General features: G+C 39.5%; 3 protein-coding genes and 1 pseudogene across 8 annotated transcripts; 1 reads left to right on the plus strand and 3 right to left on the minus strand.

The window, feature by feature from the left end:
• Positions 1 to 71197: 71197 nt before the first annotated feature.
• VPS8 (VPS8 subunit of CORVET complex) lies at positions 71198 to 351302 on the plus strand. Its single transcript, XM_036850709.1, has 48 exons — positions 71198 to 71248; positions 80323 to 80573; positions 81373 to 81441; positions 87079 to 87209; positions 97453 to 97546; positions 100866 to 100898; positions 101858 to 101912; positions 105216 to 105221; positions 110049 to 110173; positions 110922 to 111008; positions 113462 to 113529; positions 114798 to 114951; positions 115054 to 115113; positions 116777 to 116884; positions 121963 to 122043; positions 124438 to 124608; positions 131917 to 131991; positions 133134 to 133169; positions 134054 to 134144; positions 134572 to 134618; positions 135601 to 135690; positions 156957 to 157003; positions 171678 to 171900; positions 175095 to 175184; positions 177751 to 177802; positions 189153 to 189195; positions 190622 to 190694; positions 190984 to 191103; positions 199777 to 199848; positions 205859 to 205978; positions 207052 to 207108; positions 210418 to 210530; positions 211261 to 211345; positions 212226 to 212324; positions 220596 to 220685; positions 225906 to 225952; positions 236166 to 236313; positions 244078 to 244167; positions 244723 to 244765; positions 248080 to 248183; positions 252571 to 252652; positions 252991 to 253073; positions 268164 to 268244; positions 269831 to 270000; positions 272938 to 273103; positions 300823 to 300876; positions 347280 to 347360; positions 350581 to 351302. Exons 2-48 carry the CDS (start codon positions 80421 to 80423, stop codon positions 350728 to 350730), a joined length of 4317 nt encoding a protein of 1438 aa, XP_036706604.1. The 5' UTR covers positions 71198 to 71248; positions 80323 to 80420; the 3' UTR covers positions 350731 to 351302.
• A 7288-nt stretch (positions 351303 to 358590) lies between these two features.
• On the minus strand, positions 358591 to 436993 carry C4H3orf70 (chromosome 4 C3orf70 homolog). Of its 4 annotated transcripts, none has more exons than XR_005019762.1 (3): positions 436316 to 436993; positions 362422 to 363445; positions 358591 to 360491 (listed from the first exon to the last, which is right to left on the minus strand). XR_005019762.1 is itself a non-coding variant. In XM_036851373.1 (2 exons), exons 1-2 carry the CDS (start codon positions 436509 to 436511, stop codon positions 362889 to 362891), a joined length of 753 nt encoding a protein of 250 aa, XP_036707268.1. In that variant the 5' UTR covers positions 436512 to 436993; the 3' UTR covers positions 358591 to 362888. The 4 variants fall into 4 exon arrangements, 1 of the variants encoding a protein (XP_036707268.1); XR_005019760.1 differs by having other exon boundaries at positions 358591 to 362217; XR_005019761.1 differs by having other exon boundaries at positions 361008 to 363445.
• Positions 436994 to 471119: 34126 nt separating this feature from the next.
• Positions 471120 to 519699, minus strand: EHHADH (enoyl-CoA hydratase and 3-hydroxyacyl CoA dehydrogenase). Of its 3 annotated transcripts, none has more exons than XM_036850274.1 (7): positions 519309 to 519699; positions 514708 to 514811; positions 509438 to 509610; positions 504912 to 505023; positions 496540 to 496644; positions 483604 to 483945; positions 471120 to 472452 (listed from the first exon to the last, which is right to left on the minus strand). In XM_036850274.1, exons 1-7 carry the CDS (start codon positions 519380 to 519382, stop codon positions 471191 to 471193), a joined length of 2172 nt encoding a protein of 723 aa, XP_036706169.1. In that variant the 5' UTR covers positions 519383 to 519699; the 3' UTR covers positions 471120 to 471190. The 3 variants fall into 3 exon arrangements, with proteins under 3 accessions (XP_036706169.1, XP_036706171.1, XP_036706172.1); XM_036850276.1 differs by lacking the exon at positions 519309 to 519699 and adding an exon at positions 514093 to 514215 and having other exon boundaries at positions 514708 to 514795; XM_036850277.1 differs by lacking the exon at positions 514708 to 514811 and having other exon boundaries at positions 519309 to 519382.
• LOC118894256 lies at positions 477680 to 496287 on the minus strand (annotated as a pseudogene).
• Positions 519700 to 531319: the final 11620 nt, after the last annotated feature.

Consider the following 531319-nt stretch of genomic DNA (forward strand, 5'->3'; position numbering starts at 1 on the left):
GAGGTACAGTTTATATCCACAAAAGACAATGTTTTTTCTTTTTTTTCTTTTATTTTTTTTGACTACGTTTTTTCTTTAGATACGTTCAGTTGAGAGATACACAACGTTGTGAAATCCTCTAGTGTTGATTCATGATGGAGCCATAGGTGAGCGAACTGAGGGTTATTTATAGACTGCTGTTGATGTGCTTTTCAAAGAGGTCCCAATAGTTGTCCAGGGGTCTAAAAATGCAAGGGTCTATCAATCAGTCTGCTGAGACTTTTGCTGTACCTGGAAGCCTATGTGACATAGCTCTGCCTAATATGGTGATTTCTTCTTCATACTCATCAAGAGAGACCTCATTCCCTATGCATGGGGGAATGGCCTTACCCTATGGCCCCAGCCAAACAAGAATGTAGCAGGACAGCAAATCATTGGGGTCTGAGTGCGAAATGCTGATAGATTTCCCTAATGCTGTCTGTCTGGTCTGTGTTCCTGGAGGTTGTATGGCCATCATCCTGCATTCCTTATGGGTTGAGTAACCCCATAAACTGTGGCCCACTGATCTTCAATGGAGGCAGTGCTGCCCCCTAGAGGCATTTTAGGAATATGCAGTGTATTTATGTTTGTTGCATTTGTTGCTGGGGCACTACTTAGGGGAGATTGAGGGGACCAGACTCCTTGCCTTAGGTGACGCAGTTTTATCCAATGATTTGTCCTGCACTTCACGTGACATTTGAATGCCCCACCCAACATTCATATATAGGTAGAAAATCTCTTTATATTGGTCTGAGCTTAGAACCTAATTCCATTTTGTATATAAACACAAAGTACTTTTAAAAAAAAATTATTTATTTATTTATATTTGGCTGTGTTGGGTCTTTGCTGCTGCGCGCGGGCTTTTCTCTAGTTGCAGCGAGTGGGGGCTAGTCACTGCGGTGCGCGGGCTTCTCATTGAGGTGGCTTCTCTTGTTGTGGAGCACAGGTCTAGGTGCGCGGGCTTCAGTAGTTGTGGCTCGCGGGCTCAGTAGTTGTGGTGCACGGGCTAAGTTGCTCCGCGACATGTGGGATCTTCCCGGACCAGGGCTCGAACCCGTGTCCCCTGTATTGGCAGGTGGATTCTTAACCACTGCGCCACCAGGGAAGTCCCACAAAGTACTTTTTGCATAGTTTTAATATACACTGAATTTTTCATGAATGCTACTATCATATAAATCGAGAGAATACTGTATTTTATCTTTACCAGGAGTTGTTCACCATTTCAGAAAACCACAATACGAATAGCAAAATTCTCGCCATATTTGAATTGCCAAAATAACACACGTCTATTCATCTACATTCGTACATATCTGTATGAATATATAGTACTTGTTTAATCTTGTTTCAGAACATCAAATATAAAGAAGTACCCGTAATGTTGCAGTTAATAATGTTTTACTGCTCTTAAATTCAAACTTATTCATTATAAGTGGGTATAATTGTCTTATATCTTCTTATGTAGTTATGCTCAAACATTTATAAATTTAAATGCATATTATTTTATTCTAAATTATTTCCTTTTAGTTCTTTATCTTATAGTTAGGGCTATATGTTGATTCTTTAAAAACTTATGTGCGTAGGTGGGTCATACTATCTATAAATTTCATTTCAGAATAGTAAAAGTGGTCTTACAAAATACTTGCTATAAAAAGGGAGCATTGGGTCTGATAGAGTTGGGATGCACTGCTCTCGGTAACCTCCTGGAGGATGTTTTGTTTTATCTAATTTTCACAACAGCTGTATGAGCTAGGTCCTATTATGACCGCCATTTTGTACCGGAGGAAACTGAGTCACAGAGACATGCGGTACTTTGCCCAAGGTCACATATCTGGAAAAGGGGAGCCAGGATTCTAGAGGACTTTCACAATACCAGGTCACTATTCTGCCTTCCACCCATCATGTTTGGCCCATCTCCCATGATTTGCCCAGGTGTCTACCAGAAGCCCATCCTCTGGCCCTGTTAGGCATTTTACAGGGCCCAGCAGGGACTCAGACTGGAAGAAAAAATTACTTTTTCCTTTTGGATAAAATTTCAATAGGGTAAATCAAAGGGAAATGCTTTGCATAGAGCAGAGCCCCAGTAAACTTTGCTGAATGAATGAGTGACTGATTTGGTAGAGTGGTACTGGGTCCTTTGGAACAGCCCTTAGATTTTTTTTTTTATAGCATTAAAATTTTTTTAAATTTATTTTATCTGTGGCTGTGTTGGGTCTTCGTTGCTGCACGCGGGCTTTTCTCTAGTTGTGGCGAGCAGGGGCTACTCTTCGTTGTGGTGCACGGGCTTCTCATTGTGGTGGCTTCTCTTGTTGCGGAGCACGGGCTGTAGGTGCGCGGGCTTCAGTAGTTGTGGCACACGGGCTCAGTAGTTGTGGCACGGGGGCTCTAGAGCGCAGGCTTAGTAGTTGTGGCGCACGGGCTTAGTTGCTCCGCGGCATGTGGGATCTTCCCGGACCAGGGCTTGAACCCGTGTCCCCTGCATTGGCAGGCGGATTCTTAACCACTGCGCCACCAGGGAAGCCCAGCCCCTAGATTTTTAATAATTTATTTCAGTAAGTTGATGTGAGTTTCCCAGCCATTGACACGAGGTTCACAGGTCTCCCACCTCAAGGATGGAGACTTCCATTGTCTCCTTGGGGCTGAGAAAAGCTGGCCATTCTTTTTTCCCAGGAAGCACAGCTGTTGAAACAGGAACCAGCACATCTCCCTCATTCTTAACATTTTTTTTTAAAATAAATTTATTTATTTATTTATTTATTTTTGGCTGCGTTGGGTCTTCGTTTCTGTGCGAGGGCTTTCTCTAGTTGCGGCGAGTGGGGGCCACTCTTCATTGCAGTGCGCGGGCCTCTCACTATCGTGGCCTCTCTTGTTGCGGAGCACAGGCTCCAGACGCGCAGGCTCAGTAGTTGTGGCACACGGGCTTAGTTGCTCCGCGGCATGTGGGATCTTCCCAGACCAGGGCTCGAACCCATGTCCCCTGCACTGGCAGGCAGATTCTCAACCACTGTGCCACCAGGGAAGCCCTCTCCCTCATTCTTTCGCCATGCTCACTGATGTGGGCCTCAGGCCCTGGATGTGGAGTATTCATTAAATAATAGCCTTTCTTCAGGCCCTTGCCTGTGATCTAACTGATGCTGGCCTGGGAGATGCCAGCTCCTATAGTGGGTACCACAAAGAGATGCTGCACTGTGTTTCCTATGTGTCTTTGGCAGGTCTCATTCTGAGCTCCTGCTTCTTTCCTTCATTCAGCAAATGTTTTCTGAGTGCTTGCTTTGTGCCAGATACTGGGGTGCAGGGATAAGCAATAACACATGGTCCCTACTTCCAGAGACTCAGATTTAGGACAGAGGACTGACTTTTGCAATAAAGTATGGAAAGAGCTGTGACAGTGGAATATACAGAGGCTCTGGGAGCCCAAGGAGGGGGGCAGCTGGCCCAGACTGGGAAGAGGAGGGAAGCCTTCCTGGAGGAGGTGTTGCCTGAGCTTAATCAAAGGAAAGCTTATGATTTAGCAAAGGCAAAGGATGACTCTATTAGCCAGGGTCCCAACAGAGAATGATGACACACTAAGTTAGGATGATTTGAGGAGGGTTTATGTACAAGGGGGTTATTTGCAAAGGTGTGGGTAGGGGGTGGGGGAACATTACGAGATTATCACAGAAACCCAGGCTAGCGGCAGCCCCTAGGCCAGAACGGGGTCTACTGTACTCTGGAAGGAGAGAAAGTCCTGTGGAACAGGCTGCCTTGATAGAAGGAGCGACCCTCCATCTGGGAGCAGGCAGCCTGATAGGACTCGACAGGGAGGGAATAATTACCCTGGCTTCACTTTCTCTTATCCTCCCATTGCTCCTGGTGCTCCCCATTGGCTAAATCCAACCAGAAGCCATAGGGCTCTGGAGTTCATTTATGTGATCCATACGGGGCAGCCTCTGGGGCACAGAGCAGGGCGGAGAGTGGGTCCGGAGGAGCCAGCAGATCTATCCAGCACACTGGGTTAGGGAAGGCCTGGAGGTGGGGGAGAGCATGTAAACTGGGGAAACGTATACTTTATGGCTGGAGTGTGGAGTAAACTGGGCTGAGATCTGTCCATTAGGAAAGGCCATGCATGTCTTCTGAGGAGTTTGAAAATTTGTCCTGAAGGCAGGGGGAGCACTAAGGGATTTTAGTCAGGAGGTGGCATGACTAGATTTGTGTTTTTACATGGCCTCTCTAGCCCTGGTGTGCAGATGACCCGGAAGTACCATTTGAGACTAGAGGTGATGAGGCCTGAATCAAGACAGTGGCTGTGGAGAAAGAAGTGGACGGATTTGAGGAGCTTTTAGGATGTAGACTCAAAATGTGATCAAGGACTGGATAGGGAGGTGTCAAGGCCCTGGTTTTTGGCTTGAAGCTTGGGCAGGGGAGGGAACTTCACGGGAGCAAGTCGGTCTTCCGGCCGTTGCCTCCCCGGTTTTGCTTTCTGGATTCAGAAGACATAGATTGGCCCTCGTTAGCGGGACCTTAAGCTTTCAAGGGGGCTTTGGAGGGGCTTCTTAGTTATGCGGCAGGTTGGGCCCATCTTGGCTGTTCCATGAGCAAATCAAACTAGAGAGCAGGAGAAGGTATCTTCTGCTCTCCCCCCGGGATCTCCTGAGCCGGAACCTGCTCCCCTCCAACCCCTGCCCCTTTCCATATGGAGAGAGGATGTGTTTTCTTTTAACGTGCTTCACTGCAGGGGCAAATGAGGCCCAGCTGAGGGGAGAGAGCCAGCAATGAGGCGGAGCACGGGCTCCGCAAGCTGGGGCGAGCGCTGGGGTCCTGTCATCCCCGGTTTCCTTCCCCAGTTTTTCTGAAGGCACAGGTCCCCATAGGCTCATATTTCATCACTCGCAACTCTGAGGAACCTGCTATCCAGTAACAGGTCCCACTCCTTGGAGTTCTCTGCCCTGAAACCTGGAATAATTTTCTTTTGTTTTAGAGGGAAATGCTGAGGTAGTTCTTTCAAGTCCTAAGAACTTGGGTCGTCATGGCAACACATAAGGGTGGGAGGGGTGGCGGGGGTGGGGTGGGGTGGGGGCTTCTTAGCAGCATTTTGTTTCAAATGCCAGATTAAAGGAAAAGCTTCTTTGGAGTTTGCCTCATTAAGACATAGCTGGGTGCAGCCTTGCTGGATGATTTTCTGGTTCATCATTTTACACTTTACATTTTGCCTACATTTTCTCACCTGACGGACAGTCTTCTGGGATTTCTCCCTGAGAATTTTGGCTCGTGCACGTCTCCGAAAATTTCAGCTCATTCCTGGCAAGAGAGTTGGTGGGAGTGTTTCCTTTGTTCTCTCTGGGGCCTTGTCCTGTAAGCCCCTTACTTACAATAGGACTGCCACTTAAAAGGACAAGAAAAAAAGGTGTGCTTGTTGAGGTTTTGTTCAGTCTGTGGAAGGAAAGATGTTAGCTGAGCAGCCATTTCACTCCACACCATGCTTTTGGTCCAGGATCCTTCTCCCATTTTGACCTGGCCAAGGACTAAGGGCGTCCAGTGCTGACTCTGGCTCTGGGGGATGTCTTCCACCTGCTGTCTGTGGGAATCTAGGAGAAAATAAATGTGGAAGTGTTTAACCCAGAGGCTGAACTTAAGTCTTTTTCTCCCTAAACTGAACTGTAAATCCTCGCTTGACGTGACTTCAGAATTCTCCTTCAGCTGGGACCGGCCTCCCCACTCCACCCGAGTCCATACCTTCTTTCCCGGCAGGAAATTCCAACTCAGACCTACAGTGATACTCAATCACCTTACAATTGCCCGGGGTTTCAACTAAAATATTTCCCACACTCAGTCACCAAGTCTTGTCATTTATTCCTTCAACGAGACTTCTAGATTCACCTAGTAATTTTTAAAAAATATTTATTTATTTATTTGGATGTGTTGGGTCTTAGTTGCGGCAGTCCGGCTCCTTAGTTGCGACATGCATGTGAGATCTAGTTCCAAGACCAGGGATCGAACCTGGGCCACCTGCACTGGGAGCACGGAGTCTTAACCACTGTGCCACCAGGGAAGTCCCTCACCTAGTTATTAATGTTCTTATTAACAATAGCCCCCATTTATTATTTTTTTTAATAAATTTATTTTATTTATTTATTTTTGGCTGCTTTGGGTCTTCGTTGCTGCACACGGGCTTTCTCTAGTTTCGGCGAGCGGGGGCTACTCTTCGTTGTGGTGCGCGGGCTTCTCACTGCGGTGGCTTCTCTTGTTGCGGAGCACGGGCTCTAGGCACGCGGGCTTCAGTAGATGTAGCACGCAGGCTTCAGTAGTTGTGGCTCACGGGCTCTAGAGCACAGGCTCAGTAGTTGTGGTGCGTGGGCTTAGTTGCTCTGCGGCATGTGGGATCTTCCCGGACCAGGGCTTGAACCTGTGTCCCCTGCATTGACAGGCGGATTCTTAACCACCGCGCCACCAGGGAAGCCCCCCAGTCCCCACTTATTGACCATTACTGAGAGCCAAGATTTCTATGTGTCACCTAATTTAATAGTCACCCAAACCCTGTGAGGCAGGTTCCATTCTTCTCATCTTACAGAGGAGGGAACTGAAGACCCCAAAACTAACTTGTCCAGAGCCAAGGAGCTGGTCAGGGGCAGAGCCGGGTCTGTCTGCTACCCTTCCCTCCAGGACACAGTTGGAGCCTCGACCACCACCTAGCTTTCATCCTTTCTTACTAGACCTCGGCGAGCACTCCTGCACAGGCTCTGCACTTCATTTCCCGAGTGTAGCCACTGAATGATCTTCCCAAAGTTCCCCTTTCATTGCTCCCCCAGTAGGCTCAGTTTTGGGGGTACAGAGACACGGCTGTCTTGTTCACCATGGTGTCTGTAGGACTCAGCCCATAGAAAGTGTACAATCAGTGCTTATTTACTTACGGAATCAATGAAAAGTTCTCTTTCCTCCACCAGCCCCTCCCTTATTCCCTCTTCTTGGGTCCCTCCAAGCTGGAGCCACTGCTGGCCTCCACCATCAGACATGGCTTAGCTAGCTCCTGAGCCAGTCCTGTACAGGCAGGTAGAATCCAGTCAGAGTATGCTTGTGTGGTTATAGGGTACATGCCTGTGGAGCTCCTGTAGCTCTGGCTGCTTCAGCTTCTGCAGGGAGAAAGTATTTCTGCTGCAGTAGACCCAAGATCTGGGGGTGATTCCTGGACCCCCAAAAGCCCCCTGGGTCCCATCTTTCCTCCGCTCCCTCACATATCAGCCTCATCTGTAGAGTAGCTATTAACAAAGCACCTACTGGGTTGGGCATTCCATGTACATTGTCTCATTTAACTATCACAGCAACCTCAAAAGGCAGATATTGGTGTCTCTGTTTTACAGATGAGGAAACTGAGTCTTGAAGAGACTAAGTCACTTGCTAAAGGTCTCAGATAGACACCGGTGGAAGAGGGATTTGAGCAGGGGCTTATCTGTGGTTGGAGACTTTGTGATTTTTTCCTTGACTGCCCTTCCTCACAGGGGCCAGGCTTCTGCCATGTTCTACCCATCAAACCTAGAAATCCCTCCTCATTTTCCGGAAACCTGACAATCTCAGGGGCTAATAATCGTAGTAAGAACAGGTGCAATTCTGTGAGCATCTATATATGCCAGAAGCTCCACAAATGACCTTATTTAATCTCCACTCCTAAGAAGCAGGTGCTATGATTATCTCTATAGCTAAGAAAACTGAGAGATTAAGTGTCACCTCCAATGTCCAATAGCTACTCAGGGGAGGAAGCTAGGATTCAAACCAAGTGTGTCTGAGTCCAAAGCTCATATTCTTTATTACTCTTGCCAAGGCCATCTGACTGGGAATGAGACTCTGACAGTCCTCTACTCCCCTGCTGCACCCCACTTCTAGCGGAGGTCCAGCCACCAAGAACCTGGTTGCCTCTGCCTTCTGGCCTCTGGACTCCTGCTGCCCTACCCCACCTGCCTGATGGACCAACCTTCCAGGCTGACCTGAACTGAGCCACATTCGCTTGCCCCTTTGGTTGCTGTGCCTAGCATGTCTGGCCACCCTGGCAGCCAAGTCAGTTCCTTTGGCCTAGCTTCCTCCACAGCCCAACCCCTGCTCTCTCCTGTGCATGGAAGTCCCTGTGTGATTCTCACCACCCGCCATCCCCCTGCGAGCTCGACAGGCTGTGACACTCCGCTCTTATAACTACATGGCTTTCTAAGGTGGCCCAAGTGAGTCTCAGCTCCTCTGCCTGGCTTCCTGGGCATCATGTAGCTCCCCTGCTTCTATCCACCAGTGATAACCTCTTCTCTGTGGCCCTGGGGCCCTCACGTTCTGGGGCCAGTCCCTGTGATTGGCCGAGCCTGCCTCAGGGCCTGCTTGGCACTGGGGCGGAGGCTTTTTGCTGGTTGCCTGCTCCCTGCTGACCTGCTAAATGGTTCTGCCCTGTTCTGCCATTTGATGGCTGCCTGAGTCTATCTGCACTGACTCCTACCCCTTGTCTCCCTCTGACCCCCAAGGAGCTCATGCTCCCCACAAGCCCTAGGTCCGGCCTTGCGACCTGGCCCAGTCACCCCTCTCACCCCACTTGATGAGACATTATCCAGCCTTTATTTCCCAACATCTCCCAACTCGGACTCTGCTCCACTTAGAGCAAAATCAATCACTCAGCTAAGAATAAAAGACGGGGGCCCATGTGTAAGACAGAGTGGGGGACACTGAGACGTCCCAGCTGCCCCTGCTCCCAGACCCACTGTCCCACACCCACGCCCTTCGTCCCTGCTTTTGCTGTTCCACTTGATTCCTCCTAAGACGTGCGGCCCCTCCCCTCTTCCCATCTCACCCAAGGCCTCCCATGCTCTGAAGCCAACTCTGAGGACTGTAAGCCAGGACTTTCCTATGTTCATTGCACACAAAGAAAAGGCAAACTGGGGTAAATGGAGTGATGGCTGGCAGCCAAGGAAGAGCCTGCCAGGAGGTCCAGACACCCCAGGCTTGGCCCCAAGGGCTAAAGGGGTGGATGAGTCTCTGTTCACCTGGAACCCATTCTGCTGAGCAGCTCTCCATTGAGCCATGGCAATAAACAGTAATAGCTGCCTTTTATCAAACGATTAAAACGTGCCAGATGGTGTGTTAGGCATTTAGATGCATCTGTCTGGCTGGTCCTCTAAGGCACGTTATCATTATCCCCATTTTACAGATGAGGACTAAAGCTCAGAGGCGTTCAGCAGCTTGCCTGAGGGCTTTGCCTCTCTGAGCTTCCAATGTGCTTAAAGTCAGCCTGTGATGAACCCTCCCGCATTCTTTTTTTCCTCCCTATGTGCCCATCTTGCAATGAAATGGGAGCTCTTTGAGTGCAGAGCTGGGTCTGGTTCCTGTCTGCATCCCATCCTGCCTGGCACACCGTAGGTGCTGCCTATTCTCCAGGTCCTTCTAGGAAGCCCCAGGATTCTTAGGCCCAGCTCTTGCTGCGATCCTGAAGGAATAAACCCAAATGCCTTCCTTGAGGAAGGCCAGACCCCTTATCTGGGAAGGCTGTTTGGGAAGAGGGGCTGAGCCGTGGCCAAGCGGCTTGGTGACTGTGGCTGTATGGTAGTGAGGCGTTTCCAAGACAAACATTGTAGGACTCCCTATCTCTTTGCTCCTCCTCGGCAGGGCATCTGCTCACACTAACGTCCCTGGTCATGGCCTCAGGGATCTTTCCCACTTCAGGTATTGAGAAATCGCAGGTATCTCTTGAAAGATGATCCCATCTTTTTATCCAGCTCCTCATGGCAACCCCTGGCAATCCTTGAGAGAGGAGAGGGCCAGGGAATTGAGAAGTGGGTCCTATTTCCACACTCCTGCCTCCATCCTCTCATGTATAATAGACAGTGTTAGGTCATTGTGACCCCAGATATTGCTGAGCTGGTCCAGTCTCTCCATTTATGAATGACGAAGCCAAGGCTCAGAGAGATGAGTGTTTCCTGCAAGGCCGCACGCGAGAAGAGGCATTTCGAAACACCCTGACTCCTCCTCCAGTGCTCCTCCCGCAGGATACATTGCTTCAGCATCAACTCAGTTACCAAGGTGCTACCACCCAGTTTGGGGTTCTGGAGGTCACTGACTTTTCTTGGTTGCTTCTTGGTTGGAGGACTTTGTGTCTCACCCGGGAGGAGGGGGGATGGGTGGGTAAGACCACCAAAGGACAAAAATCACAGGTGCCTACCTGGGCCCTTTTTGGCCCCTGCAACTTCACAAAATGGCAGGCTGGGCCACTTGTGCTCACTGTTGCCCACGCTCCCTCTGTTCCCATTGTCTGGAAGCTTGGTGGGAGGGCAGTTGCCTCTATTTTGAGGACTGTGGTTGCTATGGGCCCATTAGTGGCACAGACTTTCTACTGAGTAGAGGTCTGTGCTCTTTGGCCAAGCAAGGGCCTGGCTCTTCCTAGGCCTGGCAGGACAAGTTGGGTTAACTGGGAGCTGCCCTCCTCCTCGTTGTCGCCATGTCTTCCAGAGGGAAGGAGTGAGCCATCTACATATTTTCAGCTGAGTTATATTTTGCATAAAGTAAACTTAGCAAACAGAGAACACAGGGAGAATATATTTGGCTTTGAAGCATCAGTGTTCTGACAGGCATTTCCTATTAGCTATCTCTGAGCCGACCAGCTCGGCTGGGTTTTGCTTAAGTGGCATAATTCTCCTGCAGTGGAGACAGCTCATTCATTAGTCATTCCAAAAGCCAAATACGAAATATCCTTCTCTAAGCCAACTCCACCAACCAGCCCCGCAGCCCCACAGCCCGGGCGGAACAATGAAACTGTGGAGCTTATGGGCCAGTCAGAGGTCGGCCTGGGAGCCACCTGTCTGAGGGCCTTGGAGGACGGCTTTGGCTTGAGCCTTTCATTCCCTCTGGAACAGGAAGGACACATCTTCCCCTGGTTGGCAGAGGCCTGGGGAGGCTTTTGGAGGATGGGCTCTATCCCATGTCACTACTGAGTCACCTGCAACAGCTCGAAGCCCTGATTGAATACACTCCATTTGGTTTATGTTTTTTTAGGTCCTAGAAGCTAAGGGTACTTGTTCTAAGAGGAAGCAGAGGAATGTGTCCTTTCCTGTTGTGTCTCTCAGCTGAACTCAGTCCTTCCTTGATCGGCATCCTGCGTGTTAGCTCTTTTAACCTCTGCGCAATGAGGGCTGATGTCCCCATTTTACAGATGAGGGAACTGGAGTTCACAGAAGTGAAGTGACTTACCATAGGTCACACAGGCAGGGTTCGAGCCTGTCAGTCTCCAAAATGCATCTTCTTTCCTCTGTCAGGAAACCTCCTGCAGGATGATTATCTGAGTTTAAAAATAAATATACATATGGAGGTGAGGATCTCCTTTTCTCAACTTTGGAAGAACAAAGAATGCCACTGTATTCCAGGCAGGATGGGCTGAAGAGCCAGCCAGGACGAAGCAGGGAAGGCATGCTGTTCTGAAAGGAAGGCTGAAAACACCTGGGGTAGGAGCTGGGGGTGGGTGAGGGGGTAGTTCTTATGGGGGCAGAGCCTCGTTTGAGGTGGGCCAGGAGCTGGGACCAGAACAGGGACAGGGAAGGGGTTGTTGTGGTTCCATGGCCCAGCTGGGGATTCCACACATGCCCCACTGAATGGGCCATCTGACAAAGCCTGACCAAGCAGAATGCCATGTGGTAAAGACTCCACTAACACCCAGTAATGGGGGGAACACCAGAGGAGCACCGAGAAAGTTCCTGTGCAGAGGCGAAGAGCTGGCGGTTGTGACCACAGCTGGCGGTTGGTGTCAGACTCTCCAGAGGGCCTCATTAGCGCTCCAGGTGGACAAACACACTCACAGGGGCCCAGGCCAACAGGGAGGTGGGGGTGAGGTGGGGGGAAGACAGGCCAAATCAGAGGTAGAATATATATATATATATATATATATATATATATATATATATATATATGAGCTAGGAATGAGAATCTCAGAGTCCTTCCAAAGTAGACCTCCAAAGCCAGAAATCCGGAGTGGTGCCCTCCTTAGCCTGGCATTAGACCTTCCTCAGGCTGGCTTCAACTCACCTCTGTAGTATCATCTCCCACCTTGCCCTTCATCCCTCCACTTTCTGTCTCAAACTATTTGTTGTTTCCAAACACACATAACACTTACCCTACAGCTCTTCCACATGCTATTTTCTCTGCATGTACTTCATCTCTCCCATTCATAGCCCCACTAGCAAACTCCTACTCACCCTTCAAAACCCTGCCTAAATGTATCAGGAAGCCTTCTCCATCTTCCCAAGATAGCTTTTGGTTTTTTTTTACTATGTTCCTGACCCCTTTTCTATAACTCTAGTAAATCATTGATTCTCGTGCACCGTGGGGAACCCTGTCCTATTTTATCTCTGGATTCCCAGGACCCAGTGGAGAGCTGGCATATAGAAAATGCTCAGTCAATTGATAAAGCAGCACAGCCTGAACGGCTGAGAATTTGAAAACGTGTGCCACAGAATCATTGTGCCTCAGACCTGAAAGAAAACATACAGTTGATCTAAGTGAACCATCTCTCTGATGTGGTCCCACCTCGTCTATATTTCCAGCCTGATATAACGTACATACCACCTAATCTAGTAACTGGCACATATTAAACGCTCGAAGAACGGTAGCTGATGTTGTTGCTGTTGTTTCTCAGGGACTCAGAATGGACCTAGAAGAGTCCATAGAAAGAACACTGAATCTGGAGTCGGGGCTGCAGCTCTGCGTCTAAGACTCCAGATAACTTTGGATAAGTCACGTCAGCCTCTCTAGACCTCAGTTTCCTCATCTAGAGTGACAGATACAGCCATATGTCCTATAATTGGGTCCCTTCTAGCTCTAATGTAAACAAGCCAAAACAAAACCAAAACAAGCATCACTGATAGATCTTAGGGGTTCCAGCTATGATCTTCCTGGTGTGACCCCTGATCAGAAATCAGGGAACCAACCCCGACCTAAATGGTTCTTCTGGGGGTGTGTTTTTCCCACAGGCAGGACCAATCCTCAGGGAGGCAGAAACTCCTCCTTGCCAAACTGGCGGCCAGTCATACCTGCTGTGCCATCCTGGAGAAGGAGGGAGAGAGTCTGTCATGGAGCTTGTGGCAATATCCTTCTTCCTCCGCAAACACCAGCTATGATTAGCTGTGTCCTCACCACGAAACTGCAGGGCTGTGTGCGGGTGAGTCACAGATGTTCAGATCACATTTATAGAGTGCTTGCAAGGCGCTGGGTGTGTGTGTGGGGTGCTTCGTGGCTGTCAGAAGCACCCCAGTTCCCTTTCCCTAGCCCCAGCAGCTGTTGAGTCCTTAGGACCCAGGCATTTGGGTTACAGAGTTTAAGAACCATCCTCTGATGCTACCCAGCTTCCAGGCAGTTCCTTGTGCCAGGCCTCTGCCATTCAGAGCAGGCCACCTAGAGGTGGATAGGGACTTGTCCCTCACACCGTCATCTCCACCCCATCCCACCCAGCAGGACTGCCACAGGGACAGACCCAGGCCTGAACCCCTCTCTCCCTGGTCACTGTCATCCCCAGGGCTCCTCTGAAGGAACTGGGCGATCTCTCTAGGAGCGGTTGGTCTGAACCTCACAACCCCCAGGGGCCCTAGCTCCATCACCCCCATACCCTAGGCTTACTCTGTGGCTGTTGATGTGAGGCAGGGCTGCAGCCAATGGTGCAGGAGTCCCAGCCCCTCTGAGCTGGGCACTCTGTTCCCGAATGCCCCCCTCAACCCCCATCCCATCCAGTGATGGAGGACCCTGAGCTGCCAATAGGAGCTGGAAAAGAGGCGGAGGCCTCTTAGGTGGAAGGATCCTGGCAGACGGGCAAGTCCCAACAGGTGGACCAGGGCTGTGGCATGCAGACAGTGAATCACCTAGGTCCCCACTGCTTACTGGACAGAGCCGGGATAATGACAATAATAATAGAGATTCAGGGTGCTGTTACTAATGCCCACCTTTCCTCCCAGGATGGTATCTCTCCTCCATCTATCTAACAACCCTCAGGGGCAGGGAGTTGCTGAGGGCAGAGATTTTGTTGTCCTGTCTTAAATGGGGGGAAACTGAGGCCAAAGTTATTCTCTGCTGAACCCGGGTAGTCCTGAGAAAAAGACTCTGTTTCCCAATGTCATCCTGATGTCAGGAGAGTCACGCAGGCCCACAATTACTGGTCCTCCTTACTGGCAAGCTCTAGGTTCAGGGTTTTTTTTTTTTTTTGAGTTCTCACAGCCTTTCCTCTAATCCTTACTTACAACAGCTGTAGGGGGTAGGGATGATTATTAGCCCCATTTTACAGATGAGGAACCTAAAGTTCAGAGAGGTTAGGTAACTTTTTCATGGTCACACAGCAAAGGAGTGGCAGAGCCAGGATTTGAACCTGGTGGATTGACTGTGCCTTCGCAGACTCCTGCGCAGCTATGCCATCCACAGTCAGGAATCCCAGGACCTCCAAGGCTGGCTTCCTAGGCCTTTCCTGGCCTTTCTCTATTGCCCTCCCCTCCTGGACTCACTCTATCTCAAGATTAGGGCTCTTCCCAGGGTTCCCTGGAAGCCAGCTTTCATTTTCATCTCTGAGCAGCCGTGGCAAAGTAAAGATTCAACACTTTAATTCTGGGGTCTTAGTAATTATCTGGTATCTACCACCCACTCAACTCTACCCACTAGTTATTATAATAACAACTATAATAATTTAGAGAAGCGATCATGATGATCACAGTGTTCACTGATCCCCCATCGGAGGCTGGACAGAGATAGATATAGCCTCGCCCTTTTTAAAATTTCAAAATGGTCCTGGATTTGGGAGTCAGGAACACTGGATTCTAGGCTTAGTTCTGGCAAGGATGCCAGACATCATAGGGCTGAGTGAGCCCCTAAATCCCTCTGTGGCTTCATTTTCCCCTCAGTAAAATGGGAATAATAATCTTGCAAGGTGAAGTGCTTTAAGCTTCTTGAAAGAATATCATAGTAAGACAATCTTTTCTTATTTATGATTAAAAAGCACCAGGGCATCAGGGGTCTGATGCCTCAGTGATGCATTATCTTCATGCCCCAGTCTCCCACTGCTCTGGCTGCCCAGCCCTTGGAGAGGGTACTGGATCGGGGCTGGGGCAGGGGCTGATCTCTAGGTTGCAGTGGGAGTCTTACTTTTCCAGCCCATATCCTCAGCAGCTGCCCTCTGCCAAGGCCCTGGAGCTAGAAAAAGAGAGGCTATTGCCTGAGCGCAATAAATGCTTTTATTAGTCCTTTTATTAATGATGGTTGGTATTTGTTGAGAAGCTGGGACAATAGTTATTCCAGTAAGAAGATACTAAGCTCCCGTGGACAGGCCCTATATATCTAACATGCTCTGGACCCCGCTCTCCCCCGACACTGCTTTATTACAATGCAGCACACCCCTGGCCGCCTAGCAACTCCAAGAAGAGAGAGGAGGGGCGGGGTGGGGGTGGGTGGGTAGGGATAAGCTGGTGTCATTAAACACATAACCCTTTTCAGAGGTTACGGTAAACCGATAGCAGGAAGCTTTTGCTTCCCCCTTGAGAGCTTAAGGAGCCTGGGTGATTTTTGCATTCATTTTTTTTTTTTTTTTTTTTTGCTTCCTCTGGGTTATTGGCTATTTTACAGCCACGATGAGTTGGTAGTGATGAGTTGGTAAAGGAGGAGGACATCCTTGACCATTTGTTAAGTTTGTGACCATTCCTGTTCTCTATTTTCAGCCATTTTACATTATTTTTAATTTAACAAACACATTTATAATACTATATGCTGGCAGTGTTCTGAGTGCTTCTCAAATACTAATTTTTTTTTAATAATTCTTTATTTGATTTATTTATATTTGGCTGTGTTGGGTCTTCGTTTCTGTGCGAGGGCTTTCTCCAGTTGCGGCAAGCGGGGGCCACTCTTCATCGCGGTGCGCGGGCCTCTCACTATCGCAGCCTCTCCTGCTGCGGAGCACAAGCTCCAGACGCGCAGGCTCAGCAGTTGTGGCTCACGGGCCTAGTTGCTCCGCGGCATGTGGGATCCTCCCAGACCAGGGCTCGAACCCGTGTCCCCTGCATTGGCAGGCAGATTCTCAACCACTGTGCCACCAGGGAAGCCCCGCAAATACTAATTTATTTAATCCTCATAACATCCTTATGAGGCAGGTACTATTATTATCCCTATTTCATAGATGAGGAAATTGAGGCCCAGAGAGGTTAAGTGACTTGCCCAAGGTCACACAGCTAATAAGTAACAGAGCCAGGTTTGAACCTAGGCAGTTGTCTCCACTGTGCTCTTTATCTGAAATTGAAACTGAGTGTGAAAAGAACTGGGAAATATTTCTAAAATTCAGCACCTTTATCACTTTACCAAAGGGAATTAGATATTTTCATATAAGTAATAGTATAATAAATTATAATAGCAATCCTGAAAATCAGAATATCTGTGAGTTGAAAGCATCCTTAAAGGTCATCTGACCTAATCCTCTGATGAATACAAGAATTCTCTCTGCAACATCCCTCATATGTGATCCTCAAGCTCTTGCCTGAATATCTCTAGTGACAGGGAACTCATTACCTCATCAGGCAGATCTTTCTAGGTTTGCACAGTTCTCACTGTTACAAAAGAAAGTTCTGGGACTTCCCTGGTGGCGCAGTGATTAAGACTCTGCGCTCCCAATGCAGGGGGCCCAGGTTCAATCCCTGGTCAGGGAACTAGATCCCACATGCATGCTGCAACTAAGAGTTCGCATGCTGCAACTAAGGAGCTGGTGAGCCGTAACTAAGGAGCTCTTGAGCTGCAACTAAAGGAGCCCACCTGCCGCAACTAAGACCTGGTGCAACCAAATAAATAAATAAATAAATATTCTTTTAAAAAAGGAAGTTCTTCCTTGGGCTGGACTGAAATTTAGCTCCCTGTAACTTATTCTCATGAAGCTACCTTAGTCTTCTAGAACTGGGGAAGAAAAAAAAAAAAGATGTCTCCCTTTTGTACAGGAGATAGGCCTTAAAGCACTTGAAAACAGCTTTCATGCCCCCTTAAATCTTTTTTCCTCTTTGGGGTTAAACTTCCTTAGTTCTTATGTGGTCCTCATTTGTTATAATTTCCAGATTCTCTGTCTTCCTGTTTCCACCCCTCAGATGCATAATCGTTTGTCAGTGTTCATCCTAGAGTGGTGACAGAAGGAAACACACATCAGGTGTGGTCCAGGAGCTCTGAGAAGGACAGGATCACTTCCTCCATCTCTTTCTTTTGTACTCTACCCTTCCAGTGATGCAGCCTAAACACACCTTAGGTGCTTTGAGAGTCACATTATACCCTTGACTCATACTGAGCTTGCAACCAACGTGTGGCTCTTTTAGCTGCATCTTCCAAATTCTGAAATTGTACTGCCATGCTGGGTTTTTGTTTGGTTTTGTTTTGAGCCCAAGGGTAGTAAATTTCATCTTGTTAAATTCAGTTCCTTGTCCAAGCTATCAAGGTTGACTTGGAACCTTACTCTTTTACCCATTTAGTGATTTCCTACCTGATTTTGTATCATCTGAAATTTTGATAAATATGCTATCTGTGTTCCCATTCAGGTTGTCATTAACTTTTTTTAAGCCAAATAGGAAAATTTCCAAGGTTAGGTTTGTGGAGGAAGATGAGGTAAAGCTAGAGTGATTCCAAAAATACATTTTGTTTTTGGAGCAATAGGGGTGACTAGTGTTGTACACTTTCTGGGAATATGAGTATCTGGGTAACTGGGTAAAGACTCATCCAGCATCATTTCTGTGTCAGAGCCTGTGACCCATGATGAGGCAGGAAGGCAAATATTGATAGCTTGTTTCATAGATCTGATTGTTTCCTATATACCCTCTGCCGACCAGTACTGAGCGTTGAAAGGGAGGATGTTGTGAAATAGAAACAAAGCCCACTGTGAGGAGACAAACAGGACTCCCAGACCACAAAAAGCCAGGAGATTGCTGTAAGCATTAAGATCTCCAGAAATAAAAAAGAAGACATTCTTGGAGCAAAGACAGAGCTAACCAAAAAAAAACAAAAAAAACAAAAAGAGCTTTAGCACCCTGCATGGAGTTTGAATAAATTTTTCTCAGCTTGAACAGCCATTCTCTTCTGTCACTCCTTAGAGGTCACACCTAAAAGCCAAAAGAATCAGACTGAGGCCACCTCGTTGGGGTTCACAGAAGGGGGGTCTCTGATTATGCCAAAGGGTGTTGGAAATCAATTTAATGTCACAATCTTGCTCCCCAGCCCACTCATACCCCGCACCACAGGAGTATATTTTTAACTCTTTCTAATATTCACCCAAATTGTTCTTCTCCTTGCCCATTTTGACACAGTCTTTTTACTCTCTAGTTCCCACCTCTTCTCCACATGCTGCGCCCCGCCCCCCTCAGGAGTCTGGTGCGCTGTGGTGTCCCCGGCACCTGAGTTGGATGCAGATGCTGGGAGGAGGTCGATTTTGGTGCCTGGGGGTAATTATTGGTGGCTGAGACTTATGGGACTTCCAAGACAGTTATGGAGGAGAAATGGAACCAGGTTGCCAGGTCCACTTAGGACAAGCCAGCAAAGCTGAACTGGGACCAAGTGGGAGCCAATGTCTGGGGCAGACAGAGCAGTAGACGCTGAACTGATAGGCAGGTGGGTTTTTCATGTCTCTTCGGTGGCCAAGGCAGAGGCATGCTTCTTGGGGCTAAGAGCCCAGGCTAGGCAAGACCATCCTCAGCCCTATGCCTCCCTGCTCCACACTCTGGCCCTGATGCCCACCTCAGACTCTTTCTTGCTTCCACAATGCACTGCTTAGTCCATTCAGGCTGCTAAAACAAAAATACCATAGACTGGGTAGCTTCAACAGCAAACATTTATTTCTCATACTTCTGGAGGCTGGAAAGTCCAAGATCAAAGTACCAACTGATTCGGCGTCTGGTGAAATCCCATTTCCTAATTCATAGACCATCATTGTCTTACTGTGTCCCCACCTGGCAGAAGGGGTGAGAGAGCCCTCTGGGTCTCTCTCTTTTTTTTTTTTTCCTCCTCTGGGTCGCTTTTAGAAGGGCACGAATCCCACTCATGAGGCTCCATCCTTGTGACCCAATCACCTCCTAAAGGCCCCACCTCCTGATACCATCACATTTCAGATTACACGAACCTTCAGTCTATAACAGACCTGCTTTGTCCGTCTACTGGACTTGATGCACAAGGCCCACTCTCAACTCAGGAGGTACATCCCTTCCACTCGAAGGGCCTATAATAAATGTAAGAGACACTCCTGTTACCTGCCTCAGCTCATTGGAGCCCCACTAGGTGGACCACCCCACCTGGGCTCCCTGCTTGGCCAGGTTGCAGGGAGTTGGACACTCATGCAGCATCGGGCCCTGTGCCCAGTAAGAGCTGAGCTCAGACAAATGGGGGTGGCCCCCCTCAAAAGGATGGAAACCACTTATCTGTACAGAGCCAACATTTCCATTACTTTAGTAACTGAGACCCTTGTTCAGTTAAGTCACTGAAAAGAAGATGAAAGTAAATGGAATCTGTTTTTTAAGTCATATACATTAAGGGAGTACATAAACAAACCAAGCCCTACAGAGTTGGTCTGGGTTGAGTATTTCACTCACAATTTATCTTTCAGTCACGCCAATCCAGTTAAAGGCCATAGGGCTTACTTATTATGATTATTTTCTATTATTAGGCAAATTTTTATTTGCTTGTGGTCTGATTCTTTCAGGTGTAGGCTTGTGGGCCTGTGTTAATTTGTAGGGTTGAGTTATTTATGTCGTATTACAATCTAGTCTAATCTATCGATTTCCTACACATTTTCCTCTCAAGATGATCACTAATTCAAAATGAATTAAAACTCTAAACTCAGGAGTGGGATAAGAGGAGTGAGATGGGATTTGAGAAGAATGGAAGGATCACCTCTTGGTATTTTGCCCCAGTCTCCTGGACCCCAAAGGCAGAAGAAAGCAGGCATTCCCACTCACTGAGCACAGCTCTCAGCTCAGAGGAGAGGGAAATAGGAAGATAACAAAGATAAAAACATCAACTCCACCCAAATGACTCAAATGAAGGCGCGTCTCATTCTCTTTTCCTGAAACTCAAGGCCTGAACCTAGGAGAGCACTGTCCAGCTGCCTGTGCTCGAATGGGAGCTTCATAAATCTCCAGAAAGCCTCTGACCCTTTCTCTTTTCACTTTGGCTCTGTTTCCTTCTTTGCTGAGGGTCCCTATTTGTCAGAGCAGAAGGGAATTGCATCAGTCAGTTTTGAATCAGACAAAACAAAAACGAGTGGGCAGCCTTCCTTGGAAAGGAAAAAATACTGGTGGGATTTTTTTTTTTTTCACCACCCCTGACTTATTAAGCAGCACTAAGTATCTTAGAGGAGGGTGGCCAGGATTTCAGGTGTATGAAGGGGAGCAGCAGTTTGAACACTGAGGGGGGTGGGTTGGGTAGGAAAGCGAGGGTTTGGGCTCAGCCTCACGGTTCTCCCTCTCCCCCTGCAGGTTAGAAGAGGCAGAGAGACAGCGCAGCCTGGGGACGTGCAGGTGTGAAGGTACGTGTGTGCAGGAGTGACCCTGCACACACCGATACAAGGAGCAAACAGAGAAAGGAGTCCAGGAGAGGAAAAGAAAAGGTGACTGAAGTTGAACAAGAAAATACTCTGGGCAATAATAGTGAGGATAAGAGTGATAATAAGAACCATATGCTGCATTCATTCATTCAACATGCATTTACTCAGTGCTGCTCCGGGCAGGGCACGTTCTAGGCTCTGAGGATACAGCAGTAAATGAAACCAACCCCTGCCTTCAAGGAGCTTAAGTTGCAGAGTAATACATGTCATGCCTGTAACATCTGTTATCTCATTTATAGACCCTACGAAGTGGTTACTATTATCCCATTCTACAAATGATGTGGCCAAGTCTCACGGTTGAGTCAAAATTTGAACTCAGGTCCCTCTGCCTCCAGAGCCCCTAGACTGTGATACATACCCCCCCACTAGCAAGACCCCAGCGAAGGCCCACTGGCCCTGCCTCAGTGGTGAGAGCTCATTGGACAGACCACTTTCCCTCCTTGAACCTCAGTCTATCCATCTGTGGAAAAGAGGGGATGGGTTCATTGATCTCTGAATCCCTCCTGCTTATTTGGAAAAATATTCTATACTGGTATCCTCCCCCTCCTGAGTGCTTCTTGTGGATACGAGCGGGAGAGCTCAGTGGATGTCCAAAACGAGATGACCGCCCAGAGTAAAGTTTCCCACACTGGGTTCCAAGGAATTCTTTCCAGGGGTTCTGAAGTTTTCTATGAGAATTTTATTTTTCTGAGACGGATTCCTGAGAACCCTCAGTTCAAGAGAGAAGCAGCCTTGGGGTGGCACTGTGGCCGGCAGAGGAGGGAGAGAAATGGGGTGGAAGGGAGGGTGGGGAGAAGGGTCTGCTGGGGGTCGGGACGCAGCTAGTTCAGGCAGTTGCCTTTCTTCTGGGAGGTACAGGGCTCGGGCCGTCCCAGGAAAGCCCCTCCCTTTTCCCCTCCTCCTTCCCCACCCCTCCCCTTCCCCTCCTCCCTCCTCCTTCTTCTTCTTTAAATACCAGCGAGTCAATACCTTGCTCAGGTGCATCCGCCCTGAGGCTGGGAGAGGTGGAAGGCAGCCGGGGCCTTATGGGGCCCAAGGCTCAGAGCCCAGGAGGGCAGATGTGGTTCAGGCTTACACCTAGGACTCTGAGGATCCGGCTGAAACGTTTGAGGGAGGAGGAATGTGTCGCCAAATGGTAACGGATGCCCAAACAAGGTGAGATGGGTCCCAGCTCTTCACCTTAACCCTGACTCACCTCACCTGGCTGGTCAACCGCTCTAATGTGGAAAAGTGAGGCAACAGCGTGAGCCCGGCTAGCACAGTGGCTAAATGCAGCCCAGGTCCCCCCCGATAAGCCTGGTCAACTTATTAAATTACACAGGAAAAATCGAGATGGATTATTAATTCCGCACACCTCTCTTCTCTGCCTGGGGAACCTGCCTTCCCCGGTTTCACTTTTCAAAGGCTGAAATAGATATGGAGATTTTGCACTTAATTAAAGGAGAATGGCGCTCACTTCAAGTCTTTTCAAAACCATTTTGGTTCTCAGCTCAGCGGAGCCAGTAAGGAGTCAGTCACCATCTGGCATGAAAGGTGTTAACTTGGAGTCTTCGGTCAATTCTAGACATCAGACTCAGGAACAAAGAGAATTAATTTCGGAGGCCCCCTTAGCCGGCCCCTCCCCCTCCAGCCTGTAAGCTGAGAGCCTCTGTCTTGACTTGCTAGGTATTAAAAAGTTAAGTCTGTGAGGTCACCTGCAATGCAGAACGCCAGGTGCCGGAGCTTGCCCTACAGGGCAGGATTATCTTATCAGCCAGGCTGATAACACTCAGGAAAGTCTGGCCATGAGGAACAAATACTTATAAGCCCAACACCTTTCAGTCCATAATAGATTAGGTACAGAATGGGAGCAGGGGCAGAGGGCTGAGTTAGCAGTCAACCCCGGGCATTGGAGCCTGGCTCCTGATCAGAACCTTCCTGCGCTCGTTCGGCTCATTAAGAAGAAGGCATGTTGAGTGTTGAACTGTTTAGGAGGTACTTTCCCATATGTCACCTCACTTGACCCTCACGACAGCCTGGTGAGAGAGCTATTGTTACCCCCATTTTACAGTTGAAGAGACTGAGGTACAGAGAGGTTAACTAATTTGCCCTTTCACAAAGCTAGCAAGTGGGACTTGAACTCAGGTTTTCTGATTCCAGAACCTGTTTGCTTCCCACGCTCCAGTGGTGGCCTTGACCTGTTCTCACTTGGCTACCCTTTGAATTGACAGCTCCCCAGGAAGCCCCCTCTGCCCCTCTGTCCCCTGGTCACAAGCTCTGCTCACTTGGCAGATGAGGCAGGCCAGAATCTGATAAAGAGGGAAGAGGAGATAGTGACACCATGGGAATGGTTGAGGGGTGCTCTAAAACAGCCCTGGCCCCAAAATACACACAGCCTTGTGGGCTCTCCTGGGGCTTGGAATTCATTATCCCTGGGAGAGGTGATTAAATGATTAAATGCAAAGGAAATAGAATGAGAGGTCATGCTTGGTGTCAGAGGAGGGGTCACTGATTGGAGGGGTCACTGGTTTCCTCTTGTGCTAGTGTGGAGAGGGGGTGGGGGGAAACTGGAGGAAGCCTCCTCCCTCTGGGGCCTGAGTTTCTCTTCTGCCAAAGGAGAAGCTGGACTAGATGATCTTAGACATCCCTACTTCTGGGACCTCTCAGAAAAATCTCCTGGGACGAGGATCTCTGTAAGCCCTTTTCTATCCATCCTCAGCCAGGAGTGGGGGAGTGTTCTGGAGGAAGCAACTTCTAAGCTAGCTATAGAGGAGGTGAGTAGCTGGGGTCTGGAAGCAGCCCATGCAGATGCCTGGAGGTGAGCGCCAACATGTGTGTCTGAGTCACTGTGGTCCCGAAGCTTAGGTTACAAGAGGCTGAGAGATGAGGCTCAGAGATAAGCAGGAGCCAGATTACAAAAAGTCTTGTAAGACCATGTCAAGGAGCGTGGGCTTTATCCTAAGAGCAATAGGGATCCAGAAAGGAGTTAAAGCAAAGAAGTGGCATGACAATATGTGTGTTTTAGTACTTTCCCTCTGGTGCAAATATGGAGACTATATTGGAGGGCGGGGGACAGAAGAAGGCGATGGGAGGAGAAAGGGCAGTGGGAGAGAGACCCCACCTGGACTTATTTCTGCTTCCCACCCCCTTCTTCTGACCTAGGCTGGCCTGGTTGTGATACCCATATTTGCAAGAGTAATAATAATGGCTACCATTTATAGATGCTTCCTCTGTGCCAGGCCCTGTGCCGGGTGCTGTGCGGGCTTTGTCTCATTTAAGCCTCACAGTAACCCTGCTGGGTAGGAACGCTTACCACCCATATTTTAGAGATGAGAAAGCTTGGGTCAGAGAGGCCAGGTGTCTTGCCCTGGGTAACACAGCTGGTCAGTGGTAGCACCACCACCCAAGCAGAAATGTGGCTCATTGTTTTTAACCACTGGGTGCCCTGCCCCCTGAGGTGCCACCCCCGCAGTTAGCCTGCGCTCTCCGGAGCGGGATGGAGCTGCGTTGGCCAGCTTCCTGCAGCAGAGGAGAACTAGAGCAGTCCTAGTTGGCACAGATGTGATTTGCTGTGGGTCCCTTTAAACAAACTGTGAGTTGTGTTTGGAGAGGGTGTGAGATCTTTGGGAGTGTTTGGGGTCCCACAGCTAGTTTGCTTTTGCCTGTCAGAGGGGAAACAGAGCTGGGCCTGGGGCAGGGTCTGATGCTGGGGACCCTCCTCCCCATTCCCCTCTCACATGAAGGGGCCTCTCAGAATCCTTGGGGCTTCAGGAACCACTTCCCAATCCAGAGGGGAGCCAAGAAGTCACACTTTGCAGAGGCTAGAGAATGTAGAGGGAGAATGGCTACTATCTCTTTCCCACGCTGCCTTTTCCTAGAGGGGGAATAGGACCCAGGTCTGGGTCAGGGAGCTCTGGAGGGCACCCCAAGGTGATTAGAGCACCCCAAGGAGGTTAGCACAGGGGCAGTGCTCCCAAAGGCCAGGCTTCTGTGCTGGGCCCTGCCATAGAGAGCTGGGTAACCTTGGAAAGGTCCCTCCCCTACTTCCTGTACCTCAGTTTCCCCACTGGATGAGGTGATCCCTAAATCCCCCCTCTCCCAGCCCCGGAATCCGAGTCTCCAGAGCCTGGATGAGGCTGTGGTCCAGGCTGACTGGCTTCCCAGCTCTCTCCAGCCATGGGGGCCCATCCTGTCTCTCAGGGCCACCGTGGAGCCGGGCTAGAGGGCAAGCTGCCCCTTGGGCCTTCCACAGCCTGAGCTGGAGCAGCTGCTTGCCCGTTCCAGGCCAGCGCCCTGCTCCTGCCATCCCCCCACTTCCCCCTACCCTATAAGGACACCAGCCCTTCTGGGTTTGCTCTGTCAGTTGGAAGATAGGGCTGGCTTGCACCTGCAGAAGGGCACGCTGATTAATTTATTTTGCATCATTTTGCATTACCTGGCTCCCGGGCCTCCAGCTTGACATGCAGATTTATGTAAAAGAGACCCGACATGCAAATGAGCCAGGCCTGCCACTTGTTTTAGTAACAGGCAGGGCTGCATCACTGGCTCCTCCAGCCCAGCTGCTCTCCCCAAGGCCCACTGGTTCTCCCAGGCCGAGGAGGTCCGTCCCCGCACGGTGCTGCCTCCGCTCAGAGGCCAGGCCAGGTGAGGAGTCAACTTGACAGTGAGGTTAGAGAGAAGAAGGCGGCTCAAGACACTGCTTCCCAAGGAGTTTCTGGCTGTGACTTGCTGAGAGACAGAGTGGAGAGGTAAAGAGACAAACACACACAACCAACCAGAGAGTACGAGGCCAACTGAGAGAGAGGCAGGCAGGGATTCAGACAGGGGAGACAGGGCTGCACACAGAACAAGCATGGACGGAGGGGGATAGACAGCTGGACAAAGAGCAGGCCAAGCACAGAGTCAGAGGGGGTGAGAAGCAAAAAAAAAAGCAAGCAGGAGAGTCGGGGACACAAGAGGGGGATGCTGATGGAGGGGGCGGACACCAAGAAAGAAACAGATTTCAGAGTTGCTGTGGAGGAAGAAGTGAGGATATAGCAACAGCCTGGCTGTGGGGAGGAAAAATGAGGGAGGAGTTGGCAATGACAGCTTGGTGCTGGGGAGTTGGGGAAAAGGAGTCACAGGCGGATGTGACGGGGGAGACCTGTGGGGAGAGACAGGGGAGCTGCCCTCTTGGAAGCCCTGGCAGCGGCTTGGCTGCCACAGGCAGAATCGGTGCCATCACCTCACCTCATAAAGCCTGATTCCTATCCGTCTAGCTATGTTTACACACACATAGCTATAGACACACACTTACAAACCACACAGACATGCCTTGGGTAGAAGAAAGCATTCTAGAGCTATGAGGCTCTAGAAAGGGAGCTTGAGGGGTTGTCTAGTGCGGCATTGGCAGTGTGTCTGTCCTCCAAGGGCCCAGGGAGAGTTCACAGCCTGCCACCCCCATCTTCCGGCTGGAGAGCAGCCGACACCCCTGGTCCAGGATGTTCCTTGCTCACCTGTCCCAGCCAGCCTCCCCACTTCCTGTCCTCCGAATGCCCTCAATCTGAGCAAGAAAGCAAGCAAATAAAAAACAAGGAGTAACCCCCTCTTGTTCCCACAGCCTCTTTTGTAGGGAAAGTGACACTGTGGGAGGAGGGAGCCAAGTGTAGGCCCTGGGTGGGTGATCTTGGAGGGCAGGCAGGGGCAGGGTGGGAGAACTCCCTTGGCTTTTGGATAATCTCCACCTCCCCCCAACGAGAGTTCCAGGGAGGGGACAGAGGAGGCACTTCTTAAAACCTGAGGTGGCGGCACTGGAAGTACCCTCAGAGGCCCTCCAGCCCAACCTCATCATTTCACAGAAGAGAGAACCGTGACCCAGAGAGGTCCACCAGCTTGGTTAGTGCGTAGTCCGGCTAGTGTGGGGCTGGGCTAATGGACGTTTTTGCTAAACAACTATTGTTTCCTCCAAACTGTCTCCTTGGCATTGATGACCTTCCCCTCTCTTTTTCTGATTTTTCTGACTTGTCAGTGCTGGATACACACACAGCCCCTTGAAGAGTGGCCTCTATTTTTACTCTGAGACAGATGAACTTTGTACACATTGTGAAACTTATGGGCTCAGATGCTTCTGTGCACTTTTCACTGGTGCTCCCATGAAGACCTAGGACTCTTTGGGTCACCTGTACCATCTCACCAGCTAGTACTTGCCAGTTCCCAGCAGATAAAGCCTGCAAACAGCTGAGTCCAGCGAAGGTGTCATGTGAGCCGTAGGATTTCACCTGGCAGAGATCTGCTTTAGGATGGGGTCTCCAGGCACCCGGGTCATCTCTGGAACCCCTCCCTGCCCCTATACACACCTCTAGAAGCACAGGTCAGCTTCTCAGACTCACGTTACTTCCTGGGCCTGACTCTCCGCTTGGTTCAGCCAGAGGTCATCTAGCTCCACGCTGGCCCTGTCTTTTGTGTCACTCTTTCCAGCTTCAAGTATCACCTTCGTGTTAACTTCTAATCCAGTGGTTTTTAACTTCTTGGGGGTGAGTTACCCTTTTGAGGACATGATTAAGGCCATGGAGGTTCTCCCCTCATGGTACTGTTCATGCCCGCAAGAGTTTTCATATGATGTCAGGGAATTTGTGGACTCTCTGAAGCCCACAGACCAATACGGACCCAAGAGTCCTCCTGGCATCTCAGGCCTTAGGAAGTGAGGGTCCCAAGGACCCAAATCATTTCAGAAGAAAACTGAAGCTCTGACAAGGTGGCGTTCCTGGATACGTCCCATAGAATGTCTTCTTTTCCTCTTTCTGTCTCAGGGATTCCTTTCTAGGCAAGTATTTCTTCCTTGCTGAAAAAAAGTCAGATCTAAGCTTTACCACTATCCCCTAGCTACATATCAGGCAAGCTCAAATGGCACATAATTCACAACTCAATTTTACTTTCCCCTGTACTCTCTTTCTCTCTGTCCTCCTCTCCAACAGCCCCTCCCACTCAGCCGTGCCCCTCACCCCGTTTTGCTCTGTCTCAAGCCAGGGCTCAGCTGAGCACCAGACCCTGAGGTGGCTCCAGAAGACGACCAGGGTAGGTGACACACTCTCAGGGAGTTGAAAGCTGGTCAGTCTTGTCCCTTTGTCAGCTAGGGGAGACCACGGATGTCCATGTTCTCAGAAAAAGGGCTTCTGAGGGCAAGAGTGGGTGGGAGGAGCAGAGAAGCCAGAGGAGAAAGGGAGGGGTGGGTAAGCAGAGTGAGGGTTCTCTCTGCAGATTCCAGACCCTGAGCACTGCCCCATCCCTACCCCCACCTCTGCTTTTCCAAAAGCTGGTGATAGAGGAGGTTGTGGACTCTGGGCTCTGGGCCTGGCTGGAGAAGCTGCGAGGCCTCTGTGTGAAGGGGAAGCGATGGGAGGGCTGGAATCTCTGGGGGCCAGGGCAGGCTAGGGGCATGGGAAGTTCCTTGTGGAAGGCCCGGGGCTCAGGGTGGGCCAGGGCTCAGAAGAGTGAGAGCGGGCCCTTCGCCAGAGAGAGGTCTGGCCAGCCCATGGGATGGCCCAGGCATCCAAAGTGCCTTTAGATGGAGAAAGCTGTTTAATCTCCCCCTGGAAATCAGGAAGTTGGAACCCAGACAGCTGAATACGGGGCCAGAGGAGTGATTTCAGAGGAAAGATGAAAAGAATTAAAGTCAGCTCAGGAGGGAGCAGAGGAGAGAGGGCTAGGGCAGGTCGGGGGTGGGCGGCGAGGGGTTGTCCGCAAAGCCCCTGCACCCTGAGCCTGGCTGGGAGTGCTTCTGGGGGTGGAGGTGGGGAGCCTTGCTGAGGCGGAGTCTGTGGGCGCAGGTCAGGCCCGTCATCCAGGGGAATTCTGAGGAGGTGAGCGTCAGAGCAGAGAGGAGCTACCGGGGGTTCTGAAGATCATGGGAGAGCTCTGAGAGGAGACAGCAGGAGGCCAGGAATAGAGCCTCAGCCCGGATTTCCAGTCCAGGCAGGACCGCAGCGTGTGTTGGGGGGGCTCTTGTGACGGGGGCAGGACTTGGTCCTCTTAACTGTCCCCCTCCTCCAGGCCTGGAAACTCCAGCCCCAGATCTCTGGCTAAGCAGCAAAAAGGGACAAGAGTGTATAGTGGGTGGGTTATCTACCCCTGGCAGAAAGTGTCACCCAGGGCATCCTGGGGCTGAGGGGCAGGGACAGGGGCTATGGTCCCAGGAGACCCTAGGTTGAAGGACAAGGACTGTCCTAGGAAATGGCCTTGTCCTACGTCAGGTCTAGACAGGAGAGTCAGGGCTGGAGGACAGCTGGGACTCAGGCAGAGCCTCTGGTGACTCCTCTGTTCTGCTGTCTGCTCTAGTCACACACACACACACACACACACGCGCGCACACACGCACACACACACACACACGCACACCATCAGCCATACTTGTTACTCTCATATTCCCTCCCTCTCTCTCTCTCTCTCTCTCACACACACACACACACACTCACATACATGCACACTTAAACATACATTTAAATAACTTGCAGACATATATTAGCAAAAACATTCCATCCGGGCTGGGATTTCTCTCATTGCTTTGAATTCCCCTGGGTTTTAACTTGAAAAAAAGAAAAAGGAAGAGGCAAAGATTTGACTAATGTTGGGTTAAGATTTTTTTCTTACCCCTTTCTTTCTTGGTTACTGACTGCCAAGAATTTATGTTTGTAAAAGGAAAAGAATTAACTGTGTTGATTAAGAGGCAAACTCCCTGGAAATGTTCTCTCTTAACCCTTTGGTACCCTCTCAGTGAGAGATACTGGGGTTCTCTGGCCCAGGGCTTAACATCCCTCCCTGGGCTGGAGGCCCAGAACCTTCCAAGGGGCTGATCCCCCTCAAAGGGAACTTACGGAACAGAGGCAAGCCGGGCCCTTCGGGCGTGCGAGGGCGTGCGAGCGTGTGTGTGGATGAGCAGATGTGTAGGTAAGTGTTGTGGGAGTCCGTGTGTGAGTGTGGGTGCTGTGAGTTCACGTGTACGCGTGTGTGAGTGTGCAGGTGTGGGAATCAGCGTGCTGGCCGCATGCCGGTGCCCCAGCGGATGTGGGGTGCGCTGAGCGTCCCTGCCGCCTGCTGGCTAGGTGGCAAAACACCAGGAAGGTGAGGGGAACTTCACCTTGACCAAATTAGCGGGCACTGATTTGGCAGAAGCAGAGGGCCTGGGGGTGGGGAGGCTTTAGCTGAGGAAGCAGGTTCTTTCCTGATATCTAGCAGCTGTTACCACAGACTGACCACAACCAAGGCCAACCCTGGCCATCACTCAGGGTCCTTGCATGGGGAGCCGGGGGTGGGGGAATTCTTTCCTTTTTCCAGCTCAGCCTAAGCACCCACCTCCCCGTTCTCCTTCCACAGCTTCCCCAGCCCTTAGGAAGAGCCTGAGCCACGTGGCTCCCGAGCTAGGACAGACAGCAGAGGGGCTGAAGTCTCTGGGATGAGGCAGCCCTGGAGCTGGGACTGAGGGGAGAAAGGATGTTGCAGGGAGAAAGAGGAGCAAAGGAGAGCTTGCTAGAAGCTCAGAGCCTCGTGCATATGCATCCAACCATCCAGAACTACCGGTAGTTCCTGAGCCCTCCACCTGGTCTTACTCCTCCCGGACCTTGCACTGTTTCCCTCAACCTGGACAGACCTTCCATCCCTCCTTTGTTTAGCCAATTCCTACTTGTCCTTCAAGTCTTAGATGTCACCTCCTCCACGAAGCCTTCCTTGCCCCCATCCTTAGCTGTCCCCCCTTGCACGACAGCCCCCTGGGCACACAGGCACACTCTACCTGGTATCAGCCTCACGTCCTCTTGTCTGTCTTCCCCGCTGGACCCTGCACTCCTTGAGGACAGAGGCGCTGTCTTCTTCATCCTGAATCCCCTGTTCCTAGAACCATGCTGGCACACAGCATGGGCTCAGCCAGGGCTCACCCAGTTGGATTAAGCCCCTTGACTGCCGAAATCAGTGTTAGTCACTCCACGGGCTGTGATCTAGAGCACTTTGTATACACGCCCCCGCTATGACACTTACCACAAGACCCTAGTGTCATCTGCACATATATTTGACCCTCTTAATTTTCTGTGAGTTTCTCAGGACAAGGATTTGGTCACAGTCATCCCCAGGGCCTTGCACAGCATCAGACAAATAGTAAATGCCCAATAAATGTCAAATGAACGAAAGAGTAACCAATGCATGATAAAAATCCGAGAACATATATAGAGAGGCTAATGTAGCTATAAAGATTGTTAAGGGCTAGAGTGCAGAGGGGAGACTGTGCTATTAGAGCAGGATGGGAGGATAGAAGGGAAACATTCACTGAGCACTTACTGTGCACCAGCACTGCCCCAGGCATCTAGGGGTCATTATTTCATTTTATCCTCTCCATCTTGTGTGTGGGGGGGTACTTACCTCATTTGACATATCAGGAAATTGAAACTAAGAGAGGTTAGGTAACTTGCCCAGGGTCACACAGAGGTACAGGTTCAGCCAGGATTCAAACCCAGAGCGTATGTTTCTCCCACTGTGCCATGGTTCACGAAGGATGTGAGTTTTGAGCAGAGATTTGAAAGATGAGAGGGGCACGGCTTTGTAGAGAAGGATCACAAGCTCAGGCAGGTGGGAGACTGAGGTTTCCTAGGAAGGTTTAATGCTGGCTAGCTTGTCCCATGAGTTTACATAAGCTACTATATGTCCAGGAAGCAAGGGGAGAACCAACATGACAAGGGACAGTGCAACTGTGGAGAAGGCAGCGGAGCAGAGAACAGTCCAGGAAGGCCTTCAAAAATAGATCTGAAGCCCAGTTTTGAAAAGGCAATGGGTGGGGATTTTCAAAAGGAGCCAACACAGATGTAGGGCTAATTGGGTGGCAAATGCTATGCTGAGTACATATTAACACATTTAATTCTTCCAGCAAGGCTCTGAGGTGGGTCCTGCTATGATCCCCAAATACTGGGGAGAGTGGAGGCCCAGAAGGGTTAAGTAAGCTGCCCCAGGTCACAGGGCTAGTTAACGGTAGACCTGGGATTTGAACCCAAACAGTTTGGTTCCGGAGTCTGTGCTCATGGCCACTGGACCAAGGAAGGTGAGCAGGGCTATGGAGGTCCCTCAACATGGAGGGTCACTCTAAGTCACATTGGTAGACGGTCTGGGAGTGTGATCTGGATCTGGTTGGAGGGATAGGAGAGGTCAAGTTAAAGGAAAGACACAAATCCCAGGCTGATGAGTGAGGACATCATTTCAGGTTGGGGAACACTTAAAAGTTGGGGGCAGGGACAGAGTCTTTGATGATCTAAACCTTCTCCGTGCACGTGGAGAACTTGTCCTTGCTTCAGGGACTCTGGAGTTCATCACCCCTGTCCCAGCCCCCATGAGGGAAGCCCCAGAGGGCTATGATGCTGTGAGTTATTCCTAGGCTACTTCCCCTGGAGAACTCTAACCTATTTCCTCTCTACCCACCCAACCTGTAGGCAGGGGAGTCAAGCCAGACATGGCAAGTGGGCCCACCCCTGGCCTTGCCCTTGTTCCTGCTGGATGCCTGCTGCCCTGGGGGACGGGGCCTTCTCCTTCTTTCCATTCATTCCAGGACCCCTGGGAAGGGGACTTGCATCCTCCTGGTATCTCAGCTCTAACCTCTCATAATTAGAGGGATTCTGCCTTCTCCAGCCATGTTCCTTTGTGGTCTGGGTGGGTGTCACTGTCCCAGGCCAGCCCATGCCTCTGTCCAGAGAATCCAGAGACACTTAGGAAGAGGGTAACAGCCAAGCCATGGGCAGAGGGTAGATGATGACTCCCCCACTGTCGTGGTCTTGTGGTTTTGGGGGGTGTTAGATCTTTTTGAAGGGGGATGCTTTGTATCAGAACCCTAAGAGCTGTTCTCTCGAATACCCATGTTCAAGAAACGCTTTCTATCCAGCTTTGGAACTTCGGGTCTGGAGGGAACTGGCATCCTGGGATTCCCCTGTGACTTCTCTTATAGCCACGGCAGATCAGCCGCCAGCCATCCTCCCCCTCCCCTTCCCTGGGCAGGAAACCATCTTAAAACATACCTTTGAAAGGTCCTCTCAAACAGCCCTTTACCTTGGTATGACACCTTAGAGTCACCAAGCATTCTTGCATCCTTGGCCCATGGGGCCCTCCTCATATCAGCCCTATAAGGCAGGCAGCTCAGAGATTATTAGACCCATTTTACAGATGAGGAAAATGAGGTCACATGGTTGGTGAATCATGCTGGCCCCACTGTTATATTTCTAGGCAGTGGGATCAGAAGGTAGTCTGGGAGGGGAGGGGCTGGGATCTGGATCAATGCAACCAAGGAGATGGAATTGGAGAGATGAGTGATCACAGTTCCTCTGTGTTCAGAAAGTTCCACCTTGAGTCACCTGCTTTTCTCTGATCACGACACCATCAGCTTCCCGCTGAGTGGTGGTGAATCAGCTCCAAGTTGCTCTCAGCCAGGCTTTCGTAGGATCTGACTCAAGGTCCGTTTCAGGTAGGCAGTATCTGTGGAGACTTCTGGTATCAGGCCCACATCTAAACAAGAGCGAGCATTTGAGAAATATTTGTGAAAAAAGGACACCATGAGCAGCGTTTGGGCTCTTCAGAGAAAAGAGGTGCACAGGCTACAGGGGCAGCTGCAATAGCAATACACAATTACATAACAGCATCACCACGACACCCTGCATTGCTTTAGCACTGCTTCCAAAGAGCTTTAAACATCTTCAGGTTTATTAGGCTACTTGATCTCATAAAAGTCCCACGGATGGGTGGTGATAGTTATTATGACCATTTTATAGATGAGGAAACTGAGGCCTGGAAAGGTGTTAAGTGATGTGCCCAAGGCCTTACAGCAAGGGAGTGGGGAAGTAGGGCTGGGTCTGTCCTGGTTCTAGAAGTTTCTCTAGGTGTTCTGTTCATGGGACTCCCTTGTGGTGTCCACATTCCTATGAGGCAAGGTGTGGACAGAGGAGGTGACTGGCAGCAGGCTCAGAGAATTTTCCTGCACAAGGTCAGTGAGGAACAGTGAGTCAGGCTCCCTTATACTGAGGTCAGGTTCCTCCTTCACTTCTCCAAACAATTGCTGGGGAGTGAGTTCACTTGTTGTTTATTCTCAGATGAGGCGCCTTGAAGGGTACTTGCACAGGGATACTTGCACAGGGGTACTTGCACAGAAGGGTACTTGCACGGAAGGGTACTTGCACAGTCGCCCCTGGAGGGTTTGATAGTTGTAGTGTTCTGAAAAAGTGGCCAGCGCTCTTGCCCTGGGACTCCAGCCCTCCTGGCCCAGTAGTGCCCCAGTCAGGTGAGGGGTCTTCGCCAGCCCTGTCGGTTACCAGAGCGTCGACACTGGTTTCCTGACCTCTAATATCATTCCATTCAATCCTCTCCATGGCTGAGCTTCCTAAAGCTCTCCCTCGTTCTCAAAAATTGTCAGTGGAGTCCCATTCCTTCCAGCCTCAGCTTGGCCTTCAAGACCCCACCCAATCAGGTCCCAAACTGTCTCCCCAGCTTTGGCTCCTCCGCCTCGTCCTCCTCTACAAAACCCTGTCTTCAGCCAAGACTGTAGGGCTTGTCTAGACATGATTTGTTTTCCCAACTCCACTGTTGACTGCGATATTATTCCCTTGGTCTGGAAAGCCACTCCCACCCTCTCTGCTGAATTTCTATCCATCCTTCAAAACCTATGATGAATGTGATCTCCTTCATGAGGACCTCCTTGATTATACCACCAGGAAATGATCCCTCCCTCCTGGGATGTCTCACTTGGCATACGGGTCTCTACACAAGCAATTCTTTGTGTGTTGTGGCAATGGTATAAAGCCTTGGATGTTTGTAAAACTTCAGAGATTGCAGAATTCTGTAATACCACGTGTGTGTGTGTGTGTGTGTGTGTGTGTGGTGTGTTTATGAGAGGTGAGCACAGCTATGTAGAACACCTCAACACAAGAAGGGATTGGCCATTTACTGGGTTTGGAATGTGTCAATCACTTCTGCTCGGCCAACGAACAGAGAGCCAGATGTATCCCTCAGAGGAGAGAGAACCCTCACTATAAAATCTGTAAACACTTGGAGGAAGAAAGAACAGAGAGGGGGAGAAAGTGAACAGTATGTATCGATCACTCTATATTCCAGGCACCGAGTTAGAGAGGAAACTTCACGTGCACAATGAGCTCACTTAAGGCTCACAATAGCTTTTAGAGGTAGGGGTTATTGCCCTCATTTTGTGGATATGTGCCATTGAGGGTCAGGGTCTTCAGGAAATAGACTCTGAGAGGAAGACTGTGTGCAGGAGGTTAATTGGGACCAAGGCCTGTAAGGAAACAGGACTGGGCGAAGGGAGAGGTTGAATGGCATTGGAGTTGCCACGAGGCCTCAGTCACTCCCATGGGGCACAGTGAAGCTTAGACGACCCTTCAAAGATGTTCCCCCATCCAGGGAATGGGGCTGGGTCATTGCACCCCTGGGAAGGGGCATAACTTAGGCAAGACCGCTCCCTGCAGCTGAGGGCATTTCCTGGGGAGAGACAGCACTCACTGCACGTACAACTTTGGACTTGAGAAACGCCTGTCCTGCACACGCACAGCACTGCTAGCGAGTGGGAGGATTAGGGATTGAACTCAGGCCTGTGCTTTGTTCTGAGGCACCGTGTGGCTTTCAATCCATCTCAGAATTCAGCCTGGCCACCCTGTACCCAAAAGGCACCTTCAGGAAGACCATGCCCAGGACGTCCCCCTGTGGAAGTCACCCCATGAAGAGAATGGTTTCTACTTTTTGGAAGATCTCAGTAGATCTGGCGTCAAATAATACCAGTGATAAGGCAGGTATTGCTGATCAGTTAATGATGTTTTCTGATTCTTACACTTTGGAAACTTTGATGGTGGAATACAAGTGTGACATCCAAAATATTTCACAACGAGGAAAACACCCAGGACACTCAGAGGGCTAGCAGTATGCCTCCCAGCTGAACGTGAGTAACAGCTGGTGGGCTCCGGAGGACAAGACTGCAGCGCTCCCCAAGAGCCATGTGCTGGGAGAGAACCTGGGAAGGGCTTTCTTCAGAAAACAAAGCTGAGAGAGGCAGCTCATTTGATTAAACTGGCCATTTGCTTCAGCATCTGAGGTTAGTGATCTATGCTGTAAGCTTCTCCTTTTGCAAGAACAGTGTCTTACTCAGCTCTGTATTTCCCCAAACCTGGCACAGTAAAGTTTGTTACATGAAATCTGTATGACCCTGGGCAAGACCCCACCCTGCTCTGTGCCTCAGTGTCCTAGTTTATAAGATGAGAGGTTTCCAAACCCTGTTTCTCCTTGAAACAGGAGAATCTGGTGAAGCCCCCTTAGGAGAAGGGAGATGAGTGGGCCGGTCCAGGGCCTCCTATCCTACTTTACTCAGAGCAACTCCTCTTGTATTTGTTTATGCTTCCATACGGTTTCACTTAAACCAGCATTCCTCAGCTAAAAACAAAGCCTGGGAACCACCGGGCTGCATATGATATCTGAGGTCCCTTACGCACAGCTCTGACGTGTGTGGATGTGAGTGAGCAGATGGACAAAGAACGAATGAATGAGTGAACAAATGAATGAGTGAACAAATGAATGAGTGAATGAACTCTTTGTGTACCTAGCTAACATAGGCCAGTCCCTGGCCACACCATTCTTGGAGCTGATGGCCAGCCATCCTGGGAAGTTTGGAAATTGACACAGGGCTTTCCCAGTGTCCTGTCAATTGCAGGAGTCTGTCTGTCTCCACCACGGCCATGCATAAGGCCTCCTCCCTGCAGATACCTCGGATGTCACCAGGTCTGGGCTGCACTTGTCTTTGACTTTCCTAATACGTTGACTCAGCTGAAAGAGATACTGACAACAGCAGCACGAGTCACTGGCAGGTTTGGTGAAAGAATCACTGGGTTTTCTCAGTGTGTGTCCTGGGGTGTGGCACTAGGTCTGCTTGCTTCAGCTCCCTTCCCTCATAGGGAAAGGGGTCCCAGTTTTGGCCTTGCCCTCCCTCCCACAATCCCTCCCTCCCTTCCTCCATTTCTTTCTTCCTCCAAGGCAGTGGTTCTCAATCTTGACTGCATGTTGGAATCACCTAGGGAGACTTAAAAATTACTGATGCCCAGAGATTCTGATTTCTTGCTTTAGGGTGTGGCCTTGGCAATAGGAGTTGAAAAAGCTCCCCAGGTGATTTTAATATTCAGCCAAGGTTGAGAGCAACTGGTCTGAGGATATGGAGTAGGGCTCCCAACCTCAGCCAAAACCGTTTCTAGCCGTGGGATTCAGATGTGTCTGCTGGATTTGGGGAGGCGTGGGGCACAGGTTTCTCTTAGCAATGGGGGACATAAAGGGAAGTGGAGGGAAGTACACATCACCACCCCTGCCCCACTAACCTAGCACTGAGTCCTGTGGGAGGATAGGCCTCAAAGGAAGCCGAAGGAGCTATTTTCATAAAGGATCCTATGAGACTTAGGGAGATCAATCCTGTTTGGGGTCTAGGTGACAGGGTGTGGCAGCCTGGGGGAGGGGCAAAGGACACTATGAGGCTCCAGGGCACAGAGGACACCAGGTGGGCATGGTGGCAGCACTCTTAGAGGGCATGCTGGCAGCAAGGCCCACCCTGGGGTGACTGTGGTCTGCATGGCATCAGAGAGCAAACAGGGTCGGCAGAGAGAAGATTTGGTGAGACATGGCGTCCACTCCCCATGACAGTCCTGCTCGCGAGCACATGTGGGACACTCCCAAGGGGTCCCCCAAATCACAGAGTGAGCCTATGGCAGACGAGCAAGCAGCAGTGAAATCTGGTCATTTCACTGACGGGAACCCACGTGGACTTGTGGGATGGTGAGGTCTGGGGACACTTGGGTCACAAATACAAGCCACAGTCTTGAAACTGTCTGGTGGTGGTGGCAGTGGGATAAGGTACGACAGAGGTGAAGCAGAGGAGCAGACGTTTGTGACCTGCTCTGAACTGGCCCCCTGGCTGGATCAGTCTCCCCAACAGCTTTCCCTCGTGTGCTCACATCCAATCAGGGTCTTCTCAACTCAAGGCTTTTCTGCGTGCATGTTCTCAATGTGAGTTATGTGCTTTTACTTCCTGTGCAAGTTCTTTCTCTCTCTCTTTTAAAATCACATTTTCTCCTAAATTAGAAAGCCTCTTTAATTGTTAGCAGGAACTGAGTTTTTGCTCCTTGCATGGACAATATCATTAAACACTGGAAAATAAACAAACTGGAAAACTTTAAGACATTTTCAAATCCTTTGCTTCCCAGAGGGTGTCTGGGGTCCTGGGCAGGACAAGGTTCTGCTGGCCTGGGTTTATATTGTGTTGATGACTTGACCCCCTCCAGCTGTGAGAAGCCAAACTGACAGCAGGGTTGTTTTTACTAAACTTCCCAGGATTGCAAACTTGATTTGGGAGGCATTTGCGCTGAGGTCTCCAGCGACTGCGCCAAGCTTCCTCCGTGGGCAGAGTGCATGATGGGAGTGGCCAGTGGCCCTCGTAGCTGACAGCTGTTGTAAACCATCGCTGCCCTCCCGAGCTATTCCACAGGACCCAGGGAGGTGAGGGGAGCCATGGGAGGGGTGGTGTGTGAGAACATTTCTTTCCAGCTTGCTGAAATGTGAGTCTAATGAAATGATAATGAGGTTGTGGCCTTTAAGCTCCATTGAACTTCTTGTGCATTGTAATTTTACCCAGAGTGGGGCTAGTTTTTGAGATGATTAAAACTATCGATTCCTAGGCCTGTGTGGCTTGAATCGGAATTCATTAGAAGCCCAGAGGTGAGGGATAAACGTTTCTCCCTAGTTCAGCTGGGAAACCGATCTCATCTTGTCTGAGTCTCCTCATGCCCGCCCACCCAGCTCTCCAGCAGACCCCTGGCAGCATAACCAGCTGGTGTGGGAACCCCTGGCAGTGCTGGAAGACAGACCATAAATAGGATCCAGCCATGAGTCCTAGCCCATTTTCCTGGGACCTCTCCCTCCTGTTGGAGGAGGGAAGCTCTCAGTGTTTAGTCTTGGTCCTATTTTCTTACAGGCATTATAAGCGAAATGTCTTTTCTGTGAAAAGAAACACACAGAAACCCAGAAACCGTCCAAAGTTTGACCCTGAAGAATCCTGGAAGGAGAAACTCCAGCCGGGAGGGCGGCTGACAATGTGGGGTGAACTTCGATCTCCTGAGTACCATCTTTCTTGGCATAGAATGAGGGGTTTCTCCCTCTGATTTTTGTTATCACCACCATTCTGGCTTCCAAGAGCATAAGATGACTCCTTTCACGTTTAGAGCTGAGACAGGCTGGCATCTTAAAAAATAACCTTACTTTGAAAACGGTATGGAGGTTTCTCAAAAAATTAAAAATAGAACTACCATATGATCCAGCAATTCCACTTCTGGGTATTTACCCAAAGGAAACAAAAACACTAACTCAAAAAGATATATGCACGCCCATGTTCATAGCAACATTATTTATAATAGCCAAGACACAGAAACAACCTAAGTGTCCATTGATAGATGAATGGATAAAGAAAATGTGGTGGGGACTTCCCTGGTGGTGCAGTGGTTAAGAATCCGCCTGCCAATGCAGGGAACACGGGTTCAAGCCCTGGTCCGGGAAGATTCCACATGCCGCTGAGCAACTAAGCCCGTGAGCCACAACTACTGAGCCTGTGTGCCACAACTTCTGAAGCCCACGCACCTAGAGCCTGTGCTACACAACAAGAAAAGCCACTGCAGTAAGAAGCCCGCGCACCACAAGGAAGAGTAGCCCCCACTCATCTCAACTAGAGAAAGCCCGTGCGCAGCAACGAAGACCCAACACAGCCAAAAATAAAAATAAATAAATAAATACATTTGTTTATTTTTTTTATTAAAAAAAAAAAGAAAATGTGGTGTACATATATACCGTGGAATATTATTCAGCCACCAAAAGAAAAAGTAAGGATATTATGCTAAGTGAAGTGAGACAGAGAAAGATAAATACTATATGATCTCACATATATGTACAGTCTAAAAACAAGCGAACAAAGAATGAAACAAAATAAAACTGAACTGGGTGAAGGGGATCAAAAGGTACAAACTTTCATTTATGAAATAAATAAGTCATGGGATGTAATATACAGCATGGTGACTATAAGTCATGGGATGTAATATACAACATGGTGACTATAGTTAACAATGCTGTATTGTATATTTGAAATTTGCTAAGAGTAGACCTTAGAAGTTCTCATCACGAGAAAAAAAAATTGTAACCATGAGGTGATGGTTGTTAACTAGACTTACTGTGATCATTTCACAATATATACAAATGCTGAATCATTATGTTGTACATCTGGAATGAATATAGTGTTATATGTCAATTATACCTCAATAAAAATAAAAAAATAACCTTATTTACTATTAAAGGAGACCAAAAAGAAAATAATTACAGAAAATGTCAATAGCATAAGGATGGGCATGCTTCCTAAGTATGGGTGTCTTCTACCTTAGCGCTGTTCTTAGGTCTGCTCTTATCTTTAAGGGCTGAAGCAATTTATATACACTTGGCCTGGCTTCCTGCCTGTGTCCATGTGGGGTCTGCCATCTTAAAACTGGTCAATCTCCCCTCTTAATCTCCTCTCTGACAAGCCTAAGAGATCACATTTTAACGGCCCACCTGGGGCCTCCTACTCATGTGGAGGTTCTGGTCTGAGAAGAAGGTTTTATCCGTAGCAGCCTGGGGGTAGGGTAAATGACTCAAGGAGACAGTTGGGGTGCTGTCCTCCACATGGGGCAAAGCAGCCTGGCAAAAAGTCCCCTTGACCCTATGCCCTCCTTTTTTACAGCCTCCCTGGGCAATCATGGTCATAAAATGCACATCAATCATTATATTCAGACTAGAGCATCAAGGTCTGCCTTCAAGGTCACACACACCATGAGCATGTCCATTTTGGAAATAGTGTGATATATTTCCAGTTTCCCTGCTCGCCTTTTTACAGGTAAGCATCACTGTTCCAAAGCTCTCTCTATACCAGGCGAGTGGCGTGCCCTTCCTCTGGCTTTCTAAAGTACCACATGCATCTAGGGTCCCCCATATTATATACCACATCTCATCTTTTTCTCTGTGTGGCCCCCACTAGACTGTGGGCTCCTTGAAGGCAGCGCGTGCATTTTATTCCTTTTTGCATCTCATTACCCAGCACAGTGTCTGTCCCAAAACATACCTGGGCAGATGACTGTTGACTGAATGAATGAAGGGAAGAATCCATGATGGAGGTCATTTGTCATTTAATTCTCAGGACAACCTTATGAGACAAGCAGGGCAGGAATATGAGCACTGATTTCCTGAAGAAAAAAAAAAAAAAAGAAAGAAAGAAACAGAGCTCCAGGAGGGTAGGGCCTTGCTTACGGTCACCTGACTTCTGGAGCTGGCGCCAGGGCTGTGGTGCAGTCTGGTAGGCAGAGAGGTGTGCGTTTTGCTGCCCACGCTTGCTGCTCTGGGGCTCCTAAGGTACCAGTTCGGTCTTTCCTGAGGTGCCACCTACACAGGTGGTTCCCGAGAGGTTCAGATCAGGGTCCCCTTTTATTTTCTCCCCCTGCCCCACCCCCCCCCATACCTGGGCATGAAAGATTAGGCCTAGCAAACAAACTGCAATTATGCAGTAGTAATGACTCCATTTTCTCCTTTTTATTAATAAGACACACATGCGACATGCCACTCAGAGCTTTCAGTTGACAGAAAACGAGTTCTATTCTATTCACCAGGTGAACAGAATTCCACCCAGAGGCAGACAGTTAACAAACCACCTTCTGGGCTCAGGGCTCGGCTGGGAGTCACAGCGCTGCACTTGACAGCCCGTTGATGGGTCTCCATCGAGCCGGCCGCCTGCCCTGGGTCTCCGAAGTCGGAGGAGACAGGGGCCATTTCAGTTGCTCCCGGCTTGCCTTCCCGGCCCCGCTGCAATCAGCAGACCCTGACTTCTGGAAGAGCGTTACTGCGATGTGTCAGCTGCTCTGGGAGAGCCCAGAGTGATGTATTCCAAGACCTGCCAGGAGAAAGGGCTTACGGTCAGTTAGGAACTGTAAACTCCCTCCCGTGGTATTGTCGGTGGAATTTTAATATTCTGTCCCCCTCTGTCTGGGCACTTCCTTCCACTCTTGGCCCGCTCCGCAATGCATATGGAGCAGGGCTCAGGTCTGAAGGTCCCCAGGGAGAGCACACGGTCTCACTCGGTCTAAGAGTCACGGCTGGAAATGGGAGGCGAAGCTCAGACAGGACTCCGGCCTTCCCGCCGGCCCTGGGCCTTGGCAGGGCCCCCGTTCATTCTCCCGCGCTCCCTCCCCTTTCAAAGCAGGAGTGAGGCCCAGCACAGGCCTGAAGCCAGCTAACAAATGGAACCCTAGCCTGGTTCCTCCTCCTTCCTTCCTTTATTCAGGCAACAAACTCTACCGAGGGCCTCCCTACTGAGGGCCCACGGTGCACTGGGCAGGGAGCTAGGAGCTGGGGCACTAGGGGGCCACTGTCCCAGTCCTCATGCCACCCTCACTGCTGCTGTTCAATTCTAATCACCCTACAGAAAAAACAGACAGGGAAAGAGGGGGCAGTAAGAGAGAGAAGGTTGCTCGAGGAAGAGCGTAGCCAGGAGTGCCCTTAAGAGGTAGTGAAACAGGAAACTATGAATGGTTTGGGAAGCCCAAACCTCCCCCTTCCTACAAAATGGCTCTCAGTCCTCCACTCCTCTCTCCAGGAAACTCATCTACCACATCTACGCTGATAACTCCGAAGTCTGTATTTCTTGCGCAAACTTCAATTTTGAGGGTCAGGGACCACCCCGCGCCCTCCCGCCCCCCGACATAGGTTTATGTCTATGTCCCCAGAGCCCAGTACAGTCCATGGTACATGGTGGGCATCCAGGAATATTTGTTGAAAAATGACCAGTACCACTTCATAAAAGAGGCAGCTTCTACAGGATCAATTTCCCTAATTTTCCCTTGTAACTCCTCTCATCTGTTTCCCCTCAAGGAATGACCATCCTGTGGCTACAACTCTCAAGACTGTTGCTTCAGCAAAACCAAAATGGAACTGGTGAGATTTCTTCATCCCACAGGGAACTCTGACCAATTTGGGGGTGGAAGGGGGTTGTCAGGACTTGCCTTTGTATCCTAAGTCTTCCAGCCCAGGGCTGAATTTGCATATGTTAATATGGAGAACTGGAGCTAGTTAATGAGAAGCAGTGGGCCATGTGGGTGAGCGGAATTCCTCAGAGTATCTTTTTCAGATGTCTTAACTCACTCTCTTTGTTGTATTTTGGCAGATCCAGGTGTTTGGATTGAGTTGGTCCTGGTCCCCACTCCCCTCCCCCAAATCTCTAAAACCACAGATCTTTCTAGATGCCAGACTCAGCCTTCTGTCCAGAGGGTGATGGTGGATGGGGGGAACCCTCTGCCCACCTGGAAACAGCCTCAAGGAGATGGCCTGAGGGAGCGGGCCCCAGGCTGGAGAGCCCTAGGACGAGGGCTGGGGGGTGGGGAGTGTTCCTGAGGGGGGATGGGGGGAGAGGATAGAATTCCAGAGGCAAGAACCCTCAACGGAGACAGCCCGCTGGGCTTCCAGCCCTCCATCTGGGTTCCACTAAAAACACATTTTGCGTGTTTCTGTTGTTCTTAAGTCTGGGTTTATTTCAAGGGGAAAATTATAAAGAAACATCTCTGCCTTTATTTCAACAGCAGCCTGTACTTGGGTAGATTCTCATCTGTCTGGCCTGTTCTGCCTGAAGGTGAAAGGAGGGGGCGAGGGTGGGGTCCCAGAGAGAAGAGGCCCCAAGAGACTGAGGCCCTAGGCTCTGCTTGCGGCCAGTGTCCCAGACCAGTGGGTCTGTCACCAGTGCTCACCTTCCCAGCTGATAGCAACATGGATGGCAGAAGAGAGCCTTGGTGGTTTGAGAATGAGAGGTGAGGACTGCGGGAAGCACAGGGCAAGCAGAGATCAGCTCAGGCTGCCCCACCTGGGAAACCTCCACAGACAGAAAGGCAAGTGACAACATCCCCACAGGTATTTGAAAGCCTTCCTCTCTGAGCCCAGGGCAGCATTCCGTATGTGACCACTGAAGTGAGTCTGGGTATTTTCCTGATAGGAAGCCAGAGGTAGCAGAGGCCCATCCTGAGGATTCAGGTTCTAACCCAGTCTGAGAATCCTCAAGGTTACCTGGAGCCCTTGAACTTGAATCAGCCCTCACCTCAGAGACACAGGGAATGAAGGTCAGAGCTAGAAAGGCCCTTAGCCACCTAGCCTGGTGCTGTCATTTCTCAGGTGAGGAAACTGAGGCCCAGTGAGGAGAAGCTACTTGCTCAGGCCACACAGAGGGTGGGTCAGTTGGTGGACCAGACCTACATCCCAGGTCTCAGTGCTGTCTGGTCCTTTTCTGCAACGCTGCTTATGAGGGTAGGTGGGTGGCCAGATCTCCACGGAGGGGCCAAGAGCTAGCGTAAACACATCATTCAGGGACTAGCATGTATGCATGCACACAACATGTACACTGGCCCTCGGACCCTGTCAGCAGAGCTCATCAGTTCCCGCACCCCCCAGCACAGTCTGGTTCCTCCAGGGTCATCTTGGACACTCAGGCTCTGGACAGACACAGGGACTCTGAACACCATGGTAGATATGGTCCTGTCTTTGTACAGAGCTGATGTCAGACACAAAGAGAATTCGTAGCCCAGGCGCTAGGCCCTGGCCTTTACCCATAAGAGAGCAATTCTTAAAGAGCTCTCTCTCTTCCTCTGAGAAGGGCCTCCACAATGACTCAAGTTGACCTGCTTGGGAAGTATTTGATTGCCCCCTGGTGGCCGTATCTGGCCATATCTTCACGCCCCGCTTTCCAGGGCCTCAGCCTATTCCTTCAGCAAATTTGTACTGAACCCCCTGCTGTGGGTCAGGAAACTGAGTGGTCAGTAGACTGTAGGAGACTGATATGCAAAGCAAGAATTATAATACAGGTTGATTAGTGCTATTAGAGAGATAAGCTTAGGGTACAAAGTAGGCTTAGGCAAGGAGCCTAAGAAAGACTCCTGAAGGGGTATGGGCTGACATGCTTCCTGGGCTATGCGTAAGTACTCAATTATTATTATTTATTATTATTATTATTTTTTTTTTTTTTGGAGTAGAAAAAGGTTCATTGCAGGCCTTGCAAGGAGGTGGGTGGCTCATGCCCTAAAAAAACATGGGCTTCCCAAAGGGTTTTGACAAAGCATTTTTAAAAGCCAGGTCAGCACTCAATTATTAAGGTTCTCTTATTTGGAGTTTATAGTTTACCAAAAGATGGCACTTGCATATTCTAGTTTATCCTACTGACAGTCTCATGAGGTATGTATAATTGTCCTTATTTAACAGATGAAGACACTGAGGCTCAGAGATGATCAGTGATTTGCTCCAAGTCACAGTCTTGTAGTTGACACTTATTTGATTTGTGCAGTTTCCAAACTACTCCATCTGGACCAGACAGCCAGGGGGAGGTGGGAATATCAGGCAAGGGTTACCGGTGATGGTTGGGGGTCCACCTCTGCCACCAAAGGGTTGGTAAGGTAGAAGTTTGAACAATTCTCTCCCATCCCCCAGGGAGCCGACTTCTCTTCTTCCAGAGCTGCACAGTGATGCCTTGCAAACGGCAAATGCAAACTGGAGAGTCCTGGGCCTGGTGACTATATCCCATTCTCATCACACGTTGGGAAGTGATGAACACAAGGGATGTTTAATTTCCTCTTTGCTGCCCCCAGGAATGCAGTTAGCTTCGAGCTCGGGAGCACAGGGTGAGCACTAAAAGGCCCTCTGGACGTGATCCTTAGAGCCACAGCAAGGCAGGCCAGCCTCAGGGTGGGGAGCGCAACCCCAGAAGGAGCCTCGTCTTCCACAGCCAAGCACAAGCTGGAGGTCCCAGGTCCTTGTTAAAGAAGAATGAAAAATCCGGTGCAGCTATTTAAAAACAGGCAGTGTAACGTGGCCAACAGCTGCAGGGCACAGCCCAGGTAGTATCTGGGAAATCATCCACCACTGCCAGCCCTGGAGAGAGAGACCTTGTGTCCCTGGCCAAGCGGGTATGTGGGTCTATTTAGACTCCCCTCTCATCCTCCTGACCCAGAGCTAGTTCATCAAGGGGTCCTGCTGACACCCTCCCCAGACTGTCTCAACAATCCCACTGCTGCCCCAGGGCCTAAGTCCCATCATCTCTGCTTAGAAATCTGGTTTGTTTCCCGACTGTTCTCCCTCTCTCTTCTCCCCACAGCCTCTCCCACAGGGAAGGACCAGGGCATCAATCCCACCTGCTGGGCTCCCTCAGGGTGAGTCTGGGCCCCAGGATGTACAGACATCTCACAAGGGTGGGGGGCTGCCTCTGGGAGTTAAGTAACTGACCCAAGGTCACAAAGCTGGTAAGTGACGGCACTAAGATTCAAACCCAGGCCTCCTAATTCCAATGTGATATGTTACAAGAGTATCTTTAGACTTTGCCAATTTCTGGACATGATGTGGAGACTTCCATGATGGAGTCACATATTTGGGAAGCCAAATATTCAAGGGAGGGAATGCCAGGTATTTTTATATAAGCAGATTGCCCCGCCATGGAGTCCGATTTCCCTGCCAGCTCTGTCCTATCCCAGGACACATATTCTCTGCCATGCATTTGGTTTTGTCTGTGCTCTATAGAACTGCATTTTCAAGGACTCCATCATTCCCCAAGCATACAAATGTCTCTCCTTCATTTTTCTTGTTAAGCAGATTTAAAGAATGAACTAAGAATCTTGGCTGCCATTAATTTCACAGCCTAGAATTATTTGCATCCTTTTTTTTTTTTTTTGGCTTGAGTCATTTAAAAAACTCCTTATGATTCTTTTAATCCCCTTTGGTAGAGCAATTCCATTCTCTTCTCTCTTAACCTCCTCTCTCCTGAATGTCCCCTACCCTACCCCCACCATGGAAAGCTTTAAATAATGCAGCAAATTCTTGTTTCATTTCCTTTTCTCTGTTTCCAGATGGATTTTTCTACCCAAAACATCCCTGGGAATCATTTCTGTCAGATGCTTCACTGGATGTCCCTTGGTCTTTACACTCATCTAACCTCTCCTCACCTCAAAATTGCAATTTGCTATTTTAATTATAGTTTCTCTTGCCACACTTGAGGGTTTCTTCCTATTGCGGTCCTCTACCTTGCTTAGACTTTAATCCTTTCTTCCAGTGCAGAGAATTCATTAAGATTTCTGGATTCCTCCTATTTGCTTCCTTGATGGTGAATAATTCTTCTCAGTCTATGTATGATTCTGATTGTTCAGATGCTGAATTAAGTTGCTGAGCAGTGAGGCCAGGGTGCCGCATGTGAACTAGTGGCCCCATCCAAGTGCAGATTGAATCACCACCCTGGAGATGGCATGCCTCTGGGTCTGTCTGGTTGCTGCAGTCCTGGGACTGACTGTCTCCTAGACCCGAAGGGTGGCCCTAGGGCAGCTGACCGCATGCCTCTACCTCCCTGACCAGCTGGTGAGAGCTCCTGGGACTTTCTCCTGGTGAGAGCTTTGGGTTCCATGAATTGCTCCTTGCAGGCTGGGCTGGGCTGGCCTTGACCACAAGCTATCTGGGTCACCTGCAGCTGTTTCCCAGGTGCCTGCTGGGCCTGTGGGCTGAGGCTGCAGCTGGAAATGAGTCTGGGCAGGAAGTTAATGGGGCAGTAACCCGTGTGACTAGGAAGCTAATGAGGCCTCCATGCGAGGGGAGGACTGGAAAGCAGTTCTCCAATGCATTCCCTGCATAGAAGCTGAGCTACTCACCATGGAGAGGAACTACTTGAAAGCTGCCACCCATCCTGTTTGGGCTCACAAACCTGTCCCTGTTCTGTCCTTCAGGCAGGTATGTAGGTCAGTACTGGTGAAAGTCACTTACAGTGGGAGTGTGTAAACTTCAGCTTTGAGCCTGGCTCAGTCAGAAACACGGGGTCCTCCAAGGTGACCTAAAAGTCCTGGAGAAAGGGTGATCCAACAGCTGCATAACCTGGGTGGGTCACATTACCCCCTGAACCTCAGGGCTGATGTGATACAAGGTCCATGAAGGGCCAGTAATGGGCCATACTGATATTATTACACAGGCAAGGATGTGCAAGGGACTTCACTCTCCCGGTTGTTCATTGCTTATCTCCTTCTGTAAGGGATTTGAGATAAGAGACCAAGCTAGAAAACGGAGAAAGGAAAAATGCTGTTGAGAGCCTTAAGTATAAGATAAGTCTGCGATTGTCTCCAGTGGGAGTAAAGGAAGCAAACAGGAGGGTGGCCCTGTAAAGTCGGCTGAGTAGGGGGAACACAGAGGTGGAGGCCCTGGGGCAGGCTCATCAGGGGACACGGAAGGAGCAGACAGGTTGTGCGTTCCTTGTGAGCTTGCCTTCCTGTCCCAGAGGGTTCCTGCATTGGGCACAAGCAGGAAACACCTTCTAAGACATCTGGAAAACCAAATAAGATGGCAGAGAATGAGGCAAATAAATGTTTCCAAAAGTTGGGGTCATACCATTTTGTGAATAATTCTGACACCTACTAGGTGCACTTTTTAAATTGTGCTTTCCTATACAAAAGATTTGTTTGTGGGTTTGCCTCTTACACTTCCTTTAATAGTTCAAGGGCAGTACAGTGTCAAGGAGTGTGGCTTGGAGAGGTATATTTTGCTCTTCTTCTCGTCATCAGTCAGTCCCCAAAAAAACACTAAATAAAAATAACATGTTTTGACATGGGCCGTTGACGTAAATCAACTTCTGTAAAGTGTTAATTCAAGCCCCTTTAGAAAAGTTGCTATGTTAATTGATCTGTAAAGAATCAGCTGAATGCCCACCACATCTTGGAGACAAGTCCTCAGTTCTCGCTTCCAAGCAGATTGCAGTTTCCAAGTCTCTCCAGGCAGAAAGCCTAGAGTCTCCATTCCAAGGGTGTTCGATGAGGTACCTGCATGAGGGCCGGCTGAAAGCAGAAGCCTAGAGCAGTCTGGAGCCATGAGGGATGAGCTTGTGGCCCAGTAGGGATCTCAGGCGGGCTGGATGTAGGGGGTGCATGTCCTCTGGGGAGGAGGGCAGGGCAGAGATGGGGGTGGGAGAGAGTCTGGCTGCTCTGAGAGATGTGAGGGTTGGTCTGTCAAAAAGGTGGGTGTCTGGAAAGGAGAAGAAGGAGATGAGGTTGGAAAGATGGTGGTGCCAGACCCAAGAAGGCCTTGGGTGCTGGGTGAAGGAGGCAGGTCTGTGTCCTTGAAGCAGGACTCTCCACTGAAGGCTTCTAAGCCCAGACAAGCTGGGGTGAAAATTGGATTTTAGGAACATTGGTCAGATGTAGGATAGCCTGGAGGGTGGGGCTGGCCGGGGAGGTCAGTAGGGAGGCTTTGGCTCTGAGTCCAGCATGAGAAGCAAGGGCCTGGACTAGTGTGTATGTCATAGAAATGAAAGGGTACATAATAAGTGAAATGGAAAGGACAGGACAGTAGGAGGGGGACAGCCCAAGAGTGGGAGGACTTGAAAGTTAGGAGGAGAAAAATGCCCCAGAAGCAGGTGACATGGGTACTTTATATTCCCAAATTCCCCAGAGAGGGCTAGTTAATTAGGCTTGTTACTGCTGTCCAGCCCTTGCTAATGTGTGTACTAGAGCAGCAGAGATTTTCCACAAGGAAACACAGATTGAGGCAGGTAGAGGTTAATGTGGTCTGCAAGTAAACCGCAGATGAATCCTCAACAGTACTTAATGCAGGGTAATATGTGATAAATTATTCACATCATACAGTGTAATAAGCAGGTTGAATCTGTGGCACTAGGCCTCTTGAGCTGTATTTTACATTAGATCCTCCTCTTATTCCTCTTATTTAATCATTTTCAGAACACCTGACTGAAATAAGTATTTCAGGTCCCATTTTTTTTTCCCTGCAAAAATAAATGTGATCATACATTCATCTCATGACATTCTGACATTTACCATACTCTTACATTAAAATAAAGATGATTAGAAAGAAAAGAGCTCAGTAATTAGGCACAGGAGGAAGCTGGAACATACTTTTCCTAAGGTTACCCCTTCTGGCCTTCACGGAAGAAGGAGGTCTGTTCTACAGAGAGGCTTCAGAAAGCTCATTTGCATAAGAGATACTCCCAATTTATGGTTCATCTGAGGGAATGAAATCTGTTTCTTTTGAGCTGACAGGGGTTCTGTCTCCTGTGGAGTGGGATGTCTGGGTAGAGGTTCTCATAGCCCTCTGGGGTGTCTGTAAAGTGTATTATCATGAACGGGGCTTTTGTAGCCAGGAGCTTCCCACACATGGGCAGCGGTTCAATGGCTCTAGTCCATGGCAGCTAATTGCCCTGAACAATGGGGGATTTGCTTTACCTTCCTCAGGCAGTCTCCCCAAAAGGGCACACAGCTCTGTGAGTAGAAGGTTCTTGAGCAGGGACCATTTCTCTCGTAGATTCTGCTGCCTGTGGAACTTAAAGCCGGCGGGGTGGTGCTAGAAACCACAGGAAGAGGAGGGCAAACTAAGGCATCGCTGAGAGACCGGGGAGACAGAGCACAGAAAGAAGAAGGGGAGAGCTAGCCAGGAGGTGGTGGACGAAAGAATCAAGCCCAAGGAAAGAAACGAGTCCTGGGGAAAAGCAGGCTAAGGTGGAAGGTGAGGTGGGCAGGGAACAGCCAGGGCTGAGGATGAAGTTTTGGAGAAAGAATTAGGGCTCTCAGAAAGAAACAGGAGCCAGAAAGGAGGGACACGGGAAGAGATCAACCAGAGAAAGAGCTCCAGGAAGAAGATGGGAAGCAGCCTCCTTCCCGAGCCGTTCTGATGAACCAAGCTAAGGGTAATTTAACTGAGTTGTCATCTGTTCTAATCCCAAATGTGCTTCTCTCTGTATAAAGCAGGACACGCACACACACACGTATGGGTAGTTTCTGATTTCTCTATTGCATTACTGTCTGTAAAGTACTTGGCAAACTCAAACTGCTCACTTCCTTCCCCGCCCAGTGTCATTCGGGGTATGCTCCTCTCCTTCACTTCAACAGCCAGGCCTAAGAGGGTGTTTTCAATGTTTAATTAGAAATACGAGACAGATGGGGACTAATAGGGTCTGCAAATGCTAACAAAGTGGTGGGTTCTTTGTGTCTCAAAAATGGACCTTTGGTGCCCTGGGCAGCGCTTTCAGCACATCCAGTGAGACGTGACAGTGGCCCTGACCAGGACGGCTTCTGAGGGAGGGACTGGCATAGATGGGGAGTGGCTGGGCCACAGTGCTGGGAGCTTCTCTTGCAAAGGGGAGAACTGTCAGCAAATGTTTAGGAGTGAGTTTCTTACAGATATTCAGCAGTGACTGTGGAAATTCCAGATATGGTTGAGGAAGGCAGTGGTTCATATAAGAACGCAGAGAGAGAGATGCAGCCCACATTTCCCAATGGCTGTGAAAGCCTGAAAACACTCTGATCTTCACCACTGAGGTAGGAGGCACCTGACTGATGTTCAGTGGTGCGTGTGCCACGGGAGTGAGAACGACTGAAGGAAGTCTTTGGGGAGGCTGGCAGGCAAGCCCGGAGCTAAGGGAACATCAAGCTGCAGGGGCGTGTAGCTGTCTGTGTGCTGCCCGCTAGGACCCCCTCGCAGCCCCGCCTCCGCTTCCTAAGCAGGTTCATCATAGCTCCCCTATTAGTGCTACAGAGCAGTAGAGGGTGGGTTGGGACGTCAGCACCAGGCTCTGGAATGTTGCCTGTCCACCAGGAGCGTGCAAGGGAGGCCCCCGTCCAGGCTCCCCTGGGCAAGACAGCGGCAGTGTGGAAGCCGGAGATGGGGCATTGGCCATGAAGGCAGAGGGGCTGCCGGGCCACCTTGGAACACAAACTGCTCCAGAGCCACGAACTGGAAGAAAAGAGTTTGCAGCATTCCCTCTTGGCGCAGCCCTTCCGCACATCTTACTGAAGGTTGGTCTTTATTTCATTCGGTCAATTAAATGGAATCCATATTTACTGAGCCCTCATTTAAAGACTGGCCCTCAAAGAGCCCCCAGTCCCGTGAGTCCAGCCTGAGGGACAGACGAGTAAACCAGTCATCTCATACTGAGGTAAGTGCATGACAGACATTTGAACAAGGTGCAGAAATGGTATCGAAGAGAGAAGAGGTGATTTATTTGAGGATTGATTAGATAATTAAAAACCAGCAATCATTTATTGTTTACCATGTTCCAGACACATTGCTAGAGCCTTCCATCAATTAACTCCCTTAATGACTAGAAAAACTCAATGAGGTGGGCTCTGTCATTATTCTCATTTTACAGAAGAGAAAACAGAGGCACAGAGGGTTTTTAAAAGTGACCTAAATTTACATAACTAGTAAGCAAGAAAGCAGGATTTGATGCTACTACATCCAAATGACTTTCTAAGATGGTAGATGAAAGAGGCGCTTGCCTGGGAGAGAAGGTGGAGGAAAGCCTTGCGGGCAGAGGGAAGCACATCTACAGAGCATGGAGGCGTGAGATCAGACGGCACGTCCTGGGAACGACATGTAGCTCATGTTTACAGGAGGAAAAAGTATAAGAGCAGGAAGGAGTGGACTGTGAGCTTGGAGGGGCAGGTGGGGCCGGACCATGTGGGGTCTGAAAGCTTAGATAGCACCCTCTTGTCACGAGGGACCCTTGAAGTGTTCTCAGAGGGAGTCACAGAGTCAGATATACTTTTTTTTTTTAATTTATTTTATTTTTTATTTATTTATTTTTGACTGTGTTGGGTCTTCGTTTCTGTGCGAGGGCTTTCTCTAGTTGCGGCAAGCGGGGCCCACTCTTCATCGCGGTGCGTGGGCCTCTCACTATCGCGGCCTCTCTTGTTGTGGAGCACAGGCTCCAGACGTGCAGGCTCAGCAATTGTGGCTCACGGGCCCAGTTGCTCCGTGGCATGTGGGATCTTCCCAGACCAGGGCTCGAACCCATGCCCCCTGCATTAGCAGGCAGATTCTCAACCACTGCGCCACCAGGGAAGCCCCCAGATATACTTTTAAGAAAGACCACTCTGGCTCCAGGGTGAACTGGGGTGATGGCAGTGGAGAAAGGGTTGAGAGGCTGCTGTGATAGAGAACAAGTGAGACAATGAGGAACTGAACTAAGGCAGTGAAAGGGGGTATCTTTTTCTTTTTTAATGAGGACCATTTTTTTTTTAAGTCTTTATTGAATTTGTTACAATATTGCTTCTGTTTTATGTGTTTTGGTTTTTTTGGCTGCGAGGCATGTGGGATCTTAGCTCCCCGACCAGGGACTGAACCCACACCCCCCGCATTGGAAGGTGAAGTCTTAACCACTGGACCGCCAGAGAAGTCCCGAAAGGGGGTATCTTTTTGAAAAAATTTTTAGGAGATTGATTGCATGTGGGGGTAAAAGAGTGAGAGGTAGTGAGGGGGGAGTCCTAGGTTTCTGGCATGGGAACTGCTGTGGCCACCAGTTGAAGTAGGAAGAGCAGGTTTTTGGGCAGGGTGAAGGTAGGGAGCCAATGAGTTCAGTTTTGGACTTGCTGCTTTGGGGGTGCCTGAGGGACCTCCAGGTACGTAGAAAGCAGCGGGCAGTTGTATACACGGATCTCGGTGGCCGTTGGCCACCGTTCCATCTTCTCTGCCCTGTCCTTCAGACAGTTCTTCCCTGGGAGCAAATGACAGGAAACATGAGACAATGGAATCTGGAGTTGGCAAGGCTGAGTGTGATTAATGCAGAAGAAATGAAGTCAGTACTGGATGGCAACAAACCCAGACTCTGTTAGACACAGCAGAAAGTGATCAAAGAGGATGGGATAAAAGGTGGTAATGGGTGCTCAGAATATTCACTCCTCTAGACAGGGGGAATCCTGAAGTGATTTGAAGAGAGAGTTCAATAAAGGCACGGCTGTCTTTTATTTTTAGTGTCAACTGTTAATTCAGTCCAATGAAATTTGTTGAACAGTCATCATAGTCATTGAGTCAACATTTATTAAACACCTACTGTGTGCCATGCACCTTTATACGAGCTGGGGATATAGCAGTGAAGGAAACAGACAAAAATCTCTGCCTCGTGGAGCTTCCCTTCTGATGAGGGAGGGTAGGTAGACAAATGATAAACAAAAAAGAAATGAAATACATAATATTCGGGTATCAACTAACTTATAGAGCATCTTCATGCAAATTAGGAGACGGTCACTCCTCTGGGCGGAGGCTACCCGGTGGCTGGGCACACAGCTTGGCAAGCAGAGCCTGGGTCTGCGCTTGCTCCTTTGGCCAGGCATCCAACCCACACAACTTTCATGGCAGCCCTAGAAAGAATGCCAGTTGAATGATGGAGAAAAATAAAACAAGATAAGGGAGGAAGGTGGTGAAGGGGAAGGGGTGTTGCAGTTAAAAACATAAGAAAGCCTCAGTGAAAAAAAATGACATTTGAACAAAGACTCGAAGGGGATGAGTAAGCAAGCTGCATGGCTCTCTGGGGGAAGCATAGGTAGAGGGAATGGACAGTGCAAAGGCTTGAGACAGGAGCCTGCCTGGCATATCTCAGGAACAACCAAGGGGCCAGTATGGCTGGAACGTGGAGGTGGCTGGAGCAGGGAGCGCAGGGTAGAAAAGAGTAGGAGATGGATCAGAAAGGCAGCTGGGGGCCAGACACTGGAAGGACTTTGGCTTTCACTCTGAGTGACAGGGGAAGCCTTTGAAGGATTTTGAGCAGGGGAGGGGCATGACTTGACTTACTTTTTAATGAGCTCCATCTGGGCTGAAAATACAGTACGGGAGGGAAGAGTGGAAGCAGGGGAGCATTGAAGAAGCTACCACAATAACCAAGATGGGAGGTGATGGCAGCTCAAGACGGGAGAAGTGGCAGGGGAGGTGAGAAGTGGTCAGATTCCAGATATACTCTGTGAAGCCAACAGAATTTGCTGATGGATTGGATATGGGGCGGGAGCAAAGAATGACTCTAAGATTTCTGACCTGAGCAATGGAAAAATAGATTGCCATTTATTGAGAAAGAGAAGGCTGCGGGAGGCAAGATGATTGGGCATAATGTCAACATTTTAATTTTAGTACTCATATGAATGTGCAAAACTACCCTGCCTGTAATAGGCCCTGACCCTTGCAATGATCCCAAATTACCGAGGACAAAACCCAGAGCCAGAATAACTTGTTTGACTCTTGCCCTGCTAATAAGTGACAGAACTAGGATTCAAACCCATGCTCTTTGCCCCATACCACATTATCTCAGAGAATTCCTTCACCACTGTCGGCCAGACAGAGACTACACCATGAGCTGCATGAGAGCCAAGGCTGTATCTCTTTCACCTCTGTATCCCTAGCATCGGGATTTGGTTGGAGGACCTAGTAAACAACGCTCCTCCTCGCAACTCGAGTCATGCAGATAGAAAAACCAGCTTTATCTTTGATAAACTTGGGGTGGAAGATGAGGCTCGACTGGGTGGCCACAGTGGGCTTCTTGATGTTGTCCCCCACCCGCCAGAGCTTGGATACTGCCGCAGGCCACTTCCGGCAACCTTCTCTTGGAGGAGGTGTCCTGCAGGGACACCTGCTTCAAGAGAGAAAGAGAGGGACCTCCCTGGTGGCACAGTGGTTAAGAATCCGCCTGCCAATTCAGGGGACACGGGTTTGAGCCCTGGTCCGGGAAGATCCCACATGCCGCGGAGCAACTAAGCCCGTGCGCCGCAACCAGTGAGCCTGCGCTCTAGAGTCCTCGAGCCACAACTACTGAGCCCGCGTGCCACAACTACTGAGCCCACGTGCCACAACTACTGAAGCCTGTGCGCCTAGAGCCCATGCTCTGAAGCAAGAGAAGCCACCGCAATGAGAGGCCCGCGCACCGCAGCAAAGAGTAGCCCCTGCTCTCTGCAGCTAGAGAAGCCCGTGCACAGCGATGAAGACTCAATGCAGCCAAAAATAAATAAATGAATAAATAAATATATAAATTTATTTAAAAAAAAAAAGAGAGAGAGAAAAAGAGAGAGGAAGGGGTGGGCTTGGCATACTCAGGTCTTTTTCCCAAAATCGCTGTCAGATAAATTACTTCTTCCACAGGAGTACGCAAATGAGGGTGCCTTGTCCCCCACCCCAAACCTAGTGCACAATACAGTAGGTACTCAGCAAGTCTTTGGGGATTTTTTTTTTTTAATGGCTAAAATACAAGCAAGCACTTACTATTTTGCAAAGACTAGAGAAGGCACTTTGCATACACCTCCTCACTGTAATCCTATGAGGTAGGCACTACTTTTATTTCCATTTTACCCAATGAGAAAATAGAGACTTTGAAAGGTTAAGTACTTGACCTAGGGTGGAGCCAGGATTTAAAGCAGGCAGTTTGTCCCAAAGTGAGACCAAGGAATGAGGATACATACACCCCTCCCGTGCTGTGGAAGCCCCCACGTGTTGAGGGCATTAGACACACTGTTAGACTTTAGCACAAAGTGTGCTGGGAACCAGATGAGTGAGCAGTTAATTTTGCCTGGAGTTGGGGTGGGGGGCAGAGGGAGTCATGAACAGTCATAGAAAGAAGGTTAACAGTTGACATGGGTCTCGAAAGACAAGAAGGAATTTGTCCAAGGCCCAAGATTAAGGGAGTGAGGAAATGGTGGAGGGACCAGCTTGGGCAAAGGTCCTGAGACTTGAACAATATATGGCATGTTTGGGGAATAATGTGTGGACCAGATTTCTCAAAATAGAGATCACGAAATGGCAGGTCCACCCTCCAAATTCAACCTAAAGACACAAGTAAAGTATGTACTCGTAAACTGTATAATATAAACGTATTTTTAATGGGCCCAACTTTTAAAAATTGAGTAATTTCACATAAAATTCTGGACTTCTGGCTTTTCTTGTAAAACCATAAGGTCAGCTGAAGTCACCCTAGGCTTGTGTCCCTGTGTGGCCGACTTTGCTGAGAAGTTGCTTCCTCCTCCGGGTGGACACGTGTTCCCTAGCACTCCCTCTTGCTCCCAGCACCTGCCTGCGACTCCCATTTATTTAACAAACCTGCCTGGCTCCTACGGGCTTTTGAGTATGCAGCCTTTGGGCTAGATGCTCAGGCTGAATTTTGAAGGGCCATGGCAGGACTTTAAATTTTATCCTGAAAGCAACCAGGAGTCTATGAAGGTTATTGAACAGAGAAGCACATGATCATATGAGTACAAAAGACAGGACGATGGGAGAGAGATGAAGGCAATGTTGAAATTGTTAGGCACAAAATGACCCACGGACCGTCCTGGAGAGTTCTTCCTCCAGCTGAAGCAGTAGTTGTTCCAGGAGGGTCACTGCCATGTGCACCAGACTTGGAGTCAGAGGACCTGAATTTTAAATTTTTTAAAAAAATTTATTTATTTTATTATTTTTGGCTGTGTTGGGTCTTCGTTGCTGTGCGCGGGCTTTCTCTAGTTGCGGCGAGCGTGAGCTACTCTTCGTTGCGGTGCAGGAGCTTCTCATTTCGGTGGCTTCTCTTGTTGCGGAGCACGGGCTCTAGGCGTGTGGTCTTTAGTAGTTGTGGCGCATGGCCTTAGTTGCTCCGCGGCATGTAGGATCTTCCTGGACCAGGGCTCGAACCCGTGTCCCCTGCCTTGGCAGGCGGATTCTTAACCACTGCGCCACCAGGGAAGCCCAGAGGGCCTGAAATTTAAAAGAAGGTTCTCCTTTCAGACAAGACCTCCAGCAAGTCCTGTCTGTTTAGTAAAGAAGAAGGAAACAAGCACAAACCTGGGTCAAAGTCCCGACGTTGCCATTTGCTCTCTGCGTATTTCTGACAAGTCACTTAACTTCTCTGAGCCTCAGTTTCCTCAGCTATCAACCAGGAATAACATTACCTAATTTGCAGAGTAGTTGTGAACATTGAATGAAGAAAGATGTTTGAGCATGTTTGTAGACTGTAGAGATCCTAGGGGGTGTAGAGGATTACTGGGATTGATCTTATAGGAAGACCCCACCTGTGGGGCTTGGCTCTGGGAATGCCAGACATAGAGAGGTGGCACAAACCCCAAAGTATCTGGGGTTTCTGCCATCCTGGGGCTTTTACCAATGTCAGGCCACATCAAGCTGCATGAGCAAGAATATATGTATAAGGACTTATATCACCTGCCTCTCCCCAACCTCCCACACACACACACACACACACACACACACACACACACACACACGCACACGCGAAGTCTGGTGCAAGGGCAAAAACCCAGCACGTGGTCTGAGCTGGATCTGGTTTCCTGCGTCTTGCCTACAGCATCCCCATACATAGGGAGGGAGGCTGCGCAATCAGCCTGGTTTCAGCCTGTCCTTTCTTCTCTCCCTTCTCTGCCCTGCCGCTCCCTCACTTTCCCTCCCCCTCACTCCGTCTCCAGCCCTGAAATTCATCACAGCTCTGTGTCCGTGCCCTCTGTGACCGTGTCTCTCGGCAGCACTACTTTTGCATTTTGATGTTTAAACAATATTTTACCCAATATATGACAGCACTTGGAGCATTTGCAAAGGCCTTTCACATCTGTTATTTCATTTGATCCTCACCAGGTCATTGTCAGGTAGGCAGGGAAGGTACTATTAGCAGGGGTGATAGTCAAAATATTTAACAACCAATGTCCTAGGGGCCCACCGATCGGAATGGGTGCAGGCCATACAGCTGAGAGAGGGCTAGAGGCATCCTCCCTTAGTTAGTGGAGGAGGGTCTGGGGAAGGGAGTGGTCCCAGAGTGGGGACCAGGAAGGAGGGGGTGGCAGGGGGGCAGATTTGAAGGACTCAGGGAAATGGCTTTTTACCAAGCAGTCTGGAAACATTTCTGTTTCTCAATCATGTACAACTGTACCAGTGCACACAACTGACTGATTGTCAGGCCAATTACGCTGTTGTGGGAATTGAGGTCCAGGGAGGTAAGTAATTCGCACAGGGCTGGAGGTGAAAAGAAGACCAGAAGTTAGGTCCCCTGACTTCCCAGGCAGAGATTTCTCTGCCACCTCAGAGTGCAGGCTAAAGGCAAGAGCTTTTGTCTGCATCTCACCCTCCGTGATGACAGCACAGCAGCCTGGAACACTGGTGACTGCTGCTCCTGAAATACGGTCCCCGACCTCACACTTCCCTTCACACTTCTGTCGCCAAGTCTTTTTATCTGCTCATTGTCTCCTCTGTCTCCCCCTCACACGTGTCATGATTCTGCCCCTGAATTCCCTCACTTGACTGTCTCACTAACGCTCTCCACTGAGTCCCATCTCTTCTCCTATTATTTGGTTGGGAACAATTTCCAGAAACTCCCTGAGACCCTCATCCCTCTCCTGAGCTGCCACTGGGCCTCTCCCTCAGGTATGCTCCTAGGTACCCCACCTCCACATGCTCCAAAGTGACCTCACCACCTTCTCCTCCCAGCCTGCTCTCACGGTGCCTGTAAATGGCAGCACCGTTCTCCCAGGCCCCTAGACCAGGCAGGAGTCATCCACAGACCACCCACAAGTGCCCCATGACAGACGGTCAGTCTTCCGCCAGCACCTGATGCTCTCGGAAACCCCAAAGAAGATCAGTTCTGAAGCCTAGCCTGAGGCCAGGTCTGGTCTTCCATAGCCATTGTCCCACCCTGAGATCATGACCCCATCTTCCTTTGCACTGCCTGTTCATTTATTTTGGTAAATATAATTTTCATTTTCATTAAGCTAATATATAATACAGTGTTTAAAAAGCCAAATAGTCCTACTAGGTATAAAACAAATTGCTCTCTGCTTCATGTCTCCCCACCTCTGATTTCTACTTCTCAGAATTAATTGCTTTCAACATTTTTTGCTATTTCTTCAAGTGTTTACCTCGATTTTCTAATGGAAATAAATGCTTATGTTGTAATTTTAGAGTTTTCTATTTTAGACATTATCTATTGACTTCTATCTCAGATGATGTTGGTGTCCCACCTGTGTCCCTTAGACCTTCCCATGAAGCATCCTTCCTCCCTACTAACTGCCAGGGTTGCATCTCTGTACCTGAAGGCTTTGGGGCTCTGCCCTCACATGTAGCAGGCTGACATTCCAGGAAATGACTATGCCATCCCCCCTTCCTTCAGCAGTCCTCAACCAGTGACCTTCAGGAATTGGTGTATGAAAACCTCAGCTCCCTGCCCCTCAGGCAGAATAATTCTGAGACTGTGTTTTGCCCCATTTCCCAGAGTTTTCGTGGGAGTAAGTTCTCATCACTCATTCTTTATTGGTTGTTTTCCCTTCCCTATGTCACTTTCCCACTCCTCTATGAGTGTTCCGAGCACTTCCAGATAAATGACTTGCTGGCAAATCCTTGTCTCGGGGTCTGCCTCTGGGGAAATCCAAACTAAGACAACTTCTGTAGGAAGATGAGGATACATCTTTCTTACAGGCCCTTTCCCTGAACACACACACACACTCACACGCACATGCACATGCACACACACACACACAACCCCACATTCCCTCAATATTGTTGAAGCACGGGGTTTTTAGTTAAATCAACATTCAGCGTTTACATGATTATGACTATGTAAATATTGCTCACAGCTGACTGACATAATAAACTATGTATGATTACATTTCTTTTTTAAAATAACATTTCCCCCCTAAAGTTAATAATTGCTTCTTTTTCCCCCTGTGCTTAGTTTTCTATGTACTTATTGCTAATTCGTCCCTAAACTCTCTTATAGGCTGGAACTCTCTCTATATACTCAAATAAATCAGGTTATCCATACATATGTTCCATTAATTTCTTCAAAACTTCACGCCTGAGGCATGGGGTTTTCCTGCTCCAGTCTGGATTGGTTGCTCTCCTGGGTTGCTGCACAACTGTCCTCCTGGGGCTTCCTTCATCATCTTTCTGGAAAATTCTTTAGCCTTTCTCCCATATTAGATTCTCCTCTTTCCTTGGGTCCCATGTCTTCTTTCTTGGTTTATTCCTCATAATATCCTTTAGTAGCTTTATGAGAATGGGTACAACAGAGATGCATTTTTTGAAACTTGGCATGTCTGCAAGTAACTTCGTTCATGTTTTATTAACAGTTTGACTGGCTAGAGAATTGTAGATATAAAATAATTTTCTTTCAGAATTTGGAAAAGAAATTGCTTGATGATCTTCTAGCTTCCATTCAGCAGTGGTTTTATTTGTTCTTGTTTTGCTTTCTAATTTATTTGAATGATATGATTAACATTTATACATGGATTTTATAATTAGCTGTTTTGTAATATGCTTATATATTTTTGAATTTGAAATGCTTTATATATTAATTCCACAGTTTTTTATTTTATGAAAAACTTCACATTATTGAGATATATTATTGGATTTATAAAATTCACCCATTTCAAATGTACAGTTTAATGATTTTTCACTAAATATACCAAGTTGAAAAATCATCACCACAAACCAGCTTTAGAAAATTTTCATCACCCCAGTAAAATCCTTCCTGCCCATTCAGCATTGTTTTTGAGAAGTCTGATGCATTCTGAACCCCAATCCTTTATATGTGGTCCAATTTTTCTCTCTAGAAGCTTTAAGGATCTGCTTTTTATTTCTGATGTCTGAAATATTACAATGATGTGCATTAATGTAATTTTTTATACCGTTCTGGAAAATTTTTAAATGATTTCTTTAGCAGTCAGTTCCAAACTTTTCTCAGTGTCCTCTTTCTGGAACTCCTGTTCTAGTATTGAGCCTTTTAGAATAGTCCTCTAGTGTTCTTGTCTTTTTTCTCTTATTATTTTAAAAAAGTCTTTTATTGTTTTACTTTCGGGAGATTTTCTAAAATTTTTTTTTCCAAACATATACAATAAAAAAAATTAACTATCTTTATTTCCAAAAGCCCTTTCTTATCTCTGAAGGTTCTTTTTTCTATAGACCCAATCTTGTTTCATGGGTGCAATAGTTTCCTTTCCCTCTGAGGATATAAATAATGCTGTTAAAATTGTTTTCTTTTCCTTGAATTGACTGTTTCTCCTGAGCTCATTGAAATCTCTTTGTATGTGCACTGGGCTGGTTGAGTGGTGGACCACATCTTGGTTTATCCAGCAGACCTCTTTCCTCTAGAGTGTAAGCCAGGCTTCCAGCATTGTGGGAGCCTAACAAGGAAAGAGGTGGAGGAGACTTTTACTTAAGGTAAAAGTTAAGAATGGAGACTTTTACTTAATCCCCCTGTTTTCAGTATGGTGCCTTACCTCTTCCATTTGCTTTGCCTGGTGTCTTCCCCAAGTCCACAGTCTCTCTCCTTTGGCCTCTCCAGAGAGTGAACCTCCTGTATTTTGCTGGGTGGGATGGAAAAGTCATCTGGCTACAAGGACTGGAGAGAAGAATCAGACTTTCAGCTCTTCCTTGTGTTTTCAGCCCAACTCCATCCTTTTAGCTTCAGAGTTACCTGGTGCCTCTATTTTCTAAACTTTTCTAGGTTTGGTGGGTTGTTGTTGTTGTTTGTTTTGGTTTTCATATCAAACTGGCTTCCTTCTTGAAGGCTTCTCCACCCCATGCCTGCCCTTCAGGCAGCTTTATTGTCTTTGCTTAGTCAGTTAATACTCATCTAACTACTTTTCATCTTCCAAATTTTTTTGGATATCTTCCATCAGCTATTGTCTCTTCTCTCGTTCCTAGAGTCCTCGTGGGTTTACACGTTATTACTTTACTGTCATTTTAGGAACAGAGTCAAATGCATATGTTTAATGTGCCAAGTCTAACCAGAAATTCCCTTCCTGTTCTGCTGCCATACTCTCAAGCCTGACTCACATTTCTATTGTGGACTGCCTACTATTCCCCAAACAAACAGGCTCTTTCTGGCCCCTTTACCTTTGCTAATAAAGTTTATGGAATATTCTTCTCACCTTCTTTGTGTCCTTGAAGGCTAATCTTAAATATCATAACCACGAAAACTTCTCCAATTGTCACTGCTAGAAAAATACCTTGCCCTCCTCTGATTCCCACTGCATGTTTCAGCTCTCCTAAGACACCTTCTACCAAATGGTATGTGCATCCATCACCTCCCCTATATAAGTTCCTTGAGGGAAAGAACAATATCTTAACGTCTTAAATCCCTTTCAATCTGCTCAATATATATTTGTGGAATAATAAGAATTGTAATAATCAAATGTCTGCTCTACTGTGTACATTTTTGAAATGTGCATTTTAACCACAGTGGCTTTAATACTCACAGTAATTCTGCAAGGTAGAGTTTTAGCTTCAATTTTTAGATGAGGAAACTGATGCTCAAAGATGTTAAACAACTTGCCTAAGGTCCAGCCAGAGGCAGGATCAGAAGTCAAATCCTATCCTCTCTGCCTCTAAAGTCTAAAGCCCAGTTGCTGTGTTTCAGTTATTTTTTAGAAAAGTTTTTGTTAGTTACCTTTGTTTTATTAACTTGGATACTTAACATTTTTCATCCAACTGTGTGCTGTTCTCTCCACTCTGAAAGTGTAGATGCATCATGGTTATGCCATTCATTCCAAACCCTTGTCCCTCAAGCTGGAATCTTCAGCTTGGCCCCTGTGGATCTATATCTGTTATTTATTGGGCATTTACTCTCTGCCAAACAATTAGTAATAAATATGGTTAAGGGCATGGGCTCTGAAGACAGGTTTAAATCCAGACTCCTCCACCTACAGCTTTGAGTGTGGGCAAGTTACAACCTATCTATGCTTCAGTTTCTTCCTCTGTAAAATGAACATAATGAGAGTCACTTAAGGTTATGGTGAGAATTAGATGAATTAAATACACAAAAACTGCTTAAATGAGTGTGCACTAATTAATGTTACCTCTTATTTTCACATGCTTTATCTCACTTAACTTCACACCAACCCTATCAGGTAGAAATTATTATCTTAACTTTGCAGTAAGGAGCCTGCTATACAGATATAAATTGAGGTCTGTCTGATGCTAAAATCATGTTTTTAACCAATGTGCTACACAGCCAGAGAGACAGATGCTATTTGTGGACATTTTTCAGGCTTTTAAAATTTGGTAAATCCATGAACAAGAAGACAGTGAACAACTTTGGTCTCCAGTGCAAGTCTGGAGAGAAAGTGAGAGCATCATTCTGTGTAGGAAGAAGAGCCATCCTTAGCCCTGATCACACTAAAGTCAGGAAAGCAGGGCTTCAGCACTCACTGCTGTGTGACATCCTCCCCACACCCTCCCCTGCTCTTATTTCTCTCATCTGTAGATGAGGGGGTGCACTGGCCATCTCCAAGAGCCTTTCGGCTCTCTTGCAGTTTCCCAGCAAAGCCAGGGTATTATCTGCTGAATGCCAGCACCATCTGGCGGCCGTGGGCCATAAGCCAAGCCCATTCTTCCCACTGCCACCCGGTGGCCACTAATACCACAATAAGTCTGCATGGCATTTCGAATTAAAACACAAAAAACAAAAAACACTGATACATTCACACACGTTATCTTTATAACAACCTGATAAGATAGGTAGGGCAGGTGTTTGTACTCCCTTTTACCAACAGGAAACTGGTGTGCAAAGAGGTTAGGTGAAAGGCATGGAGTCATGGCAAGCTGGTTGGGTGTCAGAGCCTGGTTTAAAAGTTTCTGAGATATTAAGCTACCTCTGAAACAGTTCTAGTAAGTATTACTGAGAACGAACCAAGTGCAAGATGCTTCACATTTCATTTAGTCTGATACTGAGTATCAGTGATACTCCGTGAAGTTAAATAATTCACTCAGCATAGGGTATAGCAAAGGTAGGATTTGAACTCAGATTCTACAACTCTACCCAACCATATTTCTCCTCCTTGTCCTCAATGCCTGGGGCTGGCACACAGAACAACCAAGTCTTCTACTCTCCAGAATCCTGTAATTCCTTTTCAGAACTGAGGCCCTAATTTTTAGCTGGGCTGACAGTCACCCGACTAGAGACTACATTACCCAGCCTCCCTTGCAGCTAGATGTGGGCAGAACTGGTGTAGTCAATTTTAAGAAAGAGTCTCTGAAGGGAGTGGGCATAACCTTCTTTGCTGGCAGTTTCTAAAGTGGCTACCAGTGATCCCACTTCCTGGAAGTCACACTCTTGTGTAATTCTCTCCCCTTCGGTGTAGGCTGGAGCTAGCGCTTCTAACAAATAGACCGTAGCAAAAAATGATGGGAAGTCACTTCCAAGATCAGCTTACAAAAGACTGTGACTTCTGTCTTGCTCACATTCTTGATGTCTCTTCCTGCCTGCTCGGATGAAACAAGTTGCCATGTTGTGGGTGGCCTTTTGGAGAAGCCCATGTGACAAGGAACTAAGGCCCATGGTCCAACAGCCTGCAGGGAAGCAAATCCTGCCAATAACCGTGTGAGTGAGCTTGGAAGCAGATCCTTCCCAATTTGAGCCTTGAGATGTCACAGCCTGAGCCAACACCTTGGTGGCAGACTTGTGACAGACCCTGAGCCAAATGCCCTGGCTAAGTCATGCCTGGATTCCTGAAACTGTTAGATAATATATGTTGCTGTTTTAGGCCTCTAATTTTTGGAGTAGTTACACAAACAATAGATAGCTTACATACCTTCTTCCTTCCTTTTCTCTTCCTTGCTAGTTGGAAGGTGGATGTGATGGTTGGAGCAGACTACTTGGACCAGGATATAGACTTGGGAATTGAGGCCCCCCTCCATGGAGGAAAAATGAGAAAGAAGGAGTCTGGGGCCTGACACAGTGGAACATTACTATTGTTTTGAATTTTCTTTCATTTTCAGCAGAACCCAACTCTTCCCTTTCTGCGTTAAAGAGGTATGTGTCATTTTGTGTAAGCAAGGCTATCCCCAGGCAAAATGGTGAAATAGGTAAAATTTGCATTTGATGCCCTTGTTGTTTCTGCATCTTCTCTACTCTTTTCTTGCTCTTTCCCTTGTCTGATACCCAGTCCAAGTCTTCAGTGACTGCTTAGTGTCCCCTTTATACTCCAGATCCCAACCCCCGACCTCCCTCTCCACCCTCTTTTTGCTATTAAGTTCCAGCAGGGCTCTCATGATGCCACTTCTCCCTTCAAAAGGCTGATAAATGCGTGCTCATTTGCTTGCAGGAGTATAGGCGGAGTGGCAGGGGTGGGGCTGGAAGACAAAATACTCTAAGTAGATTTCAAATGATGGCATTTCTGGAATTGTGAATTTATCAGAAAGATATTTTTAAATAGTGAGATCTTTTTCTCAACTAAGTGCACATGGGCTGCTCTGTACTTTAAGGCTGAAGGGAAAGAGAATGTGCGAAGGCACTAGAATGAATGGGTGAATGAAAAGTGAAAGGCAACCTCTTGTCAAGAATACAAAATGGTAGAGAATATAGATCTTATTTCCTTGATGACTTTGGGGAGCAATTTATGATTCCTGAGTCCCCTACCAGTCTCCCACCCTCATTCTTTTTTCATTGTCATTCTTGTAATACTTGGATATAAAATTTGATTCTCACTAAAGCTCAGAAGAATTTGGCCTTTTGAGCTCTCATAATTTATTTCTGTTATGGGTCTTAATAAATGTTGCATTTTTAATTGTTTCTTCCTAGCTAGGGATCAGGGAGTATTTCTCATACCTGTGTTTCTGGCACCAAGCATGGTGCCTGGCACATAGTAGGCACTCAATACATGCTTGTGTATGCATAAGTGGGGGTTCTTTATTTCTTGGGAAGCATCCTCAGATCAGTGTATGTGATACCCCACCACACACAAATATAAACTGTTATTGCAGAATTCATTCATTTATTTAATAAAAAATTATGGAGCTCTTACCATATGCCAAGTACTGTTCTAGATGTTAAGGATAAAAACATAAATGAAACAGACGAACATCTCCACTCTCATGGTGCTTATGTACTAGTGGGGAAGGCAGAAACTTAAGAGATAAGTAAGTAAAATATACAGCATTTTGGAGGATGGTAAGTACTATGGAAGACAATAAAGTCTGAAAGGGTGGTGAGGGAGTCCTGGGGAAAAGAGGGGTGGTCTATGGGAGAGTCAGATGTGCTCCCCAGATATCCTGAGTGTTCCCCTACACTTCCTGGCTTCCATTGCGGTAAAGCAGGGCCAGGTGGCTGGTGTTGGCCAATGGACTGAGAGCACAAGTGGTACATATTTTCAGGCCAAGGCGGTTTAGAGCTAGTAAGCCTTTTCCATCTTCCTGCCTCAGAGAACTTAGAGGCCATGCATTCAACAGAGAGTGTCACCAGATGGGAAGAACCTGGGTCCCTGAGTCCTGGATGGAGGAGAGTACTTCACCCCCATCTGCTTTGCATTTGTTGCCCTGACTAACACAGTGGCATTTGAACAAAGTCCCGAAGAAGCTGAGGGAGTGAGCCATGTGGTTACCTTGGGGAAAGAGCATTCCAGGCAGAGGGAACCTGAGAATGACATCTGGACCAGCTTGAGTAACTTACAGATAACCAATTTCACTTCTCTCCAGCTGTCTTGGGTGCTCTGACCCACTAAGAACCCTGTACATCAGGTTCCTTTTTTAAAAAGGAAAAGAGGCCAATTTATTTTGTGATTGTGAGCAAAGAAAGAAATGGCACAACTATTCACCTCCTAGTCTCTTTCTCTCGTTCCCAGGCCCCAGACATTTTTTTCCTTCAGGATAAATTTGGCTTACTCTGGATACAATGTAATAGCAATGTCTGGACCATGCTCTCCATCCCTCCTGCCTTGGGGAAAGCTGGAAGAGCTGTGTTGGGTATCAGGACATCATCCTCCTACAGCATTCCTTCTGTGGTGCTCCCCTTCTAGCTCCTGGCCATCGGCCCACCCTCACTGATTCCCACGCCCCAAGGCTCCTACATTGCATGTGGGGCCTTTTTCTCATGGGTTTAATTTCTCTTAAGACCACTTCACAGAGGTTCCATTTTAATTGCTAACTGCTCAACTGCTTTGTCTTATTTAAAAAGACAAGTTTAATAAAGCCAAAAATTCTTCTGTCTAGGTCTTAATGACCTGTGCAAAGTTAACTTTGACGAATGGTACATTTTAAGCCAAAACATACTCTCTGAACCCTAAACATAGTATAGCGTTTGGTGTTCTTTCCAAAGGCAAGCAAATCATAACAATATTCTGTGTAGAAAAATCCAGTATATAAGCTGACACCACTTTTACCTTTTTCTTCTTTTTTTTAATCCCAAAGCCTATATTTACATAACGACAAATGAAATTTTAAGAAAACTCTAATACCAATGTTTCTCAAACTTAAATAATGTTCAGTTTCCTTGTAAGGGAAAAAGAGTCTCATGGATCTCTAGAGTTGGCTTAAATTATTTTTTATGATGTTGCATACACATATATGTATACGTGTATATATGTAAACACAAAACTAAGGAAAAGATTCATTTTTATAAATTTTATGCATCTATAAAACCAAAACAAATTTATAAAGTAAATACAAACAGAACTACCAAATGGGGAAATTAAAATTTACAATGTTGATTTAATATAAGGAATGGTGTTTTGCTGAAACCAAATTGCCCCTCACAACATAAATATCTTACTGACTGCGATAGCACAGACCTGTTTAACCACATACCTTGTGATGACTCAATGCTCCCACTAACCTTTGTTTGTATGGTACACCACAATATAATTTGGCTATAACTTGGTGTGACCACATCATTTATTTTTTAAGTCCCTCTCTGTTTTTTTTTCTCATACGTCTGCAACAATTCACTTAGTGCTATTTGCCAATCACAAATCCAAACAGAGGCGGTGAAATTGCATTCCCAGAATAACTATAAAGGGTTGATAAATTTATAAAGAGATTCCACCCCACTAGTAATCCAATACAAATTAAAATTAGAGCCACTTCCACTATCAAACTGGCAAAGCTTTTTAAAAGGATAAAATAAATGCTGGTAGGTATGTGTGATGGGCACTCTTGAACACTTCTGGTGAGAATGAAAACTGGCCTGAACTTTCTGAAAAGCAATTTGGCAGTAGGTATTCATAGACTTAAGAGCTTTCAAAGCATTTGAATCAGTAATTTCACTTACAGGTTTTTATCCTAGGGGAATAATTTTGAAATGTGGGCAAAGATTTCTGTATAAAGATATTCATGGCCCTGTTCCTGTTAACAGTGAAAAATAGGAACCCCCCTAATGTCCAAAAATAATGACATCAACTATATTATCAACAATTATTTAGGCATTACAAATATTTATGAACAATTTGAATAACAGTATATAATTTTCAAGATCTAACATTGAGAAATAATGCCACTTGCAGCAACACGTATGGACCTAGAGATTATTATACTAAGCGAAGTAAGTCAGAAAGGGAAAGACAAATACCATATGATATCACTTATATGTATAATCTAAAATATGACACAAATGAACATATCTATGAAACAAAAACAAACTCACAGACATAGAGAACAGACTTGTAGTTGCCGTGGGGAAGGGAAGGATTGGGAGTTTGGGATTAGCAGACTCAAACTATTATATACAGAATGGATAAACAACAAGGTCCTGCTGCATGGCACAGGGAACTATATTCAATATCCTGTGATAAACCATAATGGAAAAGAGTATGAAAAAGAATATATAACTGAATCACTTTGCTGTACACCAGAAATTAACACAACATTGTAAATCAACTGTACTTCTATAAAATTAAAAAAAACAAACAAAAAGATATAACATTGAGGAAAAAATAAAAAGCAGGGTACAGTAGTATATTTTCTATATAGTTCTATTATATAAAAAATATAAATATGCAAAGTAAAAGACCCAACGAAAATAAGCCAAAACCATGAGTGCTTTTTTCCTGAAATGTGGGTAATTTATGCTTTACTTTTTATATTTCCTGATTCTTTCAGGTTTTCAATAATAAGTATACAACAGTTTCATTTTTTAAATTAATGTAAACAGCCCTATAAAGGACAGCATGTCAGCTGGACCATGCTAAAACACTCCTGACTGTGAGTTGGAATTGCTTCCCTACAACATCTATCCACACGTCCCAGGTCTACTTTCTAGAGTTACACAGAGTAAGTCTACAACTGCTGCAGAGATATTTCAAGAAGGTCAGTTAGCAACCTTCCCCACCTCCCACCTCCGTAACCCAGCTCCCCCCCACTTCTGTCAATTTCCTCTCTGCCCAACACTTTCAGCTGTTCTCTGTCAGGGTTTCCGATTTCACCAGCCTGCTTACCTTGCTCCAGACAGGCTCCTGTTTAATAAGTTTCCTTTAAAAATGTGATATTCAGAGCTAAAGACAGGTCTCCAGAGTTCTAAAACACAGCTACAGTTATGCCACTCCTCTGCTTAAGAGCTTCCAAAGGCTCTTACCAGAAGATCAGACCCACCAGCTTGGCATTAATGCCCTCCTGGATCTGGTTCCAGCCTTTTGTACCTCTAACACACTCTACACCAGTGCTTTCAAGCTATGGGTTGCTATGTATTAGTGTCATGAAATCAATTTTTTGACCAGCATCAAAAAAAAAAAAAAAAAAGTAGAATAGAATAGAAAATACCAAGTTGCATTGCACATACTAAAGACAATGTCACAGGGTGTACACACACACACACACACACACACACACACACACACACACACACACACACACTAGGTTACTAGGTCATAGCTGAAATGTATTTCTTACTGTGAGTGATGATCAAAAAACTTGAAAGCCACTGCCCATGTCAGAGCCACATCAGGCCAGCAGCTTGTCTCCAATCTTGCTTTGTACTGCCTTTAATCCCACTGTTCCCTCAGCTAGGAATTCTCCCTGCTCTCTGCCTACTGAAATCCTTCAGCGTCCTAATAAGACAGCACATCCTCCCTGAAGTGTTCCCCATTTTCCCTCATGTGTGATCCTGAAATGATGCTCTCATACCTTTCTTATAGCACTCAAAACAGCCTGCCTTGGACTGTAGCTTTGTCTGTACACTGAGTTCTTAGAGTACCTGGAGGGCAGGGCTGTGTCTTACCCACCTTTGGGTCCTTCAAAGACCCAGAAGTATAGTGACCCGGATTGATGCTCAATAAATGTCTCCCCAACTGAATATTTTCTCTATCTCCTTCCAGGAACATTTTCTGGTGTGCTTCCTCCTTCTATTTTCTTGACCATAGGCCCCAGTAGGCATAAGATCTGTGTCCTGGGGTCCACGTTATCTACAGTGGTGCCTCTAAAAACCAGTCTGTCCTGAAAGTGTTCATCTTTCTTGAGGAGGAATAAGAGAAATAAACATATTTCTATCCATTTTAAAGATCTCTCCTTTATTTGAGAGCGTATCTCTCCTATACTTTTGCTGTTAAGATGTATTTTTATGGAGCAATGTTGACGATAAATCAGAAAATAATAGTTGATTTCTAGTGTGTGTGTGTGCTAATTGTCTTTATTTGGCAAAATAAAAAGCTGATAATTCTATATTCGTCTTTAAAAAGATTAAAATTAAAAATTACTGGTTGCAAACTCCAAAAGCTTGGGAGTCAACTACCCTTTCTGGGCTGGCTGAAGATAGGTTCACTTTCTTAAATGCTAGATAAATTCACTGACATAGGGCTGGAGGAGGGTTTCTCATCTCATCTCACGGACTACTATTATTTGGTCTACTCTCCTCCTCTGACGTTTCCACTCTCCAGTTGCTAATCACGCCAGAAGTCCCTGGGGTGAGAGTGTATCTCTGGCCCTTTAAATGGGGGCGTGGTGTAGAGGGGCGGACCGCCCAGGAGAGACCTGGGTGAGAAGAAGAAAGCGGAAGCGTGGCCACCGGGTAGATACTGCGCGTGCGTGGGGCTAGAGCGGGGGGTGGGGGGGCGGGTCACGTGGGCTGGGGGTTCTGGGCTGGAAGGGCTGAGAGCTCAGGTAACGAATCTCCGGAGAGCGGGCCAACGGGGTGGGGGCAGTGGTGGGGGGCTGTACCCGGGGCGGGAGGAGAACGCGTGCCGGGTCCTTGAGCCCTTTCCCCCGCGCCACAGCGGGGCGGCCTTGGAGTGGCTGACCGAGCGGCCCCTGATGGGCTAACTGGACCAGGGCCCACCGTCCGGGCGGGGTTGACTCTGGGGCGGAGGAGAGTGTCCTGTGTTTGGCCTGGAACTGGGTTAGGCAGTTTCCACTTGTTGGTTCCAAAGAATGTGAAGCTGAGGTGCAGGTGTACCCGCTTCCCCAGATTGTGAGACTTGGAGGCCGGTAATCACTCCCCTCCCGCAGCGGAACAGGTGTGTAGCCCGCCTTTGGGGTCTGGGGCGCAGGTGTAGGCTCCTCCATCCCTCGAGGCCTGGGATAAGTGTGCTTCCCGAGTGTGAGGCAGAAGCTTAGATGGGGTGTCCATCTAAGGATTGGTGCGCACCCTGTGAGGCTCGGTCCAGTTTCTCTCTGCTTGCAAAGTGTGCCCCAGAGTGAGGGCAGCAGGGGACACGTGGGTCTCTGACGTTCGAGGCCATTCCTGTGTCCTGGTTAGTTCTCCAAGTGTGGTACTTGGGGAAGGAGTGGTGGGGCAGATGGAAACAGAGCTGCCTAAAATGTTTGGGTGTGTTTCAAAGGAGGAAAGGTGCGATGAAGTAGTATCAGTGAGAGAGGTTTCATGGCTACGGGTGGTCAGGAACTGCTGGGGAGCCTTCTCCAAACAGGCATGCCTCCTTCATACCCTGCTAATATTAGATTGATACTAGAATGGTCAGGAAGGCTGTGTCCTCTACCACACTCCCCGACCCACAGCAAACAAACCAAACATGGTTGGTAACTTCTGGTGCCAACTTTACTCCAGATGTCTGCGATTAGGAGGAGATAAATTATCAGGTGTGTGTTTCAAGCATCTCTAATATAAATGGGGATGGAGGCTCTACATATGTTTGTGTAATATATGGGTTTGCTCATGGTTAAATTTAAGAAGAGTAGCTATGGAAATCTCTGTCAATAGCTGGTGTGTTCCATAGAATGCAGAATAATGATAAATGGGAGAAAAAATTCTGGTTGAACTGTTGGCTTCGTATGTCAAAGAGACATATGTGAGGAAATTTTTTCCAGAGGTCAAGGGAATAGTATGTTGATTATCCTTTATACATTTCCTTTGTACCTGGACCAGCATCAGCAGATGAATGTTTTCTGTCTTCCAGAATATTGGGACCTCTTGGTGATTTTTCAACTCTTTCCCACCCTTTCATAGACATATCAACCATTGTGACACCAAATGTCAGTTATGTATGTGAATGAAAAGTAAGGCCTTTTGAACTGAAGTACGTTTAACTTTTGTTTATAGTTTTCACAGAGTTTAGATAACATCTCCTCTTAACCTACAGCTTCGGGTGTCATCTGTATATATTTGTAAGAACAAACTGTTCTATTCTTAAATGAATCTTGAATTATCTTCATTCTGTGTAACAGCCTTTGTGTTACGTCATCCAAGCTTAAGCACTCTAGACAGAAGAGAAATCTCCTACCTCCAATTTTTGTAAGTTTCAGGGAAGGACACTGGTTGGCCAGATTGGATACAAGAATGTCATGTGCTTATTCTTCTGGCCAAGCAGAGAGGGTATTTGATTGGCAGCACCACCAAAATTACATGGTTGAAGTGGAGGAGGAGCAGTCTTCCAAAGGAAAGATGGGTCTGTTTCTGAAGTCCATGAGTAAGGGTGAAACTTGAGCACCCTCAAAAAGTACCTTGAAAATTGAGTACCCTGGGAAGGAGTCATGTTGGAGACTGATCTCTCAGGAAGTCCAGCACGGCCAGTTTTTGCTCCATGTTGGAACAGCGTGCTGTGTGTTACTTTGAGCACAGGTGAAATGGATTGCCGTGTATGAGGCATGCGAGAAGTGAGACTGACCAAAAGGCCAGTGGATACCCACCCCCTCCCCCCATGCATACACTGAAGCTTGTAGTTATTGAGTGGAGCGGTATGCAGAGTCCCTGGCTCTGTGTGAATCATTTCTTTTTTTCTCTTTCCATTTGCCGTAGGTAATGGTTGAATTCCTATAAATTGAATGAACATATGATACATTTTCACTGTTTTCATCTTAGCCTATAGGCTGAATTAATGTAAAAAAAACACAAAATACTTGAAATTGTGGAGTTTGTGTCATGTCATACATGAGTGAAATGATCATTTAAAAAAATCAATGTTAGGGATTAAAAAAAAACTCACTTAGATGCAAAGAGGGGAACTTGCAAGGTGGGAGGCTTTTGGGGGCAGAATGACTAACCATATCTTATTTTGAATGACCAGAACTGCTGTTTAAGGCTCTGGAAGCCAGTGATGCAGTGTTGCTTGGCTGCTTACCTAGGGAGGGAGGGTGAGGGGGAGGTGGGTAGGTGGGTGGATTGGTGGGGTGAATAGCTACTATGTAATTAGGCACTGGGAATACAGTGATGAAAAAAGGGAGATATGGTCTTTGCTTTCCTGGAAGCTACATTCCAGTTGAGGGAAGGGAATAGAGGTTCAGGCATGAAAAAATGATTACAATGTGGTAAGTGTGGTAAAAGGAGAACAATGTTATATGTGCTTATTAACCAGGAACCTAGTTTAGTTGAGCAGGACAAAAAGAAGCTTTTTTGAGGAAGCAGAGTTTTAGCTCATATCTGAAGGATGAATATGATCATCTGTAGTTGACAGGCCTGATTACATAAAGGTAGAACTCAATTATAACTTGGTTTATTATGGCATAGATTCCTGCATGCTATCAGTCAAATAATATCATCTGAAGCTTAACAATTACAGGTAATAAAACTGGTATATTTAATTTGCAGCACAGGTGTTATTCCTATCTTCCTATTCTTGTGTTGATCAGCAGGTATTTATTGAATGTCTACCTAGCTATGCAAGTCAGTGAGCACAGTGATGTGGAGTATACAAAAACACCTGGCCCCATTTCTGTTGTACAGCTGGGGAGAAAACATGTAGTCACATGGTAAGTTAACTAATGAATCAATATAAGGAAAGTGCCAAGCTGCTGTTCTAAAGAAGACATGCATTCTGGATTCAGAGGATGTTTAGGGAAGGAAGGTTCCCAGAAGGAAGGATGGAAAGAAGGAATTTAGGTAAATGGAAGGAAGAGGAAAGGGAAGGTGAATTAGTGTGAGCAGACATGGAAGGAAAGTGGTAGCTATTCTTTTTTTTTTTTGGGCTGCGTTGTGTCTTCGTTGCTGCGTGCGGGCTTTCTCTAGTTGCCGCGAGTGGGGGCTGCTCTTGGTTGCGGTGCGCGGGCTTCTCATCACGGTGGCTTCTCTTGCGGAGCATGGTCTCTAGGTGCACAGGCTTCAGTAGTTGTGGCACGCGGGCTCTAGAGCGCAGGCTCAGTAGTTGTGGTACATGGGCTTAGTTGCTCTGCGGCATGTGGGATCTTCCCGGACCAGGGATCGAACCCGTGTGTCCCTTGCATTGGCAGGTGGATTCTCAACCACTGAGCCACCAGGGAAGTCCTCGAAGTTATTCTTGAAGGACTCTGAATACAAATAACTTTAGTTGTAAAGGAACTGTTATTCTGCCTGGAATGGCTTAGAATTTGGAATTTTATCCTGTAGGCATTGGGGAGCTGTTAAAAAAGAGTCCATTTACCAGAGAAAGATAATAGAAAACTAATAGAAGTTAATTCTCTATTACATTTTTCTTCACAAAACAAACCACAAGAAGATAAAACAAAACAAAGAAATGGAAGAAGAGAAATACTTGGATTGGGAAGACCAGAAACAAAGTTGACGTGTAAAATTGCTTTCATATCATGATTTTGTGATATCTTTCGGGGGATATAGTATATTAAAAAAAAAAAACTTGATTTGATTTCAGTGTAATGTGAAAACTGTCTTATATAGCACTTTTGGGAGGAAGAGAATGTCAGTGAATAAATAGGATCCTGAAACTTGAGAACAGTTGGGAATGTCTGCCAAGGTTAAAAAAACTGGTGGAAGACTTCCTCATTTACCTGGCCTAATATAGGTCACATTCTAGAGTCTTATTCAGTTGGCCAGTGTCGTAATGGGGTCATTGCTGTTTATATGGTACACATCTTTTTTTTTTTTTTTTTAGATGGTCCTTGAATCTTTTATTCATTGGTCGGGAATAATTAAGAGGGAGTAGCCTTGGGAACTGTCGGGATGTCAGATGATCTTTGGTTGGAACTATTAAAGTATTAATTTATGAACACTCAGAAATGGACAGCATACTGGGTAATCATGATTCTGTGATATGCATTTTCTGTTAGGTTAATCTGATTTCACGTAACCTATTGTGTAGTCTGAAGGTACTCTCTGGCATGGCATCCCCTTAAGAACTGTAAAAACACTAGATCTCAGGATGGTTGGGTGAAAACTAGTTATAGAATTGTATCTTGAGAGGAAATTATCAGTAGTGCGTTTCTTTGTACTGGGATAGAACTTAAGTTATATCTGAAGGCAGTATCCGCGTCGAGTGTGTAATATCAAGCATCATATATTAAGCATTTCATCATTGGTCTGCATATTGGAAGAGTTTGATCCATAAATATTTGGGCAACACCAGGTGACAAGGGAGGGGTTAGTATTTCAGAATGTTGGTGATGTGGCCAGAAACAAATTAATTGAAGTTGTTAGTGTATTTGTTTTCTGTTCCTGCTGTAACAAATTACCACAAATTTACTGGCTCAAAAAAACAGAGATTTATTATTTTACATTTCTGTAGTGCACAAGTCCTGCACTGGTCTTACTAGGCTAAAATCAAACTGTGGCAGGGCTGGGGTCCTTCTGGAGACTCTAGGAGAGAGTCCATTTCCTTGTCTCTTGCAGTTTCTGGAGACTGCCTAAATTACTTGGCTCCTGGCACCCTTCCTATATCTTCAAAGCCTGCAACATAGCATTTTTCTGACCCTGCTTCTGTTGTCACATCTCTTCCTCTGACACTCTCTTCTGCCCCTTTCTTCAACTTTTAAAGACTCTGTGGTTACGTTGGGCCCATCTGGATAATCCAGGATAATCTCCCCAACTCAAGATACTAATTTAATCACATCTACAAAGTTCCTTTTGACGTGTAAGGTAACATCGTCTGGGGATTAGGATGGGCATTGTTGGGTACTATTATTCTGCCTACCACAGGTAGATTCAGGCCCAGCTCAATTTCAGAAGCTGCTCTAGTGAACTCTCCTTCTCAAAAAAAATCTGACCTTTTGATTCAGTAAGTCTATTTGGGTTGGAAAAATTTGCTAACATAAAGAAAGAAATAACTCCTGGTAAGTGACAAAAGAGGAAGTTGATGTACAAAAAGGCGTAATTTTAGAATGAGTTAATAGTATAATTAAAAGTTTTTATTAAGTGTCTCTGATGCTCTGCTGGGACCTGTACTAGTCTTAGACAGACAAAACCCCTACCATTCAGCTCATGAGGAAACTTCTAATATGGTATCAGAAGTATATCCTTCTGGTAAGGTAGCCTTCTGATATGCTTAGCCGTGGCTAGACTTTTACAAAAGTACCAGATCTTGTTTCAGGGTCTTTAACTTTAGAAGAATTTGGAAATCTTGAGGAAATTTTAAATTTATTGAAAACCTAAACTGTGTCCAGGCATTATTCTAAGTGCTTTACAGTCATTATATCATTTATTCTTCACAGTAACTCTGCAAAATAGGTAGTTGCATTCCTAAAAGTCAGGACTCTAATTGTAAGTGACTCCCACCTCCCCCCTCCGAAAAAAAGAAGAATTGGGAGAGTATGTTGGCTTATGTAGCCAAAATGCCAGAAAGCTGTGGCCGGAGCTAACATCATAAAAGACTGGAACCTGGAGCCTGAATGATATCAGGACACTTGTTCCTCCTCTTCTCCGCTTCTGTTTATAGATTGCTTTCATTCTTGCTAGAGAATTTGTACCTAGAGTGTAAATTCTGCTGATAGAGGCAGATCTCCAGTGACAGATGCATAGTAGATGTTTAGTTGATACGTGTTGAATAAATGACCTCCTTTTCTGCAGAACAGGATGGGGTGGAGGGTGGGGAATATTGCTCAGCCTTATTATTCATTGTTTAAAGAACAGTGGAAATGGCTCTTCCTTACCAGTTCCATTTTAGTGAATCCTGGTGAAGGACCCTGCCTATATTGTGCAATCTCTGTTACTAGGGGCTTTTTGATTGGCAGCCTCTACAAGAACCACATGGTTTGAAGGAGGCTTTCCCAGAACAAGCGGTGATGCTCTGGGCAAACAGCACAAATGGCCACAATATTTCATCTTACAGATGTAGAAATAGAGGGGCTCAGAAAGGGTAGACAAATTGACCAAGGTCATAGATAGGAATTGGTAAACCCCGATTCAAATATGGTTTTAATTGACTCTTTGGTTTATGTTCTTTCCAGTTTGCCGCCACATCACACTAACAGGAGCTCGGTGAAGTGAAGGTTGGAAATGAAGTAGGGTAGCATGGCGGGATGATGTTATTTTTTCAGAGAATGCTTGATTTCTTGAAACTTCTTCAGTGCGGTGTTGGTGTTCACAGATGCTGAGCTATTCTGAGAACCTTTCATTAACTCCAGATAGAAGATATAAAAAGAACCAGGAAAAACTTGTTTTCCTTTCTGAGTTATTTTGGGGACACAAATGTGAAGAATGAAACATTTTAGGTTATTGAATCATTTAAAGTTTTTGTTCTTGTTATGTGGTCTTTTCCACTATTTAAAAAAATGTGTAAGGATAAAACTTTACTCTACTCAGGAAACACTGAATGTGAATTTGTGCATGCTTGCAAACATTCCTTGACTAATTGAAATCATTTTTGCTAAGTGGTACAAATAAGAGTGAACTTTATTAAGAAGTTATTTGTCATGAGCCAATTCAGTCTTCTTTGAAGAAAGGCTTGTAAACGCTAATATTGCTCCTGCCTTTGGCTCATTGCAAAAGGAGAAGTACATTTAGTACCCGAGATTGGAAAGATGCTTTCAAATGTTGCCAGTTACAGAGTGCCCTCAGTTATGTCTTCTAGGAATGTAGTTGATAGCATGTGTTTGTAGGACAGAGCGTTAGAGTCTGTCTTCTGCAACATGTGAAAGGAATTAGTCTGTTTGGTAATGTACCAAATGTACTAGCTAGAAAAGTTGGTTTCATCTCTTGAAAAATCAGTCTTCATGAGTCTGCATGTCTTTCTTATGCATAGTAGATATTCATTTTTTAAAATATGATAAAAAGAAATATTGAAGGAAGTGAAATTCATTTTAAGTGTACTAAAAAAATGACCCTAATCAGATAAAATTGTTAGTGAGTTTTGGGCATGTTATTTTATTTTTTAACTTATTATTTTTTTTAAATGTTCCTTAAACTCACTAGCATACAGATGTGAGCAGGCACTCTTCCCACACTCACATTGTATCATGAGTGCATGTTTTTTTTTTTTTTTTAATAAATTTATTTATTTTAGGCTGCGTTGGGCCTTCGTTGCAGGTGGGCTTTCTCTAGTTGTGGCGAGTGGGGGCTACTCTTCATCGCGGTGCACGTGCTTCTCATTGCGGTGGCTTCTCTTGTTGTGAAGCACAGGCCCTAGAGTGCATGGGCTTCAGCAGTTGTGGCGCGTGGGCTCAGTAGTTGTGGCTCGCGGGCTCTAGAGCACAGGCTCAGTAGTTGTGGCGCACGGGCTTAATTGCTCCGCAGCATGTGGGATCTTCCTGGACCAGGGCTCGAACCCGTGTCCCCTGCATTGGCAGGCGGATTCTTAACCTCTGCGCCACCAGGGAAGTCCCTGGGCATGTTATTTTAAAAAGAACAATAACAACAACTAATTCTCAACTCCCTTTAAAAAAATTAATTCTTTCAGTGGCTCGGAGGTTGTCAGCCTTTTTTTCTGCCTTCACTTCAGTAAGGAATAAGAGTAAGAGAAGTTCGTTCGGTGGGGAAGTTTGGTGGTGGTGGTGATTATGCCCTCTGTGGGCAGTATGTAGTTTGAAAAAGCTTTCTACTGAGAATTACTGCTAGTTGTTGGGTACTGTGGAAAACACCTAGTCTAGAAAACAAAATGACCTTTGTTTTTATTATCATCATTACTATGGCATTGTTTCTATTTTCATATGTTTGCTTCTTTATTCTAAACAGGAAGAGCTAAGTGATGGACTTTTTAAAGTTTGGTTACTTGTAGCCTAATTATAACACAAACTAAAAACATTTAAGGGCAGATTTAATCGTTAAACTTACAATTTTTTTCCCCAAAAATATTTTTAGTTTTCTAGAAATTTTGCAGACAGCTGTTTTCTAGACAGCTTTTTAAGTAAACCAGATTATCTCTTTCTTTTTGATATGGTATTATATCATTTAGAGCTGTGAAAAATACAAAAAAAATTGCATACATTTTTTTCTTTAGTATTTCAGTTTTCCCTGAAAATGTCTGTTTGTCTTTAACTAGCCTTCTTTCTAGAACTCTCTAGTCAGCTGTAGAATTATTTTATCCTGGCATCATTGTTGTCTCCCCTAATAGATCTGAACCTTTAGATTTGCTAGTGTCCTGTTAAGTGACTAGCTATCCATTCTGTGCCCTCTGTGTCTGCACTAAGTTCCCTTAGAGGTCTATGGCCTTGTATGGATGACAGTGACAAAACTGGACTATATGCTTATCTTCAAGGAGAACTGGAGATATGCTCGGGTTTGGGAATGTGAAGAAGGGGTTAATTGCAGCTTTTGGCACCAGTTACCCTCTTGTTCTTAGGTACATAAATCTAGTTGGTACCAGGTCTAGTGGCTGAGCTTGCCCCAAGTCTGTCACTATCACCAGACTGAGGACTTCGGGTGGTGGACCACTTCCTAGCCTCCTGAATCAGATGTTCCTCCTTTGTGCTCCCATAGAAACCCTCCCTGCATATCATAGCCCATACCCTAGGATTGATTTCTGTTTGCCTGTAGTCAGATGATTGAGTGAAGAATCAGTTTCCACAGAAGTCTGACCCAGTAACAATTTGGAATGTCCAGTTGAGGAAATCTAAATGATAAATATTTTTTCTTTTTTGAAAAGAGATCATCATTCAGTTCATCATGATCTGAGCCCAAAAAACAGAACAAAACAAACAAAAACTTGCTTGGATTGACCAAATACAGTTATTAAAAGTAAACATGGACAATGAACCAGACCATGAAAATGTGGAACAGAGCCTCTGTGCCAAGACTACTGATGAAGAACTGAATAAGTCTTTCAATCTGGAAGCTTCACTTTCAAAATTCTCCTACATAGATCTGGACAAGGAACTGGAGTTCAAAAATGATCTGGTAAAAATTCAGCTTTTGTCAGGTTTGATGTTTAACCAAAATGTTGGTTAGAGTGTAGTTTATGATCCAAAGACTCTAAATATATCATTTTTTGCATAGATTAATAGGCATCTATATACAGTTTTATGCGATAATATTACTCTTCATTTGTATACCTCATTACAGTTTATGAAACACTTTAATACATCTTCTCATTTGAGCTTCACAACACTGATACTCCATTTTGTGGGGGAAGAAACTGAAGTGCAGCTATGTTGAATGATGTCTCAATATCATAGAGCTAGTGGTAGGTTTAGAATTCTTGTGCAGTGATTTTTTTCCTCATTGGTTTGATATTAATAGGTTTTTGTGGCCATGAGACTATTTAATGACAAGTTGTTTGACCTAATCATCCACCACCATAATTTATGAAATACTAAGAAATGCAGAGTCAGACCTTTGTGTATTGCTTATGGCTTATGTCTAAACTTAGAAAATTAGGGCTTGTCATAAGAAATGCTGTTTTGTCTTGTTTAAGAAAGCAGATGCCAAAGCCCTTCAACAGAAGCTTTCTGGAAAGGGCTGTCAGGATGGTGGCATCAGTGCATATTTGTCCTTGATAATCACTGAATATGCGGATAGTCTGTAGTCTTTTGACCTGACCCTTTCTATCATAGATTATTGAGTTGGCTGTCTGTGTGAAGAGTTTGGTGGTATGTTTGTCTCTTAATTGATAATGGTTCTAATCAATTAAAACGCCCTCACAGTTATAAGAGGGAAAGCATTATTATGTGAGCATTAATTTCTTTTCTCTATTTAGATTGATGATAAGGAGTTTGATATTCCTCAAGTTGATACTCCTCCAACACTGGAAAGCATACTAAATGAAGTAAGTATATACTAATGATCGCTATCATTTTATGGCATTGATTTGAATACTTCTGGGTTATAGTGTATGTCTCTAGACCTGCATTGTCGAATATGGGAGCCAATAGTCACATGTGACAATTTAAATTTAAATTGATTACAGTTAAATAAAAATTAAAACTTCATTTACTCAGTTATACAGGGCACACTTCAAGTGCTCAATTGTCACATGTGGCTAGTGGCTACTGTAGTGAACAGCATAGATACAGAATATTTCCATTATTGCAAAAAGTTCTGTTGGACATGCTGATCTAGGTTGTGAGCTTCTCAAGGGCAGAAGCTATGTCTTGTTCATCTCTGTGCCCAGTACAATGCCTCATACTTGGTAGATTAAAGAAATGTTTTAGTAAGTGAGTTGAAATACTAAATTCATGACACTTTTGAGATTTGTGTTATGTTTTGATAATGTTATCTCTACCAGTGGTATTCAAATAGCTCGTCCTCTGATACAAAAGAGCGTCTGCAGCCTTGTAATGCACTTCATCACTGTTCTATATAAAGAAAATGAAGCCTCCATAGTTTATCTTGTGAATACCATCTCTATTAAAAAGGTTTTTAGAGTTATGAAATGATGTTCCTGTCTGAATTAGCAGATCATAAAGGCTTTATAAAGGAACTCTGTGAAAGTACATGTTGGTGAAGTGTGCCAGTTTTTTTGTACCCTGCATCTGCTGACAATTCTTCAACTCAGTCTTCTTGATCTTTTAAAAACTTGCTTAAGACTCCCATTGGAGGCTTTAGCTTCTAATTTGAGAAAGATTTTTTAAAATCTATTTCAGATACATAGTTGTGTTTTCTAAAAGATAATGATTCAAAGCTTCCTCAATAGAAATGCCCACTGACCCCATAGGTCTGAGTGGGTTGGGCCCTGGTCTTTATTACTTCTTTATCTATACTTGCAAACTACTTTCTCAGTGAATTGTATCTTTATTTTTCTTTTATTTCTTTTTTAAAAAATATCAGCTTGATGTCGCTGTTTCTTTGAATGTATTTTAACTTCAGAAATGTTATGTATGATCTGTGTTAATAAGACTTAAGCGTTTTTAATTTTGACAAAGAAGGCTTTGGTCAATGAAAGAATATCCTGTTACAGTGATATTTATTTATTGCTTCCTAGTATAGAGGAAATCTTTCATTTAGCGATGAAGAGATTAATTTTAGTCAGTTTGGATAACATGGTCTTAATCACATATTATTTCAGTTATGAAGTGAGGAATAAAAATAATCTTAGAGGACTGTGTACAAAGCCCTATTTGTGCATCTTTATATAATAATGGCAAAGAAAATAATGCTCATGAATGAGACTGTAGTTCATAATGAAGGAAAACTGTCTTTGCAATATTTACTTACCTACTAGTAACAGTAAGTATAGTCATTAGTGGTTTACTGAGACGATAATACTGTTATCATCCTCAATAGTAATTTGGGTGCCTTGTGTATTTGGGTCATAGTGTTAGATGCTGGGATTATAAAGTGCTGCATGACAGTCTCTGACTTTGAGAGAGAAATAGGACTGGAAATTGGCCAGCTTTCACACCACCAGGGAGCGAGGCAAGGGAATAAGTGAAAGTAAAAATAATTTAAGTTGTAGAATGTTATGAAGAGAAAAGGGGGGAAGAAGTATTAAAGAAAATGATTTTAAGAAAGAAAAAAAGACAGAAGTAGAAAGTGTAAATAAATAAGCACTTACTCCAGGATATGTGGGTGCATATATTCTATGAAGTTCGTTAATATCAACCTGACGAGGTGCTAGGAAGAAGTGGACATCCAAGATATTTTACAGAAAGTTAGAGATGGCTGAGACATCCTAAATCTCAGAATTTAGGGCATGAAATAATGTTACTAGGCCTTGTCATCCTTTGAAACTATGCTACTTCTGAGGTTTTTAATTTTGAAATTTTGTTCTCTAATTCTAACAGTCCTCCCCCTACCCCCACGTTCTCTTACCTCCATTAAACCTGCTCCTTGACCTCCTCAGGACCAAGTCTCTTGATCCTTCTTATTCTCCCAGTCTCTTAGAGTAGCCCTGGCTTCACTTCAGTTCTACTGTTGGATTGTGCAGCCAGAAATTTCTTTTGAACTTTTAATTGAGGTACAACATACATATAGAAAAAGTGCACAGGTCGTAAATGTACTGCTTGGTGAATTTTCACAAACAGAATGCTCTGTGTAACCAGAGTCCAGATGAAGAAATAAAACATTACTAGCACCCCAGAAGCTCCTCTTGTGCTCCTTCAGTACCCAACCAGGATAATCACTATCCTGACTTCTACCGGCATTGACTGCCTTGGCTGCTTTGAACTTCATATAAATGGAATTGTACAGTATGTGCTTTTGTGCATCTGACTTATTTCCCTCAATATTGTGTTTTTAGATTTATTCATATTTTTGCTGCATGCAATTGTTCATCCATTCCCATTGTTGTATAAAACTCTTTATGTTATATACCATTATTTATTCATTCAACTGTTTATGGGCAGTTTTATAGTTTCTGGTTTCTGGCTGCTATGAAAAGTGCTGCTGTGAATATTCTTATTCATATCTTTAGATATATACACACATGTGTACACATACATGCACACGCACTCACACACACATTTCTGTTGGGTATGTACCTAAGAGTAGAATTGCTAGGTCATCAGGTATGGGCATGTTCGGCTTTGGTTGATACTGCCACAGGTTTCTCAAAGTGGTTGTGATAATATATACTTCCTACAGCAATATATGGAAGTTCTGGTTACCATATCCTCATCAACTTTTGAATTTTTCTCTCTTTGTCACTTTAGCCATTCATACTTGTAGGTGTGTAGTGGTATCACATCATAGTTTTAATCTGAATTTTCCGGAAGACTGATGAAATTGGGGTACCTTCATATGTTCTGGCCATTTGGATATCTCTTTTGTGAATTGCTTTTTCATGTCTTTTGCCCACTTTCCTACTGAATTGATTTTTTAAAAACTTATTTATAAGAGTTCTTTATATTTGATGGATATAAGCTTTTTATTAGATATATGTATTGCAAATATCTTCTTCCATTCTGTGGGTTACTTTTTCACTATCTTAATGGTGTCTTTTGATGAGCAGAAGTTCTTAGCAGTAGTTCAGCTTATTAAATTTTTCCGTTATGATTAGTTTTTTGGTGCGTCCAGTTGAAGAAAATTTTCCAAAGTCATGATGATGCTATCTTATTTTGTTTTAAAATCTTTATTCTGCCTTTCACATTAGATCTGCAATTAATCTGAAATTTTTGTGTGTGATGGTGTGCGGTATGAGGCAGCAGCACTTACTGAGCACCATTCTTTTCTGAGGTGTCACTTCTGTTTTAAATCAGGTGATCATACATGTGTGGGTGTGATTCATGGATCTTTCTATACTTGTCCCAATAGCACACTCTAATGTCTGAACCTTTATAATAGGTCTTGATATCTAGCAGTTTCAAATCTTCCAGCTTTGTTGTTGTTCTTCAAGATTGCCTTGCTTATTCTTGGTCTTTTTCATTTCCACATAAGTTTGAGAATCACTTTACTAGTTTACACACACACACATACACCCCAGCTGAAGTTTGATAGGCTTGTGTAGATTTTACACATCAATTTGTGAGAATTGATATCTCTACTGTGTAGCTAGTAATTTTAAATTCAGCCTTACTGATACCCTCAATTCTCTTCCTCATTTCCACCCCCCCCCCCCTTATCCTGTAAGCCCTCAACCCTGGCTTAATTTAGCTAATCTGTTTTCTTTAATTATGTCTCTGGGCTGCTTAAGAAAATCAGATAAGATACTGATTGACTCTCTTGCTTAAGACCTTGGTGCTGCAGTTCTTATTTATGAATTGTTTCTGTTACCTTTCCCTATGGTAGTCCTTCCATTCTTGTACAGCTCTCAAGTAACACAGTAGCTCCTTGCTAACCCTCATCCTGTTCTTAGCAATCTTGTGTGTGGAGATATCTGAAAAACAGTCAGAAATATGGCCTAAACCACAAGAGAAATGTTGGTACTAAAGATACAGACTTTGGAGTCATTAGCATGACATCATACTTGAAACTATAAGTATGGATTAGCTTGTTCATATAGGAAGTGTGTGAAGTAGGAAGAGACAAGAATATAATCCTGGGGAACAACATCACCTAAAGGTTGGGCTGAGGACAAGTAGAGAACATGACTGATAGAAGAGGCCACATAAGTTGGAGGAGTAGCAAAGAGATGTATTGGAAACCAAGGGAAGAGAAAGTTTCAAGAAGTGGGGCATGGCCAGTAATGTTAAGTGATGCGTGCAGGACAAGAGCATGCTAATGGAAAATAGGCTGGTGGATTTGACTAGTAACTTCAGCAAGAATAGTAGTCAGTAGCTGGTAATGGGTGGAGAAGATGGAGGTAATGAGTATGGACTGCTCCGCTCTCTTAAGAATATGAATGGAAATGATAAGGCAGAAGGTAGTCCGGCTGAAAGAGAAGGTGCGATCAGAACTTTTTTCTTTAATGTCTGTTGCCCAGAATCAGCTTGTTCAAAGCTAAACTCATTCTGCTTTATCTGCTATTCTTTTTGCTTTCTTATCTCAGTTAGTAGTATCACCTTTTGCTAGTTGCTCAAGCTGGAAACCTTGGAATCTTCTTTTGACTACTTTCTTAACCCCCCCCAACCCCCCAAAACACACTGTTTAAATGGTAACCAGGAATTTTAGATTTTACCTCAGTAATGTCTCTTTCCTTATTCCTTCTCTTGACCCCTTCTGCTGCATTCCTAGACTGAACTCTCCTCTCTTTCCTTGACATTGCAATAGCCATCTTGCTGGTTCTTATTAGTCTCCCTGCCTGTCTCCCCCTCTACCCCCATCCATCTTCATACTGTCCCATTTATCTTTCTAAAGCATGTTTCCCATCATGTGTACATTTTTTAAAGATCTCAGTTGCCTTCCCACTGCCTATTATATATAGTACATTAATTTATTAAGTAAATGGGTACTGATTATGTGTCAGGCATTGTATTAGGCACTAGGGTTACAGTGGTGGACATATAGGGCCCTCCTGTCACCTAGCTTAATGGAATATAGACTTTTACAATTTGGATCCCACTTCTCTTTCTAGGATCACGTCTAACTCCTACTCAAATACTCCATTCATTTTAGACTATTCCTTTTTCATGGGCAAAATTCATATTTTGAAATCACTGTGTTTGCACATGCTGTTTCCAACCCAGAATGCCTTTCTTCTGTCTGCTTGTCATATTTCTTAAGGTAAACTATCTATAGTCAGGTGGTATTTATTTTCTTCAATTAGCCATTGGCTGTTAGGTAACTAGTAAAGCATCTATACAGGTTTGAATTTTAAGAAATATTTGGCAGCTAACAATAATCTGCATAACTGCTCCTACTTCTTCCAGCTACAAGAAAGAAATTTTTGGAGTGAACTCTTTGTAGGGAGAGATAACTAGAGTTGAAATTTAATTCTGTACTATGCCTCTCTGGTCAACAACAATGCGTGGAAAAGGGGTGAAAAACAGAATAAGTATATGAGTGTTTTGGAGAAACCCATTAACGCCTATTTGACTTATAGAGTATTTGGAATTTTGAATTTATTTATCATGTTTTTCTAATTTAGACTGATGATGAAGATGATTCTTTTGTTCTTGAAGATCCTACATTGTTAAATATTGATACTATTGATTCTCACTCCTATGATACTTCGTCTGTGGCAAGCTCAGATAGTGGCGACAGGACCAACTTAAAAAGGTAAATATCCTTTTATTTTTTTCTTCTTTTTTTTAAATTGAAATATAGTTGATTTGCAATGTTGTGTTAATTTCTGCTGTACAGCAAAGTGACTCAGTTATACATATATATACATTCTTTTTCATATTCTTTTCCATTATGGTTTATCCCAGGATATTGAATATAGTTCCCTGTGCTCTACAGTAGGACCTGTTTATCCATTCTATATGGAATAGTTTCCATCTACTAACCCCAAACTCCCAGTTCATTCCCTGCCCCCGCCAAGCAACCACAGGTCTGTTCTCTATGTCTGTGAGTCTCTTTCTGTTTCATAGATAGGTTCATTTGTGCCATATTTTAGATTCCACATAAAGGTGATATCATATGGTATTTGTCTTTCTCTTTCTGACTTACTTAGTATTGATAATCTCTGGTTACACCCATGTTGCTGCAAATGGCATTATTTTGTTCTTTTTTATGGCTGAGTAGTATTCCATTGTATATATGTACCACATCTTCTTCATCCATTCATCTGTTGATGAACATTTAGGTTGTTTCCATGTCTTGGCTATTGTGAATAGTGCTGCTATGAACATAGGGGTGCATATATCTTTTTGAATTATAATTTTGTTCAGATATATGCCCAGGAGTGGGATTGCTGGATCATATGGTAATTCTGTTTTTAGTTTTCTGAGGAACCTCCATACTGTTTTCCATAGTGGCTGCACCAGCTTACATTCCCACTAACAGCATATGAGGGTTCCCTTTTCTCCATACCCTCTCCAGTATTTGTTATTTGTAGACTTTTTAATGATGGCCATTCTGACCAGTGCGGGTTGGTATCTCATTGTGGTTTTGACTTGCATATCTCTAATAATTAGCAATGTTGAGCATCTTTTCATGTGCCTACTGGCCATCTTTATGTCTTCTTTGGAGAAATGTCTATTTAGATCTTCTGCCCATGTTTCAATTGGGTTGTTTGGTTTTTTGTTGTTGTGTTGTATGAGCTGTTTGTATATTTTGGAAATTAAGCCCTTGTTGAGTGCATCATTTGCAAATATTTTCTCCCATTCTTTTCATTTTGTTTATGGTTTCCTTTGCTGTGCAAAAGCTTGTAAGTTTGATTAGGTCCCATTTGTTTACTTTTGTTTTTATTTCTGTTGCCTTGGGAGACTGACCTAAGAAAACACTGGTATGATTTATGTCAGAGAATGTTTTGCCTATATTCTCTTCTAGGAGTTTTATGTTGTCATGTCTTATGTTTAAGTCTTTAAGCCATTTTATGTTTATTTTTGTGCATGATGAGAGGATGTGTTCTAACTTCGTTGATTTACATGCACCTGTCCAACTTTGTCAGCACCAATAGCTGAAGAGACTGTCTTTTTCCTGTTTTATATTCTTGCCTCCTTTGTCGAAGATTAATTGACCGTAGGTGTGTGGGTTTATTTCTGGGCTCTCTGGTTAAGCATTCATTTAAATCACACTTGCATACAGTATGGCCTGCTGAAGCTCTGCATAGGAAGTAGAAGGCCCACTCAGGTGGAAATAAAATGCTTGCTAGACCCTGAATATTTAGGCACTGTTGAGGGGAGAGGATAAAAAGGTGGATGACATGACGACTGTCTTCTGTACACCCAGTAGGAAGCTATAATAATAACCAGGGACTCCCAGAAGCAGGAGAGCCCTTAGAGGGTGCACACATCACACCTGGTACAGGGTCTGTGGTGGAAATGTGGGGCTTGGTTTACCTCACCACCTTTGTGTTCCCTCACTCCTCCCTCTACCACCTTCCTCCTGCTCTCTAAGGACAGCTCCAGTGTTTCTTCATTCCCTGGAAATGGGTTCAGAGGAGAGTCACAAAGATGATTAAAGATTTGGGAAAAGGACTTCTAACCCTATATAACTTCATTTTGGCTGCTTTTCACCTTCCAAATTCTTGGAGAGCACATGAAAAGGAAAGAGAAGTGGAGAAAGCATAATGTAAATACTTTATTGAATTCATGTGTAACTTTAATGTTGATAAGTTGTTGTTGTATTTTTCCTCAGCTTCTTAAATTTTGCCTGTGTCAGTGCTGTCTTCTTTAGGTTGTCAACTCTTGTGGGATAGGGGCCGTGGCTGGATATATTAACCTGTTCATCACTTTCTTCTACAAATAAATAACTTAAATTTTTTCAGCTTTATTGAGATATAATTGACATGCAGTACTGTGTAGATTTAAGGTATACAATGTGATTCTTTCTTTTTTTAATTTTTTAATTTTATTTTATTTTTTTATACTGCAGGTTCTTGTTAGTCATCAGTTTTATGCACATCAGTGTATACTTGTCAATCTCAATCGCCCAATTCATCACACCACCACCCCCACCCCCCGCTGCTTTCCCCCCTTGGTGTCCATATGTTTGTTCTCTACATCTGTGTCTCAATTTCTGCCCTGCAAACCAGTTCATCTGTACCATTTTTCTAGGCTCCACATATATGCGTTAATATATGGTATTTGTTTTTCTCTTTCTGACTTACTTCACTCTGTATGACACTCTCTAGATCCATCCACGTCTCAACAAATGATCCAATTTCATTCCTTTTTATGGCTGAGTAATATTCCATTGTATATATGCACCACATCTTCTTTATCCATTTGTCTGTCGATGCGCATTTAGGTTGCTTCCATGACCTGGCTATTGTAAATAGTGCTGCAGTGAACATTGGGGTGCATGTGTCTTTTTGAATTATGGTTTTCTCAGGGTATATGCGCAGTAGTGGGATTGCTGGATCATATGGTAGTTCTATTTTTGGTTTTTTAAGGAACCTCCATGTTGTTCTCCATACTGGCTGTATCAATTTACATTCCCACCAGCAGTGCAAGAGGGTTCCCTTTTCTCCACACCCTCTCCAGCATTTGTTGTTTGTAGATTTTCTGATGATGCCCATTCTAACTGGTGTGAGGTGATACTTCATTGTAGTTTTGATTTGCATTTCTCTGATAATTAGTGATGTTGAGCAGCTTTTCATGTGCTTCTTGGCCATCTGTAGGTTTTCTTTGGAGAAATGTCTATTTAGGTCTTCTGCCCATTTTTGGATTGGGTTGTTTGTTTTTTTAACATTGAACTGCATGAGCTGTTTATATATTTTGGAGATTCATCCTTTGTTAGTTGCTTCATTTGCAAATATTTTCTCCCATTCTGAGGGTTGTCTTTTCATCTTATGGTTTCCTTTACTGTGCAAAAGCTTTTAAGTTTCATTAGGTCCCATTTGTTTATTTTTGTTTTTATTTCCATTACTCTAGGAGGTGGATCAAAAAAGATCTTGCTGTGATTTATGTCAAAGAGTGTTCTTCCTATGTTTTCCTCTGAGAGTTTTACAGTGTCTGGTCTTACATTTAGGTCTCTAATCCATTTTGAATTTATTTTTGTGTATGGTGTTAGGGAGTGTTCTAATTTCATTCTTTTATATGTAGCTGTCCAGTTTTCCCAGCACCACTTATTGAAGAGACTGTTTTTTCTCCATTGTATATCCTTGCCTCCTTTGTCATAGATTAGTTGACCATAGGTGCGTGGGTTTATCTCTGGGCTTTCTATCTTGTTCCATGGATCTATGTTTCTGTTTTTGTGCCAGTACCATATTGCCTTGATTACTGTAGTTTTGTAGTATAGTCTGAAGTCAGGGAGTCTGAATCCTCCTGCTCCATTTTTTTCCCTCAAGACTGCTTTGGCTATTCGGGGTCTTTTGTGTCTCCATACAAATTTTAAGATTTTTTGTTCTAGTTCCGTAAAAAATGGCATTGGTAATTTGATAGAGATTGCATTGAATCTGTAGATTGCTTTGGGTAGTATAGTCATTTTCACAATATTGATTCTTCCAATCCAAGAACATGGTATATCTCTCCACCTGTTGGTATCATCTTTAATTTCTTTCATCAGTGTCTTATAGTTTTCTGCATACAGGTCTTTTGTCTCCTTAGGTAGGTTTATTCCTAGATGTTTTATTCTTTTTGTTGCAATGGTAAATGGGAGTGTTTCCTTAATTTCTCTTTCAGATTATTCATCATTAGTGTATAGGAATGCAAGAGATTTCTGTGCATCAATTTTTTATCCTGCAGCTTTACCAAATTCATTGATTAGCTCTATAGTTTTCTGGTGGCATCTTTAGGATTCTCTATGTATAGTATCATGTCATCTGCAAACAGTGACAGTTTAACGTCTTCTTTTCCAATTTGTATTCCTTTTATTTCTTTTTCTTCTCTGATTGCCGTGGCTAGGACTTCCAAAACTATGTTGAATAATAGTGGCGGGAGTGGACATCCTTGTCTCGTTTCTGATCTTAGAGGAAATGCTTTCAGTTTTTCACCATTGAGAATGATGTTTGCTGTGGGTTTGTTGTATATGGCCTTTATTATGTTGAGGTAGGTTCCCTCTATGCCCACTTTCTGGAGAGTTTTTATCATAAATGGGTGTTGAATTTTGTCAAAAGCTTTTTCTGCATCTATTGAGATGATCATATCGTTTTTCTGCTTCAATTTATTAATATGGTGTATCACATTGATTGATTTGCGTATATTGAAGAATCCTTGCATCCCTGGGATAAATCCCACTTGATCATGGTGTATGATCCTTTTAACGTGTTGTTGGATTCTCTTTGCTAGTATTTTGTTGAGGATTTTTGCATCTATATTCATCAGTGATATTGGTCTGTAATTTTCTTTTTTTGTAGTATCTTTGTCTGGTTTTGGTATCAGGGTGATGGTGGCCTCATAGAATGAGTTTGGGAGTGTTCCTTCCTCTGCAGTTTTTTGGAAGAGTTTGAGAAGGATGGGTGTTAGCTCTTCCCTAAATGTTTGATAGAATTCACCTGTGAAGCCATCTGGTCCTGGACTTTTGTCTCTTGGAAGATTTTTAATCACAGTTTCAATTTCATTACTTGTGATTGGTCTGTTCATATTTTCTATTTCTTCCTGGTTCAGTCTTGGAAGGTTATACCTTTCTAAGAATGTGTCCATTTCTTCCAGGTTGTCCATTTTATTGGCCTAGAGTTGCTTGTAGTAGTCTCTTAGGATGCTTTGTATTTCTGCAGTGTCTGTTGTAACTTCTCCTTTTTCATTTCTAGTTTTATTGATTTGAGTCCTCTCCCTCTTTTTCTTGATGAGTCTGGCTAATGGTTTATCAATTTTGTTTATCTTCGCAAAGAACCAGCTTTTAGTGTTATTGATCTTGGCTATTGTTTTCTTTGTTTCTATTTCATTTATTTCTGCTCTGATCTTTATGATTTCTTTCCTTCTGCTAACTTTGTGCTTTGTTTGTTCTTCTTTCTCTAGTTCCTTTAGGTGTAAGGTTAGATTGTTTATTTGAGATTTTTCTTGTTTCTTGAGGTAAGCTTGTATAGCTATTAACTTCCCTTTTAGAACTGCTTTTGCTGCATCCCATAGGTTTTGGATCGTCGTGTTTTCATTGTCATTTGTTTCTAAGTATTTTTTGATTTCCTCTTTGATTTCTTCAGTGATCTCTTGGTTATTTAGTATTGTTTAGCCTCCATGTGTTTGTGTTTTTTACGTTTTTTTCCCTGTAATTCATTTCTAATTTCATAACGTTGTGGTCAGAAAAGATGCTTGATATGATTTCAGTTTTCTTAAATTTCTTGAGGCTTGATTTGTGACCCAAGATGTGATCTATCCTGGAGAATGTTCTGTGCGCGCTTGAGAAGAACGTGTAATCTGCTGTTTTTGGATGGAATGTCCTGTAAATATCAATTAAATCTATTTGGTCTATTGTGTCATTTAAAGCTTCTGTTTCCTTATTTATTTTCATTTTGGATGATCTGTCCATTGGTGTAAGTGAGGTGTTAAAGTCCCCGACTATGATTGTGTTACTGTCGATTTCCTCTTTTATAGCTGTTAGCAGTTGCCTTATGTATTGAGGTGCTCCTATGTTGGGTGCATATGTATTTATAATTGTTATATCTTCTTCTTGGATTGATCCCCTGATCACTGTGTAGTGTCCTTCCTTGTCTCTTGTAACATTCTTTATTTTAAAGTCTATTTTATCTGATATGAGTATTGCTACTCCAGCTTTCTTTTGATTTCCATTTGCATGGAATATCTTTTTCCATCCCCGCATTTTCAGTCTGAATGTGTCCCTGCGTCTGAAATGGGTCTCTTGTAGACAGCATATATATGGGTCTTGTTTTTGTATCCATTCAGCAAGCCTGTGTCTTTTGGTTGGAGCATTTAATCCATTCACGTTTAAGGTAATTATCGATATGTATGTTCCTATGACCATTTTCTTAATTGTTTTGGGTTTGTTTTTGTAGGTCCTTTTCTTCTCTTGTGTTTCCCACTTAGAGAAGTTCCTTTAGCGTTTGTTGTAGAGCTGGTTTGGTGGTGCTGAATTCTCTTAGCTTTTTGCTTGTCTGTAAAGCTTTTGATTTCTCCATCAAATCTGAATGAGATCCTTGCCAGGTAGAGTAATCTTGGTTGTAGTTTCTTCCCTTTCATCACTTTAAGTATATCATGCCACTCCCTTCTGGCTTGTAGAGTTTCTGCTGAGAAATCAGCTGTTAACCTTATGGGAGTTCCCTTGTATGTTATTTGTCGTTTTTCCCTTGCTGCTTTTAATAATTTTTCTTTGTCTTTAATTTTTGCCAATTTGATTACTGTGTGTCTTGGCATTTTTCTCCTTGGGTTTATCCTGTATGAGACTCTCTGCACTTCCTGGACTTGGATGGCTATTTCCTTTCCCATGTGCGTGAAGCTTTTGACTATAATCTCTTCAAATATTTTCTCAGGTCCTTTCTCTCTCTCTTCTCCTTCTGGGACCCCTATAATGCGAATGTTGTTGCGTTTAATGTTGTCCCAGAGGTCTCTTAGGCTGTCTTCATTTCTTTTCATTCTTTTTTCTTTATTCTGTTTCACAGCAGTGAATTCCACCATTCTGTCTTCCAGGTCACTTATCTGTTCTTCTGCCTCAGATATTCTGCTATTGATTCCTTCTAGTGTAGTTTTCATTTCAGTTATTGTATTGTTCATCTCTGTTTGTTTGTTCTTTAATTCCTCTAGATCTTTGTTAAACATTTCTTGCATCTTCTCGATCTTTGCCTCCATTCTTTTTCCGAGGTCCTGGATCATCTTCACTGTCATTATTCTGAATTCTTTTTCTGGAAGGTTGCCTATCTCCACTTCATTTAGTTGTTTTTCTGGGATTTTATCTTGTTCCTTCATCTGGTATATAGGCCTCTGTCTTTTCATCTTGTCTTTCTGTGAATGTGGTTTTTGTTCCACAGGCTGCAGGATTGTAATTCTTCTTGCTTCTGCTGTCAGCCCTTTGCGTGATTCTTTGATATATGTATATATTGTGAAATGATTACCACAGAAGGGTTACTTATCACCTCACATAATTAGCCTGTTTTTTTTTTTTTTCAGTGAGAACATCTAAGATCTACTCTCTTAGCAACTTTCAAGTATATAACACAGTGTTGTTATAGTCACCATGCTGTGTATTAGATCCTCAGAACTTACTCATATTAAAACTGGAAGTTTATACCCTTTGACCAGCATCTCTGTATTTCCCCCTGCCCCTGGATGTCACTATTTTAGTCTCTGTTTCTGTGAGTTTGGCTTTTTAAAATTCCACTATAAGTGAGATCATACAGTATTTGTCTTGCTCTGTCTGACTTATTTCTTGTAGCATAATGCCCTCAAGGTCCATCAATGTTGTCACAAATGGCAGGATTTCCTTCTTTCTCATGGCTGAATAATATTCCATTTTCTGTGTGTGTGTGTGTGTGTATGTATGTGAATACACATCTGTATCTATTCATCTGTAGATGGACATTTAACTTAGGTTGTTTCCGTATCTTGGCTGTTTTGAATAATGCTGCAATGAACATAAGAGTGCAGATATCTCTTCGAGTTAGTGATTTTGTTTCCTTTGAATATACAACCCAGAAGTGGAATTGCTGGATCACATGGTAGTTCTAGTTTTAATTTTTTGAGAGACCTCCATGCTGTTTTCCATAGTGACTGCACCAATTTACATTCCCACCAACAGTGTCTGGGGATTCCTTTTTCTCTGCATCCTCACAAATGCTTATCTTTTGTTTTTTTGATAATAGCCATACTAATGGATATGAGATGATATCTCGTGGTTTTCATATGCATTTCCCTGATAATTAGTGATGTTGAGCACCTTTTCATGTACCTGTTGGCCATCTGTATGTGTTCCTTGGAAAGATGCCTATTTAGGTCCTCTGCCCATTTTTTTACTCAGATTGTTTTTTGCTCTTGAGTTATAAGAGTTCTTTATATATTTTGATTATTCACCCCTTATGGGGTTAATGGTTTGCAGATATTTTTTCGTATTCCATAGGTTGCCTCTTCATTTTTTGATTGTTTCTTTAGCTGTGCAGAAGCTTTTTAGTTTGATGTAGTCCCATTTATATATATTTATATATATTATATGTATATCTGCTTTTGTTGCTTGTGTTTTCGGTGTCATACATAACCAAAAAATTGCTGCCAGTACCACTGTCAAGGAGGTTTTTCCCTTTGTTTTTTTCTAAGAGTTTTGTGGTTTCAGGTCTTATGTTTAAGTATTTAATCTGTTTAATCTTTGTGAGTGGTATAAGGTAGGGGTACAGTTTCATTATTCTGCATGTGATTACCCAGTTTTCCTAGCACCATTTATTGGAGAGAATATTCTTTCCTCATTGAGTGTTCTTGGCTCCTTTGTCAGATATTAGTTGACAATATATGCAGGTGGTTATTTCTGGGCTCTCTATTTTGTTCGTTGATCTATGTGTCTTTTTTAATGCCAGTACCATCCTGTTTTGATTACTGTAGCTTGAAATAGAGTTTGAAATCAGGAAGTGTGATGCCTCCAGCTTTGGTCTTCTTTCTCAAGGTTACTTTGACTGATTTGGATCAGTTGTGTTTCTATAAACTAACAATGAAATATATAAAAAAGTAATAAAAATCTCATTTACAGTGGCATCAAAAGCAATAAAGTACTTAGGAATAAGTTTAGGAACAAGGAGGTGAAAGAGCTGTACACAGAAAATTATGAGAATTGATGAATGAAATTAAAAAACACAAATGGAAAGATATCCCATGTTCATGGATTAATTAAAATGTTCATACTACCCATAGCCATGTATAGATTCAGTGCAATCCCTATCAAAATCTCAATAACATTTTTCACAGAAAAAACAATCCTAAAATTTGTATGGAACCATTATAACGTAAATGTTTTGGATGATTTGGTCACTACCTGCTTAAAAGCTGTGGTGTCTTCTTTTTGCCTACATAGTAATGTCAGAACTGCTTTGCATGGCATCAGTCTGAACCCTGCTTACCATTTTGACATAATTTCTGAGCACTCCCACTCCTGTCCTCCTGGTCCATGCCTTTTGTGTACTCACATTCCCCACACACTGTGCACCATTACATTTTCATATTTTTGCTTGTGCTTTTTTGTTGTTTGACAGACTCCTAGTTATCTGTCAAGGCCAGCTCAGATACCTTTTCTTTTCTATAGCTGTCCCTAACAGCTCCCTAATAAACAGGATTAAACTCTTCATTTCGTTTCTATAGTGCTTTATTTATTTTTCTTTTCTAACATTTATCCTTTAATTTAAGAGTGAGTTACTCATTAGTCCCTCTAGCTAGGATATGAGGTCCTTGAGAGTAGAAACTTTGACCTTATTTTTGTATCCCCAGAACATACTTTTAGTCACATAGAGCAGGTGTTCAATGTTTGTTAAAAGTTTAAAAATTATTTTTTGTACAGTGATGAGTAGGTTAAGTGAAAGAAGCATCAGAGAATGTGTAATGAGTAGGGCATTTGAGGCAGTTGGTTGGAGAATGAGAGGGTCGTTATAGACAACAGGAGGGCAAGAAAGGTGGCAAAGGTGGAAGGCAGGTAGAGGTAATGTAGACATGTGAGCAGGGGTGCTCTATAGGCAACCTTCTGATGAGTAGCAGAACCTCTTGCTGTATTTCTTAAGGTGGGCAAGGAACAGGTTGAATCAGTGAAAAGGAAATGGTGGCATTATTCATTTTCCTGCTTGTGCTTCTCTGAGGTTCAGGGTGGATTCAGTACATTTTAACGTGAGACTGTTAGACTTTATACCTCTTTGCAAACCAGAGCTAACAAAGTAATACAGTGTTTTATCCTTTTCTCGTTTTTATTTTTTCTTCTTTCAAAGTTTTAAAGACCCTGCCTTTTCAATTTTTTTCCCCAATTCTTAAATGTTTTCCTTTTTTTTTTTCTTTTTAAGAAAGAAGAAATTACCTGATTCTTTTTCACTCCATGGATCAGTTATGCGACATTCACTTTTGAAGGGAATTTCTGCCCAAATAGTGTCTGCAGCTGTAAGTATTTTGTTCTCTTCCCCCAGCTTTATAACCTGCAATGGCATAATGAAGTAGGAATGAGCATAAAACAAAGCACAGCACTTCTCTTGGCCCGAGGCTTAAGAAAAATAGAATCTGGCTTTCATGGGTTTTGTGTGATTATTTTTGACTCATAAGACATAGCTACACATGTTGACATAGAAATTAGTGCAGCCATGAAATAAAGGTCTGCCCAGAGTCTCGGGTGTGCCTAAATGAAATATGGCAGCAAGCCTAAAAGAAACACTATCTGCTTTTTCTTTAAATTCCTTTTCAGTTTAGTTGCCATCTTGTGTATTTGGTTGAGGTAGAGTGCTTGTTCTTTTTAGTCTTTTCATATGGAGAAATGATTGATCAGAATCTTTTACAACGGAGTGATTTTTTTATAATTCACAGAAGTCTTTTCATGTACCTTATTTCATATACTCTTACAACTTTTAAAGTAGGGAAAGCCATATCCTATTTTACAAATGAGAAGACAGGCTCAGAGAGGTGACATTAACTTGTCTTACATCACTGGATTAGGAGATAGCAGAGCAGTTACTCAAAATTGGGGTTTTTGGTTCCAAGTCTAGTGCTTCTTTGTTGTGAAATGAGGGTGGTATTGGTGAATGTGGCCAATGTGTATAATAGCTGGAACAGAATATCTGTGTCGTTTTTGAAAATGATTTAGAGTACTGTGTTAAGTGCAGAAATATTTAATAGTCCATCAAGACAATAGATGCTGATTCTGGTATGTTTTATCAAATTTTCCTTTGGCCTCAAGGCCTGTAGTTTTACACAGTCTTTCAGTTTTGGTTTTCTGAATTCAGTATATAGATTCTGTAAATAATAATAGTAATAGTAATGATGATGATGACAGATTCATACCCCAGGAACTTTGATATGTTTTTATGTTCTTTTCCTGGAGTTTAATTGGTATTTTGCATATTCAGTTTGGACAAAGGTTTGATTTTTCACAAGGGTAAGAGATTGATACAGAAGTGGCATCATGACACCATAACCACATTGTAATTTTCAGGTTTATTAGGAAAAGCTCTTATTGCAGAAACCAAACCAAACAAAACGCAAAAAACACACGCAAAAACCTCCCAAAAAACAACAACCAAAAAACCCCCCAAAGAAACAATAAAAAAGAAAGAAAGAAAAAGTGTTCTCTGCGGGCAGTTGGTATACCCTGACCCAGCTCATATATCATGAAGTCAATTTAAATAGAGAGATAGTCAAGCAATGGAGGAAACCTGGGCAATTGTCCTTCCTTTTGTAGGTGGAGAGTAGCTCATATTTGCTAGAATGGGAACCACCTGTTGAGGATTACATTTCCATGACGTTTTCTGAATTTAATCCTTATGTAGGTGATGAAATTCATTCCTTTCAAAATCAAGATGAACCAGAACAGTCATTTGACCCACCTGTGCAGTTTTAAAAATATTTTGAATAATGGAGACTGAACTAAAACTCAGACATTGAACAATGATTAGATAAATCTGTTATTTAAAAGGGTTTCTCCTTTCTCTTGAAGAGGAGGGAAAAATTGTAATAAATCCCAGAGTGTTTGCATTCTGTTCTTATTTCATTGCCATGGCTGAGCTCCTTTGGTATGTTAAAATGAAAACTGCTTTTCTTGTGACAGTCTTCATACTCTGCTTTCCTAATTTTGGATTACCAGCTCAATTTAAATTGTATGCTTTTCTGTGATGGTTGGTTTATTAACATGTATAGCTAGTTATATTTTGGGGTATCTCTCCTGAATGGCTGTTCAGTAATGCTTTCAGCCATGTGGATAGTGATGTTATTAAGGCTGCCTAGGACGTTGATCATCATGGCCTTGTAGTCTGTGCCTGGAGAACACTTAGGAGAGATGAAACTTTTGGAGTTGTGAACCTCATTGTTTAATTTTGGAATCCTCCTCAAAGTAATATGACATGTGACTATATTTAAAATTGATTCAAATTAATTTTAAAGGATATTTATCATTTTATGATCACCTAAGATAACAGGGATACCTTAGCATAGTGTTTTTGCAAAATGTGTCCATTGTATAAGAACCTCCTAGGGTACTTATGAAAATACAGATTCCTGGGCACCATCCCAGACCTACTGAATTGGAATCTAGTTCTAGCAGTGTAGCTAGGGATTTGCATTTTAACGGGTATCCCAGGTGATTCTAATGCACCGTGGCTTTTGAGAATCACTCTCCTAAGATGCCATAACACCAGCACTGAAATTCTATTCATATATCCTCTAAATTGCTTCCCACATCTGTGGGTTTTAGCTTTGAAAGTTAGCTGACTTCCAATTGCATTTTTCAGGTTCCATTTTGAATATAGTTTATGTTCTTCATCTGCTGGCTCATTCTTTTTCCCTGTCCAGGGCACAAATCAATCATTTATCAAATATTTGTTGCGTGTTTCTTTATTGTTCAGCATTATGTTAGGCATCCTTTACACACACACATCCACACAAAGTTGAGTATATCCTACTATCCAGAATGTTGTACATAGCAGCGTTGGTGATTGTTCTTCCTCATAGTTCCATGCCCTGGTATAAGTTTTTTAAGTTAGTTCCTGGGAAGCTCTGTAAAGTTGGATATAATAGATTCTGCCTTCTGAGAGATTATAATAATGAATTGAGCACACTGACAGGGACAGACAGAAAAGAAATACAGAAGTGATCCAAAGAGCCTGGTCTGGGAATGGAAACCCCGAGTTTTAGACATAGTCTACCACTTCCTGAATAATTGTGGGAAAGTCAATTTAAGCTCTTTGAAACTTAATCTGAATCTTAAGAATCTTAATCTGTTTTCTTAATCTGGAAAATCAGAATAATACTACTTGTTTGATCCATCTCTCCCGGTTTGAGTATCAAATAATGTGATAAATGCATTTGAAAGCTCTTTGCTACTACAGTTCTAATCATTGAAAGCCCTTGTTATTATTTAAAGCTACAGAAGTACCAAATATTAGTAGACACCCTTACATTTATAGGATACTTTACATTTAATTTGATCCTCAGGCCAACTCATTCTATTGAAAATAGAATCTCTTTCCTCTCTCTTTTCCTTTACATTTTCATTTATAATCAGTACCCTTCCTGAAACAGTAAAAGAAAACGATCTACTCTTGTGCTCTTTATATTTTGTTGGTATATACAACTTTTGTAGTTTCTCTTATTTGGGGGCAAAAATGATGGTTCTACCTCTTGTCTGAATTGTATATGTAAAGAGAGGGCCTTATACCATTTTCTGCTTAAAAATGGGAATGTCTTTTCAAATACTTTTTTTTAAAATTTTATTTAGGACAAAGTAGATGCTGGCTTGCCTACAGCAATTGTAAGTATACTTTAAATAATCCTTTAAAGGTAAGCTTTCCATTTGATCAGGTTTTCTTAGATTTATTCTTCCGATATTCAAAGTTATTACATAAGTTTTGTGATAATTAAGTCATGTCATTTACTGCCAGTAATCAGGTTTAAAATTTGTCCGTGTTGAATGTTCTTGTTCTTTCTAGTGTATTGTTACTTTTCAGTTTTCTTTTTTTGTTTTGTTTTTTGAGAAAAATAATAATTAGCCTTTTCCCAATTTATTTGTATGTGGTACTACCCTGCCCAAGTATATTTGCTCCTTCTGTGACTTGGCCTCGCTTTGGTTATAGGGAGTGGAAAACAGTGTTTGGTAAAATCACTTTGTGGTAAATAGTACCCTTAACAGCTCTGAACTCCATTGCCAAGCCTGCCAAATAGTAAATCTGTGGAGTGATTATAGAGAACTGGGGGATATTGAAAGCACTCTAGTGCCCTCTTTTCTATTTTCAACTATTTCCAGCTGCCTCCTGTAGCTTTCTTATTAGGTAGTCAATTGGTGAGGAAGTGGGCTGGGTTTTGAGTATTTCTGGTGCCTTTTGGCTCCTGTGAATAAACTGGAGAAGGGCTTTCTTGTCCCTTTCTCACACCTCATAGGAGGCTCTTGGTTGGGTAGCATAAGTGCCTCTTACTGTGTGTGGACCCCTGAATTGTTCAAAAAATTGCTTTAGAGGAAGTTAAGTGGCATGTTTTTGCCTCTAATGTTGAACATATGATATTTTGTTACCCTTAGAGTAAATTTAGAGGGATTCCCAGAAATAAGATGTTCTGAGTTTCATTTCCCGTTTTGCCTCCTAGATGAAATTTTCCTTATTTATAATAGTTGGTATGTTATCTGGTGCCTAGAGGAAAGAAAACCAGCAAATTCAATTCTGATTATTTCAAGATCCTTGTAATGTCTTAAAATGTAATCTTCTCTTTTGTTCTCAGGCAGTGTCGAGTCTGATAGCAGTGGGTACATCTCATGGATTGGCTTTAATATTTGGTAAATTTTCTACCTACTTTCCTTATTTTAAATATTAAGTATTTGGGTTTTTTTTAATAATGTCTTTTAATCACAGTTTATATAGTAAACTTTATTTATTCGAAAAAAGCCAGAAAAACTTGAAAAGTAGCGGTCAGCATTTTTATAGTTAAAAATTACTTGACTCAGCTTCATTTTGTTGCTCATTGCAAGTTTATTTTCTTCTTTATGAATTTATAAGCTATCATATCATATCTTTTGACTCTCTGCAGACCTAGACAAAAAGGATATAAAGTTGAGAGGTTGGCATTTTGTCTGCCTCTGATTTGTGGTGGTGCTAATGTTTTAGTCTAAATCATATCTGAGTAGTTGGTATTTGAAAAGATCTTCAGAGAAAGAGATTCCCAGGCTTTCTCAGTAATTTTCAGTAACTCTTACTGACAGTAAGTTTTTTTTCATTTACATTGTAAACCCCTCTAAACTGAAAAATTTTTAGCCCATAATCACTTTCTTTTTTTGGTTGAGAAGAGAACTTAGCTAGTTTTATTTGAATGGTAAGTGATAGTCCTAAGTATTTTCTCATTTTTTTTTCCTACATGAGACTAAATAAACCTAGTTTTAATCTTTCTTTGCTTTTGCATTCAATACTATGAGCAGAACATTTTGTTCTGTTTACTTAAAAACTATTAGATAATATTTTCCTGTCATTTTTAGTGTTCTCTATGGATCTTAAGTCTTTTGCAACTTTCTTAAATGGAATTCCTGATGACACTGTATTTTAGTAAGGACTCTACAGGATATTGTGTAAGGATTACCTGGGAAGACCTTAATAGCAGAACCACAGTTTGATCTCTGTGGGCCTTGCATTTTTATTTATCATATGAGTGAATAACTAGTTATTTTCCCTTGTTTTTGAACAATTTGACTTCCTATTTATAAATTTTCCATTATGCCAAAAGCCTTATTTATCATGTGTTTTTAACACCTAGTCTTTTCAAAGGCGATTGATATAAATAATAAAGTTTTATTGTCTGGGGATGAGAAGAATGGAAACAAAAATATAATTCTCTTTAGAGAACTTTAGAATTGATTCTTTAAACAATTTTTTCTTATTCCATAATATGTGTTCATAATAAAAAAATTAGATGAGCAAAAGGTTGAAGATACACCAAATTCTGCCATCCAGGAATAATTCCTAACATTTCTGTATGGCCTTCTAATCTTTTTTCCTGTACATGTGTGTATATATATGTACACACCCCCAAATGGGATCATGTTAATTTGTAACCTGCATTTTCATTATAATGAACATCTTTCCATGTGATTATTAGTCATCTGTAACATAATTTTTTTCTGTATTAAGTTATTAGCTTTTTTTTTTTTAATTGAAGTATGATCGATTTACAATGTTGTGTTTCTGGTGTACATGAAAGCGATTCAGTTTATATATATATATATTCGTTTTCATATTCTTTTCCATTATGGTTTATTACAGGATATTGAATATAGTTCCCTATGCTATACAGTAGAACCTTGTTGTTTATCTGTTTTATATATGGTGGTTTGTATCTGCTAATCTCAAACTTCTAACTTACCCCTCCCCCTTTCCTTTGGTAACCGTAAGTTTGTTTTCTATGTCTGTGAGTCTGTTTCTGTGTAACATCATTTTTAATGGCCACGTTTTACTTAATCATTTCCTACTATAAGACATTTAGGTTGTTTCTAACCAGAAAGTAGAGTGATGAACATCTTTGTAACTGCATTTTTGTTCACATGATTACTTCCTTAGGACAAATTCCTGAAAGTGGGCTTGCTTAGGTCAGGGTATGAACATTTTAAACACTTCTGATGTATACTGCCTAATTGCCTTCTAGAAAGTTTTACCAGCTTGCTCTCCTATCACGTGTAAGAATGCTTGTTTTCCTATGAGGGCATAGTTGGTATCAGATTGATAGAATTCTGGGAAAGGATCTTCAAAGGACTTTTAGTTCAATCCCCTTATTTACATATGAGGTGACTGAGAACCAGAGAGGTTAAGTGACATGTACAGAGCCAAATTCAGAATCAAGGAATACTGAATCCTAAGATCAGTACATTTCCACACTTCCAAGCAGTTCTCCAGTTCTGAGAGAAAAGGAGGCAAATTGCAAGATACATAAAGGAAAGAATGGAAGAACTAAGATGAATGAGGATAAAATATAATGTACATGTTTATCTGTCAGCAGAATACATGTTTATTTTTGTTCCCACTTACCAGTACTCACTTTTCTTCAACTCTATCTGCTTTAATATCCCTTCCTTACCACAAGGTTATAAGAATATGTGCCTGCTTATAATCAAATCCATGCAGAGCTTACTGCAACAAATTAAAATGAAGTCTTTTAAAGTAGAAACTAACAGAGGAGAAGAAGAGTTTATTGTCTTTCATTACTGTCTCCTTAATTTCCTTGGGCCTACTTTCTAATTTTTTTAGACCCCAGTAACTTTCTTGTAGATTTGATGAAATAATAATCTTTCATTACAGTCTCATGAAAAAGAAAGTATGCCATAATGAACATTTTGAGAAAGGATCATAATATTCTAGTTATGCTTTGGATTTTTAATCATGCAGTTAATAAATTTTACTCATTTTTGTGGGAATCAGATATTTGGACAATGAGTTTTAACAAATGGATTAAAATTTGCTTGAAAGCCAGGAAAAAAATGGCAGAGTAATAATACTATGAAGTGTCTAGATTAGAGGTCTGGGTTAAATCTGATCTTTTAAATATCTTTGTTGATCATAGGAAAAAGTGCAGAACTGCACTTGTTTAAGTAACACTAGATTCTCTTTGGAATAGAGGCCTGGGTCATTAAAATAGTAATCATTATAAGCTTCTTAAACGTCATATAAATTGCCTATTCTTATGGAATTATAGGTATATGGTATTTATTATGTATCTTGGTTCTTACCTAACTATAGGATCTCAACAATTCGAATCTTAATAAAGATATCTCCCTATCCTAAGGCCCTTAGTTTTCCATTTTTTGGGTTGTTAGTATACTTTAGTAGATTATCTTTTGGAAATTGTTTTTGTTTTTATCAAACTTAATGGACTTGGATTTACTGTGCTAAAGTTTGGATATTATGCATTTTCTTTATTTCCATAACCAATACCTAAATATAAATGCTAGATGTATCATTTAATCACATTTAGTATCATTCCCACAGATAACTGAAGTTTATCACTTATACTCTTGAAATTTTACCTGTCTTTTCTCTGAACTTTTGAACTGATTTCTTGCTTTTCTCTTTTTTTTGATCTTTTCTCCATGGATTCAAAGGAAAAGGTATAGTAATTTTGGTTTGCATGAGTGACTTTTTCTTTTGACCTTTTTAATGTTGAAAAAGAATGTTACTAGTTACAGTCGATGTCCTCTTATGAAATGCTTATTGAAAAGTTTTGAAATTAAAGTAGGGAATTGTTAAAAATTGTAAATATATGCATACCTTCAATGTTTTATTTTAAATGAAAATAAATCATTGAATATTGATCTTAATCTTTTGGCATAGACCAAAACTGTTTCTTTGAGTTTGTATCTGCCAGTTGGACGTCTGCAGCATCTTTTTTGGCATAAGCTGCATCAGTGATGGGTCATGCAAAATTTGTACTTTTACTTAAAAAAAAGAGGTAAAAAAAGCTTAGGCACCTGTGAATCAGTCGAAGTGTGCAAAATTTTAGACTTTCATAAAACTTCTTTTCAGTTTTCTGCAGTTATCTTGTCCATACCTTACTTCATGACAGTTAATTTAAAGCAACTTATCTTTACCAAGTTTTTCTAAAACATTCATTTAGCTTTCATAGAAACAACAGCTCTTTCTTTTCCACTGTATTTCATCAGTTGACAATATTGTTTAATTACATTTTTAAAGTACAGTAATATTACAGTGGCATGAACAGGTTTGGAAATGAACACAACTGACTTTTCGTAAGCATCTGAGTTCTAGAAAATAGCCAGTTAGCTGTGGGGTGTCATTGTATCGTGGGCTTTAGTCAGTAAGCTTTATAGAGGGAATGGAGAACTTTAATTCTGTGTGTTTGTTAGATGGCGGTCAGGTAAAGTGCTTCTGCTGTTTTATGATCATTGATGATGAAAAATGTTTCCTAATAACTCTTTTCTTCTCCTTTGGTCTTAGAGAATATTTTAATAATGCACAAAGGAGTAGTATTGAAGAATGGTGAATACTGGCAATAAAAGTAGAGCTCTACACACATAATTAGATTTTGATTCCTTCTAGGATCTAGGTATTTCCTTCTTTGATGGTCTTTGGGATGTAGTTAAAACAAATTAGGGGTGAAGAAATAGAGGATTAGATTAATTTTGGTATATGGAGAGAGAGCAGAAATTCTTGAAGTATGTACAAATTTAGATTTTATGGCTATTATAGACTTTATATGTTTTTTATGGCTTTTCTTTGCTACTTAGCACATTACTCTTAAGCCTAGAATATGCTGAGATCTACCCTAAGTAAAGTGTACTGCGAAAGGTATACTGATAAAGAAATAGATATAATTTATTTCACTATCAAATGGATGTGCTTTTTGTGGTATCTGGGCTTCGAGTTCTCTTAATTAATTGGTAAGCTATTTATTATCATTAATAATAATTCTTCGTGGGACTTTCTTGATGGACCAGTGGTAAAGAATCCACCTTACAATGCAGGGGACACGGGTTCAATCCCTGGTCAAGGAACTAAGATCCCACATGCCGCGGGGCAACTAAGCCCGCGCGCCACAAATACTGAGCTCGAGTGCCTCAACTAGAGCCCGTGTGCCGCAAACAACAGAGCCCATGAGCCCTGGAGCCTGTGCGCCACAACTAGAGAAGAGAAAACCCGCACGCCACAACTAGAGAGAAGCCCGTGCACCACAAGGAAGAGCCCACACGCTGCAACAAAAGATCCCGCATGCCTCAACGAAGATCCCGCATGCCGAAACTAAGACCCAACTCGGCCAAAAAAAAAAAATCTTAAAAAAAATTCTTTGCATGTGTACCATTGGATAGTTTTCATATTTTTCATAGGCATTTACAAAATTTACGCTCTATGCCAACTCTTTGAAGTTTATAGGAAAAATGATAGTCTCATTTCATATTTCTTGCCCAGATCAGGAGCCCCATTGGAGGAGGAGAATGTGGAGAGCTCTGATATTCACCTTTCTTGCTTCTGTCCAGGTCCTTTTGTTCTTTTCATGTAGCTTTAGAAATTAAGTGTTTGGAAGAGGTTTTAAGTTTGTCTTCACCAAATACGTTTCCCCAGAACTGTCTAGAAAAATCTGGACTACAGAATGTTCTTCTAGTAGAAGAAACCTCTTCAATAAGTCCCTGCTTTCTTCTTTCCACAGAAATTCTACCTTTTCTGATTTTAGTCTAAATTGTATAGCAAGTTTGTTAATATGGCACCATAAATATAGAATGTATAATGACAGCAATAAGAATTGATAAGTATCTTTGTGGAGTTAAACTATATTACATTTTATGCACTGTCTATTACCTCACAGCCACTCTACCTTATAAAGAGACATTATAAATATAATGAATACATTGTAAAAGTTAAGGACAAAAATTGACAATGTTTTCATTAACATAGTCCTGTGGGATGTAAATTTAATACATATTTCAGGAGTGACCAAGGCTGATAATGTGGTCCTTGTCTTAGCTAGTTTTTTAGTACACAGGACCCACAGTCAGGAAAGCAGAGTCATGTTTGGGTTTTTAATGTAGAAGTTAGATGTGTCTTTTTCCTTCCCTCTTTTTTTCTCTATTTCCTTTTTCTTAATGGTACCCTTAGTCTCTATTTTGTCATACTCCTTAATTCTCCTGTGCTTACTTTCCCTGAGTTATAAGAGTACTTAAATAGTATAATTTTTAAAATAAATTTATTTACTTATTTGTTTTTGGCTGCGTTGGGTCCACATTGCTGCACACGGGCTTTCTCTAGTTGCAGCGAGCGGGGGCTACTCTTCGTTGCGGTGCGTGGGCTTCTCATGGCAGTGGCTTCTCTTGTTGCGGAACACAGGCTCTAGGCATGCGGGCTTCAGTAGTTGTGGCATGTGGGCTCAGTAGTTGTGGCTTGCGGGCTCTAGAGCGCAGGCTCAGTAGCTGTGACGCACAGGCTTAGTTGCTCTGTGGCGTGTGGGATTTTCCCGGACCAGGGCTCGAACCCGTGTCCCCTGCATTGGCAGGCGGATTCTTAACCACTGTGCCACCAGGGAAGCCCAAATAGTCTAATTTAAAGTATGAACTTAGGTAAAGCAGAAAGCATTAGTTAGTGTCTTTAAGTATTGGTGGATCAGAGCTGTATAGAGTTTGGATCTCAAAACCAGGATTACAAAGGATCTCAGCAGGATGCTATTCAAACACTACTCTCCTAGAAGGCAGGCAGCCCAGGCTAAAGGGACTTCTTTTTGAGGCTGGTGTGGAATTTCTGTCTTTGTCCTCTTACTTTCAGCCCATTCGTTGGACTACTCGCATGACCCAAAGTGGTAGCATATATAGAAAATTGTTGCCCAACCACTGAATCTTGACAATTTGCAGAATAAGGTATATGGATAATCCACTAACTGTAAAGGTGGCTCTGACAAAATAAGAATCATGGAAAACACTATTTTAGGCATGCAATTTAATAAAGCAAAATAAAATGGGATGTCATTTTTAGAGTCAGGAAAAAGGAAATTTTAATAACTTGGATTAAACTGGAGGAGGGAGGAACGTATGTAAGGAAAAAATAAGGAAAAAAATCTGTAATTGTTATCATTTTAGATTTGAGTAAACAGGACTTTTAAAATATATCAGACCTTGTATATTTATGAATCTTATTCCTTTTCTGATATTCATCTTGGAAGGCTAAGATCTAAAATGATTTCAGAAAACATCAAATATTTCCTATGTGCTAGATAGAATACAGCCATTAATTGTGTCAGAACTCCTGGGGAGGTGGGGGTTGCTATTTGAGCCTGCTTATGAACACAGAAAAATATTCTTACAGTAGTCACTTTGGATGGGCAAAAGGACTTACCTAGTATTATTCCTTACATTTGAGAATGAATGTCTTTAGGCTGTTTCTGATAACTAGATTTACCTTTATAGGAGGAAGATTTGCAAATGTGGCAGCTATTCAGATGATTGTCAGATGGCTTCTGTGTGCAAGGCACCAGTCTGGGTATTCTGGGGATGTTAATTCACTGATGATCTCAGCCCTTAGAGAGGTCATAGTCTAAGAGTGAGAGTGAGATGTATTTACCTCCAAAAATTAGCACATAGATAGTGAAGGGAAGCACAAACAATGGCTGGGGGAGTTAAGAGACCTCCTGATTGTGCAAGTATGGTAGTTTTTTTCCCCCTTAAACAGTTAAATTTTGTAGGCATGCCTTCTTATGTTTAAATTTTTTATTTCATTGTTTTCAAGTGGGTACAATAATGAACTCTATATAATATAAAATAAGCATTGCCTAGGAGAAGCCCTAGAGGAATTTAATTATTAGATAATAAGGTTTAATAATATCTGAGTGCCTCCTGGAGAAATCAGAGATGATTACAGCAAAATTCTTGCCCTTAAGTAACTTAATCTAGTAGAGATTTGAATTATTTGCTTTTAGCATATCAAATGTTGATGCTTGAAAAGAATTTTCTTAAGCAGTTTAAACATACCCTGTGATTTTATTTATATTGTTCATTTGCCTGGTAAACCTTTTCTCCATGGATAATATAATGTAAATTTCAGCCAAACTCTAAATTAATAAATTTTGATTTTTGAAGTTTTAAAGCTACTTTAAAAGATGGTATTTCATGTAACCTTGCATCCTAAAAATAGCAAGAAATACAATTCTAGAATGGAAGTTAGTTCAAAGAGCTTTCGTAGGATTTTTTTTAACTTATTAGCAAGTTTTGTATTATGCTTCCTTGTAGTTATTGTTTTTTTCTGCTTTCTTAGTGTCTAATTCAATGCCCAGTGTCTAGTTAGATGCTCAATAAATATATTTTAAGCTGAATGTAACTTCATCGTTCGATTCTTTTGATACTTGCTACCTCAAAGTGTTTGAAAACAAGCCTATACTAAGTATATATTTATTCATGCCTTCATTTCTTTCACTTGATTTCATCAATTGCTTTCTTTAGATCAGAATCAAGCTTTGCGACTCTGTCTGGGTAGCACTAGTGCTGGAGGTCAATATGGAGCCATCTCTGCCCTCAGTATCAACAGCGACTGCTCACGACTTCTCTGCGGCTTTGCTAAAGGACAGGTAAATAGGAACTTAATTTTCTCCATAAGACAATGTAAAATCAATTAAAAAAAAAGCATTATCTCTAGATCAGTATCTCGAAGACTAAAACGTGTTATAAAGTGACGTGTCTGTAGAGCTAACCTGAGTTTGCTTAGTCTGACTTTTGTCCAAATTTTAAAATATTATTGACTGAGCCAGAGTCTGTGATTTTTAATATCTTAATTCATATGTCCATATAAGTAAATAGGTTTTATAAACCAACCAGGCTGTTATACAAAATTTACTTTCCTACTGTAGTGAGGATAATTGTTGTTGATTTTTAAGGACACTATATTCTGCTTTGTGTATTCTTATTACTGTGTTCCTAGATAACTATTTTGGTATTTCTTTTTCTTCTGAAACTGGCAGTAAGTTTTGTTTCTTCTCTTCTTCTGACATATTAATTGGTTTGGCAGTAAGCCTTTCTATAATTTTTACCAGTGCTAAAGAGATTGACTCATTAAAGAAATTTCTTTTACCTCTCAGTAAAACAACAAGATTTAAAATCTGAAGGGTAAAGTAGGTTGGGCAGGATGAGGGGAGGATGAAGATGAAATAAAGGCCCCACGCTTTAGTGGATCTGCAACCTTTAGTTATGTTTTAACTTTATAGTTCTTTGTCTGCAATGTTTATAGACCAGGAATAGATTATTTCAGCCAAAAGCCAGGAAACTTAAGTCCAAAAAAGAGCAATAAATTTGTTTTTAAAGCATTTAGTTGTCTTATAGATCACTATGTGGGATTTGGCCAGTGGAAAACTTCTAAGATCAATAACAGATGCTCATCCTCCAGGAACAGCAATATTGCATATTAAGGTAAAGTCCTTATTTTCTTTTTCTAATCATCTTCATTATTATGCCTTTGTATCCATTTTTAAGTAGATTTCTTTATAAACAGAATCCTTGAAAGTGAACTGTCTTTTATTTGACTGGCCCAACAAGATGTTTTCCCAAGTTAAAACCAGAGGTGGGCTGGCATGGTAACATTCAGCTGTAAGTTGTATTGAAATCTAGTAGATGTAGCAGGAAGGAGAGTAAATTGATGTGATCCTGGACGAAAGGCTGGCAGCAAAGACAGGCAGTACCCTACCAAAAACCCATGTACAGATTTTAAAAGGTCTTTTTACTTTGTTTAGTCCGCCAGGATTTTATTGCTGAGGCGGTGTGCTCTGTCACACTTTGTTGGGAATTACCTGAAGTTCAAGGCACCAATCGTGAAAGAACCAAGCTTTGCATTATGTTTAGAAACAAATCTGTTGGTTTATTTTCTTTCAGGCCTCCAAAGGAAAAGCATCAAGATTTGAATCTTGGCTTTCTCCTTACATGCCTGAAAATAATAAACCAACTTAGGTAACAGATTTCACTTATAAATGCAATGCGAACCTTGGTTTTTGTATGCTGTCAAGCCCATGTTCAGAAGTATAAAATGTACAGGACTATAACTAAGGAAGTCTAAAATCAGATCTTCTGGATTTTAACCATGTACACATTTGGTTACTTAGCTGTGCAGACCTCTTTTATCCATACACATTCTTTTTAAAGTCTGGTAGCATCTGGAGTTTATGTGTCTGCATCTCGGTTAGTTACATAAAAGTCTTTTGTGACAAAGCAGCGTTGAAGCATTTAGTTACAATGAAAACAACCAAGACAAGTAAAAGTAGAGAGAATTTCTCCTCTTTCTGAATATCATGGCAGTTTATCTTGACCTCTTTTCATATGGCATGAGTCAACCTCTAATATGTTGTAGTTGTTTGTGTTATGTCTTATCTCCTTTAAAAGATTGAGATCTTTGAAACCAGGATCTGTTTCTCTTTAATTTTTGTGTGTTACATGTAGTAGCACATTACAATAAATAGTGCTCAATAAATGTTTGGTTGGTTGTTTATAAAAGTCCCGTCCATTTGCAGAAAAAAGCAAAATCTTTGGGAGAAGCAATAGGAAACAGAAGAGATAAAGGCAGAGAGAAAAAGGCAGAAGAGATAAAGGCAGAAGAATGCAGCTGACGTTAAAAGCAGACTAGTAGTGGACATTGTGTTGCTTGGGAATGGTGATAAGTGCAGACACTGACTTTACTTCTGAGGTCTTCCATTGACAACGGCTACTTGCGCTTCAAACCTCTTACTCATTGTTCTCCAGACTTAACCCTACACATCCCATCAATAACAATTTGGGCTTTAATTCATTTATATATACATATGTATGTGTGTGTGTGTGTGTGTGTGTATATATATATATATATATATATTTATTTAAAAATTATTTAAATATGCTAGTGTACTATATTTAAGTACATTATAAAACACATACACAAGAAGTAGAAAATTAATAAATAAAATCATGAGTGCTGTTATTTTCCTTACACTCCACTTTGGCAACTACTCAGCTAGGCCTTGAGAACAAAGGTGTAGGACTTCTTTACCTGTGTGTGGGGTTGAGGAAGAATAATTTCATAGTAGCCTCCTGTACCTCAACCATCCCTGAAGAGCACAAAGGCATGAGATTTAGGATGGTTTCACAAACCTCTGGGGTTAGGGAGATTAGTCACTGTAAGTGATACAAATTAAGTTATTCAATTTTGTATCCTACAACACTCATATCTACCATACCGCATAAGCCCTTAGGACCATCTGTCATTGTGAACATTATTTATTAATTTGAGTTTTCCAGAGTAGATAATAATAACTGAAGTATACTCTGTCGAAGAAGATTGAGGGGGCAGCACGTTTTAGGAAGAGTTACATAAAAAGTTAAACTGCTTTACATGCAGTGGATTAACTCTTCAGTTATTGGAAAACATATTCCAATAAGTTTATTTCCCAAAGATACCAAATGTCTTTCACTGTGTCTTTATTCTTGAAAGCTAGGCAACTGCAAATGTATCCAAAGTATCCTATTTAGCTTAATAGCAAGTTAGAAAAAATTAATGTAAGAACCTAAGTAGAAAAAAAAAAAAAAAAAAAAAAGAACCTAAGTAGAGAACTTTAGGGCTGTTATGAGTCATAGTTTGTATTTTTCTTTTACCCTGATGAAAGGTGGTTTTTGCTTTTTTTAAAGCCTCATTTTCTTAAAGATATTGAGCCATTTTTATTCCAAATATGGGTAAGTTTGTATGTTTAGAGTACTGAGGTAGATCTAGTTTAGGTGATTTCAAATGCTATTAAATGTGTTTGTCTTAGATTTTTAAAATTTTATAATTTTTTCCCTTACCTTTTTAATACTTGATTGGTTGTCTGAAAATGTATAAGAAAATAAATTCCTTCTCTGTTTAGTTTACAGATGATCCAACTCTTGCAGTTTGCAACGACAGCGGAGGCTCTGTTTTTGAATTGACATTTAAGTAAGAGACTAATGGACATTTGTAGACAAATGAAAAGATTAGCTCCAGTTTAATGACTTGAAGTTGAATATGAAGAGGTCTGGAAAACCCATGTGATTGGAAATAGGTTGTGGCTGTGTATTACACTTATAGAACATACAGAGGGGGCTGAGCACCAGGCCGGGCCTCCCCAAATTCTATCACAGTAGATCCGAGATGGGATTCTAGACTCCTACTCCCCAGAATATTCATAAACTCTGTCAATCTTGGGAACCATTATCCTGGAGTATCTCACTAATTTCCGTTTCGGCCCCAGGCCCAGTTGATTATAACCATAATGGCCAGGTGTAGAAAGGTTTTTATTGCCTTGGCATTGCCCTGTTTACTCTTTAAATAAGAGGAAAGACTATTTAGATACATGGAAGAACATTTATAAATCTGAGTTTAAAAAGTAGAACAAAAAATTCAATGTGTATTGTATTTCCATAAGTTCTTCAAAGTAAGGACTATGTTTCTTGTATTTCTCATACCTTCTAACAATGTCGAGCCCAAAGTAATTGCTTAAAAAATACTATTGATTTATTCAGCTAATGTTTATTGAGCATCTCCTATGTGTAGGCATTGTTCTAGACACCAGAGTTACAGCTATGAACCAGACAAGGTTGCTACTCCAATAGAACTTACATTCTAGTTGGGTCGGGCATAAATGCATAATGAAATGCATAAATGAAATAACTATAGATAGTTACGAGTACTGTGAAAAAAATAAAACAGGTCAGTGTGCTGGAGTGCATTTGAGTATAATTTAGGAAGGCTTCTCTCCGAAGGCGACATTTGAGCAAAGACCTGAATGACAATCTGGTCAACAAGTGGAAAGATGTAGAAGAAGTGTTCCGGGCAGAGGGATGTTCAAGCACAAAGCCTTTGAGGTGGGCACAGCGTGGCATGCTGGAGCAGTGGAGAGAAAGACGGTGTGGCTGGAGCATGCGTTTGTCAGGAGCAGCAGTAGTGGGAGAGGAGTGAAGGCAGGAGCCAGATCATATAGGACCTTTTAAACATGGCGAAGAGTGGATTTTATTTTATGTACAGTGGCAAGCCATTGGAGATTTTTTAGGAGAAGGGTGATAAATCTGACCCACACATTAAAAATGGCATGCTGATGTCATGTGGAGTTTGGATTGTTGGGGGCAGGAGTAGGAGTTAGGAGGCTTTTTTAGTAGGCCACGCTAGGGCTATAGCGCCTTGGATCATTGCTAAGTTGATCTGGCATTTTTTGGTTACATTTTCAGGAGAGTGATGGGAGTGAGAACATGTGAATCTAGATGCCTGTTCAGTGGTTCCAAGGGTGAAGTGTGCTGTATTGAGCCTCTCCATTCTAAGCCCGAATTGAAAGATCATCCCATCACACAGTTTTCCTTTTTGGCCATGGCATCCTTAACAAAGGTAGGTGTATTTAGAAGATGAAGCTCATAACTTTAGAGGCTTTGAATACCAAAAATTTGAAAATTGCAGGGTAAATATTAAAATGTATTTTTTCCCCTAAAGATACTGGTCATTGGATTGAAGCCATCCTTGAAAGTGTGGATGACTTTTCCTTATGGACGGGTAAGTAAGCTTCTCCATCTTATTGGTAAAAAGACCATGTCAGGAGGTTGGGGAAAATTACTTGCAAGTGGCACATTCTGTGAGGTTGTCAGAAAACTAGGTAGAATGGAAATCAGTGCTGCAAAGGTCACTGTCTGATTACCTTGATGTGACCAAAGCAGCATAAGCTGGTGACTACAGCAGTAACCTGGGGATCACAAGATCTGTACTTTTCTACCTTTATTCTGTTAAGTTTTTTTCTCATGAACAGCTGCTGCTTTGATAACGAACTACTGATAGAGAACACTCCACCGTAATACCCAGCATGAATTGCTGCTGCATACTCTTTCCTTGGCTTCTTCTGCCTCTGATATTTTACTTTGGAGGATGATACTTCTCAGAATGTATTATGCACACCTCAATTTCCCTTTTCTTTTTCCTGATTGGTTGTTTTCAAAGAGTTGTTTTCTTCCAGTGTGTATATGAGGAGAGGCATTGATGGGATGGGATGGGATGGAGAATGATGGTGCAGAACGAAGACTAGTTCAGAAAGTAGCCGCCGTAATGAGGGAGCTCACTCTTCTGTTTTCTTGTTGGTACTCCGTGTATCTTTGGGCCCCAGGGGAAGCAGGTCTGCCCTTTCAGTTGGCAAAGCTGACTTATATTGCCATTAACAGTTCTTAGGTGAGCTTCATTGGCTAATTGAGATTTATCATGGTAGTATGTGTTTACATCTTTTTGTATGTTTTTATTGGTGTTTTTTCCAACATTTTATTATGAACATTTTCAAACAAATAGAGAAGTTGAAAGAATTTTACATTGAACATCTATATACTTTCCATTGTAAAACTCTACCATTAGCATTTTATTGTATTTTATTATATACCTGTTCATCTCTATGCACCCATCAAATTATGTTTTCTTAAATGTATTTCCAAGTAAATTACAGAAATTAGTACTCTTTTTTTCCTAAATATTCAACATGCATATGATTAAGTACAGTTCAGTATTTGTTGAAGTTTTTCCTTTGGTGTAACAATTTACATACAACAAATGTACAGATCTTGAGTGTACATTTGCTGAACTTTGCCAAAATGTATGTACTTTTGTAATCCAAACCTCTGTCAAGATGTGGAACATTACCATCCACACAGAAAGTTCCCTCATGACGCTTCCCAGTCAGTCCCTGCTCCTTTGGAATTGATTGATTGATTGATTGGCTGCATTGGGTCTTTGTTGCTGCGTGCCGGCTTTTCTCTAGTTGTGGTGAGCGGGGGCTACTCTTCATTGCGGTGCGCGTGCTTCTCATTGTGGTGGCTTCTCTTGTTGCGGAGCGTTGGCTCTATAGACGCGCGGGCTTCAGTAGTTGTGGCGCATGGGCTTCAGTAGTTGTGGCTCGCGGGCTCTAGAGCGCAGGCTCAGTAGTTGTGGCGCACGGGCTTAGTTGCTCCACGGCATGTGGGATCATCCCAGACCAGGGCTCGAACCCGTGTCCCCTGCATTGGCAGGCGGATTCTTAACCACTGCACCACCAGGGGAAGTCCCTACTTTAGGAATTTTAATGAGAAATTAGGAGAAGTTTTATCAAGGAACACCAGTCAGATGCTGTTGTAAACCAGAGTTTTCCCTTTGTTTTTCTGTCTGTTAACAGTGATGACTTTTTTTTTCCCTTCTCCTCACTTAGATGGATCCTTCCAGTGTTCCATTGCTGGCCTGGCACTTTGTGGCAGTGCATAATTATGTGAATCCCATGCTTGCCTTCTGCAGAGGAGATGTTGTTCATTTTCTACTGGTAAGTCCTAATATGATGCTAGATCTGTGGTAAAGTCCTTTATCATAAGATTATTTTTTTGATTCACCAGTAATTTAATATTGTGTCAAAGAAATATGCTATCATAATTCTTTGGAGAGAAAGTGACCTATTTAATGTTTATTCGAGGCTTTAGTGGTTAACATGGAAAACATGATGATCACCCTCAGCTCCATGCCTCTTCATGGTATATTTCTCAGTTCCATCTCCTTTGACTAATAAATAATTGATGGTTTATGTGTATGTATAAATATATAAATGTACATAGGTCTGTATTAATGGCTTACCTATCTGCATATAGTGTATTTATTAGACAGCAAGTTATCATTGAGCACATACTATGTTATCTACACTGTAATGGACACGAGGCAATTGAAAGAAGTATAAAACTTAACTCCTTCTTTCACATAGGTTAAAATATGTTTTGAAAGGCAAAACCAGTATGTTCATTACTACTAGTGAGAACAGTTTAAGGATTCAAGTAGGTGATGAGAATTTAAAAATTGATATAAGTTCAGAGTATGAAGAGATTTGTACGGACTAAAGAGGCTGTGGAAGGCTTTATGAAGGATATAAGGCAGATACTAGGGACTTCCCTGGTGGCGCAGTGGTTAAGAATCTGCCTGCCAATGCAGGGGACATGGGTTCGAGCCCTGGTCCAGGAAGATCCCACATGCCGCGGAGCAACTAAGCCCGTGCGACACAACTACCGAGTCTTCGCTCTAGAGCCCGCAAGCCACAACTACTGAGCCTGTGTGCTACAACTACTGAAGCCCGTGCGCCTAGAGCCTGTGCTCCACAACAAAGACAAGCCACCACAATGAGAAGCCCACACACCGCAATGAAGAGTAGCCCCAGCTCGCTGCAACTAGAGAAAGCCTGTGCGCAGCAATGAAGACCCAACACAGCCAAAAATAAATAAATAAATGAATTTATAAAAAAAACAAAAAAAGGCAAATACTATAGGAGGGGTGAATATGCATACTGGGGAAAATAAGATGAACTGAAGTTATAGAGGTAAGAATGTGCCTGTGGAATCTCCTCTTGGGTTTCCTAGCTCAGTGAAGCAAGTACACCACTATCCACCTAGTTTCTCCAGCCAGAAATCTAGGAGTTGCCTTTCGGTTACACTTCTCCCTTTATTTCTACTCTATCACACATCTATTGACTCTGAGTATACTTCCTCTTTGTCTCCCCCATTGCTGCTTCCCACTGACACTTCTAGCCTAGGCTCTGGAGTAGCTTCCTGACTAGTCTTTGGCCTCAGTGTCTTTTTTTTTTTTTTTTAAATTGAAGTATAGTTGACTGACAGTGTTGAGTTAGTTTTTGATGTACAGCAAAGTGATTCAGTTTTTATATATATATGTATACACACACACACACACACACACATATATATTCTTTTTCAGATTATTTTCCATTATAGATTATTATGAGATACTTAATATAATTCCCTGTGCTGTGCAGTAGGACCTTGTTGTTTATTTTACATACAGTAGTTTGTAGCTGCTAATCCCAAACTCCTAATTTATCCCTCCCCCTCCTTTCCCCTTTGGTAACCATAAGTTTGTTTTCTATGTCTGTGAGCCTGTTTCTGTTTTGAAAATAAGTTTATTTGTATCATTTTTTTAGATTCCACATATAAGCAATATCATATGGTATTTGTCTTTCTCTGACTTACTTCACTTAGTACGATAATCTCTAGGTCCATCCATGTTGCTGCAAATAGCATTATTTCATTCTTTTTTGTGGCTGAATAGTATTCTGTTTGTGTGTGTGTGTGTGTGTGTGTGTGTGTGTGTATACATATATATTTATACACCACATTTTCTTTATCCATTCCTCTGTCAACGGACATTTAGGTTGCTTCCATGTTTTTGGCCTCGGTGTCTTTACATATGCCAACACGTCTACCAGGAAAGCTGTGTGCTCTCTTCCACATTATACTGGCTCATGATTAGCATTGCCTTTCCTGACCTCGGTTAGCATTTCCCGCTTCATAGACACCGATAAGACCTCTTTTGACAACATTCAGCATTTTTAAAATTACTTATCTAATATTTTTTTTCCTCACTAGAGTGAAAGCTCTGTAAGTCTAAAACCAACTCTACTGCTCTATTCCAGCCACTAGGACAGTGCTTGTATGTAGAAAGTCCCTAATAAATATTTATAGAGTTAATGACAGGGAGAAACTTATTGTTGAGAATAAAGTTGAACATACGGCATGGATCTTGGTTAGGGGTTGGCAGACTATGGCCTATGGGCCAGATCTGGCTGGCTGCTTGTTTTTGTAAAGTTTTATTGAACACAGTCATGCCCATTCGGTTAGGTGTTATTTATGGCTGCTTTTGCACTACTGTGGCAGAGTTGAGTAGTCATGACAGAGACTGTATGCTCTGCAGAACCTAAAATACTTACTGTATGGCCTTTTACAGAAAAAGTTTGCCAACCTCTGATCTAGATTATATAATAATTGACCTAGATTGGTAATGGGGAGCCATCACAGGTTCTTAGGTAATTAAAGTGATGTGATTAAAGTGACGTTTTAGGAAGATCACTGTAGAAATAGCAAAAAGAACAGATTATAGGAGGTTGGAGGGAAAGGAAAGGTTTTGCTCTTGTAATAAAGCAAGTGTGAGGTCTTTAGACAAGGATGGTTGGTTGCAGTGAGAGTTAGGGATGGCATTTTGAAGGAAAGACAAGGCTTCTTATCTTAGTGGATCTGGGGACCGAAGGACATAAACAAAACATTGCATTTCTGGCTTTGCATTTTAGAAGCATGAAATATTCAATGAATTAGGGTTAGGGAAGAATTGAATGTGTTGGGTTGGAAGTGAAGGTGAGGCTCTCAAGTGTTGTATTGGGGAATGTCTTCTGGGAGGATAGGCAGTCCAGGTCTGGGGTGAAAATGAGAATTCCAAAATAGAGAAGGTAGTTGAAGCTGTGAAAATCAAAAGCAAAAGCATACATAACCTTGGTGGACACTCATGTAGGGGAAAGGAAAAAGAAAAGACAATAGGAAAGGAGGATCCTATAAAGGCATCTAGAGGTAGGAGGGGAAATAGACCAGTATGGCATCACAGAAGATGAAGAAGGAGAGACTTCAGGACATTATCAATTCCAGGGTAATACCAATGCCAAAGAGAGATCAAGGAAGAAGACTGAACATAAGGCCACCAGATATGCAAGAAGTAGTTCTTTAGAAACTTTTCAGAGGACTAATTATCAGTGGAATTGAGGTGGAAGCTAGTTTATAGAGCCTCATTAAAGAAATGGGTATCTAGAAGAACAGACGCACACAATCATAGTACAGCATTTGGTTACAAGAGGAAAATGAATGGTTAACTTTCTGGAAGAAGTAAATGAAGGGAAGGTGTTTTGCTTTTGTTTTTTGAAGATGGAGAAGTCAGAAACCTGTTTGATAGCAAGAGGAAAAAGGTCCTTTGAAAGGAGTGACTGAGTATGTTAGCAGGGGAGGGGTAATATTAAGCAGCAATGGAGGGAGTAGGATTTAGAGTATATACAGGTGAAGTGATTTTCTATAGCAAGGACTTTAGCCAATCTTAGAATAGTTAATGTTGGCATTGACCTTTTTGTTTACGAAACACTTTCAACATATGCAAGATATGGAACAATTTGGTCCTGTCTTATTTTCATTTTACAAGTGAGGAAACTGAAAGAATAAATGATTTACCCTTGGTGACTCAGCTGTAATAGTGGAACTTACTCTTAAACACATAGCTGTAGATCTTAGGCTCCTTTTTACCAGAGCATTCTTTCTTACAGGGGAGGTGACTTAGGAAGTGAAGATGGGAGTACACAAAGGGCTCACATTAAATGGTCTCAGTTGTTTGTTAAGATATCTGGTGAGGTCAACACTACAAGTGATGGGACTAGAAGGCAAAGAGGAATTGTGACTTAAAGGGAAAGGAAGGCATCTAGAAGACTACTATGGAGAGTGTGCAAGAAAACCCAGGTTGAATTAAACGTCATGAATTTCAGGCAGGTCATTGTGGTGTGTTGTTCTTCCTCAGTGCTCTGTCACCTTGGAGCATAAGTGGAGAGAGCAAATTATAAGGACGGTTGAAGATTATAGAGAGTATATATATGCATATATAAGTAAAATATTGACACTTGAGGTTCTTTTGGGAAATTTTGGGCTGTTTGAGCTATAATAGTATCATACTTCACCCAAAGAAGTCTAGTTTCATCACTGCAACAGTTTTTTTTCTTTTAATGAACTTTTGTTTTACTTTTTTACATTATGCCACCAATCCCATTTTATGCTTTAACTCTGGCTAAATAGTCATTGACATGATGCAGTTAGGTTTTTCTGAATTATGACAGAGTGAATATTACATACAGCATTTGCCTGTACAGACATACCCCAGGGATATTGTGGGTTCAGTTTCAGAGCACTGCAATAAAGCAAATATTGCAATAAAGTGAGTCACATAAGTTGTTTGGTTTCCAAGTGCATATAAAAGTTATGTTTACACTATACTGTAGTCTTTTAAGTGTGGAATAGCATTATCTCTAAAAAAAACAATGTACATACCTTAATTTAAAAATACTTTATTGCTAAAAAATGCCAAAACAATTACAATAGTAACATCAAAGATCACTGATCACAGATTACTATAACAATACAATAATAATGAAAAAGTTTGAAGTATTGCAAGAATTACCAAAATGTGACACAGAGACATGAAATGAGCAAATGTTTTTGGAAAAATGGCGCTGATAAATTGATTGACACAAGGTTGCCACAAACCTTCAGTTTGTAAAACACAATATCTGGAAGCACAATAAAGTGAAGTGCAATAAAACAAGGTATGCCTAAACTGACAATTAGACCACTGACCAGATGTACCATGGATTTTGGTACAAATCATGATGTGAATGATTTTTTTCATTTGTATAGTTTCTTTAATTATCAGTATTTTTGTTTTATCCATATTCTGAATGGAAATCATCTTCTAGGTGGATTGACTAGGTGAGACTTTAAAACGTCTCTCAAACAATAGCTGATATTTAGGTTGCTTTTATTTCATCATCAGGTTAAGAGAGACGAATCTGGAGCAATACATGTTACTAAGCAAAAGCATCTTCACCTATACTATGACCTCATCAACTTTACTGTGAGTATTATTGAAATGAAATATCCCCTTTCATTTTATGTAATTGTTTTGAGTGCATGTTGTATTAAAGCTACCAGGATTTCTGCCATAAATCATGACCTTTAGGATTATATAAAATGTGGACAGAAGTGAAGTCCTGGGCTTCCCTGTGGTGCAGTGGTTAAGAATCCGCCTGCCAATGCAGGGTACATGGGTTTGAGCTCTGGTCCAGGAAGATCCCACATGCCGCGGAGTGACTAAGCCCCTGCGCCACAACTACTGAGCCTGTGCTCTGCAACAAGAGAAGCCACCGCAATGAGAAGCCCGCGCACCGCAATAAAGAGTAGCCCCCGCTCGCTGCAACTAGAGAAAGCCCACACGCAGCAACGAAGACCCAGTGCAGCCAAAAATAAATAAATTAAAAAAAAAAGTTAAATCCTGCTTGTACTGAATAAAGTCTGAGGCTGGTGTGATGCCACATTATTTTTATTGTCTTTTAGCCTTATGTCCTGCTGAACACTGGCAGGATCAGCAAAAGTTTTCTTTAATATCCTGATTAGCTCAAAGGGGAGATCAGAATCATTTCTTCAGGATCATTGCCGGGCTTTCTTTGTTAACACATTTTTGTACTTCTGAGTATGTCCTGATTGGTTCAGGAGTTCAGGAGCTATTCTTTATCTGTGGCTAAAAACTTTTCAGAGTTCTCTCTCTACTATGCATCTCAGTCCTGAGCAACTTTTGGTTTAAAAAAAAGAGATTATTTCTTTTTGCATCAATTTTTATAATAGATGATTTATTAATTTATTTGCACATTGCCTTTCAATCTCATATACAGACTTGATTTAGAAATAATACTTTTTTTCATACACATTTCATGAAATAATATTGTTCAACCTCTTCTCATGCGTGTAAGACATCAGTGTTTTTGTCATCACCAGAACCCCTTGTTGAAAATCATCTAACACAGTTTTCTAGAATTCATCATCATCGCTTCCATTTAAGATGTTTGAGATACAGCACTTTAAAAATCTGCATATGATTCTGTCCCTGGAAGAAATTTTCCCAACCACACGTAGCCATTCTCCTAATAGTAGGACTCCTAATAGTAGGACAGTTGGTGTTTTTCATTTGTCCTGTGGCCTGTCCTGTCCTATTCATGATGTGACCCCTAACTGCATTGCTTTGTAAATTACCTTTAAAAGGCTTGTTTACAATGTGTCAACACTTAAAATTGTGAGGATCTAATCTGAAGAATAATTGCTAATCCTGCTAACATTTTTTGTCATTCTTTCTCTTTTAACCAGGTGACCTTTGAAAGCATCTAAAAACTAGCACTAAGTTTATACAGGGGCTGAATAATGTGTCTTTCCTAAATGATACTTTGTTTCTCAAAGTAAAGTGATCAAGAGAGCACCTTACAAAAGCTCTTTGTAAATGATTTGAGTGTCAAACTCTGTTTCCTGAGGGACAGTTTTTTTTGGAAAACCAAACCAAACCCTTCCCGTGTAACACAGTGTTAAAAGTATATATTCAACATAGTTAAAAGAAAATTGATCCATTTTCAACTTGATTGTCTTTGATATATTATACAAATAATTTCTGAGAACATGGAAAGAGTTCATATAAATAAACCAAAATGAATACCAGAGAGAGAAAGTACAGGGGAAGTACTTTGTTCTGGCTAATTTAGAATTCTAATTGAGCAGATTTTAAGACTTCATTTATTTCTTGGGAAGGGATTGAGATTTTTCAAAAAAATATTTTGAAAATAAGAAATCTTATATATAACCCAAGAAATTTATCAAAATGGTATCCTTCAGAAGATTTTAACATAATTATTGTTATTACTTTTAAGATTATAATAGTACTAATTAAAGAATATTCAGAATATATAGAGAAATAGAAAGAGCGAAGAACTCTGCCATAATTGGTAGGTATGTTTTGAAGGAAATATATATTTTAAATAGCTTGTATTTTTAAATATGAATTACTTAAATGGTAACAATCATTCTTTGACCAGATAGGTTTATGAGGTTGCAGTTGCCCTTTTGTTTGATTAATGTCAAAAACACTAGAAATGCAAAGTTGGTCACTTTGCTTAAGTCATTGTGCCGATGTACCTTTCAAAAACATTGATAAAAAACAGTGTATCCCATAATATCTATTAGAGCTCTTAGTTAGCCTTCTTTTACACTATGAGTCATTTTAACACCATCAAAACTCAATACTACGCTGTGCACCTGTTGTTCTCTGGGTTGTCACCGAGTAGTTCTTGCTGTGATTGTGGTGTCATCAAGTTATTAATTAAATGGATAAGGTCGTCAGTGTCATTTAAGCGAGTTGCCAAGCTTTTTTGCCCTGGATGATGGTGTGGGATGGGCCTCACTTTTGTGTTGTTGTGTGCTTGAATTACAGTGGATAAACTCACGCACGATTGTGCTCTTGGACAGTGTAGAGAAGTTGCATGTGATTGATCGGCAAACTCAAGAGGAATTGGAAACGGTGGAGATCTCAGAAGTTCAGTTGGTCTATAATAGCAGCCATTTCAAATCTCTAGCCACTGGAGGAAACGTGAGCCAGGCACTGGTAAGGGTAATCCATTATCTTAGTATTGCTTTGATAACCTTGGTATTTTGTTGTTGTTTTGTTTTAGAAATAGGAATTCTGACAAGTTATCTTTATGTCTTGAGATTTTTTTTTAAAAGCCACTAACTAGGTTGAAGTGGATGTGAGTGTGTTTGTAAGTATTCAGGAATGTGAACTAGAACAATAATTCCTGTTGTCTTCTACTTGGAAATGTGACTAATTTAATACCAAAGAATTTTAACTTTCATACTGAAATAATGAAATGAAATTGAAAGTTCAGGAGAAAGAAATTGCAAAAGCAAGGTATTTTAGAAAGTTTATTATGTTGGCAACAAGCCTGATAGATTTAAGGAATAAATGACTAGAGAGACAGGTAGCCTATAAGGCTTTGGAAATATTTGGGTGATTAGTAAAGGCTGGAACAGGTATGGAGGCTGTAGCCATTAAAAGGCAAAGATAGCTTTGAGAGAAAGAAAGATGATTCTGGAGGAATAGGAAGTAGATGAAATGTAGGAGCCTGCAGAGAAGGAAGACACAAAAGTTATGATCTTAGTATTAATTTTACTATATTTTAAGCAATGACAATAATGGCCTTTAGCAGTTTACACAGGTAGTTTACAGTTAAATTACTTTGAATTGTGATCTCATGTTTCCTAAGCCAATAATCTTTAAGCAGGAAATTTAGACTTTTTGAGTCTTCTCTGGATAATTTCTTGAAAAAAGTAGTAATGAAGGTCATATATAATGAGTGTCTGCAGTATAATATCTAGCCATTGCTCAAATCTCCCTGAGATATTAGAGCATAAATATATGTGAAAGGGTCTTCCATATATATTTTCAGAATTTAGAAACCAGGAAATCCAGGAGAAGAAATGGTAATTCAGTAGAATTCACTAAAGTAAGAATAATTATTGTCCCACACTTAGATATTTTCTTTTGTCTGAGTGGTTATTAAAAATACTGATAGACTTTGAACTTGCACTTTCAGCCAAGATGGAATAATGGGGACTGGATTTACTCTCCTGTCTGGAAAAAAAATCAGGAAAAAAACCCAAAAAACAATAGTTTTCAAGATATTAGTGAACTTGAAGATAGAGCAATAGAATCTATCCAAAATGAAACAGAGAGAAAAAATTAAAAAAACACTAGTGTTAGTGACTGCAGTGAGACAGCACCACTTAGCCTAATAAATGTGTAGTTGAAATCTCTGAAGGAGAGGAGGGAAAAAAATTTGAAGAAATAATGGTCAAAAACTTTCCTAAACTGTAAACACAGAATTGCAAGAAGCTCAGTGAACCCAAGCACAAGTAAAATAAACATAGATTGATCCAAATGAATTGGAAAGAGGAAAATATTAAAGCAGGCAGAGTAAAAAGACACATTAAATGCAGAGGAGCAACAATAAGTGTGAGAGCAGATTTCTCATCAGAAACAAACTGCAGCAATCTCCAAAGAAGATACACAAATGGCCAATAAGCAGATGACAGGATGCTCAACATCATTAATCATTAGGGAAATGCAAATCAAAATCACAGTGAGATATCATTTCATGCCCGCTAGGATGGCTATAATCAAAAAGACAGACAATAACAAGTGTTGATTAGGATGCAGAAATATTGGAACTCTCGTACTTTGCTTGTGGGTTATGGTGCAGCCACTGTGGAAAACATTTTGGCAGTTCCTCAAAATATTAAACATAAAGATTCCATATGACTGAGCGATTCTACTCCTAGGTAGCTACTCAAGTGGAACGAAAACATATCTCTACATAAACACTTGTACACAAATGTTCATAGCAGCATTGTTCTTAATAGCTAAAAAGTCAAAACAGTGAAAATGTCCACTAGCTGATAAATGGATAAACAAAATGTGGCATATCTGCGTAATAGAATGCTATTCCTCAATAAAAAAGGTGAACTGTTGACACATGCTACAACGTGGATGAACCTCAAAAATACTGTGTTAAGTGAAAGAAGCCATATGGAAAGACCATATACTCTTTGATTATATTTATATGAAATGTCCAGAGAAGGCAGGTTTATAGAGCCAGATGTAGATTAGTGGGACTGGGACCAGGAGTAGGAATGAGGGTTGACTGGAAATAGGTAAAAGGTATCTCTGTGGAGTGATGGAAATGTTCTAAAACTGGATTTTGGTGATAGTCAAACAACTGTAAATTTACTGAAAATTATTGTATACTTAATGAGTGAGTTTTATGGTATGTAAATTATACCTTAATATTGTCATTTAACAAAAGCAGTTGACTGTTTAAAACAAAAGTAATGTTTATGATATGTAGAAGTAACAGTGTGATGAAAATAGTACATAACAGCAGGGAGTGGGGGAAGGAAGTATATTATTGTAAGGTTCTTAACATTATACATCAAATAGTATAATATTATGTAAATGTAGACTAACATTAGTTAAACCTGCATATTGTAAACACTAGAGCAGTCACTGAAAAAGAAGTATACCTTTATAAGTCATTGGTAGCAACAAAACGGAATGTTAAAAAATATTAAATTCAACAAAGCATAAAAAAAGAACAGGTAGTACAAGTAGAAAACAATAAGATAATTTAACCCAACTATATCAGTAATTATAGGAAATGGAAATAGTCTAAACATTTCAGTTAAAAGGCAAGGATTGTCAGACTGGATAAAAAAAGCAAGAACCAACTATGTGCTGTCTACAAAAAGTTCACATTAAATACAAAGACACAGACAAGTTAAAAGTAAGGGGAAGGAAAAAGACATATCATGCAAACACTAATCATTAGAATGGCTATTTTAATATCAGATTAAGTAGATTTCAGAGTAGAGAATATTGTCAGAGATAAAGAGAAATTTCAAATTGATAAAAAAGGGTTAATTTGTCAAGAAGGCATAACAATCTTAAAGGTTTAAGCACCCAATAACAGACCTTCAAAATATATGAAACTAAAACTAACAGATCTAAAAGGAGAAACAGACAAGTCCACAATTAGAGTTTGGAAATTTCAAAACTCCTTTATCAGTAATGAATAGAATTAGTAGACAAAATCATCAAGGGTATAGAAGACAAAAAAATTATTGACCAACTTGACTTAACTGACATTTATAGAATATTCCACCCAACAAAAGCAAATTACAAACTTTTTCAAGTGCAGGTGGAGCATCCAATAGATTATATGCTAGGCCATAAAACAAACTACAGCAAATTGTTGAAGGAATCATCAGGGTGAATCTGGAGAAAACCCAAATATTTGGAAATTAAGTAACACTTTTATAAATAACCCATGAGTCAAGAAGAAATCTCAAAGGAAATAAGAATATATTTTGAACTAAACGAAAGTGAAAATACAGCATATCAAACAGCTGTGGTCTGAAATGGCTCATGCCGCTCAATATCAAGAAAACGAACAACCCAATCAAAAAATTGGCAGAAGATCTAAAAAGGCATTTCTCCAAAGAAGACATATAGAAGGCCAATAGGCACATGAAAAGATGCTCAACATTGCTGATTATTAGAGAAATGCAAATCAAAACTACAATGAGGTATCACCTCACACCAGTCAGAATGGCCATCATCAAAACCTCTGCAAATAATAAATGCTGGAGAGCGTGTGAAGAAAAAGGAACCTTCCTGCACTGTTTGTGGGAATGTAAATTGGCACAGCTACTGTGGAGAACAGGATGGAGGTTCCTTAAAAAACTAAAAATAGAATTACCATATGATCCAGCGATCCCACTCCTGGGCATATATCTGGACAAAACTATAATTCAAAAAGATACATGCACCCTAATGTTCATAGAAGCACTATTTATAATATCCAAGACATGGAAGCAACCTAAATGTCCATCGACAGATGAATGGATAAGGAAGATGTGGTATATACATGGAATATTACCCAGCCATAAAAAAGAATGAAATAATGAAATAATGCAGCAACATGGATGGACCTAGAGATTATCATACTGACTGAAGTAAACCAGAGAAAGGCAAATATCATGATATCACTTGTATGTGGAATCTAAAAAAATGATACAAATGAACTTATTTATAAAACAGACTCATAGACATACAAAACAAATTTATGGTTACCAAAGGGGAAAGAGGGGGAGGGATAATTAGGAGTTTGGGATTAACATATAAACAGTACCATATGTAAAATAGACAACCAACGAGGACCTACTGTATAGCACAGGGAACTATACTCAATATCTTGTAATAATCTATAAGGGAAAGGAATCTGAAAAAGAATATATATATGTATAACTGAATCACTTTGCTGTATACTTGAAACTAACACAACATTGTAAATCAGCTATATTTCAGAAAAATATTGTGGTCTATAATTAATTTTGAGAGTGTGGGACTTCCTGGTGGCGCAGCGGTTAAGAATCCTCCTGCCAATGCAGGGGACACAGGTTCGACCCCCGGTCAGGGAAAATCCCACATGCCGTGGAGCAACTAAGCCTGTGCGCCCTAGAGCCCACATGCTGCAACCAGTGAAGCCCGTGCACCTAGAGCCTGTGCTCCACAACAAGAGAAGCCACTGCAGTGAGAAGCCCGTGCACTGCAACGAAGAGTAGCCCCTGTTCGCCGCAACTAGAGAAAGCCCGTGCGCAGCAATGAAGACCCAACGCAGCCAAAAATAAAATAAATAAATTTAAAAAAAGAAAAAAATATGAGGGTAATTTATAACGTTAAATACATTAGAAAAAAAAGATCTTAAATCACTTATCTAGGGTTCTATCTAAGGAAATAGAGAAGAGCAAATAAACTTGAAGTAGATTAAAGGAAGAAATAATAAAGATGAACATATATCAGTTAAGTAGGAAATGGACAAACAATAGAGAAAATCAAAGAAAATAAAGCTTGTTCTTTAAAAGATAGATAAAATTGATAAACCTCCAGTGAGACTAATCCAGAAAAAGAGAAGACACAATTACTGATAGCAGGAATGAGAGAGGTGCGGTTGCTATGGAGTCTAAAGATATTAAAAAGATAACATGAATAACTTTATGCCAATAAATTAAACAATTTTGGATGAAATGGAAAAATTCTTTGGAAGGCACAAATTACCAGAGCTGACTCAAGAAGAAGTGAAAATCTAAGTGGTTGTACTTCTATGTGGCTGTACATTAACTTGATTTCCTAAAAAAAAGTCCAGGCTCAGATAGCTTCGCTAGTGAAGTCTATTATATTCAAGGAAAAAAATATCAATTTTACACAAAAATCTTTTTAAAAATAGAGAAAAAGAGAGCACGTAATTCTTTTTATGACACCAACTTACCTCTGATAATAAAACTGAAGACATTACAATAAAGAATGCTATAGACCAATGACCTCATGAGCAGAGAAGCAAAAATCCTTAAAATAGTAGCAAATAGAAACCAGCAATGTATAAAAAGAGTAATCATGGTCAACACGGTTTAACATTTAAAAGTCGATGTAGGGACTTCCCTGGTGGCGTAGTGGTTAAGAATCTGCCTGCCAATGCAGGGGACACGGGTTTGAGCCCTGGTCTGGGAAGATCCCACGTGCCACGGAGCAGCTAAGCCCATGTGCCGCAACTACTGAGCCTTGCTCTAGAGCTTGCAAGCCACAACTATTGAGCCCACGTGCCACAACTACTGAAGCCCGTGCGCCTAGAGCCAGTGCTCCAGAATGAGAGAAGCCACCACAATGAGAAGCCCGCGCACTGCAATGAAGAGTAGCCCCCCTTTGCCACAATTAGAGAAAGCCCACGCACAGCAACGGAGACCCAATGCAGCCAAAAATAAATAAATAAATAAATAAATTATTAAAAAAAAAGTCAATGTAATTCACTGTATTAGTTTATTGCAAAAGAAAGGTCATAATACCATCTCAAAAGATGTAGAAAAGCATTTCACAAAATTCCGTATCCCTGATAAAATTCTTAGCAAACTAGGAATAGATGGGAACTTCTTCAGCCTGATAATAAAGAGCATCTACAAAAATCCTACCGCTAACGTCATACTTAAAGTGGTACTACCAGAAAACCAAACCAAATAAACAAAAAAACCCTGATTCTGATCTTCTAGAGGAAATACAGAAGCAGAGGAACATGTTCAAAGATTCCATGGGGATGCCATTAGCAAAATCCAGATAGTAGGAAACTCTATGGAATAAGTGTTCCAGCGTCTTCAACAAATAAACTTCAAGGAAAATAAAGGACCGTGAGAGATAGAGGCAAACTCTGTAGATTAAAACAGACTTAAGAGATGCATCAGCCAGCTTCAGTGTGTGGCCTTTATTTGGGTCTTGATTTAAACAAATGAAATGTAGAAACAAAACTAAACAAAGAACAGAAACCTCAATAACATTTGACATTTATGAGACAATTTGAAATCCAAACACTGATCAGATATTTGACATGGAGGAATGATTGTTAATTTTTGAAAGCCTGTCAATGAAATTGTGTGGTTACGCTAGAAGGATTTATTTATTATGCATATACTGAATTTTTGTAAATGAGATGTTCAAGATCTGAGATTTACTTTAGAATTTTTACTGTGTTATAGGGGAGTCAGTGGGAATATAGATGAAACAAGATTGGTGATGAAGTGATAATTAATGAAGCTGGTTAGTGGATACATTGGGTTCATTATTTTATTCTCTCTACCTTTGTATATATTTTTAAATTTTCATGATAAAAAGTTAAGAAAAATTACTAGTTATCAGTATTGACCACTTACATATTTTAGGAGATTTATAAATATTAATGTATTTAAGCTTCCCAGAAACTGCATGGTTTTCAAAGATGGAAAAATGTAATTGTCAGAAGTTTGAAACTTGTTTAAACTCTGGCACCTACTGGGTGACAGAGCCCAAATTTGCAACCAGATTTATCAGACAGTAGGTTTCGTTTCTATTTTGCTGGGCTGTGCTGACTTTCATATACTATGCTGCTTTATCTTCCTGTTTCCTCTTGTGTTTTTTGTTGATATTTATTTCAAAGAACTTGGAGGTACCATTTCAATTAGCCCTATTCTTTGCCAGAAGCAGTGACTACCTGTCATCCAGTAGTGGGCAGGTTGCAACAATTTTGCTTCAAATTTAGAAGTTGGCATGCTCTTCCCTTTACGCATTACTCTGAAAAATAAAGAGACCGTATATAAGCAGAGAATTACTTTTTGCACTTTGTCCTTTATGCCACTTCCACTGACAGGCTGGCACTTGACTGACATTTTTTCCCCCACTCAATTATGGGATGAAACCATGTTGTCTCTGTAATCCACATTCTTTAAAACTTGAGACTCCTAATGCATGTAATTTTTACCTTTAAATTTTTTTTTTTAGGCTTTGGTTGGAGAGAAGGCTTGTTATCAATCCATCAGTAGCTATGGTGGTCAGATCTTTTATTTGGGGACAAAAGTAAGTTCTTCCACTCTGTGACTTGGTGTGCATTTGTGTCAGGATAGTAGGGGCTGAAGGAGGTTGTTGGTAAAGAGGGCAGTGCATTACAAAATGAATACTGATTAGCAGTAATCGAAAACTTTTAGGGGTTAGATGATTTTTAACTAATTAATTTTTTTTAAGATTGCCCCTTTATTTTATTATAGGTTATTATAAGATGTTGAATATAGTTCTCTGTGCTTTACAACGAATTAATTTATTTCCTCTACTTTTAGACATAACTGTATTTTTACTTTTGTTTAGGTTCTGGTTTTCTTTGTTCAGAGGTATACTTTCATAATGTTCCTTCACATTTATGTTGTCATGACCAGGAAGATACCTTATCATTAATATTTGACATGTAATTAAGATGTCCTTTAGCTTAGATCATCTTAGGGTATATTAAAACGCATTGAGACATTTGACTTGGAATAGGAACTTTTTGTATATCAATTTGTTCCTGTGGATTTGTTTTTAAAACTTAACATGGAGGGCTTCCCTGGTGGCACAGTGGTTAAGAATCCGCCTGCCAATGCAGGGGACACGGGTTTGAGCCCTGGTGCAGGAAGATCCCACATGCCACAGAGCAACTAAGCCTGTGCGCCACAACTTCTGAGCCTGCGCTCTAGAGCCCGTGAGCCACAACTACTGAGCCTGTGTGCCACAACTACTGAGCCTGCGCTCTAGAGCCTGTGCTCCGCAACAAGAGAAGCCACCACAATGAGAAACCCACGCACCGCAATGAAGAGTATCCCCCACTCTCCACAACTAGAGAAAGCCCGTGCACAGCAACGAAGACCCAATGCAGCCAAAAATAAATAAATTAAATAAATTAATTAAAAAAAAAAACAGCATGGAGAAACATGTTGGGAGATTGGACTTTCCTTCTTCCTTGTCCGTGGAATTAACTCCTTCTTGGACTGTAGACTTATTGACCTTTAAATGTTTGATTTACTCTTTAACGTGGGCCCTTGAAGACCCTTTAGTAAATACTTTTAACTGTAGTATGAAATGTTTTTACTTAAAGAGATGTGAAATGAGATGTAGGACTGAGACAAATGTGTCTCTCAAACAAGTCTGTTAAAGATGATAATTTTAATGTCCATCTCTTTGTTTTCCAGTCTGTTTATGTGATGATGCTGAGGAGCTGGAGAGAGGTGAGTTCAAAGTAATTTTATATGTTAGTGCCATTGAATTGAGAGCATCTTCACGTCCTTTGTCCTGACTTTGCAGAAAAAGAGTACTTGGATTTGTGCTTTTTAATTTCAGAAGTGTACATCAAAACCACTGTAACTATCATATACTTGATTTGATAAAACTGACTATAACTAATGGTAAGGTTTGGCTGCATATATCAGAAAATTCAAAATACCAGTGGTGTAAAAGAACTCTCATGTGAAAGCAATCTGGAGGTAGGCAGTCTGTGGCTAGTATGGCAACTCCATGGTCTTTGGCATACTACCCTATTGTGCCATCCTTGTGTGTGGATTCTAGTCTCAAGATCATTTCATGTTCCAATATGACTGCTGGAGTTCCAGCTTTTAAATCCACATTCCAGGAAGGAGGAAAGAGAAGAGAAGGCTGACCCCGGCCTTTTAAGGTGACATCCCAGAAAGGTCCAGATAGCACTTCCACTTATCATTGGCCAGAACTTAGTCACATGGCCCCACGTGGCTACAAGGGAGTCTTAGAAATGTCCTTTAGCTGGTTTATTGCTGTCTCAAATAAACTTGGGATTTGTTACGAAAGAGGAGGGAGTGAATGGATGTTGTGATAACTAGCTGTTTCTGCTACAGTGACATTCTAGCTGTTTCCTCTTTTCATATTTAGGCCTTGTGGCTGCTTATACTAGCCTATACAGTCACTGTACTATCCAGTGCTTTAAGAAATTGTTTTTCTTGGAAATAAGATATTCACATGGTTATTGGAATAATTTTAGCTACTAAGCAGCAACTTCTGGAAAGGTATTAGGTAGAATAGGAATTTTGACTGGTGATTGGTCAGACAAAGGGGTCTGTCTTCTCTCATTTATTCATTTTAGAGAGTGGATCATCTCCTGAAACAAGACTGTCTTACAGAAGCCTTGGCCCTTGCATGGTCCTTCCATGAAGGAAAAGCAAAAGCAGTAGTGGGTAAGTTAACAGAACACCGGTGTAGTAGGTGTTGTTTTTCTGGAGCAGAGAAAATGAATAATACTAATCACTTACAGAACACTTTTGACTTAGTGTTCAAGTGTTTTATAAGCAAGATGTTATCAAACCTTACAGACTTTCAGTGAAAAAGGTTAATGACGAATACAGGATATAGAATTTTAAATGTCACTTTTAAAATTCATTTCATAAGGAAAATTTATTATTAGAACAAAAGGGAAGTACATTGATATGCCATCTGGTCCAATAGATGGGAGGTGTTCCTGTTATGGCATATTATCCAACATTTTGATACCTAAGGATTGTTATATCTACTGTTAGCATAGGTTATCAGTAGAAGGCCAGAGCAGTTTCACTCCTGAAGATATGGATTAACTTTGTATTTATGCTGGATTTTGCCTCTCTGCAGGATTATCAGGGGATGCCAGTAAGAGAAAGGCTGTTGTTGCAGATCGGGTGAGTATTTTAATAGGGTCTTTACTGGGGTACAGTGCAGATTGCCTTTGGTATTTGCTAATAATCTTGGGCGTGATTAGGTAAATGACTACAGTTAAGAAGAGAGTGTATTAAGAAAATAAGTCAGATTGCAATTCCTTGGTGTTATCTTGAGTGCTTTTTAAATTCCTTCTTACCACCCTTTCTTTTTTCCCTTGCTCACTCTCTTATGAAAATTATAAATTGTAAAATAGCCAAAAGACAGCAGACAGTAGGAGGAGTAAAAAACCCAGGGATCTGGGTTATCTCTGAACCTAATTATAGCCCACAGAAAGTTGACATTTGTTGGTCTTTATAAACTGATTAGTAATAATGAGAAATACTATATGTGCAAGTGTTTGTGTTGCCTGAGGGAGCAGAGAGGCCTGATGTTTATTATTATTAATTAGTATTAATATGGTTAATGTTAATATTTAACACTAGCTTTGTTTTCCTAGTCTAGACTTGCTTGAATTCATTTACTATAGTCATTCCTCCCCCTTTTTATTGTGCAAATGCATTGGTAAAAATTAGATTCCAAATTAGTATAAACATTTAGAAAACATACACAGAAATTGGTCAATCCTGAGACTTATAAGTGATTTTCTCAGTATCTGGTAAAAAAGTATTGGCTGTCTGTGTTCTTTAGGCAAAGACATATGCAGAGGGTAACTGAAGAGCTAAACGTCAACTTTTTATTTCCTGAGCAATATATATACTAATGAGGTCTGGAACCTGGAGGTATTTATTAGGAAAGATTAGCAAATTGGAACTAACCCTGAGGCTGAAAGAAATTCGGCTGGGGTTAGAAAAACTGAGAAATAAAGTCACTAAAATTTTAAATTATATTTTTAATATGATAGCAAAGCCTGATTCTGTATTATTTAAGAAGATCACATATATTAAGTATTGAAAAACTTTAGAGATATACTTTAATTTATATACAAAGCTGTTTTCCTTACAGATGGTGGAAATCCTGTTCCATTATGCAGACCGAGCTCTAAAAAAGTGCCCAGACCAGGGAAAAATCCAAGTGATGGAGCAGCATTTTCAGGTACACCTTTGCAAGTGCTTCTAATAGGCATTGCTATGAATAGGTCTAGTACTACTGCTCTGATATTATTTGAGAATGGGACTTTCATGTTTTGGTTAAACATTTTTCAGTGTTCAGAGCTTTATTACAGGGTTTGTGGAGCATTCTCAGTGATTGAATTTTGAGGTAACAGGTGTACAGACACATGGGAACAGATGAGTAAAATGTTGTGGGTTGTTAGTGCTTAGGCACTTGGTGCTGCATGGAAGGAAAGGAGGTATGTATGAGGGTACATACCTGTGAATTGACACCTTACACCTTGCTGATGACTAACGTATGTTAACTAGGCTAGTTGGAGAAGAAGTATACTACCAAGGTTTAAATTTAGTTCTCCTAGGAGCACCTGTGATTCAAGATAAGATACGTTGCAAAAAAACAATTATGATCTCTTAAATATACTGATGAACAATCTTTAGTTTCTCTTGAAACTCAGTGAAAATGGAAGTCAAGGAATGACTTAAAGACCTGCACAGTGCTTATTATGAGAGTTTCACCATTTGCAGTGATCTCAAAATATATTTGTTGCAAATCTGTGTCTTCTTTCCCATTCTGAGGGCTCCCTCCCCTCCCCCTGCCTCCTCTTTTAACAAACATTTGAGGGTCTGATAATGGGGGTCAGCAAACATTTTCTGAGAAGGGCCAGATGGAAAATTTAGGCTTTGTGGGGTATATATGGTCTCTGTCACATATTCCTCTGAGTGATTTTTTTATTTGTTTGTTTTTAAACAGCCCTTTAAAAATGTGAAAAACATTCTTAGCTCTGAGCCATTTAGAAACAGGCTGTGGGAGGACTTGGCCCATGGGTCAAAGGATGCAGCCTCTGGTCTAACATGTACTAGGCACTGGGCGGTAGTGTGTAAAAGATAAGTAGTCCTTGCTATCTTAAAGTTGACAGTCTAGTCAAAATAACTTTTCTTGTGTACATTAATGGAAATGTTTAAAGGAAATCTGGGGTTTTGGAGTTCTGAGGAGCAGACACAGCTCATATCTTTTTATATCTCTTTTTGCTGCTCTTAACTTTGGAAGACAAGGATAGATGTGGCAGTTAACAGTTGGAGGGTATCAAAACAGGATTTGGTTTCCTGAACTGTACTCTTTAATGCTGCAGTAGTGGGCTTCTGGCAGAGTAACTTGTATTGCCTTTTGGCTAGAAGCTTATTACATTTGTCAGTAAAGAAGAGAAAGAAGCCTATATAAGATTATAAAAATAGATAACTTAGAAGAGGAAAACATATGGCAGAAAGAAGGCATTTGGGGACAAAACTGTTTGGGAACAGTACCTTGTATGTATATGATTTTGTATATCAGTGCAGTATATATAGAAAAGAAAACTTAGTATTTTGACCAGAAAATATCTATTACCAAGAGGTGGTAGGATGGTACTCATGTAAGAACTCTGGTCGTTGGAAGATGTACTTTGTTGAAAAGAAACATCCAATAGGGAATGCTAGGAGGGGCTAACGAGGGGTGTGTGTGTGCACGTGTGCGTGTGTACACATAAGATGGAAACCACCTTGCTGGGGAAGAATATGGTAGAGAGCTATAAAAGAAGAAAGGAACAAAAGTGATATTCTGATGGAGAAATATGAAAGAATCTCAGCATGAGATTGTAAAATTTACTGAGAAACAAACGGTAGTAGTAATGTGTTCTTTAACCATCTAGATATTTGTCAGAAGTTTCATTCTGCTAAAAGAGTATCTGATAACATTTTTGATTTATTCATCATTTAGTCTCATAGGTGGTAAAGGAAACGATGGTGGGAACCATTATCCTGAATTTACTTTTTCCCAATGATTGGGGATATAGAAGGGATAGATTATTGATAGAAAAATTATCATTTATTTTAAAGTTTGTAATAATGATGAAAAAATAACACTCGTGAATCCTGTGTTTTAGAAAGCAGATATTTTAGGGAAAAAAATATGGGCACAGCCTCATGGTTATAGGCTCCAAAATAATAGTAGGTTCACAAAGAACAGGAAATTCTTAAATTCTGATGTAATAACCACAAACAATTCAAAGAGAAAGGAAATGGGGAGGAATGTTGAGAGAAGTATCTGTCTACAAAACACAGAACAGCTACCAGAGTTGGATAGAGGCAGATAACCAAATATATTTGCCAAAAGCATCAAGAATCTGTACGACTGTCAGAAAAGAGACTGGTCTGGTCCAGATTGTGCCTACCAAAATGCTAAGGGGCACAAAGGAGGGCTTTTGACAAAGATTCACTGAATACGTATATTATGTGCCAAGTACTACGTGAAGGGTGTGACATTCATTTTTGTTTAATTCTCACAACAGCACCATGAAGTAGATACTGTTTTATCCTCATTTTATTGATGAGGAAATTTAGGCTGAGAGAGGTTAAGTGACTTCCCAAGGTAGTATTGCTGATAAAGGGTGAGGACAGAACTCCAATCCAGGTTTTTCTGACTTCAGAGCCCAGCTCTTAACTAACCATTGTACTATATTGTTATTTTCAGAGCAAGTGCAGGGAAAGGATGAGTGAGAAGGGGTGATGTTAATAGGTGATCAAGAATGATAATTATAGCAAACATCTGAAGTCTTTAGTGCTTACTGTGTGGCAGGCACTGTTACAAACCCTTCACACTTGTTAACTCATTTAATTCCTATAACTCTATGAGGTAGGTACTGTCATTATTCACATTTATCAGTGAGACTGAGGCACAGAGAGGTTGAATTGCCTGTTGCAGGTCGCATGGCTAGTGAATGATAGAGCTGGGATTAGAATCCAGGCACTTGGGCTTCAGAGTCCACATCCGGACTTCTACACTCTACTCTAGAGCAACACTTCTTGTTTTGCTTCCTTTTTCATGAGCATAGAGAATGGTCCTTAAAATGGAAAAGTCCAGGGACTTTGCCATCCAATGCAGTGTGGTCCAGTGGTTGGGACTTCGCCATCCAATGCAGGGGGTTGCGGATTCGATGCCTGGTCGGGGAACTAGGATCCCGTGTGCCTTGCGGCAGGAAGGCCAGGGCATAGAGCGGAGGCAGGGTTGTGACAAATTCATTGAAGACTTCGGGGATGGTCCACATCAAAAAAAAAAAAAAAAAAAATAAAGAGAGAAAGAAAGAAAATCTTAAAAAAAATAAAATAAAATGAAAAAGTCCAGATAAATATATTAAAGAAAAAAGTTGAAGCCCAGGGTATATTTCATATAGTTACATCATGATTGTTCAAATCTCAAGACGCAGTGAAATTATAACCTGGGATCCTGTTTGAATGATCTGAGCTATCATTAATAATTTGTAAGTAACTTTGGATCAGTATTCAATTAAGGCACACTCGCTTAAGCGTGGATGCCTAAGCAGAGGAGACAGTTTATTTCACTCAGGAGGACTATTTGCTTTTGGAAAAGGTGATCTTCAGCCCATTAGGATGAGTGAAATACATGCACAAGTCACCATAAATCTGCTGTTTTAAGTGTTAAGTCATAAATATTTAATCATAAAACAGTCATAAAATAATTAAATAGGTTAACTCTTAAAGTGTAATTTTTTAAAAGAAGAGTGGACATAGGAAACTACCCACGGATAACCCCAGTGTGGTTTATGAGCAATTTTCCATGAGTTCACCTAAAAACAACCTTGCTAAACTCATAAACTGCATTTTTGACAGGAATGTGAGGACACTATCTTCTTCTTTTTAATTAATTAATTTTTTGGCTGCATTGGGTCTTCATTGCTGTGCTCAGGCTTTCTCTAGTTGCGGTGAGCGGGGGCTATGCTTCGTTGCAGTGCGCAGGCTTCTCATTGCGGTGGCTTCTCTTTTTTTGCGGAGCAGAGGCTCTAGGTGCGTGGGCTTCAGTAGTTGTGGCACACAGGCTCAGTAGTTGTGGCTCATGGGCTGTAGAGCGCAGGCTGAGTAGTTGTGGTGCACGGGCTTAGTTGCTCCGTGGCATGTGTGATCTTCCCGGACCAGGGATTGAACCCATGTCCCTTGCATTGGCAGGCGGATTCTTAACCACTGCACCACCAGGGAAGTCCCCGGACAGTATATTCATGCAATGCTTATTACATAACATCTTGATTTTGTTAAAGCATTTGTCTTAGTTTTCCATTATCCTCATTGCTGAAGTAAATTAGTAAATAGTAAGTAGATTTGCAGATGATGAACATCCCTACCCAAAGAGTATTCTTGGTGGCTTAGTATTAATTACTTTCTAGGGATCTTTCATATCCAAGTTTTTTATCATTGATTTGGATGAAGATTTATGGAGTGGCTTGTCGAATTTAGATGGCACCAAGAATTCAGGGTCCCAAATGATCTTGACAGAGTGCAATCAAAATTGTTATGAGATGAAATTTAACAAGGATAAACATTAAGACTTGCACTAGATTCAAATAATTAAGTTGCATGCATACTGGATTGGGAAAATCTAGCTGGACAGGATTTTAGTTGACCACAAACTTAGTGTGAGCCAATTGTGTGTTAAGGCCCAGACAGAGGAAAGTGATAGTACCACTGGGCTATGTGTTGAAAATAAAAACTCTTAAAGATATTTTATGGACTGTTGACAGACTGACCTACATCCCACAACTGGAATGGTGGGAGGTTTTAAAAACAACAGTTAAAAAAAATACTGGGGTTGTTTAATCAGAGGAGAAAGTAAGTGGAGACACGGCTGCTTTCAGATGGTGAAGGACTGTCATATGGAGATTTATTGTATTGCAGCAGAGGGAAGGCTAATGTAAGTGGGTAGAAACCAGGAGAAGGTCTGTTTCAGTTGAAAATGACCTAGTGATGATGTAACAAGTCTTGGACTTGTGTGCCTCCTACTATTGAATGTACTGAAGTAAAGGGATGATGACCAACTAATCAGGAGTGTTTTTTAAAAGACTTTGTTTTGCTGGGTGGGAAGGTCTGAGAATTCTGTATCGTTATGGAGAAACTCTCATCGGAAATAGGTAACCTCTAATTCAATTAGTTTAAATTCCTAAGACTGGTTTCTATCTCAGGCAAAATACTGAGCATTTACATTTTACCAGCAGGTGGCACTCATGCCCGCTGTCTCAGTTTTAATCTTTACCTTTGAGGAGGAGTCTCACCTTTTCCTTAGAGTCAGAATATATAATGCCATTCAGTATTTCTGCTTTCCTCCAAAGATCAGTCAATATTTTGCCCTGTCTTAACTACAGAAGATAACTTTTGGATCTCATGATGTTTTTGACAGGCTGTGGCTTTTATTTATCTAACAAAAGATTTGAACCTATAATTATAATTTATTTGTCCTCACCAGCATTTGATGAAGTCACTCTCTTTTATCTTTGTTATTCTGATAGATGTGTAGTGATACCTCATTGTGGTTTAACTTATGTTTCCCTAATGGCTGAAGATGTTGAACATCTTTTCTTGTGCTTGTTGGCCATTTGTATATCTTCTTTTGTCAAATGTCTGTTCGTGTGTTTTGCCTATGTTCTAATTAGATTGTTTTTTATTTTGCTGTTGAGTTTTGATAGTTCTAGATTTTTAAAAAACATATGCTACATTCTAGCTTTTTGTCAGGTAGGTGATTCTCCCAGTAAGTAGCTTTTCTTTTTATCCTCTTAACAGGGGCTTTTGCAGAGCAAAAGTTTTAAATTTTGATGAAGTCCAGTTTGTTAATTTTTCCTTTTATGCTTTTGGCATCAGGTCTGAGAATTCTTTGTCTAGTCTAGGATCCTGAAGATTTTCTCCTGCGTTTTTTTCTAAAAGTTTTATAGTTTTGTGTTTGCACTTAAATCTGTGATGTTTTGAGTTAAATTTTATATAACTTATGAGACTTAGATCAAAGTTTATTTGTTTTTATTTTTATTTTTTTTGGCCTATGAATGTCCAAGTGCTCCAGCACCATTTGTTGAAAAAGCTATCTTTCCCCCATTGAATTGCTTTAGCACCTTTGTCAAAAATGAGTTGGGCATATTTGTGTGGGTCTATTTCTCGGTTCTCCTTTCTATTCCATTGACTTATGTGTCTATACTTCTGCCAATACCACAGTCTTGATTACTGTCGCTATGTAGTAAGTCTTGGAATTGGATAAAGTGATTCTTCTACTTTATTTTTCATGTCAAAATTGTTTCAGCTATTCTAATTTCTTTGCTTTTCCATATACATTATAGAAAATTATTGTCTGTATCTACAAAATAATCTTGTGAGGATTTTGATAGAAATTATATTAAACCTATGTATCAATTTGGGCAGAATTGACATCTTTACTATGTTGAGTCTTTTGTTTGTTTGTTTATTTATTTATTTATTTTTGGCCACGTTGGGTCTTCGTTGCTGTGCGTGGGCTTTCTCTAGTTGCAGCGAGCGGGGGCTACTCTTCGTTGTGGTGCGCAGGCTTCTCATGGCGGTGGCTTGTCTTGTTGTGGAGCACAGGCTCTAGGTGCGCGGGCTTCAATAGTTGTGGCACGCAGGCTCTAGAGCACAGGCTCAGTAGTTGTGGTGCACGGGCTTAGTTGCTCCACGGTATGTGGGATCTTCCTGGACCAGGGCTCGAACCCATGTCCCCTGCATTGGCAGGCAGATTCTTTCCACTGCGCCACCAGGGAAGTCCACCATGTTGAGTCTTACAGTCTTCTTTGATTTCTTTCATCAGTATTTTCTAGTTTTCAGTACAATTCCTGTACATTAGATTACATTATTAGATTTATACCTAGTCAGTCTGCCTGCTTGCCTTCCCTCCTCTCCTCCCTTCTTTTCTTTTGCAGTTGTAAATGGTATTGAATTTTTAATTTTGGTGTCCATGTGTTCACTAATAGCATATAGAAATGTAATTGGTTTTTGTGTGTTTATCTTGTATCCTGCAATCTTGCTGGACTCACTTCTTAGTTCTAGGAAGTTTTGTGTAGATTCCTTGGGATTTGCTACGTAGACAATCATGTTATCTGCAAACAGGAATAGTTTTATTTTCTCCTTCCTAATCTATGCCTCCCCCAAATCCACGACCCCTTTTTTTCCCTTTATTGCATGGTTAGAACTTCCAGGGCAGTATTTCCAGGGCTAGAACTTCTTACTGTGTTAAATAAGAGTAGTGAGAGCTGACATCCTTGCCTTGTTCCTAGTTAGAGTGAAAGCATTTGATTTTTCACCTTTAAGTATAATGTTAGCTGCATGTTTGCTGCAGGTACTCTGTCAAGTTGTGGAAATTACCCTCTCTTTCTATTTTTCTAAAGAGTTGTTTTTCTTGAATGGGTGTTGAATTTTGTCAGATGTACTTTCTGCACTGACTGATATGATCATATGATTTTTCTGCTTTAGCCTGTTAATATGGTGCATTATATTGATGGATTTTAAATTATTGAACCAGCCTTGCGTCTGTGGAATGAACCTCACTTGGTCATGATGTGTAATTCTTTTTATATATTGATGAATTATATATGCTAATATTTTGTTAAGGATTTTTGCATCTTTATTCATGAGGGATTTTGGTGTGTAGTTTTATTTTTTTGTAATGTCTTTTCAGATTTTGGTGTTAGTAATACTATACAAAATGAGTTGGGAAGTGTTCTCTCCTCTTCTGTTTTCTGGAAGAGATTATATAGAATTGGTATCAGTTCTTTAAACGTTTGATGTAATTCTTCAGTGAAACCATCTGAGCATAGAGATTTGGGTGGGGAGTTTTAAAATTATGCATTCACTTTCTTTAATAATTAGAGGGGTATTCAAGTGATCTATTTCATATTGAGTGAGCTGTGATAGTGTTTTTTTGAGGAATTGATCCGTTTCATCTAAGCGGTCAAATTTATGTGTGTAGTGTTGTTCATGGTATTCCCTTATTATCCTTTTGATATCTACAGGGTCTATTTTGATATCCCCTGCTTCATTCCTTATGTTGGTAATTGTGTCTACTTCTTATTCTTTGTCAGTCTTGGTAGAGTTTCCTCAGTTTTACTCTCTTTTTTCAATTAACTGGCTCTTTGTTTTACTGACATTCTCTATTGTTTTTTTGTTTTCAGTTGCATTGATGTCTGCTCCTTATGTTCTTCCTTTTGTTTGCTTTGTATTTATGTTGTTCTTCTTTTTCTAAGTTTTTGAAATGAGAGCTTAGGTTAATTTGAGACTTTTTCTGTTTTCTAATGTATGTATTTAATGCTGTAAATTTCCTTTCAGCATGACTATTAGCTGTGTCCTACAAGTTTTGATGTGCTGTATTTTCATTTTCCTTCAGTTGAATGTATTTTAAAATTTCTCTTGTGACTTCCTCATTGATTCATGGGTTATTTAGAAATGTGTTGCTTAGTTTTCAACTGTTTGCAGATTTTCTTGTTATCTTTCTCTTTGTGATTTCTAGTTTGATTCAGTTGTGGTTGGAGAACACATGCTGTATGGTTTCAGTACTTTCAGATTTGCTGAAGTTTGTTTAATGACCCTAGATGTCGTTTATCTTGGAATATGTTCAGTGGGCACTTGAAACGAATTTGCTTTCTGCTGTTGTTGGTTGTAGTGTTCTAAAAATATCATTTGGGTATTTTGCTGGTTGATGGTGTTACTGAGTTTGTCTATATCCTTGCTAATTTTCTGTCTAGTTCTGTCAGTTTTTGAGAGTACATGTTGAAGTCTCTAGCAGAATTGTGGATTTGTCTGTTTATCTTTTCAGTTCTATCAATTCTTGCTTCATTTACTTTGCAGTGCTGTTATTTGGTGCATACACATTTAGGATTGCTGTTTTCTTGGTGGATTGACCCTTTTATCATTATAATGTCTCTATTGGTTTATGGCAGTGTTCTTTGCTCCAAAGTTTATTTTATCTAATATTAATGTAGCCACTCCTGCTTTCTTTTGATTGATGTTTGCATCATATGTCTTTTTCTATCAGTTTATTTTCAACCTGCCTGTATTGTTAAATTTGAAGTGAGTTTTTTTGTAGACTTCTTGAATCCATTTTGCCAACCTCTGTCTTTTAATTGGTATATTTAGACCATTTACATTTAATGTAACTGTCCATATGTTAGGGTTTAAGTCTGTCATTTTTTGTTTTGTTTCTTCTCTCAATTTTTCGCTTCTCTGTTTTCTTTTTTCCTGCCTTATTGTGAGTCACTTGAAAATTCTTTAGGATTTCATTTTGATTTATCTGTAGTATATTTGAGTGAATCTTTTTGTATAGCTTTTTATAGTGGTTGCTCTAGGTATTATATTATATATACATTCCAATTGAAGTAGTGTAGAAACCTTACCTGCCTTTATATCCATTTACCCTTTCCTCTTTATAATATATTGTCTTAAATATTTCCTCTGCATTCATTTAGAACCACATCACACAGTATAATTTCTGCTTCAACCGTAAAACATAAGTAAGAAAACTCAAGAGAAGGAATGTCTATTTTATTTACCCTTGTTTTTGCTTGCCATGTTCTTTCTTCTTTCCTGATATGCCAAGGTCCCTTGCTTTACTGTTTCCTTTCTCTTTAGAGAACTTTAATTAGCCATTCTTTTGGAGTAATTTTGCTGGCAGCAAAGTCTTCTTCATCTGAGAATGTCTTGGTTTTCCCTTCATTCCTTAAGAATATTTCACTAGATTTAGGATTCTGGGTTGACAGTTATTGTCTTTCAGCACTTGAAAAAATCATGCTACTTCCTCTGGCCTCCATGATTTCTCTTGAGAAATCCAGTCATTCAAATTATTTTTTCCCTCTATCGCTAAAGTGTGGGATCAAACCTGGGCCTCAGCAGTGAAAGTGCAGAGTTCTAACCACTGGACTGCCAGGGAATTCCCAGGTGTGGTCTTTTTTTATGCCACTTTTAAGATTTTTTTTTTTTTTGTCTTTAGTTTTGAGAAGTTTTGAAAACTATCTTTGGTGCGGATTTCTTGGATTTATGCTGTTTGGATAAATCTGTGTGTTTATGTCTTTTGCCAAATTTGGGACATTTTTAGCCATTACATCTTTGAGTACTTTTTCAGTCCCACCCTCCTTCTTCTCTCCTTCTGAGACTCTGATATTACAAATGTTAGATCTTTTTTTTATAGTCCTACAAGTCCCTGAGTCTTTGTTCACTTTTTTTCAGTCAGTCATTTTTTTTTCTCCTTGATTATAAATTTCTGTTGTTTTTTCTTCCAGTTCACTGATTCTTTCCTCTGAACCCTCTATTCTTCTATTGAGCCCATCCTTTGAGTTTTTAAAATTTTCAGTTATTATATTTTTCAGTTCTAAAATTTCCATTTGGTTCTTCTTTATATATTCTATTTCTTCGGTGAAACTTTCTGTATTTTCATTTGTTCCAAGGTTGTTTGTAATTGCTCATTGAAGCACTTTTATGATGGCTGCTTTAAAAATCTTTGTCAGATCATTTTAACATCTCTGTCATCTCAGTGTTGGCATCTATTGATTATCATTTTTAAATTCAGGTTCAGATCTTCCAGGTTCTTGATATAATTTCTGATTTTCTTTTGAAACCTGGCATTCTGGATGTTTATATTGTGAGACTCCACATCTTATTTAAGCTTTCTGTTTTAGCTACTTCCTTCTGATAGTGCCCTGGCAGGGTAAGAGGAGGGGTGCCACTCTATTACTGCCAAATTTGGGTAAAAGTCCAGGTTCCCTACTCATCTTCCATTAATACCTGATGAGGAGTGCTCCTCCTCACTGCTGGACTGAGATGGGAGTTCCTGCTCCTTATTAGTCCTTCCCTGGTACCTCACTGGCTAGCTAGTGAGGCTAGGGGTGCCTCATTGCTGCTCTTCTTGTGGCCTCCATTGACACTGTGGTGAGAGTGGCATCATTACTGCTGGACTGGGCACTGGTGAAAGTTCTGATTCATAGGCCTCCTCTGACACCATTCCCCAGTGGGGCCTCATTACTCTTGGGTGTAGGTAGGAATTCAGCTCCCAACATGATCTTCATTGCTACTTTCCATGGGAGAGGAGGAAGGGGTTTGTTATTGGCTTGTTGGGATTGAAAGTCCTGACTTTCTGTAGACTTCTCTGATACCACCCTGATCGGGGAAGGGAGGATTGGAGTACCTTGTTATATTCTGTGTAGGGTGAAAATCTAGGGTTTCCACTCAGCCTTTGCTGGCATGGGTGAGTGTATCAATCAGGGATCTCCAGAGAAATAGAACCAATAGGGGATATATTGTTTGATTTTTTTTATAAGGAATTAGCTCACACAATTATGGAGGCTGAGAAGTCCCAAGATCTGCAGTTGGCAAGCTGGAGATCCAAAAGAGCTGATGTGTAGTTCCAGTCCAAGTCTGAAGGCCTGAGAACCAGGAGAGCTGATGATAAAGTTCTAGTCTGAGAGCTAGCAGACTCAAGACCCACAAAGAGCTGATGTTTTAGCACTGGGGAGGACAACCTGCTTTACTCTGTCTACTGATTCATATGTTAATCTCATTCAGAAACACCCTCACAGACACCCCGGAATAATGTTTGACCAAATATCTGGGCACCTCATGGTTGATACATAAAATTAACCATCACAGTGGCTGTGGGGCCAGTTTTATCTTACCAGATTCTTCCTTTTTTGTTGTTTTGGCTAGAGAGAGTAAGCTTTTGTTTAGGCTTTTCTGTCTGCACCCATGGGCATTTCCAGGTTGCTGGCTTCTTCAGCTCCAAGCCTGAGACATATGGTTAAAAGAAACCAGGGAACTCAACCACTATGTCGTTCCTCAGATCCTGAGGTCCTAGTTGGTCTGCCTTTTCCTCTCTACCTTTTAGAGTCTTATATTTGTGTTGTATATACTGTTCAGGGTTTTTAGTTGTACAGGTGGGAGGAATAGGGAAAAATATGTCTGCTCCATCTTCCTGGAAGTGGAAATCTCCTGTGTGTCCTCTTTTCAAGGCATTTAAAGGTCCCTTGATAAAGAAAGAAGGAAGTGAGTAAAAGTTTGGAATTGCAGATGGTGAGAGAGCCTAGGCTAAGAGAGCTAAGAAGTCTGTAGGGAATTGGAGTCGGCAAGTGGCATATAGTAGCAGAAATTTGCAAAGAAGTAATTAAAGTCTACACATGTATTCTAATGTACTTGTGTTTTTATTTTTATGAGTGACAAAAGTAAAAAGACTCTAAACCATTTGTAATCCTGCCACAATTCTTAAGTTTTTAATCTCACGTCCCTGCTTAAAAGTCCTTCAGTGGTTTTCCATGACCCTTAGAATAAAGTCCGGAATCCTGCACATTGCCCCTTCCTCATCCAACGCCAGTCTTATCTTTCTGTGTCCTGGTCGCAGTGTCTCAGTTTCTTGAGGTTCTGTGCCATCTCTTACATCTGGACTTTTCCACAAGCTATTATTGCCTCTCGCTGGAGCATTCTTCCCTACAGTTTGGTTGGTGAATGCTATCTTTCAGGTGTCCATTTAAATGTCACATTCTCAAGAAGGCAGACAGGTAGTCTTTCTTGCTGTCAGTGCCCCTGGCATTCCATAGTTCCCCTCTCTTAACTTTCATCATACTTCATTGGTACTCTTTTAAAAAAATCTTTGTACCAACGATAAAATATATCTGTTTTGTTAAATATGCATCATTAACATCTAGTATTGTGCCTGGTCCATAGTAGATGCTTTATGTAAACATGGTTGAATTTCACCAGTGGTTTGGTGTATGTCCTTGTCTATATGTCCTGTTGTACACAGTTGTATTACCTGCTTCTGTTCTTTTTTAAACATTCAATTTTTGGATCAGCTATATATTCATATGATTCAAAAATTTAAAAATGTAAAAATGTGTACAGTGAAAAGTCTCCTTCCCACCCTAATGCTATCTGTCTAGTTCCCCCCTGCTTCTTGCCATTTTTACTGTTTTTAAATATATTTCTAGGTTTTCTTTTTGTAAATGCAAGCACATATACATGTTTACCTACTCATACATTTGTATTTCTTCCTTTTCTAACACAAATGCTAGAAAACTATATTTGTGATTTTGTACACACACACAAATTTTTTTTTTTCACTTAATATGCCTTGGAGGATTTTTTATTTTAAATTTTTTATTTATTTATATTTTATTTTTGGCTGTGTTGGGTCTTCGTTTCTGTGTGAGGGCTTTCTCTAGTTGCAGCAAGCGGGGGCCACTCTTCATCACGGTGCACGGGCCTCTCACTGTTGCGGCCTCTCTTGTTGCGGAGCACAAGCTCCAGACGCGCAGGCTCAGTAGTTGTGGCTCACAGGCCACGGCCTGTTGCTCCGCGGCACGTGGGATCCTCCCAGACCAGGGCTCGAGCCCGTGTCCCCTGCATTGACACGCAGACTCTCAACCGCTGCACCACCAGGGAAGCCCGGCCTTGGAGGATTTTTGAAATTGGTTCACAGAAAGAATAGTGTCTTTTTTTTTTGGTAGTTGCACAGTTTTCCCTTTTTTACTTTTTGACACTGTTGTAAATGGTATTTTTTTTAACTTCAATTTCACCTTGTTTGTTTCTAGTTTATAGAAATGCAACTGATTTTAGTATTTGATCTATACTGTTGCTAAACTCACTTATTAGCTCTAATAGCTTTTTGTATATTCCACCAGATTTTCTACATAGACAATCATGCTGTCAGCAATAAAGACAGAATAATTCTTTTCCAATGTGGATGTCTTGTGTTTCTCTTTCTTGCATTATTACACTGGCTCCAGTATGGCCTCCAGTGTGATGTTGAATACAAACGGTGAGAGTTGACATCCTTATCTTATTCCAGTGTTAGTGGGAAAGCATCAGTCTTAGATTTATAAATATGCTAGCTATAGGATTTTAAAGATGCCCTTTATCAGGTTGAGGAAGTTCTATTCTTAATTTTCTAAGATTTTTTTTTTTTCAGGAATGAATGTTGTTAGCTTTGGTCAGTTTCTTTTTCTGTCTATAGTGATGATCATATGGTTTTTCTTTTTTCATTTGTTAATTAGATGATTTATATTGATTTTTTGAATTTTAAAGCAACTCTACATTCCTGGGATAAACCCACTTGGTTATGATATATTATCCTTTCTATGTGAACATCTGTGTTCATGGGGAATGATGATCTGTTTTCTTTTCTTGTAATGCCTTTGAGTGGTTTTGGTATTGGAGTAATGCTGACTTCATAGAATTAGTTGTGAATTATTACCTTCTTTTCAATGTTATGGAAGAGTTGGTATAATAATTAATAATAATAATTGGTATTATTTCTTCCTTAAATGTTTGATAGAATTCACCATTGAAAGTATCAAGGCCTTGAGTTTTCTTTGTAAGGAAGTTTTAAACTACAATTTCTTAGAAGGTTATATATTTCTTCTATTTCTTTTTGAATAAGCATTGGTATTTTCTATCTTTAAAGAAATTCAGCTATTTCATCTAAGTTGTCAAGTTTATTGGCAAGAAGTTGCTCATGGCATTTTCATTACCCTTTTCATATCTGAAGAATCTATAGTGATGTCATCTCTGTTATTCTTTATTTTGTTAATTTCTAATTTAATTTCATTGTGGTCAGAGAACATACTTTGTACAACTTGAATCTTTTAAAATTTGCAACTTGTTTTATGGCCTAAAATATATCATTTATTTTAGTAAATGCTCTCTGTATTTCAGAAAAATGTGTATTTTACTGCTGTTGGAGTGTTCTAAAAATGTCAAATTACAGATTTATTTAAAGCTATCAGTTCAATATGTACCACTTTCATTATTGTCTTTATATGTAATCATCAAATGTGATTGGTATTCCTTCTTTGAAGAGTTTTAGAGAAAGTTTATTTTTTAGGTGGAGAGAGCATTTTACTTTCTGATATATGATTCCTTTCTAGTTTTATTGTATTGTGTTCAGATCATGTTTTGTGTACCAATTCTACTTTTTGGAGCTTATTTAGGGTTTTTTTTGTGTGTGTGTGGTCTAATATATGATCATTAATGTTCCACAAGCACTTGAGATATAATATTTTGTGTATTTTCACAGAAAATCGTTCATTGTCAGTCAGATTTTTAAAATTAATTGTTAGATCTTCTAAACCCTTACCCATTTTTGTCTACCCAATTTCTCATGGACAGTGAGAAGTAAAGTGCCCTGTTAATAGTGTTCTTTTCTCTATTTTTCCTTCCATTTTCTGCCTTAGGAATGTTAGCACCGTATAATTTAGAACGTACCCTGTAGCAATTTGGCATATAGAAATAGGAAATTTATCTTCACTATGATTTATTTATTCATTTAATGCCCTTTTAGCCTGAATTTTACTTTAGCTGATAAACAACCTTTAATCTGATCACAATCCTGATTTTTCTTTGCATGGTATACTTTTGCCTATCGTTTTATTTTTGGTCTTTCCAGATCACTTTGTATTTGTTTCTTGTTTACTACGTAGAGTTGGGTGTTTGCTTTTTTCATATTTCAATCTGAAAATCTTAGGTGAGTTAAACCAAATATTTTTTGTTTTTATTTTTTTTAAAGAAAGCCTTTTACCACTTTATTTTTTACGTGTACTTCTGATATTTACAATTGTGTATTTTATTCCAGTGACTACCTTTGTAATTATAGCATTATATAGTACCCTTGATCCTCTATTTTTTGGGGGCATTGGTCCTTTCTGTTATTAAATTTAGCATATTTTTCTTCCTTCTTTCTCCTCAACCCCTCCTCTATTACCAGATTTTAATCATTATCTTTTATACTGTTAAAAATGCTTCTAGTTCTAAGTTTAATTGTGAGTTTTAAAGGATATCTTTTGACTACCAATTTACAGATGAGGCCACTTAATCTTTTCTCCCCCCGACCTTTTCTCTTTCTCCTCCCAATTTGTCTTCATATAAATCTTTTCCTCATTGTCAGAGGGTATCTGTTTGTTGTTTTAGGCTTACTTTTGTAGTTAAATATAGTTCCTGCTGATCACCAGTGCTTTTGCTATAGTTTTCCCAGTCATTTCTTGGTTGCTGAAGCAGTTTCTTCAAGAAAGGCTAATGAGGGCTTCCCTGGTGGCGCAGTGGTTGAGAATCTGCCTGCCAATGCAGGGGACATGGGTTCGAGCCCTGGTCTGGGAAGATCCCACATGCCGCGGAGCAACTAGGTCCGTGAGCCACAATTACTGAGCCTGCGCGTCTGGAGCCTGTGCTCCGCAACAAGAGAGGCCGCGATAGTGAGAGGCCTGCGCACTGCGATGCAGAGTGGCCCCCGCTCGCCGCAACTGGAGAAAGCCCTCGCACAGAAACAAAGACCCAACATAGCCAAAAATAAACAAAAATAATTTAAAAAAAAAAAAAGAAAGAAAGGCTAATGAGGGAATTCCCTGCGGTCCAGTGGTTAGGACTTTGCACTCTCACTGCCGAGGGGCTGAGTCCAATCCCTGGTTGGAGAACTAAGATTCCACAAGCCATGCGGTATGGCCAAAAAAAAAAAAAAAGAAGAAAAGCTAATGAATCACCACCAATCTCATCAGTAAAGTCTAACTACTCTGAAGCTGTAAAGCTCACAGAATTGGCTGTGTGATTTCCAAAATTCTAATTTTCAATTGAAAGCTTGAATTTTATCATTGGCAACAAATATGTTCATTTTTTCCCCTTGAAGTGACAGCTTGCCTGTGTTCATTTCTGAAAAAATTTTTGTCAGATACTCAAATCTGAATAGATATCTTTTTCTGTCAGTCGTGGTAATCCGTGATAGAAGTGGTTGGTTCAGCTCACAACTCAAACAGTTGTGCAGGTTCTTTTCCTTGAGACAGCTATAGCACTTTGCTGTGCAACAGAAATGGCTTATTCCTATTTCTCATTTCATCACACAGAATATTTTAAAAAATGTACTTAAAGGTTGAGATTTAATAAAATTAAAACCACTGCTTCATCAAGGACAGTCGAGTGAAAATGGCATTTTTTCCTTTCCTCTGAGGGCATGACTGTGAAGAATATGATGACTACTAGTATGGATTGGCGCCACTGCCTGGATGCAGGCTAAGGAGACAGCAGTTTTACTGACCCTTGCAGTTACACCATATTTGCAAAAGTAAACACGCTGAAAAATAAAAATGAAATCTTAATATTTTTATGAAAATTAGTTTGACGTCACAAACCCCCTGAGTCTTGAAGACCTCCTGTGGCCTCTCATGAATCAGACTTTGAGAACAACTGATAGGATCTTAATTATGCTAAATGATTAGAAAAAGGCAAAGAAATATAATAGTTTTAAATAATATTTTCTCTTCATGGTAAAATTATGGAGGACATTTTATCTTAAAATATCTTTATGTAATTTTTAAAAATATAAATTTATTTATTTTTGGCTGTGTTGGGTCTTCATTGCTGTGCACAGGCTTTCTCTAGTTGTGGCGAGCAGGGGCTACTCTTCGTTGCGGTGCATGGGCTTCTTATTGCGGTGGCTTCTTTTGTTGCAGAGCACAGGCTGTAGGCGTGGGCTTCAGTAGTTGTGGCACATGGGCTTAGTTGCTCCATGGCATGTGGGATCTTCCTGGGTCTCGAACCCGTGTCCCCTGCATTGGCAGGTGGTTTCTTAACCACTGTGCCACGAGGGAAGCCCCTCTTTATGTAATTTTCAAATGTTCTTCTGTGAATTCATATTACTTTCATGAAAAAGAAAAGAATATCATGCTTCACATTCTTGGCTGTAAAATGATAGGCTTCTAAATAGAAGGGGACAAAAGTTTAATAAAAGGCACATCTTTTTTTCTAAATATGGAGGACATTTGGGCACAATTTGGCCAAAAGTAAACTAATATGGAGGAGGCTTAAAAAAAAAAAGGGAAGGCTTATGAGAACAATATTTTTTGAGTTTGTTGAGTCTTCAAATTGTTGGTCTCTAGCTTTTATTTTATTTTATTATTTTTAAAAATATTTATTTATTTATTTGGCTGCGCCAGGTCTTAGTTGCGGCACTCACGGGATCTTTAGTTGCAGCATGTGAGATCTTTAGTTGTGACGTGCCGGATCTGTTAGTTGTGGCATGCGAACTCTTAGTTGCGGCATGTGGGATCTAGCTCCCTGGCCAGGGGTTGAACCCGGGCCCCCTACGTTGGGAGTGTGGAGTCTTAGCCACTGGACCACCAGGGAAGTAAGTCCCTCTAGCTTTTATGTTGAAAAACATTTTGGCTCTCCTTAAGGATCTTGAAAATACTGTTCTGTTATCGTCTGTCATGGAATGCCACTGTGGGGTAATCTGAGGCTAGCCAGGTTGTTTTTTTTCCCTCTCTCAAAATTCATCTTTTTTCCTGGCTATTTCTTAGTTTGGGTAATCCAGTAACTTTACTGCATTGGGTCTCAGTATAATCATTTTAGGCCATTTTTCCCTGGAATAGTATGTGTTCTATTAATATGTAGATTTAAGACTTTTTAAAAAATAATCTCAGGAAAGTTTTCTTGAATTATGTCTTGAACTATTCATTCTGTTCTGTTGTTTTAGTTTTCTTATTCAGGGATTCTAATTACACATACATTGATGCTTTCTCTTTCTCTTCCTCCCCCTTTCCTCCCTCTTTCCCTCTCACCTTTCTCCCCCCAGTTCTCTGCAAGCTGGGTATCACCCATTACTGTGCTTACCATCTAATGAGGAAGATAAAACACCATCTTTCTAAAGATACCAGTGATTTCCTAATTTATAAATAAAATAAAACTTTCACATCTTATTCATTCTCAATGCTCTATTAAACAGTGATGATCACTCCTTCCTTTTTAAAATTCTGTGTCCTGTAGATATCTATGATTGTGTGGTCTTCTGATTTTTAACCTTTGTGACTGTTCCTGAGTTGGATTTTGTTTCCATCCTCTGACCATATCATAAATATTGGTCTTCCTCAAGATGTAATCCACTGTTCACTGATTTTTATCTCTATTATCCCTGGACAGTTTATTCATATACAATATTTCCTTTCATGACTTAGAAGTGTGTAATTCTAACCCAGATGTTTCAGATTACTATATCCAGTTTCTTACTATTCAGTATCAAAGTAAAGATGTTCCTCAAAGCTATGACAGCCCAAACTATGTTTAGCTTCTTCCTTCTAACACCTCCTCCCATATTCCTTATCTCATTTCATGAAATCTTCATCCAACCATTGCTCAAACTAGAAACTTAGGAGTTTCTTAGACTCCTGCCTGTGCCTTCCAACCCATAACCAATCTGTCAGCAACCTCTACAGTTTTACTTTATAAACAGTGCTTGATTCTATCTGCTGGTTTTTATGCCTACTCTCACTACTCTAGTTTGGTCTCCTGTTTCCATCTTGGACTACTATACTAGCCACCTATCTTCAGTCTTGGTTTCCCAGATCCTCCCATCATAGAATCAACAGAGTGATTTGTCTACATGTATTAATCTGATGGTTACACTCTCCATTATCCCTATAGTATATCCTTAGTACTTAATGCTAGGATAGGCACTTAATTCCTTATTTTATGCCTTTAATAATTCTAAATATACTTTAATAATTTCTACCTGATAATTATAATATTTGAAGTTTTAGGGGTCTCCCCTGCTGTTTGTAGTTTCTGCTGACATTAACTTATGGTATATTATTTCATGAGGTGCTTTAAACTTTTTTATTTTGGGCACATCTTTTGGGGGCTTTATCAGGAGGTCTTATTTTGCCTGTTAAGCAAAGCACTGTTAAGCACTGTTAAGCACTGTTAACTGTTAAACACTGTTTCTGGAATTTTTTTCTTTCAAGTGCTCCAGGAGTATCCTTTTTTCAGGATCACCTTTTGTGTTAATTTCTTGGCCTGATTATTCCCATACTAAGGAGATAGTGTAAATTCAAATCCCAAATCCACCTGTGGGCAGGATCTTGATTATAGATTCTTGGAGAGTGCAGATTTATCCCCACTGAGTCGAGGCAGAGACAGACAACCTTTCTTGTTAGCTTCCTATGCATATAGGCAGGTTTTTTTGTTTTTTCTAATTGCCTTTCACTAAGGAGGCACCTTTCAAGAATCCTGTTTTTAGGAGGATCTTTGCTTTACTTCCTTATGTTGCAAGAATTAAGGCCTCAGTTTGTTTCTGGCATTAAAACCCAAGCTCTTATATGAACAACAAATTTATTGGACAATCTCAGTGATGGCTCAGGGCTTATTGCTTTAGTTTGCAGTTCCTTTTTCAATTTTAAACCCTGGGTATTGCCCCTAGTTTTTGGGGAGCTCAGCTGTGTATTTTAAAGAGTGTTTGTTAAATTTCCTCAATATTTCTAGGAAGTTTTTTTCTCTGCAGATTATTTGTCCCTCTATATGTATTCTCATTCAGGGCTGAGACTTAACACAGCTCTAACACTTTTCAAATCTATGGTTTTAGCTTCTGTTTTTGAAGAATCTAAGTAAGATTATAAATGTAGTCATGAGGAATATTGATAAATAAAGGAAGCAGGATGGATGGGGCAGGGTTAGCCTTTTAGGATTATAGGTCCTTCTGCTTACTTCTCTCTCAGATAATAGTGGTTCCTCAGTTTTTGTTCTTTTTGTCAAAGAAGTGTTAGCATGTGGTATTCTCTTCTTCACATAATGTCTTCTCCCTCCTGATGGGATATTCTTCTGCCCAGAACCTAAGCCTTCCAGGATTTTTAAAAGGAAACCATTGCTCTTCAGCTAGCAGAAAATGAAAGAGTACTGCTGAAATCTAATGCTTGGGTACTTGACAAGTTCTAGTCATAATAAGCTACTGCTCCTCCCTCAAAGTGTTTCTCTTGAAAAAGGCCAAAATTATGGGTTGCCATTCATTTGATATGAGTCTATACATGATGAATTTAAAATAGTCAACATATTATGGAACTGAGAAATTAACCTTAAAATAGCTGGTTTGGAGGATTGTGACAAAATATGGACAACCTTAATCACCTGAGCCACCAATGGGACCAACTATATTATATTATCAATTTGATGTATTTTCTTTACAAAGTTGTGAGATAAATACATATTTTTCACGTAATGTTTCTTATAATGTTGTAAACTCTTTATAAACTTGTAATATCTACATAATATTTTATTTAAATAGCAGATTTACTTAACTGTTTTCCCATGTTGTATATTTAATTTCAATGTCTTCCTCCCTTCCCCCTCCTTCTCCTCTTTCTTCTATTATAGAGCTGCAGTGAATATCTTAATGCGTTAAATTTTTTTTCTTACTAAATGTATTTAGGGTAAATTTCCAGGTAGAATTACTGGGTAAAAGTGTTTTCACATTCTTAAGGCTTTTGACACAGAGTGCCAAATTGCTTACCAAAAGTATGGTACAGAGTTATATTCTCCCAACAATCTAACAGTATCTGAAGCAGACTACTTTCATTATGTGTTGTGTCTAACCAGGGGGCCATTGGACAGAGATGCGGTGCTGATGCTTTCTTTACGGTTTCTCTACAGGATATGGTGCCCGTCATAGTTGATTACTGCCTTCTGCTGCAACGAAAGTGAGTATACATTGCCTGTCAGGTTCAATCATTTTGAGTCCAAGTTGCCTCTTGCTTATATTATAGCAATAATTTACTACTATGAATTCTATGAATTTGACTCAATAGGTTTTTTTAAAAAATGAATTTACAGAAATTTGATTCTTTAAGAATTTTCAGTCCTAATAAAATTAACTTGTCCAATATAGATGTATCATCTGTGTATTTATGTGGCAGGATAGTGGAGGTGAAGAACATAGCAAAAGAGCAATGCTTAATCACTTAAAGATCTTAAAAGTGTATGATTCATGTATTATATATATATGCTCTTGTATGAACCATCACTAAAACACAGTATTTCATACCACTCAAAAAAAGGAAAGATTTATTGTGCTTCTTTTTTAAGAGCCTCTTCGTTTAAAGGAAATCACTGTAAATAAACTCTTGATTAGGGTCTGTTCATTTAAATAGTAACTACATAAATTAACCAACACTGTGCTAGTTCATAATTTTTCACACTTATAATAATAGTTAGCTTCCTACATGCCAGGTATTGTTCTAAGCACTTTAATTTATCTATTTTTTATAACAACTTATTTAATTTTTATAACGGTGAGGTAGGTATTATTGTTATCTTCATTTTACATAAGAGGTTCAAGAGGCAGTATGCGATTAAGTAACTTGCCAAAACTTGCTCACACTTTTTTTGAGGAGCAAAGGTGGGATTCTAATGCAGGCAGCCTAGCTCTTGGGTTCTTGCTCATAACTACCAGCTTGTACCGCTTTTTCAGTGGTGAACAGCTGTGAGGATCCAGTGCAGATACTCCCCAAACCCTATACAACACTGTCTTGACTCCTGAATTGATGTATATTCAGGTTGCCTAAATCATATAAGGTTGGATCATACTTAGAAAGTATCAGTGAAGGTTATCAAGAGGGCAGTTATTTGCTATGTCAGACCTTCAATTAAATCACAAAGAGCTCTAGCTTCTGTTTACTTAGGGCTCAGATTCATTCCAGTGTTTCAGCTATAGTGTTACATGTAATTATCCAGTGAAATATGTTGTATTCATGGTTGGGATGTTGTTGAAAACATGGTTTTATGTTACACATTGTCTTCTTTATGAGGGCCCAAGGAAGAAATTTCTCTCAGGTGTTAGTACCAGAAATACTTTTGCATCTTCTGAACAGCTAACTCACTTTTAGCTGATGGACAGTGAATTGTATAGCTAATTATTGTTTCCTAGGGAGCTAGGAGCCATGATATACTAACCTCACTCTAGTTCTTAACTTAGTTTTCTCTTCAGCTCATGTTTTACACTTACACTTCCTTGTTATTTGTCTTATATTTTTTAAAGCAGCCTCAATAGTTTATGGATCAGTTTTACATATTTTATTTCATTTAATCCTCATATTTACAGTGTAAGAGAGGTAAAGTTATCTTCATTTTCAGATGAGGAAATTGAGATGTAGTGATGTTTCTAATACTAATAAGTGCTGGGACCAACCTAAATCTTCAAATTGAGGTAATATAAATGAGATAAAATAAAATATCTAAGAGATTAAATTTTGTTTAGAGTAAGAAGGCATATCTTTATAAAACAGATTATCTCTACCTAAATGGTACCTGGCACAAAGTAGCCTGATGGTTGAATTAATGAAGTAATTCTGCCTCTTGGTTTGCAGGGTGACTTGTGATCATTAACTTGAAATCTTGAATACTCTCACAGTGAGATAAAGTTGAAATGACCTGAGCCGTTGTAAGATGGATTATATAGGGAAAAAGAAAAAAAAAAGGGTTTTTTTTCTTTCAGAAATATTTTCTGTTATTCCCAAAAATATCCCAGAGATAAGTTTTTCTTTTCTTATATGACTTGAAAAGGAAATATTTCCAACTTTATTTAATCTATTGACTGGCTGAGAATGCAATAATTTCTTTATTAAATCAGAGCATCCAACATAGAAGACAAGATCTAGTCTAGATTATCACCAAATTAGAATCTATTTATTATTTCTTCATTTTTATCAATTTCTTTCCTTCCTTTAATTTTTCCTGATTCCTTAGCATGTTTTCTTCTGGGCTGTGTCTGAAATGAATACAGTATTTGTTGTGGAGATCTCAGAAATACCAGCAGTCATAGTATATTCCTGACTGCCAAGGGGAAGGGAGATTTCAAGGGTCCTTTTCTGAGCTCTTCTTGGTCCTTTTCTCTTTCCTTCATCCAGTCATACACACATACTCCTAGATCCAGCATTGGATATTTTTCCTGAACCATAGTGCAAATAGTATGGCCTCCTTCTCTCTTGACTGTTTCTGAACGCTGAAGACCAGATTGTACTAGATCCTGCTTTTGCTTAGGAGAAGTTCCAACATGTGTGTTCTTACTCTCTTTCCCCTCCTGGTCTCTTTCCCCACTTTTTCTACTCTCTGGGTTCCAGTAGGGGCAGAAGGGACAGGGTAGTGTCCTCAGCAATGTAAGAAAGTTTGAGGCTGTGGAACTAGGCATTGGGTCACATGTTCCCTTTTGTGTTCTAGATTCTGTGCTCTTGTGCTTGCTTACTTCTCATCATACTGGTTTTTCTTTTTCATCATAATGTTAAGATTCTATATATGCGCCTGAGCTTATGAGTAAAGAGGTCAAATAGGCCATTTGATCAACTTTGATTCTTTGTGTCTAGGTCATCTTTCATTTTCCTTCCATTGCAAACATGCAATGATTAAAGATTTATTAGATATAAAAATTCTGTGTTTCTTAAATACTTCAGTGTAATCACGCTTAAAAATAGAGTTAAATTTTTTCTTAGTTTCCATAGATAATAAAATTAAAAATGATCAATTTCCTAGACTCAATTGAAGCAGAGGGATTTAAAAATTATGTAGCTTCATTCCAGTATGATATCTTTCTCCCTAAACTGGACACTCTCTTTATGCCATTTTCTTTGACATTTGGTTCCATTTGCATCTAGAATCTTCTCTTCTACATTCCCAAATTTTCAAAATATTTGTGATGTTGAGATTGCTTTTAAGAATGCTCAGATTGTGCATAACACAGATACCATCTTAAAAAAAAAAAGAATTTACCTGGAACAAAATGTAGAGCATAAACAAAGATAAAAACTTAGAAAATATGAGAGGAGAATAGAAAAGAAGCTTCAACATATACCTGACCATTGTTCCAAAATTAAAGACTAGAGAACATGGCTAATAATTTCCTGAATTAAAGGAAGACAGAAATTATCAGAAAGAAAACTCTTGGTGCACAACAGAACAAATCATAACAAGCCTACACCTATGAGTCTGATTATACTAAGAGTGACAGTGGCATAGCATTGCATACTGCACTGAGCGTCTCACATAGGAGTTCTGCTTCTAGCAATGGCAATGAGGACAGCTGGGAAATCTGGATAATTTGTTAACAGAATTTATATGAAAGCATCGGAGAGCTACCAAGGGGATGAGGATCTGTGGTACCAAGATCCAGGCAGAGGAGAGAGGAACAGAAGCTGGCTCTTCCTGTTGAGATAATTGCCAACTCTGAAAAACGGCAGCTGAGGGGTTGAGAAGCTGAGCAAAACTTTAGAGCGATTCGTGATGTTGCTGCAGTTGAGTTCAAGGATCACACAAAAAGAGGGGCACTAAATATTCCAGGCTTTTGATTGAGCTGTGAAGAGCTACACCCTAAGAATAATGCTGAATTAGAACACATGTAGGTTCATCATGGTTAAACTGCTGAAAACTAGAGACAAAAAAAATCTTTAATGTCATTATGAAAGAAAAAAACCCCTTCAAAATAATAACAATTAGGTGGGATTAACTAAGATGGCGGAGTAGAAGGACGTGCTCTCACTCCCTCTCGCGAGAACACCAGAATCACAACTGGCTGCTGGACAGTCATCGACAGGAAGACACTGGACTTCACCAAGGAGGATACTCCACGTCCAAGGACAGAGGAGAAGCCACAGTGAGACGGTAGGAGGGGCGCAATCAGAGTAAAATCAAATCCCATAACTGCTGGGTGGGTGACACACAGACCGGCGAACACTTATACCACAGAAGTCCACCCACTGGAGTGAAGGTTCTGAGCCCCACGTCAGGCTTCCCAACCTGGGGTCCGGCAACGGGAGGAGGAATTCATAGAGAATCAGACTTTGAAGCCTACTGGGAATTGATTGCAGGACTTCGACAGGACTGGGGGAAACAGAGACCCCACTCTTGGAGGGCGCACATGGAATAGTGTGTGCATCGGGACGCGGGGGAAGGAGCAGTGACCCTGGGGGAGACTGAACCAGACCTACCTGCTAGTGTTGGAGGGTCTCCTGCAGAGGCGGGGGCTGGCTCTGTTTCACTGTTGGGACAAGGACACTGGCAGCGGAGGTTCTGGGAAGTACTCCTTGGCGTGAGCCCTCCCAGAGTCTGCCGTTAGCCCCACCAAAGAGCCCAGGTAGGCTCCAGTGTTGGGTTGCCTCAGGCAAAACAACCAACAGGGAGGGAACCAAGCCCCACCCATCAGCAGTCAAATGGATTAAAGTTTTACGGAGCTCTGACCACCACAGCAACAGTCAGCTCTACCCACCACCAGAGCCTCCCATCAAGCCTCTTAGATAGCCTCAACCACCAGAGGGCAGACAGCAGAAGCAAGAAAAACTACAATCCTGCAGCCTGTGGAACAAAAACCACATTTACAGAAAGATAGACAAGATGAAAAGGCAGAGGGCTATGTACCAGATGAAGGAACAAGAAAAAACCCCAGAAAAACAACTAAATGAAGTGGAGATAGGCAACCTTCTAGAAAAAGAATTCAGAATAATGATAGTGAAGATGATCCAGGACCTCAGAATAAGAATGGAGGCAAAGATTGAGAAGATGCAAGAAATGATTAACAAAGACCTAGAAGAATTAAAGAACAAACAAACAGAGATGACCAATACAATAACTGAAATGAAAACTACACTAGAAGGAATCAATAGCAGAATAACTGAGGCAGAAGAACAGATAAGTGACCTGGAAGACAGAATGGTGGAATTCACTGCTGCGGAACAGACTAAAGAAAAAAGAATGAAAAGAAATGAAGACAGCCTAAGAGACCTCTGGGACAACATCAAACGCAACAACATTCGCATTATAGGGGTCCCAGAAGGAGAAGAGAGAGAGAAAGGACCAGAGAAAATATTTGAAGACATTATAGTCGAAAACTTCCCTAACATGGGAAAGGAAATAGCCACCCAAATTCAGTAAGCACAGAGAGTCCCATACAGGATAAACGCAAGGAGGAACACGCCAAGACACATAGTAATCAAATTGGCAAAAATTAAAGACAAAGAAAAATTATTGAAAGCAGCAAGGGAAAAATGACAAATAACATACAAGGGAACTCCCATAAGGTTAACAGCTGATTTCTCAGCAGAAACTCTACAAGCTAGAAAGGAGTGTCATGATATACTTAAAGTGATGAAAGGGAAGAACCTACAACCAAGATTACTCTACCCGGCAAGGATCTCATTTAGATTTGATGGAGAAATCAAAAGCTTTACAGACAAGCAAAAGCTAAGAGAATACAGCACCACCAAACCAGCTCTACAACAAATGCTAAAGGAACTTCTCTAAGTGGGAAACACAATAGAAGAAAAGGACCTACAAAAACAAACCCAAAACAATTAAGAAAATGGTCATAGGAACATACATATTGATAATTACCTTAAACATGAATGGATTAAATGCTCCAACCAAAAGACACAGGCTTGCTGAATGGATAAAAAACAAGACCCATATATATGCTGTCTACAAGAGACCCACTTTAGACCTAGGGACACATACAGACTGAAAGTGAGGGGATGGAAAAAGATATTCCATGCAAATGGAAATCAAAAGAAAGCTGGAGTAGCTATATTCATATCAGATAAAATAGACTTTAAAATAAAGAATGTTACAAGAGACAAGGAAGGACACTACATAATGATCAAGGGATCAATCCAAGAAGAAGATATAACAATTATAAATATATATGCACCCAACATAGGAGCACCTCAATACATAAGGCAACTGCTAACAGCTATAAAAGAGGAAATCGACAGTAACACAGTAATAGTGGGGGACTTTAACACCTCACTTACACCAGTGGACAGATCATCCAAAATGAAAATAAATAAGGAAACAGAAGCTTTAAATGACACAATAGACCAGATAGATTTAATTGATATTTATAGGACATTCCATCCAAAAACAGCAGATTACATGTTCTTCTCAAGTGCGCACAGAACATTCTCCAGGATAGATCACATCTTGGGTCACAAATCAAGCCTCAGTAAATTTAAGAAAATTGAAATCATATCAAGCATCTTTTCTGACCACAATGCTATGAGATTACAAATGAATTACAGGGAAAAAAACGTAAAAAACACAAACACATGGAGGCTAAACAATACGTTACTAAATAACCAAGAGATCACTGAAGAAATCAAAGAGGAAATCAAAAAATACCTAGAGACAAATGACAATGAAAACACGACGACCCAAAACCTATGGGATGCAGCAAAAGCAGTTCTAAGAGGGAAGTTTATAGCTATACAAGCCTACCTCAAGAAACAAGAAAAATCTTAAGTAAACAATCTAACCTTACACCTAAAGAAACTAGAGAAAGAAGAACAAACAAAACACAAAGTTAGCAGAAGGAAAGAAATCATAAAGATCAGAGCAGAAAAAAATGAAATAGAAACAAAGAAAACAATAGCAAAGATCAATAAAACTAAAAGCTGGTTCTTTGAGAAGATAAACAAAATTGATAAGCCATTAGCCAGACTCATCAAGGAAAAGAGGGAGAGGACTCAAATCAATAAAATCAGAAATGAAAAAGGAGAAGTTACAACAGACACCGCAGAAATAGAAAGCATCCTAAGAGACTACTACAAGCAACTCTATGCCAATAAAATGGACAACCTGGAAGAAATGGACAAATTCTTAGAAAGGTATAACCTTCCAAGACTGAACCAGGAAGAAACAGAAAATATGAACAGACCAATCACAAGTAATGAAATTGAAACTGTGATTAAAAATCTTCCAACAAACAAAAGTCCAGGACCAGATGGCTTCACAGGTGAATTCTATCAAACATTTAGAGAAGAGCTAACACCTATCCTTCTCAAACTCTTCCAAAAAATTGCAGAGGAAGGAACACTCCCAAACTCATTCTATGAGGCCACCATCACCCTGATACCAAAAACAGACAAAGACACTACAAAAAAAGAAAATTACAGACCAATATCACTGATGAATATAGATGCAAAAATCCTCAACAAAATACTAGCAAACAGAATCCAACAACACATTAAAAGGATCATACACCATGATCAAGTGGCATTTATCCCAGGGATGCAAGGATTCTTCAATATATGCAAATCAATCAATGTGATACACCATATTAACAAATTGAAGAATAAAAACCATATGATCATCTCAATAGATGCAGAAAAAGCTTTTGACAAAATTCAACACCCATTTATGATAAAAACTCTCCAGAAAGTGGGCATAGAGGGAACCTATCTCAACATAATAAAGGTCATATATGACAAACCCACAGCAAACATCATTCTCAATGGTGAAAAACTGAAAGCATTTCCTGTAAGATCAGGAACGAGACAAGGATGTCCACTCTCACCACTATTATTCAACATAGTTTTGGAAGTCCTAGCCACGGCAATCAGAGAAGAAAAAGAAATAAAAGGAATACAAACTGGAAAAGAAGAAGTAAAACTGTCACTGTTTGTGGATGACATGATACTATACATAGAGAATCCTAAAACTGCCACCAGAAAACTGCTAGAGCTAATCAATGAATATGGTAAAGTAGCAGGATACAAAATTAATGCACAGAAATCGCTTGCATTCCTATACACTAATGATGAAAAATCTGAAAGAGAAATTATGGAAACACTCCCATTTACCATTGCAACAAAAAGAATAAAATACCTAGGAATACACCTACCTAGGGAGACAAAAGACCTGTATGCAGAACACTATAAGACACTGATGAAAGAAATTAAAGATGATACCAACAGATGGAGAGATATACCATGTTCTTGGATTGGAAGAATCAACGTTGTGAAAATGACTCTACTACCCAAAGCAATCTACAGATTCAATGCAATCTCTATCAAATTACCAATGCCATTTTTTACGGAACTAGAACAAAAAATCTTAAAATTTGTATGGAGACACAAAAGACCCCTAATAGCCAAAGCAGTCTTGAGGGAAAAAAATGGAGCAGGAGGATTCAGACTCCCTGACTTCAGACTATACTAGAAAACTACAGTAATCAAGGCAATATGGTACTGGCACAAAAACAGAAACATAGATCCATGGAACAAGATAGAAAGCCCAGAGATAAACCCACACACCTATGGTCAACTAATCTATGACAAAGGAGGCAAGGATATACAATGGAGAAAAAACAGTCTCTTCAATAAGTGGTGCTGGGAAAACTGGACAGCTACATATAAAAGAATGAAATTAGAACACTCCCTAACACCATACAGAAAAATAAACTCAAAATGGATTAGAGACCTAAATGTAAGACCAGACTCTCAGAGGAAAACATAGGAAGAACACTCTTTGACATAAATCACAGCAAGATCTTTTTTGATCCACCTCCTAGAGTAATGGAAATAAAAACAAAAATAAACAAATGGGACCTAATGAAACTTCAAAGCTTTTGCACAGCAAAGGAAACCATAAACAAGACGAAAAGACAACCCTCAGAATGGGAGAAAATATTTGCAAACGAATCAACGGACAAAGGATTAATCTCCAAAATATATAAACAGCTCATTCAGCTCAATGGTAAAGAAACAAACACCCTAATCCAAAAATGGGCAGAAGACCTAAATAGACATTTCTCCCAGGAAGACGTAGAGACGGCCACGAAGCACATGAAAAGATGCTCAACATCACTAATTATTACAGAAATGCAAATCAAAACTACAATGAGGTATCACCTCACCCCAGTTAGAATGGGCATCATCAGAAAATCTACAAACCACAAATGCTGGAGAGGGTGTGGAGAAAAGGGAACCCTCTTGCACTGTTGGTGGGAATGTAAATTGATACAGCCACTATGGAGAACAATATGGAGGTTCCTTAAAAAACTAAAAATAGAATTACCATATGACCCAGCAATCCCACTACTGGGCATATACCCAGAGAAAACCGTAATTCAAAAAGACACATGCACCCGAATGTTCATTGCAGCACTATTTACAATAGCCAGGTCATGGAAGCAACCTAAATGCCCATCAACAGACGAATGGATAAAGAAGTTGTGGTACATGTATGCAATGGAATATTACTCAGCCATAAAAAGGAACGAAATTGAGTCATTTGTTGAGACGTGGATGGATCTAGAGACTGTCATACAGAGTGAAGTAAGTCAGAAAGAGAAAAACAAATATCGTATATTAACGCATGTATGTGGAACCTAGAAAAATGGTACAGATGAACTGGGTTGTAGGGCAGAAGTTGAGACACAGATGTAGAGAACAAACGTATGGACACCAAGGGGGGAAAACTGCGGTGGGGTGGGGATGGTGGTGTGCTGAATTGGGCGATTGGGATTGACATGTATAAAGTGATGTGTATAAAAATAAATAAATAAATAAATAAATAAAATAGTAACAATTAACCTTACAGCTTACTTCTAAACAGAAATAATGGAAGCCAAAGACAACAGAATTGTGAAAGGACAGAAAGAAAACATCTATTAATATAGAATTCTATATACAACAAAAATACCTTTTGAAAATGAAAGTGTTATAGAAATATATTCTAAGAAACACAAACTGAGAGAATTCATCATTTGCAGACCTGCACTAAACAAATAACAAAAGCTGTTCTTTAGATAAAAGGAAAATGATTGAGGTGGAAAAGCTAATATGTGTGTAAGTGAATATAGAATATAATCAATATGTGTGAGGATTGAATAAAACATGAAGAAAAATGAAGAGAAAAATATATGAAAACAATACTACATAATTGTAGAAAAGGGTAAATAAGGTTAAAGTGTATTAAAGTCCTTGCACTGTCTAGAAGGTGGTAAATTTATTAATTTATATTATAATTTAATAATTTGAAGATGCAAATTATAATCTCTAAACCCATACTTAGTATATAATAGTAAAAACATATATAACTAAGAAGGTAATAAATGGTGTCATGATTAAAAATACAATTTAAAAAAAGTCAAAAGGAGCAAAAGTAATTAAGAATAGTTAAGACGAGAAAGATAATAAATGATAAATTTAAAAATATATCAGTAATTACATTAAATAGCAAACAACTAAAACAAACAAACAAACAAAACATAATCGAGTACTCAGCCAATTTCAAGTAACTTCTTCCACTTCTAGGGTGGTCACTTAGACACTCAATACTGGCCTCCAGATACCTTTTATATTAATATTTTCTGATTGAGTACATTGGTTTTATAGTCAGTCCTCTTATTTTCATATATTATACTGTCTCTTATGAGGGTTAAATTATAAACACAGAGTACATACTCTGAAATTAATTTTAACTCAATACCACAACCATTATTATACTATGATCACTGTTACCTCTGTATCATAAGTCATAGAATTTCATACCCAGCAGTAATATTACATTACTAGGATATATATGTATTTCCATTCATCTGTAAGAATTCTTTTATAATGTAAAATCCTTTTTACTATGGCAGGAACCACACTGCTTTTTCTCTGTAGGGCATACTGATCAGTGTGTAATGGACATCATTTTTGGTTAAAATTTGGCTTTATTATCTTTTTGTGAATCTTTAAAAATCAGAAATGATAGGAAATTCTGTTTTTGAAGATCTACCTTTATTTTCATAATTTGGTCTCTGCTCACACAGTTTCATTTCAATTTGATAGTGCATATATATTTTTGCAGTACTAGAAAAAGATATAAAATATCTCAAGGGTTTTTGTAGGATATTTAATGATTTGTCATTTTGCTTATACAACAGTAGCCATAATTTCAGTTTATTTTGAAAATAGGTCCAGAGTTTACTTGAACTATAATCGTAATTTTGAACATTGTTTAAAAATAAGTGCTTAAATAAATGCTGTTATTATGTGTGAATTATATCTCAAAGCCATTATAAAACAAAATAGGTGCTGTATGTAGATGATCTTGACCACTTCAAGCTTATATCACTGTAAGCAGAGATCCAAAAAGAAGCCATTATTCAAATAACTTGAATTATATATAAATCTGAACCAAAAATATTTCTCTTAAATCTAAAGTGAACCTGAAGTGGCTTTTTGATAGCCAGAGTATTTGTTTAACCTTGTTGTTCAACATCAGGATTATTATTTGTGAAACAGAAAGATTTTAATTATCAGCCATGGTTGAGGAACTTAATGTTTTGAGTTTTCTCATCATTTTCTTGGTAACTGCAAGTTAAAATTTTAAACATCAAAGCTGGGTGAAAAATGGGGCCATGCCTTTTTTATTTTATCTAACTGCTATATTGAGATATAATTCACGTACCATAAAATTCACCATTTTAAAGAGTATGGTAGTTTTCAATATATTCACAGAGTTTAATTAAGCCATGTCTTTTTAAAGGAAATATTTACAAACTGTGATACTTGTATCAGGAAACAGAGCATTTTGAACATAATTTCTTGAAGATCATTTGAACTTTTTTTGAGCAGTGAAATAACTTTCATTTTGCACACAATTCAGCATCTATGATAGTAGCCAGACATGTAACAGGTTCTCAATAAATTTTAATTAAATAAGTGAAATTTGGTAAAAAAAAAAAAATAGTGGATTATCTCTAAAGGTCATATTTTCCAGGTCATATGGAGCCCTTTTTTTTTTTTTTAACTTTTTATTTTATATTGGAGTTCAGGTGATTAAAAATGTTGTGTTAATTTCAGGTGTACAGCAAGGTGATTCAGCTCTACATTTATATGTATCTATTCTTTTGAACTTTGTTTTTAATTTTATAAATAAAGAGGCAGCCGAAATCAACTTTGGATTTATTAAATCCCACTTATATCTAGTGGGGGGTTGTTTATTTGGTTCTGGTGTATATTTAGTGTACGCTGGCAAGTGTTAGGATTGACGCTCTTGCTCCCTTCAGACAGTCTCTGAATTTGTAATTATCTCATAAGCTGAGTTCTTCACATTTTTTAATTGTAAAATTGATAGTGCAAAAAGTGAATTTGGTCATTTTTTTCTATCAATTTGAAGTTATGTGTGATAAACTCCAAATAATGTCTTTAATATGAGTATTAATATAAAGTGAAGTTATGTAGAAGACCTTTTTGTTGGCCCTCTGTTATTCAGAATTTATTTATTCAGGATTTTTCTATTATACTAGTTATAAGGAGGCTAAGCTTGAAGCGATAAACATCAGTTTTGACATTAGCCGTTCCAGGAAACAGAGTCAGCACCCTGGAGTATAATGCCTAAGTACAGAAAGAAACACAAGAGCCAAAACCATTTTTTTTTTTTGTATGTACTTTTCTTTTTCCCTCCTTCTCTGATGATCTAATAAATATTTTCCCAGAATGATGAGAACATGTCTTAAAATTTTGTTTTATTTTTATTTTAAGGTAGAGATGCAGATAGGAGTTGCTGAGTTATATTTTTCTTGCTTCTTTATTATAGCCTCTTACTGGTTAAGAAAGAAGCATATAGTTTTGCCATTAATCTTACCAGCATGGCATGCTGTAGTTTGTCACAGGAGTGCCTTGTTTGTCAACTTTTATGCTCTGTTTACTGAATTTGTAGCTCTTTAATTTTCCTCCCCAGGGCTTTTTGTGCTGAACTGAAATATATAATTATCTTCCCTAGCATGTTGTTTTTAACAACACATTACAGAGTGCAAGGGCTAGCAAATATGACATTTTCTTTAAGTTCATTAGAGTTACTTTGTTACTCTTATTTTATCTTTCTTACAGTAAGGCTTCATTAATCTCAGTTCCTTTTGCTTGGCTAGTAATTGGTAATCACAAAAATGTAATGGACTGTTGATTAAAATGAAACTAACATGAAAAATACTCTGATAAATATAAAGCGAAGGGGAAAATGATGCAATAATTACACTTGTGGATATGAGAAAAAAATAAATGGATATGGATTTCCCCCCAGGATATTGCAAATACTGTTTATTGAAAAGCAACATGGCGTTCTATGCAGTTGTAGCCAGTCCATTTATTATTTGTCCCCCTTCCAGGACTTCAGATGAGGCAAGACCCCATCCCATTGCTTTCAGAATCTTCCTTGTCCTTTTTGTGGAACTTGTCATGAAAGATCACACCTGTGGATGAACCATCTACCACTTTTCACAATTGACATGATGCACATATATAGAGATTATACATTTAGCAAATAAATAAATAAACAATCGATCCTAACAGGTAAATAGAATTAGCACAGTTTTTGTATTTGAAAAAAGAGAGAATTAAAGAATCAGTGAATGATATAAGTCAATACACTGTATAAATGGAAACATGGAAAACATTTAATTTTGCCAGTCATCAAAGAATTGAAAACAGTGATGCTGTTTAATTTATACATTAAACTATATGGGAAAAAACTAAAGACAGTTGTCTGTTGAAACTGTTGAAATTATACATTACTGATGGCTGTGTAAATTGGTGCTATGATGATTTTTGAAGATAATTTAGTAATACATTTTAAGTGCCACAAAATTTTTTGTATCTTTTGACTTTAAATAAATTTCTAAAAGTAGAATGACTAAGGAATTAAGCCCCCAAATGGAAAGACTATATGTGTAGATGTTCATTGTGGCCTCACTCATAATAGTGAAATAGTGGAAATAAGTGATACATTACAGGAATAGTTATATAAATTCTGATGTTTCAGCATATTGAAACGTGGTTAGACAAAATGGTAATTTTAAAGAGTTAAGTAGCAGCTTAGGACAATGCTTATATAATATTGGGTGAAAACAAAATTCAGATTATGTCTATGGTGAATAGAACTCTAAAATTATTTCTGGACTCTTTGCAGAAGAAATACAAAATAAATAAAACACAGTTATTGAGTGTGGTAGCATTTGATTAATTAGTTTTTTTGTTTCTGCAGTAAAATAGTTTTCAGACATATTTTTAAAACATTGAACATTTTCTTCTTCCTCTCCCATCAATAATCACTACCTAAACCCTTTGGGAAGCAAGGGGCAAGAACTAGATAAAGAAGCAGATTGGCCTTGCAGATCAGATGGGAATATTTAGATACCAGGAAAGAGGAAAGGATAAATTGTGAATAGTCTATTTAATTTTTTTTTTTACTTCATCATAGTCTCCGTACTACCTGCTCCCATATCAATGTTGTCTTTAAGAAGCAGTGTGCCATAATGGATTCAGCACAGGGTTTAGGTCAGATGGCTGATGCAAATTCTGAATCTATCACTTGTTAGCTAACTGATTTTCAGTAAATAATTTAACTTATTCAACATTTTTTATTTGTAAAAAGTATTGGGTGAATTAATTAGGATAGTATATATAAGAGATTTTTCAAAATATAAAGCTCTTTGCAAATTTTGTTACTGTTTTTAATAAACTTGCATGTAAGTTGAAATAGGAAAAAGATGAGATATACTTAGTAGACTGAATTTAATGGATGTTTGGAATGTTCCTAAAAGTATTTTTCCCCGTTCTGTTGCAGGGATCTTTTATTTAGCCAGGTGTATGACAAATTAAGTGAGAATTCAGTGGCCAAAGGAGTGTTTTTGGAGTGCCTTGAACCATATATTTTAAGTGATAAATTGGTGGGGATCACACCCCAGGTAATGAAAGACTTGATTGTTCATTTCCAAGATAAAAAATTAATGGAAAATGTGGAAGCCCTCATTGTACATATGGATATCACCAGCCTAGATATTCAGCAGGTGAGTTTATAGGCAGTCTACTAATTTATGGAATAAACATCATTCTTTATTGAATATGTTTACCTGACTCATTGGGCCTTACTCTGTCTTTCATCAACCCTAATTATTTTTTAGCACTTTTTGGTACAAGGTCTCATAAACTTATATTTGTCAATATATTTCTTAGCAGTGTTCTTTACTTAAAGCTAGATTAGGAACTCCTGCAAGCCAGTAGTCTTCGGTTTCCTTGACATCCCCCAGAGCTCTTAGCATAGGGTTTATATTTGGTAGTTGCTCGATAAATGCTTATTGGTCTATCCTTCTTCATCAGTTTGTTTGTTCACTACTACAATTTTCATCCTGCAAGTGAATTTCAACTATAAGCACTTCCACGTGGAAAATAGAATATTTTTACTTTTGAGAGTATGATGCCATTTTTTTGAAAAGCTAGTTTATATGTCCAGAGTTGCTAACTTTCATACATTAAGTTTTGAAATGCAGGGCATAGTATAAGAAGCAAACTTCAGGACATCTTAGCATGATCAGCCAGCTCATTGATAATATACCTCCAGTATATCTGAGGTCTCCACATAAGTTTTAAGTCCTTAATTGAGGAGCAATATGTATCTGACCTAAGACACTTCACTCTTAACTCTTCATTTAACTCTTCAGTCCTAATGCTGAGCAAAGGCACAAAGGTACCAAGGTGCTGAGCCCTACTGAGCTAAAATACGGTGACTTACAAACTTAGAAGGACCAAAGGTTTTTTGTTTGTTTGTTTGTTTGTTTTTAATGTGCAAAATCACACGGAAATGAAGGGTTTGGAAAATGGTTATTGTTTTCTTCATGGAAGTTCTTTATGAATGGCTGTACGTTTGCAAAGGCCAGGTCCTCTTTACATATGCCTTTCTGTCATGTGGGTAATTTGGCGTAATCTTCATGTCTGACAATAGGTCTGGTGATTTGAGAGCATGTTATCAATCTAGCTTTATTTACTATCACTGATATAAGAGAAATTTCTAATTTCTTCTCCTTCCAACATTTTTAGCTTTTTCTCCAACACTAGGTAAATATTCTCTGCTCTTTTTCATGTTAAAACAACAGTTTAAACAATCTCCCCATCAGATTCCCTTCTCTCCGTATCCAGCCTTCCCCTCCTTCCCCTTTGGTTACTGCCATATCACATTTCCCACTTGCAGCCAGTTCCCTCCCTCCCTCCCTCCTTTCTTCCTTCCTTCCTTCCTCCACCCCTTTCCCTCTTTCTTTCTTTCCCACATTTCTTGAAAGCATTCTCTAGGTTGCCTCTTCCATTTCATTCACATCCTAATATTTCTTCAGCTTTACTTTCACTAGAGTCTGTAATGACCTCCAATGCTTTAGTGACCCTGGTGGACAAGGCTTATCATAAGGCTTACATTAGCAAAAAAAAGTTTGATAATAAACAGACAAACAAGTCAACAAGCCAGAAATATCCAAAACAAGTATTATGTTAAAAGTCAAACAGGCAGTATGATAAAGAGAGAATGAGATATCTTAGATGGGTCAGTTATAGAAAACCAAGAAAGTAACATTGAGTCTGATCGAATCCGGAATCTGAATGACAAGAAGGAATCAGTAGTGCAAAAATCTTGGAGGAGAAGACTGTTATAGGTAAAAACAACAGCTAATGCAAAAAAAAAAAAAAAAAAAAGATTTGTGTTGGGTGCTAAAAGTTACAGATAAAAGGCAAACAGAGCTTGGTTGAAAGAGAGAGGTAGCCCTTTCAGGGCAAGGTACAGATTTTTCCTTTTTATTCTGAGTGCTATAGGAAATCATTAAAAGGTTTTAAGTGAGATCACTCTGATTTGCCTATAGATAAGAGAATGAGGGGTGGGGGTCAAGTACAGAAGAAGCAAGGAGATTGGTTAAGAGCTGGTCCAGGAGGTAGTCCTGGCCAGAGATGATAGTGGTGAGATGGAGAGAGATGGCCTGACTTTGGATACATTTTGGAGGTAGAACTGATTTGCTGATGAATTGGACCTAAAAGTGTGGAAAGAGAGAATTTAAGGCTGTTGCCTAATTTTTTGGCTTGAAAAACAAGGTGGATAGTGATTCCTTTAAGAAGATTGGAAGACTGGGGTAGGTCTAAGTTTGGGAGACAAAATCAGGAGTTGTATTTTGCCATTTTATTTTGATAGCTACTAGACACTCAGGTGAAGATATCAAGTTAGTGGTTGGATATATGGGTCAGAGGAGAGGTTAGGGCTGAAGCTGTAAAGAGATGTATGATCATGGCACTGGCTGAGAGGGCGGAAAGTGAGAGAAGAGAAGAGGTCCCAGAACATGCCTTTGTCTAGAAGGACTCTCCCATGACACCTCACTTCCATTTTCCCTCAGACTAGTAGTTTGTTTTCCCTTTGGCTATTCCTTGTCATTCTCCTTTGTTGACCTCTACTCTTCCACTTCGGTCTTCTCCTGTCACTCAGTAGTATAACATAGCTCTCGTAGGAACAGTATATAGGGTACTCTATACTTAAGTCATCTCTATTCCTCTTCCTAATCCCTTCATCTCTATTCCTCATCCTTACTGCTCCTTCTGCCTGCAGAACCCCTAGTTTCCACATCGGCTTTTGGCTCACATACATGTATCTGTTAGGTCCTAACTTAAATATTGCTCCCTCAGGGATGACCTTCTGAATACTCCAGACCAAGTCAAGTTCCTTTATAGACTTAACACATTTGTAAATGAACTATTTGTGTAATTGAGTATCTTCCCTAAGTCATAATTCATGCACCATTTTGTGCCCCTTCTTTTGGTGAGTGTCCAGGATGAATGGAAGTTCTGTCAGGGTAGAGAATAGGTCTGGGTTTGTCTTACCTATCACTTTATCCACAGTGCCTAGGAGAGGACCTGAATATGGATGTTCAGTAAATATTTGTAGAACTAGTGACCAAAGGTAAGATGGATATGGAAAGGGGGAGGATAAAGAAGAAATAAAATCAGACATTGGAGGATGTTTAAAAGTAGCTATTGTACTGTTGAAAGTAACATTGAACCTACAACAGATCTTACCCTGGCATTGTGTTTGAGTACTTCAATTTCAGTTTTTTTCAGAGAAGGAATAAGAAAAATTAGGAAAGAGAATTTAAGATCTTCCCCATTCTTAAAGCTTTGAGGAAAGTTATTGGTGAGATTTGCTCAATTGTGTGGACCAAGCAACTTTTCCTTTTTACAGGTAGTTCTCATGTGTTGGGAAAATCGGCTATATGATGCTATGATCTATGTCTACAACAGAGGCATGAATGAATTTATTAGTCCAATGGAGGTAAGATACGTTCTAACTTATACGCATATTTAACACTGTCTATTAATGTTTTTTCCCTTCTCTCCATTTGCTTTGAATAGTTTGTTTTCATCCAATCACTTTAAAATTTCTTGTAGATTTATTAGACTTGCACCCATTGTTATTTAGGACTTTAGATAGTCTTTAGTTTTATACCTTCTACCATTGCTTTCTTTTTTATCTGCATAAGTAGGTATTTAAATCCCAGGGAACGATAGATAAAATTAAAAGCCCATTAGACTTTAAGATTTTTTCTAAAAAATTTTGATATTATTATAGCTTTTCCAAAAGGTTTAAGAAATTCATTATATATATTTACTGTATAGAGTAATGGCACTATTGAGTAATATTATTTTGTAGATATATTCTTCTAGGGGAAGGTCCTGAAAATGGTGGGAGGTCATGATTTGCCAATTGCTAATTTGTTGCTTTTCCTATTTCAGAATTTTATAGCATTTATTATAATTTCTTATTCTCCTTACCGTTAGAAGAGAGCATCTAAAAAGCATTTGGGCTTATTTTAAAAAGAACCAAACCCATCTTCATCTTGTTATTTCCCTTAAATTTATAGACAGAATTATGGGTTATGGATTGTGGATGCATGTCGTGCCCTGCCAGCCCATTGCTTTATTACAGTGACTTCATTACCTGGATCAGAAGACCCAGGCTTCTCCTGAAGGCATCCAGTCAACTTTTTTGCATATTTAATGGACATCCAAAACCATCTTCAGTATTAAGTCAGCAGTCATTCTATGATATTTCAGTCTTCTTTAAATATATTTAGCTTGGTAGGTGAATATCCCTCTAATTCATAACTCCTTCAGTTTTGGCTGTACTTCTTGTCTCTTGGTCATTTTCCAAATGAGTGCCACAGCCCTTCCCACTGGTTTTGACCTTGACTGTCTGTATTTCAGATAAGTATTTTTAACATTTGCACACCTCTTAGCTGACTCTTCAGTGAGGTCCATGACCTGCGCGCACGCAAAAATGTTCTCCATCCCACTATTAAACCACAATTAGGAAGAATTAATGCAGTTTCTAGTTTCTCTCAAAATAATCTGTGAAAACAGATTCTAATTTGATGCATTCTATGTTGATTAAAATGGTTGTGGGGTTTTTGTTATTGTTGCTTTTGAAGTTTTTGTTTTGTGTGGATTCTTTATTCCTCAAAATCTGGTTTGCATTTATAGCTATGCATCTCAGATGGAACACTTTTCTATTGACGTTGCCTTGTTTTGTGTTAAGAGTAGTTTTCAAGTTAATGACTTTCAGCAGGAGCTTGGTATTTGTTATTAAATAGTCATTTGGAGATTTTAGCAGTGGGAAGTTAGATGCATCCTGTGATTGCTATTTTATAATTCTCTGCCTATAAAAGAGATCACTATTCAGTGTTTAAAGTTTAGTTATTTCAGTTTAAAGAGATTTAAACTGAAAATCACAGTGATTTACCAGTGATCCTACTAAAACAGTTCATGTCCACATTTAGTCATTTCAGTTTAAGGTCCAAATTAAAAGAATCTGAAAAAGAATAGATATATGTATAACTAAATCTTTTTGCTGTACACCTGAAACTAACACAACATTGTAAATCAACTGTACTCCAATATAAAATAAAAATTAAAAAAAAAAGAGGAACTGTAGTGCCTTTTGAAATTTTCTAGATTTTCTAGAATGAAAGACAGTGTCATCATACTTGAGATGACTACCATAGTTTCTGACATCTTTAGTTCTAGTTTTGGCTGCTTCTGAGTGCCTTGTGTTGGGAGGAAAAACTTTTCCTCTACCACCTGAAACCCGAATGGTGGGGAGAGGGCTGTGAATGAACTGACAACAGGAGAAAAGGCAAGGTTTGTTCACAGTTGTACCGGGAGCACGCGGAAATGAGTAAATCACTGAACAACCAGAGAAGTAAAGGTTTATATACCAGTTTAACGAAATTTGGGGTGTGAGGGAGGGATTTAGGTTTTCCTTGGAGAATATGAATAGTTTTATTGAGCTTTTTGTTGCTAATGAACAGCTGGCTTTGCACCACCTCCCAGTGCTAAGGGTCAATCTTCTCCTAAATAGGAAACTCCCTCCCAGGAAGGCCAACATAGTTTTGCCATTAATCTTGTGTTTCCAGGGGCTCTGCTTATATTTAGGTGTTTGTTTCTATGGCTGCTGACTGTTCACGTGTTTTCAGCTTAAAGTAATCTTACCCTTTTGGTGGGCTATTAATCCCTTGACTTGCTTACTATTTTTTAAAGAATAAAGTACTTTTAGGAACCTAAGGATATCTTATATTAGAAATAATGATCTCAACAAGGACCTTCTTCTAACTGGTATTTATTAAATGGTTTCTTTCAGTGAGGAATATAACAATAATGATTTCCCAGTGATCCTACGAAAACAGTTCATGTCCACATTAAGAGTTTTTATATTTAATCTTAATAGCAAATGACTATCTGATTCAATCAGAGAAAGGTGATTAATAGCATAAGATTTAGATTATTTTTTAAAATATTTTTTTCAGATGATGTTGATTGTTTTCCTATTAATTTTTATGCAGAAACTTTTCAGAGTCATTGCACCTCCTTTGAATGCAGGAAAGACGCTAACAGGTATTAATTTTCTAAGCCTTAATTTTTTTCTCTTTAAAAATATTATTTAAATAACAAAATTCACCAATTTTATGCGTACAGTGTGAACTTCGATAATCGTACATGATCATGTAACCACCACCATAATCAAATTTTAGAAGGAGCAATATAGTTCCTTCACACTAAAAAGTTTCCTCCTGTCCCTTGTACTCTAACCTTTCCCCACAGTCCCATCTCCAGGCAATCACTGATCTACTTTCCTTTATTGCTATTCATGTAAGTAGATCATACACTATGTAATCTTGATCTTGGTGTTTTATTTCTTTCACTTAGCTTAATGTTTTTTAAATTCATCCATGTCGTTGCATATATTATTTTGTTCCCTTTAATTGCTGAATGGTATTCCATGGGTTGGATATACTGTTATTTGTTTATCTGTTAACCAGTTGAAGGACATTCAAGTTGCTTCTGGATTGGAGTTATTATAAGTAATGCTGCTACGTTTGCGAATGAGTTTTGTTATGTTTTTAATTAAACTTTTTATTATGAGGAAATTGTAGCTTCACATGCAATTGTATGAAATGACACAAGAGATCCAGTATACTCTTTACCCATTTTCCCTCGGTGATAACATCTTGCAAACCTAAAGCACAATATCACAACCAGATATTCACATTGATAAAGTCACGATACAGAACAGTTTTATCACCACAGGTATCCTTATGTTGTCCTTATCCTCCATTGCTGACTCCTAGCTATGAATAAGTTTTTGTGTGGGCATATGTGTTAATTCTTCTTGGGCAACTACCTAGAATGGAATGGATGGATTGTATGGTAAATGTATGTTTTACTTTCTAAGGTACTACTATTTGGTTTTTCAAAATGGCTGTACCATTTTGCATTCCCATCAGCAACATATGAGAGTTCTGATAGCTCCATATCCTTGCAGGCACTTGGTACTGTCAGTCTTTTTACGTCTTTTAAAAATTTTAGCCATTCTAGTGGGTGGATAATGGTATCACATTGTGATTTAAATTTTTATTTTCCTGGTGGTTAGTGATGTTCAGCATCTTTTCATGTGTTCTTGCCCATTCACGTATCTTTTTTGTGAATCATCTGTTTAAATCTTTTAGCACTTTTTAGAAGGTTAAGGAAGAGGTGTTATTTGACTTCATATTATTGAGTTCTAGGCACGTGAACTCCCCACCGGAGCCTGTAAGAGTTCTTTATGTAGTCTGGATACAAGACATTTTAAAATATGTGTTTCGCAAAAATTTTCTCCCAGTCCATTGCTTACCGTTTTGTTTTTTTAACCATGTTTTTCAAAGAACAAAAGTTTTTAATCTTCATGAGGTCCATTTTATTTATTTTTCTTCAGTAGTTTTAGACCTTTGATGTTCTGGTTAAGAAATCTTTGTCCAACTCAACATCATAAAGATTTTACATGCCCATGTCCTTCTAGAGTTCCAGAAATGTGTTGGAGCTTTTGAAAGCCCCTGCAGACCTCTCATTCTCCAGTTTTTCCTTTTAAGTTTTTTGGTGGGTCTCTAATTAGTCTCTTCTGGGGGCACTGCCTCTGGCACCTGTAAAGTTAAATAATGTGCCTTGGGGATAGTGCTGTTTGCTTAGAGTAAGCTCTGAGTCAGGACAAAAAAAAGACAAGCCCTGAGAATGGAGCTGTTGAGTGAGCTGCCAGATAGGTTAGATAGTGACAGTTCTCTTAAGGATGGGCTTTTGGGGAGCTCCAAACCCATTTTGCCCCCTGGAGTGGTTGCTAGGTTGCTGGTTTTCACAGCTACCATAGCTGCAAGGCGGTTGGTTTCAAAGCTACGGTGAAGGTGGGGGAAGGGGGATGGGACTAGGTAATGTTAAGCCACCATGAAGCTCACAGTTCTTACCGAGATTCAGGCATTTTTCTTGAATAAACATTCCGTGGATTATTGCAAGCCTTCAGTTAATTTCAAGAGTTCTGGAAAAGTTGATTTTGACTGTTTCTGCCAGTATTCTCTTTGCTTTCATGGAGGAGCAGATTACTGAAGGTTATTCCTCCACCATCTCATAGGTCAGTCCCTCTGGGTTTTGGTTTTGTTTGGTTTGCTCTTTTTTCCTCTCTGTTCTTCTCCTTGGGTGATTTCTATTGCTCTACTTTCAGGTTCACGCTTTGATGTAAACTCAGCTGTTAAATACACTCAGTGCATTTTTATCTTCCACAATAGTATTTTTCAGTTCTGTAATTTTTATTTGGTTCTTTTTTTATTGTTTCTGTTTCTTTCCTGCATCTCTTCATTTATCTGTTCAAATTTTCATGCATTGAAACATGTTTTATTTCATTGAGGATAAATATAATAGTTGATTTAAAATTCTTATCAGTTCTAACATTTTGTTCATTTCAGGATTGGACTTGATTTTCTTTTCTCTTAAGAAAAATATATTTTATTTTCTTGTTCCTTCACATGTTGGATAATTTTAGATTGTATCCTGGATATTTGAATGTTACATTATGGAGATTCTGGGTTCTATTATTTTTCTTCACTGAGAATTTTTTCTCTTTATTTTATCAGGTAATTTTCTTGGCTGGGCTTGAATTGCAGACTCTTTCTATTGTGGCTTTCTAGTGTGTCTCCAGTCTCTTCTCAAAAGGTCCTTTGTCTTTAGCTGGTCTGCTTTGATTCTGTCCCACGTGTGTGGCTTAGGGATCAGTCAGTGATGAAGGTAGTCAAGTTTGAGGATCCTCTTTCTGGCTTTCTTTTTGCAAGATTCTGCCAGTCTGTTTACTGTTCACATGTCCTACCTTCTCTAGTTCCCCAACCAGAAAAATTGCTGGTTTTCCCATGTGAGCCCCCAGCTGCTGCTGTGCTTGCCACACAGACTGCACTTAGTCACAGGCTGAAAGCCTGTGATGGTAATTTACTTGTATACCTCCCTGTCTCCTCTCCTCTGAGCACATGAACTCCACACCAGAGCCTGTCTGCTTCTCTTCACACTTCAGGACCTTCAGGGAGGGAACTCCAGTCGTGGTTCTGACTTTTTCTGTATGGCTGAGCTGCTTTGACTGTTGTTTGTACATGGTGGTTTAGGGATCAGTCACGGATGTGGGTAGATAGTTTGGAGATCCCCTCTTTGACTCTTTCCCTTTTGTGCTTCCCCTAGTCTCTTCCACATTCATGGTTTCCTGGCTGCACTTTTCTGGTCCCCTGTGCCAGAAAGATTAGGAGTTCTCCATCCCCCACCGCCTCTGTGTGAAGTTACTTGTGTGGCTGCCAGTCTGTCCTCTTCCCAGTGAGTGTGAACTCGCTGCCAGACTTGTCTACTTCTGTCTCCTCTTCAGTAGCTTCAGGTAGCGTTTCGTATTATGTCCAGGTTTTATAGGTTTTTTTTTCTGTAAGGACAGGAGCACGGAGGGTAATTTGGTAGAGTCTTAGTCCCTCTTTAGTCTTAGTCCGTTTTCAGTTGCCCTGAAACTAATCCTTTTGAAACAAACTTGAAAATTGTCTTCCACATAATATATGTAGCAGAAGTTAAAGTAGACTATTAAGAACTCCAACCAACAAGGACCTACTTTAAAAAAAAAAAAAAAGACTATTAAGAATTCCAAATGGAGTGGATGAGCTTTTGCAACAGAAAATTGTCTAAAAAAAGATTTTGGGGAGAGAAAAGTAGAAAGGGGGTCAGGAAAATTAAATACTGTGTCAATTCAGTATACATTTACCAAGCACTTCCATGTTCCAGATGCTGTGCTGGATGCTAGGAACACAGAGATAGACAGACTCCATGCCCTTAAACTCACAGTAATGGAATAATGGAGATGGATACGTTAAACAAGTAAATTTAACTGTCTCTAGGAATATCATGAGCTAGATGCATCCTATCTGAGATTTCTAGCAATAAAGGTTTATCTAATTAGCCAGTAAACATGTACCATGCTAATTGAGTTGGATCAAATAACATTTGGGACTTCTGGTTTTTGGTCTGGCAGAGAAAGAATTTAGAAGTCACCACTCTGTCCTACTAACAAGTAAAAAGCTCAACAAACTGAAAAATCAACACTTCTTCTTAGATCTGCCAGAGAAGTAAGGTCACAGGCCAAACCATTGCACCAAAAACTAGAGAGACAGGCAGATGCAGAAAATCACAACTGACAGGATCAGACATCTCTGCAGGAACCAGTGCTAGGGTAGGAAAATCTGAACTGCAATTGATGATTTGTTGCAGGCTCAATGTGAACAAGTCTGAAATTTAAAAACTCCAGGAGGACCCGGTCGTAGGGAAGCCTCCACACTTTTGTGAAATTTACCTCCAGGACTGCTACCGGGTTCTCACGGTGATCATCAGAGAAAAATCCCTTGTGCTTCTGCAGGGGGATGGGAGAAAGGAACCATTTTGAAATATGTCAGAGCATTCTGTGTTTCTTAACTAAAGCCGCCCTTCAGGAAAAACTATTTTGCCGAAGCTTGACCTGCTGTGGGTTTATCAGAGCCGAACTTACCTGGGAGAAGGAAAATATCCAACTCCAGCACCTTCAACCCATTCTGTCCACCTAAGGGGGAAAAAAACTGAGAAGCACTGGTGAAGTTCACATTCCAGGGTCACAGGTTTACCCAAAGACTGAGACCTAATCAAGACTATAGAACACTTCCCTCTCTTCACACCTTACTACCACATTACTAAAGATCTATTTACTGTAGTGCCTTTTACCCAGTGCATCATGTGTGCCTTTCAAAAATTACAAGGCATACTAAAAGGCAAAAAAGTTGAAGAGTTTGAAGTTTGAAGAGACAGAACAAACATCAAAACTAGACTTAGATGCGGCAGGAGTATTGGAATTATTAGACCAGGAATTTAAAAAAATACTATGATTAATATATTAAGGGATTTAATGGAAAAAGTAAGCAACATGCAAGAACAGGTGGATAATATAAGCAGAGAGATGGAAATTCTAAGAAAGAATCAAAAATAAATGTTAAACATCAAAAACAATGTAGCAGAAATGAGGAATGCCTTTGATGGTCTCATTAGTAGACTAGACACACAGCTGGGGAAAGAATCTCTGAGCTTGAGGATATAACATTAGAAAGTTCTAGAACTGAAAAGCAAAGAGAAGAAGACTGGAAAAGTAGAACAGAATATCCGAGAACTATAGGACAATTACAAAATGTGTAACATACATGTAATGGGAATATCAGAAGGAGAATAAAGGGAGAAGGGAACAGAAGCAATATTTGAAACAATAATGACTGAGGATTTCCCCAGATTAATGTCAGACACCAAACCATAGATCCAGGAAGCTTAGAGTACACCAAGCAGGATAAGCAGGAAAAAAAAAAAAGAAAACAAAAAACTCTACAAGTAGGCATATATTCAAACTGCAGAAAATAAAAGGTAAAGAGAGAATAAAATATTTAAGGTTTTGAGAGAAAAACCCACCAACATAGAATTTTGTATCCTGAGGAATTATTCTTCAAAAGCAAAAGAGAAAGACTTTCTCAGACAAACAGAAATTGAGGGAATTTGTTACCAATAGAAATGTCTTGCAGGAAATGTTAAAAGAAGTTCTTTAGAGAGAAAGAAAATAATATAGATAAGAAATCTGGATCCAAGAAAGGAGGAACATCAGAGAATGATTAGTAAAGGTAGAATAAAAACTTACATTTTTCTTACTCTTAATTGAGCCATCAGATAGCACTTTATTCAAAATAATAATAGCAATAGTGTATTTGATATTATATGCTTGTGTGTGTATGCTTATGTATAAATGAAATGAATGACAGCAAGGATACAGTTATAGGAGGGAGGAATTAGGACTATTTTGTTATTATAAGGTCCTTGTACTACCCATGAAGCAGTATAGTGCTATTTGGAAGTAGGTTTGGATTAGTTGTAAATGTGTGCTGCAAACTTGAGGGCAACAACTAAAAATAGACACATAATAGATGTAATATGAAAGGGGAGAAAATGGAGTCATATAAAGTACTCAGTTAAGACTACAAAAGGCAGGAAAAGTGTTGAAGACAAAATTTGGAATAAAGAACAAGAAATAGAAAACAGTAACAATATGGTAGATATTAATCCAACTATGTTAATAATCATTTTAAATATCAGTAGTCTATACCAATTAAAAGAGATTGTTAAAATGGATTAAAAAACAAGACCCAACTAAGTGTTGGGTATAAGAAACCCATTTTAAATATGAAGACACATTAAGTAAAGAAATGGAGAAAGGTGTACTATAATAATACTACTCAAAAGAAAGCTGGAATAGCTATATTAATTTCAGACACAGCCAACTTCAGAGCAAAGAAAATTATCAGGGATAAAGAGAGGCCTTACACAATACTCCAAGAAGACGTAATGATCCTTAATCTGTGTGCACCTAACAACAGTGTCAAAATACACGAGGCAAAAACTGATAGAATAGCAAGGAGAAATAGGTAAATCCACGGTTATAGTTGGAGACTTTTAACACTCCTCTATCAGAAATGGACAGATCCTGCAGGCAGAAAATCAGTAAGGACATAGTTGAGCTGAAGTTATGAACTAAGCACCATCATTCAGCTGGATACTACTGGCATCTATAGGCTCCTTTATCCAACAATAACACATTACACATTCTTCTCGAGCTCACATGAATCATTCACCAAGATAGACCATGTTCTGGGTCATAAAACACACCTCAACAAACTTAAGAGAATAGAAATCATATAATGCTTGCTCTCAGACCACAATGGAATTAAACTAGAAAATACTAAGAGAAAGAAAGCTGGAAAGTTCCCAAATACTTGGAAATTAAACAACATATTTCTAAGTAATACATGGACAAAGAAATCTCAAGAGAAATTTAAGAGTAATTTGAACTAAATGAAAATACTTACAAAAATTTGTGAGATGCAGCAAAAGCAGTGCTTGGAGGGAAATTTATAACATTGAATGCATATAGCAGAAAAGAAAAAGATCTAAAATCAATACTCTAAGCTTCTACCTTAGGAATTTGGAAAAAAGAACAAATTAAATCCAAAGTGAGCAGAAGAAAAGAAAAGAAAAATTAGAGCAGAAATTAATAAAATTGAAAACAGGAAATCAGTTGAGAAAATTGTTGATTTGGGGTGATTTGGTTAAAACCAAAAGCTGTTTCTTTGAAAAGATCAATAAAATCTATAAGTCTCCAGTCAGGCTAACTTAGATAAAAAGGAGAGAAGACACAAATTACTAATATCAGAAATGAAAGAGGGGACAACCGTACAGATCCCATGGGCATTAAAAGGATAATAAAATATTATTATGAACAATTCTTTGCTCATAAATTTGATAACCCAGATGAAACAGGCCAATTTTTTGAGAGATAAAATTTGCCAAAACTCACACAAGAAGAAACAGACAATCTGAATAAGCCTGTATCTATTAAAGAAATTGAACCAGTAATTAATAACCTTCTAAAACAGAAAGCACCAGGCCCAGATGTGTTTCACTGGTGAATTTTACCAACCATTTAAGGGAGAAATTATGCCAATTCTCTACAATCTCTTCAGAAGACAGAGCTCAGGGAATACTTTCTAACGTTTTCTATGAGGCCTGCATTACCCTGATACCAAAACCAAAGACATTACAAGGAAAGAAAATTTACAGACCAGCATCTCTCATGAACATAGATGCAAAAATTCTCAACAAAATATTAGCAAATTGAATCCAGCAAGCTATAAAAAGAATTATACAACACAACTGAGATTTTATACCAGGTATGCAAGGCTGCTTCAACATTTGAAAATTAATTAATGTATTCCATCACATCAGTAGGCTAGAGAAGAAAAATCACATGATCATGTATCAGTAGATGCAGAAAAAACATTTAACAAAGTCCAACTCCCATTCATGATAAAAACTCTCAGCAAATTAGGAATACAGGAAAACTTCCTCAACTCGATAAAGAACATGTACAGAAACCCTACAGCTAATGTCATACTTATTGATGAGAAACAATGGTGAGGAACAGGGCAAGGATGTCCTCTTCTTACCACTGCTTTTCAACGTCATACTGAAAGTCCTAGCTAATGCAAAAAGACAAGAAAAGCAAATAAAAGGTATAACAATTTGGAAGGAAGAAATAAAACTGTCTTTGTTTACAGGTGACATGATCATTTATGTAGAAAGTCTGAAAGAATTGACCCAAAAACTCCTGGAACTAATAAACAGTTGTTGCAAGTTTGCACATACAAAGTTAATATACAGAAGGCAGTGACTTTACTATATACTTGCAGTGAACAAGTGGAATTTGAAATTAAAAACACATTACCATTTATATTAGCACCCTAAAAAATGAGATACTTATGTATAAATCTGACAAAGTTTGTACAAGATCTGTATGAGGAAAACTACAAAACTCTGATGAAAGATATCAAAGAACTAAGTAAATGGAGAGATATTCTGTGTTCATGGATAGGAAGACTCAATACTGTCAAAATGTCATTTTGTCCCAAGTTGATCTACAGATTCAGTGCAATCCCAGTCAAAATCCCAGCAAGTTATTTTTTTGGGTATTAACAAACTGATTCTGAAATTTATATGGAGAAGCAAAAGACCCAGAATAGCTAAGGCAGTATTTAGACAGAAGAACAAAGTTGGAGGACTGACACTACCTGACTTCAAGACTTAATATAAAGGTACTATAATCAAGACAGTGTGGTATTGGCAAAAGAATAAAAAAAAAGATCGGTAGAACAAAATAGCTCTGAAATAGACTCTCATAAACATAGCCGACTGATCTTTGAAGAAGCAAAGGCAATACATTGGTGTAAAGATAGTCTTTTCAACAAATGATGCTGGAACAACTGGACATCCACACACAAAGAAGTTGACTCTAGACACAGACCTTACACTCTTCACAAAAATTAATTCAAAGTACATCATAGACCTAATTGGAAAATGCAAAACTATAAAATATCTAGAAGATAACGCAGGCAGTAACCTAATTGACTGTAGTTATGGTGATGAATTTTTAGATACAACACCATCCACGAAAGAAAGATTATTATCCATGAAAGAAGTAATTGATAATCTGGGCTTCATTAAAATTAAAAACTTTTGCTCTGCAAAACACAATGTCAAGAGAATGAGAAGATAATCCACAGATTGGGAGAAAATATTTGCAAAAGACTGTTATCCAAAGTATACAAATAACTCTTAAAACTTGACAAAAGAAAATCAATAACGTGGACTTCCCTGGTGGCACAGTGGTTAGGAATCTGTCTGCCAATGCAGGGGACACGGGTTCGAGCCCTGGTCCAGGAAGATCCCACATGCCACGGAGCAACTAAGTGCGTGCGCCACAACTACTGAGCCTGTGCTCTAGAGCCCGTGAGCCACACTGTTGAGCCCGTGTGCCACAACTACTGAAGCCCATGCACCTAGAGTCTGTGCTCTGCAACGAGAAGCCCGTGCACTGCAACGAAGAGTAGCCCCCGCTTGCCACAACTAGAGAAAGCCCGCATGCAGCAACGAAGACCCAATGCAGCCAAAAATAAAATAAATAAGTGAATAAATTTATTAAAAAAAAAGAAAATGAATAATGTGATTAAAAAATGAGCAAAGACCTGAACACACATCTCACCAAAGAAGATATACAGACGGCAAGTAAGCATATTGAAAGATGTTCAACATCATCAGGGAATTACAAATTAAAACAACAGTGGGATACCAGTACACATATCTATTAGAATGGCTGAAATCTGGAACATCAACAACACCAAATGCTGGCTAGAATGTGGAGCAATAGGAACTCTCATGTATTGCTGGTGGGAATGCAAAATGGTACAGCCACTGTGGAAGACAGTTTGACAATTGCTTATAAAACTAAACATACTCGTACTGTATGATCCAGCAGTTACACTCCTTTACCCAAAGGTGTTGAATATTTATCCACACAAAGACCTCTGCACAGATGTTGATAGTAGCTCTCTTCATAATTGCCCAGACTTGGAAGCAACCAAGATATTCTTAAGTAGGTGAATGGGTGAATAAAGTGTGGTACATCCATACAATGGAATATTATTCAGCACTAAAGGTAAATGAACTATCAAGCCATGAAAAGACTTGGAGGAAACTTAAATGCATTACTAAGTGAAAGAAGCCAGTCTGAAAAGGTTACATCATGTATGATTCCGATTATATGACATTGTGGAAAAGGCAAAACTATGGAGACAGTAAAAGGATCAACGTTTGTTAGGGGTTGGGGGCAAAGGAGGGATGAATAGGTAGAGCACAGGATTTTTAGGGCATTGAAGCTATTCTGTATGATACTATAATGGTGGATATATGTCATTATACATTTGTCAAAGCGCATAGAATGTACAACACCAAAAGTGAACCTTAATATGAACTGTGGGCTTTAGGTGGTAATGTGCCAGTGTATGTTCATTGATTATAAGAAATGTCCCACTGGTGCAGGGTGTTGTCAGTTGGGGGGTCGTGTGGTGTGGGGATCAAGGGGTAGATGGGAAATCTCTATACCTTCCTCTCAGTTTTGCTGTGAACATAATTAAAACTTCTCTAAAAAACAACGTTTATTGATTCGAAAAGCGGAATTGAAGCAGAATGTAATTATTCATACGATTTTGAGCAATTCAAGTTTATTTGCACTTACAACAACACAGATTTGGAGTATTTATAAAGGATTATTGATTAAGAGATATACACTTGCTTGCATTATTCCAGTATTCGTGTCAAAAGTAGAAATTTCAGTTCATCAGTATTACCAACTACAGATTCCTGTAATCTGCACACTGTAAGGCTTACTAATCACTTCACCCACTCCTGATGCTCTTACACTATTCTTTGTTAACTTTGATCTTTTAGCCTAAAACTTAGTCTAATTATGTTTCCAATTTCTTTTAACCAAGAAATAGGTTTATACTACCAGATGACAGAATCTTACATTTTAGACGTAACTTAGGATACAAAGGGTCCGAAAGAGTGTTTAGTCTTAAGTTTCTTAAACATTTGTGAACAAGAGTCCATGTTACAAATAAGAAGACATTATAGTTATGCCTTAATATTAATTAGTTAATTCAGCAACTCATTGCCTGCTCAATACCTTCCCTGGGTCCAAGCTATTCGTTAAGCCAACAGTACATAGACCTCTACACTAAGATTTATACCTTCTACATGTACCCTTGAATGACTCATTGATTTTGTGTCTGTGAAAAGAATCTAAAGGAAATTCTAAAAATAATAATAATTAAAGCGGTCTCATCTCACTTTTCTATTGTTTGGGAATATACCTGCCTCACCTTAAATGCCAAGTTTTATTTTTTGTTTCCACATAAAGATTATATTTCTGAAAAGGTTTTGAGAGAGAATTGCTAAAGATACTTCTCTATTTTAGATGAGCAAGTTGTTATGGGCAACAAGCTTCTTGTATATATTAGGTAAGAGATTTTTAATTTATTTATGTGTGTATGCTTCTTTTACAGAATTTCTCCTCTATTCTTAGAGGTACTGTCATCTGTTGTCTGTACAGTGCTTTTCGTTTTTCAGTGTTCTTTCATGTACAGCAGTGCTTCTGAACGGTGGGTGATTCTGTCCCCCATCCCCTCTCCCCTCCGCCAGACATTTGCAACGCCTAAAGAGCTTTTTGCTTTGTCACAGCTGGGGTGGGGTGGAGATGCTCCCGGCATCTGGTGGATAGAGGCCAGGGGTGCTGCTGAGCATCGTGTAATGCACAGGGGAGTCCCCACAGCAAAGAGTTCTCTCTCCCGAAGTAACAACAGGGCAGAGGTTGAGAAACCCTGATACAGAGTATTTTACTTTTACTACCAACAAGTCTGTGGGATATGTATTTGTCCATATTTTATATATAAGGGCAAGAGATTAGTTTGCATCACGAAGAAGTTAGTGACAGAAGTGAGCTGAAATGTTTATGTCCTTACTCCTGGAACAGAGTTCTTCCAATAGACTATGCAGGCTCAGAACTGTGTCCCGATAGAGCTTTTACATAGATAACTGGCTGGCAGACAGGCAGGAAGGTGGCAGAACCTGCTGGCACATCATTTTAGCTTCTGTATGCATCAGAGTTAACTTCGAGACCTATTTCACATTTGTTACATTGGTTTTTTAGTGTAGAAGAACATGTATAGCATTTACCTAGTACTTTATCTTCTGTACTTTAAACTTCTAAGAATATGCAGGTATCTAGCTGTCTCTAACATTCAAAATTGATGACTGCTTCAAATTCGCTTAAAATTCACTTCTCCCTACCCCCGCTGCCAAATGAGGGCATTTTCAGGAGACATTTTTATAATCCAGCCCACAAAGCAAGTCATTAGCCATTAGGAAGGTCTGATTTGGAGGTAAAACTGTACAGTTAATTTCTCATGAGATTCTAATTCTCTCCGACGGCTTGTCTGACTACAGATATTTTTTAGCCTAGCTCATTCCCCATCTTTATTCACCATTCTTAGAACCACTGGATTTAAGTCTCTGAGAACAGGAGGCTTTTGCCTGTTAACAGTATAATGATGCTGTTAGTCTCTTTCCAGATGCTGGGTATGAGACTTTTAGGTAATCTGTCCTTATTCCTTCTTGCCTATTTAGCGCAGCTTGAGTTTTTCTTAGGAAAAATAAGAAGAAATGAAAGCTGTTACTCAGTTACAGGGTGTGTTATTTCACCACCATCTCTGTTGCCCACATTTTCTGAACTGGCTATCATCTTGATCTGGGCTTGGACCTGACCTAACTGACAAAAGCTGAGCCTGCTTAAACTTCAAACTAGTATCTTGGGTTTGAGAAACAATGTGTTCCCGGGAAGTTAGCCCATTATAAGTCACCAAATCTGTTCTCTTTCTTCTCTTCTAGCTGTTGTCTAGCAGGTCGTGCCTATCCCCTTGGTGACATCCCTGAAGATCTTGTTCCCTTGGTTAAAAACCAGGTTGGTGCTATTTTCATAGCATTTTTACTCTCTTGTTAAAATGCGGTAAAGACAAATTGTAATAGAGGGTTACACATGGGTCAGGAGCTATCAGCTGTGACAGAAGAGAGGCTGCATACCATCGCTGAAGCCAGTAATTATGGCTGAGAGAGGTTAGAGAAGTTATAACACAGTGGCAATTTAAAGTAAATTCAACCTGCTTTTATTTTACCCAAATGGGAATCATTGCTTCAGCAAGATACTTCGTAAGGTGAGAAAATAATCACCTTTTTTTTTTTTCAACTTACAGGTTTTTGAATTTTTAATTCGCCTGCATTCAACAGAAGCTCCCCCTGAGGAAGAAATCTATCCCTATATTCGGACTTTGCTGCATTTTGACACAAGAGAATTTCTAAACGTATTGGCACTGGTAAGAAATAATAACGATTCTAAGGTATTTTTAAAAGGAGTCAGGGTGATAACTAAATGTATTGGCACTGGTAAGAAATAATATGATTCTAAGGTATTTTTAAAAGGAGTCAGGGTGATAATTTTTTTCTAATAGAAAGAAGGACAAATAATAGTCCTTATGCAAGTACAATTTTTATGCCCTAGCAGTAAGGCAGGGTTTCAAATGTTTAATTTTGTTGTGCCACCCATATTTTCTAATTCTTTTTCTCCCTTCTACCCTTCCTTTCCTGCTTCCTTCCCCTCTCTTTCCTCTCTCCCTGCCTGTTTCTCTGTGTCTGTCTGTCTGTCTCTGTTCTCTGTCTCTTTCTGACACATCCTTATTAAAAAGTTAAACCAGGGTTAGATGTGGTACATCCTTGATTTCATAAATTGTTAGTTTGTGTACTAAATATGGAAGATTGCTCTGAACGACATGTGGTGGTGATGATAGTAGAAGTAACTGGAGTTGAAGTGGAATGTGGAAGCTTGCTGAAAAAACATCCTTGTACATGTTTTATTAAAGATGGATTTGGGTGAGCCAGATTCTCTGTGAAAATGCCCCCAAGGGAATAATTATATAACACGATATACTTTCCCAATTAAATCATATTGTAGTTCTTTTTTAAAAAGCTTTTGATTATATGGACAGCACTTATATTTTAGTGTTTAGTGAAGCAGCAGGCTCACAAATTATTAAAAAACCAAATATTGTATGTGTACAATATTTGGAGAGAAAAAACAGGAAGGAAGTACATCTAAATATTAATAGTGATTAACTGTGTGAGATGGGGTAAATTTATTAAATGAGCATATAGTACTTTTGTAAGTTGAATAATAAACTTACAATTTTTAAAAATGCCTGTGAGAAGGTTGAGATCCCACTCATATCATATTTTGCATTAATTAATTTGAAAATCTGATTTCAGAAGTAGTAACTTTAATAGCATAGGAAGAAGGGAAAAGAAACTTAGAAGTCAGATCTAGGGACTTCCCTGGTGGTGAAGTGGTTAAGAATCCGCCTGCCAATGCAGGGGACACGGGTTCAAGCCCTGGTCTGGGAAGATCCCACATGCTGTGGAGCATTTAAGCCTGTGCACCACAACTACTGAGCCTGCGCTCTAGAGCCCGTGAGCCACAACTACTGAGCCCGCATGCCACAACTACTGAAGCCTGCACGCTTAGAGTCCGTGCACCGCAACAAAGAGTAGCCCCCGCTCGCCGCAACTAGAGAAAGCCCACGTGCAGCAACGAAGACCTAATGCAGCCAAAGATAAAATAAATAAATTAATAAATTAAAAAAGAGAAGTCAGATCTAGTTGGTTTAGGAGACCTTAGACGCCCAGAATAGAATATAAGGGCACTTAGTGTCTGGCATGTAGGATAAAAGAAACAAGAAGTGGTGGGGCTGGGGTTCAGAAAACATGATAGAGAGCAACAAAGAATTTTACCTAATTTTCCTGTTTTAAAGGGCTGTGGTAGCACTGAAGATTGGAATTATGCTCATGTCTGAATTATGATATTGGCATTGATTGTAAGGCTGAAATAAAAATCTCTGTCATTTACTTGACAAATATTTGAGTGTCAAATATATCACATGTACTGTACTAACTGGGTGTGTACCCTGGGCTGACAGGAGATAAACCCTGCCTTTGTGGAGGAAGAGGATCCAGACTTGTAGATAAGTAATTATAGCACAGTGTAAGACGTGTCACTGGAGAAGTACAGGATGCTGTAAGAACACTTAGAAGGGGAATCTAATGGAGGGTTCAGGAAGGTGTCTTGGATGAAATGATGTCCATGGTGAGTCTCAAAGGATGCGTAGAAGTTAGGTTAAGGATAGGGAAAAATATTCTAGGCAGAAGGACAGACTATGTAAAAAGGCCTGGAAATAAGACAGAGCAATGTGTGTTCAGGTAATTGAAAAAATTCAGTATGGCCACATCTTTAAGTGTAAGGAAGCCTGCAGAGAGAGAAATTAGAGAGGTAGAGTCTGCGTTTTGTTATCCATGGTAGGAAGTTTGGACTTTATACTAGAGCAGCAGGTAGCCATTGAAGCCTTTTAGGTAGAAAAATATCACGGTTTGTAGTTTAGAAAAATTCCCTCTGATTGTTGAATGGAAAATGGATTGAAATAAGATAAGATTGGAGGCAGGAAGAAGTTAGCAAAATGTTGTGGTAATCTAGATAGAAGGTAATGGTGGCTTGATTAGGGCAGTGACAGTGGGGGTAACCAAGACATGAAAGGATTTGAAAGATATTTTAGGAGGCAAATCAGCCTAAGATTTAGGGCTTAATATACAGTTGGATGTGAAAGATAAGACGAATAGGGAAGCATCAAAGATTCCTAGATTTCTGACCTGGTAAACTGGATGTATAGTGGTTTACTTGTGGATTCAACAGGAAATCAGAGGAGAAACAGGTTTCTTGGGAGATGGATGGGGCGGGGGTGGTGGTGGTGCAAAGTAATGGTGAAGTGTGGTAGAGGTAGAGAATTAGCTCTCTTTTGGACTTAATGCATTTGAAATGCCTACAAGACAAGTGGAGGCTTCCTTCTGTGTGTGCATCAAGGGTTGGCTGCATTCCCAAGTATTACAGCTGGAGAAGTGGGTAAGACGTAGGATCCTAAATTTTAGATTCACTGCCTATTATGTCTACCGTAATTGATTACTCATATGACCTTCCTAATTAGTATACCTTAATAAAAAGAACATTTTCAGGGAGGCACAAAATAATTTAGATGACAGACTTTTAAATCATATTTTCCCACTTTTAAAAATTTTGGAATATTTTTTTCAAATGAGGTTTTTAAATTTAGCTTTCTTGAGGTACAGTTTATATAAAATATAATTCATCCATTTCAAGAGAAGAGTTTGACAAACATACGCAGTCTTGTAACCACTACCACAATCTAGATATAGAACAAAAGGTCACTTTTGCAGTTTTGTACTGAGTCCCTTGCCCCTTGCAACTGCTGGTCTGCTTTGTGACAGTATAGTTTCACCTTTCTAGAATGTTATTTAAATAGAATCATACACTTTGTAGTTTTTTCTGGCTTCTTTCACTTAAAATAATGCTTTTGAGACTTATCCATGCTGTGGCTTATACCAGTAAGTTGTTCCTCTTTATGGCTATGTAATTTTCTATTTTATGGATATTTAATTTGATCCATTCACCAATAGTTGGTCCTTGGGGTTGTTTCCAGTTTAAGTTATTATGAATAAAGCTATTATGAATATTTACATAAAGGCCTTTGTGTGGGCATATATCTTTATTTCTCTGGAGTAAATACCAAATAATGGAATTGCTGGGTCATTTGTTAAGTGTATTATTTTACTTAAGAAGAAACTGACAAGACTTTTCTAAAGTGGTTCTACCAGCTTACATTCCAGTAGTGTATGAGAGTATCAGTTCTTCGTCTTCTCTCCAACACTTGGTATGGTTGATCTTTTTTTTTTTATATAAATTTATTTATTTATTTACTTATTTTTGGCTGTGTTGGGTCTTCGTTGCTGCATGTGGGCTTTCTTTAGTTGCGGCTAGTGGGGGCTACTCTTCATTGTGATACCCAGGCTTCTCACTGTGGTGGCTTCTCTTGTTGCGGAGCACGGGCTCTAGGCGCGTGGGCTTCAGTAGTTGTGGCATGCAGGCTCAGTAGTTGTGGCGCACAGGCTTAGTTGTTCTGCGACATGTGGGATCTTCCCGGACCAGGGCTTGAACCCGTGTCCCCTGCATTGGCTGGCAGATTCTTAACCACTGCGCCACCAGGGAAGTCCCTGGTTGATCTTTTTAATTTGACCATTCTAATAGGTGTATAGTGGTATCTCATTGTGGTTTTAATTTATATTTCCCTCCTGACAAATAATATTAAACATCTTTTCATTAAAATATATTAGCAAAGAAGTTATGTTTGCCATCCATATATCCTCTTTGTTGAAAATATCAATTTTTTTGCCAATTTTTCCCCTATTTTTAAAAATTGTGTTTGTTTTCTTGTTCTGAGAGTTTTTTAATATATGTTTTTTATCAGATTACGTAAGTTTAGCAAATGTTTTCTCCCAGTCTGTAGTTTGTCTTTTCATTCTCCTAACAAGGTGTTCTGAATAGCAGAAGTTTTAAATTTTGATCAAGTCTAATTTATTAGTTTTGTTTTATGGATGTTGCTTCTGGTGCCGTATCTAAGAAAACTTCACCTGACCCAAGGTCACAAAGATATTCTCTTGTATTTCTGTTAGAAGTTTTATGGTTTTAGGTTTTACATTTAGATCTGTGATTCATTTTGAAGACATTTTTGCATGTGGTACAAGGTTTAGATGCAAGTTCTTTTTTCTTTATTTGCATATAGATACCTAACTCTTACAGCACCATTTGACAAAAAGACTGTCCTTTCTCTACTGAGTTGTCTTTGTACTTTGTCAAAGATGCATCATCTGTGTATATGTGGGTCTGCTTCTGAACTGTATTCTGTGCCACTGGTCTGTTTGTCTTGATGCCAGTACCACATTATCTTGATTACTGTAGCTTTATAATAAGTATGAAAATCACATTATGTTAGCTCTTCCATGTTCTTGTTCTTTTTCAAAATTACATTGTCTTTTGCAGTTTTGGGTTTTTTTTTTTTGCATTTCAATATGAATTTTGAGTTATCTTGTTAATTTCTACAAAAGCCTGCCTGGATTTTGATTAGGATTGTGTTCAATGTTTAGTCAATTTAAGAATAGACATCTTAGCAATACTGAGTGTTGTGACCCATGAAAAGGTATACTGTTCCATTTATTTAGGTTTTCTTTAATTTTTCTCAGTAATATTTTGTAGTTTTCAGTGTAGTTTTCTGAGTGATAAGGATTCAATGTAATGTTTCGCTACTATTGTACAATTTAAAATTCTTGATAAAGTAAAATAACACTTCCCTCCCATTTATCTTGCTTTTGTATACTGCCATAAGGAAAACTGATGTCAACCTGACTTTTTTTAACTTTCCCAGGGACTTAATCTTTTTTCCTAGAGGACCAGAATACTTTTTTCCTTATATTTAAAGACTAATATTTTAACTCTAAGATATTACTCAGAATTGACTATTTTGGGTCAGTTTTGCCATATATGTACTGTGGGCCTTTTCAAGTATGTGAATTTGAGTCTTTTTATTTAAAGAAAGTTTTCTTGAACATAGATTTAAATACTTTTTCTGCTTCGTTATTTTGTATTTCATCTTCAAAAACTCCAGTTATTTGTATATTATATCTTCTTTATCTTCTATATTTATCACCTTTTTTTGTTCTCTTTTATTTCCTTCTTTATTTAATTTCATTTTCTTGGTTCTTTTCATTTATATTCTCTATTTCTGTTTACAGTGCTTTTGGTTTGTAAAGAACAATGCTATCTGTTCTCCCTTTGGTGGCTTGTAATTCTGTCTTCATTTCTGAGATGACTTTTTTTTTTCATTTTTTGTCTGAGTTCAGTTAGCTGCTATTTCCTATCTTCCTGCTCTTTGTTCATTCCTTTTATGAATTCTTAAATTTATGGTTTGTGGTGTTCTTTCAAATCTGCAATTGTATGTTTAAATATATTTCATATATGTTGGGATATTGTTATAGTTTACTTCTATCTTGTGACTAGTTTTTATTTTGTTTTATTCTTGAGTGCCTTCATTTGCTGTTTTTATTGTCATTTTTTTATGTTGGATTTTTCTGGACTAGCAATAATAGGTGACCTTGTTGGATGGCGGGGGGAAATTACATACTATTTTCCGCATTCAAGTACCTTCTTTATTTGCTACAACCAAGTGCAATTTTTTAAATAAATAGTGTGTTTTGGGGATAGCCTATCTTCTCAGTCTTTGACAGTCTCTTGTTTTAGTAGGACCTTTATCTTGAGCCACTTTCTTCTTTACCACAAGCCTCCAAGGAATATCTCTCCATTCCCTTTTCTATGCTAAAAGCTGTATCTTACCAAGGCCTCCGGTCCATACTTGCCAGACCTCTTCTTTGTTCTTCCCATTAGCCAGTGTGCTGACCCACCAGGTTGCAGACGTGGCCTCATTATTTCCTCACCCAGGGTGGATTTCCCTTTTTTTTGGAGGTGAATTCCATTTGATATTACAGGTATTCTGTTCCTACTGAAACCTCGTCACACCCTCCTTTCCTCTACCCAATTCTATCCTGACCTCTTTTTGGTTTTATGGGCTTTGGAGCCAACTTTGCTAATTTGGGATGTTTACTTTCCCACTTTTATATAAGTTGAAGTATGTAACATTTGTTGTCCTTCTGGTTTTCCCATTAGCCTGGGTTGTGGGTGATTCTTTTTGTTCTTTTCTACATACACGTATCTTATTGGGAGATGTGTGAAGCTGTTAGGTCAGGGGTTCACAAACCACAGTCTGTAGACCAAATCCAGCTCCATTTGGCCTCTGGTTTGTGTGAGCTAAGAGTATTTTTTTTTTTTTTTTTTTTTTTTTTTTTTTTTATTCACACACACACACACTGTATTTTATTTTTACAAGACATAAATAGACTGACACCAAGCATTGTACATGGATGACCACAACAAAAGCAACAATGATTGCAATTACCAAAAGAGTATTTTTTTTATTTTTTATTTTTGAAGGTTATAAAAACAGAAGAAGACTGTGTCGTACAAACCACATGTAGCCCACAAAGCCTAAAATATTTTCTCTCTGGCCCTTTACAGAGAATGTTTCTTGACCCCTGGATCAGGCTTTAGCCAACTATCATTATCTTACAGAAACCCTATAATAGTTTTTAAAGGACTACAGAAAGAAGTTTGTATGACCAAATTCACAGGTGACTTTGGACTTGAATTTTAGGTCTACCTTTGCACTTCACAAACCGTGTCATTCTCCATTAGGACATCTTTGCATGTTATTCCTCTAACAAGCATTGTATAATTAGAAGCATCTTTGTGGAATGATAATGTTTTAACATAAATGTGCCATTTTGGTGGCAGCTGTTAACTACAATCAAAATATGTCATTATGTGTATCACAACATTCATAAGAAAGTATATCACCACTTAATTATGTTTACAGAAGTAAACTTGCAATATGTGTTTCAAAGCAGTGAATACATGCTGCCAAAAGGAAAGTGGATACGGAAATTCTTTTTTACTTGCTGTCAATGCTGTAGTTGTTTAATACATATGTTAATTCTCCGTGGTTTTGTGTTTAGCTGAATAGCAGTTGTATTAGCAGATAGTACCTTGTCTCTGTGACGGCAGAGTGACATCTCATTTTGGCCACACGCCCTGGGAAGGGGGTGTGTGCATTTGTGTGAGTGTGTGCGTGTTTGTTGTTCTCATAAACCTTAGAACTGAGAGACTTTCTAGACCATCTTTCTGTCTTCAGGCCAGGCCATATTTAACCCGTGTAAGCATCAAAATACCCTCTGTTTGAACTTTCCAGATTAAGAGTTCCTACAAGTCCCCTAGGTAACTCATTTAAGCTTTTCTTAACTAACTGGCAGCAAAGGATTCTAGTTGAAGAAGAAATTTTTTTTAAAGATTTTATTTTCCTCTGTAATTAACTGGACAAATCAGTAGTCGTTGTTTTAAGTGCTTACTGTGTGTCAGACAAGAAAAGGGAAGGAAGGACATGCTAGTAAGAGAACAGCACGAGCCGAAGTACTTTGGAGAAGCTCGGGAAGCTCAGGGCCCATTTAAAGAACAGCAAGTATTCTGGTTTGAATGTAACTATGATGTAGTCTTGAAAGTTTGTGTCTTTGAAATTCTTTATTAATCTATTGGGACAATATGTAGTCTATTTTTTTGCTTCAGGATCGTAAGCAGTAAATTATTGCTGTGTGGATTTAAACATTACTAAGGGCCAAATGTGCTAAGTGAAAACCATAGGCAGATCTTCAAGTCTTTTATCATTCTTATTATTCAGTAAATATTTTCATTTAAATTTTTTTATAGTGAATATAATTTCAATTTCTTCATATATGCATCCTGGAGCTTCTAGGTATTTTCAGAATCTGGTGCTGTCATATACGTGGGTGCATGTTCTATTCAAAATATATTTGGCTGTACTTGAGCAGGGGCATAAAATCAAAAATGCTGTACTTGGCAGTGTTTTGAAAATAGAATGCCTGTTCATTGTATGTATCCTTGAGGTTTTTAGCATTGTGACAGTTTTACCGTAATAATTTTTAAAAATATCTATTGTTGAGCATCATTTTTTCCAAGTTGTCATGGAAATCATGAAAATTATTTTTCATGACAGTTAACAAACTGTATTTCAGTTATTATTTCCAAATAGCATGGACGGAATGATGGCTGAGCATGTAACATGTATTTCATCCTTTTCAAACCCTTGCTCACAAATTGCCTCTTGCCATTAGTGTTCTTTCTTTTTTGTTGCCTGTAAACTTTGCCTTCCTTTCCTGAGTCACTTTTTGGCTATATAATAATCACTATATGTTTATACTTTTTATTTATTCAGAATGCTATGCAATATTGAATACTGTAGCTTTCTGTTTAACTCACTAAAAATAACTTATTAAAGGTATATCAGGAAAAACCTGATGAGGAGTGGTTACCTTATTTGGAGTTTACCTGACTATTAACAAGAATTTAATATCATGTTTCCTTCTAAAATTTCCAAATAATACTTACTTTTTTAAAATTTCTTTTTCCCTTTCAGACTTTTGAAGATTTTAAAAATGACAAGCAAGCTGTAGAATATCAACAACGTATTGTGGATATTTTGTTGAAAGTAAGTATTCAAAGAGTACATGTCTTTGTATTGATGTTTATATTAAGAAAACTGAATTATTTGATAGCAGGCTCCAAAATATTCTTGTTTAATAAAGTAATATGTTGCAATCATTTAAAAATTTTATTATGATGTCTTAGTACTTTATTCAGCTTTTGAAGACAAAGCATTCATTCAAAAAATATAATGTATCTCAGCTACAGAGTGCTACTCTTGAGAAATACATATTGTGATAATTCCTATATTAGTATGATTACATTCAGTAATGGAGACTAACTTCAGAATGCTTTGAGAAATAATTAATGTGAAGAGTCTCCTTCTGTCTCATACCAACACCACTGTGTTGCTAAGGTAGTGCCATACATAGTTTTGCCATGGAACTGAGATGACGGTGACACTTAAGAATGATTTGAGGCACACAGAGATGATCATCCCAATCTAAATCTAACTAGATTCAGTTGAAAGCTATTTTGAGATTCATACTGTTGCTAGTGAATGATTCTTTTTCTGTCCATCTGCACAGCTTCAGCCATGCCAGTTTCTTCTTGTAGTTGAAAGCTTAGAATTTTCGTTCTGTTCATTTGGCTATAAAATGGAGATTTCATCCTCTTAGTAACTTTTAGATTATTTTGGACAAGAGACTAAAATTAAAATATTCTCTAGTTGTGCATAACATTAATGCATTAATTACATTTATAATAGTTCTTCATAATTTTCAAAGCTCATTTATATACATGATCTCATTTGAGCTATTTATTGACCTTGTAAGATAGGCAGTGATGAATAAGAGAATAGAATTGCTAAGCTCCCAAATAATGCCAGTTTGATCCAGGTGGCTAGTATGGAGAATATTCACCTAGATTTCCAAAATACCTTCCCAAATGGTCTTATTCTTGTCCTTCTTTAATTCATGATCTTACCTCTCCTCTACCTAATATTCTTCTATGGCTCCCCCTTGGCTCAGTTGAAATTAAGTTCTGCTGTGAGAGAAAGTTCAAAATAATAATAGCTTGTTATGGAAATTTAGTTTTCTCCTATAAGTCTGGAGGGTAGGCAACCTGATCTAGTAGAGTAGCTTCACAAACTTATCAGTGATGTACATTCCTTCTGTCTTACTGCTGTTATTCTTAGTATGTGGTTTGTGTCTTTTGGTCCAAAATGGCTGCTGAGGCTCCAGCCATCACCTCTGCATTCTAGCCAGCCTGAATGCAGAAAGAGATGAAGAAGAAAGTGTTCTCTTTCTTTCAGAAAATTTTTTAGAAGTTGTGTACTGCAATTCTGCTTATATCATGTTGATCAGAACTTAGATATATGGCCCCTTAGATGCTAAGAGAGACTGAGAAATGTACTCTATTTTGTGAGTGGCCATGTGTTTAGCTAAAAATGAGGAGTTCTGTTTCTAAATTAGAAGGAAGGAACAGATGTTGGAGCACAAGTACTAGTTTCTGCCATACCCATCTAAACTGTTTAACACGACATCCAAGATGCTTCTATATTTTCTGGTCCCTGACTACTTCTCTATAACCGCTCCCCTCTCTGACCCTCCTCACCACCACCACCACCACCCCCCACCACCATTCTGTATTATGAACTCCTCAACAGTTTTGTTTTTTGGTTTGTTTTTGTTATTTTGTTTTTGTTTTGTTTGGCCACACTTGCATCAGCTTGCAAGATCTCAGTTTCCCACCAGGGATTGAACCTGGGCCACGGCAGTGAAAGCCCAGAATCCTAACCACTAGGCCACCAAGGGGACTCCTTCTCAACAGTTTTAAATTGTTGGAATTCAGTGAACTTTCTGTGTCACCTTTACAGCTTATGTTCTTTGTGTGAGTTTTCTTTATCCCACCATGCCTTTCTTTCCCTTTCCCTGCCTGGCAAATTCCTAGCCATTTTTCCAAGACATAACTCAAATATCATCCATGAGACACTTTTAGAACCCTGTCTCACACTTCCAGTTTGATTATTGCCCCTTCTCTGTGTTCATGTAACACTTCATGCTACACTTGGCACACTATAGTAATCGTTTACATGTATATTTTCCTACCTGGAATGAATTTCCTGTAGATAGCAACTGTAAGGATTTTTTTTCTTTGGTCATTGTTTTAACATGCCCAGAAACAGAAATATGTCCAGCATAATGCCTGCAACCTGGTAAATGTTCAAGAAATGTTTGCAAGTTGATTGAATTAGAATTTGAATTTAAAACTGTACTAAGGGACTTCCCTGGTGGTGCAGTGGTTAAGAATCCACCTGCCAATGCACGGGACACGGGTTCAAGCCGTGGTCTGGGAAGATCCCACATGCCATGGAGCAGCTAAGCCCGTGTGCCACAACTACTGAGCCTGCACTCTAGAGCCCACGAGCCACAACTACTGAGCCCACGAGCCACAACTGCTGAGCCCATGAGCCACAACTACTGAGCCCATGAGCCACAACTACTGAAGCCCGCACACCTAGAGCCCGTGCTTCGCAACAAGAGAAGCCACCGCGATGAGAAGCTGGCGCACTGCAACAAAGAGTAGCCCCCGCTCGCCTCAACTAGAGAAAGCCCACACGCAGGCAACGAAGACCCACGTAGCCAAAAATAAAATAAATAAAAATAAATAAATTTAAAAAAAATAAAAATAAAAACTGTACTAAGTTGGAAGAATGATCCAAATGAAGGAAATAAAGCTCCATGAAGTACTTAAACTCCTACTGTTGGTGAATTGTGCTCTTGTATATATATATTTTTTAATTGAAGTAGAGTTGATTTACAATATTGTGTTAGTTTCAGGTGTACAGCAAAGTGATTCAGTTTTTATATATATATATATTTTTTTCAGGTTATTTTCCATTATAGGTTATTACAAGATACTGAATATAGTTCTCTGTGCTATACAGTAAATTCTTATTGCTTATCTGTTTTATGTATAGTAGTTTGTATCCATTGACCTCATAATCCTGATTGACCCCTCCCCCCCCTTTTTCCATAGGTAACCGTAAGTTTGTTTTCTATGTCTGTGAATCTCTTCATTTGTATTATTTTTTAGATTCCACATATAAGTGATATCATATAATATTTGTCTTTCTGGATTACTTCACTAAAGTATAGTATTCTCTAGTTCCATCAATGTTTGCTGCAAATGGCATTATTTCATTCTTTTTTATGGCCGAGTAATACTCCGTTACGTATATAAACCACATCTTCTAAAGCCATTTGTCTGTTGGTGGACACTTAGGTTGCTTCCGTGTCTTGGCTATTGTAAATAGTGCTGCTGTGATCATTGGGGTGCATGTATCTTTTCAAATTAGAGTTTTCATTTTTTCCAGATACATGTCCAGGAGTGGGATTGCTGGCTCATCTGGTAGCTCTATTTTTAGTTTTTTTAAGGAACCTCCATACTGTTTTCCATAGTGGCTGCATCTTGTATGTTGTTTTGATAGTATTTACGTAGGGTCAATGAAGAATGAACTTTTGAGATTATTTTCTCATTTCTGGTGATAGAGTTGTACTCATTTGTTAAAGTGTTTTTCTGAGGGAGCATAGGCAAGGACCAGAGAACAGGTGAGTGAGCATCAAACCTCAGGCATTATCATGGGTGCTGAATGGCTGCAGATATAGAGGGGGAAAGCTGTTAATTTGTGACTTTTTATAAGATTGCTCAGAAAATTTTGTAAGCATGGTCTCTGAAATCAGTCAGAGAGGGAATGAAAAGAAGCTAAAATTTCTAGGATGATAACTTGCTGAGGTGGCAAGGGAATGGGCTGTGAGTTAGAACTGTTTCCTTTGAAGGTGTTTCTAGGATCAGATAGTTAAAATTACACTTCAGAGCAAAAGGAAGAGCTAAAATCAGAGAAGGGCACTAGTTGGGCCCTGAGAGTTGGGTCCTAGGAAAGGACCTGCACACTGAAAGAGAGTGATGACTGGGTATTTTAAAGCTATAGAAAGCTCTTTGAATATTATAAATTGGAATTTAGATACACACACAGATTACAACTTGAAATCTCCTCATACTCTAGTAATGATTAATTATGCACTTGAGCAAGCTGTGACTGCTGGATTAAAAGCAGGCATGGTAAAAAAAAGCAAGGGACATAGTGCTTAGCAAAGTAAGAAAAGGTAGGCTAAAAGCTCGGCCCCAAGGGAATGCTTTATAGGAGAAATCTTATACTTTATCTTTGAACGGAAAATGAAAGGAGGGAACTTAGGACTTTTCTCTAGGTGAGATGGGGTACTATTCCCTAATTTGTTTTAGAGTTGCCTCCATAAATTCATCTAGTCCAAAACAATACCTGGTCTTCCTTCCCATACTTTTGCATTCTCCCTCTTTGTTAATGGCATTATTCTCCTCCCTGCCTGTCAGGCTCAAGACCTGCCATTTTTCATTCCTCCTTTAGCCACATGTTTCCACACATGTGAATACTTGCCCTGTCTCCTCTCTCTGCAGTGTCTTTTGCATCTGTTTCTCCTTCCCTGTTCATTATCACTGCATTGTTCTGAACCCCTCTGTCTCTCCCTTGGACCCCTGAAATCACATGCATCTTGGTCTCTCTACCTTTTATCTCTTGCTTCTGTTATTTAATCCTAAACACTGCTGATGGGGTAATTTTCTTAAGCACAGTGCTGATCATGATCAGCTCTCCTCATTGCCCCTTTAGAAACTCCTCAGTTTTTGGTGGAATAAATTCTACATTCCTTAGAATGACATTAGAGGCCTCATCTTTCCTTTCGATCTAATTTCTCCCTCCTCATGCATGCTGCTGCATTCTAATGAAACACAGTTTCTCCAGACAAACTTGTATTTTCCTGTGTTCATGCTTTTGCCCCTACTCTTCTCTCTGCCTGGGCTGCTCTTTCTCCTGACATTTCCCCCTGTCATGGGTTCCACGTGGGCGTTAAAGCTTAGTTTAAAAGCTAGTTTTCTCTTTTTTTTTTTCAAATTTCTTCTCTAACCAGTTGAACTAAATTTCTCCCACTGTGCTTCCGTAGTCATTTGTTCCTTTATAATAGTGCTGATTGATCACATTATGCTTTTTATTTAAGAGTTGTTTACCTGTCTCACCTTGCCTTCTGGTTCATAATTCCCTTGAAGGCTTCTACCATAGCATCTTACTCATAGTAGTAGGTACTCAGGAGATGAGAGGTCACTTAAATCAGAGGACTGATTATGACTTGGTAACTGTGTGTGGTTGCGAAGAGCCTGTTATATGAAACCATCTGTTCAACAAACTGCTTATAGACAAGGCAGAAGCCGTTCACTTCATTTTTTCGTGGGCTGGCTGAGTTCTTTTCTGGGATACTTTCACTCTCAAGTTATCTTACTTTTAAACCCCAGAGCAACTCCCTTCTTCCTGTGTTGGTGGACAACTTTTTAATAAGATTACTTTTAATTTAAATTAACTTTAGATTCTCTTTTAAGAATTCAAGAGAGGGCTTCCCTGGTGACGCAGTGGTTGAGAATCTGCCTGCCAATGCAGGGGACACGGGTTCGAGCCCTGGTCTGGGAAGATCCCACATGCCGCGGAGCAACTAAGCCCGTGAGCCACAGCTACTGAGCCTGCGCGTCTGGAGCCTGTGCTCCGCAACAGGAGAGGCCCCGACAGTGAGAGGCCCGCGCACCGCGATGAAGAGTGGCCCCCGCTCGCCGCAACTAGAGAAAGCCCTTGCACAGAAACGAAGACCCAGCACAGCTAAAAATAAATAAACGAATAAAGAAGATTTCATTAAAAAAAAAAAAAAAAAGAATTCAAGAGGGAAACATGATTAATATTTCTTTGAAATCCACCTCTCTAACAGTTCAGTTCTTATCCAACTTGTGCCTAAAATTATGCCAAAAATTACTAAAATGCTTTCAGGGTGTGCAAGTAGTTGTGCCCCTTCTCTAAATGGTATTGAACTCAGTTGTTACATAGCCAATAAAAGAATCTTTGAGTCTTTAGTACTGAGGCGTCCCCCAGCTTCTAATTATTTATTTTTCTGTGTCAAACCAGATGGCATATTGAATAAATGGTCTCTTTTGCTCATCAGGTTATGGTGGAGAATTCAGATTTTACTCCCTCACAAGTAGGGTGTCTCTTTACCTTCCTTGCCCGGCAGCTTGCAAAGCCTGACAATACCTTGTTTGTAAACAGAACCCTTTTTGATCAGGTGAGTGTCTTTAACCATAAGAACTAGAATTGTTTTTATTTACTGTTCGTAGAAAAATTCACTGGATTACATGGTTTCTTAATATAATAGCCTATTGGGTAAGTGTCTTACCAGATAGAAGCTTTTTCACCTTTCAGTTTGGATCTAAATTAGTTTTTTTTTTTTTTTTTAATGTTGTGTTTGGGTAGTATGACTGCCTAGTAACTTGGTATCATGGGAGTATGGTTTGTGGAGATTGGTTTACATAGATTCTGTTCTCCCAATTATTCTGTTTTTCTAAATTGCCTAGAATTCTTGGCTTAAGAATTTTTCAGTTTAATAATCACCCATCTCACTGGTAGTAAGACTATGATGGTGAGCATCTGGAGGAGAGATTACTTTTAGAAAATCTGAATTTACTTACAAATGACTTTAACTGTGAAGGTATTTCCTAATCCCAGTTAAATATCTCCACAAAGCCACAGGTGGCAAAGAAAATACTTTTTATCTGGAGAAAGTTGCTAATAATGACCAGCGTTTATTGAGCACTTCATAGTGCCATGCTCTGTTCCAAAGTTTTATATGTATGTATTAACTCCGTACTCCCAGTAGCTCTGAAATTGGTATAGTTATTACTCCCATTTTGCAGATGAGGAAACTAAAACCTGGAGAGGTTAAGTCACTCATCCAAGGTCATACTTAATAAGTGTTATTATTAGCAATAAATATTGTTGTTAAGTGTTAATAAGGTTAGGATTCAAATTCAAGTGGCCTGACTCCAAAGTCCATGCTTTGTGTGGTCCACGGTATTGAGGATCTTAAAGTTAAGGTATATAGATGATGCTGGCTTCCAGTCATGTTTCTAAACAGCAAAGAAATGTGTATAAGGTATATATTAAATTGTTAGCATACCTGAAGCCTGCTGTGTCATCTACTAGGCCAATCAGTTGAGAAGATACCATATACCTGTGGTGTTCGTTGAGCCGAGTGTGAATGAATTGGTGATATAGAAAGGGTAGTAATGGTTTTCATTATGACAGTGGTGTGGCATGCATGCTGGTATCCAATTAAAAAAATACCTTTTCTTTGACCAGGTCCTTGAATTCCTCTGTAGTCCTGACGATGACTCCCGACACTCAGAAAGACAGCAGGTATGAACTACTGGAACTCATCTTGCTAAAGAATGGGAAAGAAGACAGAGTAAGCCAGAAAGAACCTTTCTGTACTAGACCTCACTAGACATAAGGGGAAAATGACTTGTGCCAAACCCTAATACTAAGCTAGACAGTGGCAACCAGAAAATAGTGTGGATGGTTGTTAGTTTGAGCCTCAATCAAACTAAATTCCTAGGCAGACTGGACCTGTCTTGCATTCAACATGACATCAGAGAGAATATAAACTTTATCCTTCTCCTTCATGAGCAACGGTTGGCACCTGTTGTATGCTGCATTCCACCAGTGTCATTAAGCTGGTAACCACTTCTAGTTGCTATGGCCGTGAACCAGAAAGGCTTCAGGATCCTGAGTATTGGAACACTCAGCTTTTGGGAGTGCCACTGCACTAGTGCTCAACATTTCTGGAGACAAGAATCCATCTGTCTCTCCACTAATCACTGTGAGAAAGAAATTGATTACCACTTCTTTCTACTTAGCCACTTTCTTGAGGGTCCTTTCTAGGAGTAGGATTTCTTAAAAGCGTACCCATTGTAATTGTGAGTACTAAGAGAGGCAGTCTATTTAAAATTGATAAAATTGATAGCAAGACTTTGTCAGCTAAGTAAGCTACAAAAATTAAGTGCTTTGAGAGCTATGCTGATTTTTTTATGGTAATATATGCCAGGCCAGAGGTTGAGACTCAGATAAAGAATATAGGATCACAACAGCGAACCCTTTCTCTGCACAGCTGTGGCCCCGTGACTGCTGCAGACTGTCTTAGGGAAGAGAACAGCTGCTAAAATTATGATTGTCTCTTAAATTATACTGAATACAAATAGTAATGTGGATCCCTCATTTTGCCCCTATTTCTCTATTGGCAGGAAAAGTGAAACATGTTGTGCATGGTGTTGCTATATAAAATGATAAAAACTTCTTATGTAAATTACTAAATAAAACAAAAATAAAAACCAAACCTAAATGTAAAAGCCAAACCTTTAAAAGTAATCATAATGTAGTAATCTATTATTGGGAGTCCCCTTTGGGCTTATCTGGGGTTTTTTCCCCAACTCATTTTAGAAAATAGAAAGAAAACTGATGAAGTAAATTGCTCAAGGTCATAAATGAGATTAGAACTCAATTCCTTCCCTTCTAATCCAGCACTCTTTCTCTTGTACTGTTTGTCATATATCAAAATTTGTTTATGCAATATATTTGAATATTTTCCAGTGGTATGCTGATAAAAGTTTAACAACTGGTTCGCACTGATATGAACGTTGGTTGATGTTTTCATTTATTAAAGTGAATAAGATGAAAGTGCAACAGTGAAAGCATGTCAGAACTTCATTCATCAGTGTTGTGACTTCTTTGCTGAATCGGATAACAGTTTTTGAATACTGGAAAATAATTCCTTAATTTTTTTGTGCTATTTATAGTGTAATGTCTCTGACATGCACACTTTTAAGTTTGACTATCTTATTAACATTATCTCCATCACTTTCTTAACCAGAAATAGGCACGCTTTTTCTGTAATGGACCAGAGAGTAAATATTTTAGGCTTTATGGGTCACATATAGTCTCTGTCACGTATTCTTCTTTGTTTGTTTGTTTTATAACCCTTTGAAAATGTAACAAGCCCTGATTTACAGCATTTGCCGGTTTCCATGGTGTAAGTATTCCCACCATGGCTGACTTCAGTCTACCAGCATGATGTCACCTGGCACATGGAATTGGGGAGAGATGCACCATACCACACACTTATGTAATATTTCCACCATACAGATATGGCTACAGTAACTAACCTTGAGAGCATACACAGTAAAATGTAGTAAAATAATTAGGAAGTGGTGAGTGTGGGTATTGACTACCTTCACTTTTAATTTATTTAATTGTAGGTTTATATAATTTAATTTTTAACAATGCCTGTATTTAACCACCGGCTTACAAAATTCCTGAAAAGTTAACAGTCAGTTTCAGCTCAGTAAGTTGGTTCAGACTGGCTCCAGCAATGGCAGTTGATTATGTTATTCCAAACTGAGGCTTCTAGCAGGTGGGTTCACGCTATCATTGCTCTATATAGCAGTACATTATAATACTCAAAATGGATTAAATTAGAGTTCTGAAGTGTAAAGGTAGGATAGGTTTTATTTCTTTTCTGCCTTTTAAAAAAAATTTGACTTGAAAGTAATCAATTTCCTGTGTTAGAAAAATACTTTGTTAAATGGTTTCCTGGAGTTCTGAGAAAGGGCATGTTACTCTGGATCTTGAACTTAAATATAGGAGAGAGCTTTCTCATATTGCTCTAATGACTATGTAGTGATTCTATTATATTTCAGGTTTATTTTAAAATATTGATATCTCAACATCCTAGTCACCTTTTTTTATTCAGCTACTTAGTGTGGTAAAGATTAATTATATGAACCCCAGCATTTTTCTTTGTTTTTTTTATTGTGGTCAAATATATATACACAATACGATTTGTCATTTTAAGCATTTTAAGTGTACAATTCTCATTAAATATAATCTCACTGTTGTGCAATCATCACCACCATCTGTCTCCAGAACTTTATAGTCCCAAACTGAAACTCTGTACCCATTAAACAGTAAGTCATCGTTATCCCTCCCCAGCACCCTGGCAACTATTAAACCTTCTGTCTCTGTGAATTTGACTACTTTAGGTGCCTCGTATAAGTGGAATTATACATTGTGTGTCCTTTTGTGACTTATTTCACTTAGCATAATGTTTTTAAGGTTATCGATGTGTGGCATGTGTCAGAATTTCATTCCTTTTTAAGGATGAATAATATTCCATTATATGTAATACCATATTTTGTTCATCCATTTATCCATTGATTGACATTAGGGTTGTTTCCACCTTTTAGCTCCTTTGAATATGCTATACTGTGAGAAACCCAAGTTTTAGTTAGAAACATTAACACGTGAACATGGATACTACCTGTGGCAACAGTTTTAAAGAACCATAAGTCAGTAAAGGCACCAGACAAAAATTCACTTATTGAAAGAATACATATGGACGTTTTTAGCTTAGTGGAGGGTCAGTTAGGTGTTCTAATAAGGCTTTGTTTGCAAACACTTTTGCATTCCTTCCATGTTTGAAATAAGCATTATGTTATCTTTTTGTAAGACTTAATACAATATGATCAACATTATAATGGCAGTCTAATCCCTTGTATGATACATGAAAGCCAAACTGAACATCAGCACGTAATAAGACAAAAGCAAAAAAGGGCAGGGTTCTGTGGCTGAATGGACCTTAAAGAGCTAATAAATAAAAGTAGATTCCAAGAGGTTTTTTTACTCATTTATGTTAAATGTTCAGGTCCTTTAGAATTGCTGCAGGCTGGAGGCATAGTTCAATTTGAAGAGAGTCGGCTCATCCGTATGGCAGAAAAGGCAGAATTGTAAGTTGCTTGAAGCCATGTATTAGTTCCCATAGAACTATTAAATTATATTTCTCTAACTTGAAGCCCAGTTTATTTATGCATTGCCATTTTTTTAAGAAAAGTTATGCATGTAACAACAAAAAAAACCTGGGTGCAAAAGTTTCTGCCTTTCAAGTCTAGAAATTAGTTAGATGTGCAGAAATTAATAGCAAGTAAATTTGAAGTGCTTGTACATTTTAGTGTGAAAATGAAATAGCAGCCTTATGATTTATTATTGTAGTTTTTTTTAACTTAAAATTTCCATGGTATTTCATAGATTTTTGACAGTTATCCTATACATATAATAAACAATGCAGAATTTAACGTAGCAAATAAGATGCAATATGTTAGCACTACTATTTAGTTTGTTGACTATTTCATTTGACATATTTAATTCTGAATAGGGAAATTTCATATAATTGATTATATTGATATGTAATATATTAACTATTTTTTATGTGTCACATTGTTGCTTTAACATTTATTTTGTACCCAGCTTTGAAAATTTCTTATAAACGTAGTATTCAGCAGCATCTTAAACATATATTTAGAGGAATGGCAGGTACTATAACTTCATTTAACAATAGAAATCACATCTACTATTTTCATTTCCTTAATACTAACCTCTATGCCTGAGCAATGTCTTGAAACAATAAGCAATAACCACCTGCCTGTTTGGTACACTGAAGTTTTTCCTTTTATGTTCTAGCTATCAAATTTGTGAATTTATGTATGAACGAGAACACCAATATGACAAAATTATTGATTGCTACTTACGTGACCCCCTAAGAGAGGTGAGTTAAGAGATAGCTTTACCCTTTTTTCTTACTCAGTCCCCCTCCTCCCCTTATCAAGAAGAAATAACTATTCAGTAGGTGTAACTATTCAGTAGAAATATTTGGACATATGTTTGCTGATTTAAAGTTTTGTTCATTATTCAGCAGGGTTTCATTGAGTGCCTGCTATTAGCCAAGTATATACTGATAATTAAAACAGATATATAGTTCCTGTAATTTTATAACTTATAGTTTAGTGATGGAGATGGACAGTAAGAAAACAAATATTTAGTTACAAATTGTGATGAGCGCTAGAGAAACTGGGTGCAACATGAGAGGATAATGGGGAAACTGACTTATACAGAGCAGCCAGGGAAGGAATCTCAGATAAAATGACTTAAAAACTGAGTTTTGGAATTTGAGAAGAAGCCAGTCAAGCCAAGAGCCAATAGAAAAATGTTGCAGGATCAGGAACAGTATATGCAAAGATCTTGAGGTGGGAAAATTTTTTGGCTTGTTCAAGGAACTGAATAGAGATCGTATAAATGAAGCTTAGATCATTGTAAGTGGAGCATAACGGGTGAGGGCAAAAGTGATTTGAGATGAAATTGGCAATGTGGACAGAGACCACCAAAGCAAAAGAATGATATTCGCTGTTAGATTAATGAAATTGAGACTAACATTAATTGGAACAGATTTGCAACTTCTAAGAATCTACCCTAAACTTTAAACAATTACTCTTTCTCTTTTAAGTCAGTCGTCCATCAGTTAATTATCTCCAAATGGTTTTCCATCTCCAAATAACAGATATTTACCAAGATTGGTACAGTTAGTAGATAGTGACTAAATATTGCTTGAGTGAATGAATGAATGAATTATATTGTCTTGTGCTTTTCAGGAAGAAGTCTTTAACTACATTCACAATATCTTATCCATTCCTGGACACAGTGCAGAGGAGAAGCAGTCTGTATGGCAGAAGGCAATGGATCATATTGAGGTACTGATTCAACAGAATTTTTAAAACTTTCCCATTTGTATGGATATCTCCCAAATTAAGTTTTTCTAACTAAGCAGTTGGAGGTATTATATTATTAAATTGATTTGCTCAAGGATTAACATCTTTTTCAGATAATTTATTCTACCTCACATTTGTATTTGTAAAACCCATGTCATATACAATTTATTACATCATGACTTCTGAAAATAACTCATGTTCAATCAGCTAGTTGACAAACTGGAATTTTAGTAGGTTTTTACAGTGTTCTTAGAAATTCTGAAAGTACTACTGATCTTTTTCTCTACTACATGACGGAACCATTCCCCCTAGTCACCTGATGGAATTTTAGAAACATTACTGCAATGAGTTGTTCTCTCTGATGTATTTCCCTTCCTTATGTAAGAGGATGATGATTCTGATTTTGTTTATGCATGCTGTTTTACAAGAATGCAAGAGTTGACTTTGAAACTAAAAGTTCTTTTTTAAAAACTTGCTTATAGATGCCTAAGTGGAGAGACGAATATGTGTGTGATGAACATGTGATCAGAATGCATTCTAAAAAGAGGCCCAAAAATCACTCCTCACTTTAGTTTCTTTAGGTTCACAAATATAATATTCCTCAGAAACCAACAGAGCTAGAGATTTGTTTTAATCTGTTCTGTATTATGGGTCACTAATTTTTTTTTTTCTCACACACACACATTGTATTTTATTTTTACAAGAGATAAATAGACTGACATCAAGCATTGTACATGGATGACCACAACAAAAGCAACAATGATTGCAATTACCAAAACAACACAACTCATACTATGTCATAATATTGACATTCAGTCCAGTAATCCTCCACTGTAGCGGCTCCTTTACTTTGCAGTGAACATTGATTTGTATATTCTTTGCCTCTGAGTCCTTGTGGGATTTTTTTTTTTTTTAATTCAAACAGAAAGTCACAAAAATTATACTCATCCTCATCAGTTCACTCAGTCCCATGTAATTAATTTTTTTTTTCATCTTGATCTTTTGTTAGCACTTTTATGAGTTCATCAGTTTTTCATTAGAGTTCTGAAAATGCTTATTCATTCAGTTCAGCAGTACAGTCAGTTACCAGAAACCTGTACTTGTCAGTCTTATCCATGAATTTCTTGAAGATGAAACCCTTTTATAGGAACATATTTGCAAAAGCATCAGAGTACACCCAGAACTGTCTGTAAATGACAAAATACTTAAAAATGACCACGGTTAAAGATTTGATGGAAGTTCATAATAATGCAGTTGACAAGAAAATTAGTTATTTCTGAGATATACATTTTAAAGTAATAACTAGGATTATGACTTATAACATTATACCAGAACATATAAGATATTTAGAAATTTCATGTAATGTCTGAAACATTTATATTAACATATTTCCATACAAATAACCCAATGAAAGTTTAGTGTTAGTTGTTTTGTTTGTTTTTTTATACTGCAGGTTCTTATTAGTCATAAATTTTATACACATCAGTGTATACATGTCAATCCCAATCGCCCAATTCAGTAGTGACCCTGAATTGGGTCACTAATTATTGAAAAAAAGTAGTAATGAAGGATGTTGAGGTAATTCTAGTTTTGGAAATAACATTTATATCTACAGAGTTTCTCTCCTCCTCCTTGTAGCAAGGATCAGGTAACTTCTGGTGATGGGTTTAGAGATGTAGTGAAAGATATGATTATGCAACATGTTTAAAAATTTTTTTACATATGAAAAATAATAAGAGCTCTGAAACTTTGAGAAAGCATTGCATGTAGTGTGAATACTTTTAGTTCCTGATAATTGTAACATTTAGAAAGATCAGAAATGTGAACAGCATCTTATGTAAAACATCTGGTGTGAAAGGTGGTACAGTCAGTGGGCTGAAGTAATTTCCACACTTTGATCTATTGGATTGAGAACATATATATGTTATTTATTTAGTCTTATCGTATTCCTGCTAACAATAAGATCAATATATCTTGGTGAAAGAACCCAAGAAAACCTTCTTCTACTTTGAATTATATCTTTTTTTCCTCTAATCATTTTGTATTCTTTTTCCTTTCATCATCCCCTTTAAGTCTCCATAGTTACATTATGCCTCATTGTTCATTTCAGTTCATCTGCATTATGCAGTGGTTTGAGCACATGGACTCCAGACATCCAGAAATAAAGCTGTGTCTCTCCACATAATGTGAAACATGATGAATTAATCAATGAACAAACAAATTATTCAGCAGAAAACTCATACTGGAGAAGCAAGAAGTATTGTTGCTGCACAGCAATTATTTCTGCTGTTTTTCCCACATCTGCACATTTTTTCACCTTGAACTTTTTAACACTTCTTAAGGCCACGTTAGAAATCTATAGACTCTTTTGAAGGACTTGTGTGGCTTTGGTAATGTAAATAAAATCAACATTAAATACCTAGGGGGAAAGTCCTCATAATAAAGTTTTCAGACAGTCTACATAGTGTACAGATTAGTGGTTCCTAACACTTTGGGGGTTATAGACCTCTTGAGAATCTAGTGAAAGATTTGGACCTGTGCCTCATAGTATTGTGCATGTGCTCAGACGCATAATTTTGTTTGCTATTTCAGGGGTCCACAGACTCCCTAAAAGCCATTCTTAGATTGGGTCTGTAGATTTCAGGTAAAGAATCTCTGGTAAAGATGGTTTTTCCAATATGGACAACACACGTTTCATGAGATTTTTAAAAATATTTTTGATTTTGAAATATAAAAAAAGAAACAAAAAAGTGCATAAAAGTACAGTTTAATAAAAAATTAAGAAGCCAGCATCCCAGAATTAGAGTTATTTCCAGTGTCCCAGGCTATTCCCATGTATCCTTTGCTTATCACAGTTCACTGCCTTACTAATATATTCATTATCCTCGTTCTTCTGATAATTTATTGCACTTTTATATATTGTTATTGCACCTGCCTGCACCCCTAAAAATATGTATTTTTGTTTTGCCTGTTTCTGAACTTTATATAAATGAAGTTATACTCTGTATTTTCTTTTTCTCAATATTTTGAGAAATTTATACATTTTGTTTGTAGCTAGTTCATTTTTATTACTGTATAGTGTTAAATTTTACAAGTATATCACAGTCTATCCATTCTACTGTTAATGGACATTTCAGTTGTTTCTAGTTTTTGACTATTAAAAGTAGTCCATCCAGGATCATTCTTACACATGCATCTTGAACACAGCTACCACATGCATTTCTCTAGAACAGTGGTTCTCAATTTGATCCCTGGTACAGCATTACAGCATCAGCTGAGAACTTGATAGAAATGCAGTTTAAGTCTTCACCTCAGACCTACTGAATCAGAAACTCTGGGGGCAGGGCCCAGCAGTATATTTTAACAAGCCCTCCTGGTGATTTTGATGCATGTTAACATTTGATAATCTCTGTTCTAGGGTCTCTGTAGTTGCCAGTTAACTGGGATAAATATATTAAACTTAAGCAGATGCCAGCATTGTGTGAGATTTTCCATTGACTCTATATTCTTGCTTGAGTTTAAAATTTTGTCTATCTAGTGGATGAATAATGATATTTCATTATGTTTTAAATTTACATATCCTTAATTACTAATGGGATTGATAGATTCGTATTTATTGGCCGTTTAAATTTCCTTTCTGTGACGTCCCTGTTCAAGTCTTTTGCCCATTTTTCTGTTAGAATGTATCTTGTACTCATTGATGTAGGAGTTCTTTATGTATCCTGGATGTTAGTCTTTTTTTCAGTGATACATGTTGCAAATATCTTCTACTCTGTGGCTTTTTTTCTATGGTCCTTTTTAAGAAAAGTTTTGTTTTTTTTAAGTAGTCAAAATAATCAATTTTTTCCTTTGGTACTGAAGAAGTCCTATATTATTGTCTAAAAGCTTTCTTGTTTTTTGTTTCATCTATAAATCTTAGATCCACCTGAAAGCACTTTTGTATATGATTTGAGGTGGGGATCCAATTAATTTTTTAACATATGGATGCCCAGTTCTCCAGCAACAGTTTTTTTCCTTTTATTCCTCCTTTTTAAAAATTGAAGTATAGTTGATTTACAGTGTTTCAGGTGTACAGCAAAGTGATTCAGTTATACATATATATATATTTTTTCTTTTTCAGATTCTTTTCCATTATAGGTTATTACAAGATATTTTAATATATTTGAATATATAAACTATATTTGAATATAGTTCCCTATGCTATATAGTAGGTCCTTGTTATTTATCTTATATATAGTAGTATATATCTGTTTATCCAAAATCCCTAATTTATCCCTCCCCCCTTCCATAAGTTTCTTTTCTATATATGTGTGTTTGTTTCCTGTGTATGTATGTGAGTCTATTTCTGTTTTGTAAATAAGTTCCTTTGTATTTTTTTTTAGATACCACATACAAGTGATATCATATGATATTTGTCTTTCTCTGTCTGACTTACTTCACTTAGTATGATAATTTCTAGGTGTCCATCCATGTTGCTGCAAATGGCATTATTTCATTCTTTTATATGGCTGAGTAATATTCCACTATATATATATATATATATATATATATACCACATCTTCTTTATCCATTCATCTGTCCGTGGACGTTTAGGTTGCTTCCATGTCTTGACTATTGTAAATAGTGCTGCTATGAACATTGGGGTGCATGTATCTTTTTGAATTAGAGTTTTCATTTTTTCTGGGTATATGCTTAGGCATGGGATTGCTGGATCATATGGTAGTTCTATTTTTAGTTTTTTGAGGAACCTCCATACTGTTTTCCGTAATGGCTGCACCAATTTACGTTCCCACCAATAGTGTAGGAGGTTCATTTTTCTCCACACCGTCTCCAGCATTTACTATTTGTAGACTTTTTGGTGATGGCCATTCTGATCTGTGTGAGGTGATACCTCACTGTGGTTTTGATTTGCATTTTTCTAATAATTAGCCATGTTGAACATCTTTTCATATGCCTGCTGGCCATCTGTATGTCTTCTGTGGAGAAATGTCTATTTAGGTCTCCTGCCCATTTTTCAATTGTGTCCTGTTTTTTTTTTTTATATTGAGCTGTATGAGCTGTGTGGAAATCAATCCCTTTTTGGTTACGTCATTTGCAAATATTTTCTCCCATTCTGTAGGTTGTCTTTTCGTTTTGTTTATGGTTTCCTTTGCTGTGCAAAAGTCTGTAAGTTTGATTAGGTCCCATTTGTTTATTTTTGCTTTTGTTTCCATTGCTCTACGAGATAGCTCCAAAAAAATATTGCTATGATTTATGTCAAAGAGTGTTCTGCCTATGTTTTCCTGTAGGAGTTTTATAGTATCTGGTCTTACATTTAGGTCTTTAATCCATTTTGAGTTTATTTTGTATATGGTGTTAGAGAATGGTCTATGTTCATTCTTTTACATGTAGCTGTCCAGTTTTCCCAGCACCAGTTATTGAAGAGACTGTCTTTTCTCCATTGCATATTCTTCCCTCCTTGGTTGTAGATTAATTGACCATAAGTGCGTGGGTTTATTTCTGGGCTTTCTGTCCTGTTCCATTGATCTTTGTGCTAGCAACAATTATTTTAAAAGCTCAGCAGTGCTACCTTATCATAAGTATATCAAGGATCTCTGTGTTTTGTCTCTTTTTCTGGGCCCTCTTCTGTTTGATTGGTCTTTGTCTCTACATGTACCACACTACTTGAAATATTGTGGTTTTATAATAAGTCTTCATGTTTTTAAGAGAGTATTGGCTGTTTACTTCCAAATTCATTTTAGAATCAGCCTGTAAAGTTCCACCAAAAAAAATTTCTAACCTTATGATTCTGACAAGGATTACATTGAATCTTTCAATCATTTTTAATTTAATTGACATCTTTACATTGTGAGTCTTCCACCTTATGACCATAGGGTGTAACCGTTTATTGAATAACTTTCTATAAAGTTTTATAATTAATTCTGTAGAGACTTTTCATCCAGTGTTAGATTTACTGTCACAACTTCATATATTTTAGCATAACAGTGCTATTGTTAATATAATTTATTTATTTAAATTTATTTTATTTATTTATTTTTGGCTGCATTGGGTCTTCGTTGCTGCACGCGGGCTTTCTCTAGTTGCGGCGAGCAGGGGCTACTCTCTCGTTGCAGTGCGTGGGCTTCTCGTTGCGGTGGCTTCTCTTGTTGCGGAGCATGGTCTCTAGGTGTGTGGGCTTCAATAGTTGTAGCATGCGGGCTCACTAGTTGTGGCTCGCAGGCTCTAGAGCACAGGCTCAGTAGTTGTGGCGCACGGGCTTAGCTGTTCCCGCGGCATGTGGGATCTTCTCGGACCAGGGCTCAAACCCGTGTCCCCTGCATTGGCAGGCGGACTCCCAACCACAGTGCCACCTGGGAAGCCTATTAATGATATTTTAAAAATTTTATTTCTAACATGTACAATGTTTACTGTAAAGATTTTTATGGAAGTCTTCTATTTCTAGTATGCTGACAGTTTTCTCATGAATGAATTTTATCTTTTCTCCCTTATTCTATTTTTGTCATAAATTTTATTGATATTAAATCAGCCTTGAATTCTATGGGTAAATGCAACTTGGATCTGATATATTATCTTTTTTATATATTGTTGGATTTTGTTTTTATTTATTAGTTCACAATTAAGACTGATCTATAATTTTCTTTTCCTTTCTTATGTTGTTCTGCTGAGTTTAGGTATCAAAATTTTGCTAGCCTTATACAGTGAGCTGAAGTAGCTTCCTTTTTTCTATTCTCTGTAAGAGATTAATTGGTATTGGAATAATTTCTTCCTTAAATGATCACTGGGCACTTACCAGTGAAGCTATTTGGGCCTGTAGTGTTTCATATGGGAAGATTTTTTACTATTCATTCAGTTTCTTTAGTGGTTAAAAATCAATGCATGTTTTCTATTTCTTTTTTTTTTTTTAATTTATTTCTTTAATTTATTTTTTTTTTGGCTGCGTTGGGTCCTTGTTGCTGCACACAGGCTTTCTCTAGTTGCAGTGAGCGGGGGCTGCTCTTCGTTGCGGTGCGCAGGCTTCTCATTGCAGTGGCTTCTCTTGTTGCCGAACACAGGCTCTAGGCACATGGGCTTCAGTAGTTGTGGCACGCAGGCTCTAGAACGCAGGCTCCGTAGCTGTGGCACACAGGCTTAGTTGCTCTGAGGCATGTGGGATCTTCCCGGACCAGGGCTCGAACCTGTGTCCGTTGTGTTGGCAGGTGGATTCTTAACCACTGCACCACCAGGGAAGCTCTTGTTTTCTATTTCTTAAGTCAGTTTATTAAATTATGTTTTTCTAGGAATTTATCCATTTTGACTAAATATTTAAATACTCGACATAAATTAATTCATAATAGTTTCTTATCTTTTTAATGTCTGAGGATCAGTAGTAATATCCCCCTTTTCATATGTGATATTGATTAGTTGTGCCTTCTCTGTTTTGAGATGTATTGTATAAAAGTAGTTTAAACTACAGTAACTTGTGTCAGCTAAGTATTATTAATCTGCACATACTAACACAAAATTATTAGATACATATCACGAATGTTGCCATCACAATAACTTGTCTTATTTTTATTTGACAGTATAATATGTTGATCTATAGCCGGTCTTGGCATTTTAGCCATGAAACATGCAGTTGAAAAGGTAGAATAGGGTCACAGAACCAAGAGAGAGTTTTCAAGAAGAAAAGGAAAGCAGTAGGGTCTAGGAAATGTTCAGGAGAGGGCAGGTTGGAAGTCTTAGATTTGACAGAAATAGGTCTTATTAAACAGTGGTCAACCTCTTAGTGCTCATTTAAGACTTATGACCTGAAGTGATAGTCTTAAGACTCCTCTGGTTTCAAAATCTACCAGGCATCAGAGGTAAAGTTGTAGAATTCTTAGCTAGAGAAATTGCAACTATGTTCTTTTTTTTTCCATTTCTTTAAGTTATTACTTTAAGCTCAAGGGTAAATTCACTGGCAGAGAATTTGGGAAGCTTTTGTTCCTTCCATTCATCCTGTAGATATCATGGCCTAAATCCAGAATTTTAGTGCTTTCATTTTCTAAGAATTCTGAATTACCTTCATATCAAAATCTGATTTTTTACATGACAGTTTTTCTAATTTTACTGATTTTGCAATATGTCTTTAAATTTTGGCCCTATATGAGATTTCCTTGAAATGCAGTGTAGAAGCTCATGAAAATATTGAGGTAGGTGATCATACTTCACGTCTGTGGACATTCTATTTAACTTTAACATTGAAGATTATTTTATATTTTTCTTTCATTACAGGAGCTTGTGTCCCTGAAGCCCTGTAAAGCTGCAGAGCTGGTTGCTACTCACTTTTCTGAACAGATTGAAACAGTCATTAAAAAACTTCAGGTAAACTTCACAAAATATACTGGGAAGAAACGTCTAGTGGAGAGACAATTATTGGATATCCACCTAAGAACTTCTGACTGTAGTAATTTCTTCAGTTGATAGTTGCCTTTTAATAGCAGTTTCTACACATTGTGTGTGTGTGTGTGTGTGTGTGTGTGTATTTGGAAGCAGTTGTGTGATAATCTCAATCTGGAAATGAGGGAGTTCATCTTTGTGCATAACAAATATTAACATCACAGAAATATTTTTGGAAATACAACCTGTAGTTACCTAGAAATCATAATCCACAGAAGGTCCTCCCCCATCCCCACCTCTCCATATCTTTCGCTATAGTGACTGCAACCATATTCTCTTCAGGGTTCATGTTATTTATTCAGACTTTTGTCATCCTCCTACTGGGTTAATGCTGACTATTTTTTAAAATTTATTTTATTGTATTTTTATTTATTTATTTATTTATTTATTTTTGGCTGCGTTGGGTCTTCGTTGCTGTGCGCGGGCTTTCTCTAGTTGCAGTGAGCGGGGGCTACCCTTCATTGCGGTGCACAGGCTTCTCATTGCGATGGCTTCTCTTGTTGCAGAGCATGGGCTCTAGGTGCGTGGACTTCAGTAGCTGTGGCGCGTGGGCTTCAGTAGCTGTGGCACGTGGACTCAGTAGTTGTGGCACATGGGCTCAGTAGTTGTGGCACATGGGCTTAGTTGCTCTGGGGCATGTGGGATCTTCCCAGACCAAGGCTCGAACCCATGTCCCCTGCATTGTCAGGTGGATTCTTAACCACTGAACCACCATGGAAGTCCCAATGCTGACTTTAGAATTTTTCTTGGAAAATCTTAGCTAGAATACAGGTATATTAATGCTGACTATTGAGATGCTCAGTTTGAAGTACTATTTAATGGACCTAGTATTTCACTTGTCACTACTGTGGCAGTGCTGGTAGTGAGTTTTGCTTATTATCGTATGGCCACAAGTGATAGAGATAGGGAATAGGACAATGACAGGCACATGTAGCACAACCCAGAGTCCTCAAGTAGCAGTAATAGTAGTAGGGGTTAGGTATGCAAGAAGGAAACCAAAGCAGTGAGTGGGAGGCAGCTGACATGAGAGACAAAGATGCGGAATTCATTCATTTACACACTACTGTGGCGCCACTCTGTACCTCACAGTATGGTAGGCTCTGGGGGGCACAAATAAGAATACAGTCTTTTTCTTAATTTTTCCTGTGGAACAGAGAAGCACTTATATAACCACAGCACAGTGTTATAAGCTCTACACCAGACATATGTAAAAAAGTGCTGTAGGAATAAGAGGAGAGAGTGACAGACTGTGTGAGAGAAGCAGACAAGAGTTCCCAGACATGCCTGCACTGGGTCTTGAATAATTGGTATCAGTCTTCTAGGCAGAGAATTGGGAAGGGCATTCTAGATAAAGGGTTCTGGGTATGTAAAGACTTGATGAAATCTTGAAGCAACATGCATATTCAGAGGATGTTGTGGTAAAGACAATGGTGGAAGAACCATTAGATTAAGCTGTAAAAGGTATATTGGAGGGAAGGAGTTAAAAGTATAGAGACTGGGAAATAGACTTTTGGGGCTGATATTGAACAATCTTATATGTAATGCTAAGAAATTATGCTATATCTTCTGTGTGCTGGAGAATTACTGAAGTTTTTTAAGCAAAGGAATTATACCATTAGATTCATTTTATAGAAAATTAATTCTGTAGTATGGAGAATGGACTGGCAAAGAGAGCAGATGGAGGAGGGAACAGTTAGACCAGTTGGAAGGCAAAAGGTCTTGGCAAAAAACAGTGAGGACAGGATGAAAGCAGTGGCAGTGGAGAGGACAGGTCCAAGATACGTTTGTGAAATAAAATGTTGTATAGGGCTTGGAAATTAGTTGAATGTGATGGGTGGAGTTAAAAATGACTCCCAGATGTAGGGTTGGTTGTCCAGCATGATGAAGTCCATTAAATCAAGATAAGGACTCATCCATTAATTCAATAAATATTTATGTACCTGCTGTGGGCCAAAACCACATTGATAAAAGTGCTAAGGATACAAAAACATATAAAGTTGACCCTTGAACAATGCGGGGGTTAGGGGTGCCAACCCCAGTGCAGTCGAAAATCCTTGTATAACTTTTGACTTAACCAAAAACTTAACTGCTAATAGCCTGCTGTTGGCTGGAAGCCTTACCAATAACAGAAACAGTCGATTAACACATGCTTTGTATGTTATGTGTATTATATACTGTATTCTTAGAATAAGTGAGTCAGAGAAAAGAAAATATTATTAAAATCATAAGGAAAAGAAAATACATTTACGGTACTGAACTAAACTTATCAATACTGTACATTTATGTCATCTTTTCATAAGATGAATCATCCGTCAGTACCCATATCAATATTGTCTTAAACAAAGTACTGTTATACATATTACTAACACTAGACATCAAAAATGAAAACATGTGAAAAAGAAATTTGTATTTATTTACAGGTATAACAATTCATACATTGATAATGAAAAAGCAAATGATTGCTCTATGGTAGTCTAGTGTAATCGATATGATTGCTTCACAGTAGCCTAACATATACACTAATGCGTGAATTGTTATAAAATTTTTATGGCATATAGTATTACAGTCATATTCATGATACAGTATTGGAAACATTGTTACTTTTTTTAAAAAACACATTGTGATGGTCGGTTGACATGCAGTTTCTCCAATTACTAGAGAGGGGAAGAGAGGGAGGCATATTTTATATTTATTATCACTCATCTTATGCCTATGTAAGGATAGACTAGTACCTACGTATATTTTATGCATTCATGACATACCTAACTTTTTCTTAATTTTTTCACTATTGCTGGGCTATGTGGTTAGCCTGCAGGTTTTTTCAAATTGTTGCAAATCTTCCAAATTTTTTCCAATATATTTATTGAAAAAAATTCACGTGTTAAGTCAGCCCACTCAGTTCAAATCTGTGCTCTTCAGGGGTCAGCTGTAAATGTACCCCTGTGCTCAAGAAGGCGGATAAGCCAAAAGATAATTGTAGAGTGGTTTGACGTGAGTGATGCTAGAGGGCTGCCCAGGGTCCTGAGGAAGTGCACGGAGGGTCATCCAGTCCGTGCTGGTGGGGGGGGTACACTTCTGCTGGAACTACTCCCAACCCACAGAGCATCTCCCCCCTTTAAAAGTCAGCAACTTTGATGAATCTTCTTGTCTGTAGTGATGTTATTGTCGTTTAAAATGTAAGATTATAAGACTTCCCTGGTGGTCCAGTGGTTAAGACTTCTCGCTCCCAATGCAGGGGGGCCCAGGTTCAATCCCTGGTCAGAGAGCTAGATCCCGCATGCCGCAACTAAGAGCCCTCATACTGCAACTAAAGATCCCGCATGTGGCAGTGAAGATCTTGCGTGCTACAACTAAGACCTGGCACAGCCAAATAAATAAATAAATATTGAAAAACAAAACAAAACAAAACTAGATCTACATTTTTTTTTTTAAAAATGTAAGATTATCCATTGCAGCATTTTCTTTTTCCTACAGGCTTTAAAATATTTAGAGTCAGAGAGGCTAGGTAAATGAATATAATGTCATTCATTAGACAAATATATAAAATATATATATATTATATATATATATAAAATTATATATATATATATAATATATATATATATATTATATATATATAAAATGATTTACACACACAAAAAAGGTGGCTCTTGACCATGGACTGTTTGTGGAGTCTTAAACATTCCTTTTAAAGAAATGAAGTATTTTTTTATTGCAGCGCTTTATTGATTGTATAAGAATCCCACACAAATTTTATAAATTACCTTTCACTTTTGATGGCAAGAAATATGCCTCCGACCAATTATTTTCAGAATTCTTGAAATGAAAAATAAGCCAGAATATTAAGGTATAACCAGAAGGAAAGCCATGTATAATAAAACAAAGTGATAGGCCAGGGAAAAGATAGAAAATCAAAGACTGATAAATATATTTAAAATGTTATATTCTAAATGACATTAATCCTTTTTGGTTTTGAGATCCCCTGCTTTTTATAGGTGAAGTTAGAATGTGTCAAAAAATAAAGAAAAAAGGAAAATGAAACTATAATAATTTTTGCTTAGTTTTCTTAAGAACTTAGAAACATTATTAATATTCATATAGTATTCTAAGATTTATCTCACTTAATTCTCACCTCTATCCTGTGCAGGAGGAAGAGAAGATATTGCTGTTCTCTTTTTCACATAAGTAAACCGAATGGCTTACGAGAGTCAGTGACTTACACAAAGTCACATAGCTAAAAAGTGGAAGAAACAGAAGCCAGACTTTTTGCATATTAGTTGCTAATCTGTTTGCCGTTTCTTCTGTAGTTGATTATATTGGGGAGTTAATGAGCTTTTTTGGTACTGGTTGTTGTTTGGGCCTCAACCTCCTGCCCCACCTAGATTAACTGTCTCACAGTTGGCTGTTGTCACAAGGAGGACCAGGTGAGGCAGTGTGTACCCGTCATTGTAGCCAGAGCAGTTCAGAGCACCTGCCATTCCAAGGGTCTTCATGCTGGGAACTGTTAAGGGATTTGTCTCAATAGAGGGCCTTTTTTTTTTTTTTTTTTTTTTTGGCAGTGGTGGGGGGGTGGGGGGCCAATAACCAAGGTGTTTGTATTTCTTCTACTCTCAAAATTGAGTATGTGACAGTGATTAGAATTACTGAGAGGAAATGACCTCCAAATGATTCTTTAGAATTCCTTGGATCTGTACAGAGGGCATAATGGAAGTAATCATATGCGTGTGTGCTTTTTTTTTTTTAATTTTTATTATTTATTAATTTATTTAAATATTTATGGCCGTGTTGGGTCTCCATTTCCGTGCGAGGGCTCTCTCCAGTTGCGGCAAGCGGGGGCCACTCCTCATCGCGGTGCGCGGGCCTCTCATCATTGTGGCCTCTCTCGTTGCGGAGCACAGGCTCCAGAAGCGCAGGCTCAGTAATTGTGGCCCACGGGCCCAGTTGCTCCGCGGCACGTGGGATCCTCCCAGACCAGGGCTCGAACCCGTGTCCCCTGCACCAGCAGGCAGACTCCCAACCACTGCGCCACCAGGGAAGCCCCTGTGTGTGCTTTTTAAAGGGATATTCTAGAGTTCTTTACCATGGCATAGTCTGAAGAATTTGTTTTAATATTTAATTGTATTTTTTTATTGTTTTTCTCTTCAGAACCAGGTTTTGCTTTTCAAATTTTTGAGGAGTCTTCTTGACCCAAGGTATGTTAATAAAATTTAGTTTTTCATAATACATAGATGAGAAATCAAAGGAAATAAATTGAGTTGAAGAAACTGGCTCATGATATCCAAATAGTATAGTCAGCTCTTGATTTTTAATATTAGCAGGAATAATAGTTACAGAGATTATTCTAAATACATGATTGGAAAATTGATTACATCTTGAAGGAATACTTTTGTTTCCATTTGCACATGAGCATGCATGATGAGTTGTCATCAATGTAAAGAAAATAAAGAAGGTGTACCATGAGGACCTGTTTCAGGAAGAATTTGATGACCATCTAGCTTCCCCTGTCTCTGGTAGCATCTCTCCTTCTGATTCCTTATTCCATGCTGTAGATTGATAGCTTTACTTTTCAAAGTAAACACCTAGTTCCCAGCCCACCTCTAAATGTATTACCTTTTAAACTTTCATTTGAAGTGTTTAGTTTTAAATAACTTTCCTGGAGGTGTGAGAAGGAAAGTGTAAATGTTTTTTTAAGTGCTGCTGTAGTACTCATCAAATAAAAACTAACCCAAGGAGATGATGAAATTAGTAATGGATTTGTAAGCAAAGTAGCTCCCTATGTGAGATCTTAACGTCTTCCTGTGACAACGTGGAGTACAGTGGGAGCTGAGTGTGGTATTTAACATCCTCTAAGACAGTCACTCTTAACCAGAATTGTGTGTCAGAATAACCTAAGAAACTTTAAAAAATATAGTTGCCTGGCCCCAATCCCACAGAATCATTGTGATGTACATCTAGAGTTAAGCATCACTGGCCTAAATGTAATATTCCAGGATGACATAGCTTTCACATCAGACATACACATTTTTAAGTTACATTATAATGTACACTAGCCATTGAAAACAGTCATATACTTACTTTAGAGATTATAATATTATAAAAATAGAAAGTTTTGGTTATTCTAGTATTCTGTGCTATTTTTAAATACCAAAATACCAGGAGTTTTGTAGATTGTAATAATTTTTTGAAATTTCAGTCATTTAAACCTTAAGCAGGCTACGCTTCATTTAAATTTACAGTCATACAGATGTGCATATGCAGATGTTGAGAAGAGAAGTCTGACTACATACCCTCCTGAACTTCAGTTCAATACCTTTTCAAAGTATCTGTGTTTTAATTCCCTGTTCTCAGAAATTACTGAGGCTAGACATCTTTTTTTATTTTTATGAATCATTTGTACTTCCCTCAGATCCAGTTTGGGCCCTAGTCTACCCCTAGAATTAACTAGGAGATACCTTAGAATTAGGGTTAGGGGTAAGAGGGAAGGAAGAGAGCTGGGAGAAGGATGGGGGAGCTGGGGGTGGAGCTGAGAGAAGGGGGAGGGGGCTGAGGAGGACTGAGCTAGGTGGAAGAGGAAGGAGGGCCCAGCCCTTTCTCTGGAGCCCCTGTACCTTTTTTCCCATAGCAAAATTCCTTCTGTTCCTCTTTCGCTTCCTCCAGTGTCAGATCCATTCTCTTAGGACCTGACTCCTCTTCCCCTAGGATAATTTATTTTAACCAAGTCCTTGTTCTCCATCCATCCTACCTGGAGAGACTCAGGCTGGAAGGACAGAGAAGCTCAGCTTTGAACTCGGCCTTTTCTCACATGTAACAAAGTACAGAAGACAATGGTGACCAAATCTTAATTTTTTTAATTAAGAAAAAGTATTAGGTAATATAAATACCAATATAGTCATTTGCTCTGATATTGAGTTTAGTTAAACTTCACAGTAATAAAAATGGCGAATCACAAGAGTATCAGAGGTCTTCCATGGAAAGTCTTGCTCTGTTATTACCTATACCTAGATTGTAAATATGTTATTAGGTAAGATCCTTTAGAAGTACTATGAAAGTTGTTTTGTTCACTAGCGAACCACAAATAATTTTACATTTACTCGGTATATTTTATCTCCCTAAACTAACTCCAACCCAGGATAATTAACTCTAAGTTAACTTGTTACCCATTATTCCTTTCTGTCATATCAGTTCAGCTGCAAGGCCCTCTCTCACCTACTTCAGAGAGAGGCAGTGCACCCACAGTCCTTACTCTTGCCTCTCCCCCAAAAGCAATATGACCTGGAATGTCCTCACTTTTGACAACAGCTAAATTGCCAGCTCTACTTCAGCCTAGAGAAATGAAGGGTTGACAGAGATCCTCCCTTTGACCAAACTTCAGTCAGGCTCCTCTGAGCCCTCTGCTCCGCTAGGTCTGACCTTGGGCTTCCATCTCTGTTTCTGTAGAGTCTATTTTTAGCAAGAATCCTGCTAAGTCAGTTTAGCTAGAATCCTCACCCTCAATATGTGATCACCCTTGATATCTGTCCAAATTTCTCACACCGCCCCCCCCCCACCCAGGTAATATGTGATCATCCTGGCCTGCCTTCAACAAGAATTCTGTTAGGTCAGTTTATCAAAGTATTATCCTACCCTCCTAGTAACTCTCCATCCATTGACTGCCCCACTTCCACCCCATGGCTATAAATCTCTACTTTTCCTTGTTGTATTTGAGTTGAGCCCAGTCTCTCTCCTTTACTGCAATACCCCATTGTAGTGTTCCCTGTGCCTATCCTGAGAGTCCGAATAAATTCTGCTTTACTGTTTTAACAAGCGTCATGGATAATTTTTTCTTTAACAGAACCTTGAATTAACAAGACAGATAACTTTAGCTTCACCTTTAAAAAGAGCATTCTTTCAAATTGATCCACCATATCCAGGATGTCAGAAATCTAGTAGTGTTCTGCTTTGAGAGTCCCAGTCCAGAATCCATCATATTGGATTGGCCAAAAAGTTCGTTCGGGTTTTTCATTAAGACGTTATGGAAAAACCCGAACGAACTTTTTGGCCAACCCAATACTTCATCCTCTTATTTTATGTCTTATATAGGAGGCAGGAGTCAGTTAAGATTATGCTGTAAATTTATTTTAAATTTGATGTTTGGCATTTCAATACAATCATTTTTATATAAACAGTATTTTAAATGATAGTGTCCCAGACTAACCCATAAAAGCCTGTTTGACCCACAATGTAAATAAATAATACCAGTGAGGGGAGGGAAAAATTTTTTTTTCTTCTACCCTTCTGTGTCCTAGACAGATTAAGAAGAGAAAAGCATACAAATTTATTGAGTGTTTTACGTGACACAGGAGCCTTCATAAGGACATGAAGACCTGAAGAAGCACTTAAAGCTGAGCGTTTTGTGCTAGGTTTGATGAAGGGTAGAAAGTCATAGGCAAATGTGATAGGACTGAAGGATATGAGCTAAGGGTGATAAACTGGGGGAAACTTAGCAAGACGTGTTTGTTTGGATTCCTCTCAGTGTCCCTCCATCTTCAGAGATGAGGATGCTCCTTTCCTCCAGAAAGAGAGAGAGTACCTTTCATAAGATGGTCTTAGGATCTGCTTCACAGGAGAAGGGGAAGGGCAGAGAGTCCTTCCTGCACCTGACATTTCTCAAATTCCTTGAGCTTAAAATATTCAATATGCCAACATACCGTATTTTGGGGAAGCGTGTCCTGAGCCCCATCACTAATAATGCGTACATTGAATTCTGGATTGAGGGGGAGAGCAAGGTTAAGAAGGTTGAGTTCAGAGGAAGTAAGGAGGAGGTGCTTCTTGAGCCTGCCTTAGACAAAGTTTCTTTTTTTTTAAAGGAATGCCTTTTTAAAAAAAAATATTTATTTATTTATTTTATTATTTTTAACTGTGTTGGGTCTTCGTTTCTGTGCAAGGGCTTTCTCTAGTTGCGGCAAGCGGGGGCCACTCTTCATCGCAGTGCGCGGGCCTCTCACTATCGCGGCCTCTCTTGTTGCGGAGCACAAGCTCCAGACGCACAGGCTCAGTAGTTGTGGCTCACGGGCCGAGTTGCTCCGCGGCATGTGGGATCTTCCCAGACCAGAGCTTCCCAATGCAGAGCATCCCCTGCATTGGCAGGCAGACTCTCAACCACTGCGCCACCAGGGAAGCCCCAAAGTTTTGAATTATAGAAAGTTTGTCTTTGGTGCCCTTTGAACTCTGCCTCCTTCCACTCTGTCCTCTTCTTTCAGGGGTTGCAGGGTGCACACACTTCTTTAAGCTCTACACTTTATAAGCACACTCGGATATATAGTATTGTTCCTAGGTAGATTTTTAAAATCCAAAATTGCCTTCTTCTATGCCCCAATCAAAACAATCACAACTAATTGCTAATTGCTTGTCAATGTGACACTTTTACAAAGAGAGTGTACAATTAACATATGAATACAATGAAGTATACACAATGATGAAAAAACCCTTTTCCAATACCAGTTGACCTCAAGGGTAAGAAGAAAGCAGGTTGTGTGGACTAGATTACATTAGTCTCTGAATGATTTCCCATCACACTTTAGCCTTTGTAAATGAGTATGCTTGTTAACTAATCTCAAGTAAAGGATTAGAGTCTTTCCAGGTACTGGGGAAACTAGGAGGAGTATAGAAAAAGGTATTTAGGGACAAAAGAATATCAAGAATAGGTAGACTGGTTCTGCCTAGCAGTTTTCCCTGGCAGACAACTTCAGACTAATTTTGCCTTTGATTCTTCTCTTTCTGTTCTTCTTAAGCAATAGGATTTTTTTTTTAACTTCCAGGTTTTTCCTTTCATGAAGCTCCTATAGCAACATTCTAGAGAGTAGAGAAAATGAAAGAAAGTTATTTTGAGATGGTGACTGCTTGTATATATGTGTCATAGCAGAATATTGCTTTTTTTGCTCTTGCCCCAAAAACCTGAGTTAGTAGGATCCTCATTCCTGTGTGTGTGTGTGCGTGGGTATAGTTTATGCACATTTGATTTAACATTTATATGTATTTATTGAGTTGTTTCTAAAGGAGTGACTTATTTTGTCAACAGCATTTTTTAGGAAACTAATAATCTAGTTGAATTCTCATGTGTATTTCTCTGTTTTCTTTATCCAATTTCTTTAAGTTACCTTTGCTCTGTAAATAATGCCCTCGGTAGAATTAATTGACCTACAAAGATATTGGTGGCATTTGTATGTAGAAAGATTAGATAGTTTTGAAGGGAGGGAGGTTAATCCTACAGAAACAAATTATTTGCCTGAATTGAGGCCAACAGCCTGGGAGAAAGGGTTTGCATCCTCTTCCAATTCCCTTCTTTGGGACAGCTGCTACATAAAGCCCTACCCCACGCCCACTCCCTGTGTGCATTCCTGCTGGCCAAGATTTCTCACAGGAGTTCTCCTGATATACTTACATCCAGATGCAGGTCCTTTGTGGGGTGGGGATGCTTGAAGGATAATACAGAAGGACACTGATGGTTTCTGTGGGGCTATGAGCTTCACAAGGAATAAAGAGAATGTGCAAGTGTATTTATAGTCACAGTATTTTCCTCAGTACAGTTTTCTTGGTAATGTCGATTTAGCCTTTGTTAGCAATGTCCTGGAGGCCTCTGAAATATGTGGTATGATTTTCTTGTAGGAAAAAAACACATAAAACGTTGTACTGTATTTCCAAGTCTTTAATCAAAATAAAGTAAAAATTGAACATTGCTAAGGAAATGAATATCTTTGCCAAGGAGCAAAACATAGATTATGGAAATGGTTATACATTGGATTTAAATTGAATCTGTCACTGTTTCTGTGGATAATTTTGAAGGGATATTTTAAGATATTGACACAGTGTTGAAATAGCGTATTTCAAAGTTTAAAAAAATAGAACATTATATATATTCATGAACTTTGACATATAAAAATGCATTCCTACCTCAGTGAGTGCCTGTCTGCTTGGCCAGGCTCACCACCAGATATTGTTATCTTTGTTAGTATTTTTGCCAGCAGCTCAAATTCAACCTTCTAAATCCTAACACGTCATCGTCTACTAATCTTCTTTTAGGTAAATGGATGGATAGATGGATGGATAGATAGTTTACATGCATTTATATCTTTATTCCTTAATTTAATAATTCTTTATAATGAGATTGCTATCTGCTAAGCAATGTGTGAGAGGTTGAAATGGCTCAAAATTATACTCACTTTTTTCAGTCTAAACCTGTTCCTCCTCCTTTATTTTCTCTCTTAGCAAATGGCTGTATCCACCCATTTACTTCACTTAAGAATTTACTGAGTAACTACAGCATACTAAGCACTGTGACAGGCATGGGAGATAAAATGGTGAATAAGGTGGGACCCTGCCTTCAGAGGCAATTGCAGTGTAAGTGTCTTAAATAAAACCCTTGGTGTGATGATGAATTTTTAACTTTCCTCTACCAACTCCACTGCACCTTCTCAGCCACACCACACAGAACCAGTCAGTCATCAAAACGTACCTCTTGTATGTCTCTTACATGTGAGTCCTTCTCTCGTCCACCCCCTCTGCCTCTGGGCCTCTGGTTCAGGCCCTCAGTATCTCTCTTCTGGTCTCTTTTGCTGGTCTCCTAACCAGCCTTCTTAATTCTTCTACTTCCATTTTCAAATAGGCAAATAATGATAGTGTTCCCTTTCCCCTTCTCAAAGTTCTTTTAGTTTCCATTATCCAAGGTAAAATCTGAACTCCTTATGGTGTAAAAGACCCTTCTTGATCTCATTCAGGCATATCGGTTCAGCTTAATTTTCTTCCGTCCTGCCATTTCTCTTTTCCCCTTTATTCCTCAGTAGTACTGAACTTTTTGTTCGTGGGATACACTACACAGGGTTGTTCTGCCCACCCTTTGAATATGTGTTCCTCCCTTTTAGTCCACTTGGTTTTCTTTCTTTTCATAGTTTTATCTATATGTATTAAGAGCTCTAAGGTTGTACATGTGCTTTGATCCAGTGATTCCATTTTGGAAAATATATTTTAAGGAAATACCATAAGAAAAAGGTAGTTAATATTGAAATATCCATATTAACATTTATATAGTGAAAAAACTGTTTAAAAAAGTAGATGGGGGAGATAGCTATATAAATGGTAAGGTATATGAACATAATTAAATACCAAATTGGCAAACATGGCAATATGAATGTTTAAATAATGCTAAACTGGAAAAATACATAACATTAAATGGTATGCACACATACTGTTTGTGTGTATGATTGAATGATAATCAGATGATGTGATTAGGTGTAGGTAGCTTAATGCTCACCATATTCGTTGCCCCCACTAATTGCTTAGTTAATAATAGAAATTTAGATTGATACTTTAATAATAAAAATGAGAGCAATTGTTAGGAGTTTGGAACGGTCTGCTCTTTGCTTTTAGAATTTCTGAAACAATGAAAACTGGCATGTGAGTGCTACGAACTAAAGTTTCAAAAACTTTGCTTCATTGATATTTAAAGAAATCTTTCCAAATACCCATATTTTTTCTATTTACAATGAAAAGGACACATATTAAGGTACTTTGTGGCTTTTACAAAATCCTACCCTTTCTTCTGTTCTGTTTATACTATTTTTTATTCATCACCCTTGTTTTTTGTTTCTTTTTGTTTGTTTCCTACTATTTTTATACCTCCTCTGACTTTAACTGAGGGTTTGTATATGATTCCATTTTTTGTCTCTCTTAGTATATTAATTATACTTATTTTAAAATACTTTTTCTAGTGGTTGACCTTCCATTTTTCGATTGGGTTGTTCTTTTGTTGTTGAGTTGTATGAGCTGTTTGTATATTTTGGGAATTAAGCCCTTGTCGGTCCCATGCTTCACAAATATTTTCTCCCATTCTGTAGGTTTTCTTTTCCTTTTGTTTATGGTTTCCTTTGCTGTGCAAAAGCTTGTAAGTTTGATTAGGTCCCATTTGTTTGTTTTTGCTTTTATTTCTATTGCCTTGGGAGACTGACCTAAGAAAACATTGGTACAATTTATGTCAGGGAATGTTTTGTCTATGATCTCTTCTAGGAGTTTTATGGTGTCTCGTCTTGTATTTAAGTCTTTAAGCCATTTTGAGCTTATTTTTGTGCATGGTGTGATGGTATGTTCTGACTTCTTTGATTTACATGCAGCTGTTCAACTTTCCCAGCACCACTTGCTGAAGAGACTGTCTTTTTCACGTTTTATTGTTTGGCCTCCTTTGTCGAACATTAATTGACCAGAGGTGTGTGGGTTTATTTCTGGGGATCTCTGTTCTGTTCCATTGATCTGTATGTCTGCTTTTGTGCCAGTACCACACTGTTTTGATTACTGAAGCTTTGTAGTATTATCTGAAGTCTGGGAGGGTTATGCCTCCTCAGGATTGCCTTGGCAATTCTGGGTCTTTTATGGTTCCTTATAAATTTTAGATTTATTTGTTCTAGTTTTGTGAAAAATGTCATGGGTAATTTGATAGGGATCACATTAAATCTGTAGATTGCTTTGGGTAGTATTGCCATTTTAACAGTACTGATTCTTCCAATCCAAGAGCATGGAATATCTTTCCATTTCTTTGAATCATCTTTAATTTCCTTTATTAATGTTTTGTAGTTCTCAGCATGTAAGTCTTTCACCTCCTTGGTGGGGTTTATTCCTAAATATTTTATTTATTTATTGATGCAATTTTAAAAGGTATTATTTTTTTACATTCCCTTTATGCTGTTCCATTGTTAGTGTAAACATGTGCAACCGATTTCTGTATGTTAATCTTGTATCCTGCTATGTTGCTGAATTCATTTATCAGTTCTAGTAGTTTTTGTGTGGAGTCTTTAGGGTTTTCTATATATAGTAGAAAACTATGTCATCTGCATATAGTGACAATTTTACGTCTTCCCTACCAATTTGAATACCTTTTATTTCTTTTTCTTGTGTGATTGCTGTGGCTAGGACTTCCAATACTATGTTGAAGAGAAGTGGTGAGAGTGGGCATCCTTGTTCCAGATTTTAGTGGGAAGGCTTTCAACTTTTCATTGTTGAGTATTATATTGGCTGTGGGTTTGTCATAAATAGCTTTTATTATGTTGAGATATGTTCCCTCTATACCCATTTCGTAAGGGTTTTTATCATGAATGGATGTTGAATTTTGTCAAATGCTTTTTCTTCATCTATTAAGATGATCATGTGGTTTTTGTTGATGTGGTGTATCACATTGATGATTTGCATATGTTGAACCATCCTTGTGACCCTGGGATGAATCCAACTTGGTCATGGTGTATGACCTTTTTTATGTGTTGTTGGATTCAGTTTGCTAATATTTGTTGAGTTTTTGCATCTATATTCACCAAAGATATTGGCCTTTAATTTTCTTTTTTGGTAGTGTCTTTGTCTGGTTTTGGTATCAGGGTGATGGTGGCTTCATAGAATGTCTTTCGGAGTGTTCCTTCCTCTTCAGTCTTTTGGAAGAGTTTGAGAAGGATCGGTATAAGTTCTTCTTCGTACATTTGGTAGAATTTCCCAGTGAAGCCATCTGGCCCTGGACTTTTGTTTGTAGGGAGTTTTTGTAGCAATTTTTTGTATGTTATTAACGCTGTTCCAGTTCTTTACATAAGGGGCTTTAGTTGAGGAATTCTGAAGAGAAGATAGGACTCCCAGAAGGAACTGACTTCTTTTGAAGGTAGAGAAAAGATGATTCTTATATCTCCAATGAACCGCAGTTGATTTTTTAAATAGTTCCAGTAGTGTCCACCATGGTAAAACTAATACTCCCACAGCTTTTGTGTAGGCATTATGAATAATGGGCTTTGTGAGTGGCTGGCATACAAGGCAAATGAACCATAAATTTTGTATATCCTACTATTCATCCACTTATTTGTTTTAACAACAACCAAATAATTAGCCCTTGCTACATGGAAGACACTGTTGTAGGCTTTAAGAATTCATTAGTGAGAAGGTACTGATGCCTACCCTCACAGAATTTATAGTCTTTTAGAGAAGATAGATAATTGAAGAAGTAATTACAACATGATGTGATTGGTGCTATAAGGGAAGTTTAGTAGGGACAGTTGTTGAGACTAGAAGATGGCTTATTATATATAGTTACTCATGGATCAAATTGTTTGAACTAAATTGAGTCATCTTTGTTTCTTTTAGAGCAACAGTACAACTTCAGGTATGATTTAGAGGAGCCTCCACTGAATTTCCTTAATTATGCAATGTAAATTGAGAAATATTGTGATTTAGAATGTTTCTGATGTAGTGTATAATTCACCTTAATAACCTAAGTAACATTAAGACTTTTAATTCACGATTTTATCTGATCAAAAGGTAGTCTTGGTTTTAAGGTAACATACTTTTTACCTGTAGCTTTAATTATGGTATGATTAAATAATGCTACTGTCTTGCCTTTTCTGTTTTCAGGGAAGGTATTCATGTAAATCAAGAATTGCTGCAGATATCTCCTTGTATTACAGAGCAGTTCATTGAGCTATTGTGTCAGTTCAGCCCAAACCAGGTTATAGAGACACTGCAAGTCCTTGAGTGCTACCGCCTAGAAGAAACTATTCAGGTAAGACCAGTAATGTAGAGAAGGCAAGAGTAAACTTTTCTTTATTGCTCACCATTTTACAGATGAGCACAGGGAGATTCATATATTAAATCAGTTGGCTAAGTTTATACCTAGTAAGTGCTAGCACCCGAAGTTGAACCCAGATAGTTTGACTCCATCGTGCATGCTCTCCATTGCTGTGTTATTGCCTCTCTGTTTATTCTAGTAAAGTCAGAAACAGCACATGTCCATCATTGTTATTCATGAAGTTTCACAGGCATTCTAGCCAACAGGATAAGCAGAGAAAAAGGAATACAGTAAAAATATTAAGAGGGAAAAACCAAGCTCTTACTTGCAGGCACTGATGGTTAGATAGTCCTGTTGTGCCATGTGACTTACTAGACTAGAAGGCAATTACACAGTCATTGCCTTGATTCTCTTTCCTTGTTTTCTCCTGTTTCCAAATGGAAATGAATGTGTGTGTGTGTGTGCATGTATGCACATATGTACATATGTATACATACACACATACTCTAATCTACCATAAGAGGCTAGTATGTTCCCTGTTTAAAATTTGTTTTTAAGCTACCTTTTTATGGTTGCTATCAATACTCATGAAACAGTAGCCTGTATTTTCTGCATCCATGTCCTAAACTGCCCACACAATTAAAATTTTTTAAATTATAAAATATTTCAAAATACATAGAAATGTGCAAAATGGGTACATATATTCCCACCAACCCAACTTTACAGATGTTAATGTTTTGCCATACTGGCTTCAGATCTTTGTTGTTTGTTTTAGAAATAAAGCATCCTATATCTGTCATGTCTCCCTTGAGGTTACTACTGACCTGAAGATGGGAAGTTTATCCTTCCCATCCATTTTAAAAATTTTTCCTGTATATGAATTTACCTATAAAACACAAGGTACAGTTCTGTATGTTTTTAAAATTTGTATTAATGGTATCATACAGTAATATCCTATTGCAAATTGCTTTTTTATTAATTTTTTATCTATCAGTTTTTAATACAAATAGCTCTAGTTCATTCATTTTAATGACCATATAATAGTCAATTGAATAACTGTGCCGCAGTTTATATATTTTCCTATTCACAGACATTCAGAGTGTTTCCAATCTTTTGCCATTATAAACAATGCTACTTTGGACATCTTTGTACATACCTTCTTTGTGCCCATCTGAGATTTCTCTAAGTAGTATGCCTGGAAGTGGAATTCTTTAGACAATAGAGTAGCTGAATTCTATTCATATTGCCAAGTTGATTTCTTATTTGCTTCCAGTCTCATCATCAGTATTTGAAATTTGCTGTTTTTCCACATCCTTGCTGATTTCTAGTATTTTTAGACTTCTTAATTTTTGCCAGTGTGATGATTATCATTGCTTACTCATAACATTGCATATCTTTCCATATCTTTAATGACACTTTGGGTTTTCTTTTCTCTGAATTATCTATTCATATCATTTGCCCAGTTTCCTATTGAGGTTTTGCCCTTCTGTTACTGATTTCTAGAAGTTCTTTCTAATTTCTGGATCTCTAGTTCTTTGCTGATTTTATATGTTGGAGATGCCTTCTTCCAGTCTATTATGGCATGTCTTTTAACTTGGTTTTTAGTGACTTCTATTTTAATTTATCAGTCTTTTCCTTTAACGTTAAAATTTTGTGTATGTGACTTTTATTTCCTTTCCTACTTTAATGGCATTAAGGATATCCTCTTATATGAGTTTTATAGTTTGGCTTTTTTCATTTAGGCTTTTAGTCCATCTGGAATTTATTTATGTAAACAGATCAAGAGAGGGATTTATATTTTTTTTCCATGTGGATGGCTAATGGTCCATGTGGCATTTTCTTGTCCTTTCTTCACTTATTTATAATGCCATACTGCTGTACACCAAACTCCCAAATATACATAGATCTTTTTGTGAATTCTGTTCTATTCTTTTGGTCATTTGTCTTTCCCTATACCCATGCCACATATTTTAATTAATACAGCTTTAAAATAAGGTTTATTGTTTGGAAGAAGAGTCTTCCTTCCTCATTCTTTTTCTTTAAAATTCTCTGGCTACTCTTGGCCTCTTACTATTTTGCATCAAATTAGGAATCACATTGTCACATTCCTATAAAAATAACATATTCTTCTGGGATTTTGATGAAAAATACATTGAATTTATAGATTAATTCAGGGAGGATTGACATCTTATGGTATGGTCTTCACATTCAGGAACATGGTTGTCTTTTTGAAATGCCTTTTACCCACTTTGGTGAGGTTTTATAACTAAAGTTATAAAATATAATATTTTACATAAGGCTCTTGCACGATTTCCTCAATTTGTTCTTAGATACTTTTTGTTAACATTGTAAAAGGAAATTTAAAAAAAATTTTTATTGGAATATAGTTGATTTCAATGTTGTGTTAGTTTCAGATGTACAGCAAAGTGGTTCAATTATACATATACATGTATTCATTCTTTTTTAGATTCTTTTCTCATATAGGTTATTAATATCACAGAATATTGAGTAGAGTTCCCTGTGTCATACAATAGGCCCTTGTTGGTTATCTGTTTTATGTATAGTAGTGTGTATGTGTTAATCCCAAGCTCCTGATTTATCCCCCTGCACCCCCCCACGTTTCCCCTTTGGTAACCATAAGTTTGTTTTCAAAGTCTGTGAGTCTGTTTCTGTTTTGTAAATAAGTTCATTTGTATCATTTTTTAATTAGACTCCACATATGAGTGACATCGTATGATATTTGTCTTTCTCTGTCTGACTTACTTCACTTAGTATGATAATCTCTAGGTCCACCCATGTTTCTACAAATGGCAGTATTTCATTCTTTTTTATGGCTGAGTAATATTCCATTGTATATATGTATCACATCTTCTTTATCCATTCCTCTATCAATGGACATTTAGATTGCTTCCATGTCTTGGTTATTGTAAATAGCTCTGCAATGAACATTGGGGTGCATGTATCTTTTTAGATTATGGTTTTCTCAGGATATATGCCCAGGAGTGGGATTGCTGGATTATATGGTAGTTCTATTTTTGGTTCTTTAAGGAACTTCCATATTGTTCTCCATAGCAGTTGTACCAATTTACATTCTCACCAACAGTGTAGGAGGGTTCCCTTTTCTCCACACCCTCTCCAGCATTTATTGTTTGTAGACTTTTTGATGATGACCAATCTAAGCTATGTGAGGTGATACCTCATTGTAGTTTTGATTTGCATTTCTCTAATAATTAGTGATGTTGAGCATCCTTTCATGAGCTTTTTTGGCCATCTGTGTGTCTTCTTTGGAGAAATCTCTGTTTAGATCTTCTGCCCATTTTTTGATTGGATTGTTTGTTTTTGCATGAGCTGTTTGTAGGTTTTTAGATTAATCCTTTGTCAGTCACTTTATTTGCAAATATTTTCTCTCATTCTGTGGGTTGTCTTTTTGTTTTGTTTATGGTTTCCTTTGCTGTGCAGAAGCTTTTAAGTTTAATTAGGTCCCATTTGTTTATTTTTGTTTTCATTTCCATCACTCTAGGAGACAGATCCAAAAAAATATTGCTATGATTTATGTCAAAGAGTGTTCTGCCTATGTTTTCCTCTAAGAGTTTTATAGTGTCTGGTCTTACATTTAGGTCTTTGATCCACTTTAAGTTTATTTTTGTGTATGCTGTTAGAGAATGTTCTAATTTCATTCTTTTACATGTAGCTGTCCGGTTTTCCCAGCATCACTTCCTGAAGAGACTGTCTTTTGTCCATTGTATAGTCTAGCCTCCTTTGTTGTAGATTAATTGACCATATGTGCATGGGTTTATTTCTGGGCTTTCTATCCTGTTCCATGGATCTACCATACTGTTTTGATTTCTGTAGTTTTGTACTATAGTCTGAAGTCAGGGACTCTGATTCCTCCAGCTTCGTTTTTCTTTCTCAGTATTGCTTTGGCTCTTTGGGGTCTTTTGTGTTTCCATATAAATTTTATAATTTTTTGTTCTAGTTCTGTGAAAAATGCCATTGGTAATTTGAAAGGGATTGCATTAAATCTGTAGATTGCCTTGGGTAGTATAGTCATTTTGACAATATTGATTCTTTCAATCCAAGAACATGATATATCTTTCCAACTGTTTGTGTCATCTTCAATTTCTTTCATCAGCATCTTATAGTTTTCAGAGTATAGGTCTTTTGACTCCTTAGGTAGGTTTATTCCTAATTATTTTATTCTTTTTGATGTGATAGTAAATGGCATTCTTTCCTTAATTTCTCTTTCTGATCTTTCATTGTTATGTATAAGAATGCAAAAGATTTCCGTGTATTAATTTTGTATCCTGCAACTTTACCAAATTCATTGATGGGTTCCAGTAGTTTTCTGGTTGCATCTTTAGGATTTTCTATGGAGAGTATCATTTCATCTGCAAACAGTGATGGTCTTATTTCTTCTTTTCCAATTTGGATTCTTTTTATTTCTTTTTTCTTCTCTGATTGCTGTGGCTAGGACTTCCAAAACTTGTTGAATAAACAGTGGTTATCCTTGCCTTTTTCCTGCTCTTAGAGGGAACGCTTTCAGCTTTTCACCATTGAGAGTGATGTTAGCTGTGGGGTTTTCATATATGGCCTTTATTATGTTGAGGTAAGTTCCCTCTATGCCCACTTTCTAGAGAGTTTTTTTTATCGTAAATGGGCGTTGAATTTTGTCAAAAGTTTTTTCTGCACCTATTGAGATGATCATATGGTTATTTATTTATTTATTTATTTTTAGCTATGTTGGGTCTTCGTTGCTGCACCGTGGGCTTTCTCTAGTTGTGGTGAGTGAGGGCTACTCTTCGTTGCGGTGCGCTAGCTTCTCATTGTGGTGGCTTCTCTTATTGTGGAGCACGCTAGGTGCATGGGCTTCAGTAGTTGTGGCTCGTGGGCTCAGGCTCAGTAGTTGTGGCACATGGGCTTAGCTGCTCCACGGCATGTGGGGTCTTCCCGGACCAGGGCTCGAAGCCATGTCCTCTGCCTTGGCAGGCGGATTCTTAACCACTGCACCACTAGGGAAGTCCCGATCATATGGTTTTTATTCTTCAGTTTGTTAATGTGGTGTATCACATTGATTAATTTGTGGATACTGAAGAATCCTTGCATCCCTGGGATAAATCCCACTTGATCATAGTGTATGATCCTTTTAATGTATTGTTGGATTCAATTTGCTAGTATTTTCTTGAGTATTTTTGCATCTATGTTCATCAGTGGTATTGGCCTGTAATTTTCTTTTTTTGTGGTATTTTTGTCTGGTTTTGGTATCAGGGTGATAGGGGCCTCATAGAATGAGCTTGGGAGTGTTCCTTCCTCTGCAATATTTTGGAAGAGTTTCAGAAGGATAGGTGTTAATTCTTCTCTAAATGTTTGATGCAATTCACCTGTGAAGCCATTGGGACCTGGACTTCAGTTTGTTGGAAGTTTTTTAATCACTGTTTCAATTTCAGCACTTGTGATTTGTCTGTTCATATTATCTATTTCTTCCTGGTTCAGTCTTGGATGGTTGTATCTTCCTAAGAATTTGTCCATTTCTTCTGGGATATACATTTTATTGGCATATAGTTGTTTGTAATAGTCTCTTATGGTTCTTTGTATTTCACTGGTGTCAGTTTTAGCTTATTTTTCATTATGTTGTTAACTCCTTCTTGTGTATTTTAAATTTCAGTTATTGTATTCTTCAGCTTTGATAATTCTCTTTTATATTTTCTATTTCTTTCTTGCAGTTATCACTGTGTTCATCTATTATTTTCCCATGTTCAGTTAGCATTTTATTACTAATGCTTTGAACTCTTTTCAAGTAAATTATTTATCACTTTTTTTATTTGTTTCCCACCCCCTTAATGAATTTACCTTTTTCTTTCATCTGAAACATATTCCTCTCTTTTTATATCTTGTTTGACATTCTCTGTTTTTCTGTGTGAGATTATGTGAAACATTTCCATATCCCAGTCTTGAAGGCATGTCCATATGTGGGAGCATCCCTATGAAGTCTGCTTGTCCCCAGTGGCACTGGTGGAAGAGCTAATTTTAAAGTGAGCATAGGCTGCATCTTTCTCTGTTATGTGCTACAAGGCAGTGTATTGCTGGCATGTAGGGCTAGAGTCACTGCCCTATTAGGGGTGGTGCCAAGGCCTAAGGGTCTGGAGCAGGATCTCTGAGAGAGTTGGGCTTCTTCCCAGTGTTATGGTGGTGTTCGCCACGGTTGGGGATATGGCTGGGACCTAAGGGCTTGGGGCTGCACTTCTAAACTTGTTCCACTTCTTCCCTGGTATGCACGCATTGGGGAGAGGCAGGGTCAGGGCCAGAGCAGTAGGAACCACACTAGTAAGCTGGTTCCACTTCTACCTTTGTGCAGTTGTACCAGCAGTGGCAGTCTCCACCGTAGCTGGAGGCAGGACGAGGGCCTGAGTTGATTCCACTCCTTCCCTAGTGCTTGCACGTATTTGTGTGCAGGCAGTGACAGTCTCTGATGTGGCTGGAGGAAGGGTTATAGTCCAAGCAGCCTCTGCTCCCTCCCAAGCATAGGCATGCGTGCTAGTACCTGCAGTGGCTCTCTCTGCTCTGGCTAGATGTAGGGCCATGGTGTGAGGTGGCTCCACTCCCTCCATGTTTACTCAGGCTCATTAGAAATGAAATTTCTAAAAGGAAATTTTTTGAAATGACTTTTTTAAATTGGTTACTGCTAGTGTATGTTATTAATTTTTGTTCATTGTTTTATATCTAGCAACCAGCCTGAATTATTTTTTCGTTCAAATATTTTCTAGATTTTTTTATGACAATAATTTTTTCTGAGAATAATGGTAGTTTTTTTTCTTTCTTGCCAATCTTATACTTTTTTCATTCCCTCATCAGATATCTAGGAGCTCTGGGATATTATTGAACAGAGGCAGTGATAGTATGCATTCTCTCCTTGTTCCTGATTTAAAGGGGGATGTGTCTAACATTTTATGTTAAATATGGTGTTTATTGTAGGATTTTGATAGATAATTTTTATTAAATTAAAAAAGTGCCATTACCAGTTTGAGTTAGAGTGTTTTGTATTGTTTTTATTTTTGTGAAAAATGGGTGCTGCATTTTACTAAATACTTTTTCTGCATTTATTGAGATGATCACGTTTTCCTCCTTTGATCTGTTAACCTATAATATGTTATTTGTGCCTCTCTTTTTTCTTACTCCTAAGAAAGTTTTATTCTATGTTTTTAGTCTTTTCAAAGACTAATTTAGGATTTTCTTTTAAACCTCGCTATCGTTTCTCTGTTGTTTCTTTTCATGACATTCTTTTCTGTACTTATTTTCTTTCTTTTACCTTAGCTTAACTGGCATTTGTTTTTTACTTATTAGAAACTCTTAGTTTATTAATTTTTATTAAGATCCCACAAGCTAATGTATAGAGTTTTCATTGTCATTTTGTTCTAAATATTTTGTGAATAATTACACTTATCAATTTCTGGTGTATATTATTACTATTTATGTATACATGTTACCTTTTGTGCAATGGATATACCTGATTCAGGTGCATAACAACTTTTAAAATAAATAAGTGAAAAAAAAATGAGTGACCTTGGTTCAGTCAGAGTCCCAAATGGGCCACTCTAAGACTAGAAAGTCAAATATTTGCATGTTATACTGTAAAGTAGCATACTACTAGGGTATGAATTCATTATTTATTATCATGGGGTTTTTTTTCATCCTTAATAGGATCTTCTGACTCCACAAACAAGATTTTTGAACAAAAAAGCTTTATCTTTTCTTCTTTCCTAGATTACCCAGAAGTATCAACTTCATGAAGTCACTGCTTATCTATTAGAAAAGAAAGGAGATATTCATGGTGCCTTCTTAATAATGCTAAAGGTAACATTTTACTGTATTTGCTTTGTCATGTTTCTGTCTAGCCCTATACCCATTTATCAATCCATCTTTTTTTCATGAGATAAAATTGACATACAATATTGTGTAAGTTTTTGTCAATCCATCTTAATTTCTTATGTTTCAAAGTAAGCTGCAGACAACAGTACATTTTTTTTGTACATTTTATTTCTAAATATTTTTATCATGCATGTCATGATACACCAGTATCCCACATGATACTAATCCCAAGGCTTAGTAGTTGTGGCTTGCGGACTCTAGAGCACAGGCTCAGTAGTTGTGGCGCACGGGCTTAGTTGCTCCATGGCATGTGGGATCCTCCCGGACCAGGGCTTAAACCCGTGTCCCCTGCATTGGCAGGCGGATTCTTAACCACTGCGCCACCAAGGAAGCCCTGTGTTTTCTATATACACAAAAATTCTCTTCTGAATGGCAGAGATCATTCTTAATAACCTTGTTGTTTCTTGGGGTTTACCTTTAAAATATGATAATTCAGGTATTGGTGGATTAGAAATAAAAAGTGTTCCTTTTACCTCCTAGAGACTACAAAGCAAACTTCAGGAGATAACACATCAAGATGAAAGTAAGTTCGCGAGTGTAATTTACAATTTCTTTTTCCATGGGCCCCATGTTTTAAAAGATATTAAGTGATAAACTGTATTTATTAAGTAATAATCACATTGATCTGCATGTTACTGTTTATTTGACGTTGATCTCAATTTTGGCTTGTTTTCAAGGGCTCATAATAGGAAGTAATATAAACCACTGTGGTTTTGCAATGCTAATTGTCAGTAGAGGTCATTGGACAGAAAATTAGGTACTCTTCACTGGTATTGATTAATTTTTTAGTTATATTCCTGTACTTATGTTTTGGTTATTATAAATGAGGTACATAACTAACATCTAAAAAATTACTATAATGTGCTGAACAACAGCAAAGCAGATCTTCTAATCAGTAAGTAATAATTAGTGTTTCTGTATTGAATTTATATAATTTTAGCAGAAAGCAGTAAAACTTGAAACAGTTTAAAATCTTGAATGGCTTTGTCACAGATAGGTATGTAATTCCTATTATATTCCTTGATACTAAAAAAAAGTTATTTATTTTGTAAAAGTGTGGTAAAATAAACATAACATAAAATTCACCATTTTAACCATTTTTAAGTTTACAGTTCATTGGCAATAAGTACATTCACATCATTGTGCAATAATCACCACCATCCATCTCCAGAACCTTTTCAGCATCCCAAACTGAAACTCTGTACCCATTAGACAATTACTCCTAATTCCCTCCTCCCCACTCAGCCCCTGGTAACCACCATTCTATTTTCTGACTTGATGAATTTGAATTTGATTACTCTATGTATCTCATAAGTGGAATCAAACAGTAATTGTCCTTTTGTGTCTAGCTTATTACACTTAGCATAAAGTCTTCAAGATTTATCCATGTTGTAGCACATGCAGAATTTCATTCATTTCTAAGACTGAATAATATTCTGTTTTATGTATATACTACATTTTGTTTTTCCATTCATTTATCAATGGGCACTTGGTTGCTTCCACCTTTTGACTATTGTGAATAATGCTGCTATGAACATGGGTGTAGAAATATCTTTTTGAGTCCCTGCTTTCAGTTCTTCTCGGTGTATACCCAGAAGTGGGATTACTGAGTTAAATGGTAATTCGATTTTTAATTTTTTGAGGAACCACCATACCGTTTTCCGTAATGGTAATATCATTTCACATTCTCACCAGCAATGCACAAGGCTTCCAAATTCTCCACATCTTCACTATCACTTTTATTTTCTGTTTTCTTGGTAGTAGCCATCCTAATGAGTGTGAGGTAGCATCTCATTGTGGTTTTGATTTGCATTTCCCTAATAATTGGTGATGTTGAACATCTTTTCTTAGACTTATTGGCCATTTCTATATCTTCTTTGGAGAAATGTCTATTCATACCCTTTGTCCACTTTTGAATTGGATTATTTGTTTTCCTATTACTTGACATTTTCAAAATATCCCTCCCAAAGTTCAGAGGAACACTTGATAGGTGATTTTTAGATTGTTTTACCTTTTTAACCCACTAACACATTTCTTGGACCCCTTAGCCCACACATTCCCCTAAACACCTTTACCCTAATTCTCCATAGATTATTTGTTTTTGGAACTTCCATAGCAGTTGGTTGACTTTCTATGTTTAGTCCAACTAAACATTTAATTATTGTTTTTGTGCTTTAGTATATGTTCAGTCAATTTGACTGTTAGATTTGTTGCATTTATGGCATTTTTCAATTTACTGTTATGAGAATAATTTTTATAGACATTACATGAAGGATTGTGGGAAAAGTAAAAAGAATGTTTCCCCCAAATCACTACAGTAATTTGCAGGTGATATGTGTAGGGAAGCCAATTCCTTGAATTCCGATGAAGGTAAATGTCTCAGTAATAGTCTCATAACTGCCATTTACTGTCAGATTCAATTTTGACAGTGTGCTTAGGAGTTTTGAAGGATTTGGTACTTGCACAGCACTGGGCTAGTTTCTGTGGGTGATACACAGATGGCTAAAACACAGTCCTCGCCCAAAGAGCTACAGTCTCTTGAAGGAGACAGATATGTAAGTAAAAACCTCTAGTGCATGTAGAATCAAATACTATAAAAGAGGTACAGTGAGAGTGGCAAAGGGTTGTGGAAAATTGGGGAACTACCTGTAACTGAGATTCTTTTGTGGAAGATGTGACCTTTGAAGTAGTCACGATTGGAATGATGAATAGGAATTTGATAGACAAAAGCAAGGAAAGGGTCTTCTGGGCTGAGGAGAACATGAGCATGGAAGTGCCTGGCTAGTTACCTTGGGGAGGAGGAAATAATCTGGTGATATAAGAGCACTGAGGGTGGGAAGATGCACCAGGATGTTTACTGTGTTTACTTAGGATCAGAGGTTTATTGACATTCTCTTTGTAAAAATTAGAAGTCTTTGATAGTTTTTGTGCGTGAGACTCATATGTTTGGACTTGTGCTTAAGGGAACTGTAGTGACAGTATAAAAGGGAATGAGGAAGGCACGATTTGGAAGTCAAAAGTTAATTTAGAGGCTGCTGCAGTAGTGCAAACAGGGTGATGAAGGGCTCCACTCGGGTAAAGTAGTGGGTATATGAGAGTGTGGAAGTAGAATTAACAAAATTAACAATTTATTTGAATGTACAGGTGAAAGCATCAAAGATGGTGAAGATTTATAAACTGGTTGACTTAAAGGTCATGGTTCTATTAACTTAGTTTGGAAATGTAGGGGAAGGAGCAGATTTGAAGTAAGAAAAATGGGTTGGGTTTTGCACATATAAAGTTCAAAGTGACTGCAGGATGTCCATGTAGAGATAGATGTCCTAGAGCCTGGTGAAAATTCAACGTGCAGGTTATGAAAGGAATAAGGGCTGGAGGTGTATATTTGAAAGTTATTAGCAAGGACATAGGAATTAAAACCAGAAGAGTGGCTGAAATTATTGAAAAAAATGAAAAGAAAAGGGCCTGAGATAGTATCTTGGAGAAATACATACATTTAAGAAATAGAGGAAGAAATGGTAGAGCAAGAAAGATAAAAGATAATCTTTCTATTAACTAATCCACAGACAAATGGTTGGGGATTTTCCATAGCTAAAGCATATTAAAATGCTAAGTATGATGTGCTTTCTACGTCCTAGGAATGTGAGACATTTATATGGAAAACTGTTGCAAAGAACTACCTGCTTTTTATCTACTGAAGTTTGGTATCAGGTCTTTATACATGAATATATCATAGAAAACTAAAAGTATGCAGAGAAAAAATTGTTTAATTTTTTACAGAAGCTTTGAGATTATCAGTAATATATCCTTGAGTGATGTTAACAGTTTTTCTGAATCTAGATACCAAAGAGGATCCCTCACTGAAGAATGTTGAAGAGACCATGGTGGAGACAATTGCCCTTTGCCAGAGAAATTCACATAATTTGAACCAGCAGCAGAGAGAGGTAGGAGAGTGACTACAGAGGCTTTTAAAAATCTGTTCTGGTCTGAAACTAGGAATTAATTCTATTTCCACTGCCCTCTCAGCTACCTGAGTTCAGTGCTCCCAGGAGTATAAGACTCCTAAAGTTATTATGAGGAGTGCCTGTCTGCTTTGTTCTCACAAAAGGCTTTATATTCTTAGATTTGGCTGTGCTGCAAAATTTAGGTGTGTGAATACTAGATGTCCTTGTTCTCTCTGGACTGAGTTTTTGTGTATTCCGTGTAGTGGTACTGTGGATGTGTCGTCCATTTATCATCTATACCATTCCCCGTGGATAAGGTGAGCGTGAAGCACTGGAGGAGAAGCCTCAAGGGATACAGAGAAAGCTGAAAAAGGTCAAGAAGGCTACGGTATAGTAGTTCTCAACCTTGGCCGCACATAAGAGTCACATGGGGAGCTTTGAAAAATCCCAGACTGTACCTGAGATCAATTAAATTAAAGTCTTTGGGGCTGGGCCACAGTCATCAGTATGTTTTAAGGCTTCCCACATGATTCCACTGTGCAGCCAAGGTTGGAACCATGTCTGTAACAGATTCCAGACTGCAAAAAGGGAGAACGCAGAGCTGAAGGAGATATAGTAGAGCACGTGGGGCGGGTGGGAGTTAACAGCAGTGAAGCAGAAACCAAGGGGGCGAGATGCGACTTGACAGCTAAATTGTGCAGTAGTTTTAAGAAGTAAAGTTAGCAGTGTGATATGTATGGCATAACTGCTCCTGCCCCTCCAGGCTCTGGCCTCTGACTTAACACCACCTGGTCTCCTTCCACTGCCTGGGCTTCTGAAATGGGAAACAGGGTAAATTTTTCATATATAGTTTGCCATACATGTTCCAATGAAAATGATAAACTTGGTATGTTTCTGTTCTTATGAGATGGGTAAATTTCTCCTTTATGTTTTTGTCAAGGGTTTTTTTAAGGTCATAAATTTTGAATACGCTTTAGAATATAAATTGTATATAACAAACACATTTATATAATAGATGTGGTTTTTTTATTTAAAAAACTTTTTTGAGTGAAATGATACATACCCATTATTTTTTAAAATTCCGCAATACAGAAAGTTACACAGAGGGATGTTTAAAAAAATTACCCTGTATCCATCTTATCAGCCAGAAATAACTGTCATTATCATTTGGTGAATATCACTCTAGATATTTTTTATCTACCTAGGTTAACATAATTTTAGAAAAATTGAATCAAACAATGCTTGCTTTAAAAATATAGTATTTAATCTCATTTAGGAAGCTTATGTAAAACTGAGGAAATTCTGAAATTCAAATAAATAGTTCTTCAGTACACTATCTCTTAATAAATCTCCCTGAAGTTGAAAAAATCTAAATAACTATAATAGATTAGAAGTATCGTTTATAATTACATTTCGGTTTTTATAATATCTCTGATGTCTGCCCAGTAAGGAAGTTTACGTGAACTCATACACACTTGCTCCAGCCTCCCTTCTCCATCCCTCTGAATTTTAGTTAGTTATGTTATTTTACCTCATTAAGGTTAACAATACATTCTTTTCTGTATCCACAATTCCCATAGTTGTTCAGTCTTTATTTAAATGTATTATGGGCTTTACAACATTCCTTTTGCCCTGATCTTTCCATTCCTAAGTTTTAGTTTTCATTTATCTTTTGGCTAACTGTCTGCATTTGGACATGGTTATATTTTGATAGAAAAACACAAAAGGGTAAAACTATTAAAGCTATGTTTATACATAAATATACATAAATATTTTTCAACCCTTCTGTCTCCTCCCTAACATCTATTTTATATTCTTCCTTCTTCTCATGGAAAATTTAAGGAAAAATGACAATTATGTTTTATAAATAGAGCCATTTAGGCTCACATAAGCTGAAATATGTCCAGATTCACATATATTAATGGTAGAATTAGATATAAAATTCGTGCCTCCAGAACTCTAGGGATTATTCTGACTATATTTGAACTCTTATCTCTTAATCAGAGACAGGACTAAGGCTTCCTTTGATGTGGTGAAAGGGTAATTTATTCTGTATTTTTTTGTCAAAAAATATATCTGAGTTGGAATCTGTCTCTTCCTCTCTTAGACACACACACGTGCCTCTCACACCACTCTGTATTCCACTCCACCCTCCACAACTGGTTTTTGCTTCTTTTCTGAACAACGTTCATAGCAATAATAAAAACATTGCATGTTAGTTTTTATGTAAATACTATTTTTGTGAAAATGCTGAACTGATTTTATGTAATACCAAACATTAATTTTGGGGGATTTTCATGGTTGTTTCCCTTGTTCCTCTTTGCTTTGTTTTTGGTTTGGAGAGAGTGAGAACAAGAGCTATTGCCACCAACCCTAATCTAACTAGAAAATTTGAAGGATCCAAAAGCCTGATAATGAATTGTCTGTAATATCTCTTTCCAAAAGTTTCTTCAGAAGATTTAATGTCATGGAGTATTTCCTTAAAGTTAGACTGCAGGAAGTCGGGTTGTCAGTCCTTTCCCAGGTAGAATCTATACCTGTCCTACTTTGTATGTCCATCTACCCCAGTGTCCAGTGATTACATATAATAAAGAATATGGCTTTGTTATGCACATAATTCCCTGAAAAAGAAAGCTGTTGATTATGTAACATGAGAAAGTAATTCACGTTCAGCTGTGTTGCTCTCAGGGGTTAGAACTGTCATTATCATGGATTGTTATTTTAGCCTGTGGGTTTTTAGAGTTTATCCAAGTTAACATTTTAAGAACCAGCATTAAAGAGCAAGAGAGACAAAATATTTAAAAGGTGTCTACCATGTATTTCAGGTTAATGTGGAGATTTAATTGAAGAAGAACAATTCCTCTATTTAGGGTATGAACACTTCCCATGGCTATTATCTCTGCAGCCATGCTTACCCCAGTCTGCTATTTATAAACCAAGAATAAAGCAACCTTTAAAAAAGGTAATTCTTCTAAAATTTCTGGATTAAATAAGAAAAATTTTAAATCAAATTTCTAAATATAATAAATATAAAAACCAAAAGGTAAAAATGAGGTATACCATATACAGTTAAATTAAAAGACTATAAAAATACATGGAAATAAATGATGTGGTTGTAAAAACAAACTGAAATAGGCAACGAAAACACAAGCTAAGTAAAGCCATCCAAGAATAAAATACAAGATTAAAAATTCATGAGTACTAGATAAAATAAATTAAAATTTCAATAAAATAAAGAATTGCCAGTATACAACATAGTTAAAACCAGTATCTTAAGAACTTGAAGAAATACTGTTAAAAAAAAAAGTACATAAAATCCTGGCCTTAGAAAACCTCAAATGGGGGCAGATAAGGGCTTCCTTGTAGAGCTCTTCGGTGGAAGGTCACCCCGTGGGAAAGTCACCGGACCATTAGCCTGTCCCCTTAACCATGCTTGTCCTGCTCTGTCAATACTGACTTTTTTTTCATGCCTCTTGGATGTTTGCAGGAATAGGTTTCTCCCAAGATACTGGGTGAAATAAGGCCTTTGTAAATCATTACCCAACAGGAAAATATGCTTGAAATTTTAAAATGTATTAGTTTGATTTTGGATGATGAAGATTTTTCCTAAGGCTTAGGAAGAACACATATGATGCACATATGGCAGTGTATAATCACTGGCAAATTACTCAACTTCTCTAAGCTTCAGCATCTTATCTCCAGTAAAGATAATGCTTACTGTATAAGGTTATCATGAGATTGAAACAACAAAATGTATGTAAAGCATTTAATACAGTGCCCTACGTAATAGGAATAAATAAATGTTAGATCTGTTCATTTATGTCATGATGTGGTTGGAAATGTTAATTGAAATAATGTTAACTTCCACTTCTTAGTCTGTGATGACTGAGGAAATAACAAAATAATGCTTGATACAGGAGAAAACTTTGGAGAACTGTATTTATTTATCTTGCTTGACCTAGCTGATGAGAAATGGGGGGAGGGTGGTTGTGGGAGAGTTCTTTATTCCCTTCTGCAGTACATAGGGCTGTTTAGACTGTGTCAGTGAAACATTTAAGAACGTAGCCTGAGGCTCTGCTCTGGCTCCTTTGAACCTACCCTTTTCTGAGACACAGAAGATTTGCAGTTCCAAGGTCTAGACTTACTTAACTTCAGCTTCCTTATTTTCCCAAGGCACATGGTAAAGATATCTGTTCTGGCTGTGGTCTTTGCTTTTTTACTGTCTTTTCTCTTCCCAGTCAAGTGTTCCATCTTTTCTTTTTCTAATTTTTACCAACAAATGTATGTGAGAAGTACATTTCAATCTGTGAAACACTAAGCTGATGTTAGTTGTTCTTAAAAACAACAGAGTACTTTTGTTTTCCTTTGTTTTCCTCTGCCATTATAGGCACTCTGGTTTCCATTACTGGAGGCAATGATGGCACCTCAGAAGCTGTCTAGTTCAGCTGCGCCTCATCTGCACTCTGAAGGTAAGGTCATAGCGTCCACGTATACTGTCCCCCAATTTCTATCTGCTGATGATTGTCATTTTGATACCTTCTCCCAGCATCGTATTTTTATTATTTTCCTTAACGAAATCATACTGTAGTGTTGATCTCATTTTTTCATGTTCACTGCTTTCTGTGGCACCAGTTATATCATTTGTCTTGGATAATAGTAGCTTTACAACTTACCAGCAGTTAACTTTAAAATATCAAACTGGCCTTGGTTAGCCAAGTTTCTAGGAAGTTGTATTCCTATGACTTACAGGAAAAACAAAAAACACTTATTTTAAACTAACCTTAATATTGACATTTTATTATAACAGCTCTGAAATCTTTGACCATGCAAGTTCTAAACAACATGGCAGCATTTATTGCCCTTCCATCAATCTTGCAAAGAATCTTACAGGTGAGTTGAAAGGGGGAAAATTCAGCGTTGATCAATTTTAACTAATATTTTAGTTATGTATAAATAATAGCAAATTGGGCTAATGTGTAAGTGGATCTCAAGCATAATGCAGCTTATTTTTGGCATTAACGAAATATCTAACTTACAACTCTCATCCTTGAATCTTTCCTAGCACTCCAGTGATGTGGGTTTGCCTGGCACACACTTGCAACCTTCAGTTAGGGGGTGCAGGCTTCAGTTCACTGTGACCTTTGGATTCAGATACACAAGCTTCCTTTTGGTGTGCTAACTGGGAGAGAATTACCATTGTTTCCAGCTGATTATACTTTTTAGATCAAAAAGAGAAACGTAAAAATTATGTTAATATAGACATTTCTTAATCTTGTTATTTAGGGTTTCTAGCTCATCCTAAAACTTTCTGTCCAAAGCTCATCTCCTACTATAGATTCTAGCTGGCTTTGTGTCCAAAGCCTTTGTAGGAAACATCATTCCAGCCTGTTTTCTTCAGCAAAAAGGCCCGAACCTTTCCAACCTCATCAAAAGGAGAACACTAAAAATATGCTAAGATATATTTTTAGGAAAATCTGTGAACGTTCTTGGGTAAACAGCAGGAATTATCCTTAGAATCCATTTTGTCTTCCCTTACTTTATGCAGGATAGAGACACACCAAAAAAAAAAAAAAAAAAAAATGTCAAACAGTAATATGATGCCATTGATCTTCATAATTTTCAAATGATTTTTATCCAGTCAAGAATGTCCCTCTCAGCTCTCTTTTAAGACTCTCCAAGCTTTCCTTCCAATCTGGTATGAAGCAGCTGGACCTTTGCTGATAAAGACTACTGCGTCCAGCAGTCTCTCACCACGTTGTACGTTATCCTTTAGAATGTATCTTCACACGTGTCATTTCATTGATCCTTATCATGAATTGAATAATAATTTAGTACAGACTACTTTTCTTATATCTATTCTAAAATATATTAGTCATAAGGTTTTTAATCATATATAAAGTAATATCTCCATAAGACAGGAATACTTTAATTTACCAGGTAAATTAGAAAAAAATGAAATCCTAAAGCCAAAAGTGTCTTCCCTCTCATTGTACGCATTTAGCTTTATTTTGAGCTTTAAGCACACTTTGATACATAAACTATAATAAATATTAATTGATTTTTTTCCTTGGCATAAGCATATGATGTTTTAAAAAAAATGTATTTCAAGACTCATATCCTTGAAGGCTTTTGATATTTGAAAGTCTTAACTTTATTTTTGTGTTATACTGGCATTCACTATAATTGTGTTCTTATCGTTTTCCACCTTCAGTGGTTGTTAACTCACACTAATAAGGAGAGTATGCTGATTCTTAAATTCCTTATTTGCATGTTTGTGATCACTGTAATGATAACTCTACCTTATATTTGTATAGAGATTTTTATTTTTTCAAGTTGCTTTCACAGATAATGCTAATTTAAGCTCATTCCCATTATATCATGTAAGTTCCTTCATTTGTTTCAGTCCCTGGTCTTTTGAGGAGTTAATTATTAATTGGTTTATATATTGTATGTTACCCTGTTTGGTTATTATCTGTGTAGATGAAAGAAAGGCACAGTTCTTGCCCTAAAAGGCCTGTTTTAAGGGAGACAAGAAAGTATCTGATATAACTATTCACACGGCTCTAAAGAGCAAGTAATGTTGGCTACCTTAAGGATTACCTTCTCTGAACCCCAGGTAGGGTAATTGCTACTTCTGCATCTGTACACTTTTAGTCCACATGATTATAGCAGGAGCAGCCAGGTGAAAGCATGACCCTGCCTCTTGACTCTATCTGATTGACTCAGGGTGGGCAGCTGGCCTAAGAGGGGCCAATCAGTGTCCTTTCCAGGAAATTTTAGAACTGAATTGAAAAGATGAATAGTTTATCTTCAGTTCTCTGGATTATATAAGGTACAAAGTTCAGGAGCTGATAGTGACTACCTTTCCATCATATGAACTGAAATAGTAAAAAGTTAATCTGCAGAGAAAAGAACAATGAAGCAGACACACAAAGAGGAGAATAGACAAGATGCATGGAGAAGAGAGAAGATAACAAGGAGAGGATTCAAGACACTAGGAAAGGAGACAACATGGAGAGAAAATACTGATGGCATCTGAGTCCCTCATTGTAGTTCTTAAGGCTTACCTGTATTCCTTTGCTTGGATCCTTAAACACCCCAGTACCTTTACAGTTATTATCTTTTTTGAATAAGTTAGAATGAGCTAGGTTTCTGAATTTATATATATATATATCTATCTCCAGAGGAGTACCAATAAAAGTATATATATGAAACAGACTGTGGAAAGATTTCCTGGAGGAGGAGATGTCTGAACTGAATTTTACAGAGCCTAAAGGAATCAGGGGTAAAAAACAGATAGGACTATTCTAAGCAGAGTGAACTATATGTACAAAGAATTTGAGGTAAAACATGTTACATCTGGGGAGTTGCAAGTGTTTAAATATTCTTGGAACATAGGACAAGAATAAAGGTGAGTCACAGAGCTGAAATTTGAGAGGCAGAGACTCTGTCCTTAATTGCTTTGTAAGCCATGGTAAGGACTTTGGATTTTATTTTAAATTCAGTAAATTCTCATTAAAGGATTTTAACCAGAGGAATGATGGAATGAGGTTTCTTTTTAGAAAGATGGCTCGGCCTGTGTTATATAGGATGAATTGGAAGGGATCAAAACTGAAGGCATAGAAATACCCAGAATGTAATAGATACCTAAAGTTTGTTAAATGAGTTACATAGACTGGATAGGAGAAGACGGACTTGGAAATTACTTAGCTGATAGAATCTACTTAACTTTTTGACTGACTGGATGTAGGGGAACACAATCACTAGGTAAACCTGTGATTTCAGTTTCATGTGGCTAACAGTGAGCAGTGGGGGAACACAAGACTGGACTTTATAGGAAGAGGTAAGAAGTGGAGAGGAAGATTTGGAAGTCATCAGCATAGAAGTGGTAGTTAAATTATTGAAACTAGGTGAACTTTAGCATAAAATGGAGTTCTAGGAAACATTCAAGAGTCAGGTTGTTTACCTATTTTTATTTCCCATTAGAACATAAGGACCCTGAGAGATGAAACTATACTTTGGCTAGTACTCTATCACCATCACTTAACCCAGAGGCACCTGGCCATATAATAGGTACTCAGACTTTGTTATAAGCAGAAACTAACACACCATTGTAAAGGAATTATACTCCAATAAAGATGTTTAAAAAAAAAAAGTTAAACACAGAGTTAAAAAAAATTGTTTTGGCTATTCTGGGCCTTTTTCATTTCCATATAAATATTAAAATAGTCTTTCAATCTCTACAAAACAACCTGGTGCTATTTTGATGGTTATGTATTGAATTTAGGGAGAACTGAAAGTTTAAAAATCTTGAGTCATCCAATACATGACTACGGTATTCCATTTATTTCTTAATTTATCAATTGTAGTAGGATATTTATACATAAGATGTTCTACATTTATAATTATAATGTCTATGAATAAAGGCCATTTTTATTTAATTCCAATCTATTTCTTTATTTTCTATCTATCGATCTATATATTATCCTTCCATCTATATTTTAATATCTTTTTCTCACCTTATTGTGCTGGTCAGGACCTCTACTATAGTGTTGAATAGTGATGGTGAAGATGGACAAGCCTTGCCTTGTTCCTAATCTTGAGAGAATTGTTAATTCTTTCACCAATTGCATATTAGATGCATGTTGAGAAAATTTGCTGTTCTTCCTAGTTTGCTGAGAGTTTTTGTTATGAATGGATGTTGAATTTTGTTGAATGATTTTTCCGCATATATTAAAATGGTCACATTCTCTTTGGTTATTTTGCTAATATAGTACATTATTTTGATTGATTTTTGATAACAAACCATCCTTGCATTTCTGGGATCAACTCCATTTTGCTCTTTTTATATAATGTTGGAGTCAGTTTGCTAATATTTTGTTAGGAACTTTCATGATATGTTCATAAGGGATCTTTGTGGTTTTCTTTCTTTGTTATGTCTCTGCTGGATTTGATTTTAGGACAATGCTGGCTTCATAAAATGAATATGGAAACATTTCAGCTTCCTTTATATTCTCAAAGGATGTGTGTAAAATTGGTATTTTTTATATTAAATTTTTGGTAGAATCATCAAAAAAAATAATAGGTACTCAGTAAATATTTCTAGAGTGAATATAAGTCAAGGATGGAGGAATTCCATTTCTGGCCAAGAGGAGTATCAGAGACTGGGTTTATCCTCTTGCTTACAACAACTAAAAAGTGGACAAAACATATGAAATAGTGGTTTTCAAAGAACTGGATATCAGGCAGTACAGGACAGTAATTCCTTAGAGACAGGAAATAAACAATGTAAGCCCTATGTTTGCCCCAGCTTAATGTCCTGAGAGAGTTTCCAGGCAATAGCAGGAAGGGGGATCCCAAGAAGTTTCCAGCATACTCATTGATTTGAGGAGATGGAGCTGAGAGTCAAGAGACACCAAGGTGACCAGAGTTTTTAGGGCAAGTACGAAGAGAGAGAACTCTGGAGCAATCAGAAGGCCTCCTCAAGTATAAGTACATCATCTGAGGAAACTACCTAGGCCAGGGAAAGAGTCACCTGAAAGGATTAGAGGGAATAATACCCATATTCACACAGGGCCAACAATAGAGTCTTATTCACCAGTAAGATCAGAAGACCTCATAATTCACAGAACATTGGGTAGAGTACTCAGAAGTACTCAATAGTGGGAAACAGTTAGCCCTAGACTAAACATAGCTCCTGTTATGCCTTTCAAATCTTAAAAGCAAGACCTAAAGGATCAGACTGTTTCCATGTAATTTAACTACATCCCAGAACAGTACTTAAAAATATTTTGAGGAATACAAAATTATCTAGGTTCCAACAGTGTAAAAATTTACAGTATATGTATGACATTGAATTAAAACTTAAAAGGTATGCAAAGAAGTTGGAAAATAAAGCCCAGATATGACATTGGATATTGGAATTAGCAGGCAGGGACACCAAAATAAAAGGAAAGATAGTGAATTTGAAGACATAGCAATACAGACTATCCAAAATGAAACACTTAGAGAAAAGTGAAGCAGGAAAAAAACAACAACAGAGTATCAGTGAGCTGTGGGACAATTTCAAGTGACCCAAAATACATGTACTTGGAGTCCTGAAAATAGAGAGTTGGAGCAGAAAAAAATATTTGAAGAAATATTAGGTGAAAATTTCCAAATTTATTGACAACTGTTAGCACAGATCAGTAACCCCAAACTCAAAAACATGAAGAAAACTACAAGGCACATTATAATTGCTCAAAATAAAAAATTAAGAAAAATCAAAGAGGAAATCAGAAAACACCTCAAGACAAATGCAAATGGAACACAACTTTCCAAAATCTGTGGGATGCAGGAAAAGTAGTCCTAAGAGGGAAATTTATAGCAATACACGCCTTCCTCAAGAAACAAGAAAACTTCCAAATAAACCTAACCTACCACCTAAAGGAATTAAATAAAGAAGAACAAACAAAGCCCAAAGTCAGCAGGAAGAAAGAAATAATAAAGATCAGAGAGGAAATAAAATTGAGATCAAAAAAATAATAGAAAAGATCAGTGAAACCAAGAGCTGGTTTTTGAAAAGATAAACGAAATTGATAAACCATTAGCCAGTCTTACGAGAGAGGATCCAAATAAAATAAGAAATGAAAAAGAAATAACAACTGATACCACAGAGATACACAAAATCATAATACTACAAAGAGTTGTATGCCAACAAATTGGACAACCTAGAAGAAATGGGCAGACTTCTAGAAACATGCAACCTGCTGAGACTGAATCAGGAAGAAACAATCTGAACAGACTGATCACAAGTAGTGAAATTGAATTTGTAATAAAAAAAAAAATACTCCCAACAAACAGAAGTCCAGGACAGGACAGCAGCACAGGGGAATTCTACCAAACACATAAAGAAGAGCTAATACCTATCCTTCTCAAACTATTCCAAAAAATTGAAGAGGAGGGAACACTCTCAAATCCCTTCTATGAGGATACAATTACCCTCATACCAAAACCAGACAAAGACACTACCAAAAAAGAAAGTTACAGGCCAATATCTTTGATGAATATAGACGCAAAAATCCTCAACAAAATATTAGCAAACCAAATCCAACAATGTATAAAAAGAGTCATACACCATGATCAAGTGGGATTTATTCTAGAGATGCAAGGATGGTTCAGTATTTGAGGATCAATCAGTGTTATATACCACATTAACAAAAGGAAGGATAAACATCACATGATCATCTCAATAGATGCAAAAAAAGCATTTGACAAAATTGAACATCCATTCATGATAAAAACTCTCATCAGAATTGGCGTAGAGGGACTTTCCTGGTGATGCAGTGGTTAAGAATCCACCTGCCAATGCAGAGGATATGGGTTCGATCCCTGGTCTGGGAAGATCCTACATGCCACGGAGCATCTAAGCTCATGTGCCGTAACTACTGATCCTGCGCTCTAGAGCCCGCAAGCCACAACTACTGAGCCCGCATGCCACAACTACTGAAGCCCACATGCTCTAGGGCCCACGTGCCACAACTACTGAGCCCGCGTCCTGCAAGTACTGAAGCCCACGTGTCTAGAGCCCGTGCTCCACAACAAGAGAAGCCACCGCAATGAGAAGCTCGCGCACCAAAACAAAGATTAGCCCCCACTCGCCACAACTAGAGAAAGCCTGCGCACAGCAACGAAGACCCAATGCAGCCAAAAAAAAAAAAAAAAGGTGTAGAGGGAACATATCTCAACATAATAAAAGCCATATATGACGAACTAACAGCTAACATCATACTCACTGGTGAAAAGCTGAAAGCCTTTCCTCTAAAACTGGGGACAAGACAAGGATGCCCACTCTTGCCACTTGTATTTAATATAGTATTGGAAGTCCTAGCCACAGCAGTCAGATAAGAAAAAGAAATGTCTTTTTAGACATCCAAATTGGAAGGAAAGAAGTAAAACTGTCACAATTTGCAGATAACATGGTACTATATATATATATAAAGCCCTAAAGTCTCTACCCAAAAAACATTAGAACTAGTAATGAATTCAGTAAAGTTTCAGGATACAAGATTAATATACAGAAATCTTTCACTTTTCTATGCACTAATAGTGAACTATCAGAAAAAGAAAGCCAAAAAAATAATCCCATATAAAATTGCATCCTTAATTTCTCTTTCTGACCTTTCATTGTTAATGTATAGGAATGCAAGAGATTTCTATGTATTAATTTTGTATCCTGTGACTGAGCTAAATTCATTGATTAGCTCTAGTAGTGTTCTGGTGGCATCTTTAGGATTTTCTATATATAGTATCATGTCTTCTGCAAACAGTGACAGTTTTATTTATTCTTTGCCATTTTGGATTCCTTTTATTTCTTTTTCTTCTCTGATTGCCGTGGCTAGGACTTCCAAAATTATATTGAATAACAGTGACAAGAGTGAGCACCCTTGTCTTGTCTTGTTCCTGATCTCAGAGGAAATGCTTTCAGTTTTTCACCATTGAGAATAATGTTTGCTGTGGGTTTGTCATATATGGCCTTTATTATGTTGAGTAAGTTCCCTCTATGCCCACTTTCTGGAGAGTTTTTGTCATAGATGGGTGTTGAATTTTGTCAAAACCTTTCTCTGCATCTCTTGAGATGATCATATGGTTTTTATTCTTCAATTTGTTAATATGGTGTATCACATTGATTGATTTGCATACACTGAAGAATCCTTGCGTCCCTGGGACAAATCCCACTTGATCATGGTGTATGATCCTTTTAATGTGTTGTTGGATTTGGTTTGCTAGTGTTTTGAGGATTTTTGCATCTGTGTTCATCAGTGATATTGGCCTGTAATTTTCTGTTTTTGTGATATCTTTGTCTGGTTTTGGTATCAGGGTGATGGTGGCCTCGCAAAATGAGTTTGGGAGTGTTCCTCCCTCTGCAATTTTTTGGAAAAGTTTGAGAAGGATAGGTGTTAGTTCTTCTCTAAATATTTGGTAGAATTCTCCTGTGAAGCCATCTGGTCCTGGAGTTTTGTTTTTTGAAAGATTTTTAATCACAGTTTCAATTTCATTACTTATGAGTTATCTGTGCATAATTCAAAAAGGCACATGCACAGCAATGTTCATTGCAGCACTATTTACAGTAGTCAGGACATGGAAGCAACCTAAATGTCCAACGACAGATGAATGGATAAAGAAGATGTGACACATATATACAATGGAATATTACTCAGCCATAAAAAGGAACGAAATTGGGTCATTTGTGGAGACATGGATGGACCTAGAGACTGTCATACAGGGTGAAGTAAGTCAGAAAGAGAAAAACAAATATCGTATATTAATGCATATATGTGGAATCTGAAAAAATTGGTATAGTCGCTCTTATTTACGAAGCAGAAATAGAGACACAGATGTAGAGAACAAACGTATGGATACCAAGGGGGAAAGGAGGAGGTGGGATGAGTTGGGAGATTGGATTGACATATATACACTATTGATACTATGTATAAAATAGATAACTAACGAGAACCTACTGTATAGCACAGGGAACTTCACTCAGTGCTCTGTGGTGACCTAACTGGGAAGGAAATCCAAAAAAGAAGGGATATATGTATATGCATAGCTGATTCACTTTGCTGTACAGTAGAAACTAACACAACATTGTAAAGCAACTATACTCCAATAAAAATTTAAAAAAAAATAAATAAAATTACATCAAAAAGAATAAAATATCTAAGAATAAACTTAACCAAGGTGAAAGACCTATACTCTGAAAAATATAAAACATTGATGAAGGAAATTGAAGAGGATACAAAGAAATGCAAGGATACCCTGTGTTCTTGGATTATAAGAATTAATATTGTTTAAATGTCCATACTACCCAAAGTAACCTACAGATTTAGTGCAGTCCCTGTCAAAATACCTACAACATTTCTAAAAAAATTAATTTTATTTATTTATTTATTGGCTGCACTGGGTCTTCATTGCTGCATGCGGACTTTCTCTAGTTGCAGCGAGTGGCGGCTACTCTTTGTTGTGCGCAGGCTTCTCACTGCGGTGGCTTCTCTTGTTGCAGAGCACAGGCTCTAGGCACGCGGGCTTCAGTAGTTGTGACACACGAGCTCAGTAGTCGTGGCTCGTGGGCTCTAGAGCACAGGCTCAGTGGTTGTGGCGCACGGGCTTAGTTGCTCCACGGCATGTGGGATCTTCCTGGACCAGGGCTCGAACCCATTTCCCCTGCGTTGGCAGGCAGATTCCTAACCACTGCACCACCAGGGAAGTCCCACCCACAACGTTTTTCACAGAACTAGAACAAATAATTCTAAAATTTATTTGGAACCACAAAAGACCCCAAATTGCCAAAGCAATCTTGAGAAAAAAGCAAAGCTGGAGGTGTCGCGCTCCCAGACTTCAGACTATACTGCAAAGCTGCAGTAATCAAAACAGTGTGATACTGGCACAAAAACAGATGTATGGATAAGTGGAACAGAATAGAGAATCCAGAAATAAACCCACGCAACTACAGTCAATTAATCCACAACAAAGGAGACAATAATATACAGTGGAGGAAAGACAGTCTACTCAATGGTGCTGTGAAAAATGGCCAGCTACATGTAAAAGAATGAGATTAAAACATTTCCTCCTCATACCATATACAAAAATAAACTCAAAATGGATTAAAGACATAAATGTAAGACCCAAAACCATAAAACTTCTAGCAGAGAACATAGGTAGAACAGAACACTTTTTGACAAAAATCTGAACAATGTTATTTTGGATCTGTCTCCTAAGGCAAAGAAATAAAAGCAAAAATTAAAAAAACGGGACCTAATTAAACTTAAAAGCTTTTCCACAGCAAAGGAAACCATCAACAAAAATAAGTACAGACTTTCTTTTTTTTGACTCTCACCTTCACATAGGCTTGCCCCTCTAGACGTGAGTTCCGTGAAAGCAGGGACCAGGTCTACTTGTTTGCTGCTTTATCTCCACCACCTAGCACAGTGCTTGGAACATAGTGTATACTCAGTAAATATTAGTTGGCTCAACCACCTAATGTCTCTGAGTAGTCCTCTGCAGTTTATAAAGCACTTTTGTGTTCTTTATCTCCTTTATCTCTGTGTACATTATGCTGGGGAAGTAGTGGTATCCTTGTGGTTCTCAAGAGGAAAGTGGCCTTCAAATAATTAAATAATTTGCCCAGTTATTAAGTGGGAACATTAACCTAGGTCTTCTAACTCCAAACTTTTGGCCTTCTGTACCTAACACCAACCATAGTGTTTTTCATATCTACCTCACTTTATCAGGTCCCTTGGGGAGAAGATATTTAGATGCTCATTTATTTAGATGCATAATTGCTCAGATATTTACAGTTTTTCCAGAAGAGATATTCACCTGATAAGAGGTTCTCAAAGATCTTCCTGACCTCTAAATATTTATTCAAACTGATACTTGGGACCTGAATTATACAGGTTTCTTTCAGGAACATTAGGTGATAAGTTAATATTTTTAAGGGACCATATTTATGTTATACACATTCTGTCTTCACTGCTGGCTCTTACGGATCTTCGCTCTATGGAGAAAGTAACGTTTGGCTTCTGAGAAGCTACTCATGACTGTTATACGGAGGGAATTAATACAGACAAATGATTTATATGCTAACCTGCTGTGGGCATTATTCATATTTTAAAGTAATGCTTGATTAGTAAAAATTTTAATTTTATAACAAACCGCATACATGATACAATAAGTATCAGAAAGCAATAGGGATATTGCCATTTGCAACAACTTGGATGGACCTAGAGAATATTACACTTAGTGAAGTGAGTCAGACAGAGAAGGACAAATACTGTATGATATCACTCATATGTGAGATTCTAAAAAAATAACACAAATGAATCTACATACAAATCAGAAACAGACTCACAGACATAGAAAACAAGCTTATGGTTACCAAAGGGGAGAGAGGAGGGGAGAGGGACAAATTAGGAGTATGGGATTAACAGATATAAACTACTATATATAAAATGGATAAACAAAATGGATTTACTGTATAGCATGGGAAATTACATTCAATATCTTATAATAACCTATAATGGAATATAATCAGAAAAAAATAACTGAATCACTATGCTATGCACCTGAAACTAACACAGTATTTTAAATCAACTATACTTCAATTTAAAAGAAAGAAAACAATGGGGAAAAGAGTGCTCATCACATGTTTTTATAATGTGCTTTTTAAAAAACAAGTTTATTTGAAGTACCTAAATGTGCTCTTCTTTTGTAGTTTACGAACAAGTTAAAGAGAAACCTCAGCAGTTATTTATTGCTGAAGAATCCAGCTGACATATTTGGAAAATAATTTGAAAAGCTAGTGGATTGTGTACATGCTGTGCCAGAAGCCTTGAGCTCCCTTTTGCGTTGTATAATTTATATGTTGTCCCAGCATGAGGTTATTTTCATGATTTTGCTTTTAAAGTATGCATATTAAAGTGAAATTTACTGATATAAATATAGACATGACCTATAAAGATTTCTTCCTTTTCCCAGAATTTAACATTTTCAAGACCTCTTTATTCCCCAAACCACCCTGTTATAAACAAGTGACAGAAGTTTTCTGTGCTAGAGCTATGTTAATGTGTATTGTGTATGTGTGGACGTGTTAGAATAGCTATTACAACGTTTTTATAATAAAGTATTACACTCTCCATTGATACTTTGAGAAGTAAATGTATTTACTAAGAGCTTGACCAAAAGCATAATTGAGTGTAAGTTCAGAAGCATTAACATGGTTCTATTTTTATGCAAGGAAAATTTAAAGATTATCTTGTGAGTATATGGCCTGAGTTGTTCTGGTAGAGTTAGTCTGAGATATCTGTAGTCTTGTCTTTTGCAAATGCTCTGCACATGTTTCACAGGTATCTTTAGCTTAGTGAAACAGATTTCCCCAGTAAATTTAAGTGATCTGTTCAAGCCCAAAGTAAACTTGTTAATTAGTAAACAAATGTGTAGTTATTCTCTACCTTTGGTTTTTTCAGCATAACCTCAGCATCAGGGACCAGGAACCTACGGTAGATAATCTGGTGCTGCTCTTGACCAGCTAAAAGTACTGCAAACTGATCTTATTTAGAAACCGCATCTATCCAGTCTTTAAGAAACAACTTCAGAGCATAGAAGAGAGAAAAAAAGCAAATCCTAAGACTATGTTGTAACAAGTGCAGGAATGCAAATTTCTTCTGACATTTCTGAACCTGTCTCCTAAGTTTTTCTTGCTCCACAGTCTTTTTTTTTTTTTTTTCTTAACATCTGAACTCACAGTTACTGTACCAAGATTTTAATAATCCCTACTCCCTAATAAGTAACCAGAAATGTTACCCATATTTTCCAGCATACATTAGTTTATCATTTAGTTATTCATATTTGTTACTCATCTAGTAAACATTAATTTATTATTTAGTTTATTAGTTTATGTGTCCATCCTTGGGAGACCAGTGTAGCGTTATTTAAAAACATAGTTTCTGAAGTGCCTAGATTCAAATCCCAGCTTATCTGCTTAATAGTGTTGCGTTCTTAGAGAATTTTACCTAACCTTTCTGAGCCTGAATTTCTTCATTTATAAATGTTCTGGAAGGAATTCAGTGATGTGGTATATATAAAATACTTAGCATTGTACTTGGCGTGTGCTACGCAGTTAATAAATAGCAGCTACTTTTATCATTACTGTGTAGTTGGATTCCCCTATTTAGCATGGAAGAGACATTTATGTCATATATAGCCTCATGTTACAGTAAAGTAATAGACTTGACATACACATTTATTAGCAAATTTTTATAATTCCCAGCCTAGCCAAAGGTGCAGTAAAATGGGCGCACAAATGTGCTGATGGAGATAAAAATTGCATAATACAACTTCTTGGTAGAGCAATTACTCACTACAGTTGACCTTGAACAACGTGGGAGTTAGGGACACTGACCCCCCTGCTCAGTCGAAAATCCATGTATAACTTTTGACTCCCCCAAAACTTAACTACTAATAGCCTACTGTTGACTGGAAGCTTTACCAGTAACATAAACAGTCGATTAACACATATTTTGTACATTATATGTATTGTTACCGTATTCTTGTAATAAAGTAAGCTAGAGAAAAGAAAATGTTATTTAAAAAATCATAAAGAAGAGAAATACATTTACAGTACTGTACTGTATTTATCAATAGCCTAAGTTTACATCATCTGTTTACAAGATGAATTGTCTGTAGTACCTACATCAATATTATATGATACAAAACTCCGTTGATACTATATGTATTACTAACACTAGACATTAAAAATGAAAAGATAATGTGAAAAAAATTCATATTTACAGGTATGACAATTCATGCATTGTGATAACAAAGAAGCAGCAATGTGATTGCCTTATGGTAGCCTAGTGTAATCAATACGGTTGCTTCACAGTAGCCTAGCCAATACACTAATGAATGAATTGTTACAAAATTTTTATGGCATTAAAATTTTTAATGATATTATAGTCATATTCATAATACAGTATTGGAACATTGTTAGTTTTTTTTAAAAAACATCCTACCTGTGATGATAGGCTGATACACAGTTTCTCCAATTACAGGAGAGACAGAGGGAGAGGGAGAGGGGCATACTATATAGTAATGTAATTCTTTAAAAGCAAAGTTATAAAACAGAAAACTAACAGATTATTAATTTTATATTAAATATCACTCACCTTATGCCTGTGTACGAATAGATCAGTATCTACATATATTTTATGCATTCATGACAACCCTAACTTTTTCTTAATTTTTTCGATATTTCTTGGCTACATGGTTCACCTGTGAGTTTTTTCATATTGTTGCAAATCTCAAAAAGTTTTTCCTATATATTTATTGGAAGAAATCTGCATATAAGTGGACCTGCTCACTTATAACCCATGTTATTCAAGGGTGAAGTGTATATATCAATACCCATAAAAATACTCTTTGAGTCTGTAATTCATCCCCTTTCTTGAAATCTCCTCTTAAGAAAGACTCAGAGATTCAGACCAAAATTTACAGCCACTAGCATTTGATAATAGTGGGTGGGACTTAAATGTGGGGTATGGGGAGGGAAACTTAAATCCCCGACAACAGAGAATGGTTGAATAACACATGGCATTTTCACATGATTCATACTCTTACTATTACAAAGTATTTGATAATATGGGAAACTGCTCACAACATACTATTAAGAAAAAGAAAGTTACGAAAGTATTATGTGAAATACTCAAATTTTGTACACTAAGAAATACATCCCTCTCTCTACTTCCCCAGAAATAAGACTGGAAGGATATATCTCAAAAAATCAAAAGTGTTTATCTCCAGGTGGTTGGATTTCAGTTCGGTTTTATTTTTGTACACATCAGTGTTTTTCAAATTGTGTACAATAAACAAGTTGGCATACTTCATATAAAAAGCAACGGAGGGAAGATTGGGTGTCTAGGTATCTGTTGTTTATCAGTAGTGACTTTATTGAGAAAAGCTTTGGAAAACTGAAAGTTGCTTGGATTCAGAAACTCATCTCCTAAACTGATGTAACTTAGTTGGTTTGGACCAGGAGGTGGCCAAATGTGGGTCACAGGAGGAGTTGGACAGATTCTGAGTATTCATGAGTACTTTGGTTTTAATGTGGCAGATAAATAAGAGCTCAAAAGGGGATAGGTGATGTTTAATAAGAAGGAGAGGAAGCTTGCTGCAGAAACAAAACCAGAGTGAAATTTAATTAGACTTGCAAAGATGGTTGTTAAGCAAGGGCCTTGGATCATTTAAATTTTATTTATTTTTCCAAAATATTTCTGATGGCCTGAGGAGACCAATGTGCATTTCCAGCAGAAGGTTCATGGAAGAATAAATATTTTGTGACTGTAGACAAAATACTTAAGAGTATTTGGCTTTTTCAGATAACTTGTATTTTAAAGTAATTTTAAAATAGCAAGAATAGAATTATAATTTTTTGCATCTTTTTTCTAGGACCCAGTTTATGGAAAAGGAAAACTTGGAGAAATCCAGGGACTTATTCTGGGAATGTTGGATACCTTTAGCTATGAACAGGTAAGCTACTTTCTATTTCTAAGCCCATTCTAAGGTGGAAAGAAGCTATTCTTTTTTCTTTGCACCTATACTTTTTCTTTAAAAATTACCATCTGTTTAGTGGAAGTTTGATAGATTGAAGTGTATGGCTTTTTAATTTTTAAATTTCTCTTGACCTTAATTAATATATATTTTATATACACATACACATATATTCTGGAATGTGGAAATGCATCAAGTTTGGATTCATTTTATTCTTTTGATTCATTGGCAGTGGGACATATATTTTTTTTTCCAAATGAAAAATGTAAGATACTTTCTTGGAAAGTAATGAAATGCAAAGATACAACTCATTGAAAAGGAAACATGAGTATAGAAAAATTGCAAAATAAATTAGTGTTCTTTTAAACATTCTGAAACAGATAATTGCCACTAATCAAAAATGGTCATTAGTCTTCCCTTAACCCAAAACTGCCTATAGGTTTAATTCTCAGTAAGAGCCAGCTTGGTATACAGAATTTTTTCTTCATGTACTTCAAAGTGACTCATGAAGCCACCTAGGAAAAGTGCCACTTAGGCATGTTAGATACACTGTCTACATTTTTGGTAGAAGAAAAAGAAAAATTTGGGTGGTAGAGCTTTTCTTAGGATGTTGTAAGAACTGCAGTTTTGCTAAGTAAGCATAGCCCAAGGAAGCTGATCCCCCTTCAGGCACAGACTCCCTGGCGGCAGAAGGAAAGCTGAATGCAAGACAGAAATTTTTTGTGAACTTTGGAAGAGGAGGAAAAGATGGGGTTGATTGGAAAGAATTAAAACAGACCATTAGAACTGAAAGTTCTGCGTTATAGATAAAGTTAAAGGACCAGGCTGTGTAGCAAGGAGGATGGGCAGTATATCTTCCCCTTTGGGACTGACAGAAAAGAACCCAGCTGCACATTGAAGTAAGTAAACAATAGTTTATAAACACAGAGAGCCTTAAAATGACTTAATGTGATAGCTGTGAAATAACTTTATGTGTCTTAATGACAGATGTCACAGTCTTGAGTAGATTCAAATGGCTTGTAAGTGCTGTTCAGGAAACAGTGATCTCTCTGCCCAAGGGAGATGAAAACTGAGTAATGGCCATTAGCTTTTCCAGTGAAAGGTTACTGTGAAATATCGCCATGGAGGCAGTTTCTATTTAAAACTCAGGGATTTTTTTTTTTTTATTATTTGTTACAACACAACTTTGAGCCATTCAGAGAGAACTCATCATATAAATGTAATAAATAAGTAGATTTGGGTTTTTCTAGTCATCTGAAAGCCATCAGTACTGAATTAATCCACAGAATGGCAGAGCACACATTTCTCAGTAGTAACTAGTGACAGCCTTTTAATAATTATTTTGAGAATCTTGATATATGCACTTATCAGTACCCTGCACATTAAAGTTAACCACTTAAGTTCGGGGTGTTCTGATGTTTATTTGATCAGTTTTATGCCTTTATAGTGTATTCCAATTCAGTTGTGATTGAAAATGAAACAAACGGTATTTTCCACTCATCTCTGTCTCTTTCACTTTATGAACAATTTTTTGTTGGCTTATTTTTTATATTGGTCTTTCATAGACCCTGCTGGAAACAACGACTAGCCTTCTAAACCAAGATCTCCATTGGTCATTGTGTAACCTGAGAGCTTCAGTCACCAGAGGACTGAATCCCAAGCAGGATTACTGCTCTATTTGTTTGCAGCAGTACAAGAGACACCAAGAAATGGCTGATGAAATTATTGTCTTTAGGTAAGAAAGGGAAGGAAATGTGACACATATGGTGTGTGTGCGTGTATGGTATTGCCAGGCAGAAATACACGTGGACACACAGCCCCAGTCAGTCGTTCTGCCAGTGAACAAAACAAAGTTCCTGTCCTTATAGACCTTACATTCTGCGTGGGAGTCAGGAGGAAAGGGTGTTAGGGTGGTCAGGCGGTAAATAAATACAGAGTAATAAGAGCTATGGAGAGAAATAAAACACAGGGTAAGGGGATGGAAAGAAGAAGCGTTCAGGGTGAGAGTGCTATTTTAAGACACTGTAATGAGGAAAAATATGTCTAAGGAAGTGACATTTGAGCAGAATGAGAGAGGTAGTAGTGAAGGTTCAGAATATATTTTAAGGGAAGTGTTAACTTTCTGATGTATTAGATGTGAAGTGAGAGGGGAAAACATCTTCGGCCTGAGCTACTGGATGAATGTGGTACCATCCTCTAAGACGAGAAGGAACAGGCGTGAGGAGCTGGGGAAATCAAGAGTCTTGTCTTGGAGATGTTAGGTTTGAGATGCCCTTTTAAACATTCAAGTAGGAATGTCAGGTAGACAGTTATTCTAGTCAGAGACATGTCCTGGAAATATAAATTTAGAAATCATCAGCATGTAAATGATATTTAAAGCCACAGTACAAAGAGAAAGGAAGTTTAGTGCAAAAATGGAAGGTTTGATCTCAGGAGGAGACAGCTCATCCAGAATATATGGATAGAGGCAATATAAGATGGACTCTGGAGCCAGACTTTAAATCTTGAGTTCAAATCCTGACTCTGCCACTTACTAGCTATGAGACTTTGACAAGTTATTTCATCTCTTTACGTCTTAGTTTCTTCATCTGTAAATTGGGATACCTACTTGATAGGGTTTTGTGAAGATTAAATGAGATAATTTACATAAGACACTTGTAACCATGCTGACATATAGTAAGCACTATATAAGTGTTAGCTTCTATTATTACAGATACAGGAAGATTGGTAGATTTGGTGGTTGGAAGAGGAAGTAGTTTTCATCACACAAACAGCCCATTCATTCAACAAGTATTTATTGAGCACCTACTATATGTCAGGTACTGTTCAAGGGGGTAGGGTACCACATGAACAAAACAAAGGTTCTGCTCTCACGGAGTTTACACTCTAGTAAAAGAGGCAAACAGATAAGTAAAATGCCAGATAGTGACTAACACGGAAAAAAATAAAACATGTTAAGTGAGATATATAGTGTTTGTGGGGGAAGATATTTTATGAAGTGTGGTCAGGGAAAGCAACACTGTTAAGGTGACTATGGACAGACAATTTAAAAATTAATTAATAAAAAGGTAATAATTACCATGAATAAAATAAAACATGGTATAGAGGAGAGAGAACGTTGGGAGCTACTAATATATAAAGAGTTATTAGGGAAGTTTAAGTAACATTTGAGTAGAGACCTAAAGGAAGTGGCCATGCAATATCAGGGGGAGAGTGCCCCAGACAGAGGATCAACAAGTGCAGAAACCATGATGCATATGCTAGGCATACTTGATGGGTAGTGAAGGGAGCAGGCTAGTGTTGCCTGAGCAGAGTGAAGGGAAAATATAAGAGATGACTTCAGCGGCTAAATCATGTAGGAACTGGGTCATTATAAAGAGTTAAACTTTTGCTCTGAGATGAAAAGCCATTGGATGTTTTTGAGGATAGCGTTGACCTGAGCTGACCTCTGTCTTAAGGATCACTTTGACTGCCATGGTGAGAATGGACTGCAGAAAGCCAAGGGTGAAAATAGAATGACCAGTTAAGCTATTGCAGTAATCCAAGTGAGAGATGGCCCAAGATGATTGTAATGAAGTAAGCAGTGGTGGGATTCTGGATATATTCTGAAGGTATAGCTAATAAGATCTATTTATAGTTTGTATATGAGGTGTGAAAGAAAGAATAGTTTTTGGCTTGAGAAACTAGAAGAGTGTAGTTGCCATTATTTAGATGTGGAAGGTTGGATGAGAGCATGCAGTGGGGGTGGAGTGGGGTGGAAATCAAGAATTTGGAGCATGTTAAATTTAAGATGCCTATTAAATATCCATAGTAGAGGTCTTGAGACAGGTAGATGCGGTTGAGGAGAGAAGTCTGGGCTGAAGGTATAAATGTGGCAGTCACCAGGATGGAGGTGGTATTTTAAAGCTATGGAACTGGAAGTAATCACTAAAGGAGCAAGGATGGCTGTAGAAAGAAGAGTATAGAAGAGAAAGACTACAGAAGAGAAAGGATGGATGGATAGATGGATAGATATATATATCTCCATAGGGGGAGGATAGAGAAAAGGAAGATTATAAAGACTATCAAAGAGAAAAGGATTGATGTCTGAGGTGGTCCAAGATTTCAGGTTGGAGAAATGAGGAGGAATCAGTGAAGATGACTTAGAATTATACTCAACACTCATTTCTGGAAGGCTTATTTGGGAACTTAGTGTATTCAGTAGGGAATTTCTTCATAGGAATAATGTTAGAATTTACTGTAACACTGACATTTTTGTAAATGCTTATTAATCAAATCATGACTCCTGAATTTGATGAGGCAGACCACTCATGTTATTATCAAATTACTTATATAATTATGATTTTCCCCAATTGACTTTTTTTCAAACTGTCTAAAAATGTTTCATAGTTTGAGAAATGAACAGAAGTTCAACTCATCCCCTGGTGGTTTGTAATCAGAGAACTGTGATGCTGTTCGTGCTCATAACTTAAGTGTGCAAATACGTGAGTCTGGATTTTAAAAAAGAGAGGACAGCAACAAGTAAATCCCCTTCCTTGTTTCTTAGCCTATACCCCATCAGTGCATTTCAGCTTATTGGAAATATTTATCACTTTTAAATACACTCTAACACAACTTAGGTTTATGATTTTATGATAATGAAAAGTGTCAATTGGTTGCCTTCATTTTGCAGCTGTGGCCATTTGTATCACTCATTCTGTCTGCAAAGCAAGGAGTGCACTGTAGAAATTGAGGGGCAAACAAGATGGACGTGCTACAAATGCAGCTCAATTAACAAAGTAGGAAAGTTGAGTGAAAATTCATCTGAAGTTAAAAAGGGAAGAATAACCCCATCACAGGTAAGACTTGTTTTCATGGCAAGATGCAGATGGTCTTTTCTTTTCTTTTTTTTTTTTTTTTTTTTTTCCAGATGGTCTTTTCTTAACAGTGTCTTTTAGGCCTGGCCTCACTTTTTTTCAGGTCCTATAGGCCTCAGCAAATTTACTTAATTTGCTGTTTCCTGGTCCTTCCTCTATGCCACCCTATCCTGTAGTTGACCTTAACGTCACATAGTGAAAAGTTGGACCTGTTGCTTTTTTCTCTTTGTTTTATCAGCTTTCAGTGTTAAGTCAAAATCAGACCCAGGGAAAAAAACCCTGACCTAGCTTCTCCCAGGTAACAGTTCAGAATTTCTACACTCCAGTGATAGGCATTAGTTTATATATTCATCCAATAGATAATGGAACTGTGTGCCAGGCACTGTGCTAAGTGCTGGGGATACAATTATAGACAGGACATTTGTCTTGTAGAGTTTATGACCAATGAAATTATAAACAGATTTTCAGAAAGTGTTCTTAAGTTCTTTCTGACACTGAATAGTTGGTGTCTTTTCCATCATCAGTTCTGACACCAATTCTGTCAGTTCTTTGGATACCAACTGGATGTCCAGTAATGCAATTAAATTCTGACACTAACCACCAGGAATTAGCATCAGACTCCACAGGTTTAAAGGTTCATTCCCATAAGACTGTCCTCACTTCAGACACCAGTTACAAATGGGGTGCCCAGATTACATGCTCTTCTATCTGACTTACAAATTTAGGGGTCCCCATGACCCATTTCCCCAGGTTTGATAATTCACCAGAACAACTCATAGAACTTAGGAACATACTTTACGTTTACCCATTTATTATAAAGGATACAACTCAGGAATAGCCATATGAAAGAAGTGCATAGGGCAAGGCATGGGAGGAAGAGGGTGCCCAAAGCTTCAGTGCCCTCTCTTGGCATACCATCTTCCCAGTATATCAGTGTGCTCACCAATTCAGAAGTTCCTTGAACCTCAACATTTAGGGTTTTTTATTGGAAGTTTCATTACATAGCCATGATTGATTAAATCACTGGCTGTTGGTGATTAGACTATCTAGCCCCTCTTTCCTCCCCATACATGGGATTGGGGGAAGGACAGGGAGGGGAGAACTGAACGTTCTAACCCTCTAGTCATGGCTTGATCTTTCTGGTGACCAGCTGCCATCCTGAAACTATCTAGGGGTCCCCAGGTACCAGTCATCTCATTAGCATTCAAAAGGCACTCTTTTCACTCAGGAGAGTCCAAGAGTTTTAGGAACTACGAGACAGGAACCAGGGACAAAGACCAAATAATATCTTTTATTATACCACAAGTACTTACAGATGAACTGTGCTGTAAGAGCAGATAATGAGTAGACCTAATCTAGACATGAGAGGTCATGGAAGACTTCCTCAAAATGCCATGTTAGCTGCCTCTGAAGGAAAAAAAGAAGATAAAGTTTAAGTGCAAGGGTAGGCAGGAGGAGGAGTATTCCAGTCAGGGAAGAATATATAGAATAAACAAAGCATCTCTGCTGGAACTAGGCATTGAGTATGATTGGATCTAGAGGCTGAAAGAATGGTATTAAATGAAATTAGTAGGTAAACAGGGACCATATTAATTATTTTTATGTTTGTGGTAAAGAAACAGGAAGACATTGAAGGGCTTTAAAGAAGGAATGATATGATATGATCAAAATAGTATTTTTTTTTTCAGAATAGTACTTTTAAAAGAACTGCAGTGCAGAAAATGAATTGAAAGGGAAACAAGAATAGATGTAGGGAGACCAAGAATATTGAAATAATTTTGAGGAAAGGAATGGTAACTTGTACTAGGATGGTGGAAGCTGGGACGGAGAAAAGAATACATATTTGAGATGTGTTTGAGATGAGTACAGAAATCAAAATAATTAATATGGTCCCTGCCTACCTCACTAACTTCATCTCATACCACTGTCTTTCACCTTCTAGATTCAGTTATGCTCAAGTTCTAGTTCTATACTCTTTTCTGCTTTACAGCAGAGATCCTATATTTGAGAGGTAGAATTATCAGGACTCGGTGATAAATAAATTGGTTGGTGGGGCAGACAAGACAGGGAGGAGTCAAAGATAACACCCAGATTCCTTGTTTAAACACAAATGGATGGTGGTACCAGTTACTGAGATGGAAAACAATGAACAAAGAACGTATTTGGGAAGAAGACAGAATTCATTGTTGGAGTTAGAGCTATCTGCAGGACATACAGATGAACGTAAAGATGTTCAATATGTTTCTGGATTGAAAATTTTATTAGTCATCCAGAATGCTTCCTTGTTTGCATTTAGGAAAGGAAAAACAGGCCCTGTGAGTTCTAGAATCTTTCCAAGCTGAATTCAAATGCAGATGGGGGAATCTTATTTATGCAGATACTTAAGGCTTTACATCTTGGGGCACTTTAGTGTTTTTTCTGTTTCAGTTACATCCTGTTGATAAATAACTTGTGATTACATGTGTATTATTGCCTGGATATTACCAATTATATGTTTTTCTTTCTTCCTAGATAGTCCTCAGGGGCTAAAATAGACTTTTTTCCTTTTTTAAAAAACACAGTTATATATGCAATTATGTATTTTAATACATAATTTATAAACAGTAAAATTCACTTTCTGCAAGTTTTGGCAACCACCTTTACAATCAAGACATAGAGCAGTATCATCACCTCCCTCAAAAGTCCCCCATAGCTCTTTGTAGTCAGCTTTTTCCTCCACCCTCCAATCCCTGGCAACCACTGATCCATTTGGAGTTAATTTTTAATAGCATGTGAAATAAAGATTGAGGTTCTTTCTTTTGCATGTGGCTATCCATTGAATTGCCTTTGTACCTTAGTCAAAAATCAATTGACCATGTATATGTGGGTTTATTTCTAGACTTTCTATTCTGTTCCATTGATCTATGTATCTATCCTTGCTCCAATACTGTGTCTTTATAGTAAATCTGGATATCAGGTAGTGAGTCCTCAAAGTTTGTTCTTCTAACATTTGGCTATTCTACTTTTCCATATAAATTTAAAAATCAGCCTGTCAATTTCTACAAAAAAAAAATCATGCTTGGATTTTATTGGGATTGTGTTGAATATATAGATCAACTGGGGAGAGTTGACATCTTAGTGATATTGAGTCCAATCCATTAACATGGTATAGCTCCAACTTTATTTAAATCTTCTTTGATTCATTTCATCAGTGTTTTATAGTTTTTGGCATATAAATCTTGTGGTAGTTTTGTAAGATTCATTTCTAAGTATTTGATGACTTTTGATGCTATTATGTATTTTACTGTTTTATATTTCTTTCTTTCTTTTTTTTTAATTTGGCTGCGTCAGGTCTTAGTTGTGGCACATGGGATCGCCATTGCGGCATGCGGGATCTTTCTGTGCAGTGTGTGGGCTCTTTGCTGTGGCACACGGGCTCCAGAGTGTGCAGGCTCAGTAGTTGTGGTGCTCAGACTCTCTAGTTGTGGTACATGGGCTCTAGAGCACGTGGGCTCAGTAGTTGCGGTGCGCAGGCTTAGTTGCCCCACAGCATGTGGGATCTTAGTTCCCTGACCAGGGATCGAACCCATGTCCCCTGTATTGGAAGGCAGATTCTTAACCATTGGACCACGAGGGAAGTCCCTGTTTTATATTTCAATTTCTAATTGTTCATTCCTAGAATATAAAAATACAATTTATTTTTGCATGTTGATCTTGTATCTAGTGACCAGTGACCTTACTAGGCTTACTTATTAGTACCAGTACTTTTTTGTAGATTCTTTGGTATTTTATACATAGGCAATCATATCAAATGCAAATAATGCCTGTTTTATTTCTTCCTTTCCAATTTTATACCTTTTATTTCTTTTTCTCGCCTTGTTGCATTGGCCTCCAGTACAGCGTTGAATAGGAATGGTAAAAATAGACATCCTTGTCTTGGTACTGATCGTAGGGAGAAAGTATTCAGTTTTTCATTATTAAGTATAATGTTAACTGTAGGCTTTTTGTGTGTAATCTTTATATCATGTTTAGGAGGTGTCCTTTTATTCCATGTTTTGTTGAGGATTTTTTCCATGAAAGGGTGTTGAATTTTGAAGACATTTATACTACATTGGTTGCCATGTTCCCACATCCCCACACCTCACACAAGAAAGACAGTAATCTGTTTCATTGACTTTCTTCCTGCCTGCTCTCAGAGCATCGAGAAAAGGGAAATTATTTTGAAATTGGATCTATATGTCAAAGACAGCTTTATTTCTGAGGCTATCCCATTCTGCAGGGCAGGAGAGATGACTCAACCTGTTCATTCTTTAGGAAAACCCAAGTGAGATTACTGATCAGATCCTCTTGAAAATCTCTGTTTGATGCTTCCTAATTAATGAAGCAAAATAGAATGAGAACTATCTCGGATTTCTTAAATTTTCCTCTAGCTGTCTGTCTCCTTTGTTTTTCTAGCTAAGATATTGTAAAAAGATCTAGTGGGTTGGTAATGCAAGGAAGGAGAAAATGAAATTTATCAAATACATGCTTTAGATGTGTTTATGCTAATCTTCACAAGTTTAGCTGAAGGAACTGTATGTAGCTCAGAGAGGGAGGGCCAGTATTTGAATTCAAGTTTTTAGAACCGTCATCACCCTCAGTTTTCCTGCCTACAATCTGTTCTATTTTTAGCATTCTGGCTCTATTGAAACCTGGCAAAGCTGATTTTTAAAATATATCTATACTATGTTCGCTGTGCTAACTTAAGTTTCTTACCATGTATGAGCCATTCACATTTTTAATTGTAAGAGAATTTAAAATGAAAATACTAATTCTATATATGATGGTTTTTATCAAACTTAATTTCATGAACGTTCTACTTTGCTCTTTTAATTTCCTTTGAAAATCTATCACCCTTGGTTATTAAGTTCCTAACCAGTGCATGGAGAGAAGCAGAGGTATGTGTCCCAGTGACTTCAAAATCAAGCTGAGGTTGCCAGTCAACTTCCACCTGTTGCTTCCTACCCTCAGTAGATACTGAATACATTTGAAGCTTTTCACTGCCCTTGTAATGTGATCCTTCTGTCAAATAGCTTTTTTTTTTTAAATTTATTTATTTATTTTTGGCTGTGTTGGGTCTTTGTTTCTGTGCGAGGGCTTTCTCTAGTTGTGGCAAGCGGGGGCCACTCTTCATCGTGGTGCGTGGGCCTCTCACTATCGCGGTCTCTCCCGTTGCGGAGCACAGGCTCCAGACACGCAGGCTCAGTAGTTGTGGCTCACGGGCCTAGTTGCTCCGTGGCATGTGGGATCTTCCCAGACCAGGGCTCAAACCCATGTCCCCTGCATTAGCAGGCAGATTCTCAACCACTGTGCCACCAGGGAAGCCCCTAAATAGCTTTTTATTTCATCCTTTTCCAGGACTTGAGATGATTGACTTTTACTTCTTTAGTTACTGACTCTGACTCAACAGGATGCAACAGTTACCCTCAAAACTGTGGTTTGGTGGATAAAGTCTTTCTTCTTGCCTCTGTTAATCTCATTTCTGTTTTTCACAACTGGTGAAAAACAAAAATGTGACACATCAATTGCCTCCCAACAGGTCTGCACAGACATGATTGGAGTTATTCCCCCAGAAAGCCTGCTTTCCTTTGGAATAAGCATTTTATTCTTTGAAAGCAAATGAAAAGAAATAACTCAAATTTCTTTCTTTCTTTCCTTATCTCCACTCCCCCGCCACCTCAGGTTTACAGTAGCTCAATCTGAAATATAGGTCCAAAGAGTAGACCTTGAAAGTCTGATTTTCTGTTTTGCTTTTGCTATATATTACTCACAGATAAAATACATTTGAGAAACTAATTTCAACTGAAGTTCTCATCATGCTATTATATTTTCTCAACAAATGTTATTCCAATAGAATAGAATAGAATAGGAGTAATTTTATCTTTGATTATTCTTTTATTAAATTTAGAGTAGCAAATAACTTAATTGGCACTGATTAGCATTAGAAGAAATTAACTTGCTATTCATTTTAAAAATAATAATTCTTGGTCAACAGCAACTTGATATAAATTCTAAGAAGTATAATTGAAGATTTACTAGATTTTAGTTTTAACATTAGTATATTATTAACAGGGTTTAGAGTTCTTGAGAGATAGTAATAAGCTAACATAACACATTATTATGTGCCAGAAACATTCCACTTGTTATTCCTTTTAACACTTCAAAAACCAAGAGTATTTGGAGACTCATTAGAAAGTCTTATTATGTATTGCTCGATATCTTTTCAGAATTAGATATATCATCACTTATCAGTAAAGAGCCAGGTACATTAGTCCAGTATCAGAGTTTTTTGTTTTTTCAGTAAGAGGTAAATATCTGAAGAAGAAGGGGATTGGAAGTAAACATATAGCTGCCTACTCATCCTTTAATAATCACAAAAGGAGAGAATTAAAAGAAATAAGCTGATATTTTCCCTGGTACTTGGAGTTGGTTTTATTTCTTGGTTTTTAGAATTGTCTAAGAAAATGTTTTGTCTTTGGGATAAATTTACAAATAAAGTCAGATGGAAGTATTTACAACTTCGAAGAAATTATTCAGTAAATGACATTTATGCTTACTGGTCATAATTTTCTGTTAACCATTAAGCATTGCTTAATGATTTTGGATTCCCACTATAAATTGGAGATTTGTTTTACATGCCATTTAGTGAAATAGGGACACTGGTATTAACGCCCTGTTTTCATTTGTCCATTTTTAAAGAGTATTAGCTCCCTGTTATGAATATGTTAGATTCAAATTAAATGCTAAAAAATGAGATTTCCATTTTTGGTGATAGCAGCATTTCTCAAAAGAGTATCTTCTAAATTAAACTTACAAATTAAATGAAGATTAATATGTCTCAGAAGTGCAGAGAGGTGATAAATAATCCTAATATAAACGAATCTGTTTGAGGAGATTATTGCCCATTTTCCAATAATCTTGTTATTATACCCTAGTATTAAATGATTCATTACTTCAGCCAATATATAATGTATGCCCGCTTTGGACCAAACACTATTCTTGGTACCAAGTATACACTGGTGAACAACAACAAAAAAATAGTTCCTAACATCATGTAGCTTACTATCTAGTAAGAGAGCTAGACAGTAATTAAGTAAACAAACTATCAAACATATAATTTCAAATTGTGATAGGTATGTGAGTGCTATGAGGGGAAAGAATAGAATGTTATAGGAAGAATAACAGAAGGGAAACCTACTTTTTATTGGGTGGTCAGGGAATATCTATCTGCAGAGATGAAAATAAGACGCTACCAGCCCTGGGAAGAACATTCCAAGCAAAAGAGAACAGCAAGCACAGAGGAACTGAGGAGGGAAATGACTTGTTCAAGGAACTGAAAAAAGATCAGTCTGGAACATAGTGACTAAAGAGGAACATTGCAAGGAATGAGGTTTAAGAGGTAGGCAGGGCCAGATCCTTATTAGAATGTAAGACTCTGGTGAAGAGTTTAGTTTATATTCTTAAAGTACGAATAAAAAGGATTTAAAACAAGGGAATTCATACCATCAATTGATTGTGATTGTGGAAAATGGATAGACAGCCACACCGCTATTACTGTCAAGTCTTCACCTCTTTGCCAGACCAGCATAACAATCAGATTCTTAAGATTCTATAAATTTGGTCACTTCCCTTTGATCCAGAAAACGCTTGTGTCCAAGGGACTGAAGGAAGACAATAGTACCAAGAAAGTGTTTCCAGTCTCTATGTAGAACTAAAGCTTTGCTGGAAATATGGGCGAAGGGCATAAAAAAGTTTTGTTGTCCAATAAAATGTGAAAAAATGTTGAGCAAAGAAACACCAGTTAAAATAGCAATATGATGCCATTTTAAAAAACTTATTAAACTGGCAAATTTTTAAAAATACATATTAAACTGGCATACATTAAAAATACGAATGCAGGGACTTCCCTGGTGGCACAGTGGTTAAGAATCCACCTGCCAATGCAGGGGACACAGGTTCCAGCCCTGGTCCAGGAAGATCCCACATGCTGCGGAGCAGCTAAGCCGTTGTGACAACTACTGAGCCTATGGTCAACTAATCTATGACAAAGGAGGCAAGGATATACAATGGAGAAAAGACAGTCTCTTCAATAAGTGGTGCTGGGAAAACTGGACAGCTACATGTAAAAGAATGAAATTAGAACACTCCCTAACACCACACACAAAAATAAACTCAAAATGGATTAAAGACCTAAATGTAAGGCCAGACACTATAAAACTCTTAGAAGAAAACATGGGAAGAACACTCTTTGACATAAATCACAGCAAGATCTTTTTTGACCCACCTTCTAGAGTAATGGAAATAAAAACAAAAATAAACAAATGGGACCTAATGAAACTTAAAAGCTTTTGCACAGCAAAGGAAGCTATAGACAAGACTAAAAGACAACCCTCAGAATGGGAGAAAATATTTGCAAACGAATCAATGGGCAAAGGATTAATCTCCAAAATATAAAAACAGCTCATGCAGCTCAATATTAAAAAAAAAAAAAACAACCCAGTCAAAAAATGGGCAGAAGACCTAAATAGACATTTCTCCAAAGAAGACATACAGATGGACAAGAGGCACATGAAAAGCTGCTCAACATCTCTAATTATTAGAGAAATGCAAATCAAAACTACAATGAGGTATCACCTCACACCAGTTAAAATGGGCATCATCAGAGAATCTACAAACAACAAATGCTGGAGAGGGTGTGGAGAAAAGGGAACCCTCTTGCACTGTTGGCGGGAATGTAAATTGATACAGCCCGTGTGGAGAACAGTATGGAGGTTCCTTAAAAAACTAAAAATAGAATTACCATATGACCCAGCAATCCCAGTACTGGGCATATAGCCACAGAAAACCATAATTCAAAAAGACACATGCACCCCAATGTTCATTGCAGCACTATTTACAATAGCCAGGTCATGGAAGCAACCTACATGCTCATCGACAGACGAATGTATAAAGAAGATGTGGTACCTATATACAGTGGAATATTAGCCATAAAAAGGAACAAAGTTGGGTCATTTGTAGAGACGTGGATGGACCTAGAGACTGTCATATAGAGTGAAGTAAGTCAAAAAGAGAAGAACAAACATCGTATATTAACACATATATGTGGAATCTAGAGAAATGGTACAAATGAACCGGTTTGCAAGACAGAAATAGAGACACAGATGTAGAAAACAAACGTATAGACACCAAGGGGGGAAATCGGGTGTGGGTCGTGGTGGGATGTATTGGGAGATTGGGATTGACATATATACACTAATATATATAAAATAGATAACTAATAAGAACCTGCCGTATAAAAAATAAATTTAAAGGAAAAAAAAAAGAAAGGTATACCTACAGGGACTTCCATTTCACTAAGAGTCTTTTGGGGGAGAAATGGACAAATATATAGAAGAATGGTTCTCAAGACATTGGACCTCAAGCCGTGAAAGAGAATAACCCTTGAGAGACAATAAACAAATGATATACTAAAATACTGCTGGAGGAAAGTTTCCAAGCCACTGCACAGGGAGGGAGAACCAAGGCAGAGCTCATCAGTATCTCTGATTTCGGACAGAGCAGGGAAGTCCAGGGAAAACAAGGGCTAGAATTCACAGGGACAGAGTATTGGACAGGAGAGAGCCACACAGAGAGAGGGCTTCAGAGATCTGCAGAAGGCAACCTTGAGTTGAGTACTGACCCCACTCATGTTGTGAGGAGGAAATGACTCAAGGCCAGAAAAAGGAGCACCCAAAAGTATTAGAGGTAGCAGTGCCCCAAATTCATATAGAGCCAGGAATACTGAAACCTGGAAAATGTCGTAATTCACAGGGCAGCATTGAGAGTACTAAGTAAGGGTTTGACCTCAGTATTGGGGGAAAAGTTAACCCTAGACTAGCTGCTGTTTTGATCCCACATAACAAAACTTAAAAGCAAAATCTAAAGAGATCAAATTATTTCTATGTATTTTAACAACATCCCAGAACAAAGTTCAAGATTATGTTAAGGATTACAGGAATATCTAACCGAACAAAGTAGAATTCACAGTGCCTGGTATTTGATCAATATTACAAGGCATGCAAAAAAGCAGGAAAATACAGTCATAAAAAGGAGAAAAAAATCGATTACGTGACATTTTGGAACAGGCAAGTTATGGAGACAGTAAGAAGATCATTGGTTGCCAGGGGTGGTCGGGGGAAGGATGAAGAAACAGAACAGAAGATTTTTTAGTGTGTGAAAATATTCTGTATGATACTATTGATATAATGATGGATATATGTCATTATGCCTTGTCCAAATCCATAGAATGTGCAATTGCCAAGGGTGAACCCTAATGTAAACTATGGCCTTTGGGTGATAATGATGTGTCAATGTAATGTGTCATCAGTTATAACAAATGCACCACTCTGGGTGGGAGATGTTGATAATAGGGGAAGCTATACATCTGTGGAAGCATGGCACATACGTAGTATCTCTGTTACCTCCTCTCAATTTTGCTATGAACCTAAAACTGCTCTTAAAAAAATAGTCTTAAAAAAACAATCCCCTGCCTTCCCTTTGTGCTCTACAACCAAAAGAAGAAACTCCTACTACTGGAATGTATCTACTATGTACGTACAACTGTGCTATAGATTGGAACATTAGCTGAAGTAATTGCAGGAGAATGACAGTGTAAAACTAATAAGAGCTTAGATAAATCTTATTAAGTAATGAGTATTTCTCATGAAGAAAGAACATAGGATGTCACAAGGCTTGGGCTCTAGAACTGACCTCTGCCTTATTACATTGAGCTTGAGAAAGTAATTAACTCTCCCCTCTCTCCCTCCGTCCCTTCCTTCTTTCCACCAGGATGAGAAAACATAAATCTTTTTTAGTGTCTCATTGAGGCATGGTGAAAAACAGTATGGTAGGTCTGTGCAGACCTACTAGAGAAGTGACTTGAGGACACACAGGGAGGGGGAAGGGTAAGCTGGGACAAAGTGAGAGAGTGGCATGGACATATACACCACTACCAAATGTTAAAGTAGATAACTAGTGGGAAGCAGCTGCATAGCACAGGGAGATCAGCTTGGTGCTTTGTGACCACCTAGAGGGGTGGGATAGGTAGGGTGGGAGGGAGGGAGACACAAGAGGGAAGAGATATGGGGATATATGTATATGTATAGCTGATTCACTTTGTTATAAAGCAGAAACTAACACACCATTGTAAAGTGATTATACTCCAATAAAGATGTTTAAATAAATAAATAAATTTTAAAAAGCAGCCATAAAAAAAGATCACTTTGACTAAATCCCAGATTTTTCACACTAGCACACAATGCCATTCATTTAATTTTTTTTCAGTTTCTGTTTTCATGTCTTCTACTCACAAGTTATAAGAAAGGATATATTAAAATTAACTTATGAATTAAAAAAAAAACAATCCATTGAAACAGACCCAGAAATGGCACATATGATAGGATTAGTAGATAAGAACATTAAAACAGTTATTATAATTATATTGCATATGTTCAAGAAGCTAGAGGAAAGATTGAACATAAGAGCCAACCAAACATCTAGAGATTAAACCTACAATGTATGAGATGAAGAACACACTAGATGGGATTAACGGCATAACGACATTGCAGAAGAAAGGATTAGTGAACTTGACTGTATAGCAGTAGAAACTATCCCAAATCAAACATACACTGAAAAGAAATGAATGACTGTGAACTACAGAACAACTTCAACTAGCAAAATATACATGTAATTGGAGTTCTGGAAGAAGTAGGGGAAGGGATAGAACAGAAAAACTATTTGAAGAAACTTAATACAGAGTTCCAGTTCCAATAAGGGCAGGGCAGCCTGTGTTGGACGACCCTTCTGCCAGTAACAATTATATAGACAAAGTATTGTTTAGAGAGCAACCAGAAGCAGGCAGAAACTTTAGAGAACACAAACCTTGAAATAAGGGAAGCAAACTAGAGGAGCTCTACACTTAACGAGTTTTTTTTCCTTTATCACACATTTCAGTTTGCCTTGGAGAACTGGAGAAAAAGAGCTTATAGTAGTATTCTTATTGGATGAAGAAACAGAGTTCAAGACTACCAAAGCAGTTGTAAATTGAGAGAGGCCATCTCAAGGAAGGAAGCCAGGGAGGAGGGAGCTCTAAATTCTTTTTACAGGTTTCTAAGTTGCACATACACAAACAATGCTTCAAGAAACCATGCAGAAAGTAGCATCAGGAGGACTAAAGCGCTGAGCAGAGATATCAGCAAGTGCACAGTGCTGAATTTGAGTGCAAGCCCTGCCAAATTTGAGGGAATGATAAACATCTCAGGTTTTGTATTGAAACTGCAGAAGGACCATGCCTTAGGACTAAGGGCCACCCTAAGACTAAGGGCAAAAGTAAAATAAATCCTTTCTAACAAAGCCAAAGGCCAAACTATTATAGGATCAGTAGGAAGAAGGAAAATATAACCTAAAATCAAGAGAAAAACATCAATAGAAGCAGATCTATGGATGACCTAGATATTAGAATTGGGAATCAAGGACTTTAAAATAGAAATTATAAATAAATTAAAGGATTTAGAGGAAAAAGATCAGCAGAATGATTGGATACATAGGGAATTCTCAGCAGATAAATGGAAACTATAAAATAAAATAAAACCAAATGTAAATTCTAGAGTTAAAAAAATAAGATGAAAATTTCATTAGGTATCAACAGCATTTTTAACAGAGACAAATGTTATCTGTATATTTGGAGACAGTTCAATAGAAATAATCCTAATGGAAGCACAGAGACTAAAAGGGTTGAAAATAAGTGAAGAAAGCTCTCAGTAACCTGTGAAACGATATCAAGAAGTCCTAATGTATGTATCACTGGCGAGGAGAGAGAGAGAAGTGGAGGGGGGGACTGAAAATTTCCCACATTTGGTGAAAAACATTAACCCGTATGTCCAAAAACTCAGCAAACTGCTAGTGGGATAAGTACAAAGAAAACCACACTCAGACACATCTTGGTCAAACTGCCAAAACCAAAGATAAAGAGGAAATCTTAAAAGCAGCCAAAGATAAGACAATAATAAGAATGATTTCTCATAAAAAGGAGGTGGGGAGGAGAGGCCAAGTGACAATAAATGGCATCTTTAAAGTACTAAAGAACGGTAATACGGTGCTTATATTGTATGTTATATAACATTCCCAGTGTGGTCTAGCGCAGCATCCCATAATCAAATGCTTACGTGGGATAAATAAAGACTATAAATAGCCTCACTTCAGGTCAGGTTTTGATGTCAGATAACTTTTGGTGCCAAAAGTTTTTAAAAAGTACTTTTGATTTCAGAGCTTTTTGGATTTTAGAATTATAATAAAAGGATTTGTGGATATATTTTACTTGTCAGGAGGAGAACTGGCAATATATATTTATAAATGTCTACATTCTTAGAAGTAGGGACTTAGAAGAATCTGTGCAATGAAAGTAACACATGAAGAGTGTATACCGAGTATTACACAAGGATGTTTATGACAGCATTTTTTAAATAATTAAAAAAATTGAAAACAACCTAAATGTCCCAATAGTTTCCTAATACTTGGTTAAATTAGTTATGGTATATGTATACAATGAATGGACTGCTTTATAGCCATGAAAAAGCATGTTGTCAGAGAACATTGATATGGTGAAATAAACTCTCAATATGTTACATGAAAAGATCACAAAGCTGTGTGATTCCAAATGTTAATAGTAGTTATTGCTGTGTGGTTGGATTGTCATTTTTATTTGCTTTATTTTGCACTTTTGTATTTCTAAATTTCCATTCATGAACAGTATTCCTTTGGTAATCAGAAAAATCAAGGCTTGTTTTTAAAAAAGCAAGGTGATAAGAAAGATATTCCTATTGCTATTAAACTTCAGATCAGATTGCTTCTCTAAGTTAGGAATCACTTTATTAACAAAGGTCACAAAAGTTTAGCATTATTAAGGCCTTGGCTTAATATATCATCCATATCCCGAGATCTAGTGTTCTGCACACCTGGATTTAAAGTGTCTTTTAAGCTGCATTGCCTGAGGCATTTCCAGAAGGAATCCTTTTAAACGAAAAATAAGACCTTTCGTAAGTGATGCTGAACCATTTCTGTTACCACTTCAAACACTCTCTGACTTAATCTCCAGAGAACAGCGTTCTCAGATAAATTGTCCAGCACCACGTGTAGTTTTTGGCTTGTTTTAAAAAGTCTGTAGATCCTTTTATGAGTTCATTTTTTTTTTAAGCTTAAATATCTACTTTGCTTTGAAATCTATTTTCTCCCTTTTCAAAAAGAGCATACCAGGAGTTAAAATTGGATCACATTCAGCAAACTACATCATACATCTGGAGTAAATTCCAGAGTATTAATGTCATTGTATGTTAAAGGAAAGACTTTCAAGTCTAATTTTTGCAGACCTGCTAAATCTTAAAGGACAGTCTGGATAGCCAGCAGTTTGATCCCTGAGCTGAGGTATGTTTTGTAAAGTTATTCTGAAAGTCAGAGGGGAAAGGCATAAAAGACTGCAGCATGGTCCTGTTTGAATGGATTGATGCCACAGTGATAGGAAATGTCTTTATCATTATATACTGTAGGCTGTTAGAATTAAACTGTTAGAATTGGAACAGGCTTGAGAACTTGAGTCCAGTTGCTCTCCCAGTACTCATATCTCTTCTACATCATTGTAGATAGATAGTATCTAGTATCTATTGAGCTACATGTAATAATTATTTTTCCTTATAAGTTAATAAGTAGATATTCTGATTTCATATCTTAGTCTCTGTGTACTTAATATTTGCTAGAATTCACTGCTGAAACCATGTGAACTTGGAGTTTTCTTTGTGGGAAGCTTTGATAAAAAATTCAATTTCTTTAATAAATATAGGGCTATTCATATTTTCTTTTTGATCTTGGGTCCATTTTTATAAGTTGTTTTTAAGGAAGTGTCATTTTCATTTATCAAATTTATTGGCATGAAATTATTCTTAATAGGCTCCTACTGCCTTTTTCTCTTTCTTTTTTTCAACATATTTATTGGAGTATAACTGCTTTACAATGGTGTGTTAGTTTCTGCTGTATAACAAAGTGAATCAGCTATACATATACATATATCCCCATATACCCTCCCTCATGTGTCTTCCTCCCGCCCTCCCTATCCCACCCCTCTAGGTGGTCACAAAGCACCGAACTGATCTCCTTGTGCTATGCGGCTGCTTCCTACTAGCTATCTGTTTTACATTTGGTAGTGTATATATGTCCATGCCACTCTCTCACTTCATCCCAGCTTACCCTTCCCCCTCCCCATGTCCTCAAGTCCATTCTCTACGTCTGCATCTTTATTCCTGTCCTGCCCCTAGATTCTTCAGAAACTTTTTTTTTTCCTTAGATTCCATATATATGTGTTAGCATACGGTATTTGTTTTTCTCTTTCTGACTTACCTCACTCCGCATGACAGACTCTAGGTCCATCCACCTCACTACAAATAACTTAATTTTGTTTCTTTTTATGGCTGAGTAATATTCCATTGTATTTATGTGCCACATCTTCTTTATCCATTCATCTGTCAATGGACATTCAAGTTGGTTCCATGTCCTGGCTATTGTAAATAGTGCTGCAGTGAACACTGGGGTGCATGTCTCTTTTTTATTATTATCATTATTATTATTTTTTAACATCTTTATTGGAGTATAGTTGCTTTACAATGGTGTGTTGGTTTCTGCTTTATAACAAAGTGAATCAGCTATACATATACATATGTCCCCATATCTCCTCCCTCTTGCGTCTCCCTCCCACCCTCCCTATCCCACCCCTCTAGGTGGTCACAAAGCACTGAGCTGATCTTCCTGTGCTATGCAGCTGCTTCCCACTAGCTGTTTTACATTTGGTAGTATATATATGTCCATGCCACTCTCTCACTTCATCTCAGCTTACCCTTCCCCTCCCCTTGTCCTCAAATCCATTCTCTAGTAGGTCGCATCTTTATTCCCATCCTGCCCCTAGGTTCTTCATGACCATTTTTTTTTCTTAGATTCCATATATATGTGTTAGCATACAGTATTTGTTTTTCTCTTTCTGACTTACTTCACTCTGTATGACAGACTCTAGGTCCATCCACCTCACTACAAATAACTCAATTTCGTTTCTTTTTATGGCTGAGTAATATTCCATTGTATAGATGTGCCACATCTTCTTTACCCATTCATCTGTCGATGGACACTTAGGTTGCTTCCATGTCCTGGCTATTGTAAATAGAGCTGCAGTGAACATTGTGGTACATGACTCTTTTTGAATTATGGTTTCCTCACGGTATATGCCCAGTAGTGGGATTGCTGGGTCGTATGGTAGTTCTATTTTTAGTTTTTTAAGGAACCTCCATACTGTTCTCCATAGTGGCTGTATCAGTTTACATTCTCACCAACAGTGCAAGAGGGTTCCCTTTTCTCCACACCCTCTCCAGCATTTATTGTTTGTAGCTTTTTTGATGATGGCCATTCTGACTGGTGTGAGGTGATATCTCATTGTAGTTTTGATTTGCATTTCTCTAATGATTAATGATGTTGAGCATTCTTTCATGTGTTTGTTGTCAATCTGTATATCTTCTTTGGAGAAATGTCTGTTTAGGTCTTCTGCCCATTTTTTGATTGGGTTGTTTGTTTTCTTGATATTCAGCTGCATGAGCTGCCTGTAAATTTTGGAGATTCATCCTTTGTCAGTTGCTTCATTTGCAAATATTTTCTCCCATTCTGAGGGTTGCCTTTTTGTCTTGTTTATACTTTCCTTTGCTGTGCAATAGCTTTTAAGTTTCATTAGGTCCCATTTGTTTATTTTTGTTTTTATTTCCATTTCTCTAGGAGGTGGGTCAAAAAGGATCCTGCTGTGATTTATGTCATAGAGTGTTCTGCCTATGTTTTCCTCTAAGAGTTTTATAGTGTCTGGCCTTACATTTAGGTTCTTAATCCATTTTATTTCTGTATATGGTGTTAGGGAGTGTTCTAATTTCATTCTTTTACATGTAGCTGTCCAGTTTTCCCAGCACCACTTATTGAAGAGGCTGTCTTTTCTCCATTGTATATTCTTGCCTCCTTTATCAAAGATAAGGTGACCATATGTGCATGGGTTTATCTCTGAGCTTTCTATCCTGTTCCATTGATCTATATTTCTGTTTTTGTGCCAGTACCATACTGTCTTGATTACTGTAGCTTTGTAGTATAGTCTGAAGTCAGGGAACCTGATTGCTCCAGCTCCGTTTTTCTTTCTCAAGATCGCTTTGGCTATTCGGGGTCTTTTGTGTTTCCATACAAACTGTGAAATTTTTTGTTCTAGTTCTGTGAAAAATGCCATTGGTAGTTTGATAGGGATTGCATTGAATCTGTAGATTGCTTTGGATAGTATAGTCATTTTCACAATGTTGATTCTTCTGATCCAAGAACATGGTATATCTCTCCATCTATTTGTATCATCTTTAATTTTTTTCATCAGTGTCATAGTTTTCTGCATACAGGAGTTTTGTCTCCTTAGGTAGGTTTATTCCTAGGTATTTTATTCTTTTTGTTGTGGTGGTAAATGGGAGTGTTTCCTTAATTTCACATTCAGATTTTTCATCATTAGTGTATAGGAATGCAAGAGATTTCTGTGCATTAATTTTTCTACTTTACCAAATTCATTGATTAGTGCTAGTAGTTTTCTGGTAGCATCTTTAGGATTCTCTATGTGTAGTATCATGTCATCTGCAAACAGTGACAGCTTTACTGCTTTTCCGATTTGGATTCCTTTTATTTCTGTTTCCCTCTGATTGCTGTGGCTAAAACTTCCAAAACAATGTTGAATAATAATGATGAGAGTGGGCAACCAAGTCTTGTTCCTGATCTTAGTGGAAATGGTTTCAGTTTTTCACCATTGAGGATGATGTTGGCTGTGGGTTTGTCATATATGGCCTTTATTATGTTGAGGTAAGTTCCCTCTATGCCTTCTTACTGGAGGGTTTTTATCATAAAGGGGTGTTGAATTTTGTCGAAAGCTTTTTCTGCATCTATTGAGATGATCATATGGTTTTTATTCTTCAGTTTGTTAATATGGTGTATCACATTGATTGATTTGTGTATATTGAAGAATCCTTGCATTCCTGGAATAAACCCCACTTGATCATGGTGTATGATCCTTTTAATGTGCTGTTGGATTCTGTTTGCTAGTATTTGTTGAGGGGTTTTGCATCTGTGTTCATCAGTGATATTGGCCTGTAGTTTTCTTTCTTTGTGACATATTTGTCTGGTTTTGGTATCAGGGTGATGGTGGCCTCATAGAGTCAGTTTGGGAGTGTTCCTCCCTCTGCTATATTTTGGAAGAGTTTGAAAGGATAGGTGTTAGCTCTTCTCTAAATGTTTTATAGATTTCGCCTGTGAAACCATCTGGTCATGGGCTTTTGTTTGTTGAGAAGATTTTTAATCACAGTTTCAATTTCAGTGCTTGTGATTGGTCTGTTTATATTTTCTATTTTCTTCCTGATTCAGACTCGGAAAGGTTGTGCTTTTCTAAGAATGTGTCCATTTCTTCCAGGTTGTCCATTTTATTGGCATATAGTTGCTTGTAGTAATCTCTCATGATCCTTTGTATTTCTGCAGTGTCAGTTGTTACTTCTCCTTTTTCATTTCTAATTCTATTGATTTGAATCTTCTCCCTTTTTTTCTTGATGAGTCTGGCTAATGGTTTATCAATTTTGTTTATCTTCTCAAAGAACCAGCTTTTAGTTTTATTGATCTTTCTTATTGTTTCCTTCATTTCTTTTTCATTGATTTCTGATCTGATCTTTATGATTTCTTTCCTTCTGCTAACTTTGGAGGTTTTTTGTTCTTCTTTCTCTAATTGCTTTAGGTGTAAGGTTAGGTTGTTTATTTGAGATGTTTATTGTTTCTTAATGTAGGATTGTATTGCTATAAGTTTCCCTCTTAGAAGTGCTTTTGCTGCATCCCATAGGTTTTGGGTCGTTGTGTTTTCATTGTCATTTGTTTCTAGGTATTTTTTAATTTCCTCTTTGATTTCTTCAGTGATCTCTTGGTTATTCAGTAGTGTATTGTTTAGCCTCCATGTGTTTGTATTTTTTACACATTTTTTCCTGTAATTGATATCTAGTCTCATAGCGTTGTGGTCGGAAAAGATACTTGATACAATTTCAATTTTCTTAAATTTACCAAGGCTTGATTTGTGACCCAAGATATGATCTATCCTGGAGAATGTTCCATGAGCACTTGAGAAGAAAGTGTATTCTGTTGTTTTGGGATGGAATATCCTATAAATATCAATTAAGTCCATTCTGTTTTAATATCTCATTTAAAGCTTGTGTTTTCTATTTATTTTTATTTTGGATGATCTGTCCATTGGTGAGAGTGGGGTGTTAAAGTCCCCTAATATGATTGTGTTATTGTTGATTTCCCCTTTTATGGCTGTTAGCATTTGCTTTATGTATTGAGGTGCTCCTATGTTGGGTGCATAGATATTTACAATTGTTATATCTTCTTCTTGGATTGATCCCTTGATCATTATGTAGTGTCTTTCTTTGTCTCTTGCAATAGTCTTTATTGAAAGTCTATTTTGTCTGATATGAGGATGCTACTCCAGCTTTCTTTTGATTTTCATTTGCATGGAATATCATTTTCCATCCCCTCACTTTCAGTCTGTATGTGTCCCTAGGTCTGAAGTGGCTCTCTTGTAGACAGCATATGTACAGGTCTTGTTTTTGTATCCATTCGCCAGTCTGTGTCTTTTGGTTGGAGCATTTAAACCATTTACATTTAAGGTAATTTTCAATATGTGTGTTCCTATTACCATTTTCTTAATTGTTTGGGTTTGTTATTGTAGGTCTTTTCCTTCTCTTGTGTTCCCTGCCTAGAGAAGTTCCTTTAGCATTTGTTTGTAAAGCTGGTTGGTGGTGCTGAATTCTCTTAGCTTTTTGCTTGTGTGTAAAGTTTTTAATTCTTCGTCGAATCTGAATGAGATTCTTGCTGGGTAGAGTAATCTTGGTTGTAGGTTTTTCCCTTTCATCTCTTTAAATATGTCCTGCCACTCCCTTCTGGCCTTGCAGAGTTTCTGCTGACAGATCAGCTGTTAACATTATGGGGATTCCTTTGTATGTTATTTGTTGTTTTTCCCTTGCTGCTTTTTTTTTAAAATTTATTATTTATTTATATTTATTTTTGGCTGTGTGTGGGTCTTCGTTTCTGTGCGAGGGCCTTTCTCTAGTCGTGGCAAGCGGGGGCCACTTTTCATTGCGGTGCACAGGCCTCTCACTATCGTGGCCTCTCTTGTTGTGGAGCACAGGCTCCAGACGCACAGGCTCAGTAATTGTGGCTCACGGGCCCAGTTGCTCCGCGGCAATGTTGGATCTCCCAGACCAGGGGCTGGAACCTGTGTCCCCTACATTAGCAGGCAGATTCTCAACCACTGCGCCACCAGGGAAGCCCTTCCTTGCTGCTTTTAATATTTTTTCTTTGGTGTTTAATTTTTGATAGTTTGATATATAGTGTGTGTTGGCATGTTTCTCCTTGGATTTATCCTGTATGGACTCTCTGCACTTCCTGGACTTGATTAATTATTTCGTTTCCCATATTAGGGAAGTGTTTCAACTATAATCTCTTCAAATATTTTCTCAGTCCCTTCCTTTTTCTCTTCTTCTTCTGGGACCCCTATAATTCGAATGTTGGTGCATGTTAATGTTGTCCCCAGAGGTCTGTGAGACTATCCTCAATTCTTTCATTCTTTTTTCTTTATTCTGCTCTGCAGTAGTTATTTCCACTATTTTGTCTTCCAGGTCACTTATCCATTCTTCTGCCTCAGTTATTCTGCTATTGTTTCCTTCTAGAGCATTTTTAATTTCCTTTATTGTGTTGTTCATCTCTGTTTGTTTGCTCGTTAGTTTTTCCAGGTCCTTGTTAAACGTTTCTTGTATTTTCTCCATTCCATTTCCAAGATTTTGGATCATCTTTACTATCATTATTCTGAAATCTTTTTCAGGTAGACTGCCTATTTCCTCTTCATTTGTTTGGTCTGGTGGGTTTTTACCTTGCTCCTTCATCTGCTGTGTGTTTTTCTCTCTTCTCATTTTGCTTAACTTACTGTGTTTGGGGTCTCCTTTTCACAGGCTGCAGGTTTGTAGTTCCTGTTGTTTTTGGTGTCTGCCCCCAGTGGGTAAGGTTGGTTCAGTAGGTTGTGTAGCCTTCCTGGTGGAGGAGGTTAAAGGAGAAGCTGATTAGGGCGCTCTGGCTCACGCAGGCCAGGGGGAGGAATGGGTACGGACTGCAGGGTGAGCCTGAGGCTGCAGAGGCCAGCTTGACATTGCAACAGTCTGAGGCATGCCATGTAGCACACTGTTTTGATTACTGTAGCTCTGTAGTAAGTTTCAAAATCAGGAAATGTGAGACCTCCAACTTTTTTCTTTTTTAAGATTGTTTTTGCTACTCAGGGTCCCTTGAGATTGCTTATAAATTTTACGTTGGATTTTTCTATTTCTGCATAAAATGCCATTGCAGTTGATAGGGATTGCATTGAATCTATAGGTTACTTTGGGTAGTATGGACATCTTCACAATATTTAGTCTTCCTATCCATGAACACAGGGTGTTTTTCTATTTATCTTCATCTTCTTTAATTTCTTTCAGCAATATTTTGTAGTTTTCAGTGTGTAAGTCTTTTGCCTCCTTACTTATGTTTATTCCTAAATATTTTATTCTTCTTGGTGCTGTAGTAAATAGATTTGTTTTCTTAATTTACTTTTTGGGTTATTTGTTGTTGGTTTATCAGAACACCACTGATTTTTGTACTTTTTTTATATCCTGCTACTTTGCTTAATTTGTTTAGTAGTTCTAATACCTTTTTCTGTGGAATATAAATTTAGAGTTTTCTACATATAAGAGCATACCATCTGTAAACAGAGATAGTTTTACTTGGTTTTTTTCCCACTTTAATGCCTTTTATTCTTCTTGCCGAATTGCTCTGGCTAGGACTCCCAACACTATGTTGAATAGAATTAGTAAAAGCAGGCATTCTTGTCTTATTTCTGATCTTAGAGGAAATGCTTTCAGTCTTTCTCCATTGAGTATGATGTAAGCTGCTTTTTTAAATATAGGCTTTATGTTAATGTAGTTTCCTTCTAATTCTAGTTTGTTGAGTGTTTTTATCATGAAAAGGTGCTGAGTTTTGCCAGATGATTTTTTCTGAATCAGTTAATATGATCATGCAGTTTTTCCCCTTAATTCTGTTAATGTGGTATATTTCATTTATTTATTTGTGTATGTTGAACCCTCCTTGCATCCCATGAATCCCACTTGATCATGATACATGAACCTTATAATGTGCTATTGAATTCAGTTTGCTAGTATTTTGTTGTTGATTTTTCCATCTGTATTCATCAGGGATATTTCTCAGGTTAATGCTGACCTCCTAATGAGTTCCCTCCTCTTCAGTTTTTTGGGAGACTTGGAGAAGGATTGGCATTAATTCTCCTTCAAATGTTTGGTAGAATTCACCAATGAAACTATCTGGTCCTGGGCTTTTCTTTGTTGGGAAGTTTTTTATTACTGATTCAGTTTTCTTAATAGTGATTGGCCTATTCAGATCTTGTTTCTTCATGATTATGGGTGTTTTTAAAAAGGATCTAATTTCCTTTTGATTTCTTCTTTGATCCAAGTGTTATTTGGAAGTGTGTAAGTTCCTAAATATTTGAGAATTTTTCCAGAAATCTTTCTGTTATTGATATCTAATTTATTTCTATTATAGTCAGAGAACATTCTTTGTATGACTTGAATTCTTCGAAATTAATTGAAAATTGTTATTGCCAGAAGATAATCTATGTTGGTAAATGGTCCAGGCATACCTCATTTAATTGTGCTTTTCTTTATTGCACCTTGCAGATATTGCATTTTTTTTTTTTACAAATTGAAGGTTTGTGGCAACCTTGCATCAAGCGAGTCTTTTGGCACCATTTTTCCAACATCATTTGCTTATTTTGCATCTCTGTGCCACATTTTGGTTATTCTCGCAGTATTTCAAACTTTTTATTATTATTTGCATGGTGATCTGTGATCAGTGATCTTTGGTGTTACTATTGTAATTGTTTGGGGTGCCACAAACTGCAGTCACGTAAGATGGCAAACTTAATCGATAAATGTGTGTGTTCTGACTGTTCCACCTACCAGCTGTTCCCCTGTCTCTTTCCCTCTCCTTGGGCCTCCCTATTCCCTGAGAAACAATAATTTTGAAGTTAGGCCAGTTGATAACCCTACAGTGGCCTCTAAGTGTTCAAGTGAAAGGAAGAGTCACACATCTCTCACTTTAAATCAGAAGCTAGAAATGATTAAGCTTAGTGAGAAAGTCTTGTCAAAAGCCAAGATAGGTCAGAAGCTAGTCCTCTTGTGCCAAACAGTTATCCAGGTTGTGAATAAAAAGTAAAAGTTCTTAAAGGAAATTAAAAGCACTACTTCAGTGAACATACAAATGATAAGAAAGCAAAATAGCCTTATGGTTCATGTGGAGAAAGTTTTAGTGGTCTGGATAGAAGATCAAATCAGCCATAAAATTCCCTTAAGCCAAAGCTTAATCCAGAGCAAGGTCCTAGTTGTCTTCAATTCTGTGAAGGCTGAGAGAGGTGAGGAAGCTGAAGTAGAAAAGTTTGAATTTAGCAGAGGTTGGTTCATGAAGTGTAAGGAAAGAAGCCATAATGTAAGAGTGTAAGGTGAAGCAGAAAGTGCTGGTGTAGAAGCAGCAGCAAGTTATTCAGAAGATCTAGCTAAGGTAATTTTTCAACGTAGACAAAAACAGCCTTAATATTAGAAGAAGATGCCTTGCCTTCTAGGACTTTCATAGCTAGAAAGGAGAAGTCAGTGCCTAGCTTCAAAGGACAGGCTGACTCTCTTGTTAGGGGCTAATGCAGCTGGTGACTTTAAGATGAAGCCATTGCTCATTTACCATTCCAAAAATCCTGGGGCCCTTAAGAATTATGCTAAATCTGCTCTGCCTGTGTTCTATAAATGGAACAAATCCTGGATGGCAGCACATCTGCTTACAACATGGTTTACTGAATATTTTAAGCCCATTGTTGAGACATACTGCTCAGAAAAAAAGTTTCCTTTGAAAAATATTACTGCTCACTGACAATGCACCTGGTCACCTAAGGACTCTGATGGAGATGTACAACAAGATGAATGTTGTTTTCATGCCTGCTAATACAATATCCATTCTGCAGCCCATGGATCAAGGAGTAATTTTGACTTTTAAGTCTTATTATGCAAGAAATACATTTCATAAGGCTATAGCCGCCAAAGGTAGTGATTCCACTGATGGATCTGAGCAAAGTCAATTGAAAACATTCTGGAAAGGATGCACCATTCTAGATGCCATTAAGAACATTGGTGATTTATGAGAAGAGGTTAAGATATCAACATTAACAGGAGTTGGGAAGAAGTTGATTCCAGCCCTCATGGATAACTTGGAGGGGTTCAAGACTTCAGTGGAGGAAGTAACTGCAGATGTGTTGGAAATAGCAAGAGAAGTAGAAGTGAAGCCTGAAGATGTGACTGAGTTGCTGCAATCTCATGATAAAACTTGAACAGATGAGGAGTTGCTTCTTATGAATGAACAAAGAAAGTGGTTTCTTGAGGTGGAATCTACTCCTGGTGAAATGCTGTGAAGATTGTTGAAATGACAACAAAGGATTTATATTACATAAACATATAAAGCAGCAACAAGGTTTGAGGGGATTGACTCCAGTTTTGAAAGAAGTTCTACTGTGGGTAAAATGCTTTCAAACAGCATTGCGTGTTACAGAGAAATCGTTCGTGAAAGGAAGAGTCAGTTGATGGGGCAAAGTTCATCGTTGCCTTATTTTAAGAAACTGCCACGGCCACCCCAGCCTTCAGCAGCCACCACCTGATCAGTCAGCAGCCATCACCGTGGAGGCAAGACCCTCCACCAGCCAAAAAATTATGACTTGCTGAAGGCTCACATGATAGTTAGCACTTTTTAGCAATAATGTATTTTTTAATTAAGATATGTACATTGTTTCTTTAGACACAATGCTCCTTAATAGACTACAGTATAGTGTAAACAACTTTTTTATACATCGGGAAACCAGAAAGTTTGTGTGACTTGCTTTATTGCAGTATTCACTTTAATGCAGTGGTCTGGAACTGAATTCGTAATATCTCTGAGGTATACCTGTACTTGAAAAGAATATGTATGTATTCTGCCTTTGTTGGGTGGAGGGTTCTGTCAATGTCCATATTCTATATCCTTCTTTAGTTTTTAAACTGAGATGTAATTGACATATGATATTGTGTAGTTTGAGGTGTTCCATGTGTTGGTTTGATACATTTATGTATTGCAGTATGATTACCACGATAGCCTTAGCTAACACCTTTATCATGTCAATAATTATCATTTCTTTTTTTGTGTAGAGAACAGTGAAGATCTAGTCTCTTAAGCACCTTTGAAGTTTATGATACAGTGTTGTTGACTATGATCACTATGTTGTGCCTTACATCTTCAGAACTTATTTCTCTACTAGTTGCAAGGTTATATACCCTTAAACAGCATCCCCCCAACTACCCCCATCTCGCAGCCCCTGGTAACCACCATTCTACTCTGTTTTTACGAGTTCAGTTTTTCTAAATTCCACATATGAGTGCTGCATACAGCATTTGTCCTTCTCTGTCTGATTTCTCTCACTTAGCATCCTTGAGGATGTCCTCAAGGTCCATCCATGTTGTTGCAGATGGCAAGATTTCCTTCTTTTATGGGTGAATAATATTTCTGTGTGTGTGTGTGTGTGTCTGTCTGTCTGTCTGTCTGTGTATATATTATCACATCTTCTTTATCTGTTCATCTTCTGATGGGTGCTTAGGTTGTTTCCATATCTTGGCTATTCTAAATAATGCTGCACTGAACACTGGTGGGCAGATATCTCTTCAAGATACTGATTTCAATTCCTTCTGGTATATACCCAGCTGTGGGATTGCTGGATGATATGGTAGTTCAGTTTTTTAAATTTTTTGAGGAACCGCCATACTGTTTTCCATAATAGCTGTACCCATCTACATTTCCACCAACAATATGTAAGGTTTCCCTTTCTCTACATCCTCACCAACATTTGTTATCTCTTGTCTTTTTTTAATAAAAGCCATCCTAACTGGTGTGAGGTGATACATCATTGTAGTTGTGATTTGCCTTTCCCTGATAAGTGATGTTGAGCATCTTTTCATGTACCTGTTATTCTTTTGTATATCTTCTTTGGAAAAATGTCTGTTCAGATCCTTTGCCCATTTTTTAAATTGATTATATCCTTTCTAATCTTCATATTTGTTCTTTCATTTTTGAGAGAGATATGGAAATCTCTGACTGTAAAATCTGTTTTTCCTTGCATTTCTATCAGTTTTATGTACTTTTTAAAATTACTATTTATTGGAGTATAGTTGCTTTACAATGTTGTGTTACTTTCTTCTGTACAGCAAAGTGAATCAGTTATATGTATACATATATCCCCTCTTTTTTGGATTTCCTTCCCATTTAGTTCACCACAGAGCATTGAGTAGAGTTCCCTGTGCTATACAGTAGGTTCTCATTCGTTATCTATTTTATACATAGTAGTGTATATATGTCAATCCCAATCTCCCAATTCATCCCACTCCCTCCTTCCCCCCTTGGTATCCGTAAGTTTGTTCTCTACATCTGTGTCTCTATTTCTGCTTTGCAAATAAGTTCACCTGTACCATTTTCTAGATTCCACATATGAGTGATATTATACGGTATTTGTTTTTCTCGTTCTGACTTACTTCACTCTGTATGACAGTCTCTAGGTCCATCCACATCTCTGCAAATGGCACAATTTCGTTCCTTTTTATGGCTGAGTAATGTATGTACCACATCTTCTTTATCTATTCCTCTGTTGATGGACACTTAGGATTAAGCTATTAGATGTGTAGACGTTTAGGATTGTTACGTCCTCCTGATGAATTGATTCCTTTATCATTATGCAATAATATATCCCTGGCAATAGTCTTTGCTCTGAAATCTAGTACTATCATGGTATATTTTTCCAGTCTTTTTGCTTTTAATCTATTTGTGCCTTTATATTTAAAGTATGTTTCTTGCAGGCAGCTTGTAGTTGGGTCTTGCTCTTTTATCTGACAATCTCTTTCAACCTTTCCTATATTTGAAGATCTTCCTATACCATCAGTCTTCTCTTCTTAGGGCTAAACATCCTTTTATTATGGTTTGGCTGATACTTTTTCTAAATCCTTCTATTATTATCAAACGCTTGTGCATGTTTTGCTTAAAAGGGACATTAGATCAGAAGGGATACTCTGAGTTGGTCTGTGCAAGACATGCTACTACATATCGTGTCAGTTGATTTCCATTGTCCACAGAGATCTGTGTCTATTAGGTTCCTCACCATTTGGCTAAAACCAATTTGGACCATCTTTTCTACTTTTCTTACCCTAATCACATTTTTTTCTTGGCTAACTACTGACTTTTTGATCTCCAGAGAAACTTCAAAGGGACTTAACAAAAAAATCTATTCATTGTTCCCCTGAAAATGTCTGTTTTATCTCAGTTACATGAATTCTAGTTGAATTATTTTAAGTATGGGTCAAATAAAGCTAGCCTATAACTAAGAAGATATCAAAAGGTTTGCCTTTTTTTTTTTTTTTTTTTAGGTAAAAATGTCCCCATCCTGTCATCCATCCAAAGGGGATCCTGCTGTTAAGAAGGTGAGTGAGTTTTAACGGCAAAAAGCCGACTTCCTCCTTCTGTGTATTTAGTCTCCTCTGTTGAACCATGTTCTCAAAATGAGTGATTTTAAATCATTTTAATGCGTCAAAGTTTCCTTCTGATTGGATGCCTTAAAGAGGTGTCACCAGGACTTGTTGGCTCTTCCAGAGAAGCCAAATGAGGGTTTGGGTCTAGCATCATTCTCCTGGCAACTAGGGACTTTCATTGTTCTAGAATTCCCGTCCTCTCTACCAGATGGGCATCCTGGTATCAGTGAGTGGTAGCAGATGAAAGGTATTCTAAGGATGAAAGGTACATAGTTTTTCTTAACAATGTACTTTCCCTCCAGATAGCTGTTCCTAAAGAAAACTGGTCTGAGGTATTAACATTTCAGCACATACCAGCTAAGTAAGACCTCAATAAATACTTGTGTGATAGAACTCTTATCTAGGCCATTTCAACCCTTGAATGTAACCTCTGTGGCACAGATAGGTTGTTTGTCTTTCAAGTAATTCTCAGATGATGTCAAAAGAACCACTAAAATCTTTTTCTTTATCCAACTGCAACAGTGCAGTTGAAATATAGCAAACAGATTGACATTTTTGCTGTTTTCTTTTACCATTTTTATTTCTCTGATAGTTGACTTGTCCCTGGTTGTAGGTGTGCTTTCCTTACCCTTTTTTATGATTTCAGCCAGCATCCGTGTTGGGGAAGGATTGTAGAACAAAAATAACACCTTGCTGGCTCTGTTGACTAACAGCAGGTTCTAGCTTCAAAGCGGTGTGCCAAAAATGGGTCCCTTTTCTCTGCCTTCAGAATCCCCTTTTCAAAGGAAAAAAAGAATAGAAACGAAATATGTTGTCTGAAAAGCCCTATAACGTGCTGCACGTGAAAACCTCTTTCACTCTTGTCAAGACAGCAAGGGCAGGCGAGACCACAGTGGTGATTGTTGCCACTCAGAACCATCACACCGTAACATGAGGAGCTGGAAAGGGCGTCAACCACTTAGTCGCACTCAGTAAACAAAGGAGGAAACTGGAATCCAGAGGGAAATTTTTTACCTCTCTCAAATGTTCCATAGGACACACTTCTACCATAGAGGTTAAAAACACGTGCTTTGGATTCAGTGATTGACTCATCTACTTTATCTGAATAACCTTGAGTAAGTCAGCCTCTCTGTTTCCTCCTCTGTAAAGTGATGATGCTCCTCTCAGAATTGCCCTAAAGATTAAATGAGAAACAATTTAAGTGCCTAACACTGTGTTTGACACATATTAAGTACTCAGTAAATTATAACACAAGTACTCAGCTGTTACTGAAACTAGTATTAAAACACAAGTCTCCCAACTCCTAGTCAGATGTCCTTTCATCTGTCCTTTATTATGCTACTTATATACTATTGTCCATTTAGCAAGTATTTCTTTATACTAGATAGTGAGCTAAGAAGCAGACTACAGAGATTAAAAATACAATCCCTGTTCTCAAGGATCTCAGCATTTAATTGGAAAGGTAGACAGGTTGCACTGACAGTTACCAGACTACTTGACACGTGCCATGCAGGGTGCACAGGGTGCTGCAGGAGTGTGGGGGAGAGGCCTGGTTTTGAAATGACTAAGCTCCTTTAGTACAACTCTTACATTCTTTATGGTAGAGAGTCCAGTGAAGAAACTTAAGAAATGGTTAGCTGCTCCCCTACAACTTTGTTACTAGATTGTAATGAAAGCAAATCCTACCATACTTAAAGACATTTATTAAATTAAGATCGTGAAAACATTTTATCCAGTCGACATATCATGAATACCTTTTATTTTAGCAATGAAGGTCCATTTCTAATATTTACCATTCTGATTAATAAGACATTGATTTCACCAATGGAAAATTTTTCTGCTGTCTTTTGAGCTAATGAGCAGAGTCTTAGGTGTCGGTCAATATATGAACAGCTTTTAGGAGCTGCCTTTGGAAGTTCATGTGAGCTGCAGTTTCTGAAATGTGGATTCTTGTTTAGAGCCACTGACCACCCCTGACCTGAAGCCTAAACTAATAGCACATACTTAATATTGCACTGTTTATGGTGTGTAGAATAACTTTAAAATATATATCATAACAGGTGCCTCTCCCAAACTAAGAGGTCAAGGAAGGCTTCCCAGTAGAGGTAAAGCTTGATCTAGCCTGGAAACACAAGGCAAAAGGTATTCCAGGCAGACATGGGTAAGCAAGGAAATGGAGGCAGTTCTGTTTTTCTTAAGTATGGGATCTTGCAGAAGCCTGGTGAAGTAAATGGGAGTCCAGATCGCAGAGCCCCAGTCTGTGAAGTTTGCTTTTTATCTCAAGGATAAGTGTTTCCATCAAACATGAGATTAGAGGCAGAAAGACCAATTAGAAGAAAAAAGATCCTAAGCCTATGCTGTGTTAATAGAATGAGAAGGTGAGATAGATTTAAGTCTTAGCCTTTTTATTCTCCCCACAAACCTTTTTGACACTGTGAGTTAGGTGTCCTTCCTTTTTTGAGCTCTCAGAGTACCCTGAACTAGTCCCTACAAACACACTTATCTGGCTGTGTTGAAATTGCCTCTTTGCTTTTATGTGTCCCCCATTAGACTCTCTGCTTCTTAAGGGCAGGGCCCGTAGCAGTTCTGTTTCCTGTTGTCTATCTAAGTGTAGAACAAAGTATGCAGTCACTCAGTAGTTGTTGCGTGAATGAGAGAGACATGGAAGAGATTCCGTAGGACTTCGTAGTTGTTTATGGGAAGTGAGGAGAAAAAAGAAGTTTCTGCTGAATAACTGGAGAAAGAACAAATGAAGCATCATTGCTGTTCTGGGCTTGTATTCCCAGCATGGTCAGTTCCTTACTGTTTAAGCTCTATCAGCAATACTCCAAGTGAGATCAGTGTGAAGCTTAGCATCTCACTGTTACTTCCCTAGTTGGATATGTATATTTGTGTGTATGTGTTTATGTGTGCATATATATATGCATCTACATATATATTCTGGTTGTCATCCTGGAGCTACAGTCCCTCTTCCCAAAGTTGCACTGACAGATGGAAGCACCAAGAGTGTCTGTTGAACAGTGTGACTGCCAAAGTGACATGTGTAAGAAACACAAAAGAGCAGCAGTGTTCTTGATTTGAGCCAAAGATTCTCTGTTGACCAATAACTGAAGAGAGTGTTCAGTGACTCTACTGCATATTGGCCCTGTGAAGAGCTCTACTCAAGTGCCAAGGAGTCAGGAGCCGTGTTCTGTAGGTCCTGCTAGCTCGGGATAGGCGGCTCATGTAGAAGTCACTCTCCTACTCTGCTGCCATGTCAGGGCCTGGCAGACTCCATGAGCATTTTGTATTTGTGATATTTTTTCAGAAAGCTCTGGATTAGAAATACTTATATGTAATAATATATCTATAGCATTTAAAATTTGTATATCATATTTATCTTTTGTATAAAATATTTCTTCTTAATGGGCTCTAACTGATAACTTCAATAAAAAAGTAGGAAGACACATATGCTTCCCTAGGATTTCTTCAGTGTTTGATCATAGACGACTAGAAATTTGAAAATTAGAAGCATTTTCCTTAGATAGAAATTGTCCTAAAGTCTATTGCACTAAACTCCCTAGCATAGATCCAGATAGGAGGTGCTGAAGTGTTTGAGGTGGATTAAAGAAGTTTAGAGGGTTAGTTGAAGGCAGCATCAAAAACGTCTCAGCTATGATGCAGCACTTCTTGACTACTGTAGAAACACCAACCAGGAACTTGTGTGGCAAAGTTGGCATTGTTACATGCATAATAATCAGAGAAAGCAGTTTTGTCTTATTCTTGATCACAAAAGCATGGTTACACTCTCTGAGCCATCCCTTGTTTTAGAGGAACCTTCTCTGCTGTTGTGTTTGTGGAAGCCTGAGGGGCCGGGTGTTCTGGCTGGTAGAATCCACTATAAGGGGTACAGTTAATGTTCTTCTCAGAATGACTTCTTCCAGTTAGGGAGAAGGTACTGAGAGTGGCATAGTGGGAAGCCTTTCTAATAGTTCTGGGTAATTCAGTAAATATTCAACAAGCCTCTAAGGTGCCAGGACTTGGAGGAACAAAGGTCAGTGAAATATAGTTCTTGCAGAAGGAAAAGACCTACAAAAACAAACCCAAAACAATGAAGAAAATGGTAATAGGAACATACATATCGATAATTATCTTAAATGTAAATGGATTAAATGCTCCAACCAAAAGACGTAGACTGGCTGAATGGATACAAAAACAAGACCCATATATATGCTGTCTACAAGAGACTCACTTCAGACCTAGGGACACATACAAACTGAAAATGAGGGGATGGAAAAAGATATTCCATGAAAATGAAAATCAAAAGAAACCTGGAGTAGCAATTCTCATATCAGACAAAATAGACTTTAAAATAAAGACTATTACAGGAGACAAAGAAGGACACTACATAATGATCAAAGGATCAATCCAAGAAGAAGATATAACAATTGTAAATATTTATGCATCCAACATAGGAGCACCTCAATACATCAGGCAAATGGTAACAGCCATAACAGGGGAAATCGACAATAACACTATAATAGTAGGGGACTTTAACACCCCACTTTCACCAATGGAAAGATCATCCAAAATGAAAATAAATAAGGAAAAACAAGCTTTAAATGACACATTAAACAAGATGGACTTAATTGATATTTATAGGACATTCCATCCAAAACCAACAGAATACACTTTCTTCTCAAGTGCTCATGGAACATTCTCCAGGATAGATCACTTATTGGGTCACAAGTAAATTTAAGAAAATTGAAATCATATCAAGTATCTTTTCCGACCACAACGCTATGAGACTAGATATCAATTACAGGAAAAAACTGTAAAAAATACAAACACATGGAGGCTAAACAATCCACTACTAAATAACCAAGAGATCACTGAAGAAATCAAAGAGGAAATAAAAAAAATACCTAGAAACAAATGACAATGAAAACACGATGACGCAAAACCTATGGGATGCAGCAAAAGCAGTTCTAAGAGGGAAATTTATAGCAATACAATCCTACCTCACGAAACAAAAGTCTCAAATAAACGACCTAACCTTACACCTAAAGCAATTAGAGAAAGAACCAAAAATACCCCAAGTTAGCAGAAGGAAAGAAATCATAAAGATCAGATCAGAAATAAATGAAAGAGAAATAAAGGAAATGATAACAAAGATCAATGAAACTAAAAGCTGGTTCTTTGAGAAGATAAACAAAATTGATAAAACATTAGCCAGACTCATCAAGAAAGAAAGGGAGAAGATTCAAATCAACAGAATTAGAAATGAAAGAGGAGAACTAACAACAGACACTGCAGAAATACAAAGGATCATGAGAGATTACTACAAGCAACTATATGCCAATAAAATGGACAACATGGAAGAAATGGACAAATTCTTAGAAAAGTACAACCTTCTGAGTCTGAACCAGGAAGAAATAGAAAATATAAACAGACCAGTCCCAAGCACTGAAATTGAAACTGTGATTAAAAATCTTCCAACAAACAAAAGCCAGGACCAGATGGTTTCACAGGTGAATGCTATCAAACATTTAGAGAAGAGCTAACACCTGTCCTTCTCAAACTGTTCCAAAAAATTTCACAATTTGTATGGAAACACAAAAGACCCCGAATAGCCAAAGCAATCTTGAGAAAGAAAAATGGAGTTGGAGCAATCAGGCTCCCTGACTTTGGACTACACTACAAAGCTACAGTAATCAAGACAGTATGGTACTGGCCCAAAAACAGAAATATAGATCAATGGAACAGGATTGAAATCCCAGAGACAAACCCACGCAACTATGGTCACCTTATCTTTGATAAAGCAGACAAGAATATACAATGGAGAAAAGACAGCCTCTTCAATAAGTGGTGCTGGGAAAACTGGACAGCTACCTGTAAAAGAATGAAATTAGAACACTACCTAACACCATATACAAAAATAAACTCAAAACGGATTAAAGACCTAAATGTAAGGCCAGACACTGTAAAACTCTTAGAGGGAAACATAGGCAGAACACTCTATGACATAAATCACAACAAGATCCTTTTTGACCCACCTCCTAGAGAAATGGAAATAAAAACAAAAATAAATGGGATCTAATGAAATTTAAAACCTTTTGCACAGCAAAAGAAACCATAAACAAGATGAAAACACAACCCTCAGAATGGGAAAAAATATTTGCAAATGAAGCAACGGACAAAGGATTAATCTCCAAAATACATAAACAGCTCATGCAGCTCAATATCAAAAAAACAAACAACCCAGTCCAAAAATGGGCAGAAGACCTAAATAGACATTTCTCCAAAGAAGATATATAGATTGCCAACAAACACATGAAAGGATGCTCAACATCACTAATCATTAGAGATTTGCAAATCAAAACCACAGTGAGGTATCACCTCACACCAGTCAGAATGGCCATCATCAAAAAATCTACAACAATAAATGCTGGAGAAGGTGTGGAGAAAAGGGAACCCTCTTGCACTGTTGGTGGGAATGTACACTGATACAGCCACTATGGAGAACAGTATGGAGGTTCCTTAAAAAACTAAAAATAGAACTACCATACGACCCAGCAATCCCACTACTGGGCATATACCCTGAGCAAACCATAATTCAAAAAGAGTCATATACCACAATGTCCATTGCAGCACTGTTTACAGTAGCCAGGACATGGAAACAACCAAAGTGTCCATCAACAGATAAATGGATAAAGAAGATGTGGCACATATATACAATGGAATATTATTCAGCCATAAAAAGAAACGAAATTGAGTTATTTGTAGTGACCTAGAGTCTGTCATACAGAGTGAAGTAAGTCAGAAAGAGAAAAACAAATACCATATGCTAACACATATATATGGAATCTAAAAAGAAAAAAAAGGTTCTGAAGAACCTAGGAGCAGGACAGGAATAAAGACGCAGATGTAGAGAATGGACTTGAGGACATGGGGTGGGGAAAGGGTAAGCTGGGACGGAGTGACAGAGTGGCATTGACATATATACACTGCCCAATGTAAAACAGATAGCTAGTGGGGAGCAGCTGCATAGCACAGGGAGATCAGCTCAGTGCTTTGTGACCACCTAGAGGGGTGGGATAGGGAGGTTGGGAGGGAGCTGCAAGAGGGAGGGGATATGGGAATATATGTATATGTATAGCTGATTCATTTTGTTATAGAGCAGAAACTAACACAACATTGTAAAGTAATTATACTCCAATAAAGGTATTTACAAAAAAAGAAAATGGAAAAAGAAAATTTCTCCAGTTGTCTACCAGTGAGATCTCCCAGTGCTCTTGGAAATTCTTTGTAGTAGCTTAGCAAGGAACTTCTCAGTAAGTCTAAGTTAGTTCCATGGAAGAAGAGGCTGATATCAACCCCTGGACTCTGGGAGCTCCATATTCTAGTGAAACCATTTCCTCATGTTGGGAACTTCCAGTGTTGCATAGTTGCATAGATCATTCCTACCTAACCTACACACTATAAATATGTACAGCCTTATCAGTAGCAAAGGGCCCCTCTCAACTGCACATAGGCCAGGCACTTAGAGGTCAACTATGCACAACCTAAATTGTGAGATTATAAGAGTTACGGGGAATACATGCATTCTATTATTTCTCTGATGTAAACCGTTCACTCAATAAACTGTATTTTATATCCTAAAAATATATATATATATATATAGTTCTTGCTCTCAGCACACTTAAAAGTTAATGGTGACTGAACTGGTGGACTTAATAGCCAAGCCTTCCAGAAATTGGTGCATAGCTTCTCAAATATTCAAGTTTAATACCAGAATTTAGAGCTGATTCTTTTTTTCCCAAGTGTTCCGGTGAGGCAAAATTTTTATAGCTGGTTCCCAGTTTTGCCACTCATGTCAGGAATGTAGTTGACTGTACTTGCTTATGATTTTTATTGAATTATGGAGTGGGAGGGTTTGGGTTTTTTTTGAGGGAAAAAGCCCCATAGAGCCACTGTTTCCGTAGCAACAGAAAAGCTGGCTGCAGTGTCTCAACTGACCAGCCCAAGAATGGCTGGTTGATAGTTTCACAAAAGTCAAGGGAACACAAAAGGAGAAAGCACTGAGAGATAGATGCAACATTTTCTAGATGTTGTGTGATGTTGGCTTAAGTAAAGATTCATTTGCCTTTTTTTATTTAACTGAAGTGTAGTTGGTGTACAATATAGTGATTCACAATTTTTAAAGGTTATACTCCATGTATAGTTATTATAAAATATTGGCTATGTTCCCTCTGTTGTACATTGTATCCTTATAGCTTATCTTATATGTAATAGTTTGTACCTCCCACTTTCCCTACCCTTATATTGCCTCTCCCCCTTTCCCTCTCCCCAGTGGTAACCACTAGTTTGTTCTCTATATCTGTGAGTCTGTTTCTTTTTTGTTATATTCACTAGTTTGTTGTGTTTTTTAGATTCCACATATAAGTGATGTCATACAGTATTTGTCTTTCTCTGTCTGACTTATTTCACTTAGTATAATACCCTCCAAGTCCCTCCATGTTGCTGCAAGTAGCAAATTTTCATTCTTTTTTATGGCTGAATAGTATTCCATTGTATGTTTATACATCTTCTTTATCCATACGTCTGTTGATGGACACTTAGGTTGCTTCCAATTGTTTCTTGGCAACTGTAAATTATAGTACTATGAACATTGGGGTGCATGTATCTTTTCAAATTAGTGTTGTGGGGGGTTTTTTGGATATATACTCAGGAGTGGAATTTCTGGGTCATATGGTAGTTCTATTTTTACTTTAATGAGAAACCTCCATACTGTTTTCCACAGTGACTGCACCAATTTACATTCCCACCAACAGTGTACGAGGTTTCCCTTTTCTCTACATATTCACCAACATTTATTATTTGTGTTCTTTTTGATGATAGCCATTCTGACAGGTGTGAGGTGATATCTCATTGTAGTTTTGATTTGCATTTTCCTCATAGTTAGTTAGCAGTGTTGAGCATCTTTTCATGTGCCTATTGGCCATCTGCATTTTCTCTTTGGAAAAATGTCTATTCAGGTCTTCTGACCATTTTTTAATTGGGTTGTTTGTTTTTGATGTTGAGTTATATGAGCTGTTTATTTATTTTGGATATTAACCCTTATCAGTCATATCATTTGCAAATATTTTCTCCCCTTCAGTAGATTGTCTTTCATTTTGTTGATGGTTTCCTTCACTGTGCAAAAGCTTTTAAGTTTAATTAGGTCCCATTTGTTTACTTTTGCTTTTATTTCCATTACTCTAGGAGACAGATCCAAAAAAATATTGCTACAATTTATGTCAGAGTGTTCTGCCTGTGTCTTCCTCTAGGAGTTTTATGGGTTTGGGTCTTACATTTAGGTCTTTAATCCATTTTGAGTTTAATTTGTGTACGGTGTTAGAGAATGTTCTAATTTCATTCTTTTACATGTAGCTGTCCAGTTTTCCTAGCACCACTTTGTCTTTTCTCCAGCATATATTCTTGCATCCTTTGTTGTAGATTATTGACCATAAGTGTGTGGGTTTATTTTTGAGCTCTCTGTTCTGTTCCATTGATCTGTGTGTCTCTTTTTGTGCCAGTACCATACTGTTTTGATTACTGAAACTTTGTAGTATACTCTGAAGTCAGGGAGTCATCTGCCTTTTTATGTCTCACCCTTAACTCCTGCAAAGGTGCAATTCCTCATGAACAACAAACTGGTAGCACTTGATGATTGTATGCTGCCTCTTTCCTTAGAGTATTTGTCTTAGTAGGACTTAGATGCACATTATATCCAGATGTGATTTCCATGCCTCAATTGATTTAACAAAGAAAAAACAACCAGAGGACATGATTTGAATTTGTTTTTGCACAGGCATGGTAGAAGATCTCAGCATGCCAGGTACCTCTTTATGCTGATGTGAAGAAGCTGACATGCAGTTGCCTTCAGACATCTGAAGGGTGCTGATTTGGAAGTAGAGGCATTCTTAGTAGTTCAGAGGACAGAACTGGTACCTGTGGGTAACTGCTATGTAGATGGAGATGTTGGCTTAGTATGAGAATTTTCTAACATTACCCATTACCAGAGGCGTGCCGTGAGGGGCAGGATGTCTGTCTCTCAGAGCTGCTGCAGAGGGATTCCTGCCATGGGTGAGAGGTTGGATTGGTTGATTTTTAGATCTTTTGAAGGTTAAGATCTTCTGAGTCTACAGTTGTATTAAACAAGTGGCATGTTTGTTGATGTGCTGAATGATTTTAGTTAGACCCTAACCCCCAGTCTGAATTAATAGAATATGTTGTCTATCAAAGAAAAACAAATCTGGACTTAGGTAAGAAGAAGACTTCATTCAAAAGAATTATTGCAATAAGGGGAGGGAGGTATTACAATAGAGGGGAAGAGGCTATTCCATAGGGAGAACAATTTGACCAAAGGATCTGCAAGGGTCTCAAGATCAGGCAGAGCGGAAATTTCTTTTATAGGGGCAGGTAAACAAGGCTAGAAAGAACCAGATATGGGGGAATAGATGGCAGAATCAGACAGTGATCAGGAAATGTCTTTCCTTGATGTCAGCTGATTCTCAGGAAACATCATTAAGGAGAGGTTATATGCTGGCTTGGGCTGAGGGTGGGTCAGAGGCTTGGGAGAAGGAGACAAGCTTAGGTAACATTTGGTCATCAGTTATCAAGTGTTTTGTTCTAATCAATCAGTGAGGACAAGCAGCTCAGCTTATCTTTTTTCACGCAAAGCATGGAAATTTGGTAGGTCTATGTCTGGCATTTTCATAGGTAAGCATGGGGGCTGGGTGAGTCTTCCCTGAGTCTTATGGGGAGGCATGGTTCTTTGCAGTAAGCTGTTTTCCAGAAGAGGTTGGGAGATTTTTTTTAACTGTGCAGTTTTCCAAGAGCTCAGGTAAAGTTTAATATGGTCATGGATCTGGCTGTAGTTGTTATGTTCTTTCCTTATTCTTTTTCTTTTTTTTCTTTCTTTTAATTTTTGAATTTAATTTTATTTATTTTTTTATACAGCAGGTTCTTATTAGTCATCCATTTTATACACATCAGTGTATACATGTCAATTCCAATTGCGCAATTCATCACACCACCATCTCCACCCCCCACAGCTTTCCCCCCTTGGTGTCCATACGTTTGTTCTCTACATCTGTGTCTCAACTTCTGCCCTGCAAACCGGTTCATCTGTACCATTTTTCTAGGTTCCACATACATGCGTTAATATACGATATTTGTTTTTCTCTTTCTGACTTACTTCACTCTGTATGACAGTCTCTAGATCCATCCACGTCTCAACAAATGACCCAATTTCGTTCCTTTTTATGGCTGAATAATATTCCATTGTATATATGTACCACATCTTTATCCATTCATCTCTCGATGGGCATTTAGGTTGCTTCCATGACCTGGCTATTGTAAATAGTGCTGCAATGAACATTGGGGTGCATGTGTCTTTCTGAATTATGGTTTTCTCTGGGTATATGCCCAGTAGTGGGATTGCTGTATCATATGGTAATTCTAGTTTTAGTTCTTTAAGCGACCTCCATACTGTTCTCCATAGTGGTTGTATCAATTTACATTCCCAACAACAGTGCAAGAGGTTTCCCTTTTCTCCACACCCTCTCCAGCATTGTTGTTTGTAGATTTTCTGATGATGCCCATTCTAACTGGTGTGAGGTGATAGCTCATTGTAGTTTTGATTTGCATTTCTCTAATAATTAGTGATGTTGAGCAGCTTTTCTTATGCTTCTCGGCCATCTATATGTCTTCTTTGGAGAAATGTCTCTTTAGGTCTTCTGCCCATTTTTGGATTGGGTTGTTTGTTTCTTTAATATTGAGCTGCATGAGCTATTTATATATTTTGGAGATTAATCCTTTGTCCGTTGATTGGTTTGCAAATATTTTCTCCCATTCTGAGGGTTGTGTTTTCATCTTGTTTATGGTTTCCTTTGCTGTGCAAAAGCTTTGATCCCATTTGTTTATTTTTGTTTTTATTTCCATTACTCTAGGAGGTGGATCAAAAAAGATCTTGCTGTGATTTATGTCAAAGAATGTTCTTCCTATGTTTTCCTCTAAGAGTTTTATAGTGTCCGGTCTTACATTTAGGTCTAGAATCCATTTTGACTTTATTTTTGTGTATGGTGTTAGGGAGTGTTCTAATTTCATTCTTTTACATGTAGCTGTCCAGTTTTCCCAGCACCACTTATTGAAGAGACTGTCTTTTCTCCATTGTATATCCTTGCCTCCTTTGTCATAGATTAGTTGACCATAGGTGCATGGGTTTATCTCTGGGCTTTCTATCTTGTTCCATTGATCTGTGTTTCTGTTTTTGTGCCAGTACCATGTTGTCTTGATTACTGTAGCTTTGTAGTATAGTCTGAAGTCAGGGAGTCTGAATCCTCCTGCTCCATTTTTTTCCCTCAAGACTGCTTTGGCTATTCGGGGTCTTTTGTGTCTCCATACAAATTTTAAGATTTTTTTGTTCTAGTTCTGTAAAAAAATGCCATTGGTAATTTGATAGAGATTGCATTGAATCTGTAGATTGCTTTGGGTAGTATAGTCATTTTCACAATATTGATTCTTCCAATCCAAGAACATGGTATATCTCTCCATCTGTTGGTATCATCTCTAATTTCTTTCATCAGTGTCTTATAGTTTTCTGCATACAGGTCTTTTGTCTCCTTAGGTAGGTTTATTCCTAGGTATTTTATTCTTTTTGTTGCAGTGGTAAATGGGAGTGTTTCCTTAATTTCTCTTTCAGATTTTTCATCATTAGTGTATAGGAATGCAAGAGATTTTCTGTGCATCAATTTTGTATCCTGCAACTTTACCAAATTCATTGATTAGCTCTATAGTTTTCTGGTGGCATCTTTAGGATTCTCTATGTATGTATCATGTCATCTGCAAACAGTGACAGTTTAACATCTTCTTTTCCAATTTGTATTCCTTTTATTTGTTTTTCTTCTCTGATTGCCGTGGCTAGGACTTCAAAAACTATGTTGAGTAATAGTGGCGAGAGTGGACATCCTTGTCTTGTTCCTGATCTCAGAGGAGATGCTTTCAGTTTTTCACCATTGAGAATGATGTTTGCTGTGGGTTTGTCATATATGGCCTTTATTATGTTGAGGTAGGTTCCATCTATGCCCACTTTCTGGAGAGTTTTTATCATAAATCAGTGTTGAATTTTGTCAAAAGCTTTTTCTGCATCTATTGAGATGATCATATGGTTTTTATCCTTCAGTTTGTTAATATCGTGTATCACATTGATTGATATGTGTATATTGAAGAATCCTTGCATCCCTGGGATAAATCCCACTTGATCATGGTGTATGATCCTTTTAATGTGTTGTTGGATTCTCTTTGCTAGTTTCTTGTTGAGGATTTTTGCATCTATATTCATCAGTGATATTGGTCTGTAATTTTCTTTTTTTGCAGTATCTTTGTCTGGTTTTTGTATCAGGGTGATGGTGGCCTCATAGAAGGAGTTTGGGAGTGTTCCTTCCTCTGCAATTTTTTGGAGGAGTTTGAGAAGGATGGGTGGTAGCTCGTCTCTGAATGTTTGATAGAATTCACCTGTGAAGCCATCTGGTCCTGGACTTTTGTTTGTTGGAAGATTTAAATCACAGTTTCAATTTCATTACTTGTGATTGGTCTGTTCATATTTTCTGTTTCTTCCTGGTACAGTCTTGGAAGGTTATACCTTTCTAAGAATTTGTCCATTTCTTCCAGGTTGTTCATTTTATTGGCATAGAGTTGTTTGTAGTAGTCTCTTAGGATGCTTTGTATTTCTGCAGTGTCTGTTGTAACTTCTCCTTTTTCATTTGTAATTTTATTGATTTGAGTCTTCTCCCTCTTTTCCTTGATGAGTCTGGCTAATGGTTTATCAATTTTGTTTATCTTCTCAAAGAACCAGCTTTTAGTTTTATTGATCTTTGCTATTGTTTTCTTTGTTTCTATTTCATGTATTTTTGCTCTGATCTTTCTGATTTCTTTCCTTCTGCTAACTTTGGGTTTTGTTTATTCTTCTTTCTGTAGTTCCTTTAGGTGTACTGTTAGATTGTTTATTAGAGATTTTTCTTGTTTCTTGAGGTAGGCTTGTATAGCTATAAACTTCCCTCTTAGAACTGCTTTTGCTGCATCCCATAGGTTTTGGGTTGTCGTGTTTTCATTGTCATTTGTCTCTAGGTAGTTTTTGATTTCCTCTTTGATTTCTTCAGTGATCTCTTGGTTATTTAGTAATGCATTGTTCAGCCTACATGTTTTTTTGTTTTTTACGGTTTTTTTCCCTGAAATTGATTTCTAATCTCATAGCGTTGTGGTCAGATAAGATGCTTGATATGATTTCAGTTTTCTTAAATTTACTGAGGCTTGACCCTCAGTAAAGGTCAGCTTGTGACCCAAGATGTCATCTATCCTGGAGAACGTTCTGTGCGCACTAGAGAAGAAAGTGTAATCTGCTGTTTTTGGATGGAATGTCCTTATAAATATCAATTAAATCTATCCGGTCCATTGTGTCATTTAAAGCTTCTGTTTCCTTATTTATTTTCATTTTGGATGATCTCTCCATCGGTGTAGGTGAGCTGTTAAAGTCCCCCACTATTATTGTGTTACTGTGGATTTCCTGTTTTATAGCTGTTAGCAGTTGCCTTATGTATTGAGGTGCTCCCAGGTTGGGTGCATATATATTTATAATTGCTATATCTTCTTCTTGGATTGATCCGTTGATCATTAGGTAGTGTCCTTCCTTGTCTCTTGTAACATTCTTTATTTTAAAGTCTATTTTATCTGATATGAGTATTGCTACTCCAGCTTTCTTTTGATTTCTATTTTCATGGAATATCTTTTTCCATCCCCTCACTTTCAGTCTGTATGTGTCCCTAGGTCTGAAGTGAGTCTCTTGTAGACAGCATATATATGGGTCTTCTTTTTGTATCCATTCAGTAAGCCTGTGTCTTTTGGTTGGAGCATTTAATCCATTCACGTTTAAGGTAATTATCGATATGTATGTTCTTATGACCATTTTCTTAATTGTTTTGGGTTTGGTTTTGTAGGTCCTTTTCTTCTCTTGTGTTTCCCAGTTAGAGAAGTTCCTTTAGCATTTGTTGTAGAGCTGGTTTGGTGGTGCTGTATTCTCTTAGCTTTTGCTTGTCTGTAAAGCTTTTGATTTCTCCATCGAATCTGAATGAGATCCTTGCCGGGTAAAGTAATCTTGGTTGTAGGTTCTTCCCTTTCATCACTTTAGGTATATCATGCCACTCCTTTCTGGCTTGTAGAGTTTCTGCTGAGAAATCAGCTGTTAACCTTATGGGAGTTCCCTTGTATGTTATTTGTCGTTTTTCCCTTGCTGCTTTCAATAATTTTTCTTTGTCTTTAATTTTTGCCAATTTGATTACTGTGTGTCTTGGTGTGTTTCTCCTTGGGTTTATCCTGTATGGGACTTGCTATGCTTCCTGGACTTGGGTGGCTATTTCCTTTCCCATGTTAGGGAAGTTTTCGACTATAATCTCCTCAAATATTTTCTCTGGTCCTTTCTCTCTCTCTCTTTTCCTTCTGGGAACCCTATAATGTGAATGTTGTTGTGTTTAATGTTGTCCCATAGGTCTCTTAGTCTGTTTTCATTTCTTTTCATTCTTTTTTCTTTATCCTGTTCCCCGGCAGTGGATTCCACCATTCTGTCTTCCAGGTCACTTATCCATTCTTCTGCCTCAGTTATTCTGCTATTGATTCCTTCTAGTGTATTTTTCACTTCAGTTATTGTATTGTTCATCTCTGTCTGTTTGTTCTTAAATTCTTCTAGTTGTTCTTTAATTCTTCTAGGTCTTTGTTAAACATTTCTTGCATCTTCTCGATCTTTGCCTCCATTCTTTTTCCGAGGTCTTGGATCATCTTCATTATCATTATTCTGAATTCTTTTTCTGGAAGGTTTCCTATCTTCACTTCTTCATTTAGTTGTTTTTCTAGGGTTTTATCTTGTTCCTTCTTCTGGTACATAGCCCTCTGCCTTTTCATCTTGTCTATCTTTCTGTGAATGTGGTTTTTGATCCACAGGCTGCAGGATTCTAGTTCTTCTTGCTTCTGCTGTCTGCCCCCTGGTAGATGAGGCTATCTAAGAGGCTTGTGTAAGTTTCCTGATGGGAGGGACTGGTAGTGGGTAGATCTGACTGTTGCCCTGGTGGGCACAGTTCAGTAAAACTTTAATCTGCTTGACTGCTGATGGGTGGGGCTGGGTCCCCTCCTGTTGTTTGGCCTGAGGCAACCCAACACTGGAGCCTACCTGGACTCTTTGATTGGGCTAATGACAGACTCTGGGAGGGCTCACGCCAAGTAGTACTTCCCAGAACTTCTGCTGCCGGTGTCCTTGTCCCCATGGTGAGCCACAGCCACCCACCGCCTCTGCAGGAGACCCTCCAACACTAGCAGGTAGTTCTAGTTCAGTCTCCTATGGGGTCACTCTTCCTTCCCCTGGGTCCTGATGCACACACTACTTTGTGTGTGCCCTCCGAGAGTGGAGTCTCTGTTTCCCCCAGTCCTGTCGAAGTCCTGCAATAAAATCCTGCTAGGCTTCAAAGTCTGATTCTCTAGGAATTCCTCCTCCTGTTGCTGGACCCCCAAGTTGGGGAGCCTGACGTGGGCCTCAGAACCTTCACTCCAGTGGGTGGACTTCTGCGGTATAAGTGTTCGCCGGTCTGTGCGTCACCCACCCAGCAGTTATAGGATTTGATTTTACTGTGATTGCGCCCCTCCTACCATCTCATTGTGGCTTCTCCTTTGTCTTTGGATGTGGGGTATCTTTTTTGGTGAGTTCCAGTGTCTTCCTGTCGATGACTGTCCGGCAGCTAGTTGTGATTCTGGTGTTCCCACAAGAGCGAGTGAGCGCATGTCCTTCTACTCCGCCATCTTGCTTCCTCCCGGGCAAAACTCTCCTTATTCTTTCTTAATTTATTTTTTTATTGAAGTATTGTTGATCTACAGTGTTGTGTTAATTTCTGCTATATAGCAAAGTGACTCAGTTATACACTTATATACATTCTTTTTTATGTTCTTTTCTGTTATAGTTTATCCCAGGATATTGAATATAGTTCCCTGTGCTATACAGTAGGACCTTGTTGTTTATCCATTCTATATGTAATAGTTTGCATCTACTAACCCAAACTCCCAGTCCATCCCTCCCCCAGTTTCCTCCCCCTCGGCAACCACAAGTCTGTTCTCTATGTCTGTGAGTCTGTTTCTGTTTCATAGATAGGTTCATTTGTGCCATATTTTAGATTACACATATAGGTGATATCATACAATATTTGTCTTAGTATAATAATCTCTAGTTGCATCCATGTTGCTGCAAATGGCATTATTTTGTTCCTTTTTATGACTGAGTAGTACTCCATTGTATATATGTACCACATCTTATTTATCCATTCATCTGTCAGTGGACATTTAGGTTGTTTCCACGTCTTGGCTATTGTGAATAGTGCTTCTATGAACATAGGGGTGCGTATCTTTTTGAATATCCAGTTTTGTCTGGATATATGCCCAGGAGTGGGATTGCTGAGTCATATGGTAACTCTGTTTTTAGTTTTTTTAAGGAACCTCCATCTCCATAGTAGCTGCACTAATTTACATTCCCACCAACAGTGTAGGAGGGTTCCCTTTTCTCCACACCCTCTGCAGCATTTTTTATTTGTAGACTTTTTCATGATGGCCATTCTGACCGGTGTGAGGTGGCACCTCATTGTAGTTTTGATTTGCATTTCTCTAATAATTAGCGATGTTGAGCATCTTTTCATCTGCCTGTTGCCCATCTGTATGTCTTCTTTGGAGAAAAGTCTGTTTAGGTCTTCTGCCAATTTTTCGATTTGGTTGTTTGTTTTTTTGTTGTTGTTGAGTTGTATGAGTTTTTTGTATATTTTGGAAATTAAGCCCTTGTCTGTTGCATCATTTGCAAATATTTTCCCCCATTCCATAAGCTGCCTTTTCATTTTGTTTATGGTTTCCTTTGCTGTGCAAAAGCTTGTAAGTTTGATTAGGTCACATTTCTTTGTTTTTGTTTTTTTATCTATTGCCTTGGGAGATGACCTGAGGAAACATTAGTATGATTCATGTTTTGCCTGTGATCTCTTCTAGGGGGTTTATGGTGTTTTTTCTTGTATTTAAGTCTTTAAGCCATTTTGAGTTTATTTTTGTTCATGGTGTGAGGGTGTGTCTGACTTCATTGAAAAGCTTCCTGCTTTGTTCTTTATCCTCAGGATTGGTTGGGCAATTCTGGGTCTATTATAGTTCCATATAAATTTTAGGATTATTTGTTCCAGTTCTGTGAAAAAAGTCATGGGTAATTTGATACGGATCGCATTAAATCTATAGATTGTTTTGGGTAGTATTGCCATTTTAACAATATTAATTCTTCCAATCCAAGAGCATGGGATATCTTTCCATTTCTTTGAATCGTCTTTAATTTCCTTTATTAATATTTTATAGTTCTTAGCATGTAAGTCTCTCACCTCCTTGGTCAGGTTTATTCCTAAGTTTTTGGGGTTTTTTGGTGCGATTTTAAAAGGCATTGTTTGGAGGATTGGTTCAAGATGGTGGAGTAGAAGGACATGCGCTCACTCGCTCTTATGAGAGCACTGGAATCACAACTAACTGCTGAACAGTCATCGACAGGAAGACACTGGAACTCACCAAAAAAGATACCCCACATCCAGAGACAAAGGAGAAGCCACAATGAGATGGTAGGAGGGGCGCAATCACAGTAAAATCAAATCCTATAACTGGTGGGCGGGTGACTCACAGACTGGAGAACACTTATACCACAGAAGTCCACCCACTGGGGTGAAGGTTCTGAGCCCCACGTCAGGCTCCCCAACTTGGGGGTCCAGCAACAGGAGGAGGAATTCCTAGAGAATCAGACTTTGAAGCCTAGCAGGATTTTATTGCAGGACTTCGACAGGACTGGGGGAAACAGAGACTCCACTCTCGGAGGGCACACACAAAGTAGTGTGTGCATCAGGACCCAGGGGAAGGAAGAGTGACCCCATAGGAGACTGAACCAGAATTACCTGCTAGTGTTGGAGGGTTTCCTGCAGAGGCAGGGGGTGGCTGTGTCTCACTGTGAGGACAAGGACACTGGCAGCAGAAGTTCTGGGAAGTTCTCCTTGGCATTAGCCCTCCCAGAGTCCGCCATTAGCCCCATGAAAGAGCCAGGTAGGCTCCAGTGTTGTGTTGCCTCAGGCCAAACAACTAACAGGGAGGGAACCCAGCCCCACCCATCAGGAGACAAGCAGATTAAAGTTTTACTGAGCTCTGCCCACCAGAGCAACACCCAGCTCTACCCACCACCAGTCCCTCCCATCAGGAAACTTGCACAAGCCTCTTAGATAGCCTCATCCACCAGGGGGCAGACAGCAGAAGCAAGAAGAACTACAGTCCTGTGGCCTGTGGATCTTTCACAGAAAGATAGACAAGATGAAACGGCAGAGGGCTATGTACCAGATGAAGGAACAAGATAAAACCCTAGAAAAACAACTAAATGAAGAAGTGAAGATAGGAAACCTACCAGAAAAAGAATTCAGAATAATGATAGTGAAGATGATCCAAGACCTCGGAAAAAGAATGGAGGCAAAGATCGAGAAGATGCAAGAAATGTTTAACAAAGACTTAGAAGAATTAAAGAACAAACAACTAGAAGAATTTAAGAACAAACAGACAGAGATGAGCAATACAATAACTGAAATGAAAAATACACTAGAAAGAATCAATAGCAGAATAACTGAGGCAGAAGAACGGATAAGTGACCTGGAAGACAGAATGGTGGAATCCACTGCCGGGGAACAGGATAAAGAAAAAAGAGTGAAAAGAATTGAAGACAGCCTAAAAGGCCTCTGGGACAACATTAAACGCAACAACATTCGTATTATAGTGATCCCAGAAGGAGAAGAGAGAGAAAAAGGACCCGAGAAGATACTTGAAGAGATTATAGTCGAAAACTTCCCTAACATGGGAAAGGAAATAGCCACCCAAGTCCAGGAAGCGCAGAGAGTCCCATACAGGATAAACCCAAGGAGAAACACGCCGAGACACAGTAATCAAATTGGCAAAAATTAAAGACAAAGAAAAATTATTGAAAGCAGCAAGGGAAAAACGACAAATAACATACAAGGGAACTCCCGTAAGGTTAACAGCTGATTTCTCAGCAGAAACTCTACAAGCCAGAAGCGAGTGGCATGATATATTAAAAGTGGTGAAAGGAAAGAACCTACAACCAAGATTACTCTACCCGGCAAGGATCTCATTCAGATTTGATGGAGAAATCAAAAGCTTTACAGACAAGCAAAAGCTAAAAGAATTCAGCACCACCAAACCAGCTCTACAACAAATGCTAAAGGAACTTCTCTAAGAGAGAAACACAAGAGAAAAAAATGACCTACAAAAACAAACCCATAACAATTAAAAAAATGGTAATAGGAACATACATATCGATAATTACCTTAAACATGAATGGATTAAATGCTCCAACCAAAAGACACAGGCTCACTGAATAGATACAAAAACAAGACCCATATATATGCTGTCTACAAGAGACCCACTTCAGACCTAGGGACACACACAGACTGAACGTTAGGGGGTGGAAAAAGATATTCCATGCAAATGGATATGGGGAGGGGGAAGGGTAAGCTGGGACAAAGTGAGAGAGTGGCATGGACTTATATACACTACGAAACATAAAATAGATAGCTAGTGGGAAGCAGCTGCATAGCACAGGGACATCAGCTCGGTGCTTTGTGACCACCTGGAGGGGTGGGATAGGGAGAGTGGGAGGGAGGCACATGGAAGAGGGAAGAGATATGGGAATATATGTATATGTATAACTGATTCACTTTGTTACAAAACATAAACTAACACACCATTGTAAAGCAATTATACTCCAATAAAGATGTTAAAAAAAAAAAGCAAATGGAAATCAAACGAAAGCTGGAGTAGCAATACTCATATTCGATAAAATAAACTTTAAAATAAAGAATGTTACAAGACACAAGGAAGGACACTACATAATGATCAAGGGATCAGTCCAAGAAGAAGATATAATGATTATAAATATATATGCACCCAACATAGGAGCACCTCAATACATAAGGCAGCTGTTAACAGCTATAAAACAGGAAGTCGACAGTAACACAATAATAGTGGGGGACTTAACACCTCACTTACACCAATGGACAGATCATCCAAACAGGAAATTAATAAGGAAACACAAGGTTTAAATGACACAGTAGAGCAGAAAGATTTAATTGATATTTATAGGACATTCCATCCAAAAATAGCAGATTACAATTTCTTCTCAAGTGCACATGGAACATTCTCCAGGATAGATCACAGCTTGGGTCACAAATCAAGCCTCAGAAATATAAGAAAATTGAAATCATATCAAGTATCTTTTCTGACCACACGCTATGAGATTAGAAATCAATTACAGGGAAAAAAACGTAAAAAACACAAACACATGGGGTCTAAACAATACGTTAGTAAATAACCAAGAGATCACTGAAGAAATCAAAGAGGAAATCAAAAAATACCTAGAGACATAACGAAAACACGACGATCCAAAACCTATGGGTTTCAGCAAAAGCCGTTCCAGGAGGGAAGTTTATAGCAATACAAGCCTACCTCCAGAAACAAGAAAAATCTCAAATACACAATCTAACCTTACACCTAAAGGAACTAGAGAAGAAGAACAAACAAAACTCAAAGTTAGTAGAAGAAAGGAAATCATAAAGATCAAAGCAGAAATAAATGAAATAGAAACAAAGAAAACAATAGCAAAGATCAGTAAAACTAAAAGCTGGTCCTTTGAGAAGATAAACAAAATTGATAAACCAGACTCATCAAGAAAAAGAGGGAGAGGACTCAAATCAATAAAATTAGAAATGAAAAAGTAGAAGTTACAACAGACACTGCAGAAATACAAATCATCCTAAGAGATGACTACAAGCAACTCTATGCCAGTAAATTGGACAACCTGGAAGAAATGGACAAATTCTTATAATAACCTTCCAAGACTGAACCAGGAAGAAATAGAAAATATGAACAGAACAATCACAAGTAATGAAACTGAAACTGTGATTAAAAACCTTGTAACAAAGAAAAGTCCAGGACGAGATTGCTTCATGGGTGAATTCTGTCAAACATTTAGAGAAGAGCTATCACCCATCCTTCTCAAACTCCTCCAAAAAATTGCAGAGGAAGGAACACTCCCAAACTCATTCTATGAGGCCACCATCACCCTGATACCAAAACCAGACAAAGATACTGCAAAAAAAGAAAATTACAGACCAATATCACTGGTGAGTATAGATGCAAAAATCCTCAACAAAATACTACCAAACAGAATCCAACAGCACATTAAAAGGATCATACACCACGATCAAGTGGGATTTATCCCAGGGATGCAAGGATTCTTCAGTATACACAAATCAATCAATGTGATACACCATATTAACAAATTGAAGTATAAAAACCATATGATCATCTCAATAGATGCAGAAAAAGCTTTTGACAGAATTCAACACTGATTTATGATAAAAACTCTCCAGAAAGTGGGCATAGATGGAACCTACCTCAACATAATAAAGGCCATATATGACAAACCCACAGCAAACATCATTCTCAGTGGTGAAAATCTGAAAGCATTTCCTCTAAGATTAGAAACAAGACAAGGATGTCCACTCTCGCCACTATTATTCAACATAGTTTCGGAAGTCCTAGCCATGGCAATCAGAGAAGGAAGACAAATAAAAGGAATACAAATTGGAAAAGAAGTAAAACGGTCGCTGTTTGCAGATGACATGATACTATACATAGAGAATCCTAAAGATGCCACCAGAAAACTACTAGAGCTAGTCAATGAATTTGGTAAAGTTGTAGGATACAAAATTAATACACAGAAGTCTCTTGCATTCCTATACACTAATGATGAAAAATCTGAAAGAGAAATTAAGGAAACACTCCCATTTACCACTGCAACAAAAAGAATAAAATACCTCGGAATAAACCTACCTAGGGAGACGAAAGACCTATATGCAGAAAACTATAAGACACTGATGAAAGAAATTAAAGATGATACCAACAGATGGAGAGATATACCATGTTCTTGGATTGGAAGAATCAATATTGTGAAAATGACTATACTACCAAAGCAATGTACAGATTCAATGCAATCCCTATCAAATTACCAATGGTATTTTTTATGGAACTAGAACAAAAAATCTTAAAATTTGTATGGAGACACAAAAGACCCCGAATAACCAAAGCAGTCTTGAGGGAAAAAAACGGAGCTGGAGGAATCAGACTCCCTGACCTCAGACTATACTACAAAGCTACAGTAATCAAGACAATATGGTACTGGCACAAAAACAGAAATATAGATCAATGGAACAGGATAGAAAGCCCAGAGATTAACCCACGCACATATGGTCACCTTATTTTTGATAAAGGAGGCAAGAATATACAATGGAGAAAAGACAGCCTCTTCAATAAGTGGTGCTGGGAAAACTGGACAGCTACATGTAAAAGAATGAAATTAGAACACTCCTAACACCATACACAAAAGCAAACTCAAAATGGATTAGAGACCTAAATGTAAGACCAGACACTATAAAACTCTTAGAGGAAAACATAGGAAGAACACTCTTTGACATAAATCACAGCAAGATCTTTTCTGATCCACCTCCTAGAGTAATGGAAATAAAAACGAAAATAAACAAATGGGACCTAATGAAACTTAAAAGCTTTTGCATAGCAAAGGAAGCCACAAACAAGACGAAAAGACAACCCTCCGAATGGGAGAAAATATTTGCAAATGAAGCAACGGACGAAGGATTAATCCCCAAAATATATAAAGAGCTTATGCAGCTCAGTATTAAAAAAAACACAGACAACGCAATCAAAAAATGGGCAGAAAACCTAAATAGACATTTCTCCAAAGAAGACAAACAGATGGCCAAGAAGCACATGAAAAGCTGTTCAACATCACTAGTCATTAGAGAAATGCAAATCAAAAGTACAATGAGGTATCACCTCACACCAGTTAGAATGGGCATCATCAGAAAATCTACAAACAACAAATGCTGGAGAAGGTGTGGAGAAAAGGGAACCCTCTTGCATTGTTGTTGGGAATGTAAATTGATACAACCACTATGGAGAATAGTATGGAGGTTCCTTAAAAAACTAAAAATAGAATTACCATATGACCCAGCAATTCCACTACTGGGCCTATAGCCAGAGAAATCCATAATTCAAAAGGACACATGCACCCCAATGTTCATTGCAGCACTATTTACAATAGCCAGGACATGGAAACAACCTAAATGCCCATCAATAGACGAATGGATTAAGATGTGGTACATATATACAATGGAATATTACTCAGCCATAAAAAGGAATGAAATTGGGTCATTTGCAGTGATGTGGATGGATCTAGAGACTGTCATACAGGGTGAAGTATGTCAGAAAGAGAAAAACAAATATCGTATATTAACGCATATATGTGGAACCTAGAAAAATGGTACAGATGAACCAGTTTGCAGGGCAGAAGTTGAGACACAGATGTAGAGAACAAACGTATGGACACCAAGGGGGAAAAGTGGCGGGGGGTTGTTGTTGGTGGTGGTGTGATGAATTGGGAGATTGGGATTGACATATATACACTAATATGTATAAAATGGATAACTAATAAGAACCTGCTGTATAAAATAATAAAATTCTAAAATTCAAAATATAAATAATTAATTAAAAGGCAGTGTTTTTTTACATTCCCTTTCTGCTGTTTCATTTTTAGTGTAAAGAAATGCCACTGATTTCTGTATGTTAATCTTGTATCCTGCTACGTTGCTGGATTCATGTATCAGTTCTAGTAGGTTTTTTTGTTGTTTTTTTTTTTTTATTTTTGGCTGCATGCGCGCTTTTCTCTAGTTGCGGCGAGTGGAGGCTACTCTTTGTTGTGGTGTGGGGTCTTCTCACTGCAGTGGCTTCTCTTGTTGCGGAGCACGGGCTCTAGGCGTGTGGGCTTCAGTAGTTGTGGCTCTCGGGTTCTAGAGCACAGGCTCAGTAATTGTGGCACACGGGCTTCGTTGCTCCGTGGCATGTGGGATCTTCCCAGACCAGGGCTCAAACCCATGTCTCCTGCATTGGCAGGCGGATTCTTAACCACTGCGCCACCAGGGAAGCCCAGTTCTAGTAGTTTTTGTGGAGTCTTTAGGGTTTCCTATATATAGTATCATGTCATTTGCTGATGACATACTATATATAGTGACCTGAGATTTTCTGAAGGCTGCCTGTTCCTTCTCAGGTAGAAAGAGTGTCAGCAGGAAACAGTTACTAAGAAGGACAGTGGTGACCATTTGTTTGTGGTACTCATCCTTCTCAATGATAATTATGCATGTCTTCTGACCTGCACAGTGAGACTAGCTGAGGATTTCAAGGGATCGCAGAATTCTTACCCAATGTGGAGATCCACTCCTCACCCATTTTTTTGCATTAAGTGAATATTTTCCAATGTAGCATTTTGATTGTTTTAATGATTTTTTAAAATTAATACACTTTATTTTTTAGAGCAGTTTTAGGTTGACAGCAATTTTGAACAGAAAGTACACAGTTCCCATATATCCCCTCACCCCAACTTCCCCTGTTATTAACATCTTGCATTTCTGTGGTACGTGTATTAACAATTGATGAGTCACCATTGAAAATTATTATTAACTAAAGTCTATAGTTTACACTGTAGTTCACTCTGTGTTGTATGTTCTGTAGGTGCTGACAAATGTATAATGAAATGTATCAACCATTACAGTATCATACAGTATAGTTTCACTGCCCTAAATATCCCATGCTTCACCTAGTCGTCCTTCCCTCCCTCCCTGCAAACTTCTGACAACTGCCTTTTTTTTTTCACTGTCTGCATAGTTTTTCCTTTTCCAGAATGTCATGTAGTTGGACAGTTTGCAGCCTTTTCATTACTCTAGGTTCTCTTTCTGTAAATCACACCAGAAGCACATTGTTTTTTAGCAGCCATTTTGCATGGTTGACTCAATGAACATGTTTGATAGCAAACTCCTAATTCTGTTCACACATGCTACTGATCCCACCCTATGTAAATAAATTAGTTTCTAGAGCCAGTGCAGGGCTTTTCTTATATTGTTTCAGTTTATAACCTTTGGGAGTCATGGATTTTCATACCATGCATTTTAATCCTTATCCAAGTCATGGATAAAATATTTGTATAGAACAAAGCCAGGGATAGAGCCCTACAGCTCATCATGAGAGACCTAGGTCACATTATTTATTAGTCAGCATACCTTGGCAATTGAGGGTTAATGGATGTGATTTTTCTGCTTCTGTTCACACCACTTCATGAACAGTTGACCGGATTGTTTCCACTGAGTAGAGTCTAATCATATGAGATCATATATGTATGTGAGACCACATCAGAGCCAGTGGTAGTTCTTTATTCTACCCTTGTCCCCTCAGGATATGGAAGTGGATTCCCTTATCAAAACAAACAGTGCCATCATGTCTACCATCTCCTTGGAATTTTGGATCCTACTGCAGTTTAGAATATTGACCAACTTACAAATGGGCTTTTCCCCTCCAACAGTATTTCCTGATGAAGCTTTTCGGCCTTCCTACAATATATGGCAGAGATCTTTTTTCTCTTCAGCATGCATGACAGAGCAACTAACAGCCTATTTGGCATCCAAACAACTCAGTAGGCCATTCTGAATTGCACTCTGTTGAAATATCACCTATTCGTAAAGGTCATAGAATCCAAGCAGCAGAGCTTTGCAGTTTGAGCTGCTTTAATATATGTGAAGTTCTTGAGTGGCTGATATACTGTTACCCAGAGTACAGCTTTATGTCTGGACCACTGTCCCAAAGCAGTTACTGCATCACCCCTGAAAGCTCACACTCCTTTCATGTAGTATCAGAACATGGGATTGAGTATGTTCAGCAAACAGTGAGAAATCTTTGGTTAAAGCAGAAGCAAAGGAAGAGAGAAGATGAAGTGTGGGCAGGTACTTAGTACAATCTGTTCTGTCTGACAGGTCACTGCCTTGGGACTTTTGTGTTTTTGTTGTTTTCTACACATATCCTAGGGGCATTCTAGTTGTGATTCTGTTACAACATGAATAAGTTTTAGCCTCCTGGTTTTGTAGTGAAACATCTGTTAATGGTAGATACTATTCCAAACACAGCATTTTCTTAAAAAAGACCCCACTCTACATGGTTACATCACTTAACTTTTTCATTTATTGGCTGAGTCAGTTAAGGCTACCTTTTTATGGTACTAAACGGGGCAATTCATATCTGTCTCCAGCAACTTCACAGCAATGTGTAAGAGAAAATGCAATTAAATAGAAATTTCTTTGCAATCTTTGGAAGGATTATCTAATTCCCTGCGTTTTGCTTTTAGCTCTGAGAAGCCTTCTTCAACAGTGCCAAAGCCATCTCCTCCTCTGTACTTCCCATTTGCTTCAGCAGTGTTGTCATTTCCCAATCAGTGCACACCTCTACTTCCTCGAGTCTCTTCACTGACCTCACTGCCTCTGTCTCCTGGGGCTCCAGTCCATCCTCCTCCACCTCTTCTAGTGCTGAGAAAACTTCAGTTGCTCCCTGTTGCTAACAAAGTTAAATCTGAATAAGTTTAGAGTGACCATCTAGGCTGTTGATGCATCACCAGCCCACATTTCATCCTCATCTTCTCTTCCTTTCCTTAACTAAAGGAAACTTCTCATTTTCCTAAACGTAATGAATCCCATGTCCGTATATTTGCTCCTCCTCTCCTTTCCATAATCTGGTATGTCCTTCCTTCACTCCCCTCATAAGTGATGCCTTGTTTTTAACCTACAGCTCAAATTCTGCTTCAATCATTCAAAAAATATTTATTGAGCACCTTTTGTACACCAGGCATGGGTCTAAGTGCAAGGAATCCTACAGGAAACAAAACCAAGCCTCTGCCTTCACAGAGCTCATTCAGGTGGCAGAGGGTAGATATTGAACAAACATATGGTAAGATACGTGGTATACTTATGGGATGTCAGATTCTGAGAAGGCTGTGGAGGAAAAACACGGTGAGGGAGATAAAAAGGAAGATGGCTGCTTTCAAAGGAGTGGTCACCAAAGGTTGATAGCTAACATTTTCTACGTGAAAAAAGTGAAGGTTCAGTCATGTGAGCACGAGGAGAAAGAGTGTTCCAGACAGACGCAGCAGCAGACACAGAGATCTGGACACAGGAGAATGCCAGTGTGTCCCAGGAACAACACGTAGGCCACTCTGCCTGGGACGCAGCTTGGTGGCTGTGGTGGTGAGCATGGGGGGTGGGAGGGGTCTTCCTTCTTGTTTTCTAGTGCACTGAGAAATCAATTGAGAATACAGGGGAAGTGAGAAATGTTGGAAGTTTGGAGAGAGAGGTGAAGGTAAACCTCTAGCATAGCAGCAGAGTAAATAGACTAGGGAGATACCAGGGGGCCCACTTGCAGTTCCTAACATTGAATTTAAATGTCTTTGACCTGATCACCTCTTCCTTTGAATTCTTGTAGCAGTTGTTACCCATACTTCATTTGGTACTTGGCATAAACTACCTTCTATTGTTTCCAGTGTCTGGCCTAACTTTCTAACTTGTTATTTGTTGGGGTTTTTTTAATGTGTTATACCCCACCTGTCTCCTCAGCTGCTTTGAAGCAACTTTCAATATGCAAACAGCAGAAAAGGACAAAAATAAATAATGGAGAGTGTCAGAACAAAATGAAAATATACCTGAGTAGAATTCAATAATAGCTGAAAAGCATTTGGAGAGGAGGAATCTTGAATGAAAACTTTTTAATCTCCACTACCTAAAACAGGATAGTTTATTGAAATTGAATAATATTAAAATCACTACTGCAATAATTACAGTGAAATCCACCTTTGCATTGCCTCAATTTTTGTCCCACACGTCCACCTTGATTCCCGGGAAAAAAAAGTTTTACATGTACCCAGTATATATTGATTCCTTATAACTTACAATGTCATATCAGAGATATTTGGTAAGGACTGCAGTGATTGCCATGAAGCTTGCTGAGAAGAGCATGCAGAGGCCTGATGCTTTGAGAAAATGCCTGGCATAGTTTTCTCATGGGCACAGGAGTCCTGGACAGGCATTGCAGGACCCAGGGACCTTCTGAGCCAAAGTACCAGTTCATTCCACAAAGGGATCTATAAAGATTTCCCCCCTTGAGAAGCTTTTGTTGATTGTCACACTTGTAAAATGTCCATGATGATTACAGTCCATATCTTCTTCTTTCAGTTCATTAAAAATGCGATTCTACTGTCTTAGGTTTGCATTGTTTTAGTAAGTCATCAGTGGTAATTCTTACCATTGTTTTCCTCTTTTGTGGATGTTGTGGGTGCCCTGTTCTCCCATCTTCCAGGAGAATGAGAAGTACTCATTCCTTCAGCTGCTGGGAGTTTCAGCAGCAGATAGCTTTCAGCTCATCCTTCTCTAGGAATTGTCCTCAGCTAAAGTGATGTATCTTGCCAACAGTGACAGCCTTTTCTTGAGAGTGGCCTGCATCTAATGTCTAGTGATTGAAGGGTTATAAAGGCCAGAACACCTTGTCTTAATGCAGGACAATTTCCTCAAAGCCATCTTAGCTCCAGAACTCTCCTTGGGATCACCTGGGGCCTGTGTTGTGATTGCATCACAGTTTAACTTCTCCCTCTGCCCACTTCTGCATCCTTTACTTCCCCAGAGGTTTCCATTCCAAGCACCCACCAGTAACTGCCAGCACATAGATCTCCATCTTAGCGTCTTTTTTCCAGGGAAGGCAGCTGGTAACACCTTGTATGCAATGTCCTTTTTCCCTCTGGCTGCTTTCAAGTTTTCCTCTTTATCTTTGTTCTTCAGCAATGATATGCCTAGGTGTGGATTTCTTTATGTTTTTTTTTCTTGGGGTTCATTAAGATTCTTGGATCTATATGTTTAATATTTTCATCAATTTTGGAAAACTTTTGGCCATTATTTCTTGAAATATATTTTCTGCCCCAATTTCTCCCTTCTAGGCCTCTAATTACACATATATTACACAGTTTAATGTTCCACAGGTCACTGAGGCCTTTTTCATTATTTTTACCTTATTTTCTCTCTATGCTTCAATTTGAATAATTTCTATTGTCATGGCTTCAAATTCACTGATCTTTTCTTCTGCAGTATCAAATCTACTGTCAAGATCATCCAGTGAGTTTTTCACATAAGATATTATGCTTGTCAGTTCTACAATTTCCATTTAGTTATTTTTGTCTTCCTTCTACTTAGGATTTAATTTGCTTTTCTTTTTCTAGCTTCTTAAAGTGGAAACTTAGTAAGCCTTTCTTCTTACCTAATATAAAACTTTAAAGCTATAAATTTCTGTCTAAGCACTACTTCAGCTGCATCCCACAAATTTTGATAATGTTATACTTTCATTATTATCTTGAAATATTTTCTGTTTTACCTTGTGATTTCTTCTTCACTTATTGGTTATTCAGAAGTATATTATTTTAATTTTCAAATATTTGAGGTTTCTTTAGATACATTATTGTTTTGGATTTCTAATTTAATTCTGTTGTGGTCAGAGAGCATACCCTGTAAGATATAAATCTTTGGAAAGTCATCGAGACTTTTTTATGGGCAAGCATATGGTCTCTCTATGTGAACATTATTCATGCACTTGAAAAAAGTGTAATCTACAGTTGTTGGGTATAATTCCTATAAATTTCAATTAAGCAAAGGTTAGGCAAAGAGTAGCCAAGCATAGAGTATACAGGTATCAGAGATTTTAAACCAATTGGGGGGCATTTCTTGTTGGTCCAAAAGCTTTTCTCTCTTGTAGACAGCAAATTGGTGTCTAAACGAAATAGAGTACAACCATGGTGCACCAGTGTTCTTTTTCCTTTGGTTTGTAATTATGTTGTTAACTTGAATTGGGTTTTGCTAATTTCAGGATTATACTTGCTTTTCCAGTTGACTCTATACTCCTTGTTATCAGGTAATCATTTTAGCCAGTTAAAATGGGCAGGAATACTGGAACTTAAAATGTTTCAGCAATCACAACTCTGATAAAAAATCATTAAGGACCCTACCCTCAGAGGAGAGCTTTGTCATAATTGCTACCCCACAGTGGCATCCATCAAGATAATGGTTTGACTTTCTTCTTAAGTAGACCACAATCAGTTAGATAATCAAAGGGTAGCAAGCCTTAATTACATATATGAATTCCCTGTTTTAATTTTTTTTAATAAGACAAAGGGGGATTTCTGACTAACAGAAAATGCCACACCACTAAAGAGCTTTCTTTGTGAGTGTTCTTCCCATAAAAGTAAATCTTTCTGGATTCTTTTAGATTTTCCTTTCCTGACAGAAAGAAAAAGCAAGATTGGAGGAACCACGATATACCATGTAGCAAAATGCAAGTTTGCATAGGAGAGTGTGCCCTCAGGAAGGAAAGAGGCTGGGGGTCCCAGCCTAGTTGTCATTCACCTCATTTCCTGGTACTTTCATTTTTCATTTCTAGTTATAATGGTCCTGGTCTGTGTCCTGACATATCCGGATGATGCCGACTCTAGATAATGCCTCCATTACATGGGAATGGCAACACCCAGCAATTATTTTTTCATCTGTTTGGGAGTTTGAGCTTCCCATTACACCAAGATGACCAACCCTTTGTTATAATAGTAATAATAATCCCTGTTAAGATAATAGGCAAGTTTTCATGAATTTAACCAAGGAACTACATTAGTTATTTAAAAGTTCAAACTACATTCTGCAGTTGCCTAATCCGTTTTTTAATTTAATCCTTTCTTTTAGGCATAATGAGATAGTCAGTTTTTGCCACCATGGATTTTCCCCAGGTTGTTGCCTTTCAAAGCAGGTTAGGCAAGGAGTAGCCAAGCATAGACAGGGTATACAGGTATCAAAGACTTTAAACCAATTGGGGGGCATTTCTTCTTGTGAGGGAGCAAAATGGGTGGACAACCAAAAAACAAAAAAATACTGTGTCCCTTGTATAGTGACACAGAATTAGTGGCACTGACCTCATGGATGGCCCCAAGGATCCTGACAGGTACTTGGGCAGATGCCCTGTCAGCCCCCAGCACACTGGGCAGCTCAGGTTGTCCTCGGGAGTCCCTAGTACCTCACACACTCGTAGCACCTTATGTTGCTAATGTGGGTAGTGGGCTTAGGGTTAGACCTATTATCAGGAGCTGCCCTGTCTCTTACAAATTGTATTTTAACATGTCTGAACCTCAGTTTCCTCCCATGTAAATTAGAGACAATCAAATCTACGTGTTGGGTTAATATACACGTCAAACACGAAAGTAGTAGAATAAGGCCAGAGACCTAAATAGATGACAGGAAACGTTTTCTCCATTTCCTTCTCCTCCCCTTCTTCCCTCCCCTCCACTCCCCTCACAAGAGCCTTGTGAGGTAGGCTATGCAGGTAATCTTCTGTTCTGTAGATGAGATAACTGACATCAAGGGTATCAACACAACTAATTAGTGTCAGCCAAGTTCAGAGTTTTTTTCTGTGGTGGCAGAAGACATTCATGACCTGGTGTGTGCACAAAACTGTCTTCTCATCATGTGTGAGGTCTCTCACTGCAAGAGCTTAGCTTGGTCCTTAGCACTGTTGGCTTTCACGGGGCTTCTGCAGCCCAGTCTTCCAAGGTGCACTTTTAGGCCTGACACTAATAGCTGTAGACGATATTCATCGGATCTGCTGTCTTTGTCTCCTGGGCTTTTTGTTGAGACCTCAGAGCCCTGATAGGATGTTTCTTTAACTAAAAAGCAGAATCGTGGAGGATCCCCTGAAGGAGGTGAGAGGCCATCAGTGTTTCAAGAGCATGGCTCAGATATTGACCCCAGCTAGTCCTAGTGTGCTCCCCCCTTTTTTAATTTTTATTGGCGTAAAGTTGATTTACAATGTTGTGTTAGTTTCAGGTGTACAGCAAAGTGAATCAGTTATACATATACATATATCCACTCTTTTTTAGATTCCTTTCCCATATAGGCCATTACAGAGCACTGAGTAGAGTTCCCTGTGCTATACAGCAGGTTCTTATTAGTTATCTATTTTATATATAGTAGTGCGTATATGTCAATCCCAGTCTCCCAGTATATCCCTCCCTCCCCCTTATCCCCTGGTAACCATAAGTTTGTTTTCTATTATGTTCGTGACTCTACTTCTGTTTTGTAAATAAGTTCATTTGTACCCTTTTTTTTAGATTCCACATATAAGTGATATCGTGTGATATTTGTCTTTCTGTGTCTGACTTAACCTCATTCAGTATAATAATCTCTAGGTCCATCCATGTTGCTGCAAATGGCATTATTTTGTTCTTTGCTATGGTTCCATTGTATATATGTACCACATCTTCTTTATCCATTCCTCTGTTGATGGACATTTCAGTTGCTTCCATGTCCTGGCTAATATAAATAGTGCTGCAATGAACATTGGGATGCATTTATCTTTTCGAATTATGGTTTGCTCCAGGTATGTGCTCAGGAGTGGGATTGCTGGGTCATATGGTAGTTCTATTTTTAGTTTTTTAAGGAACCTCCATACTGTTCTCCATAGTGGCTGTATCAATTTACATTCCCACCGACAGTGCAGGAGAGTTCCCTTTTCTCCACACCCTCTCCAGCATGTATTGTTTGTAGATATTTTGATGATGGCCATTCTGACTAGTGTGGGGCAATACACATTTGATTTGCATTTCTCTAATAAATAGTGATGTTGAGCATCTTTTCATGTGCTTTTTGGCCATCTGTATGTCTTGTTTGGAGAAATGTCTATTTAGATCTTCCACCCACTTTTTGATTGGGTTGTTTTTTGATATTGAGCTGCATGAGCTGTTTGTACCTAGTGTGCTCCTGACACAGCCTTCTGAGTCCCTTGAAAGTGACTTTCTGTCAGGCTTTTTCCAGACCGATACCAAGAACATGGCAAGTAGAAGAAACCTCTGGGACTGGACTGCCCAAGTTCACATCTGGGCTCTGCCACCAGCCAGTGACCCTGGGCACATCCTGCACCCAGGACCTTAGTTCTTTCAAAGGTAAAATGAGGATAACAAAAGAACCAACTTCATGGGGTGTTTGTGATGATTAGATGAGGTGAGATAATACGCGTTCAGGGCTTGGAACACACTGGCACACAGTAATCACTTGCTCAGTAACTGTTAGCTGCTGCAGTGGTGGTTGTTACTCCTTTTCACACCTTAGAAGACTTAAACCAGCATTTTCTTCCTCTGCTATGAAAAGTCACTGTGCTCTTTCTTTTTAATTGTGGTTTTGAAGGTCTTGGTTTTTATGGATATTTTCGGTCAGCCTTTCACATTTCCACCTCCAACCTCAAATACTCTCTTCCCTTATAGCTGGTTCTAAGTGAAATCTCCTTAAGAGATGTTCTGCCAGGTGTTTCCCTCCTCTCTCCAGTCAGCTTAGCAATGTACCTGCTTATTTTATTATTTCTTCACCTGATTCATTATTAGCTTTGAGCTAATTGAGAGTTTTGAGGCATTGGGAAATGAGGGTGTGTGAGGGGCCAGGTTCTGTGTGAAAGCAGACTGTGCCGTGGGTGGGACTTTTAGGAAAGGTGTTTTCTGTTTGCAGGTGGGGAAGGAAGTATGGCTTCAATCTTACCTCTGAAGTCAGAGTTTCATCTTAGGCAAAAGTGTTAAATATTAAGGACCTCTAGTTTGCAACAGCTTAGGTGGTGGCAAAAGTCTGACTCTATTAGAAAGAGAAGGATTTGGTAGTGAGGCCGAGGCAGGTGGGAGCAGGTGGGCAATACCGTTCTCATTCCGTTCATTCTGCTCCATCTGTGCCCCCATCCCCGCCAGCCAGTTACAGAGCTGCCAGTAGAAGGCTCCTGGAGTGCATGCAGACAAATACTCGTGTTGCAGAATTAGACTGGGTTCCCCTGTCATGTGCTCGTGTGGGAAGACAATCAGGAAGGGAAAGGTTGGGATTTTGATTTCAGGACCTTGTTCGTTGTGGAGAATAAGCCACAAACAAGCAGAGCTTAAGTCTTCTGTGACTGTCCCTGTCTGCATGTGTGACTCGGAAGGCTCTGTATCCAGAATCCCTAGTGTTATTATCCATATTCCTAGGAACCCAGCCTTCAGGGTGGCAGGGATCATAGTTGCTTCCTGTATCAAGCTTGATGTGCTGGTTACGAGGCCTGTGGATCCTGAAAGCCCTGGTTTGTTTTCTTCCTTGCAACGAATGTAATTACAGCTCTCACTTCCACCACGTCTGGGAGTCACTGAGCTTTTTGAGTCACTATGTCAGCCCAGCATCCCTCTCCCTGCGGCTCTCCCAGATCATCAGAGCCTCATTTTCCCCCGGATTTACTTTAATGCTGAGTGTTACAAGGTCATTTCCAGGGTTGTCATTGCTTCTTCCTCTAATGTTCAGCTGCAGTTTAATTTTCAGCTCTTATCACTGGACTTCATCACATGGGAAGAAAGAAATTTGCTCTAGCAGATAGTATCAAATATGTTTTTCTTTCTCTTACAATTGGAAAATCACTCCTGATCAGTTCTGTGCTAGTGGGTTAGATGGTCTAGGTAGGCTGCTTTATGTTTAAGGATTTGCCAAACTGAGACTATGTTCAAATTTTGTTGCTCCCACTTTTGTGCGTGACACTGATTTGGCAAATCAGTTTCTCTGTACAGCGTCTTAGACTGAATCTACTGTTTCTCTTCAGGGCTATCATGGGTCTTTGTGACAGTGTCTGTAGTTGGTTGCCCTAGTTTGCTTCTGATGATGCAGTAAAATCCATGATTAGCTTCAGTAAACACCACTAGCTTACTTGAATCTTTCGTGCCCTAAATGCCTGTTGTCTCATGGCACCCGCATCTCCCCAGGATGGTAGAGTGTGGCCTATGGTGGCACTGCCCTTCAATAAATTGGAACACAGACCCAGCGGAGCAATGCAACCTGCTCAGCTTACACAGGGAGCTATGACCGGATGAGCGCTCAAGTTTCCTGCTTCTCAGCCCAGTGCTCTTCCTTCCAGGTGCTTCCGCAGGGAGCAGAGATAACACAGGCACAATAGTCGCGGCCGATTACTGACCATCGAATAGGTGTCAGGACCATACGTCATCTCTGATCCTCACAGGTCTGCAGAGTAGTGTTTTACAACTAAAGAAGCTGAGAGAAGCTAAAAAACTTGGCCAGAGCCACTCACTAGTCATCATAGAATCCAGGTAGAGCCCAGGTCTGTGCAAGCCATGCCCTGTGTTCCCCTTCCTGCATTGCAGGCGGTTTAGAAACACCCCAGTGACTGTAAGTAGAAAATCTGCTCGCCCTTCCCATCCCTTCAGCAGATAATTATCAGCAGATAATTATTTCACAGCTGTTCTGTGCCAGGCACAGTGCTGGGTGCCGTGAGCGAGAACCGGCGCCCTGCCCTTGGAGCACTCCTTTCTCGAAGCTTTCCCTCCACTGTCCCTTCTCTCTCTCCTGCAACATCCACCCCTCCCTCTGTTGCCAGGCCAGTCTTGTCTGCACTGTGCTCTGACGTCTCCTTTCTTTCCATTTTCGGTGGCCATGTTAGGACTAGGTACACACGACCAGTATCGTGTATAGACTGGTAACACTTACTGAGGACTTACTGAGTCTTGGGTGTTTACTGCATGCTCCACGTGCATTACCTTCTTAATCTTCTCAGACACACATACACACACACACACCCCTAGCTCAGAGTGAATAGGTAACTTGCCAGTGATTGTAGTGCCAGTGATTGGTGACGCAGGGTGTGGGCTCAGGCAGGCAGGCTCTAGAGCCCAGGCTTTTGTCTACCAGCTGCCGCAGTATCACGGGCACTTGGAAAGAAGGCTTTGGTCATGTGGGACCGAGGGCCCTGCACAGGATGTGCCAGAGCAACAACAGAAAGAGGCTTTTAACCAAAAGTCCCACTGGTTTGGTAAATTTCCATTCCTTCTTACAAGGGTTGGTATCTTCTGACATTTGAAAAATAATACTTTCCCCAAAAGTGAATTAAATAGGATGAAATAGATATTTCACTGAGATACAGGATAAACATGTCAGAAATCACAAAGAATCTTTTTACGAAGTCCAAGTTCTTGGAAAAAGGAAGACAAATGCCAGTGATTTCACACTGGGCCAAGAGAGCAAATTGCTGCCTGCTCTTGTTCCTAAAATGGACAGTGCAGAGTAAAGCAGGATGTTCAGCAAATGTTTGTTGAACACTTGCTGGCTGTAGAGCACTGGGAATAAAGGATTAATAAGATAAAGTTCTGATATTTAAGGAGTTCACAGGCTAACAGGGAGACAGGTAAACAGATAATTACACTATAGCACAACAATGCAGTTGTGGACGGGCCATGTGGCAGCTAATCTACTGACAGGACGGGATGGGGGCGCTTGGGGAGAGGGCTGGAGCTGAGCCTTCCTAAGTATTTACTCTCATGTGTGCAAGAGTGTAATCTGGACCCAAAAATGTTGTAATTTCCGGGACCTTTTGATGGTATATGTAGATAATGTGAGAGCGTGTTTCAAACAAGGCTGCCCTGGCAAGTATGCTGTATATGGTTATTATACCTCAGTAACCTCTCAAGCTTTGCTTATCAGCTCTGGAGAGGGTGATCTTTTTGTGGGGTTTTTAATGTCCCAAAATCTGTGAGACATTTAAGCTCCTCTTGATTTACTCATCTTTATATCCCAGGCACTGATATAGCAGAGGTCCCAGAAATATCTGTTGAACAACAGAACTGGATCCCCATTTGTGAGGCCTGGAGGTGAGTGGGCCGGACCCTGCATAGGGCGGGGCATAAAACCGCTAAACTGGCCTTCTCTGGACAAGCTGCCTGCCCAGGGCCCTGTCCCTTCCCTCATTCTCACCCCGCCTCACTGCTGGAACCCTCAACCCAAGGAGAAGAGTACAGAAATCCTCACCTTAGTGATGTATTAGTCATTCCCTGAATGCTTCCTTTTTTTAAATATTCCGTCTTGTTCCAGGAAGGATTTTAAGACAGGTAAGCATCTACTGGGTCCTAGGCACGTCTACAAATAGCTCTGCTGTTTTACCTCAGATGACTTGTATTCAGATAGTTTTCCACAGAGACAGCACGGCCTGGCCAAGAATAGGGCATCTCTGTCCTGCAGCACCTTTGCTTCCAGAGGGTCCCAGGGCAGCCCCAGCAGTGGCTCCTTTGTTCAGTATCTGGTTGTCCAGGATGATGGCTTGTGTTATAAGAAAGGTCCTGTCACCTTCAGTTATTTCACACTCATGGAACCACCACGTTTTTCGATTTCTGAAGGATGTCGTTGTTGGAAAACCCCTTCCCTGGGTATCTCCAAGGAGTTTAAGGGCCTAGAGGGGGCATATGATGATGACAAGCCCAGAACTCAGTGCAACCCTGCACACGTATCTGGACATGTCGTGTTTGAAATTATGGATCTGCGTGTGTGTATGTGTTTGTGTGCACACTTACCTATTTGTTACTCCAGCTTTTCTCCCAGGAGAGGGGGACTAGGGTTTATAAGGTAGAGGTCCTGGTTATGACCCTTACTGGATTGTGAATTTTTGATTTGTGTTGGGCAAGTCTCCTAGCCTTCCTTTCCTCAATTTGCACAATCCCGTTCACTTATGTAGTAGAGTAGGTGTAGGGCTTGCAATTCAGTAGGATTCAAAATAAACCATATGGCAGAAACATTCTTACCTTATTAAATTTTCTTACTATACCCAAGGGTTTCTAAGATGCATTGGAACTCATTGAAAGTTGAATACAACATACCTAATTGGGACACTTAGAAAAAGAGAAATGCTGGTTGATTGGTTGATTTGGTACAGTCAAATCAGAAGAAGGCAAATGCCCATAAGCTGAGAGTGTCCTGCTCCCATTAGGACGCAGTGAGGACAGGAAGTCCAGCTGTGCTGGGCTGTTCTAGGTACAGATTAGCGCTGTGCTGCTCCAAGTGTCACCTGGGAGCATGTGAGAAACACTGAATCTCAGACCCCACCCCAGACCTTCTAACCAGAATCTGCATTTTAACAAGATCTTTCTGCGATTCTTATGCACGTGAAAGATATCGCTTGGAGAAGTGCTGGATCAGAAAACATGGGTTGGACTATCATTTGAGACTCCTGCACTTTCTGCCTCAGTGAGCAAACTTCCAGGGGCTAGAGCCATTTATTCTGTGCCTGGAATAGACTCATCTGCTGTGTAATGCTTCCTGGGGATGAAAGCGTGATTCTATTTTTAACAGTAGCATTTTCTACTTTTTTTTTTTTTTAATCTTATTAGAGTATAGTTGATTTACAATGTTGTGTTAGTTTCAAGTGTACAGCAAAGTGATTCAGTTATACATATACGTATATTCATTCTTTTTCAGATTCTTTTCCATATAGGTTATTACAGAAGATTGAGTAGAGTTCCCTGTGCTGTACAGTAGGTCCTTGTTAGTTGTCTATTTTATATTATAGTAGTATGTATATGTTAATCCAAAACTCCCAATCTATCCCTCCCCCCAACATTTCCCCGTTGGTAACCATAAGTTTGTTTTCAAAATCTCTGAGTCTGTTTTGTAAATAAGTTCATTTGTATCACTTTTGAAAATTAGGTTCTACATATCAGTGATATCATATATTTGTCTTTTCTCTGTATATTTGTCTTTCTCTGTCTAACTTACTTCACTTAGAGATTACTGAGTCCATCCATGTTGCTGCAAATGTCATTATTTCATTCTGTTTTATGGCTGAGTAATATTCCATTGTATATATGTACCACATCATCTTTATCCATTCCTCTGTCAGTGGACATTTACATTGCTTCCATGTCTTGGCTATTGTAAATAGTGTTGCAGTGAACATTGGAGTGCATGTATCTTTTCAAATTATGGATTTCTCTGGATATTATGCCCAGGAATAGGATTGCTGGATCATATGGTAGCTCTATTTTTAGTTTTTTAAGGAACCTCCATACTGTTCTCCATAGTGGCTGTATCAATTTACATTCCCACCAGCAGTGCAAGATGGTTCCCTTTTCTCCACACGCTCTCTAGAATTTATTGTTTGTAGACTTTTTGATGATGGCCCTTCTGACCGGTGTGAGGTGACACCTCATTGTAGTTTTGATTTGCATTTCTCTAATAATTAGTGATGTTGAGCATCTTTTCATGTGCTTTTTGGCCATCTGTATGTCTTCTTTGGAGAAATGTCTATTTAGATCTGCCCATTTTTTTACCAGGTTGTTTGTTTTTTTGATATAGAGTTGCATGAGCTGTTTGTATATCTGGGAGATTAATCCCTTGTCAGTCACTTTGTTTGCAAATATTTTCTCCAATTCTGTGGGTTTTCTTTTCATTTTGTTTATGGTTTCCTTTGCTGTGCAAAAGCTTTGAAGTTTCATTAGGTCCCATTTGTTTATTTTTGTTTTTATTTTCATTATTCTAGGAGGTGGATCAAAAAAGATCTTGCTGTGATTTATGTCAAAGTATGTTCTCCCTATGTTTTCCTCTAAGAGTTTTATAGTGTCCAGCCTTACATTTGTCTTTATTCCATTTTGAGTTTATTTTTGTATATGGTGTTAGAGAATGTTCTAATTTCATTCTTTTACATGTGGCTGTCCAGTTTTTCCAGCACCACTTACTGAAGAGACTGTCTTTTGCCCATTATATATTCTTGCCTCCTTTGTCGTAGATTAATTGATCATAGGAGCATGGGTTTACTTCTGGGCTTTCTATCCTATTCCATTGATCTGTATTTCTGTTTTTGTGCCAGTGCCATACTGTCTTGATTACTGTAGCTTTGTAGTATAGTCTGAAGTCAGGGAGCCTGATTCCTCCAGCTCCATTTTTCTTTTTCATGTTTGCTTTGGCAGTCAGGGGTCTTTTGTGTTTCCGTACAAATTTAAAATTTTTTTGTTCTAGTTCTGTGAAAAATGCCATTAGTAATTTGATCAGGATTGCATTGAATCTTTAGATTGCCTTGGGTGGTGTAGTCATTTTCACAATATTGACTCTTCCAATCCAAGAACATGGTGTATCTTTCCATCTGTTTGTGTCATCTTTGATTTCTTTCATCAGTGCCTTATAGTTTCAGAGTACAGGTCTTTTGCCTCCTTAGGTAGGTTTATTCCTAGGAATTTTATTCTTTTTGATGTGATGGTAAATGGGAGTGTTTCCTTAATTTCTCTTTCTGATCTTTCGTTGTTAGTGTATAGGTATGCAAGAGATTTCTGTATATTAATTTTCTTTCCTGCAACTTTACTGAATTCACTGATGAGCTCTGGTAGTTTTCTGGTAGCATCTTTAGGAGTTTCTACATATAGTGTCATGTCATCTGCAAACAGTGACAGTTTTATTTCTTCTTTTCCAATTTGGATTCCTTTTATTTCTTTTTCTTTTCTGATTGCCATGGCTAGGACTTCCAAAACTATGTTGAATAAAAGTGGTGAGGGTGGACATCCTTGTCTTGTTCCTGATCTTAGAGGGAATGCTTTCAGCTTTTCACTGTTGAGAATGATGTTAGTTGTGGGTTTGTCATATGCATTTTCTACTTCTCATCTGACTTGACCTTTGCTTTCCCAAAATGATTTGAGTTGGCTTCCAAAATATAACCAACTGGATGAAAAAGTGAGGAAATCTAGATTTTAAAAACCTGTATGCCTGTGGAAACTAATATAAAACCAGATTATAAAAGCACACATAAATGTTTGCCACCAAGTCTTGTGCAGCTGCTAGACTTATGTAGCTGACCACTTAAAGTTTTGAGTTCCCTAGTGACAGAAACAAAAAAGAAAACACAATTAGTAGCAAGTCTACACAACTAGTAACTGTGTCCAACAGTTTTTCTCAGCACAGGGTCTGATGGGAATTTCTTCAGTGGATCATCACAAGTAGCCTGTACATCTGCATTTTCAAAACAAGTACAGTAGTACATTTTGTGAGATTTTTTTTCTTACATTATCCCTTCAAGGCAAAGGGCTGTTTTCAAGGCAAAGGGCTGTTTTATAGAAGTGTTTCTATAAGGAGAGACCTTTTCTTGCTCTTGCTGCTTTGTCATCTTCCACCTTCACCTTTACAACCTCCTTGTTAATTAACCTGCCTTAACAGCCCCAGCCCCTGCTGCCTTACCTAGTCCACTCCTGATGCCATTCCACTTGGACCCTCCTTGTTAAACCACATCACGGAGTAACCAGGGAATAAACAAAGGTAAGATCAGGGCAGCTTGGTCCCTTGTCATATGGACTGTGGCGCTGGCGGGCCCCACAGCTGAGGTTTTGAATGGCCAGTGAAAGGCAGGTGTCATCCTTGTTCTTAACCTGTCCTGCTGCCCCGTTCATGCCAGTAGTACTGAAGGGATTTGGAAAATCGGGGGAGGACCAGTGTTAAGTATCTCAAAGGTATTTATATATTTTCTCTTTTTGCTTGTTTGAGCTTGGTTTGCAGTATTTCTCAAACCTGCTGATCATCTTTAGCTTGGAACTCCCCTGTGCGTCTTACTTAGTATCTATTGCAAGTGTGATACTCCACACATGTTGTAAGAATAGGATAGTTTTTGTACCAAATTATATTGAGAAGAAGTGTTTCTTAAAGTGTCAAGGCAAGTTTAAACATTATCAGATTAGAGGATGATCCCTCCATGTATCTGGCAGACCCAGAGGTGTGAGTCTAGAATGAAAAGCAGGACCCCTATGGTCCGTCCTTTTCTCTTTCTGGCTGCCCTGCTTGGGATTCCCATCAGGCCATCCTCAGCCATTCCCACATCGCTGAGAGCATCAGGAAGAACTGAGGCAGCTGTGTCCTGGGCTGGTCTCTGGGGCATCATCGTGGGATTCCAGAAGCCCAGGAACTGTGAGCCTCCTTATTGACAGCTGCTCTTTTGATCTTGAAGCAGATCCTTTCACAAAGAAGAAGCTGTGAAGTCATTTCACAATCATTAGCATGATTCATTCAGGGGTATTGCTTCTTTCCATTCTCTCTTAGTGCTTAGTAGGTTTTTTCCCCCTAAGGGTGGTGAAAATTTTGAAGAAGCAAAGTCATTCCTGGAACACAAGTTTACATAACCTCTTAAAGTTGTAATGCTGTTTAAACTTCAAATCTTTGGGGGTGGGGGAGAATGAACACAGCAGAACCTTCCTCCTAGAGTGGTTGTGAGGGTTTAATGAGGTCATCCATGGAAAACATTTAGCACACAGGGCTTGGCATGTAGGAAATGCTCAGTACATGGTAACTGTTCTGAGTGATGTTATTTGCTCTGTGCCTCCCCTGTTCCTGAACTTCTTCCACATCCTGGATGCAGGCAATTGTTTATATCACTGTTTTGGTGGCCATTCCTGCCAGGACTTTCTTATATACAGAACGAGTCTCCAGACCACCTTTTGCAGCTCCCTTCAGTCCCAGAACCCTCGCTCAGCCCTCAGGGATGGGTGCCAATGTCAACACCTTCATCACTGAAACAAACACACCATCGTTTAACTGAGGGTGCTCTAAACTGTGGTAATAAAAACCAGCATAATTTTTCACAAAACTAGAACAAAAAATTTCACAATTTGTATGGAAACACAAAAGACCCCGAATAGCCCAAGCAATCTTGAGAAAGAAAAACGGAGCTGGAGGAATCACACTCCCTGACTTCAGACTATACTACAAAGCTACAGTAATCAAGACAGTATGGTACTGGCACAAAAACAGAAATATAGATCAATGGAACAGGATAGAAAGCCCAGAGATAAACTCACGCACATATGGTCACCTTATCTTTGATAAAGGAGGCAAGAATATAGAGCGGAGGGCTTCCCTGGTGGCGCAGTGGTTGAGAATCTGCCTGCCAATGCAGGGGACACGGGTTCGAGCCCTGGTCTGGGAAGATCCCACATGCCGCGGAGCAACTAGGCCCATGAGCCACAACTACTGAGCCTGCGCATCTGGAGCTTGAGCTCCGCAACAAGAGAGGCCGCGACAGTGAGAGGCCCACGCACCGTGATGAAGAGTGGCCCCTGCTCGCTGCAACTAGAGAAAGCCCTCGCACAGAAACGAAGACCCAACACAGCCAGAAAGAAAGAAGCTTTCATTTAAAAAAAAAAAAAAAAAAAAAGAATATACAATGGAGAAAAGACAGTCTCTTCAATAAGTGGTGCTGGGAAAACTGGACAGCTACATGTAAAAGTATGAAATTAGAACACTCCCTAACACCATACACAAAAATAAACTCAAAATGGATTAAAGACCTAAATGTAAGGCCAGACACTATCAAACTCTTAGAAGAAAACATAGGCAGAACACTCTATGACATAAATCACAACAAGATCCTTTTTGACCCACCTCCTAGAAAAATGGAAATAAAAACAAAAATCAACAAATGGGACCTAATGAAACTTAAAAGCTTTTGCACAGCAAAGGAAACCATAAACAAGACGAAAAGGCAACCCTCAAAATGGGAGAAAATATTTGCAAATGAAGCAACTGACAAAGGATTAATCTCCAAAATTTACAAGCAGCTCATGCAGCTCAATATCAAAAAAACAAACAACCCAATCCAAAAATGGGCAGAAGACCTAAATATACATTTCTCCAAAGAAGATATACAGATGGCCAACAAACACATGAAAGAATGCTCAACATCATTAATCATTAGAGAAATGCAAATCAAAACTACAATGAGATACCATCTCACACCGGTCAGAATGGCCATCATCAAAAAAGCTACAAACAATAAATGCTGGAGAGGGTGTGGAGAAAAGGGAACACTCTTGTACTGTTGGTGGGAATGTAAATTGATACAGCCACTATGGAGAACAGTATGGAGGTTCCTTAAAAAACTAAAAATAGAACTATCATACAACCCAGCAATCCCACTACTGGGCATATACCCTGAGAAAACCATAATTCAAAAAGAGTCATGTACCAAAATGTTCATTGCAGCTCTATTTACGATAGCCAGGACATGGAAGCAACCTAAGTGTCCATCAACAGATGAGTGGATAAAGAAGGTGTGGCACATATATACAATGGAATATTACTCAGCCATAAAAAGAAACAAAATTGAGTTATTTGTAGTGAGGTGGATGGACCTAGAGTCTGTCATACAGAGTGAAGTAAGTCAGAAAGAGAAAAACAAATACCGTATGCTAACACATATATATGGAATCTAAGAAAAAAAAATGGTCATGAAGAACCTAGGGGCAAGACGGGAATAAAGACGCAGACCTACTAGAGAATAGACTTGAGGATATGGGGAGGGGGAAGGGTAAGCTGTGACAAAGTGAGAGAGTGGCATGGACATATATACACTAGCAAACGTAAAATAGATAGCTAGTGGGAAGCAGCCGCATAGCACAGGGAGATCAGCTCGGTGCTTTGTGACCACCTAGAGGGGTGGGATAGGGAGGGTGGGAGGGAGGGAGACGAAAGAGGGAAGAGATATGGGAACATATGTATATGTATAACTGATTCACTTTGTTATAAAGCAGAAACTAACACACCACTGTAAAGCAATTATACTCCAATAAAGATGTTAAAACAAAAAACAAAAAAAAAACCCAGCATATACTGAGCCTTTATGGGGCGGGGGCAGGCAGGTAAAAGACACTTTAAATACGGATCTCATCTAATTTAATGTTCAGTAACCTCATAAGGAAGCAATATCCTGTCTCACAAGTCAGAGCAGGAACTTGCCTAAGGTCATGTAGCAGGTTGGTGTCAGAACTGGTATTCCGGTTCACCTCTGACTCCAAAGCCTATGGCGGCCTCTGCCAGGATCCCATTTCTTCCTCTAGCTGTGAGTTGGATCGGATCCACTGAGAGTAGGACCACAGTGTTGGGCGCAGTAACCAGTGGAACAAAGCGAGACTGCTGGAGAAGCAAGTTAGACTCCCCCTCTCCCAAAAGCAGACTAAAATCTCAGCCCCTTAGGTGGCTACCAGCTTTATAATGAGGCAGGGAAATGACATGCTTTTTCATGTATAACGTATCTCCACCGGCAGCACAAAGAAGGGGCATCTTTGCTGGCCGTATTCAGTGCTGGGGGTGCCAGGCTGGGTGCAGCTAAATTATTCTGCAGAGTAAAGGCCAAGAGGGACCAAGAAGCCCCAGGGGAAGCTCGTTTTTAAGTATGGAGAATCTGGAGACCACGTGGGAAGGGCCATAGGGAGGTTGTCGGCCTGGAGCTGGCACCAAGGGCGTGAGGAGGCACACGACCATTTCTAATTCATGTTCAGTAAAATATCTTATCAGTTGCTGGTAGCATGGATTTTCTTCACAGGAGTGAAGGAAGCACTGCATCCTGTTTCACCGCTGACCAAATACAGAGGCTGCCCATGGGTGTTATTATTAACCTTATTGTTTTTGATTTCTCAGGCAACCTCAGAACCTGTTCTGGATCCACAGCAGATCCAAGCATTTGATCAGCTTTGCCATCTCTACCGAGGAAGTTCTAGGGTAATGTTGGTGTGGTTGTTTACATTTTTATTTCCCTATTTATAATTAGTGTTTTGGTAACACAGTGTCCTCAGGTCCTCACTCCAGCCTCGTCCTTAGTCTGTAAGGTACCCTGGCATCCCTGTTATGGCTATGTGGAGCCCTGACCCCAGGGAGCACTCAGAACTTGGCAAAGGATGCAGAGGCAGTGGAAAGATATCTGTCCCTTACCTGCCATGGGCTGTGAGGACACAGAAGGGCATCTGTGTTTGTACTGCCTCCAGAGAGAGCAGGCATAAGCCTAATCCCTCATCTGGGAGCCTTTGTTTATACTGATGACTGCCAGATCTGCCCTAAGCCCCAGACTCTGCTGGACATCTGCACTGGTTGAATTTGTTTTGGCCATGAAAGATAAATGCTAAATTGTAGTGGCTTAACGAAAATAGAATTGTAAATATGGGCATCCCAGGGCATCTTCCACGAATCTCTCTCCAGATTTCTTCTACTTTGTGGCTCTGCCATCTCTAACATATGGCTTATATTTGCGTGATTCAGCATGGTAGCCCCAGCTCAAACCATCACATCTGCATTCCTGCTAGCAAGGTGGAGAAAAAGGAGGAAGACCATAAGCCCTCTATTTAAGGATAGTTCCTAGAAACTGTATACACCGCTTCCACTTACCTCCTTTGTCTGGAACTTAGACATGTGACCACACCTAACTGCAGTGGAGACTGGGGACATTGGTCTTGATTCCAAAAGGCCATGGGCTAAAACTACTGGAATCCTGTTACTGTAGAAGAGTACAGATTTAGAGGGCTACAGCAGTCATGCCACAACATCAGTCTGGGGGCCCCACAGGCACTTCAGAAGTGCACTTATTAACTTTTCCAACCCGCTCTTCCTTGCCCGTGCCTGTCTCTGGGTGTCATCTTCTGTCATCAGGTCACCCAAAGCAGTCACCTGCTGGCACCCTGGGCTCATCCCTCCCACCCCACCCACTCAGTAGGGAGCTCTCCTGTCTCTTTCTCCCCTTTCCTTCCAGCTCACAGAGGTCACTGCAGGTCTTCCGTCCCTTCTCCAGGCTGCTGCTTGGGCACCATCTCCAAACCCAGAAGTCCTGTTACCCCTTGCTTACAGCACTTTCCTGGCTCTCCATCACCTGAAGTGGAGTCCAAACTCTACCACCTCCTCCATGCCCCAAGTCACACCTCAATTCTAGCCAGGCCAGATTTGTTCCATAAGCTTTTCTTGGGCTTTCACAGATTGCCTATATGCTGTTTTTTATGCCTGGGCTCCCTTTGCCCACTCCCCACACACCTGCTAGGTTGCTGGCAGCCCAGAGGAAAAATGGTGTTCCCTCTTTGAGAGCTGGTCTGGGCAGAGTCTTTTATTCCAGGAAGTTTACTGAACTGGCATCACTTCCAGCCAGGCTCTGCCCCAGGAGTTGGGTTTCTGGGCCTTCTATTCTAAGGAAGTTCTGCTGCTTTAAACTGTTGAGCCACTATTCACGACTCATCAATTTCTAGAACACTAAGTTACAGAAGTAGAACACAAAAAAATCTTTTTCCTTGGAAAACAAAATATCTTTTGTGATTGATCTACTTCAGTGTCAACGTGAAAGAACTTTGGGTTTACGTAGCATCTGTCACCTGTCCTGTTATAGTATCGTACGTAACAGTCCTTGCAGAGAACTCCACATGCTGATGGGAAGCTGAGAGGGTTACGGAAGACAGAAAGTGGCACAGGTGGGGCTTGTGCAGAGCGAGGGACACCACTCTGTAACCTGCTCAGGCAGCAGTGGAAGTCCCTGCAGGGAGCCGCCTCCTGCGTGTCCTGGGCCAGCTAAGGAGTTTGCAGTCGGAGCTTTCGAGCCTGTGTTACGAATTGTGCATTGAACCATAGCCATGTGTCGGAACCAGGACCAGGCACTGGATTATTTTAGATAAATTGGCACTTTGAACCAAGGGGCCTTCAGATGTCTCCCCAGTTACCACAGCCACTGGTAGTGAGTTTTCAACAGAAGTGACAGACACGTGTGAGCCTTCTGCCACTATTGCCTGGGTGAGGAGAGAACCCTTGCTAGAGGTTGGAGAACAGCTAGAAGACAGACTACCTGGCAGGGGAGGTGAGGAGAGAGCAGGTGACAGACAAGTTATCTCCAGAGAAGGCAGAACCGTAGGCAGCTTGGCTGAGCAGAAACTGTCACAGGGACCAGAGTTCGAATCCCACGCTGCCACTCACCGCTGGGTGACCCAGGGCAAGTAACTTAACTTCTCAGGGCTCTGGGATTTTTACCTAGAGAGTGGTTGTGGAGGATTAGACATAATTCATATAAAGGACCTAGTATCCTGGTGCCTGGCGCCTAAAAGGCACTCAGGGAAGTTACCTGGAGCTTTTAGAAGTCCCGCAGACTCCGGGCTGCAGCCTGGCACCGAGAGGCTCGCCCTGCTGTGTGTGACGGCTCAGTCCTCACAGCTGCCCTCTCTCCGGGTGAAGAGGCTTGGGTGTGGCATTCAGCTCTTCTCTGACCATCAAGGGCATCTCAGGGGCTAGGCTGTCAGGCTCTGTACTTTTGCCGAAAGCCTCTCTGAGGTCAACGGAGTGGCCCCACTGAGGGCCCAAGCCTGGTTTCCCAGTGGGCTGCGTTAACACTCTCCCTCCTCACCGGCCTCCCAGAACTGAGCCTGTAACAGGGTGAGGGTAGCGCTGGCGTCGCTGGTGGACCCAGGGCAGCAGGGAGGGCACTTAGAGGAGAAGGTGGCATCTGTGAGCTTGCCTGGAGCCCCTGAGTTTGAAGTGGCAGCTGGGCGTCCACTTGGGGCTGTCCTGGTTACGAAGGAGAGGGGTCGGAGCCAGTGATCGTCATTCATCCCAAGGAGAACCCACCAAGAGGGAGCATGTGGCGTGAGCTGAGCGGAGAGTGGAGAACCGCGGCTCGGGGTGTGTGTCCACAGGGAGAGAACGGAGGCGACAGGGTCACACACCCGCTGGAGAGGGGACACTCAGAGTGAAGGAGGTTCAGGATCGGACAGCTTCCCCGTGTCAGAAAGTGTCACAGTTTGTTGTGCCCACAGGACTTACCCAGTCCAGCCGCCTCATCATCAAAGGAGGAAATTTAGGCCCTAGCAGATGACGTGAACTTGTGCAAAGTCACCGTTGCCTGTTAGCGAGATGCAGCTCTGGGGTCCACACCCGGGTCTTACCCTCCAGCCTCGGTTGACGTGTGTCCCCTCCTTTGCAGCTGGCTCTGCTTACGGAACTCTCCCAGAAGCGCGGCAGCGAGAGCCGCAGGCCGTTCAGCGGCTCCCAGAGTGGCCCTGCCTTCAACAGCGTCTTCCAGAAGGAGAACTTCCAGCTACAGCTCATACCCCCGCCTGTGACTGAGGACTGAAGACTCTCCCGGGCCTGGAGCCCAGAGACCACCCCAGCAGGTGGGGAGGGCCCCCTCTGACAGGCCTGGCCCCGCTGCCCCCAGGCTCCCGGGCGAGGCCCGAGGGCGGCTCCACGCCCGCCAACCCCGGGAGACTCCGGCTCTTCCTGATGTTGCCGCAGCATCAGCACCAGACTGGTTGATTTTGTTTTGCTTATTAAGCAAATGAATGTCATATACCTCTATCCAGTTATTTAAGAAAATGCATCTTGCCTGTTGGGACTTTTTCTCGTTTTCCCTGAAGTGTGGAGAAGAGGCGGAGCTCCTGCAGATGGCGTTTCGAGTCCGGCACAGCCCGTCTCCTCCAGCTGGTGGGCACCACGGAGCGCTGTCACCTCCTGCTGCCGTTGGGACAGGGAACAGCACAGTTGGGAAGAGTGGTTGCCAGGCTGCAGCACAGCTGAAACCTGCGTTGGAGGGAATGAAGGGCCTGCGGGAGCTGGGGCACCTCCCTTTCCATGTGTTTGTGCTTAAACCCATTTGAGTGTAAGATCTGCCATTTCTAACAATAAATGCCTCCTGTTTAAGCCCTGCTGGCTGTCTCACTCTCCGTCTGTCAAGTCATAAAGGACGTTTAGAACTCTTGTTGCCACCATTCAGTTCTATTAGCTCCAAGTCAAGGACCCTGATTGATTGGGGCAGCCCTGCCTTTATTCCATAAGCAGCTGCGTCACAAGCTCCATCCAGAGCACCAGCCACCCAGGTCCCACTCTGCCAGGGACCAGGCTGCCAGAGCAGGATTTTTCCATTTCTTGGCCTGGGCACTTCCTGTACGTCATTGAACCAACCACCGTAGGAGCTCACAGCACACGCACAGCGGCTAGGTGTCTGCCCCCCAGGCTCAGGTGCTCCCTGTGTGGTCCCTTCAGGGCCGACCGGGCTCCCAGGGACTGGCTGGCAGGTGCGCAGGGCGAGCCCACCTGTCCAGCTCCGGGCCCAAAGCCCGTGGTGCTCCTACCAGCCAGCCCAGGAACCAGCCAGCGCCTTCTGGGTGCCAGGCACCGTGCTGGGTCCTTTACGTGTGCATCATTTTTAATCCTCCAGAACAGTCCACAGGAAATGGATGTATAAACTAGATACAACTTTTAATAAAAAATATATCCTGCTTCTGCCACATCCTGGCTGTGATCCTGAGCAAGTCACTCTCAGCTTCAGTTTCTTTATAAAATAAAGCTGCAGTGAAGACTAAATGAGCCAGTACCTGAGAATGCGTAGTGCTGGGCAGGCACATGGCAAATGCCCCAGACATGTTAGCTTAGCTCTTATCACAGAACTACCCCCGAGATGGCAGCACAAGCTGCCGCCTCCTGACAGAGGTGCAAGGAGGCCACACTAGGGGACATGGTGGAGCATTAAGTGAAGTGACCACCAACTGGATGGCCCTTGAAGCCATGTGAGAGTCTCAACCCCATTCTACAGATGAGAAAGCTGAGGCTCACACTGGAAAATTTAACCAAGGCGACACACAGGAAGTAGCAAAGCACAGATCTGAACTCAGAACTGATTAATTTCAGAGCCAGTGATGCCACCTCCACAAATTCCATATCAGGTTTCTTGACGAGTCTAAAATTAAGGCCAAAGGGGCTCGACAGTCTCAAAGCAAAATGTGGTGATTGCCTGCCTTCTTCAGTCGACACTCTAAAGGGCCAAGGCAGTTTACTGAGCATCCGAGCCCCTGTTCAAACCAGGGCTGGTAAACACCAGCAAGGCACTCTCCTCCAGCCACTAACCTAGTTGGTCATCCCCAAGAGTTCTTTGTCATTCGAGTCACAGCACCACTGAATAAGTGACAGCAGCCTTATACCCAGGTCATGCCTTCTGGATTGGATTGAAGAGCCCTCTTGTCTCATCTAAGGGCAGATGAGAAACCGACTCCAGGTTTGGCCAGTGCTGGGCCCCGGGACATGCAGGCCTGAGCTGGGCCTGGTCCCTGTCCCCTCTCGTGGCACTTAGCACATGTTCTACTCTGCAGTGACGTCAGGTCCCACTTCAGAGCAGTTCCTTAGCAGAGACTTCTCTGGAAATACATCCAGGCTCAGTCAGCAGCCGTGGTTCTGCTGACATGGCCACAGGAGCTCACTGAGGGGGTGGGGGGCTCCCAGGATGGAAGAGCAGCAGCTCTGAGCACTCGCTTCCAGCCCCGGTGCTGAGCTCCAGCTGCTCTTCCGGGTCACGTGCCCACCCCTGGGCTGTGACAGGTGGTAAGAGGAAAGATCTGGGGGGAGGCTCCAGGCACCCGTCAGCTACCATTTGGGGAGGGCAGGTACCTGGTCTGAGCTGGCTCCTCCCATGCTGCGCCTGGGTGAGGGAGAGGTGGTCCTCTGAAAGGAAATCAGGGCCCTAAGAAGGGAGGGATTCTGATTTGCCAAAACGCAGCAGTGTCCATCACAGCCCCTTTCTTCTTTGTACCTGGCAAACAGTAAGTATTTGAAAGGACCATCTGAAAATAGTCAGTCAGCTCCCAGCTCAGCTGAGTGCCCCACCTCCTGCCATGGGGGGCGAGGAGGGGGATGGAGTCTCACCCAGTTCCCCATAGGAAGCAGATGGGCTGTTGGAAAGAGCCAGTCAGGAGCCCCAGGTTCTAGGCACAGGCCCCACAGGCCCACATGTGAGCTGAGGAAGGCTAGTACTCCTCTGAAAAACAGAGACGCATCTGCTCCATCTACAGCAAAGGTCCAAGTGACGTGGGGGAGATGCTTTGTAAAGGTAACATGTTACCAACCAGAGCCTACCATGGTGAGAGCGGGAGGGCAGTTGTTTGTGGAAGAGGAAAGCCAACCGGGGCCTCATCAATGATGAATGCATCAGGGAATAAATAATTCAGAGCTTTGGGGATCCTTTTAGCAGCAGTATGTTTCCACTCAGCTCTGCCTGCTGAAAATGTTTTTCCAAAGGTCCATCTCCAGAATCAGATGCGTGTGATGTGCCCAGAGCTGCAGGAAAGACCTGGTGTGTCGTCCTCTGGCAGCCCAGGGCGGACCCCAGGTCCCTGCAGAGTCTGAGGGGATCCTGAGCACCTCTGAGCTCCAGGGGGTGGCCCTGACTCATCAGAGGGTTCATCCAGTGGCCCCTCCTCTCAGGGCATCCATGGCCATCTTTCTGCCACCAGCCTCCTCCACACCCCAGTCCTCTACGAAGCCTTCCCCACTTCCCCAGGAAAGGGGCAGTTTGACTCACCTTGTTTCCACGCTTGGGTGTTTTCCTGTCTACCTCCAGCACTCCTGAGGGGCGTGACTGTGTCCAGTCCACTCCTGTGTCTTTCACAGCACAGTGCTCAAAGCAGGCTAGCTGCCACCATCTTTTAAGTCTCTTTTTAAAGTAAACTTTTTATGGATAGAAATGTTCACAAACCACATTGCAAAGCCAGATTAATTCATGAAGTGAACACACCTGTATAACCAGCACCCAGATCAAGCAGAAATGGCCAGCACCCCAGATGTCCCCTGAATTCTCTGTTCATCACCCCACAAGTTAGCCACCATCCTGCCTTCTAACACCATAGTTTTGTGTGTTTTGAACTTCATAAAGTACATTATTTACTCTTTTGGAAGCGGCTTCTTTTACTCCAATTATGCTTGTGAGACTGCTCCATGTTATTCCTTCTCATTGCTGAATAGTATTCCAGTGTAAGAATATACCATAACCGATCCATTCTATCATTAATGGACATTTGGGTTGTTTCCAGTACTGGCTCATTACCATTCTTCTTCCTGTCTTTTTGGTGGACATATGTATGCATTTCTGTTGGGTATAAACTTAGGAATGATTTTGCAGAGTCAGAGGATAGGTATAATTAACAGATTTTTGAACATATGCCTGCCTGTGTGAACGAATGAATGTCTACAGCTTCGGGGGCGACGGGGTAGGTAAGACATGCACACCACCCCCTGCACAGTCCCTTCCCCAGCTCTTGGTGCACAGGCCCTGACTTCCTGCCTCCTGCCCCAGCCAGGCATTAGTTGGCTCAGGAGCCTGTCGGGATCTGCTGTTAAGCTGCTGGTGGGGATGGGCCTCGGCTTCACACAGGGACACTTCTCAATAACGTAGTGAAGCCAGTAGCCCGTTCCTATCTGACGTCGGTTCCCTCAGAACTCTGTGCTACATGCATCGCAGAGGTCAGAATTTGGTCCCAATAGTCTTGGAGGGCCAGGTCAGGTCCCAGCCCCTAGCAAAGTGGAGGACCTCATGGTTTGCCCAACCCGGCCTCTTCTCTCTCTAGAAGAGTGAGTTGGCCCATCATCCTTCAATACTCCCACAATCCACCTCCACCTCCACCTCCACCTGAGATGCTGACTCCCAGTCAACTTCCTCCCTTCATCCTCCCCACTTCTGACCTCTCCATAACCCATTATTCCCTTTCTGAGTGGCTGTATCAGGCATAACATGGGGCCCAAGTGATTTCCCGTTTGATTCAGGAAACACATTGCAGCTCCAGGAATTCACTGCCTCTCTGTGACTCCTGGATAGGTTGGGGTAAGGATAAATCTTCCGGGAAGAACTGACCTGTTTTGGAACCCCAGTCATCAGAAAGGACCCCAGTGAATTCTAGCTGGACCCACTGATCTTGTGCTGACCTCCTAGTGACCCGTACAGAGATGCCCACTGTAGGCCCCATTCACCTAGGGCCTTGGGTTTCTCAGGAATCCCAAATCCCTGGCGTCCTCCCCATATTCAGTGCAGCTTCTAAATCATGCTAGAGTTACCTCTCAATATTCTAGATTCCCAGGAAAAACCGGCTCTGTGGATCCCTATGCAAATCCCAGCCAGGCCTCAGGGAGCCCACCCTCCAGACACAGGGCAGAACCCCCCACCCCACCCCAGGTCTTCCCAAGGGCTCCCAGCCTGACTGCATGGCCTCTGAGAGCGTTGTTGTGGACACGCTGGGATGGCTCTTCCAGGTCCTCTGCTGATACCTGGGTGTACCTACATCTGCTTGATGAATTTTGGCATCACAGTTCACACAGGCAGATTCTAAACATGGGGGCAGGAACTCAGTCTACTACATGAGGCCCTTGTGCCCTGGAGTAGGCTGGCCCTGGGAGGCAAGCCTAAGGTGGGTGAGGATTGGTGCTACCACGGGAAGCAGTTGGTATCAAAGGCCCCACTTCAGTGAGGCTGGGAGCAGGAGGAGGCAGAAGCGGCTGACACCAAAAGTGCTAAGATCTGAGGCCAGTTCTCAAGAGAGTTCTTAGATCCAGGGCCGCTTCTGAGCCAGAGGCAGCATCCGGGTCTCAAGCCAGACCCAGGACAAGGTCAAGCCAGGCTGGGCAGAATCCAGAGCACTTGACAACAAGGGCAGCACCAGGTGATGCCCGGAAGGCTGGGCTGTGGCTCCTGGATGCCCCCACCTAGAGCCAGGGCTGGGGAGTGAGGACCACAGTGGATGGCCTCGGGGCCCCAGGTGTGGGGAGGAGAGAGAGGCAGGTGAGGGAGAGCAGCAGGAGAGGGCAGGTGTGACTGCAGGGGCTCAACAAGTGAGGGGGTAACACCGGCTGGATTTGGCATCAACAGAATTTTGGAGCTCTGGCCCCGCTACTTACCTGCCAATTAAGAGTGACTCACCTGCCTTTACTGTTGACTTAGCTCTTCGATGCTTCAGCCATAAACTCATGAAATTATCCTGTCCTGCCTGTCACGCAGAATTGCTGGGCTTGGCAGGGAAGGTGACATCTGGGGAAATGCTTGCTAAGTCCCCCTTCAGATGCTGTGGGGCTTCGAGGACCCACAATGCTGCACTTTCTGTCGTCACCTTACAGTGACGCTCCAGATCTCCTTCTTGGGATAAATCCTCTGGGATTGTACACTAGGTGACATGCTAGTTGTCAAAGAGAAGAGAACTAAGATGTCCCACCAGAGCCCAAGCTTTCTGGTCTCCCATCTCCAAATTCACACACACGGTTTCAGACTGGGGACTGAGAAGGACAATGAGAAACAAATCCTTTCTTTTCTCCAACTCACTGGCCCAAGACCCTTCCAGCCATGGTTGGAGGTCTGGACTGGGGTCAGTCCTCGGGGAGGCCGGGTGGTTCCAGGACACACAGTCTGCAGTCCAGCCTTTAGTAGCCCCTCCCCCAAGTGGGTGAGTGGGTGCAACGCTGCCCAGACGCGAACGCTCCCCACTTCCTCCCACAAACCTGCAGTGCCAGGCTCCACCCGAACTCACTAGCTTCAAAAGAGCTTACAGGGTTTGTTTCTGATTATAAAAGTAACACCAATTCATTTAGAAAACTAGGAAAATTCCAAAAAGCAAACAGAAAAACACTGTTAGTATCTAGGCATATTTACCCTTACCCGCCTGGTTTCTGAAGAATTCCACCTGACTTCTAATTGCTCCTCCTGACCCTACTGCAGCAAGCCTGAGTCCCGAGGTCCTGTCTTACCCCTTCATTCAGCACAGAACTGGAGTGGGACACCAAGGGTTAAAGGCATTACCAATTCCCAGCGATTGAAATGTAGTAAGGATGAGATGCTAAATTAAAGTTTATTGCAGAATAAAAGTGTGTGTAGTCAGCATCTGTAAGATGCTACAATGAGATGCTTTCTACAACTTGGCAATACAATCATGTAGAGAGTTAAATTAGTAGAATGCACACTTAGTTAATGAGATTAGCTGTCTGCAGAAGTCCCTTTAAAAGACAAGTTATCTTTTGTGAAGGCAGAAAGAGTTAGCCTAGACTCATGATTAAACATAGAAGAAGCAATGGCCATATCAAAGCACTGAGATACCTGCAGAAAGATGGTGCACGCGCGTGCGCGTGTGTATGTGTTGGGGGAGGTCCATGTGGAGCACAGAACGGGGAGGGAGGGAGAAGCCTGGTGGTGTCTGGGTGAGGAAGGCGTCTTCTCGGTCACGGACAGGAAGGGGGCACCCTCTGCTCTCATCCCCACTATGGGCCTCCTGGCTCAGCCTCCATGGCCCCTGAGGGTGGGAAGGGCTACAGGAGGATGCAACGCAGGAAAAGGGCCAAGAGTATGAGCTCCACAGCCAAGGTGACAGTTCAAACATGACTCCCACTTACTTACAAGCTGTGTGCCACTCTGGACAAAAATGTTTTCTTTCTTGAGCCCTTTTCCTGATTTGTGAAGTGAGGATGCTGAAGTCTCCTTCAGAGGGCTGCTGTGAGGAATACTCAGAGAAAGCAGGAAGGCAGCTGTTAAGCTGTCATTATTAACATAAACAATGGTATTATTTCTATTACTGATAAGCAAATTTGTTTAGCACTCCCCATGAGGTTATTCAATAAAAGCCAACCCCAAAGCTGTTCTTTTCTTGGTGTGAATATAAAAATTAAGCTCCTGGACCTGCCACGCTGAGGCTTGGACCCTCAGCCTTGGTGACCTAGTGACTGCACCCCCGAGGCTCAGCAGGGCAGCGGCCTCCCTGGATCCAACTTGCAGTCAGAACTGTCTTACATGGAATGTATGAACCGAACACATAGCTTGTAGCGTTGTGTGAAATAAATACCGTTTGTGGGGGAATGTAATTTTTATTTGTATAAACCTAATGCAGCCAACAAAAAAGTTCTTATTGTAAAGGGTTCTGGAAATTATCACAAGTGGTGACCGTGAGTGTACAGTATGCATAATAATAATTACCTGCACTAAGGATTTGTAAAATTTAAATGGAATAATGATGTAAACCACTTATTTCCTAGCACAAAGTAAGCACTGGATATAAATGTTTCACATTTTGCAAATGGGGGCTTTTGTTTTTGTTTCGTTAGGCTCACATTGTGTTATTATTCGAATCAGACAGAACCTCTCTAAAGGGGGGTGGAGAGGGAGGATATTCCAAAATTCAAAATATCGTATTTGTGCTGGTAAAAAAGAAAAAAATCACATTTATTTTACAAGGTAGTATTTTCCTAAAGTATTATACAGAGAGGAAAGTTGAGCTGTTTGTAGGAAAACAGAATATAATTTTAGGAAATTACAGACGGATCAACATTGTGCTTAAAACTTTAAAACAGACAGGTTTTAAAAAATCACACAGTGAGTATTACAAGGTGCAAACAGCCTTAAAAGTACACATGAACACGATGATATGGAAGCTCAGCATTAAAACTGCTACTGATGATTTGCTTTCAGACTTGTTCAGACTATTAAGAGAGAACTGCTTCAGCCTTAATAGAAAGAACTCAAAGCACAAACAGAAACGCAGCCCTTTCCCAATACAGTCAACTCTCAATTATCCATGACAACAAAAGGGAGCAGTGACATAAGAAATTTTCTGAAGATAAATAATTCCAAACTTAGTTTTGAGAAGTGCCCCTGTACTTATGTTTGGATGTGAGAAGCACTGACATCCCTGGAATTGACAGCACTGATCAAGTGCGGAAACGCCCACTTCTTTCTCCCCACCTCAGCGGGAAGAGACACAGTCACACATGACAGAAAAGCCCAAAATACAACTGGCCTCCTTAATGTGCTCACACCTCCTCTGGAGAGGGGAGTAGGAAAGAAAACTCACAGAAACTTTGTTTTCCTCATGTAAAAATCCAAAACATGTCAACAAAATTTTGCAAACAAGATGGAATAATCAAGTGTTGACTGTATAAATATTATTTTAACTTGTGCTTTTTTTTTTCTTGCCTAGAAGTATTTATACCACCAAAAGTATCGGGAGTTTTTTTTTTTTTTTGTATCTGGATATTTTGACAGCTTTCTAAATTACCTGGTTGCATCCTATTGCCCAAGTAGAGAAATTTGCATAAAAGGAGTTTATGATCGCCCCAAAAGAACTTTGATGTTTCAAATAGGCCAGGAAGTAGAGATTAAGAAATAAAACCACCACTCCCAAGATAAAATCAAATCCTAGATCAAATCCAAAAAGTACCTCAGAAAAACAACTTCATGGTTTTGTTCTGGTTTTGGTGATTTTATTTTCTGTTTCATTTTGTACTGTATTACCTTGAACTACAGGTCTTCCCCTTCCAGGAAAGCATCTGTTTTTCTTCAGGGTTTTCCTCAAATTTGCATTTCAAATCTTGAAAATACCTAGGTTTGATTGTAAAGCTTCAATTGTTAATGTACCAAACAGTTATAATGACAAAAGCATTTTAATTGCTTTGTCATTTCTCAGAAAAGTCATGAACACGTGTGAAACTTGAAAATTCTAAAAGAAATCTTGGTTAGATAAGAAAGCTAAATTCCACACAGCACTTACTTTGTATGTTCTACCTAACAGCTTTCACACCAACCTTCAAAAAGTGGGAATGGTGCCAGTTTTTGATAAAAGCCCAAGAAAGCAGTTTTTCCACCCACACAGCCCAACTCTTTTCCCCAAGTGAGCAAAGGTCCAAATGATAAAGCTTTCATATCTCTCAATGTACAAGTATTAATCAAAAACCTATTTAACATGACTGTGTTTGTTCTATGTCTATAGTACACTATTGCAGTCTAAACATTTTCTAAAAGTGCCTATAAATATGCTTATACAAATGAGCAATACAGTATCAGGATTACAGAGAAATTCTTTCATATAATACAGAACAGAATAGGCCTAGAATTTAAGCTGAAACTACGTATTTGTATATCCTTTTCAGTTGTTTTTGGAATGCAAGCATTAGAGAAACAATTCTGGTTCAATCATATATGATTTTCAGATAATTATTAAGAGTGCTAGGACAAAAAAAAGAATTCTTGTTTGTGCTTATTTAGAAAAGGCTACTTTGAGATCCAGGATCATCTGATATTTAGAATCCAGTGGAACATCTCCAGTTCTATAAAATAGATAGAAGTGAATCTTAGTTTTTAATTATAAAGAGTTTGTGCAAACATTTAAAGTGATTATCAACTAGTCTTAAATCCAAAAATTCCATTAAAATCATGGCTAATCTGAATGGCAGTTCAGGAGTTTAAACAGGAACATAGGCAAAAGTCATAGATATTATCATATAAAGTGCCCAACCCTGACACAGCCAGCCTCAGAAACGTGGCCCTGTGCCCATGGATTCCCATGGCTCTGGAGACCTGGTGGTTGACTCCAATTAGATTAACGGATGGAGGAGAGAACCGATAGGAATGGTGCAGAGAAAGAGAGCCTCGTGTTCCCACCCGGGGTTGCAACAAGCTCACCCAGAGTTAGGTGAAGACAGGACCCTGGCGTCACCCTGGCTGCAGCTGGCCACTCAATCCTGGGCGGTGCTGAGAGCCCAAGGCAGGGCTCCTCAGCTGTCTGTCCCTAAGCCCCTCTCCGTACACCCTCCTCCGCCACCCTCTCCTGGGCCCCGCTGTACCTGGAGCTCTGATCACCACCTTCTTGGTTTGACTTGTTGAGTCTTTACGTTTCATTAAGTGGGAACTTTATGCTGGCTGCATTCTCATCTAGCACAGAAAGTGTAAACACACACTGCTTTCAAAGGAATACGCACACTCTGCTTTCTAAACCCTATGGCTGCTTGGGGCACCTAAAGCTAACAAACTCTTCTAGCCAGTCACATGAACTACACATACAACTAGGAAAGCAGGTTCTGCCTGGAGTGATTTGTGAAAGATGCCAAGTGGAAGCTTCAGGGAAGGACACAACAGGCCTCTTCTTATTTCTTAAAATACAAACTAACGTGACACAGAAGATATGTCATGAGATGATGCCATGAGAGCGCACTCATGGATAGTCAGGGTGTAGGAAGTATTTCTCTAGCTCCAACTTTGACAGTTCTGGTTTCATGTGGGCCATATTTTAAATTTCCTGGATTCTTAACTATGCCTCACAGACGGTATATTTGGAGAAACAGCAGGTAACCGACTCACACGAGAACACCAGTTACAAATGGAGATTAGGAGCAGAATTCTGAAGAGAGCTAAATAAGAATCATTTACTATTTTATGTGTGCAGGAAAAGAGAATATTTACAACAGCCCATGAATATTACTGTTGTAAAGTGAATGAATATTACACAAAATATTTTCTCCTGACTTAGAGAACTATTTCAACTGTTTTTGCATTGGCATAAAAAATCCATGCATCATACTGAATTCTAATCCAGTTCTTACCTAAGCCATCCTAATGCTTCATACAACCAAATGAAGCAGAATTAATCAAACCTATTAGATTCATTCCTAATCCCTAAAGGACTGCTGTCTTTAGCACTTCCATGCTAACTAAAACTATGACTGACTTTTTTTCGTAAGACATCAGATGTGGCTGCCTCCTAAATATAATACCTATATAATTCCTAAAAGTTTCCCCCAGATTTGAAGAACAATTTTAAAAAGCAGGGATATGTTGGGGAACCCACCCAAGAGGCCAGTTCAAATGGTACAACATCCCCAGCTAGCCCAGGCCAAGTACATCTCTCCCTCCCTGGGGTTCCCAGGGCACTCTGGGTCCCATCACCTGCATGTGTTACCTCGCCTACTGGACTGTGGTCCCTTCCTGCCGGGAGTCAGGCCTTGTTCACTCTGTATCCCTGAAGAGCGTAGGCACTCAGCTAAAGCTGGACTGAGCCTGAAACAGAAGGTGGAATCTCTTCTGAAGTGAGGTCTAGCTCAGCCCCAGGTAACGGAGGGATGTGCAGACACTGGCCATAACTAGGGACTGAGCTGGTCTCCAGTAACCTCCCAGAAGTAAGCCAGGGCAGCACTGGCCCAGCCCCAGTGCAGGCGGTGGGGAGACGGGGAAAGGGACAGAATGGCATCAATCAGTGCACACCTTGAGGAGTCACGTGAACCACTTTCCACACGGGACGAGCAGGGTAGGGGTGCTCATCAGCACGCCAAAAGGAACGACAAAGAGTTGTTCTGCGAAGCACTGGCTATTTATAAAACAGTGTCTCCTTCACTCTGGGTAGCTCCTCAACCTGATCCATGATGCTCTGTGATCATCACTTCATCACATCATTGCTTTCAAAGTTCCCAGTGAAATTAAGGCTGGGTCACAATTCATGACACCAGATGCTACATAAAAAGGAAGTCAAGATACAAAAGAAAACCATTTATAAGAAAAAAATGTCTTAATTATAAGACTAATTTAAAAGTGAAGCTAAATCAGCAGACCACTGAACTGGTATGGTTGTTAGAGAGGGGTAGAAAACATCGACTGCATTGGAAAAAGCATCCATCAGACAAAAGTACAAAAGCTCAGCATGGATCAGAGGACGTGGCTTCCTGCCTGGACCCTCACACGGTGGTTTCTATTGTTTCGATCACTTCCAGATCAGACTGCGATGGGGAGAGAAGGGTGCACTCGTCTGGCTCCCAGCTGCTCTCTGGACTGTAATCTTCCTCTGAACTCAGTTCTGCTCCTTCTTCTGTGTCCTCATCACACGACTCCACATAGTGAGCCCCGATTGCATTGATCCCAGAGTCCTCAGAACTTGAGGGAGAAGAGCAGTGATCTGTTTTTGGCGTACTGCTCTCTTTTGATATTAAGGCATCGTGTGCAGAGACCTCCTCGGGGCTAATTTTGTGGGAATGTGGCGCCGGCTGCTTCTGCACATAACACATCTTCCCATTAATACATTTAACCTGATAGTTGTCAATAAAGAGGTCTGAGATCATACAGTACCTTGGTGAATCAGGGGGGAGGGGAGGCTGGAAGACAGATGCGAATTTCAAAAAGTGTTCAGTGAGGGAGACTGAGATCTGAATGGTGTTTGTGGGTTCCCGAGGCTTCGCGGGAATCTCAGTGCTTGGAAGCTGTTCCACAGGGGTCATCGGTTGATACACGTATTTGCCTGTGGGGAACACAAAAAGGCAGCTGAAATCTAAGAGTATTACACACACTACATTAAGGTAGCCATAATGGTTTCTCTCTGAGGACTCAGAATGTTTTTAAAAATATTTCAATAACATCTCAGAAGAAACTAATAATAGAATCGTTCAAAATTGTTATAATCAATTAAAAATACAACACAGTACCATAACATCATGGTGTTTTCATCTAAGAAACTCAACACACTTTACAAATCTTAATTTATATTTGAATCTCTTTAATGCCTCTGGAATAGGTGGGTGGACACTATCATCCTTATTTTTCAGACAACTTGAAATGATTTACCCATCATACTAAAATAAAGAATGTCCACGTTATAGTATGGTGAAAACATACCGTAAAATAGTATAATATACCATAAAATTATAATTCCATTTTTATCTTTAATAATTATATGCTAATATAGACATTTAAAATTTATCATCAGGATTATGATAAGACTTTCACTCTTCAGGTTTCTATGTTTTAATCAGAATACACATACACACACACATTTAATAGGTAATGGCCTATAGCATTGTCCTGGTCACCCTCAGCGGCCAGGGTCAGGTGCAGGGTGTGAAATGATCTCTTTCAAGACCCAAAGCTCATCAGTGGCCAAAGCAGGAGATGTTCTCCCTGACACCAATTCCACAAGCACAACCTTAGCCAAGCAGAAGCACAGGCACAGGCAGATGCAGGGGGGTGACCTGCCAGATGTTTCTAGAAAACCAAGAAGCTTATCCCCAAACCTTCCCTCTGCCTAAGTGTTTCTCACAGAGTTTATGTGGAAGTGAAACCTAACTGGATCTGTTCCTCCTGCATCTCTTTGCTCATTCTCTTTTTCTTCACTCAACAGTTAGCACTTGGTACATGGGAGGTTTTGTTAAGAAAACAGAGATGACAATTACCCAGTCTGTAAGCCTAAAATGATTTACAAATAGAAATCTGGAAGAAAAAAAAAAAACAAGTCTCAGAGACAGAAGCCACAAATGTAGGCACCATCTTGGGTTTATTCCTAACGTAGCTGATTTATCAATCAGTCCATACAGTATCTTCTGCACATATTTATGACACTGTTTTTTAACCTCGATGCTATTGCCATTTCAGACCAGATAATCCTCTGTTGAGGGGCTGTCCTGTGCACTGTAGGATGTTTAGCAGCATCCTTGGCCTCTACCCACTAGATGCCAGTAGAACCTCCTCCCCAGGCTGACAACCAAAACATCTCCAGATGTTGTCACATATACGTGGAGGCAAAATCGCCCTCGCTGAGAACCACTGATTTATGACCTCCTCATGAGCATCTCTTTGCAGGCAAATCACCCACTGTGCGCTGCTCCCATTTGTTTTTGGTTCTTAGGTCGAAAATTCTAGGATAGGGATCACATTTGTAAGGAAAACTACCTTAGATTTTTAAAGTAAGTTCATTAAGCCACGGACGAATAGCAATTTTAGATCAGAAATGTGAACAGCAAACTGTGCCACAGATAGTGCAACATCTGATCTATTAAGATCAATCAAGCCTGCCTGTATTTTTTAACTCTGTTTCTTGACTCCTGTACAAAAAAGTAGGCTTAGATGCCACAATATCTTTGTAACTAAACTACTCTAAAAATACACTCAGCTTCATTCTGGAGTAAGGGAAATCCCCTGGCAGTCCAGCGTTAGAATTCCACACTCTCATTGCCAAGGGCCCGGGTTCAATCCCTGGTCTGGGAACTAAGATCCCACATGCCACGCGGCACGGCTAAAAAAAAAAAAAAATCATTCTGGAGTAAAATTGTTAAGCCTTTGGTGTCCCAGGTCTGCTTCCAAGCCTGGGCATATTTCACACAAACCTTATACTCTAACAAAAATACAAGCAAGAACTGTCATGCCTGCCTGGGAAACTGTTTAAAATATATTGGGTTGGCCAAAAAGTTCGTTCAGTTTTAAGTAAAAATAAAAGACATTTTTCATTTTCACGAAGAACTTTATTGAACAACATATTCACTAACCGATCCGACTTTTTGGCCAACCCAATACCAGGTATCTTCAATTCTGTTATCTGTAAAGGAAGGGATTACTCCTTGTCAGGCAAAGTTCAGGTCAGGCAAGTTCTAACAGTTTGGTAGGAACTCTGCATCCAAGCAGAGGGGCAAAAAAGGCAGACTTTCAAGCCTCCCCTCTGATCTGTGAGCCCCAGGATTAGAGAAAGATGAGTCTGGGCAGGGGACAGAAAAGGGACTGGGAGAATTTAGGGGACTACTCCCTTCTGTCCACAGAGTGGTGAACAAAACATCTGGAATGGAGGTTTGGTCTTTTCTTGGGTGGTAGACTGGTCATTACTGAGTTCAGGAGGCTGTGGATGGCAGGCGCTCAAGAAATGCTTGTCGCAGATGCTGATTAAGCTCATTCTGGCCCAAGTAACCTTTGGTTTAGTTACCCACTGGTCACAGCATAAGAGGTTCCTGAGACCCAGAGGGATCAGGGCTTTATCTAGTCCAAAGGTGGAGAGGATCCTGCAGCCTGACTTTGCGCCTTCTCTGACCAGCCTCTCCTACTCTCACGTAACCCCCCTTGCTGCACCCACCCCCTTACCCGCCTTTGTGCTTCTTAATTTGCTTTTTCTCTTCTTCTCAGTTGTTCTACCTCTTACTTTCCTCTCTCCTCCAAAGCACCATTTTTCTTTCTTGAAGTGTAGTAAAAGTAAGAGAAATGCAGCTTGGAGAGAAAGGTATGCTAAATTCCAGGTTACATTTTCTTCTACCAGTTACACCTATTAAACATACTATTCAGAGCTAGAGTTGACAGCCTGTTATCTGGTGATACTGAGATACAGATGCAAAGAGGAAGTCAGGGAAGAGAAAAGTAATAAAGATGGCCAGATGAGAAACACAGTTTAGTAAACATCTTTTAAATATCAATGATTATATAATACTATATTGTTTGATTTGCTCATAAACATAGAAATAATAAAACAAACTTATATCAAACATTTAGTTTTGTAAAGAGTCCAGAGGGGGGACTTCCCTGGGGGCACAGTGGTTAAGAATCCGCCTGCCAATGCAGGGGACACGGGTTCAAGCCCTGGTCCAGGAAGATCCCACATGCCGCGGAGCAACTAAGCCCGTGCACCACAACTACTGAGTCTGCGCTCTAGAGCCTGCGAACCACAACTACTGAGCCCACATACCACAACTACTGAAGCCTGTATGCCTAGAGCCGGTGCTCTGCAACAAGAGAAGCCACCGCAGTGAGAAGCTGGCACACCACAACAAAGAGTAGCCCCCACTCGTTGCAACTAGAGAAAGCCCGCGCTCAGCAACAAAGACCCAACGCAGCCAAAAATAAATTTAAAATAAATAAATTAATTAAAATGGGGTGTTTGTCTAGGTTTCCCCACTGTAAAGTTAGTATTTTTCTCTCTATAATATTAAGTATCTTGTGCAGAGATATTTTGAGAGTATGCAAATATCCTGTTTCTCATCATACCACCATCTACTAATTTTAGCATGCACAGGTGGATGTGGTCTGCAACAATCACTACTGTGGTATTTGCCAAATAGTGATTTTCTATTTACATCATTCCTTCTATATTTATTAATTAGAATTCTATCTAAGCAGGAGCTGCTCCTTCTCCCTCATTTATTTATGTATTCAATTATTTACTGATAGAAGCATGGACTCATAGATATTTATTTTATTCTAGGGATTGTAATCCTTTACTACCACTATTTATTTTGTTGCTCAAATTGTCCCAGACTTAGCTCTTGGGAGCTCCTTTAAGTTACCCCTGTGTCATTTCAACATGCCATATTTTTGTGACGACTTCCTCACGTTCTGGCATCATAAGAAGTTACTGGCTTATCCTGTACTTCCCCTGCCCCAGTCCAGGAATCAGCCATTTCTCCAAGGAGCCCTAGCTCCTTTCTCACGAACTTACACATTCTTAAGCTTATTCTCAAAATACTCCTGTGAAGTAGAATCTTAGTTTGCTAATGACTCATTCAGCCACTCACAAAATTCATCCATACGAAAGTGAAGACTACACCTCATTACACTACTTAACACCCATCTTTAAAAATAATATAAAAATAAACTTCATAAACCCATTAATTTATCTGGAATCTTTTTCAAGGGAGCTCAAATCACATTCTCAATAATGAAACTGACTAATCACAATAGGTTTTTGTGATCACTAAGTGAAAAATAAATTTCATGTATTCATGTTTCTTTTCAGGAAAGCTGGTTCAACACTTCAGGTATTTCTCAACTAAAGGCCAATCAAAACCACTAAATAAGTAACTTACACTATTCTTTTAAAGTCTTGGTTCATAATTTTTCTGATCGTTCTTCCCCAATGGTGTTTAGCAACAATATGTAGTACATACTGGTTTTTTTTGTTTTTGTTTTTTAACATCTTTACTGGAGTATAATTGCTTTACAATGGTTAGTTTCTGCTGTATAACAAAGTGAATCAGCTATACGTATACATATATCCCCATATCCCCTCCCTCTTGCGTCTCCCTCCCACCCTCCCTATCCCACCCCTCTAGGTGGTCACAAAGCACTGAGCTGATCTCCCTGTGCTATGCGGCTGCTTCCCACTAGCTATCTATTTTATACTTGGTAGTGTATATATGTCCATGCCACTCTCTCACTTCGTCCCAGCTTACCCTTCCCCCTCCCCCGTCCTCAAGTCCATTCTCTAGTAGGTCTGTGCAGACCTACATACTGTTTTCACCATGCCTCAATGAGACACTAAAAAAGATTTATGTTTTCATCCTGGTGGAAAGAAGGAAGGGACAGAGGGAGAGAGGAGAGACTTAATTACTTTCTCAAGCTCATGTAATAAGGCAGAGGTCAGTTCTAGAGCCCAAGCCCTGAGACATTCTATGTTCATTCTTCATGAGAGTACTCATTACTTAATTAATAAGATTTATCTAATGCTCTTATTAGTTTACACTATCATTCTCTGCCATTAACTTCAGCTAATATTCCAATCTGTAGCACAGTTGTACATACATAGTAGATACATTCCCTAGTAGGCGTTTCTTTCTTTTGGTTGTAGAGCACAAAGGGAAGGCAGGTGGGGACAAACGTAGAAAATGATTTATGTGGCCCCTTAAGCTACTGTATGCACTTTGTTAAACTAGTTTTTAGGATCAGTTGTGCATTTTGATTTTTAAAAAAGATCCTCTGGAGGGGAATGAGCTTTTTGCTTTTACAGATAGTTTTATGACTGTTCAATGTGTGTCCCTTGACACATGAACTACACTGCTCTCAGGGAATGCAAAGTTATTTTAAAATTAGCCTAAGCAAAATATAATTAAAAAGGTAAATCTACTGAAAAAAACTGAGTGGCCTAAGGGAAAGTGCATGCACAGTTCAGTTCTTTGATTTTATATAGTGAATCACAAGTATGCTTATTTTAGTCCCAAGGGCATTCATTATATTGAAAATAATACTAAATATTCTTATTCAGCTATTTCTGCAATGTACATTATTTACTTAGTTGAGTAGCATATCACAAACTAAAAGCAAAAAAACCTAACATTTATTATAACCAATATTTTTTGTGGCCTTACCCTCTACCACCCTGCTCCACTGGCAGTAATATACCAATATTTTTGTACTTCAATCTATGAGAACAATAAAGTTCATACACTGCTCAATACATTGAAGTCCCCAATCAGAAATTTATGCAAGATCCTAATTTCTTCATTTTTCAAATCGTGTAACCTTTAGTGAGGAGGAACATATTAATGTAAAGCAAAACCCTAGTGAGACAGAGCACCAGAGCATGGCTTATTTACTCAGTTAACAAATATTTATTGACTGTTTACCATGTTTATACTACTAAATCAGATGCTGTGGGGAAATAAAAAGTACAATGTGTAGTCATGCTTCAAGGAGCTTCTAGTCAAACTGCAGGGAGAAGATAAAAAATAAAGTAAAAATAAAACACCAGTTGAGCAAAACTGTAAGTATACAAGGGCATTCACCAAGCAGCGGAATAGGGTTCCAGGCTTCACTGAAGGACTGTACCTGGCTGTTAAAAGACACACACCTGTGGAGTAGCAAGCGGAACTGCTCCAGGCCAGTTCCAGAGCCAGAATGTGTCAGCAGGCATGTGGGGTTCACAGAGTCGACCAAGAGAGCAAAGGAGGATAAAGTTTGTGAGGAAGACAGAGGCTGGACGGGGCTTAGAATGCAAGGCCAAAGTGTTCGTGTTTTGCTAACAATGGGGAACCACTGCAGATTACTGAGGAGGCAAGTAATAACAATAAAAGAGGGATTTCAGAGAATTTAGTCTGGTAAAGATGTGCAGAGGGACTGGAAAGAGAAGAGATGGGGGTTAAGGGGAGGCTATTACAGGTTTTCAAGCATGACATTCTGATCTGACTAAAGTCACCTGGCTCAGTAGAGGAAGGAACACAAGAGACATTCCCAGGAAGGTGGCAGATCCTGGGGGTTCAGGGCAAGGACTGGGGCTACGAACTGGCTGTCCAACCTTTATCAAATTAACAGTCCCATGCTTTCCATTTCCTCAGGGTAAAGTGGTCAGTGCTATCTTTTAAAGCACTGGCTCAATGCCTGGCACATTGTAAAATTCTATTATTGGTGTTGCTTATAGAAGACAGGAGCTGCCTGCAGGTCTCCAAGCCCCTCTAGAGGCTTCCCAGCTTTGCCTTTCTACTCACTTCCATTTCTATCTGCTCCTCTCACGGGATGGGCACAGATAAAGCTGGTCTAAAGCACAAATCAGACTTCGACAATCAAGCTACCACCCTCTCCCAGTTGGTTTTACACTCAGATCTGGAGTTAAGTCAAACTGGTAAGAGGGGGAATGGAGGAGGTGGAGGAAGTACCACTGAGCAGCCTGTGCAGGGCAGGAGCCCTCACCAACAGACCTCTACAGTTTGCACTGCTCTGGGCCACAATTTTGACACCCTGAAGTAGGGCAGCCAGTAGAGTGAGGCCTGCCTTAAAAATAACATTTCTAAAAGTGCCATAAACCAACGAGAGAGAGAAGCTGTTCACCACATTTACAAAGTTAGAGTAGCCAATGTGAAGAGAGACATGATGAAGCCTCTATCCTTTTTTAAACCATGTGTAGTCCTACCTGAAGCCAAGTCTTCTGGTTTGAGGGACAGATACATGTAAAAAAAAAAAAAAATTGTGTATTTTAATAAGTAACTACCACTGAAAAACTAGGGGTAAAGTGTAAAATGCATCCCTCTTACGATCCAATTTGGGTCACACAAACATCTGTAAGCACCACAAGAAGAAAGAGAAGTATTAAGTTGTGGGGTATACACTATATAAGGTGCAGGAGCCCAGAAAAAGTGAGGGCCGGAAGGGCTAAGAAGAGGCTCCCAAGAAACGAATATAAACTTAAGAAGAGCTAGGACTTGGACAAAAGAAAGTAAAGTGGCAGGCTTTGTGCAAAATCCAGAGGTGGAAGTAGTGTGGGTTGTCTCAGGGGCAGTGGGGTAAACAGCCTTACTGGAACAGAGGGTCTCCTGCCACGAAATCAGTCTCATCACAGATAATCTAGAAAGAGAGCAAGACCCTTCCCTTGCCTAAGGAGACTGGATACCATAAGAGCCACTCTGCTGAATAAACTGGCACAATGGGACTCCTTGAACTTGTAGACACAGACAATTCCAGTTGGGAAAGAGCCCCTTGCAGGGCCAGAGAGTTCGGAAACATCCAATAGGTAAGTCTGGCTAAAACAGGCCATAGTAAAAAAAAAAAAAAAAAAAAAAAAAGGCAGAGAATGAGAACTCTCTTAGGCTTCCAGTTCCTTTTAGGGGGCCAAATAAGGGTTTCATGGAGCGAATATCTCTACCTCTTTATCCTTAATCTCAGAAGTCCTACTTATCCACCGGGAGCTGTTCTGTAGAGCTGGTTTTAATACAGTAATTGGTTAGAAAAGGGATGGCTGAGGGAGTCTTCTAAGGATGGTTGACTGAGGATGAGATGAAGCATGAAAAACCATATGTTCAGAAAGAAAAGGATGGCTGCTGACAGAGCACACAGAGACTCAACCACCGTGTATTAAGTATCTGCACTTTGCAGTACAGGAAAACATTGGGAGAGAAGCCTGATGGAGGGAAAGAGGAATAAGTGAAAAGTGGCTGATTATGGATCACTGCAAGGTAAGAAAAGCTGTATGAGTACCACCCCTTTTTTGTCTGAAGATGGATGACGATGATGATAGTCATTACCTTTGATTTCTTTATAACAAGCCTTGACCTTATTGGCATTTTATTAAACCATCTCATCAGCCTCCTACCTTCCTCTGCAAAAATCAATAGTGGATGGGCTGAGTTACCAGACTAGCCAACAGATTTCTAAAACTTCAATTAGAAAAAATTTGAGAACAAAGAAACTCCCTCTGGGAGGGAGCACAAGTGGAGACCGAGAACATGAAGACTCTGGCACAGTTTTCTGCCATGCCACTAACACACAGCTGTGTAGTTCTACAGATCCCAAATAAGTTATTAGCAGCCATTAATCCAATGGGCAGATAATCGTTGACAGTCTAAAACTAAGGGAAGTAGTACAAGACATCTGTCACATTCATCTATTGATCTAGGAATAAAAAGTTCAGAAAATTCACAAGAAAAGGATGCTAACCAGTCAACCTGATCTAAGAAAATTAAGATCTTGAACCGTCTGTGCTTTTCACAGGGGCTCAGTAGATATTTACTGAATATAAAACAATACATTTTTTTTGTTAAAGGTTATTTTTGTAAGGAACGTGTCTGTGTGTTAGTCAAGAACCTCATTTTTAAATTTATACAAACCAGTATGGCATTCTGGAGCTTTATTTTTTTATTAATCAGTCACAACAATAATAAAACACATTCTAAGTATCAATGAGATATAATTTAAAATCAAATTATTAACATTTATATACAAAAATTTATATTTCCCAATAGAATTAAAGAAAATATATTCACCATGTTTTTTCTTTAATCAGTTGTTATAATTACCTCTCATTTCTCTTGGACCTGTGATTAGGCCAGCCAACTTTAAAATCAGTGCCACTGGGGAAATCCAGAGTTAGGAGTAAGAACTTACAAATTTACTACTTACAGCTAAATAGCATCTCTACTTAACTATTCATTTAACTACTCTTGAATGGGGACAAGGAGGCTCAGATGATGGCACCAAAACTCAACTTGGAGATCTGTTCTTAGACTACCTCTCTTCATCATAATAGCTGGGTTGTAAAATACATGGAGAAAGTCACTTCACAGTTGACACTAAGCAGTAAAGAGGAAAAAGGGGCCCAGATTATTATGAGATTATAAATGTGCTAGTATCAACTAATGCCTCTCAACTCCAAATTTTCCTTTCAATATATGTTCAGCCACAGTGAACAGAATTCCTTTAAACATTTTTCTTCTACACTGAGCAAGATGCTAAATTTCTCAGTAGAGAGCACTAGAGGGACACTACAGGAGGAAGGGGCTCTCATGTTTGCTGCACACAGGCTGGGGTGGGGGAGAATGAAATCTGCTGGAGGTCTGCCCCAGCCGTGAACCCAGAATGTACGGGTTCCTTGACAACCTTGCGGTTTTGGCCTGGCCTGGTGATAGCCTTCCCGTGGCCCTCTCCACATGCAAACCAGCGTTCTGAAGGCCTTCTGCCTGCATCATTTCCTCCTGCCTACCCAAGCCTATGCCACCTTTGCATACCCACGCCGTTCACTGCTCATTGCCCATGCCTTCCTGGGCAAAGGGCTGCTTTTCCAAAGGGCTGCTTCCTGCTTGTCCAGCAAATTCAAAACAGTACAGCCTGGGCAAAGAGGCAAGCTTCTCTGCTATTCTGTGGGCTGAACTACACTTTCTCCAACAAGTTTTGAACCCCAGACTTGGGGAGGGGGAATTCCTTGCACCTTTGTCCTTCCTGGGTATATATACTCCCTCAGCTCAAAGGAAACACACAGAATTTCCTTATATCTTTTGGTCACTTATTTCTTAGAGTTTAACAATTCTTTGTTTATTTATTTATTTATTTATTTTGCCTGCATTGGGTCTTTGTTGCTGCACACAGGCTTTCTCTAGTTGCGGCGAGCAGGGACTACTCTTCGTTGCGGTGTGAGGGTTTCTCATTGCAGTAGCTTCTCTTGTTGCAGAGCACAGGCTCTAGGAACATGGGCTTCCATAGTTGCAGCACACAGGCTCAGCAGTTGTGGCTCGTGGGCTCCAGAGCGCAGGCTCAGTAATTGTGGCGCACAGGCTAAGCTGCTCCGCGGCATGTGGGATCTTCCCAGAACAGGGCTCGAAACCATGTCCCCTGCGTTGGCAGGTGGATTCTTAACCACTGCACCACCAGGAAAGCCCAACAATTCCTTATATTAAACTTCCCCTGTGTAATCTACTACATGGTTTCCATCTCCTGATTGGATGTAAATTGATTCAATGACCAAGGTCAAAGTGTGGGATTTCCTGTAGGACAGGGGTCCCCAACCCCCGGGCCGCGGGGGAACCAGGCCACACAGCAGGAGGTGAGCAGCTGGCGAGCAAGCAAAGCTTCATCTGCCACTCCTCATGGCTCGCATTACCGCCTGAACCTTCCCTCCCACCCCCGTCCATGGAAAAATAGTCTTCCACGAAACCGGTCCCTGGTGCCAAAAAGGTTAGGGACCGCTGCTGTAGGTGGTACTGCCTGATCTGTCTACTGAGAATGCTTTAATATAAGTATTATATTAAAAAATTAAGTAGTTTATATATTTGGAGCCTAGACTAAGACATTAAATCTTATGTATTAAAATATTAATCCTTTAGATGTTTAAAATGGGGCAAACTGATAAACAATTAAGTTTAATATTAACAGAGAACAATTTTAGAAGAATGCATTCTAAAACTTATTTTTAAAAGAACATTGTTCGAGGGAGACCTTCAAGATGGCGGAGGAGTAAGACGTGGAGATCACCTCCCTCCCCACAAATGAATCAAAAATACGTCAACATGTGGAACAACTCCTACAGAACGCCTACTGAACACTGGCAGAAGACCTCAGACTTCCCAAAATGCAAGAAACTCCCCACGTACCTGGGTAGGGCAAAAGAAAAAAGAAAAAACAGAGACAAAAGAATAGGGTCGGGACCTGCACCTCTGGGAGGGAGCTGCGAAGGAGGAAGTTTCCATACACTAGGAAGCCCCTTCAATGGCAGAGACGGGGGGTGGCAGGGGGGAAGCTCTGGAGCCACAGAGGAGAGCCCAGCAACAGGGGCGCAGATGGCAAAGCGGAGAGATTCCCACACAGAGGATCAGTGCCAACAGCACTCACCAGCCTGAGAGGCTTGTCTGCTCACCCACCAGGACGGGTGGGGGCTGGGAGCTGAGGCTGGGGCTTCGGAGGTCAGACCCCAGGGAGAGGACAGGGGTTGGCTGCGTGAAGACACCCTGAAGGGGGCTAGTGCGCCACAGCTAGCGGTGGGGGAGTCCAGGGAAAAGTCTGGACCTGCCTAAGAGGCAAGAGACCATTGTTTCGGGGTGCGAGAGGAGAGGGGATTCAGAGCACCACCTAAACAAGCTCTAGAGATGGGTGCAAGCCGCGCCTATCAGCTCAGACCCCAGAGACAGGCGTGAAATGCTGAGGGTGCTGTTGCAGCCACCATGAACCCTGTGTGCGAGCACAGGTCACTACCTACACACCCCTCCCAGGAGCCTGTGCAGCCTGCCACTGTCAGGGTCCCAAGATCCAGGGACAACTTCGCGGGAGAACACACAGCACACCTCAGGCTGTTGCAATGTCATGCCAGCCTCTGCCACTGCAGGCTCGCCCCACAATTCCAATTATGACTACTGTACCCCTCCCTCTCCCCGGCCTGAGTGAGCCAGACCCCCTAATCAGCTGCTGCTTTAACCCTGTCCTGTCTGGGTGGGCACAGATGCCTGAGGGCGACCTACACGCAGAGGCAGGGCCAAAACCAAAGCTGAACCCCAGGAGCTGTGCAAAAAAAAGAAGAAAAAGGAAAATTTCTCTGTGCAGCCTCAGGAGCAGCGGATTAAATCCCCACAATCAACTTGATGAACCCTGCATCTGTGGAATACCTGAATAGACAACGAATCTTCCCAAAATTGAGGTGGTGGACTTTGGGAGCAACTGTAGACTCGGGGTTTGCTTTCTGCATCTGATTTGTTTCTGATTTTTATGTTTATCTTAGTTTACTTTTTAGTGCTTGTTATCATTCATTGGTGGATTCTTTTTCTTTTTTCTTTTTTAAATTTTTTACAATTTTTTTTCCTTTTTTCTCTTTTTGTGATTGTGCATGTTTATGTTTCTTTGTGTGATTTTGTCTGTTTAAGGTTTGTTTTTACCATTTGTCCTAGGGTTTTGACTGTTCTTTTTTCTTTCTTTCTTCTTGTTTTTGTTTGTTTGCTTGTTTTCTTTTTATGAGTGTGTATGTTTCTCTGTGTGATTTTTGTCTGTTTAGTCTTGCTTTTACCATTTGGTTTGGGGTCCTATCTGTTTGTTTTTTTGTTTTGTTGGGTTTTTTTTTTCCTTTTCTTCCAAGCCGTATGGCATGCAGGGTCTTGGTGCTCCGGTCGGGTGTCAAGCCTGAGCCTCTGAGGTGGCAGAGCCGAGTCCAGGACATTGGTCCACCAGAGACCTCCCAGCCCCACGTAATATCAAGCGGCAAGAGCTCTCCCAGAGATCTCCGTCTCAACGCTAAGACCCAGCTCCACCCAGCGGCCAGCAAGCTCCAGGGCTGGACGCCCCATGCCAATCAACTAGCAAGAGAGGGACACAACCTCACCCATTAGCAGAGAGGCTACCTAAAGTATTACTAAGTTCTCAGACACCCCAAAACACACCACCGGAAGCAGCCCTGTCCATCAGAAGGACAAGATCCATGCGCATCCAGCAGAACACAGGCACCAGTCCCCTCCACAAGAAAGCCTACAAAAGCCACTGAACCAACCTCATCCACTAGAGGCAGACACCAAAAACAATGGGAACTACGAACCTGCAGCCTGTGAAAAGAAGGCCCCAAACACAGTAAGTTATACAAAATGAGAAGACAAAGAAATATGTAGCAGATGAAGAAGCAAGGTAAAAACCCACCAGACCAAACAAATGAAGAGGAAATAAGCAGTCTACCTGAAAAAGAATTCAGAGTAATGACAGTAAAGATGATCCAAAATCTTGGAAACAGAATGGAGAAAATACAAGAAACGTTCATCAAAGACCTAGAAGAACTAAAGAACAAACAAACAATGATGAACACCACAATAAATAAAATTTTAAAATTCTCTAGAAGGAGTCAATAGCAGAACAACTGCGGCAGAAGAACAGATAAGTGACCTGGAGGATAAAATACTGGAAATAACTGCCACAGAGCAGAATAAAGAAAAAAGAATGAAAAGAATTGAGGATAGTCTCAGAGACCTCTGGGACAACATTAAACGCACCAAAATTCGAATAATAGTGGTCCCAGAAGAAGAAGAGAAAGAGAAAGGGTCTGAGAAAATATTTGAAGAGATAATAAGTTGAAAACTTCCCTAATATGGGAAAGGAAATAGTCAATCAAGTCCAGGAAGCGCAGAGAGTCCCATACAGGATAAACCCAAGGAGAAACATGCCAAGACACACAGTAATCAAACTATCAAAAATTAAACGCAGGGGGCTCTGGGCAAGACGGCGGAAGAGTAAGACGTGGAGATCACCTTCCTTCCCACAGATACATTAGATATACATCTACACGTGGAACTGCTCCTACAGAACACCCACTGAACGCTGGCAGAAGACGTCAGACCTCCCAAAAGGCAAGAAACTCCCCAAGTACTTGGGTAGGGCAAAAGAAAAAAGAAATAACAGAGACAAAAGAATACGGACGGGACCTGCACCAGTGGGAGGGAGCCGTGAAGGAGGAAAGGTTTCCACACACTAGGAAGCCCCTTCACAGGCAGAGAGTGAGGGTGGTGGAGGGGGGGAAGCTTCGGAGCCACGGAGGAGAGCGCAGCCACAGGGGTGCGGAGGGCAAAGCGGAGAGATTCCCGCACAGAGGCTCGGTGCCGAGCAGCACTCACCAGCCCGAGAGGCTTGTCTGCTTACCCGCCGGCGCAGGCGGGGGCTGGGAGCTGAGGCTCGGGCTTCGGAGGTCGGATCCCAGAGAGAGGACTGGGGTTGGCGGCGTGAACACAGCCTGAAGGGGTTAGCGCACCACAGCTAGCCGGGAGGGAGTCTGGGGAAAAAGTCTGCAGCTGCTGAAGAGGCAAGAGACTTTTTCTTGCCCTTTGTTTCACGGTGCGCAAGGAAAGGGGATTCAGAGCGCCACCTAAATGAGCTCCAGAGATGGGCGTGAGCCGCCGCTATCAGCGCAGACCCCAGAGACGCGTATGAGACGCTAAGGCTGCTGCTGCAGCCACCAAGAAGCCTGTGTGCAAGCACAGGTCACTATCCACACCGCCCCTCCCGGGAGCCGGTGCAGCCCACCACGGCCAGGCTCCCGTGATCCAGGGACAACTTCCCCGGGAGAACGCACGGCGCGCCTCAGGCTGCTGCAACGTCACGCCGGCCTCTGCCGCCGCAGGCTCGCCCCACATCCGTACCCCTCCCTCCCCCCGGCCTGAGTGAGCCAGAGCCCCCGAAGCAGCTGCTCCTTTAACCCCGTCCTGTGTGAGCGAAGAACAGACGCCCTCAGGCAACCTACTCGCAGAGACGGATCCAAATCCAAAGGTGAACCCCGGGAGCTGTACGAAGAAAGAAGAGAAAGGGAAATTTCTCCCAGCAGCCTCAGAAGCAGCGGATTAAAGCTCCACAAACAACTTGATGTACCTGCATCTGTGGAATACCTGAATAGACAACGAATCATCCCAAATTCAGCAGGTGGACTTTGGGAGCAGGATATATTAATTTTCGCCCTTTTCCTTTTTTTGTGAGTGTACATGTGTATGCTTCTAGGTGAGATTTTGTCTGTATAGCTTTGCTTTCACCATTTGTCCTAGGGTTCGGTCCGTCCGTTTTTTTGTTTTTACTTAAAAAATTTTTTTCTTAATATATTTTTTCTTAATAATTATTTCCTTATTTTTTATTTTAAAAAATTAAAATAATTTTTTTCTTAATAAGATTTTTCTTATTTTTTACTTTAAAAAATTAAAAAATTTTTTCTTAATAGATTTTTTCTTATAAAAAATAAATTTTAAAAAATTAAAAAAAAATTTTTTCTTAATAAATTTTTTCTTAATTTTTTTTCTTTTTTATTATAATAGCTTATTTTGTTTTATTTTATTTTATTTTATTTTATTTTATCCTCTTTCTTTCTTTCTATTTTTTCTCCCTTTTACTCTGAGCTGTGTGGATGAAAGGCTCTTGGTGCTCCAGCCAGGCATCAGGGCTGTGCCTCTGAGGTGGGAGAGCCAACTTCAGGACACTGGTCCACAAAAGACCTCCCAGCTTCACATAATACCAAACGGCGAAAATCTTTCAGAGATCTCCATCTCAACATCAAGACCCAGCTTCACTCAACGACCAGCAAGCTACAGTGCTGGACACCCTATGCCAAACAACTAGCAAGACAGGAACACAGCCCCATCCATTAGCAGAGAGGCTGCCTAAAATCATAATAAGGCCACAGACACCCCAAAACACCACCAGACGTGGACGTACCCACCAGAAAGACAAGATCCAGCCTCATCCAAAAGAACACAGGCACTAGTCCCCTCCACCAGGAAGCCTACACAACCCACTGAACCAACTTAACCACTGGGGACAGATACCAAAAACAACGGAAACTAGGAACCTGCAGCCTGTGAAAAGGAGACCCCAAACACAGTAAGATAAGCAAAATGAGAAGATAGGAAAACACACAGCAGATGAAGGAACAGGGTCAAAACACACCAGACCTAACAAATGAAGAGGAAATAGGGAGTCTACCTGAAAAAGAATTCAGAATAATGATAGTAAAGATGATCCAAAATCTTGGAAATAGAATAGACAAAAATGCAAGAAACATTTAACAAGGACGTAGAAGAACTAAAGAGGAACCAAGCAACGATGAAAAACACAATAAATGAAATTAAAAATACTCTAGAAGGGATCAATAACAGAATAACTGAGGCAGAAGAAAAGATAAGTGACCTGGAAGATAAAATAGTGGAAATAACTACTGCAGAGCAGAATAAAGAAAAAAGAATGAAAAGAACTGAGGACAGTCTCAGAGACCTCTGGGACAACATTAAACGCACCAACATTCGAATTATAGGGGTCCCAGAAGAAGAAGAAAAAAAGAAAGGGACTGAGAAAATATTTGAAGAGATTATAGGTGAAAACTTCCCTAATATGGGAAAGGAAATATTTACTCAAGTCCTGGAAGCACAGAGAGTCCCATACAGGATAAATCCAAGGAGAAACACGCCAAGACACATATTAATAAAACTATCAAAAATTAAATATAAAGAAAACATATTAAAAGCAGCAAGGGAAAAACAACAAATAACACACAAGGGAATCCCCATAAGGTTAACAGCTGATCTTTCAGCAGAAACTCTGCAAGCCAGAAGGGAGTGGCAGGATATACTTAAAGTGATGAAGGAGAAAAACCTACAACCAAGATTACTCTACCCAGCAAGGATCTCATTCAGATTTGATGGAGAAATTAAAACCTTTACACACAAGCAAAAGCTGAGAGAGTTCAGCACCACCAAACCAGCTTTACAACAAATGCTAAAGGAACTTCTCTAGGCAAGAAACACAAGAGAAGGAAAACACCTACAATAACAAACCCAAAACATTTAAGAAAATGGGAATAGGAACATACATATTGATAATTACCTTAAATGTAAATGGAGTAAATGCTCCCACCAAAAGACACAGACTGGCTGAATGGATATAAAAACAAGACCCATATATATGCTGTCTACAAGAGACCCACTTCAGACCTAGGGACACATACAGACTGAAAGTGAGGGGATGGAAAAAGATATTCCATGCAAATGGAAATCAAAAGAAAGCTGGAGTAGCAATTCTCATATCAAACAAAATAGACTTTAAAATAAAGACTATTACAAGAGACAAAGAAGGACACTATATAATGATCAAGGGATCGATCCAAGAAGAAGGTATAACAATTGTAAATAGTTATGCACCCAACATAGGAGCACCTCAATACATAAGGCAATACTAACAGCCATAAAAGGGGAAATCAACAGTAACACAATCATAGTAGGGGACTTTAACACCCCACTTTCACCAATGGACAGATCATCCAAAATGAAAATAAATAAGGAAACACAAGCTTTAAATGATACATTAAACAAGATGGACTTAATTGATATTTATCGGACATTCCACCCAAAAACAACAGAATACACATTTTTCTCAAGTGCTCATGAAACATTCTCCAGGATAGATCATATCCTGGGTCACAAATCAACCCTTGGTAAATTTAAGAAAATTGAAATCATATCAAGTATCTTTTCCAACCACAACGCTATGAGACTAGATATCAATTACAGGAAGAGATCTGTAAAAAATACAAACACATGGAGGCTACACAATACACTACTTAATAACGAAGTGATCACTGAAGAAATCAAAGGGGAAATCAAAAAATACCTAGAAACAAATGACAATGGAGACACGACGACCCAAAACCTATGGGATGCAGCAAAAGCAGTTCTAAGAGGGAAGTTGATAGCAATACAAGCCTACATCAAGAAACAGGAAACATCTCAAATAAACAACCTAACCTTGCACCTAAAGCAATTAGAGAAAGAAGAACAAAAAAACCCCAAAGCTAGCAGAAGGAAAGAAATCATAAAGATCAGATCAGAAATAAATGAAAAAGAAATGAAGGAAACAATAGCAAACATCAATAAAACTAAAAGCTGGTTCTTTGAGAAGATAAACAAAATTGGTAAACCATTAGCCAAACTCATCAAGAGAAAAAGGAGAAGACTCAAATCAATAGAATTAGAAATGAAAAAGGAGAAGTAACCACTGACACTGCAGAAATACAAACGATCATGAGAGATTACTACAAGCAACTCTATGCCAATAAAATGGACAACCTGGAAGAAATGGACACATTCTTAGAAATGCACAACCTGCCGAGACAGAACCAGGAAGAAATAGAAAATATGAACAGACCAATCACAAGCACTGAAATTGAAACTGTGATTAAAAATCTTCCAACAAACAAAAGCCCAGGACCAGATGGCTTCACAGGCGAATTCTATGAAAGATTTAGAAAAGAGCTAACACCTATCCTTCTCAAACTCTTCCAAAATATTGCAGAGGGAGGAACACTCCCCAACTCATTCTACAAGGCCACCATCACCCTGATACCAAAACCAGACAAAGATGTCACAAAGAAAGAAAACTACAGGCCAATATCACTGATGAACATAGATGCAAAAATCCTCAACAAAATACTAGCAAACAGAATCCAACAGCACATTAAAAGGATCATACGCCATGATCAAGTGGGGTTTATTCCAGGAATGCAAGGATTCTTCAATATACGCAAAACAATCAACGTGATACATCATATTAACAAATTGAAGGAGAAAAACCATATGGTCATCTCAATAGATGCAGAGAAAGCTTTCGACAAAATTCAACACCCATTTATGATAAAAGCCCTGCAGAAAGTAGGCATAGAGGGACCTTTCCTCAACATAATAAAGGCCATATATGACAAACCCACAGCCAACATTGTCCTCAATGGTGAAGAACTGAAACCATTTCCACTAAGATCAGGAACAAGACAAGGTTGCCCACTGTCACCACTATTATTCAACATAGTTTTGGAAGTGTCAGCCACAGCAATCAGAGAAGAAAAAGAAATAAAAGGAATCCAAATCGGAAAAGAAGAAGTAAAGCTGTCACTGTTTGCAGATGACATGATAATATAATAGAGAATCCTAAAGATGCTACCAGAAAACTACTAGAGCTAATCAATGAATTTGGTAAAGTAGCAGGATAGAAAATTAATGCACAGAAATCTCTTGCATTCCTATACACTAATGATGACAAATCTGAAAGTGAAATTAAGAAAACACTCCCGGGCTTCCCTGGTGGCGCAGTGGTTGAGAATCTGCCTGCCAATGCAGGGGACACGGGTTCGAGCCCTGGTCTGGGAGGATCCCACATGCCACGGAGCGGCTGGGCCCGTGAGCCACAATTGCTGAGCCTGCGCGTCTGGAGCCTGTGCTCCGCAACAAGAGAGGCCGCGATGGTGAGAGGCCCGCGCACCACGATGAAGAGTGGTCCCCACTTGCCACAACTAGAGAAAGCCCTCACACAGAAGCGAAGACCCAACACAGTCATAAATAAATAAATAAATAAATAAAAGAACGTGAATTTCTTTTTTTTTTTTTTTTTTTTTTTTTAATTTATTTATCAGTAATAGTGGCTCACGGGCTTAGTTGCTCTGTGGCATGTGGGATCTTCCCAGACCAGGGCCCGAACCCGTGTCTCCTGCATTGGCAGGCAGATTCTCAACCACTGCGCCACCAGGGAAGCCCGAATTTCTTTAAAAAAAAGAAAACACTCCCGTTTACCATTGCAACAAAAAGAATAAAATATCTAGGAATAAACCTACCTAAGGAGACAAAAGACCTGTATGCAGAAAATTATAAGACACTAATGAAAGAAATTAAAGATGATACAAACAGATGGAGAGACATACCATGTTCTTGGATTGGAAGAATCAACATTGTGAAAATGACTCTACTACCCAAACAATCTACAGATTCAATGCAATCCCTACCAAACTACCACTGGCATTTTTCACAGAATTAGAACAAAAAATTTCCCTATTTGTATGGAAACACAAAAGACCCCGAATATAGCCAAAGCAATCTTGAGAACGAAAAATGGAGCTGGAGGAATCAGGCTCCCTGACTTCAGACTATATTAAAAGCTACAGTAATCAAGACAGTTTGGTACTGGCACAAAAACAGAAACATAGATCAATGGAACTGGATAGAAAGCCCAGAGATAAACCCACGCACATATGGTCACCTTATCTTTGATAAAGGAGGCAAGCATATACAGTGGAGAAAAGACAGCCTCTTCAATAAGTGGTGCTGGGAAAACTGGACAGCTACATGTAAAAGTATGAAATTAGAACACTCCCTAACACCATACACAAAAATAAACTCAAAATGGATTAAAGACCTAAATGTAAGGCCAGACACTATCAAACTCTTAGAGGAAAACATAGGCAGAACACTCTATGACATAAATCACAGCAAGATCCTTTTTGACCCAACTCCTACAGAAATGGTAATAAAAACAAAAATAAACAAATGGGACCTAATGAAACTTAAAAGCTTTTGCACAGCAAAGGAAACCATAAACAAGACCAAAAGACAACCCTCAGAATGGGAGAAAATATTGGCAAATGAAGCAACTGACAAAGGATTAATCTCCAAGATTTACAAGCAGCTCATGCAGCTCAATAACAAAAAAACAAACAACCCAATCCAAAAATGGGCAGAAGACCTAAATAGACAATTCTCCAAAGAAGATATACAGATTGCCAACAGACACATGAAAGAATGCTCAACATCATTAATCATTAGAGAAATGCAAATCAAAACTACAATGAGCTATCACCTCACACTGGTCAGAATGGCCATCATCAAAAAATCCAGAAACAATAAATGCTGGAGAGGGTGTGGAGAAAAGGGAACACTCTTGCACTGTTGGTGGGAATGTAAATTGATACAGCCACTATGGAGAACAGTATGGAGGTTCCTTAAAAAACTAAAAATAGAACTACCATACGACCCAGCAATCCCACTACTGGGCATATACCCTGAGAAAACCATAATTCAAAAAGAGACATGTATCACAATGTTCACTGCAGCACTATTTACAATAGTCAGGACATGGAAGCAACATAAGTGTCCACTGACAGATGAATGGATAAAGAAGATGTGGCACATATATACAATGGAATATTACTCAGCCATAAAAAGAAATGAAATGGAGGTATTTGTAGTGAGGTGGATGGAGTTAGAGTCTGTCATACAGAGTGAAGTAAGTCAAAAAGAGAAAAACAAATACCGTATGCTAACACGTATATATGGAATCTAATGGGAAAAAAAAAAAAGGTCATGAAGAACCTAGTGGCAAGATAGGAATAAAGACACAGACCTACTAGAGAATGGACTTGAGGATATGGGGAGGGAGAGGGGTAAGATGTGACAGGGTGAGAGAGTGGCATGGACATATATACACAACCAAATGTAAAACAGATAGCTAGTGGGAAGCAGCCGCATAGCACAGGGAGATCAGCTCGGTGCTTTGTCACCACCTAGAGGGGTGGGATAGGGAGGATGGGAGGGAGGGAGATGCAAGAGGGAAGAGATATGGGAACATATGTATATGTATAACTGATTCACTTTGTTATAAAGCAGAAACTAACACACCATTGTAAAGCAATTATACTCCAATAAAGATGTAAAAAAAAGTTAAATACAAAGAAAAAATATTAAAAGCAGCAAGGGAAAAACAACAGATAACATACAACAGAATCCCCATAAGTTTAACAGCTGATCTTTCAGCAGAAGCTCTGCAAGCCAGAAGGGAGTGGCATGGTATACTTAAAGTGATGAAAGGGAAAAACCTACAACCAAGATTACCCAGCAAGGATCTCATTCAGATGTGATGGAGAAATTAAAACCTTTTCAGAAAAGCAAAAGTTAAGAGAATTCAGCACCACCAAACCAGCTTTACAACAAAGGTTAAAGGAACACAAGAGAAGGAAAAGACCTACAAAAACAAACCCAAAACAATTCAGAAAATGGTAATAGGAACATAAATACTGATAACTACCTTAAATGTAAATGGATTAAATGCTCCAACCAAAAGACACAGACTGGCTGAATGGACACAAAAATAAGACGCGTATATACGCCATCTACAAGAGACCCACTTCAGACCTAGGGACACGTACAGACTGCTAGAGAGGGGATGGAAAAAGATATAGCATGCAAATGGAAATCAGAAGAAAGCTAGAGTAGCAATACTCATATCAGACAAAATAGATTTTAAAATAAAGACTATTACAAGAGACAAAGAAGGACTCTACATAATGATCAATGGATCAATCCAAGAAAAAGATACAACAATTGTAAATATTTATGCATCCAGGCTTCCCTGGTGGCACTGTGGTTAAGAATCCGCCTGCCAATGCAGGGGACACGGGTTCGAGCCCTGGTCAGGGAAGATCCCACATGCCAGAAAGCAACTTAGCCCATGCGAGACAACTACTGAGCCTGCACTCTAGAGCTCGCAAGCCACAACTACTGAGCCCACGTGCCACAACTACTGAAGCATTCGAGCCTAGAGCCCATGCTCTGCAATAAGAGAAACCGCTGCAAAGAGATGCCAGCTCACCGCAATGAAGAGTAGCCCCCGCTTGCCACAATTAAAAAAAGGCCCACGTGCAGCAACAAAGACCCAATGCAGCCAAAACATAAATAAATAAATAATAATTTTTAAAAATCTTTATGCACCCAACATAGGAGCGCCTCAATACATAAGACAAATGCTAACAGCCATGAAAGGGGAAATCAACAGTTAACACAATAATAGTAAGGAACTTTAACACCCCACTATCACCAATGGACAGATCATCCAAAATGAAAATAAACAAGGAGGGACTTCCCTGGTGGTGCAGTGGTTGAGAATCTGTCTGCCAATGCAGGGGACACACATGTTCGAGCGTGGGCTAGGAAGATCCCACATGCTGTGGAGCAACTAAGCCCATGCGCCACAACTACTGAGCCTGTGCTCTAGAGCCCACGAGCCAAAACTGCTGAGCACGTGTGCTGCAACTACTGAAACCCGTGAGCCTAGAGCCCATGCTCCGCAACAAGAGAAGCCACAGCAATGAGAAGCCCATGCACCGCAATGAAGAGTAGCCCCCGTTCACTGCCACTAGAGAAAACCAGAGCACAGCAACAAAGACCCAATGCAGCCATAAGTTAATTAATTAATTAATTAAGGAAACACAAGCTTTAAATGACACACTAGACCAGATGGACTTGATATTTATAGGACATTCCATCCAAAAACAACAGAATACACTTTCTTCTCAAGTGCTCATGGAACTTTCTCCAGGATAGATCATATCTTGGGTCACAAATCAAGCCTTGGTAAATTTAAGAAAACAGAAATCGTATCAAGTATCTTTTCCGACCACAATGCTATGAGACTAGATATCAATTACAGGAAAAAAACTGTAAAAGAATACAAACACATGGAGGCTAAACAATTCACTACTAAATAACCAAGAGATCACTGAAGAAATCAAAGAGAAAATCAGAAAGTACCTAGAAACAAATGACAATGAAAACAAGACGACCCAAAACCTATGGGATGCAGCAAAAGCAGTTCTAAGAGGGAAGTTTATAGCAATACAATCCTACCTCAAGAAACAAGAAAAATCTGAAATAAACAACATAACCTTACACCTACAGCAATTAGAGAAAGAAAAAGAACAACAACAACAAAAAACCCCAAAGTTAGCAGAAGGAAAAAAATCATAAAGATCAGATCAGAAATAAATGAAAAAGAAATGAAGGAAACAATAGCAAAGATCAAAAAAACTAAAAGCTGGTTCTTTGAGAAGATAAACAAAATTGAGAAACCATTAGCCAGACTCATCAAGAAAAAAAGGGAGAAGACTCAAATCAACATAATTAGACATGAAAAATGAAAAGTAACAACTGATACTGCAGAAATACAAAGGATCATGAGAGATTACTACAAGCAACTATATGCCAATAAAATGGACAACATGGAAAAAATGGACAAATTCTTAGAAAAGTACAACCTTCTGAGACTGAACCAGGAAGAAAGAGAAAATGTGAACAGACCAATCACAAGCATTGAAATTGAAACTGTGACTTAAAATCTTCCAACAAAACAAAAGCCCAGGACCAGCTGGCTTCACAGGTGAATTCTATCAAACCTATCCTTCTCACACTCTTCCAAAATATAGCAGAGGGAGGAACACTCCCAAACTCATTCCACGAGGCCACCATCACCCCAATACCAAAACCAGACAAAGATGTCACAAAAAAGAAAACTACAAGCTAACATCACTGATGAACATAGACACGAAAATCCTCAACAAAATACTAGCAAACAGAATCCAACAGCACATTAAAAGGATCATATACCATAATCAAATGGGGCTTTTCCCAGGAATGCTAGGATTCTTCAATATACGCAAATCAATCAATGTGATACACCATACTAACAAACTGAAGGATAAAAACCATGTGATCATCTCAATAGATGCAGAAAAAGCTTTTGACAAAATTCAACACCCATCTATGATAAAAATCCTCCAGAAAGTAGGCATAGAGGGAACCTACCTCAACATAATAAAGGCCATATATGACAAACCCACAGCCAACATCGTTCTCAACAGTGAAAAACTGAAACCATTTCCTCCAAGATGAGGAACAAGACAAGGTTGCCCACTCCACTGCTATTATTCAACGTAGTTTTGGAAGTTTTAGCCACAGCAATCAGAGAAAAAAAAGAAATAAAAGGAATCCAAATCAGAAAAGAAATAGTAAAACTGTCACTGTTTGCAGATGACATGATACTATACTTAGAGAATCCTAAATATGCTACCAGAAAACTACTAGAGCTAATCAGTAAAGTTGGTAAAGTAGCAGGATACAAAATTAAGGCACAGATCTTGCATTCCTATACACTAACGACGAAAAATCTGAAAGAGAAATTAAGGAAACACTCCCCTTTATCACTGCAACAAAAAGAATAAAATCCCGAGGAATAAACCTACCTAAGGAGACAAAAGACCTGTACGCAGAAAACTGTAAGACACTGATGAAAGAAATTAAAGATGATACCAACAGATGGAGAGGTATACTATGCTCCTGGACTGGAAGAATCAACATTGTGAAAATGACTACACTACCCAAAGCAATCTACAGAGTCAATGCAATCCTGATCAAATTCCCACTGGCATTTTTCACAGAACTAGAACAAAAAATTTTTTAATTTGTTCAGAAACACAAAAGACCCCAGATTGCCAAAGCAAACATGAGAAAGAAAAACGCAGCTGGAGGAATCAGGCTCCCTGACTTCAGACTATACTGCAAAGCTATAGTAATCAACACAGCATGGTACTGGCACAAAAACAAATATAGATCAGTGGAACAGGATAGAAAGCCCAGAGATAAACCCACAAAGATATGGTCACCTTATCTTTGATAAAGAAGCCAAGAATATACAAAGGAGAAAAGACAGCCTCTTCAATAAGTCGTGCTGGGAAAACTGGACAGCTACATGGAAAAGAATGAAATTAGAACACTCCCTAACACCATACACAAAAATAAACTCAAAATGGATTGAAGACCTAAATATAAGGCCAGACACTATAAAACTCTTAAAGGAAAACATAGGCAGAGCACTCTATGACAAATCACAGCAAGATCCTTTTTGACCCACTTCCTACAGAAATGGAAATAAAAACAAATATTAACAAATGGGACCTAATGAAACTTGAAAGCTTTTGCACAGCAAAGGAAACCATAAACAAGATCAAAAGACAACCCTCAGAATGGGAGAAAATATTGGCAAATGAAGCAACTGACAAAGGATTAATCTCCAAGATTTAGAAGCAGCTCATGCAACTCAATAGCAAAAAAACAAACAACCCAATCCAAAAATGGACAGAAGATCTAAATAGATATTTCTCCAAGAAGATATAGAGATTGCCAACAGACACATAAAAGGATGCGCAACATCACTAATCATTAGAGAAATGCAAATAAAAACCACAATGAGGTAACACCTAACACCAGCCAGAATGACCATCATTAAAAAATCTACGAACAATAAATGCTGGAGACGGTGTAGAGAAAAGGGAACCCTGCTGTATTGTTGGTGGGAATGTAAACTGATACAGCCACTATAGAGAACAGTATGGAGGTTCCTTAGAAAACTAAAAATAGAATTACCATATGACCCAGCAATCCCACTACTGGGCATATACCCTGAGAAAACCATAATTCAAAAAGAGACATGTATCACAATGTTCATTGCAGCTCTATTTACAATAGCCAGGACATGGAAGCAACCTAAGTGTCCATTGACAGATGAATGGATAAAGAAGATGTGGCACATATATACAATGAAATATTACTCAGCCATAAAAGGAAATGAAATTGAGTTATTTGTAGTGAGGTAGATGGACATAGAGTCTGTCATACAGAGTGAAGTCAGTCAGAAAAAGAAAAACAAATACCATATGCTAACACATACATATATGGAATCTAAAAAAAAAAATGGTTCTGATGAACCTAGGGGCAGGACAGGAATAAAGACACAGACATAGAGAATGGACTTGAAGACACAGGGAGGGGGAAGGGTAAGCTGGGGCGAACTGAGAGAGTAGCATTGACATATATACACTACCAAACATAAAATAGATAGCTAGTGGGAAGCAGCCGCATAGCACAGGGAGATCAGTTTGGTGCTTTGTGACCTCCTAGAGGGGTGGGATAGGGAGGGTGGGAGGGACACGCAAGAGGGAGGGGATTTGGGAATATATGTATACATATAGCTGATTCACTTTGTTATATAGCAGAAACTAACACAACATTGTAAAGCAATTATACTCCAAAACAGATGTTAAAAAAAAAATGACAGAAAAAACATTGTTACTTGAATATTTCTATATCAATAATTAATGTCAAATATAACTAAGATAAAGAGAGCTTACTGAATGCCCTTTAGTATCCTTCTCCAAAGGAATGACATATAAAACTACTGAAATAAAAGTTCCTTCCCTAAAAAACAAGCTGGAAAAAAAAATTCTGAACCAGCTTTCACAACAGACCAAGATGTGTTAAACTTAATTCTATATTGAAAAAATTCAAGGTAGGTTGGAAGTAACATTCAGTAGCTTTATGAATGAGAGCAGACCATAGTGGCTTGCAAAGTACAGTAGAGGTCTTTTACCTAGAGCCTGGAATACTACTGCCTACGAAGAGGACAAGAGAGGCAAGGAGGAAGTAGCCCTCCCTGTAAAGCATGTGCAATATAAAAGAAGTAGCCCTCCCTGTAAAGCGTGTGGTTCTTTTTGGAGCATGTAGGAGCAGCTTGCAAAGTAAACCTACCCATTCAGCACTGTGATTAGCACTATGCGAGCTTTATAGCTATTTGCCCACATATGTGTGGTAATTTATGACTAGAGCAGTTGTATGGTTTTAGCTTTCTGATACAACAATGAGATTTGGTAATATGATAATGCAGATTTTCAAGGCTGAATAAGGTTTCCCTGGGTTTGATGAGTTTTTTAAGTTATCACTTTAATTTACAAGGAAAAAAAGGTACCACCAGCAAAAATATATCCCCTGCAGAGAAACAAAGCCACAGGTCTTCGGGGGCTAGGCGGTGGCTAAAAAACACTCCCAGAGACACCAGCCTTACAGCAAGGATGAAGCATATCCAGGTGCAGTTGTTGTTATCTGCCTGGACTAATCTAAGCAAATAAAACCATCCTGGGAATTGTCTGTGCAGATGGCTGGCTCAAAGAGATCCCCAGCTGTTCCCACCACAGGCATACCAATTATGGAATTTTTTTTAAATGTTGCTAATAAAACAACCAAATAGGATTTCTGTGAATCCTTTACAGACCATGAAACTAAAATGTCAGGTGATATCTTCTTGATGGTTTCAAACAAATAGATTAATGAAGCTTTTATTCCTTCTGTCTGGAATAAAAAACAGGCCACATTCTATTGAAAACAAGTATCTCCAAGTGTTCACTGATTAATTCCAATAATTCAGAAAATGTGTAGTGTTCCCATAAAACCTCAAAAGATTACAAAATGATGTGATAAAGGAAGAAAGTATTTTCCTTTACAGTAAACATTTTTATGAACCCACACAGGAAAAAAAAAAGATGTATTCATATACTATACTACACAAGAACACTTATTACAAAACTACTCATTTTACAGCTTGGTGGATGTGATGGTTAATTGTATGTGTCAACTTGGAGGGGGTTTTGGATGAGACTAACATTTAAATTGGTGGACTTTGGGTAAAGCAGATAGTCCTCCATAATGTGGATGGGCCTCAGCAAGTCATCTGGAAGCCTGGATAGAGCAAAAAGACCAGCCTCCCTGAACAAGAGGGAAAGTAGACTGTCTTTGGACTTCATCTGCAACACTGGCTCTCCTGGGTCTCCAACCTGCCAGCCCACACTGTAGATTTTGGACTCACTATTCTCCATAATTGTGTGAGCCAATTCCTTATAATAAATCTCTTCCTATGTGTACACACATCCCATTGGTTCTGTTTCTCAGGAGAGCCCTGAATAATACAGTGGGACTAATATTACCTGCAATGGTGATAAGATACTGCCAGGGCAATATAATCTGTCAAACTTTAACATCCAGTAATGGGGAAAAAAAATGTATCCAACTCTTTAGTCTAGCGCCTTTTTTTCCTTGATAAGACCACCCCCAAAGGAGATCTTCTACCTCATCTTCAACTGTCTCTCAGGCCAGCTGGTGAGAAGCAGCACTGTGAAGTCACAATCTTTGTTCTTTTAAGGGCAAACAGGAAAGAGAACAAGATGGCAGAGTAGAAAAACTTGAGCTCACCTTCTCTGATGAAAACACCAAAATCACAACTAATTGCTGAACAACCATTGACAAAAAAGACTAGAACCTACCAAAAAAGGCATTCTACATCCAAAAACAAAGAAGAAGCCACAATGAGACAGTAGAAGGAGCAGTTTCACAATATAATCAAACCCCATACCAACCGAGTAGGCAACCCACAAACTGAAAAATACTTGTATCGCAGAGGTTCTTCCCAAGGAGTGAGAGTTCTGAGCCCCACATCAGGCTCCTCAGCTCGGGGTCTGGCATTGGGATGAGGAGCCCCCAGAGCACTTGGCTTTCAAGGCCAGTGGGGCTTGAGTGCAGGAGCTCCACAGGACTGGGAGAAACAGAGACTCCATTCTTGGAGGGCACACACAAGGTTTCATGTGCACTGACCCACAGCAAAGCAGTAACTCCACAGGAGCCCAGGCCAGACCTACCTGCGGGTTTTGGAGGGTCTCCTGGGGAGGTGGGAGTTGGCCGTGGCTCACTGTGGGGACAAGGACACTGGTGGCAGAGGCTCCAGGGAATATTCATTGGCGTGAACTCTCCCAGAGGTCGCAATTTTAGCATCAAGACCTAGCCCCATGCAGTTAGAATGGGCATCATCAGAAAATGTACAAACAACAAATGCTGGAGAGCGTGTGGAGAAAAGGGAACCCTCTTGCACAGTTGGTGAGAATGTAAATTGATATAGCCACTATGGAGAACAGTATGGAGGTTCCTTAAAAAACCAAAAATAGAATTACCATATGATCCAGCAATCCCACTACTGGGCATATACCCAGAGAAAACCATAATTCAAAAAGACACATGCACCCCAATGTTCACTGCAGCACTATTTACAATAGCCAGGTCATGGAAGCAACCTAAATGCCCATCAACAGATGAATGGATAAAGAAGATGTGGTACATATAGACAATGGAATATTACTCAGCCATAAAAAGGAATGAAATTGGGTCATTTGTTGAGACGTGGATGGATACAGAGACTGTCATACAGAGTGAAGTAAGTCAGAAGGAGAAAAACAAATATTGTATATTAACGCATATAGGGGAACCTAGAAAAATGGTACAGATGAACTGGTTTGCAGGGCAGAAACTGAGACACAGATGTAGAGAACAAACGTATGGACACCAAGGGGGGAAAGCGGCGGGGGGGGGGGGGGGTGGTGGTATGATGAATTGGGCGATTGGGATTGACATGTATACACTGATGTGTATAAAATTGATGACTAATAAGAACCTGCTGTATAAAAAAAAACAAAACTAGACAACAATAAGGGTCAGCAAGAATGGGAGAAATTGGGAGCCGGATAACAATGCTTGTGGGAATGTAAAGTGGAGCAGCCGCTTTGGAAAACAATTTTTCAGTTTCTCAAAAAGTTAAATATAGTTACCTTATGACCTAGCAATTCCACTCCTAGAAATATAACCAAGAGAATGGAAAAGATATGTGCACACAAAAACTTGTACACAAACATTTATAGCAACATTATTCATAGCAGCCAAAGAGTAGAAACAACCCAAATGTCCTTCACCTGATGAATGGATTAACAAAATGTGGTATAATCCATACAATGGAATCTCATTTATAAGGTCATAAAAAGGGAAAAAGTAATGATACATTCTACAACATGGATAAATCTTGAAAACATTATGCTAAGAAGGCAGACACAAAGAGCCATATGTTGTATGGCTCTGTTTATATGAAATGTCAGGATAGGATATCCATAAAAAGAGAAAGTATGTTAGCAGTTGCCTAGGTCTGGAGAAAGGGCTGGGGTGAGCGCAAGGGGAGTAACTGATAATGGGTACAGAGTTTTTTGGGGGTGGTGATAAAAATATTCTGGAATTAGATAATGGTGACAGTTATACAACCTTAATATAATAAAAACCACTGATTGTATACTTTAAATGGGTAAATTTTATGGTATGCAAATTATATTTCAATTTTTTAAATAAGCAGAATAAAACAGAAAAAAATCTAGTCCCATCCATAATGCAGGGCTTCTCTAATTATCTGTGGTAGAAGAACGCTTTTGTTCTTGTTAGTTTTAAATTTCCAATCTATTGCAGAAACTTTCGTAAAATCCAAGAGAAATCAATTATTAGAATGTGAAATGTGAAAAGGCACACAAAATACAAGCCTACATTTTCTACAACTGGTTTCAATAAAGATGAAATTATTAAAAAAAAGGAAACAGTGATAAAGATACCTTTTTAAAAGTAGCCAGAGTGAAAAGACAGAGGAGCAAATACAGGAATGACTGCAGATTTCTTGTCAAAAACTGCAAGCAATAAACCAGTGGAACAACATTCTTTAAAGTACTGTCAACCTAGAATTCTATATCCAGAGAAAATATCTTTCAGAAGTGAAGGCTAAATAAAGATATTTTCAGATATACAAAAGATGAAAGAATTTATTACCAATAAACCCACACTACCAAAAAAAAAATTTTAAAGGATGTCCTTCAGGCAGAAGGAAATGATACCAGAGGGAAATATGGACCTACATAAGGGAATGAAGAACACTGGAAATGGAATCCACATGGATAAATATATAAAATTCTTTCCTATGATTTAAACCTTGTTAAAAGATAAATGATTATTTGAACAACAACAACAAAAAAACCCCAATGTATTATGGAATTTATAACATAAATAAAAGTAATATGCATGACAACAGTAGCACAAAAGCCAGAAAGAGAGAAACGGAAGTATACTATCACAAGGTTCTTACACTATATGTAATACGATATAATACCATTGAAAATAGACTATGATAAGTTTAATACCTTAAACCCTAAAGCAATCAGTAAAACAACAAAGAATCACCTAATTGGCCAACAAAGGAAATGAAATGGAATCATAGAATTTCTCAACTAATTCAAATTCAAAAGGAAGAGGAACAGAGAATAAATATAGCAAGATGATACTCTTAAAGCTAAGCACATCAATAGTCACAATAAATGTAAATGGTTTAAACACCCAACAAAAAGACAGAAATTATCAAATTGGATTTTTAAAAAAGACCCAATTGTATGCTGTCTAAAAATACACATTTGAAATAGAAAGACACAAATAGATTAAAAGTAAAAGGATACAATTAACACTAATCAAAAGAAAACTAGAGTAGCTATATTAATATCAGACAAAACAGATTTCAAAGCAAAAAATATTACCTTGATTTTGAAAAAGGTCATTTCACAATGACAACAGGGTCAATTAATTACAGGACATAATTTTAAATGTTACGCTCTCAAAAACAAAGTTTCACTATATTTGAAGTAAAAACTGATAGAACTGCAAAGAGAAACAGACAAATCAACACTTATAATCAGAGATTTCCAGCTCTCTCTCAATAAGTGAGAGAACAAGCAGGAAAATCAGTAAGGATAGGATAGAATTAAACTACACTATCTGCCACCATGACATCACTGACACTTATAGAACACACCACCCAAAAAGAGCAGAATAAACATTATTCTCAAGTGTATATGAAATATTTTCCAGGATAGACCATATTCTAGGTTGTAAATCCAGCCTCAATAAATTTAAATTTAAAAGGATCCATGTCATACAAAGCATGGTCCTTTGACCATGATGGAATTAAATTCAAATTCGACCATATACTGGCAAATACAAAGTATTGTTGAGAAAAATTAAGGAAGACTTAAATAAGAGGAAAGATATATCTTGTTCATGGGTTAGAAAACTCGTATTGATAAGATGTCAATTCCTCCCAAATTGATGTATAAATTCAATACAATCCCAATCAAAATCTCAACAGCTGACAAGTGATTCTAAATGTCATAACAAAGTGCAAAAGGGCCTAGATTAGCCAAAATAACAAAAATTGGAGGCTTAACAATACCTGATTTCCAGACTTATCATAAAGCTACAGTGATGAAGACAGCACTATTGCCATAAGATAGACAAGCAGATCAATGGAACAGAACTGAGAGTCCAGAAATAGTTCCATACATATAATAAACAACTACTTTTTGACAAAGATGGAAAGGCAATTCAGTGAAGAGACTAGTCTTTTCAACAAATGATACTGAAACAACTGGATATCCAAAAAAAAAAAATTTGATCCATACTTGATACCTCATACAAAAATCAACTCAAATTAGATCACAAATATAAATGTAAAACTTAAAAACTATAAAATTTCTATAAGAAAACGTAGGAAAAATTTTATAACATTGGGTTGTGGAAATCTCTTAGATGACACCCAAAGCATAATTCAAAAGAACAAATTGATAAACTGGATTTCATCAAAATGAAAAACTTCAGCTCTTCAAAAATACTGTTAGGAGAATGAAAAGACAAGCTACAAGTTGAAAGAAAATATTTGCAGATCATATATCTGGTAAAGGACTAGTATCCAGAATATATAAATAACTACCAAAACTCAATAATAATAAAACAAACAAACCAATTAAAAACTGGGCAGAAGATTTGAATAGACGTGTCATCAAAGAAGATATACAGATAGCAAATAGGAACAAGAAAGCATGCTCAACATCATTAGTCATTATGGAAATGCAATTTAAAAAACATAATGCAATTTAAAAATCACTACATACCTATTAGAATGGCTCAAGTTCAAAAGACTAACTGTACCAAATGCTAGCAAGGCTGTGGAGGAACTAGAACTCACACCCTGCTTGAAGAAATGTAAAGTGGTATAACTATTTGGGGAAATACTTTGACAGTTTCTTTAAACATTCTTTAGACATATGATCCAGATATTCTTACTCCTAAGTATAAATGCCCACTGCCCTTGTATCTGCAACAGCCAAAACCTGGCAATTACACAAATGTCCATCTACAGGTGGTGAACAGGTAAACTTGTGGTATACCTATACAAGGTAATACTACTCAACAATAAAAAGGAAGGGACTCCTGATACATGCAAGGCATGGACAAACCTCAAAATAATTATGCTGAGTGAAAGAAGCCAGGGGGAAAAAAAGTACATCCTGTGTGATTTAGTATGATTTCAAATAAAACTCTGGAACAGCTCTCAGCAAGCTTTTTCTATAAAGGGTCAGATAATAAGTATCTTACACTTCGCGAGCCGTAAAGTTTCTGTTGCAAACACCCAACTGTGCTATTATAACATGAAAGCAGCCATAGATAATACATAAACAATTGGGTTTTGTTGTGTTCTAGCAAAACTTTATTTGCAAACATGGCAGCAGGCCAGATTAGTCCACAGGCCATAGTTTGCCAAACCCTGCTCTAGAAATTTGAAATTAATCTATAGTGACAGAAAGCAGATCAGTGGTTGCAGCTGGAGGTGGAGAAGAAGAGAGGTGACACAGGATGAGATGGAAGAAACTAGAGGGACACAACAAGACTTTTGGGAGTGAAGGATATGTTCACTATCTTGACTGTAGTGAGAGTTTTGGGGCTGTACACATATGTCAAAACTTATCAAATTGTACTCTTTAAATATATGCAGCTTACTGAATTATCGCATATATTCAATAAAGCTGTTAAAAAAAGAATTATGAGAGGAGTGGGTTTTGAAGAGGGGTAGATGATGTGTACAGTCTTATACATGTTGAATTTGAAGTACCTGTGGGATATTCACATGGAGACAGATATCTAATAGGCAGCTGGAACATGTACCTAAAACACAGGAGAAAGATATCTGAAGGGGATACAAAATTTTAGGAGTCCATAAGATACTTGAGGTCATGAATACAAATGTTATCATCCCTGACAACGTACACTGAGAACAGCAATTACTCTTTCTTCAAAATTAACTCCCTTGCAGTAAGATGTAATAAAAGGACACTAGGGAAATACCAATATAATCAGTTAGGCAAAGGTCCATGTTATACTTTCTATTTTTTATCATTAAATGGCTCAATTACCATACCTTACTGATTTAAATAATATCAGTGCTTTCCCTATTGACAGTTTCCCTAAATTATGGGTCTGGAGAACATTTTGTTCTCTGTCAAATATTACCCTCACATTAAAATAAAAAAACATTTAAATTAAGGAATTACTATGAAAAGTTTTAATTTTTTGTTTTTAAAAGATGAAAAAATAAGCAAAGGTGGAAAATGTTCAAGTATTATAAATCAAACCACCTTTGAGTGATATTGATTGATATTAATGAATTCAGCAGTGAATGTTTATATAGTGAATATTTTTAATGATATATTCCTCCCCCCCTTTTTGGTTACAAATCTGATCTTTATGCAGTATTAGAAGTGCTTAAAGCAGCATATGTTTATATCCCAACTGAATTAAAACACTGAATTTAAAAAGAAAAGGCAAAGATAGTTACTGAGTAGATAACATGATAATCACTCTTGTGGAGGGCATATTCTATACATAAAATGACTTTGGAAGAGGAAAGGCAGACAAGCTATCATTGCTGTCATATAAAAGGTACCAAATAAATATTTATTCAATGACTATAAATTAAAAGAAGTGTGTCTTTGGAAACACTTTGGAAAGGCATGTGGTATTCTAACTACAAAAATATCTCCTTTAATATGTCTACCCAACAGCTACTCTGAGGTCAGAAATGGATAAATGAAATTGGTAAAGTGCAGGATACAAAATTAATGCACAGAAATCTCTTGCATTCCTATACACTAACAACGAAAGATCAGAAAGAGAAATTAAGGAAACAATCCCATTCACCATTGCAACAAAAAGAATAAAATACCTAGGAATAAACCTACCTAAGGAGGTAAAAGACCTGTACTCAGAAAACTATAAGACCCTGACGAAAGAAATCAAAGATGACACAAACAGATGGAGAGATATACCATGTTCTTGGATTGGAAGAATCAATATTGTGAAAATGACTATACTACCCAAAGCAATCTACAGATTCAATGCAATCCCTATCAAATTACCAACAGCATTTTTCACAGAACTAGAACAAAATATCTTAAAATTTGTATGGAGACACAAAAGACGCCCAATGGCCAAAGCAATCCTGAGAAAGAAAAACGGAGCTGGAGGAATCAGGCTCCCTGACTTCAGACTATACGACAAAGCTACAGTCATCAAGACAGTACAGTACTGGCACAAAAACAGAAATATAGATCAATGGAACAGGACAGAAAGTCCAGAGATAAACCCATGCACCTATGGTCAACTAACCTATGACAAAGGAGGCAAGACTATACAATGGAGAAAAGACAGTCTCTTCAATAAATGGTGCTGGGAAACTGGACAGCTACACGTAAAAGAATGAAATTAGAACACTCCCTAATACCATTCACAAAAATAAACTCAAAATGGATTAAAGACCTAAATGTAAGACAGGACACTATAGAACTCTTAGAGGAAACTCTTAGAGAACTCTTAGAGGAACTCTTAGACTGGACACTATAGAACTCTTCACCCACGTCCTAGAGTAATGAAAATAAAAACAAAAATAAACAAATGGGACCTAATGAAACTTCAAAGCTTTTGCACAGCAAAGGAAACCATAAACAAGATGAAAAGACAACCCTCAGAATGGGAGAAAATATTTGCAACCAATGCAACTGACAAGGGATTAATCTCCAAAATATACAAACATCTCCTGCAGCTCAATATCAAAAAAACCCAAACAACCCAATCAAAAAATGGGCATAAGACCTAAACAGACATTTCTCCAAGGAAGACATACATATGGCCAAGAGGCATGTGAAAAGATGCTCAACATCAATAATTATTAGAGAAATGCAAATCTAAACTACAATGAGGTATCACCTCATACCAGTCAGAATGGCCATCATCAAAAAATCTACAAACAATTAATGCTGGAGAGGATGTGGAGAAAAGGGAACTCTCTTGCACTGTTGGTGGGAATGTAAATTGATGCAGCCAGTATGAAGAACAGTATGGAGGTTCCTTAAAAAACTAAAAATAGAACTACCATATGACCCAGCAATCCCACTTCTGGGCATATATCCTGAGAAAATCATGATTCAAAGAGACATATGCACCCCAATGTTCATTGCAGCACTATTTACAATAACCAGGACATGGAAGCAACCTAAATGTCCAACAACAGCTGAATGGATGAACACGATATAGTACATATACACAATGGAATATTAGCCATTAAAAGGAATGAAACTGGGTTATTTGTAGAGATGTGGATGGACCTAGAGACTGTCATACAGTGTGAAGTCAGAGAGAGGAAAACAAATATCATATATTAATGCATATATGTGGAATCTAGAAAAATGGTACAGATGAACCTATCTGAAAAGCAGAAATAGAGACACAGATATAGAAAACAAACGTACGGACACCAAGGGGGGAAAGGGGTGGTGGGATGAATTAGGAGACTGGGACTGACGTGTACACACTGCCATGTATGGAACAGATTAACTAGTGAGAGCCCGCTGTATAGCACGAGGAACTCTACTCTGTGCTCTGTGGTGACCTAGATGAGAGGGAAATCCAGAATGGAGGGGATATGTGTATACATATGGCTGGTTCACTTCACTGTACAGCAGAAACTAGCACAACATCGTAAAGCAACTATATCCCAATAAATAAATAAATAAATGTTTTGGCACATTAGGTAACTCAAAGCAAACAGTTGAGAAAATACTGATTTAAAAACTAAATTTGTTAGAAAAATGTTTGCCTTGGAAATCTACCCTAAAATTAGTAATTTATGTAGCACATATTTATTTAGAGACCCCCACAGGAAGGTTCTTGGCCTACTACAAGCTCACCCATTAAAACTTATGATAAAAGATTTTAAGTGTACAACTATAAACCTAAGTGGTCACACTGTCGTGAGGATTCCATGGGGAATGAGATACATATTGTTAAGTTCTGGTCAGATGCTTAGCTGAGTAGAAGATGCAGTTGCAGGAATCATACATTAAAGAATATGCAGAGGATTTAAACACATTGGTGAATATTAGAAGTATTTTTAAAATTCAGTATTTTGCCCAATTAAAGAAAGCTGAACAACAACAAAAATGGGAAAACTTACCTAGACAGAAGAAGTCTAATAATCATATTTTTTTAGTAGGGTTTTTAAATTTTTTGTTTTGTGTTCTAGTAGGCTTTTATTTTGTTTTGTCTTGTTTCGGGTTTGGTTTGGTTTGGTTTTTACAAGTACAGAGATGTATTCTGATGCTGATGAACAGATAAACTTTTAGTAATTTTACTAAAAGGCTGCTTCTTTTCACTAATACCAGTGAAAAAGTGGTAATAAGCACTGAAGAAACTAAGGGAACAAAGGAGGGGCTGCAGATTGAGAAAACAGCTTTAAGAGGCCTCATAACTTCGTCGAAGATAAATTTTGAGATAAGGTAACTGGCAACTGTGCAAAAATATTTTATCATGCAAGTTGCATAAATATCTGCTTTTTATGATCTTTTAAAAAGTATTTTAGACTCAAATTTCTTAGAAGGGAGTCCAGTTTCCAAAAGATTTCTTAAGTGGGCTATCTCTGGAACCATGCCAATAGAAAGTCTGGATGACTTCTCAAGAGCCCAGTAAGCCCTGTGTTTGTCAGCACCGACAGAGTTTGAGATTTACAACTGGGCTTCTTAGTCACTCCTACACCAAAAAGATAAGGAATTTCATATGTAGTGAAAGGTACTGATTTAAGCCTTGATGTAAAGTAACATGCTCAGGTAGAAGATAAATCAGCTTTTATTTACAAAAAAAAGAAAAAACCCAGAGACTTAAGTGAACCTTGTGTAGATTGTCCTTTAGGAAAGTTTAGACTTTGGTTCCCCCTTCTCTTGAATTCCTCCCACTCCCAAGACTTTGGCAGATGTCACTGATGACTTCTGTATGACTCTGTGGCTCATTTTGTGACAATATTCTGACTATAACAAGAAACTAGTTGAGTGAATGGTCATTTGCCACCTTGCTCTCATTTCCTTATTTCCCAGCAAGCATCCCTTTTCTCTTTTCTGGCTTTCTTTCATTCTGTCTTTTAGACTTGAAACTTTAGGTTTCCATTGCCAAATAATTCCACTACTTTCAAATTTAACTAGAAAATTTATTTCTGCGAAGTTTTTCAACAAATAATTCATATTAGCATTCCCAATTGGCTAAAAAATTACACTTATGGTGTCTGCATATTCAACCTATTCTCATCCAGTTTACTTTTAACATTTTAAAAATAACCATTATGAAATATTTATTTTACACAAAGGTATAAAGAAAAACATTATGAACTTCCATGCACCCACCACTTAGTTTAAAAAATAAAACTAGCAATATAGTTGAAGTCTCTGTGTATTCATTCCTAATCTCATTCCTCTCTCCCTCCCCAGACCCCATCACCACAAGAGATAACCTCTATCTTGAATTTTTACCTAATACATTTTTCATTATCTCCCTAGACTCGTATGTTTAGACTAATTAAAATATTTTCTTTTTTGTATATTATATACAATAATCAATAATCATCAGTACTTCAAAAAAAATTCCAGAATCTGAAAATTCAGTAAAAAGACTTCCATGACATGATTTCGAACCTGAGTCACTGAACATGAGTTAAATTTTTAACATCTTTATCCCAAAATGATAGTTACCATTTGACATGCACACAAATCCTATAGAGAATTGTGGCAAAAATAAAGTAGAATATCTGATATTTGCCTTCCTGCAGAAACCTTCATCTAAACTAGAAAAAAAGATCTACAGTATGTAGAAAATTTAAAACAAAAAAAAAATGAGACTCCTAAAGAATTAACTGTGCCATATTTTTTTGATAGAATTGTAAGAATAGAAGTTGAAAGAAACACGAGACTGCTTAAAGAGAGTATTCCTTTTCTTCTAACATGGCTGTAAAGAGCAGTGTCTTGATTCCTGCCTCACCTGAGGTTTATTCAGAAGTTAGGAAAACCTTAAAGAATTATGGACAAGCATAAAAGGCTCTATAAATAACACTAGTAGAATCATTTAATGAAATAATCTTATTCATTATTCTTAGTAAGTTTTTATTATAATTCATTACCAGATAGTGCCAAAAGGAAAATTCCAGTTGTGATATATATGGAAAAAAGACACAGTGGACTATCAATACCAGAATATAAAATAGTAATTAAGCTAACCAATATTTTTTAAGCACTTCTTAAGTGCCAGGGATAGAACTATGTGGGGCAGAGAAGGGGGAGGTACATAGTAACTTAATCCCTGGAATATAATGGACCCTGCCCTTAGGGCCAGAAGCTAAAACAATTTAAATTAACAATTTAAATTTCAAATAATACTTTCCAAGTTGATTACTATAAGAAAATAAATGAACACAAAAATTACTAAAAGAACATAACTGGATTAAGTAATTTTATCTCAAGTTTTATTTGTATATTGAGAAATATTAGAATTACATTAAAAGGACTCAAGTAATTGTTCAGATACTTGAATATATCCAGACTTAAGAAGAATTAGCAGCATTTTTTCTGATATTCCTTACCATGTAAACATGTCCCTAGAGGCTACCTTTATAGTAAATTAATGAAGCAAATTAAAGAAGCTCAGATATTCAAGGCATTATAATTTTAGATGGTGGTAGTAGCTAGATTTTAATGATCCCTTTAAAGATTCCCACCAGAAACCTATCCTAAAATATTTCAATTAAAATGAACTAATGTATCTAAAAACACTTAGCATCACACTTGCTAGATAGATTCTTAATAGAAGTTAAAACAACAACAGCAATTAACCCTATCTAAGGAGCAATAAAACTCATGCTCTCAAACTACAGAAGTACACAGTTTTATTGATACTAACTAAAAAAACCTTGGAAATGATCTTGTCTAACACAGTTTTGTTTCTTTGTTTTTTGGCTGCTCTGCACAGCTTGCAGGATCTTAGTTTCCTAACCAGGGATTGAACCCGGGCCCACGGCACTGAAAGTGCCAAGTCCTAACCACTGGATGGCCAGGGAACTCCCTAACACAGTTTTACTAATTAAAAGAAACCTTGAAATGGTCTTGTCTAACCCCTCAATTTTAAAAGGTAAGGGAACTAAGGCCTAATGACTTAGCCAGCTAGCACCAGAGCCAGGATTAAATCCAAGTCTCCTGACATGCTTTTGCAAATTCTTTTGTTGAGCTAAAATTATGAAGGAAAAAAAAGGCAGACCCACCAAAAGCTTTGTTTTCAATAAGAAGCATTAGACTCTGAGACAGAAGGCCAGATTCTTACTCCAGCTCTCACTAATTATAGCCTTAGGCAAGTCACCAAGACTCTCTGAGATTCCGTTTTTGTACATAAAATGAGAAGGCCAGACTAGATCAGTGATTCTCAGTCTTGGCTATGCACTGGAATCCTCTGGGTGGCTTTTTACAAAATAGCGATACCCAGGTCCTACCTTGCGAGATTCTATTTTAAATGGCCTGGGATGGTGCCCTGACATCAATATTTTTTTTAAAGTTTCCCAAGTGATTCCAATGTGCAACCAAGATTAAGATCCACTGGACTAAAAAATTTGTAAGGTCCCTTTTATCATCTAAAATTCTAATTCATTTTTCCTAGTTTTGGCTGTAGTCATTTGCCTGTGGGTTAACTAATGGGTAGATTAGACACAATAAATACACACAAATCCAGAAAAAGGAAAAAAAACTGTCCCCTTCTAGACCTTGCAGACATTCATGGTATGGGTAGATTCCATACCACAGTCCCTTAGTGATTATTGAGGCCTATTATGGAGAAAGGTTCTGCTCCTTCCCCTACGTATCCTACAAAGGGAGCTCAATTAGTATCAAACTCTCGGCCCTCTCTATGCCTTTCCTCTCTCTATCTAAGGAAAGAGAGAATGGTTTAACAGTTGGCAAATTTGGAAGAATAAACTGTGTATACTTGGCTCAGCTCTCTCCTTTTAGCTCTTTGGAATGAGCCAACCACAGAGAACACAAGTCTGACCTACTTCTCTAAGGACAGTCTCCGCATCGGCACTCATCTCAGTCCAGTGCTGTTATGACTGGGTGGATAAGCCTTCCAATTCTGAGCTTCAAAATTTGGAAGCCCACCTGCCAGCAAATATAAGCTGCATCCTCCAATTTAGTTTTTATTAGAATGAGGGTGATATTTTGGTTCCCAGATACTTATTCTTGTCTTATTTCTCAACTGGTTCAGAACTCAGTGTAAGAAGAGGAATGCTATTTATTGAGTCCCCTCAGATATCTCAACAAGACCTACTCTGTATTAGATAATACCACAGGAATACAAAGATGGTGTGCTTAGTGATTTGGCAAAGTTCACAGTGAGTGAATGAACAAATGAACACATAAATATTATACTTGTTATGGACTGAACGTTTGTGTCCACCCAAAATTCATATGTTGAAATCCTAACTTCCAATGTGATTGTATTAGGAGGTGGGGCCTTTGGGAAATAACTGGGTCATGAGGGTGGAGCCCCAATAAATGGGATTGGTGCCCTCATAAGAGACACAGGAGAAATTATCTCTCTCTCTCTGCCACGTGAGGATACAGCAAGAGAGCAGCTATCTATAAACTAGGAAGAGGGCCCTCTCCAGAACACAACCGTGATGGCAACCCTGATCTTGGATTTCTAGCTTCCGGAACTATGAGAAATAAATATTTGTTGTTTAAGCCATCCAGTCTGTGGTATACTTGTTATAGCAGCCCAAGGTGACTAAGACAATAGTAGAGAGAGAATGTCACATCTACTCAAGAACTATATTTTAACCAAAGGAAGTCTTATCAATCTTGCCTTAATTCAGGGTTTCCCAACCTTGTCATTATTAATATTCTGGGCTGGAAAATTAATTTTTTAAAAAAAACAACACTTTACTGAGGTATGACTGACATACAAAAAGTTGTACATATTTAATGTATACAATGTATACAACTTGGTGAGTTTGGAGATAAGCATACACTGTCAAACCATCACCACCATCTATTTCATAACATATTTATCACGTCTAAAAAGTTGTTAATAATGCTTTTTGTGAAGGGCTATCCTGTACTTTCTAGGAAGTTTAGCTGCATCCCTGGCCTTTACTCCTTAGATGCGAGTAGCAACACCCCAGTTGTGACAATCAAAAATGTCTTCAGACACTGCCAAATATCTCCTAGGTAGCAAAATCGCCCACTGTTGAAAACCGATGCCTTAATTTGATGTCAGTGAAGAAAGCAAAAGTGTGACTACCTCTTAAAAGAGCAAACACAGAATCATAGTTTACAATGGGCAGAAAGGTCTTCAGAGCTCAGCTAGTCCAACATCCTGCATTTTTAGATAAGAAATCACAGATGTGGAAATATTAATATTTATTACCAGTCATTTATTGAAGCAGAACCTCTTACTTTTAAAATCAGCAACCTTGTCAATAAAATTGCAAATGGAAGCATAACCCAGAAATTTCCTACTTGTTCTTCCCTCCTGGAAACATTAATCAGTATTATTTCTGGAGCAGTGCCACATCACTTTAAAATATGTGAAATATATTTCCTCCAATTCCTGTTCTTGTAATACCTGTGAGAAATCTTTAGAATCCATGCCCACTGCTACTAAAGGTAAAAACCATGGTTCTTACCATATGTACCACCAAAAATAAATAAATGAAGACACGGAAGGGTGGCCACTGACATGGCAGAAATGAAGGAACTAAAATATTAATAAAAAGTACAGAACCTATCATGTATTACTTGGCAGAGAAACAAGTAGTTATTAATGTAGTCTTGCCGTCTCCAACCAATCCTCCACAGTAACCTTTCTCAGGAAGTTCCTTCTAAAACACAAATCTGATTATGTTTCTGTCAGCCTGGCTTCAAATCCTTCAGTGGTTCACAACATCCATCATCTTCAAGATAAAAACCAAATTTCCTAGAATGCTATGCAAAGCCTTCCATGATCTTGCTCCTGCCCCGCTCTCCAGCCTCATCTCCTTTCCCTCTCCCACACAGACCCTACATTCCAGCCATTCTGTACTCCCTGGAGAGAAACCCATGAACCTATGTTTTGTAAGAAGAGTAAAAGTGAGATCAATCCAACTGCGCATAATATTTGTTTACAAACCCATCCTTCAGTTGTCAGGTCCAGGATCACTTCTGCAGGGAACACTGCCCCAACCCCAACTCTAATACCTGTTCTCACAGCACCTTAAACCTCTCCTTCACTGCGTTTATCACCATTACAGTTTTTGAAACTATTTGTGATTATTTTATTCATCTCTTTCTCCATACAGACTGTAAAGCCCATTTAGGGCAGGAAGTGTGTCTGTTTTCATGCTCCAGTATGTCCCCAGTGGAGGTACTACATATGCCTGACATAGAGTAGATGCTCAAAAAATATCTGTCAAATAATTAAATGAATGTTCTTTTATATCTACAAGTCTTTTCACAGTGCTATGTCCTACCTGTAACGACACTCCTTTCTTTCCTTCTTTATCTGGCCAATTCCTGTTTTCCTTTAAAACTCAGCTCAGTATCCTTCACCCTGGAAGTCTTCCCCAATCCCTAAGTCTAAGTTAGATACTCCCCTTCTGTACTCTCATAGCATCCTGGATACATTTTCATACACTTGACAGCATATATACTTGACAGCAGTTTTCTATTTATTTGTCTATCTCTCCCTGTCTCTCCCACTAGACTGTGAGCCCCTTAAGAATAAGGCCTGTGTCTATCATCTGCATATGCTCTAGAGGTAGCACAAGTGCCTAACGTAGAGGGGGCATTCAGTAAATGTTTAAATGTATATAGATGTGCACGTACTGCATTTTATTACATAGGTTCACACCTGTCTGCACAAACCTCTACTTAGCAAAAACATTATAGGGATAAAATAAAACTGGAAATAAACACCAACATTTAACTTACCTTGTAGTTTTCCAGAAAGGACTGTAACCTAACAAAATTGCTTTTAAAAAATTTTACTACTATTCTCCTTGGTGTGCTTTAAGAATAACAGAATTTAAAACCCATATCAGGGGACTACCCTGGATGGCCAGTGGTTAAGACTTCGCCTTCCAATGCAGGGGGTGTGGGTTCGACCCCTGGTTGGGGAGCTAAGATCCCACATGCCTTGAGGCCAAAAAACCAAAACATAAAGCAGAAGCAATACTGTAGCAAATTCAATAAAGACTTTAAAAATGGTCCACATCAAAAAAAAAAAACCCATATCAGAACACTATATAGAATCTAAACAAAAATTTTTTAATAATAAATCAGTTCGAGGAAAATAAGAAAGTTAAATGTTGTACTCAGTGCAAATTGAGTCATTTTTAAATAATGATATTAGCTCAAGAACCACTCTACCATGTTATTTCATTATTGAAAGGATACTTTAACTTAAGAATTCCCCTGCAAATGACTTTACCCCTTTACAGACAATGGTAATGACTTCTGTAAATTTCTCCTAGGTCCTTATGTTGAGAGAGAAGAGTTAGTTGCTAAAACAACTTCATTTTTCTTAACACATCATCTATCCCTCCAGACTTTTAAAACATTAAATGTTCTTCCAATGATTCTTTAATGGGCGTAATTAAAACAATATAATGATGGAAGCTTATGTTACTTGGCTGCTTCTATTACAGCTCATAAATGACTGCACGTTTGCCCTACTTATGAGATAGTCTCTCCTAAACCAAGAAAAACCAAAGCTTTCAAGAAACTAATGAAAGGTTAATGACCAGCAGACTCCCCTCTTTTCTATCTTACAACTTTATTTAAAATGCAATAAAATGGAAACTCAACAGAGACAAGACAGGGATAGGACCTAAAAGAAGAGTAATGGGGAGGGGGGATTAAGCCTGAAAGAGGAAAAGGAGTTTCTTCTTCAAAAACCCCCCAACCACGACTCCTACCCCCTCAGCCCTCCACTAGCCTCCCTCCTGAGCACCCTCCATTCTCCTCCTCTTTGCTGTGACAGGAAGAGAGAAAGAGACCAAAAGCCTCTTAGCAACACAGACCCTTCTCTGCTGCTACTGCTGCCACAGCTTGGCCCTGGCTGGAGACATCTCACTACACTCAAGAGCAGCCAACTCCCCAGCTCTCCTCCTCCTTCACCTCTTCCTCCTCCTCCTCTACTCCCCCCACCCTTTATTACCCTTTGTGTCATCCTCCACAGCTCCAGGAAAGGCACTAAAAAGTGGGGAGCACAAAAGATGCTTATTGAAGATATCAGTTTCTGCGTGTGGGAAGTAGATATGGTTTACAGACAAGATCCTTAAAAAACAGATACTCAAGGAACAAGGAAATAAACACCAAAAGCCAAGAACACAGAGTATTTTCCTTCATCAATCCGTGGAACCGTGATACTCCTCTAATTCCATCAAACACAAAGGAATGACCACCTTGACAGATGGCCACAGAGGATGTCAACAATTTTTGGGGGTAGTTAGAAAGGCGATTAGAACATAGCAGGTATGGACGGAGACAAGATGACAGAGTAGAAGGACATGAGCTCACCTCTTCTTATGAAAACACCAAAATGACAACTAACTGCTGAACCATCAACAACAGCAACAACAAAAAAAAGCTGGAACTTACCAAAAAAGATATCCTATATCCAAAGACAAAGAATAAGCCACATTGAGATGGTGGGAGGGGCGCAATCACGATAAAATCAAATCCCATAACCGCCAGGTGGGCGACCCACAAACTTGGAAATAATTATACCACAGAAGCTCTCCAACAGGAGTCAAAGTTCTGAGTCCCACGTCAGGCTCCCCAGCCTGGGCATCTGGCATCAGGAGGAGGAGACTCCAGAGCATCTGGGTTTGAAGGCCAGTGGAGTTTGACCGCAAGAATTCACAGGACTGGGAGATACAGAAACTCCACTCTTCGAGGGCGCACACAAGGTATCATACACATCAGGACCCAAGGAAAGAAGTAGTGACCTCATGAGAGCCTGGGCCATACCTGCCTGCTAGTACTGGAGGGTCTCCTGTGGAGGCACGGGGTGGCTGTGGCTCACTGTGCAGACAAAGACACTGGCGGCAGTAGTTCTGGGGAGTACTCATTGGCATAAGCCCCCCTGGGGCTGCCATTTTCTCACCAAGACCTGGCCACACCCAAAAGACCGTAGGCTCCAGTGCTCAAGACGCCTCAACCCAAACAACCAACAGGGTGGGAACCAGACCCACCCATCAGCAGACAGGCTGCTTAAAGTCTTCCTGAACGCACAGCTGTCTGCTAAACACACCCCATGACACAGTCCTGCCCACCAGGCGGACAAGACCCCGTTCCACCGACCAGTGGGCAGGACCCAGTCCCTCACACCAAGAGGCCTGCACAAGCCTCTCAGACAGCTTCACCCACCGGGGGCAGACAGCAGAAACAAGAACTACAACCCTGCCCCCTGCAGAACGGAAACCAAAATTACAGAAATTTACACAGAATGAGATGGCAGAAGAATATGTTCCAAATGAAAAAACAAGATAAAACTGCAGAAGAACAACTAAGTGAAATAGAGACAGGGAATCTACCAGAAAAAGAATTCAGAGTAATGATAGTAAAGATGATCCAAGACCCTGCAAAAAGAATGGAAGCACAGACTGAGAAGATACAAAAAATATTTAACAGAGACCTAGAAAAATTAAAGAACAAACAAAGAGAGATGAATAATACAATAACTGAAATAAAAAATACACTAGAAGGAATCAATAGCAGAATAAATGAGACAGGAAAACGGATAAGTGAGCTGGAAGACAGAATGGTGGAAATCACTGCCATGAAACAGAATAAGGAAAAAAGAATGAAAAGAAATGTGGACAGCCTAAGAGACCTCTGTAACAACATTAAACACACCAACATTTGCATTTTAGGGGTCACAGAAAAAGAAGAGAGAGAGAAAGGACCTGAGAAAATATTTGAAGAGATAATAGCTGAAAAATTCCCTAACGTGGGAAAGGAAACAGTCACCTAAGTCCATGAAGCACAGAGAGTCCCACACAGGATAAACTCAAGGAGAAACAGGCCAAGACACAGGGTAATCAAATTGACAAAATTAAAGACAGAGAGAAAATATTAAAGTAACAAAGGAAAAGCAACAAATGACATAAAAGGGAATTCCCATAAGTTTATCAGCTGATTTTTCAGCAGAAACTCTGCAGGCCAGAAGGGAGTGGCATGATATATTTAAAGTGAAGAACCTACAACCAAGAATACTCTACACAGCAAGGCTCTTATTCAGATTCGATGGACAAATCAAAAGCTTTACAGACAAGCAAAAGCTAAGAGAATTCAACACCACCAAACCAGTGTTACAACAAATGCTAAAGGAACTTCTGTAGGTGGAAAAGAAAAGGCCACAACTAGATATAAGAAAATTACAAATGGAAAAGCTCACTAGTAAAGGCAAACATACAGTAAAGGTAGGAAATCATCCACACACAAATGTGATATCAAAACCAGCAATCCTAAGAGGAGAGTACGAATGAATGCAAGATACTGGAAATGCATTTGAAACTAAAAGACCAGCAACTTAAAACAATCTTGTTTATATATAGACTGCTATATCAAAACTCATAGGAACTGCAAACCAAAAACCTACAATAGATACACACAAAGAAAAGGGAATCAAAACACATCACTGAAGTTAGTCATCAAGTCACAAGAGAAGAGAACGAAAGTGGAATGGAAGAAAAATGACCTACAAAAACAAATTCTAAACAATTAACAAAATGGCAGTAAGAACGTACATATCAATAATTACCTTGAATGTAAATGGATTAAATGCTCCAACCAAAAGACATAGCCTGGCTGAATGGATATGCAAACAAGACCCATATATATGCTATCTACAAGAGACCACCCACATCAGATCTAGGGACTGAAAATGAGGGGATGGAAAAAGGTATTCCAGGCAGATAGAAATCAAAGAAAGCTGGAGTAGCAATACTCATATCTGACAAAACAGACTTTAAAATAAAGACAGTTACAAGAGACAAAGAAGGACACTACATAATGATCAAGGGATCAATCCAAGAAGATACAACAATTGTAAATATAGATGCACCCAATATAGGAGCACCTCAATATATAAGGCAAATACTAACAGCCATAAAAGGAGAAATTGACAGTAACACAATGATACTGGGGGACTTTAACACCCCACTTACATCAATGGACAGATCATGCAGACAGAAAATCAGTGAGGAAACACAGGTCTTAAATGACACATTAGACCAGATGGACTTAATTTATATTTATAGAACATCCCATCCAAAAGCAACAGAATACACATTCTTCTCAAGTGCACATGGAACACTGATCACATGCTGGGCCACAAGGCAAACCTCAGTAAATTTAAGAGAACTGAAATCATATCAAGCAGCTTTTCCAACTGCAATGCTATGAGATTAGAAACCAACTACAAGAAAACAACTGTAAAAAACACAAACACGTGGAGGCTAAACAATATGTTACTAAACAACCAATGTCTCACTGAACAAATCAAAGAGGAGATCAAAAAATACCAAGAGACAAATGAAAACGAAAGCACAACAATCCAAAACCTATGGGACGCATCAAAAGCAGTTCTAAGAGGGAAGTTTATAGCAATACAATCTTACCTCAGGAAACAAACAAAAAATCTCAAATAAACAACCTAAACTTACACCTAAAGCAACTGGAGAAAGAAGAACAAACAAAAGCCAAAGTTAGTAAAAAGAAAAAAATCATACAGATCAGAACAGAAATGAAATAGAGATGAAGAAAACAATAGAAAAGATCAATGAAACTACTGCTCAATATTAAAAAAACAAACAACCCAATCCAAAAAAGGGCAAAAGACCTAAATAGACATTTCTCCAAAGAAGACATACAGATGGCCAAGAAGCACATGAAAAGCTGCTCAACATCACTAATTATTAGAGAAATGCAAATCAAAACTACAATGAGGTATCTCCTCACACCAGTTAGAATGAGCATCATCAGAAAATCTACAAACAACAAATGCTGGAGAGGGTGTGGAGAAAAGGGAACCCTCTTGCACTATTGGTGAGATTGTAAATTGATACAGCCACTATGGAGAATGGTATGGAGGTTCCCTAAAGAACTAAAAATAGAATTACCATATGACCCAGCAACCCCACTACTGGGCATATACCCAGAGAAAACCATAACTCAAAAAGACACATGCACCCCAATGTTCACTGCAGCACTATTTACAATAGCCAGGTCATGGAAGCAACCTAAATGCCCATCGACAGACAAACCTAGACATTACATGTAAAATAAACAGAAGATGATTTTGAATGCAGGATAATACAAAGCTGACCAACTAGGTATCTCAGGGACCAAGCAACAACACAGTGGTGCGTTCCCAGGGATTTTTGTGGGGGTTTATATTCCAGGTTTGGAGCTAAAGAAGTTGTCAACCAGGAAAAGCCAATGGGAGCAGACAAGAGGTGCCCCAACAAATGCCTGTTCTCTCTGGCCACAGGACAAGGAAAGGAATAACTTAGCATAACTTTTAGACAATACTCGCTCTACTCCAGGCAAACATAAGAAAAAATACTGTGTACCCTACCCTGATCCATGAAAGCAAAGGTCAAGAAAGGGGGGAGAACCTGGACTTCTATACCTGAAAGGCTCTAATGAGGTATCTCAACACTCTAGCCAGGTGGAATCACAAACCTAGTGGAAGAATAGGAAATGAGGTCATCTCCACAGTGGTGTCAGTGGAGACCACATGGAGAGCCCCCCACTCCCATCCAGTAGTAACAAAAAGCAGCCACTCCATTCGGTGTCAATTAATGAGGCAGCACTTCCCTTCCCCTGCTACAGTGGTGCCAAAAAAGTCAGTAAAAATAAGTTTAAGATCCAGAATCTTATAATGACAATTATGTCCAGGTTTCAACTGAAAATCAGTTGTCATAGCAAGAAACCAAGGTGAACTCAAACTGAATGAAAAATGACAATAAATGCCAACACTGAGACGGCAGAGTTATTAGAATTATCCGACAAGGAATTTAAAGCAGCATGATTTTTTTTAATGTTTCAGTGAGTAATTACAAACATGCTTGAAACAAAGAAAATATAGAAAGTCTCAGAAAAAACATCATCTCAACAAATATAAGAATAAACAACCAAACAAATATGAAAACTGAAAAACACAATAACCAAAATTAAAAGCTCAGTGAATGGGAATCAACGGAAGAATGGAAGAGGAAAGCTTCAATGAACTGGAAGGAACAACAGAAATTACCCAATTTGAAGAGAGAGAAAATAGACTCAAAAAAATGAATAGAACTCAGGAACCACAAGATTATAACCAAAAAAACCTAACATTCATTTTATTGAAGTCCCAAAAGGAGAGGAGAAAAAAGGCAGGGCTGCAAAAGTAGCAGAAGAAATAACAGCTGAAAACTCCCCAAATTTGGCTAGAGACATAACCTACCAATTCAAGAGCTGAGCAAATCTCAAACAAGATAAATCCAAAGAAATCCAGGTCAGAACATTATATTCAAACTTCTGAAAACAAAAAGAAAAAATCTTGAAAGCAGCCAGAGAAAAACAACTCCTTACCTAGGATGGAAAAACAATTCAAACGACAGTGAATTTATCATCAGAAACCATGGAGGCCAGAAGGAAGCAGAACAATTTTTTTCAAGTGCTAAAAAGAAGAACATCAATTCAGAATTCTATACCCAGTAAACATATCCTTCAGGAATAAAGGAGAAATCAAGACATTCTGAGATGAAGGAAAGCTAAGAGAATTGTCACCAGCAGACCTCCTGTAAAAGAATGGCTATAGGAAGTTCTCTAAACACAAAGGCAACAATAAAAGAAGGAACTTCTGAAAGTCAAAAAAAAAGAACACAATAGGCAAAAATGTAGATAAATATGTTCCTTTTCCTCTTGAGTTTTCTAAATTATATTTGACAGTTAAAACAGAAATTGTAACCCTGTCTGATATGGTTCTAAACATATGTGGAAGAAATACTTAAGATAGTTATATTATAAATGGGTAGAGGACAGAGGGATATAAAGGGAAGTAAGGTTTCAATATTTCACTCAAAATCGTCAAAGGACAGTAACAGACCCTGATAAGCTATATACATATACCTAAAAGCTACAAAAAGAGAACACTCAAAAATATTACAGGTACTCATAATGGAATTCTACAAAATGTCCAAGTAACTCACAGGAAGGCAGAGAAAAGAAAGAGGAGAAACAGAAAACAAGGAGAAAATGCAGAAAACAAAAAATAAAATGACAGACTTAATTCCTGACTTATCAATAATTACATTAAGTGTAAATGGTCTAATTAAAAGAGATTGGCACAGTGGCTTAAAGAACAACTTATGCTGTATATAAGAAACTCACTTCAAATTTACCAATACAGGCAGTTTGGAAATAAAAAAAGGGGAAAGATATGTCATGAAAACATTAATCAAAGGGAAGCAGGTATGCCTATATTAATATCACATAAAGTAGACTTCAAAGCAAAGAAAATTACCAGAGATAGAGAGATATTAGATGATGATAAAAGGGTCATCTAACAAGAAGACACAGCAATTCTAAATGTGTATGCACCAAAAAACAGAGCAGCAAATATATGCAAAGCAAAAACTGACAGACCTGAAAGGAGGAAAAGACAAATCCACAATTAATTATGGAACATCAACACTCCTTTTTCAACAACTGACAGAACATATTAGATAGAAAAGAAACAAGGATGTACTCACCAATACAAGCAACCAGCAGGATCTAATAGACGTTTATAGAACACTTTACCCAACAACAGCAGAATACCCAGACTTTTTAAGTGCCCATGACACTGGGACCATATCCTGGGTCATAAAACAAACCTCAACAGATTTAAAAGAATTAAATCACACAAAGTGTGTTCTGTTAAAACTAGAAACCAATTAACAAAAATATATCAAAAATCTCCAAACACTTGGAAACTGAACAACACTTCTAAATAATCCATGAATCAGAAAGAAATATCAAGAGAAATCAAAACATACATTGAGTTTAATGAAAATTAAAATAAAACATATCAAAATTGTGGTGTACAGCTAAAGCAATACTGAGATGGACTTTGATAGCAATAACTGCACACATTAGAAAAGAGGAAAAGTCTCAAACCAATAATCTAAGTTCCCACCTTTAAGAAACTAAAAAAAAAGGGTAGCACAAAATAAACTCAAAGCAAGCAGAACAGAAAGAAGGACATAATAAAGACGAGAGAGGAAATCAATGACATTGAAAACAGAAAAATAATAGAGAAAATAAATGAAACAAGACCTAGTTCTTCAAATACGTCAATAAAATTAACAGACCTCCAGCAAGAGTGATTAAAAAAATAATAATAAAGAGAAAGGACCCAAAGTACCAGTACCAGGAATGAAGCAGGGGGTATTACCAAAGACCATGAAGACATCAAAAGTATAATTAGGGACTACTACAAACAAGTCTACACACATAAATTTGACAACTTAGAATGAAATGGACCAATTCCTCAAAAATTACAAACTACCACAACTCACCCATTGGCAATAATTTGAATATGCTTTATAAGGAAGCTGAATTATTAATTTTAACTTTGGGGGTTTTTTTTATTGAAGTATAGTTGATTTACAATGTTGTGTTAGTTTCTGGTGTACATCAAAGTGATTCAGATATACATATATAATCTTTTTCAGATTCTTCTCCATTATAGTTAATTACAAAACACTGAATATAGTTTCCTGTGCTATACAGTATTGAATTAGTAATTTTAAAAATTACCTGTTCCCTTAAACAGTTGTTAATGTTTAAGGAAAAAATAGCACCAATTCTAAACAACCTCTTCCAGAAAATAGGCTAGGGATAAAAAATTCCCAATTCATTGTATAAAACTAGTATTACCCTGATAACACAACCAAAGACAATACAAAAAAGAAAACTAGAGACTAACACGCCTCATAAATATAGACATAAAGATCCTTGACAAACTATTAACAAATAGAATTCAGCAATATATAAAAAAAAAATTATACACCATAACCAAGTGACGTTTATTCCAGGGTGGAAGGCTGGTTCAGTATTTGAAAATATAATTCAAAATATTAAGAAGCTAATGAGGAAAAAAATGACATGACCTTATCAATTGATGCATCTGACAAAATTTAATACTCATTCATAATAAGAACTTTCAGAACATAGGAACAGAAAGGAATTTCCTCAACTTGATAAAGAGAATCCACAAAAAACCTACTACTAACATTAAAGGTGAAAGATCTAATGCTTTCCTCCTAAGGAGAAGGGAACAAGACACAGATATTTGCTCTCATCACTCTTATTCAGCATAGTTTTGGAAGCTCTAGCCAGTGCAGCAAAGTAAGAAAAGGGGGAGAAGGGGAAAGCCACGTGAATTGGAAGCAAAAAAATAAAACTGTCCCTACCTGCACATGAGAAGTCAAGATAAACATGTAAAAATCAATTATATTTCTATATACTAGCAATAAACACAAGGACACCAAGATTAAAAATTCAATCGATTTGCAATTTTTAAAAATGCAAATACTTATGTGTAACTCAAACAAAATATGTATGGGACTTACATGCTAAAAATTACACAATGCTGATGAAAGAAATCAAAGATCTAAATAAGTGGACGCATATACCATGTTCGTGGAATGGAAGATTCAACATTGTAAAGACTTTAACTCCCCAAAACTGATTTATAGGTCTACCACAATTCCTATCAGAATCCAAACAAGATTTTTGTAGATATAGAAAAGGTTATTCTACAATTCATATGAAAGGCAAAGGAACTAGAATAGCTAAAACAATTTTGAAAAAGAAAAAGTGGTAAGAACCAATCTACCCAATTTAAAGACACATTCTATAGCTATAGTAATCAACACTGTGTGGTATTAGCAGAAGAACAGACACATAGATCAATGGACCAGAATAGAAAGTGTAGAAACAGACTAACACAATATGGTTTTTGACAAAGGTGCAAAATGCATTCAGTAAAGGAAAAACTGCTTTTTCAACAAATACCGCTGAAGCAAAAAAAACAAAAAACACACAAACAGGAAAAACCACCTTGATCAAAAATGGACACTTTATACAAAAACTCAAAATGGATTATAGACTTAAATGTAAAACTTAAAACTATAACACTTTTAAGAAAAAATATAGGAAAAAATCTTCAGGATCTCAAGTTAGGCAAAGAGTTCTAAAAAGCACCAAAAGCATCATCCATAAAAGGAAAAATTTATAAATCTGACTTCATCAAAATTTTAACATTGTGATCCACAAAAGCCTCTGTAAGACGATGAAAAGACAAACTACAGAACTAGGAGAAAATATTTACAAACTACTCTTCTGACAAAGGACTAGTACATAGAATATATAAAAAACTCTCAAAACTCAACAGCAAAAAAAAAAAAAATCCAAGTAGAAGAGAACAAAAGAAGTCTCTTCAACAAATGGTGTTGGAACGACTGGACTTACACATGCAAACACAAATAAATAAAATCTAGACACAGACTTTTACTCTTCACATATGTTAACCCAAAACGGATCACAGACCTAAAGGTAAAATGCAAAACTATAAAACTCCTGCACGATAAAATAGGCGAAAATCTAGATGACCTCGGGTATGGTGATGTCTTTTTACTTTTTTTTTATAAATTTATTTATTTACTTTTGGCTGTGTTGGGTCTTCATTGCTGCGTGCAGGCTTTCTCTAGTTGCAGCAAGTGGGGGCTCCTCTTCATTGCAGTGCACGGGCTTCTCATTGCGGTGGCTTCTCTCATTGCGGAGCATGGGCTCTAGGCGCGCAGGCTTCAGTAGTTGCGGCACGCAGGCTTAGTAGTTGTGGTGCATGGACTTAGTTCCTCCGCAGCATGTGGGATCTTCCTGGACCAGGGCTCGAACCCATATTCCCTGCACTGGCAGGCGGATTCTTAACCACTGCACCACCAGGGATGTCTGGTGATGCCTTTTTAAATACATTAAAGACATGATCCATGAAAGAGATAACTAATAACCTTAACTTATTTAAAATTAAAAATTTTTGCTCTGTGAAAGAAAACATCAGGAGAATTAGAAAACAAGTCACAGACTGGGAGAAAATATTTGAAAAAGACACATCTGATAAAGGACTGTTATCCAAAATGTACAAAGAACTCTTAAAACTCAACAGTAAGAAGACAGAGACTTCCCTGGTGTTCCAGTGGTAAAGAATCCGCCTTACAATGCAGGGGACACGGGTTCGATTCCTGGTCAGGGAACTAAGATCCCACAGGCCGTGGGGCAACTAAGCTCATGTGCCTCAACTAGAGAGCCTGCATGCCGCAAACTACCAGAGCCTACGCACCCTAGAGCCTGTGTGTCACAACTAGAGAGAAGCCCACACACCACAACGCAAGATCCCACATGCCTCAACAAAGATCCCGCATGCCACAACTAAGACCCGACCCAGCCAAAAATAAATAAAAAATTTAATTTAATTTAATTAAAAAAAAAACATTAAGAAGACAACCCAATTAAAAAATGGGCCAAAGACCTTAACAGACACCTCGCCAAAGAAGATATACAGATGGCAGGTAACATGAAAAGATGTTCTACATCATTAGTGAGTTACAAATTAAAACAACAATCGGATACCAGCACAGATTCCTATTGGAATGGCCAAAATCTGGAACACTGACAACACCAGTGCTGGACAGGATGTGGAGCAAAAGCAACTCTCACACATTTCTGATGGGAATGAAAAATGATACAATCACTTTGGAAGACAGTTTGGCAGACTCTTACCATACGATCCAGCAATCACACTCCTTGGTATTTACCCAAAGGAGCTGAAAACTTATGTCCACACAAAAACCTGCACACAGATATTTATGGTAGCTTTATTCATAATTGCCAAAACTTGGAAGCAACTAAAATGTTCTTTACTAGGTGAATGAAGAAACTGTAGTATAAACGACCCCAAATAGCCAAAACAACCTTGAGAAAGAAGAATAAAGCTGGAGGTATCATGCTTCCTGATTTCAAACTGTACTGCAAAACTAGAGTAATAAAAACAATACGATATTGACATAAAAACAAACACAGATCAATGGAACAGAATAGAGTCCAGAAACAAACCCAGGCATATATGGTCAGTTAATTTACAATAAAGGAGCCAAGAATACACAATGCAGAAAGAACAGTCTCTTCAATAAATGGTGTTGGGAAAACTGGAGAGCCACATACAAAAGAAGGAAACTGGACCACTATCTTACACCATACACAAAAATTAACTCAAGATAGATTAAAGACTTGAATGTAAGACCTGAAACCATAAAACTTCTGGAAGACAACACAGGCAGTCAGCTTCCTGACATCAGTCTTAGCAGTGATTTTTTTAGATGATGTCAAAAGCAAAGGGAACAAGAGCAAAAATAAACAGGTGGGACTACATCAAACTAAAAAGCTTCTGCACAGGAAAGGAAACCATTAACAAAATGAAAAAGCAACCTACCCAATGGGAGAAAATATTTGCTAATCATATAACTGATTATGGGTTAATATCCAAAATATAGAAAGAACTCATACAATAGCAAAAAAACAATCTGATTAAAAAATGGGCAAAGAATATGAATAGACCTTTTTCCAAAGAAAATATACAGATGGCCAACACATACACGAAAAGGTGCTCAACATCACTAATCATCAAGAAAATGCAAATCAAAACTACTACTATGAGATATCACCTCATACCTGTTAGAATGGCTGTTATCAAAAAAACAAGAAATAACAAGTGTGGAGAAAAGGAAACCCTTGTGTGCTGTTGGTGGGAATGTAACTTGGTGCAGCCACTACAGAAAACGGTACGGAGGTCCCTCAAAAAATTAAAAATAGAACTACATATGATCCAGCAATTCCACTTCTGGGTATTTATTTGAAGAAAATAAAAATGCTAATTTGAAAAGATATACACACCCCCGAGTTCACTGCAGCATTATTTACAATAGCCAAGACACTAAAATAATCTAAGTGTCCACCAACAGATGAATGGATAAAGAAAATGTGCTATATATTTGGGATATTATTCACCCATAAAAAATAATGAAATCTTGCCATTTGCGACAACATAGATGGACCTTGGGGCACTATACTAAGTGAAATAAGTCAGACAGAAAAAGACAAATGCCATGTATTCTCACTTATATGTGGAATCAAAAAAAAAAACAAAACAACTGAATACACAGATACAGGGAACAGATTGGTGGCTGCCAGAGGCAGGAGGGTGAGAGAATGGGCAAAATGGGTAAAGATGGTCAAACGAACAAAATTCCAGTTACAAAATAAATAAGTCATGGAGATGTAATGTGAGTATAGTTAATAATACTCTACTGTATACTTGAAAGTTGCTATGAGAGTATATCTTAAAAGTTCTCATCACAAGAAAAAAAATCTGTAACTATGTATGGTAAAGGATGTTAACTAGACTTAAACTGTGATGATCATTTCACAGTATATACAAATACTGAATCACTAAGTTGTACACCTGAAACGAATACGTCAGTTATACCTCAATTTTTAAAAAGTAAAATAATTTAAAAACTGTGGTACATCCAGACAATGGAATTATTCAGCACTAAAAAGAAATGAGCTACCAAGCCATGAAAAGACATAGAGAAACCTTAAATGCATATTACTAAGTGAAAAAAGTCAGTCTGAAAAGGCCACATACTATATGATTCCAACTATATGACATTCTGGAAAAAATAAAACTATGGAGACAATGAAAATATCAGTGGTTTCCAAGGGGATGGGTGAAATGAATAGGAAGAGCACAGAGGATTATTAGGGCAGTGAAAATACTCTGTGTGATATTATAATGATGCATATATGTCATTATATACTTGTCCACATCCATAGAATGTACAATACCAAGAGTGAAGCCTAAGGTAAACTGTGGACTTTAGATGGTTATGATGTGTCAATGTAGGTTCATCCTGGGTAAAAAAATGTACAGTTCTGACAGATGATAATGGAGGAGGCTATGCACGTGTAGCAGCAAAATACATGGGAAAGCGCCATACCTGCCTCTTGATTTTGTTGTAAACCTAAAACTGATCTAAAAAAATAAAGTATTAAAAAAAAAAAACCAGAGAAGAGACACTTCACCAAAGAGGATATACAAATGGCAAATAGCACATGAACGTCAGCAATCAGGTAAATGCAAATTAAAATTAAAATGAGTGATCAGTACACATCTATCAGAATCACTAAAATAAAAATAGCAACACCACCAAATGCTGACAGGAATGTGGTGAAGAAACTGGATCACTCATACATTGCTGGCGGGAATGTAAAATGTTATGGTAACCATGGAAAACAGTTTAGCAGTTTCTTAAAAAACTAAACGTGCAACTACCACACAACCCAGCAATTGTGCTTCTGGGCATTTATCCCAGAAAAATGAAGGCTTTTGTTCACACAGAAAACCATACACAAGGGATTATAACAGGCTTCTTTATAATAACTGAAAAATGGAAACAACACAGATGTCCTTCAATGGGTGAATGAATAAACAAACTGTGGTACGTGTACACCACGGAACACTACTCAGCAATAAAAAGGAATGAGCTATTGATATACGAAACAACCTGGAGGAACCTCCAGAGAATTATTATGCTGAGTGAAAAAAGCCAATCCCCAAAGGTTACATACTGTATGATCCATTTATATAACATTCTGGAAATGACAAAATGATAGAAATAGAGAACAGATTAGCAATTGGCAGGGATTAATGAGGGGTTGGGGCAAGAGGGAAAGTGAGTGTGGCTATAAAGGGGCAACATGAGGTATGCTTGCAATGATAAAAATGCTCCTGAATCTGTCTGTATCAATGTCAATTTCCTGGTTGTGATATCGTACTACAGTTCTGCAAAATGCTACCACTGGGAAATTGAATACAGAACACATGAGCTCTCTGTACTATTTCTCACAACTGCATGTGAATCCACAAATTATCTCAAAATAAAAAGTTTAATTTAAAAAGGATGAAAAAAGTATACCCAAAATCGATTCAAATCAGAAATAAATTAACCTGATAACATAACCACATACAAGAAAATAATTAATTCAAGAAACTTTTGAACACGGTGTTCTGACTATAAATCCTTTCCAAGATATATTCTAAAAACCAAAACAAGCAAAGAATCTTGAACTTTAGTAATCAGTTGGTTGTTGGTAATGGTACTAATGTAATAATTCCTAAACTATCTTGTGTGTAACTGAAGATAGAAGAAATGAGTAAATATTATGATATTATGGAAACCAGGGTTTTTGCCCACAGAGAAGGGAGGTACAATTATGGAATGGGGAACGGTGAAAGACACACACACACACACACACACACACACACTTCCTACGTCTATCCACTGAAAGTAACATGCAGTAATATCCCAGTAGAAATAAACACATTAAAAGCCCAGATAATGGTTTCTAATTTCTGGTCTGGGGTGAGGAAATTACTAGGTAAGCCTGGAACATCTTGTTGTTCCAGAAAGCAGTAAAGTGCTCAAAAAATGACAGGAACATGTCAAAAGGTCACAGAAGCCAGCTTGAAGGAGCTCTCACTGCCCAAATTTAAGACAATTTGAACATCAAAATAATTTATGATACTTGATTATAACAAATTAAAAAGAATCAAATTGTCCTTTTGGAAGTCCTAGCCATGGCAATCAGAGAAGAAAAAGAAATAAAAGGAATCCAAATTTAAAAAGAAAACTGTCACTGTTTGCAGATGACATGATACTATACATAGAAAATCCTAAAGATGCGACCAGAAAACTCCTAGAATTCATCAATGAATTTGGTAAGGTTGCAGGATACAAAATTAATACACAGAAATCTACTGCATTCCTATATACTAACAATGGAAGAGGGGGAGAAAGAGAAATTAAACAATCCCATTTACCATCACATCAAAAAGAATAAAATACTTAGGAAGAAACCTATGTAAGGAGGCAAAAGACCTGTATACTCCAAAAACTATAAGATGCTGATGAAAGAAATTGAAGATGACATAAACAGATGGAAAGATATACCATGTTCTTGTACTGGAAGAATCAATATTGTCAAAATGACTATACTACCTGAGGCAATCCCCAGATTCAATGCAATCCCTATCAAATTACCAATGGCATTTCTCACAGAACTAAAACAAAAAATTTTCTAATTTGTATGGAGACAAAAAAAACCCCAAATAGCCAAAGCAATCTTGAGAAAGAAAAACAGAGCCGGAGGAATCAGGCTCCCCGACTTCAGACTATACTACAAAGCTACAGTCATCAAGACAATATGGTACTGGCACAAAAACAGAAATACAGATCAATGGAACAGGACAGAAAATCCAGAGATAAACCCACGCACTGATGGTCAATTAATCTACAACAAAGGAGGCAAGACTACACAATGGAGAAAAGGCAGTCTCTTCAGTACGTGATGCTGGGAAAACTGGACAGCCACATGTAAAAGAATGAAATTAGAACACTCTTTAACACCATACACAAAAATAAACTCAAAATGGATTCAAGACCTAACTGTAAGACAGGATACTATAAAACTCTTAGAGGAAAACAGAGACAGAACACTCTTTGACATAAATCACAGCAATATCTTTTTTGATCTGTCTCCTAGAATTATGGAAATAAAAAGAAATCAAATGGGACCTAATTAAACTTAAAAGCATTGTCACAACAAGGAAACCATAAACAAAACGAAAAGACAACCCACAGAATGCGAGAAAATATTTGCAAATGATGCAACTGACAAGGTATTTATCTCCAAAATCTACAAACAGCTCATGCGGCTCAATAAATGGGCAATGCCCAATCAAAAAATGGGCAGAAGACCTAAATAGACATTTCTCCAAAGAAGACATACATATTGCCAAGAGGCACATGAAAAGAAGCTCAACATCACTAATTATTAGAAAAATGCAAATCAAAACTATGAGAGGGCTTCCCTAGTGGCACAGTGGTTAAGAATCCATCTGTCTATGCACGGGACACAGGTTCGAGCCCTGGTCCGGGAAGACCCCATATGCCGCGGAGCAACCAAGCCGATGCACCACAGCTACTGAGCCTGAGCTCTAGAGCCCACGTGCCACAACTACTGAGCCCATGTGCCACAATTATTGAAGCCCATGCACCTAGAGCCCATGCTCCACAACAAGAGAAGTCACCAGAATGAGAAACCCACACACCACAACAAAGAGTAGCCCCCACTCGCCGCAACTAGAGAAAGCCCGTGCGCGGCAACGAAGACACAACACAGCCAAAAATAAATTAAATAAATAAATAAATAAATAAATTTATTTTAAAAAAAAAAACTACAATGAGGTATCTATCACCTCACACCAGTCAGAACAGCCATCATCAAAAAGTCTACAAACAGGGCTTCCCTGGTGGCGCAGTGGTTGAGAGTCCACCTGCCAATGCAGGGGACACGGGTCCGGGCCCTGGTCTGGGAGGATCCCACATGCCGCGGAGCAGCTGGGCCCGTGAGCCATAGTTGCTGAGCCTGCGCGTCTGGAGCGGGTGCTCCGCAGCAAGAGAGGCCGCAATGGTGAGAGGCCCGCGCACCGCGATGAAGAGTGGCCCCCGCTTGCCGCGACTGGAGAAAGCCCTCGCACAGAAACGAAGACCCAACACAGCCATAAATAAATAAATAAAAATTAAAAAAATAAAAAAGATACCTTTTAAAAAAAAATTTTTTTTTAAAGTCTACAAACAATAAATGCTGGAGAGGGCGTGGAGAAAAGGGAACCCTCCTACACTGTTGATGAGAATGTAAATTGGTACAACAACTATGGACAACAGTATAGAGGTTCCTTAAAAATCTAAAAATAGAACATGATCCAGCAATCCCACTACTGGGCATATATCCAGAGAAAACCATAGTTTTCCCAGGATACGTGCACTCCAATGTTCACTGCAGCGCTGTTTACAATAGCCAAGACATGGACGCAACCTAAATGTCCACTGACAGATGAATGGATAAAGAAGATGTGGTACATATATACAATGGAATATTACTCAGCCATAAAAAAGAATGAAATAATGTCCTCTGCAGCAACATGGATGGACTTGGAGATTATCATACTAAGTGAAGTAATTCAGACAGAGAAAGACAAATATTATATGATATCGTTTATATGCAAAATCTAAAAAAAAATGATACAAATGAACTTATTTACAAAACAGAAGCAGACTCACAGACTTCGAAAACAAACTATGGTTACCAGGGGTGGGGAGGGAAGGGTGGGGGAGGGGGATAAATTGGGAGCTTGGGATTGACATATACTCCCTACTATTTTTAAAACAGATAACCAACAAGGACCTACTGTATAGCACAGAGAGCTATGTTCAGTATTCTGTAATAACCTAAATGGGGAAAAAATTTGAAAAAGAATAGAAACACATATATGTATAACTGAATCACTTTGCTGTACACCTGAAACTAACACAATATTGTTAATCAACTATACTCCAAAATAAAATTAAAAATTAAAAAATAAATAAATAAAAATAAAATAGGAAAAGATTAGACCCTAACATACCTTCCAACTCTGAAAGCATGGTGTAAGCAGTCCCAAACTTTACTGGTAGAATACACACCAAATTCATGATAGTGGCTGCTTCTGGTGAGAGAAGGATGAGAAAGAGACTCTGAAAGAAAGTAGCAAGGACTCTAACTTTATCTGAAGCAAGAGTGATGAACAAATGGAAACACCAGTTACATCTGGGTGGTGGGAACTCTGATGTTTGTAATATGTGTTCTCTGTTATTTTTTATAAATCTTAAACCTAAACACACACACACACAAATTATGTTACTTGATTATAACAAATTAAAAGAATCAAGTTGTCTATAATAAAACCTAAAACAGAGGGATATATATAGGTAGAGAAGAGAAACCTCTTTGTTACAAAAGAATGCCATCAAATGGTAGGAATCACAGAATTAGAAAATCACTATTTTGCAACAACAATGAAATAAGTGATTCACACAAGACTCCTCAGTCAATACTAAAATCACTGGGTTAAAGTTTGTTGGGGAACAGGATATTCACTCAGTGTCAAAGTATCACCCCACGGATTACTTATTCTTAAACAGTGAAAAAAATAATTTTAAAAAGAAAAATAACAAAGGGAAACAATATTTTTATAATGGACAGATTTGGCAGTTATCACTTTAGCACCAGCACTAGTGGAACACACTGACTTGTCTCCTCATGTAATGCTGTAAGAAAGGTACAATATTCACCTATGTAATAACTAGACAAAAATGTTCAACCTAAATCTAATAAGGCAAATCTAAAATATGGGAGACAGTATAGGCAGTTAATCTGGACTCCTCAAAAATTTCAATACCATCCAAAAAAAGTGTGATTATTCTAGAATGATTAAAGAAGATACTAAAGTGATACAATAATGAAATGTGATGCATGAATCTTTTTTTTCCACTCATTGTATTTATTTCACTTGTTCAACCATTTTACTGAGGTATGACTGACACTGAAAAAGATGTACAGATTCAATGTAGAAAATGTGATGAGTTCGGAGATAAGTATACACCCATGAAACCAGCACCACAATCTAGGCCATTAAAATATCCATGTGATGTATGAATCTTGACTGGATCCCAAATTGAAAAAAAAAAAGTCAGCTATAAAATTCATTTTTTGAAGATAAAGGAAACTGTATGTTAGATGGTACTCCTGAATTACTGTTATTATCTTAGGTATGATTAGTATTGTGGTTACATAGAAAAATGTCCTCTTTCTTAAGACACATGATGAAACATTTAGGTGAAATGTCATGTCTGCAACTTACTTTTAAATGGTTTAAGAAAAAACCATGTGTGTGCATGTGTGTGTGTGTAGACAGAAAGATAAAGCAAATGATTCTAACAGACAGAGTATTCCACAAAATACCAAATAATTACACTCTTAGTGTTTTTATTTCACTAAAGGTCTGTTTAAATGAGATACAGAGGAAGAAATACATTCTATATCACACCAAGAATCTAGTTTTAAATAGACAAATAAGCACTAGGGAGGTTAAAGAATTTGTCCTGAATGGACTGTTTTGGGACATTGTGCAGACACAACTGGAAGGATTTATCATATATTGTTGGCACTCCAGATATTGCATGTTTTTGGCAGTGTGCTTACAGAATACTGCTAAATATCAGGATATTCAAAAGCAAACCAACAGTAAGAACAGGAGAAACACACAACAAAAAAATCTGTGACTCTGAGTAAAGTAACTTGCAAAAACTACAATTAAATCTACTTTGTCCACCATTCTAAAAGCCAGGACCCCTCTGTTAACTAGCACTTTTGCCATTTTTCTACACAAAATCAGTATTCCAAGTAACAGCTAAGTATCGCTACAGGATCGTGACAAGACTTTTAAATCATTAAAGTTAAATATGTACAGTTTCACTTTAACAGTTTTGTAATATTCTGATCCTTTGAAATGTGTTAACCCATGTTTGATATGACAGTTCTCTATTAACTGGTATACCTGATTAACCAGAACTATCCATTGCTTAACAATGGTGGAAAACAGGATGGAGTAGGGGAGTGGGGAGTACAATATAAGATTCCATGATAAAAAGCAGATAATCACCACAATGTAACTATTATAAAATAGACCTTTCAACAGTGAGGGCAATTTAAAAACTCGATTTCTAAATGTCATACTATTTAAAATGTATTATTTTACCATCTGTATTGTGTTGAAGTGTGTAATTGAACAAATGAGTATGGTTACAAAGTGAATTCCAGGTTAAGCAGGACATTTTTGGAAGGGGAAGCAGTTGGAATTGGGGACTTTGACAATCATCACACTATGACAATAACATGTAACTATGTTATTATCCCCATATTAAAAATGATGAAACTGAAAGACGGAGGTTAAGTAACTTCCCCCAAACCATATAACTAGTAAGTGGGCAGAGCCAGGATTCAAACACAAAGCCCAACTCCAGAGCCTGCCCTCAGGATGACCAGGCTACCTAGTATTTCCATTGTTTGTTTGTTTTGAGGAGGGGCTGATGCTGAACACCTGCACTAAGTACTGCTTTACATCATATAATATTCACAACAACCCTGTGAAGTAGGATTTTTAGTCCTGTTTTTCAGAAGAGAACACTGAAGCTGAGAGAGGTTGAGTAACCTGTCGGAAGTTACACTGCCAATGGATGGAAGAACCAGGATTCAACTCAGGTGTGTCTGACTCCACAGCCCTTGCCCTTAATAGGACTACACTCTGCCTTCCACATTCTATGTATAAAACATTCCTTATTTTTCGAGGAAACACATCTTCTACTAGACAACTGTTAGCTGTTAAACATATGTTCCTGTATTTGTTTGGAATTAATAACACTTAATTTCTCTGAAAATATTACTTCTTGTAAATTAATGAGATTTCACAATATGAGAAAACAAACTTAAAGTGAGGGTGTTATAATGTAGGAAATTATCATAGAAAAGCCCTCAAAAGCTATTTGGTTCAAATCCCTAAGTTCAACAGGCTTGGAAACCAATAATAATTAATGGTATGTATGCAAATCTAACCAAAAAAAAGGGCTTGCACCAGTTAGGGAGCAGTTGAGGATATGACATGACTGAACCTTCATATTATACAAATATGTTATCAAATGTTTTTTAAAAGCATAGTTTTATAGAGTTTGCAACCACTCCAAAAATGTTCATAATTCATGTAATTGCCCCTCTCTTAAAATCAGAAACCATTCTCATTTTACTTATTTAAATCCTCCTTGTTCGAAAAAAATTTTTAAATAGCTGAAATCCTCCTCACTGTACCCTGAGTGGAACCAAGAAACCCAGAGACCTGGTTACCATCCAGTTTGTGAGATTCTAATGCACATTGACCACATGTGGCCAGGGCTACTCGGCAAGTTTCCTAAACTAAAAAATGAGGATAATAACAGTACCTACTTCACAAGGTTGCTGTGAGGTGTAAATGAGCTAACACATGCAAAAAGGTTACCACTGTGCCTGCATATAAGCAACAGGTGTGTTATCTGTTATCACTGAAGTTGGTGTGTGTCCATTACTGAAGCACCACTTGGATGGAAAAATACCTATCAGCTTTCTCTATCTCTGGAAAAGCTCTGAGGAAACTCACTCCGAACTTGATTTCACCTTTGCACGGTAACACCTGTATCCTCTTCCTTTAACCACCAGACATGTAAAGAACCCTCATTAGTAGAAAAAAGCTTCAGTTGGCTCCTCCATCGAATCAAACCACCACTCCGTTTTTTGCTAGTTCTCACAGTCAAACAACCTTAAATATATTTTCTGTAGCTTCTGTTATTGATATGACTGAGTTGCCCCTTAGGAAAACCAACTGGCATTACCCTGGGGAAGTCAGAACTTGATTTTGGGGGTTGTGTAAAGCAGGAAAATAGAACAAATAGAGTAACGCAAAAACCACAATGCTAATATACTAACTAGTGGAGAGAAGTGTTATTTGCCCCTCCTGACAGCTAAATCCTCTAATCAGCTCTTTCTCTCCCTATAGGAAATCTATAAATAAGAAGCCAAGTTATAACCAAACATTTGCTGGGATAGTCCAGTCACAGGGACCAGACGTGTAAGCCTCTAGGCAGTGCCACCTTCTCTGAACAGTCTGCAAAAAACACTTCCAAATTCTGCCTCTCCAACTCCCATTTTTCTATAATTCATTGCTGCCCATCTACCTTCTGCTGTAACAGTCTTTCTTTAGATATGTTAATATCATCTATTAGACTACATCAAGTGCCACTCTTCCTGCTTTCAACCTGAAAGAGACAGACATCTTTTAAGATGTCTGCTGCAGAAAACTGAGCTCACCTATTGTGTGATTTTATTAAGCCAATACAGCTGAGTTCTGCTGATGGTACCAACATTATACCACATACACTCCCTCACCTCCACCCACCCCTGACACCCTCTAATCACTTTTGCTTTGATAGCTCTTAACTTGGACTTCATTCCCCACCATATTCAGTGACCTCTTTACGGTTCCCACTCTTTTGTATTTCACTATGGCCATTGATACAATTTGCCACCTATTTCTTAAAAACTTTCCCATCACTGGTTTTAACAAGGCCTAAAAACTCTGTTGATTTTGCTCATTAACTTTTTTTAAAATTTATTTAATTTTGGCTGTGTTGGGTCCTTGTTGCTGCGCGCAGGCTTTCTCCAGTTGCAGCGAGCGGGGACCACTCTCCATTGAGGTGCGCAGGCCTCTCATTGCGGTGGCCTCTCCTGTTGCGGAGCACGGGCTCTAGGCGTACAGGCTTCAGGAGTTGTGGCACGTGGGCTCAGTAGTTGTGGTTCGCAGGCTCTAGAGCGCAGGCTCAGCAGTTGGGGCACACGGGCTTAGCTGCTCCGCAGCATGTGGGATCTTCCCAGACCAGGGCTCAAACCCGTGTCCCCTGCATTGGCAGGTGGACTCTCAACCACTGCACCACCAGGGAAGCCCTGCTCATTAACTTTAAATTGCTCCACAGCACCTATGGTGGTTAAGTGTCCAGGTCCTAGAATCAGATAGACATGGATCCAAATCCAAGGCTCTACTCCTTACTAGCTATGTGCCCACGGGAAAGTTACTCCTTTAAGCCTTTTTCCTCCACTACAGAATGGACATAATGACATAATTGGCTATTGAGTGCTTAGCATAATCATCTTACTCTGGCACAAAGTAATCACTCAATAAATATTAATTATTACCTTTGTGTCCTAATTCTCCTCTCCTGCCATTTTATTTTTCTCTGTCTTGAAGAATTCACCATCTCAAACAGCTTTGACTAATAATGCAATTAAGTATATTCCTGAAGTTACTGTGGCAGGATTAAACCTTTCATCCTCTTCATCAGTAATAAAATCATTATTTCTAGATTTCACCAATATCTAAGAAATAACCTGCTGAAAACTGATTTCATTTTCATACTCTTTATTAAAGTAGTCATTTCCCTTGGCCTCTGCAATACCATACTTTAAGATTTTTCTTCTCTGGCCATCTCTTCTCAGACTCTACTGCCAGCTCATCCTCCTGTAACCAGCCTCTAAATGTTAGTGTTCTAAAAGGAAAGCCTAATGGTTTTCTTCATTTCTCATACTGCAGTCTCTCCCTTGGCAATCTCATGCTTCATCATGGTTACAACTGCAATCTATAAAGAAGTAAATGACTTCCATATTATCTCTAGTGCAGACTTTTCCAAGTTCCAGATCCCCTATATCCAACTGCCGACTGACATCACCATGCTATGACAAAGCAACTTAAACTCCACAGATACAAAACTGGATTCATGGTCTTCGTGGGTTCATGATTCCATGATCAACCAAACCTAGTTCTTCTCCAGTATTTTGCTGTTAGTGAATGAATGGCATCACCATCCATCCAAGCTGCATAAGGCAAAATTCTAGAAATCTAGAAGTTATCCTTTATAACTCCTCTTCCTCCTCTTCCAAATTTAATCTATTCCGATTTCCATTAAGTGCATATTGCTGCATGAATTTCAACCTATTTTTTACACTAATACGAAAATAATCTCCCTTGCTGACTTCATTCCCCCACTATCCATTTTGTCACTATCATGCCAAGGTCTCTATCAACTGAAACTTCCCCACCTTTCCTGTTCATCCCTCCCTAACATCTCAACAATCAAATTTCTTATTTCTTCTAAATATTCTACCTACTCAAGCCACAAAAAAAATCTACTTTACAATATCTGCATATGATTTATTCTTTCCCATTCCTCTTCCCTATCCAAGTCATGTCTTTTTCTCTCTCAAAACTCTTCTTAGAATCCTTCACTCATTCATTCGTTAATTCAACCCATTTTCTACTTCATAAGGTTATAAATTTCACAAATTTAACATCAACCATATAAAACTGACTTTCCTTTATTTGTTCTGAATTTCCTCTCTCAAGCACCTCAAGGTAGTCCTCCTATTTTAGCATTTTCTGACTTGGTGAACAAGCTGGTAGTTTTTTCACCCATATCACTTGTGATTTTAAAGGAATACAAAAATAAATACAGCATGGACCACACCCTTACACTCTGCTTACAGGGCATGATCCAGCTGTATTCATAGCTGTATTCCTGTTTCCATAATAACGTCTCATAAAGAGAAGGCGCACTATACACGTTCAACAACATTACGGGAATTCTGCTTAGGCCTGATGTTGTGTTCATGAGTGCCAAAAGAAGTAGAACCTCTCAAATACGTTAACTCTGCTTCTGTTCAAGAAAAATAATATTTGGGCTTAAAAAAGGTAGAAAGAATTGGTGCCTAGTATAGGTGAGGACACTGTAACAGAGCACCTCGCTGCTCTTAACGAACTGAAGCTGCTCTTGGATGTGATCACCGAACCACCGCCAGCGGAGGAAGCACAGAGACCCAGAGGGCTGCCAAAGACTAGCAAAGAGGAAATGAATGTAGGCCTGATTAAAAAAAAAAAAAAAAAGAAAGAAAGAATTGCCAACAGTCCAGTATACTCAATGTCCATCCTTTTCTAAATTCAGATTATTTATTTAAAAAATAGCTTCTAATCACTTAGAAAAGAAAATGTTAAGCATTTGTGGAACCAACCTGTGTTGTACCAGACTAATCTAATTTCCTTTCTTTTTTTTTTTTTACGAGTATCTTTACAGATAGACAGACATCACACATCAAAAAGATGTAAAAGTAGTATGTTGGTAGAATTTCAACAAAGTATTTGACCAGGTTCTCATTATACCCATATGGATAAGATAAACAGAAGATGGATAACGGTACAATTAGGTAGTGAGGTAACTGTTTAACGACCATAACAACAAGTGCTCATTAATGAATTGTTATCAACCTGAAGGGCAGTTCAGGACTTTCATCTGTGGCCTTTCCCTGTTCAACAATTTTACCAATAAGAGGAAAATATATCTAAGGGATCAATGAATACCCATATCCAAATACATACGTATAACTGTGAGATAGGCAAGCGCTGTAACTTATACCACAAATGTAAAACAAACACACAAACAAAAAAGAGGCTTAATGGCTTAGTTCACATCAAGCTTAGTTCAATCTGACAGCAACAAGCTCAATATGATGTGGAAACAAGAAAAACTAATGTGATGCTAGCTGCAGCAGTAGTATCTCAAACACGGGCGACAGCAGTCCTGCTTAACTCTGGACAGATGAGACCACAACTGAGATATGATGTACCCTTCTATGGGTCACTGTCTTCAAAGGATCATAACCATACTGGCACATGTTCAGAACAGAAAAACCAGGATGCTTAGGGGCCTGAATACCATTAAAGGAAAGGCAGGAGGGAATGGAGATTTATAAATAGGACAAAGCAATGCCTTGAGAGGAAAACAATGGCTACCTTCATTCAGTCATTCAACAAACGTGAATTTCAAACCTATTTCTGGCCAGACATTGTGACTGTGACTGTGACTGGGGATACAGGAAAAAGATAGTCTATATCTGTGAGAAATTCATGTGTATATCTGAAGAGTTGAAACAGATTTGATCTAAAAAAGCTTTAGATTGTTCTATATGATTTCATAAGGTAGAAACAGGAGCAATGGAAAGAAGTTCTAACGTAACTGATTTCAGCTCCATATAAGGAAGAGCATTTTAAGAGTCAAAGCTGTCTAATGAAGGAAGAGGCTGCCTGAGTAGACTGCAAGGTTCCCATCAGTAATGGTGTACTTAAAGAGGAGAATGATGAAATAAGACAGGCATTGAACTGGGCCATTTTTAATGTTCCTCACCTTCTACACTATGATTCTTTCTGTACTTCCTCAGGAAATGGACTCACCAGATTCATCCTATTTGTGTACTACAGCATCACAGGTTTCCCACAGTTGTGACTTCCAACTTTGTACACTGTCCATCACTGAAGCAATGCCATATAATTAGGAATGGATCTGAGAGCAACAGGAATAACGCAATATAGGAAGAAACTGACCCATCAGCACAGAGAATGCAAAAAAAATGAGTACTGTTCAATGTGCCTTATATTTGTAAAGAAAATGTAAGAATTCTCTATCCTCGAAGTCATAAATTCAATTTAAAATATTATGGAAAAAAAACTTTTTAAAAAGTCTAGAGAGTAAAGCAAATGTGGCAAAATGTTAACAGTTGTTAATCTAGGTGTATAACACTACAGTGATCCTCTTTCAGTGTTGCGTATGTTCGAAATTTTTCAAAATAAAATGTCTGAAAAAAATTTTTAGAAATATATTATGTTCAATTAATATAAATAAGGATCTGCTATAGTACTGCATCTCTTGTTGGGAGCCATTTTTTTCTAACCAACAAGGAAAAATAATTTTAATTTAAGATCACTTTGAGAATTTGTGTCCTAAATAAGCACTCCAAACTCCTCTATTATAACGTTATGTGGAAACTAAGTTTAGAATATATTTCTAAAAAGAAATAATTCACCAGATTTAGGTGAGCAGGCCAAATTCCATGAACTAATCAAATTATGAAGCTGATTAAATGGCTACTTAAATCCATTTTAAAAATCACAGGCGGGATAAACGTAGAGAAAGGTCTAGACCATTTACTTCTATAAATTGGTTTAAGATTACTGAAGCTTATTTTCATTCATTTTATTTTTGTAATTTTAAAACACTCTCTAGAATACACTGGCTCTATATGCTGGAACTGGGTATTCAAGCAGTTCACCCTTCCAAACTGTTAGTATTAACTTCTTGGAAGCAGTCCCTCACACTTTAGCACTTTCTCAATCTGGATACAAGAAATGGGCTACGATTGTAATTCCAAGGGCTCCCTTTTTTTTAAATAGCAGCCCGTTAAGACAAAAGTGATAAAAAGAGGGGAGCATCTTTTAACCACCAGCCCTGAAAAAAGGCTTCCCCTTCGGTTGTCGTCCACTCTGACTGCTGTCTACCCTTTTTCAACACACTGCCTGGTCGTTTCGGTTGAAAAACAAAATGGAAAAAAAAAATTTTTTTTTAAATATATATATATCCCATTTTCCTGGGACAGGTAGATCCCCTTTTGTAGAAGTGGCTAAAGCTAGGCTCCCCACGAATTTCACCTCGTTGCCAAGGCAGTGCCGACACGACTGGTCCGGCACGAGGGCAGTTCCCGCTGCCCGGACCCCAGGGCGGCCCCGGCCTGCGGCAGAGCAGCCCCGGCCCAGCCCGGAGCCCCCCAGGCCGCAGAGTCCCTGCCGCGACCCCAGACGGCCCCGCGGGCGCCCCGGGACCGCGGCGAAAGGCGGGGAGATGAGGCTCGACTTACAGTGACACCATCCGAGGTGACAGCACCAGTGCAGCTTGAAGCACTTGCCGTGGCTGTGCGTGGCACAGATTGAGAGCCCGTCGCACGGCTGGAAGTCGGGTCTGCGGGCGGCGCAACTCCGCGCCAGGGCCTGAGCCTCGTCCACTTTCTCGCTCTTCCAACCGCGCTCGGGCGCCGGCGCCGCGGCCGCACTCATTTCCTCTCCCTCCGCGGAACCGAGACCCGGAGCTCGGGAGGAGCGGCGTCTGGGCGGGCAGGAAGCCGAGCCGGCTGCGGACGCGGGAGGGCGGGGCGCGGGCTGGGAGTCACGCCAGCGCTTGGAGGTGGCGGTGGCGGTGGCGGTGGCGGTGGCGGGAGCGCAGCAGTCCCAGGTTAGCAAAGGAGCCGCTCCGGCGTGCGACCGGGGTCTGGGCCTGCCGCCGCTTTCCCTCCGCCGTGGCGCGCGCCGCGCCCCCACGCGCACGCGCACACGCACGCGCCGGCGCCGGCCCCGGCAGACGCCACGAGTCCCTCCGCCAACCCCGCCTCCTAACACATGCCGGGCTTGGGTGCTGGGTCGTTGGCGTCCCCCCGCAGCCGCCGCACACTCAGTCCCCAGAGGCTGAGCCCGACCGACGGAGGGCCGTTAGGAACACACCCGCCTCGGCGGCTCGGTTTTCACACGCAGGCCAGCTTCCACGAACACTTCCCACACTCAGTCCCCACACACACTCCCCTCCCACACACTCCCCTTCGACACACATGTCCACACTCCGCAGAGGGCTGTGCACGCTGAGGACACGCCCTCCCGGACGTCCAGTGGGCTGGTTCCTGCGCAACTGGGAGCAAGGTTTTCTCACACGCACAGCCTCTCCCCACGCGCGACTCACGTTGGCCTCGTACACAACCCCCAGAGAGTCTGGGCACACAAGCCCCTGGGGGCGCGCGCACATGCGCACGCAACAGACGCGCGCTCCCCCGGGGCCGCCTCCTGCTCCCAGCGCGGCCACTGGGGCGCACGTCCCGGGCCACGGCCACCAGCCCTTCGCGGCCCCTGGTAACCACCCCCCGCCCAGGTCTCAGCCCGAGGCTGCAGCCCCGCCTTGCTGAGGGGGAAAGTAACCAAGCTGGGTGCCGTGGTGTGCGTGTGTGTGTGTGTGTGTGTGTGTAAAAGAGATGCACGGGAAGTGAGATGCACGGGACTGGTATGTGGAATGTGTTGCGTGTGTGTATTTTGGCGTGTATGTGATGTGTGGGCGTGTATGCTTGTTATGTGGAGTAGGTGTGGTGTGTGTGTAACTGGATGTGTTGTTAAGTGAGTACATGGCACATGTGTGGTGTGCATGATGCCTGTGACTGGTATGTGGACTGTGTGATATGAGGTGTGTGTATACACGTGTATGTGGCATGGATGCATGTGACCAATGTGGAGTGTCAGTGGTGTGCTTATGTGTGGTAGGGTATATATGTTCTGTGTGTGATATTCGAGTAGCTGAGTATGTGTGTGTATCCATGTGTACGTGGGGTGCGGTGGGCACGGTTGTTACATAGCATGTGTGTATGTGTGTGTGGTATGTATGCGGCAGTGTGCATATGACTGGCATATTGAGTGTATGTGCGCGGTGTATGCGGGTGGAGTTGGGTGTGTGCAGTATGTGTGTTTGTGGGCATACAAACAAGACTCGTGTTTGCCATGGACTCTGTGTGCCTCTGTGTGTTAATGCCCACCCTGGCCAGCAGGTGTAACTGGCCCTGAAGGCGCCTGCAACTCTCCCACCCAATCAGCTTGCCTTTTTCCCTCTTGAGGACAAGTTGCTCCAAACAGGTTTTCCATGCTAGGCTCTGCTGCTGAGAACCCACCCCGGGCAGGGTTCAGTGAAGAGAAAACAAACCATTTCCCCCCGGGGAGCACAGTTGGGAATTAGCGTTTCCCTGCAACAAGGCCAGAACCCAGCCTTGAACACAGAAAAGGAGGAGACCTCCTCTTGCTACTTGCCAAACATTTTTCAGAGCAGAGGAAAATGCCAGTAATTGCCAAGGTTCAGGGAACAACAACAAAGCCTTTCAGTATAAATGCTGTGTGGGAACATGTTTATGCCCAGGTCCACCTTCTCCATTACTTTATTCCTTTCCTGCTTTGCACTGACAAGGAGACTCATCATGGATTTGAAATAACCAAATTCATCTTCAAGTTCTGAAAATCCTCACTGCCATAAGCAATCTTCCCTTTTATTTAACCTTGGCTTAAGAAGGGAAATGTAATTTGCATATGTCTGACTCTAGTGAAGGCTTCATTTATTAGGGGTTGAAGAGAGACTCAGTTTGGTGGCAAAGGTATTTTCAAGAAAAGTATGAATCAAAATCTCAAAATATGGTTCCCTCCAATAACCTAACATTGAAACAGTTATAAACATGAAACATCATATCTTCAGCTTCAGCCCCAAGCATCCCTCTCCCCCACCAAAAAAATCCTAAGGAAGTACATCCCTGACTCATAAAATTTCTCCATCCCTGCTGTTAATTTCACAGTCTGACCCACCTCAGAATAACATGAATAAAAGGAAGGAAAAACTTAATCCAAGAAATTCATAATCCATTACTGCTGTAGCAAGCCAAACCAGAATTTTTCAAACAAAAGGGGATTCGCATCTCTCCTACCCTATTTTTCTCCTTCCCCAACCCATAAATTCACTCTAATACTGTCCGTGTTATATAAGGTCTTATAACAGAATTCTTTCAGTAACTAATATTTGAACAGAATCCTTCCACTGGCTTTTACTCTAGGGTGAACCATGTTATAAGATTCTACTATATGAAATCATGCCATCTTAGCGAGTGAAAAATGAGCACAAGAAGTAATGTGTTATAGTGAGGAGGCAAGGTAAATTACCCAAATACCCTACTTTATGTTAGCCATATGATTTGAAGCTGAGAAGCCTTTACATTTTCTATAACATAAAATTCATTCCATTCCCTTGCCCTAAAGATGTTATTAACCTCTATTGTCTGCAGTGGGGCGGGAGGAGGTATGTGTGCTGTGACCTGTCAAACGTGTATACACACAGCCTTCGGGATGTGTTGTCGGGATATAAGCTTTTAAAATTTTATTATGGAATATACAAAAGTAGACAGACTAGTATAATGAACCCACAAGTATCCATCACCTGGTTTCAGTAATTATTAACTCATTTGGAAAATCTCGTTTCATCTATAGCTCTACCCACACCTAACCCCCATCCTGCCACTGGATTATTTTGAAGCAGATCCCAGACATCATATAATTTCATCCATAAATATTTTAACATCTATCTCTAAATGAACTTTTAAAAACCATAAGCCACAATACGATTATCACATAGCAGGATACAATTTGACCATAAGTATGAACTTGTTCCATAGCTGCTAACCACCTATCCGGCTCCCCTTTAAGAATGCTGCTGCCTGGAATTTTCCTCTTTCCTGTCTCTTTCTCTCCTGCCTACTTCTTCAGTTTATCTGCCAATTCCTCAAGTTTTCTCTGACCAACCCAAACTAAGTTATATACACATTTCCTTTGTATCACTTAACTCAACTTTAAACACATAATTAAAGAAGGAATTATTGAACTAATGTCTTTCCTCATCCCCCCTCCTCTGCTACAAACTGTAGGCTCCTTGAGGGCAGGAACATGGCCTCTGTCTTGTTCACCATATTGTTCCCAAACTTAACACAGAGAATAAATCATTGAAGTAGTGGAAATTATTCCATCTCAGACTCCCAAAGCCTGGAAAAAGTCCATCTGTGGTAAATTGTTTGTAAATATGTGTGAATAATTCCTATAATTACTTTTCCTGTAACCATATCCTTGAATATTTCCCTCCTGCACTGATTCTGAGCTTAGCTACGTGTATTAGTTATCTATTGCTGTGTAACAAATCACTCCCAAATTAACACAACACAGCTTCTGTGGGTCAGGACTCCAGGCATGACTTGGCTAGGTCCTCTGCTTCAAAGTCTCTCGCAAGGCCAGGTGTGGGCCAGGGCTGCATTCTAATCGGAAGGTTGAACTGGGGAAGGATCTGCTTCCAAGATCGCTCAGTGACTAGTTTGCAAGGATTTGATTCCTTAAAGAACTGTTGGGCTGAGGGTCTCAGTTCCTCACTGGTTGTTGGCTGGAAGGTACCCTCAGTTCCTTGCCACATGGACCTCTTCATAAGTCAGCCTGCTTTACTGGAACAAGCACGTAAAAAGAGTCAGAGAGTGTCAGTCTTTTATAACCTAGTCTCAGAAGTGATATCCCATCATTCTTGCCATATTCTATTCATTAGAAGCAAGTCAGTAGGTCCAGCCCTCAAACAAGGGGTGGAAGTTACACAAGGACATGAATATCAGGAGGCAGGAATCATTGGGAGCCATTTCAGAAGCTGCATACCACATCATGTGAATTGCTTTAGCCAACGGGAGAATAGAAAACATGCCTAGCAAAGATTTCCAAAGGACATACTCATTGGGATTTGCCGTTTCTTTCTGTGCTTGAAACTGTGAGACCAACATGTATACAAGCCAGAGCAAGCCTGCTGGAGGGTGAAATGCCTGTGGAGGAGAATGGAGGTGCCCCCAGTTGACAATTCCCAGCCAATGGTCTATTAACCACTAGAAGCATCAGTGAGGCTATACTAGATCATCCTAGACCCACCAGCTGATCACAGAAGCATAAGAAAGTCGAGTAGAGCTCTGCCGAGCCAGTCTTGAACAGAACAACCACAAGGACACACCACAGAATCAGGAGCTGCATAAAACAGTTGTTGTTTCAAGCTGCTAAGTTTCGAGTACGTAGTTTCTTACAGAGTAAAGCTAACTGATACACCCCCCAATTCTCTCATGTTGTAGGCAAATAATTGAGTATTCAAGAGGCTAAGTGACTTGCTCAGTGTCACAGTGCAGCAGGCACAGTGGGACAAGTTCTCTAGGACTGGGCACCAGAACAATGCAGATGGTTCAAGTCTAAGCTCTGTTTTTTTTCTGGCTTGGAGACCTGGGCAAATCCCTTATGCTTTCTGGGGTTCAGTTTCTTTGTCAGCAAAACAAAAAAGAAGGTTTTCCAGAACATCTCTTAGCACTCAAAACTATGACCTCTCCACTTAGCTTGGGTTAGAATCCTTTTGGGTTCAGATGTCATTTGTGAATAGTCAGATATTCCCTTCTTATCTGATTGCACATATCTGTCTAATGCTAATGTAAGTTTTGTCTACACACACCAACCATTCTGAACACTTTGATAAATCGAGTCATTACAAATCAGTTACTTTTTGGTTGCTTGATTGAACCAAGCAACTAATTCCACCGTGGTTATAAATAACCTGCTAGTAATTGGTCAATTTGTCATATTAAAGCAATTAGAATGATGAAATGGATGGAGAAGCCCTTCCAAATGAGGTGCAACAAAATTAGGAATCTTCTCTGGGGAGGGAGGATGCCTATTTAGCATCGCTGCTGGCATAATTCAGACCCTCATCATCCCCTTTGGTGTAAAGGAAAGAACAGCAGCTTTGGAATCAGACAGAATGGAATCAAAGTTCAGCTCCACTACCACCTAGCTGAGTGATCTTGGACAAGTTATTTAGCCTCATCTCTTAAATGAGAATTATAATTCCTATTTCGTACACCTGCAGTAAACACTAAATATGATAACATGTCAAGAGGCTAGCACAATATCTGGCACATTGAAGAGCCTCAATAAATATTAGTCTTCCTCGGGCTTCCCTGGTGGCACAGTGGTTAAGAATCCGCCTGCCATTGCAGGGGACACAGGTTTGATCCCTGGTCTGGGAAGATCCCACATGCCGCAGAGCAACTAAGCCTGTGCACCACAACTACTGAGCCTGTGCTCTAGAGCCCAGAGCCACAACTACTGAGCCCACATGCCACAACTACTGAAGCCCATGTGCCTAGAGCCTGTGCTCCACAACGAGGGAAGCCACCACAATGAGAAGCCTGCGCACTGCAACGAAGAGTAGCCCCCGCTCGCAGCAACTAGAGAAAGCCCGTGTGCAGCAACGAAGACCCAATGCAACCAAAAATAAATAAATAAAATAAATTAATTAAAAAAAAATATATATATATATATATTAGTCTTCCTCTTCCCAGCACCTCCAAATGCCCTCCATGTTTATAGACTCTCTATGTTCAGTCCTTCCTTCATGATGCTGAGAAGACATTTCTCTAAAACAAATCTGATCAGAACATACATGGCCTAAAAACCTTTGACGCTTCTCACTGCCTACCGAAAAAACTCCAAACCTTTGTAGGCTATACAAAGTCCTCCCCACCTCTTCTCCAGCTACCCTTCCCCATGCCTCCAAACCTGTACCTTCCCCAGATGGTGGCTTTGTTTCTGGACGTGTAATACACTTTCTTGCCTGCCTCTGTGCCTTCCCCCATTCTTTTCTCTTTGCCTTGAATTGCCCGCCCCCTCCCCCCATTCATACATGAGGAATGCCCCCCTTTCCTTCAAATTCTAGCTTGAAGGCTACTTGAAGCCTTTTCTTAGTTCACTCCCTCCTCCATACTCGAGGACGTGCTGTGCCTACCACTTGGTACCTCACGTAGCGAGACAGGTACTGTGTATTTCCAGTGCTTGGCATTGTGTTGGGTACTAGAAGACACTCAACAAATATTTTTGAATGGACACATTAAAAGATTTATGACTAAACAGTCATAAATAGTATAGAAAGGCAAAACATCTGTTTTTTAAAGCTTAAGCCCCCAGAACTAGGAGATTCCTATGAAGCTGAACTTCAAAGGCTTCATAGGAATCTCCTAGTTCTGGGGGCTTAAGCTCTAAAAAACAGATGTTTTCCCTTTCTATGCTATTTATGACTGTTTAGTCATAAATCTTTTAATATATTCATTCAAAAATATTCAACAAACTGGCTTGTCATCTTACTGAATGAATGTCTTAACCTCTATAGGTGAGTGACCCAGGCTGCAACAACTCTAGACTCCAAGAGGTATTTTAGACATTGCAAGAACGACAGACTCATAATAGAGAAATACTCATGGTCCTTCCTTAACCTTCTGATATTGTACCATGAAGGGCAGCTTTCCTGCAAAATATCCCATTGCCCCACTATCAAAGGCAAAGTAGAAAAACAGGTCTCTGAAACTGAGCAGGACCTTGCAGGGCCTTCCTGGGTACAAGCCCCTAAGTGCCCCCCGCCCCCCACACCGTGCACGCACACTTCTTGTTTGGCCTTCCCTAAGCTTCCCTGAGTTCCAAAGAACAGACTAAAGCAGTTAATGATTAGAACAATAGAGTCACAAGACTCTTAGTTCCTCCTGAAGGGATATAGATAACAATCTGATGCATATCTTTGCATTGTTCTGCAGAAACTAAGACCCCAAACTCGTGGATGATGGTGACTACATGCTGACCACAAGCCCACAGACCACAGACTCATTGGAACCAGAAGGCTGATGATTAAGATTGCTGAAACATCACCCTGTTACCTTACTACTAACTAAGCAAAAAAATGTCCATGAGCTGATCACGTATGTGGCCCTCACCCCTAATGTTGCCTTTAAAAACCCTTCCCTAAGAGCCATCCAGGAGTTTGGGTCATTAGCTGCCCATTCTCCTTGCTTGGCACCTTGCAATAAGCACTGTGCTTTCCTTCACCACAATCCAGTGTCAGTAGATTGGCTTTGCTTTGCGTTGGGCAAGCAGACCCAACTTTGCTTTGGTAACACCCTGAGCCAGTCCAAAACAGCATTTCCTGTAATATTTTTGAAGTAGTGGAAGTAGTAGATATTTGTGGCTTATTTTAATATAATTTTCAATATTCACCATTCCATCCCTTAGCTGCCCTTTGAAGACACACACCAAGTTTTGTCCCAATTTGTTTTATCAACTAGAGAAATATTTTTATCTATGAAAATTTTTTTGTGGAAAAATAACCTCCAGAGTAGGTTTTGAACGTGAAAGAGGAGGGCAAAACGCCTGTGATTAATATGACAAGCCATCAGCCCCCTGTGGAGATCAGTACACACCCTCAGTGTTCAAGCCCCATAACCACTGGACTTTTCCTGAGTAATATGATGTGACAGTAATGGAGGTAGGATCTAGGTCAATCTTGTGCTCCACACAACACAACCGTTCTTTATGCTCCAGTGGTACACACTTACTTCTGGAAGCGGTGGACCTATCATAATTTTGAAAGAACACTCTGGCTTCTTTTAATGGTAAGATAACACACACATTCTGCCATTTCCATTAAAAAAAAAAACGAAGAAAACCTTTTTTCTTGATGATTAGCAATTAAAATAATTCAGCTTTAATTAGCTCATTTCAGTAAGCAGCTAAAGGCTAAAATGACAGCGAAGAGCAATCTGGAATACAATGACTGACTCATGGATTATAAATGAGACAGCTGAGGTGCCACATTCAACCCGTGAAGAGGCTGGGCTGCAGTTAGCACTCCACCCACACCCAGGGCCCCAAGCATTTAGGTCACGTCCAGCATATAGTACTGGGTTCATTTATCCACTCCACAAATAGCTGTTGAGTATCTTCTGCGTGCCAGGCTCTGGGTTGGATGCTGGAGATAATTTAGAAGGGAGACATAAACCAACCATAAGGGAGTATAAAAGGTAATTGCTTTGATTAAGGGGTTTAAACAAAGCACAGTAGAAGAATGCAGGAGAAACAGAGAAATCTGCCTGGAGTCATCAAAAAATATCTCACGGAAAGGATGAGTTAGCACTGACAATGCAGTCAACCTGGGCTGGGGTATTATGGGGAAGAGAACAGCATGCATGCAGGCAAGAAAGGCAAAAAGCCACTCTGTAAGTCTGTCTTGCTCGAAAGTAATGCAGGCTTGACGAGGGGCGGAATAGGTAGGCAGGGGCCAGATCATGAAAAGCCCTGCAAAGTTTAGATTGAGTCCTCTACTCAGTAGTTTTTGAATACTTTTCAGCTAGAAGCACTTTGTTTAATGGAAATACTTACCAGAAAGCATAAACGAAACAAATTCGTAAAGTCCAGCTGCTCGCACTGAAGCTGTTACTTATTGGAGGGGAATGCTGGAACCTCATTTGTTTGTAACCCCCAAAACAACAGAGCCAAACCACTGTTTCAGGAGAGTGCAAGTTGTGGTGGGCAGCCTCTAACGTGGCCCCCAGTGATCACCACTTCCTGGTATTCATACTCGGCATAATTCCCTCCCTTGAGTGTGGACTGGACTTAGCAACCCCGAAAGTTGTGATGGAGTCATGTCCAAGATTGGGTTACAAAGACTGTGGCTTCTGTTGTCGTAGTCTTTCTTTCCCCTCCCCCAACCTTCTCTCTCTGAAATCTCACTCTGAGGGAAGCCGACTGCCATGTTTTGAGTGCCCCTATGGAAAAGCCCACATGGGAAGGAAATGACCATCTCTGGCCAACAGCCGGTAAGGACTCGACGCCTCCGACAAGCACATGAGTGAGCTTGGAAGCAAATCCTTCCAACTGAATCCTGAGATGAAACTGTTCTAGCTAACCCCTTGACTGCACTTGTAAGAGACCCTGAGCCAGCTGGGCTGCACCCAGGTTCCTGACCCACAGAAGCTGTGAGATAATTTGTTATGCAGCAAGAGATAACTAATACAGGAGCCAGTGAGGAATTCTGAGCCCAGAGTGACAGGATCAAGTATGAATTTTAAATATTAAATTAGGAATTTGGGAGTAACATATATACACTACTATATATAACATAGATAAACAACAAGGTGCTACTGTATAGCACAGGGAACTATACTCAATATTTTGTAATATATATTCTGGAAAAGAAAAAAATATATATATATATATATTCATTTTTATGAATCACTTTGCTGTACACCTGAAACTAACACAACATTGTAAAACAACTATACTTCAATTATATAAAAAAGAATTATCCAATGAGAATCTACTATTTAACCACATATTGCAATAAAATTGAGTAGTAAGATTTAAAAATAAAAAATAAAACATAAACTAGCTACCCCATTAAAAAAAATATTAAGTCTGGAATGAGCCAGGAGGAAACACTGAATGCAGCAAGACCAGAGATAAGGCAATTTCCAGTCTAGGAGGGAGAGGAAGGGGGCCTGAACAGTGCGGGTGGAAAGCAGAAGTGGTATAAATCCTTAAGAGGTAAAAATAAAATTTGGGATTATTTGAGTCTGGGGAGAAAATGAGTTTCAGGGACAATGCCAGTCATTCGCTAGGGAACAAAGAAGGAGGAATGTGTTTGGAGAGAAAGAGAAAGAGTTCCATTTGAGATGCGTGGAGATCAGATGGGCTGGGAGTCATCCTTAGGGAGAACAGTAATTGTTACTTGGAGGCTGGCTCAGAGAAGTCCGCAGTAGGGTATTCTGCATAAGAAATTGTACTTACATATTAGGGGGCTTCAGTCACACAGGCTGCACACTCCACTGCCTTTCCGGGCCAAGGAAATAACACAAAGGAATGAAGAGTTCTGCGTATAAAGTAATAGACTGAGGCAGGGACTGTTGAACTGCAGAGTGCCTGTCTTCCTTAAAGCTATCAAAACCAAACCCATATGAAACTCTGTGCTGTCTGGGAAACTGAATTCAGTTTCTAGAGAAGCTGGACTTTAACAGCACTCCTTAGGAAGGTGTCACAGCAGCGTGAGAAGGACATGAGCTTTGTGTCGTGGTCCAAACGCGGGTTGGAAAAGAATTTCCAGACACAAGGCAGAATGTAAAGTAGATAGAATTTATTAGAGGGAAGGATTGCTGCCAGAACAGCGGGCCAACTTCCTAGCAGTCTGGGAGAGTGGAGCCCGAACATGTGCTATGGATCAGTTTTTATAGCCAAAAAACAAAAGAATGGTCTGAGGCGAAAATTTTGTTTACTGATTGGTCAAGGCACATATACCTTCCTTCTATAGGGTGGGAGTGTGACAGGGCAGATGCCTTTCCTTATTTGGGACAGGTCCTATTGCCCAGGTGGGCGTCACCCAGGTGGGCTCAGGAATTTCGTAACCATCGCAACATGGTGGGGAGGGCGATTAAGAGTCCGGTAGGGGGTTTAACGCTGAAACTTTTTCAGGCAGGGTCGCCCTTTGTCCTTGAAGCATCATTGTCCTTGGAGCACCACACTTTGGAGTCAGGCAGCCCTAAGTTCAAATCTTGCCTCCACCACTGGCTAACTGATGTCACTTATGCTCTCTGAGCCAGCATTTTCCTGTATATAAGGTTAATAATAACAGTTTTAGTGGGGTGGTTGTGATTAAGTGAGGAGACAATGGTAGTTCAATGGCAAGTACAGTTCCTGCCACAAAGTAGGCACCTAAGAGGGTAGCAGACATTATGATGGTGATATACTAATGGCCATTATCTCCCATTGAAGGGCACTCTAAGACACAGTGAATGTCCTCACCATTGTTGACTTAAAAAAAATGCACAGGGCTTCCCTGATGGTGCAGTGGTTAAGACTCCCCCTGCCAATGCAGGGGACACGGGTTCGAGCCCTAGTCTGGGAAGATCCCACATGCCGCGGAGCAACTAAGCCCGTGCGCCACAACTACTGAGCCTGCACTCTAGAGCCCGCGAGCCACAACTACTGAGTCCACGTGCCACAACTACTGAAGCCCACGCACCTAGAGCCCGTGCTCCGCAACAAAGAGTAGCCCCCGCTCGCCACAACTAGAGAAAGACCGCACACAGCAGCGAAGACCCAATGCAGCTATAAATAAATAAATAAATAAATAAATTTATTTTTTAAAAATGCACAACATGAGAGTCGCGAGTTAAGTTTTATTTGGGGCAGAATGAGGACTGCAGCCCGGGAGACAGCGTTTCAGATAACTCTGAGAAACTGCTCCGAGGAGGTGAGGGGAGGAGCCAGGATATAGAGGAGTTTTGCAACAAAGGTAGTCGGGGCGTCAAAAGATTATTGTTAATTAAAGAAAACCAGATATCTCAAGTCAAGGAATTTAGTGCTTTTCTATATATGGGAAGATGCAAGAGTCTGGGCTCACTGAAATCATTCCTTTGATATGCACGTCAGCTCTCTGGGGCCAGTGTCCTGTATTTTCAGGCTCACCGCAGGGAGTGGTTGCAGTCTGATGGCTGCTAGATGGCAGGTATTCTTTTCAGCCCTGAGTTTCCTCGGCTCACGTTGGAGGGCTGCAATCATTAATGACTGTGACATCCTCTGTTTATTGATATGGCAGGAAATATTTCACTTCTCACCATTCTATTCAGAGAGTAGAAGAGTCATCACAGAGCATCCATGCTAGAGCTCTTAGTATTCAGTGTCCTGGAGGGTGTGGTGTATGTTTGTGTGTGTGTGTGTGTGTGTGTGTGTGTGTGTGTCTTGCAGGTACTTTGTATAATGGGAAGTTTAATGTCGGGAGGTATGTGGTGCAATAAGAAATCCAAGAACAGAAGTCATTGTACATTCAGGCCTCCAGGAACTGGGGTTGCGTGCAAACCAGACCTGGGACCAACGGCAGGAGGAGGGACCACTCTTGTGCTCCAGAAATGTGACTCTGCTATTCCGCATGTGTTGGTGCCTGACATCACCAACACACTTATTCTTTCTATTATTTTTTCTCCGCCTTATAGCTTCTCTTCCCTCATAGTACCTGCTTCCTTCTAACTTTGACCTCATACGGTCCCAACCCCAACTTATTCTTTTCCACCGTTAATTCTTTCTAATTCAGTTCTTGATATGACCTAGCTTTTTATCTTTCCTCCCAGTCTGAATTCCTGAGAGTGAGGATTTGTTTCGACCACCACCTTAACAGTCATCAGCAGCTGAAGGAAAAGAAAGCAAAGTCACGTGATACAAAGGCCACCTAAACTGCTCCTTTAGCAGGAGCTACGGGTGGACAGTTTCCCACTGAAGGAACTGAGGACACGGAGGCACCAAGGCTGACATGCCTGGTGTAGTGCATAGGTGAGTGTGTGTCCTGCAGAGGCTGGGAGGCTGGGGGTGGAAGGATAGGTCACAAATATGATACTGTTATTTCAGAAGTCGGTATGAGAATAATATTCAGCTATTAAAAAAAAAAGGAAATCCTGCCATTTGCAGCAACTTGGATGGACCTTGAGGGCACTATACTAAAATAAACCAGACAGAGAAAGACAAATACCTTATTCACTTATATGTGGAATCTAAAACAAAAACACCCCTTGCAAACTCATAAATACCAAGAACAGATTGGTGATTGCCAGAGGCAGGGGCCAGGGGGTGGAGGTGGAGAAATGGGAGAAGGGAGTCAAAAGGTATAAACTTTTATATGTAGGATAAATTAAGTCCTGGGCATATAATTACAGTATGGTGACTATAGTTAATATTTATCATATTACATATTTGAAAGTTGCTAAGATGGTAAATCTTAGAAGTTCTCATCACAAGAAAAAAATTTGTAACTATGTGTGGTGATAGATGTTAAGTAGACTTATTATGGTGATTATTTCACAATAGGTACATATATCAAAGCATTATGTTGTATAACTGAAACTAATATAACTTTATATGTCAATTATATCTCAAAAAAGTCAGATTGAAATTAGGTGTAGGAAGATGACATGTAACATGACAACATTGGAAGCTTCTTCCAGGAGACCCTCTTTCCCTCCCACCCACAATGGATCAGGTACAAAGAATCATCAATGCAGTTAGCTCTAATCATTACGTCTCTGGTGGCTTCATTCAGGTTCTTTACATACCTGTTTGTAAAATGAATCCCTTCTGTACCCCAGCTTCCAGGGGAGAGGATAAGACTTGCTTGCTTTCTCTGCTACTCATTCCTACTTGGCCTGGGTATATACCTGTGTGGAATTTGGGGCACCACTGTTACTCCAGGCCTGAGCAGACCTAGTTCACCTAGAGGGAAATAAGGGTAAGACCAAGACTGCTTCTCCTCACTGGCAGCTGGATTCCCCCGAGGAGCTGCTGTCCCCAGGGAATTTCATCCTTCACTTCCCAGAGAGACAGCCAAGTGCCACGGCAGCTGTTGTGATTTCCAGGAGGCACAGAGCTGGGGACTGCCACCCTTCTCGTATCTCCCATGGGTGCCCATCCAAATGCATATGTTTCTGTTTGGAAGCTGGAGGTGTAAATAGCTTTGAAAGTGAGAGGAGAGATTTGTGGATTCATAGATTGACAGGATTGGTTAAGTAAAATGTCCCTTTTATTACTCAGGAAAGTGGAGTCACAGAAAAGTGATGAGGTGACTTGCCCAAGGTCATCAAACTACTCATTCCACAATCTATCCTGGTAGAGAAAGAAATAGAAATCGTATATTGTGACCCTAAAGCTGCTGCTCTTTCTTCTGCCATAGAGATACGAAGAGGAATTGGCTTCTGCTTTTATGCATTTTACATTTTGATTACTTCTTTTCACTCTCTGCCCACAGTTGGTTTTTAGGGTGAGGTTTTGTTTCTGTTTTTTTTTTTTTTCTTTTTGGTTTTTTTAGGGTGAGATTTTGATACTGTGATATTACAGGCAAGGACCCAGCAATGCACAAACCCTGCCTTGCCTGCCACTGCCCTCTCCCCTTCCCACCAGGGTCCAAGGAAGCAAAGCACAAAAAGTAATCACAGGTTGTGAAACAAGATACCTCCGCATTAGGAGAGCCCAGGTGCCCATACCCCAAAGTAGAGCTCCCTGGTAAAAAAAAGTAAGTAGGGCCTCCTTCCTTTTGGGGTATCCCTGCCCTCTGACCATACGCAAAGAGGAAGAAGTCTAAGAAATAGGGGAACTATATGGCCAGGTTTGCACAATAGGCCTTGGTTTATTTGCTCCCCCAAATGCATATTAGGAGGAAAGTAGAAGAGAGAAGAGACTGGCTAGGCCTGATCCATCTAGAAGTGAGGCAGGAAGCACAAGAGAGGAGCACGTGGGTTCACACCCTTTTATAAATGTAACCTGTTTTCGTTACCTGGTGCTCTGTAACAAATCACTCCAAAACGTAGCGGCTTACAAGAATCGTTGATTCTGTCTTGCAGTTTCTGTGGATCAGGAGGAATTCAGACAGGGCACAGCAAGGAGGGCTTCTCTCGGCTCCACAATTTCTGGAATCTCCACAGAAGACTCAAAGGCTGAGGAGTGGACCTGTCTGAAGGAGCGTTCCCTCACGTGTCGGTGGCAGGCCGTCAGCGACAGCGCTCACACGTGACCTCTCCAAGTGGCTTCCTCTAACGCGGTCAGTGCCTCAAGAAAAGCCAGGTGGAAGCCATAGTAACTTTTATGACCCAGCCTCAAAGGTCACACAGTATCACTTCTGCTACATTCGACTAGTCGAGGCACTTGCAAAGGTCTGCCTGGGTTCAGAGGGAGAGGACAGACCCTACCTCGCAATGAATCACGTCAACATCACATCATAAGAACCGCACGAGAGATGAGACAGTTTGGGAAAATGCAGTACAATCTACGACATAGCCCAACCCACGTCTTGGGCTCTGACCATTCTGATTAGCAACTTCTTCCCTGTTGAGTGGGAAGCTAGGAAGAAGGTGATCTGCGACAAGCATGGCTAGGAAGAGGGCCTCAAGTTTTATTTCTTACAAAACCACCACCTGCTTCACACAGATATAAATTTAGAGACTCCTTGCCATGCTCTTTGTAACTTCCTTACCTTGGCCCCTAACAAAAATTCAAATCAGCTGCCTGTTTTGACTTCTAGATGGGACTAGGTTGATGGGTAGAAGGGCACATATGTGGATACTCAAGAAGGACTCCTGCCCCATTGACCCCTTCCAAACAAAAAAACAAAAACAAAATAAAACCTAACACTTTATTGAACTGTGCCTGAGAAATCCACATGAAAGTTAATTTGCCTTAGAACTATACCGGGACTTCCCTAGTGGTCCAGTGGTTAAGACTCCACACTCCCAATGCAGGGGGTCCAGGTTCCATCCCTGGTCAGGGAACTAGATCCCACATGCCACAACTAAAAACAAAAAAGATCCCGCATGCCGCAACAAAGAGCTCGTACATGGCAGTGCGGATCCCGTGTGCCACAACAAAGACCCGGGGCAGCCAAATAAATAAATAAATATTTTAAATAAACAAGACAAAACTATACCAAATGTTAAATTCAAACACAACACAGTAGCACTCATATCTCATTAATTGTGTATACCTTAGTGGAAATTCATTTGGGTTTGAACTGGGATAAGAGGGGTTAGAGATGGAGTTGAGAAGCTGTAAGGATAAGGTAGAGGAGGAAGGAAAAGCAGAAAGAGCAGAAGCTATAATTACCTGGAACTTTGCTGTGTTACGCTTGACCAAGCTCTAGTTCGTGAAAGCAGTTTACATGGTTTTCCGGCTGTAAACCCCCACTACCAGCTTGGGAATCACAGATCCTCCTCCAACCCTCAGCCAGACACCAGTCCTTGAGGCCAGGCTTCTCTTTGATCCTACCCCTCACTGGAAGTGCCTCTTCCTTGTGAGGACTCCTACAGTAAGAACTAGGTAATTCATATTTTCTAATTAAAAATAATAGTAATGACAACTAACATACTAACATTTATTAACAACTTACTATGTGCCACATACTGTGTTAAGTGCTCACACTGTCTCAAATAATCTTCACAAAAATAATCTACCAGGTGGATCCTAGTAACCACACCCTCTTCACGGATGAGGAAGCTGGAGGCACAGAGAGGTTCAGTAACTTGTCCAAGGCAGCACAGCTGATAAGGCAGCCTAACTCTGAAGTCCATGTTCTTAACCACTGCATTATTGCATAGAGAAACCTCATACAAACCAGTTACTGGGGGAAAGATCATTGTGAGCACATTTATTAATAAATAAATAAAAAGATTAAAATAGTGAACTAAAACTCTGCCTAAAATATTTAGTGAGGAGGGAAAAGTAGCAAATCAAGAGTAGAAAAAAATGAAACAAGAATATACATAAATAAAATAAAGAACAAAGCCAAGTTAGTGTATTAAAAAAGTAAAAAGTGTTTTCTAATAAATGACTATTGTCTCAATGAAAATAAGAAAAAAATACAAATTAATAAGATTAGAAATAAGAACATAATACATAACCAAATGGGTGCTTGCTTACAAAAATATAAAGCACTGTGACAGATCAAAAAACTGAGAAAGAAATACAAGCAGTTACTCCCACAAAGACGCCTAGCCCTGATGGATATATGAAAATTTCCCAAACTTTCAAAGAACAACAACAACAAAAAATCCCTGTTACATAAACTTTAAATGTATGTGTTTGTGTGTGTTGTACGTTACCCAATTTATTTTATGAAGTGAAAAATGATTGATTTCAAAATCTGAATAGGAATCAAATCAAATTATAGGCCAATCTCATTAATGAACATAAATGTTAAGATTTTGTGTTAGCAAAAGAAGAGAAAAACACTTTACATGTACTAGTCACTATGCTTAATTTTAGAAACACAAAACTGGTACAAAGAAGTAAAAGTAATATAGGATATCACATTAACAGGAAAATGGAAATTAATATAATATAATATAATATATTATAATATATAATCCAAAGACACTTGAACAAGTTTTTGGCTATAATTCTCGTCTCTTCCTGATGAAAACTTTTTTTTAAGATTATTTATTATTTTATTTATTTATTTTATTGGAGTATAATTGCTTTACAATGTTATGTTAGTTTCTGCTGTACAACAAAGTGAATCAGCTATATGTATACATATATCCCCTCCCTCTTGTCCTCCCTCCCATCCCCCCCATCCCGCCCATCTAGGTCATCACAGGGCACGGAGCTGAGCTCCCTGTGCTATACCGCAGGTTGCCACTAGCTATCTATCGCTGATGAAAACTTTTAAAATCAAGTGTTGGTAATTTAGGGTTGCTTTTTGTCATATGGAATTTAGTTCAGTAATTCACCAGAAAGGCAGATTCCTGCTCTGCATTGTTTAAACTCATCTCTTTTATATGAGAATATATCCTTTACTTCTGGGGAAGGAATGTGGAAGAAGGGGTATTGGTAACAAGAAAAATATCAGCGTCTTAGGGCAGGGACCCTCATAACTACAGACTGTGGCACTAGGGATCTAGGGTCCAAGGAGAGAAGAACTCAAGAGACTCATGTGTATGAAATACACCAGTAATGCCCAGAAAAAGGAGGAGGAACAATTGCTTCTGGATGTCCTAATATACCTTTTTTTTTTTTTTTTGGCTTATTTTGATTTGAGCTGCTGCCAAATTATTTTTATCTTCAGCCCTTCCAAACAGGAAACTAAGGCAACATTAGCTAAACATAATGGGGTGTGTATTGAAAACAAAGAGTCGATTTTATTCTTAAAGAAGAAACACATATTGGTTTCTCAAATCAGATCTATTGTTCCAGAAATGTTGTCAATAACTATTCAAGAAGAAAGAAAATATTATGTATATATATCAGAAAGGAAGAAACAAAAGTATCTATTTTACAGATAGCATGATTACAGACCTAGAAATCTAAGGAAATTAACTAAAAATTTATGGAAATAATGAGTTTAGTTGCAGGACTGACTCCAAAAAATTTGTAGGTATCTGTGTATATTATATATATATGTGTGTATTGTATTATATATGTATCAGTATATGTGCTAATATATAACAAGGAAATAAAATTAAAATGGATTCTATTGCTGCTATTACAACAAAAAAGGATTAAATACATGGGAACTGATTTAACTTGTGTCAAGGTTTATTCAGAGAAATTATAGAGAGGGCGGTTAATAAATTGAGTGCTATACTTGCTGATTAAGAAAGTAAATATAATAGTATTTCCAAGTTTAAAATGTAGATTTATCAATTAAAGCCTCAGCAAGTTAAAGTCCCTAACAAATGAAGAGAACAATTCCTCTGGTATAATAACAAGAATAACGCCACAGAATTTTATTTTAAACGTAATGATTACTGACTCACCCTACTGTATATTTTGCTTTACTAAATTTTAAAACATATCATAAAATGGTAATTATAAAAGCAATGGAGCACTAAGTTAAAAAACATAATAAAGTTGTTGAATCAGAAAAAATAGAAATGTAACAGATTAACTCAAACTCTGAGTTTAATATGTGATAAATCAGAACTAGGACAGTGAGGGAAGGAATCGCTAATAAATACCATTGAGATAATTAGATATTAGTATAAAAAAGCATTTACTTATACACACAGTAATTAAAAACAAAAATGGAATCAGATCAACTTTGGTGGGTTTCTAAAATTCCTAAGTCTCCTTTGCTTTCTTGGTAAAATGGAACTCATAATACCTAGCTTGAGGGTACTTTGGAGGAGTAACTTAGATAATGTATGTAGAGTACTTACCATAGTGCCAGAACATAGTAAATAGTGTTATCACGAGTCAGGGCATTAAATATATACTAGAACAAACAAACTGGTTTAATGACCTAGAAATACAAACAGGAAAACATGTTTATCCAAGTGGTGGAGAAGAAACAAATTTCTGACCATAGAGGCATGAAGGACATTATCAGAGACAAGATGGATGTACAAAAATTTAAAAAAAAAACAACTTTCAAACAAAATATATTATGGAGAATAAACATATATTATTGAGCTCCTGAGTGAGGTAGCTTTGGAAAGAGTATTGCCAAGCCAGAGAGGGGAGGGACTGAATTTCAGGATGGCCTGAAGACTCACTCTGTATTTGTCAAAAAGCCCTTCCAGGGGCTTCCCTGGTGGCGCAGTGGTTGAGAATCTGCCTGCCAATGCAGGGGACACGGGCTCGAGCCCTGGTCTGGGAAGATCCCACGTGCCGCGGAGCAACTGGGCCCGTGAGCCACAACTACTGAGCCTGCGCGTCTGGAGCCTGTGCTCCGCAACAAGAGAGGCCGCGATAGTGAGAGGCCCGTGCACCGCGAGGAAGAGTGGCCCCCGCTCGCCGCAACTAGAGAAAGCCCTCGCACAGAAACGAAGACCCAACACAGCAAAAATAAATAAATAAATAAATTTATAAAGTTCCTACCAAAATTCTTAAAAAAAAAGCCCTTCCAGAATGAGCCAAGAGCCTTCCCATGAGTTCAAAGGAACTCAAACCGAGGAAAGGTGGTCCCCCTCCCTATTCTGTCACCCTCTTTGGCTAGTTTTGTCCAGAGCCCCGTGGTCCCTCCTTCTCCAGCTTGGGGTCCAGAGGAGCTTCACGTGGTCATGCTGGCACTGAGCCATTTCCCTCTCTTCACAGGGACTGCTCACCTGGCTCAGCTCCGGTCAGTCCAGCTGCCCCTGCTAGCCGCCCCCAGCCTGCCCAATGGTCCAGTGTCCTCTTTACCTTCTCACCCACCTGTTTAATTCTCATTTTCTCACTTTTTCCCCCCTCTAGTAATCCCAAATTGCACATCATTCCCATACTCCCACCCCAACCAATATATATTCTGTATTAGTCAGGGTTCTCCAGAGAAACAGAACCAATATTTAAAAGGGAGTTTTAAATAAGGAATTAGCTCACAGGATTATGGAGGCTGAGAAGTGCAGACCCAGAAGAATCCATGGCATAGTTCCAGTCCAAGTTCAAGCCTCAAGGCAGGGGAAGACCCATATCCCAGTTCCAAGACAGTAAGGTAGAGAGAGAGGATTCTTTCTCACTCAGTCTTTTATTCTACTCAGGCCTTCAATGGATTGGATGAGGCCCACTCACATTGGAGAAGGCGATCTGTTTTACTCAGTCTACCAATTCAGTGTTAATCCCATCGAGAAACCCCCTCACAGACACATCCAGAAATAATATTTAATCAAATATCTGGGTACCCCATGGCCCAGTCAAGTTCATACATGAAATTAACCATCGCACCTTTGAAATGTAGTTCATATTTCTAAGCCTTTGTGCAGGGACTGTTCCCTTTGTCTGGACCACTCTCCCCTTTTCCCTTCTTCATCTGTATAATTACTTTATCCTTTATGACTCAGGTAACTCCTCCAGGAAGTCTTCCTTGACACATCCTCGCTGAACCGAAAGCCTCTCTTCCAAGCATCGGAGCAGCCTGTGTGCTTCTCCCTGAGTAGGCTGCAAATTCTTTGTGGCCCAGGGACAGTCAAAGCTCTTAGCCGTCTCAGTTCCTAGCGCAGTGCCTGCCTCACAGCAGTCCTAAGAAAGGTCTGTGCCATCTGCTGCTGTCTACCCCGCTGAAGACTACTAGTTTTTTTTATTTTTTAATAAATTTATTTATTTATTTTTGGCTGCATTGGGTCTTCGTTGCTGCGTGCGGGCTTTTCTCTAGTTGCGGCAAGCGGGGGCTACTCTTTGTTGTGGTGTGCAGGCTTCTCATTGTGGTGGCTTCTCTTGTTGTGGAGCACAGGCTCTAGGCGCGTGGTCTTCAGTAGTTGTGGCACGCGGGCTCCCCCTCGCGGGTTCTAGAGCGCAGGCTCAGTAGTTGTGGCGCACGGGCTTAGTTGTTCCGCGGCACGTGGAATCTTCCCAGACCAGGGCTTGAACCCATGTCCCCTGCATTGGCAGGCAGATTCTTAACCACTGCACCACCAGGGAAGTCCTTACATGAGGAATATTTAGAACAGTGCCCTGCAACAGTAAGGGCTGTGCAAGTTTTCTCTATGATAAAGACAAAGGTAATTATCATGCATATATTAAGTCACACTAAGGGCGCATTCTCTCCCTCACTCTCTTGCTCTCTCCTTACTCTTTTAACGAAAAGAGGTGTGATCTTAAAAGTTTGGCAACTACTGCTTTATTTTACTAACTCTTTTGGAGGCAAAGAAACAAATGACTCTGGGCCTCAGAGTAAGATCCCTCCCGAACTGCCTCCCCCAGCTGAAGTCAGCCTCCAGCCTTGGAATCCGCCAAACTGCCTAACTCCTCAAGCGTTAATAGAGGGCGCTAATATGCTGGGATTATTTCTCTTGTGTTGTCCTCTGGCCCAGCCCTGTCCCGGAGTTGGAGACAAACTGCTACACAGAGGTTTACCCTCTGATAGCTGGGGGATGGAGAGACCAAGGAACAAGGCTCCACTGACAGCGGCTTCCCACTCCCTCCAAGGAAGAAGAAAGGGGTCTGTGTGCTGAGGCCGCTCCCTTGCCAGGAGCCCGGCAGAACAGCTAATGATACCAGGCCCTGAGCTCCCGCTTCCCCCATCTCCAGGCTGAGGTGCCAGGGAGTGGGAACATCAGCTGCAGAGAAAAGAAGAAAGAAGTGCATTGAGTTGTGCTCCTGCTGCCTGCTTTCCTTTCCTCTTTCACTCTTTCCAGTGACAGTCGCATAGTCTGTATCCCCTCGCCGCCTCAATGTCCTCAAGCCCAGAGGTCGGCTCCGCTATCTCTCCTGTCTCCCTGGATGTTCCCATCCCAGATTCCCATCTTCCTAAAGGGAAGTCCCAGAAGAACTTTCTGAAGTTCCAACCCCCACTCCAGGCTCCTCTCCTTTCCCCTCCCATCTGCCTCTCACGTGCTCAGATAGACTTATAACTTATGCAAATAAACATAGATGATTATGTAAATGATGCCTTCCCTTTTCTCATCCCAATTCTGGTAACACTAGGAGAAAGTAACGATAATGATTAAATCCTGCCATTTGCAACAACATGGATAAAAATTGAGGGCATTATGCTAAGCGAAATAAATCAGGCGCAGAAATACTATATATATGATCTCACTTATATGTGGAATCTAAACAAACCAAACTCGTAGATACAGTAGATTGGTGGTCACCGGAGGCTGTGGGGGAAGGAGGGTGATGAGTGAAGGTGGTCAAAGGGTACAAACTTAGAGCTGAATACATTCTGGGCATCTAATGTATAGCATGATAACTAAAGTTAATAATACTATTTTGTTTTGCTGAGAGAGTATCTCTTATCTGTTCTCAACACACACACACTCACACACACACACAAAGTAACTAGGTGAGGTGACGGTTGTGTGAATTAACCTTATGGTAGTCATTTCCCAGTATATACTTATATCAAATCATCCCATACACCTCAAACTTACACACTGTTGTATGCCAATTATATCTCAATAAACCTGGGAAGACAACAGTAATTAAAAGATAGAAAATAGAATCAATGTGTAAAAGGTAAAGAGGCTGAAATTTAATCTAGAAAAGAAAATGCAATGGCTTTTTCACAGCAAGATTCAATTTCCACAGAGGATAAAATAAAAGAGGACTTTGACCCTCAAATTTCCATTAAAGCTTCAAATCTATAGCAGATTGTAGAGTCTGACTCCCTATATCCATTAGGTTTTCCCATTGAAATTAGGGGCTCTTAGGAAGTGGTCAAAAGGGCTAATTGCTATATTATACCAATAGCTCATGCTACTGTATTGGAATACAGCTTATATTATACACTGGACAAAACACTGAATTTTCTGTCTTATAGACCAAATCTCTTCACAGAAAGAACCATAAATCCAACTGTTGAATTACTATTTTTAAAACTCTTCTCATAATTGTAAGAATTAATAAAGCTGGCTTTTCATGAACCACATAAGAATAAGCAACTGGGTTTTTTAATTGAAAGGGTATTACAATACTCATTTTGGTAGATTGAACAAGATCTACAAGAAAATTATGTACATCTTATGTAATTTTTTTAAGTTTGAGAAAGGTAATTGGAAGCCAACTACATGATGATCGCTGGAAATCTGATAATATCAAATGCTGTTATGGCTGAAATTCTCTCTCCAATTTCCACCTACTCAGATTGCCTATTATTTATAAAACTGACCCACATCACATCTACACACAAGCTCTAGGAGCCCACAGAACATTTTGTTGAAAGTTTTAAAAACAAATGTTATGACAGAACTATCGTTAAACATATGAATGATATTCTATTGCTTGGTTAAAATTGTATCTCTAAATTGGAAATTTTAAGAAAACTTCTTAGCAGCACCATCTAGTGGGGAGAGCAGCAAAAATCCTACTCTCAATATACCCAGTTCATGGAATGATTTATTTAAAGTTTACCTCATTAGTTTTGTTCCATTTTCTGACATAGAGTCTAAATTATGAGGTATTACTGAGGACCAGTTGAATAACTGAAAATACAGAAATATAGCAAAACTTAGATTTTCTGCAACAGTTCAGATTTCAAATTTTCATACATTCTAATAACAAATATTTTTGAATTTTATATTTATGTAATGTTATTGTCTTAAATAAAAAGTTTAAATTGTACAAAATGTCATTTTATTTTTAGTTCTTTGTAAGTATTTTTTAACACAAATCATAAATTAGGAAAAATTTTATTGGATCATGCATTCTGTAGTTACAGGTGGGTAGACAAGTCATAAGTTAGGTTACCAATGGAAATTTAGTTTTTATACCACCTTACATTAAGCTGTGCTAGACAGTTTTAAACAGACAATCATTAGATGAGCAGTCATTCTACAACTTTCCTTTAGTGTTCCTAAGATAGCCTGGGCTAATCTCCAGCATGCAGAACATGAGGTATAATATTTTAGAATGGCAAGCCTCAGACAAGGGGTAAATTAAGATTTTTACTTCTTCAATAATTACAGTTGACCCTTGAACAACACACTTTTCAACTGTGAGGGTCCAATAAACATATTGGAAAATTTTTTGGAGATTTGCGACAATTTGAAACAATTCACAAACGAACCACGTAGCCTAGAAATATTGAACAATTTAGGAAAAAGGTATATAAGAAATACATAAAATATATGTAGATACTAGTCTAGCCTAACATAGCCATAAGGTGAGTGATATTTAATATAAAATTAATAATGTGTTAGTTTTCTGTTACATAACTTTGCTTTCAAAGAATTACATTACTGTACAATATGCCTCTCTCTGGTAATTGGGTAAACTGTGTATCACCCTACCATCACAGGTAAGTGGGTTCTCCTAATGCAACAATGTTTCCCATACTGTATTCTGAATATGACTGTAACACTCTACACCATAAAAATTTTATAACAATTCATTCATTAACATATAGGCTAGGCTACCATAAAGCAATCATACTGCTGCTGCTTTGTTATTGATGCATGAATCGTTATACCTGTAAATAAATACAAATTTCTTTTTCACATTATCTTTTCATTTTTGATGTCTAGTGTTAGTAATAAGGATAACATCTACCATGTTCTGTATCATATAAGACAATATTGATGTAGGTACTGACAGATGATTCATCTTGTAAACAGACAACATAAACTAACTGTATTAATAAATACAGTACAGCCTGTAAATGTATTTTCTCCTCCTTATGATTTTCTTAATAACATTTTCTTTTCTCTAGCTCACTTTACTGTAAGAATACAGAATGTAATACATATAACATACAAAACATGTGTTAATTGACTGTTTCTGTTTAGGTAGGGCTTCCTGTCAACAGTAGGCTATCAGTTGCTAAGTTTTGGAGGACACAAAAGTTATACATGGACTTCAGCTGCCCAGGGGGTCAGCACCCCTAACCCCCACATTGTTCAAGGGTCAACTGGTATATTGAGCATCACCTATGTACCAGGCACTGGTCTAGGTTCCAATTAGAACAACGAACAGAACACCCAAAATGCCTACTTTCAAGAAACTTACATCAGGGGAAGGGCCATAGAAAATAAGCAAATAAACAAACATATAATATGTCAGACAGTAATTGTGCTATGGAGAAAATGCAGGATCAAAGAGATAGGGAGTAACAAGGAAGGGGATGGTTGCTCTTGTATGTGAGGTAGTCAGAAGGACCTTCTAACAAGCCGCTGGGAGAAGCCAAGGACCTGAGTTCCCCCAAGGATATTCACCTTGGCTGAAGGTAGATGCCTTGTCCAAGGCCATGCCTCCCTCCCTGGGGGAAACCCACACCCAAAAAGGTGAAAGTACAAAGGCCCAACCCCCTTGCCTCAATTCAGGACATCTCTGAAGGGCTGTCTGAGCCTCAGAACTCCCCAAAGATCTGCTGAAGCTTCTGCTACATCTGCCTCAGTTCAACTCCTCCTTCTGTTCATTCGTGCTTTCTTCACTCCCTTACAGGTGTTATACCCAAGAGCACTCACCAGTAGACTTCCGGCATGGAAATCTCTATTTCAGAATCTCTTTCCTGGGAAACTTGCTCTATGCCAATTGCTAACAGAAGTGGTCCTAGGAAGCAAAATCTGAAATGGGATTTTAGAGCTAGATTATAAACCAGCCAACTGGCAATGAAAATGTCATCTGGTGGTAAGTGGAGTATTGAAAGCGCCTAGCATGCTGTAACTGCACAAAAGTTAAAACTTTCATCAGTGGAGAAGTTGGGATGGGATATCCACAGAAGGTAATGAGGGCATTTTTCAGGCATTTAAGAGGTTACAGAAAGTTGTAATGGATTCAGAGGGCTGTTGCTGGGGACTATTCCTGTCCTGGAGAAATATAATAAAAGGTGTGAAGGTGATTAACTACCGATCTAAGACAAACTGTGAATGTCGGAGGGTTTCCCTGGAAGCGTATAAGACAGACTTATCTCCTGTAGTCACAGGACAGAAAAAGCAGAGGTCAGGCCCAGGATTTAATTATGAGGGAAATGGAGTTTCAGAGAAGGGTGAATTCTCATGGCAATTCTGCTTTGCCAAGGTTAAGGCCCTGATTGAGAAGAAATGGGACCCTGTGACTGGCAATGGGGACATCTGGGTCAGTGAATTTGAAAATATCAAATTCTGAGTTCCCCTGAATACTTTGGGCCTGCAGAGGAGGCCGGCCCCTCCTTCCTAAAGACTTGTGTTTCACCCTTGCTCAAAGACAGTTCAGGGGCTTCTGTTATGCAAGACACACACTCAGCTCGCGAAATAACTCCCCTCCTGGGCATCAGAACAATAACTAGAGTTAAGTCACAAAATAACCCATTTAGGGGAGTGTTAAGACTAAGGGAAGAAAGGGTTTATATCCTCAAGGAGGTATAGGATCCAGCCAAGAGGTGTTGGCAGAAGCTGGGAGAGTATGTTTGGGAGTGGATCCTGAGGGGGCTGGATCAAGAGGGGCAGAACATGAACTTTGGTAGAGTGAGTTTACTGATGTGGAAACCTTTTCCGTGATACAGGATTTAATGCCCAGGCAGGCTCTAGGACACACATTACTAACACAGTGCTAGGTTGGCTCTTGGAGGCTTGGAGAAAGTGATGGCACACACGTGGTGAAGTAGATATGCTGAACTGCCATGACAGGTGGTGGAAGAAGGGAAAAAAAGACTCAGAGAGTTGGTTTGAGTGGGCAGTGGCAATGGCTTGGGTGGTTGGTCAGGGACCAGAAGGAGAAATATTGGAAGATAGGAGACAGCAAAAACTGGGGAATTGAGGGATGCACTGATGGGAGTGGGCACAAAGTGTGAAGAGCTGTGCATGACATGTTAATTCCATCCAGGAAACGTCTACCACAGAAGATGAATTAAACAACCAAGTAGACAGAGTGACCAGGCTAGCGGACATCAACCGGCCACTATCATTACCCACATTAGTGCTGCTGGCACAAGTGGCCCATGACAGAGAAGGCTTGGTTGTAAGGATGAAGCTATGCATGAGCCCAACAGAATGGATGCCCACTCATCAGGGCTGATCTAATTGCTGAATGTACAACTTGCCCCAGATGCAAGTTGTCATGGCAAGACCAATCAACCACTTGGTGGTAAGCCAACTACATGGATACTCTTTAGTCAGCAGGTCAGTGATTCATCTTGACTGGAATTGACACATATTCCATGTGTGGGTTTTCCTTTCCTGACTGCAGGGCTTCATTTTCCAAGGACTTCAAGAGGATCTGAGCCAGTAAAATAAGAACTCACATAATATTGCATCAGACCAAAGGACATGCTTTAAAACAAAGGTGGTACAGAGGTAAGCATATGACCATGGATTCCCTGTTCCGATCAGATAATACACCACCCAGAAGCTACTAGCCTTCCTAATAGAATAATGGAATATCTCTTAGAAGGTATTACTGAGGTTCCAGCTTGGAGATTATATCCTGTGAGGATGGGGTACCATCCTCCAGGATGCAGTTCACATCCTGAATCAATAACTGTTATCTGGTGCTATGTCCGTAACAGGTAAAATACAAGGTTATAGGAACCAAAGACTGAAAGTAGAAGTGGCCCCATTTATCATCACGGCCAGTGACCCACTTGGAGAGTTTTGTTTCCTGTACCAGAAATTAACACCCTGAGGTCTAGAAGACATGGTTCCTAGAAGGGAAATTCTTCTGCCAGAAACACAGTAAGATCATTTTAAAGCTATATGTGCCCATTCAGTCACTCCTGGCTTTTTGTGTCAAGGAAAGGAGTCCCGCCCACTGGCTGGGTATTTGACCCCAATCACAGGAGGAGGCAGGACTATAGATAGAACATCAGCAGGGCTACAGAGAAAACTTGACCAACATAATTAGCAAGCTCGATCTTAGAATAGCATCCTAGATTCATCAAACAGAGAATGCACATTCTTTTCTAGCACACACAGCTGTTTATAAAAACTGATAACATGTGAAATCAAAAGAAGTCTATTACACAAATACAAAAGAGTTGATAGCATATGGATCAATGGTTTCCAAACATCTTTGATCATGTACCTGCAGTGTTGCAGTTTCCCTGGGAAGCCTACTCTGAGATGGAGATGAGTGTGCAGATTGTTTAAGGAGGGCTCTTGGGATTAACACCTGTGAAGGAGAAGGGAGGAAGCAGGAATGAGCAGAGAGAGAAGTTCAGCTGCAATTGGATACCAATGAAGGCCCCAGCCCAATGTCCTTGGGAGCTCGCGAGCTATGTCAGCCCTTCAGAGCTGGGACAAGAAGATCAGGTGCTTACACCCCTGAGTTGAGCAATCATTGAATACAAGCTATTTTTTTAAATTAATTTTTATTGGAGTATAGTTGCTTTACAATGCGTGAGTTTCTACTGCACAGCAAAGTGAATCAGCTATATGGATACATATATTCCCCTCTTTTTTGGATTTCCTTCCCACTTAGGTCACCGCAGAGCATTGAGTAAAGTTCCCTGTGCTATACAGTAGGTTCTCATTAGTTATCTATTTTATACACAGTATCAATAGTGTATATATGTCAATCCCAGTCTCTCAATTCATCCCCCCCAACAAGCTATTTTTGGAAGAAGTTGTGACCTTGAGCAAGGCAATCCTGAAAGAAGGCCATTTTCTGGTAACACTCCTAACCAACTCGGAGAATAAAATTTTCATTCCTAAAAGAGGATCTGGGTAGCACATCACATAAATTTTGAGTATACATCTCTAATACATAATAATAGGATGTTTATAAATTATATACTTTTACTATTATATTGACATATATGTACATTTTAAACACAATAACATAGAAGTTTATAAAGAATGAGATTGTGATGAAATAAACAATGTATTAAAACATTTTGCATAGGTGATGGTTTCATACTGCTATTCACTAATATAAGACACAATACACACTTAGGGCAGGCAGGCTTCATCATGAATGGTAGGTTATAAGTCAATATTTCTAATAATCTTCTTGATAATTTCAATTTTTTGGCCAACTTCTTACCTGATCTGACTCCTTTGCTTGCATTATTTGTGTTATCTTCAACTGTTCTTTCTTTCAAAGACTATTTTTAAGGGTGCTTTCTTTGAAGGAATCTTTTGTGAGGGTTAATTTAGTTAAATTAAATAATTTAGTCTAAATATCCACTTAGCCCAGCATACATAATTTGCAATATTTCTCAATATGCTGGAAGCAAATGTAAGAGGGAGGATGCCACTGTCCACCTCTCTACATTTTGGAACTCGCCCTCTTCCCACACGACACTCCGTTCCTGACGTGTGGCTGTCTGAGACACAACCTGGTGAGGACAGCAGTGTTCTTATCTACATGAAATATTAATAAAGATTAATCTCTTATTTTTTAGACAAAAATAAGTAACAAGAGTAGTTTTAAATATTTTCTGTCTGCACCTCTATGGATCCTCTTTCATACCGTCTTCGGTAGGGGCACCCCATTTTAGAGATCTCTGATCTAGTGAGCAGGTTTGTGCACCCCAGATCCAGTGCCTCCCTTTTGGTCAGTGCTGAGAGATATTGCTTCTTGAATTACTCCTCTTTCCATCTTTTCTTCTGATAGCACATACTTTGTTAGTGTTCTTATCTCTAATCAGGTAGGAGTCAATTTGAGGTTTAAGTAGGCCTGTGAGACTGTTTCCTACTAAGTTGATGTAATCCTTTCTGCTATCCCTTTGTCCTTGTGGTCTAGTTTTTAAATTATGTTCAGGTTCTTGGTGGTGTCTCCATGAATTGCCTACAACAATTACATGTGAAACATAACATACAAGTTTATTAGCAATTCAACATCAAGTTGAAAAACACATCACACTGGCAAAAAATTGTTTTTCTTAAAACAAGAAATCCTGTTTAATGAGATTAGATTCTCAAAGCTGCCTGTGTGTCAGAATGACCGATGGCACTGAGAAAAACAAAACCAAAACCAAAAACAAAACAAAACAAACCCACTCATTCTTGGACCCCACCTGCATTACTTAGGGTCAGCTGTGAGGAATTAAAGAACTACAATAACAGGGTCTTACCCATGATGGGAGTTGCTTTCTCTCTCACACAAATGACTGTTGGAAGGCAGAGTAGCAACTCAGCTCCATGAGGTCTTGGGGGACCAAGATCTTTGCAGCCTTCCTTTCTGCTATCCCTAGGGAATTTTGTCCTTGTGGTCCAGTATAGTGGGTTGACCTCCAACCTTCACATCTATGTTCCAGGCAGCAAGATGGAGGAAGGGGAAAAAAAAGAAACAGGAAAAGGATGCATATCATCTGATCCTTAAGGTAGTTTCCCAAAATCTGGCATGTGACACTGCCACTTACATCCTGTTGTCTAGATCTCGGTCACATGTTCACAACTGGATGCAAGAGAAGCTGACAATAATACTGTTTATTCTGAACAACCAAATACTCAGCTAAAAATTGAGGAGTTTATTGCTAGAGAAGAAGAGAAACTTTGGGAGACAGCCAACAGTCTCTGCCAAAACTTACAAATCAGCGACTCTTTAGGCCTTGGCGGTCTTCAGGAATCCAAGTGCACTTATGATTTGGTTGGAGAAGGTTTTGCTGTACCCCATCCTAAGGATCTCATATTATGTCCAGAATTAGCAACTGCTAATTGTGCTCTCTTAGAGAAGGTGGAAAGATGGGCACAAGGTCGATTGCATCAGCTCTGTGCCTGTCATTTTATCAGATGCTTTCAGGCATCACTCAGCTAGGCTATTTTAGGTTTGGTGAAAGAGAACAAATAAATATTACAATTAAAATACCCTGGAATTCTTTTGACAAGAATTAAAAGCCCTGTTCATCTTTCTCACGTTCCTCTTTCTCAGGGTGCTAGAAAAAAAAAATACTAAGAAGAACAGACAAGACGTACAGTTGACCCTTGAACAAGGCTGGGGTTAGGGGCATTGACCCTTCTCCCAGTCTAAAAATCCACCTATAATTTATAGTGGGCCCTCCATATACACTGTTCCTCAGTATCTATGGTTCCTCCGTATCAGCAGATTCAATCAACTGTGGATGGTGTAGTACAAAAGTATTTACCATTGAAAAAAATCCATGTGTGACTGGACCTGCACAATTCAAACCCGAGGTGTTCAAGGGTCAAATGTAATCTTTTCTAAAAATTTGGTCCACTGGAGACACCAATCTAAATGGAGACTTTCCCTCTACTTTTGTCAACTTTGTTTAGAGAGATACTTACAGCAATAAAGAGAAGAAACTGTTTTGGGGCTTGAAACCTCTACACGGTGTGCCCTGGAAACAATACTTGGTGTTGTTTACAACAACAACAATAACCAACAACAATAGTTGGTGTTGAAACAACTTGTGGTGTTGCACAACTCCACAGGGTACTGTTCACATTATTTCTATGTGAATGGCAGCCCCTTGGAGCATGGTATAAATGGTGTCCTTCAGAGTTGTGTAATGTTGCTGTCCTGCAGGGAAGCAGTGTAACTTGTCTGTTAATCTCGAAATACATGTAAACTGGCAAAATAGCCATGTGGCATTGACAGTCCCAAGAAGAGTCAAAGACTATTCTGTTCTTGAAGAAAGCTGTTTTTAAACATAGTCCAGAGAACTTGATTTATATTAATTTCATCAATGGCTACCAAGAGGGTTCAGCTAATCTAGTGAATCTGCAATATTTCTGAATTTCTAGGTGTCTATTTTAAAGACAAGTGTAAGACCCTAGAAATTCCAAGTTTCTACAGTGCTGTGGAATATGATTTGCATGCACATTTCTGTCATATCGTTAATCAGGGGAGTTTAGGATCCCTCACTTTCTTTCTTGCGAGCACACCTGTTCCTGCTGGAAATGAATAAGTAGATAGCAACCTCAGCTGCACGGTGGCTTTCCCGATTTAAGGAACATCATTAGTCTCGTCTTTAAAGCTGGAGTATTATGGCAAAGCTTCAAGGGTGCCTCTAATATGTAGCTCTTGTCAGAGTCAATTACCATTAGAACACATTTTTAACATGTCATTTAGAAGGTGTTTTTTAAAAAAAAGATAGTTTTAAAATTATTAACAACAAAATAAGTCTTTAAGCAAGTGCATTTTCAATAATGGGATAGGATATCCTGGAAAGGTTTCTTCATATTAGCCACTGTTGTTTGTGGGACCCAACAGTTTGAATCAGTTTTGCCTCCTTTGACACAAAATAAGGATAATTGAACTCATGCTTCTTGTTCCCATTTTATATCAATATATAAAGTATTGGTCCTTAACATTTATTGGGTCATAGACATGTCAGAGAATACAATGTAAGATATGGCGCCTTTTCTAAGCAATGCACTCAGATACATATACACAAATGTTAGCATAAAGTTTCAGGGATTATTGACTCAAAATCTATTCATAGACACTCTAGTTTCAAAACCCCAATCTAAAGGAGAATGTAGGATGAAAATAAGTTTTAAGAACTAAAAAAAAAAGGAACTCAAAATCGAAATCTACTCAAGGTCTAAAGAAGAAAAAGTTGATGTGTGTATTAATTTGAAATAAGTTTACATTAATTTGAAACTAAGACACTTTGGAGACAGAGTTACTATTTTCAGGAATTTTTTTCTACTGATGTCTTTAATTTCAAGGACCAATTTATATAAAATCCAGCAATACACATCTCAAAAATTATTCTAAATTGAACTACAACTCAGCGCACACTCTAGAAGTTTTTTTGGTTTGTTTTTTACAATGGAAAACTTGTGCTATGTTCTTTCAAGATTTCTCTATCAGAACTTTTGGTAATTTTGTTTGGGTTCACTGGTGAAAATATTGTAAAAAACAGTTCATTTACATCATCCTGAAGGACAATAACCTAAGCCCATTTGTTTGTTTGTTTACTTATTTATTAACTGTATTAAGATATAATTCACATACCATACAGTTCACACATTTAAGGTATACAAGTCAATGGTTTTTAGCAGATTTACAGAGTTATGCAACCATCACCACAATAATTTCAGAACATTTTCATCAACGCAGAAAGAAACCCTGTACCCATTAGCAACCACTTCCTATTCCCCACCCCCAATCATTCCAGCCTTAGGCAAGCTGTAATCTGCTTTCTGTCTCAATAGATTTGCCTATTTTTTCACTTAGCATAATATTTTCAAGGTTCATCATGTTGTAGCATGTATTAGCACTTCATTTCTTTTTATGACTAAATAATATCCTATTGTATGGCTATTCTACATTTTATTTATCCATTCATCAGTTGATGGACATTTGGGTTGTTTCCAATGTGGGGCTATTATGAATAATTCTGCTATAAACATTTGTGTACAAGTTTTTGTGTTGACTAGCCCCTCAACATTTAACCAGACAAGGCAAAAAGTAAAAAGAGTTCTTATAACAAAATTATACAAAATTTGTTTTACAATAATTTTAGACTTGCTAAGATTTCATACCCAACATCACAAAGGCATATCATGACCGGGAAATGCAGCGTGACTTTATCACAGAATTAGAAGAGGTTACATCCCTGAGATCTCTTCTTACACTCAGTCAACAACTTAACTACTTTCCATTACTTCTGTTTGACTAGAAGAGTAAATAAAGACCAGGTTGTGGACATCCGGTGGTCTTGAGGAAATTATTATAAAATGTTACTGAGCCCCTTGCAAGCAGCAAACAACTGTGCACATGGGCCTTGGACAGAAGTGTTATATTGAGCATGACTTGCCAAGCTACCCTGACCTCCCCATTCTGGTCTTAAGTATGTGGGTTCCTCACCAACTCCCAACTGTGTTTCGCCTAAACTTCAACCCTGTTCTGCCATTGATACTCTACCTCTGGCTACTGCCTCTGCCTCTCCCTGGGCAGCTTTCCAAGCTCACTCATAGAAGGTCACTCATAGAGACCCTCACTGCTGACTCTACTGCCAACCATCTTCACTCCACCTCTGAGACTCTGAAGTGAAATTTATCATAGGCTTCCTTGCTGGATTAATGCCCCTCTGGACTCTAGGTCTGTCAAGTGCTGTGCAAGATGCTCAGGGGTGCATGATGAGTGTCTGTTGAATGAAGGGTCCATAAGATTTCCTATCGGTGCTACGTGTGTGAGGTTGAAAGGGCTCAAAATGAATTTATACATTTATCAGTGAATAATTAATGACATATTTCTCCAATGATCAAAGAACTTGGGAACCTCAACTTATTCCTGAGGCTCTTTCCTTAGTTACTATGGTGTTAACACAAGTTTATTCACTGAGATTGAAATAATTTATCTGATAGGGACAGATTCCCAGGCATAGGAAGCACATTCCTAAAGATCTGACCCATTAGAATCTTCATCAGACAGAAGACCCAAAGAAGAGTTTTAGCTGGCCAATTACTTCTTTTGCTTTGCATTTCAGAGCAATCTTACTTTGGATCTTTGGATTTAGTTTCACTGAAATTCAGTGAGCATTACCTGATGCCAGCGTGTGAGGCAAAACCTGAAAGGCTGAATCACAATTTACTGCTGGGGGGTCCTGCCAAGCTTTGCCACTCTTTCAGAGGAGGGTTTCCCTGGGAAGCCAGTTTTTTCAGATAGTCACAAGGCTCCAGTTGGGGAATATCAGGATTCTGCCTGTGATATTTCTGCAACTTCTCTACCACTGTGGGCAACCCAACTGTGGAAGCATAGAACATGGGCCCACCCCTGTGCCTTGGCCATCCATACCCGTTTAAATAGACAACATCAATGTGCTCTGGGGTAGCCGCTATCCCTTCTCCCAAGATGCGGAATGCTTCATTGATGAGTGAATATAAGCAGCGCTCGAGGATCTCATCCTGGCTAATGATACGTGGTTCAATGTGATAGGTTTCTCTGTACTGTGTCAGAAATTTGGAAAGCCAGGGATTAGGTTTGTGAATCCTACCCAACGGCTTATCATAAAGGTACCAACCCTCACCTGTCTTCTGGCCAAATCGTCCTGATTCACAGAGCATATCAGGAATTGGGCAATATCTCCAGCTGCCTCGCTTTCGGGAAGGAGTTCCTGGAGGCAATGTAGGTCCAGTAAGACCTTGCCCTTTTCGGGATTTCCAACCTACATCCAACCCAGCAAGATCAGACACTCTAAAAGGTCCCATTTTGAAACCAAACTCTTCCAGCACCTGATCTATCTCCTCTGGTTTACTGCCTTCTTCCAATAAGAAATATGTCTGATTATAATAAGGCTTCAACATTCGATTCCCAACAAATCCAAAACAATTGCCTACAACTACTCCAATTTTTTTAATCTTTTTTGATAAATTCATAATAGTGGCAATGGTAGTGGGGGAAGAGTATCGGCTGGGAATAACCTCTAACAACTTCATGACGTGAGCTGGTGAGAAGAAGTGGGTGCCAATGACCAAGTGAGGACGATCACTGGAAGAAGCAATCTCATCAATGTCCAGGGCTGAAGTATTGGTGCACAAAAATGCTTCTGGCTTGCACACGGCTGACAGTTCAGCAAAGACCTGTTTCTTCAGGTTCCTTTCCTCAAATACTGCTTCAATGACTAAATCTACACCACTAAGCTCTTTCATAGATGTAGTTAACCTGGGTTTTGGTCCTGACCAAGGGTGGCCACTCTGCTGCATTTTGGACACTTCCTTTTGTAAGATGGAGGTTATTATCTTGTTTGCAGTCTCTAGCTGCTTCTTGTCTGATTCTACGGCAATCACAGGGATTTTGGCCATTGCAAAAGATATGGCAATGCCTCGGCCCATTGTTCCCAAGCCTGCAGATAAGAGTGAAAGAGAAAAAGAATGATTCAATGGTATTGGGAACTGAGAAATTACTCAGTGAATGGAAGGCTTCTGTGGAAACGTGGCATTCAAAGATACAAATTCAAGGACTACAAATGGATTGAATACTAGTTAAGGCTAGGCACTGTATTAAGTGCTCCAGAAGGTATAACAGTAAGTAGGATTCACACACAAACACACACACACTATTAGAAATAATAAACAAGTTCAGCAAGGTTGCAGGATACAAGATCAATATACAAAAATCAATTTTATTTATATATACTAGCAATGAATAATCTGAATATGAAATTAAGAAAACAATTCCACTTATAATAGCATTAAAAAGAATAAAATACTTCAGAATAAATTTAAGGAAGAATTGTAAGACTCGTACACTAATAACCAAAGAACATTGTTGAAAGAAATTAAATAAAACCTAAATAAATGGAAAGACACCCCATGTTCGTGGATCAGAAGACTTAATATTGTTAAGATGGCAATATTACCCAAATCAATCTGCAGATCCAGTGCAATCACTATGAAAAACCCAACTGGTTTTTTTGCAAAAATTAACAAGCTGATCCTACAAGTCGTATAGAAATACAAGAAATCCAGAATAACCAAAACAATATAGAAAAAAAAAAACAGAACAAACTCTTTCCAATTTCAAAACTTTTGACAAATCTACAGTATTCAAGACAGTGTGATACTGGAATAAGGATAGACACATAGATCAATGAGATAGAATTGAGAGTCCTGAAATAAACTCATACATTTATGGAAAATCAATTTTTGACAAGGGTGCCAATATAATCCAATGGGGAAAGAATAGTCTTTTTCAACAAAGGTGCTGGGACAACTGATATCCACATGCAAAAGAATTTCGTTGAACTTCTACCTCACACCATATACAAAAGTAGATCAAAGTGGATCACTCAAAGTGGATCAAAGACCGAAGTAAGAGCTAAAACTGTAAAACTCTTATGAGTAAATCCTCATGACCTTGGATTAGGCAATGGTTTCTTAGAAATGACACCAAGAGCATAAGCAATAAAAGAAAAAAAATAGATAAATTAGACATTATCAAAATTAAAAACTTTTGTGATTTGAAGGACACAATAAAGAAAGTGAAAAAAACCCCATAGAATAGGAGAAAATATATGCAAATCATATATCTGATAAGGTACATGTATCAGAATATATAAAGAACTCTTAAACTCAACAATAAAAAGACAGCTCAATTTAAAATTAGGCAAAGGAATCTGCAGCAACATGAATGGACCTAGAGATTCTCATACTGAGTGAAGTAAGTCAGACAAAGACAAATATCATATGATATCACTTACATGTGGAATCTAAAAAAAGGGTAAAAATGAACTTATCTACAAAACAGAAATAGAGTTACAGATGTAGAATACAAACTTATGGTTACCAGGGGGGTAAGTGGGGGGAGGAATAAATTGGAAGATTAGGATTGATATAAACACACTACTATATATAAAATAGATAACTAATAAGGACCTACTGTATAGCACAGGGAACTCTACTCAGTACTCTATAATGGCCTATATGGGAAAAGAATCTAAAAAAGAGTGGATATATGTATATGTATAAGACTCACTTTGCTGTACACCTGAAACTAACACAACATTGTAAATCAACTATACTCCAATAAAAAATTTTTTTAAATAAAATAAAATTAGGCAAAGGATCTAATAAACATTCCTCCAAAGAAGATATACAAATGGCCAATAAGCATATGAAGAGATGCCTAACATCATTAGTCACTATGGAAATACAGATCAAAACCACAATGAGCTACCACTTCATACCCACTAGGATAGCTATAATTTAAAAAGACAGACAATAACAAGTTCTGGTGAGGATGTGGAGAAATTAATACCCTGATTCACTGCTGGCAAATTGTAAAATGGTGCTGTTGCAGTAGAAAACAAGCTGGAAGTTCCTCAAAATGTTAAACATGGAGTTACCATACAATCCAGCAATTCCACTCCTAGGTAGGTAGGTAGGTAGGTATATACATAACCCAAGAGAAATGAAGACATACATCCACACAAAACTTGTACATAGATGTTCATAGCAGCATTATTCAAAATAGCCAAAAAGCAGAAACAAGCCAAATGTCCATCAACATGGATAAACAAAAGGTGGTATGTCTCTCCAGTGGAATATTACTCAGCCATAAAACTAAATGGTGCATCCTATAACATGGATGAGCCTTAAAAAACATTATGCTAAGTTAAAGAAGTTGGATGCAAAAGTTTACTTGTTATATGATTCCATTTATATGACATGTCCAGAATAGGAACATCCATAGAGACAGAAAGTAGATTAGTAGTTGCCAGGAGCTGGGAGGATGGGCAATGAGGAATAACTGCAAATGGGTACAGGGTTTCTTTTTAAAGTGATGGAAATGTTCTAAAATTTTTTGTGGCAATGGCTACACAACTTTATGAATATCTAAAAACCACTTAAGTATACTCTTTTTTTGGTGACATTGTTACTATGTATTTAAAAAATGTTTTAATTGCGGTAAAATACATATAACATAAAACTTAACATCATAACCATTTCTAAGTGTACAGTTCAGGGGCATTAAGTACATTCACAGAGTTGTGCAACCAGCACCACCATCCATCTCCAGAATGCTTTTCATCTTGCAAAACTGAAACTCTGTACTCATTAAACAATAACTCCCCATTTTTCCCTCTCCCCAGCCCCTGGCAACCATCATTCTACTTTCTATCTTTATAATTTTGACTACTCTAGGTGCCTCATATAAGTGGAATCAAATAGTATTTGTCCTTTTGTGACTAGCTTATTTCTCTTAGTAGAATAGCCTCCAGGTTTATTCATGTTGTAGCGTGCATCAGAATTTCCCACCTTTTAAGACTGAATAATATCCCTTTGAATATATATATGTACCACATTTTGTTTATTCATTCATCTGTTAATGGACATTTGGGTTGCTTCCACCATTATTCCACTATTGTGAATAATTCTGCTATGGACATGATTATACAAATACCCATTTGAGTCCCTGCCTTCAATCCTTTTTGATATACCCAGAAGTGGAATTGCTGAATCATATGGTAATTCTATTTTTAATTTTTGGAGGGATTGCCATACTTTTTTTCAGCAGCTGCAGCATTTTATGTTGAATTGTACTCTTTACATGGGTGAATTTTATGACATATGTTTCATCTCAATAAAACTGTTATTAAAAATATGAGTAGTACCAACCCTCAAGGAACTTATAATCTAGTGGTGGGAAAGAAAAAAGTTCATAAATATCCACCCTTAAAGGTAAAATAAGCGATGAGAGAAGTTCAAATTTCTTTGGTGATTCAAAGGAAAGAGATTATTTTTGGTTGGATGAGTCAAGAAAAACTTCAAGATAAAGATATTTGAAGAAATATTTAAAGAAAGATCGAACTAAAACAGTGAAATTGGAGAAGTTGAACCACCCAGCTGGGGAAGGGAAAAGAAAAGTGAGAAATATTTTTTTAAAAAGCAAGAAGGATGGAAAATGTAGAAAAATTATTCGATGGCAAAGATGTTGCTATTTCTTTCCCACACCATTTCATTTTCTTCCTGAGCACATAGAAGCCTGTACTGCCTAGACCTCTGGTATCCTGGTAGGGCCTGTAACTAATTCTGGTCAAGGGAATGGGGAAGAGGGTGGCGTGGGATCACGACTGGCCCCTAAAATCTCCCACAAGATCCTTCATTATCACCTGGGTATAGAGGATGCAGAGAACAACTCTGGGGCTTTGGAGGAGACCCTAGAGCAGATGTTGGCCTGCAGGTCGCACCCAGCCCACTGCCTGCTTTTGTACCGCCAGTGAGCTAAGAATATTTTTACATTTTAAATAGCTGAAAATGAAAGAATAAGAATATTTTGTGACACAGGAAAATTATATCACATTCAAATTTTAGTGTCCATAAGTAAAGTTTTACTGGAATCAATCACACTGATTTGTTTTTGTATTGTCTATGGCTGTTTTTTTCTTCTTCAGCTACTTTAATTATAAAAATCTTTCATGTTCTCAAAAAAAAGGAAAACCAGAAGGCAACAGTCTAGCACAAAAATGTACAACCAGAAGATATTACCACCAACCAGGTCCGACAACTAAATCATGTTGGGGATTCTGAAAATAAAAGCACACTAATACAAAGTACTAAACCAGTGGTTCTTATATAACCAGGGATGGAAAAATGAGTCAGTAGGCCTGGAAAACACCATTCCTGAAAAAGAAGCACTGTAAGAATATAAACCATAACTCTACAATAAAAAGCCACCAGGACTTTCCATCCAGACATGGGTGAGTCTAAAAAAGGTGGTGATGCCATCTACTGATCACATGATCTTTTAAGGAACTGTAAAAAAGCATAGAAACAGTAGGTAAAATGTATCTACATCTCATAAAATTAAAATTTCTCTGGCTAATTTATCTTTGTATTTACCTTTCTGCTTAAGACATGGAGGTCAGAAGTAACCCACAATGAACCGAGAACCATAGACTATTAACTATTCTTGAAAGCATAAAAACCAACTATAATCCTTAGATATGTTCCTTAAATTATCATCAGGTATTATTAATAGTGACCTCTAGTGAACACCTGTAATCATTACACCACAAGTCAAAGTCTCTGTGACTGCTTTCAGTATCATATTCAACTGAGAATGCAAGACAAAACTGGCCAACAGGACTTGTTAATTTCAGAAATACAGTAACTAAACTTTTTAATAGCCACAATTTAAATGTAGAATGTAAGGTTTTAACGATTTCTATCTTCCATATTTTTAACAAGCCATAAAATTGTGCTAGGGTTTCTGGTTAAAGTGATTGCAAATTTGGACCCTAAGGTTAAATCCCGGAGGTTAATTCTATATCAGGTCTGTATTAGCCACATTGTAGCTATAATCCACTATCCTTTTTACAGAAACCCTTCCAATTTAAGACTCTGCAAGTTGTATACTGCCAAAAATGCCCATGTAGATTTATAAGAGCAGTGTAATATTGATGTACCATATTACTTCCATGAATTCTTAGCTATCTTGCCTTGCTTGATCCTAACAAAAGTTTTAAGCTATGAAATGCCGAAAGACGAAAAGCCCAAAGCCCGAGCTCCCAGTAAATCAATAGGCAGTCTTAAAAGTGCCTTCTGTAACAAGACTCATACCGAACTCCACTGACACCAATTCTCCCCCCTGTGACACCCAGGACTCTCCTCCCTTGATATGTGCATGAAAGGTGAAGAAGGACCACTGGAAATAATTTGTTTAGGATCTGTATCTTATAAAACATCCTTATAGATTAATACAATGACATCTTTCATATTAAAGAAACTCAGTACAGCATAATCCAAAACTATCTTTAAATAGCACATTTAAGGAAACTAAGCCAAAAGACTGTTGCATTATGATTTAATCTAATTGCACAAAAATTTGAAATTACAACTCCTCTAGATTTCTAAGAAGAAGGTTATGCATGCCTCCATATTCAATTCTGCACTGTTACATTTGAACCATATAGTGAATTTCACATCATGATGGATCAATTTAGAATTTCCATGCAACACCTCAAATTATATAAAATGGAAGCAATTTTTAAAGCTTTGTGGAACATTTTCATGCTAAAGTTTTTTTGTTGTTTTTTTACCAGCAACTTTGGATTACAATGTATCAGGTGGCTATACTTTAAAATGATGGTCACTGAATATCATGGACTTTGAACTGGCTTCTACTCCTAAAAATGTATCATCACTTAAGTAGACAACCAAAAATTCCCTTCACTTCAAAAGCCTCAAACTGTGTTTCTTACAAAATAAGATTTGTGTAACCAACTGCCTTCTATGGGACAAGAACTATGGTAATAGTGGGTTCAACTATTACACAATTATGTTAATATTTTATTATCAAAAGCACTTTACAAGAAAATGTAAGTATGGCTTCCAATAGGAATGTTATACCTGGACTTGATTGGTACCAAGCTCAGATTTTAGTTTTGCAAGGAAAAACAGGCTTTCAGGTTAAACAACAATTTGTAACCAAAACTTTAATCCCAAGGGTTCTTACAAAACATATTACAAATGACAGCATGAAAAAAAAAATCTTGCACAGTAACTCAAAGTTCAGCTCTACAATGTACCCTTAAACTAGCAGGACATTGGTATATTGAATAGTCTCAAATTTCCACATAATATTACAAAGAGCTATGTATTCATATACAGCAATCACAGAAGGAACTTATGACCTAAAGCAAAGGTAAACTAACTTTCTTGAAACTTCTTAGATTCTAAACCCACCGGACAACCTCTTGTCCGGGGTGAAGACTAGTGGAATTTTTAACCCTCTAATTTAGTTTAAGGGTGCAGCTTTAATTTTTACCTGCTGGCTTGTGTTCACAGCAGCTTTTAAAGACTGCTTGCTTAACTACAGCTGCATATCCCAGCTACAGAAAGTCTTTTCAATTTTTGCCAGTTTTGTTTCCATAATATTAAACATCACACTTCAGCTGGACGGGAGTTAGAGGTTTGTTATCAGTCTATGCAAGACTAAAAATTCAAAGCAAATTCAATTTTGCATAAGGGAACATTGTAAAGTAACAATTCTTGACATTACATACCTCATATGATCCATTTCAAACCATAGAGAATTACACCTTTATGTGTCACTGTTCCAAGAGACAAACAAATGTGAACAGCTAAAACATTTAAAAAATGCACCAAACTTATGAAGTCTCAAACAAAACTTGAATTTTCTGTACATACTCCTGTCAAATGAAATTATTTCCTGTACACCACTCCTCTTGCAAACTGGTCTTCTATTTCCTTTCATTTGACCTAGATCGGCTATGAGACCTAGAGAAAGATCGGGACAGCTTGTGATTTCTCTCCTGGGACAGTGATCTCTCTCTTCTCCTATAACTAGAAAGGGACCTGCTCTGGCTGACGGAGAAGGCTCTCCATCTTGGAGATGTGTGGGAGGTGGAGGACTCCTCCTCTGATAATCATCTCGAGGGCGACGACCCCAAGAAGGAGGCGGTCACGATTTCGACTTCTCTTTTCACCATTTGACAGGTCCACTCTTACTCGGCAGCCACATAGTGTTCTCTCATCTAGTTCTTGGACAGCATCGGCTGCATCTCGGGATCTTCAAATTCAACAAAAGCAAAGCCGGGAGGGTTTCTAGCAACCCACACACTTTGGAGTGGTCCATAATAGCCAAAAGCTCGTTCTAATTCAGCCTTGTTACCATTGTTTCCAAGATTCCCTACATAAACTTTACAGTCCAACGGACAGGAATCACGATGCATTTCGAGATCTCGGGTTAGAAACGCGAAGGCTCAAATCCACACACCCTCGGTTGGGTCTTCTTGGTCCCCTCCTGCCTGGCACTGCAGATGCTCTCGCACACCCGTCGTCCACGAAATGGCTCTGTGGCTGTTTTTGTCCTCAATAGCAGAGTTGAGTAGTTGCAACAGAGACCATATGGCCCCAAAAGTCTACAACATTTACTATCTGCAACTTTACAGAAAAAGTTTGCTGACCCTTATCCAGGAGGATGGCAGAGCCACTCCTTGGAAAGAACCTTGTTCTAGAATTACTGTGGAGTGAGGAGGAAAATGATCTTTATTGTGCTAAGCCACTGAGATTGTTATTTGTTACAGCAGCAGGTTACCTGTTACCTAACCAACCCACTGTGGATGTTTTGTGAAAGACATGTATATATAACACTTCTACACTTCACAATGACTAGCTTTGGGGATTTTTTTTTTTTTCAATTGAAGTTTAGTTGATTTACAATATTATATTAGTTTTAGATGTATAACATAGTGATTCAAAATTTTTATAGATTATACTGGATTTAAAGTTATTATAAAATATTGGCTATATTACCTGTGCTGTACAATATATCCTTGTAGCTTATTTATTTTATACATAGTAATTCGTGCCTCTTAATCCCCTGTGGCAATTGGTTTTGCATATAGAATGATATCAATAATAAGAAATCACTGATTTAGTTTCTCTGGAATATATTTAATTTTTAAATTGTATTAAATTATTTAATATAATATATATATATTAAATTATTTAAAACATTTAGGTTTCCAAATTTACTAAGCATCTGCATTTCACTCAGTAACAAGAAGGCTGGATAGCTCTCACTGCTGTAGCAGCTTGTATCCTAAACTTTGGCCTGGGTAAATAGGAGGTAGAGTTGGGGGTTCAAAACCCTGGCCTCCTAGCTTTCAGTCCCAAGCTGAAAATTCCTACTGTGTAGAGATTATAAACTCACAGGGACAATAAGGACTAATGAGAAGTTTATGTGAAAGTGCTTTGTAAAGTATAATGTCATGCAGGTGATATCTCAGAACTGAACACAGCGGGGAAGGAAGGCCACCTGGTGAAGATGGAGTAGAGCTCCTCAGCGCTCACCTCTCAGAGCAGGTCTGCTGAAGGACCTCTGGGGCTCCAAACAACTCATAATCCAAACCACAAAGTGGGCCAGACTAATGTTTTTTAGAAGTGTCTTAGCTATAATTTTAGATCTTCTTCAGTTCTATAAACTGATACTTTTCATTTAATCACTGAAACAAAATATACATGAAAACAATATCTATTTCTTTCAAAAAGTTCTTAGCTACTAACTTCTCTTTTCACAACCTTGTGGTCTCAAAGTTCTCAAGAACGAAGGGCTGAAAGACCAAACTTTTCACTGTTGGTAATTGTGTTTTCATAGGTATATATTGCATTTACACTGAATTTAGTTTCTTAATTTTTCCTCATTGAACACACACAGACAGGGACCAGGAGTCCTGCTCCTGTACCAAATCGCTGCCTTTAACTGCCATGGAATTAAATCTAGTCAAGAACCTCTTCTACTCAGAGAAGTAAATAAAGGATAAGGGATGCTTTGACTACTGGTTCTGCAGTGTTTGGTCAACTGCAGTCTTCTCCCCTTCTGACAGCCCTGAGAGTCCAGGTGAGGTGGGAGAATGTGAACTTGCAGTTTGCGCCGGCCTGATCTGAGAACATAGGCTCATGGAAGTGCAAAGTTGGGCTCATCAGGGCTGGGGTTTTGCCAGGGGGCATAATGAAAGGATGAGTCGTGGCATTTGAGGACATTGGTAAGAGAGTAGCTGAAGTGATGACTGGAAATGAAAACTGAATAGAGAAGAAAGTAAAGATAGGAGGAGCTGATCAAGTAACACATGTACTAGTTAGAATAACCGAGAAAGGGATGTGGGAAAATACAAGGTTGTGGTGAAAAAGTGAGATTTCACATTTCAGAGGTGGAGAAATGTTCAGGGTAAAGACAAGACCTACGGTGAAGCCATAAGTGTGGGTCACGGAAGTGAAGTGAGGTGAGTGTCACTGGATCTGAGGAGGTGAAGGAACCCAGAAGCAACAGGGCTGGGTTATTCAGGGCTGAATTATTCACACAGAGGATGAAGACAACCAGATGGCAGCAGGATTTGGGCCACCGAGGATAACTGTGAGCCAGGTACTAAAATGAGGGCAAAGCAGGGGAGCACTGACAGTAATGAGGAGGGATAAAGTGATACGACTGGATGGCAGGACCACAGAGGAGAGTGTCCTGAAAGGGGTAGTAGTCTGAGAGGGGAACTGGGAAGTGACAGTGAGGTCCATGGAGTGTGGGAGAAGCAACAGCATTCTCTTGACAGGGCTGCAGGAGAAGCAGGTGCCCAGGGTAAGCCAGGTTTCAGGCAGGAGACAGAGGGGAGCCATTAGTAAACCAGATGAGGCTGTGGGCGTGTTCCAGAGGACACAGGGTGCAGCGGGAGGCTGTGTCACAAAGACGAAGTGCAGAGCGGGATGTGGATAAACATGAAGAAGGGGGAAATGACCAACTCTCTCACTTTATTTTTATCCACGTTGTCTTCTACACAGTTTAAATGCTTTTTCAAATATTTTTCAGAACAATGTGGGGTATACTTAAAAAAAAAAACCTTAAACTTTTAAACATTCCATGCTAGACACAAACCTGATGTATTTTTAAAAAGCTCATAATAAGGAAATAGGGAAATTCTCAAATGATGGTTGACAAACACAATACTGATAAACTTAAAACTTTTACTATTATTTTGCATTAATTATTCTTGGCTTGAAGGAATACAAGGAAGAAGAAACAGGTAAATACATAACTAGAAACAAATATTGGTGTTGCTGAAAGAGTATAAAAAAGGGATACTCATAGTTCTTTGTCACACTATTTATCCATCTCCTTAAAAAATCGCAAGTGAACAGAGTCAGTGCTAGAGGACCACAGTGTATTTGCATTAAAGACACATTATTTTATTCCCAAACTTGACTGAAACCACAACAGACTAAGAAGATGTAGAGAGGGTTCTTCCCCTCCAAGCTGGGTTGGTGTTAGAGAGCTGGGTGAGGGTTAAGAAAGTTGATGCTTTTAGTAAACTTTGGACCTCCTCCCCCAGAAGACTGTATACAAGCTAATACATATAACATTTCACTTACTATTTCAGGAGGTTTGGAATCTACCCAAGACCATTCTTGGGCCAAGACTAAGAGAAAGTGAAGTTTAGGAAAGTGGCCTGAAGAAGGCAATCAGAGAGCTAGCTTCTGAGGAAAGAAGACATTTTGTTTGAGAAATTTTCTAGGGGAAAAAAGTAGAGAAGCCACTATTTCAGGGTTCAGATGAATTTGAGGATAGTGGTTTTGAACCAGGAGAAGTGAATGGATGCAAGGACCAGAAAGATATAGCCTTCATTCCAAATCCCTAGCTATAGGAGTGACAGAACACACTTTGAAATGTGCAACATATAATAATCATTGTTGGGAAATCCAGGAATGAGAGACATGGAAGAGGTAGAAATGAGTTAAAAAATGCCCAGAGTCTGGAATCAGACAGATCTACATTAGACGACTTGGGTTTCATTAGCTCGCTGTTAAGGTTAGTGTTTCTAGGCCTCACACATAAAGTAAAGATAGTTCATGGGCTGGGGTGAAAATCAAGTTAGCTAAAACAAGTGATATGTTTAGCAAAGAGCCTGGCACCTGGTGGCCCTAAGCAAATGGTAGTACTTTACATGTGCAGATCTGGGGAGTGACATTACCCATGTTCTTACCGAGAATGCCAACAGAGGAGATGGGCCGTGCCAGTGCTGTTTTCCAGGATGCTCCAGAGGGAGTGGACCACTTATGTGTGGTCCTCTCCGCCAAGAAAGAATATTGCAGGGCTCTAGCCTGCCCTGATCTCTGAAGGTACACATACAGCTCCTTCTCCTTCTTGATGCCCACCTCATAGGGATACTGGACAGCGGCCTGGACTGCACGGATGGAAGTCTCCTGAGAAAGGCACCCAGGGTGCTGCTTCCGCATCTTCAGAAGGGCTTCACTGAAAATGGTGTCCATGTTGGACAAGCTCTGGATTGGCTTGTTGTAGATTCTACGGGATTCTAGAGATTGATCTGAAAGAAATAAGAAAGAAAATTTGGAAATGTTACCTATACCAAGGGAATATGTGTATATAATGATAATAATAACCTGTTCAAATTCAAAATATGAAATTAAATACTATTCATCAAGATATTTAATGTAACACTAATACCAAAATCTCTGACATCTTTGCAACTTAGTCCCATTAGATAGAATTTAATAGATTCAAAGCAATTTCAAGTTACTTAATTGAGGCATAAAAGTTACATTTTCTTTTTACTTCAAGGCCAAGATAATATTGTGATAGATTAATTATATTAATCTGCCAGTGAGCTTAAGGAAAATCATTCTGAGTTAATAATATTTTAGGTTCAAAATAATTTTAACTCCATTCTTAACAGTAACAAAAACTTTAAAATACCTAGAAAAGGAGACAGTGTAATATCGGCACAAGGATAGACATACAAATCAATGGAGAGAATTGAGAGTTCAGAAATAAATCCTTATAATCATCGCCAACTGATTTTCAACACAGGTACCAAAACAATTTAATGAGAGAAAGGACATGCTGAGGACAACTGGATATCCACATGAAACAAACAAACAAACTTAGATCCTTACCTAGCACCATATATAAAAATTAATTCAAAATGGATCATAAATCTAAATTGAAGAGCTAAAACTATAAAAATTTCTAAAAAAAAGAGAAAAATCTTTATGACCTTTGGTTAGGCAAAGTATTCTTAGCACAATCCATGAAAGAAAAAAATCAGTAAGTTGGACTTCATCAAAATTAAAGACTTTTGTACTTCAGAGAACACCATTAAGAAAATGAAATGATAAACCATAGACTGGGAGAAAATATTTGCATGGTAAGCAAAATAACACCCTCCCCAAATGTCTACTTCCTAATCCCCAGAACCTATAAATATATTACCTTATATGGCAAAGAGACTCTACAGATGTGATTAAGGTTAAAGACCTTGAAATGTAAAGGTTACCATGTATTATCCAGGTGGGCCCAATCTAATTACATGAATGCTTAAAAGAGGAGAGCCTTTCCCAGCTGGAGTGAGAGAGGAAGAGTCAGAGAGATGCAACACAGGAAGGACTGGCTCCATGGACGACAATCTGGCTTTGAACATGGTGGAAGGGGGCCAAGAGCCAAGGAATGCAGTGACCTCTAGAAGCTAGGAATGGCCATCAGTTTACAACCAGCAAAAACATGGAGACCTTGGTCCTACAACACAAGTACTGAATTCTGCCAACAACCCGAGTGAGCAGTAAACAGATTCTCCCTTAGAGCCTCCAGAAAGGAGTGCAGCTGCTGACACCTGGGTTTAGTCCAGTGAGACCCCTACCAGACTTCTGACATATAGATCACTAAGTAATACATTTGTGTTGTTAAAACTGCTGAGCTTGTGGTAATTTGTTATCAAGCGGTAGAAAATGAATACAATTTGCATACAGAATATCTAATTAAGTATTTGTATCCAGAGTATATAAAGACCTCTTATGACTCAATAATAAGAAGGCAAACAACTCAATTTTAAAATGGGTAAAAACTTGAGTGGATATTTCACCAAAGAGCATATACAAACAGCTAATAAGCAGTGAAAAAATGTTCAGCATCATTAGTCATTAGGGAAATGTAAATTAAAACCACAATGAATGTGGTAGGCAGCCTCTAAGTAATGGGATGTCTTTTCTGAGATTAAATGACAAAAAGACTCTTGCTCTCTCACTTGCTCGCTCTGAGGGAAACAAGCTACCATGGGTGAGCTGCCCTCCAGTGAAGCCCATGAGGCAAAGAACTGAAGGAGGCTTTCAGCCAACAGCCAGTGAGGAACTGAGGCCTTCAGTTCAACAGACCAAGAGGAACTGAATTCCACTAACAGCCACTTGAGTGAGCTTGGAAGCAGATCGTTCCCCAGTCAAGCCTCCAGGTGGATACAATGCCCCCTGCAATACCTTGAATGTAGTCTTTTGTGAAACCCTAAACCAGAGGGCCTAGTTAACCACACCCAGATTCCACAGAAACTGTAAGATAGTAATTGTTTGATTTTAAGCAAATAAATTTTGGGAAAATTTGTTATGCAACTATAGATAACCAACACAGACCCACTAGAAGGACTATCATCAAAAAGACATAACACAAAATGTTGGCGGTGATGTGGAGTACCTGGAACCCTTGTACATTGCTTGTGAGAATGTAAAACAGTACATTCACTTTGAAAAACATTTTGGCAGTTTCTTAAAAAGATAAACATAAACTTACTGTTCGACCCAGGAATTTCACTCCTAGGAATCTACCCAAGAGAAATGAAAACATATAAAACTTTTATGTGAATACTCACTGTAGCATTATTCATAGTAGCTCAAAACTGAAAACAATGTGAATATCCAGCTGATGAATGGATAAAGAAAATGTGGTATAGCCATACAATGAAATACTATTCAGCAATAAAAAGGATCAAACTGGACTTACCTGGTGGTGCAGTGGTAAAGAATCCACCTGCCAATGCAGGGGACACAGGTTCCAGCCCTGGTCCAGGAAGATCCCACATGCCGCGGAGCAACTAAGCCCATGCGCCACAACTAATGAGCTTGCGCTCTAGAGCCCGAGAGCCACAACTACTGAGCCCACGTGCCACAACTTCTGAAGCCCACGTGCCACAACTACTGAAGCCCGCGTGCCTAGAGCCCATGCTCTGCAACAAGAGAAACCACTGCAATGAGAAGCCCGAGCACCGCAACGAAGAGTCATCCCCGCTCACTGCAACTAGCGAAAGACTGCGCGCAGCAACGAAGACCCAACGCAGCCAAAACTAAATTAATTAATTAATTAATTTTTTAAAAAGGGACTTCCCTGGTGGCACAGTGGTTAAGAATCCACCTGCCGATGCAGGGGACACGGGTTCGAGCCCTCATCCAGGAAGATACCACAACTACTGAAGCCCGGGTGCCTAGAGCCCGTGCTCCGCAACAAGAGAAGCCGCCGCAATGAGAAGCCCGCGCACCACAACAAACAGCAGCCGGCACTCGCCGCAACGAAGACCCAACGCAGCCAGGAAAAAAAAAAAAGGATCAAACTAATGATACATGCTACGACGCAAATGGACCTTAAAAACATTATGCACGCTGAAAGAAGCCAGATGCAAAAGATTACATATTGATGTGATGTAATTTATTTTAAATGTCCAGAAGAGGCAAATCTATAGAGACAGAAAGATCAGCTGTTGCCTAGGGCTGGGGGTGGGAGTGGGGGTAAGCTGCAAAAGGGCAGAGGGAACTTTTGGGGTTAGTGGAGAAGTCCTAAAACTCATTTATGGGGATGGTTGCACAACTCTTAACTCAAAGGCAAATTATGCCTCATTAAGGCTGTTAAAAAATATCTAGCAATGAATTTATTAAGAAAGGTACAAGACCTTTAAGAAGGTCTATATAACATTTTATTGAAGAACATAAAATAATACCTTAATAAAGAATGACCCCATGTCCCTGAATATAAATATTTAATAGCATAAAATAAACATTTTCCATATATTATATATGAATTTCTAATCAGAATCCTTGTGGTCCTATTTTTTTAAATAACTCAAAAGAATGATTTTAAAGTTTACATAAAAGTATAAATGTTTAACAAATTTATACTTTTAACAAAACTGTTTTCTAAAATAGTATTCCAGAAACTGTTTTCTAAAAAGTGCTACTATCTCTTAAAAAATAAAGCAATATATCAAAAATGTACACCTTAGTTAATTACACCAGAAACCTACCAGAGCTTACAAAGCAGTTTCACTATAAAAAGACAGATGAATGTGAGCCAGTTTGGCATTGGTATGTTACTATGTGTCCAAGGGAGAGTAAGGTTTGGATATAATCATGTGCACAAGAAAGAACTGTATCTGTGAGGCATTGTATAATCTCAACCTTTTTTTTTTTAACCTAGGAGGCAAGAACATTTCCTTAATGCTTGATTACTAAGTAGAATTGAAAAGAATGGATTTTTAAATTAATGCTTTCCCATATGACATAAGAATAAGATTCAGGAAAGGAGGCAAGATGGTGAGTAGCAGCATGTGGTCCCTGTTAACCCTGCTATTGTTGGAAAAACATGAACTCTACCCAACAGGCTACCAATTACTTGCTCAGTTATCCAATGAGTTACCCAATCCTCAATTTATGGGAAAGCAAGCTCAGTGCAGAAGGATGAAGACCTTTCCAGGGCCTACAGCTGATTTAATTCCCTGGTGGCTCAAAAGAGAGACAAGAACAGACAGTGGGGAGAGGACAGTGGGGAGAGGACAAGTGGAAGAGGAAAGGAGGCAGAGCTGGCAGTGTTGGGGCATCTGACAACAGGTGGCTGGTGCAGTCTTTCCTGGGACAGAGCATAGATGGGTTTGGGATATCTTAGAGCTGGATCTCTGTCCTTGTGACACTACCACCAGCCCCACCATGACAGGGGCTGATTCTCAACATCATAGCACACATCAGAGTTATTTGAGGAGTTTAAAAAGTTTGGATGCCCATGCCCCACTGTGAACTCAGTTAAGAATCTTTAAGGGTGGGGCCTGGGCATGAGTAATTTTTAAAAATTCAATAGTTGATTTTGAGGTATTGCCTCTGGGAGGTCCAAGAGCAGAGCATATGTCAGCCACTGTATCAAGGACAGCTGTAGCTCCTGGCAACTCTAACCTGGGCCAGAGGTTGAAAAGAGATGAGAAAGAAAAAAAGGAAGAAAGTGGTCCAGTGGTTAAGACTTCGCCTTCCAATGCAGGGGGTGCGGGTTCGATCCCTGGTTGGGGAGCGAAGATCCCACGTGCCTTGCGGCCAAAAAACCAAAACATAAAACAGAAGCAATATTGTAACAAATTCAATAAAGACTTTTAAAATAATGGTCCATATCAAAAGAATCTTTAAAAAAAAAAAAAGGAAGAAGAAAAAAACTTAATGGTGTGCAGTAATTTTAGCCAATTGGCATATTCCTAGTATTCTGGGGATACTCAGAACCTCTGAGACTACAGATGTGCATTTTGGGAGCCCCCCAGAGCACTTGTCCCGACCAGCCTAGGGCCAAACAAAGCACATCCACTGGAGAGTGTTGGATCAGGGCACAACCATTAGAAGGTTTTTCCCTGTCAATTTCCTATTCCTTTTGTTCTGTGGCTGTAACTGAAGGATGCTATTATCTTAAAACTTCATTTTATTACTACAAAATATATTCAGAATTTCCACTTTGGGTCTACAGGTATGGTGTTTTCAAAGTGTATTTCTTATACAGCTGGTAGTTTTAGAGTCTTGGTAGTTTTAAAGTCACTCAGCTGTAACTACATAATAAGAGAGGCAAGTGTGAGCAGGTCAGCACCAGCATTAGCTGCCAGGAACATGGGAAAGTGAAGAACTAATTAATGATTCAAATATGCTTATAATTGAATTCTTTCCCTGACCCATTCACATTTTTTCTTAATTCTTTGAAGTTTTCCAAGGCAGAAGTTTGTGGGTTTTTTTGTTTTTTGTTTTTTAATTTTTATTTATTTATGGCTGTGTTGGGTTTTCGTTTCTGTGCGAGGGCTTTCTCTAGTTGTGGCAAGTGGGGGCCACTCTTCATCGCGGTGCGCGGGCCTCTCACTATTGCGGTCTCTCTCGCTGCGGAGCACAGGCTCCAGACGCGCAGGCTCAGCAATTGTGGCTCACGGGCCCAGTTGCTCTGTGGCATGTGGGATCTTCCCAGACCAGGGCTTGAACCCGTGTCCCCTGCATTGGCAGGCAGATTCTCAACCACTGCACCACCAGGGAAGCCCAAGGCAGAAGTTTTAATTAAAAAAATAAGGGACTCACATGCCCAAAGGAAGAAAAGGAGGTGATTATTTTCCCTCTTTCCTTTCTAGTAAACTAACAGGAAGAGATTTTCTCTACCTAGGCTAAAGAGAGACACAATGTGCAGTTTACAGAAATGGTTTCCTAAGACATAAAGGACTCTCTTTTCTCTAACTCTCATAAACAATAAGCTCTCTCTCTCATAGAAGGGCTGCAAAGGACAAAAAGAACAACTGCATTTTTCCAGGCTTGAGGGGAGTCCCTAAAGAACTGGGGTACATAAAAAAGAAGCCCAGTTTAGACGTGTGCTCAGGCTTCCTAGGTATGGCAGTGTCACTCTGCTCTTGTGAAACATGTTTATATAAATGTTCACAGACAGTAAAAATAAATTACAAAGTGCAAAAGATAAAATGAAGAGAAAGACAGATGAAACCACTAAGATTTTTTTTTAAGCCACAAAATCTAAACAGATCAAGGTCTTTGGGCAGAATAAGAATCGCTAAAAATGGCTAACACAGCCCAGTGCAGTCATAGTAACAGGACCAGAGTTCATTACAGGGACAAAAACAGAGCACTGGGTTCCTGGGTTGAGGCTCCCACTTGGATGTCCCCTGTGCCCATCTTTGACTAACAGTACACATTTTCAGCTTCATGCCAGAATCATGCACGTGGGAACAGGGAGTTCTTACTCAGTTTGGGAACAAGCAGGCTGCTGGCCAAATGCAAATAAATAGCGTTTTACAGGACCCTCCCCTCCCCAGTTTAGCCAAAGCAATCTGGTTTGGCCAAGTGATTTTGAATTGCTCTGCTAAATCCATTGCACTGCAGTAGTCTAAGAGGCTTCATGTAACAAAAGCATTAAGATACATGAAGCTAATTAACCTCCACAGTCAACTCTCCAGGATGCATGTTAAGTTTGTAGAGAAATTTGCAGCTACTTCCCAAATCACATTTTTAGATATATATGTTAACCTCCTATAATCCCCTCCCACCCATAACTGGCTCCAAAACTGCTGATTGCAACATTGACCATTGGAAATTTCCTTCCTTCTCAACTTCTATATTGGATGTGGAAACTAAATAAGTGTTCTTAATCTTTTCCTTTTGTTAGTTTTTTAAGTCAACATTTCAGCAGTGGGGGTGGTGGTAGTGATGGGGAGTGAGAAAAGGCTGAATTAATGGAATATTTTTACAAATGGAAAAAGAGAACTCAAAACTTTTACATGTACTTTTAAAATTGAGATATAAATCACATCAATAAAAGTCACCATTTTAAAGTTTGTTAATTCAGGAGTTTTTAGTATAATCACAAGGTGTGCAACCATACATGTATGTTTTTTAACCATGCAGAATTGATTTACTAATATCTTTAAGACAGCAAGTAGTGTTTGCATGTAAAAAGTCAAAACTAGGAAAAGTTATCTCCATTCTCACCCTCGTTCTCTGTACATCAGTGGTTCTCAAAGTGTGGTCCCCAGAATACAGCATCAACATCGCCTAGGAACTTCTTAGAAATGCAAATTGGGCCCCATCCCAGATGTACTGATTCAGAAAGTAATGAGTGGGGTCCTATAATCTATGTTTTAACAGACCCTCCAAGTGATTCTGATGCACAGTGACGTTTGAGAACCATTCCTCTATATCAAGACAATTGCACTAGCTTCACATAACTATAAATTTGTAAATGCACATATATTTAACATCAATATATTTTAATAAAAATATTTTATATTATATTTATACATTCATATTTATAATATATTTATAATAAATATCTGTACTATTTATATCATATATTTATAATAAATATCTGTACTATTTATGTCATATATTTATAATAAATATCTATTATAAAACATAAATATACATTTTTATAATAGATTTTTGTGAAGCCTGTCCTTCAAATCAATCCATCAATTTTGTTCTGCCAAATAACCACAGTCTAATAGCTATATTTAAAAGCAAACAAAGGAAAAAAAGAAAGGAAAAACACAAGACCTCAAATGAAAATGAAATGCAAAATAAGTAAGCCTAGCTAAACTACACATTCTGTAAGATGCCCTATTTCTCTACCTTGTATCTCTAGCGTTTATCTATTACAGAGCAGCACCAAGAAATCATAGGATTCTAAACAGTGGAACTCATTTTTTTTTTTAAGTAGAAGTACCAGAGTTTTCCTTGGGATTCTAAACCCTAAACCTCAAAAGAGACACAGTAGAGCTGCCCAGGTTGTAGCAAGACAAAAAACTGGAGCCCATAGGGTCTCAGAACACGGTTTGAAACCAACTCATTTTGTTGAAACTTTTCCTTTCATTGATGAAGAAAATAAAGCCCCCAAAGCTGATTTGTTAGGGTCCATATAGCTATAGGTTAAAATTATAATCCAGGCCTCCTGACATCCAATCCTAAACCTATTTCTCTACTAGACTGTACCCCTTCCACACTGGCCAGGCATCCCTTTTTCCTTTGGGTAAATTTAATGACTCAGATAATACAAAAAGATAAACATTAGAAAAACAAACAAACAAAGGTCTTCACTACCTACCATCCAAATACAACCACTGTTAAAAATCTGTTATATCTCCTTGTAGTTTTTTTTTTGTATGTAAATATGCATATGAACACACACACACATTTGTGCAACTTCCTATCTGGTTGTTTTTTCTACTTAATATTACATGTAAGCATTTTTCCAAGCTCTTCAATTTCCTTTAAAAATGGAAGTTTTAATGGCTGAATGGGGTTGCTTCACTGAGATCTATCATCTTTTATGCAATTAATCTCTTAGAATTAGATATTTGAGTTGTTTCCAACATTTTATAATGATAAATAAAGCTTCAGTGAGTATCACTGTATACAAATATTTGTGTACTTCTGTGATTATTTCTCTGTGATAAACGCCTGAGAATAGAAATAATAAGTCAAAACGTAAGAATAAGCTTCAATACATGATTGCCCAATTGCCGTCTAGACAGGCAGGATATACTACAAGCTGTTTAATAAGTGCTTATTTAAATTCAATCTGAGCATATTATTTTTTCTATCTTCGCTGATTTGCTTGGCAAAAATTAGTGTCTTTCAAATCATAAATGGTTTTATATTAATCACCAAGTTTAAAAAGCATTTAAGAATTAAGCATATACTTACTATATGATCCAGCAATACTACTTTTAGGTATTTACTCAGGAGAAAGGGAAATATAATGTCTGCAAACACTTGTGTACACCCAAAGTGAAAACAACCTAAATGTTCATCAACTGATAAATGAATAAACATATTGTGGTATATCCATACTATGGATTATTATTCAGTAACAAAAAAAGAATAAAAATTAATACATGAAAGAACATCATGAACGTCAAAAACATGCTAAGTGAGAGAAGCCAGACACAAAAGACTACATGTTATATGAAATTCTAAAAAACAAAACTATAGTAACGGAAAACAGGCCAGTGGTTGTCTGCGGCCAAGCGCAGGGGAGGGAATCTACTGGAAAGAGGCATGACAATACTATTTAGGGTGATAGAACTATATCTTGATTGTGGCAGTGGTTATACAACTGCAAATGATTACAGAAATTCATCGACCTCTTCATTTAAAATGGGTGAATTTTATTGTGTGTAAATTATACCTCAAGCTGGAAAAATCAAAACAAAAGCAAAAATCATTTAAGAAATTCTGGGGGAAAAACAACTTATTTTCATTTTTGTGTATTTTCTTTACATTTTTGTCTGTCACAGACCTACTAGAGAATGGACTTGAGGATGTGGGGAGGGGGGAGGGTAAGCTGGGACAAAGTGAGAGAGTGGCATGGACATAGATACACTACCAAACATAAAATAGATAGCTAGTGGGAAGCAGCTGCATAGCACAGGGAGATCAGCTCAGTGCTTTGTGACCACCTAGAGGGGTGGGATAGGGAAGGTGGGAGGGAGGGAGACGCAAGAGGGAAGAGATATGGGGACATATGTATATGTATAACTGATTCACTTTGTTATAAACCAGAAACTAACACACCATTGTAAAGCAATTATACTCCAATAAAGATGTTTAAAAAACAACAACAAAAAGTTTTTGTCTGTATTCATAATATTCTATGTAGCTATAAGTATAGACTATATGTAAATTTGTATTTAGACATTTTTATATCACAATTTTACATTTCTACAACGTTTTCATGATTATAATTTAAAATAGTTATACATAATTGTCCAAAGCCCAGAACCATTCTCCTATTGTTAACAGGTAAATTACCAAATTTTAAAGCAAATGATTCCTCCTCAATATTTGGATGCCACCAAGTGGACAAACTGTAATATTACTGAGATTGAGTAGACCATTTTATAAATTTTTTAAAATAACAATTTAGTGTTTAAAATTTTAATGTAAAATTAATTTTTAAAACTAAATAAATTTTAGTAATTAAAACAGATCATTTTATAAATGTACCAGACCATGATGCTCATCTATCTCTTGAAGTAACTTAACTCTCAAATCTGAATCTCTGGAAATCAGTCAAAGAAAAGAACTTCTGTCAAAATCAGGGCCTTTACAAACTAAAACTACAGGTGTAAATGATAGACATGGGTCTCTCTTAAGCCCCAAACCAAAAACCATTTAGGGACCTACAAATGCAAATAGCCTTTGCTGTAGGCCAAATGACTTCCAACAAAACAATAAGTGCTTCCAGGAGGCACAATGAAACCAGTGATGAAACTGTGGTGAAGATTATCTGGAAAGCAGAGAAAGACAGCAGGAAACTCATTCCCTTTTGGGCAAAGCCTTGCTAACTCTCTTTAGAGTCACCAGTATTTTCTCCTTACAGTTCCTGGCCTTTCCAGTTCAAGCTTTTGCTATTGAAATGAAACAGTAACTGGTTAGAGCCACAAAAAGAAAGATTATTTCAGGGAAGTGTTTGGTCCCTGCCAGGGTGGACAAAAGAATGACTTTTTCAAAAGAAGCCTTTGAATGACACCTAGCCATTACCTACCACCAACCGAGGGAGATGAACACTCTGCCTAGAGCCCAACATTCCTCCCAATTATTTTTTCTGATGCTCTTTAACCCTCTCCATCCTGCTGCCAACCTCCATAAACTGAAAAGAAACATTTTTTTAAAAAAAGAAAGAAAAAGAAATCTAGGAATGCCACTCCAAAGAACTCTTAAAGGAATGTCATGAATCCATAAAGTTAGAAACCAGTGAGAGAGAGAAAACATAGCTCACTGAGACAGAACCATGGCTTCATTGTGGTAAATTATAGAGCCTGTCTTCTAATGGCTGAAATGTGTGTTTGCTTGGTTTTTCTTAAATTTTAGTTATGTTTCTTAATAGAAGATACACTCATTCAGTAAAAATTCAAAAGGTACAGAAGAATAAAAAGGGACATCTGCTTTTAACTGCTTCTGCTGGCTGGTCAGCCCCATTCCCAGAGGCAACCATCAATCCTCTCTTGTGAATCATTACAGAAGTATCCTGTACAGAGACAGTTACATATATACACTCTCCCTATATAAACATTCAATCCCATCCCCCCTTTCTTGTTACACAAATGTTGAACCACTGTACACAATGATGCTTTTTTCATTTAACCATACAATACATCATGGCATTCATACCACATCAATACATAGAGTTTCTCATTCATTTTAAAACTGTATTTGCAAATGAAGCAACAGACAAAGGATTAATCTCCAAAATATACAAATAGGTCATGGAGCTCAATATCAAAAAAATGACCCGATTAAAAAATGGGCAGAAGACCTAAATAGACATTTCACTAAAGAAGACATGCAGATGGCCAAGAGGCACATGAAAAGATGCTCAACATCACTAATTATTAGAGAAATGTAAATCAAAACTACAGTGAGGTATCACCTCACACCAGTCAGAATGGCCATCATCAAAAAATCTACAAACAATAAATGCTGGAGAGGGTGTGGAGAAAAGGGAACCCTTTTGCACTGTTGGTGGGAATGTAAATTGATACAGCCACTGTATCAACCTCCAGTATGGCGGTTCCTTAAAAAACTAAAAATAGAACTACCATATGACCCAGCAATCCCACTCCTGGACATATACCCTGAGGAAACCATAATTCAAAAGGACACATGTAACCCAATGTTCATTGCAGCACTATTTACAATAGCCAGGACATGGAAACAACCTAAATGTCCAACGACAGATGAATGGATAAAGAAGATGTGGTACAATGGAATATTACTCAGCCATAAAAAGGAACAAAACTGGATCATTTGTAGAGATGTGGAGTCTTGTCATACAGAGTGAAGTAAGCCAGAAAGAGAAAAACAAATACCGTATACTAACGCATATATGTGGAATCTAGAAAAATGGTACAGATGAACCTATTTGCAGGGCAGGAGTAGAGACGTAGATGTAGAGAATGGACATGTGGACACAGAGAGGGAAGGAGAGGGTGGGACGTATTGGGAGATTAGGATTGACATATATACACTACCATGCATAAAATAGATAGCTAGTGGGAACATGCTATAAAGCACAGGAAGCTCAGCTAGGTGCTCTGTGATGACCTAGATGGGTGGTGGGTGGGGGGGGGGAGGGCAGGGAGGGAGGTTCAAGAGGGAGGAGCTATAAGTATACATATAGCTGATTCACTTCATTGTACAGCAGAAACTAACACAACATTGCAAAGCAATTATACTCCAATAAAAAAAAAACTGTATCATATTCTATTTGGATGTACCATAAAATATTTAAGGAGTTCCTTATTAAGATGGACATTTAACTTGTTTCCAATTTGTGCTAGTTTTATTATTATCTTCTTTACCTGAAACTCTCTGGGCAAATTTGATTGCTTCTTCAACCGGATCTGAGTTCACAATTTTATCTAGAATACCCAGCTTAAGAGCTTCATTTGCCGAAATATGTCTTCCTAAAAGAAAACAAAATAAAACAAATCAAAGAACAATGTGAGATTAAACCAAAAGCATTACTCTCTCTAGTAGGAAAATTCACTTGTCCTGGGTATAAACATCTGTTACTAAATAAACAAGCACCACGCTGACTGTTACAGTGGAAAGATTACTGCAGAGGTAATCAGAAAATTTGGATTCAAGTTCCAGCTCTACCTTGCACTATTTGTGTGAACTGTACTAGGACCACAATTTCTTCGTTGGTAAATGGCAATAATTATGCTTACCTTGGTAATTCTGAGTATTAAGTGAAAATAATACATTTTCCTTCTATTCTATAAATCTCTATTAGAAGCACTTTATGAACTATAAGTCTCTATATAATAATGAGGATTGATTGTTTGATAATAATAGAGATAAAATATAACAGAGGTAGTAGCAGCACAGCAATAACAGTACTATCTATTCTTATACTAGCATACACCAAGGGCTGCCATTGATTACGAACTGAGTCCTCAAACACAAATATAGTTGGATAGACAGGGGAAAAGAATTATTAAGTTGATATCACATAAGTTATAATCAAAATTTCACAGGAAAAGTGGGGTGGACCTCTGCCATTTTTTGGCTACCCAGCATCTCGACCCTCCCTTAGTTTGTGGAATTGCTAACGCGTGAGCTTTGGAGCTAAAAAGGAAGTTAAAAAGGAAACAGGGATGATCAGACAATTGTTCCTTCAGACCTGGCACTAGGGTGTGTCCCATGATCCCAAGCTTGGCAAACTGGGTGCTCAATTGAGGGTTTTTAGCTGGAGTGAGTAACACTAAGGAACAGCAGCAGTGTAAATCTCACTTCACAGGTGGTGACATCTAGTGTCTGGTGGTGGTGGTGCCAGGGGCATCTACCATCCACTAGTGACACTGGCAGCCTCTGGTATAGACTGGAAGCTCTAGGAGGTTACAGAAGTTTGATGAGGGTTTGCATTACTCCCACGTTCTCCAGCAGGCATAAATACGTAATTTGATCTGCACACTCTGAAGCAGGAGGTTAAGGGATATAAGCTTCCCTCACCACAGGGTCAGGAGAGAGACAGTGACACACTGCTTGCTTGTTTACCAGCACCATCTGGGCTTCTGAAGAGCAATCACCAAGTCAGTCTTGCTGGCAACAACTCCATGGTCTTTGCTGCTCTTACAGAGTGTTGGTGGATGCCATCTCTGAGACAAACCCTCCATTCCCAGTTCTTATTAGTGCTTCGGAGAGCTATCAATGGCTTTTCTTGATCAGATAGACAATTCAATGATTTTGGGCAGGGGTCACTCTGTAACAGCAATATTTGGGCAGTTTTCTGGAAATGCCTTTGAAAACAGGCTTCCAGATGTCCGCCTGGGGTGAGGAGGGCAGTGGGGGGTGGGCACGTGGCTTCAAGAGTGAAGTCTCCTCTGTACAAAATCACTTGAGTGAGGGGTGAGTGAATCAGACTCTCTAGGTTAAGGGGCCCAAAGGGACATGGAATGGAATATGAAAACCTGGGTACTAAAAGGATCTTTGGGGCAACTGAGCAGGGGAAAGGTGAGATGTCCACAGGATGAACTGAAAATTCCTTTAGCTGTAATGTTTTCTTCTGACCTGGATTTCACAAAAGTTGGAAGGACCACTACTGTTCTTACGGAGTCAATGAGATTTCAGGTACTTTTATTCTGTTTCAAGGACCTGAAGACACAGCTCTGTATATCCAACCCAAATCCTCATGCTGAGATTTAAACTTGTTCTTTCTTGTTCTGCTCTGAGTGTAGACAATAACCACTGTCCAATCTAATAAAAGCCCTGCCTAGATCTACTATAAAGAGACTGGGGCAACTGAAGTTGAAACTTCTCCAAGCCAGGTAATCTCAATTTTTTCCAATTTTCTTTGTGGCTTCTTTTCCAAGCTTTAGAAAAAAATTTCTACATGGAACTCTTTCCAGATGACATTTTAAAGTCCCCCTAAAATTGTACAGACTACTTAAAAAGATAGGTGCCCAACAAAGATGTTAAAAAATAAAATAAAGTAAAATAAAAAGATAGGTGTATGATTCTAATGTTAGCTTTCTTCTAATTCACTGTGATCTTCTCTATGCAAATCAAAATCTATCATATTCTTACTATTTTTACCTCTTCTCTTCATCATGTTAAAAATAGTGATATTTCTATAAGCAGCAGTGCTTTGAAAAAGGCAAATCCTAGTTCACTTTATTTCTTTTTGTCAAAGAAGCCAGATTCCTTCCTGATTTCCTCCAAGATATTCTTGCCTTTCAGGCTTAATACTGAAAGCAGGAACACACAATTCCTCAATATTCCTCCACATGCTTTAATTTCTATGAACCTTAGAATTTACAGACTCATTTCACACTATTATGATTTCCCCCTATATTTTATGCTGCTTTGCTTCCTTTCTATTTTGTCTTTTGCAGAATGAACCCTCTCATGTGCTTTGAATTTCTGTAGTATGTTGGGTTGATTGTAAGCATCCTCTTATGAATTCTGCATTAGGTACTTAAAATAGTTCACATTCTTAAAAGTGTACTTATCATACCACTGTAAATTAAAGCAATTTCTAATCTAATTTACTGAAGACAAGAAATTTAGTTTTTAACTCCCTTTTCATGCTCTAAAGAATTTATAACGTCTCCCCATTTAAAGGGGGAAAAATCCATTTTAGACTTTAGTCTAAATTATATATTAGTAACTGTATAAATTTTACACTAGTAATTATATATTAGTAATAATATAGACTCATTATTTTCTAATTTAGACCATGTGTGCACAGTTTTGTATTGTGGTTTCTGTGTCAAACAATAAGTGTATTGGGGCTTCCCTGGTGGTACAGTGGTTAAGAATCTGCCTGCCAATGCAGCGAACAAGGGTTCGAGCCCTGGTCCGGGAAGATCCCACATGCCACAGAGCAACTAAGCCCCTGCACCGCAACTACTGAGCCTGTGCTCTAGAGCCCGCGAGCCACAACTACTGAGCCTCTGAGCCACAACTACTGAGCCTGCGTGCCTAGAGCCTGTGCTCTGCAACAAGAGAAGCCATCGCAATGAGAAACCCGCATACCACAACTAAGAGTAGCCCCCGCTTGCTGCAACTAGAGAAAATCCCGCACACAGCAACGAAGACCCAATGCAGCCAAAAATAAATAAAATAAATAAATTTATTTAAAAAAATAAGTGTATTGATTAGCAGTTCTCAAATTTTTTAGTCGTGGGACCCCTTTGCACTCTTAAAAATTATGGAATACTCCAAAGAGCTTTTGTTTATATGGGTTATTTCTATTAATATTTACTATATTAGAAATTATAACTGAGAACTTTAAAAATGTATCTTTACTAAATCACTTTAAAATAACCATGATAAACCTATTACACATTAACATAAATAAATTTTTAGGCAAAATAACTCTATTTTCAAAATTTTAAAAATTTAGTGAGAAGAGTGTTGTTTTATATTTTTGCAAATTTCTTTAATGTCTGGCTTAATAGAAGACAGCTGGATTCTCATTCCTGCTTCTGCATTCAATCTGTTTTGATACCACATGGCATACAATAACCTCTGGAAAATTCCACTGTATATTTGTGAGCCAATGAGAGTGGAAAAGGCAAGCAATGTCTTATTATTATGAAAATAGTTCTGACTTCATGGAACCCTCCCGCCCCCCCATACACAATGGTCTTAGGTACACCTAGGAGTTCCTGGGCCGCACTTCAAGAACTCCTGATTTAGACCACATTTAAGACTATATAGCATCTTAGTATACAAATGTTCCATACGTTGAGAATTTATTTGTGGCTGGAGTGATTTTAGTTGTTTCAAGAGTAACCTTTTGTTGTGTTTTGTTTTTATCCTTTGGAAGCTTGCAGGAGTCTATTTCCTGGAAATTTAAAATCTTTATCAAAATACAAGGCATTGACATCTCGTCAGTTTTTCCAGGAAAATGAGGTGCTTACTAAAATACAATCTCTGATTCTTTTATGTATCTGAAGAGATTCTTCTATTTTTTCCTTTGGTTATTGCTTCTCCCCTTTTCGCTTTGTGCTCTGGGAGCTTTTATTATTCATAGCAGAGGCCTCTATTATAGACCTCTCATGTCTGCTGCCTTCATTTACATTTTCTGTATCTTTTTTAGAAATTCTTCTGAATTCTATAAACGTGTCTCTACCCTCTATGTTGCTGATTCAGTAGTCTGTTCTATTGCATCTTTTTTTTATTGCTTCAAAAGTTATTTTGGCTAATGTTTTGATTTTAAACAGGGTGTTCTTATTTAATAAATAAAATATTTTCTTTTCTAATTTAGAATATTGTGAGTTTTCTAAGATTTTTGTTGCCTTTAATCTGTTTCAACAGACTCACATTTATGTTTCATTTTTCTAATGACACAGAATATTTTCATAGGTTTTTTTTTTTTTGGTCTGTTTGTCTTACTCATGAAATAATATTTGCTGATATTTATTATTGCTGACTGGGAGCCCTGGGTATTAAAACTCACCCTTAACATCTTGTTCGAATATAGAGAAAACCCACATGGACCTAACTAAATCTGAAAGACTGGCAGGATAAAGACGCCATTCGCAACTTCTTCCCCAGTACCCTGGGTGGCAAGAGGTACCTCATCAAAGACTAGAGTCTGAGGGCATCCCTGTCCTGGGAAAGATCATAAAGTAACTATGGGGCTGAGAAAAAGCTCTATGAGAATAGAGAAGAGGCTTTCTGTGCTGTTCAGTGAAAAAGAAAGACAGGACCTAGAAAATAACAGCAGAAGGAACATCAGGGCACTGTCGTTTTCATCACTTGGACAGAGAACGTCAGGGAATGTACTGCATCGTGCCCAAGTGTGTGTTTTGTGGTTACTGCTAAAGATTCAGTTGTTTTCAGGTGGCATTTTAAGGGAATCGTGGAGAAGCAGTGGTTGTTGTAATTGTTCCACTTTCCAGAATTATCTCTCTTATGGTTTTCAGAAGATCAGAAAAGGTTAGCTATCTATTAATTTAATCTAAATTTATTTACTTATTAATTTCCTATGGGGGCAGTGCCTATAGAGCTGGTATTTTTCTTCATTAACATCAGCAGGGAATCTTCAACTTTCAGTAACAATTTTTTAGCATCCCTTCTTAGAAAAAAAAATGTTTTCCAGAAGCAAGGGTCTTAATATCATCATTATTAATGGCTACTGTATTAGTTTCCTATACAGATTACCACAAGCATTGCATCTTAAAACAGCACACATTTATTATCTTAGTTTAGGAGTCAGAAATCTAAAATAGATCAGCAGAATTGTGCTCCTTCTGGAGGCTCTGAGAGAGAATCTGTTCCTGGGCTTTTCTAGCCTCTAGAGGCTGCCTACATTTCTTCTCTTCCTCCATCTTCAAAGCCAGCTGTGTATCATCTTCTCTCCCTCCTGCCTTCCTCTTCTAAGGACGCTTGTGATAAATTGGGCCTACCTAGACAATCTAGAATAATCTCCCATCTTGAGATCCTTAATTTAATCACAACTGCAAGGTCCCTTTCGAATGTAAGGTAATATATTCACAGGTTCTAGGGATTAGGACGTGGACATCTTGGAGAGAGGCATTATTATGCCTACCACAGTTACCATTTATAAAATGTCTCCTCTGTGACATAAGCAAGTCATGTAATTTCATTATGCCTTACACAACTATGTGGTTGTTTTGCTGATGAGAAAATGAAGACTGAGAGAAGTTCAGACAATCTCCCTTCTAAATTTCAGGCCAGTCTATCCAACTGTCTACCTGACACCTCAAGTTGGATGTCAAACCTTAACATGTCCCAAACTAAGCTCTTGTGATTCCTCCCTACAACCTGCTGTACCAGCAGAATTCCCCTTTTCTCAGTAATGGCGCCATCCTTCCAGCTGCTCAGGCCATTAGAATCATCATTTTCTCTCCCCTTTCCCTCACCTCTCACATTTGATCTGTCACAAAATCCTGTTGGCTCAAAATATTTCCAGAATTTGACCATGTCTCACCATTTACATTGTTACCACTCAGGTCTAACCTCCCGTCATGGCTCCCTTGGATTATTAAAGCAGGCTTCTAATCAGTCTTCCTATTTCTGGCCTTACCTCCAATTAATATATTTTCAGTAGCCAGAGTGATCTTTTAAAAAACATAAGTGACAGCATGTTTGTTAGTCTTCTGCTCAAAACACTCTAATGCCTTTCTACCTCATTCAGAAGAAAAGCCAAAGTTCTCTCTATTATCTTCAAGGCCCTACCTGATGTGACTTCACCCCCTACTACTCTTCCCCTTACTCACCTTACTCTAGCTTCATTGACCTTCTTGCTGTTCTTGGAAATTTCCAAGTATGCCCCTACCTCACGGCTTGGTATTTGCTATTTTCTCCACGTGGAATATCTTCCTCCAGATATTGGCATAACAAGCTTCCTCCATCCTTCAGGTATTCACTCACGTTCATTTTGTAGGAAAGCCTTTCCCAACTATCCTACCTAAAATATTACCCAACCCCCAGCCCTATCATTTTACATTTCCCCTTTCTGCTTTATGTTTTCTCCTTAGCACTGATCTCCATCTAACCTACCATGTATACTACTTACATAATAGGTAGGCATGGAGCTTAAGAAGAGTATACAGTGTGGTAGCTGGTCTCCAAAGTGACCTGCCATGTGTTTGACCTGTAGGTATTCAAGTTCCCCTCCCAAGTTGGATGGGGAAGACTTGTATATTCAATAGAATAGTTCAGAAAAGATGGCATGTGACTCCAAAGCTAGGTCATAAAAGACATTGCAGTCTTTGCCTTGCTCTCTCTTGGATCACTCACTCTAGAGGAAGCCAGCTTCCATGCTGTGAGGATATGCAGGCAGCTCTAGGGAGAGGTCCACGTGCAGAGGAAATGAAGCCTCCTGCCAACAGTCAGCAGCAGCCATCCATGTGAGTGCGCCACCTTGGAAGTAGATCCTCCAGCCCCAGTCAAGTTTTCAGATGACTATGGCCACAGTCAGTATCTTGACTGCAACTTCATGAAAAACCTTGAGCTAGAACCCAACTAAGCTGTTCCCAAATTCCTGACCCACAGAAACAAGGGAAGAAAAACACTGCCAATCAAACCACAACTCACAATGAATGTAAGAGGCATCCTGATTTCAAAGATGTGGAAAACACTGTGCATTTTTGAATTGATGAAATATGATAATGATAATTATTGTTATTGTTGTTGTTTTCTGTATATGTTCTCCATAAGGGCAGGAGTTTTTGTAGGTTTGATTTACCTCTATAGGCCCTCTGCCTACAACAGGGCCCAGCACATGAGAAAAAATTAAACAGCTGCTGCATGAGTGAATAAAAATTAATTTGTACAAGGCATATTGTTTATATGTGGTACAGCTGGGATTCAAGCTCAGGTCTTTGATTCTAAAGATTGTGCTCTTTTTATAGTCCATTCTTTGGGATATAGTCTACTGCCAAGATCCTCATCTTATTTTTACTCAATCCTCCTCTTTCACTAAAGTCAGATATGGGAATAATAACATATAGCTAACACTTTTCACCATGCCTAGGACTGTTCTAAGCACATTGCATGCATTAAGGTATCTAATCTTCACCACACCACCATATGGTAGGTGCTATTGTCATAAACATTTATGAGGAAACTAAGGCACAGAGAGGTAAAGTGTCTGACCCAAGGTCTCATTAGTTCTACCTGTTTGGAGTAAATAGTTATGTATGTTCTTTCTTCCAACCTCACTTCGACTGGCAATAGCTTTCTATGTCTTATCATATTTGGTAAATTCAGGGTCTCTAGATGATTTCTAGTGTTGCATTGTTCACATTCCCTATTGAAAGAGAAAACTTCTATTTGAAGCTAATATCTTAACACCTGGGAAATGAAAAATGCGGTCATTTCCAAACTAAAACTTGAAATCTTTCCTTGGAAATTCTGGTTTTAATTCTTGTTTATATTATAATTTCTAAATTAGATCTGAATATAATGAACCCTATGTGAAACCAGTGTCTATGAGTAGACACTTAAATGTGATTAGGGCTTTGTATACACTTTCATTTAGAAGGCACTCACATTTGCTCTTCATGGTAACTTTTGAGAAACTCTCAGAAAAGGCATTCTTTACATTTAAAGATGAGAAAATTGACATCAAAGAACTTAAAGTATCCTCTTAAAATTACATGGGTAGGGAATGGTCAAGCCAGAATGTTTCTAAATCCTAGTCCAGTTCCTCACATTGAACTAGACAGCCATTGGCAGGGTTAGTACTGACCTGACGTAATTAAGTCAAGTGCAGCAGGAACTCCAATAAGTCTGGGGAGAAGCTGGGTTCCTCTTGCACCAGGAAGGATTCCTAGTGTGACTTCTGGGAAGCCAACTTGAGCCTATCGAAGATTGAAGGCATAAAGGTCATTAGAATGAGATGATATATTCAGAGTCAAGGCAAGCATTCCCCTGGGTTTCTCACACCCTCAAAAACATTGCTGCATAGAATTCAGTGAGAGTTTCTACAGAGGAAATTAGTGCACACCCTCTCCTTTAATTAATAGCATAAATAGAGCTGTGCCATCCCTAAGTCTTCATGTTGAAACACATCTCCAGCTTCTTACACAATTCTTCTCTGACTCTATTATGACCTGTCTCAGCTAACACAAATAATAGTCTCCAGAAACAGTTTTATGGAACCCTGAAAGAGCCAAGCAGTCAAGAAATTAAAAGGACAATTCACAGAATGGGAAAAAATATTTGCTAATAATATATGTGGAATATATAAAGAACTTTTACAACTCAATAATAAAAAGACAAATGATCCAATTCAAATGGGCAAAGCATCTGAATAGACATTACTCCAAAAAGATACAAATGGCCAATAAGCATATGAAAAGATGCTCAATATCATTAGCCATCAGGGAAATGCGAATCAAAACTACAAGATACCATTTCATACCCACTATGATGGCTATAATAAAAAAGACAGATAATAACAAGTTTTAGAGAGTATGTGGAGCATACAAAACCCTCATATATTGCTGGTGGGAATGTAAAATGATGCAGTCACTTTGGAAAACAATTTGGCAGTTTCTCAAAGGTTAACCATAGAGTTACCATACAACCCAGCAATTCCACTCCTCAATATATACCCAAAAGAAATGAAAACATGCCCACAAAAAACACTTGTGCAAAACTTTTCATAGCATCATTGTTCATAAATCCAAGAAAGAAGAAACAATCCAAATGTCCATCAAGTAATGAATGAATAAAGAAAATGTGGTATATCCATAAAAAGAAATATTCAGCCATGGAAAGGAATAAAATACTAATGACATGTTACAACACAGGTGAACCTTGAAAACATAATGGTAAGTGGAAAAAACCAGACACAAAACACAACATATTGTATGTTTTCATTTATATGAAGTGTCTAGAATAGGCAAATCCATACAGACAGAAAGTAGATTAGTAATTGCTAGGACTGGGGGAGAGGGAAATGATGGGTTACTCCTAAAAGGTGTGAAGTTTCTTTTGAGGGTGATGAAATATTCTAAAATCAACTGTGGTAATGATTGCATAACTCTGTGAATATACTAATATATCACTGGACTGTACACTTTAAATGAGTGAATTATATGGTATATGAATTATACCTCAGTGAAGCTATTATAAAAAGAGAAAGAAAGAAAGAAAGAAAGAAAGAAAGAAAGAAAGAAAGAAAGAAAGAAAGAAAGAAAGAAAGAAAGAAAGAAAGAAGGAAAGAAAGAAGGAAAGAAAGGAAAAAAAGAAAGAAAGAAAGAAAAGAAAGAAAGAAAGAAAGAAAAGAAAGAAAGAAAGAAAAAGAAAGAAAGAAAGAAAGAAAAAGAAAGAAAGAAAGGAAGGGAGGAAGAAAGGAAGAAAGTCAGGCAGCAACCTCAGTCCAGATGAGAGGGTGAGCTTGAGACCTTAATCACATGCCTCTCTTGGCCTTAAAAGTGGCCAAAGCTCTGTTAGTCATTTTCCAGGTATAAGGATGGGAGGAGGAGGGTACTTAAATACAGACTGCCATTTACCCAAATCGTGATGCCAACAGCTCCAAAATACCTGGAATGTTTGAGTCTCTCTCACTTGAGGCTTTCCTAGCAGTTGATCACCATTTTTCCCACCAGTGGTCATCCCTATCCCTTGACTTACTATTGCTTATAACTTAGATCTGCACTCAGTGTGCAGAAGCTCATGGTATGAGGAACACAGAAAAAGGAACACTTAGGATATGTGTCTTTATTTATAAGTTTTATAAAAAATTAAAACAACATAGTGAAATGGTTAAATAAATTATGATAAATCTATAAGATGAAAAATTATGCAACCATTTAAAATGATATTTTTAAGGAATATTTCCAATAAGATTGACAGCAAATTTCTCATCAGAAACCATGGAGAGGGCTTCCCTCGTGGCACAGTGGTTAAGAATCCACCTGTCAATGCAGGAGACACAGGTTCAAGCCCTGGTCCGGGAAGATCCCACATGCCACGGAGCAACAAAGCCCATGCGCCATAACTACTGAGTCTGCACTCTAGAGCCCGCTAGCCATGACTACTGAGCCCACATGCCACAGCTACCAAACCCCATGCACCTAGAGCCCGTGCTCTGCAACAAGAGAAGCCACCACAATAAGAAGCCTGCTCACCACAAGGAAGAGTAGACCCCACTCACCACAACTAGAAAAAGCCCACACCCAGCAACAAAGACCCAACACAGCCAAAAATAAATAAAGTAATTAATTAATTAAAAAAAAAAAAAAAGAAACCAGGGAGACCAGTGCCAGTGGGATGACACGTTCAAAGTACTGAAAGAAAAGTACTGTCAACCAAGAATTCTACATCCAGCAAAACTAGTCTTTAAAAATGAAGGCAAATTGGGACTTCCCTGATGGTGCAGTTGTTAAGAATCTGCCTGCCAATGCAGGGGACACAGGTTCGAGCCCTGGTCCGGGAAGATCCCACATGTCATGGAGTAATTAAGCCCGTGCACCACAACTACTGAGCCTACACTCTAGAGCTCGCGAGCCACAACTACTAACACCCGTGAGCCTAGAGTCCATGCTCCACAACAAGAGAAGCCACAGCAATGAGAAGCCCGCGCACCACAGTGAAGAGTAGCCCCCGCTCACCGCAACTAGAGAAAGCCCACATGCAGCAATGAAGACCCAACACAGCCCAAAATAAATAAATAAATAAATAAATATTTATTTTAAAAATGAAGGCAAATTAAGACATTTTCAGATAAATAAAAATTGAATTTGTTGCTAGCAGATCTGCCCTACAAGAAATCCTTCAGGATGAAGTGAAAAGACACTAGACAGTAACTCAAATCCACATGAAGGAATAAAGAACACTGTTAAAGGGTAACTACACAGGTAAATATAAAAGACAGTATTAATGTAATTTCTTGTTTGCAATTCCTCTTTTTTCTTACCTGATTTAAAAGACCACTACATTAAGCAATAATTATATATTTATGTTGATGGGCATGCATTGTATAATGATATAATTTGTGACAATAACAGCATAAAGGGGGTGTGTAACAGAACTATGTGGGAGCAAATTTTTTACATACTATTGAAATTAAGTTGGTATTAATCTGAACTAGCTTGTCAGAAATTAAGACGTTAGTCTCCAGGGCAACCACCACTAAGAAAATAACTCAAAAATATACAGTGAACGAAACAATAAGAGAATTAAAAGTGTACTAGAACTTATCCATTTAATACAAACAAAAGCATTAATGGAGGAATTGAGGAATGAAAAAATATAAGACGTAGAAAACAAACAGCAAAATGGCAAAAGTCCTTCCTTATCAGTAATTATGTTAAATGTAAATGGTAGAGATTGGTAGAATGGATAAAGAATATTTAGCAATAATTTAAATACGGTATTAGTATAAAAATAGAGTACAGGTGAAATACAATAAAATTCCAAATGTAGTTTTTAAAAAAATAAAAAAGATTGCAAAGAAAAAAAAAAGTAAGAAAAAAAATTACACAGGAAAAAGACAAGGAAGAAAAAAAATAAAATGTTAATAGTGGTTATTTCTGAACTGTGAGTTTATGGTGACTTCAGTTTTACATCTTTATACTTTCCTGTATTTTATAGTCTATTACAATGATGAATATTATCTTTATTATTAGAAAAATATATTACTTATAAAAATATTACTATTATAAGACTGGTATCACAAACCTCAACCTATATGTCTAATAACCCAAATTAAATCTATTTCCAGAAATAAATGGATTTACTAGTTGTGCGCTGTTTCCAATAGGAACTTGTCTTCTTAGGTACTAAAAATTATGAGACCACAAAACTGAAATGTTTGAGGTAGGAAACAAAAATTGAAATAAATATGCACACTCAGGGGTGATAGCCAAAATATTTAATACCTCATACTGCATGAGCATGGCTCAGTGAAATCTGATGTGGGCCATAGTACTAGAGCAAGGTCCTGGGGGTCCTGTACAGGAGTTCCCCTTTAGCTAGTGGGTCATGGGAAGGTCCAAAGGCTAGGGTTAGGGGAAGTGATGGGACAGTCACAGGCTCAGGGTAGTAGCTCTTTATCAACTAGAATGGACATATTTCAACATTTCAACAACCAGTAACACTGTACTCGTACATAACAGCTGAACACCAGTGCTAGAAAAACCTAAGAGTTGTGAACCAGTAAGCTAACCATTCAAAATGATCACGTCTGATGCTTATGACTACATTTAGAGCTTGCTCTAAAGAAAAGCTCCCTACATCAAACCCCATATGGATCCCCTCTGTTACCTCTGCATGGGCAATCCTATAGTGACAGCCCAGGGCCAGCTCCAGTCCCCCTCCTAAAGCCACCCTTTGGATAGCTGCCACCACAGGCTTCTTGTTTCTCTGTATTTCATCTACTACACTTCCCAGTGTCAAGTCAAAGGTCATATCAGCACTGAAGCCACGGATATCAGCACCTAAGGACACAAAGACAAGGAAAAAAGAGAGTTGAGGAAGACTTGGGCTTTACTATAGAACAATAAGTTACCAGATTACACTTAAGGAATCTCAGACCTCTTTGGACCCATGAAACACTTTATCCTTTGGTTGCAGACACAGTAAAGGAACAAGTAGCCTGGAAAATGTAGAGAGATATGAGAGAAAATCCTCAAATCTTTATCAGAAGTCCTGTAATCTAAAATCTGTCTTTCCATATGATAGTAGTAACTCTACTTTTAGAAAAATTTGAAAGCTCAGAAAAGGGAAGCAAAGATTCTAAGATTGAGTCAGCCATTCCCATTTTTTGCATGATACTGCTCACCAACTCTATTCACAGCAATTTAGACCCATATCTTTGTTAAGGGCATCAGTCATTACAACATAAAACCTCAGGGTAAAATGCAGACATATTTGTGAGTTATATGTTAATCAATCAGCTTAGAATTACATTTCTGTGATAGACTTTTTTGTGATCAATAAAAGTAATAACATTTACTGCTTTTCCTAATTATAAAAATAATATGCATTATAGAAATTTTGAAAAATACACCAAATTATAAAGGACAAAAATATTACTCCAAATATCACCACACAGAGATAACAATGTAATATTTTGGTGAATTTTTAGTTTTTTCCCAACACATGTATGTAAATTGCTTTGTGACCTTGAGTAAGTTATTTAACCATTTTGTTTCAATACCTATCTTAAATGACTGATGTGACAATTAAATGAATGTTTACTGTAATATATATTTTTAACAATATTGAGAACACTCTGTAAAGTCATTTTTTATATTTTCCTTTTTTCACATAACATTATACATAGTAGTGAGCTTTTCCCCTATAGCATTATATGGTCTTTGAAAATGTTAAGCCTGGTACAAGTTAAAAAGTTACATTAATTATTTCATGTTCAGCCTTTCTTTTTTTTTTTTTTTGCTACCTGCTCCTCATCTAGCATCCATCCAGGGATTATGCTTTTTTTCTCACCAATCCATCATATTTCACACTCTACTGTTATTATTTATTTTTACTTTTTCAGATTCCTTTTGGTTCTAGAGAAACAAGGTGAACTTCAGTCTGAATGTCACGTCTATTATTCCTGTAACTTTAGGTTAAACTAATTTTTCAAGTAACAGAAGCAATTAACATTTGTTGGATAAAAACTATACATCAGGCACTGGGCTAAGTAGTTTCATATATTGTCTCATTTAATTTACTTAACATCTAAGTTAAATAGTCTATTAACAATTTCCATTTTACAGGTTTAAGTTTAAGGCTTTGAGATGTTAAGTGACTAGTTCAGACATGATTCTGTAACTGGTCGAATAAGGATTTGAGCTCAGGCAGTTTGACTATACAGCTCACATTCTTAAATATTATACTACATTCTTCTACTTGCAGCAAAAGGTTAGTATGATCATCCCAATTTTATAGAAACCAAGGCACAGACAAGAGTATAGTGATTTCACTTTTTAACTGTTTATCTCTGGCAAATAGAAATGCAATTAATTTTTGGATACTGATTTTACATCCAGCAAAATTCCTAAATTCTATTATTAATTCTAATGATTTTCTGATAGATTTATTTTTTACAAATACTCATGTCTTCTGAATAATGATGTTTCTGTTTCTTCCTTCCCAATCCTTATACCTTATTTCTTTTTCTAGGCTGGCCAGGGCCTAGAATATAATGTCAAATACAAATGGTGATAGCAGCCAGCCTTGTCTTATTCCTTTCTGAAGAGGAAAGCATTCAATTTACCATTTTCTTTGATGCTTGCTGTAGGTTTTTAAAAATAGATACATTTTGCCTGATGAAGACGTTTTCTTTCTATATTTAGTTTACTACGAATTTTAATCTTTAATGCATGCTAAACGTTACCAAGTGTTTTTTTCTGAATCTCTTGAAATAATCACATGATTTTCCTCCTTTAATCTTTTAATAGGATGAATTACATTGATTTCTCATGTTTAATCAATCTGGTATTTCTGGGATGAAAGTGATATATCATGCTTTTTATATATCATTAGATTCAGTTTTATTATATACTGTTTCAGAGTTTTGTTTTGTTTTGTTTTGTTTTTAAGATGTTAGCTATGAGTTTTTCTTTTTTTTTTTTTTTTAATTAATTAATTAATTTATTTATTATTTTTGGCTGTGTTGGGTCTTCGTTTCTGTGCGAGGGCTTTCTCCAGTTGCGGCAAGCGGGGGCCACTCTTCATCGCGGTGCGCGGGCCTCTCACCATTGTGGCCTCTCTTGTTGCGGAGCACAGCCTTTAGACGCGCAGGCTCAGTAGTTGTGGCTCACGGGCCCAGCCGTTCCGCGGCATGTGGGATCCTCCCAGACCAGGGCTCGAACCCGTGTCCCCTGCATTAGCAGGCAGACTCCCAACCACTGCGCCACCAGGGAAGCCCTGTTTCAGAGTTTTATATCTAGGTTTACAAATAAAATTGGCCTTTAATTTTGCTTTTTCATACTGTCCTTGGCAGGTTTTGTTATCAAGGTTATGCTAGCCTCACAAGATGAGTTGGGAAGTGTACTGGATAGAACGGTGTCCACCCAGAGCCTGTGAATGTGATCTTATTTGGAAATAGGGTCTTTGCAGATATAATCAGGTAAAGAAGAGGTCATACTGGATCAGTGTGGGTCTATATAAGATCAGGGAAATTTGGACACAGAGGAGAAAGCCACAGGAAGACAGAGGCAGAGATAGGGATAATGCAGCAACAAGCCAAGGAATGCCAAGGATTGCCAGCAAACACAGAAGCTAGAAGAGGCAAGGAAGGATTCTTCCCTAGAGGCTTTGGAGAAAGAATGGCCTTGCAGATATCTTGATTTTGTACTTTTAGCCTCTGGAACTCTGAGAGAATAAACTTCTGTTGTTTTAAGCCACCCAGTTTGTGCTCACTTGTTATGGCAGCCCCAGGAAACTAATATAGAAAGTGTTCCCTCTTATTTTTATTCTCTGAAATGTTTGTGTAAAATTAGAATAATATTTTCCTTGACTTTTCAGTTAGAGGTTACCAATGAAGTCATCTGGGACTTGAATTTACTTTGTGAGATTTTTGATTACTGACTCAATTTCTTTAATGGTTTTCTGTTTCTTCTTGAGTCAATTTTGTAAGCTCTGTTTTTCTACTTGTTCATATTATCTTTTTTAATGGCTAGAGCATCTTCAGTGATATCCCTTTTGTCATTCTTTATATGTATTGTTTGTACCGTCTCTTTTTTTTTCTTGATAAGCCTCTCCGAAGCTTTATCAATTTTATTAGTATTTTCAAAGAACTTCTGATATTATTGTTCTCTTGATTCACATTCGTATTCTATTTTAGTAATTTCCCCTCTATCATTTCCTTCCTTCTACTTCATTTGGATCTATTTTACTGTTTGTTTTGTCAGTTCCTTAATATAGATGCTTACCACAATATGTTTCAGTGTTTTTTCTTTTCTGATATATACCTTTAAGGCCATACATTTCCTGCTAAGCTTTGCTTTAACTGTATCCCTCAAGTTTTATATATTGTTTTTACTATCAGTCAGTTAAAAATATTTTCTCAATTGCCTTATGATTTCTGCTTTGACTCAAAGTTTATTAAGAAATGAATTTATTTTCCAAACACATGAGAATCTCTAGTTATATTTTAGTTATTCGTTTCTAGCTTGATTGCACTGTTGTCAGAGAACACATTCTAAATGAAATTTATTGAGATAAGCTTTCACAGTCCAGTAGCTGATCAACTTTTGTAAATGTTGCAGATTGGAGAAGAATACATATTTTCCGATTGCTGGGCACATTGTTCTATCTAAGTCCATTAAGTCAAGTCTGACAATCCCTAATGCTTTTCCAGGACAATTATTTTTGCTGCCTCTGAACTCTAACTACATTCTCTCCTACCTCCTTTTTTACAAAGAAATATCAGTTCTGATTTTACATAACTCTGATCCCTCACTCCATGCCTCAAAGTCACCATCTTGGGCTCCCAACCTTAAGTTTTCAAACAGTTGAGTAAGCTATTTAATAGCTGGTTAATGTTTGGCCCATTATTTAATTTCTCTTAGGCTTAGCCTTCTCATCTGTAAATGGAAATTGTAGGATTTACTGAGGATTAAAATATAAAGTATGTAAAAATATTACTATTTTCATTGTTAATAAGTAAATAAGCTACACGGTACTGGCACATAGCAGGTAAGCTAAATGGTAATTATTATAATGATTAATGTGTTCATATTTATTCATTGTTATGACCTCAACATCTATTTCTTCTCAGGTTACCACTGACATACATTAAATTCCTCTGGCCAAAAAAAAAAAAAAAGAAGAAGAAGAAGAAAAAAGAAAAAAATTCCTCTGGCTACAGTAAGAATACATGGGCCTTCATATCCATGTGACTTTTGTCAAAGGGTATAATTTGGGAAAAGAAGAAAAGGTGCCACAAATACCAGTGAATAAATCACCACTTCAGGTGCTTTTGCCGTATTTTGTCACTATTTTGCATCTTCACAGGATAACCCAATAAATAGTGCATGGTCACTGAGATGGGTGACTATAAGAAGAAAAATGAATTCCATTGCAGGACTCTGTGTGAAATAAAAAATAACATTTATCGAACATGTTCTGCATGCAAGCACTGCTCTAGGGGTTTTCAGATGTGTTATCTCATTTACTCTCACAAAAACCTGTTAAGATATAAATATTATGGTATCTATTTTATAAATAGAGAAATTGAGGTTCAGGAGATTTAAGGGACTTGCCCAAGCTCACATAGGATGGTGACATATGCAGAGCAGATATGTACCAGCAGGTGTATACTAGCAGCTATAATAGCCATCAAGCCTGGAATTAAATGTCCTCCAAAGGCCCAGTCCAATATAAAAGAGAGTAAGGTCAGCATCTTCTCTGGGTCTCTCCTGTGACTCTTGTCTCTTTCTCCACAATGTTTCTCATTCCCGTTCAACTCCCATATTCATTACCCACACTATAGTATTACCCACAGGGACAGATAATGCAGCATTGATCTCAGTCTGTGGCAGGATTTCAGAGAGAGTGGGAGAGGGTTAGACACTGGTTACCTGCAGAGAAGATGCCATCTGCTCCACAAATCACAATGGCTTTTACTGTATGGTCTGTTAGAGCTTTCTGCAGACCCTCTTTTATTCCACGGAGAACAGTCTGACTAAAAGGGCAAAAAATTACATGAAGCATGAGTCAGAATCAAATTTCTACCATCTCAGAGGTTTGTTTTTCCTTTCCTAACAATGAAAAATTAAACACAAGATGTATAAAAATCCTAGATACTTATCATTAAACTTCCACTAATTTAACAAATAATATATGTGTCTACTGTAAATTAAGCACTGAGCTGATTAAACACATAAACTTTAGGAAAAAAAAAGTGTTTTCCTACATTTTGCTGTAACTTTGACCACTTATAATCAGCACTATCAATTTAAAAATATTATATACATATCCTATGTACAGTGAGGGTTTACAACATCCTAGGGAGAACAAAATGTACACAACACAATATCACACTAAGATGAGTGCTGTAATAAAGGTACAAAGAAAGTGACGTGGAACTTCTGAGAGGAAAGAAAGTCTTTTTTTTAAAATAAATTTATTATTTATTTATTTACTTTTTTTGGCTGTGTTGGATCTTCGTTGCTGAGCGTGGGCTTTCTCTAGTTGTGGTGAGCGGGGGCTACTCTTTGTTGTGGTGCACGGGGTTCTCATTGCGGTGGCTTCTCTTTTTGCGGAGCACAGGCTCCAGGCACACGGGCTTCAGTAGTTGTGCTCATGGGCTCAGTAGTTGTGGCTCACAGGCTCTAGAGCGCAGGCTCAGTAGTTGTGGCGCATGGGCTCAGTTGCTCCTCAGCATGTGGGATCTTCCCGGACCAGGGATTGAACCCGTGTCCCCTGCATTGGCAGGCGGATTCTTAACCACTGCGTCACCAGGGAAGTCCCAAGAAAGTCTTTTCAATTTGTCATATTGGCATAATATTAGAAAACTGAAATTGTCTAAAAATAACAGTCTAAGCGATGTGGCAGGGGCTGCAAGTTACCCCCAAATATCCCTCCATCCCGACATTCTTCGAAGTATTAAACATCTGGTTTTTAGCTGGATACATGGCTGCCCAAAATAAAGACTACATTTCCCAGCAGTAAGGTCAGCCCGAGGCATTAATTTCTGGCCAATGGGATGGAAACGGATTTGGTACATGCAACTTTTGAGAATAGTCCTCAAAGGACTGGGTATGCTTTTTGCTTTTTCTTTCCTCCCTACTCCTGGCAGGAATGCAGATATGATGGCTAGATTCAGAGCAGCCATTATGGATCAAGAGGTGGAAGCTCTTTATTTATTTATTTAAGTTTATTGAGGATGGCGGAGCAAAAGATAGACAGAATTGGGATCACTGACGATTGTGGAGCAGCCATACCAGCCATTCCGGGACACTGCTGTGAGAGACATCAACTTTTTCTTATTGAATCCATCATTATTTTGAGTTTTCTGTCACTAGCAGCCAAGCCTAATCCTAACTAATTTAGGAGGTAAAGGCAAGGTCTGGGAAAGAAAGGGCATGTAGTAGACTTTGCCACATTTCAGTCATCCACAGAGGAGATAGTTAAAGCCAAGATTGAATGAGTCTGCCAAAGAAGAAGAAGAGAGAGCTGAGGGTAGATCTAGACGATCTAAGAGGTGGGAGAGGCTCAGTAGAGTGATTCAGTACCAAGGGAGCCCAAAGTCACAGAGACCAGGAGAGGAGAATTTGCCGTGAAGCAGAGGATCAACAAGTGCCAAGGGATGATAAAGGAGGAGAACTGGGAAGAGTGGTGAGGAATTGCTTAAAGGAAAAACGATAGAACCAGAGTCCAATCGGTTTTGCCTTAGAATTCTAAGTATTTGGGGAACATTTTATACAGAGTGAAAAAAAATCTTAAAACAAACAACAACAACAAATGTCCATAAAGCCAGATTGTTCAGACCAGCAACTATGAGTTAAAACCTCAGGGAATAAAGGAGATACTTGCCCTTGTTTATGGCAATTCCCTTTTACCTAGTTACTTTTCACCATTTAACCCAGATGAAATCAAACAAAACCTCTTGCCTTCAACTAGTTAATAACAAACCAAATCTGCTAATGGAAAACTGATTCTGAACCATCCATACTATTGAGAAGTCCAAAAGGCACATATTTCCTTCTGGGTAAACGATGGCTGGAAAATGAGCCCAATCTGTGCCACTGAGGAGACAAGGCTGGCTTTTCCCATTTCAACCAACCCCTACTCTTTTATTTCTTATGTTCTTGCTAATTTTGCAAAAATCAAACACAGGAAAAAAAGAAAAATGAAAATGGCTGTAGTAGGTATAGCTTTACTAGATTCTAGCTGAGTGAAAAGGACAACAACTTCGTAGCAATGTCAAGGTCACAGGGGTTAAGAAATTATTTTCTCCCCTTAATATTGTCAGGCATGGAGAAATGGAATCTAAAGGTAACATTTCATGAGTGATGACCAAAGATCTTTAGCTTCTGTCACTATAGGAAGTCTTTCTTGTGACAATTTTTTAAAGCCAGGGGGTCATCGAATCAAGTCGTGGCTTGTGAGCAGCATTCTTCAAACAAAGAAGTAGAAAAGAAAATATATCAAACAAAACAAATAAGTTTTGTTTCACGAAACTTTGTTTTCAGTTATGTATTTGTATGTGTGTGTGTCTTAGGTTGCTATGTAAAACATGGATTCCTGTATGGATTATAATTTTAAAAAGTGTGAAAGCCATTGTTCTGGGAGATGGGCCTAGTAATCAGACATGTCCTACACTTGTAAAGAGGGTTGGCATTCACCTGAATAGAAGGAAACCTGGCTGGCTAAAGGAAGCAAGGAAAGATTTGAACTATTTGTTTGGGCCCAAAAATATTCAAATAAGAATCTCTCACTTAGCTAGGAAGAAATAATTTCCTACATAAAATTAGAAATAGGAAGGGAAAAAGGAAGGAAGGGAAGAAGAAAAGTGTAAAGCAAAAAAAAAAAAAAAAAAAAAATTGGGAACCTGTTAAACTTGATGAATGTGCTGAGACACACACCTCTACCTAAATATAGGTTCAGAAGAAGGTAGGTGGGAAAGGGCAAGAAAGCATTTATTCCCAAGTGGAGAAAATCTTGATGCAGCTGCAATGAATCCTGAGCAGCGGGGCCTGCTGGTAGGGGCTTGTAACAGGCCTTCTGACTAATAGTAATAATGATAGCTAACATCTGCTAAGTGCCAGTTTATAATCTCTAACGCATTTAAACCTCACAACAACTTAATGAGGTAGATACATTTCTCCTGCAAGGGTGGGTAGGGGGCAGGTTAAATAACAGAAACATTTTAAGTAGTTATGGTAAAATATTCCTAGTTATAGGTAGTAGACTGTGGAACCTTTTTCCCCAAGTTCTAGATGGGCACAGTTTCCCATTATGAGCAGAGGTTAAGGCAGAGTCCTAATATTTAGTAATTCTAATAGGAATACAGTCAAGTTCAAAACTGATATGTAATCATATTACTCATGTTTTTCTTCATCAAAGCCAAAATAATAAATATTTTGCTTTTTTCTGAGAGTGGCAAGTAAGTGGACATTATCATCCTTGAATGATTTTATTTCTGAATTTTTTATATTTTTAAATGCAAAATTTTATATTAAAATAATTATATTAGTGCTAATGATAAAATCGAATCTGATGATAGTAGGACAAAAATTCAGTTAAAATTAGTATGTCTTCTCATTACAGTCTCTTTTTGCTCCAGCATCATGTGATAAGGATTTTCACCAAAAGTCTTTCTCTTTATGCTTTATATGTTCTCTGTAAATTATCATTTCTTCTAATCCTACTCCCTGTGGATGGGTGGCTCTTTCCTAGGCTGATGTATCCCTATACTTTTTTCAGAGATATAAAAGAACCAAACTTATATAACGTCATTAACTTTCAAAAGAGCAGCGTTAATCTCACTTTTAAAAGTAATGCTTTTACAAGTTTAACAAGGAAGGTACTCCACAGTAGTTCTTCAGAAAATGCTATTTAATAGGCTTATTCTGACATGGGCTTAACCCGACATGGATCTTCCACGGAAGCACTAAGACCTTGAGGTTTAGAACAGACCAAGAGATATACCTTTGCATATCTGGGCCAGGACACAATTCTCTTTTACTCACTGTGTTGGCATTAAAGGGGATCTATATTTTTAGCAGTGTGAAGCCAGTTTATTGTTGGATTCCTAAAACTTTTAGTCACACATTATAAGGGTGGCCTGGACTCGAGGTTGGGAAGTGAAGAATCAAGGTCCAGCCAGCATTGTATTAAGACCTTTGGAACAGAAAGTACGCCTGAGAAGTCAAGGCTGCAAGCAAGCAGAAGAGTCCAGCACGAAGTGAGCACGGACAGACCCGATCCGTCCCAGCTCCCCTGCTTCGTAGCCATCTGTCTGCCTCTCAGCCTCGGTTTCCTTACCAGTGAGAGAGTTCTCTGCAAACAGACACTGAGCTAACCAATGTAAAAGGCCCTGGCATATGCCCAGGTTTAATCCGTGTCAGTGTCTCTCTCCGTTTAAACCAGCAGGGGAGAGTCAAAGCCTCCACTGCAGGCAGGCGGCTAAGACCCTGCTCGCTGTCCCCGGGCTGAAGGCGGCCGAGCCCGTTACCTGAGCGCGTTGACAGGCGGGTTTCGTAGGCGGATCAGCGCCAGGCAGTTCTGCAGCCGCGTAAACTCAGCCATGTTTCCTCAGTCGCCTCAGCTCTTGGCCCCAGGGAGATATCACTTTCACTGGGCGCTGGGCCGGCCCCGCGAGGAGGGGCGCCCGCTGGGCCAATGTGAGCTCGGCACCGCCTCCCGCCCCCCGGGCCGCTCCCGGGCACCGACGCCCATCATCCATCCCAGATCTCCTCCTTCCCCGGACCACAGCCCCGCGCTCTGCAGACCCCTGTCGTCTCTTCCTCTTTGTTGGCTCTTGTCCTGCTCCCATCACAAAGTAGATCAGGGAGGACGATGGAAAATGAGAGGAATTGCCAGCAAGTCGAGATTTGCAAACCGTTGGCCCAGAGGGGCTGGCTTCTCTGAACAAGTTCTAGGTTCCCTAAGTTGGTGGAGCATCACAGTTTTCATCTTCACGATCCTTCTTAACAGGGACAGATATCTGGGATCCTGACAATTATGTGATATGATACACACCTGGAACACATAAAATACACAAATCATGCATTTCACCTAAATGGGTAGGGTACTAATATCAAATATTTACAGAACCGTCATACAGCGACCTAGTGAAAACTTCAACTTTCCTGTCTGCCCAATCCTTCCATTTCTTTCTTCTTCTGCCATTCCTAAAGATTGTGATTTCTAATACTTCAACCACGAATTGAGCACCTATTATGTGCTAGGCTGTAGGCAGGAGACTAAAGATAAATAAAGCCTCGTTCAGGCTGGGACAAAGTTTTTAAAGATGCAGTTGGCCTCAGGCGGTCTCCACAGTCCATCAAGGGGCCAGAAGGCAGTCTGGAAGTTTCAGAGGAAAAAACAATGGAGCGGTTTTATTTATTAATGTTTCACCAATTTTAGCAAAGATTAAGGATTATTTTCATAGATTTTCTTTTACCTGTTGAAAATAAAACCAGGTTCCTACTCCTAGGAAAGTACCCATTGCCTTGAAGCCCTGAAAACAAGTAGCAGTCAGAACCCATCTAATCCGTCAAGGGCAACTTATCAAGCACAGCCCCTCATTTTTTTTTTTTTTTGGCTGCATTGGGTCTTTGTTGCTGCGCGTGGGCTTTCTCTAGTTGCGTCGGATGGGGGCTACTCTTTGTCGCGGTGCGCGGGCTTCTCACTGCGGTGGCTTCTCTTGTTGCGGAGCACGGGCACTAGCACTTGGGCTTCAGTAGTTGTGGCACGTGGGCTCAGTAGTTGTGGTTCGCGAGCTCTAGAGCGAAGGCTCAGTAGTAGAGTGCACGGGCTTAGTTGCTCTGCGGCATGTGGGATCATCCCAGACCAGAGATCGAACCTGTGTCCCCTGAATTGGCAGGTGGATTCTTAGCCACTGAGCCACCAGAGAAGTCCCAGCCTCTCACTTTTGATAGCCAGCCAATCACAAACAGCCCAGGGCACACGCCTCTGAGAGCCAACATTCAACATCAACCAGCCTCTTACAAGTGGCATCAATCTCTACTGCCTCTGAAATTCGCCAGTCCCTGAATTCAACCTTGCCCAAAAACTATATGTAAGATCAACAGTCTGCTCTGCTTGGAGAGACTACGTATGACCAGCACAGCTTTCCCTTACCATAGGAAGCAATAGATTCAGTATTGTCTTTTCAGATGTCGGCCTCTAGGGGAACAATTCTGCCGTTCATCTTAACAACTTTGAGTACCTCCACAAAGGCCGTGTAGGCAAGGCTTAACAGTTCTGAAATTGCTCCTGGAGGAAGTGGAGATCAGCATGGTGTGGAGCTGTTTTGAGGCATTTTTCTCATCTACATCTTGGAGTCAGCCACAGGTCATTTCTCATCTATCTCCCTAGTTTCATTTGAACACAGAACTTTCTGCCTTGCACCTCCCTCCCCTTAGGTACAGCTGCAAATTTCTGTGTAAGTCTATAAAACTGCTTGGCAGTAGTTTATTATTTTTTTATTCTATTTTTTTTAGTGAAACAAGTAAAAGGTTTATTAGGAGGAAAAAAGTACATGTGAATAGACACACACGGGCGGGCTCAGAGGGAGAGTCGCGCCTTTGTGGTAGTTTAAATCACTTATATGGGGCCTTTCTTCTGGGTTTCCTCTGGCCAATCATCTTGCTTTGCCTGACTCTGAGTCCGTATTTGGTATATAACTCAGGGTCCTCCCCTGTGTGCGTGCGCACCTCTTAGCCAAGATGGATTCTAGCGCAGAAGCCTATGGGAAGGTTGACGCCACATATTATGGGGTGGTGCCCCCTCCCTTTTTGGCCCCCAAGGAGTCTTTCTACGCATGGGTAGTCGGGAAGGTCTCCTTGACCTCGAGAATGAGAAATATCTGGTCTCTTTATCTTTTATCTGGGCAGGACTCAGCTCCTCCCTGCCTTGCTTGGCAGTAGTTTAGAGCTGGCTCCTCAGCAAGGCAGGGATTAGGGTGAGCAAGAAAGGTCCCTAGTGGGCAAAACTGAAAAGGGCGCTCACTCTCAGTTTCATGCGATTGCTGACCTGCCCTGCTCCTCAACAACAGCGATCCCCACAGTTCCTGTAATCTGTCATCCAGCCCCTCCTGGTGGTGTCATACTGTGGGACTAGGGCTGCAGGTAGCAGATACCATGCTGATCTTTCTTTTGCTGTCTATGTAAATAATAAACTGTCTAAATCTATTTGGACTCCTTACGGGCCCAATCTATGGCAGTGTAGCAAGCTAATATAGCAGGTGCCACCATGATGATGTTTACAGACCACTTGACCCCTTGACAGTCTCTTGATCATTGTGATGAACTATTACATTCTTAAATTGTCTTCTCATTAGTTCCAACAAGTGCTACTTAACTGGATGCCATTCCTCTTGACTAACGCACTTCCACATCATTTGCATGTTACTGCTTTTGCTTGTTAAATATGTCATTTTCATTGCTGTCATGGTGTTGCAATTCACAAATAGATCAGTTGATCAGGACTTCCCTGGTGACACAGTGGTTAAGAATCCGCCTGCCAGTGCAGGGGACACGGGTTTGATCCATGGTCTGGGAAGATCCCACATGCTGCGGAGCAATTAAGCCTGTGCGCCACAACTACTGAGCCTGCGCTCTAGAGCCCGCGAGCCACAACTACTGAGCCTGTGTGCCACAACTACTGAAGCCCACGCGCCTAGAGCCTGTGCTCTGCAACAAGAGAAGCCAACAAAATGAGAAGACTGTGCACTGCAATGAAGAGTAGCCCCTGCTTGCTGCAACTAGAGAAAGCCCATGAGCAGCAATGAAGACCCAATGCAGCCAAAAACAAGAAAAAAAGAAAAAGAAATATATTCAATGGCCATCATTAAAAAGTCTACAAATAACAAATACTGGAGAGGGTGTGGAGAAAAGGGAACGCTCCTACACTGTTGGTGGGAATGCAAGTTGGTGCAGCCACTATGGAGAACAGTATGGAGGTTCCTAAAAGAAACTAAAAATAGAGTTGCCATATGATCCAACAATCCCAGTCCTGGGCATATATCCAGACAAAACTACAATTTGAAAACATAGATATACCCCTATGTTCATAGCAGCACTATTTACAATAGCCAAGACATGGAAGCAACCTAAATGTCCACTGACACATAAATGGATAAAGAAGACGTGGTACACATACATAGTGGAATATTACTCAGCCATAAAAAAGAATGAAATAATGCCATTTGTGGTACATGCATGGACCTAGAGATTATTATACTAAATGAAGTAAGTCAGAAAGATAAAGACAAATACCTTATGATATCACTTACATATGGAATCTAAAATATGACACAAATGAACTTATCTATGAAACAGAAACAGACTCACAGACAGAGAACAGACTTGTGGTTGCCAAGGGGGTGGGGTGGGGGAGGGTTGGATTGGGAGTTTGGGACTAGCAGATGCAAACTGTTATATAAAAAAGTGAGTAAACAACAAGGTCCTATTGTATAGCACAGGGAACTATATTCAATATCCTGTAATAAACCATAATAGAAATAATTTTTAAAAAGAAGTATATTCAATATCTTGTAATAACCTATAATGGAAAAGAATCCGAAGAAAATATGTATATATATATAATATAATGAATTACTTTGCTGTACACCTGAAACTAACACAATATTGTAAATCAACTATATACTTCAATTAAAATAGTAGTTCATTACAGCTTAAAAGAAAAATATAAGAATGTAAATATAAAACTTTTATGTACTAGAACGTGTAAATATATACTGATGGTAGAACAGAGCTAGCTATCTAAACTTGGCTTTCCCTGCATTGGTGATCTTTTAGCTCTGGAATCAAGGTGTGGTGTTGCAACACTTCATCTGATAGTGACATGAAGCCATCAGAGCAGACTGCTTTGGTAAACCAATCAGGTTTTTCTGGAACGAATGCAAAATGTTGCTTTCCAGCTGGAGTGATAAAATCTCTCACATGTTCTCTTTAATGTCCTTTCCCCTCTCCCTGTGGGATACAAATGGACACAAGCCTCCAGGGGAGGATAAAGCCACAGAAGCCGGACTTCTCAGATGATTCTGTAAAGGAGAGCTGGCCTGCTGACTGGAACCAACATGGACTGTTACTGGCCAAAGAAAGAAATTTGGGTCTGTTTGTTAAAGACTTTTAACTTATTGTAACTAATATAGTGAAGGAAGGGGCAGTGAGTACACACTTCCACAGTGAAGTTGGCTGACACTTGAGGACAAAAGCTGCTCATATTAGTGTCTGAAATGAGAGAGATGGGATAAAAATAATTTCTTCACTATACCAATACCATCAGTAGTGGTAATTTTATAAATTCAAGTGGCTTGCTCAAGTTCTGAGCCTTGGAGATACACCCCCCACACACACGCACACACATGTTCAGTATCTTAATGATGAAGATAAGCCATCAGGATTTCTAAAGAAGACCCAGCTATGGCAAAAGTGACTCCGTCACATGTTAATCATTTTCACCAGGTGAAATGTCAGAGATCAACGACATAATACTGAGCATATTTAAAGATCACGCCCATGTGCTGCAACAAAATTTGAGTTGAATGCAGCCAAAAATCGAACTGAGAATTCATTCACTGCTATCTCCCCATGTTTCAGCCTCTCAGCTTTCCAGTGGGCTCTGGTTTTCACTTTAGGTTTGCAAATAGTTTTTCATTAAATGCCATCTGTCAACTTCTGAACTGAAAATCATGTACGAAAAATGTCCCTTCTCAATAGGATAGCGCCTTTTGTGACACTCCTGGCATTCTCTGGCATCCAATTTCATTTCATGTTGAAAGTGCAATTAGGCTGTAGTTCACCTTTATGTTTTCTCAGATCTTTCTCCGGATTTCCCACCATATCATTTTACTGAAGAGACTATTTCACCTGCTAATAAGAATCCTTTTCAAAAAAAAAGAATCCTTTTCAGATTTTTCTGACAAACTGGCACCATTTAGAAAAAGGCTACATATATATAAATTTGAGAGATGCTCTAGCTTATTTAGTCTAATATTCTCTCAGATATAGGAAGGCCTCAACAACATTCCTAGCACCAGATTACCCACCTCTCTTGAATGCTCTCAGTGATGGGGAGCTCAGTACTCTGCATGGTAGACATTTTTGCTTGCTAAAAATTTGCACTATTCCTTAGGACTTTCCACTCCCTATTCTACTTTTGTTCTCAAAAGTAATTACTCCATGATTCTACTTTTGCTATACACTGTCTTCCTTTAATTAGAACAGTCTTTCATCAAATACTTAAATATGCTAACAAGTCTGTCCCAGCCTGCTCTTCTTAGGCGCTTCCTCAGGTACCACCATTTCTCATATGAGAAGCAATCTCTAGTTTCTCACTACGTGGGTTTTTCTGGACACTCTTCATGTTTGTCAATGGCAATGATTCTCTGTATTCTGCACCTGTCATCAATCAGGTGATATTCATGTTCCCTTAACTCATGTTTGTTCTTTTTTCGGATCCATAAAAACTCTTTTTCCTTTTAAATTTCAAGAGATGTGCTCTTTTCTTTAAAGGATAATTAACTTTTTATTGAGATGAACTCACAACACAACTCACCCTTTGAAAGTGTACGATACAACGATTTTTAGTATATTCACAAAATTGTACATCATCATCACTCTCAAATTCCAGAACATTTTAAGACCACAAAAAGAAACGCTGTATCCATTAAGTAGCCACTTACCATTCCCCTTTCTCATCCCCAGCAAACATAGATCTACTCTAATAGAGACACTAATCTGTCTCTATGGGTTTGCATAGTCTGGACATTTCATATAAATGGACTCACACAATATGTGGCCTTTTGTGTCTGGTTTCCTTCAGTTAGCATAATGTTTTTAAGATTCATCCATGTTGTAGCATATATCAGTACTTCGTTCCTTTTTATGGCTGAATATCCAAATTTTGTTTATCCATTCATCAGCTGGTAGATATTTGGGTTGTTTCTACTGTTTTGGCTACTATGAATAATGCTGCTATGAACATTTCATGTACATGTTTTTATGTAAACTATGTGTTTAATTCTCTGGGGTATATACCTAGAAGTAGAATTGCTTGGTCATATGGCAATTCTATGTTTAACTTTTTGAGAAACTGCCAAACTGTTTGGCACCATTTAGCATACAATACATACAGCAATGTCTGAGGTTTCCAATTTCTCGAAATCCTTAGCAATACTTGTTCATTTTTTAATTAGGCTAGTTGGGGTTTTTTTTCAATTTTTATTTTTTTATTATTTATTTTTGGCTGCATTGGGTCTTCATTGCTGCGCGCAGGCTTTCTCTAGTTGCAGCGAGTGGGGGCTACTCTTCGTTGCGTGGGTGGGGGCTTCTCATTGCGGTGGCTTCTCTTGTTGCAGAGCACAGGCTCTAGGCACGTGGGCTTCAGTAGTTGCAGCACGTGGGCTCAGCAGTTGCGGCACATGGGCCCTAGAGCGTGCGGGCTTCAGTAGTTGTGGCGCACAGGCTCTAGAGCGAAGGCTCAGTAGTAGAGTGCACGGGCTTAGTTGCTCTGCAGCATGTGGGATCTTCCTGGTCCAGGGATTGAACCCGTGTACCCTGCATTGGCAGGCGGATTCTTAACTACTGCACCACCAGGGAAGTCCCAGGCTAGTTGTTTTTATATTGTATCTTTCTTTGTTACTAAGTGTGGTCTTGTCCCTTTTTGAGTGAATACACATTGAGAATCTGCCTGGCTTATGAAAAGCACTCAGTAAAAATAGTCATGCTATTAGATATTATTAGTATTATGTTCCTTTGAGATGAGTTGAATTGAATTGTGTTTTTCCTCTAGGATTATATTTCCATCTGCTTTGAATAGCAAACAGGATTCAAACTAATATACCATGCACTGTTAAGGTCAAAGTAAAGCAGGTTGGCACGACTCATACCTCCACTAATGTAATCATCAAAAGTTCTAGCAACTAGTATTTATTTCCAGGTTTTCCCATCAAAGTGCTTTGATTTTAAGCCTGGAGATTGTGCTGACGTGATTATAGCACTGAGAAATCCCAAGGAAAAGGAAAGGGGCCAGAAGACTAGGGATGGGCAAATGTTTTGATTTTTGAGTAGGCAAAAGATGTTGTTGACTGGTGCATTTAAAACAATACCTTATGAAATTTTAGAATAATTCATTAAGGAGATGGTTTGTGAAAAGGAATTTGTGATCATCAAAGATATATTGTGTTCACTAACAACAAGATATGCCAAATTAATTTCATTTCAGTCTTTGAGAGGATTAATATATTGGAAGGCCAGAGAAATGTTGTACTGAGACTCCTAGAGAGATTTAACATGGTTAGATAATGGAATCCTTGTGAATATGATGTGTGTTACTTGATAACTGTTTTATGAATATTTGACCAATCATATTTTTATTGAGCAGTTATGTGTCCTAGGTAGTTAATGTAATGTGAGCAAAAACATACATGGTTCCTGCCCTCATGTTCCCTGCTTCATAGTATTATGGAACAGTAGATTTTAACTGAGGGAGGTGGGGGGAGAAGCATGCATTTTGAAAATGCAAACATCTGGCACTCCCTTTGGGAGATTGATTCTGGGTGAACTTAGCAATTTTAAAAAGCTCCCCCAGAGAATTTTAATGCACATCCTTGGTTAAGAAACTCATGAGGGAAGCTTCGAGTAGTTTGCTACAGTGTTCTTGACTTGATTCTGCCTTGAACTATATTACTTTTCAAGCTGGGCAACTAATAATGTCAGAATAATTTCATATATACATAGTATATAACTGCTCACATTATAAAATTAGAATTAAAGAGGGAAACTGTTGAGGAATTTTCCTGCTGCTTTGTACTTTATCCACAGATTGGTACAGTTCAATTCTAGATGAGTTTGTGTCACTGAGACCTAAAATATAGAGCTGGCTTTGTAACAGTCATTGGTGCTGTTCACAAACATTCTAGTTTTCTCCCCTTCTTACCCACAGTAGCATTGCACTTCCTGCTCACTGAAGTGAGGTCATGTGACATTGCTGTGGCCTATAAAATGTGAGCAGAAGTGGTGGAAGCATTAAGTTAATGGCTGCTCTACTGGAACCCTTTTCCCTCTGGCTTGGCTACTGAAAATGTTCAAAACAGTAGTTGCTCAATCAGCCTAGGTTCCTGAGTGACTATAATGAACAGAGCCTCTTGGCACACCCAGAGTAATCTTGTAGCATGAGTAAGAAATTAATCTAAATTGTTCTAAGACATTTAGGTTTTGGGGTTGTTTACGTCCTGCAGTATTACCCTGTCTATCCTAACTGATGCAGAATTCTAGTGCAAGTTTGTGACAGTGTGACATTAATGGTGACTAATGTAAAGCCCTATGCTACAGTTAAAAAGATAAAAATTATAGAGTGCCCAATCTATAAATTAATGTATATTTTTCTCTTTTCTAGCCTGAGAATCATCCTGGAATTACTGAATGTGTGTCCATACCCTCTGAGAGTGTGCACTGTGTATTGATGTGAAGATGAGCTGCCACGGCCATTTTGCCACCTTGCAGGAAGCTGATGGTAAGCTAAAGCAGATGCTACTGAAGGCAGAGCAAAGAGGCAAAGAAATATGGGTCTTGAATATGATTGAATTGCTGGAGCAACTAACCCTGATGCCTGTCATAACAGTCCACTTACAGAAGTCAATTCACCCCCTATTGTTTAACCCAGTTTCTGCCGTGTTTTGTGGAAAATGCAAAGATATGCTGCCAATTCCCCCTCGAGGGAGGACTTGCTGTGCAGCTCCTGGAATGTGGTCAGCACGCAGCCCCCAGCTGTCGGCTTCTTCGGGGTCTGCCTCAGCTGCAGAGAGCCACCTCGCTTGAGATTACACCCTTTCTGGGGCAGACTGCATCCTTTACAAAGGGATGGCCATTTCAGCCTGACACAAGATACTCTGATGGGTGATACCCAGGTGGGCTGAAGAGTCCTTGGACTTGAATACCAGTTCAACTTCTTTCTCTGACCAAGCCTGCTTTCATCCATTCCTAATAAAAATCTTTCTCCCCATCTCCCTATCAGTGTCTACTTCCACAAAACCTAGTCTGTGACAAGTTTTCTGTAACATCAGGCAAAAGCAGCCTAATTGAAATTCAATGGGGTAGTTTGAACTTGGTTTTGTCTACAGGAAGGGAAATGCGCCCATGGTCTATCTTATTTTTAACTTTGTATTGTGGAAATTTTCAAGCATACACCAAAAAATAGCATATAATGAAACCCAATCTACCCAAGTTCAACAATATCAATATATAACCAATCTTTATCATCTGAACCCTCACATATTATTTTAAAATAAGTCTCAGACATTACATTATTTATCCATAAATACCAGAGTGCATTGATGTTTGCTTTGAGATGCAAAGCAATGCCTTTTTTTCCATTCTCCCCCCAACTCAACTCCTATCTATTGTTTCATCTTTTCTTCCTCTTCCCACTGCCACCACTTTTAAAAGAGGAAGTATTTTAATAGGAGAAAGGGGCAGTAGTAGTAGGGGAGAGAAGGGTCCAGAGTAGTCCTGGACTCCATTCTTTTTTTTTTTTTTTTAAATACTTATTTATTTTTGGCTGCATTGGGTCTTTGTTGCTGCGCGCCGGCTTTCTCTAGTTGTAGCGAGCGGGGGCTACTCTTTGATGTGGTGCATGGGCTTCTCATTGCGGTGGCTTCTCTTGTCGTGGAGCATGGGTTCTAGGCACGTGGGCTTCAGTAGTTGTGGCATGTAGGCTCAGTAGTTGTGGCTCGAAGGCTCTAGAACGCAGGCTCAGTAGTTGTGGCGCACAGGCTTAGTTGCTCTGCGGCACATGGGATCTTCCTGGACCAGGGATCAAACCCGTGTCCCCTGCATTGGCAGGTGGATTCTTAACCACTGCACCACCAGGGAAGTCCCCTCCATTCTTTCTTTCATTCATTCAACAAACATTTTAGAACTGTCCTCTCCCAGAGTCTTGGGATACTCAATCTTTACCAGTATAGATGGTTATTCAGATAGGTGGTATAATAATGTCTTTGGTTAGAGAAACTAACAAGAAAGAAAGAAAGGGAGAAAGGAAGAGTGAGAGAAGAGAGGAGAGGGGAGAGAGGGAAAGCAAAGCAAAGCAAATAAGCCATCTAGTGGTCACAGTGGGAGATAGCATGTGTTTTTTTTCCTACTAGACAGACTAACACAAGGTTTACTGGAGGTAGGACCTTGAAGAGGAAATTGAGGCTAAGAGGTGAAGTGATTTGTTTAAGGTCACATGGCTAGTTAATAGCAGAGCTAGGCGTAGAACCCAAACAAACTGACTCTAAGACCTGTGTAAACTGTGATTGTCTGACTCTTAAAAATGTGGTTTGGGAGTTCCCTGGCAGTCTAGTGGTTAAGATTCAGCGTTTACACTGCTGTGGCCTGGGTTCAATCCCTGGTTGGGGAACTGAGATCCCACAAGCCACGTGGTGTGGCCATTAAAAAAAAAAAAAAAATATATATATATATATATATATGGTTCAAATGATTTAAAATTTTATTAAAACATATTTTATACTTATTTTTATCAAGTTATGGTATGTTGGTAGCAAAGGGGAAAAAGTACATTGGTTGAATGAAGGCACTAGATGGACCTATGATAACATTAACATGGAATTATTTTTTCATTAAAAGGTCTGTCTCCCTCACCATACAGAAAGTTCCTCAAAGGCAGGGGGTTAGTTTATTCATCTTTGTATCCCTAATGCCTGGCCTGGTGTCTCTCCTGAACGAATGAATAAATGAATAAAATTTGGAGGCTCAGACTTTAGAACTGACTGCCATTGTCTAATTTTGTGACTTTCAGTGAATTATTTAGTTCCAATGGTCCATAGATTCATTAAAAGTATCACTGACCTTTTTTAATGATAGAGTTGGAAGAAACCTTAAATTTCATCTATTCCAACTATATTATTCTATGGGTCTATGGGATTACCTGGTCATTTGGAACACAGACTCATAACCAACATTTCAATAATAATACATATGTTAGCTTTGTCATAGTCCTAAAACAGAGTTTGAATATTTAAGAGAAATCGTGTCCAATAGACAAGTCTAAATAAAGTTGTGCCACGTTATTGGCAGTGTATTCAGAGTATTTATGTTTACCCTCAGGAACTGATTGAATCCGTTACTTATGCCTGTCCAGCCAGTTAAAACTGAAAGTAGAGCTCACAGGAATTGATACTTAACCCCTCATTTCTGGGTAAATATAAGAAGTTTGCCAGGGGAGAGGGGGCTACGGTATTTGAAATGAACCCAGCAGTGGCAAGACCAGAACATTCACAAGATCATCGGAATCCTGTGGCAACTGCTGGGTTCCACTGGTCTTGTCTCTCTTGGACTGGGATTTTCCTAGTCTTTTTCACTTGAGAGTGAAGGTCTTGCAAGTGAATCTGCTTTTACCTTATTAACACCTTGAGGCATATTTTGGAAATGGAGGAAGGTAGTGAGTATTTTTAGACTCTACTTCTGGTCCTACCTAGCCCTGCCATTAATT

This window comes from Balaenoptera musculus, chromosome 4 (assembly GCF_009873245.2).
Source record: "Balaenoptera musculus isolate JJ_BM4_2016_0621 chromosome 4, mBalMus1.pri.v3, whole genome shotgun sequence".
NCBI lineage: Eukaryota > Metazoa > Chordata > Mammalia > Artiodactyla > Balaenopteridae > Balaenoptera > Balaenoptera musculus.

Excerpts from the sequence above, each read along its gene's own strand:
- C4H3orf70 (XM_036851373.1), bottom strand. The coding sequence starts at position 436,511 with ATGAGTGCGGCCGCGGCGCCGGCGCCCGAGCGCGGTTGGAAGAGCGAG. Across the intron at positions 363,446-436,315 it reads TCACCTCGGATGGTGTCACT|GCAAATACGTGTATCAACCG; the intron begins GTAAGTCGAGCC and ends TGTTCCCCACAG.
- EHHADH (XM_036850274.1), bottom strand. The coding sequence starts at position 519,382 with ATGGCTGAGTTTACGCGGCTGCAGAACTGCCTGGCGCTGATCCGCCTA. Across the intron at positions 509,611-514,707 it reads AGATGGCATCTTCTCTGCAG|GTGCTGATATCCGTGGCTTC; the intron begins GTAACCAGTGTC and ends TTGTGTCCTTAG. Across the intron at positions 496,645-504,911 it reads ACTTGACTTAATTACGTCAG|GAAGACATATTTCGGCAAAT; the intron begins GTCAGTACTAAC and ends GTTTTCTTTTAG.
- VPS8 (XM_036850709.1), top strand. The coding sequence starts at position 80,421 with ATGGACAATGAACCAGACCATGAAAATGTGGAACAGAGCCTCTGTGCC. Across the intron at positions 81,442-87,078 it reads TGGAAAGCATACTAAATGAA|ACTGATGATGAAGATGATTC; the intron begins GTAAGTATATAC and ends TTTCTAATTTAG. Across the intron at positions 124,609-131,916 it reads GAAACGTGAGCCAGGCACTG|GCTTTGGTTGGAGAGAAGGC; the intron begins GTAAGGGTAATC and ends TTTTTTTTTTAG.